The sequence below is a fragment of the Mustela putorius genome, unplaced genomic scaffold (assembly GCF_011764305.1).
Source record: "Mustela putorius furo isolate JIRA1106 unplaced genomic scaffold, ASM1176430v1.1 tig00000174_pilon_pilon_pilon, whole genome shotgun sequence".
Classification (NCBI taxonomy): domain Eukaryota; kingdom Metazoa; phylum Chordata; class Mammalia; order Carnivora; family Mustelidae; genus Mustela; species Mustela putorius.
Genome location: NW_025421304.1, coordinates 39842848 through 40372785, shown reverse-complemented (window position 1 = coordinate 40372785; position 529938 = coordinate 39842848). Strand labels below are relative to the sequence as shown.

Genomic DNA, 529938 nt, shown 5'->3' with positions numbered 1-529938 from the left:
CTTCTGGAAGCGAAGTCGGGCACTAGGAGGGAAAATTCTGAAGGTACTGGGCTTGGTCAGAGGCATCAAGGAGGGCTTCCCTGAGGAGGTGACACCACCTGGGAACTGACGGAGAGGAGCAGTGACGCGGGCAATGGGAGTGAGGTTGGGGGGGCGGTCCAGGGGTCTGCGGACAGAGGCTCCATGGGGATGTTTGCTCCCGGCAACCGCAAAGAGGATGAAGCTGGGTTTGTGTGTCAAGGAGCTTGGTTTGAATGTCAAGTGGCAGCTCAGGCCTTCGTGGGGATTTCAGAGGCACCTGATGACATTGGGAGGTCTCTGAGGGCAGAGAGAGGCCCTGCCGGTCCACGTCTCCATCCCTGTAACCAGCGCCCAGTTAGGTATGGGGCACCATCGCCTAGAATTCCCTCCCCCAGCTCCTGTCCCCGCCCAAAGCCTGGGCCGGCCCTGAGCCCTGACCGCTGGTGGAGGAGTTGGGGATGGAGCTCTGGGGACCCAAGTCTCTGCTTACACGTGCTCGGAGTGACCACCTGGTCGTTCAGCAGCTGCTCCACATTACCCAAAATCAAATGGCGGACGACAACCACCATCTTATTTTGCCCTGGATTTGGGGACTCGGGAATTTAGGAAGGGCCCAGCGAGGCGGTTCTCACTGGCAGGGGTCTCGTTTGGTTGAGGTCAGATCCACAGGCTGGACGTCCTGGCGGCCGGCAGCAGACACAGGGGCTTGTACGGGAGCTCAGTGGGGCATGGATCTGAGCACCCAGCGTGGCCTCCCCCTCCGGCCTGGCGGGGTCGGGGTTGTGGACCTCCACCCCCAGAGCGAGCGTCCCCCAGGACCAGAGGGAGGCTGCATGGCCTTTGAGCCTCAGAAGTCACATGGCAGCATTTCCACGGGACGCTACTGGGGAAGCAGGCATGAGCTCCTCAAGTTCAAGGGCAGGGGACACGGACCTCCCCTTTCAGTGGGAGGAGTGTCAAAGCTTGTGTGACCCCGTTTGTGGCCAGGCATGCTGCCAGGGCTGGGGCACCCTCCTGCTCAGGGGCAGAGGTGACCCGAGGTAGGACAAACCGACCGCTGCGCTGGTGTCTCTGCCTTCCGGGGAGCTCGCTGCTCCCGGCTCATTGATCCTTGGGGGAGGCTTCTGTTTCTCCGCCTTACCCCGTGTTCCTCGTGGGTGTCGACTCCCCAGGGGTCTTGGCAGTGTGGAAAGCGCTCGCTCCTCCCACTCTGGAAGCCAGGACCGTGACCATGGTCCTTACTATCTCAGCCAGACTGCTAAGCACCATACTGGGGACCCGAGGCTTGTAGACAGCACAGATCGATTTCTTCTAGCCTGGAGGCCGCGGGTCCAAGGTCAGGCCACCAATGTGGTCAGATGAGGGCCCTCCGCTGGTTCTCGAGGTGTCCTCACCGGGAAGGGGTGAGGGAGCTCCATGGGGTCTCCTTTATAAGGATGAATCCCATTCCTGAGAGCTCTACCCTCATGACCCCGTCACCCCCCCCAAAGGTCCCACCTCTTAACACCATCATGCTAGGTGTTGGGGTTCCACCATGTGCCTCTGGGGGACCCACACATTCAGCCCACCCTGTGCCCTCACACATTTCTTGGACAAGTGAGTTGGACCACGCCGACAACTCAGCATGACAACTTTATATTATGACGCTTCTAAGTGGTTCGAGGAGACCGTCCTTGCTCTGGGGAAGGGCTGAGCCCTGAGCAGCTTCCAGTCTGACGCCGAGGCAGTGACAGAGCATCTAGACCCTTCTATCCCTGCTGGTTGGTGCCACAGCCCAGGGTCCCACCATGCTAGCTCTAAGTTTGTGGGAAGAGAACACAAGCGCCTCCTGTGGTGTGTTTTGCTAGAGCAGCGGCCGTGTGGATGGGGCCTGGGGGTGGGGAGGGGGGGACTCCCGTCACCCCTGTGCTCGCTCAGGACTTGGAGAGACAGCCTGGGGGCCTGCCTGACACCCGCTGTGGTTCTCAGCGCTCACGAGCTGCCCAGGCACGAGCAGCCCGGGCGCCTCCAAGACTCCCTTTCTGGTGAGCCTCAGTTCTTAAGTCATAAAACTAAAAGAAAGACATTTTTAGGACTTACTTCTTCCCAACATTGTGCTTTAATTTCAGGCCCTTCCTTGCCCACCAGAAAAGCTCGCCCCAAATTTAGAAGAGAATTCCCCTCCCTGACTACAGCTGCGTATCAGCCCTTCGCTAAAGGCCCTTAAGAGTGCCTCCTTGCCCTGGGTTCAAGTCTCAGCTTCCCGGGAACAAGGGGCCAGGAGGCCTTGTTGGTGTCTCTGAACAGGACTGTGCCCCTCCCTCCTTTGACGCCCGATCTGGTCGTGCTTCTGTCACTCCCTCCCTCTGGACAGTGACCGGTCCCTGCCCTGATCTGCTTCTTCTAGAAGGTCCTCCCCACCCCTCTCTCTGTCTTGGGCTGAATGGCGGTCCCCAGAGATACATAAGTGCTTGGGCGTGAGGTCTTTGAGATGTACTCATGTTTAAAGATCTTCAGCCGAGACCATCCAGGATTTAGGACGGGCCCTGAACCAACGGCAGGTGGTCCTTATAAGAGAAAGCAGAGGAAGGCTTGAGACAGGGACACGGAGGAGGAGGCAGGTGAAGACGGACGCAGGGGCCAGAGGAGGGACGCCTGAAGCCACAGCAGCTGCGGGACAGGCAGGTAGTGTCCTCCCCCAGAGCCACCTGCGCCTGGAGCTCAGGCCACGACTTGATTTCAGACCTCTGGCCTCCAGAGCTGTAAGGGAAGACTTCTGTGTTGCCTTAATCACCCCCCAGCTCCCCCGCCCCCCGGCGCCGGTGGTCAGCTGTAGGAGCCCAGGGTACTTGGTACCTCACATCATTAGCTTCTCCCCCTTCCCCAGTAATTGTGACCAGGGCAGGGACCGTGTCCCCTGTGCCTCTCACATGGTAGGCGCTAAGCCAACAATCAGTGCGCAGGGCCCTGGAGCCGGTGGGGCCCCACCCTGCCGTCCAAGCCTACGGGGAACCCCGACTGGCCCCCACTGGGTCAGATGTTCCGTGCGGAGTTAGGCAAAGAGGCGGGGCAGGAGGTGAGTCCTGGCTTCCTCACCTGGTAACTGGCTCCCAACTCTGGCTCTGTCCCCCGTCCACCCCTGGAGGACGAGGACATAGCTTATGTGTCTGTCTCCCTAGCTGGGGCAACCGACCAGCTCCCCGACCTCCAGGGGCTTCCACTCACTCCCCTACTGCTACTCCCTTTTAATTGTCCCTGGAGGGGCCTTAAGATACTGCTGCTGCCCAGGCTGCAGTGTGTCTGTCTCAGGGCTGGGGCAGGTGTGGGACCTTGGCTCCCTCTGGTTGGGGCAGGAGGGGCTGGTGGAGAAAATATTGTCAAGGCCAGGAGCGATGCCAGTCCTCCTGTGGAGACCTGCAGGCTGTGAGCCTGGGGAGGGGGCTGGCTGGGACCTGGAACGAGGAGCCCCATCCGTGGTCTGGGGGTACCGCCCTGCAGCTGGGGGATGAGGGAGGATAGAGGCTCCTTGGAACGGAGAGCCGACTCTGCCGTGCGTTATTTTGTCGACTCAAGAGAGCTAGGGCAGACCTCAACGCATTCTCAGGCTGGCTGATCCCAGCAGTGCCCGAGTCTGATGTCACAGCCGAGGCCACGCCAAACCATGGTAGTGTGCGTGGGCAACGCCTGATGGGATCCTACCTGTAAATCCCAAAGCATCAAGGTACGGGGGTAAAATGTGCAAAGTCATCAGGCTGTGGAACTACATTTTCAAACAAAATAAGGGAGTATATGCATATGGAGACAAGAACCGCGAGCGCCAGGGGGAGGGGTGCTGAGTCCCGGGGCCGGAGGGAGGAGAGAGGTTGAGTCAGACTGAGACTCTACGTGCGTTTCTTTGGTGTCCTTTATTCTTTAAAAGAGCTGAACAGAAGACGATGAAAGGCATCTGTGGGGCGCCTGGGTGGCTCAGTGGGTTAAGCCGCTGCCTTCAGCTCAGGTCATGATCTCAGGGTCCTGGGATCGAGTCCCGTATCGGGCTCTCTGCTCAGCAGGGAGTCTGCTTCCTCCTCTCTCTCGGCCTGCCTCTCTGCCTACTTGTGACCTCTGTCTGTCAAATAAATAAATAAAATCTTAAAAAAAAAAAAAAAGAAATTCTTCAGAAATGCTGAGTTTCTCGTTGAGCCAAAGGGAGGAGAGTAGGGCTATGGTCAAATCTTAAAAAAAAAAAAAAAAAAGAAAGGCATCTGTGTTATGGGAGGGTAGGGGTATGTTATGTTAGATTATTTTTTCTATTTTCCTGTCTGTTGGGAATACAGACACTGAGACAGATCTGAAAAGAGAGAATTCACAGAGCACGCCCAGCAAGGTAGGCAGGACACGTCGGACCGCTCACCTGGAACAGGTGACTTCAGCTGATGTAGAACTGATGGCACAGTCGGTGGAAGCCAAGGGACGAAGCCAGAAGCCCGTTGGCCGAGGAGCCCAGCAGGCGGATGGCTGTGCAGGGCCGTGAGTTTGGAGTTTGAAGATCCAAACACCGACTGAAAGAGGCTGGTTGCTCTTGGACCCACACTGTTGGTCTGAAAGATCAAGAGAAAGAATGTTGCCAGAGGCTCCTGGCACCCTCCACCAGGCTGACTCCCCCAAATCTGGGGGTGCTTCCTGCTTCCGGCCCTGCCCCATGTCCTGCCCAAAAGGCAGGGGCGTGTCTCTGCAACTGCCCAGCTCTGCCGGCTCCTGGCCCGGTCCCTGGCACACAGTCGGAGCCCAGGGAATCCTCAGCCAATGGGTGTCACCTAAAAGGGCTTGTATCTCAGAGGGTGTCCCCAGACAGCCCATGGCAAAATCACGTGGCACATCTGCTAAAATTCAGGTAAAATTCCCACACCCCACTCACCCACCCAGTGGCCCACTACTTGGAGGACTATCTCAGAATCTGTATCTCCAGCAAATGTAGCAAGCGGTTCTTAGCTACTCTCATGAGAAAATCTTTGCTGCTTTGCTGCGGTAGAGCCTGATGATGGTTTTTCCCCATGGTTCATCACGTGCAGGGGCTGGGCCTGCATTAGCAACACCTGGAACGTGGTGAAGGCAAGAAGCCGGGTCCCTGGGCTTCTTCTGACCGGGACGGGGGTGGAGGGGCGGGAAGTCTGTGTCCAGACCTCAAGGCAACACACAAGCATATGTGGAGGAGCACGAATTTTACTCTGGTTTCTCTTCAGATCGCATAAATCTTTCGCCTTTTACTAAAATAGTTTTTTTAAAAATTTACTTATTTGAGAGAGAGAGAGCATGAGAGAGAGAGCATACATGGGGGAGGGGTGGAGGGAGAGGGAGAAGCAGACTCCCCGCTGTGCCCGACACAGGACTCGATCCCAGGACCCCAGGATCATGACCTGAACTGAAGGCAGACGCTTCACCGACTGAGCCCCCCAGGCGCCCTGGGGACCACTAATTTTTTTTTTTTAAAGATTTTATTTATTTATTTGACAGACAGAGATTACAAGTAGGCAGAGAGAGAGGAAGGGAAGCAGGCCCCCTGCTGAGCAGAGAGCCTGATGTGGGACTCGATCACAGGACCTTGAGATCATGACCTGAGCCGAAGGCAGCGGCTTAACCCACTGAGCCACCCAGGCGCCCCATGGACCACTAATTTTTGACCATAGCCCTACTCTCCTCCCTTTGGCTCAACGAGAAACTCAGCATTTCTGAAGAATTTCTTTTTTTTTTTTTTAATTTTATTTATTTATTTGACAGACAGAGATCACAAGTAGGCAGAGAGGCAGGCAGAGAGAGAGGAGGAAGCAGGCTCCCCGCGGAGCAGAGAACGGAATGCAGGGCTCGATCCCAGGACCCTGAGATCATGACCTGAGCCGAAGGCAGCGGCTTAACCCACTGAGCCACCCAGGTGCCCCCGAAGAATTTTTGAAATAAGTTGAGAAATTTCCATTTGGTAAGTATTTCTTGCCGTCATTAATGTATTTAGAGGATGGAGCCTCGGAATACAAAGACCAGAATGATCGGCTCAGCCACCGGCCCGAGGCAGCTGTTTTCACATTTAGGGGTACAGCCTTTCCAACTGTAACCGAGAATACATTTTATTTTCAAAAACTGAGACTATACTCTGTTGATTTTATTTAAGATTTTATTTATTTATTTGACAGAGACAGACAGCGAGAGACGGAACGCAAGCAGGGGGAGCTGGAGAGGGAGAGGCAGGCTTCCCGCAGAGCAGGGAGCCTGATGTGGGGCTTGACCCTGGGATTATGACCTGAGCTGAAGGCGGATGCCTAATGACCGGGCCCCCGTTGATGTTTCTGGAACCTGCTCTTTCCACCCACTAATACACGGTGAGTGTTTTTTCACATCCGCGAAAACTACCGGAGTCATGGTGTTTGTCTTCTGCTGGACGGTTGTATAATCATTAGAGTTATTTAGAGTTGGAAGTGGCAAGCTGGTGAACCACCAGCCAGATTGGCCCTCTGTCACACCGTGGGACTGCGTAGTTTGCCAACGCACAACAGCAGGAGCACTGTTCCCTTGAATTTATAGGAGACGGGTGACCCCGGAGCAGTGCACAACCTGCACCACCGTTCTCAGAAGCCCCATCCCAAATTTTGAATAGGCATTCGTGTTTTGAAATGGGAAGATTTCACCTCAAAACCCAGCTCTCGACTGCTCTTGACAAATCCAAAAAAGATCTATCACACTGGGGTCCTGTTCTTGCAGGGCTGAGGGGGGCTGGAACGGACATGAATGTCCGTTCGGATCGGGGGAGGCGGGCTTTCCGGGGCCCTGCAGTCCCCCATGCTTGGTTAATCCCCTGCTACCCTGTCACAAAAACTCCTTGATGTTAACAGTCTGATGCGTATAAGCGTCTGTGTTTGCCACCCCAGGAGGCCACTTGTAAATATTTGTTGAATGAACGAAGGGTTCCCTCTTCAGAGCCACAACAGGCTGGAAACAGAAGATGCTTCCTCTCTGTCGTTCAAATAGCCCAGATAGGGAGTTGCTATGGCAACCCTGGGACCATATTGCTTCACCAGTGATCACAGAGTATCCTCCAAGAAGCAGCACCCCCCGCCCACCCCTCCAACCTCGTGGGTAGTCACTTTCAGCTCGGAGAAGTTTCGGAAGGTTCCGGGCGTGGAAACAGGCTTGCTTTCAGAACACAACGTTAACTCAGAAAGGGAGTCCCAGGGATCATTCAGATCTGTGTAGATTCTGGCCCTTCCCCAACAAAGAATTCCTTTTATTGTGTATGGCCCCCTACGTCCCATATTTTGGAACAATTGTCTGCCGAACCAAATATTTAGGAAGCACGGATTTGTTTTCTCATTTAAAAAGACAATCACAGGGTGCCTGGGTTGCTCAGTGGGTTAAGCCGCTGCCTTTGGCTCGGGTCATGATCTCGGGGTCCTGGGATCGGGTCCCGGTCCCGCGTCGGGCTCTCTGCTCAGCAGGGAGCCTGCTTCCTCCTCTCTCTCTCTGCCTGCCTCTCTGCCTACTTGTGATCTCTCTCTGTCAAATAAATAAATAAAATCTTAAAAAAAAAAAAAAAAAGACAATCACAGATGAACTGTGGGAGCTCCGAGGTCACGTCATCAGTTGAATGTCAGGTGGTTAAATAATTGGGTTCTAATCCTGGCTGCTGTGTGACCTCGGACAAGTTACAGAACCCTTCTGGGCCTCTGATTCATCACCTTTTAAATCATAACACAGTCTCCATCTTGTACGTTTCCTGGGAAGTATCTGATACACAGTGACGCAGGAAACGCTCAGCAGAGAACTTGGCTAATCATGGCAGCCATTCGACCCCGAACGGCCAATACAACTTGGATAATGGATGAGAATCAGGGTATGAGCTCAGCAGGGGTTCATCTGGGCAGCCACACTGAGGCTAAAGCAGAGTGCGTTCCCCAAACTCTTTTGCCTTAGGGTTCTGGTGTGCTGGCTAGATGTACTCGCGTGAGATTTGGAAGGTTCGGGGGAACATGGGAATGGGGTCTCTGTGACCCATTTCCTCTTGGCCAGCAAGGTCTTCGGGATGTGGGTGTCCTGTCTCTAGCTCTGTGGGCGTCTCCAGGCAGGTGCAGGGCCGCGGTGGGGGCTCTCAGCCCTGGGATGCCACTCTGAGGGTGTATCCTTGACTCCATGGTCTCTCTCTCTTTTTAAAAATTTTATTTATTTGACAGAGAAACACAACGAGAGAGGGAACACAAGCAGAGGGAATGGGAGAGGGAGAACCAGGCTTCCCACAGAGCAGGGAGCCCAACTTGGGGCTCTAACCCAGGACCCCAGGATCATGACCTGAGCCAAAGGCAGCTGCTTAACGACTGAGCCACCCAGGTGCCCCGACGCGATGGTCTCTTGTGTAGCTTTCTGATTGTCAGTCCTCTGGAGTGTGGCAGTTGCCCGGGAAGGTCAGTCCTGTGACATCTGGAGGTCCTGACTGTGGCCGTCGCCTCTGTAAGCATCTAATGCCTTGTCCTAACTTTTTGCCAGAAATACTTAGAATCTTTTCTACTTTCGGCACTGAGCCTGACTCATGCCGCCTCCCTGGGTCCTGACCTATCCCTGCTGGCCTCCCGGGGTGTGTGCCTGCCCTGACCTGCCAAGGCGGCTCGGTCTTGACTCTCAGCCTGACTCTGATCTCCAGCTGCTGCTCACCTCCACTGTAGACAACCCACTTCAGCCCGCTACCCACCTGCTCAGAGGCGTTAGGTTCCTGCTCCTCAAGAAGAACACTGCACGGGGTGGGAAATTGTTCCCGGTTCTCACCGCACTGATTTCTGGAATCTCTCACTTAGCAGTGAGTAAGTTCAAGAGTCACCAAGGGGGGAAAAAAAAAAAAAAGAGTCACCAAGGGATATTTCAAAGCTAAAAAGAACAGACTGGCTTGAAAAGGGTGCCCAGGTCATCACATCAAAGGGCCTGTGGGGGTGAACCAGTTATCCTTTATGTGCCTTAAAAATGTGCAAATTTGGGGCGCCTGGGTGGCTCAGTGGGTTAAGCCTCTGCCTTCAGCTCAGGTCATGTTCTTGGGGTCCTGGAATTGAGCCCCACATTGGGCTCTCTGCTTGGCAGGGAGCCTGCTTCCCCCTCTCTCTCTGCCTGCCTATCTACTTGTGATCTCTCTCTCTCTGTCAAATAAATAAAATCTTTTTTAAAAATGTGCAAATTAAACTAGTGACTATGTCGTGAGCTTTTTCTTATTAATGCTTTAATCTTTCTGAACTACAAAAGTAACAGCAATCTCATGTAATGAATTCCAGTAGTTCAGAAGTATATATAATAAGAAGGAAAAGTCTGGAAGGATACAGACCAAACTACAAATGGTGGGCACCTCAACACCTGTATTCTTCCAGACTTTGTGCACATACACACAGAGGCATGCCTAGATATAATTTTCTTAATAAAAGAAGGTGCCTGGGTGGCTCAGTGGGTTAAGCCGCTGCCTTCGGCTCAGGTCATGATCTCGGGGTCCTGGGAGCCCGCTTCGGGCTCTCTGCTCAGCGGGGAGCCTGCTTCTTCCTCTCTCTCTCTCTGCCTACTTGTGATCTCTCTCTGTCAAATAAATAAATAAAATCTTAAAAAAAAAAAAAAGAAAGAAATTACATGTGGGTGAAGTTGTGCATAGCTGTGAAATGTTATTTTTATGTATATTTGTGTCTAGTTCTGCAATGTGCTTTTTTCACTTAACAATGCATCAAGGGGAGGGTTCACCAACAGTTTGCATAGATAGAGCTCATTTTATTTAAATTCTCCTTCATGTTCGAGACTGTGGAGGTAGCTTAGTTGACTGGGTGGTCCCCGTCGATGGACACGGTGGCAGGCGGAATTCTCTGAGAACCGCCAGTGACACTGCGGTACCCCTGCCCTTGAGTCCAGAGGAAGGAACAAAAGGAAGGGGTCTCCCTCCCGGGGCTGGGACCTGTGACCTAGTACTTGCTGATTTTAAGAAAAGGATATTTTCCTCGGTGGGCCTTCCCTAAAATGGATGGGGCCTCCCTGGTGGGGACATTCAGAGCGGGAGAGGGTTTGGTAAGAAGGAGATGCCCCACCGCGGGGGGCCGGGCGGCCGAGAGAGGTTCCTGGCCGATGGGCAGCAAGAAGATGAAGATCTCAGTTATAAAGTCGCGAGGAAGCTCACCCCGGGAAGCCCTGTGCTTGTCCGCACGCCGCCCCCTTCTCCCCACGCCCCCACCAGCCCCGGCGAGGATGCCTTTTTTTTTTTTTTTTTAATTTTGGTAAAATACACACAACATAAAATCTACCATTTTAACCATTTTAAAGCGAACAGTCCAGTGGCATTACACTCATTCACAACATCGTGCAACGACCAGCACTGTCTAGTTCCAGAACTTTCCATCACCCCAAAAGAACATCTCCTACCCATTAAGTAGGCTCTCTCTACCCCCACAACCACTCGCCTCCCCGCCAGACGACCCAGGACAGCCGCCTCTGCTTTCTGTGTCTCATGAACCGTTTTACTTTGTGCAGGTCGGACATGCCAGCTGGGGTATGGCGCACACGGAAGCCAGCTCGTGCTCTCCCTCCTCAAGCTCCGACTTGTGGGAGAGGCTCCACAAACAGCAGCTGAGTGTCTGCCTGACCTCGGACCCCTCCCCGCCCGACTCCCATGTGAGGTCTGTCATCCTCACTGGGAGCGTGGCCCTCCAGTGTCCTCTCTGGGTGGGGGCTAGGAAGGAGGCTGAGTGCCCAGGGGAATGGCACGGAGAGGTGGGGCCTGTGCCCAGGGAAGGAGTCGCACCCTGCTTCGGAGGGCAGCTGTCGGCCCACGTGGTGGTGGCTGCGTGTTCTCAGACCTTTTTGATTTGCAGAAGAGGCCCCAGGTTTGGCTATTTAAGGAAAAGGCACTGGCATATTTTCAGAAAGCACGTTCTAGCAGTTCTGGACAGCATGGAGGGGTGGGGGCGTGGAGCGGCGGGGGTGGCGGGGAGCAGGGAGCCATTTTGCCCCAAAGGCTGGCTCCTTTGCCAAGGGAACAAGTGGTACGGGAACAGCAGGTTCCACGATGAGGGAGTCTCGGAAGCCCCAGACAGACACCCCCAGCTCGGTTGGTCTCCAGGCCCCGCGTGCTCCTGCCAGGCTCTTTAGAGATTCTAGAACATTCTCTTCAGCTGCCTGTGTGGCTGGCTGTTTCCATAGCACTGCCCAGCATCTAAGGAAAAGCAAGCCTGTGTGTGTCGCTTCGCTTCCCCCCCCCCCCAGCATCTCGAGGCCCCCTTTGGGCCCCGCACCCCCAGCCCTGCGTGACAGGGAGATGCCCCCGAGGGGATGGTTTGCTGGATTTATGTTCACCAGGAGCAGATGCTGTGGGAGGGCCCTGACCTCCCCCGCCTGGTGCATTGTGCTGATTTGGCCTTGGGGGCTGGGGCTGTTCCTGGATGAAAGAGGGAGAGAGGAAAACCCCACCCGCCTGGCCAGGCCTTGGGGAGCAGGCTGGGGGCACGCCAGCTGTCCTAGAGCAGGGAGGGGCCGGCCCAATGCCAGGGGAGTGCTGGAGAGTTCTTGGGGGGAGGGGGGCGCCCTCCCTAGGGCTGCCTGCATGTGGAGGGAAATGCTGGCTTTAACGAGCCCACAGGGGCCTTAAAACCTGGCTCAGGCTTGGAAGTTTTTCTAAAAGGCTCCTCCTGACAATGGCCATCGGGCCAGAAGGTCTCCGGTCACGTTAGCTTCGGCTCTCGGGCTTCATTTCTGTGTGGGAAAGCGCTTGCTCAGGGCCTCCCATGCAGCGGGGCTGTGAAAGTCTCCGTGCTGATTGCTGATCCGGAACTGGGGGGCAGTGTGGGGCAGGGGCTCGAGAACCCTTCCCACTGCGGGAGTGGCCTGCGATGTTTGTGACAGGCACGGCCGCGGGCGACGGTGAGGGCGGGTGGGACTGGGAAATACGGAGGCGCAGAAGCTATTTGCCTGGAATCCCAGAGCCAAGTAGCGAAGTCGGGACTTGAACCCAAGTCTGTCGGCAAAGGCCCCCTCATCGGAGAGGCCTGCCTGACTCCCGTTCTGAGGTGGTACCCTGGGTCCTTCTCTAGGCGCTGGGCCCGGTTCACATTTCCTAGCCCATGTCCCCATCTGAGACCACGGGTTCACCTGCCCCCCCCCCCCGCCCCATTCGCCTCCCTGTCCCGCTGCTGGCTTTCCTCCTCTGTTCCCAGCACTGGCGAGGACACCTGGGCCACAGTGGGTGCCCGGCAAACAGGGGCTACTGTTATTGTCCTAAAATACTGTCTGGGGAGGAATGGGAGGAGATACTGAAACCTTGTGTTGATGACGTCTGTGACATAAACACTGGGGGACACTGAGATGGTTGTACACAGACTCTCCAGAGGCCCCGGGACATCGCCAGTTATGTGCCCTGCAGTAGAAGAATCTTCCGTAAAGTGGAAGGGAGGGTCAGGGATGGCAGGGGAGCGGGTGCTGCGTGAGGAGGAAGAAGGTACCGATGCTGCTTGGGATAAATGACCCCCCTCGGGGCCCCTGGTGGTGAGGACCTGCTCTTGGGGACCCCTGGCGATGAGGACCTGGTCCTGGGGTCCCTGGTGGTGACCCAATCCTGGGGACCCCTAGCAGTGAGGACCTGATCCTGGGGACCCCTGGCAGTGAGGACCTGATCTTGGGGGACCCTTGGTGGTGAGGACCCAGTCCTGTCCCAGGGACTTTTGGCAGTGAGAGGTCCCGATCTTGGGGACCCCTGGTGGTGATGATCCACACTCCACATCCCCAAATGCTCTGGGAACCCCGGGGAGCCCACTGTAGAGACAGGACAAGATAGCTATTTGATTATTCATGATACACCATTTCCATTGAAAAAGGAAGAGCTCACTCCAGAGGCCATTTTCACGGTGTCCTGGGGGTTCCGCTCTGAAACTCTGGGCTCCCGTTTCAGGGTTCCTGACTTCCACCCTGGGATGATCCGAGGGCCCCTTCCCTTCAGGCCTCCGTTAGCCCAGTGAGGAGGGCCCTGGGACTCCATCTCCTGGCTGAGGGCCATACACCAGGGACAGCCAGCCTACCTGCCCAGGTCCTGTGGCCATAAGAAGGTTGTCCGGTCCCTTCTCTGGTGCTCAGTGTCCCCTTGGGATGAGGTCACTCCTAAATGTGATGGCGACTTGGGGCGGTGGCGACAGGCCGCATGGAGGAACAGTTGCTACGTTAATTGCTACACGATCACTGGAATGTATTAAAGCTCACCCTTCCCTCAGCCCTCCTGACTCCTGCGGCACACGTTGCAATGCAGAGGGCTGGGCCCACCCCCAGCAGTTCTGCCCCAGCGGGTGTGGGCAGGCGCGAGGATCTGCATTGCCAACAGGACCTCCGGTGCCGCTGCTGGTCTGGCACTGGGCGGCGGGTGTTGTCCTTGGGTCTGGGTAGAGAGATGCCTGTAACATCCACAAAAATGTTAATACATTTTCATAACACACAAGCCCGTGTCCGCGAGGGCTTCCCTGGGCCGGGACATGCTGTGAGCTTTCCTGCCTGGCACCCCCCACCCCCGCGACCTCCCAAGCACTCTGTGGGAGAAGTATTCTCATCACAAATGAGGGGCCTGAGGCTCAGAGGGGCAGTGCCGGACCCTGGCAGGTGACACCGATGTTCTAGGGTCCAGGTCTGACTCCAGCTCCCGGCTCTGGGCCCCCTGGGGGCCATCTCTGGCTTAGCAGGCAGATTTCACGTACGTCGGGAAACCCGCCGCTTCACAAATTTGCTCCAAAAGGCTTTCCTGAGTGCCCCTCTGTGTGCTGGGGATTGCACGGTTGGCTCACTTTGGTTCCCAAACCAACAGAACCCAAGGCAAGGATTCCAGTGCAAGGGGCTTATGTGTCAAGTGGTCCAAGATACATAAACAGGGGAGTCGAGGTGACACGGGGGGAAGGGGCTGCGACGGGAGGGTTGTGACCACCCGAGGCAGCCCTAGGCAGCAGGGACTCAGTCCCACGGAGGACCCTGAAGACCACACTGTGTTTCTTTTCCCCATAAGGTCAAGGCAGCTGCTGCTGGCCCTCTGCTCTCCCCGACCAGCTCAGGTCTGCTCTCAGGAGGCTCAGAGCCCTGCACTCCCTTCCCTTGCTGGTGGGCAAAGTGGTCTTGTCCACCTGGCAAGAGAAATGCACATGTCAGGGTGGAGAGCAGGTGCCAGGGGGCCCGGCTAGAGTGGCAAAAGAATGGGGGGTGGTGTACGGTCAACATATTATTTTTTTTAAAGTATTTTATTTATTTATTTGATGGACAGAGAACACAAGTAGGCAAAGAGGCAGGCAGAGAGAGAGAGAGGAGGAAGTAGGCTCCCTGCCAACCAGAGAGCCTGATGCAGGGTTCCATCCCAGGACCACGGGACCATGACCTGAGCCGAAGGCAGAGGCTTTAACCCACTGAGCCGCCCAGGTGCCCCTGGTCAATGTACTATTAACATATCATTAACAAGGGGTCCGCCAAACTCTAATTCCAGGGCCAGACAGGGAGCGTGTATGAGCCAATGGTCTGCGTGGGGACAAGGATCACTAACTGCCCAGGTTTGGCGTTGGAGCTGTCTGGTTTGAAAACTGAAAGACGCATGTCCCAGGCACTTCAGAATGGTGGGTCGCTCCTGGGGAGACTGTAGTACCAGGCAGAGCTGGTGCTCCCTCCAAAGTGACAGGCACCCCCCAGCTCAGCTAACTTCACTGGGTTGGGGGTGAGCCTCCATCTTGCCAGATCATCCAACATTTCAGGAAGACTCAGAAACCGGGGTTCTAGGTGAAATGTACCAATTTAAAGGGGAATGGATATTTCAAAAGCTCTCGGTGGGTCCAAGCCTCTGTGTCCAGGCAGGGGCGGAGACGGCTTTCCTGGTAAAGAGTGAGGCGTCACGACTCTGGTGAGCAAGAAGCCGCGAGGGGGGTCGGATGGGGGCAAAGCGGTTTGCCCTTTGCCCTTTTGTTTTCTTGGCTGCTGCGCTGCAGGGAAGGGATCCGGGCCCATCTGTGGGTTGCCAGGAGGGAGCCCTGGCGCAAGCACGGCCCTGTCTGGGTCTACAAAGCCCGCGGGGAAGGGAGCCGACCCTACGTGAGTCCAGCTCCTCCTTTCACCGACACGGCCCAGAGACGGGAGAGGCTTGTCCAAGGCCACGCAGCCAACGACGAGCCCCCACGGCCCACCCCTCCCTCGCGTCCCAACCCAAACGCAAGTACACGTGGCGCCCCCCTCCCAGCCACCCCTGCCAGCAGGTCTATGACCGCGTGTTTCCCTTTTTGGGGGCAAGAGCGTCAGACACGAGAGGAACGAGACGGCAGGCGAGCGGGGCCGGCTGGGGAACACGCTGCTCTGGCGGCTCGGGGAGCCGCGCCCGCTCCGAGCGGCTGTTCCACGCAGTCCGCAGACGGAGGGACAGGCCGGCCTCCGCGGGCAGCGGCAGGAGCCAGGTCTCCGAGGCCGGCCCGCACACGGCTACGGGGAAGTCCAGAAGGCTGGGGTCGGCGCCCCCGAGACGCTAGCTCGGCACCGCTCCGAACGCGAGCCCCTGCCCCAGTCCCAGCGGCGCGGGGCGGCGCGGCTGCGCATGCGCGGTCGTGCAGGTCGCCCCGGCCGGCCCGAGGGGAGGCGGCGGACTCTGGCAAGGCGCGTGGTGTCCTCGCGCGGACCACGGGCAGCGGGGCCCGGGGGAGGGAGTGAGAGCCGGACGAGGGCCCTCAGAGACCCTGGTCCACCCGTCCTCCGCCTTCCGGCACTGCCAGTCTGCCGACTCCCCACCCGGGACGCAGAGGCTTGCCTTCGCCTCCTAAACTCGTGAGCCTCCACGCCGGGCCACAGCATGGCGGAGGCGCGCGCGAAGGGGAAGCGTCCGATTGGCCCAGGTTGAGTCAGGTGACCACCCTTGGTCCAATCAGCTATAGCCGGGGCCGGCGACTCGCCCGCGGCACGTCGGTCACGTGGCACGTCGGTCACATGGCCAGGCTCGGACGCGGGGAGGTTTGGGGGGTGCCTGGGGCGCGGCCGCAGCAGAGAGGCTGGGTGGGCTCGGGGACGGAGCCCGCCCGCCCGGCTGTCCGTCGTCCGGCGATTCAGAAGATGCCCGGGGACAAGAGGCTGCGGCAGCGTTCAGGCCGCGACGGGAGACGAGCAGGTTTCATTCCGTGTAACCGCACGGACGCAGCAGAGGGACCTCGCTGGTGGACTGGCCGGCCCCTCGCCAGGTCCCCACCTACGGCCGGAAGTTACGGGGGCGGCGCCTCGGGGTGGCTGGCCCCAGTCCCTGAGCCACCGCGCTGCCCGCCCGTGTCCTCAGGGACCCCCTCCTGCGCTGACCCAGGGGAGCAGAGTTCCCCAGGGAGGGTTGGGGGGAAGCAGCTCGCCGGGTCCGGGCCAGCGACGCTCCGCTGAAAGACCGGCTGAGAACCGCCAGGCCCGGGCCAGCCCCACGGGCACCCCGTGGTATTGACCGCACGGCGGGTGCCGTGCTTCGTGCTCTGCCTGCCTTTCTTCTGCGACGTCCGTGACGGTCCTCCTCCAGGAGCCCTCCTGTCACCCACCGCGCAGATCAGGAGATGGAGGCTCGGCCACATGAAGCCACTTGAGCCCTTTTCCCATGTGTGTAGTTTGCTGTCTCTCCTGCGTGCCCAGGACATGTGGGGGCCGCTCCATGATGGCTCACTGTCCATTTCTGGAGGGCAAGGACTGCACCCAGACGCAGTCCCCTGTCCTGTCCTTCCCCGACCGGGACCCTCAGATGGCAGGTGTCCAGCCGTCTGTGACGGCTCCTCCTCCCACCCAGGAAAACCTGCCGTCAGCTCCTTTTCCACACTGAGGTGCCAAGGACCGAGAGTGGCAAAGGAGTGCCCCTCCAGGGGAAGAGCGATGGCTGTAGGGATGGAAGCTTCTGTGGGGGGATTGCAGGCAGCAGGTCGGGGAGAGCGCTTGAAGACCCGCCTGCCTTGCTCCTGGAAGCTGCCCCCCTCCCCCCGGAAACCGGTTGTAATAAGAGGGCCGGGGTTGTAGAGGGAGCTGAATCCCAGATTTTCCATTTCTGTGCTGCTTTGATTCAGCAGCCCAGCGGACACCGGCCTGCATGAATGCCCCCAGGTCTTCTGGATCTTGGGAAGGGTACCCCGAGGTTCTCTCAGCCGCTGTCACCTTTCACCTTTGGACTCACCTGGAGGTCAGTACTTCTTTCCCAGTGGGTCCCAGTTGCTTTAAAAATGCGAGAAAAAATGGAGAGCAGCAGAACTTGAAACAATGCCCCATCCCTGATTATCAACGGAATTAGCTCCCAGAGGGGAAGGACCGGCTGGATACCCCCCACCCCCGTCACTGTCGTCATAGACTTAAGCATCAGCTTGAAGGTGACATTTCCTCCCTCCAGCTCAAATGACATTAATCTGCCTGGGATGATGTCCTGAGGGCCCTGAAATTGAGGTCCAGCCACTGCTCTGCCCCCCACTGGGCTATATGGCCTCCAGCTGACCACTTCCTCTCTGGGAGGGAGCTCGGGCTTCCGCTTCTTGCTCCTCGGAAGTGACAGCCTGCAGACCCAGGTGCTCCAGGGAGGTGGTGGTCGGGCTAAGTGAGCCCCTGGGGTGGGTGGGTGGGGGGAGCACAGCCAGCCTCTCCTCACCACTGGAAGTGAACGAGAGCTTGGGTTTCTAGAACATTGGCCTTTTCAAAAGAAACCATAACTTCGGATTTTTTTTTTTAATGTTAAGATTTTTGTCATACTTGCTTTTGTCATTTTGAGGTTTTTAAAGTAGAACATCCATGCCCAAAAAAGGTACTCGAATGCACCTTATCCCCACCCCCGGCCCTCACTGTCCCCATGGCCACCCCCATGCCCACCCCACTCCCTGCCAGGTCCTGATCTCGCACCCGTGGTGGCTTTGACAGTATGCTGACACCTTGCACATGGGGTGTTCTCTTGTGTCTGGTTTGTTGCCCCCACCCCAACCCCACATTCCATCTGAAACTCATCCAGGCTTTGGGTGTAAGTTGTGAACCACTCACTGTCCGCTAATGTACTGTAGTTGATGCTGTGAACATAACACATATGTTCAGTCTCAGTACCGCGAGAGTGTCGGGTGGTCCCGTGGGCTGGGGGGCTGGAATGGAGAGAAATGTCCTGAGGACTCTAGCCCACACCTTTCGGGGGACACGCATGCACGTTTCTACTGGATCTATCCCAGCAGGAGGGACTCTTGGGTCAGAGCAAGGCAAGTATTCCAAGAAAGATGGATTTTATCTGAAATCTCCCTATTTTGCAGTGACAGAAAGCAATGAATATCTGTTTATTTTTCTTTTTATTAAGATTTTATTTATTTGACAGAGACAGCAAGAGAGGGAACACAGGCAGGGAGAGTAGCAGAGGGAGAAACCTGTTCCCCCTGAGCAGGGAGCCTGATGTGGGGCTCGATCCCAGGACTCTGGGATCATGACCTGAGCTGAAGGAGACGCTTAAGGACTGAGCCCCCAGGTGCCCCTGAATATCTGTTTAAACAAGGACTCAGTTGGGGCGTCTGGCTGGCTTAGTCAGTAGAGTATGGGACCCTTGATCTTGGGGCCGTGAGTTCGAGCCCCATGTTGGGTATGGTCATGACTTAAAAGTAAACTCTTAAGGGGCACCTGGGGGGCTCAGTCAGTTAAGCATCTGTGATTTCGACTCAGGTCCTGATCTCAGGGTCCTGGGATCCAGCCCTGTACTGGGCTCCGCACTCAGTGGGGAGTCTGCTCGGCTTCTCTCCCTCCACCGCTTCCGCGACTGGAGCGCACCACGTCTGGGCTGGGTTGGACTTGACCTCCCTTCTCCCTCATAGCTCGCAGTCAGCCTCACGTGGGCTCTATCATCTTAAATGTGCTCACATTTTGTCACTGTGAAAGTATCACAGTATCATAGAACACGGAGGGAACAGAGAACGGAAAAACGCAAGGCGGGGAGTTCAGCGTCTGAGAGTGAGCCCCGAGCAGGGTAGCCTTGTGTATTCTGTGTCGGCGCCCTGCCCCCCCTCCGTGTGTGCGCACAGCGGGTGACACCGCTGTCCGTACATCACATAGCCTGCCTTTTTGACTTAATCCTGAGTGTTTGCCCGTTACTATGCGGCCTTCCTACCCAGCTACAGTTGGTCATAGCCTCAGTCAGTATTTTTTGGTGGGAGGAGGTGTTTGTCCAATAATAAAAAGGCACAGAGGAAAGTGGTGTTATTGTTTTGGTTTTTTTTTTAAGATTTTATTCATTCAGGAGAGAGAGAGAGAGGGCAAGGGCAAGCACAAGCGGGGGGGGGGGGGGCAGGGGCAGAGGAGAAGCAGACTCCTCGCTGAGCCGGGAGCCCGACTCGGGGCTCGATCCCAGGACCCTGAGATCAGGACCTGAGCCTCAGGTGGACGCCTAACCGACTGAGCCACCCAGGCGCCCCGGAAACTGGCTTTAAGGGCATGAAGTCTGTGGACACGTCACTTGGATTCAGAATCCAGCTGAGCTGATTGCCCATGATGTGACCTCTCCAGGCCTCAGTCCGCCTCATCTGGAAAATGGGGATAATACATGGCCCTGCCTCCAAGGTTGTGCAAGGTTTGTGCTTACAGAAGGTGCACGTGTGCCTCCCCAGAACTCAAGGTCACACGGGACCTGGGGACTGTTTTGTAAACCATTTCACGGTGACCCCCCTGTTTCTCTGCATCATGTGTGGGGCACAGTTTGTGGCTCTCTCAGGGATCTGGGTGTCTTGTAAGGAGAAGCCGGGACTCTCTTTTTAAGGTTGTTCGTGGAGCAGAATGTCTTTTTGGTTAGACGTAGTGTCTTCCTCCAATCCAAAATCGACATGGGTTTCTGCCTCCTGTGGCATAGAGTCTCACTCCGGGACCAGAGGTCAGGCAGGCTTCCTGCCCAGCAGAAGAGGTTTGGGTTTCCTGAGCTCAAGGTTCCTCAGTGGGGAGGAGCACGCTGGGTGGCTTCTCATCACCCCTCAGGGGCCTGGACCAAAGGGGACGGAGGCAGAGTGGAAGCTCGCGTTGCTGTGGGGCTATGAGTCGCGCACCCCTCTTCTGACCCAGAGGGCTCATGTCTTCTGCCCGCAGCCTTGGAACTGGTGGGCTAGCTCATGGGCTGGCACACAGGGTAGTCTCTGCTTGTCCACGGTCCCTGGGCCACTCCGTGGTCCTCCCCAGCATTACTCCAGAGACTGTACAACATTCCCTCATTTTGCTTTTCTATCCCTCTTAGGACCAGTCTTCCACTGTCAGAAATACAGCTTATTTCTGACATTTCCCTCTTTATGCAATGCTGCAGGGACCAGTCTTGGAGCTGAACTTCACTCTCATGTGACTATTTCCATGCCTTAAGTCAGAAGTCGAAGGACAGGACCCCTGCTATTGGCCCATCTTGCGTCTTGATCCCATCATAGATTGAGCCCTTACGGATCGGAGCTGCTGGGGGACTACCCACCCCATTCGCCACGAGCCCCTAGAACCGTGTCAGCCTTCCCATCTTCCCGATTCCCCCTGGGGAGCACCAAACACACCGAGCTCTACAGGGAAGTCATCCCTCTGACTGTCACCAGAGCCTGAGCTCTTCGAGGGCAGAGACGTCCTTATCCTTGTGTCCCTAGGACCTGGCACATAGCAAGTGCTCATCCCGTGTTGGCTGAACCTCTCCGGGGCCATAAATAAAACCAAGAGGATGCTGAGACACCATCCTTCTCAGTACTGAGCCCGCTGGCTCTCTCTGACCATTACTGCACGCTGAGGCGTGTTCTGAGTGTCGCGAAATCACATCTGTGAGGAGCCGAACAGGAAGACAAAGGAAAGCTAGGACCTGGGGTGCTGCCCGGAGCCAGCTCCTTGACCCCCTCAAACATCCCCCTGGTGGGCATCTGGGAAAGGCTTTTAGAGCCTTTCACTTCTACTTTCTGTTGAGACAGAATATACCCAGAGCAGCGCACATACGTGCACTGAACACAACTGGGTTGTCGCGCTGAGATCGACGTGACCAGCCGCCCGGCCCTGCCTCGTGTCCCCCGACCTCCCCGCATTGCTAAGCATCATCATGGTCCTAAGCACGTGGATTCACTATCCTGCTTCCGTATGCACATGCACACACGTGCCTGCACACACACTCCACACACGCACGCACATGTGTCCACACGCACGCACACACACACCTGTGTGCTCGTCTGTGTCTGGTTCCCCTGGCTCGGTGTGATGTTCGTGGGACCCGGCTCTGCTGCCGTGTGCACTGGTCACCCTCCTTTGTTCTGGGTAGTTTCTGTCCTGTGGACAGACCACTTTTTTTTTCTTCTCACCATTCTACCTTTGACGGGTATTGGGGCCATCTTCAGGGGGAGTTGTGCTGCTAAGAACCTTCTAGTACACGTTCTTACACGTGTACCCATCCTGCTGGGTGCGTCCCGAGGAGTGGAATGATTCACGTGCGTCTGAGTTCAGCTATAGGAGAGACTCCCAGAGGGTTGGGCACTGTTTCTCCAACGAACGACTTTTGGGAACCGAAGAGTCGGGATGGATAGACGAAGGCGAGGCCACAGTCAGGGCCGGCGTCGGGGGTATACGGGCCCCTGCTCGAGGGGCGCCTGCGCTCGGGATTTAATTCTCTGTGGCAGCTCTCTTGAAAGTCTCGATAATTTCATCTTTCCATTTGTGTTTTGTAAGTGAAGCGCGATGGGGACAGCGGAGCTCGCGTGGGGCGTGGTGGTCTACCAGCAGGCGCGGTCCCCTGGCTGTCCCCAGTAACCACGGCTGCTTTCCCCTGACTCATCCAAGGGCATCCTTTGCCCCAGGGACGTGTTATTAAATAATAAAAACACCACGACAGGTGGGGAGTGGGAGGCTGCAGAAGAAAGGAGAGAGGCTTTTCCTGCCTCTGAACGAGGAGGCACACAGTTTTCTTTGCCCTGGCGGCCCGCTGGCCGGAGTTCATCGCGCACTCACCACGGCCCCGGCCCTCTGCCAAGCACTCCGCACACGTGACCGTGACCGCATTGAGCGACTCGGCACCCCTGCGAGCTCAGCCTTACTGTCATCGCCTTCCGCAGACAAGGAGAGGGGGGGGGGCGCTGGGAAGTCACCCCACTCCACCCCCGGGGGCTAGCCGGGAAGCGGGCCCTGGGCAGACTGGAAAGCTTGTGCTTATTATGCCCCCAGGGTACCCGGGGTCGTCTCACCAGGGGATCCTCTGGGGGAAGCAGAGGAGCCAGAGGAGCCGCATGAAGAAGGCCCTGCCCACCCCCAGCCTGGGTGACAGCCAGGGTGGCGTCAGCAGAAGGCCTGGCCGCACTATGGCTGGGGGCTGGGGATCCCCCGGGGGCTGAGAGGGGATTGTGGGAAGGATGGCAGTCTGGGGGGGGGGGACGCAGTCTTCTGCGGGACGCAGCCCGAGAACGGGCAGTGGCCGTGTCAGAGCCCGGAAAGCTTTGTGAAATGACGGGGAGGTCACGACTCCTGCCGGAGGAACGGGCAGTGGCCGTGTCAGAGCCCGGAAAGCTTTGTGAAATGACGGGGAGGTCACAACTCCTGCCGGAGGAGAGGTCGGGCTGGAGGCGCCTGGCTGGACACTGGGCCTTTGTTCCCGCCAGGACTGCTGCAGCCCTTTGTGGGCATCATCGCTGAGAGGAAGGAAGCGGACAAGATTTATCTCCCAGAGGCTTAGCGACTTCCTTTGGAGAGGCCCCTGTCTGTCCCGCCCAGAGCTCTGAATCCCCCCCGGAGAGCGCTTTGCCGTGAGACACGGGAGGGCCAGGGATCGGTGGCTTGCTGAGCGTCTTAGGAAACGCGTATCCGTGCGTGCTTGCCTGTGTGTGTGTGTGTGTGTGTGTGCGCGTGTGTGTGTGTACATTCGCGAGTGCCCACGTGCGCATACGTGTGCAGCTTCTTTCCAAAAAGCCATTTTCACAGACACTTGTGTTGTCCACCATCCTGGCCTGCTAATGAAGTTTTATTTGTTCATTTGGTTGGTTGGTTTTTAAACGAGGAGAAGGAAATGACAAGACGCCGTAGGATTTTCCCTAAATCAGTAGCTCCGCTGGAGAAGGACTGAAGGTCGGCTTGAGGACCTCCCTCCGGGAAGGGAGGCCCTGGGGGCAGGTGGGGGCAGGGAGTGGGCAGGAAATGGTTCAGCCCCTGCAGCCAGGGGGCTCTGGAATGTGTCTCACTGCAAGTTTCAAGGCAGGCTTGTTCTGTGCCAACTGCTGACTCTGGTTTCTGCTTCCGCGCGGAAGCTGGGTGGTGCCGCGGGACACTGACCCTCAGCCGCCTCTGGTTACACGGGGACTGGACGCCTGACCCAAGCCGGGCCGGTCAGCGTCTCCGTCCCTGGAAACGGCTGGCAGGACGGAACCTGGAACAGACGAGATGAAATCTTGGGTGAGGCCATCGTCCTTGTGTCTCCCTTGAGGGGGGGGCGCAGGGGCCTTCTGGCCTCCTCTTGGTTTTCCAAGCTCTGGTTCGGGCCCTGTGAGACCCAACCACAGTCTCGCCTTGGGTTCTCTGAGACACCTCCTGCTCCTTCCAACAACTCTCCTTCGGTGATTCGAACTTCCTGAATGGTTTTACGCAGGACCGGCTACATAATGCGCAGGGTTCAGGGCAGAAGGAAACTGTGGCTCTTCTTGTTCGAACATTTACAAGGACTCCAGGGTGGCGACAGCAGAGCTGGGGCCCCGTGTGACTGCCCAGGTTACGGACTCCCTTTTACCAGCAACTAAAGGAACCTGAGCGAGACAGACCTGGTTGGAAAGAGGTGTCTTCCCACTCAAAGGAAAGGGGCTTCAGAATCCTCCTAGAACTTCAGGGGGCCGGGGACCTGCAGAGGACAGAAAACGTCCAGGATGATTACAAGGAGGAAAAGGCATCCCCGGGGCAGATGTCTGGCAGGGCGCAGAGCAGCCCCCGCCCAGGCTGGGGCTGGGTGGGTCGGTGGAAACTGGGAGCAGACGCCATACATACCGTATTATTAGGGCACATGCAGACAGCCCCGGGTCCAGGCAGGAGGGCTTGGGCACAGAGCACTGCATTCCAAGAGCCCCAGAGGGGGCGACGTGCCTAGCAGGGGAGAGTGGGGTCTGGGTCAGATGAGAGCAAAGAGAAGGTTCTCTTCGCCCAGGGCAGTCTAGGGGCCCCATCAGCAGCACACATGGGAGAGCCCCAAAGTGCCCTCGTGCCTTTCCGTAAGGTCTCTGCATGGCTGCCTTTTGGTGCCAACGGTTGGTCTGAAAAACCGAGGAGCGAACTGAACCCTGTTCGTTCTCCGTCATGTGTTCATCTATTCCCAACCCACCGGAACCCCCAAAGGCCTCCATCTCCAAATGCCATCAAACGGGGGCAGGGGTAGGGCTTCAGCAGATGCACTTGGAGGGGACACTGACTTTCCATTGGAAACACTCATAACTATGGGTTTTTCCTTAGAAACTGGCTACGTGTCCTGACCCTGTTGCTGCAAATACACCTTAGCCAGGAATACAACCCCATGCCGGAAACGGGCGTCCTTCTAGCAAACCTCTGCGGTGAGACGGTCCTGCAGACCCTCGGCATAAGGCGTGTGGGTGATTTCTTGCCTTCTGTTTCTGGAAGGGAGTCCTGTTACTTTTATAAGAAACAAAAAGATACACACGAACATGGTTGAGTGAACCTGCAGCCAAGACGCCGTGCAGCCAAGACGCCGTGTCAGTGATGAGATCAGGGCTCGGTCCAGCATCCGCTCCACCTGGGGGCTTCCTGCCTCCCCTGGCCCTCTGTCCATACGTTTCTGACGGGGGTGAGGGTGGCGGGACCCTGCCTGCCTCTCTCCGGCAGCCTGGAGATGGCTGGGGTGTCCCTGGGGGGGGGGCAAATTGTGCCCAACAAGAAACCAGGACTTCCAAATCCAGAGATGAGATTTCGAGCCGTTGAGGAAGGTGCCTCCAGGGACACTGGTCACCAAGGTCCCCGGGCATGTCTGAGGACTTCCTCTCAGGAATGCGGAGGCAACTGGCCTTTCTCTTCCTGAAGGGTCACTGTTGGCGTCACATTCCATGTCCCAGTGACTGCCCTGCTTACACCCGTGAGCGACAGAGTCAGAAGGAAGGGACTTCAGCAAGCAGAGTGGGCACTTGGCTAAAAATGCCAGCCTGGCAGCCCTGAATGCCCATGAATTTGCAAGTCGGTGACATTTGGGGGCTTCTTTGTTCAAGTTCTGGCTTGTCTGCCTGAGGCCATGTGTGCATCCAGACTTCCTGGGATGGCCCCGGGCCTGGTTCCTGCAGGACGATGCCTGCCCAGCCTGGGGAAGTCGTGGGGACACAAGCCCATGGTGGAGAGTGGGAGCTGGCAGCCGGCCAGACCCGGGGTTCCACAGGGCACAGACTGGGAGACGCAGAGGGCGGAGGACGCTGTGGTCCGGATGAGGGCTCCGGCATCAGACAGACTGTGTCCCCCAGCTGCCTCAGCCTCGGAAGTTGGGCAAATTACAGGACCACTCTGAGCCTCTGTTTCCTCATCTGGAATGTGAGGACAGTAGCTTTTCCCAGCCCGGCTGCTGCTGGCCCATGACCAGCCAAGAGCACGGGTGACTTTGACAGGGAGTTGCCCATTTCACCGATGAGGAAACAGGTAGAGTGAGGAAACCAAATTTTCCATTTGACGGAAATCGCGTCCAGGGCTTTGGTGTTGAAATGAGAGCAACTACCCACAGCCCCAGCTGCAGCCCCTTTCTGACCTTTGAAAAAGTCAGTCATAAATCACCAGCCACTGTGGTCCACGCGTGGTCATCACGGAGTCGGCCGGGGCGGGGGCTGCCGACTCACCCCCTCTCAGACGGTCGAGGGGCGAGTGGTGGCGCTTTGCAGGGTGTGTCGAAATGAGCAGAGACACGGGAATAACAAAGGCTGTGCTCTGGGGAGATGAGAGCCAGTGCCGCTTTAGGAGCGGTCCTCAAGGCCTAGAACATGGGGTACGCACTCCCACCCCCTTTTTACACTTGGGGAAACTGAGCCAGTTCGAGAAGTGGCCTGGGCACACAGCTAGGGGTCTGCAGCGTGCCCTCGCCCCTTACCCGGAGGCTCTACCGTCTCCAGTCAGTGGTGCGTGCGTCGCCACCAGCCGTCCGACGCTGCGGGCCGACGGCCTCTTGCCCTTACATTTCAGTGACTTTCCATCCTCTTCATGAGCTGGACCGGCTTCTCCTTTCCCTATGGGATCTTTCTTTCCTTCACCGAGGAGGGCCGTGGTTCAGTTCACAGATTCCAGAAGCAAATCCCAGCTCAGACATTCTTGTGGGATTTGGAGCAGGTCGGATTTTCTCTGCCTCGGTGTCCTCGGAGGTAATAAGACGGGGCTAATGCCTGAGCCGGCCTCACGGAGCTGGGGCCCGATGCAATGATCCGCGCCGGCGACGGGCGCAGAACAGGACTTGGCTCGTAGGGAACGCCACTTGTGTGCTCCGTCGGAGTACCTTTTAAAATAGCAACATCCATATTTGCTCAAAGAACAGACTTTGGTTGGAAAATTCTTGTAATTGGTTCCTGGGCGACCAGACACGTGCTGTGCTCTGCTTGGAACCGGGAGACCCAGGCTCTAGCCTTGGCCCTGCCCGTCGTCACTGTGTGACTTGGTGCCAGTCTCTAGATCTTTCTGAGCTCCGATTTCTGAAATTAGGCATCACGCTTCCACACCCAATTGCTAGGAGCATCCCAAGAAATACGGGCTGGAAGCAATGGCTGAAATCAGAGCCTCCTTTTTTCTTTTTTTAAAGCAGTGAATCTGAGGTTCACGCCGCCAAGGAAACATCAGATTGTGTTTCTCGGAGTCTGGCATGTGCCTCCGTTAGAAAGCCCTCGGAGCCGCCAGTAACAGGGCCTCAGAAGTCACAGCTGCTGGCTTTGCCTGTTTCCTTTTGCCTCCAGGGCTGCCAGGGGCGGGGGTGGGGGGGGTGCCTGGAACCATCCTCTCCACCGTAGGGTCGCAGGGTCGGTGGCCGCTGGCTGTATCCAGAGGGCGCCAGCAACACTCAGCCCTGACAAATGACAGTGTGCTCCTGCTCTCCGAGGGCCATGGTCCCCACTGTCAGAGCAGGAGGGCTTGGCCCACTGTCCCCACTCCGGGGCGTCCCGTGACTCTGCTGAGCTGGCGGCTCAGGCCAGTCTGGGTGGCCTCTCGGGCAGGCTGGGCTCCCGGAGGACCGAGTGTGCTTTCTTTTTTCTTTTCCTTTTTCTTTCTTTCTTTTCTTTTTTCTTTTTTTTTTTTAAAGATTTTATTTATTTATTTGACAGACAGGGATCACAGGTAGGCAGAGAGGCAGCCAGAGAGAGAGGAAGGGAAGCAGGCTCCCTGCTGAGCAGAGAGCCTGATGCGGGGCTCGATCCCAGGACCCTGGGATCATGACCTGATCCGAAGGCAGAGGCTTTAACCCACTGAGCCTTCCTGGTGCCCCTCACAAGCGTATTTAATGCTGAGAACAGCTCCTGGGAGCAGCTCTTGTTCTTACCCCATTTTACAGATGGGGAGAATGAGGCTCAGGAAGACGGAACGCCATACCTGGGGTCCCACAAACAGAATGGGATCCCAGCCAGCTCTGTGACAACGCACAGTGCCCCCCAGCCCATGCCGTCTGACTGCACCCCTTCCCTGGGTCTCGGTAGGTGTGGACAAAGCTCTGCTTAGGCGGAAGCTTCTTGAACGTTGCTGTGCCCATGAATTAGCTGGTCAAAACGCAGGCTCCAGGCGGTTGCCCCCCCCTGCCCCCCCACCCCGATCTGCACGGGTTCGCCGCCATCTGCTGGGTCCATCTGCAATGATGCATAAGAGAGGAGAGACCAGGGGTCGCCGGGGAGGTGGGGAAGGGTCAGGCCACAGGCAAGCCCATTCTGTTTTCCAGCCATTTTAGCACCTGGATAACAGACCCCACAATCGAATTAGAGAGCCTGGCATTGAGCAGAGCTGAGTCGATGAGCACCTGCCAGCGGATTTCTCTGAGCACTTCGTGGAGGTCCAGCTGCCTCGTTAATCTCATTAGGCACCTGCTTAGAGAATTACCATCCCTGGCAATTCAGTTGGCCCTGCCTGATGGGGGTGGAGGGGCTCACTCCACGCCAGCAGCAGGTCAGGTCACTGAAAACAGAACAGGGCAAACCTGGTGGGGTCCCGCTTTACAAAACCATACCCTGGGACACGTCGGTGAGTGAGCACCCGTGTGTGTGATTCCCACCCCCTTCTTCCCTCGAGGCAGGCGTGGAGAACCAGCCAGTCCAGGGTGAAGTCATCCCAGGTCTGTAGTAGCACAAGAAACGCGAGCGTTCTGCAAAACAGTGCTTTCCATTTGTCACTTTTTTAAAAATCTCCTTTTCCTAAGACTTGGGTGTTGAACGCTTACTTGATGAAACAGGAGCAACCACAGACAATACTGTGTTTTTCAAACGTGCTTTTAACATTGTAGCAGCCCCTGCTGTTTCAGCTGGCCTGTGACACCCACGAGTCTGGAAACTCAGCATCGGGCCATTTGTGTAAAGGCGTGTGTCCAAGAATGCTAAAATGCGGGCTTGTGCGTACACGCCGAGGATGGGGAGAAACCAGAATGCATGTGTGGAGGGTTTGGCTCAATTATACGATCTTGGACGGCGGCGTCTTAGGAAAATAGAGGGTCGCGTGAGCCCCAGGGTGGATCGTGTTGTTCCAGGGAGTAGAGAGACAAGGTGCGCCGCGGGCTGTCATTGACTCCTGGTGTGTCCAAGGGGTGCGGATGCCTTCGGATGTGGATTCACACACCAGCTCTGGGAAAAGCCCCAGAAAAGCTTCTGGTCGCGGCTGCCTTTGTGGGGAGCAGGACTGGGAACGGGTGTCCAGATTTCCCTTTTATTATATCCTCACTCAAGACCGTTGGAAGTTGCGACTGTGTTGGTGTGTGAATGCTTGAACATGCCACGATCACGCTAGTCTGAGGTCCGGGAAGGAAATACCCAGGCTGAGGCTAGTGACATGGGGTTTTGCTGCTTTATACCTGGGCAGAGCAGAGCCGAGGCTCTCCAGGCCCGCGGGCTGGTACGGATGGAGGTTATCAGACCACGAGTGGAGTTTGGGCCTGCACTGCTCTAAGGCTCTGGTTCTTAGGCTGAATCGCCGGGTGGGTTCCTTACCACAATCGGTGGTTCCTGACCTCTGCGCGGGGGGCAAGCGTCCGCTTTCCGCACAAGCTCCCGGTGCTATGGGTGCTGCTGCCTCGGGACCCCACACTGAGGACCGGGGCTCTGAGGGCCCCCACTCTGGTGTTGGGTTTTTCTCTCCCCACGTGATTCGCTAGCCCTGCGCAGAGCAGCCGGCAGCAGGTGGGGGACTCACCAGGCTGTTTCATGGTTAACCAGGAGGGCAGAGCAAGGATTTCAGCCAAGGCGGCCCCTGACCCGAGCACCCACACCTAAGCCGCACCCAGACCAGCAAGGCGGGAGCCCTTCAGCATGGCCTCAGCCTCTGGTAGTTGAGAAACACGGCAGGCGCGCTTATGAGTGTGGCTCGTGCGTCATGTCCCCGGGCCGCCGTGGCCCAGGACCCCCAGCTGCGTGGCTGAGATAGGCTGGGTACACCCGGCTCTGGGGTCCCAGAGTCCAAAATCAAGGTGGCTCTCGGCAGGGCTGGTCCTTCTGATCTGTCTCGGGCCCCTCCCCCAGCCTGTAGCCGGCCACCTTTCCCGCGCCTCCTCACATCATTCTCCCTGTGTGTTTCTCCGTGTCCAAATTCCCCCTTTTTGTAGGAACACCGGTCCCATTGGATTAGGGGCCCATCCTGCCTCGGTGTGTGGCCTCGTCTGAACTAAGGACATCTGCAATGACCCTATTTCCAAATAAGGTCACATTTTGAATCTGGGGGTTAGGACTTCGGTGTGTGAATTGGGGAAGTAGAATTTAGCCCATCGGGGCCCCTGGGTAGCTCCTTCAGTTAAGCCTCTGACTCTTGATTTCGGCTCAGGTTGTGATCTCAGCATCGTGCGATCGAGCCCCATGTCCGGCTCCACACTGGGCACGGAGCCTGCTGGAGAGTCTCACTCTCCCTCTGCCTCCACACTTGCTCTCTCGCTCTCTCTCAAATGATTCTTAAAAAAAAAAAAAAAAAAAAAAAAAAGGATTTAGCTCCTAACAGACTGGGTATGAAGTCTGCTTTTCAAACTGTAATGTGCAGTAACTTACTGGGGGACCTTCTTAGGACACAGATGGTGATTCAGTAGCTCTGGGGCGAGACTAGGGACCCAGCTTTTCTAACCAGAGTCCCAAGACTGAGGATCAGATGACACTAAGGGCTTTCGTTAGTGGAATTATGGTTGGGTATGAGGGGGTTCTGTTTCACAAAGAGATGCAGGTGGCCCTATTTAAGGATGACTCTGGTTTCCTTCTAAATACCATGAACAGCAGGAAATACGGCAAAACGTTAACAATTGTTGTGTCTCAGGAGTGGGTATAAGAGGATTTGTTTTATTCTGCGTTTTCTTATGTTAAAGTTATTTTCTTAAATGAAAAAAAAGAGTTTTGCAGGTGAGTCTAAGGGGGCCGTGGGGGTAAGTACTTCTGGAAATGGATGGATGGGTGGATGGAAAGACAGAGGGATAGATGGACGGGTGGGGGTGGGGGACCGTATGAGTGGGGTGCTGGTTTGCAGGGGGCCTCCCGTGTGCTCTGACGGGGAACAGGGCTCGGCACACCAGCACCTTCTCCAGGGGTACCTCATTCTTCCCCCACCACCCCTGCCTCTTGTTTCCCTGAGCATCAGCTTGGGGTGGGGGGGGTATTGGGACTGGGAAGGCCTTCTGGAACACCCCCATCCCCCGCCACCTGCTTCTCTTGCTGGGTGGGGGGCAGGGACACTTGATATCTCCGTGTCCACACCCCTGCACAGTGCCTGGCACACAGCGGCGGGCACTCAGCCAATGGGTTGAGTGGGTGAATGATGGCACACTTACTCCAAGGACCTGGGCTCCTCCAGAGAAGCCAGGCTCGGGGAGGTCGGGTGACGCGTCCCAACCGGGGACCTGGGGTCTGAACGCCACCAGCGCTGTCCAGTGAAAACAGGATGCTGTTTCCCATACAGGAAGCCCCACACCGGAACCCCAGTGATCTAGTAGCTGCCCTCTAAAGTGTGAAAAGAAATGGGCAACGTTAATTCTAGTTTCTGTTTAACCTGATACGGCTAAGATATTATGTCCACGTGTCATCTCTGCTTTAAATTTTGGAGAGGTGGCGTGAGGGAGAGCTTTGTGGTCAAGGATTTGCCCTGTATCTTGTTGCCATGGCAGCCGCATGCCTCGACACGTGGCATGAAGGGACACAGATCCTACCCACACGTCACGTCCATTTCCTCGCCGTGACACCAGCAGTAATTTTGGAAGGTGTCACCAAGTGCAAAGCTGAGTGACCCTCTCTGTCCTGTCCTTGGAACTTCCTGTGAAATAATTATTTCAAAATGAAACTTAATGAGATATTTTACAATTAAAATGTTTGTCTTAAACAATTTTAAAAAATTAAACACACACACCCCCCCCCACACACCCCCGAAAGCTGGTCTCTGAACTCTGGTGTGTTTCACACTGCGAGCACACCACCTTGGGACCAGCCAGTGTTCCCGTGCCCCAGAGCTTGGACGCAGCCGTTCCGAACTTGGCTTCTTCCCTCCGGCACAGTGTCACGGGTCATGTGGGTTCTCGGAGGCTTGGTCCATCCCTCCCACTCACCAGGTATCTGGTAGACCAATCCCTTATCTTAGATAAGTTACTGCCAGTCTCTGAGCCGCAGTTTGCCTTGTCTGCCCAGCGGGGCCAATAGTGGTGCTTTTCCTTCTGGGTTGTTAAGACGCCACATGCCGGGCGCCTCCCACAGGCCTGTCCCAAGGTTCATTGCTGGTGACATTCACCCCGCTGCCATATTTGAGATCCAAAATGGCAGCTTCCTCTGGCTCCCCCCATGTATAATACCCTACTGCCTCTCTGCTGCCCTTCCCTAAGCCCCGAGTTCCCCGCCCATCTCTTCTTGTTTTAACTGCGGGGCAGGAAGTAGGATGACCCCTCTCTGTATGGACATGAATTCCTGGTTGCCATAGACACATGGTCCCTTCTGGAAAGCTAGTGAGCCTGCTGGGGGTTGGAGGCCAGACCTTCTGCAAAAAAAAAAAAAAAAATCCGTGCAAAGCCTCTTTTGAAACTTTGGACTTCCTTTATGAGCCCCGTGGCGCTCCCCGCAGAGCGGCAGCTTTTCACCATATAAGGCAATCCCCTGAGCGCGGGTGCACAGGTGAGAGCGGCTGTGACCCTGGCCTTGCTCAGCTCAGCTGCAAGGGCGCTTCTGACTGAGCATGTGCACAGAGGATCTTAACAGTCAGGAGGTTTTTGACACCTTTTATGGTTTTAGAGGAAGAAAGACCTGCGTACCGCAAAAGCAGAAACACGGCTTCGTCGTGGTGAGAGCCGGTGGGTTGTCAAACCAGGGTGTGACTAACACTGTGAAGGGGCCGTGTGTCTCCAGGTCACCACCGCGTGGCAAGAGTCTATCAACAGGATGGGGCATAAACCCTCCATCCCCCCCACCCCCGAGCCCCAGGGCTCATCGGTGGTGTCTTCTCCCACTGTCCTAGAACCCGCTTCTGTCTTCAGAGGACTTCAGCTCCTCTGCCTCCAATTCTGCATGCCCGGGTTTTGGGGGGGTGGGTACAGAGAGGCAGGTAGGTGTCTGGGAGCTTGAGCTGGGGCCTGAAGGGTGAGGGAGTGGAGAAAGTGGGGGTGCTTATATCTGGTGGAGTGGAAGGGCCCTTGGGAAGGTTCGGAGCTGGGGGGTCGGCGTGCTTCCCGAGTGGGACGGCGTGCGTGCAGGGAGAGAGGGCAAGCCAGAGTGTGGGGAGTCGTGGGGTCTGCTTAGGAGCGTGGAATTCACTGTAGGGTTTTTAAGCAGGCGAGGAGTGTGACCCGACCTACTTGGTGGGATCTCACTGGCCGGTACAAGGAGGCTGGCAGGGACCGAGGGGGGAGTAGCCATTTTCTGAGCACCTTGGACTAGACAGGTGTGGGGGCACAGGTGTGGGGCACAGGTGTGGGGGCACAGGTGTGGGGGCACAGGTGTGGGGGCACAGGTGTGGGGGCACAGGTGTGGGGCACAGGTGTGGGGGCACAGGTGTGGGGCACAGGTGTGGGGCACAGGTGTGGGGGTGCTGCTCCCATGGCACCCCTTTGCCATTCTCACACTGCTGTCCTCTGGCTGCCTTCTCCGTCCTGTGACCCCTTTGAGGACACTGATGAAGGTTTACTCGGCTAACTAGAGAGGTTCTAGATGGTTCCAGATGAGGCTAGAACCCCAAGTAATTGTCAGATGCTCCAGTCCTTTGAAAACCACATGATTCAAAGAGCACACTACACAAAGAGGAAGGAGAAGGAGAGACTGTATATTGGAGAAACCAGATGGACGTGACCTTGGCCAGGTGACTAAGGTCAACACCAACTGTGGTAAGTCACAGTGATAGCCTGTGACCTTGATATGATGGGTGGGGAGGCGCTTTACGTCTGGAGTCTTCATTCCCTCCAAACCCACAGCCCTAGTCTAGTCATGAGAAAAACCTCAGACACATCCCAGTGGAGGGGCCGGCACGCCTCAAACTGCTCAGGTCGTAAAAACCGAGGAGAGTCTGAGAAACGATCCCTGTCCAGAGAGCTCGTGGAACGAGGAATCAGTGCTGGTTCGTGAATGGGGACACATGAACCGTACGAACATAGGATGTGCCTTATAGGGCCACTGGGTATAGGGCGCACAGGAATTCTCTGTTTCACAGTCTCAACAACCTTATAAATCTAACCTCGTCTGAAATTTTAATTTTTTAAAAAATATTTTATTTGTAAGTAATCTCGACACCCAGTGTGGGGCTCAAACTTACCACCCAGAGATCAAGAGTCACATGCGCTACCAACTGAGCCAGCCAGGTGCCCCTGAAATTTTTTACTTTAAAGACGAGAACCGCAGCAAATGGTCTCGGCGTGGTCGTGAGCGCCACCTTGTGGGAACGTGGCCACATTGGAAACCGGCAAGAGCCTGTTTCCCGCCCAACAGAGGCTCCTAATGCAGACTGGGGTGGGGTGTGGGGGCGGAGAGGATGCAGAGCGAGTGCAGGACCCTCACCCCGGGCCCACTCTCTCTGCAGCTTGACTCTGGGCAAGAGACTGAGCTCATCTGTCCCACTGTGGCTGGTCCAAGACCCCCGCAGGTGCGCTCATACCGTCACCTTTACTTTTGCCCTTTGGACCTGCTCCGTGGCGATGGGGCGAGAGCCACCCTGTTGATCCTGGATGAAAAGTCCAGAACTTTCCCATGGTTTTTATTTTTTTTTCCTGTCCATTTTTGGGAAATTAGGTCCTGGGTTACTCGAGATTACAAGTAGTCTTAATTTATTAAGTAAACAATGTCCAGTCTTGGCTAATGAAGTTTGGATCTTGATTTAATAGTAAAACTTCTCCCATCCATTTTGGAGTCTGCTGTGGACATCAGGGGAGTGTGATGTTTCTTTCTTTTTTTTATTTTAAGATTTTATTTATTTGAGAGAGAGAGAGAGAGCATGAGAGGGAAGAAGGTCAGAGGGAGAAGCAGACTCCCCGTGGAGCTGGGAGCCCCACGTGGGAATCGCCGGGGATCATGACCTGAGCTGAAAGCAGTCGCTTAACCAGCTGAGCCACCCAGGTGTCCCTGGTGTTTCTCCTTCTTGCTCCCTTCTTCCCTTACGGCTACTATTTAATTAAAAAAAATAATATATATATATGCAAGAGAGAGCACAAGGGCAGAGAGAGGTGAGAGGAAGAAGCAGACTCCTCGCTGAGCAGGGAGCTGACAGATTGGGAGGGGGGGCTCGATCCAGGGACCCTGGGATCATGACCTGAGTGGAAGGCAGATGCCCAAAGGACTGAACCACCCAGGTGCCCCACAGGAGCTACTTTGGGCCAGGGTTTCTGGATAGGACCAGGCTGCCCAGCAGCATTTGAATTTCAGATGAACAATGAGTAATTATTTTTCATTGTAAGGATGCCCCATGCAACATTTGCGACTATCCTAAAAACTGTTTATCTGAAATTCAAACTTAACTGGGTGGAGAGGCGCCTGGGTGGCTCAGGGGGTTAAGCATCTGCCTTGGGCTTAGGTCAGGATCTCCAGGTCTTGGGATCAAGCCCCCCGTTGTCAGGCTTCCAGCCCCCAAATTGAACTGGGTATCTTGTATCTTTTTTTTGCTACATCTGGTAAGCCTGCCTCTGACACCTGCAGGCTCACAGGGGAGGGAGGGAGAGGTGGAGGCAGAAAGTCTTTCCATGATGAGGAGCCGCCTGTTAGTTTCCCATTGCTGCTCCAACTACCCCAGGTTTAGTGGCTTAAGATGGTATTAACTAATTCCCTTCCAGTTCAAGACAGTCACACGTCTGAAAGCAGGGTGTCAGCAGGGCTGTGTTCTAGAGGAGGTTCTAGAGGAGAATTTCTGCCCTGCCATTCCCAGCTTTTAGAAATCCTTTCTCCATCTTCAAGCCAGTGACAGCATCTTCCTTCCTTCCTCTCCTCCCCTTCTGTCTTCCCGTCTCCTTGTCTGCCTCCTGCCTGCCTTTCAGAAGGACCCGTGATGACATCAGGCCCACTGGATCATCCAGGATTATCTCCCCTTTTCAAGATCCTTAACTTAATCACATCTGCCAAGTCCCTTTTGCCACATAAGGTCACAGGTTCTGAAGATCAGAATGTGGGTGCCTCCCACTGTGGCAAGCTGGTTCCCGGCCACCTGCGCCTGGGCCGTGTTCACAGCTGATAATGGATCGCGTGGTCACTTCTGTCCCTCCTTGGGGGGCTTCCTTCCCCACTGCAAGTTCCCAGACTGGGCAGTGTCCGTCCTGGGCTGGCCGGTGCCCTTACAGGCAGTCACCGCTACACCCTGGGGACGGTCTTTTTCACGGTGACTCCAGGTGGCCGTGCCCACCTTGCCTTCTGAATCCTGTCCTAGATCCCACCCTCTAATGACACCCCACTGGCCCTGAGGTGGGAGGCTGGCTTGCCACTTTCTGCTGGGGAAATGGCCTCAGCGCCCCCAACAAGTGTGCCCCTCCACTGGATCTCCCCTCACCTCCATGGCCTTGGGGACCCTCCTTCTGGGAGGGATTAACCCTCCTTCTCTGGAGCAGAGTCACCTCCATCAGGTTTGTCCATTGTGGGGTTAATCCCTCTCCTGTTTCCATCCTGTCCCCTTTGGGAGGAAGTCATTATCCTCCGTTCACCTAAGGACTGGGGAGTTAGGATCTACCTCCTTGACTTTGGTCCATCTGTGTAAATTATTGGATTTTTTTTTTTTTTTTTTGGAAGGGAAGATTTGCCCCTAGTCAATCATATATATTTATATATGTGTGTGTGTATGTATAGTTTATTAACTTTCCAAATTTCTTCATTGCACATAGTTCCACAGATAATGAAAGATCCAAATTTCATTACATAGTACGTGCCAGAAGCTGAAAAACTGTTCATGCCTCTGTGTGTTTGGGATTCATTCCAAGGGTTTTTTAGGCCACTCTGTCATTGAGAATTGTCCATCCCCAAAACTCCAAGTGGTCATGCAGAATGAGCTCATTCTAGTAGCCCAAGGTCCGTTTCTTGGTCTTTGAGATCACTGTGTTTCCAACCATGACTTCAAATCCAGTGTTTAACTCAAGAATGTGGCCCAGGAGGGACTGGAGAACCAAGCCACACCCTACGTGAGTCTGGAAAGTTCTGGATATTTCAAACTTCCTCTGGAGACCAAGTCTTGTGGTGGAGTCTCTGCGTGCGAGGGGCCAGAACTGTGACTGAGAGTTCTCCTCCCAAAACCCCAGTTTTTAAAGGGTATGTAATGCTTACGTGCCATTTTGAAGCTTATATAAATAGTATGAAAACACAACAGCAACCGTACCGACTCGCAAGCCAAATCTGTCTGGCCGCCCGTTTGGGGTTAGCTGGTGAGCAACAGACGATCTTCACATTTTAAATGGCCTGGGGGAAAATCAACAAGAATATGTCACGTGTAAAAATGACATGAAACTGCCATTTCGGCGTTCTTCCTGAAGGTCCTAGGGCACAGAGCCACGTTCAACAGCATATTGTCCGCGGCTCTCTCTGTGCAAGGACCGTGGAATCCCGTTGTCGTGGCAGAGGCTGAATGGCTTCAAAAATTTACTATCTGGCCTTTCACAGAATAACAAGTCTGCCCCTCGTTTAGTGCTTAGACCCGGAAAAGCCTTTCTCGTGGAGGACAGTTACATCCTGGATGTGCTTAGCCTTGCCAGCTCTGGGTGAGGAAGAGCAGGCAGACCTTGTAGATGGGGCAGCCCCCACGGGTGCCAGTGAGCGATTTCCCGCCAGCCGGGCCCAGCCAGGGGCAGGGAGGGTGGTGGCGCCCTCCCAGGTGCGGGCAGTGGGCACAGGGGAGTCCTTGGCTCTAGAGATCGGAGCATCTGAAACCACGCCTGTCTGCTGCTTCTTCCCCTGAGCCACCATGTGCCTAAGTGCAGGGGGACCCAACCCTTCTTCCACCTTGGCAGCAGGCGGCAGAAAGCAAACTTGAAAGAGCTGGAGAGCTGGGGTCGTTCATTGGTGGTTCGTCTGCAGGACACGGGGTTGACTGTCGTGGATCTGCTGCTCCTGGCCCACAGGCCTTGGTTCTCAGACCAGTTTTGTCATGAAGAACCGTGCCTGTCACCAGCCAGGGGACAGAACTCCCATGTGGTTCAGAGTTGGGAAATGACCACGGAGCATCTGATTGGTCGGGAGGGTGGAGACAGGGCTGGGCAGAGAGAGCTTGGAAAGGGGCACCTGGGTGGTTCTGCTGGTTAAGCGTCTGCTTTCAGCTCAGGTCCTAATCCCAGGGTCCTGGGATCAAGCCCCATATTGGGCTCCCTCTGCCTGCTGGTCCCCCTGCTTGTGCTGTCTCTGTCTCTGTCTGTTGAATGAATAAATAAAATCTAAAAAAAAAAAGAGAGAGAGAGAGCGAGAGCTTGGAAAGGCAGTAGATCTCTGACACAAGAAAGGAAAATTTTCAGATGGCCTTTGAGTTCTTTTTAGTCTTAGACATACCTGGATATTTCTTTCCCACCTGTTTCCCCATGATCGCCTCTCAATGGGCTTGTTTTTCCCCCTTGATTGGTCCCAAACCTCTCTTTTATGTCACTGTTCCGTGTGCATCTGTGAACCGGAGAGACAAGCACTGTCCTTTTGAACCTTTGGTTCCGCCAGCCCAAGACCCCCCAGGATCAACCCCGGAGCACTCGTGGGTACCAGCGTAGTACCCACTGCACCAGGAACCCCTGGCAGCTCACCTAACAGACTGAGCTTTCATCAGATTTTGTGGAAAGTGGAGTCTGGGTGAAGGCTGAGAAGAAGCAGTGTTTCCACGGCTTGGGGCAAAGCGGGCCGTGCGGAAAGAGCCCAGCCTCAGGTCAGGCCTGCGCAGTGAACTGCCCCTGTTCCGTGGGAACCGCAAAGCTACTCTGGAGATCTGTCCCTGGCTTGGAAATCCAGGCTGTTCTCTGGCAAAGTTGGCTTAAATTCTCCAGGTGGGAGCAGGAAATTTTAGTCTTAGTGATGGAATTGCAAACAGCAAAGGTGTTGCTAATCTAAGATTTTGGAGTTCAAAGTTGTTTTTGAGTAAAACGTTGATCACTCGGGGTGCCTGGGTGGCTCAGTCTGTTAGGCGCCTGCCTTAGGCTCAGGTCATGATCCTGGGATCCAACCGGAGTCAGTCTCCCCACTCTTCGGGAAGCCTGCTTCTCCCTCTCCCTCTGCCTGTGGCTCCCCCTGCTTGTGCTTTCTGTCAAGTAAATAAATAAAATCTTAAAAAAAAAAAAATTCATGGGGCGCCTGGATGGCTCAGTGGGTTGAGCCTCTGCCTTCGGCTCTGGTCATGATCCCAGGGTCCTGGGATCGAGCCCCGCATCTCTGCTCAGCAGGGAGCCTGCTTCCCACACCCACACCCCACCTGCCTCTCTACCTACTTGCAACCTCTATCAAATAAATAAAATCTTAAAAAAAAAAAACTCATTACTCAAAGGGATCATTAGGATACTTCACAGGTATCGCTTAGTACCTAGACCAGCAAAAGCCTTTCTTTTACTGTTTGCTTGAGAAATAACCTTCCTTGTGAACTTGAGGAACAGTAAAAACCATCCGCTGGCCTTCTCTGTGCCTGACCCTGGGGCCTGGTCAAGAGCCAGCTGCTCTGGGATGCTAGCTGCGGGTCGGGGGTGGCGGAGGCCAAGAGGCCAGGAAAGAGGCTCTTACTGCGGTCTGGCCTGGAGACCGCCCTGTTGGGCACCTGGACGGAAAGAGGTGGATGCCGGAGCTATCTTGGAAGTAAGAAGGAACCTGGGAGAGAGGGGAGGCCTGGGAGGGGCTGACACGCACGAAGGAAGCAAGCAAAGAGGAGCAATTTTGGAGGCCGAGGCCGAGTTTGGTTTCAGCTGGGCTGAATTTCAGGTGCAGTCTTGTGGCGGATGAAGTCCCAGAACCGAAGTCAGGTTCGGTGGGGTGAGGTTCGGAGCTGACGACTAAAGAAAGAATTCTTAAGACATCTTTGGTGCAAAATGGTGGTTTATTAAAGCACGGGGACAGGACCCGTGGGCAGGAAGAGCTGCTGCCCCGGGTTGTGCGGAGTGGCTGGTTATATACACAGGAGTTGGGTAGGTGAGGACAAAAGGGTGTTCAGAAGGGCTATTGGGGCAAAGAAGACTATCAGGATATTGAAGGCCTGGTTACTATCAAGTCAAGGTCACTTTCCCTCTAATGAGGCATTAACATAAAGACAATTGGGAGTCTCCTGGTGGAATGTTACATTCCTGCTATCAAGCATCCTTGTTAATGAGATTTAGGTTTAGAAGAAATTTAACTTTATTTACTTTTCCTTCTACCTCCGCCTCCTTAGGTTTTTTATGGAGGGGAGGGTGACATTAGGGCTTGAGGAACTGAGTTCTGTGTCTTTGGAAATTGGGCTATTGATAAGGTAACTTCTTTGTTGTAAATCTCATGGACATTTGCAAACCCAGGGAGACTCCTGCCTTGCAGGACTGATCTCTGCAAGTTAACTATTTATTGTTTTATGGCAGTCAGGGGTGCCTGAGGAATGCCACACATATGGAGGGGAGCCGGTGAAGAGGGGCTGCAAGGCGCCAGCTTTTGCTTTGTCCTCAGCCAGCCTCCTGCTCCCTCATCATGGCGATGCCCGATGAGCAAACAGACGGGATCAGAGCGCAGGCTCAGGGGTCAGCATTAGCAGCAGGTGGAGCAGAAGTCACGAGGAAAGCTGATATCTCAGGCAGAGATGCGAGGCCCCGGGAGAGCTGCGGGAGGAACTCTGGCAGAGCAGAAGCCTGCAGAGCCTGGGAGAGAGGAAGAGAGAAGCCAGGAACGGGCGACCTGGATGCCCAGACAGGACGACTTGTAGTAAGGAGATGTCCACTGTGACCCGCACCGAAGGGCTGAGCGTGCCTGTTGGATTTAGGGACAGGCCCCCTGGGGCCAGGTTTCAGGGGTTTGAGGAATGGCGGCGGTGGGGGGCAGAGAGCGTCAGTTTATCAAGGTTGAACACATGTGGGCACGTGTTTTTATTCTTTCTTTTTTGTTTTTAGAGAGCAAGCGAGCTGGGGCAAGCAGGGGAGAGAGAAGCAGACGGCCTGTGGAGCGCGGACGGACGCGGGGCTCAGGACGCTGAGATCACAACCCGAGCTAAAACCCGGGGAGGGACGCTGACCCGACGGAGCCACCCGCGCCCCGAGGGCACGTTAAATGCTGCTGGGAAGGAGCAGTCGGAGAAAGCAGGCCGAGGACCCGGTTACCGGGAGGAGGTTGCGGGGGTGGGCAGGAGCCCGAGCTCCAGGTCGGGGGGCGGCACTTCCCCAGGTGGGAGGGGCTCCAGGCCCAAACGGGGGTGGTGGGGGGGACAGGGCCGGGTGGGGGGTCACCGGAGAGCTGCCCGGGTCCGGATGCGCAGGGGCGTCCCGCAGCGGGGGAACCGCCTCTTCCCTGTCAGCTGCTCCTCTCGACCCCGGCCCGGGCTCGCCCTCCCTCCCCAGCTGCTCCTCGCAGCCCCCGGCCCTGAACTCGCTTCCTCCCCGCTTCCAGCCCGCTTCCAGCTCCTCCCCAGCCCGCTTCCAGCTCCTCCCCAGCCGCTTCCGCAGGCACCCGCCCCGTCCAGGCGCTGCTTCCGGTCCCCTGGCCCCGCCTCCGTCCACGCAGGCCCGCCCCACGAGATGCATGGCCATTGGCCAGCTCCTTTCTAGGCCTCGCCCCCTCAGCTTCCACGTCTGCTATTGGGGCAGACAGCTGCCCGTCAGCGCCGTCGCCTGGCAACGAGGGCGGGCTGCTCCGGGGGAAAAAAACCAAGTGGGCACCCTGACTGGCAGGTTCCGGTGCGTGCTCGGGCGGTGGGCTTCGGTGAGCTGGCTTGGGGGGCGCTGGCCTGGCGGCGCGGGGCTAGCGGCCGATCCCGGGGAGGGGTCGGGGGAGAGGGCGCTGGACACGGGAGAGAACGGTGCCGGGAGTGGGCCGGGACCCTGCCCCTCCGGCTGCCCACTCCTCCGGGCCCCAGCGTGGGAGAGGCGGGGGGGCCCTCGGGGAACAGCTGCGACGGAGGGAGGGTCCCCTCGTGTGTCAGTCGGGGCCCAGAGTCACCCCGCATCTTCTGCCTTTCGTGGGGTCGAGATCGGAGGGTCCCGGGGCTGTGGCCCGCTTTGGGGAGGGGCAGCGAGAGAGGCGGCATATACGCGGGGTAACGGGAGCATCGGCGGGAGGGGACGTGGGGCTTGTACTGGACTGTGGGGGGCCTTGGGGGCGGTTTGCGTGGGCCACCCTTTACTAGCCTTGTCCCGGGAGAGCGGACCTGGTGGCTGGCCTGGCGCAGAGGGGAGGTAAGCAAAAGCCACTCCCAGGCAGATGAGTCAGCCGGGCTCCTGGAGGAAGGGAAGCCAGCCCGGGGCAGGGGCAGGGGCAGGGGCAGGACCGGTCTGGCACCTTCCGGCCAGTGGGGACTCTGCACCCAAGCTGACCTTCTGCAGAAGGACTGCTGCTCTGGGGTGTAAACAGGGCTTGAAGCCCCGATGTCCAGATGAGGTGGCTGGACTCTCCGCAGAAACGGGGCACTGAGGGCCGGGTGACTGCTGTCAGGACAGTGGCCCCTTGGAGACAGCAGTGGGATCTTGGCAGGCCAGAGGGGAGAGCACCCGGAGGACAGGAGCAACTTGGGGAGCCCAGCCGGAACGGCAGCTCCGTTCTGCAGGAAAACTCCTGGCTCTCCCCCAGCACTGAGGGGGTCCCTTGTTGCTGGGCCCATCTGTCTCCATCTCTGGACCCCAAAAAGCGGAATGAAATGCCGTGTGTTAACCTGATTGAATCTCTTCCACCTCACTCCGGGGTTGGCGATTTGCTCATTGTACTGAAAAGGCTTAGTAACGTGGCCATAGTCCTCAAACCAGACGCTGTCAGAACTTGACCTCCGGGCTGCCCATCTTTGCTTCCACCGTAACGGCAGCGTCCAGGGCCCCTCCGCGAGAGGCTGGCCCTTCAGTGCCCACCTTGGAGCTCTGCCCCACTGGCCTGAGTCTTGGAAAACCAGTTTGTCTCCTTCAGCCCTACTAAGGTTCGGGGCCAGGTGGTTTGTTGTGGGGCCTGTTTGCTGGGCAGGATACTTAGCCCCCTGCTTTCTACCCCCCCCCCCCCCCCGCCAGCATCACAAGCAAGCCTTGTTGCCAGGTGGACCCTGGGGGGTAGAATGACCCCCGGTGGAGAGCGTGATGTAAGGCGTCTTCAGTAGCATGGAGGTCCTTCCTCCTGGAAGAACTTGATAGACGTAAGCCCGAGCAAGGCTCCGGCCGGCCTGGGTTGCTGGATGCGCACCTTGCCAGGAGAACGGACTGTCTTACCTAAGGAGGTGCACCTGGGATGGTCCCAGGAGAAATCCGTTGTCAGGGACTGAAAGAAAGTTCAGGAAGTTGTATTTGGGGAGATGTAGGGGTGCATCGAAGGCCTTCATTTCTTCCCTAGAGTTGATTGGAGAGACTTAGGGCAGGATCCCCGTGACCGAGGCTGGGGTGTGTCAAGGGGCGGTCGGGGGGTGTGGGGTGTGGGGTGTGGGGGCACCTGCTTCCGTGGCGGTGCCTTCGTCCCGGTCGGGGGATGTGGGGGCACCTGCTTCCGTGGCTGTGCCTTCGTCCCGCCCCGCAGACACTGGGACCAGTGGTACCAGTGGTACGGGGGCAGCGCCCATCGCAGAGGCTGCTGTCTTCCCACCCTCACTCCGGGTCTGTAGCTCCTGCCTGAGGCAGGCATTTCGTGGTGTCTTTTCCTGGTGGTGCCCTGTACCCACCCCCTGCTGCTGGTCTGCACCTCCCTGTCCTGCACCTCCCTGTCCTGCTTCCTCAGCGGGAGGGCTGGTGGTGCTGGTCTGTTTTCAGACAACACAGGAGGAACCTGTTTAGCAGGTCAGAGAGGGAGGCTGGTGGGCTGGGAGGGGCAGATCAGGGGATCTTGCTCTGTAGCCTCTGGTTCCCCTCCCTGCGCCAGACCTCGCCTCGGTGGGCAGGGTTTGCACCCCAGCCCCTTTGTGCATGTGGTCCCCGCTGCCCAGGTGAGCCCCCTGTAGGAACCTGAAGACCGGCCGCAGCATGTCCCTTGGGACATCTGTGACTCTTGATTCCTGAGTTCTCTCCTCCCTGACTCGGCTGTGCTTGACCATCTCTCTCCACTGAACATCATTCCTGCAGGCTGGCACCTGCCTGGCCCCTCTGTGTCTGCCCGCTCTCTGTGACGGGGCCTGGCTGCGGGGAAACTGAATCACTGATGGAGGGAGTAGATGCAGAAGGGTCTGTGTGCTGGGGGAGGCACCACCTCTGGCCCCATAGTGGCACAGCCCCCGCGTGCACTGTTCCCTCCTCTGGGACATGGAGTGGCATTTAAATGCTGGTGGCCTTTTAGCTCCAGGTGTCCCCCTTAAAGAGGCTGGCATCCCCCTAGTAGGGTGATTCCTGGGTTTTGAGCCGGGCAGGAGCTTTCTCCATATTGGGGGAATTGGGAGGCAAGGTAGTCAGATGGTGTCGCTGGTAAAGAGAGGCCGGAGGTGGCATTGGCTGGACCTCCTGCCCTTGACACTGGCTTTCCCTGGCGGCTTCTGGGTTAGCCAATGGGATTGCACATGTGGAGTCCCTCCATGGCTTGGGCCTGGTAGGGCCATGCGATGCGGGGATGAGGGCATCCAGGAGCCCATCCCTGGGTAGGCGATGGGTCGTGGTGGTTGAGCGAGTGGCACTAAGCCAAGGGGCCCCTGAGTGCGGTGGGGTTGGGAGTGAGTCCCGGTGGGGAAGCGCCTGGGCTCTCTCAGGCCCTGAGCTAGGCTGGCCTCCTGGAATTTGCACAGGATGCGCACCAGGCAGTAGGAGAAAGGGCCGGTGGACCTGACAGGCTGGCCGGGGTCACCACGGCACCTGCATGCCCCAGGGGGCTCAGGTGCTAGGGAGGTGGTTGGAGGACACAGTCTCTTGGGACTTTCAGATTGGAGCAGGCGAGTCAGGCGTGAACCTGGAGGGGTGAGTGAAGAGAGCAAGCAGAGGTGGTGAGGCAGAGCCTGTGCGCCTCTTCAGTTAAAGGCGACCATCCATTCTAGGAAAGTCAGGAACACCTGGCAGTCTTGGAACCCAAAGGCTGTGTAGGGTGGTGGTGTACAGAGGTGGAGAGTGCGGGCCTTCTGAGGCAGATAGGAGACTAGAGTCTGATGCTCCGAGTGGACCACATGCCTCTGTTGGACTCCAGCTCTGATGTGAAGCTGTGCTGATGTCTCAATCCTTCCCATCCCAGGGGGTGGCAAGACCTTCACCCCTTCCAGCCGTTTAGGTACGTCCCGGGCCTTCTCAGGTCCCAAACCTCCTGAAATGAAAAAGTTGATGATTTTTGGCAGGAAGCCCCTATCGGAGAACGAGATAGACTCACCAGGGTGCATTTTTATGCATTTACCATTTTCAGGACTTCCGAATAGCAAGATGAGGGGCGCAGGGACGGTCGTGTGACAAGATTTTTGGCGACTTGATAAATGAATTCAGATTTTGAGAGTGTCTTGAATTTCCCTGGTCCTGGTGGGGAAGTGTCCCTCTGACTACTTCTGCCTGAAGTGGTCGTGATGCATGCCGACCTGTGCTAGAACAAGGCAAAAGCAAGATCACACTGTACAGACCAAGATCAGATCACCCCGCAGGCTCCCTGGGTCGGGGAGGGAATGGCTGACCCTCAACCCCCTGCTGATAAACAGGAACACGAGGGCTCTTCCCAGGGATGGCTGAGCTTCCCCTCTCTTCCTCCTGCATCTGTGGGAAAGTGACGAACGGAACCAGTCCTGAGTCACAGCCGGTCCGGGCTGAGCTCCTCTCGTGTGCCCCAGCCCCACACCCGGCCCCCCGTGCTCTTCCCCAGGTGCCCGCGCTGCCTCGCCCAGCGGCTCAGGAGGCGGCCTGAGCACGCGTGCCCCTGCTGGCCTTCAGCGGGCGGCCATCTGTGTCCTCTTTTGTGTGACTCCTCCGGGGCATGACCTCGGTTCGCTCCGTGCGGACAGCACGGGCTCGCGGTTCCTAGAGCGTCTCCCGTTCACGGCTGCGTCAGTGATGCCAGGAGCTTCTCCCTTTGCTCTGCGCGCTCTGCTACTCCTCCCAGATCAGCGGCGCGTTTACAAACCCGGCGACGGTGGCTCTTCTCCCCTTTGAGTCCTGCACAGTCAGGTGTTTTCTTCGCAGTTGGTGGGGCCGCGCCCCTGGAGGGGACCAGGCACCAGCTGGCACAGTCCCCCTCCTTCTAGAGAAGAGGAGGGCCTTGGGCAGACCGGCCCCTGAGCCCAGGGCTCGAAGTTTTCCTTCTTGGTCCTCACACGGCTGGGAAACTGGAGTGGAAGCACTAGATCAGGTGGCCCGTGAGTGACAGCCCCGAGCTGAGCCGCGTGAGCCCTGCTCTCCAGCCGCCTTTGCAAGTGCTCGGAGGTCCCTGTCCCTGTCCCTGCTTGCATCTTTCTCCGCAGGACAGATGGGTCCCCTGCCAGGACGGCTGGCATCAAAAAAATAGAGAAGTAATAGAAGCATCCGGGAGGAGATGGAGACGTGGGGACCCTCGCGCTTTGCTGCTGGGAACGGAAAATGGAACACCGTTTGGTAGTTCCTCATGAATTAAACATTGGGTCACCATCTGACCCAGTGACTCGGTTCCTAGGTAGGTACCCCCACAGCCTGAAAGCCGGGACTTCGCAGCAGCACTACTGACGATACCCAGTAGGTAGAGCTGGCCCAGCTGTCCAACAGCAGACGAACGGGTACACCCAGCGTGGTCTGGCATCTACCAGTGCTCAAGCCTACGGGACCGAGTGTGGACCCTTGTGCGGTGTGGCTGAGCCCCGAACCCCGGATGCTGCCGGAGAGAGGCCAGACCTGCAAGACCACAGATGGTGTCATTGCATGTATGCAGAATGTCGGGGACAGGGGCGCCCGCAGACACGGCACATTGGTGGCCCTAGGGGCTAGGGGAGGGGTTGGGGAGGAATGGCTCATGGGCACGAGGTGTCCTTTGGGGGGAGCGACAAAAATACCTGGAACCTGGTGGAGGTAGTGGTTGCCCCGCACTGTGCGCCGCGTGCCGGTGAATTGTTCATTTTGAAGTGGTTAGTCTCACATTAAATGAATCTCTCCAGGAGGAGGAGGAAGAAAAATGAGGGCTGTACCCTGTTTGCCCTCAGGGTATTGATCAACCAGATCTTGGGGGGCCTGGGCTGGCCTGCCTTGACCTGGTGGGAGGCTGTTCCCTCCTGGGCTGGGGAAGAAGGTGCTTTTTTCCCCCAGTTTCATTGACGCCGGCTTCCAGGTGAAGTCTAGGGTAGGAGGGACAAGCCGCAGCCCTTGGCCTTTTAAGAGGTTTTTTCCTCTCTGGCTGTGCTTTTCGGTTGGACTCCCAGACCGGATGGTGCTCGACCCCTTTCTGTAATGGGGTCTGTGACGATGAACAAGACCCCCGGGCCTTCGGGTGCTTGTCTCTGTGACTCTCCTTTGAAGGTCAGGGGCACCTTCTCAGCCCTCTGCTTGGACTGCCTAGCCCAGTAGTCACCACGCCCTCTGTCGGAGGGCATGCTGATGCCCACTGCACACAGGAGGACGTGGAAGCGTGGAAGCTTCGAGAGCCTGCCCCAGCCCCTGCAGCTCCTGGGGCCAGAGGCAGGATCCCAGGGAGGAGCTTGTCCAGCCCCATGCTTGCTTCATGGGTGGTATTCTCAAGGTGATTTTATTCAAGTACCTGTGATCACCCAGCTTTACAGACTTTCTTCAAGTTGGGTTTTGTTTTTTCAAGATTTTATTTGAGAGCGAGAGCATGAGCTGAGGGAGAGGCAGAAGCAGATGCCCTGCTGAGCAAGGAGCCCGATGCGGGACTCGATCCTATGACTTGATCCAAAACTGACAGAGACACCCAGGTGCCCCACAAGTTGGTTTTGAAAATAAGAGGAGTTCGAGGAACAAACAGACACTTCTACCTTTTAGGTACATGCGTGTAGGAACCATGTTTCCAAGTAAGTCTAGACTGGTTGCAGGCACGAGTGTGCTTGAGGAGACCGTGGGGGTTGGGGCTGGTTTTCCTGCCTGATTTACATCCACTCCATGACTTAGTTCTAATGAGTTTTATTTTATTTGTTTTTATTTTTTAAAAGTTTGTATTTATGTATTTGTCAGCGCACACAAGCAGGGGAGGGGCAGAGGGAGAAGGAGAAACAGGCTCCCTGCCGAGCAGAGAGACCGAGTCAGGACTGGATCCCAGGACCCTGGGATCACGACTGAGGCGAAGGCAGACGCTTAACCGACTGAGTCAGCCAGCGTCCCCAGCTCTGATGCATTTCGGCCGCTTTTTTGCACCTAAATCTATATTGACTAATTGACCGCGTATACCTACTAACATGTATTCTCTGTGAGCTCTCTAACTTGACCTCTAACTTGCTGTCTTCTGCAGAGAATCGTGCCGAACACGAAGAGGGATGGGGAACAGCAGAAGCCAGGCGGGGCAGAATTTTTGCTCCCAGTTCCTTCCCGAGGAGCAGGCGGAGATCGACAGACTGTTTGACGCTCTGTCGTCGGAGACACACGGCTCAGACACCTCGCCCAGGTCCTTCTCCCTGAAGGCGCTGAAGGCAAGAGCTGTGGGGGCCGCGAGGGTCGGGTCGGGTCTCAGCAGGTGCCCCACGCTGTGGTCCCTGCCCGCCGCGGCTCTCCCCTGCGGTCTGGCCAGTGTTTGGCAACAACGTCAAGTGCGTTCTCCGTAGAAGGCACGTGGTCTGCCTTTTCCGCTTTGCAGACTGCGGGATCTGTGGTTGCTCTGCTCTGCCTCATGAGTGCGGTGTTTGGGGGGAAGCTTTTTTTTTTTTTTTTAAGATTTTATTTATTTGTTAGAAAGAAAGCGAGCATGGCAGGGGAAAGAGCAGAGGGAGAAGCAGACTGCCTGCTGAGCAGGGGGCCTGACGCCAGGCTCAGTCCCAGGACGCTGAGATCATAAGCAAAGGCAGACGGTTACCCAACTGAGCCACCCGGGCGCCCCTTGGGGGACACTTCTAACTTGAGGTCAACCACGGGGCCAGCGCTGCATTCTGGCTCTTAAAGTTTTGTCCCCTGATTTCTCTCCGAGACCAGGTAACTGGCTGCTTTCTCAGGTCTCGTGGGTCTGGTAACCACACTTTCTCTCTCTCTTTTTTTTTTTTTTTGGTAACTACACTTTCAAGTGTGCTTTGCTTTCAGATGTGTTTGTGAATGTTTCATGTCCTAGGATTTTTTTTTTTAAAGATTTTATTTATTTATTTGACAGAGATCACAAGTAGTCAGAGAGGCAGGCAGAGAGAGAGGAGGAAGCAGGCTCCCCGCCGAGCAGAGAGCCTGATACAGGGCTTGATCCCAGGACCCTGAGACCATGACCTGAGCCAAAGGCAGTGGCTTAACCCACTGAGCCACCCAGGCGCCCTGTCCTAGGATTTTTATGGTACGTTTGACAAAATAATCTTCCACATTGAAGGTTTACCTGCCAAGGGGTGAAAACTGCCTGTTTCCCCATCTTTTCATCCTGTCCGTGGGGCTTTTTCTTTTAAGATTTTATTTATCTATTGGAGACAGCACAAACAGGGAGGGGGCTCAGAGGGAGAGAGAGAAGCAGACTTTCTCCTGAGCACGGAGCCCAGTGTGGGCCTCCATCCCAGGACCTGAGCCGAAGGCAGACGCTTGACCAACTGAGCCGCCCAAGTGTCCCCCCATGGGGCTTTGTTAACAGCATGTTTGAGTGCCCAGCCTGAGCGAGACCGCGGCCGAGAGAGCCGCCGGCCCACCTTCCTGGGCGCTGAGGAGGGCTGCGTCGGGAGGGCAGTCCAGTCGCGTCCTCCTCCAGAAGGTGCAGGGTGGGAGCCGGTGGGGGCCTTGGAGGTCCCCCAACATGCTCCCGTTCCAGACAAGGAAACCGCCTGGGGAGGTTATCCGGGTCACAGTTCTGTGGGGGGGGTGTGTGTGCACTCGGGGGTGTACATGGACCTCCGCTAGACCCGGTCTGCTGGGTCATCCATGAAGCCGAAGCAGGCTGGAACCCCAGGCCAGTTAATGGCGTGAGTGCAGGGCTGGGTAGCAGCGGTCCCGTGTGTGTATCGTAGCACACGGGGAAAAGGTGATCAGAAGACCCTGGTGACCGGGGAACGTTTCTTCTGGGGAAGCAGCAGAAGTTGCTTTTTCAAGAGAACCTGGAGACCACGGGCAGAAGTAGGACTCCTCTTGAGATGTGATGTGAGCTCTGGAGCCTGCCTTACGAGCTTGTGGATTTCCGTGTTGTCCCGGACGGCCGACGCAGGGAGCCATCGGAGAGAACCCGGTGTTGAGACCCTGCTCAGAGGAACTCGGGGCTCCTGGGATAGGCGTTGGCTCCGCCTGCCCGTAATCCCTGGAGCACATCGCAGGAAAATGGTGTTTACAGAACATTACTGGCAAGATGTTATTTAAGATTTAGTTTTAAAATGGGGGCGCCTGGGTGGCTCAGTCAGTTGAGCGTCTGACTCTTGCTTTCTGCTCAGGTCATGATCTCGGGGTGATGAGAGCGAGCCCCACGTCAGGCTCCATGATCAGCAGAGAGTTTGCTTGAGATTCTCCCTCTGCCCCTCCCCCATGCTCGCTTCTCGCTTGCGCTCTCTTGGTAAAATAAGTTAAAAAAAGAATTAGATTTAAAATTTAAATAAAACTTAAGTAAAATTATATATTAAACACAAAGACTTTGGGTAAGAGGAGCTGGCTCCCCTATCTAGAGGAGAACAGATCAGTTACGCACACAAGTACGTTCCGTGGGTTAAGAAATTCAGACGTGCATGTGACCGCTGTAGTCTAGAGTGAACGTGGAAGCAGAATGAAGGGAAGGTGGTGGTCAGGGGCAGGAAGGATGTGACCAGTCTTGGGGGGACTGGAAAGTTCGGAGAACGGGATGGGAACAGACTCTGGAGGAGTCTGATGGCCAAGGTGAACCACAAGCCAGGACACATCAGGCATGTGCATTTTGGGGTGATGTGATTCTGTTGGGTGGGGGGGAGAGGATACACATGGGCTTTAGGAAGGTTGAGTGCTAGTGGAAGCATCTGGAAGCGGCAGTGGTCACTCTTGGTGCCTAGTCCTTTTCCTGTGATCCTACCACACCTAGTTCAACCCCGTCCAGCCTTTTCTCCCACTTGTTGCCAACAGAACCATGTTGGGGAAGCTCTTCCCCCGGAGATGGTCACCAGACTCCATGATGGCATGCGGAGGGTCGACCTGACGGGGAAGGCCAAGGGGCCCAGCGACAACGTCTCCCAGGGGCAGTTCACGGTGTCCATGTCCCGCCTATTGAAGGGAAACTCCGAGGAGAAGAGTCTTGTAATCCTGAAGATGATTTCTGCCACAGAAGGTCCTGTGAAAGCAAGAGAAGTCCAGAAGGTAGGTCATGAGGCCATTAGCAGCCATGCCAAGCAGCGTTGGGTGTTCCTCAGGTGGGGACTTGGGACGGTGGTGCAGCTGGTGGAGGCACATGGAGATGTCTCCCTCGGGGACTCTAGACCACATCACTGGTGAGGTCAGGACTTCTGGACAGAGGCCTTGGTGAAATAGAATTAGAACACCTACCCGGTGACATAATCTCTTCCCACGTTGTGGCCCATTGTAGTCGGCATTGAAGAGGTCAAGCGCCCTTCCCTGTGTTGCTAGGATGTAGGCTGTGGGTCACGGCGGAAACGTGACAAATGGTAAAACTGTGGTCTTGCAGTTCACAGAGGATCTGGTTGGCTCTGTGGTGCACGTGCTCAGCTACAGACAGGAGCTGAGAGGCTGGACCCAGAAGAGAGGCCCAGGCCCCCCCGCCAGGGTGCAGGCATTGGCCGCCCAGCTCTTCTCCGAGATGGACGCTCAAGGCAAGTACCATGCACACCCACCCGTGGAGACCTTGACGCGGAGACTGGTGCCACACGGCCTCGGTCACTGTGGCCTTGTAGGGAAGTTTTGAAACACATAAATGTGAGTCGTCCAAGTTTGTTCCAGATTATCTTACCGGTTGGCCATGAAACATACTTTGTGATAAATATAAAAGGACTGAAGTCATACAAAGTGTGATTTTTCGACCACAGTGGATAAGAATTACCAATCAGTAATAAGAGGCATTTGGGAAAGTCACAAACATGCAGAAATTAATATAACGGTTCCTAGTATTCTTCATAATGGTTATTCTGCAGGATCAGTAGTGATGTCCCACTCTGATTTCTGATATTAGTCAGAAGGCTTAGACTTAGGTTTTTTCTTTCTTTCTTTTTTTTTTTTTTTTTCTTTTTTTTTTTAAACTATTTATTTATCAGAGAGAAAGAAAGCATAAGTAGGGGGAGCAGCAGGCAGAGGAAGAAGCAGGCTTCTTGCTGAGCAGGGAGCCTGATGTGGGACCTGATCCCAGGACCCTGGGATCATGACTCAAGCTGAAGACAGACACTCAACTGACTGAGCCACCTAGGCGTCCCAGTTTATTATTTTCTTGATCAGTCTAGTTGAAGGTCTATCAGTTTTTGGTGGATGTTTTCACAGAGCCAGCTTTTTTTTTTTTTTTAAGATTTTATTTATTTATTTGACAGAGATCACAGGCAGAGAGGCAGGCAGAGACAGAGGGGGAAGCAGGCTCCCCGTTGAGCAGAGAGCCTGATGCAGGATTTGATCCCAGGACCTGAGACCATGACCTGAGCAGAAGGCAAAGGCTTAACCCATGAGCCACGCAGGCGCCCCTCCAACTTTTGATAGAGTTGGTTTTTGCTGTCTCACTATATTCTTGTCTTTCTTTTTGGTTGCTTCATGTTTAGTCTGGTCTCCTTTCTCTAGTTTTCTGAGGTTGAAGGTTAGGTTATTGGCTGGAGATCTCTCTTTTTCAATATAGGCATTTACAGCTATACATTTCCCTCTAAGTACTGCTTTAGCTGTGTCCTGTAAGTTTTGGTGTGTTGTGTGTATGTGTTCAACCCTCTCAGCATTTTCTAACTTGTGATTCCTCCTTTGGTCTGTTGGTGACTTAAATGTGTGTTATTCGACTTCTCTCTGTGTTTGTGAATTTCCCAAATCGGCTTCTTTTGTTGATTTATAATTTCTTTTCATTGTGGTTGAAGAACATGCCTTGTATGATTTTAGTCCTTTAAAATTTACTGAAGCGTGCTTCATGCACTCCTGTACGATCTGTTCCGGAGTTCCAGGTGCACTTGAGGAGAATGCGTATCTACTATCATTGAGTGAGAAACCATATGCATTGGAATTTCCTTGGGATTTAAAAAAGCAATGAATCTCTGTGATGTGGTGAATCTCTGCAGAGTAGACTTATTTTTATAAAAACAGTATTTTATTATAAAGCTGGACTTCAAAAGGCGGTTTGAAAATGGTCCTGTTTCAAAATCAAGTGATGAATTTGGAACTTTGACAGGAGAATAACGTACTACATGTAAAATATCAGTGGTCGGCCTTCTGGAATCCCCACTGTATTCCCTCCCTTCTCAGAGGGTAAGCGATAGAAAACAAGATAGGGGGGTCAAGCGTAATTCCTAGTTAATGACACCCATCCTTCCCAGGTAAATTGGCAGTGGGGGTATCTCGTAAGTTACCAGCCCCCGCCCTGACTTGCCTGGAGAGGGTCACAGTTCTAGGGCCTTTCAAAACAGCTGTGTTGGGTGGAAGCCCATCGAAGAATGGCTTTTGGCCTGGCTCTCTTGGGTACACCTGCTGGGGGCTTCAGGACCAGGTGTAGGGGTGAGGCCTGGCTCTCTCCTGGGCCTCTCGTGTGACTTGCAACGGGAAGAAAAGATGGGCTGAGATCAGTGCAGGCACCGAGGCAAGCCATGTGTGAAAGGTCAAATGTTCTAGCAGCCACGTGGAAAGAGTAAAAAGGAGCAGGGCAGTTAGTTCTAGGACGTCCGAAGGACGCTGGAGCATCGGTGATCAATATAAAAAGTGACAGATCTTGAGTTGTTTTCACACGGGATCTTCGGAACCGGGTGTGCGTTTTATACTTAGTGTGACTCTGTTTGGACCAGCCACGTGTCAGGTGCTCAGAAGCCACGCGTGGCTCCCACGTTGGGCTACCCGGGTGTGGGAAGTGGATGTCCGGGGACGCGGTGGCCACACGGCTTGGGTCTGCCCCTCCCCTAGGTGGCGAGAAACTTCCGGGGCCTCAGCAGCTGGACTGTGAGTGTGACCGAGCCATGATCGAGGCCTGGGTGTTCAGGGCCCCCCTCGTGGCCACGTTTCTGAGCGTGGTCATCCACAGAGGCTTCCTCCTCCTGCGCTCCCCCCTCGACCTGGCCGCCCTCATCCCCGAGCGTCACGTTGACCAGGAGAGGGTGTTCGAGAGCATCCTGGACGTCCCGTCGGTCATCTACCTCAACTCCCACCTGCGCCGCGAGCAGCAGCAACGTTGGCGGCTGCTCTTCTCGTCCGAGCTGCACGGACACAGCTTCGCCCAGCTGTGCGGCCGCATCACCCACCGGGGCCCCTGCGTGCTGCTGCTGGAGGACCACGACGGCCAGGTGTTCGGCGGCTTCGCCTCCTGCTCCTGGGAGGTTAAGCCTCAGTTTCAAGGTGAGACGGGGTCCCCCCCGGTGCCCGCGGCAGCTCAGTGCTCCTGGAGCATTGGGTCTCGTGGCTGCTGCCTGGGGACGCCTGAGCCGCCCGAGGGCGTGAGTGTCCGGAGCCTTTTCTTCGGCTCCTCCACGGGCTTCTCTGGACACGATGGGGAGGGCAGGAGCAGGAGATGCTGCTTTACGTGGTCTAGGGATTGTGGCAGCAGAGCGAGGGACACAGGCCAGGCATCCCCACCCTGGGTCTCAGGGGAGGAGGTGACACCATTATTAAACCCCGTGGGTCCAGGCTCCGGGGGAGGCAGGGCTGGGATCACTTCTGCTCGTCCTGTCCGGTGGATGGCTCTTGCCCCGGGCCCTCCCCTAGCCCTGGACAGCCCGTTCCCCACCGGTGCATCTGTTCCGCGGGGTCTGCCTTTCTTCTCTGCCCTGGTTTTCCGGTCTTGGGATTTTTGTTGGCAATTCGAGCTCCCCTTGCGTGGCTTTCAGTGCACTGGGGGAAAGTCTCTGGAGTAAATTCTTCCCCTTCCTTAAAAAAATGTGCCCTGATCAACACTTTCAAGGATCGTTCACCTCCCTGGTCATGGGCTTTTCTCAGACTCCGAGGTGCACCTGCCTTCCCGGGTCTGACGTCCCTGCGTGTGCCTTGACTGGTGGCCTTGGCTGCCCGTGTCCCCAGTGGGTCTCCCCAGTGGCGTATTGGGGGACTTGCCCAGAGGCTCTGAGACCCGATGCAGTCCCGCCCTCACACCCAGGAGCCCGGTTAATACCCTCCCTGTCCAGGTCCCTAGATGTGAGAGACCCATGCCACTCACTCCTTGGGGACAGGGACCGGGAGTCTGGATGGGAGGGTCCCGTGTCCACCCCCCACCTTCTCTTAGGTCAGTCCTGCCAGTGTTGCTCTTCTCCTGATCGGCCCCTGGTTTCCATCTTGCCTCCGGTCCATTTGCCACGGCCCAGCACGTCCGACGTGATGTCTTCTCTTGGGAGCCCTGAATGCTGCCTGCAGGGGCACGTGTTGGATCTGAGCCTCATGACGGCGCGTGTGCCCCGCTGCTCCGTCTCCGCAGACTTCCTGCAGGCTGGGCTCAGGCTCATTCTCAGACTGAGCACATCTGCTCTTGCTGTCCGCCTGATCTGTTTGCATGACCAGCTCCTTGTTGGGACTCAGCCCGAGGTCCCTTCCTCCAGGAAGCCTTCCCAGAGTGGGAGGGTCATGGGTGCCCTGTGTGTCCTCTCGTGCTGTGCACTCTGCACACCTTCCCTCACGAGGCAAGGCTCTGCAGGCCGGGAGGCCGTGTCCTGGTGCAGAGTTGACATGAGGGAGGTCATCGTTGCGGGGCAGGGGCGGGGGCGGAGGGTTGGGAGTCGGGAGCTGAATCCCCGAGATCCTGTTGTTTCCAGGATTTAGTTTTCTCTGAGGTTGCGGACTATTCCAGATCTTTATCCACTGGTTGCTACTGGCTCTTCCCCACTGTGTCAGGGATCCCAAGACCACCCACGTGTCAGGGATTCCCTGGGAGGACCTGTGGGCCTCAGGGTATGGTCACCCTCGTGGCTGTGATTAATTAGAGCGAGAGGGCGTGGAATGAGGTGGGCAGAGGGACAGGCGCCGGCTTCCGGAGCCCTCTCTGGGGCTTCCACGGGATTCCCCAACAGTATTGTCCACCAGCAAGGGCCGTGAGGGGCTCGGTACCCCGCGTTTTCCTGAGGGGCCAGTCACTAGAGTCCCCAAACCCCAGAGTCCCGGGAGGAAAGCAGGTGTCTATGCCAAGCACACTGTTTGCACGGGCGCCCCCTTTAACATTTCTGGGAGTGGGGGACCCTCCCCAAATCCACGCTCCCAGACGCCAGCCCAGGGACCTTTCCGGGGGCCACTGTCTCAGCCCTGCCTCGTCCACGCACTTCTGCACCTCGCCTTCCTCGTCACGGGGTCTGGGGGGGTGAGCGGGGCATCCTCCCTGAGCCCCGTTCAAGGCTTTGGGGAACAACGGGCCGCTGTCTGCGCGGTGGGAGGCTCTCGCCCGCGTCTCCAGCTCCTCTGGGATTAACTCCGGGTCGGCTCTGCTGGTCTTCGTGTTCTCCGGCAGCAGGAGCTCCCCGAGGACAGTGGGAAAACACAGTTGGCAGGTGTTCAGACTGGAGTCCGCGCGGTCCTGGGGCCCGCGGGCGGGCGTCCAGCAGGGGGCGGCCTCGCGCCACAGATGCGGTCCCCTTCAGGGCCTTCCCACCATGTCTGTCCTGGGAGCCGTCCTGACCTTGAGGTGCCGCCGTCCTGACCTTGAGGTGATGGAGCCGCCGGGCCATCCCTTCCTCGCTGGTCACCGTTTCTGCGGTTGGAAGGCCCGCGGCTTTGGGCTCGGCAGCAAGAGGCTGGCTTTCCCCGGGCCCCGGTTCCCCAGAATTGTGCGACCCGGCGCTGCGTGGGATCGTTGACGCGAGCTTGTCCCCACTCTGGTGCCTTCCAGGGGACGACACGTGCTTCCTGTTCTCCGTCTCGCCCCACATGGCCGCGTACACGTCCACGGGTTACAACGACCACTACATGTACCTGAATCACGGGCAGCAGACCATCCCGAACGGACTGGTACGGACTCAGGGAGCCCGGCTGTCCCACCTCCGTGATGTCCTTCCTTCGGGGCGCCAGTCCCGACACGGCCGGGCCGTCGCTTTCCCCGCGAGCCAGGGGAGCCGCGGGCCTGCGCTTGCGGGTGTGGCCCACGGTCACTCCATTCTGCCCGGGCCTCAGTGCCGCGGCGAGTGACCGCTGGGACAGTTCTCGCCCGTGAGGTCGGGCCCTGCTGGGCGTGTCTGTGACTTGTGTGCAGAGGGTGGGTTCAGCCAGTTTCCCTGGGGTCACCTGGTTGGGCCGCGGCCTTTGTGGCTGGAGGTGAGCTGGAGAGGGGCACGCCCAGATTTGTGCTCCTGGAAGCCATCGGGAGCAGTCCCGGGGTGACTCATAAAACTGGGGCTCCCGTCGGGGTGAGCGTACCTCCCGTCTGTTCGTTCCGCAGCCCAGAGGCTCAGCCCTGGGAGGAAGAGGGTGAGGGTGCAGGCCAGGGGCGGAGCTGGGATGGGTGTCCCCACACTCTCTAGCCCAAAGCAGTTCCCGAGTGCCTGCTTGGTTTGGCTGGGAAATGGGCCTCCTGCCAGCACCACAGCCGATTCCTTTACTGTGCTGCGCAACCCAAAGCACCTTCTGGGAAAGCCCAGCTCTGTGCTTGCAGAGTGGAGGCCAGAGAAGGGTGGTCTGGCCTGTCTGGGCGGAAAGGGCCCCCGTGCTCTGCTCTTTCCTGGGCTCACCATGAGGTTCCTGGGGGGGGGCCCTGAGGACCCCAAACACCTCCCAGAAAGGACAGTTGGGTGTCCTCTGGAACAGCACCCAGTAGGTCCTCGGGAATCGCCAGAAGTCAGCCTGAGGGAGAAGCAGCCCGGGAGGTCTGGTGGTTTCCACTGAGGCAGCTGTGCTCCACACCCCACCCCCCCAACAGGGCATGGGAGGACAGCACAACTACTTCGGGCTGTGGGTCGATGTGGATTTCGGGAAAGGACACAGCAAGGCCAAGCCCAAGTGCACCACCTACAACAGCCCTCAGCTGTCGGCCCAGGAAAACTTCAGCTTTGAGAAGATGGAGGTGTGGGCCGTGGGGGATGCCTCAGGGTCGCAGCAGGTAAGCGGGGGCCACTGTTCAGCTCTCTCCAAGCTGCCCCTTTCACTGCTCCGTCTGGAGGTCGTTTATCCTAAACTCGGTCCCAACAGCTGCTGCTGGACACAGAGATGCTCGTGGACGCGCAGCAGGGCCGGGAGTCCCGTCGCAGTCCCTGGGGTTTCATAGAGTGAACCCTCCTGGAGGCGGGGCCCTGCCCAAGGCTAGAAGCTGGGAGGTGTGTGGCGTGTCTACAAGGTGAGGGAGGTCCGGGCTCCCTTCTCGTCCTGTGGTTCTGCAGTGAGCCATCCCCGGGCCCTCTGTGCCCCGTGAGCTCCCAACGATGGCGTCCCGGGGTCAGAGCGCCAGAGCCCCTCGGTGTTTTCAGGAGGTTGACAGTGCTGCCGTGAGCTCAGTGTCAGCAGGACGTCCGGGCTCTGTGCCGGCTCTCGGGGACGTCCGGGCCCCGTGCCGGCTCTCGGGGACGTCCGGGCTCCGTGCCGGCTCTCGGGGACGTCTGGGCTCTGTGCTGGCTCTCAGGGAGACTCTCACATCCCTTCCTTTCCTCCCAAGGCCAAGAGCAACAAGAGCATCCTGGACGTGGACCCCGAGGCCCAGGCCTTGCTGGAGATCACCGGGCGGAGCCGCCACAGCGAAGGGCTCCGGGACATCCCGGAGGCTGAATGAGGAGGTTTCCCCGAGCTCGGGCCTGCCTGGGTGCTGGCGCCTGGACAGAGGGCAGCCTGCGGGGCCCTCCCCATGGCACGCGTTCAACACAGGGCCGCGCTGGCCATGTCCAGCTGGTCTGGGACGCGCTGAATCGGAACCCAGTAAAATTCCTTTGGTGCCGCATGTGGATTGGTGGGTACACTTCGCAGGAACCCTGGGTGTCGGTTGGCAGCTTAAGACTTACAGGCTGTTTCTTGTCCCTGAAATCCGGAGACACGGACGCTTGAGACCTCCGCCCGAGTTCGCGTCTGCTGGGCTCGCATGTTCCGGCCGTGCAGGGCAGGGCTCCGCCTGCCGGGGTCACCTGCCCCCCCTCCCCGGCTCAAGCCACTGCAGTTGAAAACACGTCTTGATGTTCCCTTCCAGCTAGTAGAGGGCGGGCACGTTGGGCTGTGAGTCTCCGTGCCTTTTGGGAGCAGCTTCCTATGACCGGAAATTTGGGTATTTATCAAAAAGCACCAACAGCGAGAAAGCAGATGACCCCACAGGTGCTTGTAATAAGGTCCCCTCTCCCCCGCACCCTCGCAGCTGCTTTTAAATGAGTCTGTGCCACAGTCTACACGGGTTCCAGGCAGTTCCACTGCTAACTTAAATGGGATTTCGGAAGCTCTGAGAGGTCCTCTGGCATGAATTAGTGGTGAGTAACTTGACCCTACTGGCCTGGGTTCCTGACCACTGCCTCCCGGTGGCCCCCAAAGGCGTGACGGGTCCTCTGACAGCAGGGACTCACTTGAAACGGACTTGAGTGATCCTGGCGAGCCACCGAGACCCTGGGTGAGGGTCTGAGGCGGGGCCGGGGAATCGAAGCCCGCTTTGAGAGGTCCCTCCTTCCCGGATGGAGCCGTGGGCTCGGCTCTGAGACCTACACCTGGTTCTTGGGTCTTTCGCTGTCAACTTGAACTTTCTGGAGATGGGATGGATATGGGGCCTTTCATTCTAGAACCTTCCTGCTGAGAAGCCACAGTAAACCAAGCTGTTCGCATCTGGCAGGTGTGGCCTTTTCTCCCAGGGGGCTCCCCAAACTTTGCCCTTAGCAGTGCCCCCCGACTGAGCAGAAGGCCTTGCAAATCAGCTTCTAAAAGAAAAATGTGTGTCCAGACTACGCAGAGTGGCGGCCTGACCTGGACATAGTCGTGATCGATTTTCCTCCTGAAAGGCCAGTTTTTCATAAGCTGCTCAGGTACATTGTGGGGTCTCCCCAGCCGGTGGGGTAGAAACCGGGGAGGGGAGGCTCCTCGGATATCCTGACCATAAAACCAAAGAGTTCGGTCGGTCCTGCTCCTTCCATCGGTTCTGGAATTTCTTTTGATTAAAAAAGCAACTGAATACCTCACTAGTAACACGTCTGTTGGTGTTTGTACCTCGAGCCCCATCGTCTGGCTGTCAGGCTTGGATTTTGTTGGTGGACGCCCTGTGCCTTGGGTCTCTCGTCGTCAGAGGGCAGGTGACAAGCAGGGACCCGTTCACCAGGGGGGCACGCGCACACAGGGCAAGGCAGGGTCCCAGCCCAGGCGCTCGGCCCGCTGGGGGGGTGCGGCCCTGCCAGTGGGCTTGTCTCACTGGGAGGATCTCCGCACACAAACCTGTTGAGGGGTCGCCGCAGCTAGGACCACCGGACCTGGGAAACCCCAGGCCTGGGACACACACGGAGCTGGTTTTACCAGCTTACAGGGTTCTTCCACGCAACAGAAATAAGGATTCGGGACAAGTTTCTCTGTAAGTGAAGCTCAGTCAGGGCCCCAGAAGGTGCTGGAAGGAAGAGGTAAGAGGATGGGGGTCCGTGGTGTCAACATGGCTTCCGTGGCCGGGACCGTGGCTCTGTGGCCGGTCGTGGCTGTCGCACCTCTCCCAGAGTGTGTCTCGATGGGATTTTTGTCGGGACAAGTGAACTTTTAGGAGTTGAATCGTTGAATCAAAAGATGCTTCTTAATTTAGATGCTGACCGACGAGCAAAGCTCTCGAGTTCGGTTTATGTCCTGACGCCCCTCCGTGCCTGTAGGCCGTGGGTCCCGACTCCGTGTTAGGACGGTCTTCGTGGGCCTGGCGTTTTCTGAGTGATCGTGTGGCTTCGGCTGTCAAACGCTGCCTGGGGCCTGCCCTCCACCGGGTTCTCTGGGACGCGGGTTTTCTTCGGACCGATTTGCAAGAGTGCCTGTTCGAAGGAAGCATTTGTTCGCTGAGTATTTTTTCCAGTTTGTTTGGCTTTATTTTTGTATGTGCGAATGACGCATCTGTCCCGTTTACCAGCATTTCCTCTTAAGGCTTGAGATTTGCAGTTTGCTTAGAAAGCTTTTGTACCCCCACTCTGGGATTTAAAAAAAAAAAACAAAAACAAAATCCTGTTTTCTTCTGCTTCTCTGCTCTTCTCTCCTTCTAAATTTTTGATCCATTCAAGACGTAATTTGAATGTTCCTCTGTCTTGCCCCCCAATGGATTCTAGTATCTTTTATATTTAATGGTATGTTTCTTTCCCACTGACTTAAAGTACTGCTTTCTCGGGGCACCTGGGTGGCTCAGTGGGTTAAGCCTCTGCCTCTTGATTCGGACTCAGGTCATGATCTCAGGGTCATGAGATCAAGCCCCGTGTCAGGCTCCTCACTGGGCGTGGACTCTGCTTGGGATTCCCCCCCCCCTCCGGCCCCTTCCCCACCCCCTCCCCAAAGTAGGAGAAGGGAGCCAGGGGAGGGCGAGGAGGACCACGTTCTCTTCCCCTGCGTTTCTCTACGAACTCTGGTCTCTGCTTCATGCGTTAAGAACGGGAGTTTGATGATAAGAAGAAGAGCTGTTCCCCGCGGACTTCTCTGTTTTGGAAATTTCCTTCCTGTGCCGGCCTGTTTGCTTTCTCTGACCTTGGATAACCGCTCTAAACAGTCAGGCTGCGTTTCGGGGATGGCGCTACCTGGGCATCAGTGTAGGCGGAGCTGACACCTGGCACGAGTGGCTTCCTCCTGCCCCAAGGACGGAACATCTACGTTTGCCGTCTAGATTTCATTGTTGGTGCTGGCTTTGCCCGTGGACTTTTACCCCTGATGGTCGACTGAACATAGGAACGTTTTTAAATTTCTCTGCCTAGTTTTGTTCCCAGCTACTTTGCTGGACTTTTTGGTCTGGGGGTTTTCAACCTGGGGTCTGCGTCAGAATGTTCTAGAAGGCGTGCTAAAGGGCAAGGCGGTAGGGATCCCTCCGACCCCAGCTGAGTTTCTGACTCGGTAGGGCTGGGGCGGGAGCGGAGGGTGGACATTTCTAATGACTCCCCAGGCTGGTTTTGGCTCCCATGATCCCTTCTTTTTCCCTCCAGCCTTCCTGACCCGCGCACAGTCGGTGAGCCCGCTCACTCTGATTGTGTGGCCTGAAAATGAGGGTAGTTTCCCTGCTTTGGGATTTCTAGATCTTTTCTTTCTCTGGGTTGACCGAATCAGCAAATACCTTCAGAATTTCAGTAGCGACGACGCCCCTTCCCACTCCTGACTTTAATGCAAATGCGTCTGGTCTCTTATCGTGAAGCAGATGCTGGCTTTGCAGATAGATTTTTGTGTAAAGGAAGGATTCCTTTATTTGTATTTATGTTAAGAGTTTTATCCAGATGTTGAATTATTATTATTATTATTATTATTTTTAAGATTTTTCTTATTTATTTGACAGACAGAGATCACAAGGAGGCAGAGAGGCAGGTGGCAGTGGAGGCGGTGGCGGGAAGCAGGCTCGCTGCTGAGCAGAGAGCCCCTCGCGGGCCTTGATCCCAGGACCCTGAGATCATGACCTGAGCCGAAGGCAGCGGCTTTAACTCACTGAGCCGCCCAGGCGCCCTTATCTAGATGTTGAATTTTATGAAAAGTTTTCATTTTCTTTTCTACCACCCACGATTGTCTGATTCAGAGTTTTTTAACCAAGGATACCAAGGAGTTGTGCGTCAGGCACTGAGCTGCGTCCGTATGTTAACTGACACGCTTCGAACGTGCGAATTCCGTGGGTCTGTGCTCCCTACTTTTGTAGCCGTGTGTACAAAGGGGTTGGTCTATAGTTTTGTTTGGTTCTGATTTTAAAATTAAATTTAAATTGTGCCGGCCTTACAAAAAGAATTTAGAACTTTGCTTTTCTGCAGGTTCTAGAAAAAAAGCAAAAGGAAGTCCTTTGAGGTCTGGGTCAGATTCGTCAGGAACTTTTTGGTTTGGTGGGCAGGAGGGGTGAGGTCTTCAGAACCTCGTCCAGGTCTCTTATCAGCTGGGTGGGTTTAAACCTCTGCTGGGGTTCATTCCGATGATTTTTAAATTTTTTAAAAAGATTTTATTTATTTATTAGAATGCGGGAGTGGGGGTGGGAGGGGGAGTGGGAGAGGGAGAAGCAGGCTTCCCACGGAGCAGGGAGTCCAACTCCGGGCTCGATCCCAGGACCCCGAGATCATGACCTGAGCCGAAGGCAGATGCTTAACCCACTGAGCCGCCCAGGCGCCCCTGATTTTTAAATGTCCTGGTAGGTCTTTCACTTTATATGTCTTCAAATTACTGTACGTGGGGTTGACCGGAATACGTGAAGTCTTCTGTAAGTTGTGGGTCTTTAGTGGCTGTCACTTTCCCTACATGAGGTTGTACCAGTTTTGCTTAAGTTAATTTCACGTGCATGGCATCTCCTCCAGGTTATTTTTCAAATTCAAGTTGGTCGTCCAGTTACTGAATAGAGTGAAAGCAGGTAAGTAGAAGGGTTACTTTCTTCCGTGAGCTCGGCCTTCTGCAGCAGCACCGCGTCGGGCCCGAGAGGCCTGTGTGTGTGGTTCTAGTTCTTACTCCGACTTCCACTTAGACCCCAGAGTTTTAGTCTTTTCATTTTTATTTATTTATTTTTTCACCCTGAATACTCTCCACATCTTGTGAAGGACGCGTCAGCTAGACTTCTCGGCATCGACTGTATTGTCTTTTCCTTTTTTTTTTTTAAATTTTATTTATTTACTTGACAGATCACAAGTAGGCAGAGAGGCAGGCAGAGAGAGGGGGAAGCAGGCTCCCTGCTGAGCAGAGAGCCCGATGTGGGGCTCGATCCCAGGACCCTGGGATCATGACTTGAGCCGAAGGCAGAGGCTTTAACCCACTGAGCCACCCAGGCGACCCTAGACCCCAGAGTTTTAAACTTCCATGCGCTGGAGAATTCTCGTACAGATGGTGGTGTCAGTTTTCACTTTGCTGACGGGTGATTCAGAGATCCGGGTGTTTGCCGTGGCCTTATGCGTTGCTGGTTGGCCTCTGCCTGGACCTCCTGGACACTTCCCGAGGCCTCCCCTCTCCTGTGGCCTCCGCGACTGGGCACCGTGTGGCGCGTGCCCGGCCCCGCTCGAGTTTCAGTGGCGACTGCATCTCGTTAAATCCCCTTCCTGGTCTCGCCTGATGCTTTTGGCCTCGATTTTCATCTTGTCTGACATTGTCGCCCCCGTGTGTGTGTTTGCCTGGTGACCTTAGCTCGATTTTTCAGAGTCTGGTTTTTTTTCCTTACAAACTTTGAAATAATTTAGACTGACGCAGGTTGCGGAATGAGTCCTGGGAGTTCCCGTGGACCCCTCCCCCAGCTTCCCCTAATGACAGCGTCTTCCCCGTTCCCAGCAGTTCCCCAAACCGGGCCACTGGCGTTGGTGCAGCCGTCTGGGCTCAGCAGCCCGCCTTGCTCGGATGCTGCAGGTTGTCCCGTAGCACCTGCTTTTAGGCAAGGTCAAGGCTAAGGGCAAGTCCTCCAGGTGGCGAAGCTGCCCAGGCCTTCCGACCCACCGACCGTTCAGAGGGTTCCCAGCGTTCGCGCCGGGTTGGACAGTTCGCTGCAAAGACGGAACTCGGGAAGCCCGACGTACTGTTGGTGAGGCTCGGCCCGGGAAGGGTGCAGATCCGAGCCGCCCGAGGGTCGGAGCTGGGCGTGGTCCAGGAGCAGCGCCCCCGGGCCTCCGCTCCGTCAGTCCGTCTAGAGAATCACCAGGCCCGGGGGGCCTTGGGGACCTCCGGCACCACCGGTGACACGGTATAGAGCCCCGTAACCGCCGCTACCACGGCTGGGCCCTGATGCGCCGCCGCCAAAACTTGTTCTGCTGCCCCGCTGCAGGCCCGCCCCGAATCCCGAATCGCCGTCGGTGTCACCCAGACGACGGGAGGTCAGTACCGGGAAGACTGGTCTGTCACTCGGTGCGGCAGCCGGGAGACCCCGGGATGCCACGTGCCCGGGCCGGGCCTCGCCGCTGGAGGGGGCTGCCGAGGCCTCCAGCGCTCCTGTGCGGGCGCCTGTGCCCGCGGGGTGCGTCCCTGCGAGGGCGATGCTGGTCCCCGACTAGGCGCGGGTTGAACCTGACAGACGCGGGGTCCGCGGGCTCTGCCGAGCGGGGCGGCGCGCACCTGCCCTCCGGCCGCACGGGGTGGGGTGGGGGGTGCGGGGGCTGCGGCTCCTCCGCGGCTCCTCCGCCTGCCGGGGTCTGGGCGCGGCCGGGCCGCTTCGCCAGGTGTGCGGCGCGCCCCCTTGCGGGCTAAGGCGGAACGTCACTCCCTGTGCGAACGCCCGGCGGCTGACTTCCGCCCTCTTCCTGTTGGATCCGTGTTAGATTTTTTTTAAGTTTTTTTAAAAAATATTTTTTAAAAAGATTTTATTTATTTATTTGACAGAAATCACAAGTAGGCAGAGAAAAGGGGAAGCAGGCTCCCCGTGGAGCAGAGAACCCGATGGGGGGGCTCGATCCCAGGACCCTGAGATCATGACCTGAGCCAAAGGCAGAGGCTTAACCCACTGAGCCACCCGGGCATCCCTGAAAGAATTATTTCTTATTCAAGTATCATTTAGTGTTCCTAGTTGCAGGTGTGAAATATAATGATTCAACAATCCTACGTATTTCTCAGTGATCATTAAGTGCAGTGAAGGTGCGGCGTGGTGTCGGTTCCGCAGCTGCTGTAGGTGCCTTTGTGCCCATCACCTGTTCCCCACGTGGCCCACCGCCTCCCCTCTGGGAACCGTCAGTGTGATCTCTATAGGTAAGAGTCTGTTTTGGGTTTGTCTGTTTTTTCCTTGTTCATTTGCTGTTTCTGAGGTGCACGTAGGAGCAGAACCGTTCGGCATCTTTCTCTTATTTCACTTCGCGTTATACTTGCTGGGTCCGTGTTTCTGCAGATGGCAAGAGCTCCTTTTTTGAGATTGTTTGTTTATTCGAGGAGGAGTATGGTGGAGGGACAGGGAGACCCCCCGCTGAGCAGGGAGCCGGACACGGGCTGGATCCCAGGATCCCGGGATCATGACCTGAGCTGAGGCAGACACTTCACCAGCTGAGCCCCCTAGGCGCCCTAAGACCTCATTCTTTTTATAGCTGGGTAATGTTCTCGGGGTGCCTGGGTGGCTCAGTTGGTTAAGTATCCCAACTCTTGATTTCAGCTTAGATCTTGTTCTCGGGGTGGGAAGATCGAGCCCCCCATCGGGCCCGTGCTGGGTGAGGAGCTGCGTAAGATGCCCGCGCTCTTTCCTTCTGTGCCCCCCAAACCCCCTCCCATTGAGCACACGTGCTCGCTCTCTCCCAAAAGCGGGGCGCAAGGTCTCATTCTCTCTCTGGCTGAGTGATACTCCTTTGGATGTGTGCCACATTTTCTGAGTCCGCTCATCTGTGGATGGACCAGACGCTGCTTTCGCGTTTTGGTCATTATAAATAATGCTGCAATAAACACGAGGGCAAATACCTTTTCGAGTTAGTGTTTTTTCATTTTCATTGGTTCCTCGGAAAGTTAAAACTAGAATCACCACAGGACCCAGTAATTCCACTACGACAGATTTACTGTTTCTCTTATCTTTTAGGGATGGTCTCACGGGGTCATGTCTACGAACTCTGCCGAATCCTAGATCCCAAAGACTTTTCCCCCTCTTTTTCTTCTGGGTTTTCATCTGGGGCTCACTTTGAGTTCGTTTTTGTGGAAGGCAGGAGGCTTGAGTCGAGGGTGGCTTTCTCGGTGTTCCAACGCCATTTATTGAAATGATGTTTTCTTCATTAACTTGCTTTTGGATTGGTGTCCAGTGTCACAAGATTTCCTTTTTGGGGGAACGGTTTAAACTACGTCGCTGACCTTAGAAGTCTGGGGACTAATCAGATCACTGCATAGTAACGTGTTGCAGTCCTCCGTGGTTTTCACGGAATTGCTTTATTTAACCTGTTGAATTTCTGTGCCTGAGGGTCTCAGGATTCCTGCTGGAGTATCTTCAGGGAACTGTCGTGATCAGCCACGTCCTTCCCAACATGAGCCATCTGTCTTTTTCCTTTGGCTAACCCTCTAGCAAGACTGGCCATTCTTTTGGTATCTTCGAGGAACTAGCTTTTGATATGATTTTTGTCCAAAATCAAAAATCTTGGACTCCCCTGCTTTCTGCTGTTTCCTGTTTTTATTTTGGTCACTGTCCCTCTGCTGCTGATGGGTATGTGTTCTAGAAATGAGAGTCAAGCTCAGTTGCTTCAAAGGTGTTCAGGTCTGCAGCATTTTGGTGAAAAGACGGCTTACAGTTGCCTGTGATCTGATTGATGCATTTTACTTTAGAGTCTGCAGTTGGGGTCTTAGGTAGCAAGGTTTCACCTGTCCCTGGTAGTAGTAGTTACTGTTTTCTCTTTTACGCGGACAGTCTACCGGGGGCTGTTCTGTACGGCGTGTTAGTGAGGGATTTCTGGATAGGAGTAAAGACTAAGAGTACCTTTTGATGCTGTTACTGCAAGTATCGGTCAACCCCGGTTCTTTTTGATGATTTAAGGGGCAACACGGTGCTGGGAGGGGCCCCTGAATCCGACCCCGGTGAGCCCCAGGCTGTGGGGGTGGCCAGAGTCGGCCTGCCCTGCTCAGGAGTTAGCAGGGCTGGGCAGCTGCTGGGTGGCCATCACCCCTGCCTGAATGTCTTCCTCTCCAGGCCGCGCCCTCGATCATCTTTGCGGTGGGATGGCACCTGTGTGTCTCCCCATTTAGCTCTGGTGTCCCCAGTGGGGGTCACGGCAGGGTTGGGGGAGGATAGTGACCCCAGGCCGTGCATCTTCCTTCTAAGGAATCTGAACTTTGCCTGGGAGCTGCAGGGGTCCACTCTGACCTCCCTCCCCTGCTCTGGCCCAGGCGTTACCACCCCAGGCAGCCGGTTACTTTTCTCTATTTGGGCAGGCTCTGGTGCCCAGCTCTTTGACCAAGCACCAGTCAAGCTGTTCCCGTGAGATTTTTTAGGGGTGCTCCACATTACAGTTCGTCGGCTCTGGATCACGGTGGTGGCCTCCTGAACGTGGTGACTCTCCTCTAACCAGTTGAAGACTTAAGAGAAAGGCCTGGGATGTCCGAGAAGGGAGGAGTCCCTGTGGGCGCGCTCCGGAGCTGCAGCCCTTACAGCAGGTGAGCCGGCCTCTTCCGACAGGTCTGTGTCCCTCCCTCTCCCTAATACCTGGCGGCAGGGCTGCTGGGGACAGCTGTGGCTCCTTTCACAGGCTCTGCTCCTCCGTGGCCGCTTCCTGCCTGGCTCCCGCCCTCCCCAATCCACCGTCTTTACCAAAGGTCCTGGGGCTCGTCCTCAGGCAGCTGGGAGATGCTCCGGGTCCCGGGGCTGGAGGTAAAGGCCCTTTACTGTTCCCCTTCAAAGAATGGGTCTGGTTCATGCTGCTCAGAGAGGGACCATGGGTCACCCCGGACGTGGTCATGAAAAACAGGCTTTGTGGGTTTCCAGAAGTGGCATCAGATTCCCCGTCCGGCTGCGGAGGGAGAAGGTGGATCAGGCGTGGGCGCAGCCTCTACAAAATGCCTCATATCCCCCTCCTGAGGGTTGAGGTGATGGAGTGGTGGTGGCCCTCGGGCGACCAGATGCTCCGGCCCCGGGGCTGGACCCCTGATCTTCCTCACCCGGGAGCTGCGGGAATACACTCTGGAGGCAGCCGTGGTTCATACAAATCACCGCGATTTAATAAATAGCGAGCTGTTTCCGGGCGCTCTGCTCGGGGCCCGTCCCGGGGGTAGAGATGGGGTCGGACGCAGGCCCGGGCTGGCCGAGCTGCAGAGCCGAGGGAGAGGCCCGGCGCTCCGTGTCCTGGCAGCGGCCCTCTGGCGAGGGGCCGGGGGAAGGGCCACAGTCCCGTCCACTAGAGATGATTTAGGATTTCGCACAGCCGGGTCCCCTAGATGTGATCTGGGTGAGTCTGGGCTTTCCTGGCTCTGCAGAAGAATTTTTCACAGAGTTTGAGGAGCTCGGACACGATGAACACAGACGAGGCCAATCCGGTTAAAAGCAGCAAATCTGCCGGCAAGGGGAGGAAGACAGGAGTCAGCACGGGTTGAACCCCTGCCGCGGGCCTCTGCCCCGAAGGGGCGCTGCCAGCTCACAGGAGCCTCAGCCCGGAGCGCCTCTCCCTCCCTTTTTGTCTTCAGTCACAGCGGACCCCAGAAGTGGGGGGGGGGACCCGGGGAGTTGAGGACCAGACCCTTCCCTTCCTGGGAGCCCATGCTTCAGCCCGGGGTCCTACACGTGGCAGAGCCAGCTCCACGCGGACCGCCCGGTCCTTCCAGGTGGTCCCGGGCTGGGGCCGGGGTGTGGCACCCACCCGAGCTGGCAGAGGACCCTGACCCTCCTCCCCGCCGTCCTGAGGGCAGACCCCCCAACCCTGGCTCCGGGCTCCCCGGGCGGCCCACCCTGACTCGTTCCAGTGGGTCAGTCCCTAGAGCTGCCCCTGTCCCCACGGTGTCTTACTGCCCGAACCTTCCCTGGGTCCCTGTTGCCAATAACTCAGCACAAACACGGGGCCCCACCAACCACACCCCAGCCTTTAGCTTTGGTAAAGCTGACTTAGTTCCCTGCGGGGAGGACCAGCCAGTAAAGTTCTTCTTGTCTGTAGCTGTAGGGCACTCGGCGGGGACCCACATGGACCCTGCTGTTAGATTTTGGGGAAAAGCGAGCAGACGGTCCCCAGTCTGGCCCAAGGGGTCCAGGGCTCTCGCGTCCCCCACCTCTGACCTATGTCCTGACCCAGGGATGTGTCAAAGCCACAGCTCAAACCTCCTCCTCCTGACTGTCCCCTCTTCCCGTTTGTGCTCACAGTCACCTCAGCTGCAGGCAGAGGCGCACAGGTCACTCTGGGCGTCTAACAGAGAGCTTGGACCTGCGGTCGGCCTGGGCGGAGGCCAGGACAGGTGTGCTCAGGTGGGGGACAGCCGTGGGCCTCAGTTCCTGTCTTTTCCAGAAGGAGCTACTAGGCGACTTGCTCCCTGTCGTGAGGTGAGTGGGCGTCCGAGACACACCGGCCCACTGCCTGTGGGGGCACACGGAGCCCAGACTCGCCCACCATGGCGCAGCCCCCCGCCCTTGCTGTCTCTGCCGTGTGTGCTTGGAGCTGCCCACCTGGGGACAAGGGGCCAGGAGGCCACGTCCCCTCCTGCCATCAGTGGTCCTCACGGGGGAGGTCCCTCTTCTCTGGTTCCCTCAGTATTCTATCACCCTCCCCCTCGGGCCCCCGAGTGTGCAGGCAGATGGGGGCGGGGACAGGTGCTGGCCCCCGCAGACCCGTCCTCGCGGCCACGCACCGAGAGCGCCCAGGTTCTCCGTCTGGAAGACCTTCTGCAGGGGCGGGATGTAGATCACGGCCAGCTGCCCCAGAACGGACCCCAGCACCGAGTACAGGAACATGCGGTTCCGGAGAAAACCGATCTCAGCTATCAGCTTGGTCTGCAGGAGGGGGAGGACACATCAGCGCTTCCCACTGAGAACAGCCCACTGAGAACAGCCCAGCTCGGGGCTCACCTGAGAGCGGCAGGTCAAGGCGTTGAAGAGGTCGAAGAACACAAAGCAGGTGAAGGTCATGGTGGTGGCACGTGGGGTGCCGGCCTTGTCTGCGGGGATCTGGAACACAGGCACGGGAAGAGGGCGTCCGGGAAGGCCGTGTGCTTCCCACAGCGAACTCGACCTTCACCAAGAGCCAGAGGCTGCAGCAGCTCCAGGTGGGCCCGATACCCCCCCACAAGCAGCCGTGAGCAGCTTTCTTGGGAACTGACCAGGACCTCCCCCTTGGGCTGGAGGCAGCTGCTGTTACAGGGGACACGTGGCTCAGACCCGCCCCCCGCCCAAGCCAGCCCCGGCCGCTGGAGGGGCCGGCAGCCCGTCCTCAGGAACCTGGGCTGCTCCCCACACCCGAGCTGAAACCTTGCACAGATAAAGGGAATGTTCCTTCCTCAGCAGGTGACCCTGCAGCATGGAGGGGACATTGCTCCAGCCACACCCACGGAGCAGAAGGTCCCAGAGGAAGGCAGGGGATGGCCCTGGCTCTGGTGTGGCTGCTCGGACGTGAGACAGAGCTCCCTCCCCTCGACACCTCTGGGCGGGACACCTCCGCAGGTGAGAGGGACTCATGTTCGCGCCCGAACGTCCCCCTGCCCAGGGGAGGGGGTGAAGAGCCCGTCCTGCTTGGGCTTTGCACAGAGTCCTGGTCCAGCAAATGACCCTGTGGGGGCCAGGGGGCGGGGGCGGGGGCGGGTGTGGCGAGTTAGAGCCTGACTCCGCAGTCCTGGTGGGCACCCAGGAGTCTGTGTCTCTGGAGCGGTGGAGGCTGCTGTTGGGGACCCTGTGCTCAGGATCACGTGTGAGTCCGGGAGGGCCTGGGTCCCCTTCCCCGCCAGGGGGCGCACACAGGCTGCCTGAGTCGAGAATTCCCACCTTCCGTGGCAGGTGAGAATTTGGGGAAAAACAAAGCTGTTCCTCTGGGGGCGAGGCTCAGAAAAACTGAGAATCTGTGGGGACCCAGTGGCCCATGCCCCTTGGTGCATGTGGCACCTTCCTGGTTCCCCAGTCAGAGCACTGCACCCAAAGGGGACCGGTAAGTTCCCACAAGTGATCGTCTCAGGGAACAAGCATCCAGTCCTTGCTTCCTAGGAAATGTGCCACTGTTTCCAGGACGGAACACCGCCGCAGGTCCCGTGTAGAATAAACTCATTTCTGGTCCATGCCTGGGCGGCCTCCCGTCCCTCCACCTGCCCAGCACCCCTCAAAGTGGGGTCCTGATCCCCTGCCTTCCCTCCAGGACGGCCCCCTGTACGCATACGCGCATCTCCCGTCGGAGGCTGAGCCCCACGGCCGGGCAGGGACCGTCCACACCCACGGCCCGAGTCTCCCCCATCTGCGGCTTAGCCAGTAGTGGCTTAGTGAGTCCATGAGGACCGGCCTCACCTCTTTCCAGAAGATAAAGAGTGTCCCGCTGATGATGACGGCCGCCGACAGCAGGGTCTTGAGGATGAGGGCTCTACTGAGGATGGTGTCCTTGACGTTCCGCGGCGGCTGCTGGAGGGCGTCTCTGTCCACGGGCTCTACCCCCAAGCTGCTCGGAACACGACACGGGCGCCGGGACGTAAACCACTGAGAAGGGGACACGTCAGCCAGCCAGGCAGAGGCCGAACAAGCACATCGGAGGCGGAGCCCGAACCTTCCAGGCCCCCTGCCCAGCTCCCCAGGCACCCCCGGCTGAGAGGTCGGGGGTCGGGGGGCCCAGCCCCCCCAGGCCGTCCACCCAAGCCCGGGCCGGTCCCGCGCTCACACGAGCCTCCCTTCACGTGCTCTGTCCCTTCCCTAACAGCCAAGCCCGCCCCTTCCACGGTGACCCCGCCCCCAGCCTGGGCCCCACGGGCAGCCCTTCCCTTCACCATCCCTGAGCACCGTGAAGGAAGACCCCCCCCCACCAGAACCAGCCACACCACGGTCCTGGAACCACCCCAGGTCCCCTCTCGTGCTCAGGTAACGTCCATCACAAGGGGACACCCCAGTGGGCTGAAGAAATGGGCTCCAGGCCCTGCCCACCGCAGAGCCCCCAGTGACGGAGGGACCCCTGCCTCCCGGGGACTGTGAAACAGCGGTATTGGGGCTAGACCAGCAGGAGGCAGTGCGGGGGGCACTGAGGAGTAAGTGGGCTGGGGGCCCCCCTCACTGCTGGCCCCAGGGGGACTGAGTAGGGCTGTTGCCCCAAGCAGCTGTCACCGGTGACGCCGAGTGAGCGTGGGTGATGGAGCGCGTGTCAGACGCAGTCCGCTGGAGCGACACGCTGTGTGCAGAGCTGGTCCTTCTGCCCCTTTCAGCCTGCCTAACGCTCCCTTCTCAGCCAGCCAGCAACTCGCTGACCAGCCGCTGTGTGCCAAGTCCGTTCTAGGAGCCGGGGAGACTGACAGAACAGAACAGCATCACAAACCTTGTCCAAGGGGAGCTGGATCGGAATCAGATAAGCAAGGACAAGGACGTACATGTATATTTTCTCCTCCGGGGAAAAACAAAGCAGGGTACAGTGACTGAGAGCCAGGAGGCTGCTGTTAGGGTAATCAGGGAGGACTTCTTGGAGGTGGTGACCTCACGAGAGGCACAGAGCCTTGGCGCTGCGCAGGAGCATCCCTCACGGACCCTGGCTGCCCAGACAGATGCTTCCTCCCCTGCACCGCAGTCAGCTTCTCTGGGACTCCTGGGGACAGTGGCTGCACCCACACTCCGGGGTGCAGTTCTGGCCGCCCACCTGGTGCCTCACCTCTGTGCCGGTGGCCCGTCCATGATGATGTTGATCCACAGGATCTGCATGGCGTTGAGGGGGCTGGGCAGGTTGCACACGGTGGACAGAGTGATGAGGCTCAAGGCCGAGATGCTCCTGCGGGGACACATGTGGGCAGGTCGATGGCGGCTCGCCAGATGCGTGCGCAGCACCTGCTGCCACTGGGAGCTGCGGGCCTTGACTTACGTGCTCAGCTGGAACCGGACGAAGTTTTTGATGTTGTGAAAAATCCCTTTGCCTTCCTCCACTGCACTCCTGCGAGAGAGAGAGCATTTATTCACGGTGGTGTCAGCGGGGATGGCCTCATGCTCGGGTGCCCCTTCCTGTTGCGCTGCTCGAGGCCATGCCCGCGCAGGACAACGATGTCCTGTTGGCACCAGCAGGCGCTGGGGACTGGACCGTGAGCCACGATGCCCCCTTCTGCCCCCAAACCGGCTTACTCTCCCGCCCACCTGGAGCTTGGGACTCTTGAAGCAACAAACCCACCTCGGGGAGTCCCACAAGAGGCACAGCAAAACCAACCAAACCCAGACCTGCTCCTGAGCTGCTGGGGCGTGGCCAGGGGGAGAATTGGGAAGCTGAAAAGTCATCTAGAAAACTCTGCAGAAGTCCTTTAAAAAAACGATCTCGAGGCATGAATGCAGAAAACTGCCCAATCTTTTTTTCTACTAAAGTTTTTTGCAAAAGTTAAAATGACAGCTTTACTTATTAACTGCATCTTGTGACCTCCCCCCCCCCCCCCGCACCACGGGGGAAGGACACTGAGGACTGCTGCGGAGAATCCGTTTGTAAAGAAAAGATCCTTCTGCAAAGTCCGAAATCACAGCCAACTTCAGTCTTTGTTCAGATCCGTGGTATTTTCTCCCGCCCCCAGTGACTTCAGTTTACTTAGAAGGGAAGACTTCATTAGAACAAATCAAAATTAGATCTAGAGGGCAGGCAACTGTTTTTAAGGAAACAAAAAAAGGTGAAGAAAACAGGTGCTCGGCCATCTGGCAGCCGGAGCTCCTGCGCGCCTGAGGCGTCCATGTCCGCACGAGCACGACCTCAGACTCAAACCCTACATTGAGCTCTACGGGTGAGCATCTCCGGGTCTGGCCTCCGCGTGCTCCCGCTCTCGCTATTGGCAGCCAGGGCGGTCTAGGATTTCCCCCAAACGGTGCGGCAGCGACCACATGGGCACGCGCCTCTGTCTGCAAGCACCTGGTCCTGGCTTTCCCTCTGCTGCACCCTCGGGCTACAAAAGGGTTCGCTCGCCTGTGTCTGCAGCACCCCCATCCCCGGGTGCTGTGTGAGCCCGGACACCCATCTCCCTGGCACGACGGAGCCCCGGGGTGGGCAGCTGGTTACGCCATGCGTTTCTGCCCCTAAAAACCCCACCTGCGGATAACTCACATGATGGCTGAGAAGTCATCGTTCACCAGGACCATGTTGGCGGCCTCTTTGCTAACGTCTGTCCCCGTCTGCCCCATGGCGATCCCGATGTCCGCAGACTTGAGGGCGACAGCGTCATTCACCCCGTCCCCTGTCATGGCCACGATCGCCCCGCATTCCTGCAAAGCCTTTGGAAAAAAGAGGCAAGTGGAGGCTGCAGCCCTTCCAGAACCTCCCTTCCCTTTGGATGCTCTGCCTCTCCCTCTGCATGGCCAACAGCAGAGGCCCCCTCTGGAGTCAGCTGGCCGGACTCTGAGTCCCAGACATGCCGGCACCCTGGGGAGCTGGCACTGCGGGAGCTCGGCAGGCCCCGAACCTCTCAGACTCAGCTTCTCCATCTGCAGAGTGGGGACAACCGTCCCTCCTCTGTGAGAGCCACACTGCGACGGCCGGTGTCGGGCTCCCTCTCCACTAACAAAGATGGGTCCACCGCTTTCCCCTGAAACCACGTGGCAGCCAGTAAGTCTTCATGTTTGCTCTTAGGAATACCACGCGTGCAGACTTGCTCCCTAGAACTACACCCGCCCCCCCCCATCAAGAGCATCGAGGATCAAACAGCCCAGGCCACAGAGCACATCTTCGGATGCGCACATGCGGGAGGCCAGGGCTGCGGTGGGGGCCCCCTCCCTGCGCGGGCAGGAGACCGTGTCCGCTCTGCTGGGTACCCGCTGCGGGCAGGGCACTGTGCTGGGCGCTCCACGGCCTGGCCCCTCTGTTCCTCTCACCGGCCTTGTTACCAGCTGATGTCATTCATACGACCCCCTCCCCCCCGTTTACAGATGGGGAAACTGAGGCCTGGAGGTAACTAACAAGAATAAGGCCAAAGATCGCTCGGCTAACAGAGACCAGCTGCTTTTCCTTTCTCTCTGCACCACCCCGTTCCGGCTCCTGTTTTTGGTGTATGTGGCCAAGGTCCCCCCTGTGCTCCAGCCCGGTTTGGGGACCGCCGAGGCTCCCGCCAGCTTGGGCCCTGGACCACCCGGAGCAGAGCCCCTGCCACCGTCCTGGACTGGCCCTGACGGACCCACGAGGCTCCCAGCTCACCTTTATGATTTTGAGCTTGTGCTTCGGGCTGGTCCTGAAGAAGACAGACACCTGGGTACGAGGCACAGAAGAGCAGAGAGTCCGTGACCTTGGAGCTAAAACTCTCCCTCCTCCCCCCAGCGAGACCCCCACCCCCACCCCGGGAGGACCGCACCTTCCCGACGCAGTCAGCCAGCTCTTCCTGCTCCATATTCTCCACCTCGGCCCCGGACATGGCCTTCAGCTTCCCGTTGCACAGGCCAATGTTCCTTCCTGTGGGGGCGGAGAAGCTGTCTGAGCGCTGCCTCCCAAGCCTGAGGCTGTTCCCGTGCCCTCCCCCCCCCCCCCCCCCCGTAGGCACCTGCCTGACCCCCATCCCTGCCTGGGCCACACAGAGTGATGGCTGCCGCCCACCACACACATGCCGTGTCACACGGAATTAACTGGCAACAGAGGGCTTGTGCTCCCCGCTTTAAAGCCAAGGAAAGGGAGGGTAGGGGCTTCCCCAAGGTTGCGGAGTGGGCGATGCGTGATGCTGGAACCAGATGTGGTTTTGTCTGATTCTGGACTCTGATCTTTTCACAGGCTGGGGGCCTTGAGACCGAGCGGGGAGCACAGCAAGGTGTGACCCTCATTCCGGCAGCAAGTGTAGTGACAGGAAGGGTGTGGCTGGCCCTCTGCAGGCGAAGAGCCTGGAGGTCAGTGGCTCAGTGACTTGCCAAGGTCTCACGTCTGGTGGCAGAAGCCACCCCAGAAGTGAACACAGGAATGACGCTGCCTGGGTGGGGACGTGAGCTCGAGGACGAAAGCCCCCGGGCTGCAGGACGTTGACAGTGGACACAAAGGCTCTCCCCTTCAGAGGACCGGCCCACGTTTTAGGGCCAGTCCTCTGAAGGTGGAGCGCTGGTCCTCGAAGCTCACGGTCACTGTGCGCCAACCGGACACGCCCCTGCCCGGCCCACTGACCTATGGCGGAGGCGGTCTCCAGCCCGTCGCCCGTGATCATCTTCACCGACACGCCCGACTGGCAGAGCAAACGCACAGCCTCCTTCACGCCAGCCCTCGGAGGGTCGATGATGCCGACGAGCCCCAGAAAAGTCAGGCTCCCCAGCTCGGGCCCAGAAGCCAGGGCCAGCACTGAGGAGAGACCAAGAGGCACAGAAGGTCCACGGGGGGCCAAGGGGACCACGAAGTCCCCCGTCAGCCCGGCTCCTCTGCGTCCCAGATCCGCCTCGCCTGTGCGGGGCTCCCCCACGCTCGGCCGGCCCACGCGGGGCAGCAGCTGTGCACTGCTGGCCCCGAGACAGAAACAGAGACAACCTGACCCGCAGAAAGTGACTTTTGTCCGCTGGGGGCATCCAGCCCAGCCTCGCCCCAGAGCCCCAGTGCGAGAGGCCGGAAGGAGAGCCGTGAGCGGGGGTGCCGCGGCACATCCCAGCAGCTCTTCTGGTCTCTGCTCTCGCTGTCGGCCCTTTTCGGGGAGCGGCTGCAGGGGCAAGACATGTGCAGGAGGGCACTGCGGGTGACAGGCTCCGGCTGCTGGCTCTCCCTGGCCTGGACTCCTGAGCACCAGTGCTCTGGAGCGGGGCCTGTGAGAGCCGCCCGCCCGTTTTGCCCGTTTCCCATCGGCCCATTCGCTCCTCGCTTGCTTCACTCCCGGCACGCACCGCCCGACGGCCGTCCTGCTCCCTCCCCTTACCAAGAACCCTGCCTTAGTGGGTTAGTGGTTAGTGCACACGAAAGGTCCGCGTGCACTGAGGTACTGACCGCGCAGGCCGAGGGTGCCCATCTCCTTCTCCTGCTGCCGGTAGAAGGCCCGCTGCTGGGGGGTCAGCGGCAGAGGGATGCCGCCGTGGTTGTACGTGCTGCAGGAGTTCACCACCTCTTCCAAGGCCCCCTTCATGAAGTAAATGTCCTCCTGGTCCTGGGGAAAGAAAAGAAAGCCCCTGTCATCGGATGCCTCGGCTCTCGGTGACCGGCCCCTCGTGCCCACGGAGAGGCTGCCGGCGGGGCTGTTCCTCGCGGAGCACCCTGCTCACCGGCGCAGCGCAGGACCGGCCACGGGACACCACCCGCCCGCGGCAGGATCCAGGCGGATCTTTGACCCGCACCCGCCTCTCTGACGTCCCCTGCCGATGTCCGGACGGCATCCCGGGCATTTCGGGAACTGCTTGTAGCCCAGGCACCGTCACACCCCTGCGTCGGGGACTGCGCGCTGCTGTCTCTGCTTAACGGCGGGTGTGGTTCCTGTTCTGTTCGCTGCCGCACGGGGCTCACTAAAGGGACCCGAACAAACCCCAACCGTCCTCTGCGGACTTCAGCTCTGGCTGCCGTGGATGGTAGCTCGGCGCAGAAGGCGTGGTGCCACTGTGGGTGACTCTGTCCCCCGCGTGGACATAGAGCCTGCATGCCGATGCCGGGCCGGAAAGAGCTCTCGTGAACGGATACGGGAAGCTGTCTGAGACCTCACCGTAGGGGGGAAACAGCAAATTACAAACACGATCTCCAGCATGACCTGAGGTCAGCACCCTTATGGTGCTGTGCGCCCATTTAGGACCTGGAACATTCCATCCCGGACTGCTGGGGGGGGTGACGGGTCAGGAGAGAGGAGCAGAGTCTAAGGACCTCTCATTTTTTAAAGTCGCACTTCCTTCATTTATTTCAATGAGATTATAATACCGTTGTCTTTGGGGAGAAAAAAGAAGATTTGAAGGCATTAAAGCATTAAAAAAACCTGTAACCCTTTTTAAGTGGGAAGGAGTCATGTGCCCGTCCGCTCACAGCAAAGGCCTGGAATGCGCTGGCCATGCCGCCCCCCACCCTGAACAACAGAGGAGTCTCCCAAGAGCAAAATGTGAAGGTTCTGGAAAGTGCAGGAGAGGTGTAAAGGGCTGGAGAAAAAGGTGGAAGATGATACTGGAAACTTGGGGGGAAAAACAGATCCCAAAGCCTTTTATCTGAAAATCTGAAAAGCTGCAGAAGGTTAAAAAAGAAAAAAAGGGGAAAAAGAAGCCGGCTGTCGTCCCCACGCTGGGAGAGCCGGGAGGGGTCTGTGGATGTTCAGGTCACTCAGAGCAGGGGCGCACACACGCACGTCCATGTACACACATGTGATGCCGACCGTGCTGGGTGCTGGGACGCACCTCCTGATCCCCCTTCCGGAAGGAAGACTGTCCCTACCTGGTGACGATCAAAGGTGCTTGTACCTGTAAAGAACTCAGCACCAGGGTGTGGAAAAGGACCCCCAAGTTAGCAAGGGGGTCACTATTAGCAGTGGGAGCATTCGTCCAAATGCCCCGCAAACACAGGTTCCTGGCTCTACACCCGATCTTCTTTTTAAAGAGAGAGTGAGTGAGTGTGTGTGTGTGTGTGTGTGTGTGTGTGTGTGTGTGTAGATTGCGAGCTTGGGCAGGTGCAGAGGGGGATGGAGAGGGAGGGAAAGAATCTCAAGCAGACGCCACGGGGGCTCAGAGCCCAACACGGAGGCTCGATCTCATGACCTTGAGATCACGATCTGAGCCAAAACCCAGAGTCAAACGCTCAACCTGGGGACCACCCAGGGTGCCCTGCACGCCTGATACTTCTGACTCTAAGGTTCTGGGTGGATCCTGAGAATCTGCATTTTACACGAATTCCCAGGGGATCCTGGTGGCCCAGGACCCCCCACTTGGAGAACTACTATTCTAGGAAAAGATCTCGGAGAGCCCACGATAAAGCTCTACTTGCAGTCACCAGTCACAGATTTCAGACTTGGTGGAAGCTGGGAGCTTCAACTCTCTCCCTGGCGCCTCCATTCTCCTTTCTTTGGGGTGTGGGAGGGCGGGCGGGCAGGGGCAGAGAAGCCAACTCACCTCGTTCTTGGGGCTGCATTGTGCTGCCATCCATTTCTGCTCCGAACTGAATGGAATCTCTTTTTTTCTCACGTATGAATCTTTAATATCACTCAAGTCCATCTAGGAGGGTAACACACGGGCTTCCAGTGAGTCATGCTAAACACGTCTCTATGCAAAGCTCCGGCCCCTTAAATTAGTCATGATTCGGGCCGTGACCTGCAGGGGAGAATCCAAGCACTGCGCTCACAGGGAAGGGCCACTTGCTTTCAAATGAAATGTCCCATTGGGAGAAGAAAGGTCTCGTTTCTCTCACTCAGGGACAGAACCAGCTTGGTCTTTGGGGACAGTTTCTGGTGTCCCGCCGCACTGCCCACCCCTTCGGCAGCGGGGACAGCCGTTCTGCCCGAGGCACTGGGCGCTCCATGGGGGCATTTCTGCCGAGTCGCAGACCCGGGGTCTGACCTCGGAGCCCTGCAATCAGTCAGGCACTCATCGGAAGGGGTCTTCCTGGAGGGGGGCTTGGGGCCCAAGAGGTGCCTTGCACTCCTGACTGTCCCCCCAGCACCTCCCTGGGGTCTGAGCCATGGGGCACAGGGATTGCCAGGAAGGGTGGCCCAGAGAATGTTCCAGAGCCACAGGGCATGTCAGTGACTGCCTGAGGACGTTTGGGGCCACTCTCTCCTGTTACCACTAAGCTTCCCCATTCCTCATCTGCTCAGACATGAGCTCAAATTCTGTCTCTAGTTCAGCCCCAAGTGCAAGAACTCGCGGCGCAGACGGTCAGAGGCCCCTACCTTCATGGCCAGCGCGATCAGGGCGCCTTCCGTGGGCTGTCCCATCACCGCGTTCTTTCTGATGACGGCGTTGTTGGCCACGCAGCCTGCCTGAAAGGAATGTCTGTAGTTCGGATTGGGACCTGGCACCCCTTGGGGTCCTGGACTCAGTCACACGCTGAAGGCTGGACCCATTTTGGGGGCGGGGCTGACCTGGGGGCAAGGGACAGGGTTTACTCTTCAAAATACATCAGAGTCCCCACCCTTCCACTGTCAATCTTCACCGAACGCTGGGGGCGGGTCCTCACGAGGAGGCCCTCGTAAGGCGCTATCACGGGGACAGGGAGGCGGACGGGACGGGTGTCTGCGGGGGGTGACGAAGTGTCCTGAAATTAGACGCAGCGGTGGCTGCGAACTTCGAGAAGGGACTAAAACCACTGACCCTACATTTCAAGGGGGTGAAATTTGTGCTGCAGAACTTGATGTTTCAACCAAAAATGATAAAAAAAAACAAAAACAAAAACAAAAAAACAGAAATAAACACAAAGAGAGCACGGAGGGCGGATCCCGGCCCCTCCCTCACTGCGCGACTCTACCAGCCGAGCCGAGCCGAGACCGCGTCTGGATTCAGGCCGGAGGGCACCCGGCATGGGCATGCGGGCACGAGGTGGCTGATACTGTTCTGATGAGCGACGAGCCCGGGCTCGCTGTCGCACCCTGGGTGGGCACCTTCTCAAGGCAGGCGTCCCAGGGAAGCCCCTCCCGCAGGCCGGGAGGAGGACAGAGGCTCTAGCTTGCTGCTCCCCTCACGTCCTCACCTGTTACTGGGACACCTGTCCCCTGGAGTGGCCCCGGCGTCACCCAGACCCAGGTGGCCCTCTCCCGTCCGCTCCTCTTCACGGCGTGTTACCGCCGCGGGGTCGCTGACACTCACCTCCACTAACCTCCCCACCGAGACGTTGCTGAACCGCGTCAGGACTTCCTTTGAGGGTAAGAGACGGACGGAGCCGTCGCCGTTATATCCAACTCCGCTGACCTGCAGGGTGAGGCCACAGGGACGATGTCACCGTGTGTGGTAAGACCCCCCCCCCAACTGTCCCATCATCTCTCTCCTGGGGCACCCACCCCAGGGACAGAATCCTACACACAAACAAGACGTCAGGCATGAAGCTGTCCCCAGCACGTGCACCAACAGAGGGCGGCCAACCTGCCCTGGCAGCCAGAGGGGGATACATAAGCCTTTGCAGCCCCCGAGATCTGACAGGACCCCGTGGCCCTGGGACGCGGGGCACCCAGGGAGCCATGACAGGCGACAGGTAAACCGAAGGGCGTGGCAGCCAGCCAGCCGAACTCTGCGGACACCTTTGCCTGCATGTTCTGCAGGACACAAAACGGCATGTTCAGGGAGCTTACAACTGTGCCAGAGCCACAGGGGAGAGACTGGAAAAACCCAAAAGGGACCATCATGGTCCATTTATCGCAGGCAGTTACGGGCAAATGTTTCTTTGCATCTGCAGTACATAATGAGCTTATTATTACCAGACAATGGCCCCAAATAAAGCTGGCTCCCTTAACTCGGTCATAGTGCTTGCTGCCGTTGGTGGCAAGGAAACTGTGCAGTAACTCATCTTTGTTTCTTCCTTGTTGCTTCCTAGAAGGTTCCGTGTACTTTTAGGAAGGAAAAGGTCTGTCTGGCACTGTGCACGGCGGCCCGGGGCTCACCTCAGCATGGAGCCCATCAGATGTCACCAGCTGGGTGACGGTCATCTCATTGGCGGTCAGAGTCCCTGTCTTATCTGAACAGATGACATTGCAGCAACCTAGCACAAGACAACCCCAGGTCAAACACCAGGGCCGAACCACTACCCCTTCCATCCCATATACAAGATCCCAGCCAGCGGAGTTCCTCACCCAGCGTCTCCACGATGGGTAACTTCTTCACGATGACACGCTTCTTGGCCATCCGCAGCACTCCCAGGACCAGTGTAACCGTGACAACAATGGGCAGACCCTCGGGAATGGCAGCCACAGCCAGGCTGGATCAAAAGGCCAGACGGGTCACCTTTAACATAAGCACTGAAGGATGACATGAATCCCAGCTGGGGTCGCCAACAGTTTGACCCAGTGAGGCATGTCCCCAGTGTCCCCAGTGTCAGTGAGGCATGTCCCCAGTGTCCCCCTCTGGTCTCTGTTCCCAATTCCATGATGCACCGGTCTCCTCCGGCATCCATGGCTCTGAGTTCTCCTGTGGCAAAACCCTGCTCCTGGGAATGGGCCTCCCCTATCAGACATCCACACTTTAGCATAAATTAGCCTCTCAGTTGTTTTGCCCCTTTAAGCACTTGTGCACTTAAATTACTGTCATTTATTAAGGAGAAAGGTCTTTGGATCCTTTGAAAGGAATTTCCAGAATTAGTAAGTGGGAAGTGGAATTTTTTGGTTCAAAAGGTCCTCTCTGAGTCCCCTGAATTTCACTTTTCACTGGTCTAGTTGTTTGGACACTTCCTGGTAAGGGAGCCAGACAAGGAAATCAAGGTTGAAGGAGGTGGTGACAAAGCTGTGCCTTTGACTATTGTAGCAAAGCTGTTTGGGTGCCTGTTCATTATTATTCCTCCAAGTCTTTCTGTACCGTGAGACCACACCCTCCCATTGCCAGGGCTGACTGGCTCAGAAGAGAACACGTGACCCCAGCCGGACCAGTGAGATTCTCTCTCGGGACTTTGAACGGGGGTAAAGAGGGTGGCTCCCTTCTGGTGGGCAGTGTGTCGACAGATGACGGGACGTTAAGGAGGGGTTCTTTTTGCCTCAAATCTGGCTCCAGAACTTCATGGTAGACTGGTTCCCCAATCCACACCCGCAGGCGTGGATGAGTCAAAGGGCTGGTGTGGGGCTCCCAACAGACGTTGGGCCAGTGGGGGAGGCAGAAGAGGTTTGGGGCCAGACTGGAGAGGTTTGGTGCCTCGGTGCAGAGCCGTGGGGGAGCGTCACCAGCCACAGCCACCACGGCTCACCCTCTGCACCAGGACATCCAGCAAAGCCCGGCAGGCACTCAGCAAATATTTGCTGGACAAACAGGGAACAGTGAGTTCAGGCACACCCCTGGCTCCACGGGTTCAGTTCCAGCCCCTGCCATAAAACGACCATCCCAACAAAGCAAGTGAACGAAACTTCTGGTCCCCAGTGCACATAAACGTTATGTTTACATGGTACTGCCCTCTATCAAGTGTGCAAGACCGCCGTGTCTAAAAACCCAACGTGTGTGGGCGCCTGGGTGGCTCAGTGGGTTAAGCCGCTGCCTTCGGCTCAGGTCATGATCTCAGGGTCCTGGGATCGAGCCCCGCATCGGGTTCTCTGCTCAGCAGGGAGCCTGCTTCCTCCTCTCTCTCTCTCTGCCTACTTGTGATCTCTGTCAAATAAATAAGTAAAATTTAAAAAAAAAAAAAAAAAAAAACCCAACGTGTGTCATCTAACTTAGAAATACTTCATTGCTAAAAAATGCTGACGATCAGCCGGGCTGTCAGTACACCCTGTCACTGATCACGGGTCACCATAAAAAAATAACAATGAGAAACTTTCCGATATTATGAGAGTTACCAAAATACGACACAGTGATGTGAAATGACCTAATTCTCTTGGGGAAAATGGCCCAGTGGATGTGCTCAACAGAAGTGTACTACAGACCTTGATGTTGTGAAAAATGCAAGATCTGCAAAGCACAAAAACACGAGAAACGCCCACGCACATACAGCCAGGGGCTGAGCCGCGACGGCCCTGTCCGTGCACGGTGAGCGCTCCATGGGCTTGTGTCAGCGTCAGAAAACCTGGCCGCGTCCCACGTGGCTGTCCTACTTCATAAAAGCTAAGACATGCGGATGGTCAAGGCACCCTTATCTGTACACCGCTCAGAAAGTGAAAAATGCTGCCAATTAATTAGGCACATGGTGCTCTCTTATCTCCTCGTTTGTAAGAAGCAGTCTGACCTCAGAGACGTTAAAGTGTGAAAAAAGAAAGCGCATCTTAGAATCAAAGAAACACGGTATGTGAACGGTGGCCCTCTTCTCCAGAAACAATGGAGCATTCAAGGGCAAGTTATATGAACCAAGATTACTGAATTTGGTCAAGGGACTGTGCCCAGTTTCTATGGGGACAGCAAGAAGGCTTCCTAGGTTTTATGGCACAGGCGGGCAAGACTGGCTGAGCAAACATTTGCAGAGGGCTGGGACAAGGACCTTCCCCCCATATGGTGTGGGCAGGGCCTTCCTGTGTGTACTTGGATGCTTGCATAATAATAAAAAATTAATCCACAAACTAATAAAGATTAGCACGGACCCGGAAAAGCGAGTATACTTTGGATCATCTCGGATGTCACCTGAGGCAGAGGGAATTAGGATAAAGTGTTTGAAAGAACAATTCTCGTGTTATTTCTTTTCCAGAATCTCTTCCTCACTAGCTCTCTAGCTGTTTCTACCTTCTGACCCAGGGACTTTGAGCAGCTGACGCCACTAAGAATCTTCATCTTTTCAAAGTCACAAGGGAAACAGACAGAGGAAATTTCCTCTGAATGGCCAGCCCACCGCGGATCTAGTGGGAGAAGTGAGGGGGCGGGGCGTGGAGACCGGGAACCAGGAGGGACCAGCAGATGGCCCTGGGGAGGGCGGGCAGGATGGGCGCCTTTTCTGTTATTTACTTGGAAATACTAGGTAGTTGTCTTGACTCATAGAAGTTCCCACGGTTTCTAAGATGGGGACGGAATGCGCCCAAGAAGGACGCAAGGTTCTTGAGTCCAAGAACCTTGGGGGAGGTTCTTAGGTGTCACAGCTTCCCAGTGTTGTTGTTCTGGGAGTCGTCCCCCGCTCCCCCCCCTCAAGGGCTCAGGCTCCTCTGTCCCTCTGCCACCTGCCTCTGAAGGCTAAGTCACCTGAGCACTCCTGTCCGGGGCTCAGCCTTCTTCCCTGGCCCTGCCTCTGCGGGAGCCCCAACTGGGTCACCACTTAGAGCGACAACAGCACCCCAGGGGGCTTGTCCAGAATGCAGAATGTCAGCGCCCACCCCAGACCCGCCAAGGCAGGGCACCAGCAACTGCTGCTGAACAAGCTTTCCCCGGGACCCTTCCGTCCTCAGGCTGATGTCCGGAACGGCTCATCTACAACGACCCACTCTTCCAGGATGCCTGTCCTGGCCTCGAACCCCACACTCCACCGCGCAGGCAGCTGCCCACGCCCCCGAGCCCTCTGTGGGCTGCAGCCGGCTAGGGCTCACAGCCCTGTTAGCTCCTGTGTCTACGTCAAGAATGGGCAACGCATTTCCAAAAGAATAGGAGTGACGGTCCAGCATGCCGTCTGGAGGGCTCTGATGCGTTATTTAGAATCAGGAGGAAAGGGGCCCTCACTGGCTTGCTATGTGTCCCCTAGCGAACTCCACTGTGTGGCTGTGCTCATGGAGCCCGGCCAGTCTCTCCTGGTGTCCCCAGATGCCCACAGCTCAGCTCCACCGCCCGCCATGGTGGCACGCTCCCGGCTTCTCCAGCAGGCCCCGCCTCGTCTCCGCTCCCGCTGCGCGGAGCCCCCTCCATGGCCACCTTCCGGGGACGGGGACGGGGCTCTTCCCACCTCTCACTCCCTGCAGTCACTTCCTTCGTAGCCTTGACTGTGAGTTGTGATTTGATCAACGTTCACGTGACCCGTTCGCACGTACTTTCCCCACCAGCCCGCAAACTCTGATTTGGCTCCCGACGAACCCCGGGCCGGGGTCCCGCTCCCCCACCTGCCCACCTTCCCCGCCACCCTGGCGAGAGCAGGCCGGTGCAGCGCGCTTACCTGACCCCGATCGTGAACATGCTGAGGAGCGGCTTGCCCTGCAGCCAGCCGGTGAGCATGATCAAGCCTGGGAAAGAGACAAGAAGTCTGTGTGTGCGCACGCGTATACATGCACACAGGCACACACACGCGCACACACGCACCTGTGTGTATATCCTCAGACATGCAACTGTGTTTCAAACGCCGTCCCTGAGAAGAGTTCGGGAATGTGGGCACAGACAAGTAAGAACCTCAAGTATCAGACCCACTCTCCTGTTTCTCAAGACTGGCCCCTCTGCCAGAAAGAATGCTTCCGCTTTTTAGGCAAGGACCAAGCCAGTTCAAGTTCAAGAAGGAAATGATCAGCCATCCACCAGTTAATTCCTCTCGGGATGTTTGCAAATGTTTACAGGTGACTCCCTTACTCTCCCCGGGTGCCCCCGTGAGCGGGGACGTCCCCCATGCTGTGCGACGTGGCCAATGACAGCTGATCCCGGGATGGGCAGATGGGCCCGGGGGCTACAGGGCTGTGTCCTGCCGTGTTCACCATTAAACAAATTCCCGTTTCCTTTCCTCCCTCATCATGGTTCCTAACAGCAGGCACAGTGCCAGGCCCAGGACACGCGGACCCTGCCAGAGAGGGACCCTCGGGTTGGAGAAGGGCCGGAAGTCATGCCGGGACCCAGGAAAACATGCAGGACGTTCCGGCAATGGGGGGAAGTCTCCGTATCTGTCAGGTGGGGATAGGGCCCGTGTGTTCCTGGAGGAGCTGTTTCAGGATTAAAGAGGCCACCATCCCCTGGAAGGCTCAGCCCTGCTCCCAGCCCACAGCTAAGGACTGGGCGGGAGGGGTGGCTAGCGGCTGTCGCCTGTGTGGTCGTGGAGGGAGGACGTGGGAAGGCAGGCGGGGCACCTGTTGAGCCTCGGAGGACTTGCCGACGACGAATGGCAGCTTCGGGTCGGAGGGAACGGGGAGCCACGGCAGCTGTGCACTGGGTGGCAGTGGTGTGTGCACGTGTGTAGGGCGTGTGCGTGTTGGGGGGGTGACAAGATCTGATTTGTTAGCTACCTTTTTTATATGCAGCAGTTAGCGGCGGTAGGCAGATGAGATGTCAGCTGGAACCCCAGTGAATCCAGACGTAGAGGCTGGTGGGGCAACTCCCAGAAACAGGGGCAGGTGCCGACCCTGCAGCCCCGGACGCTGGGCCCTGCCCCTGCCCACAGGGCCCCTAAGGGCTGGCGCAGCGCATCGCTTCCCAAACTCACACTCCGTGACTTTAATCCACGGGCAGCTGGAGAGTGGCCCCGTGGAGGGTATTTACAGCACGGAGCCTGGCAGACGTTCCTCTCCCGGGAAAGCTGGTTCTCAAGCACGGACCCGCCCGCCATGTCTTCCCTGGATCTCCCCCATGGGCCCCACAAGGATCGACGGAACCCCATTCCAAAACGCCCACCCTCCTGGAACAGCTCTTGAACTATCTATTAAGGGCGTCTGGGGGGCTCAGTGAAGCCTCTGCCTTTGGCTCAGGTCATGATCCCAGGGTCCTGGGATCGAGCCCCGCATCGGGCTCCCTGCTCAGTGGGGAGCCTGCTTCTCCCTCTGCCTCTGCCCCTCCCTCTGCTCATGTGTACTCTCTCTCAAAGAAACAAATAAAATCTTTAAAAAAAAAAAAAGAAAGAAAAAGAATAGTCTTGGCTTGTGGGCTATACAAAATCAGGTGGCAAACTCAGTTTGGTCCAGGAGTCATGGTTTCCAGTCCTCATACTAGAGAGTAAAAGAGGCCTCTGGGCGGTGCTCCTCCAGACAGCCAGGACCGCGTGGACCTGCTACTCTCCCAAAGACGCCTGGCCAGTATGCAGCCCCAAGCATGGCCAGTGAAAGGCAATGCGCAGGCCTCTTTCCCCACTGTGTCCACGACAGCCATCACGCATCTGTCGGTTCTCCTTGCAACCAAGGAGAAGCATGGCCTCAAAAGGCAGTCACAGCTCAGAGCCGCGCTAGGAGATCGGACTTGGCAGGTGAAGATAAAACCCGGTGGGAGGGAGGGAAGAAGGCAGGAGCCGCCTCAAGACAGCGGAGCTAGTGATTTAGCCAAGCTGGAGCACTTACATCCAAATCTGAAATCCGCAGAGGCGACGAGATGCTGGAATTTTGAGAAGGGGTGCCCGAGGAAGAAAGGGTGCGCAGTTCTGTCCCCGGCACAGCAGAATTGAAAGCCCTGACCCCAGACCACCTCCTCTCAACCTCTCTGCTACAGTTCCTACCTCTGGGAAGTTGCAAAGGAACGCAGTCCCCTCCGTGCCTTTGATCACACCCTGTGCTCTGCCTGCAATGCTGGACGCCCTCTTTTCTCACTTGGCAAACTCCTACATAGCCTGCAAGACCCAACTGAATGTCACATTCCCCTCAGAACCTTCCCAACTCCCCTACTCAAGATCAACTGCTACTCTCGCGTGTCATGTTTGTTCACGTGTCTCGGTCTTACTGGCCTGGGGTCCTTCAGAGGACAGAAGCTGTATCTGATCCATTTGGTAGCCCCCGACCGTATCCCAGTGACCAGCGTGTCACATGACACTCAGTCAATGAGTTCATGCATCTGGGTGGCCCGAGGCACAACAGAAGTGCTTCTTGGAGGGATGGCTATTTCTCCCACAAGCTTTCTCTGGCTCCACAGTTTTAGGGAGACTCACTGGTCCCGCCTCTCATCACTGCCTGTGCCACGGGCCACAGTTTGTGGGTTCCTTTATGAACCTATCCACTCAACAAGTGTTGATTGAGAATGAGCCCTGGGCCAGGACCCGGTGGATCCTTAAAGCTGGGAATGAAGACCAGAATCAAAGCCAGAGCGGGAGATAGGAGGAAGCAGCCGGTGAAGGGACTGGGGCGGCCCCATGGGGAGACTCAGGCTTGAGACCCACAGTTAGGTCAGCAGCGTCATGTCGGTGCCGCCTGCTGTGCTGCCAAAGGCCAAGGGGCACAAGTCCTGGCACAGCCTGGTCGGTAGCCTAGGAATACGGCTGCTGCACTGCTAAACCACACCTCCCAGCATCCTCTGCGGTTATGTAGGCCACGTGACTCCGTTCTGGCCAATCAAGAATGGGCAACGGGCCAAGGTGATGACTTCATGCTTTAAACGTTTCCCACACCAGCCCCCTGCTCGGGCTTTGCCCACCTGCTGGATGAACAAGTAGGGAGAGCAGCCAGCCTCTGTGGACCAGGAGGGAGGGAGAGCCATCCGTGGGCGGGGCCCAGGACCCTGACTTGGTGCTTGGAGGGGACCTACCCAGAAAGCCACTCCATCAGGAACGTGCCCGCAGACCATGGTGTGAACCAGAAATACGCCTTGACCAGGGAAGCCATTACAGTGTCGGGCTGCGGCGGCATGGTTGGCGGGGGCTGAGATAGAAACCTCTTGGCCCTATCGGGGTCTCTGGTCCCATCCCTGGGTCCTCACCCACGTCAGCAGCAGGGAGTCTGAGAAACGGCCATGCCCGCTCAGGACGGCTCCCCTCCGTCCCCCGGACCCAGTGCAGGTGCCTCACTCACCAATGATGGCAAACGAGAAGAGTGTCAGCTGCTTCCCCAGCTTGTCCATGCTCTTCTGGAGCGGGGTTTTAGGCGTCTGAAAGGATGAGAAGCATGGGTTTGTGAGAAGCGATCCCAGGAGCGTCCCTCGGCTTCTGCCTGGCGTTCTTATATCTTGAGTGGAGAGGCGAGTCCCCAGGGGGCGTGCATAAAAACCTTGCTGATCTCTACACTTGAGGACTGTGCATGTTCCTGTCTGTAAGTTTAATCTTGACAGCAAATCCTAATAAATGTTGTGCAATAAAAATAAATTTTTAAAGGCGTGAAAGGTATGAACTCACGTTAACCACATCATTCTCGTTCCTAAGGAGGGGCAGGGCCGGTGTCGTAGCCGAGAGGAATCGCCAACCCCAACCTCCCAGAAAACCAAAGCCCCAACCGACCCTTACCTCTTCAGCCTGCATCATCTTGAACACTTCTCCGAACTGGGACCTTTCCCCCGTTCCGATCACGACCCCCTGCGTTCAGGAGAGAGCTGTGTGAGGTCTGAAGCCAGAAGCCCACTGGTGAGGGCGGCCAAAGTCCCTGGGGCTTACCTGCCCCTTCCCGTACTGCACCAGGGTCCCCATGAAGACGATGTTGCTCAGAGTGGTGAGGTCCCCCCCGCCGGCCAGCGGGCTGTCCGTCTTACTGCACGGCTCAGCTTCTCCCGTGAAGCTGGACTCGTCTACCAGGAGATCTGTGACCTAGCAGGGGAAAAGATGAAGGATTCTGTCCCTTCACCCCGAGAACGGGTTGTAAAAGCACAGAATGGACCACCCTTACCTTGTAAAACTTCTCAGTTGTGAAAAATTTCCTGTGTGTAAAAGGTCGTGCCCCTGACTGCCTGGAATGAGGTCCGACCACTGCTCCCTACAGAGCGGGCAGGCACCTCTAGGCAGAAAACGTCCCTCCAGTAGGACCTGGAGTTGGGTGGTAAAGGATTTTTACCTGGGTTACCTGCACTGACCTGGCAGGATATTCAAATGAAGTCTTTCCTGAACAAAGTAGATTCCCGGGGACCATCCCTGATACTGAGGGTCATTTCTAAAACTTCGAATGAGGGGCACCTGAATCTGATACAGAATTCAGGAACTTCAGGCTTTTGTCTTCGGCGCCTTGAAGAAAGCTTGCGTCTATGTTTAAATTTGAACGTGATCTTCAGGTTCCGAGAAATCACTGTCGTCTTGCCCACGGATCAGGAGGACTGATCTGGCATTGACCGTGTCTAACGGGTGGTCCCGGAGATGCCTCTGGAGACGGTGGAGCTGCTGGTCCCCGGCTACTTCAGGCACAGATGCTCTTGCCTTTCCCTAACCAGGGTCTTCCAGAGATGCTGGCTCTGACCTCTGGGTTGGAAAGTGAACCAGACTGCCCTCATCCACCGTGGCCATGAAGTCATGGCCCATGAAGTCATGAGGATTTTCTGCCACTAAGAAATACAAATCTCATTTCGGAATGTAATGAAGTTTTGTTTTTGTCTTTTAAATGTTGCCACAACTAAAAAAAAAAGACCAAAAAACCAGAAACAAAACCTTGACCAGAAAAGCACAGGACAGCACCTGGCCTCGTCATGCCATTATGCAACAGACAGCAAACAAAGCCCAAGTCGAAATCAGGGAACCAGGATTAGAACATGGCCTCAGAGGCCTCGAGGAACTGAACAAGCATTGAATTGTGTGGCCCCTCTTGAAAAACATGTCTCATACCTTCTGTAACATTAGTTAAGGTTTTCATGTACTGTGCAATGTTAGAAAAAGTCTTAGGCAACGGTTAACTTGGAATATGCCTTTCAAAGCAGCTGTGCCTTTCTCTGGACACTCCACGTCCTGCCCTCCCCGGAGACCCCCACATAAGCCATGTGCTTTGAGCCAGGTTATTCTATGACAGCCTAAGGTTACGTTAACACCAGACACCACACAGCGCATGTGTGCACGCATACACACACACACCCCAGCAGAGGAGGAGGGAGGCACTCACAATCCCACAACTCCTCTGATGTGCTGGGCCCTGTGCCAAGCACTTCACAAGGTCTATCTCTTAGTCTCCACAGCCTCCATGAAAGATGCTGTTGGTTTCTCCATTCTACATGTGGGGAAACTGAGGCATGGAGTAATTAAGTAACTTGTTCGAGTACCTTGCTCGCGGTTCTACAGCTACCTGAGAGCAGAAGCATGAACCAAGGCTCTGGTCCCAGAAACTTCACTCTTAACCATCTGGCAGAACTGACATAGACCCAGTAGGTATCACTCAAGAGGTGAGTCCCCTGTAGCCAAATTGTGCCAGGTACGAAGGAGGACATAGAAGGGGCCCGGGGCAAGCTCTTCCCCTGAGGACCTTGTTATTTCGGCACTGAAGACCAGCTCAGAGAAGCCGTCTTCCTACAAACTCACAAGAGAGCAGTGAGTCGGCACTATTCAAGCGGGGGCTGCTGAGTTCTCTACACTTGCAAATTTAAAAATTTCATGATCACCTTTTACAAAAGCGCCCACCGCCACGGGATCCCAGCCCCAAGGGGGACAAGGGCTATCCACCGCTTGTGAGATGCCCACGTCCCCTCCTAACAGAACCCCCAGCGGGAAGGGTATTGGGGTTGGGGATGGCGACATGCTCCCCCCCCCCCACCAATGTCACTTCCCAGTCTTCCTTGCAACTCAGTGTCCCTGCCTTCTGGACAACAGGACATAAGGAGAAGTCACCGAGAGTCCTGGGTAGGATCTGTGAAGGTGGCTGAGCTGACAGGCCCTCTTCCCCTTCCAGCTTCCTCCTCCTCCCTCCCTGGGCTTTCATTATAGTGGCTCCAGGAGCCATGTTACAGGTATGGGGGGGCAGGGCGAGGGGGCTGGGAGAAGCCCCGCCCCTTGTGCCACGGCGGAGCTGCCGTATTGGCTTTGGACACCCCACTCCCGGTCTCTCGTTATGAGAGAGGCGTGCATCCCTGGCCCATTGAAACCTATCTATTTCTCTTACTCTGTTCACTGCAAACACAACTACCAACTGATCTAGAGTTTGTGGTTTATCTCCAGGGCGTCAAGGGCAAGTCAGAGGACACAATGAAGGAAGAAATGGGAAGACGCAGTCACCCAGCAGCACCGGCTGCCGACGCCACAGATAGCAGGTGGCAGAAATCGGCACCACAACCCTGGTGGCAGGCACTGGGTTTCCAGAAAACACTGTCCCATGGGACGTGAGGATAATCTGAATAAATTGCATGTACTTGGAAAGTCTGGCTTAGGCTCAGAGTTGCATAAGGTTTGAAGCACGTAGAATGTGCACCTAACTTCGCTCGTTCACCTTGAAGTAATCCTGTAGCCAGAATGGTAACAGTGCAAACACTGGGAAGGGAAGCCCTCCACTGACCAAGTCCTGGAGCGGTAATTGTTCCGGTCTGGGTCTGATGTTCCTGCCCGGTCTGATCGGCCGCAGAAGAAGGTGGGTGGTGCGGAACGGGAAGGTGGGGCACTTGGGCTGGGGAGACGGACCGGAGGAGCGTTCCCGGGGGACCGGGGACGTGGAACGGGTCTGGAAGGGCGAGCAGACACGTGCTGAGTGAGTCAGGCAGGGAAGGACAAGGCCAGGTGCGCTGGTGAAGCCGGACTTGGTAATAACCCGCTCGGTCAGAGCAACTGGGAGGAGGGGGAGCCAAAGAAAAGACCTCTCTCCTCCCAGTACCCCTCCAGCGTTAGCGGGACAGCAGCCCAGGGTGCTGAGCACGGGCACCAAGGCACCCTCTTTGGGGTACGGATTTTTGGGGTGGGGAGGGGGCGTGTGGTGGGTGCTGTCCCCGGTGCTGAAGCCATGGCGGGGATGGAGAGCTGTTCCTGTCCCTGAGTAGCACTGAATGGAGGGGTGACAGGCAAGAAGACGGGAGGTTTGGTCCACGTGGAGCAGAACAACTGTGGAAGGTGTGGCTGAACTCAGCTACATCGGAGATGGGTTATGAAATTTGGATAGTACCTTATAAGTAATGAGGATCCAGAAAAAGTCTTGATCAGAGAAGAGAGGTGTGGGAGATGATAAAATCGAGTTAGATGTTGGAAGAGGTAGCCAGCTGCACTGGGATGGGAAGCCTACAGTCCAAGAAACACAGCCCAAGCGAGACAGAGGAAGGCTCTGGATGGCGGCTGGCGGTGGCGTGGGCAGAAGAGCCAGCTGGGAGGGTCAGGAGAACAGCAATAAGCGTAACCAGGTAGGCGCGGGGAAGTAGGCGGAGACAAAGACTCGGAGCCTATTCTGGTCTAGAGAACATCTGTCAACTAAGCATATTTAGTCGTGAATATATTTCATTAACGTCAATTTGGGATTGGCGGGAATCTTGTAGCGCAAGGCTTAGTCGACACCCCGGCCTTCCAGACCCAAACTTGAGCTTTGACTCTTCCTCGGGTTTATTTGTTCTGTTTTTAAATTCCAACAGCTTGCTTTTCCCACCCAGTCACACCGATCTTCATTCTGACCCCCAGAACTGTAAGAGGATCCTTCGGCGTCGCCACTCTGTATGTGGTCACGTGTTCCAGGTGCCTTAGGGAACAGATACAGGGAGGAAACCCAGAGGGAGAGCCAGAGAGCTAAAGGAAGTCAGAACAGCTGATCGCAGCAAGAGAGCGCCCACTGTGGGCGGTGACGGATGTGCGCTCTGCAGCCCAAGGATCTGAGTTCAAATCCTCCTCCCCCCGGACTCGCGGCTGCATGAGCTCAGGTGGGCTGCTCAGTCTCTCCAGGGTTCTGTGTTCTTGTGCTCAAGTCAGAAAAATGAGTGCTGTTCCCTTAAGGTTGTGGGGGATGGAAGGAGGCAGTTTCTCCCCAGTGGTGAGCACAGACCTGACTATGTATTTCTATACACACATTAGTTCTCTCCAGAAGAGAGAGAGAGAGAGGCAGGGAGTAAGGGCGAGTGTCTGGACCAAGAAGGAACAAAGCTGTGTGTGTGTGTGTGTGTGTGTGTGTGTGTGTGGCTTCCGGTGACCTCCCAGGCACCAGGTCAGCTGAGGGGGCGACCAGTCAAAGCACAGAACCCACACGATACCAGTGGGCACCCAGAGGAGGCTGGGCCTGAACCCACCTGAGGGCTCTGGTCACTTCCTGCTCATACACAGGCAAGACTCCTCCCATCCCCCACACCCAGCCGGCCTCCCACCTTGGAGACAAAGCGTTACTTGGAGCCCTGACAGGTCCCATTCAATACCCTTTTCATGCCAGAAGCAGGAGAGGAAGGAGGAGGAGGAGTGTCCCTGCTCTACTGGCTGGACCAGGTCAGCCTATCCCCTAGGCCTTGACCTTCGTTAACTATGGGGAGAGAAAATGTTTGCTGACCCCCACGCACAATGCATAAAGCGCTTGTATTTGGGTGACTTATTTTACGAACGTTCCGGAACCTGCTGTTTCCTGGACTTAAAAAAGCTGTCCTAGGTCTCGGAGTGAAACAGCGGACACAAATATCCCACTGTGAATAAACAAAGCTATTGATTGTTCGGGGCAGTTGCAAAATACCAAAAGGGAACTCTGTCGTGTTTGTGCCTGGCGGTGAGGACGGAAAGCACTCTGTGCTGTGGACAGCGGGCACAAAAGAATTTAACATAAGCAGGGCAGGAAGAAAACTCATTGAAGGAGAAAGTTGCTTGGAGGTTAAAGCTGTTTCGGGGACTGGTGGAGAGCCGGGGAAGGGGTACAGGGGAGCCACCGCTGAGATGCAGTGACCGCTTACATCACACGGGGCACGGGGCCGAGTGTGTTACGGGTTCTTACCTACTCAAGGTGGAACGAATGCTAGCCCCTTTCACAGATAAGGACACTAAGGTCAGAGCGCCCAATGCTTCCCCAAAGTCACATGCTGGACGGTGCAGCGCAGGGATGTGAAACCCAGGGCGCCCTGATCAATACGCGCCCGTCACTCCCCTGCGTCAGGCACTGCTCCGGGCCCTCTCCATCTATGACGTCCTGTAACAGTCATCCTACAGGCCTCATCACCCCCCATCTTACAGGCAGGGACACGGGCACAGACAGGTTAAGTAACGTGCTCCAGGTCACCCAGCTTGTGAAGGGCAGGCCCTCGGTTCAAACTCGGGCCGATGCCCCGCCCCAGGGCACCAACAACCTTGAGGCACGGACTCTGGGTAGCACCTGTGTCAGGCACATGTCCTCCAGACCAGCTACCCAACCCCCGAGCGCACCCCGTAGCGGGGGAATCCTGGCATCGGGAGGCAGAGCCCACCGCTCGGTGAACAGATGATGTCAGACTTCCTCGTGGGCGGGGCCTGGCTCCTCTAAGGGGACCCACATGTCCTGGAATTGGAGTCAGATGCTCGTGCAGGGGTTGGGGCGGGGGCAGGGGGTAGCAGATGGTGAGGAATCCGTTCTGCTGCGGGCAGGGGTAGCGGCATGAGCCTAAGAGCAAGCAGCCCAGCCTGCTGGGGGAACTGAGAGCTGGGCAGAGCGCGTTCGAAGGGAGTCTCTCTTCGTTCTTCCCCACCGGCCCTCCACACCATTTCCTCAGCTGGCCAGTGATCCTCCAGTTCCTGAACACACATCCTCCGGAAAGAACAACATCGGGGAGATAGCCTGTGCCTAATCCTTTATTACTGAGAGCTTTAAGCAACTCTTCAGTCTTCTTGAAAGGATTCCTAAAATAGATTACCCCAGCCACAGATCCCTCTGACCTGGACTTAACCTTTCCCTGAGAATCCAGGATTATCTCCGGGACTGTGAGCTGGTCACACCAGGACACCCACAAAGGTCAGGGAACCAGCTTGCCACCCCACCCCCCTGCCTGATGTCCCCAGACCACACAACTGTAAAAGCTTGAGCTACGAGTTATGTCTTCGCCGATACGCTTCCCTGCTCGTCATTCAGCAATCTGACATCAGAGTAGCGGTTTCTAGAAACAACTCTTGTCCCATTCCTCATCCCCGGCCTGGTTTAATTTGCTACCGCAGCCTGCCGTAAGCCACAGACTCACATCACCAAACTCTCTTAGGTTTTTACTGGAAACGGGAATAAATAATTTATGGATGCAATTTGAGGGCCTTTGTGTTTGCAGTGAGCTGGCTTGCCGACTTCATGCCTTCATGTGTGCATGTATGTGTGTGACCACACGTGCGTGCGCGTGTGTGTGTGTGTGAGAGAGAGCACAGGTCAGGGTTCGGGACACCTCACCTCAGTGAGACGGATGTCTGCAGGGATCCGATCTCCGATCGAGAGAGACACAATGTCTCCAGGAACCAGGTCTCGTGCAAGCAGATGCTGGAGCTTTCCTTCTCTTATGCTGTAATTGAAATGGGAAGAAGCAAAAAAGTTGACGACATCCCTTTTGTGCACACTTTTAAGAAACTTGAGCAAAGAATAGAGAATCACACTTTCTCTTTCAGTGATGGACAAACCCTTCTGTCTTTGTGGTTTTATCATATTTTTAATTACATATCCTAAATGACCTCTGGAAAAGCGTGTCGTTTCTGGGAGACCCTGGGCCTTGTCTGAAAAGTGGGGCTCCTATTCCTGTTTACTCTGCCTGGAAACAAGGCAGAACCACATGGCCTTTAGAAGTTCTGAAGGTGTAGGTCAGCGGCTCTAAAGCTTCCTTAATGGAGCCGGTAGCTAGCAACGCCCCTGTCCTTAGAGAAGACAGCACTCTGGCCACGGAGAGCCATCTTCCGTGCTGAGGGGCACGGAAGAGCAGAGCTAGGGTTGGAGTGGGGAGCACCAAGTACCCGAGAGGCCTGGGACCTCCTTTCCCTCCGGGCTATGACCCTTACCCTGGCATGTGCTTCTGTGCACAGGTTCCAATGGCAGTCCCCCCTCCTGGGGCACTGCTGCCCCAGCTGGACTCCTGCCCACCCCTGGCCCTCTTCAATTCGGCCCCTACCCAGTGGCCAGAGAGCTCTTAAAATGCAAAAAACCAGGTCACAACTCCCTCCTGCTCCTGCTTTCCATGACCTTGGACTCAAACTTGAAAGCCCTGCTAAGGCCACTTTGACCGGGACCTCTCTACCCCATTCCTGCTGCTCCCCATCTCGGGTCAGTGCCTTCGAACACAACCAGCTTTCCGGTCTCAAGGTCTCTGCCAGCCTCGGACAGCGAAGAAGACATTCCCCTCTCCTTTGTTAACAGAATTCACTCGTGCAGACAGCCACCTTTCCCCCCCCGCGCCGTCTGTCCTAGGGAGGGCGTCCTGAGTGACCGAGACCATCGGGGCCATCCATCCCCTCTTGTGACAGGCGTGGGCCCGGGGAACGTTCCATAGCACTGGTTTTTGGGACATGAGGGGACATTTGTTGGGGGCTTGAGCACGTACACACACACACACACACACACACACACACACGAGACCTCTTCTTCTGTTGGATCTTTTCACATCCGCCTCTGACGCCCAGAGCTGTACCCGGGTCCAGGGAGGACGGAGGGAGGCAGCCAGAGTCCAGAGCCAACAAGCCAGGGGTGGCAGCGTGACGAAATCAGAGAACCCAGTCCTTGGAGCCTGCGCAAACGAACCAGCCATGTGGCCCCCGACCTGAGATCCCTTGCTGGGAGACGATTCCATTTCTCCGGCCGGAGCGGCTGGGCTGTCCCTGGGGCCAGAGCCCCCCCGGAGCCCCCCAGATTCACCTGCTGGTCCCTCCTCTTCTTCAGGTCTCGATCGAAATGTCCGCTCCTTCCCACACGTGCGGTCAGCGCAGCCGGACCGGCCACTCCCGGGGCCGCTCCCACTCTTCACCGCGCGCCGTTTCCTCTCGGGGAGGCCTTCCTGGGCCCCGGGTCCGGCCCGTTCTGCCTTCAGAACCGCAGCCCAAGCCGCGGCCCAAGGTTGTCCTTTGCCTTCATCCTTGGCCTCCCGGGGAGGAGCGTGTGCGCCCCGAAGGCCGAGCCCTCGCCTTCTTGTTCGGCCGCGTAACCCCGACACTGTTTCTTCTGGCACACAGTAGGTGCTCACTAAGACACGCTGAGATCACGGACGATGGGGGGCACCCAGGAGGGGCCCGCGCGGCAGGCGCTCCTTCTGAGAGGCCTCAGACACCGAGGCGGCCGCAGCTCACTTCAGTGCCCTCGCCGCCCGCCGCCACTGCCCTTAACCCTGAGGTCGTCTTTGAGAAGGGACTCCCGGGGCCATCAATAATGCATGCCACTCACTTGAAAGGCCAAGACTTGATATCTAGACTTAAGATCGGATCATCAAACCATATAAATCATTTAGGCTTCCGTTTGTCCGTACGCTGACATCACACACCCCACGTCTGGATTTCTGACAGCCTCACTTGTCTCCTTACTGAGCCCAGACATGTTTAGCGTCCCCGCCGAGCCTTCCAGAATTGACTCAGCTAGTCTCACGGTTCCACATCTCTCTCTTACACACACACACACACACACACACACACACACACACACACACAGGGGCCCCTTGCTTGCGGGCTCCTTAAGAGGTGGGGCTCATCCCCTTAGATCTTTCTATCCCCTGCTGTGAGGCACAGCTGTGCCATTTACATCCAAATATATGTTCTTCCCCAATCGCCTTTCAGGAAACAGTTACCACCTGCTTAACCCTTCCGAAGCCCCTGGGGTCCTGGGGTGGTGAGATAGTTGAGTCACTGCCTTTGGAGCAGCACATGGCTAAGTGGGAAACACCCGTGACCTCCGACCTCAGCAGAGCTGGGCAGGGGAGGGGAGGCAGACGAGGACCTTTTCTGAAATCCGTCCATCCTCCAAGGAGAGCTGCATGTGGATGACCCGGGAAGGACACTGGGAATTACACGGAGGAGAAGTCGGGCCCCTCGGGGTGGGCGGCTTCCCTTCCACCCTGGCTGTGCACAAGGGCAGCCATGAGCCCCCCGTGGGCTACTGATGCTGAGTGAGAAGAACTCACGTCCCCCATCGCCCCAGCCACACCCCAGTCCTCAGGGTCCTGTGTGAGGACTGGTGCCGTACTGGACAGCGGCGATTACAGAACATCCCAGAAAGTTCGAGTGCACAGCACTGTGGTTTGGGCCTTCCTTTCTCCTTTTTAAACAGCTATGGTAAGGGCTGTGGGGTAACAGGAGGCGCCGTAGAAACGTCCAGGCAGGAAAGAGGCCAGCGGGGCTGCGGGGCACGTGCCTGGAGGTCACCCTTGCGCCAGCTCGCCCGCAGCCCAGCGTCGCCAGCCCCTCCCATCCCCTCCCGGAGAATCTTATGCAACTTCTGAATGCAGGAAAACTGGGCACGGCTTTGCACACCATACCACGGGTCTCGTGGGCTGCCCTCTTCCAAAGCCATTCCCGCCATCTGTGGCCCCGGCCCAGGCACCTTGATTAGACCCTAAGAGACTCGAGGCCCAGAGAGGTAGAATGACAGGCCCAAGGACACACCGGAATCTCCTGGCCGGGCAGACGCCAGGTCTCCCAACCCCTGGAAAGACACGGTCCTCCTCCATCATGCTACCAGGGACACAAACTTGGCCAAACTTCTACCAAATTCACCAGCACATGGGCTCCGATGAACCAGAAAGTTCCAGGGAATCTCTGACTTACCAGTTACACTCGGGAGGGACAAGCTTGGTCAGCTCCTCTAGGGACTTCTCCGACCTGTACTCCTGGCAGCAGCACAGCGAACACCATAATCAGGGGTGGGCAATCCGCACCATCACACCCAGGTTACCCTGACCCAGACCTCGGGAACTAGCTACACACCTGGATGAAGGCGACGGTGACCACGATCAGCACGGCCTAGGGAGCAAGCGGGGAGGGCGGCGTCAGCCCCCAGCTGTTGGGTGAGTGAGTGAGCCCACGGACGTAGGGCGCAGCACCCCCCCTTCCAAATAAATTTCCTTTCTTCTTGCAAACCAAGCCCACAGAAACCTACAAAACAGATGAGCCCCCCCCACCCCCCAAAAACAAAACAAAAAACAAATCAGAAAAATCATCCCAAATTCTGGCATTCAAAGGTTCACATTTTAGGGTAATTCTAGATTTTTCCGCATAGACATACAACACAGGATCCTATGGTACAGACGTATTCTTTTACAAACTGCCTGTTCACACGCTGTACTGTAAACATCATTCCGCCTCAGAGGTTACGGACGTAGCTGCAGCCTTTTAAACAGAGGAGCAAACACCATTGCTTGGAAGGAGCCTGACTGTGTATTTTTTTTTAAAGATTTTATTTATTTACTTGTCAAAGAGAGAGCGAGAGCAAGCACAAGCAGACAGAGTGGAAGGCAGAGTCAGAGGGAGAAGCAGGCTCCCTGCGGAGCAAGGAGCCCGATATGGGACTCGATCCCAGGATGCTGGGATCATGACCTGAGCCGAAGGCAGCTGCTTAACCAACTGAGCCACCCAGGCGTCCCCTGATTGTGTATTTTAAAAGAGCCCATGACAGACACAGGGAAGCAAGAATGACAGTCATCAAAAGGTATTCAGGAAGAGCCAGATAGAAAAGGCCATATAATATAATATTCTATTATATAAAACAGCTGCAGAGGACAGAGAGCCAGAGAGCGGACCCAGGGAGGGGTGGGGGCTGGTGATGGGGGGGGCAGCTTCCTTTGCCGACCATTTTAGCTCTAGCTAGAAGGGAATGTGCTAAATGCCACTGGATTGTATATTTCAAAATGGTTATTTTTTTTAATCATGTGACTTTCACTTCAATTAAGAAAACCTTCTTTTTAAAAGGGCGCTCAGCCGTTGTGTCTGGGAAACACCTTCAAAGGACGGCTCTGCTGCGGGGTCATGGAAGAGGGGTTCACTGCAACACTGTTCCCAAAAACAAGGAACTAGGAGTCCCTGTGTATCCACCGACACAGTGATGGCAAAATGACCCAGGACGTCTCCGCAGGGGACAGAGAAGGACTTTCCTTTCTTTCTGCTGTATTTCCCGTTTTTTCTCTACAGCCACACTCTTTTTTTCTTGCCTAATAAAATGGGCAAAGACTCTGTAAGCCCCTGGGCAGTGGGGTCTGGGAGCCGTCGCTGCTCGCGCCCGCCCCGCACTCACCACGGCGATACTGACGGCGTCCTCGTACTCCTTCGTGAGGACGCTCACCAGGGCGGAGGCCAGGAGCAGCAGGATCAAGGGGTTCTTAAACTGCAGAGAGAACACAGGGCAGCGGGGGTGGCTGCGGTGAGGGGAGGTGTTCTCTGCTTTTGGCTCAGGGCTGGGCTTCCAAGCCAGCACGACAGTGAGGTTCTCCTCTACCCGAAATCCCACCCGTGCAGTTCCACGGACACTGGCTTTCCTGGGGGACATCCTACACCGTGCCTGTCCGGACAGCAGCCCTGGCCCTGCCTTGGAGTTCTTGGTCTCACCCTACCAGGTCTCCGTGACACAAGGTCAGGACGCAGCCCCTCTGGTGGCCTGCCAACTCTGGTCCTGCATGGCCAAGGAGTCCCCTTTGCTACACCAGCTCCCCAATGCCATGTGTCCCAATCACACCCACGTGCCCCTGGGGGCTCTAGTGAGGCCTGAGAACCAGTATCACAGAAACTTCCCAAAAGGATTTTTACTTTATTGCTCTGTGTATCTACTCCCTCAGGTCACAGATCTATTACACAGTAGCTCATGCTTCAGACAACTGAAAGGAAACATAACGACAAACACACAAAAAGAGGAAAACAGAGAGTGGACCAAAGATCAGGATCAAAGTAGAAGTTAAAATATCAGTGTGCAAGTCCTGTTTTCATGGTTTCAAATGGGCTGTGCATTTGGCCTTGAGCTTCCCAGCAGCCAAGGTAAAAAGAGGAACGTGATCAGATGTGTGATTCATGTTGCTCACGAGAAAAAGTATGACATGACACTGGTCATGTCAGTGTGGAGGAAGGAGGGACTGAGTGCCCCTTACTCCCCACCCCAGCCTTGCTGTGTTTTATCTCCTCTGAACGAGGGACAGGACATTTTGCGGGCAGCTCACCAGCAGCCCTGACTTAGCTGCACCATCTATTCTGAATCCTCAAGACTGAGCAGCTTGAAGACATTCCACTCTCTGAGCTACTGTTTTTCTGACTGCATCAGGAACTTGAAACGTGCATCAGAGTTTCAGAGATGGACCTTACTCCATTGGCCACAGGCTTCTCCCTAAGGGTGAAGGCCTCCGGGTATAATTTTGTGGACTCTGTAATGCCTTCCATGGGCATGAAGTCCCAGATGAGAAAAAGGTCTTAGACTCAAACGGTGTCAGGGACACAGCACCCGAAAGCAAAGGGCAGGGTTTGTTCTGACTCTGCTTCAAACAAGTCAACTATAAAAAGGAGTCTTTGAGGCACGTGGGGGGGGAAAACGGACAGTGGACCCAGCACTTGAAGTGGCCCAGGCCAGTGAAGGGATAATGGTACTAGTGGGACAAGAGTATTGTTGCTACGGTTTAAAAAAAAGAAAAAGTCCTCTAAAGATAGAGATACACAGCGAAGGACAGGTGACAAAAGGATTCAGCATCTAGAATTTGTTTTAATTTTTTTAAAGATTTTATTGATTTGACGGAAGAAATCACAAGTAGGCAGAGAGGTAGGGGGGGGGGGGGGGGAGCAGGCTCCCTCCTAAGCAGAGAGCCCGATGTGGGGCTCGATCCCAGGACCCTGGGACCATGACCTGAGCTGAAGGTAGAGGCTTTAACCCCCTGAGCCACCCAGGGGCCCCTAGGATTTGCTTTAAAATGCTGCAGGAAAAAAAGGAGATGGACAAAAGTGGGAAATGGACCGGTAATTATTGAAGGCGGATAATGGGCGTCTGAGGGTCATTATATTATGCTAAGATTTTTTTTAAAAAGTTTGGCCAGGGGCGCCTGGGTGGCTCAGTGGATTAAGCCGCTGCCTTCAGCTCGGGTCGTGATCTCCGTGTCCTGGGATCGAGCCCCGCATTGGGCTCTCTGCTCGGCGGGGAGCCTGCTTCCCCCTCTCTCTCTGCTTGCCTCTCTGCCTACTTGTGATCTGTCAAATAAAATAAATAAAATCTAAAAAAAAAAAAAAAAGGTTTGGCCAGTGAAGCCCCAGTTTCGGTTCTGACGGCACCTGATAGTGCAGGACACGGGTGGGTCTGGGGCAGCTGCAGAGCTCTGCTTGCCTCTCTGCCTACTTGTGATCTGTCAAATAAAATAAATAAAATCTAAAAAAAAAAAAAAAAAAAGGTTTGGCCAGTGAAGCCCCAGTTTCGGTTCTGACGGCACCTGATAGTGCAGGACACGGGTGGGTCTGCTGCCTGGCAGAGCTCACGGCCAAAGCCACAAGCACTCACGGGTAGAGGCGGACACACCCTTTCCTCAGAAGTCCAGGGAGGATGAAGTCCAAGAGCAGAAGGATATGTGAGCTCAGGAAAGCCCAGCGGAGGGGGCATCCCATCCGGGGCAGCTGTGATAAATGACCACAGCCTGGGGGCTTAAAACAACCTAGGCTGATTCTCTCCAAATGAAGGTGTTGGTAGGGCCAAACTCTCCCTGGAGGTTCTGGGAGAGACCCTTCCTGCCTCTCCCAGCCTCTGGTGCTGGCCCGCCATCTGTGCTGTTCTTAGATTGGAGACACACCCCTCCGGTCTCTGCCACTGTGCTCACATGGCCTTTTCCTGCCTTGTGGGTGTCTCCATGTGTCTCCCTCTTCTTATCAAGGACAGGATTTAGGGCCACCCTAATCCAATAGGGCCTCATCTGAACTAAGTCACACCTGCAAAGACCTTATTTCGTTTTTTTTTTTTTTAAAGATTTCATTTATTTGACAGAGAAAGGGAGAGAGCAAAAGCAGGAGGAGTGGTGGGCAAAGGGAGAGGGAGAAGCAGGCTCCCCAACGAGCAGGGAACCCAACGTGGTGCTCGATCCCAGGACCCCGGGTTCATGACCGGAGCTGAAGGTAGACACTTAACCAACTGAGCCTCCCAAGCACCCCAAGACCTTATCTCCAAATAAAGCGCTATTCAGAGTTCCAGGTAGACATGAGTTTGAGCAGGGCGCTATTCAGCCTAGCACAGGAGGGAAAACACCTCTGTCCAGCAGAGCTAAGAGGAAGATTTCATTTCAGCCCTGAGCCCACCACAAACTTGCTATCCTGTTGGGCAGAAGTGAGGTGAGAGATGCACAAGCAGGGGCTGAAGCCCCAGCATGCACCAGGCACCTGACTTCTCCAGTTCAACTTCTGAAGCTCGGTTACCTTCATGTGACCCCAGCCTCTGTTGCCTCAGGGCCTTTGCACTCCCCCTGATTCTGCACATCCTTCCTCCACACCGTCCCACAGCTCCCTTCTTCACTTTTTTCAGGTCTCTGCTCGAAGATCAGCCCTTTAGGCACCAGTCAAACGGCTCCCCTGAGCACACAGTCCGAAACAGCTGTCCTGGGATCATTTCCTGTCCTGCACCTGTCCTGACTCGTTTCTCCCCATCACACTGCCTGGGTGATGTATTATATAGGCAGCTGTCTGTCTGCCTTCCCATAAGTAAAAAGTTGGTCTGGCTGCAGCTTTCTGCACAGTGCCTAGCTCAAGTCCAGGAACATAAGCATTTATCTAGAATGAATGAGTGAATAAAGCAGCAAGCGCCCAGTTTTAGTTGGGGAAACTCAAGGCTTGGTGGGGTGAGAGCTCCTACTCAGGTCACAGAGCAGACATCAGCACTAGATCTGTCCTCCCTCAGGTGCACGTGCTCCTGTCCAGGTCACTTCCACAGCGCCACCTGGCTCCTTGCCCTCCCCTTCCTTCAGGCTGCACCCACCCAGGACTCTGGGAACACCAGGTCTATTTCTGGACAGCAGGCCCCTCCAGCCATGGGTTCAAGGCTAGCTCAGGGGTGCACAGTCCTGGCCGGGACCCCTCTGAGTGCTGGGACCAGTGCTGGTCTCTGGCCAGGCCTGGACCAAGAGCCACCTTGAAGCCCAATTCCAATCCCATAGGCTCAGCCTTCTCCTGAGCTGGACCTGGACATTTTTTTCAATGCTGACGTTACCAGTGCCCCCTCTATCCCCATCTTCAGACCATCCCAAGCACCTGTCCAGTCGGTGTCATCCAACACAAGTGAGTCACCATGAAATCCAGCAAACAGGTGCCAGACCCAATGGGAAGGCCCTGCCACAAGCCACATGGGCTGCTTTGGCCACGGATGGCCAGACCCTTCCTGGCTCAGGGCCCTTCTAAGCCCACACATTCAAAGGAGACAGGCAGAAAGGGGTCTGCTTCCCTGCTTGAAAAATGAGCACCCGAGGTTCTCAAAGAAACTCAACTGCCCACGGGTTCATGTAGGCTAGCCGGATCCAACACCTGCAACGTTATCAAGTCCTTCACATGCGCTAAGCTGTCCGCTTCTCGAGTCAAACTCAGAACGGTGGGTATGTATTAGAACCATCTTCTAGAAAGGGAAAGCCGGGGCCATCTCTGGAAAGGCCCTGGCTGGCGTCTGTGGGAGTGTTAACAGGGCGGAAGGAGGAAGGAGGTTGGCTGTGGAAACAGGAGAGGGTCCTGGAGGAAGGGGCAGCCAGAGCAGGACTGAACGAGGCCCAGCGGACAGGAGGGGCACGGTCCATCCCCACCGCCAGCGTCAGCCTGCTTCCTTGAACTCCAGCTTCCAGGAGCCACGGCGGCTTCCTTCCAGCCCGGGGATTCCGGGAAGCTGTCAGGCTGGCCAGAGCCACCCGCTCACCCAGAAGCTGAATTTGGTGCCACGTGCGTCAAGGAGTCACATCCCCCGTGAGCAGAGACCTGACCGACGAGTGACGCGAGGAGGGTAGAGCGCGAGGATGCTGCGAGGAGGGCTGTGATTGGTCCCCAACCAGCCAATCACGAAGCTTTACACGCTGAGCCAATAGAGAGGCTGCTGAAGCCTGCGGGGGGGGGGGGGGTGCACAGAGCCAATCGGCAGGGGTCAGGGATGGGAGGGACTTCAGGAGGCCACGCGGGGGAAACCGAGGCAGTCTGAATGCCCTCCGCTATCTGGGGTAATCAGCCTGTGAACTGCGGTTTCTGAACGGATACTGGGTAGGTGGTCCCCCGGTGGCGTGTAGGCATCCGAGTTCTGTGCCATCCACCTGGCACGGTGGCAGCACCAAGCGCCGAGGCGAAGAAGGACAGGGGCTCTGGAGCCAGCGGCTGGGCTCTACTCCCTAGCGTGCCACTTACTGCCGTGGGCACCAGGCTCCAGCGGCCAGGCAGACTACAGGACAGCCGGTTAAATTTGAATTGCTGATAAACAAGGGACATTTGGGGGGGGTATCATTATGTTCCATGCAACATTTGGGACATATTTATACCAAAAAGATGTATTTCTTTGGAATTCAAGTTGAACAAGGCATTCTACTTGCTAACCCTAGCAATCCTACACAGCCTGGGGGAAATATTTCAACTCCTCTGCTCCCCCTCGTCGCCTCAAAATGAAGAGGAAGACGAAGGGAGTTAATGCTCACTCGCTCGGCTCGGGGCCCAGCTGGTGAAAACCCTCTGTGCATGTAACAGCTCTCATTCATGGTCACGGCTGCCTGGGTGATTCGAGAGCTACCCACGGCCATGCCTCCTGCTGGCTAAAACCAGCCTGCATGAGCAGGGAGCTTTCTTTATCTTGGTACCCCTGCACCCCAAGACTGATCCAAGGACCCCCCCCCGGTCAATATTTAAAGAACGAATGACTACCCCACCCCTCTGGCTTGCACTAGTTAATGCAAGGAATGACACCCACCTGATCGAGATACTTCTTCCACACGGGTTCGGTGTTATCAGCGACAAATTCATTCCAGCCATGGACCTGTCTCCGCTGCGACACCGAGAACTCGGACAGCCCATTTTGTAAGTCCACCTGGAAGGACACGGTTAAGCACGGGCTCACCAGTGGGCCCTGAAGGACCGGGAGCCCACCTCACGGAACTCCCGCGCTGGAAGCCGGCCACTTCCCAAACCGACCAGGAAATTGGGCTGTCCGCCAAGGAGAAGGAACTTGTTCAAAGACCCCGAGCAAACAGCAACAGAGAGAGCGGGAACACCCACATTCCAGTTCTTTCTTGCCCTATAATTACTGCACAAAAGACAACCTCAAGCCTAAATTTCAACGAGTGCGGTTGTAGCAGGAAATCCCAGACATGTTGAAATGCTTATATTTTCTTCTTTTTAAAAAAATGGGCCTTGGGAACCTGAAATGGTACAGCAACCATGCACAACAGGATGGGGATTCCTCAAAACATTAAAAATAGAATCTTCACATGATGCAGCAATTACCCTTCTGGGCGAATAGATACCGAAAGAAGTAGGTCTCGAAGGGACGTATGTGCAGTGCTATTCGCTCTCTTTTTTCCCCCCAAAGATTTTTATCTCTTTATTTATTTGAGAGAGAGAGTGTGTGGGGGTGGGGCAAGGGAGGAGCAAAGGAAGGGGGAAGAGGAGGGGAAGAATCCCAAGCAGATTCCCTGCTGAGCATGAACCCCGACCACGCGGGGCTGCCTCCCATGACCCTGAGACCCCGACCTGAGCTGAATGAAACCAAGAGTCAAGTCGGAGGCTTAACCGACTGAGGCACCCAGGCTTCCCTAGCAGTGCTTTTCTCAAAAGCCAAGTGGAGGTGGCTCGGTAGGCCAGTCAGGAGAAGGCGGACTGTACGATCCCACCTATATGAGGCGGCCCGAGCAGTCAGAATCCCAGAGGGGACAAGGAGGAGGTGGGGGCCAGGGGCTGCGCAGGGAGTTACGTTTCATGGGGACAGAGCCTCAGTTTTATAAGACACAAAGAGTTCTGGAGTTCGGTTGCGCAGCGTGGGCTCAATACTCCCAAACCGTACACTCAACGATGGCTTGGATGGCAAATGCTATGTTGTGAATTTTACCACAATTAAAAATTAAAAAGAAAACAAAAAAAAAATAGATAAAATGATGATATCGTACATGCACTGTGCCAGATACAATTTCAAGCTCTTTACACAAACTAATATTACGTTGATGATTACGTAAGGCAACTTTGTTATTCTGGTTGCAGCAACAGTGGCCTTGTTTTTAAAAAAGTCAGCGACAAGGAGGCTGAAGCGGATGAAGGAGGAGACAGGGGAAACTGAACCGATTTTTAGATTCATTTCAAAAGAGGAAAAAACCAAGCTCATTGGCTGGACAGGGAAGACATCTAGGTGAGGCGAAACTATTTCCTTCTCTTAATATTAACAAGTGGGACTTGAATATAAACAGATGTTTGAATTATTCTCAAGAAAAGTCTGGCATGATGGGGCGCCTGGGTGGCTCAGTCAGTTAAGAGTCCGACTCTTGGTTTCAGCACAGGTCATGACCTCAGGGTCGTGGGATCAGGCCCCACGTTGGGCTCTCTGCTAGGCATGGAGCCTGTTTGGGACTGTCTCCCTCTGTGCCCCCCCTAACTCACACACACTCTCTCTCTCTCTAGAAATAAAGAAAGAAAGAAAGAGAAAAGGCTGGCATGAAACACTGATTTCCAACTGTCTTGGGAAATGCTTTCCCAAATGTGGTGGGTTATCACACACACACACACACACACACACACACATCACCATGTTTGCTCAGTTTTCTAAGTAAATTAAAAACAGATAGCAAGCAACATTCCTTAGCCTTAGAGAAGAGCTTCGTGGAGAGGAGGGGTGTGTGTGTGTGTGTTCGCTGGCCAGGAAGTCAAATTCACTTGCGAAACATGTAAGTATCTGGTTTCAGTAATTGCCAAAATCCTGCATTATAAAAGAGGAAGTGTGTGAACAGGAGCGATTAAAAGTCTGAACTTTCATGTCAGACCACCTGGACTCAAGTCTCACTGGCTCCTTGGGAACCACGTGAGTTCCCATGTTCTCTGGGCCTCCAGGTAAGAGAAACGGATACACAGATTCGGGAAGGTGCCTGTCCTCTGGCCAGGGCCCCGTGAGGGTTGGCTCCGTTGACAACAACGATGATGACAGTCCATGGGGGATATCAGAACAGTTCAACATGAGCAGCATTTTCTAGCAAGGATGATAAAAACGTATCATTTGTGTTGCTTTCTTCTGCAGCTAAAACCCTTACCACACTGGCATCAAAGACAAATTAAATTCTTACATAAAACGCTTTGGCCAAATCCTCTTTGTGGCATTTGCTTGCTTCCTTGGGTGACAGAGCTACGACCGTTTTCTCTCTTTCGATGGCTTTTGAGTCACACTGTCCTCCAATCTGTGAAGAAAGCAGGACTGCTGTTAAGGGAATTGTAATTTTGCACTGATATGCTGTTCTCAAAGTATCAACATACACAGGGAAAATGCCCCTATCTTAAGCTCAAGTTCATACAGCTCAAGTTCTCACAAACTGACCCATACAGCCAGCCTCCAAATCAAGAAACAGACATTACCAGCCCCTGGAATCAACCTGTGTTCCCCTCCCACAAGAGGCAGGGTGACAGCTGTCACCATAGGTGAGTTTGGCCAGGTTTGAATTTTATATAAACTTTATCTATAAAAAGTAACCTTCAATAGCTACTTTCCCATGTCTGCTTTCTTCCACTCAGCAGTATTGGTGAGATTCACGCGTGACTTGCGTGCAGGGATGGTTGCTAATTTTCATGGCTGTTAAGTATTCCACTGACTGAGTCTATCACAATTTATCTGTTCTCCTCTTGATGGACCTTTGGGTCATTCCCAGTTGTTGATTATTACTGATGCATCTATTTTGAAGCAAACTTATCTAACAGAATAGGAATGCAGCAAGCTGACAGCACAGAGCAATAATGAACTCATTTAGAATCCTGACTCCTGAGCTTATAGGATCTGGTCAGGTAGGAACTACACAGTAGAGGAAGCCCCCCGGTGAGGACAGGTGATATCAGAGCCCGTTCGGTGTGTCATCTGCAATAACCCAAGGGAAAGGGGGGAGCCCAGCCGAGTTCTGTCTATCTGGCATGCCTGGGAAGCAGCCATAAGAAACACCTGAAGGGCATGGGAAGACATGATAACCCCAGGAGATCTCAATCAGGAAAATGCTAGGTATTTTTGCAAAGTGATTCCTAGTATTCTGATCCCCCAGGACGTGATAATCATCTTTTCCTTTTCCAGCAGGTTGTTGGGCATTGGGAAGGAGGAAGGGGCGCGAGGCAGTGGCCAACCTCTTCCTTCAGCTAGAATGGAGATAGCAAACTCCCCTTTCCCTTCTTGCCAGCCCCCCATTCCCAACAGAGTCTCCCCAACCCCTCGTGCATCGCAAGGCTCTGCCAGTCACATCCGCTTCCTGGGATTGAGCTCGCTTGTTCCTCCACCAGGAAGCATGGCCAGGATTACTTCAACAGGCACCCCCAATCTTCATGAGCTCTTCTTAGGTCAGCATTTAAGAGAAATGTGCATCACAAAATGAGACATAACTTTTTTTTTTTCTTCTGTTCACAAGCTCTGGCTCCACCAGCCCAGCACAAGCACTCCGCTCTTGCCCACATCACACATGGACTCAGTCCTGCCGGGCTGGCCCTTCCTGATCCTGCTGTTTCTTTCTGGCCAGGACCACACCCAATTCATTTTTTATGTAGCATGAATGACCCTGGAAATCATAAATCCTGTCCCCTGTCCCACTCCCTCCCCATGCACACATGAACCACGCTTGAAACGCTGGATAAATTCTAGCTGCTGTCAGGATAAAACCCATGGTTTTCCATATGGCTGCAGCAGACCCCATGTCATGTCCACACCCCTCCCCAGGTAAAAGGCGAATTCTTAGGCCCATGAGACACAGTGCTGCCTGTTGGAGGAGTCCTGTGTCCTCTCCCTGATGGCCCCTCTGCAACTGCCAGCAAGAGATTATCACCGAAATGCCCCTATCCATGGACAGTGCGGCCACTCTGCAGGGTGGGGACCAGGGCTTGGGACTCAGGGTGTGCTCCACGAGCGCTTCTCAGCCAGAGCAGAGGATGCCAGTCAAAAGATGCGTGTGCTCGGCTCCACTGACTGTACGAGTGGATGCACGCCCTCAGCCACGAGCCTCAGTTCACCCTCACCCAAGCTTTGCCCAGGCCACAGCCCAGCATCACGGGCCAGCCTGTCTCCTTGGGCAAATGACCACCTCTCTGATCCCAATTCCTTCATTTGCAAAATGGGGACGAAGATACCTTCCCCATCAAGCTTTTGTAGAATCAAGCAAGCACGGGCACAAGGTGGGGCTTGATGGAGCCAGACGCCCTCCTGTCCGGGCTACACATCACAGACGTGTGCGCTCACTTCTCGCATTCACCACAGTGGGGCTTAGGAAGGCGTTGTCTACACTCGCAGTCCCTACCTTCCGGCCTCCCATCTCTTTCCCAACCCACTTCTGCCAGCCCCCTCCCGGGCTCCACGGCTGCCGGGGCGTGGTGTGGACCGGAACATCATCAGGCAGAGCTTGCTCCATCTCACTGCAGGGTTTCAGAAAGCAGAGCCCTTGCATCCGGGGCTAAGCACATGCCCCCCGAGCCCCAGCTGTGTGCGAGGGACCTCTGCCGGGCACGCTCACATGGGGCCGCCGCCGTGGGAGTGGCTCACCCGGATCGAGGTTGCCTGCTTGCTCTGCGGCAGCCCCCATCCCTTCCTGTCGAACCCGATGGGGAGGGGGCACCCCTCCCATCTCCTTTTTTCTCTCTATTTAATTATGATGAAATTCACATAACACAAAAACGAGCCATCTTAAAAGGAACAATTCTGTGGCATTTAGCGTATTTCCAACGTTATGAAGCCACCACGTCCATCTAGTTCCAAGACATTTTCATTCCCCCAAAAGGAGAGCTGGGGGCATGATCGGTCACGCCCCTCCGCCTCCCCCAGCCCCTCACTGCTGCCTCCGATCTGCTGTCTCTAGGGATCACCCACCCTGAACATTTCATATAAATAGAATTACAAAATGCGATCTTCCGTGCCCACCCCCCGCCCTGAGTGATCTCCAAAGCGTTATTTGCCCACGGCAAACAGACCCACGGGGGCCTGCCAGGTCCTCCCCAAGCCTTAGGGAAATGGTCTGGAACCTAAGGACTTAGAGTGTTCTTACGGTGTTCTCACTAAGCAAAGGTGGCTTGGAGCTGACATTTATCCCAGCGGAGGCTTCCAGAGGAGCCACCAAGGGCAAATACGCCAGTCGCTGAAAGAGGACTTGGCCGAGGGAGCAGGGAGCTCACTGCTGACAGGTGCTCGCGTGGCACCTTGAAGGCCAGCCGGTCTCCCGCTGAGCCAGGAGCCAGGCTTCCTCCGCCTTCCCACCCGGCTGGGGGAGTCTGTTCATCGCAAACATTTGCAGGCTTAGACCCCAGAGACCGCTTCCCTGTTTCAAGGGCTGAGACATTTAAGTCTCTCAGATATTTGACCAAAACTTCCCCCATGCCTCTGTTCCCCCCTCTGGAAAGGGAGGGTTTTAAGAGCAGAGACTCAGAAGGTTCTGGGGGCTAATAGAAAACCAGACATGGAGCCCCAAGGATGGCGTCTGGCCCCCTGGGGAAGCCTAGGTGAACAGAAAGAATAGGAGTGTGCCAAACTGTGCCCGGGACACGCGCACACGGAGACCCGGGACACGCGCACACGGAGACCCGGGACACGCGCACACGGAGACGCGGGACACGCGCACACAGAGACCCGGGACACGCGCACACGGAGACCCGGGACACGCGCACACGGAGACCCACTCACACTCTACCGGACATGCTGGGCTCGGGAAGAAAAGGCGGAAAGGTGCCAAGCAGAGCAAATGTTCTATTTGGGGTACCCCAAGTGCCTGAAAGAGTGCCAGGACGAGGCTCTGAAGGGTTTCAGAGGGAGGGATGGAGGCAGAGAGGAAGCCCCGGGCCGGGAGCCGCGCAGTCCTGGCTCTGAGAATTTCGCAGTATGGGCGGGTGCGGTCCTGGGGATCGAGGCACACGGAGAGAAACAATGTAAGGGTCACAGTAACCCAAGAACAATCAGGCAGCCAGGGTCATTAAGGAGGTGACATCTGAGGTGAGGGGAAATGACCCAACTCCACGCAAGGTTTCCCCGACAGGCTCTCCTGAGGCGTGTGTCTGTGAACTACCCGCCTATGCTTTATCCTGCTGCTTCTCAGCCAGCGCTCCTCCGGCCAGCATCCCCTGGAACGTGTTAGAAAGGCAGATTCTCAGCCCTACGCTGGGTCTCACGGATCAGAAGCTCTGGGCATGGATCCTGTCTGTGCTTCCCCAAGCCCTCCAGGGGACTGCGATGCGCTCCAAAGTTGGAGAACCACCAGGATCTGGTCAAAATCCATTGCTGGGGCCTATCCCCAGGTCAGCTAAGCAGTGGGCTCAGCCAGCAGGAGTCTGAAAGGGCCCAGGTGATTCTAATACACAGCCAGAGCCGAGCTGAGGATGCCTAGTTGGGAGATGCGCTCCAAGAGCAACCCTACGGGGTCCTGGTCTTAAGCGGCCGCCATCTTGGAGAGAGAAGGCCATGGCCAATGGACCAAGCACCAGGCTGGGAGTGCTGGGTTGGAAGAGCTGTTCAGTCAGTCCGAGAGGGCTCCTTCCGCTTCCTGGAGGAGAGCTGAGGAGGAGACCCGAGGCAGCAGGCGCGCCCACGTCCTTCTAGCAGCTGGGCAGACAAGAGGAGTTGCCCAAGGCGAAGGTGGCTGAGAACAGCTAACAGGTCATAATGAGGACAGAATACCAGAGCCCCAGCAGTAACACATAAAGCAGTATTGCAGCAGAGAGAACAGCTAACAAGTTCATATCGGCATTTGACACCTACAATCTCATTAAATCATCCCTCCAGCCCTTTGAGGCCGATGCACTTTTCATCCCCATCCCTGTGATGAGGAGAAGGCTGAGCCGGCAGCCTCCTGGACCAGCTCTCTGTCCCCGCTCCGCAAAACACAAGAAAACAACTCAGCAAGAACTGTGCAGAGCCGAGGGCAGAAGGGAGAAAGCACGTAGAGAAACTCAACTTTCTGGAACCTCCGAGGGGAGGAGGGGCAGAGGTTGGTGGGGGCAGGGGAGAATCTGAGCCTGAATGATGCCCCCCAGCAGAGGTCCGCGTCCTGATCTGATCCTCTGAACCTGTTACCACATGACCTCGCATGGCAAAGGGGACTGTGCAGGTGTCCTTAAGAAGATCTCGAGCTGGGGAGGTGATCTTGGGTGATCCGGGACGGCCCTGTGGGCCCACAGAGTCTTTGTAAGACGGAGGCAGGGGCTGGAGAAGAGATGTGAGGACAGAAGCCCGGGCTGCGGGCAGCAGGATTCCCAGCACTGAAGGTGGAGGCAGGGCCACGAGGCAAGGAATGTGGGCCACCTGCAGAAGCTGGGTAAAGACCAGGAATCAGATTCCTCCTGGAACCCCTCAGGAGGAACGTAGCCTGGCCAACACCTTGATTTTAACCCAGTGAGACCTGTCGGACTTCTGACCTCCGGGACTGCGAGATCATGAATTTGTGTTGTTTTAAGCCACTTGTGTTGTTTGTGGTCATTTGTCACAGCAGCCCAAAGCCGCTGGCACAACAGCCACCATGGGCCCCACAGGGAACCCACACCTGAGCTCCCAGACTGCCTGCCCCCCCTGTGCCCAGCACGCTGCGGACCCGCCTGTCCACCTCCAGCACCAGACGGGCAGCCTCACGGGGGAGCGGCTGCTCAGATCCGGAGGACACCCAAGTGCCCGGCACAGCGGTACAAACAAAAGGTGCTCAAAAATGTTTGTGGGAGGGAGGCGGGGACGGAAGCAGCAGCAAAAGAGAGCTGCCAGGAAGGTCTCCATACCCCCAGGTGCTGGGAGCCCTGCCAGGACCAGGGTGGGAGGGAGGGTTGCCAAGGACACGAGCCTGTGTGGACAGCGGGGGGCCAGCAGCTGGAAGGTGCGGTCACACATTACAGAAGGGGGTGCTCCCAACTGTGGCCAGGGCAGAGGCCTCCATCTTCTGCTGAGTCTCCCTTCTTCGCACGAGCCCTTACTGGTCCCCGCATCCTCTCCCCAACTGCTCACGGTGTGCAAGAACCCAGGCCGGGCACCTCGGGAAGGCAGACACAGTCCTTGCCCGAAATAATCAGGACAATTAGGAACAAGAGAAACCATAAAAGTACTAGAAGAAATCACAGACTGTTTTCTCTTTTGTTTTGTTTTGTTCTGTTTTAATCTCAGCATGAAAAGGACTTTCTGAGCACAAGACAAAGGCAGATGCCATAAGGCAAAAAAAAAAAAAAAAAAATTCACAGCCTAACAATGGGGTTGTCTTCCGAGGACAGACTCCGGGCTGGGGAAGGTGCCTGCGGTTCCGAAGGCTGACAAGGAATAACTCCGCAAACAAACCAACAGCTCTGATTCACCAAGGAGCAGAAGACCACCAGGTCCTCTTTCCACGGACTGGACAAGGACATGAACCAAGAGTTCCCAGAAGGGAGGTGGTAACCATGACATGTCAAAAGAGAGTCAAACCCACGTCCGAGGGCGCCAGCCTTTCCCTGTCTCCCGGGGGAGGTGCAAGTGGTGCCCACGGGGCCGGGATGGGGGACAGAACTTTTGGAAGGCGATCTGGCCATCTCAGAGTCTAAAACCGCCCAGTGCTAGCAAGTTCCTTTTCCTCTTCTTCCGACTTGTCAACTGCAGGGCAGTACCCGTTCAGTCGTCCACAGCAGTCCTGCGACAACAGCCAACTACCAGAAACCCGTGTCCCCAAAACACTGTGCTGCGGGTAAAATCAGCTGCTGAAAGCTTTTTATTTACCTGCACGGAAAAAAGAGTGACCTCTATCCAGTTGTGTGCACACATATCAAGTACGCACCCGGATGCCTTCTCTTACGTGTGGACGTCCGAGTGACGCGCCCCTCCCACGCCGATGTGGCACTCGGAAGGCTGCCCCGTGCCCACTCTCTGTCCTCGGCCCCTAAGACGAGGAGCCACATTTGAGTTTCTATCCACAGGGATTTATTCTGGGCCACCACAGAAATGAACACAAATCATACAATGTCCTCTGGGTCTGTCTCCTGCTGCCCATGGTCACCACAGCGGGACACATCTGTGTTGCTCCAGGAGCGACAGGGATGGGGAATCCTCTCTTGGTGCTCTGTTGCACGGCAGGCACGCCACTGATCTGACGTGCCACACTTCCCTTAACTACCGCGTGTGGGTAGGTATTTCGCTTGTGTCTGGTTTGAACTATTACACGGAACACTTCCCCCCAGAGCCTGTCTGTAAGCAGGTGCACAGCCTCCTGTCCGCCGGGTGGGATGCTGGACCGTCTGCACATGTGCCTGGAGTCATGCTGGACACTGCCAGGCAGTTTTCCCAAGTGGCGGTCCCATTAACAAGAGAAGGGGCAGAGAGGACTAAGTCAGCCTCCGGATAACGAAAAGGGGAAGGAAACCAGGGTTCGTTTGCGCTGGGAAGAGGGCGGCAAGAAGACAGCGGCCGGGGGCTCCTAACTACGCCCTTTTCCATCTTCGTGAATCGTGAGTCACCAGTTAGGGTTAGGGTCCCTAACTGCTGATTCAAAGGGGAAGGTGGTGCGGACCAAGCCTGGGGCTGGGGGGCAGAGCCTGTGAAGGAGGGGACTTCGAGGCGGCAGGAGTGCTGGGGAATCCAAGACGGCGCAGACGCTCAGGCAGGCGGGAGGACGGGGAGGACGAGCCCCCTGGGATGCTCGGAGCAGGAGCAGAGGCAGACGGACACGGGGGAGGAGAGAGGCAGGTAACCCCACGGGCCCGCCCAGGACTCTTTAATGTTAAGCGGAAACAACCCTGAGTCTGCTGGGCAGAGGGCGTGTGGCCTGGCTGCTGACTCACTGTTCGGGGCTCTTGTCTGCTTCCCCCAGCTGCCGGCTGTGCAACCGTCCGCCAGGCCCTCAACTTCTCTGAGGCTGCCTTCTCCGGAAGACGGGAATCATCATATCCCCACGCCCTGGACTGCGGAGACAGGGCTCTTAAGTTCCAGCCTCAGGGCGACCCGGGTTTCAGAGGTCTTTCCCGGCCCCTGCAATTCTATCTAGGCAGCGCTGGTGATCCGCGCGCGTGGGACAGAGGTGTGACCCCACCCCACCAGACACTACCCACAGGACAGAACGAGACACGCGGGGCACACTCCTTTTGCGGGGATGGCCAGTGTGGTCGGGGACCCCGAGGAGGAGCTGCCCGAGTGAGGTGGTGGCCAACGTGACCGGGAGCCACCAGGAAGGGGAGGAGGCTGGGTACAGGTAACGCAATTGTGCAATAACTAAACACACCACCACTCTCACTGGCAGAGGGAGAGAAGGGTCTAGAAGGAGCTGGCCCCAAGATGGCAGTACCCACGGGATGGGACAGAATTGGTATATATATATATATGACAGGAACACACAAGTTCATGATAAATGAATGAATGAATGAACAAATGAGTGAATGAATGAACAAATGAGTGAATGAATGAATAAGCAAGCGCACAGAGGGCAGCCCTCCCTCTCCCCAGAACACCAAGGAAGAAAGAAGAGAGCGACACGACTAGAAGATTAGTAAGTAATCCACTGGGGCACGGACTGCGCCCAGATGCTAGAAGCAGAGGGAAAAGATACGAGAAACGGGGTGTTGACGCAGCCTGCACACGACTCTCCATGAAATACTTATTAGTTACGACAGGGAGGCCAGTCACTTTATGGAGGAGAAAGCGGACAGGCAGGAGCCTGGAGAACTCCAGCATCCAGCACACGTGGGCTGACTGGGGTCCCAGCTCCTGGGACATCTGTCTGACCCCGGGCAAACTTCAGATTTCTGCAGGGGGTTTTGTAAGGATTCAAAAATAACGTGGTGCACCCATAGATATTCCCTGGAACATTCTTCTAAAAACTGAAATAAAGGGGAAAAAAAAAAAAGGAAAAGAAAAGGAAGTCATCTAAATGCCCAGCAGGAGAGGGTGGGTTATGTAGAAATCTGTATGTACCCACTGAAGAAAGGGGCAGGAGAGGCTGGAGGGGTTGCAGCTGGCGCGCACAGTACGATTTTATGTCTGTTTTTTTTTTTTTTTTAAAGAGACACTATGTAACGCTATATAAGGAATAATTAGAGATGGGGACTGCCCTAAATGCTTTACGCAAACCGAATCATTCCATTCCAAGCCAATTGCTGGGGTGAGTGAATGCTCTGCTGCACAGAAAACTAAGGAATTTGCTTAGGGGCTCACCGCTGACAGGTGGCGGAATAGAATCTGCTTGCAGGGAGCCTGGGCTGCGGTGTCAGCGGTCAGGTGTCAGGGCTCCTCACCCAGCCTCTCAGGAACTGATAGTGGAAGGGCCAGGACGCCGAGCAAACCTCCGACAGTCATGGGTTTGCTGCAAACTGATCAGATACAAACGGCACCTTCCTCTGCCCCTCACTCCCCCCCCCCATCCTCACCCCCCGCTGAGGAGGAAACTGGGAGCAAACAAGTGCCCAGTGAGGACACATCTCCGATTGTACGTATTTTTATTGTGGCTTGGGGGGGGCGGGGGGAGCTTAGAAAAGGAAAGGAGGGAGGGAAGGAAAGGAAGTCCAGCTCCTGGGTCATAAATGAGAGTCAAAGAACAACGACGATACTGGCGCATTTCAATGACCAAGGAAGGCAAAACTATCACATTTCAGTGCTGGAATGTGGGGGAGGAAGAGACAGAGGGAGACGGCTGCAAGGGAGGGGATTCTGAAACTGGAGAAGGAGAACTCTGCAGAACCCCCTGGGTATCAGGTACCTCCCAGATGAGAGGAGGGAGGCCACCTTGCCTTGGGGAAATCTGCGGTCTCAGCGCTCCAAAGCCCTGCCACCTCCTCCAGGAAGTCTCCCTGGATTGCACCCAGATGGCAGCAGTAAAGTCCCCACCGTTCCCCCATACACAGGCTCTGTCCAGCCCCCATCTTACACATGCTTTCCTTCACAGGGCTTATCTCAATTTGTAATTCTACACATACTACTAAAATGATTTGAGAACCGTGTGTCTGTCCCACCAGACTGTAAGCTCCATTCGGGAGGGTCAGTGTTTTGCTATTTCGTCTTCAGTGCCGCCATAAGGGTCTGGCGAACAGGAGGATGCCTGTCCAAGGAATGGAGAAGCTAACTGTGCAGAGCGGTGGTTCTCAAACTCAAGTGAGCATGAGACTCCCCCCCCCCTGAGGGCTTATTAAGACTCAGACTGCTGGTACCAGACAGCATCTGGAGAATAGCTGATCTACAGAATGAATGGACCAAAGTAGGGGACAGCCAGATGAGGGATCTGTGTGGGGGCTGAAGAGGGGGAGACCAAACTAAGCACTTGTTGGCATGTCTGACTACTGACTTATGCCCAGTGACCCCAGGGGGGGGCAGCCCGATGGGCGTGCTCAGAAGGGTGCAGGCTGCACGTGATGACTGCTGTCTATCTGGAAATTCTTAGTCATTTCCCCCACATTTTCCTTTTGCACTGGACCCCACACATGATGGAGCTGGTCCTGCACCCACCACTGGGCTCTTCTCTGGGCACGGGGCCGCAGTCTTGACCCAAGCCAGATTCTTTTTTTTAAGAGAAAGAGAGCATGAGCAGGGGAAGGGGGAGAAGCAGACCTCCCGATGAGCAAGGAGCCTGATGTGGGGCTCAATCCCATGACCTGGAATCATGACCCAAGCCCAAGGCTGTCGCTCAAACAACTGAGCCACCCAGATGCCCCAAGACAGTGACTGATTCTTAATAAAAAATGCTGTCACTTTCTGGAAGTCAGAAAGGGAATCCAACACTTTCACTGACTCTTAGTATAAAGATCTCCACTTTCTGGCAAGGGCATTTGAAATATGCTTAATTTGCATTGCCATAAATAATAGGCCCCAAGCTGGAACTCTGGGTTTCTGGTCCCATTCTGAGCCCTAACCAATGCCTCCTGGTTGGGAAGGGTCTCCCAGGTCAATATTCTTTCCCCTACCCACAAGGCCCCCAAGTTCAGTCTTGCTGAGAGGCCAAGACAAGGGGACTTAAGGAGTACATGGCATATCTCTGGGGTCAGCTGCGAAATAACCAGATCTAATTAGCGTGGTGGTTTGGTTTCAGTGGCTTAAAATACAAAGAATGATTACAGGTAGTTCCTGCCTTTGTTCCAGATCGTTCAAATCTTCCTTTGCCCAGGGACTTTGGAATCTTGAAGCACTTCTTCCCCATTGTGCACTTGAGTTTCAAGTTGGGCCAACACATGCTTTGCTGGGCTCTGTTCCCAGCCAGTGGGAAGACGGTTGGGAAGACGGCCGAGTTGCGAGAACACAGTCCATCCATACCCTACCTAGGGACTTAGGGCAGATGGTGAGGCTAATAACACAACTTCAAGAGTGTCTGTAACCCCTACAGAAGCTTATATATTCTCCCATTATGGCCCACAGCCTCTCCCCACCAATTCCCTTCAAGATTCTATAAGGAAAATAGTGCTATGGGCTGAACCATAGCTCTCCAAAATTCCCAAGTTGAAGTCCTAACCCTTAGTACCTCAGACTGTGACTGTGTTTGGAGGGAAGCCCTTCAAAGAGGTGACTAAGTGAAGATGAAATCATTAGGACGGGCCGTGAGCCAATATGACTGGTATCCTACTAAGAAGAGAACATTTGGACACATCCACATGGAGAGAAGACCATGTGAAGACAGAAGGAGAAGACAGCTATCTACGAGCCTTCTAGCTCCTTCCCCTGAGGAGCTCTGGGGTGTTGGGCTCTGCCGCTGTTAACAACAGGGATCATGACACTGGGATTTGGGACAGGATTTCTAAGATGGCATCTTTGGACACGTTCTCCAGAGCTCCCAGTTTTCTAAGAACTTCTGAACTTGAACTGTGCATCTCAACAATTTCCTTAATATAGATCTTCTGGGGGCTGATTTTTAACAAAGCACTGTTAGGTGACACTAGGGCCAACCTGTGTATATGTGACAACCATCACGTGACACCATGCAGGGTTCTCAGTGGCTCAGGGAGGAAAAATGAGCAGGAGAATGGAGCCATCACACAGCACACAGTATCCCAAGTCAACTCAGTGTAGTCACGTCGCAAGTGGTGCCCGGCATGAATCCAGTCTGCAAACAGAGATACTTGCCATAGCTGATAAGCGCCAAGTGTAGTAATCAATACCAAGGAAAGAATATTTTTCCCACAATGCCCGACACTCACTTTGCCTTCAAGATCACAAGTCAATTCTACCATTACCCAAATGACAGCCTTGGACACTGACATTCACAGGTTGCCTGCTGTTTGTCATGCTTAAGAGGCTGATTATCCTACACTAGCAAACCAACTCCTGACATATTTAAATGCCATTTTGTACACATATCTGTAAATAGACATTCTTGGCATAATCATTATCAAAGTCAAAATTCAAGAGGAGCCTAAATAAAGACTAAAGTTCAAGAGTAATGAAAACAGTAGGAAAAAGATAACTATTGGGCAGACGATACACCAGGTGTGGTTTTGCTTTTTATGTGACTGAGCTCATGGAAGAAACTATTCCTTTCCACCACTGGCAGCCTCTACCCCCAAGCATCCCTGCCTCTTGATTTTCATGCACTTGTGTAATCCAAACCTCCACCCCTGCCCGGAGCATGGGCTAGACCTAGACTCACTTCTTTTTTTTTTTTTTTAAGTTTTATTTATTTAAATAATGTCTACACCCAATGGGGAGCTCAAACTCATGACCCCAAGATCAAGAGTTGTGTGTTCTACCGACTGAGCCAATCAGGAGCCCCTAGACTCACTTATGATGAGTAGAACATGGCAGAAGAGATAAGACAGCACTTCCAACATTGGGTTATAAAAAGCCTGTGGCTTCTCGGCTTTTATGGATGCTTTCTCAATCTCTCTTGGATCATTCACTTTTCGGGGAGCCACCTGCTGAGCCATGGTCCAGCCCTGTAAACAGGCCCACAAAGTAAGGGGCCCGCAAACAACCACAAGAAAGAGTTTGGAAGTGAATCCTTCCCCCTCCACACTGTAAGCCTTCAGATGAGACCACAGCCCCAGGCAACAGCTGGACAACAACCTCATGAGGGACCAGATCCCGGAGCCCCCAGCTGAGATGCACAGATTTCTGACCAGCGGAAACTGTGCGATGATCGTTTGTTGTTTTAAGCCACTGCATTTTGCAGTAATTTGTTACATGGCAATAGACAATCAGTACAACCATTCAACATCCGTGGTTGAGTTTTTTACAAATGTCACTGGTTGGGCGCCTGGGTGGCTCAATTGGTTAAGCAACTGCCTTTGGCTCAGGTCATGATCCCGGAGTCCCAGGATTGAGTCCAGCATCAGGCTCCTTGCTCCACAGGGAGTCTGCTTCTCCCGCTGACCTCATTCTCTCTAATAAAAAAATTTTTTTAAGTCTTTAAAAAAAAAAAAAAAAAAAAAAAAGGAGGGGCGCCTGGGTGGCTCAGTGGTTAAATCCTGTGCCTTCAGCTCGGGTCATGATCTCAGGGTCCTGGGATCAAGTCCCGCATTGGGCTCCAGCTCCGCATTGGGCTCCCTGCTCGGCAGAGAGCCTACTTCTCTCTCTCCCTCTGCCTGCCACTCTGTTTACTTATGCTATCTCTCTGTCAATTAAATAAATAAAATCTTTAAAAAAAAAAAAAAGGAAATGTTTAAAAAACATATCACTGGTCATGTCAAAATTTAGTTGCTACATTTGTCCTTTATGATTTTATTATAAAGTTAGTGGCTCTTTTGAGTTGCATTATACACATACAGCCACATTTATTGCAAGTTTTGTGTTTATACTTCTTTAAGTTACCTTCTGATACAAATAATTTGGCAACACTGGAAGGCCGCAATACAGGCTTCAAGAAGTCCTATCTCGCTACATTTTGAGAAACACTAAGGATTTGTGTGTGGGTGTATCTCAGAAGTCCCTCCTGTGCCAGCTGTGATCTCTTCAAAATGCAAATCTGATTGTGTCTGTTTTATTTCATTCCTACTGTTTGGCGCATCTGTGAATGAGTGGATGATGGTCACGACCCGATTTATTTATTTATTTATTTATTTTTATTTTATTTTTTTTTTAAAGATTTTATTTATTATTTATTTGACAGAGAGAGAAATCACAAGTAGGCGGAGAGTCAGGCAGAGAGAGAGAGAGAAGCAGGCTCCCGCTGAGCAAAGAGCCCGATGCGGGGCTCGATCCCAGGACACCGAGATCATGACCTGAGCCGAAGGCAGCGGCTTAATCCACTGAGCCACCCAGGCGCCCCTTTTTTTTTTTTTTTTTAAAGATTTTATTTATTATTTATTTGACAGAGAGAGAAATCACAAGTAGGCGGAGAGTCAGGCAGAGAGAGAGAGAGATCACGACCCGATTTAAACCTTCCAATAGTTCCATGTTGCTCCAGGGATAAAGCCCAAATGCTTCGTGATGGCTCTGCTCTGAATCTGGCCCCCATCTCTGCCCACCAGGAGAGCAGGGAGTGTGTCCATCTTCCACACCCCATCCGTGGCAGGCAGCCCTGGCCTGACACACGGCAGACGCTCTGTGAACCTGGGCTGAAAGAGCGGGGGACCACTACGTGAACCTCCCGGAACCCCATCTTCACCCCAGAAAGCCCGAGCAGGATGAATCAGTTCGCCGACCAGGAAGGCAGCACAGGGTGGAGCGCCAGACGGTTACGAGATGGGGAGCCCCGGGTCAAAGATGACTTCCCTGGAGTTGGCATCAAGTCCTCGGGAAGCAGGAATTTCTGGTCCAACGTTCTCCTCACCCACCATTCAGGTTAAAACAGAGAAGGGTTTTTTTTCCCCAATAGTTGAATTAAGAGGATCTCTCAAACCCCTTCCTTGTGGTGATACTGAAACTATGGGAAGAACAAGGCATTTTCAGAGTCCTAAGCTCTGTGCTCAGATTCCGCCTCCGATGCTGGCCCACGTGTCCTCGGCCCCAGTCCTCCCTGGCCCAAGTGTCCCCCGCCTGGCCGCTCTGCTTTCTTGGTCCCCATCATACCCCAGACCCCCCACCCCCAGATCTCTGATTAAACATTTCTTGGTTTCTCTACCCTCTGTGGGCCTCCCCCACAAACTTCATTTTGTACCCAGCTGTATCCTTAGCGCCTGGTCCCACCTGTGAGCCTCCATGTCCTTATTGATGATTATAATAATAAAATGGACCTCAGCACAGACAGACAGGAGACAGAGAAGAAAAAAGACACAGCAAGTTCTCAGTAGTAAACAGTGTTATAAGTGAGCTGCCTGGGCAAAGCGGCGGGGGTTTCAGAGGCTTCCCAGAACACGTGCTCATAAGAGAGAGTTACAACTCTCGTAGAAATGATCGCTGTGAGCACACTTGGCTTTTTTCCATTTTTCTTGGCAAAAGAGGGTTCGAATGGGGGAAGGAAGTGTGAGAGCGAAGGAGGTTCAGGCTCTAAGCTGAGCTGGTGGGAAACAGGTCCCTCTGCCACCCCATCACCGCCCCCTGCCCCCTGCCCCCTGCCGCCAGCTCCTTTCAGTGCAACCTCCTGGGTTTGTACCAGGACCCTTCAGAGATAGGACTTTTTTTTTTTTTTTAAGAGATAGGACATTTTGTTTCTCACCGAGCCTTTGCTGCTGGGGATCTGGGTCGCCAGTCTCCCCTCCCTTCCCCTCCCCTCCCCACCGCGACGTCACCCATCACCCACCCTTCAGGTGAACCCCCCACACACCTACAGATAGGTTGAGGACCTGTCATATCCCTGAGGACCCCTCAGAAGAGATCTGGAGGACTGAAGTCCACTTTGGTGCCAAGGTCAAACTCACCCCAGCATCTCAGTCATGTTACAGGACCCCCATCCCCAGCGGACCTGGACATCCTATTAAATCTAATCATAATCAACCACACATCAGGAGTGTTTGAAAAATACCCAGCATGATGCAAAAACCAAAAGAGAGAGTGAGGCAGAAAAGGCAACAATATTGGCAAACTGACTTCACACTCCTTCAGCAGAACCCAGCACATGACATGTGGGTAGAGAAACGGATCTCAGCAAAAGAATCAAACTCTACAAGCCATGTTGAACCCACGTGTCCCTTCAGAAACACAGAGACGACGGGAGAATTACTAGTTGCCCAGCCCAGCCCTACAGCCCCGGCACGGGAATTCTCGTGCTAACTTTCACATATAAAATACTATTTATTTAATGCACAAATATTTGGGAATCATACCACAAAATCGTTTTGACTGTTGTCATTCTTTGGGAGGAAAATTCAATAGTTTAAATTGAGTTTTTCCAACTACTCTTTTCCATTAAAAAGTAAATTTAACTGGGAGGTCAGAGGGCCGTGTTCTCCCGAGCATGCCCAAGGCACTATTTCAGGAATTTCATTTTTGAATGACTGATTAGGCTGAAAAGGAAAAAAAAAAAAAAAGTGCAATGTCCCCGAGAGGCTTTTGCAGGAATTCAGCGCTCTCTGCTCTCGTATCCCGCAAGGTGTGAAGCTTCGACTCCTACAAACCTAAGGAGAAAGTCACCAGGTCATCCACTGAGCCTGGCTTCCCCAAGTGGAAGGGCTTTTTTGGACAGCTGTGTCAGCTCAGCCACTGGGAAACCCCTTCTCTCCCCAACCCTCCCATGCCCCAGGCCTGAAAATTATGTTGATTTATCCTAGAGGGTCCCCTGGAGGTTGCTAAGTCAACATACAAACCTGAGTGCTTTTCAAAGCTGCATTGCAGACATAGGAAGTAAAGCTAGGAGGCCTGGCTGCTCTTTACCCTAATTCCACCATTATTATTACTATCATGGCTAAAACATTTTCCCCAGGTGTTTGTTTTTTTACATCACCTTTTTTTTTTTTTCCAATTCAAGTAACTAAAAAAAAAAAAAAAAAAAAAAAAAAAAAAAAATCCATACAGCAGCCTGAGTGCAGAGACCTAGGAATTTACATTCTCCGGAGCCAGAGAAACTGAGGTGAAATTCCTGGCTGGGTCGTTTGCTAACTGGGTGCGTCTTAAGGGGCACATGTAACCTCTCTCTGCCTCAGTATCAAATCCACAAAATGGGCTGTCTGTCCTGAGAGGCTTAAATGACGCGAGCCCGGCTCAGAGCAGAAACAGGAGCTGGCGTTGCTCCAGAGGTCTTTCCAGAGCCAGGGGCAGGAGGACGAGCTGCGGGAGGGGTCCCGGCGGAGGTGGGGTGCAGGGGGGCGGAGGGTCAAGTCGCACGGCCCGCGCCGGGTCGCCCGGACTTACCAAGATTTCCAACTCGCTCCTCTCCAGGGGCTCGTACAGGTGGCCCGCGCCCGAGAAGGGGAGTTTCTGCAGGAACTGAGAGAAGCGTCTTTCGACCATGGTGACCAGGCGAAGGCCCCTCGCTCAGCCTCCCGTCCCCCGGCGGCCGCCCCTGTCCGCGTCCCTCGGTCCCCGGCGTGGCCGGGACTGGCTGCGCGCGCCCAAACCTCCAGGGCCGGGGCCGGGTTACCAGGTAGCCGCCTACCTGCCCGCCGCAGGTGCGGCCCCGCCCCCGGGGCGGAGCTGCGCGCCCGGCTGCACCTGGCGCACCTGGCCCCGCCCCGGGAGCCCGCCGCGGACTTAGCGCGGCGTCGACAGCTGCGGCTGCTTCCCGATCTGGCCAGACCCGAAGAATCACCTGGAGCGAGGGACGGGCTGGAGGTGGGCGTGCGAACGCGGGCGGAGAATGCGGATTCCCGGACCTCGCCTTACCCTGCGCCACCCGGGTCTGGAGCTGGCCGGGGAGCAGGACTGTAACGAGCGCCCGTGGTTCTTGGGGGGCAGCGGAGTGCGGTCCATGCTAACACGCCGGGCGCACCGCGGACCGAGCGGAGTCACACGCCTACCGAAGCTGCGCGGCTCGGCACCAGCCACGTGGCCCCTATGAGCCGTGGTTGCTTGTCTGTAATTGAAGGAGAAGGCTAAGATCTCACCCCCAGGGAGGGCCCTGGGAGTGCACGCCAGGGCCGGGAGGAGGGCCGGAGCACCCCGCTGCCTTTGGGAATCCGTGGGTCTTGGAGAACCTCTGAGCCCTTCATTCTCGTTTGCAGAATGGGCTCCTGCACTTGTTAATCATGGGACCTGGGGCGGGCAGGCGTCTTCCATTTCCAAGCTTTAACATACCCCCCGTGAAATGGCCTGTGACATTTCCCTGAGGAGGGAAGCACTCCTTCACAGTGAAATGGAGGGTGTGCTGGTGCTATCACCAACATCACAGGGAAGTTTCTGGACTCAGCTGGCTCCCAGAGCAGATGGGGAAGGTGCCCCCCAGGTGGGTGTCTTGAAACTCTAAGGGGCTTTGGCTCCGCGTGGCACTGGAATCCCTAACAAGCCCCACCACTTAGTAGGGAGGTGGCTTTGGGGAAGGCCGTGTCTCTCCTCTGTGCCTCAGAGTCCTTATTTATAGAGTGGGCTTCTGGATGATAAGAACTGTAGAGCATGACATGAGTGTCTTTTTTTGAGCGAATATAGGCCACCTACCTCAACTGCTCCCCACCACGTGGCTACCTCGGCTCCATTTCATCTGACAGGCTGTCCTGGCGGCCCTTCTTGTTTCTCCTGCCTCTTGTCCCTTGACCAAAAGAAAACAGGCTCCCAGCATCACACTGCCTGACTCCACCAATTGCAACAAAAGCTAGAAATAATAGAAAAAGCAGTATGCTGACATGGGTCAGTCCAGGCTTGAATCTCAGCCTTGTTCCTTCCAAGTGCATGGCCTTGGACAACTTTCCTCACCTCTCTCCACCTCAGTTTACTCATCCACAGAAGGGGGATGGCACTACCAACCCCTGAACAGGGTCCCAGCAGGAAGCAGGTGGCACCTTCACACTGAGTGGTGGGGGAGGGTTTGATAGCCATGCCGCTTACAGAGGTGTGGGCAGGCTTGCAGAGGAGCACGAAGGGACTGCTCAGCTGCCCCAGATTAGCAGCGGTGGGAAACTGCGGCCATCCAAGGCTGGGAAGGCAAGAGGAGGGAGCAGATACCCAGACAAGGTAGCTGTATGGAGCTGAGAACGTTGGTGAAGGGAAACGGAATGGAAGCCACAGATGCAGACTCTTGGGCTGGGAATCCGAAAGAGAAGGCAGGAGGATGGAGAGAAGGTCTGGGCGAGCTCAGGGGGGACACAGGGAACCCACTGTACGTCCTGTAATGTTTCCATAGGTAGAGATCCTAATAGTACTGTCTAGTCCCTGACATAGTAGATCTCCAGGAAATTTTATTACTAATATAAAAGATACACGGGAACTCAGCTCACTTTTTTCTTGGGTCCTTTCCAAGTGGCATGCCGAGATTTTGAGACAGAATTGGATCCAGGGAGGAAGAATGTCTTATTGGCATAGAACTTCATGTTCTCCCAAGGGCATCAATCGGGCGTGGTTTCTGCAGGCGGTGCAGCCTCCAAGAGCAGGGAGGGATGCGTTGGCCAAGTGCCTTTCCCTCTAAGCCCACCCTCTTGTGTCCCCTCACAGAGGCCTCTGTTCCAGCTCGGAGATGTCAAGGCTAGAACTCGTGGATCAGGTTTAAGAACACCCAGAGCATTCAGGAAGGAAGTTCTGGGTGGAGGACGTTGCGGAAGACCTGGACCTGTTGGCATGAAAAACAAAAATGGAGCGGACCACAGAGAAAGCAGTTAGAGTTACATGATGGAAGCCACTGAATGGATACCTTGAGGCTTAAGTTCGATTTTTGTTTTCATTGCACTGTGATCAGCCCGCATACCAGCCAGCTAATTCTCTTATTGTGCTGAGACTTTGTGCCTGTATTTTACACAGTTTTGTCAATATTTCAACGGCACTAGAAAAGCTGGTATGTTCTTTGTAAGGGTATTGATAAGCTGCGCTCTTCCTGCAAATCCGTTTTGTATCTATTCATTCTAACTTTCTAGGCACATTGTTCACGTCCTTACTTTCAACTGCTTGATCTGACATGGGAAGAAAATGAAGAGTTTAAAATTTCCCTAATTGTTTTCCCGTCCATTCGTTTCCTCGTCTGTCTGAATTTCTGCTTTTTGTATTATGCTTCCCAGTTGGTTAGTGCATATCATTTACCTGTTTATGATGACTCTTGTAATTGCTTAATACCTCCTGTATCTCATTAAAACATACTCCTTAAATTCCACTTTGTATAATTACCATTGCCACTGTTTCTTCTCCACGGTTAAGTCTGCATGATCTAAACGTGGCATCTCATTTTTAGCTGTTTTGTTTCATTTCCCCCTAGACTGTAAACTCTGTGAGAGCAGGGGACTATTGGCGTCTACCATGGTAGATAATGTTCCTGTAACATGTTAAATGCCCCCCAGATATTTATTTGGTGTTTGTGTGTCTCTCTTGTAAACTGTAGTTCTTGAAATTTATTCTTTAAAGACTTTATCTATTTATTTGATAGAGAGAGAGCACAGCAGAGCGGCAGGCAGAGGGAGAGGAAAAGCAGGCTCTCCACTGAGCAGGGAGCCTGATGTGGGACTCGATCCCAGGATCCCAGGATCATGACCCGAGCTGAAGGCAGCTAGCTGCCAACTGACAGAGCGACCCAGGTGCCCCTTGCAATTTATTCTTAACCTGAGATTATTTGCATTTATGGGGAAATGCAGTATGTCTATATTGCTACAGTTATTACCATTAGACTGACTTCCACCATCTTCATTCACATATTATTTGGTATCAGTTTTAAATGGTATCATTTTGAGGCAAGCACTCTGCTATTTGCTGTCATCTTTTACTTGGATTTCAGAATAAAATCCCACTGAAAGGGGCGCCTGGGTGGCTCAGTGGGTTAAGCCTCTGCCTTCCGCTCTGGTCAAGATCTCAGGGTCCTGGGATCGAGCCCCACATCGGGCTCTTTGCTCAGTGGGGAGCCTGCTTCCTTCTCTCTCTCTCTGCCTGTCTTTCTGCCTGCTTGTGATCTCTGTCAAATAAATAAATAAAATCTAAAATTTAAAAAAAAAAAAAGAAAGAAAGAAAGAAAAAAAAATCCCACCGAAAATCCTATCAGGAATTTGAAAGCACTTCAGAAATAGAGACAAATATTTATACTCTCTGTTTTGATTTCTTTTACAATGGAGTTTTTTTTTTTTTCATTTTTCTTTTTCTAACCTTTGCTTTTTTTTTTTCATAACCGTAGTAATTTAATCTGATTACAAAAACCTCAATTTTTTGCCTTGTGGTTCTTGCCGTGAGTTCCCCACTTTGCCCCAGAATCACCCCTGCTCTCTATAGCCTTTGTTTGTTTTCCAACGTCCATTCCTCCTTAGCTTTGTCCTTTTGTTTGGATTTCACGATGATCACCACTGACTTCAAGAATTTGAAGATTTCCTTCAAGAATTTTCTGTCTGCCTTCAGCTGGGCAAATTCTAGAGGGCACTCTGAAGGAATCAAGTCCTGCAAGATGGTTTGCTGGGAAACTTTCTGAGCCTGTAGCTCTCGCAGCGATGCCCATGCTTTGGCCGGTACTGAGAATTGAGGGCAGGACTCAGCCCAAAGCATCCAGCCTTTCCTGAAATATCTGCTCTGGGCACCTTCAACAATGAGGTCCCGCCCTTCAACTCTCGCTCACTATATGAAAGTGGTGTCATTTCATGTCCGTAAATTATCTCCCAACAATACACTCCATTGGAAAGAGGTGATGCAATCCCGAGGCACCTGAAACTTATTTAGTAATAAACCTCCCTCACAAATTATAAGGTTGGCATTTTGAAGACATCCTTTTCCGAAAGGGTACACCATACAAAGAGTATCAGGTGGCGTGTGCGTGCGTGTGGGTGAGCATTTGATTTTAAGAATGAGTTGGAAGTTATGGCTCTGTTCGCAAACCCTCAATTCAGTTTGTTTCTTTAATGGCCATGCACACAGGCAACGACATGATCATCTTATAGATGAAGACATCGGAATTTAGGAAGGGAAAGCTACTTTCATTCATTCAGCAAATAGTTTTAAGCACCTGTTACGTGGCCGTGGACCCCTGAACACAAAGGACTATTCCTGTATTTTCTCTCCTAGTAGGTGTGACAGGCTGCACATACATCTATGTGTAACATAGAGTCAGACAATGAATGTTGGGGTTGAGTAAGCCCACCCCGAAGGCATGTGTCACATCCTAACCCACAGAAACGGTGTGTGTAGCCTTATTTGGAAAGACAATCATTGAAGATGTCATAAAGTTAAGGATCTCCAGATGAACTGGATGTCCTCTAAGTCCAGTGATTGGTGTCCTTCCTTATAAGATTCAAGGGGGCGGGGGTCCCAGCTGGCTCTGTCAGTGGAGAGTACAACTCTTGGCCTTTGGGTGTAGAGATTACTTAAAAATAACTTCGTAAAAATCTTAGAAAAGAGATAGAGACAGAGGAAGAAAAGCACAGACCCAGGGAGAAAGCTCCGGGAAGATGGGGCAGAGGTAGGAGGCACAGCCCTGAGCCAGAGAACATCGGGGGCCACCAGGAGCCAGAAGAGGTGAGGAAGGACTCACCCCTGGAGCCTTCAGAGAAGGGTCCTGCCCACACCCCGTGCCCCCGGGGGAAGAGGATCAGACGTGAATACTGGGACAGTCTTCCATGCAGAGACAGAAGGTCCAGAGCCAAGGCCTGGGGTGAAAATGTGCTCGACTTGTGTTACCGCAGTGAGACCCGCTTGTGTGAGACAAGTCACACCTTTGTACCACAACTGTAGTCACACACACACACAGCCAATTTCTGGGCACCGCTCATATCACACTCTCCTTGTTACTTCTTCCATAGTCATTTGCTGAAAGGAGGGACGTTGGCTGAGCACGTCCCACAGCCGTGAGCATTTCTGGGCTCCCGAGGGACTTCATTTCTGCAAGAGGGAGCCGGGACAGCCCCATGGAACAGGACGCCAGGTGCTAAAAGAGTGTGCCCTGGGACTTGCTTAATCCCAACAGGTAAACACATGGCACAGCTGCCCTCGCTCCTCCTCCCACACGCCCGTGGCGGACGCTGCCGCTCACACACAGGGTGACACCTCTCTGCTGGCTGGGACAGGCCTGGGAGCTCTGGCCCTTATCACTTTTCTTACCTACAATTGTTCAGACCTGGCACAGGAACAAAGCTATTTGCCAAGAGATTTCCAGAAGAGGAAGGAATGATCTTGGGCAGTGAGAGTCATGGAATCTTCTAGAAGGTTCCATATGCATGTTACGGGTGAAAGAGGAGATTCCTGTGTATCAAGTCCATAATATGCACTAGGGTTCGCTCTTGGTGGTGTATATTCTGTGGATTCTGACAAATGTGGAACGTCAGGAACGCACCATCATCACGGTATCATACAGAGGCCTCACTGCCCTAAAAACTCCCGTGTTCCAGCCCCCTCCCCCCAAACCGCTGTCAACCACTGATCCTTTCACCATCTCTACAGTTTTGCTTTTTCAGACTGACTTACAGTCGGAAATTTGACTTTCCTTCAGAATCTACTCTCCTTTAAAAAATTCAAGAGCAGGCCGGCTGGCCGGCTCAGCTGGTTAAGTGGGTCAGGGCACGATCTCAGGGTCATGGCACTGAGCTAGGCATCGGGCTCCATGCTCAGCGTGGAGTCTGCTTGAGATTCTCTCTCCCTCTCCCTCCGCCCTTCCCCCCTGCTCTCTCTAAAATAAATAAATATTTTAAAAAATTCAAAAGCACCCAGACCCATCACCCAGAGTCAGAGAATTTCAGTCCGAGGCAAAAAACGCCCAAGGGCTTCCATATGTGCACTCATCAGGCTTCACTCCCCATGGTCACGCAGAGGTGAGCACCCACGTTTGGCTGGGGTGCTCCCAGCTCTAACACTGACAGCCCGGGCATCCCGGAAAAGCCCTCAATCCCAGCGGTGAGCTCCCCTCGCCCCACCCCCATATCGTTCTGAGGCTCACACCTGCTTCAGCCGCCCCCTGCTCCCGCACCTCTCCTCGAAGGCCTGACTCTTACTACGGCCGGGCCGCCAAGCCCTGGCCCCTGGCTCTCTCCCCACCTCCCCGAGCAGGCCCCTCTCCTGGGCCCCAGGCAAAGGCATCTCCTCCCCAGCCTCCACCAAGAACACTCCAGCAGACCCTTCACTCCAAACCCTCGCCCCGCTAACACCGGCTCAGGTTTTAACTGACTGTGGCTTCTCCCGAGAGGCCCCTCCAGATCCCTGGAGCAGGTGAGATGCGGAGGCAGGGGCGTCCCCCCACCCCGCGGATCCCACACACTCCTGGCCTGTTACTACATTTGTGAGTTTCAAAGAAGGTTCAGAGCACGAGCAGCCCAGACACCCACCTGCGGTGAGGGGTGGACAGGATGCGGCCGCCCATCCGATGGAACAGTATTCGGCCTTAAAAAAGGCAAGAAGAGTGGCCACGCTTCAACCTGGACGAACCAGGCAAACGTGCCAAGTGAAAGCAGGTGGACCCAAACGCCACACACCGCAGACCCCAACCGTAGACTCCATGCCTGCGGAACAGCCAGAACGGGCAAATCCAGATAGACAGACAGCACGCTAGTGACGGCCAGGGCCTGGAAGAAACGGAAATTTGGAGATGATGGCATTTCTTTTTGGGGTGATGATAATTTTCTGGAATAAAGTAGAGGGATGGTCACCGGACTTGTGAATAGAATAAAACCTGCTGATGTGCGCACATTCACGGCGGAAATGGTGAATTTGATGTTACACGCATTTTATCTCAATAACGAGGTATATTAAAAGAAGACACTGTGTGCGTGTTTACTGAATGGAAAATGAATGAGTTTATACGTAGTTAAACTGGGAAACCTGATCGGAAGTTAAATGAACAATTTCTACTGGCTTTTTCATATAATAGAGTTAAAAGTTTCCGGTAACTCCCTTTGAAAACTCCTAGGGCCCTGGGGTTCCCAAGTGACGTTGTGCCTGAGGGTAGGTGGCGGGGGTGGGGGAGCCCTCAGTGAAGTAGCTGTTAGAGTGGGGGAGAATCTTCCTTTCCTGGCATGGTGCGGCCGACCTGGGCTCTTTTCCTGAGGGTCAGAACTCCAGCAGGGTCTTGGACACGCCCGTTGCTAAAGAACAGAGAGGTGATGGTCTTCCGACTCCCATCTGGCTCCCATACTCAGTTCTTTGTGCCACATTCTCGGTGACTTTGCAAAAATAGACAAACATCCGAGTGTGCCGCTCCCCTCCTGAAGGCCCCCCAGCCTGGGCTGAGCAGAGTGGACGCTGCGGGCACCCACCTCTAAGGGAAGCTTGCTCACTGTGGCTCTAGGCATGAAGGGTTTTATTCTGGCTGAGCCAGAACTCGGGCTTAAGGCCCCCGGCCTTGGAGAGCCGTGAGGACCATTCTGGCAGCTTCCCAGGACCCTCCCAAAGGATTGGGATCTGGGATCTGGCTGCTCACAGGGGTGCCTAAGCCTAGCACACACCCTTTGTCAGCTTCCCCTGCCTCTTCTTCCCACTCCCCTACTTCTGTTTCCCATGGGGTCTCCTTCAGGAACCTTGGGAGCCGTCACAACAGCACGAGACTTCTCATGCTTCTCACACTGGCTTCTGCCAGCCGCTGCCAGCCGCACCCTGCCTCCGGGGTCTGGGGGTCCTGCCCCAGGCCCAGACAAGGACTCCTATTCCCTCCATTCGGGCCCAGGCTTGAGCCCCTCCCCAGGAAGCATCCCCCCACCCCTGCACCTCATTAAAATGTTCTTCACTGAGCACTCTGTGTACTTTGGTATAAATTTTGCTTCCATAAAAAATTCTGTTAAAATTTAAACAAAAGCAGATAAAAGCTTAACGAGAAACAAGATAGTGACGCAGTCTGGCAGCATGTCCCTGCAGGATCCTTATTCGTTACAGAGGGAAGCCTGTGCCGTTACAGGGGAGGAAGCTGGCTGACCTCACCCGAACTGAGGGACCAGCCAGAGACATGACACAGCAGGACCCTGGATGTGACGCCCCCTCATGGAAGTGCACTTCGCTGCTGGGTATCCTGCCAAAACACCGTGAATACTAGCGTGAGGAAATATCACCCCCAGAGTGACGGGGACCCAAGGAAACCACTGACTGGGACTCCTCGAAAATGTCAGCTTTGGGGAAGACCAGGAAAGGCCATGGAAGGCTGCAGATCCAAGGACACTGAAGAGTATTAATGATCAAATGTCACTGGGATTCTGGATCGGATCCTGGGTCTCGGGGGGGAAAAAAAGTCTATCTTTTGCTCTAAAGGACCCGAGGGGAAGGATCCGTGGACTTGAAGCAGGAGTGCAGATAGATAATGGTGTTTTACGGTGTGAATTTCCTGGTCAGAGAACGTCCGTCCGTTTTTGGAAGGGCGCCCTGCCGCTTTCAGGGCTGAAGGAGGGGGAGGCAGAGAGAGGTGGGCGCGGCGAGCGCACAGGCCGACCTGGAGAAGCTCGTGATGAACATATGCAAATCTGAAAAAGTCACAAGCTATACGGTCTCTCGGTTCTCGGCTTCTAGAACATTCTTACCGGCCCAGGGTCAGGGAGACGGAGAGCCGCTGAGTGGGCTCCAGGCTGGTGGGGAGGAGGGTGGGTGCGTTCGCGGGTAGGAGAAGGGGGTGTCTGTGGGGAGAAGCGGGTCCGTGTGTTGACTGAGGTGGTGTGTGCGGGCATCTAGGCGTGGGATCGGACGGCTGGAGACCTCCCAGCTGAGCTGCAGCCGCACTTCCCGGCCCTGACGCATGTGGGGCCGAAGCCACCAGCTACCTAGCGTGGAGCCACATGAGACGCAGCCGCTGGGGAGCCCGAGTTAGGGGAGCACAGGGCCTCTCTGCACAGTTCCTGCAGCGTCCTGCGAATCTGAGATCATTTCAGAACAAAAAGTTCAAAAACTAAAAGAAACGGTGCCCCACATTTGTCACCCGGCATCCCCCGTCCTGGTTTTTTCTCTCCTGCTGTTTCTGTTCACTGACTTCCCTGCTTCGTTCCCCACCCAGACCCCGTGGGATCCGTCTTCCCCATTCCGGGGTTCCCCTCTCTCAGCGTCAGGGGCTTCCCCTCTAACATTCAGAACCTGCGGATCTTTGCCAGTTGCAGGGCCCGGCGTGGCTGAGTCATCTGACCCCAGCCCACAGCTAGAAGAGGGAATTGGTGTCCTGGGAGTTGGATGTGAGCACCTGCCCGCAGAACCGCCACGCCACAAGCCGCCACGCAGAGACTCGTTCATTCGCTTAATCATTTACCCACTCAAAAATCCAACATTGACGACCTACTACGTGCCTGCACCGGCGGGGGGGGGGTGGTGACACAGAGTCCTTGTCCTCTAAGAGCTCTGGGTCTGGGGGAGAAGGAGCAAAACCACATGGCACACGCCACAATGTCACAGCGTGCAGGACCCTGCAGGGGCCCAAAGGGGCACATGACAGTCTAGCCAGAAGCTCAGGGAAGATTCCCGAGGAGGTGGTGCAGGGGAGTCTGGGCGGGGAGAAGTGGGGGATGCATAGTCCAGGAGAGGGCACTTGCACAGCGCCTGGGATTAGCAGATGCTCCAGGGGCGGGGGACGGGTGCCCGTGCAGACCCTACCAGTCTGCCCACCAGATAGCTCCACACAGCAGGGGCTGGTGGTGTAGCCGGGCACGGGATGGCGCCAGACCTGGGCAGAAGCCAGGTAAACAGCCACAGGCCTTGTCTACATCCGGGTGTTGTCCACTAACCACCTCCTCCCGTCTGGTAAAACCTTCTCTGAGTGTCTTGCCTTGGGCTTCCCCAGAAGCAAACCTGTTTGAGAGCAAGTGGTGTATGGGGGGGGGGGGGAAAACCTTGGCCGAGGGAGCAGGGAAGTGAAGCGGGGGAGGAGGGAAAGGAACCAAGAACAGGGCCTCGTGGAGCCCGTCGCCGTGCTGGGCACCCAGGGCACCGTCTTGCCAGGAAACCTGCGGCGACAGCACAAGACCACCGTCCCCACCACGGAGAGTGGCAGCTGGGGCAGGGGCACTGAGGTCACAGGGACACGTGCAGACCATCCTCCCCTCGCCACCGTGTTCCATGCACTGACAAGTCCACTCTACCCCGTTCCTGGGCGCATTGAGAGTCATGAGCTCGGCTGACCTGTTTTGCCTTCCGCTCGGTTCCACTTCCCGGGCTGCTGGCAGGAGAAAACTCGGCAAGGTCGGGCGGGAGAAAATGCGCATCTGTGGTGGCTGCCGACGAAGGTCCGATTCCACGCTGCTGCCAAGCCATCTCGCAAATGTTATCACGGTTACCTTAAGTGTAAAATACGACAGTCTTAAAGAACCACACAAAACCAAGGTGCGGCTTGAAGAATGCTTATCAGGGGAAGCCCCAGAAGCCACCAGCCAGCAGGGACAGAGAGTGGGACATGGTCACCCTGCCCAGGACCCTCCGCCGAGAGCAGCAGCCTCACCCCACAGAGGTGCCCACTCTCCCGACTTTTCACGTCCACATGTTCATGGCTTCCTTACCCGCCACTCTGCTTTGGTCTTGGGCGTGTTGCTAACTTGGTGTGTCCTTCGAATTTCTCGAACCCTCAGGTTTCCTATCTGCATTCATTTCTAGTCACCACAGTAAAAGACCATCTCGAGCTTGGTGGCCTAAAATGACACAAATTGACTCCTCACTGTCCCAGAGGTCAAATGTCTGAAACAGTCCCGCCGGACTGAAATCCGGGGGCTGGTAGGGCTGCATTCTTCCCAGAGGCTCAGGGAACAGCACAGGCTCTTATCTCCTCCATCTTCTAGTAGCCGCTGCGTTCCTCCGCTGCCGAGGCCTCTCTCCATCTTCAAATCCAGAAATGGCTGGTCAAGCCTTGCTGCTCAAGCTGCTTCACCTTCGTTTTGCCCCTCCTGCTTCCATTTTACAAGGCCTCCTGATTGCCTTCGGCCCATCTGGACTATCTCCCTCTCTCAAGATCCTTAACTTGCGCACACCTGCAGAGTCCCTTTTGCTACATGAGGTCATCGGTCACATGGACAGCTTTAGGAGCCATTTTGCAACCTTCCACTCCATCTAATTCCCCACCCTTTACAAGTTACCTGTTGGGGGACCCAGGCCGTGTGGCCTCTAGCATCCCCCGCCACCTGGATTTGGCAGATCTCACACTCCAAGTGCAGCTCTGGATGTTCTGTCCTCGACCTCGCTGCAAACTGGCAAGGTGATTGTGATCCAAGGCTGGATCAGGCGCCATCCCCCTGTCCAGATGCCAGGTTGTCTCTTTTTGTGATGCTGGGACTCTCTGGCTCTGAACGTCTAGATTCACGAATTCACTGGGCAAAACTGTAATATTCTAATCCCAACATTTGCTTCAAAGTATCACTTGGAGTACTTTCCGAAAGAGATGCTTTCCCTCGTCTCCAGGCAGGCTGCCCACTAGGACGGGAAAGGCAGATTCGCTGCTTGATGCCTGCCTGCCCTTGACCAGTTTTCTAGACAACACGGTGATTCCTCAATATCCTCTAAAGAAGATCCACTAAATTTTTAAAAACATTTGGTGAGCTCACGAATTGAAATGTAGACTTTAATGGATAGGTTCATAGATTTTTATAGCAAATATAAGGTTTTTTATGATTTTATTTATTTGAGAGAGAGCGAGATCAAGCAGCAGGCAAGGCAGAGGGAGAGGGAGAAGCAGCCCCCCTCCCCGAGCAGGGAGCCCAATGTGGGACTCGATCTCAGGACCCTGAGATCATGACCTGAGCCGAAGGCAGAGGCTTTAACCCACTGAGCCACCCAGGCGCCCCTAAATGTACTTTCTAAATGAAATTCCTGAGCAAAAATAAACAAGCGGGACTACATCAAACTAAACAGTTTTTACACCGTGAAAGAAACCATCAACCAAACAAAAGGCAGCCTAGTGAATGGCAGAAAATATTTGGGTATTGCATAAGGGGTTAACACCCAAATACATAAAGGACTCCTGTAACACTGCAAGAACCAAACAATCTGATTTTAAAAATGGGCAGAGAACTTGAATAGACATTTCTCCAAAGAAGACACACAGATGACCAACAGACGCTTAACATCGCTCATCATCAGGGAAATACAAAAGTCTGACGAGATCCCACCGCACGCCTGTCTGAAAGGCTGGTATCGTTGTGCTCGCTTCGGCAGCACATATACTGAAAGGCTGGTATCGAAAAGACAAGAAACCAGGCCTGGCGAGGATGTGGAGGCAGGGAAGACGCCTGGAGGGAGCGCCGACTGGTGCAGCCGCTGTGAAAACAGCCCGGGGCTCCCCAAAAAATTAAAAAGAGAAGGATGAGAGGGTCTAGTAATTCCACTTCTAGGTATTTACCCAAAGAAAAAAGAAGCAGGAATTTGAAAAGATCTGTGCACCCCTGTTTATTAGAACACGATTTGCCACAGTCTGGGCGTGGCCGTGACTCTGCGGTCGGCAGGCACGTGGGCACTGAAGGTGTGGTGTGCGCACGCGGTGGGCTCTTACTCGGCGGGAAGAAGGGCGTCGTGCTGCCATGGGCGACAGCGTGGATGGACCTGGAGGACACTGTGCTAAGTGAAGTCAGTCACGGAAGGACAAATCCCATATGATTTCGTACACATGTAGAATTAAAAACAACAACAATAGCAACGGAGTCCTAAGTACAAAGAACAGACTGGAGGCCTGCAGAGGGTCAGCAGGACGGGTGAAGGGGAGGTACTGAGGTCCCCGGGAGGTCACACTGTGAACTTCCGCCACGGCCACACGTGGGTCGGTTGTCTTGCTCCAGAGCTCGGCCTGACTGTGCACCTCCCTCCCGCTTCTCATAGGCTAAGTGCTGTGACTCCTCTCACGTGCGCGGACAAGGAGACTAGATTTCCATCACTCTGCTCGAGTTCTCAGTTAAACGTAGGTCCAGGAGTCTGTCCTCTTGAAATTAACGGTATGTAACTCGTGTTTCCAAGCCTGAGGGACAACCACACCCGGGGCGACTGTCCTGGGTGTTGGCTCTGAGCCCAGCCCCCGCCGCCTGGCCCTCAATCTTCCTGGAATCCAGAGCCCCCCCCCCCCCTTGGTTGTTTGTCCCTGTTTCCCTGCTCAGCCCTGGAGGCCCGGAGTCTCCCAGAGGCATCGAAACTCATAGAGCGGGGCGGGCCCCTCCCATCCTCTCTCTGGGACTTTAGGGAGCCCATCGCCCGAGGCAACCGTGAGCTCCTTCCCCCTCCATGTCTTGCCACGTCACTGCCTTGCAGCCTCCCCGCCTCAGGGGGGTTCCCTGCTTTTCCCAGCAGCCCCCCCAAGCTCCTTCACACCTCCCCAGAGGCCCATCCCCAGCTTTGCCCCTGAGAATCAGGCTCCCCTTCCTCTCACCTTGGCCTTGCCGCCCGTGTCTGGTAAGAACACTCGCTGGGCCCCGGGGAAAATTCTAGGTGCTTTCTATACTTGACCTTTTGCCCTTCTCACAGCCAGCCCGGGAGGCACGTGCCGCCAGCTGCGCAGTGTCCGGATGAGGACACTTTGGCTCAGGGTTTCCAGGAAGTAGGGGAGGAGCCAGACCCCACCCACTAACCATCGGGCTCCAGCGTGGCCAGATCTAACCAGAAAACAATACCACGTAGGGCCGGCCCCTCAGCATCCTTTGGGAGCAGGAGTTAGAACCCGCATGAATAGTAAACGGACAAAAGGCAAGTATGGGGAATCACTTCCGTGGGCTGTCCGTCTTTCTCTAGAGCAGAAGTTCTAGAGCTGGAGCCGGCCTCAAGAGTCCCAGGGAGGGGGTGTTCAAACACACAGGTTGGGATGGCTTGCCCAACCCCAGAGTCTCTGACTCAGGAGGGGCGGGGACTGGGCCTGAGAATCTGCCTTTCTAAAGAGTTCCCTAGTGATGTTGCTGGCCTGGGGAACCCTGCTTTGGGAACTGCTGCTCCAGTGAACTTGCCCACCTTGGGAGCACAGGACTGGGCTGGGACTGTCTGTGTCCTCCCAGGACACGTGGAGGGGGTGCTTCCAACACGAACTTTCCCAACCAGTGGTCTTGTGACGATGAGCATATGGGTACGTTTAAAAATAAAAAATCCTCACCTGTTCGAGACGCATTCTGGACCCTTCATAGGTGATATGTAGGGTATCCAGGATTTACTTTAAAATACTCCAGTCTCTGCCCTTGCAAAAAAAATTGAGGGTTTGGCGAAACAATGATAGCTGGATACTAAGTCCCAAGAGGTTCTTTACACCATTTTTCTACACCTTGTTTCTATGTGAAGGTGTTAATGATAAATCTTGCTGATTTCACGTTAAAAAAAAAAAAAACAAAAAAAAAACTCTGTCTCCCACATGTAGTAACTGGATAAACATGAGTAAGAAGCCAGTGATATCCAAGCTTCAATTCCTTCTGCTGTCAACGCAGACGGCGGCATCCTGCCCGCCCGCCGGCTGAGCAGGGGATGCAGTAGGCGCTCATCCTGGCAGGTACTCGGGAAACGACGACCCCAACTTACTCCGCTTTCGCACATTCTCCAGCCTGGGCCTGGCTGGGTAGTGCCTCATGGGCCTGGCACTCTCCCACCTCAAGGCACCTGTTCAACAAGTTCCTGGGTTGAATATGGAACTTGCCAGAAGCCTGCCCTTCTGGAGCAGGAGGTGTGGGTGTGGAATGTGGGGCGGCGGATCACATGCATGTCCCTTGGTGGCTGCCCCACGGGACCCCTGGCCTGGTTTCTGGAGGTGGTAACCAAGGCTGGGGCAGGAATTCCCTGGCACCGAGTTCAGAGGCGTTCCGGTGGATTCCGGGGAGGGGGGCTCCGGCTCGCCAGAATGTCCCAGCCGAGGCCTCCCCTGTTCTGGTGGCTGTTTCGTATTGCTCTGTTTGGGTCAGGCTTTGATCATACGTAAGAGAAACCCGCTTATGCCAGCCTCGGCCAGAGTCAGGGGCGGCGGGCGCCGGTGGGGGCGGGGGCACCGCGAGTCTGTCCTGGGACCTCAGGACAGGGAGGGCGGCCAAGGCTCTTATCAGCCGGATTCCAGTCCTGGAACGGGGTCAAGAACCCCTGCGGCCGCCCTCCGCGCTTTCTCCGTCTTCCTCCTCCTCCTCCTCCTCCCAGGGCGGCTGGCGGCCTCGCACGGCCCCAGTCCCCTCCCGCGGGTCACACAACCGGCGGGGCGGCCGCCTGCCCGGGTTTCCTGCGGGCCCGGCCTCGGGCACACGCTCCGCCGCCGGGATCCCACGACGTCCCACAGGAGCCTGGGAGAACGGGCTGCTCTCAGTGCTCTGCCTCTCGGACCAGGACACCGAAGTGACGAGAGCGTCGGGAAGTTCCCTGAGGACACAAAGCCCAGAGCAGAGGCCGAGGCGGGAGGCGCATCCTCCCACGCCCGAGCCAGGTGCCTGGGCACCTTCCCGCGTCGAAAAGACTCAGGAGCACCATGGGATGGGGGAGTCTGATTGGTCTACCTTGGGTCAGGTGACACAAGGCTGGGCCAATCAGCTGTGGGCAGGGCGGGGTCTCAGCGTACCAACATGGCGCCCCCCAGGCCCAGCGTCAGAAGACCGTTCTCCGATAGGGTGGTGGGCATGGAGCTTGGTCCCCGCGATCTCCCACCTCTGTCCCCTTCCTCCTTCCCAAAACAGCCTTACGTGGACACGCAGAGCTCTGCCGCGTTTGTCTTCCCGCTGAAGGGGTTAGATGAGGCTCGATTTCGAATCTGATTTCTGACATTTTCCTGATGGTCTGTTCTTGGACAAATGACTTCTCCTCTTTGAGCCTCAGTGTTTTCAGGTGTAAATGCAGACAGCATCCCGGCCTCTCAGAGACATGGGGGAGAGTCGAACGACGTAGATAATAACCCGGGCAAACCCTTCTGTGGCTCCCCATTGTTTTCATGGTGAAGTTCAAACTCGAGCTGGGGACAGGCTGGCACCGTTCAACAACCGGCCCCCTGTCCTCCCACTCCCGGAGGCCCCCCTTTCCGAACCCTGCCCAACCGCTTGCAGTTCCTGGAACGTCTCTGGTCTGTGCCTTTGCGCGCACTCTTCCCTCTGCCTGAGGTGCCTTTCCTCTACTTCCCCGCTTTAAGTTAGCTACCTTACTCCCCATAGTTGGTTAAATTGTGCCTCCCCTCAAAAAAGAGGTGTTCCCCTCCTAACCCCCAGAACCCTGGAACCTGTGTATGCGGCCTTCTTTGGAAATAGGACAGATCTACTTCAATTAAGGGTGCTGAGATGAGATGATCCTGGATTTAGGGTGGGCCCCAAATCCAATGGAAGGTGTCCTTGTAGAAGAAAGGAGAGAGGAACTTGACACGGAGGGACAAAGACACTGAGGGAAGGCCATGTGAAGACAGAGCAGAGATCACATGATAATGCTAGAATTTTAGGCAGCAGCCCACAGGTGATTGCAGGAAATCTGTTTTGGCCAGAGTGACTCTCGCCTTCTCATCCAGGGGCCTGCTCACCTCTTCCCAGGTGAGAAGCAGGGGGATGCCTTTCATGGGATTCTAAGAGGATTTGTCCTACACTGTCTTCACCTGAAGACCCCACCTGCCTTCTTTTTTAGACCGTCTCACTGAGCTCTGTGTGAATGTTCTAGAAAAGACTGGGGGTGGGGGAGTTAGTTAATCCTGGCAGCTCAGGTGGAAAATGGCCCCAGGAAAACTAGCTAAATTGGTCATCCCAAGGAACAAGGGAGTGTTTCACTGAAGTTTGCTCTTACGGAAGAACCTTGTCAGTGGGTGAGGCCTCTAGGTGGCCCCAGCATTCAGCCAAGTGCCCCCAGGGTCCAGCCACTTTTCAGGGGCCTTACATGAGGCTCTTTGTCTCCAGCAGGCTGGCAGGGCTCGGGCAGCCCCTGGGCTTGCCTGCTCTTTCCCAGTCACCCCCCGAGCCCCGCCGTGAGCTCCTGCTCCAAGGTGCCATTCACTATCAGGAGGGACTCAGCCCTCTCAGAGCCCGGGGCCACCCCTGACCCCATGGCGGTGGACCGGTCCCCAGGCAGCCATTGAGGTGGCTGTAGCCTCTGATGACTCCTCCATATGGGAAGAGAGAAAACTCCAGATGGTGGATTCGGAGAAGAGGGGCTGGACGCCTCCAAGTTCTGGAAGAAGGAAAATGGGAGGTTGGGCTCCTGATAGGCCTGTTCCAAGCCGTGAGGCCTTGGGCGAACTGCTTCAGCCTGTGGAACGAGGGCAAACCTCCGGAGCGATGCAGAGCTCCTGTGCCAGCTTCCTGGTGGCGCTGGTGTATGTGTTACGCAAGCTGTCACCGCGGGCGAGGCGGGCCTCCCTGGACGACTCGTCTCTCCATGTGTCCCTTAAATGTACCATTATCGCAAATAAGGAGTGTTTAAAAGTGTTTTTTAAATAAGAAAAACAGGTAGACAACCTCAGTATAAAGTATAATCTGACTTTGACAATTAATGGGGGGGGGGGGAGAACAAATACGTTCTCTCCTTTATACAGTCTTCTCCAGGAAGGCTTCCTATAATTTGTACTCCCAAGGAGGACAGCAGTAAGTGTATAACCTCTCTCTGTGCTGAATGACTATAGGTGGGAGAATGTCCTAATCGAGTCAAATGTTTTATTCAAATCTCAGTACCTGTGCGTTCATACAACTACACAAATTACAGGCTTGTTCTCCTCGATAAGGAAAAAGAAAAAAAAAAAATCCCTACTTCCCAAAGACGAGAATCTGATTTTTTAGGTCTATATATCTTCACCCTCCCATTTACTAGCTGTGTGACACTTGCTAAGTGACTTTATTTCTCAGCACCTCAGTTTCCCTAATATGTAAAATGGGTTGATAGTGTCTTCCTCATGGGCTTGGGATAGTTCAGATGAGTTGCTTGTGTCTGTAGGAGGCTTACAGAGGTGCCTGCAACACAGTAAGTACCCAGAAGGAGCTGGATCCTGGGCGAAGGTTGCCATGAGGACTAATGTTACAATGTAGGGCAAGGGCTAGAAGCAGAAGGAGTTCCTCCTAAGAATGCATTGCCCACCTTTCACTGCCTGGCTGTGTACGACCTTGGGCAAGTCACAAGACCTTCTGAGGTTTGCTGTCCTCCTTTGTAGAATGAGGTCTCTGGTGTGGACATCTAGGAGACTGGCTGCCGGCCCCCAAGGTGCGCGTTTTCCTGGGGCACCATCCCCACTGCTCCCCTCATTGCCCCTGCTCGTGGCAGAGCTGACAGTTCCTTCTTCAGCCTTCCCTTGGCCTCCGTTGATGACCCCAGAAATGGGTGCCTTCCCCAGGGTGCCGGAGGGGTGGCAGGCAGGGCACAGGTGTACAGGATGGAGTCTGGAGCTGCCGGGGCCTCGTCTCACATCATGGGGAAGATGGTCAGTCTACCCAGAGAAGACAGAGAGAACTGGGGGATTCTATCCCTGGTTCCAGCCGCCCCTAAACCCAGGTGAGGCCCTGTCTTCCCAAGCAGGGGCTGTCGGGTCTTCCTTAGACGGTAACAGTAGTAGCAAGGAGCGCTTACACATACGTACTGTGAGCCAGGCACTGAGCCCTCTAGGTACTAACACTTTTACTCCTCCTAGCAGTATCAAGAGGTAACTTCGCCCCCTTTTACAGATGGGGAAACTGAGGCACGGCGAATAACCCGTGCAGGTTCACGCAGCCAGCAAGTGTCAGAGCCACCATGTACCACTCTTATGTGTACCTGACAAAGGAGCTGTAAGTGAAATGGATAGAAAAGGTATTTCCTAGAAGGTCATCATGTATGGACCCAACTCTCCTGAACTGCTTTTCCACGCCAGGTTGCCAGTGTCTGAGTCTTTCTGCCAAGATGGTCCTGTACGTCCCCAAGAGCACTTGTGACACAGAATTTCCCAGAAGGCTGTTCCTCTGTTCTTCTTGGAAGTTTCCACCAAGCTTGCTTATGCCCAACCTGTATGTTTCGACATCCTGGTGTGCGGGCAATGATGCACAGTGTCTGTGACCACGACTGGGGCACACCCCAGCTTCAGGGAAACGCGGAGGTGAAGAAACGGGGCATCCTGGATTCACCAAGCAAGCGTGGTCTGTGCTTGGTAAATATTCTTTGCCAGAATGGATGTGTGAATGAGTGAATGAATGCGGGACAAGCCAGTGGGGAGTTAGTGAATTTCCCTGCACCTGAAGGCTGCACGCCAGGGCAATTTACAGATAGAGGAAGGGACACCAATTAGAGGCTCATTATTTGGGCTTCCCCGGAGTTCTCAGTGAGGGGGCAGCTGTGCCTCCAAGGGACCTTGGTGCCAGGCTGATAATAAGGAATTCTAGCCAGACCTGCCAAGCACCTGCTGTCCATAATCTCCCTGATGCCTCCCCAGTGAGTCTGATAGGCAGCTACTCTTACCAAGCCCACCCCACTAAGAAGAAACTGAGGCTCAGACAGGCTAAGTGCCTTGCCCAGGATGGGAACCCAGGATGACCAGTCTCTCATCTCTGCACTGTGCCCTCAGCCCTGATCAGTCTGGCTGTTCAGCGGACCCCCTCCACCCTCAAAGGCTTCAGCCAACTTCAGGTCCAGGTTCCTCCCAGCCCAGTGAGATCAACCCTCCAGGACAGGGGGCTACTGGGGATTTCACGGGTGAGCCAAGCTGTGAATCCTGTAATCATAAATTTCACAAAGGGGCTCATGCCTGGCTCGGACAGACACGAACCTCACTCCCCAAAATGGAAACCGGATTGGTCTCTTGTTGGACCTGCCATTCTTGGAGAAAGTTGTCTTCCCTTTCCATCAGCAGGAAGGAAGGTCACAACGTCCGCCCACACGGTGTGACAAAGGCACACTCTATGTAGGTCGTGTATGAATCACTGGGCTGTTTCCCTTTCATGTTTCCCCACAAAAATAAAATGACACAAAACAAAGACCCTAGTAGTTCTTCAGCAACATGGAGGCACTGAGGCGTCCGTCACCAGTCTTTCCAGTGGACTTGGAGCGCTTTGTTCTACAAGAGTGTGCATTTTATGGGAGAAAGCGTGCTTCTGGGGTCAGGGAGGTGCCTGGGGCCGGGGCTGCTTGTTTTTCGAAATATGGGAACGTGGGTGTTTGTCTTCCACCGAAGCCCACTTTGGAATTGGGAAGGTTGAGCCCTGCAAAGTTAGAAATTTTCCTAACAAATCACTTTCCAGCTGGTGATTCATAACCTATACCCCTGGGGCAAATGATACATTTTATGTTAATAAAAATAACTTTTAAACAAATCACTTTCCAGGTCCACCTTAGAGGGATTCGACCCAGAGTGGCGCGCACACGGCTGGACATTCCAAGGTTCCAGAAGGAAAGCTGCGCAGACACCTCATCCCAGGGTCCCCCTCCCCCACCCACCCCCAGGGTTCGAGGGCTTGGGCACCTGCAATTTAAGATCTTGGGGAATTAAAACCATGAATCCCACCTGAGTAGCCAAGTTCCTTTCCATTTTATAAGGAGCGATTTATTTTGAGCACAGTTGGGATAGGTACGCGCCTCCCAGAGCCAAATCTGGAAGAAACGTGTGGTAACGGGGAGGATGAACTCTGACAAAGGAGCTCCGTGCAGCTCCCGAGGGCAGTGATCTCTTCCTGCGGTGGGGTCAGGCCGAATGGGACTGCTAGGTGTGCTATATCTTCAGGATGACAAGTCAGGGACCCAGGGCTGGGAAGGGGCTCCCACCAAGTCCCCCAGCCAGGGGGGATCACGCTCTGTCAAGCTGGGCATAGCCTCCGGGGGTCAAATCATGTTTTATCCAAATGTTTCCAAGACTTAGCAGAAGAATGGAGGAATGTTCTCGCAACTGGCTGGAAGAGAAGCAGAGGAGGAAGGGACGTGAGCCACTGCTGGGGCAGAACACGGGGGGACAGTCCGCGTCATCTACTTCCTTGTCACCCGCCACATACATCAGTCAGATGCCGCTTTCCCTAAGACTGAATTCTTAACTTACTTTCCGTCTCTCTGGGGACCGTCCTGTTTAGTTCCTTACATATCGCTCCCCATCATTCCCATTACATAGATAAGGAAAGCGGGACGGGAAAAGTTGAAGGCATTTGCTGAAGGTCACATGTGGTGGGTCAAGAATTTAAGCCCAGCTAGGGCGGGCTGGCTGCTCCCAGACGCCGCCGCCACAAGCCGCCTCGCGTGGCCTGCTCTCCCGTGCTGTCCCCAGCGCTTCCCCGTGGCAGCTCGCCGTCCTCGGTGGGTCAGACCCACTCCAAGGACCGGTCCTGTCATCAGCAGGTAATAGACACGTTGGCACCCATCCTCAAGGGCTCAAGACTTTCCCAGAGGACTCACGCCGGAATATTCTGGAATCTGAAACCCAATGTTTGCCTTTCAAGGACATTCTGGGGAAATCAGCTGCTTTCAAGGGCCTTTGTTGGCTGTGTGAAGACATTTGGACTTCACGGGGTTGGGTATTACTGGCAAAGATGCTTCCAGTCCTTGGCACCCACAGGCACGCATCTCACGCTGGAGAGCATCTGAGAGCAGGGCTTGTGCCTTCCCTGGGGTCCCCCTCTGGTGACAGCCTCACCACCATCATTCTGTGCCTACCCCAGTGGCCTCCCTGTGGCTCCTCGAAGCCAAGGTCTCTCCCGCCCCGGGGACTTCCGCTCTCCTGGCTTCTTCTGCACGGACACCTGCTCCCCGGGTCTCCCCAAGGCAGCTGCTTCTCCTTGCAGATCTTGGCTCGAACGTGACCTCCATATGGTCCTTCCCCAACCTACTCTTCCTCACGCCCCATCCGGTTCCCTCACAACACTTACTGCGGCCTGATTTCCTTGCTGCCTTCTCTAGCCTCCCGCCAGGAGGGAAGCCCCTAGGAGCAGTGCTTGGCACTCGAGAGTATCAGGTGACCGAGGGAGCGAAGGAGGGATGGACTTCAGGGGACAATGGAGGACTCATCTGCTGTTCATGGACGCATTAAGACAAGGAAAGGAAAGGTGCAACCCGGTCTAGTGTTTGGATTTAGGTCCGGATGGGAGAGAAATGTACACTTCCGGCTATACACCACGTTCTCCTACGTTTACTGCCATATTGTAAGAGAGTTTTTAAATTCTACCCCAGGGGAAGCCCTAGTCTCCGCTCTCATAGTCAACTTGGTGATTAAAGCTCCCAGGACACCTGGCTGGGCAAACCCTTCCCTGGCCATTGGCCACCACTCCTCCCACTTACCGGCACCGCTGCCTTATGAAAAGTGCCTCTGGGGTCCTTTCCCAGGCTCCGCCACATTCTTAGAATCTCCCTCTGCAAAAAGACCAGGGTTGCGTCAGGGCAGTCGAATCTTCTGCTGCTCCAGTGCTCATGGCTCACCAGCCACAGCCCCAACAGAGTTCAAATACCAGGTGCCCTGGCCCTGTCCCCTCTTCTCCAAACGTGGTCCCCGAATCCCCACTTGCAGCCTCCCCCCGCCCCTCAGCGCAGCCACACCTCCGGTGCAGGGCGGTCCTGCTGCGTTTCTGGTCCAGTCTACTGCCATCCCCCACTTGCTCACTACACACCAGCTACAGTAACGGCCAAGTTACTTCCAACCCTAGGATTCTCACACTGGCTGTTCCTCTGCCCACTGTTTCTTACTCTCTGGGCTGAGCTTAAATATCTCCTCCTTGGGAAGCCTCCCTTGACATTCAAGACTAAGGGGTCCTTTTTATGGTGTCCTGTATGTGACCTCCATCACCCTAATCACTATTATTACTAAATAAGTACTTGGAGGCTCTTCATGTCTGTATTTCCTGATTGACATGAGCTGCATGATGGCGGCGACTGCGTCCACCAGGATCACAAATGTAGTCCCAACTCCCAGCACAGAAGAAAGGTTAACACTTGATAAATATGTGCTGTAAGTTCTTAATAACGATATGATGGATGGAAGGATGGATGGATGGATGGAAGACTGAAGATGGATGGACGGATCAAGGAATGAGTACACAGACGGGTAGCGTCAGCTGTATTTTCAATCCCCTGAATGAAAGTAGAAGGACTTAAGCATATCTGGTCCCAAGTTCTAACATTTAGCAAAGCCTTTTTTTCTTCTATGAGTCCCTCTTCAGCTCCCACCTCGTCTGTTCATATCAGGCAACGGGGCTTCTACTTTATTCCCCAATCCTAGTTCTCATTTTGTCCCCAGTGGGACATCCCTAACCTGCAGCCTCTGTCCCAGGCTGCAGCCTAGAAAGGCTCCCGCCTATGTCAGACGCCACCTGGAGGGCTTCTCCGGATGGAGGACAGATTTCCACACCAGAAGCATCGTGGCTTCCCCCCACCAAAGGGCCCTCTGATGGCATAAAAGCAACTGGGAAGAGTCCGGGCATTTCCCTTCAGAGCCGCTTCTAACTGTAGCTCTCCAAACAGGCGATGGGATTCTATTTTTTTTTTTTCACCCCAAGAAATCCTTACCATTCCTTTTAGTGACTGCTGCAAAGAAGAGTGGTTTTTCTTCTCTTACCTGGGTATTCTTTGTAAAATTTGTGTCGGAGGACTCGCCCATCTGGAAAACACAGGAGAGGATTAAGCTCCTTCCAGTGAGTTCGTGTGGCCAAAACCATTTCATAATAAGATCGAGGAATTCCTTGTGTTTTCACTCTCATTCCCTCCCAGGTGCCCACAGAGGGTCCAGAGGCTGCGTGACGTGTGCTGTCACGGCGGATGGGACGCAGAGGCAGGCGTGAGACCTGAACCCTCCTCTCTGTGCGCACATACCAGAACTGCACAAATGTACATCCGGGGCCACGGGCATCTGCGGGGCTCAGTTACGACCTCTGCCTTCGGCTCGGGTCGTGATCCCACGGTCCGGGGATCGAGCCCCACGTCGGGCTCTCTGCTCGGTGGGGAGCCTGCTTCCCCCCACACCTCTCTGCCTGCCTCTCTATCTACTTGGGATCTCCATCTGTCAAATAAATAAATTAAATCTTTAAAAAAAAAAAGATGAATTGGAAGCCAAATTTCAATATATCATTCAGCAAGTGTGATTACAAGCTATGTAATACACATGGGGAACACATGGTACTTTTCTGAGTCTGTTCAAAGGGGTTTTGAATGTCCTCACTGCATTGGACAAAGTAATGAGTAGCTATCTCATTGCACTGCTTCCCTAATCCTCTCTGGACCTCAGATTGCTCACCTGGAAATGGGCACAAAATTAGCAACTCATGGGGCGCCTGGGTGGCTCAGATGGTTAAGCGTCTGACACCCCCCTCACGCCTCCACGTTACCAAACACGATCACAGGTCATTTTAACAAAGCAGATCTTCCCTGCTCAAGGCAACACGATTCTCTGTCCTTTGCACGCAGCACTGGCCAAGCTGCTCGGTCAGAGGCAAGCCGGGGGGACACGGGACGTGTTGCCTCTAAGTGACCTCAAACTCACTCAGAGAAATGCACTGACTCCCTGGGCTCTGCTCTCCAAAGAGGCGGATTTACTGCCTGTGTCGACGTGCATTTTCCTCTTGGGAAAGATGTGAACCCCTCAAATGCTGGTTCCAAGCTGATGTACCATAAAACCCAAATGGTCCCTGGCACCCTCTAGACACTGGCTCTCGGAAGAGACTGGCGTCCTAGAGGTGGGCATGAGATCTGCAACTTATTCTCAAACAGCCCCCCAAATAAATACACCAATGTATATGGAGACACAGCGGGGACTGGCGGGAGGAAGAGCGAGAGAGGACGGTAAAGTGAATGTGACCGGATTTTTTAACAACTGATGGGCCATTGGGGTGGAGGGTTCAAGGTACTATTCTTGCCTCTTTTCTGAAGTCTGGAATTATTGCTTTAAACAAAATATATTTTTTAAGATTTTTATTTATTTATTTGACAGAGAGAGAGAGAGAGCACATGTGCACAAGCAGGAGGAACAGCAGAGGGAGAGGGAGAAGGAGGTTCCCCGCTGAGCAGAGAGCCCAATGTGGGACTCGATCCTGGGACCCCGGGATCATGACCTGAGTCGAAGGCAGATGCTTTACTGACGGAGCCACCCAGGCAGCCTGAAGTCTGAAATTATTTCAAATATGTAGTTTGAAATGATAAGACTTAAATAAAAGGCTTCTTTCTGGTTAGCCTGGGACAAGTGCCCTGTTCCTCCCCAAGGCTGTGTTCCAAGAGAAGTTGTTGGAAATCAAGACATGTCCAAATTCCCATATAATTACCAACAGTTGCTGCTCCCTGATGCCCCTGGGAGCAAGGCTAGGAGGAATTTTGTTTACATTTCCATCTGCAAGGCTCCGAACATTCCTGGAGCAGGGGAGAACACAGACCCACACCCACCCACAGACTCTACATCCCACGGACAGGCTCAGAAACGAGCCCCCCCCCCCCCCGGCTTCTGGTGAGCTGTGCACACTGTTGGCAAGTTCCTCTTCTGAAAGACAGATGACAGCATGAAGTGGCCTATTATGAGCCCACTTTATAGGTAAGAAAAACGAAGCCCCAGAAGGTTAGGCTATTTGCCATACACAGCAGTGAGGGGCCAAGGGACCACCAGAGCCCAGGCTGCCTGGGTAGAGAACACACTCGTGTTCCCCAAACAGCAGGTGGAACGTAAGAGAAACCACCAAGATGCCTACTGTGGGCAGAGAGAGAGAAAGAGACAGACAGACAGAGAGGGAGAGAGCTCAAGTGGTGGGGAAGGGGCAGAGGGAGAGAGAGAATCCCAGGCAGGCTCCACACCTAGCACAGAGCCTGATGCAGGGCTCGATCTCACCACCCAGGGATCACAACCTGGGCCGAAACCAAGAGTAGGACGCTTAACCGACTGAGCCACCCAGGTGCCCCGAAATGCATCCTTTTGAAACACTTGCGGGAAATACCATTCTCCAGTGAGGAAAAGAAATGCTCAGGCAGATCACGTGCCCTGTTGTGTTCTTTGGGCCTCGGTGTAGACCGAGGGTTCCAGCCCCTCAGGGCAGAGAGATGTAGAGGCGGGGGCTGGGCCCTGAGTCTGGGCTCAGAATCCCAGGAGCTCAACTGTGACAAGGCCAACTCACACTTCCCTGTAATTCCAGATTCTTCGCTTGTCCCGCATTTCTTCCAAGTCCTGGGGACCTTACGCCCTGCCTAAGGCTCGGAGGGCTTTAGCGAAGTATCACCAGCCGTCCGTGCTCCTGGTCCTGGGCCTGCTTGGGAAAACTCACGTCCACTAAAGCAGTGCCATTCCTGCCCCTCCCTGATCGCTTTGCTATTTACTATCCACCTCCAGGGACTGAGATGACTGAAGTCACACCGAACGCTCCTGCGGAGACCCTGGGAAGTCAAGGGTTCTCAGACAATTTAAAAGATAGCTGATCAGATGGATATTAAATATCCAATGTTCCCTGATCACCTAATTCTCCTTGGCTCTGCTCTGAAGGCTTTACACTATGATTTAAATGAATTCCCGTAAGGGTGCACAGTGGCCCCATTTCACAGACGAGAATACTGAGGCTCAAGGTTCAAAGGCACTGATTCCAGTTAGGTGGCAGGGCTCAAAGACCTGTGTCCCACGCAGGCAGGGAGGGGAAGGATGGAAGACAAAGGGAGAAGCACAGAAGCAGGAGGGCAGGAGGAGCTCTTGGCCAGGCTTCGGGGAGCACTGGTGGTTGTCTCTGGGACAGGGGTCCCATGTGGGGTGTTCTAGGAAGAGGGGGCAGGGGCCAGGAGCAAGGCTTGGGCGCCCACACTCACCTGCCTGCCGGCGCTGCTTGACACACTGCCCGCGGTTGGGGATGCCCTCGGCCGCATCCCCAGGGCTCAGGATGTGGCACTCGTAGCCTGAGGGGCAGAGGAGGGGTTCTGCCCCATCCTCCGTGGTGCTGCAGGCCTCGGCTGGGGGACAGACACGTGGCCAGGTGTCAGGTGGAGGTCATGAACTAGAGGGCCTGCCTCCCCTCTGCACCCCACCTTCTAGGCCATGCCTCAAGTCTCACTCACAGCAGTGTGTTTGCACACACACATGCACACACAGGGGCCATGCAAAGTCACGTGATCCCAAATGCCCTTGTGTGCCATGAGCTACATACATGTTCACCTACACACATGCTCATGCTTATAGTCACATGTGTTCACGCACAAAAGCCCAACACACACACACACACACACACACTCACAGATATGCACACGCTCCCTCACACAAGTCCTGGCCTGTACACATGATTCCCGAACAGGTGCACAAGCTCACACTTACAGCCACTGGTATACACGTGCATTCCTACACAACTTCTGATGTGCACACATTTGCACACCATGGCTCTTAGATGCACACTCACACCTACAGGCACACACATTTTCACGCACGCTGATGCACAAACATTCACACAGCCCTGAACAGCCACACAGGTGCACATACAACCGCACACCCTGGGGCAGTCGTGCCCACGGATGTGTGCAGGGTCACAGGGAGAGCCCAGTCCACACAAGTACAAGGTCACACTCGTGCCCTCCAGTTCTCTAGGCCCCCGGGGCCACCAGCCTGCTCTCCACCCACCCGGAGAAGGCCTCATCCTCGGGGAACAGGGAACGCCTTATGATGATTTCGGGGAACTGAAAACCAACCCCAACCCCCTGCCTCTCACATCTGCACCCTGTGTGGTGGGGGGAGCAGGAGGCCCCATTTGCAGGGCGCGTCAAGCCCTCTACTGTTCAGGGGCTTCAGAGCACTGGGCCCACCGGCAGCCGCCACCCTTCTATGTATTGGGCTATCTGAGAGCAGACAGCCTGCTGGAGGAGAGGCAGCCTGAGAAGCAGGGCCCTGGCTCAGACGTCAGGTTGGGCTTCACCCGGCACGTACCTTGCAGCACCTCCTCAGGGCCATCCAGAAGCCAGCCGTTGCCGCCAAGCCATCGAGGTTTCGGCTGCACCAGCCAGTCTAAAACTAACGAAATAATACATGCTTAAATGGAGCCCTCCCCCTGCCGGGCCCCCGTCTGACAGTCGAGAAATGTCCCAGCTCTGGGATTTGGGGAGCCTACACCTCATGAAGAACACAGAGGCTGCCTACCACGTATTTGCGCTGCCTTTTTTTTTTTTTTTAAAGATTTTATTTATTTATTTGACAGAGAGAAATCACAAGTAGATGGAGAGGCAGGCAGAGAGAGAGAGAGAGAGAGAGAGGGAAACAGGCTCCCTGCTGAGCAGAAAGCCCGATGCGGGACTTTCCCAGTGAGCATGACCTTTGAGCCCTGCGCTGCCTTTCAGTAGCAGAACTTTGAGGTTCCTTGAGGCACTGGGTGGCCAAGCTGGAGACTACATTTCCCAGCCTTCCTTGCAGCTAGGTATGGCCACATGGCTGAATTCCAGCCAATGGGATATGGGCCAAAGTGATGACACAACTTCCTGTGTTGCCCAGGCATGGATGCCTGTTTGCTCTCCTCCCTCTGGCTCTCCCTCTTCCTCCAGCTGGGGAGCCACTTCCATCATGCAGAGCAACAAGATGGAAGGAACCTGGGTGCCTGGATGACAGGAATGGTTGCGTTTATGCTGGCCTGTTACCCAAGAGAGGAGTAAATGCCTGATAGATTGGACTCTTGGCTCCTTTTCATCATCACAGCATAGGCTGCTCTGTGGCCAATATATTTTTTAACAAGAAGAGCAACCCACATGGTAGATTGTAAAGTGTTCAAAATCCCAAAGCAGGGGTCGAGAGCCCAAATGCTTCCAGGGAGCAGGTAGGTAACACACAGAGGAAAAGCAGGTCAGGTAGGACCATGGTAAACTGCCTCAGTGGGGCAGCTGCTGGTCAGCTTTGGCCAGGACTCCCCTGTGTTCCTAGAGCCTATGGGTTTGGTTTTTGTTTTGTTTTGTTTTTTAACTTCGGGGATTTTTGAAAAAATGTAAACTCCTGGTTTTTAAGTGTTGGCAATTATTTTTTTATTTTTTATTTATTTATTAAGATTTTATTTATTTATTTGACAGAGAGAAATCACAAGTAGATGGAGAGGCAGGCAGAGAGAGAGAGAGAGAGAGGGAAACAGGCTCTCCGCTGAGCAGAGAGCCCGATGCGGGACTCGATCCCAGGACTCTGAGATCATGACCTGAGCCGAAGGCAGCGGCTTAACCCACTGAGCCACCCAGGCGCCCCGGCAATTAATTTTTTAAAAATGTTATGCACCATAGAGGCATCTGGGTAGCTTAGTTAAGTGTCTAACTCATGATTTTGGCTCAGGTCATGATCTCAGGGAGGTGAGATCAAGCCCCACATCAGGCTCCATCCTAAGTATGGAGCCCACTTGGGATTTTTTCTTTCCCTCTCCCTCTGCTCCTGCCCCTATCCCCCCAAATTTTTATGCATTATGTAGATCAAATAAATTGGTCTGGGATCACATTAATTTATGACTTCTGCTTTTGTTGGACTCCAAAATATGACAAAAATAAAGAGGTTGATGTGCTGTCTAGCATCTTTGAAGGCACATAGGTGGATATTGGTAAAAATGCTGGTTAACCTTTTGTTTAAAAGAGCACAGATGGGGGGCGCCTGGGTGGCTCTGTGGGTTAGGGCCTCTGCCTTCGGCTCGGGTCATGATTCCAGGGTCCTGGGATCGGGCTCTCTGCTCAGCAGGCAGCCTGCTTCCCTTCCTCTCTCTCTGCCTGCCTCTCTGCCTACTTGTGATCTCTGTCAAATGAATAAATAAAATCTTAAAAAAAAAAATAAAAGAGCACAGATGATCTTAAGACAGTTGCTCACAGCGGGCAAACTGGAACAGAAGAGCAAACGAGCAGGTGGCAACTGGTAACTGGAGGGCTGACCGGAGGAGTCTCCGCAGGCTGACTTCCAGTCTCCTGTTCCTTCCCTCCTCCTTCTTACTACCTCGGACCAGGTGATACAAAATGTTTTCGATGCTATTTTTACCAAATAGGAAACTGTATTACTATTTCTTATTTGTATTCCTTTCTTTGTCAAAGGCTCCTAAGTAGCAGGAGATACATATACGCAGTTTGCTGCATTTTTAGAAACTGAAACTTGGTCGTGGTCTTGCCTTAACCTGCAGACCCCTAAAGGCCTGGAGGCGCAGGGTCTCCCCTCTTTGGGCCTCCATAGAACTTCCTGGGATCACCTAGAAAATGAACTCTCTGCACCACCGTTCTTACTTCCAAGATCTCCGTTGGAGGGAACCGACCTAAAGATTGCAATGAAGTGTGTCAGCTGCTTCCAACCGGGCCTGGTGCATTTCAGGTCACTGGCTCATGTTAGATCAGTGGTTCTCAATTTGGGGTGATCTTGTCCTCAGAGAACATACAGCAAGTCTAGAGATACTTCTGGTTGTCACAGTGGGAGTGGGGGTACTAATGACATCTCGTAGCGGGGGGAGGTCCAGGGGTGCTGCTCTACATCCCGCAGCACCCAGGTCAGCCCCCACCATACCCCAAACTAGAATTATCCAACCCCAGATGTCCAGAGTGCCGCAGGTGAGAAATCCTGTGTTCGATGTTACTATTATAATTCTTACTCTAACAAACAGCGGGAATCTTCTCCCTGGCCAGTGATTCATTGATTCGTTCAATATTCATTGAGTACTTTTCAGGTGCCCAGAGACCAGTTAGATGGTGGGCATCCAAGAGTGAATGAAATAGACCAAACCCTGCCTTATGGGGGCCGACCGGCAAGTGGGGAGAACAGCCAATGAACAAACAAAGCCCAGTGTTCTAGATTGTGCTATAAAGAGAAATTAGGCAGGGAGAGGAGGGTAAGGAACAGCTATAGGAGGGTTTGCCATTTAGAGAGGGGAATCTTGCCTGAAAAAGCGACCCCCTCTGGACCAAATCTGAAGCCAGTGAGGAAGTGAGCTGTGCAGGTGTCTCGGGGAACGAGGTTCCAAGGCAGTGAGGGACGCCCATCTATGGGCCGGATGCGAGAGCAGAACCCCACGTCCCTGCAGTCAGGGCATAAAGCACTGGACACTTCTCCACAGTTCTGGAGAAATACCAGCTTTGCCTGTGATCTTGGGCCAGCAACTCAGCTTCTCTGAGTTTCTGTGTCTTCAGCTGTAAAATAAGCCTGATAACAGCCTCTCCCTACCATAGGGCTGTGTGAGCATTAAATGAGATGATGTAGAGAAAGGTTATTGGAAATGTCATGAACAGTTGCATAGTTCGTGCACTGCTCTACAGCTCCTGGCATCGGTGGTAAGTAAGGCTAGAATCCTTGGTCACTATCACAGGCCAAAGGAAGGGGAACCTTTTTTGACTTACCCACCCAGAGGGCAGTACCTTTATGTGTTTCCTCCATCAGAAGGGGGTGCCACGTTGTCTTTTTTTAATAAAGGGCCCTGTAGAAGCCTTCCTGGCCCTGCCTCTCTCTGGCCAAGCAGGGTAGACTGTAATTACGAGCATTACCGAGGGTGTTGACTACCTTGTCACCGCTGTGACCTCATCCCAAAGAAAACAAAGTGCGGTGGCTGGTGTTCCTGCTTCAGCCTTGGGAGGAGGGGTTGGGCCTGCCTTCTCAAGTGGCCTCCGGCAGGCAATCTAGCCCACCACACCGGAGAGCCCTCTCCCTGAGAGGAGTGGTCTGAGCAGGCTGCTATCATCTGAAGGTTCAGCTGGATGCAGAACAGAGAGGGAGGAGACTTCACTGCACCCATCCAACTCACTTAGGGGTACCTTTTGTTTCCCCTGGGCAATGCACCGCCCACCTGCTCCTCAGTATCCCACAGGCTCTCCTCCCACCCTTCCCAAACCTCCCCAGGAGGGATCCCAAACTCCTTCCCTTCAAAGATGAATGAGTCTTTGTGGGCTGTTTCTCCCAAAGACATCACCACTAAGACTCAACAGACTGCTGACCGCTGATCTGCTCCCTGCCAAACCAGCCACCGTTCAGAGCCCTCCAGGAGCTGCACGTTCTCATTTCAGTCCCGTTTTACAGCTGGGGGGACTTCTGGGCGGTGACCAGCTGGCCAGTGAACTTGAACCCAGGAGCCTGCATCCCCCCTTCCCCTCGGGGGCACACCGCATCCGGACTGCTGAGGTCCCAGGGCTCCACCTCCAATACCCCCGGGGCCAGGATCGCCAGGGAAGTGGGCGTGGTAGGGCCAGGGCAGGGGAGGATGCCGGAGACTGGAGGACCCACTGCCCTCTTGGGGCACCTGGGGTCCCCGCGGAGGGTGGCCCAGGGAAGGCGGTCCAGGGAGAAAAGCCGGAGACCTGGATTCTTTTTTGAATGAGAAATCGCCCCCATCTTCTCAGGAGGGGGCATCTTCCCCGGAGGGGGCGTCTCCCCGCGGCGGTGGCGGGCCGGTAGGTGTTGGGGGGGCCGGCTCCGCCCCCTCCCCGCGCGCGCGCGTCCCCCTTCCCCTCCGCGTCCCCCGGGCGCCTACCTGGCGGGGGCGGCACGGCCTCCAGGCAGGCGTAGGCACAGCCGTTGTAGCAGCAGCGCCGGTGCCGCGGGCACTCGGAGTCGGCCTGGCAGCGCGCGCCTGGCAGGCGCCGGGGGGGCAGCGAGCGCGGTGGCGGCGGGCAGCGGTCGGCGCGGGGCTGCCGGGGCCCGGTCGCCTCCTCGGCCTGCGGGGGGAGAGCGCGGTCAGCCGCGGGCGGACGCGCACGCTCGTGTGTGCGTGTGCGCGGGTCTGGGTACGCACACACACCTGGACACGTGCACACGCGGGTCTCTCTGCAGATCGGCGATCCCCATGCGTTCGCGAGCTCTGAGAATTTCCAGATCACACAGACACACCACTGGGATGAACCTCGCACATTAAAAAAACGCCAGCTCAAAAGAGAACACACAGTGTGACTCCATTTAACTTTGTGTTCAAACACAGGCACACAGGGTGTCTGGTGTGAGAAGTCAGCACAGGGGCCCCAGGTGGAACCTCTGGTCTCTGGGGACAGGCCCTGTTCTGCTTCGGGATCTGGGCGCTGGCTACACGGTATGTTCACCTTGTGGGAAGCTGGAGGACAGGAGATTTGCCCACTTTCCAGTATTTGTTCAATAAAAAGTTAAAAATCGTACAGTACTTAACATGTAGGAAACATGGGCACGTGAGCAATAAAATTAGCATTTTGGAGGCGAGGTGGGGGGGGGGCTCTGTCACACCAGGCTACCCACACTGGGTCCCTCAGACACCAGATGCCGTCCATGCCCGGCACACTGTTCTGCTTCCGCATTTGAAAGTGGGCTGTGTGGACGGCAGGTCTTACATACACATCCCTACACACAAACACACAGACACGGATAGAAGAGGTTCCCTGGGAGAAAACACCCCGGCCTGCCTCACCTCCTCACCACTCCTGTCATCCGAATCCCCATCTACCCCTTGTCCCTGCTCCCCTGCAAATGCATCTGGATTTCAGATTCCTACCTCCCATCCAAGTAAGGGAAGCTTGTCTGCAGACTGGAACCCTGCGCCCTTACCCTGCTTTGAAAGATTAGCAAGATACGGTGGTGGGTGTGGAGTATTAGCGTGCAGAACAGTTTGTATGCTACACACCTAACGGTGCTCTAAAATAAGCATCTGCACACTCATGCAATATGTATAGGGTTTGCCTAAAACATTTTTGGAAGGATACACAAGGATACACAAGACACCGTTATCACAGATGGCCTTTAGAGAGGAGCATTCGGTTTTGAAGCCAAGGAGGATTTCTCATTGCCTGCTTCAATATTCTTCTGGCCATGCACACACTCTTTTTTTCAATTTAAAGAAGGCCATCAAAAATTTTTAAAAAAAATTTTAAATCCAAGAGAAGTACTTCTGAAGCATTTTTGATGACAAGAAAAACACTTGTTAGTTTAAAAAAAAAAAAAAAAAGAGCAAGGAACAAAGCGGCATATGCACTCTGACCTCAAGGGAGTAAAAAGAGGAAGGTCAAACATGGGTCCACGTTCTTCCCTTGACCTGTACTGCTACGGTGGCGGCCAAGCCCATGCGCTGCTCCTCGTTCCCTGCAGGGGGCGCAGGTCACCGAGGACTCTTACACGACGAGGCGCATCTTGGTATTGGTGCGAACGAAGGACCAGGGGGTTTTCAAACTACCTCCTAGGGGGCTCAACATTTGGCTCCTAAGGAAATGAAGACTTCAGGAAATTGGTGGTTCTTCCCCAAAACAAAAAGGAGATCACGGAGACCACAGCATAGATTTTCAAACCGGCTCAGCCTTTTCGCCAGCCCCTGCTCAGCCCAGGCCCTGTAATTCCCGTATCATGAGTAATTTTCAAGCTGCAAGCTTGCAAGCCATCGGCTCTTAGTTCTTTTTTTTTTTTTCCGGGATTAACAAAATTGGACCCATGTTGGGGCCCGACCATTTTCATCCTAATAGAACGTGACAGCTGCCCGGGCCTCCTTGGGAGGGTGACGAGGCCGGGGTGCATGTGGTCGGGAGGAACCCGGTGGGATTTTCTGCCCGGCCTGATTGTGAACGAGGCCTCATTTACAGACCTCATTGCAACCTTCAGATCATAAATGAGACTGTCGCCTGCGTGCTGCACCTCCCGGTCTGGCTTCCTGGTCAGGGAACATTAGGAGGCCCACGCTGGGGGCGGGGGTACAGAGATGGATCTGAGCTGTGCCCTAGTGCTCCTCTCCCAGGGAAATTCAAACCTCAGGTCTCCCAGAATTTGGAGAGAACAAAAGAGATAAGCGCCTTAAAAGTCAAATCTCCCAAGTTATTTGTGGGGTGGCCCAAACAACAGATGGTTGTGGGTGATAAAGAACTGATTTCACCGAGGGGCCCAGATTAAAGGATTAACTGTTCGGGAAAATATTTCATGTCACACAAGGTAATGCTCAAAAGGATCCTTTAAAAGCATGTTTCCCAGAGTTCTGAGAAAGAACTGACTTTATCAGAGAGATAAATAGATCACCAACACCCACCCCACACACCCCTGGGTGTCCCAGCTTGGGGGAGGACAAAGGGTTAAAGGTCAGATGGAGTTGGCTGGCTTCCCTCCCCTCAGCCCCTCCACTTCCCAGGCTCACCCCCCTCTCTTGCTCATTCCATCAGCTGTCTTGGCCTCTCTGAGGTCCCGGGAACAGTCCTGCCCCTGGGCCTTTGCACAGGCTATGTCTCCTGCCTTAGATGCCGGCGTGGCTCAGCCCTCACTTCCCCCAGGTCTCTAACTGACACATGCTGTCCCCCTGCACTGCCTGTAGCTCCCCCTGGGTTTTGTTCCCACCTGTGTCCCTGGTACCCACAGCAGGGCCTGGAACAGAGTAGGCACTCAGCACAGATCTGTGGTGATTGAATGAATGATGACGGTTGCCCAAAATGAGGTCTGCCACTTGCCAGTGGTTCCCCAGGCCTCCCTCCAAGGGCTTCTGTGTTGGGACTGACCAATCTGCAGGCACAGCGGTGCTGTGTGGTGGGCATTGCTGTCCGGGCAGCCTTCACTGCCCGGGAGCCATGCCTTGTATCAGATCCATGCAACAGACACCTCTTCCCAAGCACTGACACCCTCCTCTGGTCACGTGAGGCCAGCGGGGGAGGTCCAATGACTACCCACATACACTGGAGCCTGCAGAATGAAAGGTCTGCCCCAGGCCTCAGGCTGAGCAGAGTCATGAGCCTAAGGAGTCCACTCCTCTGTCCCGAAGCCCAAGATTCATAGCATATCAGCTATGAATCTAGAATCGAGGGCCTTGATGACTGAAGGTCTGCTCAGGCCCCTTCCTCCTCTTGGCCTTGTGACCTTCCACACACTGTTCCCTGCACTCAGAACTGACTCCAGCTGCCTCCCCTTCCTTTGGGGCAAGAACAGAGGAGCATCTGACTTTTGGGTGTACCAAGAGGGGTGGGGCTCACAGCCTCATAACAGCACAGGCTGAGTTCAGCTGCGATCTAACTCGAGCTTAAGAACTACACAAGTCTGGACTTGTTTGGGGGCTTGGGGGCGGTTAAATTTTTTAATTCGATTGAGTTAACATATAGTGGACTATGAGTTTCAGAGGGAGTTTAGTGATTCCCCCATTGCGTCCAGCCCCCGTGCTCACTCCGTCACGTGCCCTCCTGTCTGTCACCCAGTTGCTGCCCCCCCCAGCCACTTCCCCTCCAGCAGCCCTGTTTGATTCCAGAGTTAAGAGCCCCTCAATTTGTTGTCCCGTTTTCGTCTTATTGTACTTTTCCCCTCCCTTTCCCTATATTCGTGTTTTGTTTCTTAAATTCCACCTTTAAGTAAAATACTATGGTATTTGTCTTTCTCTGATTGACTTATTTTGCTTATAAGTAATAGCCTCTGGTTCCATCTGCGTCATTGCAAATGGCAAGATTTCAGTCTTTTTGATGGCTGAGTAATATTCTGTCGTCTTTATCCTACATCTTCATCCACTTGTGTGCTGATGGACACCTGGGCTCTTTCCATAGTTTGGCTACTGTGGACACTGCTGCTATAAACATCGGGGTGCTGGTGCCCCTTCGGATCACCGTGTTTGTATCCTTCGGCTCAATACCCAGTAGTGCGATTGCCGGGTTGTGGGGTAGCTCTATTGTCAACTTTTGAGGACCCCCCACTGTCTTCCAGTGTGGCCGCACCAGCTTGCATTCCCCCCGACAGTGTGGACTCCCCTTTCTCTGCATCCTCTCCAACACCTGTCATTTCCCAAGTTGTTAATTTTAGCCACTGTGACCAGTGTGAGGTGGTCTCTTATACAAGTCTGGGTTTGAACCCTGCAGCTCTGGGATCCTACAGGAAAACCACTGATGTATCTGAGCCTTGGTTTCCCTCATCTGCAAAACGGGCACACATATCTCCCCTGCTGCGGGTGTCTGTGGCAGGAGGCCAGGAGCTCACACCTGTGCCACCGGCAACACCGGTCTGCTGGAATTCTGTTTGCTTTTCCTGTGGTCGACCTGGTGGCCCTGAAAGCCTCCTGCCCCCCAGCCAGGGGTCTGCCAGCTCCTGGTAGCTTTGGTCTTCGCATCCCCGGGTCTTCCTTCCTGCCTGCCTCCCCCTGCCCTCCATCACTCACAGGATGGTTTAGGTCTGAGGCTGGGGCAGATGCTACACAAATGAAAAGCTTGTCCCTGCCCCAGAAGAGTCTGGATCTAGCTGGGGACCAAAGACGCACCTCCAGGAGACGCTCAAGCAACAACGCCATGCGGCACTTGGCAGCATTGTCCTATCTTTGTCAGACGAGGGCAGACAACTGGCAGAGTCCCTAAAGGATGGGGGCATGTGGACACAGCCATGCCCAGTGCCAAGGATGCCCTGAAGCGGCGTCCACCCCCGCTCCATAGTTACGATCACTGTCCCCATTGTGCAGGTGGGGGGACTGAGGCACACGGCCACCACACCGGGAGGCGCCAGGCTCGGGACCTGGGCGGCCTGATCCATAAGGACAGCAGAGCAGGTAGCATCTATGGGGCTCCGGCTGTGTGCGGACGCCGAGCTGTGAGCTCCCATCCTCAATTTCCCGGAGACCTCCCACACGCTGCAAGGCCGCTGCTGTTCTGAATGCACTTGACAGATGAGGAAATGGAGGCACCGAAACATGACAGACACTTGCCCGAGGCCACCCAGCGGGCGAGTGCAGGGGCGGGATTCGCACCTGGGTCTGTCCTACGCAGGGAGCAACTTCCCACCCTTGCCTGTGAGTTCCCTCCTGGTTGGTCATCTCAGGGGCGTCCCCCCTCCCATGCCCCCACCACCTGCCCCGCCCGTGGGCCAGCCCCAGCTCAGGACGCAGTCAGAGAACTGTCCCCCAGCCCCCAGAGATGCATTCTAGAAAGAAATCATCCCGGCCCTCACCCTCTGCAGCCCCATCAGCCCTGCCCTCCGTGACCACTCAGCGGAAAATAAAATAATGGCATGTCAAGTCCCTCAGACAGATGAGGCAGCTCACCCCAGACTGACGGCATTCTTCATGAAAATCCCAGCGTGACCATAATTTCCATCTCTGATTTTCATTCCTGCTAAGGGAGCGTATCCCAAGTCCATTTCCAAATAGCTGCTGAACACATATTTACAGCACGACGTAGACCAGAACTCTCCAGTTCTGTATGCCTTACTTGGATAAAAATGACTCCCTGAAGGTTTCCCACCGAGTGGCTATGTTTTTTTACTCTTCAGGGAGATCGTTCTGGAGACCTCTGTGGGTCTGCCAAGCCATTCTGCTGCCAATACCCTCAGGAAGTAGGTTAAGGAAACTCCGGGTGTGGACTCTTGCAGTGGAAAACCCGATTCTTCAAGTCCAAGTCTGGCTTCTAGGGAGGCAACCAAAGAAGTCTGGATAAAGGAATCATTGCCTATCTGCACCGTGGAACACCACAGAAGCCTTTGAAGAGAAGACACAGAGCCACCAGGTCAACATATGGAACTATCGACATATGCCGTTCAGTGAAAACTACAAGGTAGAAAACAGTAGCAACAAGCCGGACACAAATTCCAGAGAGTGTGGGGTGGCATTTCCACACACCGTCCAGACAGGGGAATCCAGAGCTGGAGAGCAGACCGGCAGCTGCCAGCGACCGGGGCAGAGGGGAAGGGGGAGCCCCTGTTAGCGGAGACCCGGCTTCCTTTCAGGGTAATGGAAATGCTCAGGCACGAGACGGAAGCGGCAGGCGCAGAACGTCACGCAACTGCACGCTTTAAAACAGTTAATTTCACATTATGGGAGTTTCACCTCAATAAAACGTTTTCTACAATAGGAATAAATACCATCAAGAAAAAAATGTCTGAGTGTCATTGTTTCGTGGAAAAGTCTAGGTGCACCCATGCCAGAATGTCAACGGAGCTTATGTCTTGGAGGAAAAATGTAGATCTTTGTTGCGTGGTTATGACTTTTTGTATTGTCTGAACTTCTTTTACAGTAAACACTGTTTTTATAATGAGGAAACAACCGCACGCCACCGCCATTTCAGGAGAAAGAATCCGGTCCCCGATGCTGTCCCCGTTCCCCGCATCCCTCCTCGGTGCTCTCGACCCTCTCCGTTCCGGGGCAAGCTCTACCCTTCTTCGGAATGTTTCAGTGACTTAACAGCCAGACCAACAAAAGTGCACCCCAGGACTGATTTGATTGGCGCCGGAAGAAAGCCAATTTTCCTGCAAGCATTACTTGCTCTTCCTCTGGAATTCGGACGTCAAAGTTCTAAAAATATGCCTCTCCCTGGAACAGAGGCTTCGAGTTCAGTGTGCCTTGATGAATGCCATTTCCTGACACCCTGTGACCTCAGAGCTGGGCTCGGGGAGCGGAACTGGGTGCACCGCTAAGGGGACTTCCTCAGGGAGGTCCTCAAAACCCCGGATCTCACACCAGGGACAACCCCTCTCGGTGCATGACGAGAGCAAACTGGCATCCACGCACACTGCCGTGCACAGGAAGTCTTCTGGAAATTTCCATCCCCACCTATCCTGTTCCGGAAGGTTTTAACGTAATTTATTCATTCATTCATGGTACATTCACCATTCCCAGGCCTACTACATGCCAGGCACTGGGCTGGCTCTGAGCTGAACTAGAAGATGTCCCTGCCTTCACGTGGCTCAGTTCCAGAACAAGTGACAAACCCTAAACCAGACCGCACACAGATAAAGCAAATAAAAGTTGTTAATGAAAACTAAATCCACAATAAAACAGCAGTCATGCAGGTAATAGTAATGGAACTAAATGCTTTGCAGAGGTCGGCATGATAGGAAAACATTTAAGGGAACGGCCCCCGGAGAAGAGCGTGAAGTTAAGACCAGCTACGACTGGGGTCTGGTGGGGGCCAGGAGCGAGCGCTGGAAACGCCTGCCCGGGGTACTGGGGACGGAGGGGACGACCGTCCAGTGCCCGGACCACGTGGATCCCGTGGGACTTCAGAATCCTTACCATGTTGTACCTTGGGTTCCCACTGTCCCCTTTCTTTAAAATTATTGTGGCCGAATATATATATGATATAAAGTTTGCCACTTTAACCCTTTTCGACGATTCAGTGGTACTAATTCACAATTATCAGGCAACCAGAGCATCTATTTCTGAAACGCTTCCATGCCCCGAACAGAAACCCCATTCTCACCAAGCAGTTCCTCCCCATTCCCTGTCCCCGGCCCACCGCCCCCTAATCGGTCTGTCCCTATAAATTTGCCTCTTCTGGACATTTTGTACAGAGCGATCGTACAGGACCTGGCCTCCCATGACTGGCTTCTTTCACTCAGCCTACGTATTCAGGGCTTATCTGTCCTGTCACTGGTGTTAATATAGCGTTAACGTAATGTTTTTGTAACATTCCACTGCATGGAGAAGTCATATTTTGTTTCCTCACTCGGAGCTTCTAGACCGCCGGGCTGTTTCCAGCCTGGGCGGTCCTGGCCCACAGTGCCGCTCAGACACTCACACACTCTTGCACGCACTCGCCCAGGTCATCACCACACACGGCCTGGATGCCTCTTCCCTTGCCTACTTCCACCTGGGGTTCATTCCAGGACGGGAACCTCAGATGGGGAGGCCGGGTCCAAGAGAGGAGAAAGTGATCTGCCCAAGGTCACCCCCGAAATCACACTATCCAGTTCCTCTTTCCTTCCATCTACCCACCCAGCCAGCCAGCTCCCCACCACCACCCCTGCCGCATTTCTAAAATGATTCTAGATGCCTACGATGTGCCAGGATCTGTGCTAGACATAAGGCCACGGCCAAACCTACAGCGGGTTGTCTCACTTCTGCATGCCACATGCCCTCTTCTGCCCCCAGGTAGGAGCCACAGAGGCTTGGCCAGGAACACCCCAGGGCCCACATGCAGCTCCTGCTCCTCTGAATGGGGGCATCCTAGAGGTCCTGATGACGGGGTCCTGTGGGGGTGGGATCTCACATCTTTCAAGGAGCAAGGAAAGTCCCGAGCCAGAACACTCTCCACCAGGGCCTCAATGACCTCATCTGGAATTGTCCAGCATCAGGAGTGCTGGTGACAACCCTAGCAGCCAGCTCTGTTGGTGCCCAGAGGCAGACTGGGGGAGCTGGGGCCTGACCTTCAGTTCCGCGTGTTCCCACGGTGTGACCCCCCCAGCGTCTTGGCCTGTCCTGTGTGCCAGCTGGGCGAGTCCCCCACCGGACAGAGGGAGTCTTCTGAAGACCAGAGCAGACGGGAGGTATGCACAGCTCCAGGCCTCCTGTCTCTCCCGCTCTTGCTAACTTCGCAAAGCTTAGAGATGTGATAGAGAGTTCCGGAGCTCCCAGAAGTAACAAGGGAAAGGAGAACCAGTTTGGGGAGACTGAGGAAGCCAGGTCGCAGTGGGCAGGGGCTGGTAGCCGGCTCCTGGGGGCCCAGAGCTGCCTGCATGCGGGAAGGGGTCCTATGGGGGGGTCACAGAACGGCACCCCTGGCCCCTGCAGCCCCTCGTGGCCCCTCCACCGGGCAGGCCCTCTGGGACAGCGGGCGAACTGTCCAGCCACGTCCAACCGAGGGGACAAAACAGACTCAGCCACAGTGACATGCAGAGACCGTTGGGCCGCCCACGACATGGTGGCTGCCATGGGCCCCACGTGGTGGGATTTGCCAAGAGGCTCCTGAGAGCTGACGCCCAGCAAGTGCTCGGGCAGGCGCCGTTTCCCCAGGTGCCAGGGAAGATAAGCCCCAAATGCCCGCTCCAGGGAGCGGACTGAGCCCCCTCCACCTCAAAAATGTCACCGGGCTATTTACAAACTTTCTGCTTGTTTTCTCCAGCCTGGAGAACCAAATATTTGGTTCTGTGCATTTATCTGGTCTGGTTTTCTTTTTAATAGCGCACTCGTAGAGAAGGGGGTTCCGGGCCAGGCATGGGGCAGAAAGCTCCCGCCCCCTTTCCCCTGGAGGGCACAGCCAAGGCCCCCGCTCCCCATGATGCAGAAGGGGCGCTGAGGCTCCGAGAGGGGAGACCCCTTTCTTACAAGCCCTGCAGTGGCCTCCTTGGGGACAGCAGCAGTGCCTCCCTCTCTGCTGTGTCTCGAAGTTCTTGGGCAGTCACAGGGACACAGGGTTCAGGAAGGGCCCTGGGCCCGATTCGCCCACGGCTGGAGGGACTAGCCGCACCACCTCCCTGTGACGACAACGCCCAGACACTAATAACCACAAGAGCAGACAGAATTGTAAGAAGGAGCACAAGCACGAGCAACTGACAGAGTCCTAAGAAGGAGCACCTACTTCCCGTTGACATATGAATCACAGCCGTCCGGGGGCCTCGCCCAAGGCTGCAGACCTGCCTCAGTCTGGGGTGCGGGGGTGGGTGCTGTGTAGGAAGGTCATGCTTCTCGGTGTAGCGGAGCTGTTTCCTATATTCCGAATTTCCCTGTTGGACATTTCCAAGGGCCCTGGAAGTCCTCTGGTCTCTTCCCTTCGTTTCCCAGGTAATGACCAGAGAGGGGCAGTGAGTGGCCCAAGGCTGCACAGCTTATTAGAGATGCCACCGAGATGAATCCCTGGGCCGGGTGCCCACAGGTCAACAGCCTGGATCCTTCCCCAGGCGCTTTCTCTAAGGCCGATTCTGGCACAGACCTCTCGTGTGTCCCAGCACTGGGCGGGTGGGGATGCTGGTTACTGCTGATAACAGGGGAGAGCTCCAATCCAGGGAGGGGCGGACTCAAAGCACTCACATTCTGGCAAACGGTGGCTAGGACCAATTTGGTTTCTGAAGACCCCCTCCCTGGCCCACATGCACATCATCCTGACCACCCTGCTTCCCCCTTCCTCCTAGAGAGATGACGCAATCCGCTCCAATGACACGCTGGGACAAAGGGGGGGATCAGACTAGACGATGTATTGGAAATCCCTCTGTGGTCCCAGAACCAAAGTGCTAACGACCCTGGAAGACGAAATCATCCTGCCAGGCCAGCAGAAGAGGCTGGGAGTGTCAAACCCAAGCAGGGTCCCCCCTCCTGTGGTGAGCACTGCCCCCTCAGGGGCTCCCAGATACACTGTTTTTGCTTCAAGACCTCTGCCTACATTGACTCTTCTTCAAGGAATGTCCTTCCTCCCCCTAATTCTTAATAGCTCTTCAAGATCTGGCCAGGATCTTGCCTCCTCCAGGAAGCCTTCCGTGATTACGCTGTCTCATACAAGCTCTCCCTTCTCCAAGCATCCACCACCACTTCACTTGCTACGATTCTGTTCCGCTCCCAGCGGCTGGCTGCCTCACATGCAGAACGTGAATCCAGGAGGCCACAATGAGCCTCAATACGGTTTCATGCATCTCACCATGGCAGCAGTCATTAAATGTTCCCCTTTACCACTTAGCTAGCTGGAAAACTCCTATTCATCTTTCAAAGCCCAGTGTTGAATGTCCCCGACCCTGGAAAACCCTCCCTGACTCTTCCTGGGTGGAGCCAAACTCATTCTTCTGTGCTTCCAATGCATCTCCCCATAATTCACTCCCAAGGATGGACAGAGCGCCAAGTTACCGGCAGGCAGCGGGCAGGGCACCAACACTGTACTGAATGAGAGAAAATCAGGCCCCACCCTGGGGAGCCTACATTCCACCGGGGGAGGCAAGCCCCTGCCAATTTCCCAGTGACTTAATGACATCACCAAGGCGCACTGAGCTCTCACTAGGTGTTAAATGTTGCATGTGTTGTGAGTCATTTCATCCTGAGAGCGCCAGAGCCTGCTCCTTGACCCTCCATGCTTCCGCGCCCCTGCGTGGGAGGCGCTCAACTTCCACTCTCCTGCCCCCACTCACTCTCCTGGTCCCCTCCCTGCTCGATTTCCCTCCTTGGCCCTTGTCACCAAACACGCTATGTTCCTCTTATCTCTTCCTTACCCTCTGCCTCTCTCACAATCGTGAACTCCCCAAAGCAGGGACCTGCCCTCTGTGTGCCCACAGCCTAGGACGGTGCCCCGTCAACACCGCTGACCCAACACATTTGTCCAAAGGAATGCATCACTCTTTCGTTTTCAGATGAGATCACTGGTGCTCAGAGATGTCATTAACTCACCCAACGTCACACAGTTGGTGAGCTGCAGAGGCTGGAAGCAAACCCGGGCTCCCTGGCACCAAGGTCCACGCTTCTTGCCACTTGCTACATTGCACTGTCCCCTCGTATCACCACCGCGTGTCCCCCGACTGCCGCCCCCACCTGACAACGTCGCCCTCGAGGGTGGGAGCTGTCGCCCTCATCTTGTCCTCCCGGGACCACACACAGTGCCTGGCCCGGAGCGGTTTCCACTCACCGTTTACTAAATGAGTAAACAACCCCATGAATGTCTAATTATGTTTTATAAACATCTGGTTATTGATTGTTGAGACAAAACTCTCAGTTTCCAGTCCCTGGAGTCTTAGAGGGGTGCTGTGAGGGGGACTCCACTGTGGTCAGCGAAAGCATGTCCCAATCCCCCTTGCGCATTGCCCGTGTGCCCTCTGCTCGTCTGCTTCCAGACCAGGAGCCTTCTGAGGGCAGTGAGTTCCTTCCCTGCCCACACCCCCAACCCTGGCGTGCTCTGATCAAGACGCTGCCCTGCGCGAGTGTGCAGGGACCACCTGCCAAACAGACAGCATCCGGGGGTCGCCCAGCCCCTCCCCGCCTCTCTTCCCCAGGCACTTACGCGGGACTTCTCGGCCAGCCTCGTGTGCAATGCCCGTTTCCAGAGATTCTTGGCAGAGCCGGCTTCGAGAAGAAACAGCAGGAAGCACAGAGCCCAGATGACCTTCCTTTGGCCGCTGCCCCTCCTGCGGCTGGAAAATGGCATTTCCTCCCACATGTTCAGGGAAGAGGGGCCCTCCGGCCGGGTGGGTGCTGGAAGTGGGGAGCCGAAGTGTGCACGGTCTGCCACGCTCTTAGCTACACTCGGCCAGGTCGCTGGGATCCTGCGTTGGCGCCCAGCACATGCCCTCACCCTACCCCCACTCCCGGTGGTGGCCGGCCCTCCTGGTTATTTTTAGCTGGGCCCTATAACATCTGGCCCTAGAGGCTCCACCATAGACGTCTGTGGCCCAGGCAGTTCAGACGGTGGAGGCAAGAGGAGGGGGCACCGGGCCGGCTTGGAGACGTGGCTGGGAGTTGCCCTGTCCCGCTGGGATAACGAGCACTTCCTTGCAGACTGGGGCAGTCTCTCCTCCCCAAGGAGGTGGCTGGCTGCGGGGGCTGGGGGGGGGGGGGGGTGGGGGCGGGCACACAGGGGAACCGGCCCAGGAGGGTGGGTGGGGGTTGGCGGCTTCTAGCTCGGCCAAGTTTTGAGCTGAGCTGACGAGCCATCTACGGGCTTCTGCCCCTAGAAGCCTCTCTGGGAGAGGTGCTGCAGGGGGACTGGCTGAGCACGTGGCCGTGGGAAAACAACTCACCGCCTTGAACCCTGGTGGCCTCCTTCACGTGGGTGTGCCAACAGTTACGTCGCATGTTCTTGGGAGAGTTCGGTGACGTTTGACCGTGACCCGGGGCACATGCGTCGTGAGTGTGCCGTGTCAGCCTGTGTGTGCTCTGGACACATGCAGAAAGCGCTGTGCTCAGTATCTGACAGTCTGCTGCCTACTCGCAGCAGCCCCTACTGTGATGCCCATTTCACAGATGGGAAAACAGGCACCAATACTTGCCTGAGGTCAGGCAGCAGGAGACCAAGTTGGGGCTCGGCCCCAGGCCCATCTGACCCCTGCGACCTACCGTCAGGAAGGCGGAAGGGACCCAGGCCCCAGACTGAGCCACGCCTGGGCGGCATACTAGCTTGGCCATGGAGATGTGACGCTGGGAAAGCCTGCCCTCGGTCTTTCATCTGTGATGCTAGGTTTGTGGTCTTAGCTCCGGCGGCAGGAGAAGCTCAGACACCCCCATAGGAGCACTGCAAGGTCAGGGATCTCTCACTGTCTACACAGGGCCTGGCCCGCGGGAGCCCCCAGCAAGTCCTGGATGGGGTACAGAATAGGTTTAGCCATCACGACAACCGTCTGAGGAAGTACGCTTCATCTGCAGACGAGAGATGGAGGGCAAAAGTCAGTCCCAGTACATGGCACGGGATGGCACACAGTAGGTGCTCAATACATGCTCTTTGGCGGAGAAATCAGCTCCACGGCAGTACTGGGATCCCAAGGACCCAGGGCACCGAGCTGGGACCCATCTATTCATTTCCTGCAAAGATTAACTTATAGAAATGACCATCCAAAGTCTTGAGGACAGGAGGGGGACACCCGGGCACACGTGTGCTCCAGGCTCAATATGGAAGGAGAAAGGCTCTAAGGAGAGAAGTTACCATGGAACAAATCTGCCTGGGAAACCAGCCGCTTTCCTTTGATCAGCTACACTACGGGCTCCTGGCCTGACAGCCCGCCTGGACCGCCCCACGGGCGCCGTCAGGGCCAGCCAGGGCCAGGGACCTGCCGTGACTGGGGGGCCGCCAGCTCCACCCGGCTTTCTGCCAGGCCTCGGAACTTGATGTTCCAAGCAGTGGAGGTCTTTCTGGTTTATCTGAGTTCTGGAGCCTGGATTTGATCCCAAGCTTCATGGGCTGTCCTCCCAGGACCAACTAACCCATGAGTGTGACTTCCTGCCGCTCCGGGGGCGGGAGGTTTCCTCTGGGAAAGCCTTGGAGCCAGGAGGACTTTTATCAAGTCTCCTCTGAGTGAGGGACCCACTGGGGTCTGACAGTGGCTGCCTGCCAAGGGCTTCTCTCCCTCTGAAAAAAGAGGAAACAGTCTCCTTTAGAAATATTAAGGGCACAAGCACGTTAAAGGTCTCCCACTCCAGAGCAGAGGACGGGGCCCAGAGTCACAGGGTCTAGGAAGAAATCTTGAACCTCCACCCCTGATAAAACTCCCCCGCCCTATCACTGGGCCTTTCCAAGGAAGGCAGAACATGTTTCCCATGGTGATCAGATCAAGCCAAGTGCATACTTTAGGAAAGGGGCCAGGGTGACTTTCATCCATAAATCGTACTAAAGTGTGAATGACTTGCAGCAGAAAGAAATATAGTGGCACAAGAAAGAGGACCAGGATACATTTGTTCATCCATTCAAACATTTGAGTACCTACCTGGTGCCTGGCCTGGGGATCCCAGGGTCAGTAAAACCAGACCCAAACCCTGCCCTGCTGGGCTTTCCTGCCGAGTGGGCAAATCAGGAATTCACCAAACCGTGATTTTCACGCACAGTTAGACAGCACTTTTCAGTGCAGGCATGGCTCGAGGGCTGTAAACATACTCATTTCATCTATCTGTACTCTGCAAGTCAGGTACGGTTACTACCCCGATGTTACAGATAGGGAAACTGAGTGTCATGAGCAACTTGGCTGAGATGACATCCTGGACAGTTCGCAAAGCCGGGAGTCACTCCCGGACACTCGCTTTCAGAGCCTGTGCTCGAAACCACTGCTCCATGTGCTCATGGGGAGCCAAGCTACAGGTGAGGGGGCGGGGGTGGATGCTGTTCGGAGGAGGCCTCCCAGGGCTCCCTGGAGAAGCGGACACACACCTGAGCGCTGGAGGATGAGGCTGGACAGACGGCCTCGGTTAGAGCGCGTGGCTGGGGGGCCCGTCCTCCAGGTAAAATTAGTAAGTATCAAAGATCTACTACGAATGCGCTGATGAAAAGACAAACAGAGGGGTGCCTGGGTGGCTCAGCGGGCTAAGCCTCTGCCTTCAGCTCAGGTCATGATCTCAGGGTCCTGGGATCGAGCCCTGCATTGGGTTATCTGCTCCGCGGGGAGCCTGCTTCCCCCCTCTCTCTGCCTACTTGTGATTTCTCTCTGTCAAATAAATAAATAAAATCTTAAAAAAAAAAAAAAAGAAAAAAGAAAAGACAAATAGAACCCAAGTTGGGGCATATTCTTTTTTGTTTGTTTGTTCTGATGTTAAGAGAAATTCAGATACTTTCCTGAGCCTCCTAAAGGTCTCGGGGGCCGTAGGCAGCATGCCTGAGGATGGCCCTGGGTCCAAAAAGCACTGTGTGACATGGGGCAAGCCTCTGCACTCTCTGAGCCAGGGAGCTGGGTAGTGTGGACGAGCCCACCGGTGCCTGGTCCCTGCCAGCCCCTCCTGACCATGTCCTCTGGAAGCCAGGGCAGCCCCAAGTGGAAGAGGGCCTCAAGCTGGCACTTGGCCTTAAGCACAGCCCAGCCCAGCCCAGCTCTGCTCCAGGCTGTGAATGAAAACAGATGTCCCCTGAGCTGCTTGTCCTTGGACAGCCAGACCCTGGCCTCCGTTCACCCCATCTCCTCGCCCTGTTACTGACCCCCACCCACTGTCTCCCATTCCACTCACTGCTGATGCCCTCCCTGTTAAGGAACTCCCAGCTTCTGCACCCCCTTCAGCAGGCCGGCTCGCCTCCTCCCCCTGCCCTTGCCCCAGAGTGAATGGTGGCCCCAGGGCCAGACCTCCCAGGAGAGACCCCCTGGCGTAGGCTGATGGGACCTTCCCCGCTTCCTTCGCATTCAGCATTGCTGCAGGAGAAAGCATCCCCTTTCAAGCAGTAGGAAGCCCTGAAGCCAATGCACACGGGTCAAAAGTCAGGTGTGAAGGCTGGCCTGGCTCTCTGCACCCTTGACCCCGATGATGCTCTGGTCCCATCAGCGCCTCTCTGGCTGCCGGGCCAGGGTCCACCGGGCTTCTCTGGCTTCTCACCCATGTGACTCAGTCACGTGTTTTTGTTTCTCCCTCCAGAGCAAATCCGATTGTGAAACCCCTCCACACCCCACCTCCTAGGCTCCAAGCCGCAGCCCAGCCCTACTAAGGCACGGACAGACACAGGCAACCCCACAGGCCTCGCACATCTATTCTGGACTTGTTCAACCCGGCCGCACATTAGCATCTCCCACAGGAGGGGTTTTCAACCAGCCCCACAGCCAGGTCAAGCCCAGAACCAAGAACTCGGAACCAAGGTCAGTGAGATCAGAACAGGTGGCATCCAAAGACCCAGCGTGATTCCTGTGAGCGGCCAATGCCAGGAGCACCAACGCTGCCGGTGTGTCTCCCAGAGGAGCCCCCAGACCCCCCCATGCCCCCTCCCACCCCCCGCTGCTGCAGCCCGGCCTCCCCCACAGGCTGCTCCCCTGCCCCTTTGCTCTAGGGCCTTTGCCTGCACTGCTCCCTCTCCCGGACACCCTTCCCTGATGTCTTACCAGGGAAACTGGTTCAGGCTTCCGCATGTCTCCACTCTCAGCAAAACACTCCGCAGCTTCCTCCCAGAAACATTCCCTGATCTCCAGACCAGACCAGTTCCCCCAGAACAGGCGTTCATAGACCACATGCCTAGGCTGGAGGACAGTCGACGTGATGTTTCTTGTGACAATGCCTAACTCTCCTAATAGGTGTTAAGTACCGTAAGGGTACGGATCGTCTCTTCATTTTTTCTTTCTCACCCACGATGCCCACTGGACACAGTAGGTGCTCAGTGAACATTTGCTGTGTGGCTAAAGGGATGCTCCCATACCCCACCCAGGGCTCCTTCCCAGATGACTTTGCCAGGACTTCTTAATGGTAGTCAGTGACCCTAGAGCCCCCCACTGCATGGCACCAAAGTCCCCTGAGCTGACTGGACAGATGTGACCCACGTAGCCACACCTGTCCCCACGCTGTCTCCCTTCCCCAGCCACTACCTATGCTAGACGGCGTCTTAGGAGCTGGAGACACCTGTCCCTCTGCCGGCTGGGCCGGAAGGTTGCTCGGCGTCTTTGACACTCAGGGCTCATCCTCTGTCGTGGCGATTGCGCCCTGCACTAAGGGACACTTAGCCTCTACCCACGAGATGCCAGTGGTAGTCTCCCCACTACCAGCTGTGACTACCAAAAACATGTCCAGACATTACCAAATGCCCCCTAGTCTGGAGACCAAATCGCTCCAGGGTGAGCCTCTTCATTGCTGCTGGAGCCGACCACAGTAGAACAGAGTAGAGTAGGGACTTTGGCTTAGAGTTGCTACCAAACCGTGCACGCCTATTTGTCTAAATCACACATGCGCGCACACACATGCGCACATGCACACACACACACACACACACACACACACTCATTATTTAGGCAAAAAGCAGCATCCAGTAATAAACTCACAGGAAGCATGAGCAGAGGTCCGGGGCGTGGAAGTCTGCATGAGGTTCTGCTCCTGCTGTAATTGGTGAGCCCAGCGAGGCACTGTCCTCCCCAGGCCTCTGCTCCTCGTCCACAGCAAGACTGCGGCGCCCCTCATCCCTGGGCTACTGAGCTCATGGCAGTACAAGTGCAACTTAGCATCGTGGCCATCAGTGTTCCTCCAACATCCAGTTCAAAGCACGTTCTAGTTAGGGACACATACCATTCAAGCAGACAATGACCACACAAAGGGGGCCAGATGCGAGTGGGCGGATTTGGGGAGAAGGGCATGTTGACATTCCCTGTAGAATTCTCCCATGTCTCAGTTTGGGTGACATCGAGACAAAGAGGTCTAAAAATTTAAAAGGGTACAATATATAAAGAGTTCTTGTAACTCAACAAGAAAACAATTTAAAGCCAATTTAAAAAATGGTCCAAGGACCTGAACAGGTATGTCTCCAAAGAATCTGTACAGATGCTAACTGGTCCACGGAAACGTGCTCAGCATCACCAGTCACCAGAGGAGGGCAAATCAAAGCCACAGTGAGACTTCCCCTCCCCACACTGGGATGGCGAGCACCACGCATGCACACACACACACACACACACACACACACACACACACACATACGCAGAACACAGCAAGTCTTGGTGAGGATATGGAAAAACAGAACCCGTGGACATCACTGGTGAGACTGTAGCGTCCTTTGTGCAAACATCTGGTGGGTCCTCAAAAAGGTAAACACGGGCGCCTGGGGGACTCAGTCGGTGAAGCATCTGCCTTCGGCTTAGGTCACGATCCCGGGGTCCTGAGATCAAGCCTGCATTGAGCTCCCTGCCCAGCAGGAAACCTGCTTCTCCCTCTCCAGCTTGCTCTGCTTGTGTTCTCTCTCCCACTGTCTCTCACTCTGTCATATAAATAAAATCTTTAAAAAAACAAAAAGGTAAACACAAAATTACCATATGACCTACCCATTCCACTCTGAGGTAAAGATCCAAAATAACTGAAAACAGGTGTTCAAATAAAAACTTGTAAACAAGTATACAGAGCAGCACCGTCTGCAGCAGCCAAAATGCGGAGATTTTTAAAAATTCTATAAAAAAGATTCTATAAAAAAGAAGGAAGTACTGATTCTGGCCACAACACGGAGGAGCCTGGAGAACATGATGCTGAGTGAAGGAAGTCGGACCCATACGGAATACGCGGGATGGACTAACGTCCAGAGACAGAAAGCAGACGGGTGGTTGCCGGGGCTGCGGGCCTAGGGGGATGGGGCGTGACAGCTCATGGGGACGGGGCCCCCTTTGAGGTGCTGAGGACATTTCGGAACTCCAAGGAAGTGCTTGTTGCACAGCCATGTGAATGTGTTAAAGGCCACCGTATCAAACACTTTAAAATGGTTAAAAAATTTTTTCTGAGAGGGAGCATGAGCCGTGGGGGGTGGGGTCACGGCGTGGGGGGGGCAGCAGCATGGCGGGGGGGCAGAGGGAGAGAGAGAATCTTATGCAGGCTCCATGCTCAGTGTGGAGCCCGATGCAGGGCTGGACCTTACCACCCTGAGATCACGACCTGAGCCGAAACCAAGAGTCAGATGCTCAAGTGACTGAGCCACGCAGGTGCCCCTAAAATGGTTCATTTTTTAAAATGTGAATTTTACTTCAATGAGAATACAGTGGAAACAAAATTAAAAAGGGCCAGGCAAGCGGAAACGGACTTGAGCTCTGTGTGCACCTGCTGCTTCTGGCTGGGCACTCGACCCTCTGCCTAGGGCCCATCCCCTCACCCTCTCCTGCCTGTGTGGTTCAGGTCAGGGCTCAAGGTCAATCAGACAACCCCAAGAGACACTGATGTTAGCACCACAAAAACTTGAACCAGGCCAAGCCATCCAAGATGTTATTGGCTAAAGATCCTTTAAAAAAAAACACACACACACACACACACAAAAGCAAAAAAACTCTTGACTTCGGGGGATCAGTTGGGCATCAGACCACTCCCTCTCTGCTGACAGGATGCATGGCCTAGAGGTGAGCTGGAGACTTCACAGCCCTTCTCCAGAGGAAACTCTTAACCTTCCAGAGAAATAAATGCTCAGTTCCTGCACAGAGCCTCATCGTGGGTTGTCCTGGGATATATGGAACACGGAAGGCCCCGGGGACAGGTCCTGCTGCCCACTGGGACACGGATAAGGCCTGAGAGCGATCCCCTCTATCAAGAAGAAGATCCAGTGGGAAGACACAGACCAAGCAAACAGGTAAATTGTGCTAAATGCTCCAAGGACTCAGAAGTCTAAGAAAGACATGGTGGGTGCCGTGTCAGATGGGGAATCCCCTTCAGAGAGGGCGGAAAGGAGCAGCATCCAAGGGGCGACATCTAAACCCAGAGATGAGGAGCCCGGCAAGTGGAGGGGGGGGGAATCTTCCAGGCAGGGTCCACCTGCCTCTGGGCCCAAAACTGCTCCACTCTAAACTCACATGGAGTCTGAGAGGCTGGAGGAAGCTCCCACTGCAAGCAGAGATTGGGGAGGAAGTGCAGAAAAGGGTGGCGGGAGCAGGACTGCTAAGGAAAGTCATCTAGGGATGAGGGTGCCTGACTCCCCCAAGAAGCCTGAGCCAATCACATATCCCACCCCCCCTCTTCCTGGTGATCAGTTCAGGAACGGGTGGGCCATCTGGTCTGGACCAGTGAGTGTCAGGGGAAGTGAAGTGTGATACTTCCGGGAAGGTGATGCTCACACCGGACAGACATGCAGGAGAGTGATGTTCCCTCTGTGCATCTGGACTTGACCTAATTAGGATGCAATGCCAGGATCTTCAGCAGCCACATTGCCACCATGAGAAGACAGTTAGGAGAGGGAGGCCAATACTAGTATTGGGGGGAAGGGGGGGACCCTGAGTCCTTGCTGACTTTGCTGAACCACTGAGTTGGGCCAATCCTAGAGTCATCCCATGTGGGCTTCCCGTTATATGGGACAAAGTCATCTTAGTAGTGTTAAGCTGATTGACTTACAGCTCTTTGTCACTGACTGCCAAATACATCCTGACTGATAGACACCAAGTTCACGCCCAGCCTGGCGGATAAGCATCCATGAAAGCAGAGGCTACAGGGGAAAGAGTAGAGGAAAGTAGCATTTCTTGAGCACCTACTGCATGCCACGCTTTGTACGAGGCACCTCTGCAGGTCCCTCCTTGATCTTCAGATCAGCCCTTCCAGACATCCACCACCCAATCATCGCTACTTAACGGAGAACTAAATAGGCTGAAAGGTGACTGCGTGATTCCAAGGGGCGGGACCGGGTCATGGCCCAGGTCTGCCTTGGCAGCTGGCCAGCCTCTTTCCAGAGGTGCAACCCTGCTGCCCCAGCAGGGGGGGGGGCCTCAGCCTGCGCTGAACACTGGTGTCTGCCAACATCCATCATCCCCTCAAAAGATGCTGACTTGGCCAACGGCCAGCAGCCCCCAGAGCCAGGAGCCCACCGAGGGAGGCGGGGAACTTAAGTGGGTCCCATCTGACTGCAGAGACACAACGGTTACAACCCATGAGATAATTCCCTGTGAACCCTTCCTGCTTCCCTCTTCCTCCCTGGGCTCAACAAGTCAGGCCACTTGGCCAGGAGCGGTCAACGAGGCAGTAAGACAGCCTGAGCTTTTTTTTTCTTTAATTAATTAGAGAGAGAGAGAAAAACATGAGCACACAAGTCAGGAAAGGGGCAGAGGTCAAGAATCTCAGGCCGACTCCCCGCCACTGAGCGCAGAGCCTGAGGCAGGGGCTCAACACAGGGCTCGATCTCACGATCATAAGATCATGACCTGAACCAAAATCAAGAGTTGGACACTTAACCGACTGAGCCCCCCACAGATGCTCCAGGACACCCTGAGCAGCCCTTCCTGGCAGGGACCATGGAGGCTTCAGCTTGGCAGGAGTTCAGGAAAAGAAGACACAGCAAGTCTCCTTGGCCCTTATTATTCAGTGCCTGGTGCAGGTAAATCGATCACTTGGCAAACACAAGCTGTCCCGCCATCAATCACCATGGACGGGCACATAAATTCAGAAAGTGATTTCTGCCTGGCTGAGCACGCAGGGCCCCAGTCCTGGTGGGCAGGAGGGAGAGGTGACAGCCCACCCCTGGGGCCCCCTGTCTGACCGTCTTCTTCGTCCATTCCTCGACAATCAGATTACCTAACTCCGATTCCCTTATCTTTCGTATTACCAAGGCACAGGATTTGTATCAGTGGCAAAGAGAGGGGTGGTGTTTCTCGGGCCTAGGACCTGGGTCACCCCAAAGAATGGGAAGCACAGGTGTTTCTCCCCTGTCTGGGGATGCTGGAGCCACAGACGAGACACAGCCCCTGACCAAGGCGCATCCAAGGTCTAGAGACGGGGAGAAACACCCGGGCTTCTCCCTTCCTTCCGCCCTCCGCCTCCCCTCAGGGCCTCCCACTGGCTGAGCCCAGTGACATGAGAGCAGGGGACATGCTGTCAGGGGAGTCGGTCCCCTAGGAATGTCCCCCAGAGTGGTGAGGAGGGCGGATCCGGGGCAGAGAGGCCCAGGCCCAGCGCAGGTGGTCCCACCCCTGCCACCTCGCCACCGAGCCACACACATAGGTGACTGCATTCTCTCCCTTCTCCTTCCTCTAATGAGATCAAAAGCTGATAGAACCCAGAGTGATGGCAAAAATTCCCATTCATTTGTTCAACACTGATTCACTGAGCATCTATTAGGTGCTGGCTATTCTTCTTGGCCCTGGGATCTGGGGAATGTGCATTCTAACTGGGGGAGTGGGGAGAGACAGACTACAAACAAGAAGCAAATGGATGAACAAGAAAATCCCAGAGCAGTGGGCACTATAAAGAAAGTAAAATGGTGATGAACCTCGTAAGAATGAGCTGGCTGGGGTGGTCGGCAGGAAGATGTCCGTGAGCAGGTGACGTCCTAGGCAAGACTAGAGTGATGAAAATAAATCACCTCTATAGAAAGAAGGTCAAGGCATATTCCAGGGAGGGGGTACAGCAGGTGCAAAGGTCCTGAGGCAAGTACTAGGCTATTGCAAGAGTCATGACGTAACTGACACTGTCACAAGGTCTCAACTTACTGGTGCGTAAACAAGAAACACATCAATGGCGCCATGTGGAATCTGTCTGCTCCACACTGTACCCTATCAGGACACTTGGCTATAAAATCCTGTCCAGCCTGTGCACACTCCAGGCTCACATCTAGCTCAGTGTTCTCCTGAAGACAAGCTAGGTTTGAGGCCCAAGGCGACCACACACCAGGCTGTCCCTCCAGGCACTCAGGCCCTTTGTCCTTTGGGGCCAGCTACTCCTGCCAGAGACTGTCTTCGCTCTTCTTTCAACCAAAAGAGCACAGCCTTCTCAACTATGTAACAGACTGCTAAGGGATGAGAGCTAGGGTGTCAGCAGGCATCCAGCCGACTGATCAGAACCACCTGTGACACACCAAGGGGGCAGGAAGCAGGCCCCAAGCCAAGATGCACAGCGGGTACCATTTATACCCTTGGCTCTCCCATCGAAAATGCTCCTGTTGACTTTTTCTGGATGGTAGAACTAGGGGAAATCGAGTGTCATCTATAGTTTCTGGCTTGTCTATAGTGGATCACGTATGACTCAGAAAATGGATGGCCGTGGGTTCCAATCCGGCTCTGCCAATTTCCAGAAACGTCCCCTGAGCTCTGAACTCCTCTCATTTTCCAGCAAATGGCATGATGATGGCACCTGCCCCATAGGACGCTGCGTGGAATCAAACAGAAACCCCGCAGAAGTCCTCTGCATAGAACACGGCACAGGGTCCTTCTGTTACCGTCAATTGCAGTAGTGTCCTCGTAGGAAGCTCTAAAGAGAGTCTAAATAAGGGGCTTTCTTGGGCCTTGTGATCTGGGGGTGCACACAGACTCACGGAGGACACTAGGAAAATAAAAGGCTGAGGAGTGATCTCCTGCCTGCAGATCAGCCAGGAGGAAAGGGCATCAGGCGGGGCTGAGTGACAAACATGTCTGGGACCAAGAGACGTGTGTGTCACTATCAAAGGCAGCAGTTAGCAAAGCGGAAAGCTTCAGGACCAACCACGAACAGCAGCTGAGCAGACGGTGTCTGACCCCCAGTCCCACAAGGAGGTCAGACGACAGCAGGTGGGGTCCCGGGGGCCTCCAAGCTGTCCCCACCCACCACTTATTCCTCTAAAGGGAAAGCTGTGAATTCTGCATTCACTGGGGGCTAGGGGCTGGCGGCAGGGCAGAGGAGGATTATAATAACAACTAATTCTAGTCCTAAAAGTAATCACATTAGGGGCGCCTGGGGGGCTCAGTTGGTTAAGCATCAGCCTTCGGCTCAGGTCATGATCTCAGGGTTCTGGGATTGAGCCCCACATCGGGCTCCCTCTCAGTGGGGAGCCTGCTTGTCCCTCTCCTGCTCCCCCCGCTTGTGCTTTCTCTCTCTCTCTCTCTGTCAAATAAATAAATAAATAATGTTTTAAAAAAATCTTTTAAAAAAAGTAACCACACTTAGTGTTTCTCTAAGCCAAGAACTTCACACACTCACTTAATCCACACGACGACTCTAAGAGGCAGGCATTGCTCTGATCCCCATTTCACGGATGGAGAAAGTGAGGCCCAGAGGTGGCTTGCCCAAGGTCACCCATCTGCTTACTGACTGAGCTGGCTCCATTACAATCAGAATCTCTCTGTCACCTCGGGTTTCCCTCTGTCATTTGCTGTGCTAACAGCTCACCTTGGAGATGACCCTCAAGTCATGTGATGGCTCAAGATCTGGGCCAACCCCCCACCCCCGCCTGCATGCCCACAGGTACCTCCAGTCACCTGAGTCCAGGATTCCCTGAAACTAGGACCCTACTTCAACACCATCGCCCAGGCCCTGTACCTCGGGCCAGCCTGGCCTAGAGGAGGAGAACTTCCTCCCCCACAGGCTGGCAGAAGGGCTCACACCCTGCCCTGCTCCCAGAGGACGATAAGGGAACCTGGACCCTGGCTGGGCATCTTCGTGGTAAAGTCTCAGCGCGTGCTGGGGGCCAGGCACACTCCCGTCAATTTGCTTTCGCTGGTGCCCTTCCCTGCTCCTCACTAAGCCCTACTCCCCATCGTCAGGGCCCAGACCCTCTTAGGGTTGGGTAAAGGACATGGCAGCTCCTGGAGGACAAGTGGCTGAGGTCCTCGGTCGCGAATCATGAACCCTTTCCTTCAACCAGAGCAGCTCTGCGATCACTTCCTTCCAGTGTCACCTGCTCACTGAGCAAGAACCCACCAGGGCAGCACCAAGCCACCCGCATCCAGCACTTCCCACCCCTAGAGAAAACTGGGCACCTTCCCCAAATTCAGGGGGACAGTCTTAGGAATTAAAAACAGCCTCCTGTATTTTTCAACAGTGCTTCTGTGCGTTAGCCACTGTTCGAGGCATTTACGAGTATTACCTTATTTCATTCACCGTGAGTGTTTTTAAAGTCCCCTAGAGATCAAGGAGCAACACCTCGGATTCTTGATAAATGTGTCTAACAGAAGTCTGAGAAAATTGCTCCAAGGTGGGTCGAGTAAGTGGACACAACTGAATCTGCAGGAGGAATAGGAGAAGGAAGAGGGAGGGAGGAGGGAGATTGATCTGAACTGGAGTTGCCAACGGATACTGAGAAAACTAGTCGCCCCAGGTAATGTCCAGGGGGGCAGGAACCGGCCATTAATTACGAAGCGGGTGGCACAGGTCTAGGACGGAAGCGGGGCTGACTCACGACACCACCTGCTGGAGGCCGCCGGCCACTGCTGAAGGAAGGAGGGGGGTTCACCTATGGGCAGGTAAACACGGTGTGGTTCCCAGCTAGAGAGCCCCCTTAACTCATTTCCTACCTTAATAAAATGAAATTTGTCCTGACTAAAGGCTAGCACTGGTCTGCCTTTTATCTATCACCTCCCCTCACTTTGCGAAGCACACAGACTACGGGGAAAGATGACGTCATTGAAGAGGCCGCTCACCGCACAGTATATAATGGTAAAGTGGTTGGTGCGGGCAGGAGGGACAAATGTTCTGGTGTAAGAGAACCATTTCAGAGAATGAGATGTATTTAGGCAGTGGAATTCCATACCAAAGTGGTGCACACCTCCGCCGACTTGTGGAGGAGAAAAGGTTGATAACATATTGCTAAGATATACAAAGGAGTTTTACAACAGAATGTATATTTGAGGTTTAAAAAAAAAAAAGTGTATTTCTACACATATGTGTGTAGAAAAATGTGGAAGATGTCTCTGAACAGGTGACATTGTAGTCAAAATGGGAGTCATGAAAAAGGATCACCTGTGCAGAGAGAAGGTCAAGGCATATTCCAGGCCAGGGATACAGCAGGTGCAAAGGCCCTGAGGTGAACACCAGTTTGGCGTACTGTGATTGACATGTTGAAGGGTCTCGTTTTAGGGGTGCCCTCAGCCACAGCTCCATCCTCCTCCAGCCCAGCATCTTCCCAGCCACGTTGACCTGTTGTCCCTCAAAACAACCAAATCCATTTCTGGACCAATCATTTTCACTTGCTATTCCCTCCACCCACAATGCTCTTCTTCCCCTACCAAAGGTGGCTCAGTCATTGGGCCTCTGCCTTCAGCTCGGGTCATGATCCGAGGGTCCTGGGATCGAGCCCCGTATCGGGCTCCCTGCTCAGTGGGAAGCCTGCTTCTCCCTCTCCCACTCCCCCTGCTTGTGTGCCTCTCTTGCTGTCTTGTTCTCTGTCAGATAAGTGAACGAAATCTTTTAAAAAAAAAAAATGTTTGGGGCACCTGGGTGGCTCAGTGGGTTAAGGCTCTGCCTTCAGCTCAGGTCATGATCTCAGGGTCCAGGGATCGAGCCCTGCATCAGGCTCTCTGCTCAGCAGGGGGCCTGCTTCTCTCTCTCTCTCTCTCTCTCTCTCTCTCTGCCTGCCTCTCTGCCTACTTGTGATCTCTCTCTGTCAAATAAATAAATAAAATCTTAAAAAAAAAAGATTTGCCTCTTTGACCCATATCATTTAAGCTTCAGTTCAAATGTCACCCCCTCAGAGAGAGAAGAATTCCTGCTCACGCTAGCGAAAGCAGCCACCCATCATTTTCACTGCCCTATTTTACTTCTCCTGCCACACCTATCACTCACACATTTCCCTGTTTATTTTGCAAGTTGCCTGACTCCCACTCAAGAAGGTCAACTGCATGAGAGAAGACCTTGTCTATCTCACACACTGATCGCTAGAAAAGAACTTGGAATACAGCAGGCATCCACATACGGATGGCCGGCTGGCTGGGGAGACGGATGCTGGGGAGATGGCTGCCTGGCTGGCTGGCTGCCTGGCTGGGGAGATGGACGGACAGGCAGAGAACCGGTGGGTGGAAGGAAAGATGGAAGAATGGGTCGGATGTTGGATGGGTGAATGGATGTAGGAAGAGATGAAAAATCCCCCAAAAGGTGGCTACCAGACTGAGCTGTACTGTTGATGCTAAACACCTCCCATCTGTGTCTAAAGGGGCCCGGCTGCTCTATTCCCTTCTGATGGGGAGACTTTGGTCGCCAAGTGACAGAATTCAACAGCCTGTTTGTGCCCCTAATCCTCTGAATCAGACTCCATAATGATCTTACTCATCAGCACGTATCTATATTTCAGGAACTCCCCACGGGATGCCTGGCTCCCCACATCAGCTATTGATTTAGCTGCTTTCTCACAGGCCTTGATAATCCCAGTTCAAAGCATGAGCACGAACTTCTCCCACCACCAGCGGGGTCCCTCTGTGCTCTGGCCTTCTTCCAAAACAAAAACAGAAACCCTGCTCACAGCACTTCACTGCTTGCAACCCCGGGGAGCGATCTGTGACTCACAGAACAGGTGCAAATTCCGGGACACTCGAAGTCCTTCCCATCCTGGCTCCCGCCTGCCTCCCCAGCCTCATTTCTCGGTTCCCACCATATGAGATGCCTCGCTAATGTGAGAACAGACCTTGCTGCCCCGGGCCTCCAAGCACCCATACACACGGTCCTCTCAAGCTAGCACCGTTATCCCATAGCTCCAGCTCGGGAATGGCCCTCATTCTGGATGCTCGAGTGTCCTGGCACGGCAGCTCCACTTGTCCCTTAAAGACAGTATTGTCACACAGAAGGCACTGCCACCCCCTGCCCAAAGCTGATGCCGGTGTATTATCCGTGTCCTTGAAGGATCCACCCCGTGCCCCAGACCAGAGACCTGGCAGGAGCCACACCAGCCTTTTCCTCATCCTTCTGACCCCATCAGATGCCAAGTGTCAGCTGTCCCAACTCTTGAAGCGCCCAAGACCCCACTCCAGGCTCTCACCCTCTCTGCCACCACCAGGTCCCCTCCCTCCAACACAGACAAGGCAAAGGCCCCCACACTCACCAACCCAGCCCCATCCTGGCGCTATCCACTCAGCCCCAAGGCAGCCAGCCAGCCAGACCTCGATAGAGCCTTAACCTGGTCCCCGCAGGCCACTGCTACCCTTCGAACAAAACCCCTAACCCTAGCCTGGCCTCACAAGGGCTTTCTGGTCTACCCCATGCCTACTCCTCCAGCGAGTGACCACCATCCCCCAAGCCCCAAACTCTGACTGTTGCTGCACAGGCTTCCTTTTCATTCCTTCTAGGCTTCAGGTCCTCTCAGCTCCCAGAGGCTATGGCCTCGGCTCAGAACACTCTTTCTCACCCGTCTTAGCCCGGATAACCTTTGTCAACAACATCACCTCGTCATTGTCATTGTCCTGTTAACCAGAATAAGAGCAACGACAGCTAACATCTGAGAACTTCTATGTGCCAGACACAGTGCTAAATGCTCTACAGGCATACCCTGCTGGGCCCTTAGAGCAACTCTAGGGAGCAGGGAAGACTGTTCTCCGCATTTTACAGGGGAGGAAAGTGGGGCAGAGAGCTCAAGTGACGGGCTCAAGCTCTTGACAACAGAAACTGGGACCGGAAGGCAACAGAGTCTGACCCCAGAGTCCCCCTCTTAGCCCTGAGACTCTAGACCCACCCCAGAGGGAGGCCCTAGCTTCTCGGGAAAAATGGTACTGATCCCTAACTTCCAGGTGTGATATGAGGATTAAGTGAAAGTACCTTGCAAATGAACACGGTCAGCTGTTGGCTGCCAGTTTTTCACTTTGGATCAGCCAAGAGAACAACTCTTCCTTCTAACCCAAGTCCAGGCTACTCTTCTGTGCCCAAACTGCCCAGACACACAGCTCTCTGCTCCCTTCCCTGCCTTGTCCTTCTGTGTCCTGCCTGGTGCTGGGCTGTCCTGGCCAGGCCCACGGGGATGGGGATGGGGACAGATGTCCTCCACTCACCCAGAGCAGTGGGCCCTAGGGGGCGGTCGGTGAAGGAATCCAGAGAGAGGACTCCATCCAGTGCAAATCCACCATCCAGGGAAAACCACAGCTCAGATGCAGGAGACGGCATCTAGAACACACCCTCGCTGAACTCTCCAAATTAAAGGATGATCTGACCCAAACCTGCTCTCACAAGGGAGAAATGAGGGGGAAAAGGGGATATTCCCATTGGAAAACACTCCCAAGATCCTCTCTTCCTGGAGTCGCAGTTTCGAATGGCTACAGGGCCAGGCGAGGGACAATGACGGAACACGGCAAAGCACATGACACAGAAGTTAGGATCACAGTGCAATGCCTGCCAGGTGCCCTGTGGTTATTTCAGTTACTTGTGGATCTAAATTTACCCTACAGACACACATCCAAAGCACAGAACTCACAGTGGATTAGCAACCGCCCGGGGCTGGGGGCGTGGAGGTAAACGGGGAGTGACTCTAGCAGGTACCCGCTTTCTTTTCGGGGTGATGAAAACGTCGCAGAACCGGAGGTGGGGCTGATTGCCCAGCCCTGCGAATACACGGAAACCCACGGACTCTAACACCGTGAGTGGGTGGATGTTCTAGTACGTGAGTAACAGCTCAATAAAGCTGCTTGAAACATCCAAAGGATATAGAAGAGAAACAACGGATGGAGCTCGATGAACTTGCACAAAGTGAAACGGAAATGAGCTCCAGCTCCAGCTCATTTTCTGCACCCTTCCCCTATTCCTAAAAGGTAATCGCTATCTTGACCTTGAACAGGATGCTAGTTCTGCCTGTTGCAGGCCTTCTCGTGAGCAGGCTCATTTGGTGTGCATCCCGTCATGTCTGGCTTCTGTCACCCAGTGCTGTGAGATTCACCCATGTGGGTATCTGGCTGGGGGTCCACCTTCACGGCTGCCAACCCTCCACGTGTGAACACACAATGATCCATTCATCTGTGCTGCTGGGCGTCTGGGCCCAGCTGTGTTGGAGCTGCTCCCACGAGAGCTGCCGTGGACGTTCTCCTGGGACGTGTCTGCTGGTCAGAGGACTCACCCTGCTGAGTAAGGAGATGGCGGCGGAATTACTGGGTCATGGGCTTAGTAGATACTGCCAAATGGGTTTTCACAACAGTTGTTCCAAATTCCACTTCCTTCACCTTGTGTTTTAATAACATCCCTCCGAGCCTCAATGTACTCATCTGTAAGATGGGGCTTACACGGGGTTGTTGGGAGGATCAGGTGGAAAGCCACCTGGAAAGCATCTGAAGGCTCCAGAGATGGGATTTATCATGGTTGTTGCCCCACTACTGACACCCAGGATTGTCTCACTCTGAGTCCATCATCTTCCATCAAAACCCACGCACACCGGTAAACACCGATTGCTAAAGCTGAACACGGATGAGCACTGACAGCTTCTCACTGGAGAACTCACAGCGCTAAGTCATACCAGGGTCAGGCCCCACCGCGTTGCTCCAAACCCTGAGGAACTACATCTGGATGGCTGTGTTCTGACACCCACACTCCCACGTACGGAGCAGTTCTGTGAATCACGTGGTCCTGAATCACGCATCTGTTCTTTCAACTGATCCTTTTCCCCTTTTACTAAGGGGAACCTTAAAAGTTTTAAAGTTTGTCATTTATGCTAAAACCAAAAAAAAAAAAAAAAAAAAAAAGTATGTCTTTAATTTTATTCAAGTTTATACTAAAATCAAAAACCAAAAAAAGAGACAAAGACGTCCAGCTTCGGAAAGCTGCAAAGCCCTGAGTCGTGTCCGTAGTGTCCTTCTACAGAAGGTTAACGTTGGAAACGGCTTTCTAGTTACATTTTGAAATGGTTTCATGCGCTATTAACCACTTTGTAGAGGCATGAATTTTCCCAGGGCACCGTTTTTGCCACGGGGACTGATGGCCTGCGAAGGGAAATGGGAACCTGGAGGCTGCAATGTCCCATAAAGCCTGGGTTTCATGACCACGGAGAAGATTAAGCTCCTGGGCGCCTCATTGTTCATCTCAAGCGGTGGGGAGCAGGGGGGGGGGCTTTTAATCTCCAGGTGAAAGCTGCGATTCAAAGGGTGATAACAAGCAATCCTGTTCCAAATGGTCTAGAAAGGAAACACAGCCCTGATGGCTCGTCTTTCTCTTTTTTCTTTTCTTTCTTTTCTTTTTTTTTTTTTTTTAATTCCCTCTCGTTGGAGGCATCTGATGAGGACTTAGTATAATTAAAGTGGTGGCAAGGGCCGGAAGATAAAACAGCTATTTGAGGGAGGGAATTTCTGAGCTTAAAGGATCAATGAAATCCCTGGGCTGAGATATCAAATCATTAGCACCTCCCTAATCCAAAAGCTGCTCAATGCTGCCAGGGAATGTGGAGAAGGGGCACAGAGACCCTAGGGCTGGTGCTAACCCAGGGAGGTAGTCTGGGAGTGCAGACAAGGCAGGTGGGCCCCTGGGGTCAAAATCCCAAAGCCTCTGTCCGGCCCTGGTGAACTCTGGGTGCCCTGCCCACTGAACACGCTTACTGAGCCAAAGGTGCTCTGAGGCCAGATCCTTTCCCTATTTTGCCTGATTGTACATATCTCAGATGGCCTCAGACCCCAAATCCCAGCCCCTGTCTTCTGACAGTGCATAAATGCCTGAGTTCACTTACCAGCTCCAAAATCCTGAAAGCAGTACCAGTCCCTCTGGTCGCTGTTTCCTCCTCTGCAAAAAGAAAAAAAAAAATAATAAACCCCCATCCTAGGCTAGCTGGGTGTACTAGTGAGCACGATGGCAAAGCCCTGGTCTACGGCGGAGCTCATCAGGCGTCATCTCTCTCCCTTAATCTTTCATCTGAATGGTGCCGTGTTTTATTTCTCTAAACTCACAGCAGGTGGAGAGCTTGGAGGTTAAAGGAGACTAGCTCTGCAGATTCATTCTTCCAAACCTTTCCAACGTGAACAATTTCTACCTGTCTCTACTCAAGCTAATACGGGGCCCATGCATACCAGAAACAGCCATATAGGTGGTTAAACATTGAAATCTTTCCATATCCATTGGCAAATATCCCATTCCTCTCCACCCCCAAGTGCCCCCCGACTCCAGGCTCCAGGAACCCACCCCTTGGACTCCCCCATGGAAACAGAGGGTTCACCCTGGGCAGAAGGAGCCTCTTCTGGGACCCTAGAGCCCACTGGATCTACTGAATTGTCAGTGCCATGCTGTTGGGCTCACCATACTGTCAACAGGAATATGGGCTTGACCATCCCCACGCAGAGTGGAAACTAACTGGGGGGCCGTCCTGGAGGGAACCAGCTCGAAGTCAGTCTTCCAAAGAGAAGAGCCAAGACCTGAACACAGGAGCTACTGGACATGAGGTGGGCACATGCAGGGTGTTGTGGAAACCTATTAAATGCATCTCATGCCCTGCTCGTGGTGCCCACCAACCCTCACCTGATCGAAATCCTGACTCTGCCATTTACAAGCTACGTCATCGACGGCAAATGACTTGAGCCCTTTGGTGTTAAGTTCCTTATGTGTAACAAAACCAAACCTGCAGCTTTAACATGTCAGTACCACTGGCATTTGGGCGCACACACTCCTTGCGGTGCAGGCTGTGCTGCGCGTGGAGGACCTTCAGGAGCCTCCCGGACGTCCAGGCACTGGGCATCCCCAGCGCACACCCCACCCTTCGGTCAGGACCATCAAAAACTGACCCCAGGCGTTGCCTAACATCCCCTTGAGCCAAAACCAAACCCAGCTGACAGTTCCTAGTTTATTAAGGTTATTCTGAACGTTAACAGTTTAGGGCCCAACAGAGAGGGCCCGATATACAGCTGGAGGCGGTCGTTCCCTTGTCCCATCAGTGAAGACCGGATTTGCCCTTCAAGAACTGTGGCTGGCGCCAGACAGCCGCTCGGTGCTCTTTCACACGAAAGGTCAAACGTTAGCAGTTCAGGGCTGCGTGGTGGCTCTGCGCCACTCCTCCATCCCTAACCTTCGACTTCGTCTTCAGGAACCAAGGTGACAGCTGCAGACAACAGTACCGGAAAACGGAGAAAGGGAGAGGGAGAGGGCACTTGCCTGCTGGCTGGCTCTTAAAATAGATCCCCAGGTGCCGCCATGTTGACCTGCGACTGACATCCCATTGGCCAGAACTTGGACACATGGCCACAGGTAGCTGCAAGGGAGGCTGGGAAACGTAGTCTTTATTCCGCACGGCCACGTGCCCAGCAGACATTGCGTTACTGAGCAAGAATTGAGAATTGGCTGCGGGAGGTCAAGAAACCCTCGGGGCCTGCTGCAGTCAGGAAGCTGATTAAAGCTAAAGGCTGTCAGCGCCACCAGGCCATGAGGGCGATATAATCCTTGGAACAGCTGGTCCATTACATTTAATAAACCACAAGACAAGAAATATTGGCACAGCCCACAGGAAATCAACACACAGGCTACTGGTCTTTAAAAAGAAATCTGAGAAACGTGATGGAGCCTGCACCCTTTGGAACCTACTCCCTCCCCTCACCCACCTCCATGTTCCATGTGAGCTGGAGGTGAGAGGGAGGGAACATGGCCCGCGGGCCCAGGACCTGCTAACATTTGACCTTCTATGTGAAAGAGGTCTCTCCCTCTTCCCCTTATGTTGACCCTTTAAAAAGGTCCCCGTCCCACTTGTTAGGATGGCTACTGTTTGTTTTCTTTTTTTTTTTTTTTTTAATGAAAAACAGAAAATAAGAAGGGTTAGTGGGCACGTGGAGGAATTGCTATGGAAAACGGTAGCGCAGTTCCTCAAAAAATTAAAAATGGGACTATCATGTGCTCTGGGAATCCCCCTTCTAGGTCCGGCTCCGAAAGACCTGAAAGCAGGAACATGCCCTGTTGTTTGCACACCCACGTTCATAGCCATGTTTCCCACAGTAGCCAGAAGGTGCAAACAGCCCAAATGGCCAGCGATAGATGGACGGAGAAACACAGGGTCTATAGGTACAGTGGGACACCAGTCGCCCTAAAAAAGGCGGGAAATTCTGACTCCTGCTACCACATCAATAAACCTTGAGCCCATGATGTGAAGTGAAATAAGCCAGTCACAAAAAGACAAATCCTGTATAATTACACTCATAAGAGGTACCCAGAGTCATCAGATTCATAGAGGAAGGTAGAACAGTGGCTGCCAGGGGTTGGGGAATTTAACGGGGACAGAGTTTCAGTTTTGCAAGTGAAAAAGCCTGGAGATGGATGGTGATGATGGTTGTACAACCCTGTGAATGCACCTAATGCCAAAGAACCACACATTTAAAAATGGTGAAAATGGGGGCGCCTGGGTGACTCAGTGGGTTAAAGCCTCTGTCTTCGGCTCAGGTCATGATCCCAAGGTCCTGGAATAAAGCCCCACATTGTGCTCTCTGCTTAGCAGGGAGCCTGCTTCCTCCTCTCTCTCTCTCTGCCTACTTGTGATCTCTGTCTGTCAAATAAATAAATAAGATCTTTTTAAAAAATGGTGAAAATGGTAAACTTTACATTATGCATATTTCTATTTATGTAGTTTGTAAATATGTATTTATAAATATATTTTATATGATTTTTTTTTTTAAAGATTTTATTTATTTATTTGACAGAGAGAGATCACAAGTAGGCAGAGAGGCAGGCAGAGAGAGAGGAGGAAGCAGGCTCCCTGCTGAGCAGAGAGCCCGATGCGGGACTCGATCCCGGGACCCCGAGATCATGACCCGAGCCGAAGGCAGCGGCTTAACCCACTGAGCCACTCAGGCGCCCCTATGATTTTTTTTTTAAAGCACCCCAAAGAACTCTGAAACTCATCAGCAGTAATGTAAAAATATCCGGTAACAGAATGGAGTGGGAGACCCTGGCCGGATCCAACAAGGTTGGAGGCGTCGGCACCAATCGCGGCAATGCGGGTGTCTGAGGAAGATTTAGGGGCACCAGGACCTTTCAGCGTCCCCGAAACACTCTCTGCACAGAAGCAGACCTGCAGAATGATGTCATCAACCACGCTGAGCCCAGGAGCTAAAAACAGATGAACTGTTTCTAGAACAGGGACCTTTCTCGTCTCCCCCTCGGCGCTCTTAAGGTTATAAAGTGGGTCTTCATGTTGAAATAAACAATGTTAAAACAAAAGCTCACCAGTCCTCAGGGTGATCTTGCCTGGACATGATGCTCGCCTGGAGATGTGGCTGTGGTAGAGACCACAGATACGGGATGATTCGGAACCTGATGCTCAGACAGCTTTGTTTGGGACGTCAGGTCTTTCAATTTTCATTTGATTTAGCTGCCAGCATTTAAAAATGCAAAACTGCACATAAAAATCTGCCTCCAGTTCTCTTGAACAAACGAGAAAATCTGGCATGATGGAGCCTACTCTTCCATGTGGCAGCTCTGAGTGGTGGCGACCTGTTCAGCTGGGACTCACCCTCCTCCGTTTACCACAATCCCCACCCCTCCCTATCGCCTCCCAGTCTCCCACAGCCCATCTGTGTTTGTGACCAGCCCCTTCCCCACTGCTGAGGTTTTTGCCAACTATATGAGAGGTAACAAGAATGACAGATTCTGAGAATGTCTTATATAGACAGAAAACTTACAGATAATCTCAATTAAATCCATTTTATAGATGGGGAGATTGGAGACTAAAGAAGATAAATGAGGTGCCCAGGATTTCAGAGTCCATGATGAGCCACGCTGAAATGAGAAGTCAGGTCTCTGGGGTCCCATTCCTTATTTCTAGCTGTTTTCATGACTTTAAAACACACGCGTGTGCAAGCATGTGGCACAAAAGCCAGTGCCCTTGGCAACAGTAGCAGCCACTGAGTGTTTACTGATCGCCTGTTAGGAACCCAGGAGGCACCCATCAGGCCTCCCCCTGCCACATCACTACCATCCTGAGGGGAGGACAGGGAGACGGAAGCTTAGCCCAGGAGTGAAGAGTCCTTCCTGACACCATACCTCCCGCAGGGGCTCAGCTGAGGTTTCTGTGTGGGTCTGTCCAATTATCGAGTGCTTAACCACAGTTGCAAATCCTACCCCATTCAGAGACAGTAACCATCTCACCCTCTAAGAATTACATCAACCCCAGGAGTTTAATAGCTTCGAGGCTGGGAGACAATCGGGTTTGATGATTCTGAGCTCAGATGGGAATCTAGCTTCGAGCGCCCAGGATCAAAACTGGGCTGTGGGAAACCATTTGGTTACCTTAAGGGGCTGCTATCATCATTTGACTCCATAACTAATAGCCTAGGTTCTACCCCAAACAATAGCAAGTCCGCCATGCAAATCCTGATAGCTTAAGTGTCCCCATCGACGTCCTGGGATTTTTCTCTCTAAATAAATTGGCAAATGGTTGTTTCCCAACCACAAATCAACATATCATGAATCGGAGAAGCCAGAGTCACGGCGAACCTCACTGGACACTTTCTGCAGTAACGAATGTATTTCTGCTATTGAACTGGCCTCAGAGAAAAGGGGACCTTCGAACTTGGGATCCGTTTTTCTATTTTAGTCTTTTGAAGCTGTGTGACCTGGAGCCAGGCACTCAACCTCTCTGGGCCCAGACATCCTCATCTGTCAGACTGGAGTGCTACCGCCATAACAGAGACCCGCCTAATCAGATAAGACTGAAACACCTCGTGCGAGACTGTAAATGATAAAGCATCCTGCAAATGTCAGCCTGGACTCTTCTCTCCTCGAGCATGAAGAGCCCGCTGTCAGTGTGTGACAATTTGGACCTCCTGGTTTTTAATCTAGGTTCATTCTGTCTCCAGTTCCAGGGCTTTCCCTTAAATAATTAATTTCTCTTCATACTTTGATCTTCAAAGCCCTCAACACCTGCCCTCGGCGTGAGGCGGTGCAACTTAACACAATTACATTCCCGCTACAGCTAAATTAAATCCCACCCGTGCGGCTTGGGAAACAGCCTCCGAAGGTAGCAAAATGATTATTGACCCTCTGGAAGGGAGCTCCGTCCAAAGGACCGAGAGGACGGGCCCGACCTGGGGTTCAAGACTTAAGGAAGTGCCACTCCTCTGCCCTTGAGCCTCCTCAGCCAGTGCCCCCAGGTGGACACCCCGGCAGCACCTGGGCAGGCTGGGGAGGGCGTGGCTACGGGGCACTAGGGGCGGGGCTGTGCGTGGGGCGGGGCGAGGGGTGGAGTAGGGCTGGGGATGGGGTGCGGGCTGGGGGAGGGGTTGGGCATTCCTGGGGAGCTCCAGCAGTGGGCTGAGCTGGAACCTTCCATTCCTCGCTCCCCACTTGCCTGTTTAGCCACTGGAGAGGGCCCTGCCCAAGGTCACTCTGTGACGTCCTGTGCCTTTTGGTTGGCGGCCCCCAGGGGGGCACCAGGAGCACAGGAGGGCCTGGAGGGAGTTACTATGACATGTGACTCAGAGGTGACGGAGGACAGCCTGGAGTGCCCGGGAGAATAGGACATCTGGAGAGGGAGCCAACCTGGTCTTCCCAGCCCCAAAGGCCCACCAGTATGCGTATTTCTGTGCTTTCTCTGTTTTCCATGGTGAACATCAAGTCTAGTTCCAGGGTGTTCTGAAGGCCCCTTTGGGAAGGTGGTCTCACCACTGCCATTTTCAGCCACAAGAAAAGAAACTGTCAAGTCCTCTGCACCCATCAGCTGGCTCTAATCCTCACCTTTACTTGCAAAAAATAGACAAAAGCAAACAGACAAATTCACCTTTTAAAACCTAAAAAAAAAAAGTATTTGCAAATTAGTTTTGCTATGTTATGTTTACAAGGATGGAGCAGTATAGCGAGATATTTAAGGGCAAGGACTCGGGTGTCAGACCGGCCGCCACCCTGTGTGACCTCAGACAAGTTGCTCAACCTCTCTGAGCGTGTTTCCTCATCTCTGAGATCATATCTCACAGCTGTTGGGAGGGCCGAGATCGTGACGAAAGGTGTGCAGCAAGCCCTCGAGCCTTTATTATGAAGTAGGTGTGTGCACATGGGTCTGAAGATGTGCGTGACAAGATGGGAACGGATTCTTTTCTGGGAGGAGGGTGTGTATCTGGATTTTTTTACATAGCCATATTCTGTACAAATATATGAAAACAACATATGCTCGCTGTAGAAAATGTGGGAAATTATTTGGAAGAAAATAAATCTTATTTCCCGTAACCTGTACCACCATCTCTCAAAGGGAGAGATGGTGGGCCATTAAGTATCCTCATCGTTAACCACGTAAGCCCTACATGGCATGCAGAAAAATGAACAAAAAGTGTCCTTTCCTTTGGATTCTGGTCCTAACATCTCAGCACGATCCCCTGGAGATGGAGGTCAAGGGTTTCCCCCACTCCATTCATTTCTTCTATATATGCGCCCGTCCAGGACTTCGTGTACCCCATCCCATGTCAGCCCCGGGCCGGGGGCATAACTGGCAGGCTTCCAGCGAAGGCCCAACTTTCCACTTCGCAACAGCACCAGGTTTGAGTCTGACAGACCCAGGCCAGCCCAGCCCCCGACAGACACAGTGCTGCCGGGGTCTCAGTCTTCCCTCTTGCTGGTGGAGGTGCCAGCCCTACTTCTGCACCACCAGACTTGCTCTAAATCAGCAACTGATGGTGCTGTCTGTCCCTCCTATTTATTTAGCCTTGAAGGGCATTGAATGCAAATGCCAAAATTTCTGCTGACAGCAAGGCAAGTCAAAGAAACGTTTCCTTTTAGGGTAATAAATGTTTCTGTGTTCTAGCAGAGAACAAAGCCTTTGCACTTTCTTAAAAATCAGGTCAATTATTCTTTTGCTTTTAGCTTCTTAATCTTGCCTGATTGAGTGCTTCCTCTAGAATACTGAGGATCCTTAGGACGACTCGCTTTCCTGGTGACCTTCTCCCTTCCTTCTAAGGAAAATCACTGCCCTAGATTTTTCAAAATCTTCATGAAAGCAGAATGTCTGGAGCAAATAGCCCTTAAAAGATGTGAAGAGAAATTATGAGATTTTTCCAGCAATACAATGGGGTTTATGCTTCTGATAAAACATATGTACACACCCACACAAAATGCTGTTGTCAGGACATTAGAAATGATTACAACTCTGTTCTCTTTCTGCTTTTTTTTTTTTTAAAGATTTATTTATTTATTTGACAGACAGAGATCACAAGTAGGCAGAGAGGCAGGCAGATACAGAGGAAGGGAAGCAGGCTCCTCGCTGAGCAGAGAACCTGATGCGGGGCTCGATCCCAGGACCCTGAGATCATGCCCTGCGCCAAAGGCAGAGGCTCTAACCCACTGAGCCATCCAGGCACCCCCTCTTTCTGCTTTTAAATGATTCTGGGTAATTCTATGGTTGTTTCCCTTTATTTTCTTCTGTAATTGTACAACCTTCCATCAGTCATCTCTTTACAAAGTTATTATGAATAATACCACCAAGGATAATGTCTAACCTTGGTTGCTCTCTTTCTGTTGGACACTATGTTTAGTGCTCTGGGTTCATTGTCTTGTGTATTCCTTATAATAATCCTCATTTGGAGGCAGGTACTGTTGGGCTGTCCTTAACCCCATTTTACAGATGAGAAAACTGAGTTTCAGAGAGTCAAAGTAGCTCTCCCAAGGTTACAAAGTTGGGAATGGAAAGAACCAATCTATGAACACACACCCTCTGATTCTAGAGCCAGCACACTGAATCCCCACGTGGTTCTTGAGCTTTGTGTTAAAAAGGGAAGAATTGTATATGCACCAACAAGAGAGAATTCATGTCTAAACCTTCTGTCCAGAGAGAACCACTTAGCGCCTTGATGATATTCTTCTATTTCATTTTTCCTTGTTTTTCTTCTTACCAAATGCAGTACGAGCTTTCTCTCCCATCAGCACAGGCATGCCGTCTGCTGTGTGTGGAGGACAACGGGCCGATGTTACTAGAAGTTCCACACCCCTCCCAAGATTGGAGGAACCAAGAAAAAAGGCATCATCAGAAATGACCAAAGAGGAAGGACATTGTAAAGGAGCCGTAGTAGCCTTGACAGGACCACAAACTCTTTGACACTCCTCCCATTGGCAGGGGAGTTGTGGCCCAGTGCGCAGTGCCCAGTGTGCAGGCCGGCTTCTGACTTCTTGGACCCAGAGAGCGGAGCAGACATGACATCTGTGACTTTAAGGTTGGGTCATAAAAGACCATGGAGCTCCCACCTGGCTCCCAGGAGCACTGAGCTGCCATGTTGGAGAAATCCAGCCACCCACTGCGACCACACAAGCAGGCCGAGCCCAGCCTTCTGCCAACCCTGCCATCTTGGAAGTGGCTCCTCCGGCCCCAGATGCTGGAGTCACCCCAGCTTCAGTCTTCCAGCAGAAGCCCTAGCCATCAAGGAGCGGACAATCCCTTCTCGTACCCTGCCCAAATTCCTGTCCCTTTGTGAGGACCTATTTAGCCAGAGCAACTCCACCTCGGTTAAAAGCCATTTTGCTGTTCGTGCAGTAAAACTTAAACTGACTCTGCCTCCCCCCAGACAAACTTACTTAGAAGCAAATCTGGAAAACCAGTAAAATATGGTCGGCCAGTTCCTAATAACAGAGCCCAGAATACAAGGACGAGTCAGGCCAGGTGGAGACATCCAGTCAGTAAAAAGCACACATACTATCTCCCTAACCACCAAAGAATGTAAACCCCGCCTTTTGTGCACCAAACTTGAACGCCAATTCTGACCAGAGTAATAGGTTCATCCAAACAGCTACTATAGGGTAAATTGTAATTCAATTAGCCACCTGCGTGTGGCCTAACATGACGATGCAATGTTACAGTCTCACTGTGTGTGGCCAGGCTTTTGCTCTATAAAAGGTAACCTGTAAGATGGCGAGGGGTCGCTCCCTTCAGAGACGGCCCTGGCCGGTCAGTCTGACTTCGAACACTTGGCATAAAGTAAAGCTTTAAGTAACTTTCACCTTGTCTCAGTCTCATTCCTTTGGTAACGGACCCAACACCATGATTCTTCTTTCCGTCCGTAATAAGCGGGTTCAGGGTGGTTTGTTTAACAACAATAGACTCCTGGACCAGACTTTGGTACCTGGACATGGGGAGTGACCCGAGCAAGCCTTGAGCTGCATTCAGGGATTGGTCTGCTTGTCTCTGAGGCATCACAAGTGTCACGAGACTAAAAATGCCTCAGAAATACCAACGACCCCATTGGCCTTCCCCGGCTGGGCCTCCAGGAGCAGGCTTGGCTAGGAATGGGCATCAAAATATTATTTATTAATTTATTTTAGATTTTTTTTATTTATTTGAGACAGAGAGACACAGCGAGAGAGGGAACACAAGCAGAGGGAGTGGGAGAAGGAGAAGCAGGCTCCTCATCGAGCACGGACCCTGATGCGGGGCTCAAACCCAGGACTGTGGGATCATGACCTGAGCCTAAGGCAGTCACTTAACCACTGAACCACCCAGGAGATCCAAAATGTTATTTTTTAAAAAGGGTTTTTTTTTTTTTTTAAATAAATGTCTCACACCGATATAGAATGAACATGAGCCTATTGTGCTCATGACGGAGGGAGCAGGGTGGGGGGGTCAAGGAGCACCTGAGCCCCCCCCCCCGGCTTACAGGCACCCAGGAATGGGGGGAAGGGGCTGAGTGAGACACAGAACCAGGGAGGGTCCTGCAGAGAGGGCAGGGGAAGCACAGCCTCTGGTTTCCTTTGCCAACAGACAGAAGTCACGGTCACCCCGGCCAGATGCGAGCGCGTCACTGAACACGCTCCCTTCAACATTGGGACCTGATGAATAGTAAAAGGAGTCGAACAAAGGCATGATTCCTTGGAGGCTGAAATATAAATAACTCCCTGCCAGTGGGGCCGGTGTCACATTGAAAGGACACGCAGGCATCCGTTTGCCTTATTTTCCAGTTTTTCTCATCACTTTCCTGTTGAGAATCCTGGCAGCAGAGCCCTTTACCACCTTGTCCGCACACTGCCAGGTGGCTCCAGACCCTAGCACCTTCCTCGGGACATCCTGACCTTGGACAGGAGCCACAGTCCCAGAGACATAGGCTCCCACTTCCTCCAGTCCACCCCACCTCCCCTTCCTGCATTAGGCACCTCTAGCCCCCAGGACCCGGGGACCCTCGCTCTTCTCAGAGACCTGGTAAGAGATGGATGATTCTGGAGACAAAGCACCCAAAAGCGGAGAAAAAGCCAACTGCTATTAACAGGGGTAATGTATCCATTTGCTCTTTGGTCAATTTCACAGCCAAAACAGTTCATTACATTTACAAACATTGTGTCACTTTATTGTCTCATTTTGAAGCAGGCTGTCTGCAGCAGGTGCAGAGGGCCGGGAGGAAATGAATTCCTAAAGCCCAATAATACACATGTTGCCACATCTTTGCAAAACAAAGCACTTGCACGTGGGCTGAGGGTGCATGCACAAGGTCGGATGTCACCTGAGATGAGACCTCCAAAGGCGAGACCGCCCAGCAACAGGCGTTTCTCCCTCCCTGCGCCCACCCCAGAGCCTCCCAGTGCCAAGAGCGCAGGAAGGCCTTGGGCCTCAACAGTCCCATTTCCTGCCATGTGGCATTTTCACATCCTGTCACCTTCATCCCTGGACAGACCTTCGCCCGCCGAACGGTGTGTCCCAGATGCTCCCCACTCCAAAGCCACGGTGAGCAGAGAGGGGACTGTCCCCAAGGGGGCATCCAGGAGGCTGCTGTGCAGGCACAGATGTTTCCTGGGCTGGGGGATGGAAAGGGGGGGGTGCGGAGGAGGGGACCCTCTAAGACCCCCTTCCCCCTTTACAGGAAATCATTCATGACCTGAAACGTGCCATGACCATATGGGGTTTCACTGGCTGGTCCACAGACTCTCAGCCAGGCTGCTCTCAAGCGTCCCTAGGGAATCCTACCAGGAGGTCCTTCAAGGGGTCATTGTCACCTCCTCCCGCTCCTTCAAGCCCAGCACCCCACCCTCCTCCCGTCCACACACAGACCCCGCCTCTGCTCCTTCTGAACCATGCCCACCTCCCTCCCACTGCCTCCGTCCAGCCAGTCTGTACCTTCCCCGTCACGCAGTCTTTCCCTGGCCTTGAGACCCCCAACCACCCTCCGTGTATCTGCCCTTAGGGGACATCATACTGGAACATTTTCTTCCAGAGTGCTTTTGAAGACTCTGTAATGTCTTTGGAATAAGATCCAATGCCCAGGGATGCCTGGGTGGCTCAGTCCATTGAGCGGCTGCCTTCGGCTCGGGTCATGATCCTGGCGTCCTGGGATCGGGTCCCACATCGGGCTCCTTGCTCAGCCGGGAGCCTGCTTCTCCCTCTGTCGCTGCCTACCATTCTGCCTCCCTGTGCTCTCTCTCTCTCTGACAAATAAATAAATAGAATCTTAAAAAAAAAAAAAAATCCAAGTGCCCAGCCCATCATTCAAAGCCATTCTCCCTCTGATCCCTATTTCTTGTTCTAACCTAATCTTCGTCTGTCCCTCCCTGCTGGCACCCACCCAACTGCCCAGACATGCCTCTCCCTGTACACTTCAGCCCTCAATCTGGCACTCGCCCCAGCCCCCACGAGGTCGGTGTCAGGGTCACGGAGCTCAAACTCCTACTCATACTTCTACACCCAGCTGCAATGCCCCTGCCTGCAAAAATCTGCCTTGGATTCTCTCAGTTAGAATCAAACTCAAATTTCCTTGTACTCCCAAAACCCAAGTAAGTTGTGTCTGTCTCCCTGACATGCAGTCCTTAAGGCTGAGACTGTGTCTTACCTGCCTCCCCTCCTCAGGATCCCTTATCTTCCGCCTAGGGCAGAATTCAAATGGGCGGGAATATTGGCAAGAGCTGAAGGCCTCAAGAGGGTATGTGTGGACATCTCCGGGGCACCAGCCAACCCTCCTGACTAAAACACACATGAAACGTCACTTCATTATACAATCGCCGGTATCTATTGTATGGGGTCAGTGTTAGCCTAAAAAGGTTTCAAGAGGCGCCTGGGTGGCTCAGTGGTTTAAGCCTCTGCCTTCGGCTCAGGTCATGATCTCAGGGTCCTCAGATCGAGCCCCACATTGGGCTCTCTGCTCAGCAGGGAGCCTGCTTCCCCCTCTCTCTCTGCCTGCCGCTCTGCCTACTTGTGATCTCTGTCTGTCAAATAAATAAATAAAATCTTTTTTTAAAAAAAGTTTCAAAATGATACCCGGAGATTGACAATGGTTTAAGTGAACAGGATCAAAATGCACGATCTGAGTAAACTTAAGGCCTCACGGTGCATTTCTTTCTCAACCTTGGACCCCTCTCTTGGCCTCTGCCCTTCTGAGGCAGGGACACAGCCCCAGAAAAGTCATTCCGGGTGAAATGTGAAATGATAATGAGTTCTCCCCGAGCGGTTCGCACCAGACAGACCAGGTATGAAGTCCCGGATGCCAAGGGAAGTGTCCTTAACTTCTTCCAGCGGTGGTGTTCCCATCTCTGCAATGGGAGAATGACGACCTGCCCGGTCTCTGGGCTGTTAGAAGGTGAGGATGTGTATGCGGTTCAGTGTGGGGTACACAGAAAGAGTTCGGGGGTCAACGGCGGTGACAACGCTCTGGTCATTCTCGGCGCTCTAGCCTTGCTCTGTCTGAGTCTGGAAGGACAGATCACCAGACGTGCTATCTCTCGGCCGCGAAAATCTTGTCTGTGAGCGCCAAGAGCTCACATTTCAGAAACACAGAAATCTGATGATGGACAGGACATCAGCTGACATTAGGGAATTGTTCATTATTGTTAGTGGCGTTTGATGTGATAATGGTTTTGTGGTTCCATAGAAAATTACCTCTATTTTTCTGGATGTCCGTGCTGAAGAATTCAGGGTGAAATGTCACAGTGTCTAGTTTACTTGGAAACGCTTCAGGGAAAAAAAAAACCGTGCATTCATACATAAAGTCGACATGATAAAATGCTAGTAATTACAAGCCGGGACAGGACCCGTCTTGCAAATTATCCACCTGTGTGAAAAACGTGGTAACAAAAAGCGATCAGCCCTGGCGGGGGTGGGGGGCTAAGGCCCCAGCTCTCCTTCCTCTCTGTAACCTTGAAATATAGTGTTCCGTCTCCGGCAGGGGGTTGGGGGGGAGGTGGCAACCCCTCCTCCACCAGGAAGACCTCAGTGGCCAGAGCTCAGTGGCCTCAGGGGCATGGCCCGGGCAGCTACAGCCCACAGCTTCCACAAACTTCCCCAGGACAGACTCACTCTCCAAAAGAGCTTGCAGCTTTTGCTGGGGATCATCATATCTTAAGCACATCTTTTTTTTTTTTTTTTAAAGATTTTATTTATTTATTTGACAGACAGAGATCACAAGTAGGCAGAGAGGCAGGCAGAGAGAGAGGAGAAAGCAGGCTCCCTGCTGAGCAGAGAGCTCAATGTGGGGCTCGATCCCTGGGGATCAAGACCGAAGCTGAAGGCAGAGGCTTTAACCCACTGAGCCACCCAGGCACCCCTTAAGCACATCTTTTAAACTCCTCCCTTCCGGAAAGGATACAGGGAGTGGGAGGTGGCACCGCTGACCTTCCCCGCTGACCTTCCCAGCTGACTTGTCTCCATCCCCAGGATATCCAGATTCCAGGAGCGCAGGAGGGCGGGCGGGCGGGGCAGGACGGTCCAGGTAAAGGGCACAGAGCTGGCGTAGCCCGGCTCCTTTCAAAGCCATTCTCTGTGACAGCCTGGTCATAACACGGAGCCCGAGGCTGAATCCAGCCTGTCCACATGTCTTACGGGGTCCTCCACAGTCGTGGGCGCTCCAAACAGAAACAAAACCAGGTTTTCCATTTAAACACAGCACAGGTACTAGAGTGTCCACGTCTCTTGCACAAATTCAACTCAATGTGTACTCATCCCCCGGGGGGAAACGGATCAGGGGACACGAACAGCCCTTGGGACCTGCCTCACACCCCCAGAAGTCATTGCGCAGACGTGGATCACCATAGATTAGTTCTGCCCGTTCTCGAATTTTCCATCAATAGAGTCATAGCTGGCCCTGCTCTTCCTGTGTCTTTCACAAAATGTAATGACTGTGAGATTCTTCGAGGGGTTGCCAAGGCTAGTAGTGTGTGCATTCTCGCTGGGGTCTGGTATTCTGGCATGGGAACCCACGCTTTACTTCCTCCTGGGGGTCGGCATTGCGATCTGTGTCTGCTGCTAACAGGGTCAGGATCAGCCTTCCAGCCAGGCGTGCAGGTTTCTTGTGGGTATTTACTCCCGGGACAGGAACTGCTGGGTCGTCCCACAGGTGCGTGTTCAGCTGTGTGGTGGTTTATCAGCCTCTGAGTCGGCTGGTACTATTTAGAATTTGAGAGATTTAGCCTCAAAATCAGTATTGCAGCTCTTCTTTCAAAACGTAGAGATACTCAGCACTGGGGTGCCTGCGTGGCTCAGTGGGTTAAGCCTCTGCTTTCAGCTCAGGTCGTGATCTCAGGGTCCTGGGATTGAGCATCGCATCGGGCTCTCTGCTGAACAGGGAGCCTGCTTCCTCCTCTCTCTCTGCCTGCCTCTCTGCCTGCTTGTGATCTCTGAATGTCAAATAAATAGATAAAATTTAAAAAAAAAAAAAAAGATACTCAGCAGTGGACTCACATGCCACCTCCATGCGATGGGGGCTTGTGCTCCCCGAAGCACCCAGCCAGCATGTCTTGTGTCAGCCCCCCGGCTCCTGGAAGCACCTTAACGTTGGAACTCTCGGTAGCAAAAGATCTGAGCGTGCTTTGACTTCAAGTCCATCGTGAAAAATATTGCGCTGCCTCAGTTTCCCCAGGGAGGTCACGCTGAATGACCTCCGTGGCCCAGAGACTGTGATGAGTCCCCTCCAGTGGGGTCCGTGATCTCCCCTAGGCTCACTCTTCCATCTTGCCCCCTGCAATGGTACTGGGATACCTTTTAACTTAAAAAATTTTTTCTTAAACCAACACATGTGGGGCGCCTGGGTGGCTCAGCAGGTTGAACCTCTGCCTTCAGCTCAGGTCATGATCCCGGTGTCCTGGGATCGAGCCCCGCATCGGGCTCCCTGCTCAGCGGGGAGCCTGCTTCTCCCCTTCCCCTGCTCATGCTTGTGTTCCCCCTCTCTCTCTGTCAAATACCTAAATAAAAATCTTTTAAAAAAATAAAATAAATCAACACACGGCATCGATCTAAAAAATGAAACAATACGAAGTGATCTAGAGAGAAAAGGAATGCCCTCTCCTTCTCACCCTTTCCCCGAATCTCTCAGTTTCCCTCTCCAGCAGCAACCCTGGTTTTCCAGGTTTCTACCCGTTTGTGAGTAATACATATTCTACGCACACACGCGGTCCCCTTGTCTATTTTTACACAAACCAGCGCCTTCAGTAGGATCTGTTCTGCACCTTGCACTTTATGTATCTCGCAGGTCGGCTCACAGAGACTCCCCGGGTTCTTTGTAACATGGGTAGAGCTCTCTCTCTTGCCTTCCCCACCACCATCTACCTAACCAGTCCCTTAACGGGGGATGTTTTGGTCCTTTCCAATCCTTTAGTACCACGAGCAATGCTGTAACCAATATCTTCATGCATCTATGTTTGCACACGCTTCTCTGCCGAATAAATCGTTGCTGTAGGCCACAGGGCACCTGCATTGCTTATTTTGATCAAGAGTGCCAAACTGCCCTTGACAACGCTTGCACTGATTCATTCCGCCTCTAGCAGCACCTGAGTGAGCACAAGTGTGTTTTGGAAAACACACCCCTGATCGTGTCACTCCTGACGTCAAGCACGCTTTCCCAACTCCCCGGCTGCATGATTAAATCCCGGCGGGGAGCTTTCAAACCATCCTATAAGTAGGGCCCTGAACACGGACGATCAGATCTCACTGATCTGGATGTGAGTCAGTGGCCGGAGTTTAAGACGACCCCATCTTAATCCCCAGGAACCTGCAGATACGTGACTGACGTGGCACAAGGAACGTCAGCACAAGCGATTAAATTAAGGACCTTAAAATCCAGAGATGATCCTGGATTAGCTAGTGGGCTCAGTGTAATCACAAGGGTCCCTATCAGAGGGAGGCGGGAGGGTCAGAGAGGGAGACGTGAGGACAGAAGCAGAGGTCTGAGTGAGGCGGCCACCAGCCGAGGAATGTGAGCAGCCCCTGGGGCTGGAGATGGATTCTCCCCCGTTGCCCCCCTCCCCGGCAGGAATACGGTTCTGACAAGACATTGATTTTAGCCCCTGAAGACCCATATTGGACTTCTGGCCTTCAGAACTTCAAGATGATACATTCGTGTTATTTTAAGCCACAGTGCTTCTCTTTTCCGTTACAGCAGCCCTGGGAGACTCATTCACACGGGGTCACGGTGGGCCATCCCTTATCAGAAAAAGATTCGCAGGTCGCAGTCCTTCAGAAGAGAGAGAGGATGGGCTGCCAGAGGCTGTCCTGTATCCGAAAGCTGGAGGATGCTGGAAAGGCCGGGGCCAGCCTACTTTCCCTATTCCCCAGAAGGGAAGAACAAGGCGGGGAGAAGGCAGTGGCGTTAAGTTAGAAGGTGATTAGAAATTGACCAAGCCAGGGCGCCTGTGTGGCTCAGTGGGTTAAGCCGCTGCCTTCAGCTCAGGTCATGATCTCAGGGTCCTGGGATCGAGCCCGCATCAGGCTCTCTGCTCAGCAGGGAGCTTGCTTCCTCCTCTCTCTCTCTCTGCCTGCCTCTCTGCCTACTTGTGATCTCTGTCTGTCAAATAAATAAATAAAATCTTAAAAAAAAAAAAAAGAAAGAAATTGACCAAGCCACAGGGAAGGACTCCACGAGTGCTCTGGAGCCAGGGGCTGGTGGGCTTGGATATCAGGCTAAAGTCAAAGGTCCTCTAGCCCCAGCAAAGCGAGAGCCCTGAGAGACGGCACCGAGGCTGTGGAGGAGCAATGGACTGTGAGTCCCAGCTGAACCTGGCTATGCCATGGACTGGCCATGAGAGCTCAGACAATTATCCCCTTGTCCTCCCTAGGAGACTTCAGGGACTTATACTGAATCAATCCACCTCCATTTTTCTTTAAAAACAAACAAACAAAAAATCCTTATTTAACATCAGTTTTTTCAAACTCCTGTCTTCAAACAAAATCTTTCTTGTGTGACATGGACATAAGTTAATACTCATAATAACAGCAAGAGCTTAAATGAGATTTCCTTCATGCTAGGCATTCTTGTGAAAATTCGTTTGTTCAGTTCTCACAACAAATCAGTGGGGGGGGGCTACAATTTTCATTGCAAAGATGAGGGAATTGAAGCACAGAGAGGTTAAGAAACTTACTCAAGTTCACCCAGGAGGGAAGTGTTAAGTTCTTGATTTGGAGGCGTCTGGGTGCCTCAGGCAGTTCAGCATCCAACTTTTGATTTTGGCTCAGGTCATGATCTCAGGGTTGTGTGATCGAGCCCCATGTCTGACAATGCATTGGGCGTGGAGCCTGCTTAAGATTCTCTCGCTCCCTCTCTCTCTCTTTTAAAATAATAATAATAATAAATACAATAAAAAGATTCTTTTTTTTTTAAAAGATTTTATTTATTTATTTGACAGAGATCACAAGTAGGCAGAGAGAAAGGAAGGGAAGCAGGCTCCCCACTCAGCAGAGAGCCCGATGTGGGGCTCGATCCCAGGACCCTGGGATCATGACCTGAGCTGAAGGCAGAGGCTTTAACCCACTGAGCCACCCAGGCGCCCCAATAAAAAGATTCTTAATTGGAACCCACACACTCCAGACGCAAAGAGAGCTGAGAAGCTGAGGGCAATAAGCCAGAGGTTAAGGTGAGATCAATTGAGAGAGGAGGGAAAAAACCAGCATGAACTAGAAAGATCATTTTGGAGTCTGATTTAGGAGAAGTATGGGGGCAGCCCTGGAGTAGAGAGAATTGGGGAGTCAGGGGAAGGGCGTAGAGCGTGTCTATCACTAACAGGTGCCCGGGAGCCTCCCTGAATGGACGGAGTGTGAAGACTGGGCCATGGGGGGCCCAGGGATTTGGGGAATCACACTTAGACACACTCACTATGGGAAACCAGTCAGAAAGGAGTGGCCACATTGAAGAAGAGAGTCTTTCCCCCGTGTCCGACCCTTTGTCACCCTCACCCCAGTCCCCGTAGTCATTGCTGCAGAACGCCTGGGTTTCACACAATGCAATGTGAAAGCTACTACCCTCGACCACCTGTCTTTCTCTGGCCCCTCTGCTCCTGCCTGGCTTTATCCCCGTGGCCCAGGCCGTGGAGAGCCCACGGAGGCCACCAGCTGCTGCCACCCCCCAGGTAGCTGTGAAAGGCCCACGCTTGGACCATCTCCACTCCCAAACCCTGGCATCAGAGCTCAAAGTCTCTGCCATGCGCAGATTCCAACTAGCAAGGTGACCTTGAGCAAACCTCTGGCCTGGACCTCCAGGCCTCATCTGCAAAACAGAACAGATGATAACTCACCTTCGGAAGCCAAGAGACCGGGCCCCAGAACCTCTTAAGAAAATTAAGTAGAGCCGAGGTACATCAAGCACCTACAGGGGAAGACTGCTCTGCACCAACACGGCTATGACTGTCCTCATCTGACCAGTGAGAAAACTGAGGCCCAGAGAGGGGAAGGGACCGACCAAGGACACACAGCAAGGTGGTGCAGAGCCGAGGCCAGGACCCAGGTTTCGAAACGGCGCCTCTTCCTCTTCACCAACTGGGAAGCCGGACCCACAACAGGGTCTCTCTGAATCCTTCTCATTCCCATACATTTTCCAAACCAGGAAACTGAGGCTCAGAGGCACCAAGGGACCTGCCCAAGGTCACAGAGCCATTAACTTGGGAGCAGGGGATGGGGGGGGTGGGGCGGGGGCGGGGGGCTCCACACTCACCCCTCCCCTCCTCCTCTGGAGCTCCCACCCAGCGCACTTGGCTTCTGGGCTTCTCGGACTGAGCCTATCCCCCCGGCTGGTGAGAAGCAGGAGAGTTCCTCTGGCAGCCTTTCCCTGAGCACCTTCCCATCATCAGCACCCCCCACCCGGGGAGCTTCCAAGGTACGGGGACAGGTAGCTGCAGACGTCCCGGTCCCAACTTGCCCTCTGCTGCCTCGGAGGGAGGCTCCTCCTTGGAGGGGAGGGAAGGACAGCTCTCCTCGCCTCCCAGGCAGTTGGCAGAGCCGGGCGGCTGCTGCTGCTCCCGGCAGCCTGGTGATGGAGAGATTATTTCTGAGCCATTCCCATTCCCCCCCACCCCCGCCCCCGCCTCTCTTGCAGGACCACGCCGGCTGTCCCTGTGGGGCTCTGAGCGCAGAGCCCAGCCGGCTGGCTCCCTCCCAGCACGAACCCCGCGGACTCTCACCTCTCCCGGGGAGCAGGGGCTTCCGGGTCCTTGTAAAAACCCCAGCCCGCTGCCCCAGGGCTGTTCCGCAGCTGCTGGAGAGAGATGCGGAATGAATGTACTTTCAGGAAGAGGCAAGGGAAGAGAGGTTGGAAACTAACTCTGCCAGAAACTGCCGTGTTTGGAATTTTTCTTTTCTTCTGCTGCATTTCCACCGCGAGCCCATCTCTCCCCTGGCCATCGAGACGCGGGCTCCCCCGGCCCGGCAGAGAAACAGCTGGAAAAGGGCTCCCTGAGACAGGAAGGTGAGTCAAACTTCAGGGGGAAGAAGTTCGAGTTTGCTGCAGGGCTGGGGGCTTGCGGGCAGCTGTGAACAGGCTTGTCCAAGGGTTGCTTTGAAAGAGTACCTTTCCTGAGCTCTGGGCAGAGCTTTGAGTGTCGGCCGTTGGAGGGGGGCAGTGGCTCGCAAAGTTGGGTTTGTGCAGTGAATGCAGACAGGGCAAAAGGATTTGCGGGGGTGGGGGGCGGGAGAAGTGGTGTTCTAGAAGGAGCCCCAGGCTGGGAGACAGAGTCCTGGGTTAGACTCAGATTTGCCGTGTGACCTTGGACGAGTCACTTCAGCTCCCTGGGTCTGGGGGTTTGCTCTCGGAAGATGAGAACACTCAGGAGGGTCTCCCCAGATTTCAGAAGAGTGTTTGCTCTGCAGGCGGTTCCTCTTCCTCTGGCCATACGTTGTAAAGGAAGGAATGCATATGCAGAGTAACACTGTGTGGTGAGCAAGTGTGAAATGCATGGGCTGTGATTCAACTCCTCGCTGCCTGCCGGAATCCAGCGGGCTCAGATCGAGAACTTTGATTTCCATTCAGCGGCTGAGTTCCTCCCTGGATCGGAGTGCCGATCGGCATGTAAGGTTATAGATGCCTTGGAAACAGCTCTGGCTGGAATGAAGGGTGCAGGAAGTGGTTGCAGGGTGACGAGGTTGCAGGGTGCCCAGGAGGACAAGGCTGGGGAGATGGTTTTTTAAATGCGTGGGCTCGATCTAAACCTCATATCCACAGTCAAGGACCTCAAATAGTTCTGAAGTGGAGAGAGCATTAGAGGCCCCTTCACGGTGCAGATAACAAGACTGAGGCCCAGAGAGGGGCAGTCACTGGCTCGAGGTTACACAACAAGGGTGGCTGAGGCAAGCGCCCCGGAACACGGAGGAGGGCCAAGTCCTCCAAAGGAGGAAGGAAACACGATCACTGTGGTGGAGCGCCTGGGTGGCTCAGTGGGTTAAGCCTCTGCCTTTGGCTCAGGTCACAATCTCAGGGTCCTGGGATCGAGCCCCACATTGGGCTCTCTGCTCAGCGGGGAGCCTGCTTCCCCCTCTCTCTCTGCCTGCCTCTCTGCCTACTTGTGATCTCTGTCTGTAAAATAAATAAATAAAATCTTTAAAAAAGAGAGGAAAAAAAAAAAAAGATCACTGTGGAGCTGCTCCTGAGAGGCAGAGCTGTGCCAAACACCGTCACATTCTCTGTGACTTAACCTCGCTGGGCCTCCGTTTCCTCATCTGTGAAATGGGGATGCTACTGTTTCCCTTGTGGAGGTGCTGGGGTGAGTTAGCATGCAGGAAGCATGTGGGTCGGTGCCTGGCATCTCAGAAGCATCTAGAAGTGTTCCGAATAAACGCTTCCTGTGTGTTACCACACGTAACCCTCCCCGTGCCCAGTGAGGTGGGTCGTCAGACTACCCCAGCCCCTGTACGGATGAGGCAAAAGGCTTAGAGGGGCTGAGTGGCCCTCCTGTGCCAACCGTCCCTAAGGGATCAGAACCTGGCCGGGAACCCAAGAAACTCTGCCACGAGGAAGCTCTCTTTTACCAACTGTACCTTCTGAGAGTGGTACAAGTCTTGTCCTTGGCATGAATGACGCTGAGATCAGAGAGGTTAAGCCACAGAGTTAAGCTCCCACAGAGCCCGGGAGTGACACAGCTCCGACCAGGGAAGAGATGCTGTCATCTCCTTCCTTCCGGTCACAGGTAGACACGGGGTGCCTAATGGGTGCTCAGGAAGTCGGAGTTGGGTGGAAGATGGGAAAAAGGAAAGATGCATTAGCAGCGCGCTGTCAAGGACGCCTGTGGGAGGCTGATTCTCTCCGTTGTCTTGCCTCCCTCCCTCCCCCGGGTGCAGGCCATCTCCGGCGATGCCCACCCCCTTCCGAGCCAGGGGCCTGCCTCCCGGACACCTGCGCCGGGGCTCCTGCAGCCCCCTGAGCCCGCTCCTGCCCGGCCGCCTGCCGCGGCCCGCCGCCAAGGGGCTGTACTACCGGAGGGCGCGCAGGGTGGGCGCCCTGGACGCGTCCCCGGCCGCCGACCTGAAGAAGGAGATCCTGGTCAACGTCGGGGGCAGGCGGTACGTGCTCCCCTGGAGCACCCTGGACGAGTTCCCGCTGAGCCGCCTGAGCAGGCTCCGGCTGTGCCGCAGCCACGAGGAGATCGCGCAGCTCTGCGACGACTACGACGAGGACAACCAGGAGTTCTTCTTCGACCGCAGCCCCAGCGCCTTCGGCATGATCGTGAGCTTCCTGGCGGCCGGCAGGCTGGCGCTGCTGCGGGAGACGTGCGTGCTGTCGTTCCGGGAGGAGCTGGCCTACTGGGGCGTCGAGGAGGCGCGCCTGGAGAAGTGCTGCCTGCGCGAGCTGCTGCGCAGGCTGGAGGAGCTGGCCGAGCTGCGGCAGCAGGAGACGCTGCACCTGCGGCGGGAGGCGCGGCGCCCCGCGGGGGACCCCTCGCGCTGGGGGGTCTTCATGCACGGGCTGCGCGAGATGGTGGAAAACCCGCGCTCGGGGCTCCCCGGCAAGGTCTTCGCTTGTCTGTCCATCCTCTTCGTGGCCACCACCGCGGTCAGCCTGTGCGTCAGCACCATGCCCGAGCTGAGGGCGGAAGAGGACAAGGTGAGTGGCCCCTGACCGCGCCCCCCGCGCCCACCCCGGGCCCCCGAGACTTAGGGCCCGCGTAAACATCTAAGTATCTTCTAAAACAACAGAGAAAGAGATTGTTGTCGAGAAAGCATTGGATGCATTTTTAGGTCGGTGCAGTTGTGAACATTTTTAGTTTTAATTTTTTTTGTGTGGGAATTGGGGGGGAAGGCCTTGGGGCCCACCAAGGTCATGAAGTGGCTCTGCCTCTAGTGGACTTGGTATTCACAAAAGTACCCCTGCCTCGTGTTGTGGGCCGCTCCCAGCTCTGTGCCCGCAGGCAAACTGCTTCACCTCTCTGAACCTGTTTCTTCCTTGGTAAAATGGGTAACATTGGGTGAGGGTTCACACACGGGTGCACTCATTTCGTGTTTATTGAGCAGCTACTCTGTGCCATGCCCTGTTCCTGGCCCAAATCCCTGCCTTCTTGAGCCAACCTTCTCATGGGCATCCTGGCTCCATGTTCAGGTGGAGAAACGGGGGCAGGGGGACTTCAGCTTTCTTGGAGTTAGAGAGCAAGAATACAGACGAGGGCCAAGATTCCTGCTGGTTGCTAGGTTCCTGAGCCCCCCAGTCAGTCTCACTGCATGGGGATCTCAGAGAAGAGTTAACTTCCAAGTGATTGTCCCAGGAGGCAACAGCAGAAAGGTGTTCTTGCCTACTCCTGCACGCTTTTTCCAGGAAGTTGTGGGAGACCCTCAAGGGCCAGGGAGTCTGAGAAATGAGATAAGACCTTAACTTTCTTTGGGATGTTTACTGGAAAGCTTTGAACTGAGAACTGGATTTGTTTCCTGATTGAAACTGTTGCTCCTGTCCTGCTCTACGTTCCTCCATAGCTCCCCATGACCCTAATTATGGAATTAACAATGTGGCAGACGGAGGGAGCTGATAAAGAGAACACATATATAAAATAATGAATCCTGCATATGGCCCATAATCGTTGTCAACCCACAGAATTTCCCTTCCCTTAAAGGTATATCCCAGGGCAATATGGTAGGATCAGAGAACTTTCCAGAAAGAAAGGACTTAGATGAAGAACCTACCCCTTACATAAGCTAGGCGCTCAATAAATATTTAGTGAATAAAATGTATCTCATGCAACCTATAAATGTTTCGTCCTAAAGCAAACCCAGCAAAACCTTTCCACTTTCAAAAAGCATTTTTTTCCCCAAGGGGGAGGACTGTAGCTCTAAATGGAGACATTGTTTTATCCTTTAGCACCGAATCATGTGATTTAAGAGTCTTGTTCGCAGAAATATTTACACTTGGACACTACAGTAAAAAATTAGGACCAAATAAATAGCTTCCGTCCCCCGCCCCCAGAAGGGTGCCCTTGATCCGAGCTGCTGGGAAAGGACCCCTCAATTTCCATAAAAACCTGTACCTCAGGGATTTCCTGGGAGCCAGGATTTAGACTGTGCAGAGGGACGAGGTCTTTTCAAAGCCTAATGCTTTGCAGATTACCCAAGGTCTAAACCCAGGCCTGGTTGGTGGGGAACTCAGGAGATCAAATCAGAGGTCACCAGGAGACCGGCAGGACCAGCAGCCCCAAGTTTGAGCCCAGGAGCCGGGCTGCCGTTTTCTCCTGGGATAAAAGGGCCTGATGCCCACCCCCAGGATACATCTCTCCGTTTTCACCTTGCAGAAACCACCTCCGTGTGAGCTTGCTGCCTGGAGAGAGGCTCAGAGGTGCTGCCCTCCAAAAAATCGTATTTCCCTGTTTAGATGGTAATTTAGAGAAGCAGGAGGCTGGGGAGGCGGTCTTTGTTTTTTCAAAACTGTGCCTTCCATTTACATAAAAAGACAATGTTCTCTCCAGCACCAAGCGTGTCTGATAATTCGTATTTGCCCTCAGGGATGTTCAGCTGGCCAGATGATTCTGGGGGCAGGCCCAGCCAGGAGACCTGGGGGCTACGTCAGCCTGGAGGGCCCAGCAGCATCTGCTCAGATGAATTAATGCTGCGTGGGTGGACAGACATGCCAGGGCTGGGACCCACAGACCTCCTCCATCAGACACTGTGCCGTGCTGGGTGGAAGAGGCAGGTTTCCTTTGGTTTTATTCTCCTACCTTCTTCCAGCGACCTCCCATGCAGTAAACTTGGCACTTGGGGAGAAGGGTCTGCACTGGAGGTTGGCAAAGTAAAACGGGAGAGGGGGGAGGTGGTGTGGACAAGAAGGACCGTGCCAAATGCTTAAGCACCTGCCAGGTACTTCCAGCCTTTTCTGGTTTCCTCGGAAGAACTTGTCCCCCAAGGGAAGCAAGAACTGATGCTTATTACGTGCCCTTCACGAGGCTGACATTTGACCGATGGACTTAGTCCTTGCAACAGCTTGGGAAATGGGTACTACTACTGCCCCCATTTTACAGGCGAGGAAACTGAGGATCGGCCAAGTTTTATCCCTTTCCAAAGCTCACTGTTAGTGATGCGGTAGAGCCTGGATTTGAGCTCACGTACCAGTTGGTTCTAAAACCTGACTCCTTAGGACAACACCAGCTTTCAGTGCTGGGCTTTTGGGGGACCGGCTTCCATCACTCGGCGTTGTGTGTGCAGGCTCCGTCCTTCTTAGGGCCCAGTAATAGTCCCCGGTCTCTACAGCCATCATGTTGATCCCATCTTGCAGGGCTGTGTGCTGCCGTTTGCGTGGTTTCCTCTGCCTGCGTCCTCTGTCATGACCCTCACCCCTGCCGTTCGTTCCCAGCACCTTTCCCCAGCCCGGCTGGGCAGCTCTGCCAGTCAGGGCGCTCCCCTCTCTCTGGGGGAGGCCGAAGGTCACTGCCGCTTGAATTGAACACCTGCTCTGTCTCTCTTGACCTCTCCCTCCGTCTCTGCTCCTCCCCGGGACCTCAAAATCTCTAGCTCCCTAGGGCAGAGTTCAAATCCCAGCACCGACTCTCCGTGGCTCCGCCCTCCACCCTCTGCCCTCGGATGAGCCCCTCTCTTGCTCTGCGCCTCCGTTTCCTCACCTTACTCAGAAGCTGGTGCTGAGGACCGAAAATTCCCACCCAGCGTGCTCCTGCCAGCACGAAGCCATCACCAGCCGTGTTCACACACCCTTAGGGCTTCCGCTCAGGCCCCTCCAACCCCTCCACCTGCACATCTGCTTTGCTCCTCAGCCTCTCCCGGCTCTGGGGAACCCAGACGGCAGCGGCGGGGCCGGCAGCCAGTGGCTCAGGTGTCATCCCTGTTTCGTTCTTCATTCATTCATTCCTGAGTTCAGCAAACCTTTTCCAAGGGCCTCCTCTGCGCCAGAGACCCCGCGGGGGCCGGGACAGGCAGAAACCGCTCTCCGCCCGCTGGCTCAGCCTTCACTCCCTCCTCCACTTTAGATTCTAGTCCTGCCCCAGAGGTTTGCCGGGGCCGTTTGGGGACCTCGCTGTGGGAGATGCACACTGATTACAGCTGTGCAAAGCGTTTTCCCTCCTGTCTGTGGTTTCAGCATCTCACGAAGGCCCCGGGGAAGGGAGGCACAGGCAGATTTTTTAAAGATCAGGTGGAACTAGTGGGCCCCTCGCTGGAGCGATGCCCTCCTTGTGTGGGTACGGCATGCCACCCTTGGGGGGTACAGTTTCAGGAAAAGCCTCACACCAGAGCCAGCCTGTCCTCCCCTGCTCCTTTCTTGGATCTTGAATCAGCTCCATAAAGAGCTGTCAGGCTCCCGGGAGCTTCCCTGTGTTCAGTGACATTTGATGATTGCTCTAGGGAATGCTTCTTAACCTGGTTTTTCTGTTTGGGGTTTTTTTTCCGCCTTCCAGCTTAGAGTCCCTATATGCGGGCCAGCAAGAAGTAATCCCCGTCTCCAGGACAGGACCCACTTTTCCTGACTCACGGTAGTTCCCCTGTTCTTCCTGCTTCGTCATGCTTCCCTGTCTCCGTGCCCAACCCCTCCTGCCTACACTTCCAGAGCCTCTGTGTCCCAGGGCTGGGGAGTGGGGCTGCTGGGAGGGAGAGGATGCAGAAGGCCAGGAAGGCGCAGAACGGAGGGGAGAGAGGGCAGAGACGCCCGGCTCCTGGGGGCAAGGAGAAGCCGGGAAGAGGAATGAGTCAGCAGGGCCAGGAGGCAGCCCTGGACCAGAGGCCACTTGGATTGAACACCTGCTCTGTCTCTCTTGACCTCTCCCTCCCTCTCTGGGCGTGAATTCACAGGCAGAAGGCACGAGCTGCTGAGTGGTTGGAGACCAGCACTGAGCTACCAGAACGTGGGAAGTGGCCAATTTGGGCCCTATTTCCAAGGTCCGGGGTGTGAGAAAAGCTCCAAGGTCAAGACCTTGGCCCCACGTCTCTCCTAGATGGTGTTTCCGGAACTGGCCCTTCTTGTCCCTGTAGCATCCATGGGACAGCCTGCCCAAGGCGAGTGGCCTTGCCCTCGGAAAGCCCTGTCTGTTCTGTGACCCCAGAGCCCTTGAGTCACCCCACTCCCAAGCTTTGAGAAAAGGGTTGGGACAAAGTTGTGGGACCCCTCAGTACCTCACCTAGCTGACCTGGTCAACGCCGGCTTGGGCCCTGGCTTCTTATTAAGGTATAATTCACATCCTAACAGGCACCCTTTTAAAGTGCCCACATCCATGGTTTTAGTGCACATTTGTGCGACCATCACTGTCCCAGAGCATTTTCATCCTCCTACAAAGCAACTCTGCTCCCACTTCTCGGTGCTCCCCGTTCTCCCCCATCCTCCCAGCCCCTGAAACCACCCACGTACTTCTGTCCCCACGGGTTGCCTTCTCTGGGCATTCCCTATAAATGGAACCACGCGGCATCTGGCTTTTGGGGTCTGGCTTCTTTCATGGAGCAGAAGGTTGTCAAGGCTCACCCAGGCTCTAGCACGTATCAGTCCTTCCTTTTTAGGGCTGAGTAATATCCTATCATGTAGCTAGAGCTCATTTGGGTCATTCATTCATCAGTTGATGGGGATTTCCGTTGATCCTGCTTTTGGCTGCTGGGAATGACGCAGCTGTGGACGTTCACGGACAAGTTTTTGGGTGGATGGATTTTTTTAGGTCCTCCTGGTTTATACCCAAGTGTAGAATCATTGGGTCATATGGCCAACGTGTGTTTGACTTAAAAAAATGTTTTTTAAAGATTTATTTTATTGGGGGGGGGGTGGTCAGAGAGAGAGAGGGCAAGAGAGTCATATGCAGACTCCATGCCGAGACCATGACCTGAAGCTGAAACCCAGAGTCGGGCACTCAACCGACCACGCCACCCAGGCGGCTCAACACATGTTCAGTTTGGGGGGAGCCACCAACCTGCTTTCCGCAGCAGCTGCGCCATTTCCATTCCCGCCAGAGCGGTGGAGGTCACTGACACTTACGACTTTCTGTCTTGACACTCGCAGCCTTCCCGGGGAGTGCGGAGTGGTAACTGACTGTCCTTTGATTTCTGACCCTGATTCATTTTTTTTAACTTTTCATGGTGGAAAATGCCGGGCTTTCACAAAGTGAATGGAATAGTGTTGAACTTCCGAGGACCCATGACTCCGTTTCCACAATGAGTCACTCCTGTTCTTTCTCCCCCGACCCCCTCCTCACCCCGATCTCTTATTATTACTATCGTTCATTTCTGTTTCATTTTACAGTGCGACAGGGGAAATGTACACACGATGAAATGCACAGATCTTAACTGGACAGCGGAACCACTTAGGCACCCGCGTCACCCACATCCTAGTTTAATGTAGGAAACTCCCATTCCCCCAGAAAGCTCTCTCATGTTCCTTCGTGGCGGAACCCTACCCCACCCAGAGGTGGCCGCTGCGATGGTGATTGGGTCCACCATCTCGAATGTCACATAGATGGAAACACAGAGCACATCTCCTGCGTCGGGCTGTCGTGACCCCGCATGCCATGTGGGAGCCCCACTGTGTGGCATTGCTCACCCTCTGGTCCTCGTGGACCTGACCTGTGTCCTTCACTGCGTATGAAGGAGTCAGAGCAGACCTCTTCCTGCCGGGACAAGACCCACCAGGAGGGGTGACACCGGTCCCTGTTTGCACAGGACCGAGGGGCTCTGGTGATGGGGACTTTACTTTCTGTGCTCAAAGCAGAAATCTGTGGGCAAACCAGAATTAGTTATTCACCCTGCCGACAAAATACCACCAGGAGCGTCCGTTTTTAATTTCCCTCCTATTCTCCTCCAACCATGGCTGGCCTGGGAATTCCTTCCTGGGCTGGGGCCTCATCCATCCCTGCCGCGAATGGGGCATCTCTGGGAGGACCAGCGCTGGGAGCGTGGCTGCAGGATTTGAGCGAGTGATGCACGGTGGTGATGCGGGAGAGGGATTGCAGCAGTGCTGGGAGGTGGCCGGCATGCCAGGCAGGAGGGACGTGGGTTGTGGGTCGTGCATGCCTTGAATAGCCAAATCCCCGCCCGGAGGCAGAGGGAGGATCCGCAGAGCCCTCCCTACCTCTCAGAAGTCACCTTCTTGAGCTACTGGGTCACTGGTCTCCAAAGGTTATTTATTCCCAGGCTACCAGGAATCCTTAAACCAAGGGGGAAACTCCCAGAATGTCAGTGACAAGAGGGGCCTAGTAGGGAACAGTCTGGCCCAGAGTCTGAAAAACCTCCAGGTGCCTCGGAGCCAGCCAGAAGGCTTGCCAAAATGCAGATTCCTTGGATTTTGTGATGAGAACCCAAGGCTCTGCATTTGTAACAAGCCCTCTGGGAGATTCTATGCGGGGTGTACTGAATCAGCTTTGAGAAATACCGGTTCTGTATTAGAAATACCTAATAGAAACACCTCTTCGTTAGAAACTGAAGCACAGAGAGGGAAAGTGACTGCTGCAAGGTCACACAGCAAGGGTACAGCAGGAGTGGGAAGTCAGGGTCCAAAACTCCTGAGCACTTCGATGCTGAACCAAAACCCCATGTGGTCCTGGCAAAGAGCTCTCGTGTGTTGCAGAAGTTCCTCCCCTTCCTGTAAAATCCAGCAAGAGCAGGGTATTGTCGCCCTTATCCTGACCAGTCAGGCTCTGTCTGTAACCAGTGGGTGATCTGCAGAGTAAGTGGAAGTGCAGGATTTGAAGCCAAGTCACAGACACAGACAGGCACGTTGAGATGGGGGTAGAACACCTGTTTCTCTTCCTCCAGCGGCCAGACATAAAGAGCATTTCATTTCAGTTCAGTATTCCCGTGGGCCCAGGCACTGGAAATAATTTCTTTTTCCACTTCAGAGGTTTTTAATCCAAAGAAAGCGGCAGTTGTCAACATCTTGCATTTCCATCAGGAAACTGGCTTTGGTCATTCATTCACTCATCCATCATGCGTGTGTGTGTGTGTGTGTGTGTGTGTGTAATATTTGGAGTCAAGTTCTCAACCCTGGCTTTGGATTAGAACTATTATCTATGGTACTTCTGGAAAATTCTACTGCTCAGATTTAAACCTTGATCACCTAAATTAGAATTCTGAGGTCCTGGCCCAGATATTGGGGGTTTTACAAAGCCCCCAGATGATTCTAATGTGCAGCCAAAGCTGAGAACTACTGCACTAGACCAGAGCTTCTCAAATTTAATGTGCACTTGAATCACTAGGGAATATTGTTAAGATCCAAATTCTGGTTCCTTAAGGATGGGGTAGAGCCCAAGATTCTGTGTTTCTTAGAAGATCTCAGGAGAGTCTGAGTTTTGGGTTCAAGGACCACACTTTGAAGGGCACAGGGGCTAGTGGAATTTTCTGTTGGGAGCCAGGCACAGAGCATGAACGACGTCAACCGAGAATCCACAGCAGCTCTCATCTAGCTGTGGTCCCTGGAGGGAAACAGACCCTGTATGAACAAGTGTGGTCACACATCACAGGGCTGTCCCAGGGATCTGGGAGCCCTCTCTGCCTTACCAGCCCCCACGCTCCCAGAAAGGACATCTGCTTCTCTATTACTTTTCCCCCAGACCCTAGGAGCCCGGCACAGGTGAGCCCTCCATGCTTTATTGTTGGATGAATGAGTGAGGGAAGGCAGGAAGGAAGCTACAAAGTTACAAAATAGCATAGAATGGCTGAGAGGCCATCAGCTCTGTATGTGAACTCAGGGAAGTCATTTTACTGCTGGGAACGATGTCCTGGGCACAAAATGGGGTCACGCCGCCTGCTCACAGCATCACTGCGAGGTGTAAGTGACAGCGAGCAGGAACAGTACACAAAAGGGGTTTATATTAGTGAAGGTGAAGGTTGGCTGCTGTAACAAAGAGGCCCCAAGAGAGAACGGCTCACCCACTCTTGACTTCAACTCAGGTTGTGATCTCAGGGGTGTGAGATGGAACCCTGTTTCGGGCTCTGCATTGGACATGGAGTCTGCTTGAGAGTCTCTCTCTCCTCCTTCTGCCCCTGCACCCCGAATAAAAACCACCACCAACAACAACAAATAATAGATGTTGATTTCTCTTGCAAAGAGGGATCAAGTTGAGTTGGCAGCTCTCACCTGAGACCCAGGATTGTTTCCACCTTCCCGCTCCATCCTCCCGTGGGGCGTTGGTCCAGTCTGTAGGTTCTAAGCTGGGGTGTTGGGTCATGGGGGGTGTCCAAGCAGACACTGAAGAAGCAAGTGTAGAACTCACACCAACATCCCAAGTCCAGGAACGGGATGTAGCACACAGCGCTTCTGTTCACATTTTGCGGGTGGGTTCTTAGTTATTTGGCTACACACCTCACTGCCATGGAGACTGGAAAGAGTGGTCCCTGGCTGAGCTGACGGGCCATAGCTGGAGAGCTCTAGAAGAAGGGGATATGGATGGACCGCTGAGAGTCTGCGGCACACAGAGCTCAATCGCAATACATAGATAATAGATAATATACAAATATAGAGAAAGACCATGTAGTATATATAGAATAGATATGGAATCCGTATTGATACAGATGGATACTGATGTGTGATGTCAATATCACTAGGGACCCCCGGAGTGGCTTCTGGGCGTGGCTACTCCCCCCTTACCCAGCGCTGCTGCCCACCACTCTCCTCCTGCCTCTTGTCGCCTCCGCAGGGTGAGTGCTCGCAGAAGTGCTACTACATTTTCATCGTGGAGACGGTCTGCGTGGCCTGGTTCTCCCTGGAGTTCTGTCTGCGCTTCGTGCAGGCCCGGGACAAGTGCCAGTTCTTCCAGGGGCCCCTGAACATCATCGACATCCTGGCCATCTCCCCGTACTACGTGTCGCTGGCCGTGTCCGGCGAGCCCCGGGAGGACGGCGAGCGGCCCGGCGGGGGCTCATACCTGGAGAAGGTGGGGCTGGCGCTCCGCGTGCTGCGGGCCCTGCGCATCCTCTACGTCATGCGGCTGGCGCGCCACTCGCTGGGGCTGCAGACGCTGGGCCTCACCGTGCGCCGCTGCACGCGCGAGTTCGGCCTCCTCCTCCTCTTCCTCTGCGTGGCCGTGACCCTCTTCTCCCCGCTGGTCTACGTGGCGGAGAACGAGTCCGGCCGGGTCCTGGAGTTCACCAGCATCCCGGCCTCCTACTGGTGGGCCGTCATCTCCATGACGACGGTGGGCTACGGGGACATGGTCCCGCGCAGCGTGCCGGGCCAGATGGTGGCCCTCAGCAGCATCCTGAGCGGGATCCTCATCATGGCCTTCCCGGCCACGTCCATCTTCCACACCTTCTCGCACTCCTACCTGGAGCTCAAGAAGGAGCAGGAGCGGCTCCGCGCGCGCCTCCGCCACCTGCAAGCGGCCGCCTCCGCCAGCGAACACGAGCTTCTCAGTGACGTGGACGACCCGACCCCCGAGGGACCCGCCTTGCCCGCCAAATACGTTTAACTCTAAACCCGTGGTGAAAAGGGCAGGACCGCGCAAACCACCACCCACGGGGCTGGAGAACGCCACGGTGTAGACCACCCGCTGGGATGTTTCTAGGGCCCCAGGGGGGCTCCCCAAGCTAGGAGGGGCTCAAAGCCACCGGTGTTTGTTTGTTGGGATTCTTGACCCCACTGGCCACCACGGTTCCTGCTGATCTTCCTGAGGCTCCTTGCTTTTTCCTCTCTCTGTGCCCATCACCCGGAACACCCACTCTTTCTGTAAGCTCAGCCGCCCTCCACTCTTCTTCCTCCCCTGAGGTCTCCCATACCCCAGACTGGCTTCCAGACACCCATAGAACTGAGCCTACAGAGCTCCATTCCTCCCCAAGACTCTCTTTCCACGGCCACCCTATCACCAGGAGCTGGAGGGGTGAGTCCCTGCAAACCCTTCTGATCAGATCTCCCCACCCAACCCCGTATCATAGGTTCCAACAGGGATCAGTATGTCCTATTTCCACTCCCCACGGCCAGTGGCATTTTCCTAATGCCATTCCCTCTTCCCTAGCTCTGGAAGCTCTCAGCCAAGAAGGCAGAACTGGCCTCTGTGTTAAACCCCACATTGGGAGCAGGTGCCCATTCCTCCTAGTGGGGCTGGGACCTGGGCAGGATTGCACCTTGCCAGCACAGCTGGCCCTCCTTGGCCAACTGGACTCTTGGTAGGAAACATTCTCCAGTCATCCAGTTCTTAGCCTTGACTGAGGCTAACCCTTGCAGGGCACTGCATCGGCCCTTGAGAGAACCGTTCCTGCGGCTGGCTCCTCCAGCCCTGCCGAGACCTTGGCTTTCTGCCCTCAGCTAAGCCACCGAGGATGCAGGAGAGCTTCAATGCCAACGTGGGGGCGGCCTTGGGGTCTGCCCCTTGCTGCCTCTCCAGACCTCTTGTCGCCAGAGAGTAATTCCTCCACTGACACTGAAATATGTTTGTCTAGTATCTATTGGTTCATGGACAGACTCAGCCCTTTGCAGCCAGTGAGGAAGCAGGTGCAGGACCAAGCTGTTCAAGATCAAGGCAGTGAGACCAGAGCAATGACTCCTGAGATGGAGACCCATGAGGAGGGATGTTTGGGGAGCTGAAGCTGGAAAGGGGGTAGGGATGGGAAGGCGGTGGGCTGTGCGGGCTGAGTGGAGGATCTGGGCATTCTGGTAGATGCTGGAAGATGCGGTGATGTGGCTGGACTACAGATGATGCCCCCCGCAGCACCTGGGCAGAGACTGGGCAGCTCAGACAGGCTACAAGGGGCTCCCCCTCGTATTACTAGAAATCCACTACAGGAGGTGGCCTGGGTCACAGGTGCTGAGGCAGTCAGGGACGGGCAGATCTGCTGTGGTTTGTGTGTGAGCATGTCAGCGTTTCATCCCTGGGGACCGCTTGCCCACGCTTCATTCATTCCGCTAGCATTTAGCACAGGCCTGCTAAGTGCCAGGTTCATGCCTCCCTTGGACTGTAATACCAGGCAGCGTGCCGGCAGCTCTGGCCCCGGGGAGCAGCCCGCACCAGTGTCTAGCCGCAAGCTCGCCTTACCTTATGGGCAGCCCCCGTTCCCTTTCACTCCCCTGGGTACCCTCCCACCTGGGGTGGGTACATGTCTCCATCTCCCTAGCCCCCCAAATCAGCAGACCGACCCCAGTCCTTCCCATGCTGACGTTTCACCAAGGAAGCTCTTTGCACAGTGGCCCGGTGGTCACACGCAAGGGAAGCCCTTACCCCTTATAAAATTCCCACCCCGTGCCACCCGCCCCGGGAAGCAAATAGCAGAGTCACTCTGAGCTTCAGTTGCTCAGGACCTACTTGCTCACTCAGGCCCAGATTTTCACTCTCTGTGTGCCCTTGGCTCCTTTCCTTCCGTCAAGTGTGGGGCTTCGGCTGGATCTGTGATTTTTCTGGCTGGAGCTCCAGCAAGACCCTCGGGGCTGCTCTGTGGGTAGAGGGCTCTGCATCGTAAGGTAAAACCTTTGCAAGCAATGCTTTTGAAAAGAATGTGAGGATTTCTAGACACTCTCCCACCTCCAGTCAGGGTCCCTTGGACAGAAGCGGAGATCTCACCCCAGAACCAAGGAACAAGCCTCAAGAGTCCGCGGAAGACCCGCGCGCCTGGTCCTCCCTCTTCTGATTGGAGGCCTTTTCCCCGTGCTGCGTTGCCTGGTGCAATAATTCCTCGTTGCGGCTCTGCCCATCCCGTGATGGCTTGCACCCAAGCATCTGCTTTCTCCTCTGGTTCACATCCCAGCCATCTGAACAAAAGCGGGCCAGGACTGGAAGAAGCCTAGGTGAGCCCATCGCCAACGTTAAGAGACTATAGTGTCTTAATACACACCCGGTGGAAATTCTACCAAATAGAAGAGAAAAACTGGAATTGATTGCTTGCATATGGGGCTTAATTAAACACTCATTTTTTTTTTTCTTCTGGATAATAGCCTCAGGGACTGGTCTAAGTAGAATTTGTCTAGCCGGCTTTCCAAACTTCATGCTGATTGGATAGGATAGTGATGACAAGCGAGTTGCCAGGCAGTCTCTTCATACCCATTGGCTGAAAGGAGTCTTGCCAGTCCCTGGAAGGCTTGTTTTCTCTGAGGTCCACGGGCAGGACTGCAGCCAAAAGTCGAAATTTTCCAGCCGAAGGCAAAGAGTAAAGGACCCTTTGCTTCAAGCAATTTCGTGTCGTGTCATGGAGGTGGCTCCCACAGACAACTTTATTATTATTATTATTATTATTATTGTTATTATTAAAGTGAAGTTGACACACAATGTTACATTAGTTTTAGGTGTAAAACATAGTGATTGGACAAGTCTATACATTACGCTGTGCACACCACAATTGTGGCTAACATCTGGATAACTTTTAAGTGTTGGTTCACCATCTCTCTAAGCAGAGTTGAGCCCAAGAAGTGACTTGGGGATGGATGGTGCAAAGACGGCTCCACCCGCTGACTCTAGTCTGCTGGGTACGGGATTTGAGAAATGGGTAACTGGACAGCTCATCAGAATACCATCTAAGACGAGAGTTTCCATGAGGAGGTCTGTGAACCTGGAGGTTATGTGCATCTCAAAGTGCCCGGCTTCGAAAAGGGGTCCGGCAATTTTTATCAGATCCTTAAAGGAATCCGTGGCCCCTATAAGAGGATAATAATTTATGTAATAAATCACCTCTCGTATTTTAAGATGGGGGGACCAAGACTCAGAGAGGGAAAGCCACCTGCCCAAGGTCACACAGCCCGTTTACTTAGTTAGATCCAAGCATCCTGATTTCCCCAGAACACTCAGCTTTTAGGCTCATCTGAAACAGTTCTCAAAGAAAATATTCAAGACAACAGGATAACAAGAATCTGAGTTTGCCCTGATACCCTGAACACAGTAAGCAGGCTTGTCTCGGGGTACCTCTGGCACCAGCTGTCACCCTTTGTCACATGACAGTGGACAAGGCGACTGATTTCACTGGCGCTTCCTTTTCTCACTGATCCCATGGAGAGGCTGGACCCGATGGCTATTAAAGTCCTTCTGGGCTTGGACAGTATGTGATTCTGGGAAGCAGAGTTCACTGCTACAGTCTATGCCATGGAGGGGCAGGTAAGAAACCAGAAGAGAGGTCCAAAAAACCAAAAAACCCCAAAAATAAAAAACCGTGGTCCCTGACTCTCCACAGAGCTGCTCCCTTAGCAAACATCACTGAGTCGTTCCAGTTTGAATAGAAATTCACTGAGATCTCTGCTACCAGCTGCCAGCCCCCTTCCTAGCCACCCATCTGGGCTCCCCGCCCCCACCCGAGGCCCGCAGGCGCCAGGCCAAGGGTCTGGGCCTGCCCCTCACCCAGGGGCACTGAACCCGCCTGCTCTTCCTCATATGGCTGTGCTAACAATGGGCCCCACTTACAGCATGACTCCTAGTCACCAGGCAACTGTCTTTTGTTTTTTGATTTTTTAACATTTTATTTGGGAAACGTCAAAGAAAAAAAAGTCAGGAGAACAAAAACAGCGCATACATACGATTACCTGAATACACTTTTTTTTTTAAAAACACATTTTGCTGTTTGCTTTATCACTTACTGTTTATTATTATTATTATATATAAGTAGTAGATTTTTCTGGATCATTTGAGAGTAAGTTGACTACATCATGGTCCTTTGGGGGCTTTAGAATGGAGGGGCGCCCCAGTGGCTCAGTCAGTTGAGCGTCCTACCCTTGGTTCCTGTTCAGGTCATGACATCGGAGCTGGGATTCCAGGGCCCGGGGACGGTGTTCAGCAGGGAGTCTGCTCCAGGATTCTCTCCCTCTGCCCTTCCCACGGCTTGTGCTCAATCTCTCTTTCAAATAAATAAATCTTAAAGAAAAAAATCAATAACTTTAGAATGTAGCCCTAGAAGGTATGTCAGAAAAACATCAGCCCAAGAATTCTTAAGCCGGGAGTTTTCAAGAGGGCCTGGGAGCCTCCGGACAGGATAGGCAACAAAGCATGTATGGTACGTGTGGTTCAGAGTGTCCGCTGTCAGCTGATTTCTTTAGATTCTCAACGGAATCCGTGATTCACCCAAAAAATGAAAGGAGAGGAAGCTCTAAGGTAAATTACCTCCTTCGTTGTAAGGGGGAGCGCCAAGGAGACCCTGGAATACTTCGGGGGGTTTGGGGGGGTCTCTCTCCTAAGAGCGAGGATCTTCTCTTACAAAACCACACAGTACAGCCGTCAACATCACCACATTTAACGTTGATGCAACATTTTAGTCTAATCTACTGTCTGTTCGAGTCTTGTTGGTTGACCTAATAATATCCTTACGGCTTTCTGCTGTCAGGAGAGGCTGGAGAAGGCATTGCTGCAGCTGACCTCCTGAGTCTCCCATAGTCTGGACTGCTTCCACAACCTTCTGTGAGGTTTCTGACCCCAAAATTTTGGACAAATCGAACCCTTCCTTTTTAATAGAAAGGCCCGTGGATTCTCAGAGCCAAAGAACCTGCCCCGTGTGGACGTGAGGGCTCAGGGAAGGGATGCGATGTGGCAAGTCACACAGCCTCAGTCGGCAAAGTCAGGGCTGGCGGCCCGGTGCCCTCAGCTCTGTGCCCCCCTGGTCCTGGGCCGGCACCCCTATCCAGCATTTGACATCAAGCCAAGGGGCACCTCAGGAACAGAATGTCAGTTCAAAATAAAACAAAGGGCTGTCCTCGAGAGCCCTGTGGCTCCCTGGTCATCCCAGGGCCCCCGGCTAAGGCTGTCCTCACCCAGCCCCGCTCCCAACAACGCAAGAAAAATGTGACATGACTTTCATAACTCACCTTTGCTCTAAGCAGGACAAAACCAAGGGCGACTGGGAACAGAATGAATCTGGGTGCCTCACGCTAAAATTAGCCTATCTTGCTGTTCCAGAGGCTTCCACTGTACTTGGCCAGTGACCAGCTTAAAATCAGATCCTCTGAGAAGCTCAGCAGTGTCACCTGGCTCCTTCCTAACCAGGCTTCGGGGCTCCTTGGTCCCCTGCAACTGCGAGAGAAACATTAAACAATGTTACAGTGTGATGTTGTGGCCTCTCTGCTGTATTGGGGTGGGTCTAGTCCCGGAGCCCCTGGGTGAAGGGTGGCAGGGGTCAGGGGTCACTGCCAAGACCATTGAGAGGTTGGGAAGGACAACCTCTTGTTGTTCTGGGGGTTCTGGGGCAGTGTTTCTTACATGTCTGCCATGTCCCCAGTGTTGTTCGAGAACATCGGAGAGGGAGGTTAGCACAACAGGTGCTGGTGTGGTCCTGAGTTGGGGGAAGGCAGGAGGTAGGAAGTCAGAGTCCAGAAGGAAATGAACGGGACAAATGCAGCTTCTGGTAAGTCCTGGGAAGGAAGAGGGCAGTGTCCTGACACCAGTGATGTGGGGGCCCGTGGGCGCCAAATGGGGGCAAATTCTGAGGAGGTCTGCCTCGGTTCTCCCAGAAGCAAACCCTGACTCCGGGATTTACATGCCGATGGTTTATTTGGGACACGATCCTGACAAACACCAGCTGGAGAGAGAGAGGAGTGAGCCAGAGAAGGGATGGCAGCCCGTGCAGGGTGTGGAATCAAGACCACAGGTGACTGGAAATCAAGCCCATCCATACTCCAGTTCTCTGGGCGACGCTGGACCCAGGAAAACACCAAGCACTTATTGTATGGAGGTCAATCTCCCTCTCATTCAGACTCCTGTTCCAGGATCCCCACGGGCACGCTGGAGCGCTTCCTAGGGAACACCCATAAATACAGTTAGGACAGGCGCCTGGTGGCTCAAGTGGCGAAACGTCCGGCTCGTGACTTCAGCTCAGGTCATGATCTCAGGGTTATGAGATCAAGCCCCGTGTTGGGCTCCATGCTGGGCGTGAGGTCTACTTGGGATTCTTTCCCTCCCTCTCCCTCTGCCCGTCCCCATCGCCCTCACTCTTGTGCACTCTCTCTTGCTCTCTATCATCTTAAAAAAAAAAAAAATCAGTTAGGAATGTTTCACTTCCAAATATAGTAAACCCTACTCAGACTTCCTTTAACAAGGAAGTCTTGTTACTGGCTCTGAAACTGAAAATCTAGGTGGAGTCAAGTATGGTTTGTTCCAGGTGTTCAACCTCTGTCATGAGGATCAAACAAGCTCAGATTCTCTGCATCCTCCCTCTGCCTCTCTGGGTGTGTCACCTTCACTCCCAGGCTCGCCTCATGGCCACAAGGTGGCTGCCCAAGCTCCAAGCCTCACACCCTCACTTCCCCAAACCGATGGGAGAGAAAAAACTTTTGCTCCCCAGAATCCCAAGCATGTGGTTTCATTGAGTCTTCCTGGCTGAGCCCCTTATGGCTGCACTCCTGAAACAACCACTGTGGCTATACTGATTGGTTTATGTGAGTTGGGGTTCACCCTGGAGCAGAAGATAGGCTCACCCAAGATAGTCCCACCCAAGCCACATGGCTGAGAATGCGGAGGGTGAGTTTTCCCAGAAGAAAACCAGGGCACCCTTCCAAAAGAGACAGGAGGTGCTGGGCAGCAACCGCATCATTCGGGACAATCGCAGCTCTGGGGGGTGTTGGCTGCAAGCCACTTTCGGCCCCATCACTTCATGCACCGCTGGACGCTCATAACTCCCTCTGAAGAAGGTGCTAATGTCCCCATTTTACAGACAAAGCAACCAAGGCACAGGGAAGTTAGGTGACTATCCCAAGGCAGACAGTAAGGGCAGAGCTGACATTCAAACCCAGGTCTGTGGTTCCTGGGCCTGTCCCAGTGTTACCCACCATGCCAACACGCACCTTAAGGCTGTCCTTTCCCTTCTGGGAGGGCCCTGGGTCAGGGGCTGCCAGAGGTTTGCTGTCATCTGGTTCCTCTTCCACGTTTCCAGCTTCCCTGCCTGTAAGGGAGCCACGGCCAAGGTTCTGGTCAGAGGAATGTGTTGGAAGGAGTGTGTGCTACTTCCCCTCCTGCCCCTCACTCTACAGGCCCTGCAGATTCAGACGAATATTCTAAGGTCTAAGGCAGGGGTCAATAAACTACATCGGCACCCCCTTCTTGCTTTTGTAAATAGAGTTTTATTGAAACACAGCCTGGCCTGTTCCTTGTCTGCAGTGCTTTGGAGGCTATGGCGGCAGAGTCAAGCACAAGGTGGAAATAGTGACTTTCTGGCTCTCTGTAGAAAGTTTGCTGGCTCTGCTCTGAGGGGTGGGGCCACGAGACAGCAGCAGCGGTCCCCTGTACCAGGCGATTGTACCAGCAAAAGAAGAGCTTCTTCCGAGTAACCCACTGAAACAGCAGGGCTCCTCGTCCACCCTGGACCCTGTGCCCTGCACCTGGACCCTGTGCTCTGCAGAAGCTTCTAAAGGCATCGTCAGGCCAGACATCCACCCCAGACTCTGGCTGCTGGCCCTGGCGGGGAAGGGAGCTTGTGTCTCCAGCCACGCTGGCTGGCTCTGGTGACCTACCACTCTGGGGGCAAGAGCTTGCATGCGAAGTGCATCAGCCAATCCCCTGGGGAAAGACCCATGCCAACCTGGTCACCCAGAGCTCTGTCTTCTCAACCGGTATCGACGCTAGGCAATGAAATATTTTCACTCCTGATGCCCCCAGAACAGTTGCTCAGTCCTGGACCCATATCTTAGAGCCGCCCTCCTCTGGCCCAGGTCCCCTCTACCTACAGGAATAGCCCGGCAGCCAACGTGGACAACCCCTCCTTCCCAGAGTCTGAGGCCTTCCCTCACCCTTCCAAGCACCCTCCTCCCCAACCTGTGGGCCGGCCTCCACACAGCCCCAGGGACGACCAGGTGAGCAGGGGGTTCTATTCATGCTCTCGCCAGAGTCCTGGGTCCCAGCCACCCCTGCCTACAGCGAGGCGTGGCTTGTAACCACGATTGGACCCTTGGGCATGGGAGCACAGGGGGTGCCAGGAAACCTGACTCAAGTCTTATGAGGGGAGGCTGCCCTCCCCTGAGGTCAGGGTAGGGGACAGCCATCGGAGGACCTGTCACCTCCTTTCTGCTGAGAAGAATGAGCTCTGCTGAAAGCCCAAGGGGGTGGCTGTCTGTGTCCCAGCATCTCAGGGCGTAAGTGGGGTTTTTAACCTGCCATCACACCACCGGGTTGGGGGACGGGGCGGCTCTCACTAACGTTTCTCTGGCTTTTATTCACCCTCTGCAGGGCAGCGGGGAAAGGGCCGCAATACAATGGAAAAATATCAAAATGTCATCTAAGACCCTATTTGAGAACGGGGTGTCCATTCTCTCCCTGGAGCCAGCTCCTGTAAAGAGGACATCCTGTATAATCCATTCACTTCCCGTTCGGGCACCTTCTCTGTGGGAGAGCCCCCACCTCCACACCGCCCCCCACCCCCGCAAGGAGATGGCGAGACCAGGGGCCAGCTTCAGGAGCAGGGAGCAGACAGGCCTGACAACGGCCACTGCCTGAAGACCGGCAGGACCCAGGAACACCACTGCTCAGCCCCCTTCCCCGATTCACCACTGCCACCCCCCAGGAGACACGTCTGTGGCTAACTCATTTGCCAGATGGGGATACTAAGGCTTGGGGGGGGCGGGTGGAGCAGCCCCTGGGCCTCCAGGTCCGCCCTTGGGCTCCGTGGTGAAGTCCATACCCATGGTGCAAGGGGGCGCTCAGGAAGGGTTTCCGGGGAGCGCAGAGCAGCAGGAAGGGAGGAGGCGGTGGCCCAGGCTTCCTGGAGGAGGCGGCCTTGTGACTCTTGCCCAGCTAGATGACATCACCTTGCAGTTTAAATATGCCAGTGCCGGCAAAAACTACAGCCGCCTGCCTGCCCCGCAGGGGATTCGGCCAAGAAGACATTGAAGGGCCTCTCCTCTTCAAAAGCAGTCTTCATCATTGTCCTGCAGCACAAATTAGCTGAGTCAAAGGAACTGAGCGGGTTCGTGTAATGAGGACGGTCTTGGGAGGAAAGGATTGGACAGGCAGATTTATGCAAGGTGGGGACAAATATTCCTTACTTGGCAGAACACAGCAGAGTTAATGTCACTGTGAATAACTTGTTTACCCAGTGATTATGTGATGAATGAGTATCAAAATCTCGCCGCAGACAACCGCAGTCTGGGAACGGCTCTTGGGCTGCGGCACAAAAAGTAAATCAATTGAAATTATCTCCCAGGGACAACAACATGCAATAAATGGGCTAATTAGTAGGTTTGGGTGTTTGAACAGTCCTCTTGTCCCTGAGGAGAAGAAAAAAAAAAAAAACACCCCAACAACAACCAAGAGAAATCATAATTTCAAAGTGGGCTTGAGAAGTTTCTTACAGAGAAACTATACAGGAGCAGACGTTCCCCAGCTGTTGACTCAGATTAAGACCAGCAGCCCTGGGGTGCCTGGGTGGCTCAGTAGGTTAAGCCTCTGCCTTCAGCTCAGGTCATGATCTCAGGGTCCTGGGATCGAGCCCCGCATCGGGCTCTCTGCTCAGCAGGACGCCTGCTTCCCCCTCTCTCTCTGCCTGCCTCTCTGCCTGCTTGTGATCTCTCTCACTCTGTCAAATAAATAAATAAAATCTTAAAACAAAACAAAAACCCAGCAGCCCTGAGTGGGCTTTGGAGACCCTCCTTCTGGGTTCAAACTTCCCTCCCCCAATGCTCCATCTGCCCGGCCAGTCTCCCACCGGGGCATTCCTGAGCCCCTGCCCAGGGGCAGCTCCCCCTCTCCCTCCCACTTACCCTGCCCCTCCTCCCCTCCCTTTCTCTTCCCCTCCCCTCCCCCCTGCCCCCCCCCTCCCTCCCGCCAGCCGCTCTCTCCCTGCCTTCTGTCCCCCCAGTGCTGCGGCCAGCCGGAGCGCCTTCTCCCAGCCGCAAACGCTTCTCTCCCACCTCCCTCCCACCGTCCAGTTCTCATTTTCTAAAAGTTGTCGGGAGCTTCTGTCCAAGGTCCCCAAGGGAGCAAATCCGGCAGCCGCAGGAGCAGCCCCAGGGCTGGAAGGGCCGGGAACGCCGCTCCACCCTGACCACCCACGTGTTCTTCTAGAAGTTACGCTCCTCCTCGGGGAGCGTCCTTCCCTGTGAAATGGGGCCACGCTGGTGCCCACGGGGCTAGTCAGCAGCGGAGCCCGGAGCCCTCAGCGTGTCTTCACCCCCGCCTCCCTCTCCTCCACCTTCCCCGTCCTTGGCAGTGGCCTTGGCTGAAGAGGAGGGAGCCCGGTCCCGCCGACGAGCAGAGGGAAGGCGCAGGCCTGAAGCTGGGCAGGATGTGCTAGCTGTGATGGGGGAAACCAAGGCAGAAGACACACATCATTACATTTCCTTACTTCTACAGCCCGAGGACAAGTCCTGGAGACAGGCAGAGGGACTTTCCTCTAGGGACTCAACTGCCTCCACGTTGATACTTTGCTAAGGGCAGAAGGCGATCCTAGGCCCACCCCCTCCCACCCAGGATCCTCTAAGTCTACTTTAACCTATCAAAATGCCTTTAGAAATTTCCTTTATCTCTGAACTACCCCCCCAGATATTGTTGGCAATCACCCCCCAAGCATACAGCCCACCGATATACATCTGAAGGGTCTCATGACTCAGGTTTTATTAGACGGTGATAAATAAATGGCCTTTTCCCATCAATAGCCCAAGGCCCTGGAAACCTTGCTTCCAAAATTCCCTGAGACTGAGCTAGCCCTAACCCTCTCCCAACGTGGAAGTCTATCAGGAGCCAGTCCTCATGACCCTGGGGCAGCTCTTTCTGCCCCCGGGCGCTGTTCCCGGGCTTTAATAAAACCACTTTTTGGCACCAAAGACGTCTCAAGAATTCTTTCTGGGCCATGGGGCTCCGAACCTTAACGCTCTTTCCTGCATCAGCTCCGGGAGAACAGACCACCCAGACAGGCCTTCTGATTATTTCTCTAGACGAATCGACTCATGTTCAAGTGGCTGGCCAAGGCCACACACACCTGGGGGCACAGAGGTGGCTTGGGCGGAGGGGGCACCCTCCCAGGACTCCAGATCAGCACTGGCCTGCCCCTGAACGTTGACCCAGCTTCCCAAGGCCCACCTAGGGGAGCAGTCCATAGTTCTCAATCTTAAGATGCGGTGGTGGGGGGTGCTATTGTGCAGGGAGCCTTGGGCTGCAGGGCATGGGACTGGGGGGCTGGCAGGATTTCAGCCACCCGTGGGCCCTGGGCTCCTGCTCCATGGACACCGCCCGGGCTGGCAGGGTGCCCAGGCATGCAGACATATGCAGTGTGTGTCCCTGTGCAAGTGTGAGTGGTCTCCCCACCCAAGACCCTGAGAGTGCCTGACAGCCCTGCTGATGGACAGCAGCCCCCCTGGAGGACCAGGAAGGCTATGCACTAGCCGCCCAGGGAGGCAGGCGGGCTCCAGCAGCCCCTTGAGTTATCCAGGGAGCAGCTGGAGAGGCACAGAAGGATGGGGACCCCACTCTGTAGGGATCCCTCTGTCCGCTCCCCAGGGCCGCAGTAACAAAGGACTGCACACTTGGTGCCTTAAAACAGTCATTTTAGAGTGGTTTAGAGATAGAGATAGAGTGGTTTAGAGATAAAAGAAATTTCTAAAGGCATTTTGATATGTTAAAGTAGACTAAGAGGATCCTGGGTGGGAGGGGGTGGGGCTAGGATCGCCTTCTGCCCTTAGCAAAGTATGACCATTGAGGCAGTTGAGTCCCTAGAGGAATGTCCCTCTGCCTGTCCCAAGGACGCGTCTGTGGGCTGTAGAAAAGGAAATGTAATAATTTGTCTTTTGCCTTGGGTAAAAGCCCCCATCACACCCAAGAAGGATGCTCCCACACTCACTGTGCAGCCCAGCCCCAGGACACAGAGGGCCACACCCTCACAGCGTGGCCAGTGACACAATAAAGTAATTCTGTTTTTAAAAGCACACTCCCCAAATGGTGTCGTTTAGACTGAGTTCCCAAACCAGGGTTTAATACATAATCTAACTGCAGTTTCAGGGTTCCCAGAAAGACAGTCTCTACTGGTCCACCAGGGATTTTCCAGCCGGGGCCAATGAGGCTGCCACCTGGGTCCTCCCCCAAAGATGAGTGGATCTGTGTGATAAGACATTTTGCTTTTTCCCCTAGAAAGCTCTGTGCCCAGAACAGTTATTTTTTGCCAAGAACTTTTTGGGGCTACCTTCCTAGAAAAACCTGCCATCCTCTCCGACTCCGTGGGTCACCACTCTGCTGGCTAGATGGCGCTGCCCCACTCCTGAACCCTTCTACAGAAGGCTGCAGGTCCCCACCCCCCCAACTAAGAGCCAAAGACATGCAGAAGCACCAAAAACTGCTCTTTATTTCAGTCTGAATATGCAACAGCCCCTACCCCCACCACGTAGGCCCCTCCCCGCAACCCCAACTTTACCCTGTGCATCTCCCATCCCCCCACGTGCCTCCCCACCCCTCTCCAGAAGCGATCCTCCTTCCGCAGGATCCAGCTCGGCCCAGGAGATGGGTTTCAGCCTCTGAATTTGCCCACCAGTGGTTTCGAGGGCCAAGCCCCCAGGCCCTGCTGGTCCAGGAGGAGGGACAGCTGCCTGCGAGCATCCTGGTAGGGTCCGGCCTAGGACAGGACAGGAGGAAGGTGGAGATCGCATGCTTGCTGGGGGTGCAGGACAGAGCGGGCTGGAGGGGAGGCAAGGCGCTGACCTTGGCTGCCTCGTAGGTCTTCAAGGCCAGGAGGTGGGACATCCCGAGAGCTTTGGCAGCCTGGCGGAAGGCCCGGAGAAAGGCTGCCTTGCAGAGGCGGGAGGGGGGCCCGAGGCCGGCACTGGAGATGGAGAGAGAAGCCTGGAGACGGAGCTAACAGACCACACCACGCTGCTCACGCCATCTCCCTTCTCGCTGTTCAGTTTTGTTGGGGTGGGGGGTCATGGGTGTCAGAGGGTGGGTGACAGAAGCCCCAGCCCAGGTCCCAGGTCCCAGAGCTAGGATGAGAACCCAAGCTGGTCTCCCGATGCAGGCTTCTGACCCGTGGACAGGGAGACACGGCCCCTCACCAGCATGCCACCCACGGGCCTTTCTTACTCGGCCTTCACACGCCCAGTGGCCACGTCCACGACCTCGACGTCGGTGTCCCCCAGGCTCCAGTTGAGGCTCAGGCCATGGCAGGTGTTGGGGGTAGGATCCAAGGGGGCCACAGCAGGCCCCGCAAATAGGTGCAACGTGGTACGGGCGTAGGGGGCTGGCAGGCAGGGCCCCCTGTCTAGGTTGGGCCGAGTGTGGATGGCCCTGTTCAGGGTTGGGGGGTCATGGCAGGGGTCGGCTGGGGGGGAGCAGAGGGGCACAAGAAAAGGTCTCAGTTACCACCGCCCTGTCCCATAACCGCCCCGCAGACGCCACCTTCCACCCTCCCCCCCAGCCCCACAGGGCCCTCACCCAGGACCAGGCTGGTGGCATAGAGAGGAGGCAGAAAGTGGGCGAGGAGGGCACCACCCAGGCCCAGCACAGCCCAGCGAGCCAGCTTGTCACTGGCCGAGAGGCAGCCTACGTGGGTGTCCCGGAGCGCGGGGGCCACGTAGCACACAGGCTTCAGCTCCCCACGGACGTGCGCCTGCAGGCGGGAGGGCGGGCTCTGCAGGAGGCTGCCCTCGGAGCTCGGTGGGAGGCTGCAGAGGTGGCAGAGGGAGCAAAGGCCCAGGACGCAAGAATGAGGGCGGCTCCTCTGGCACCCCCATACCACCTGTCCCACCAGGGCCCCCCACGGAATGAGGGCGGCTCCTCTGGCACCCCCACACCGCCTGTCCCACCAGGGCCCCCCACATACTAGACATCGTGAGCAGCTCCCTGGGGGGTGTTGCTGACATAGAGATGCAGGAAGATCCGGGGCTTGAGGGCAAAGGGAGGCCCAGACCCAGGCTGGGGGCTCAGCACCGACCGTTCCTTGCCCTTGGGGCCACCCTGGGTCACCAACAGGAGCTGGCGGAACAAGAACCTGGGGGGTGGGGGGGCAGGCGGAGGAGCGGTTCGGGCTGCGGGGTCCTGTGTGCCCGCCAGGGCCTGCAGCCAAGTGCCCCCCGCCGGCCCACCCCTCACCTGAGCAGCGCCCTGCGGGCCACGACCAGCCCGTGGCAATCGTGGAGCTGCCGCCCGGAGAAGTCTAGCCAACGGGCACAGCTACTGCTGCCTGTGCCCAGCGCCACCAGCTCATAGATCTCCTTGGCGTGGCCCCTGGCACCTGGGACCTCTGTTAAGGGAAGGGGGGCAGAGCCATGCCGGAAAAGGCCAGGGGTCCATGGTGTAGAGGGGGGCGTGGGAGGGGTCCCGAAGTGGGGGCCGGGCAAGCCCTACCTCTCTCCAAGATGATGGCAGCCACGGTCCCCTTACAGGCCCTGTACGGTGAGGTCTGGTCCACCAGACGGTCAAAGCCAGCGCTGACCACGGCCGCACAGCGCTGCTCATGGGTCAGGATGTTCTCTGCACAGTGGGGAAGAGGGCGGAGGTGGGGACCCTGTAGACTGTGCCCCTCCCTTCACCCCAGGGCTTGGGTCAACAGGGGCCCACCTACCTACACTCAGAGGGGTCGACTGGAGGCTTGCTGGGGGTCTTTGGAGACTCTGGAACAAAGACAAGGGGATCGGTTATCATGCATACTAGGGCCGGCCTGCCTGCCTGTCCTTTGTCCTGGAAGCCAAGAAGTTTCCTTGGTGGGAATGGCGGGAGGAATCATCTTCCAGCAACTCCAAATTGCTGGGCTGCCCCTCCAGCACTCCCTGCAACCCCCGGGGTTGACAGCAGTCAGCTCACAGCACCCCCTCCCCAGCTCCCTGTAGGCGAGGTCCTGATGACCAGATGGTCTCTGCGACAACCCAACCCTGCCCGCGCTCCCACTTGGGTCACCTTTCTGGCTTACCTGGGCTCCCCAGCTGACTCTGGATGTAGTGGAGGGCAGAGAGCGCTGCCTGCTGCTTGGCCTCGGACTTGCTGCCGGCATTGCCCGCGGGGCAGAGCAGCCCATCCAGCTCGGCGTGCACAGAGAAGGGAAGGCATGGGTCTGTGGACAGGGGGGCCCTGAAGCAGCGCCCCGCACTCTGTCCCCGTCAGGGGGCCCCCTGAGCCCCAGCCCCTCTCAGACTGCTTCTCCTGACCCCACCCCTACTTGCACCGCCGAACTATGGTGGGTCATGGGGCAATTTCGCCATAAAAGAAAATCAGAAGAAACCAGAAGGATATTCATCAGAAAGGACATAATGACACGTGAGAAATAAATGACAAAGTTAAAATGATGACCACAAAATACAAAATGCTTGAAAGCGTATCAAAACGTGTAGTGTGGCTTCGTGGTAATGCGGCACAACGAAGGACCTTCATCTTATGGACTGGACCGGAGGTCTGGTCTACAAACCCTCTCGGTTCACACACGGTCTTACACATCTCCTTGCTTGACAGTGCACTTTTGCTTTTTTCACTAAAATTTCTTTCTCTGTTAAGAAAGGAATCAGTTTCCGAATACGGAACTGCATATTTGGGACAGAGCTCTAAAGCACCGTGTTGTGGGAGCATCGACACTGTCATTACCTCGGGCAAATTGTCCCCCTTGTGTGGACAGTCCAGAATTCTCTGGGAAACGGGGCTTCAGACTCTGCATGGACCTCCGGGAGGGCTGCGACTCATACAATATTAAAATGGGAATTCTGTGTCAGTGGACAAATGAAACCCAACTGGCAACCAATTTGATGAAACCAAACTGTCCCACAAAACTGTCAATCCGTTTTTTAAATCTTTCATGGCAAAACTGCCTTATGGCCAGTGAGTTACCAGGTGAAAAGGCTCGTGGCAAAGACGTCAGGAACAAAGATGCCTATGGCCAGAGTCCAGAGAACCCACCCCTCCCAGCACACACGGCTCTGTGACTCTCCTTGGTTGAAAGGTTCATCGACCAAATGCTCTCGTGTCTAGTGTGGCTATGACACGGAGCAGAAGAAAACCCGGGAACTGGGATTACTCGGTGAAAGTGTGTGAGCCTATTTTGGTTCGTGGCTCTCCGCTGGACTCACTGCTAAGTGTCTCCCAAAAGGATTGCCCTTTGAGAAGGGAGCCAGCATCTCAGCACTTCTCACCAGCACCAGGATTTACTCCCTTTACGAGGGCATCCCGAATGCCAACGAGCAGGTGCAGGACCATCAGGGAAGTCCCTGGTGCCAGATTCACCACAGAGGGGAGCATGAAGACCCCTGCGGGGCGGCCCCCCACTCCCGAGGGTCTCCTAGCTAACAACCGCCAGTGGCAGGACAGACAGATCCCAGGCCTCCCGGGGGGTGCAGCCAAGGATGCGAGGTTACTGAGCACGCTTCCTGCCCCAAATCATAATCTGAACCGAGTCCCACGGAAATAGACCCAAGTGGAGGGGCTTTCTACAAAACCACCAGCCTTTACTCTCCAAGAACATCAGTGTCCTACACACAAAGGTGGGCCAAGGAACTGTGTCACGTAACAGAAGATTAGAGACACGTGCAGCTACAGAACAGCTCATCCCAGAGTTGGGGGGAGGGACAGAGGGAAGGGGAGAAACAGACTCCCTGCTGAGCAGGGAGCCCTATGCAGAGTTCCATCCCAGGACCCTGGGATCATGACCTGAGCTGAGAGCAGATGTCCAACCAACTGAGTCACTCAGGTGCCCCGCCAACACACTTTTGGTTTAGAAACCAACCAGTCCAGGGGCACCCAGGTGGCTCTGTTGGTTGGCTGTCCAGCTCTTGAGTTTGGCTCAGGACACGGTCTCTGGGTCATGTGACGGAGTCCTTCATTGGGCTCCGAGCTCAGTGGGGCAGTCTGCTTCCCCTCTCCCTCTACCCCTCACCCTGCTTGTGCATAAGCTTACTCTCAAATAGAAAAAATAATAATAATAAATCTTAAAATAGGAAAAGAAACCAACCAATCCAGACCATCAATCCTAGATCACCGCAAGGCAGGTACAGGGCAAGTAGGGACACCCTCCTAACACCAAAACTACTCAATGCCTCGTCTTACACAATCATAAGCTTACCCAGCGTACCTGCCTGCCTCAACCATTCCTTCCCCAGAAACCCCAACAAAGGCTCTGCATTGTTCTCTACCCGCCCTTCTGCCTCCCGGCCAATCCCGGTTCTGTCCCCTGTGACCCTCTGTGGTGAGCCGTGCCACCTGTTCCTAGGGATCTGTCCTTAATTCTTCCACCATGACAATCCTCTCCGTGCCTGCTGTCTTACTGTCCCTGATTAAAACGTGTTCCAGGTCTGGGCACCTGGGTGGCTCAGTGGGTTAAAGCCTCTGCTTTCGGCTCAGGTCATGGTCCCAGGGTCCCCACATCGGGCTCTCTGCTCAGCAGGGAGCCTGCTTCCCCCTCTCCCTCTCTGCCTGCCTTTCTGCCTACCTGTGATCTCTGTCTCTGTCAAATACATAAATAAAAATCTTTAAAAAACAAAAACAAAATTAAAAAAAAAAAAAACAAAAAACCATGTTCCAGGTCCATTTTTAATACAGTCCCTTTTTTTGAGCTGTTCATTTCGGGTTCTACTAGGCAATCTTACCAAGGTGCCCCGAAGCTGGACAGAGTCTCTTATCTCCTTAGAAACTGGGAATGCTCTGCTTTAAGGTTGGGAACGGGAATGTGGGACCTGGGCCACAGCTGTGTGTGTCTGAGTGAGAGGTCGGGGGACACACGGAGGAAGAGGAGAGGCCATGCTAGCGGTCACATCTCCTGGCGCTGCTGCCATTACCAAACCGTGCTGGGGAGGTCCATCGGTCAGGAGCTGGCCTTCACTAGGGTCGCTCCGGTGTGGGCATGGAAACTCTAATTGCATATAACTGGCCCTCAAAACATCCCCGCGCTGAAGGGGTGGGTACTTAACCTCTCCAAGCTTCAGAGGGGCTATCCCTCCCCCTGCTGCGGCCTCTCCGGTCCGATGGCACCGGGCGGCTCCCAGCAGGTCGGCCTCGGCTCCCGGCTCAGGCCCAGCTCACGGTCCCTCCGACTTCATGCGAGGTTAGCCCAGGGAGCCCCGCGGTCCCAGGCCCCCGGGCCTCACCTGCTGTCTGGTCCTCTCGGAAGATCAGGGAGACGCCCAGGCTGGCTGCATACTGCGCGAGCGAGGCCACGGCCTGGCCCTGCGGCGGGTCCTTGAGCGGCAGGCCCAGCTGCCTGGCCGCCGTCGGGAGGTCCCCGGCAGGCCCTGCGGGCGGGACAGAGACCCTCGGGGACGTCCCCATCTGTCCCCCCAGCTCTTCCCGGGCCCGGGCTGCCCCCAGATCCCCGAGTCCGGCCCCCTCCCCGGGCCCACCGTCCCCTGCTGCCGAGGCCTGAGGCTGCCCGCCCCCCTCGTCGTTCTCCGCGTTGGGGGGGACAGCGGGCTCCCAGGGATCTTGGCCCAGGCTGGCCGTGGGCCGCCAGGGTCTGGGCCTGGGGTTGATTTGCAACGACGCCGCCAGACGGGGCTTCCTGCGGCCCCCGTCCTCGGAGCCTGAGGCGGTGCTGGTTGCCGAAGCCATGGCCGGACCCGGGACCAGAAAGGACTGCGGGACCAATCTCACGATGCCTGCGCCCTTTTACACGTGCCCGTGCGCGCGGCTCTGCGCGAGGAGCACGTGGCTCAGCGGCCAGAGCACGGCAAGCTCCGCCTCTCCTTCACTGCTGGCCAATGAAAGCCTGCAGAGCTAGGTTGGACACTCTGTCCAGCCAATTGGAAGGCCAGTTTCCTGAGTAGCGGCTGCCGGGAGGTGGAGCGCAGAGTGGGCGGGCTCCTGGCTAACCCCCACTTCCGGGGTGCGGGTTTCAGGCGGGGAAGTGGGTTGGGGAGAAAGGCGGCCGCTCCCATGTCCGGGTTCTCCGGGCTGGTGGTCCTGCAGAGGAAGACCTGGGAAGGGGGTTGGGGGTGCGGGTCTGGCTGCCTTGTCCGCGCCCCGGGCCGCCCCAGAGTGCGCCCATCCTACCCGCCCAGCCCCAACCGCTAAGCTTGGGGCGGGGGGCGGCAGGGCGTGCGGGGAACGTCTGCGGCCGATCCAGGCGAGTGCTCTCGACCGAAGCGGCCCCACAGCACCTTCAGGATCTACATCTAAGAAGTGTCCCCTGCAGGGCCTCCCCGAAGCCCCCATTATCCGTTTAGCAGCCCCCCGCCCGGTTTGGTGGTGGTTCAGCAGGCATTTTAAGTTGTTTTATAGGAAACCCCACAAAACGGCAGTTCTTGAAGAGGAGGGACGAGGAACGAAGGGGGAAAAACAGGAGGAGGTTAGGGGTGAAGATGGTCACGTTATGGCCTGTTACGATGCAGTACGCAAGGGTCTCAGGGGGCCACAGCTCTCACGGAGTCCTGCAGGAGCCGGCGCCGGGGAAAATTCGGCCCGTTCCTCCATGCACAGTCCGTGAGGTTCGTCGCTGTTGCTGCCGCCGCCGCCGTCGCCGGCGATCGCCGCCTTCGGGTCTGACGACGCTCCCCAGGAAGCGGGGCCTGATCGGAGCAGGCGGGTGGAGGGACCAGGAATATCTGACTGGGGAAGAGCGGGGCAGGGTGCAGTCACCTTCTCAGACGTTTCGAGGAATGGCATCGGGAAGAACCGTTCTGGTTTCGGGGAGAGCTCAGAGAGTGGAAGCAGGCCTCGGCAGGCAGAGGGGCCGTCTCGGCAGGTGCTCAGAAGTGGAGCGGCAGCTGCTTACCACCACGAAGAGACAGGGACAGCCTTACTGAGCTCGGAAGCGTCCCCCACCGGCAACTGCATGGACAAGCGGGGAAGAGTCCTACCAGAGACTGTAGCCCCACAGCAAGGAACTACTGCTAAATTCAAAACCTGGGTGAATCTCCCAGGCATTTGAGCGAAAGGAACCAGGCTGAAGAGGGCATCTTCCCCATGATTACGTTGATAGACATTCCTTGAGCTGGCAAACTTAATCTATGAGGATAAAAGAGTCATGGTTACCACTTGAAGGGGGTGTTGACTAGGAAGTAGCACCAGGGAATTCTCAAGTGGCAGAAATGTCCTCTGTCTTGATCTGGGTAGTGGTTATTGGGGGGTACATGTATGTAAAAACTTGATAAGCTGGACACTTAAGACTTGTGCAGTTTACTGCACGGTAAGTGCATGTCAATTTAAAAAAAAGAAAAAGAGCTTGTTTAGGGAAAGGAAAGAAGATGGGAAGAAATGGAATTGGCCTCGCAATGCAGAAGCGAGGATATTCTGTATCCTAAGGGGGATACAGAATAGTGGGGCGATAGGTAAAATAACAGTCCACCAAAGATGTCCGTGTCCTTGTTCCCACCGCCTAGGATCATGTTACATCATATGCCAAGAGGAGCGTTATGGTTATCAAAGGAACTAAGGTTTCTAATCAGCTGAGTTTAGGATAGGAAGACTGGGGGCACCTGGCTGACTCCGTATGTGCAGCACGTGACTCAAGATCTCAGGGTTGTGAGTTCAAGCCCCACGTTGGGTGCAGAGATTACTTAAAAGTAAAATCTTCTTTAAAAAAAGAGGGAGACTGCTTTAGGGTAATCAATTGCCAGGGTCCCTAAATAGGGAAGAGGGAGACAAAGGCCGAATCAGAAAGCCGGCATCCTGAGCCTCAACTGCTGTGAAGGTGGAGGGGTGCTATGAGTCAAGGAATGCAGGCAGCTTTCAGAAGACAGAAAAGACAAGAAGGTAGATTCTCCGAGGAACCTACAAAAAGAAACATAGCTCTGCTAAAAATCTCAGTTTTAGCTCAGTGAGACCCATTTTCAGGCTTCTGACCTCTAAACCTGTACAGTATTGCATTGTTGTTGTTGTTGTTGTTTTTAAGATGTATTGATTTCAGAGACAGAGAGTGGGGGGGTTGGGTAGAGGGAGAGAGAGAGTCTCAAGCAGACTTCCCGCTGTGTGCAGAGCCTGAGATGGTGACCTGAGCCACCCAAGCACCCACAATATTACGTTGTCTTAGGCCACTGGGTTCTTGGAAATCTGTTACAGCAGATGTTTTTCATTTTTTGAAAATAATATAAATGGCTAATATAAATGGCTTTCATTTTTTTGGTATATATAACCTCAAAACAATTTTGAAAAACTATACATCCCTGAGTTTTTAGTTTAAATAGTTTAAATAGTTACAAAAGCAGCAATTTCTAGTTTATTATGTATTACAATCATCTTTCCAATGTGTTTCCACCAAAACCATGGAGATGCAAGCTCCACTTATTCCATTTATGAAAAACACTCTCCAAATGACCTCACTGGCAAAGCCTACCCTTCTAATCAAACAAATTGGCTAAAACAGAATTAGTGTCTATCAAAAACAGTATGAGTTCATTTTTTTCAGTTTAAATAAAAGTGCTGGCATTTTCTCAGAAGAACCATCTCATTTCATTCCAATAATTCCCTTCCAATAACTCTAGTACTTACCAAGCATCCACTCTCCCAGGTGTTTGGGGGGTATGGCAGTGACCAGCCCAGAAGAATTCCTGACCTCATAGAGTGACTTCCACATTGTAAGACAACTGAGAAGGTGCATTGGGAAGTTTCAGTGTGATAAAGCATCAGATTTTTTTTTTAAAAACTGCTTTACTGAAATATACCTCATGTACAGAAAAGTGTACAGATCATTTGGTGAATTTTCACACCCTGAACACATCCACGTAACCAGCACTGAGATGAACGCAGTCTTGTCAGCTCCCAAAAGGCCCCCTTCTGCATCCTTCCATCACTACTTCTTATTGAACCCACTTTTCTCAGTCTAATGGGGACTCTCTCCTGTAGGAACTCTGCTTTTTTGGAATTTCCCGCTCATTCAGCACTCAGCTCAGGCAGTACTCCACAGTGTGGAAAGGCAAGTGTCTGATCTCAAACACCTCCCAGATTAAAAACTATACAGAAGGATGCCGTGAATTTGGAAATCGATTTTTAAAAATTTTTAAAAATAAACATATAATGTATTATTAGCCCCAGGGGTACAGGTCTGTGAATCGCCAGGTTCACAGCACTCACCATAGCACACACCCTCCCCAATGTCCATAACCAACCACCCTCTCCCTCCCTATCCCCTTCCCCCTGGCAACCCTCAGTTTGTTTTGTGAGATTAAGAGTCTCTTATGGTTTGTCTCCCTCCCAATCCCATCTTGTTTCATTTATTCTTTTCCTATCCCCTTAACCCCCCATGTTGCATCTCCACTTCCTCGTATCAGGGAGATCATATGAGAATTGTCTTTCTCCAATTGACTTATTTTGCTCAGCATAATACCCTCTAGTTCCATCCACGTTGTTGCAAATGGCAAGGTTTCATTTCTTTTGATGGCTGCATAGTATTCCATTGTGTATATATACCACCTCTTCTTTATCCAGTCATCTGTTGATGGACATCTAGGTTCTTTCCATAGTTTGGCTATTGTGGACATTGCTGCTATGAACATTTGGGTGTACATGCCCCTTCGGATCACTAAGTTTGTATCTTTACAGTAAATACCCAGTAGTGCAATTGCTGGTAGCTCTATTTTCAACTTTTGAGGAACCTCCATGCTGTTTTCCAGCTTGCATTCCCACCAACAGTGTAGGAGTGTTCCCCTTTCTCCGCATCCTCGTCAGCATCTGTCATTTCCTGACTTGTTAATTTTAGCCATTCTGACTGGTGTAAGGTGGTATCTCATTGTGGTTTTGATTTGTATTTCCCTGATGCTGAGTGATGTGGAGCACTTTTCCATGTGTCTGTTGGCCATCTGGGTGTCTTCTTTGCATAAATGTCTGCTCATGTCCTCTGCCCATTTCTTGATTGGATTATTCTTTGGGTATTGAGTTTGATAAGCTCTTTATAGATTTTGGATACTAGCCCTTTATCTGATATGTCGCTTGCAAATATCTTCTCCCATTCTGTCAGTTGTCTTTTGGTTTTGTTAACTGTTTCTTTTGCTGTGCAATTGGAAGTCGATTTTTTAAAAATAACAGTTCTTAAAGTGGGATGCCTGGACCAGCAGCATCAGTATTCCCTGGGAACTCATTAGAAATGCAAATTCTTGATTCACATCCCAGACCTACTGAACAGGAAATTCTGGGAGTGGGTCCCAGCAAACTAGTTTAAAAAGCCCTCCATGGGATTCTGTTGCATGCTCGAGTTTGAGAGCTATTGGGTTAAGATAATGGTAAATTTTTTATTGCATATTTGTTCCTAAAATCGTGTACTTCTGACAAGCACACTCAGCATCACCTGGGAATTTAGCAACACAGATCAACAGGTCCCACCCCATCCAGAAAGTCTTTTACACCCCACGCAGGTGATGCAATGAAAGCTAGAATTTGAGAAACAATGCCTAGAGCTATACTTGCTCGACCATTGGGAGAGACTCTTGCACTCCAGCGGTTCCTGTACCCCTCGTTGTAAAGCCTGCTTCATAAGATAGGAGGCCGATTAATTGGATTTTTACTCACTAATACAGTGCCTAGCTCATATTGGTGCTCAGTGTTTGCTGAATGAATTAGTTTAATACCCAAGAACAGGCCTGAGAAACAGGAAGTTGAGCAGACATAGGATTTGAACCTGCGTCAGACAGGCCTTAAGAGCACGCAGACTTGAATTCGCGGGACTATACTCCTACTGCGCAAGGCAGCGGCTTCACGCCCATTCCCCCTCCGTCCAAGAGGTGGGGCTCTAGGACGCCCGCGGAAGGTACGCTAGGAGGCGGGACTTCCTACCTCCGAGGGAGCACTTCCGGTCCTGCCCGGAAGACCGTTAATTCGCCCTCTCGTTCCATCCCGTGCCCCGGAGGCGGGGTGTCGTTGGCCCGCTCCCTCGTGGCTCGTGGCTCGTGGCTCGTGGGTCGGCCGAGCGTCCCGTGGAATTCCCAGCCCCCGACGAGCACCGCGGGGCCCGGGCCACGTAAGCGCGCGCGCCGCGGGGAGGGCAGGGAGGGGGAGGCCCCGGGCCGGGAGCGGAGCTCGGGCCTGGCGGGTGCGCGGGTCCGCGGGCTGCACGCTGTGTGACGCTGGCACAGGTGGCCCCACAGCTGCACGGCGGGTCGTCCGCTCCTGCGCCGCGCAGCCGGAGGCCCCCACCAGTGCCAAGCGTGGCGGCGGCTGCCCGGCACGCAGCGGTCCCCGCGGGTCCCCCGCGGTGGTCGGAGGTGAGGGCGCGAAGAGAGGCTGCTTCGTCGAGGGGCTTTTCGGGGGTCGGGAGCTCCACCGGCGCCCTCTGCCTGCCCGGCTGGGTGTGAGGCTCACTCCCTTCTGGGCCTTCCCGTTCGATGTGTAAGTCCCGGTTGGTGCTGTGGCGCGAACAGCGAGGTGCTGGGAAGAGAGGAAGCCCCTTCCCCGTGGGGACTGCGGGAGCGGTTTGGGGGCGCTCGGCATCGAGTCCCACGCCGCCGTGCGGGCTCTGGGGGAAGGCCAAGGTGCTGGGCCGAGGAGCCGCGGGAGGCCTGCTGTCTGGAAATCTGAAGGATGGGTAGGATTTTGTAGGTGGGTGGGAAGGGTGCCGGCGTCCATCCGGAACCGAGAGAGGGTTGGCCGATGGGGCAGTCCCGGAGGAGGTCAGTGGGACTGGAGCCCGGGCGCAAGGGGGAGGCGGAGGTGAGCTGGAGACGGGCGCACGTGGGTTTGTCGGGGGTGCGGCCGCCGCCGGTGCCGTGGGTTTGTCGGGGGTGCGGCCGCCGCCGGTGCCGTGGGTTTGTCGGGGGTGCGGCCGCCGCCGGTGCCGTGGGTTTGTCGGGGGTGCGGCCGCCGCCGGTGCCGTGGGTTTGTCGGGGGTGCGGCCGCCGCCGGTGCCGTGGGTTTGTCGGGGGTGCGGCCGCCGCCGGTGCCGTGGGTGCTCCCGCGCCGCAGTCAGGACCGGGCAGAAGGATTCCCGGAGCGCCTCCTGGGTTCGTGCCACCGCCCTCTCCTGTTCCGTTTTGGCAAAGAGAGTGAGGGCAGCCGCCCACCTTCGGAACTCAGGAATGAATCAGATACGGCCCCTGCCCCGGGAGAGCGCCCCGTCTCACCAAAGAGATGAGGTTATACATAGAGGCCGCCGTTAGGGTGAGGCTGGTGGGCCATGAGCTACGCACGTTCGATCGTTTGAGAAGTATTTACTGGCTTTTACTGGGGGACGGGTGTCCTGCGCGGTGCCGACAGTATCTGCGTGTGCGGAATGAAACGATAAGTTTATTTATCAGAATAGGTTGATAAAATGCAGTGGCAGTTCCAAGGGAAAGAGATTTTTGGTTTCCGGGACTCCTGCTAATGCTTGCTTCCTTGTGGATGCATGGCAGCGGAGGGGTTCAGAACTTGGACTTTGGATTGGATGGGGGGACCAAGCTGTTGGCCTTGGTGGGGGTTTGCTGTTCCCTGAGCTTCGGTTTCGAGAGCTCCGAAACAGGGGCAACAGACGAATAAAACAGGTCGTCCGTCTGGGGTGGCTGCTGGTGCTCAGGAAGTGACCACTGCTGTTACATTTGTGGTTAGTGGAAGAAGAGGGAAGGCGTGGCTGCTTATTTTTCTTGAGCAGTTTGAATCTGGCACAACCCCTGGATGTAAACTTATTCTATTTTGTTTTCCTTTGACATAAATTTATTGTTATTCAACACAGGGTCAGTTGCATTTCCCACAAGGTACTATACTTGACCATGGGAAGACAGAGGAAGAAGACTCTGTCCTGGTTTGGGGGGAACTTGAGTTGCTCTTGGGGAGAGCAGCCTGGGGTGGAGGGTGCATCATTTCCCCACCAGTGGTTGTAATAGGGTAGCTACAGGTGGGGCTGAGAGCCACAGTAGAAGCCGCCCCCACACCACGTATCTGACTACATCTCCTGCCTCCCGTGCTCCCCCTCATTCATTCTGTTGGCTTCCCAGCTGTTTCTCACACACTGTTCTGCCCCAGGACTTTTGTACTTGCTCTTCATTCTGGCAGGACCCCTCGTTCCCGTTGTCTGCACAGTTCTTTTCTTCCTTAGGTTCAGGCTGTGCCAAGTGCCCCCTCCTGAGCGAGGCTTTCCCTGGCTGCCGCTGCCTATCACATTGCCCTCCCCTGCCTCCTGGTTGGCTGGTTGGTTTTAATTGAGCACTTATTAATATCTGGCAGTAGGCTGTGTCTTTATTTATTCTTTATTATCTTTCTGAAATAAAATTCAAAATACAGCCCTGTTAGGGCAGTTGTTCCTCTCCCAGAGACCCTGGAAGGCATGCTCAGGTTCAAACCTCTGAGAAGACGTGCTGTGTGGTTCTTGTTTTCCAGGATGGACTTCCCCAGCTCCCTTCGACCCACACTGTTCATGGCTGGCCCCCTTGGTCTGAGTAATGTCCCTGACTTGTCCTTCATGTGTAGCTGGAGAGACGCCCTGATGCTGCCGGAGTCCCCGCCCGACAACTCTGAGGTGAAGATCCGGGGGAGAGCCCTGGCTGAGGCCCCTCTCTCCAGAGCACAGGCTGCTGCCTCTTCCTCGGTTTTCCTTTCCTGCCTTTGCTCAGCAGATGCTCACTATTGAGCCCCTGCAGTGCACGTGGGGAAGGGGGAGCCTCATTAGGCCTCGGAAATCCAGCATGAGTCAGAGGCATCCCTTGCCTTTGGGGGACTTAGGGTTAGGTCCAGTAGGACAAACAACCAAAGGATAAAATCATCACCCTGTGTGACAAGAGCACTGCCCGAAACCCAGAGGAGGCTCACGGAGCAGAGTGGGGAGAAAGTGGTGGTGAGGAGACAGGAGGCGAGGAGAGGCCTCCCCAGACACGAGGGACAAGGGGCTTTCCCTGGAGGCCTAAGCCATCTGGCTCCCACTTGGAGATAGGCTGCTTAAGGGTGATGCCCGGCAGAGGGGAGGGTCCCCAATGAAGAAGGGTTTAATGTCCATTCGGTCCCCTCTGGGAGCCCAGCTCGCTGCCTCCTGTACCCCCGAGTGTCGGAGCTGAGTGGTCTTGGACGAGCCCAGCGCTGGGGAGCAGAGTGGCCTGTGGGCTCCCCCCAGTCAGTAACCATGAGGTCTCCTGAGTGGATGTGAGAATCAGGCGGTTCTTGGGTCAGCCAGTGATGGCACAGGGCTGGGGGGAGCTGCAGCTCAGAGGTAGGGACTGGCCCAGGCTCCCAGCCCCTTCTCTTAACCAGCTGTTTCCTGGAGCGAGCCTCCTGGTGCCTCCACTTCTTCACCAGTAAAGCGGCGATGATTGTTATACCGATGAGTTAGTAAGATATGTGCTTATGCATTAAAGGTAAACGAAGAGGCACCTGGCTGGCTTAGTCGGTAGAGGATGCAACTCAAGCCCCATGTTGGGCGTGGAGCCTACTTAAAGTAAAAATTAAAATAAAATAAAATAAAAATAAATTTAAAAATTTTAAAAATTAAAATAAAAAAATTAAAAAAAAAAATTTTTTTAAAGTGTGCGCCCCGGGGCGCCTGGGTGGCTCCGTGGGTTAAAGCCTCTGCCTCTGGCTCAGGTCATGATCCCAGGGTCCTGGGATCAAGCCCCACATCTGCTTGGCGGGGAGCCTGCTTCCTCCTCTCTTTCTGCCTGCCTCTCTGTCTACTTGTGATCTCTGTCAAATAAATGAAATCTTTAAAAAAAAAAAAATTAAAAAAGAAAGTGTGCGCCCGGCCTGGGGCTGTGTTCACTGTGTTCCTTTTGGGCTTGTGTTTCTTCAGAATGGGGCGCCGCACATGGCCACGCAGCTGCTCTGGGAGCCAGAGACCCCCGGGCCCCTTCCTCTGCTGCCTCCTGGTCCTGGTAAGTGTCTTGGTTCCTGGGGCTCCTTCCAAGCTGTTCCCCGAGTCCCTTCTGTCCCCTGCCTCCCCCACAGAGGCCTTCCCTCCCTGCTGGTGAATTTCAGTCACCTAAGACACCTGCCCCCACCTGTGAGGCCTCTCCGGTTCCTGAACAAACCCCTTCTCCGGCCTCATTCTTCCGTCAGATCCCTGGGACCCTGGGGTGACTGCCCAGGACCTGCTTTTCCGGGGAGGTTTCACATTCCGAAGGAAGCCCCGAGCCGTGCTGGACGTTACGGAACAGGTGAGTAGCCCCACAGCGGGCAGTGCTGGGTGGTGGGGGCTGTGCGTGGTGACCCAGCCTCCCTTCCCGCAGCTCAGCCGCTTCCTGTGGGACCATGGGGACATAGCCTTTGCACCCCTGGGGAAGCTGATGCTGGAGAATTTCAAACTGGAGGGAGCACGGGTGAGTAACCTCTGCCCAGCCAGGAGAGGGGACGCCCCACTTCTTGTCTGGGTAACCTCGGATGTGCGAGCTTGACAAGGCCTTTCCACACAGAGCCGTTCTAAGAAGAAGACAGTGGTCAGTGTGAAGAGCCTACTCCAGGACCTCGGTGGACACCAGCCCTGGGGGCAAGTGGCTAGTGAGAAAGGACGGGCTGGGAGGCCTAGCTGGGGTGATGTGGAAGCAGCCAGGGGGGTCCAGGTTCCCCTCACAGTTGTTTCTCTGCCCCATGTGGTCAGGGGCTCCAGTTCCTCGCACCAAACTCTAAGTGGAAGAGGGAATTCGATTTATGAACTGCAGGTTTGGCTGCATCTAGGTGTTGGAATAACATGATTAGGGCTCTGTCTCTTTCTTTTCTCCTTCACTTGGCTTTGCTTGGCTCAGTTCCTGGACGAACTATTCCTAAGGGGCAGTGAGATGGCTTATGACTTCAAGGAAGAAGCTAGTGTTTTTCTTGAGGCACTACCCAAAGCCCTGAGAAAGGTGTGGTTGGCGTGGCCTGGGTGTCTGGCTCCTCCATGAGCCGATCACCGCGGCCAGGGGTGACCTCGGACCACTCTTGCAGCAGGGAAGAGGGTGGAATCGTTTTCCGAAGGAAGAAATTCTAGGTTAACTAAAAACAAACAAACGCGCGCACCTGCTGGCCTGGCCTCTCTTGGGATGGGACCTAGTCCTCCTCTCGGTCACTGTTGCCGCCTGATCCTCATGCCATTGCCTCGTCCCCAGCTGCCCCTGGGCTTTCCTCAGCTACCGACAGCGCCGCTTCTCCATCCTCGGGGGCCCCGTCCTGGGCAAGTCAGTGGCCAGCCTCCTGGGGGAGCTGCTGCACGAGGAGCTGGCCGTGCGGTGGGAGCAGCTGCTCCTGGACGACGCGTTCACCGGGGGTGCTTTGGCCTGGGTGCCCGGGAGGACGCCCCAGGTGGGACAGTTGGTCTACCCTGCAGGAGGTGCTCTAGACAAGCTCTGTATCCTTTCTCAGGGGGGCGATGACGGGGTAGAGGCGGCTCTCTCTGGCGGAGGGGGTGCTCTCGGCCTGGTCCCAGAGACTGGCAGGATGTTGGGGGACTTGCAGTGACCAGAGCTCATATACCTATCCTTAGCCAGAGGCCCAGGTTTCCAAGAGGTCAGTCTGACCTCAAGCGGTGATGCTCAGGCTCTCAGGGACCCTGGCCACATCCAGCTCCGAGGACCTGTCCGGCAGGTGGTGACCCGCACTGTGCAAGGGGAAAGTGAGTCCTTTGGACACCTCCCTCCATGCCTCCCTCCCTTGCTGACTTGCTCCCTCACTCTGATCTTCTCCGTCCCTCAGCCCTGCTGGCTGTCCGCTCTGACTACCACTGCGCCCTGTGGAAGGTCAGTAAGCAGGGGCAGCCTGCCCCTCTCCCGGTGCTGCAGGTCGGGAAGGGGGCCACTGGGATCAGCCTCAGGTGAGGGGCTCGGCTGGGGTGGTGTGCACGGAGCTGGGTGTGGGTAAAGGTTGGGGGGGGCGGTCAGCTGATCCTGCTTGTGCCCTACAGCCCGCACCTGCCCGGGGAGCTGGCTGTCTGCAGCCGTTCCGGAGCTGTCTGTCTGTGGACCCCCCAGGACGGGTAATGCCCCTTTTCTGTGAAAACCCTCCACCGCCACACACAGCTCCCCCCGAACCACAGCCCGTGCTCCCTGTGCAATGTGTTCTGGACCCTGGGCCCCTCCATGTCAGCCCATCTCCCCATCATGGCTGGTCTGTCTCCCCAAGGCTGCAGCAAGTCTACAAGGACCCTGAGACCCTTGTGTTCTGTGACCATTCTTCCTGGCGCTGGGCAGACTTCACCGCTCATCCCCGGGTGCTGACTGTAGGGGACCGCACAGGAGTGAAAATTATTGACACTCAGGTGAGCGGAGGGGACCGGCACAGGCACAGCTGTGGGGCAGAGCAGATATGGTGAGGGCCGGGGCCGGGCATCTTCCCCAGAGGGCATGAAGAGTGGCAGGGCCATGAGCCTTGCCCGCCCGGGGCGAGGACTGGTCGGAGTCTTGCCACAGCCCCAAGCTGTGGGAGGGCTGACCTGGGTTTCTCCCCCAGGGCCCACCCGGCTGTGGTCTGCTGCTTTTTCGTGGGGGCGCAGAGGCATCATGCCAGAAAGGAGAACGTGTCCTGCTGACCCAGTATCTGGGGACGTGCAGCCCCGAGCCCCTGCTTCCCACTCTCCATCTCATCTGTACGCAGGTGAGCCACACCTGCCCCCGCGGCCCGGGGCACCGTGTCCAGGAGGACAGCTCCGGCAAAACGGATCGGGAGACTCTGTTGAGTCTGTGGCTGGCGTGTGCTAACAGACGGGTGGGAACGGCCTTGTGGGGAGGCCCCACGGTGCAGGAGGAAAGGCACGGGTGTCAGGGGAGTAGTCTGTGCTACGTGGCACAGTTTCCCTGTGTGTTCAGGAGAAGGGGAGGTGGTCCGAGGGGCTGCCCCCCACCCACCCGCCAGGACTCCAGGCTGTTAACTGGCGCCTCTGGTGCACAGGTCCCAGGGTTGCACAGCTTCAGGGAAGGCCTGGTAGCAGTCTGCGTGACAAGACTGCGCCTTTCCTGAGAGTCACTGCCGTGTGGCACTCCAAGTGATGTGCCGGGGAGCTTCCCCCGTGTGGCGCTACTTGGTGGGGACGGGAGGGGCATCAGGGCGGTCACGCTGCTGGGATAGCCCCGGGCCTTGAACTCCTCTTGAGAGCCACGCGGAGCTTCTTGTCCCATCACATGCTTTCTCCTGCCTCGGTCACGGCCGTCTGGGGTGTGCGGACTTCACACTCAGGCACACACACAAACACACCCGACACACACACACACACATGCACGCGTGTACCCATCCCCATCACCTTCCTTGGCTGCTGTCCCCGCCCCCTCCCCCGTTGCGTTCCTCCCCCTCGCTCACAGCCCCCCCCTTCCCAGTCGCCTTTGCGCGTAGCCTCCCCCTACAAGCCCCACTCACCCCCACTGTAGTGTCCTTCGGTCTGGCCTTGTCCCTCCCCCCAGCGTCGCACCATCACGTCCTTCCCCTGCCCTGTCTCATCCCCCTCCGTCAGGTTCTCCCTCGGTCACGCTTCTCATTTCCTATCGGCCCCCAGTTTTCTCTCTACCTGGTGGACGAGCGCCTCCCCTTGGTGCCCATGCTGAAGTGGAACCATGAGCTCCCCTCGGCTCCCCTGTGGGCCCAGCTGCTGCCCCCGCCACGGCCCGGCTGCCCCCGGCCGCTGCTCCTGGGCGCCCAGCGCGGGCACCTGCGGCTGCTACACCTTACAGGTAGGAGTCTGGGCTGGGGCAGGAGGCGGGCGGGACGAAGGGCAGGGCCTCAGCTGTCTGGCTTTCCTCCAGGAGAGGGGGCCTCTGCACCCAGGCTGGCGGGGCACCCCCAGTCTCTCCCTTCCAGCAGCGACTCCCTCTCCGCGTTTCCCCTGCTGGAGCCCAAGAGTCAGTGGCGGCTGCAGGAGCGTCTGAAAGCGCCAACCATAGGTGCGCTGGGGCCGGGGAGTGCATCTGGGGGGGGGGGTGCCCTGCTGGACCTTGGCGTCACTGTCACTCTCATGTCCAGGTCTGGCTGCCATCATCCCTTTCCCGGCTTCCGAGCCAGTCCTGTCGCTCTTCCAACTGTCAGCAGCCGGGGATATCTTCCACCAGCGCCTCCGCCTCCAGACAGACCCTGGGGCTACCCTCCATGCCCCCACGGCTTCCTGGACTCCACAGGCCACTGCGTGCTGCAGCCGATGGCTGAAGGCCCTGCTGAAAGTGCCCCCGCCTCCCCCTGTGTGGGCTGCACCCACCTTTTCCCACCGCCGTCTGCTGGGCTGCATGGAGCAGAGGACAGGGGAGCGCAAGGGGCCAGAGGGTCTCCGAGCGGCCATGGCTGGAGGGCGGCTGCTGCAGCAGAGGGACCTGGGCCCACTCCCCTCTGCGGAGCCACCCCCTGCCCCCGAGCCGGGCCCCGAGGACGAGCTCAGTGCACGTTTGGAGGCGGCTTGGGAAGGCCAGATGGCCGCCTGGTGGGAGAGGCAGCAGGGCCGGAGCTCCGGGCCCAGCAGACTGCCCAAGCGGCACAAGCGCCGGACTCAACTGTCCAGCACTTTCTCCTCGCTCAGTGGCCGCCTGGGTCTCTCGGATGCCACCAGCCCCCCTCATAGCCCAGACCGGGCATCCCCCGAAGCCAAGCTGCAACCACCGGTGACCCCGCCCTCCCATGAGTCCACTCAGGAGCTATGGGCTCAGGGTGTCCCCTCAGAGCGGCAGCAGACTCTCCGCGACTACATGGCGAAGCTGCCGCTCGGAGGGGACAGCCCACGTGGTGTCTGCTCGTCCCTCTCCCAGAGCCCCAGCCTCCAGGCCACACCCTCCAGCTCCCAGACCCTCCAGGAACGCACAGCCGAGCTGCCACCACGAAGGACCACCCTGAGAGGTGCTGCCGTGTCTTCTTCCCAGACCTCCAGCCTCCGGGCCACCCCCTCCAGGCAGCGGGCACCTGTCCCCTCTGGCTCTCAGCCCCAGCGGAAGAAGCCGCGCATGGGCTTCTGAGGGCCCGGGGGAGCCCTTCATCCTGGACCTGCTGTGCCTTCTGTGGTTGGAAGCTGGGAAGTGGAAAGAGAACAGTCCCCGGGGCACAGGCCTGCGTTTCCAGAGCAACGGGAACAGCAGGATAATTGTTTCCTCTCCTTATGCTTTTGCTAGATCATTCCAGAAGGCAAATTGAGTAGGCCCTCGTGGTCCTGTCCTGAAGGGCTGTGTCATGGGGATTCCCTCCAGGAGACGGTGGGCCGTGCTGCCCAGGAGCTGGGGCTATTGTCCCCTCCCCCCAAGACACCGGAGTGACGGAAGGGCACCTGCTCCTCACCGTACTTGCAGGGAGTCCAAGCTGCCAGCGCTGGCCGCTCAGTCTGTGTTGGTTAAGCGGCGCCCACTGTGATCGGACGTTTCGCGGAGGGGGACGCTTGGAACCCACGTTTAGGAACTGAATAAGCCTGGCAGCGGCGCGGGGTTGGGAATGATGGGGTTTCTGGGGCCGGCAGCGCCCCCTACAGTCCTTCCTCTGAAGCATGTGGTTCCGTGGAACACTTTGCTCCCCTGTGGGGAAACCCGCCCTCAGAATGTCCCAAGACACCAGCGTTTGCTCTAGATTTCTCCTCGCACGTGGAGGTTGCTGCTTTTCTCAGGGAACCTGGTGGAAGGAATTGCACAGGACTCGCGCGGATGTGAAGCGACCCGGTAACACGGGGCTCACGCGGATACTAAAATGCCTGTAATGCTCGGTTACACAACGTCCGCCCCTGAGACCCCGGGGATGTCGCGCTCTGCTTTGAGCACAGCAACACGGTGGTGCACACTTGCATGGGGTCGGTGAATGGGGGGGGCGTGCGCCGAGTGCTCTCAGGAACTATGACTCTTTGGAAGGAAGGGGAGCCCAGCCAAGAGGGTGACCTGTACCCATGGGGGGGCCTAGCTGTGGGCTCTCTGTCCCCATTAGTCTAGAGGTGGAAGGGCCACCTTGGGCTTCAGTCCAAGCCAAACTCAATGTCCTCCCGGTCTTCACCCGCCTCGGGCTCAGCGCACTCTGTCTCATCCTGCGCCTCATTCTCTTCAGGGACCTCACCTAAGGAGGCAGGAGAGAAGGCAGCTGTGTTCTCGGGACCTGTGCTCGCCCTCGAGTCAGGCACTGAGCCTGGCCGCCGGCTAGTGTCGAGTCAGAACCGCCTGGGCTCAGCAGAGGCTCAGCGACAACTCCGCGCTGCCCCACGTCCCCCATGTGCCTCTCCCGGGCCATGAGCCCAGGCCTCCAATTCCCGGCCAGGCCGACTGGTCAGCTGGTGGCTTGTCCCGCCCAGCCGGGTGCTCTGGCCGCCCTGTAGCCGCAGGCCAGCCGTCCCCGTCATTTTGTCCCACACTCCCTGTCCTCGTGTCACCAGAGCCTGCCCACCCTCAGAAGTCTGGGTCTGGAGAGGCTGAGAATCGGTTGGTGTGGACGGGGGTGAAAACCCGGGTTCTCCAGACCCCCGTGGTGATTGGCAGTCCTGGTCAGGCCAGGCAGGAGCAGGTCAGCTGTGCGGCTTCTCCGGCAGGGCCAGCAGCAGCCATGGGCAGAGACGCGATCCACAGTGGCCTCCACGGTCTGTGGTGAGTGGCCTCTGGCCCAGCAGCTGCTCCCCCCACCGGGGTGGGTAGCAGGGGACCTGGGCCCCTGTGATCTTTAAATCAGGGTGGCATTACCTGGGGGAGAGGCTGGAAGTAGGTCACTGTCCTTGTCCTCACTGGGAGCAGGCAGTGGGGCGTCCCGATGGCAGGTTGGGGGCATTGATGGCTGGCCTGGAGCTGGCTCGCCGGGGAGCTCCTGGATCAGCAGGCGTGGGGCCTTGGTGTCTCCTGTTGGGGTTTCCGAGTCCCTCTTGGCTGCTGTGTCACAGATGGCAATGAAGGGCGTCTCAGCCGTCCTCCACGTGTCCCTGGGAATGGCGAATATGTTTGAAAGGGCATCAGAGGTGTCTTCTGGCACTGGGAGTGAGGAGTGGTCCAGTTCAGGGTCACTGTCATCACTCCAGCTTGAGACGGCTGTGATCTTTGGAAAGCACATCTGTTAAAAAAGATGAGTGGAAATTGCGGCTTTCAGGATAGTCGCTATAAAACGCCCAGTGCCGGCGCTGCTATAAAACACTCTGTTGTCACGTACAAGAAAGGCCTGAGGGAGCCCCACCCTCCACCCATGGGACGTGTGTCCGAGGCCGCAGGACCGATGCCCTGTGGCCAGCCGTCCCCAAGCCCCTGAAGGGGTGGTGAGCGCTCCAGCAGGGCTCCTCTCCAGCCCTCCGTCAGGGCCAGCCACGCCAACGTGCTCCCGGGGCCGTGAGTCGGCTGCACTTGGAGCTTGGGCCTCCGGCTGCCATACGCTCCGCGGGGACGTAGCCTCCTGGGAGGGGAGTTCCCCATGGGAACTGTCGGCCACTGTGAACTTCCTCCCTTGGTGATGAGCTGCCCAGAGATGGTCTCGCCCTGTCCTCGCACCCAGGCCCCGGCAGCGCCCATTCATGCAGGAGAACCACCCCTCCCAGTCCTGCCTCGTCCACTGCCCTTCCCTGTGTGTGTGTCTCTACGGGGCAGGCACCCCAAAAGCAAACACCAGCCACCTCAGGACAGAAAAGTTTTCCCCGGTGAGCGTGTACGACAAGGAGTTATTAAAAAATCAGTGCCAGCAGGTACGTTCCAGAAGACCCAGGTGCTTTGTCTGGGAGCGGGCAGCTCTGCACCTGCTTGGCAGAGGCAGGCCCTGGGGTGCAGAGGTGTGGGGGCACCTGACGTGCATGGAGCTGTGCTTTCTAACAGGACCAGAGGGACAGTGACACTGGGCTGATGGTGGGGACGCGGGGCTGATAACCTCATCATCCTGGCCTTCCAGAGGCTCGCCTGTGTCCACATCTTCCAAGTCAGGCAGGTCCTGGAAGAACAAATAAGCCCCTGTCAGTCAGGGACAGGCACAAGGTCCTGCGAGGGTCGTTTGCAAGCGGAGCGTGCAGGAGGGGCGAGGAAGGGGCGGGAGTCCTCTGGTGAGCCGAGGGCACTCCGTGCGGGTGCCCGGACCGTGGCGGAGGAGGAGGTCGGGAGGAATGCCTTGGTCATCAAAGACTCCGCCAGCATGTCATAGGGGAGACAACACAGGCGTTTCCCAGGCCTCTGCGTGGTGTAACGTGAGCGTAGTCCAGGCCTCCCCAGACGGGGTGGGGAGTGATTGTGCTGTGGCTGTGCGATTGTATCTTCCTCCACAGCTGCCAAGCCAGCACGCGGGGTGGGCAGTGCATTAATTAATTATTGTTAATTAGGCGGTGCACTGTGCAGTTAGAGGGAGGACCTGTGGAGCCCCACTGCCCTGCTTGGTGTTCCTGCCCCACCACAGCGTGGCCATGCGGCCTTGGGCAACTTGCTTCACCTGTTTCTCAGTCTCCTCATCTGTGAAATGGGGATGATGATGGTGCCTACGGCCTCTTAGAGTTACCAGAAGGTTCAGTCCATCAGGACGTGATCTGTCTAGAACGGTGCCGGGCAGAATAAGAACCATGAATTCTGTGGGTCATCCCAGACAGAGCTGGTTCTCTCGTCCCAGTGCTGTTTCTTAACGATACGCGTGTGGGTTCCGCAACTGGAAACCCGCTCTGAGCACGGACAGTGTCTGTGTCTCCTGAGCCACATGGAATCGTGCACTTTACCGGGGGAGTAGGCAGGGAGGGGCAAGGCTGCGGGCGTCTTTCTGGGGGCCCTAGTGAGCCTTGGCTGCCCGCGGCTGTGAGGCTGAGGGGTGACCAATGTCTCCCCACTTCTCACGCCCCACTCTCCCAGTACGCTTCCTGGGGGTCATGAGGAAATGGGTGAACTCCTATTGTACCTGCTCCTGCCACCAGTCCTAAGGCGGGAAGAGCTGGGAGGAGGGGTGTTCCCAAGGAAGCCGGGCGGCAGGAGGCCAGGCACCTGACCGCGGAGGGAGGAGGCCCTGCTGACAAGTGTCCTGTTCTCAACAATTCTGCACAGAGTTGCTTCGCTGTGTGACTTCAGGGAAAACAAACCAAGCTTTGTGGGGGGCTAGAGGGGAGACATTTGGCCCAGCACCCCTCGATCTCGGACATGCACATGAATGAACCTGGGGGTATCATGTTATAAGGCCCGTCTGGCCGGAGCGTCTGCGGTGCATTCTGACCGGCTCAGGAAGGTCGGCCCCCTTGGCCACAGAGCACTTTGCTTAGCGAGGACTTGAAGGGTTTTTGCCTGACCGGTACCCGCCGCGGAGCACAGCCCTCTCTCCAGACCGCTGCGTACGTACATCGCTGCAGAGCTTCTCCTTCACCTCCAGTCTGATGGTCTCCAGATCTTCGTCTCCACCCAGCTCCGTGCCTGCCGCAACCCCGGCAGCCACAGTCTGGGGGTCCGGTTCTGAGGACAAGAACACAAGATTACTCGCCTTGGGGCGAGCTTCACGCGCAGTGGTCAGGCTGACAAGCTGAAGGGCAGAGGGAGGCCAGCCCCGGGGACAGAAGCTGCGAGAATCCAGCTTAAGACAGGGTTCCGTCTAAAGAGAAAGGAGAGGGAGAGGAGCGCGCCATCCTCTTGCTGGAACTTGGCCATGACTCCAAGATGGAAGTACCAGCCGGGGAGCAGGTGTGGGAAAAGGCCTGATTGGTGGGCGAGGAGGAAAAGGCCACCTGGGGAGGTGCAGGGGCCGTGGGCTGGAGTCCGGGGTCATGGCCCTGCCCAGGAGGAGCTGCCCCGTGGCGGAAGTGTCAGGAAGGCCCATTAAAGAGTGAAAGGGCGGAGCGCTGGGTGGCTCAGTGGGTTGTCTGCCTTCAGCCCCGGTCGTGATCCAGTATCCTGGGATCGGGCTTTGCTCAGCGGGGAGTCTCTCCTTCCCACGTGTGCTCTTGTAATCTCTGCCTCTCTCAGATAAAATCTTCAGAGAAATGAGCACAGGGGTGCCCGCGATCATGGAGTTGGCATGGGTTCCTCTCCCCACTCCAGGCTTCCAGTTTTTGAGGTCCCCAAGGCCCTGTCCTTGGGTTCTGTTCTCCCTGCTCTTTGGCCTTGTGGCTTCCATCATTAGAGATCCGTGGCCCAACTTCGCTCATCACAGGTAGGTCCAGTTTGGCTCCGAGAGCCCCCGAAGGCTTCTGAGGCTGCTGTTGTGGGTGACCCCAGCTGGGACCTCTAGACCTTCCCTCGCTAGGCCCAGCCGTCCGTCTCCGCAGGCCGTCCCCATGGCTTCTCCGATTCAGTGCTTGTAATCACTGCTCCCGTCCTCTTCGCCTCTGCCAGCCCTTCCTCCTGTATTCCTTGTCCTTGTCCTTGTCCTGCTTGTGGCGCCGCGGTCTCCAGCTTCCCAGCCACCGGAAGATTGTCAAGGCAGCGGCTGGGTCTCTGTTCCCGCAAAACCATCTGCAAGTTACTTCACTCTTCTGGGCCTCTGTTTCCACTCCCATAAGATGTGGGGGCCACACGAGAGCACCCCAATGCACGTCGCGTGAACAGAGCTGGCCGTGTCTTGCGTCTACACCACGGCCAACCAGCTCCTCTTCCAATGCGCCCTCCACCCCTTCCAAATGGTAAAGGCTGGGGTCCCTCTTGGGCCACTCTGCTCCCACGCCAGCTGTAGCTCCCAAGCAAAGGCTTCCGAGGGGGTGGGCGTGCAGGGGAGTGCACAGCGACACCTGCTCTGCAGCACGTGGCCAGACCCCCACTGCACCTTTTAAACAATACAGCCTGGCCTGTCTCCCTCCGTGGGAAGCTGGAGTGAAAACAGGACCCTTTTGGTAGACATCCTCTTCCAGAAACAAGGATGACCAGGCCCTGGGGCGGTTAGCAGCCCCATGCCGCGAAGCCTCGCGAGGGTACAGAGCAGCCCATGAGTGTTTCCAAAGGAAAAAGTCATTCGGAACAAGTCGTGCTTCTCAGAGATGCATTCCAGCCTCATGTTGGAGTCTGGAGAGCTTGAGACGAGCACCTGCAGGGGTGAGCCCAGCACCAGGGGTCACTGTTCTCGTCCCGTGACTGTGGCCTTGACCATTCACTTGGGGCATTCACTCCTGTGGTGTCCGAGGGCTGGGCCTGCCCTGAGAGCTTACTTGCTCCTCCTGCTGCTTCCTCTTTCCTCCCACCGCCTCTCGCTCCCCTGGCCAGGATCCCTGGCGAATTGCTGGAGCTCACCCCCGGCAGGAACAGTGTCCCTGAGCTCCTGATGGGGCTGGGTCCGTCCCTTCCTACGTATGTCCCCTTCCTGATGTACGTTTTTCTCTCCCACACACAGCCTGTGCAAGACCAGACTACAGGAGCAGTTTTTCAGATGCTAATGGAGAAAAGGATGCGGCTCTAAATCCCCGTGGATAGTGGGGCGCTATCTGGAGGTGGGGAGAGGGCAGGGCTCTGTTGGGTTAATTATTGAGGATCGTCTGCTCTGTCCAGATCCTCTGGCTGGAAAGAGAATTCAGCCATGCCTGGCACCCTGGGGTGTGGTATGGCCCTTGCCCATCTGGCTGGTGTCCTTGGCGGTCAGCAGACAGCGTTACTCCTGGGTGTTTCCCAGACAGTGGGGAGCCTTCCTTCTGGGAATCTGTGTTTTGGGCCAGCCCAGCCAAACTCCTCAAACGGACCCCACATGCTGCTCAGGGGGACAAAATGTTCCCCATCTCTCAAGACCCTATGGCTGGACACGCTCCAGGTCCGGCTCACGGCATCCCGGGCAAGTGCTGGGTTTACACGTTAGTCAGCGGGACCCAAGGAGCGTGGCTGACCCTGCCAGGGCGCCTGCATTGCCTAGATCTACATCACCCCCTGCGGCGGCCACGAAGCCACAGAGGGCTGGCTCCCGGGCACTAGACATGTCACCTGTGCTCCCGGGGCACTAAAGTTCGTATTTGGTTTTTATTTTTAATTCATTTACACTTCACACCTGAAGTGTAAAAGCAGTGGAAAAACAACTCCCTCTCCTTCGAACCACTGAATCTTGAATCATCACTGGCCCTGAGATATCAAATATGCTCTGGGCTTTGAGGACACGGGGCTGATCAAAGTATCTCACAGAGAATTTTAAATTGAGTCAGGTGAATATATTTCAGATCTATCAGGTTCGATTATAACAGAATGTTGGTGTTTCACCCAACATTCTTTTTTACTCTGTTGACTAGAAAATGTGGTTCTGGCCCCACTGTATTTCCATGAGCAGCGCTGCGCTAGCAGATGAGACAAGTCTACTGTATCCTAAAGGCACAGCCGTCGGAAACCGTCCCCCAGGTTCACCAGGGGTGCACGCACGTGGCCCTCAGCTCCTTACCTTCGCAAGCAGCTCCGGGGGGCGCCGGCCTCACGGCCTCCTCCAGGTGTGGCCCCGCTGGCTCCCGGCCTTCCGTCTCGCTGCTGACCTCCACCGGCAGCTCCTCCCCAAGATTCAGTTTCTCTGGGAAGAGCTCATCCTTGGCCTCAAAGCTCTCCCTGACAAGTTGCTCCATTTTCTGCTGCCTCTCCTCCTCCTCACGAGGCTCCTCCGTCCCTGGCACGCTGCCATCCACGAGCTTGCTCTCCTCTGGCTCCCGCTCGTCCCCTGAACAGGAGAAGTCCAAGGGTGAGCCACAAAACGGCCTGGGAGGGCAGGGGGGTCTGGACGTCTCTTGGGGACATGCTGTGAACTGCTGGGGGTGAGCTCAGGGGACGGTCAGGGATGCAGCGAAGGCATCTGTCAGTGCGTGCTGAGCACGGAGGAAGCAGAGCTCAGTGTCCTCGGTGGAGGTGGGGTGGGGGGTGGCGCTCAGCACAGCCGTCTAGCGGCATGCGACACGCCTCAAGAACGTGCCGAGGGCTCTTAGGAGATGGCACACCAAAGCACTGGGCTTACCAGCCTTGAAGTCTACCGTGACTTTGAAATGGCTCCGCAGAACGGGTGTGTGTGTGTGTGTGTGTGTGTGTGTGTAATGTTGAACACCATCCATTCTAAGCAGGCACAATACAAGCTTTTCTGAAACTCTGAAAAATACCAAAATGGAAAGCGGACCAGGAAAAATGCTTTAGGAGGATGTCTGCTTTATGGAAAATACATTATGCTAATTGAAACAATAGGCAGAAAACAATAGAGTTATGCCATTGTTCTACAAAATCCGTAAATGTTACATGTGTGGGGAAAAGCCGGGAAGTGCTCATGGGAAATCCTGAGTGGTTCTTGCTGCAATTATTACTGGTGCTTTCTTGTTTCCTATGTGTGGTTGGGTTCACGTTTCGTAATTAGGCGAGAAACAGTCAATTTCATTTAAAAACACACATGGAGACTCCAGCTCCTCTACTGGGTACAGGATGAGGAAGAGGGTCCTTACTCATTAAGGTGGCCTGAGGACCGTCCCTAGGATCCTGCACTGGGCTTGGATCAGCACCGACCCGGGGTTCACTCTCTCCCTAGAAGCCTTTAACAAACACCAGGGGCATCGGGTGTGGGCAGGTGACTCTGAGCCCTGGATTTGGGGCAATAGATTGGGGAGATAGGGGGGTTCATTTACCATAACCTGGGAGCAGACAGATTCTTGAAACTGGGTGAGAGAGGGCAAGGCTGGGAGACAGGTTCTGAGATCCTGGAATAGACCAACCAGGGCCGAGAACATCTCCCAGGCCTGTTGTGATCCTGCCAAGGGAGGAATCGTGATGCCGAACCTTTCGAGGGTTTGGCAGGCTTCATACAACCGCCCAGATTGTTGGCTCTAGTCCGAGCTAATCAGAGGGAGCACGGTCTGTGCCACAGAGAAGGCGTGCTGCCACCATTTGGAGTTCACAGAACTGAATTGTCGTGGTGGGCCATTAAAAGGAGCGAAGTTCAGATCATGCCATCACCTGGAGGCACCCCAAAGCACCAGGCCGGGTGAGAGGAGCCAGGCGCAAAGGCCACATCTTACGGAGAGCGCCATGTATACGAAGCACCCAGAAACATGGGTGGTGGTCATCAGGGGCTGGTGGTAGACAGCATTGTCGGGGGAGGGGGGTAATCACTGCTCACCGGCACAAGGTTTTATTCTCGGATGATGACAATGTTTTGGAAACAGACAGAGGTGCTGGTTGCCCCACGCTGTGACCGTACCAAATGCCCCATCGGAAGGGTCAGTTTTATGTTATGTGATTTTCATGTCAATGAAAAGAAAGGTCCAGGGCCTCCTGTGTTTTTCCATGGTGATTCTCCAGACCCCGGGCTGCGGCTTCCTCCCTGGCTCCCCAGGACTAGGGCCACCTTGCTCCCACATGAGCCACCAAGCTGATGCCACTAGCATCCCCCTTTTCATGGCTGACCACCTCCTGTCACCTGCCATGGCAAGGCTGGTTTTCAGGGCTCTTCTAGATTGATGTCACCCAACACAGCTAACCTTATTTGATTTCCCAGTTTCCAACTGAATCCCAAGCACGGGCATCTGGCTGTCCTCTGCAGCTCCCCAGGGGAGGCGTGGGCTCCTCAGAGGAGCGGAACCCTGTGCTCTCCCTGTGGGCACCTGCGACAATGTCTGCATGCGAGGAAGTCCGTGGGCCTGACCTGTGGGTGCCAAAACCTATTTCTTTACTCCACTCCCTGCAGACAAACGGTGGATTTAAGGGAGCAGTAGTACGAATGGAAAACCTTAATAACCACGTGACTGAGATTCGGAAGGCACAGACTGAGCCCTTGGTCTAGAGGCTGGCTGGTGTTATTGCCATCCGTGGCCCTACCTGGGGTCAGCAGGAAATCAGTACACCGCCACACTGCTTTCAAAAGAACTCACGACGTTCCTTTGCTGTAGACGGAATAATGGCCCCACAAAGGCATCTGCCTGCTAATCCCAGAACCTGTCATTATGTGACCTCATGTAGTTAAAGGGACTTAGCAGATGAGATTAGGACCCTGAGATGGGCTCGGTGTCACCACACCTTAAGAGAGGGGGGCAGGAGGGGGCAGGGTGTCAGAGCTAGAGAGAGAGACTTGAAGGTCCTGCCTAGGAAGGCGGGGGAGGGGCCACAGGCCCAGGGATGAGGGCTCCTCTGGAAGCTGGAAAAGACTGAAGAACAGATTTCCCCCTGGAGTTTCCAGAAGGAACGCAGCCCTGCCTGCACTTTGATTGTAGCCCCATGAGACCCGCCATCACACTTGTGAGCTACAAAATGATGATAAAATGTGTTGTTTTTCAAGTCCCTAAATTTACGGTAATTTCTTAGCATAGTCCAAGAACAGTAATATATCGCTTATTTGGGAAAACGGAGGCTATTTTAACACAACTGAGCTTCTATCCCTGAAAGTGGATTGAAACTGTCCATTCATGCTAGGGCTCTTCCCCACCCTTGGCGGGTGAGTGAGGCCACAGGCACGTGGATCCCAACATGTGTGTGAATCCAAGGTCGGAAACGAATCCCCAGGATGAAAGACCAAGTTCCCCAGCGCAGACTTGCCGTCGACACGGAGCCCTGGGTGCCGCTCCCAACCCACACCCGTACCTCCCTCCGGGCTGCCTTTCTGCCGCCTTCTCTCTTGCGCCCGCCGCTTGATCATCGCCAGCGCCTCGATGCTCTCCTGTATCTTCTTCCGCTCTCGGCTCTCCCACTGCTGTCTCTCCTCTTTCTCAGCGGCGAGCCCGCCCCTGGCCCAGGCCTCCGCACAAGCTCTGTGGAGGAGGACAACCAAGAATCAGAAAGTGGGGAGATCTGAATCTTCACTGGTCGACAGTAAATTCAAAACAGACCGTCTCGCCAAACACGCTCATTTCCCCCAAACCAAACTGAAGGCACGCGGGACACGTGGGCACAAGGATACCAGTTCCTACGTGCACACCTCCGTCCTTGGTGGTTTCCAGAGCCTTCTCCATGGGATGCCAACAGCACCAGTGATAAAAGGAAAAATAGAGAAGTCGGCCTCCATCAAAATTAAAAATGTTTGAGGGGCACCTGAGTGGCTCAATGGGCTAAGCCTCTGTCTTCAGCTCGGGTCATGATCTCAGGGTCCTGGGATTCAGCCCCACATCGGGCTCTTTGCTCAGCAGGGAGTCTGCTCCCCCCACCTTCCTGCCTCTCTGCCTACTTGTGATCTCTCTCTCTAATAAATAAATATCTTTAAAAAAATTAAAAATGTTTGAGACAAAAAGAACGCCATAAACAGGGTAAAAAGGTACCCCATGGAATGAGGGACGGGTCTGCGATCAAATGCCTACGGAGGGATGTGTATAGAGCATACATAAAGAACTTCCATGACTCATGACTGCAAAGACAACACGATCTAAAAGTAGGGGAAATTTCAAAGAATGAAATGAAAAGCCTCAGATTGGGAGAAAATATTCATGGGTAAGATAACTGATAAATGGCTTATATCCCAAACAGGCAACTATGAAACCTCAAAAAAAAAAAAAAAAAGTGGGAAATGACCTAATGACTTAGACACTTCACCCAAGAAGGCAGGCAGATGGCAGAGCAGCTGAAGATGCTGTGACATTGGGGAACTGTGGTTACAGCGGCGAGGTACCACAGCACACCTGTCAGAACAGCTGAAATCCCACATGCTGCCACCAGACATTGGCGAGGAGGTGGCCTCCCGTGGCTGCTGGGAACGCGGGCCCACGCCGCCAGCTTGGAAGAGCCTGAAAGCTACAGAGCTATAAGAAATCCTCCCCGGCCAGCCGGCGCCGTGCTCCCAAGTGTCTGCTCTACGCAGCTGAAAACAAACGTCCACACGAAAGCCTTCGTCAGTGTCCGCAGCAGTGCCCTTCACAATAGTCCCAAAGTGGAAACCAGCCCAAGTCCATCGGCTGATGGATAAATACAACGTGGGGTGTCCAAGGGGAATCCTGTCTGGGGACGTGATGTTGGAAGGAGCTATGGACACACGCTGCAGTGTGCGTGAACCTTGACACTATGATGCTGAGTGAAAGCAGCCGGTCACGCGAGACCACATGCGGTATGAGTCCGCCAATATGAAGCGTTCAGAACAGGAAAAGTCCCCTAGAGACAGGGACTGGCAGAGGGAAGAATGAGGACTCTCAGCTAACAAGTAAAGGTTATTCTTTGGGGGCGATAGAAATATTGTAGAATTGATGCGGTCTTAGTTGCCCAACTCTGCGAATGTAGTAGAGACCGTTGAGTCACACACTTGAAGTGGGAGAACCCGTCCAGGGGCTGGGGATACAGCAGGGAACGTAAGAGGTGACAATACCCACTGCCTTTTTATGGGGACAGACAGACCCTAAAGAAGGAAACGGGTATATGAGAGGCTGATGTATCCTAAGAAGCGAAATCCGGTTAAAGAGACACCAGGTGGGAAAGGTGCTCCTGAGATGGGGGCTGGGTCGGGGAGGGCTTCCTGAGGTGACGGGGGAGGGGACACACGCAAACCCCTGTGAGGAGCTCCCCAGGCAGGGAGAACAGCGAGTGGCTGGCGTGGGACCACTAGGGATGGGAGGAATGAAGACTCAAACCCAGGGGAGCCCGACCCCTGAACCGAGTGGCTCTACGCACGGGGGCCAGTTCCTGTCCCCCTGGATGAGGCTCAGAGTCCTTAGTCGCAGCCATTCCCACTGGCTCACTCCTTCTGACCCTCCTGTGCTTCTCAAATCTCACCTGTTACTCACAAGCACCCTGAGGTCATATTGTCCCCACTTTCCTGATGAGGAAACGTGAGGCTGGGGAGGTTAGCGAGCCTGTCTGAGGGAACAGAACTCAGGGCTTCGGGGCTGGGCTCCAAAACCCTCACCCAGCTTCTGCTTGGTGTCTCCCCACCGTTGCCCCCAGGGCTTGGTGCCGCGGAACTGGGTGCGCCTCCTCTCTGCCACCCGGACTTCCCAGAAGCAGGTGGTCTTGTTTTGTGACCCGGTTGGCGTACAGGCTCTCCCTTCTCTTTGAGATATTTGTTTCCTTAACCTTATGAATTCAAAAACATACTAGCAGCCGCATGGTTTCTGAAATGCTGTGTGCTTTACAGTTCAAACTGCCCTTCCTTTCGAGCAGCCTGTGTTACTGAGGTTTTATTCTAAGGCGAAGGAATAGTGACCTAAATTAAAAACGTAGATATTAAAGCAGCGACAACACACACAGGGCAGTCTGTGCTCAATATTCTTAACACAAAAAAAGAGCTCCTACGAACCAATAACCAAAGGACTTCCAAAAGGATACTGAGAGGAAGTGACAAACGGAAGGCTCCCAGAGGAAGAGATCCGCCTGCCCGACAAACACAGTAAGAGCGCCGGACCTCATCAGTTACCCCCAAAATAAGAGGAGACGCAATCTCTACTCATCAGTTCACCCGGTGAAGATTTCTTTTACACGGCTCTATCAGGTGAAGTCATGAGCTGTTATAAACTTTCTAGAAAACAGAAAATACTTACAGAAAATACTTTGAACAAGGCTCAAACCACAGTCTTTAATCCAATAATACGACTATTAGAATCCCACCCTATGGAAATCAACATGGAGGTCAGAGACTTGTGTGCAAGGGTAGTTAGCAGAGGATTATGAAGAAAAAAATCTGTGCTCAAAAGTAGGGAATTTCTTGTCATGAACAATGACGTAACCCTGAAACTTGTTTCCGAAGAATATGTAATGTGTGAAAATGCTCACAAGTCAGAAACGTTGTACAAGTTCACTCTTAAGTGTGCTCAATGCTGCCATATAAAAATGTGACCCAAAGGCTTCTCTCCTCCTTACCTGTCCTTGGGGAAAACTGGTCTGTCATCCAGGTACGTTAAATGTTTTAGTCGAACGGTGACGGTCTTTCGATAATTAGCGATGTGCCTGATAACGGGGTTTCCCATCAAGTTCAGGACGCGCTGGAAGCACAGGCAGAAGCAGACTGATCAATAAACCATGGGTGGGATTCAAAGAGCTTACATGTGCTGCGCTCCGAGAATCCATAAATGCGACATCTGAGTCCCTGTCCCCTCCTGAGGACTTTATTAGGAAAGCCAGAAGGTTGTCCTTGCTTTCATGCCGTCAGACCCGTCCTGATCATGGAGCAGCCCTTTCTTGTATTTGAACTCCAGACCTGAGATCTCAAGTGTCCTTCCAGAACAATCTTGGAAAACACATCCGAAGGTCTGTCCAACTCAGCGAGGACATTGTTTTGCTCACCCAAGCTCTTTTGCTGACAGTAACCTCAGGCTGATTGATTGATTTCTCTCCTTCCCAGCCAGCACCGATTTTAGGAGAGCGTACACAGCAGCAGGGTGGGCGGGGGGTGGGGGGTGGGGGCGGGACGGGGAGCGTGGGTAGGGAAAGGATGGGGGGCGCCCGCTCGCCAGGCTCACGCATCTGCTGGATGTCTTTGGGACCCGTGTGGCATCACCTGTCCTCAAACCAATTTCTAACCCCCACACCTCAGACTGTCGCTGCATTTGAAGAAAGGGCCTTCGGGCACCTGGGTGGCTCAGTTGGTTAAGCAACTGCCTTTGGCTCGGGTCATGATCCCGGAGTCCCGGGGTCGAGTCCCACATGCAGCTCCCGGCTCTGTGGGGAGTCGGCTTCTCCCTCTGACCTTCTTCCTCTCATGCTCTCTCTCACTGTCTCTCCCTCAAATAAATAAAGAAAATATTTAAAAAAAAAAAAAAAGGCCTTTAAAGGGGTGAATCAGATTATATGCGGTCCTTGGGGTAGGCCCTAGTCCAGCCTGATGGGTGTCCTTAGAACGGGGGACTGGGGGGCGCCTGGGTGGCTCAGTGGGTTGAAGCCTCTGCCTTCAGCTCAGGTCTTGATCCCAGGGTCCTGGGATCGAGCCCCGTGTCGGGCTCTCTGCTCAGCAGGGAGCCTGTTTCCCCAGCTCTCTCTTTGCCTGCCTTTCTGCCTACTTGCAATCTCTGTCTGTCAAATAAATAAATAAATAAAATATTTTAAAAAAAAAAAAAAAGAACGGGGGACTGGGACACAGACACATAGAGGAGACAGTGGGAGGACCTGGGACATCAGGAGAGGCCTCGGGAGAAACCACTACCCCCCCCCACCCCCTGACGCTGTGATCCTGGACCACTTCCACCCTCTAGAATCAGGAGGAAATAAATTTCTCCAATAACAGTTCTCCAAATAAACAATTTCTCCAAAATTCTCCAAAATAACAGTTTCTCCAAATAAATAAACAAATTTGTTTGCGCCACCCAGTCTCTGGTACTTCATCACAGCAGTTAAACGAAAAGAAAATAAAAAAGTATTTTATGATACAGCTTTATTTGATGGTTGTGTGCTGGCAATTCTAACTAGTCCTGCTTGATGATCTACTAGAAAGTTGTTCCTGAACTATGATTTCCTTACTATTTTTCTTAAAATGGACTCATTTTTTCCTTACATAGTATGGACTCTGATCGGTAAACAGTGAACTCGGGGTTTTGGGGTTCTAGTTTTCATATGTTTCCCAGAGCACATGACAATACGGGCACACGGGAAAGCAAGGAAGCCATCAGGGGGTCCACAGGCCAGGGGTTGGCCACAGGTCGGAAGATGGGACTGTCTAAATATCCAAAATTAAAATGACACCCAGGGTTACATCCTATCAAATATGGCAGACATAAACCTGCGAGTTCATGATGACCCCATGGAAGGATCCGTCCCTTGTCACCATTAGTGGTTTGCTAGGGCTCGGCTCCTTTCTCTGAAAATCCATGAATGGAAAAGAAAGAACCAAAACTTCATCATGGCCCTTTCTGTATGAACTATATATTGGGGAACCACTAGGTGACGAGGGAGTTCCTCGTGGAAGAAGCGCTCCAGCTAATAAATGAGACAGGAACAAGAGGGCTGGACCGTGGCCACTGCGTGGCTCCTGAAGGAATGGCTCACGCTCCGAGAATGGAGAGGGAGGGAGGGGGCTCTACCTTGGCTGCAGCAGGGGGGCGACCCCGGAGCCCCATCTGGCTGTGTTCGAGTTACAAGCGAGGGAGGCAAGCAGACTTCACAGGCCCTGTGATGGGGCGCAGCGACCCCCGTCCCAAGGAAACACTGAAATGAACATGCCTCGGCTCTGCGGGCATTGCCCGAGAAATACGGGTCTGAGCCGACCAGGCTACAGGACGCCACGGGGAGGCCATCAACCAAATCCAGAGTGTGGCAGAGTTCTGAGAAAGGAACTGGATTCCTTGACAGATTAAGGGGAGGGAGACCCATCAGGAAAAGAAGTGCTTATGGGTCTGAGATCTGTGAGCGGAATGACACAGTATCTGGCACGCGCGGTACTCCAGCTAAAGACCCCAAGAGCACAGGCGGGGTGAAGGACCAAAGGGAGGCGAGGAGGGGAGTGGAAGGCTCTAGAGATCGGGTCTCTAAGGAATGCACATTTTACCAAATCAGGCATGCTCTCCAGGACGCTCAGGATGTCCGGATCGCTCAGCTTATTGTGGGAGAGGTCAAGGACGCAGAGTTTCAAGCACTCCTTTAGATGCTGAATGTCTTCCACGGTCTCCAAGTGATTGTGGGCCATCTGCAGCGTGTTCAGGACCGGCAGACAGGCTGCAAGGCGAGGTCAGCGGAAGTGAGCAATGGGGCTCTACACACCTTTCAGAAGCCCCCTCCGGCCCCCGGGGAAAAGCAGTGGGCACAAGGGCATCCAGACCCCTCGCGTGGCATCTTACAGAGGTTTTCAATGGTCTTGATGTAATTGTTGCTCAGGTTAAGAGCATCCAGTTTCTGCAGAGGTTCTAAGTTCTCGATTTTATGCAGCAAATTCACTTGCAAGAAGAGGCAGCGCAGTTCGGTCTGGGCGTGCAGGTTCTCGATCTTCTGTATCCCGTTGCACTCCAGCCAGAGGCAGCGCAGCCCCGTGTACTCCTCCAGGTTCTCGATGCGATCAAAACCTAGGGAGGAGGAGGGGGGCGTCGGATTCGCTCCTCCACGCACACGCACGCGAGGCTCGGGGTCACTCTTGTGCTTGGCTGACTACCAGCCCTCCAGCCACACCTCCTTCCTCTAGCGACCCCACTGCTGCTTTTCTTTGGGGACCTGCCTTGGGCTCAGGTAGGTCATGACCCCGGAGTCCTGGGATCGAGCCCCAGGTCAGGCTCCCCCAGGTCTGCTGATACTGCCCCCCTGCCCATATACACACACCACGCACCATGGCTCCCTGGGCGGTCAATCAGAGTCACAGCAATCTCTCTGCACTGGTCACACTTAGCCAAGCAAGGCCAACTTGGATGAACTCTGGGAGGTTTCGCTGACTCCAGTGGAGAGAGGGAGTCTTTCCGCTGGAATTGCCAGCTCCGTCGGGTGGAGCCTAGCGCCGCAGCGGCTGCTTTCCCTTCTCAGCTGGGAGTGGTTGGAGATGAGGGGCAACCTGCCTCAAATGAACCAAAGGAAAGCAGGGCCAAGCCCGGGAAAGAGGCAGCCCGGGGAGGCTATGCCATGAGCACGGGGTCTGGCTAAGACCCAAGCGAGGACAAACTGGGGGGCTTTCCCTCTTTTTATTTTTCAGATTTATTTATTTGACAGAGAGAGCGAGCAAGCACAAGCAGGGGGAGCGGCAGAAGGAGAGGGAGAAACAGGATTCCTGCTGAGCAGGGATCCAGACCTGGGGGAGTCCCAGCTGGGGCTCGATCCCAGGACTCCCGGGGTCACGACCAACCTGCCCCCAAGGCAGACACTTGACCACTGAGCAATCCAGGTGCCCTCCAGCTGTGGTTTTTGTTTTATTTTTCAGTTTTAGGAGCCAAATTTAAGGTTAGGAAAACAAATGCTCTTTGCTTTGGTAACTCACCGTCAGTCTGTAATTCAGGATTCATCTGCTATTTGAAAAGTTATAAAAGTTTTTAAAATCTTTTTTTTTTTTTTTTTTTTTTTTTTTTAAAGATTTTATTTATTTATTTGTCAGAGAGAGAGCGAGCGAGAGCGAGCATAGGCAGACAGAGTGGAAGGCAGAGTCAGAGGGAGAAGCAGGCTCCCTGCGGAGCAAGGAGCCCGATGTGGGACTCGATCCCAGGACGCTGGGATCATGACCTGAGCCGAAGGCAGCTGCTTAACCAACTGAGCCACCCAGGCGTCCCTGAAAAGTTATAAAAGTTTTAATTAAAAAGTTACAGTATTGGGGCGCCTGGGTGGCTCAGTGGGTTAAGCCTTTGCCTTCCGCTCAGGTCATGATCTCAGAGTTTTGGGATGGAGTCTGCTCAGCGGGGAGCCTGCTTCCTCCTCTCTCTCTCTGCCTGTCTCTCTGCCTACCTGTGATCTCTGTCTGTCAAATAAATAAATAAAATCTTAAAAAAAAAAAAAGCTACAGTATCCCTTCTGAGCCAGAGTGACCCAGCTAAGCTAGCTACTCCCCGGGTCCCGGTCCTCAGAAACAGTACCAGATAATGCATTTGTTTCACGTTACTAGCCTTGGGGACGATCTGGTCTGTGGCAGCGCGAGATTATATGGGCATATGTCCTTCCTAGTTTTCTACCTTCTTCCCACTTTGACCCGTGAGATCCTCTCCTTCCTACCTGTTAAATATCGGGTCCCCTGGGGTCCACCCTGCTGCCATTCCAGGCACTGTGACACCTCCACTTTGGGTGCAGAATTTCGGAGGGGGCCACGTGGAGGTGAGGAGACCAGTTAGGAGTCATTGCATTCCTTGCATTTCTTTAAAGTGTGTGTGCTGCTGGTGTCCTTCATGGGTCTCACAGTGGCTGCCCCATCCCCAGGACACCCAAGGCATCTTGGCCATCTGTGTCTCCGGATCTCCAGCACTGAGCACAGAGGATCTCGGTGAACGTGCAGTGACTGAATGAGGACCACACAGAGGACCTAGGGAGCAGGTCGGCCACCCTGCACGCAGAGGCAGCGGAAGCTGTCCCTCCTCTTCATCTTTGCTGGAATTAGCCGGGTCTGCGAACCCCAGATGAGGTTTACATGTGACCCCGCACGCCAAGCCTGGGTCCCCCTGGATGCCACTGGTCATGCTTCTCTGATCTGGGAGGCATCGACTACTCTCCTCTTTCAAGACACGTCCCCCCAAGCCCAATGTCCAGCACTAGATTGCTGGCTTGAAATATGTGTAGGTCCTTCAGAAAATAACAATAAAGGATATCAACATGCTTCCTTGCTATCTGCAGAGTCAGTGGCCCCCTTCATAAACTCCAGTCAGGGAAGACATGTCAACGGAAGATGATTGCTTTTCTACAAATCTTCACTCAACTCTGAAATTTCTACTTCAGTGGATTTTGAGAACTCCAGAGGATCCCAGCAAGAAATTTTGTATACCTCTAGAGCCTTCACCCTGACACAACATACCTCTACTGGTCCTTACCTTTAAAGTGTAAATATAGTGTATCATTCAGTGCCGGGGTGATATAAAGCTTGTGTTGCTTGCAGAGTTTTTGCAGAAAACTTTTAGTCATTCTGTTAAGTGAACAAGAAATTGATCGCAATTTGTCTGTTGTGAAATATATTCCAAAACTTCGCTACCACACCCATTTCTTCCTTAAATTTCAAAATAGCCTGCATGACTGATAACTTTTTTTTTTTTTTTGGCCCGATAAGCTATTTTAAATTCTTTTTTTGCACGGCTTTCACGGCCTCATCCAATATCATTACTTTCAGCATTCTTAAAAATTGCAATGTATGTTCTAATAAAAATACTTTTAATAGTGTCATCAAGAACTACTGATGTTTCTCTCTCCAGGGCTGGCATTAAAGTTTAATACGTTGTGGTTAGCTGTGTCATAGAGGCAGAGCTGCTCTGACTCTGATACTGATTCTCAGACACTAGGGCAACTGTTTAATCTCTGGGAGCCTCAATTTCCTTGTCTATACAAAGAGGTGATGACACTACCTACCTTGCTCGGTACATGTGTACTGTAATTGGCAGCAGCGTACCTGGGGCCACAGTCTTCCTTGTCATCTCTCTGGTGTGTGAAGCGACTGTCCGACCTGCTGTCACCGCTCTGTTTCTGCTCACTTGGGTAGGATGTGGCAGAAGGACCCACACATATTTCCTTCGGATCATTAATTTCTATAAAAGAAGAGATTTGCTCTACAGAGATGAAGGGATGTATAGAAAGTTTGCCCATTTTCAACTTGATTAATAAATGTCTGCTTTTAGTATGGACCGGGAGTACCCTTGAAGCGTGGGACAGCGTGTAAAGCATTCGTAAGGACCGTGGAAATGTCAGTTCTGGGCAGGTCCTCTCTGAACCCTCAGGTACTTGAGGGCACCTGGGTGGCTCATTCATTAAGCGCCTGCCTTCAGCTCGGGTCGTAGTCCCAGAGTCCTGGGATTGGGCCCCACATCGGGCTCCCTGCTCTGCTGGGAGGCCTGCTTCTCCCTCTCCCATTCCCACTGCTTGTGTTCCCTCTCTCGCTGTCTACCAAATAAATAGATCAATCAATCAATCAATCAATATAAAAAATTAAATCTCGGGTACAGGGGCACAAGGACACGGGTACAAAGATACTCATCATTGCATCCCTTTTAACAGCCAAAGGCCGTCAACAGTGCAAACGTCTCCCCATTGTGAATGGTTAAACAATGGGTTAGGATTCTGCCTTGGAGAAGAATGCATCAGAGCTACATTAATAAATGGCAGAAATTCTCAGAAACATGTATGAGATGATAAAGCAAGTTTCATAATAAGCACAGGGGACCATTTATGTAAGTTAAAAACATATAAACCAATGCATTATGTATTGTTGAAGGACATATTTTATATATATGAAAGAGAGATATAGATAGATGATTTAAAGAATCCACACAAAATTCCAAAGGGAAGGGAAAAGGGAATGGGACTGAGAATTGGGGGGAAGGAGGGCAAAAGGAGCATCAACTTTATCTGAAATGTCTTATTTCTTCAATTTAAAAATATGACTTGGGGCCCCTGGGTGGCTCAGTGGGTTGAGCCTCTGCCTTTGGCTCGGGTCATGACCCCAGGGTCCTGGGATGGAGCCCCGCCTGGGGCTCCCTACTCAGCAGGGAGCCTGCTTCCTCCTCTCTCTCTACCTGCCTCTCTGTCTACCTGTGATCCTTGTCTGTCAAATAAATAAATAAAATCTAAAAAGAAAAGACTTAAAAATGATAAAATGTTCATCCTTTTCAATTCTTAGTGATAAACACAAAAGAAAAAGCCACGGGAAAAGAAACAAAAGTGGTGAAAATATCTCTGGTAAAAAGAGAAAGAGCACATTCAAAGTCACTTAATTTTGTTTAAAGGTCAATCAAAATCAGCCAGTTCAAATGCACTTAATTTCTAAGAGCCGCTGGCTGCTGGGCGCTGTGTTCCTGTGGTCTATTGAACCAGACTAAATGCTCTGCGTGTGGGAGTGTGTCTTACACTCTTCCATTTCCCACCGCACACAATGCCCAGCCACAAGAGGCACCAGATAAGTGTCTGTGGAATAAATTAGGAAGAGGGACTCAATATACATCATGATTATCTGAATAGGAGAACTAGCCTTGCTTAATGGCCCACTGTAACCCGGAAGCCTAACTGTAATGATCCCTGCCTATGGACAAGTAGGCCATGGGCAGAGAGGTTAAACTTTGGGGTGACAGCCATAAAGCTGGCAAGTTGTGGAGCTGTAACCTGGATCCAGCGGGAGTGGCTCCAAAGCCTGCTCTTTCCAGAGAGCTACAGGGCTCCCCATACAGGGCGTGCCTGGACAGTTAAAGCTCCGTGTTTGTTGAGCTGGTTCAAAAAATGAAACACAGGGTGCCTGGGTGGCTCAGTGGGTTAAAGCCTCTGCCTTCGGCTCAGGTCGTGATCCCAGAGTCCTGGGATCGAGCCCCGCATCGGTCTCTCTATTCAGTAGGGAGCCTGCTTCCCTCTCTGCCTGCTTGTGATCTCTGTCAAACAAAATCTTTTAAAAAAGTGAAACACAGATCAAGTAGCTTATCTAGTCGTTAAACAATTTCCTTTAGGGCCCCAAAGTGGGAGCAGAGGCTGAAGTGTGTCTGGGAGACTGGTGAGGAGTCACCCAGTGACCCCGGAACCACCAGCTCCTCGTTCCCGCTCCACGGTGGGTCAGGCACTGGACCGGGCACTGCGGACCCAGCCAGGACGTCCTGCCCCAGCACCTTTGCTCTTACAGGGTGATAGCAAGGGAGGGATACATTGAAAACACGCCACCGGTGTGTGTGACCACGGGGAGACGGGCGTGCTGGGAAGGGCCGGCGCTCCGGGTCGGACTGTCCAGCGGGGTCCGTTCTACCGTGGACCGCAGGAGGGGGACGTCTTTGGAGCAAGCTCCGGGACCCCTGCGGGACCCCTGCGGGTCTCGGTGTCTTCGCCGCACGAAGTGGGGGAGGAGCGCGCACCGCGGGGGGCGGGAGCGCGGCTCGGGAGGTGCGGGCGCTCCTGCTGTCATGACTACCGTTACCGCCGGCCGGCAAGGGTAGGGGTGGCGCTGGGTCAGCCCACCGCCCCCCTCGGCTCCCTCGGCCGGCGGTCTGCACCTTCCTTGCGGCCCCGCGGGCCCGCGTCCCCGTGGTCTCCCGCCGACTCCTCCACGCCCGGCTCCTGCGCGCCGCCCTGCTCCGCCGGCCCGTCCACCACGGGCTCCGAGGCCTCGGGGTGCATGCTTCCTCCGGATACACCGGACACCCGGTTCCGCGGGGTCGCGACCGCCCCCGGCCGGGTCGGGGAGCTCTGCTTTCCTTCCCCGCCGACCACTAGCGCCCGAGTCGTTGGCAGCCCAACGCTTGTCTGGTCTCCACGGCAACCGCCGCGCACGCGCACTGGGGGGGCGGCACGTCGGGACGCCAGGGGCGGGCCACGCAACGGCTCCGCCCCCCGGCGCGTGCGCGGGTCACGTGGGGGCGCGGCCCGCGGCAACTGCGGCGGCGGCGGCGGCGGTGGTGACGGGGGTGTTGCTGGGGACGGGGGCGGTGGCCGCGCGGCTCTGGCGGGACCGGCTCCGAGACTGCGCCGCCTCTGCAGGTACCACGCCCCCACCTCACCCCGCGCCTCCCCGCGCCCGGCCCGAGGGCCCGGCCCCACTTGCTGTCCCTCGGCCCGTGCCTCCCGGTGCGCCCCGCCACGCCCCCCGGGACCGTACCCCTCGGCGCCATCGGCACCCCGGACCCCCTTCGTCTCTCCGTCCCCTCGGACCCCCGCCTCGACACCCCTCCTTCCAGACTCGCCCCCCAGCCCCACGGCGCCCCTTCCCGGCTCCATCCCGGAGTCGCACCCCCGGAGGACCCTCGGTCCTGGGTCCGCCCCCTCCCCCAGGACGCGGCGGACCCGGGACCCCACCCACCCGAGCGCGGCCCCTCTGGCCGCGGACCCCAGCCCGGGGCTCCCAGCGGGGCTCCGAGACTCACCCCTTTGTCCGTGCTCCTTTCTGGGGGACTGGTTGGAGTGGCATTTGTGGTCGTCTTTGTTCTGAATTAGGAGTAATTCGCAATCAGGGCGCTCTGGAAGGAAGCGCGGCGGTTTGCTGGGGTTTGCTGGGCGCTGCCGGCTGCTGGGGAGAGGAAGGCTTGGGAGATGCATGAAGCCGCCCCCTGCTTCAGAGGAACGTGCAGCCCGGCGGACCCAAGCAAGCCCTGGAGCCCTGGCGGTGATGCCCGCAGGAATCCCGCCGCGGGGGTCTCACAATGGGGCGGCTAGCCAGGCCTCTGGACTTCCGTAGACCTCGATCCGAATTCCCTTGGGGGCCTGGGTATGTCACTTGCATCTCTGCCGGCCTCAGTTTCCCCATCTGTAAACGGGTGACTGTAACTCAGCCCCCTAAGGTTTGAGAGAACAGTGAGGTGTGAGGGACAGAGCTTTTTGCTTAGGGGCATCTGGGTGTTTCAGTCGGTTCAATTGGCTGCCTGCAGATCTGGTCATGATTCGGGGGTCCTGGGATCAGGCAGAGAGCCTGCTTCTCCCTCCCCTTTGCTGCTTCCCCTGGTCGTGCTCTCTCTTGCTCTCTCTCAAATAAATCTTTAAAAAAAAAAAAAGAAAAAGAAAAAAAGAAAGAAAGAAAAAAAAACAAACAAAACCCAGCCCTTTGCTTAAAGCCAGCTCTGAGTTCTAACCCTGACCGGTGCTAGCTCACCTTGAACACTGGAGTTAGAGGAGCTAATAGCTAAGGTTTACTGAGCATTTTAGTTTGGGGACTGTTCTCTGCTTTACGTGTATGACTTCATTTAATTCTTAAAATCTTAGGCTGGACCTCTTATCTCCGTGTTTCGGTAACATCGGGTAACGTGAGGAAAACGCGGAGGTGAAGTAACTTCAGCTTCATCCAGCACAGCTCTTGGGAGGGGGAGAGCCTTGATCCGACTCCAGGAAGTCTATTTTCAGAGTCTGTGGTTTAGTCACTACAGTAATATTCTAGGAGCAGAGAGTTCAACAAATCAGTATTTTTTAAGTAGATTTTAAAAATTGGCAGAAAATTCGTAGGACATAAAATTCATCCCCTTAGCCATTTTAAAAGTGTGCTCTTCACAGCAGTGCATTCACTATGTGCCACAGCCCCCACCGTTTAATTCCAGAACATTCCCAGCATCCTCGGAAAATATCCTACCCCCGTTAGCAGTCACTCCCCGTTCCCGCTGTGCCTTTGCTCTGGCCACCCTGTTGTACTCTCTGTCCCTGGATTTGCCTGATCTGAACAGTTCATATAGATTGGATCAGACGGTGTTTGGTCTTCCGCTGAGTGTGGTGTTTTCGGGTCTGTTTCAGCGGCACGCCCCCACTTCCGTCTTTTTATTGCTGTCTGATACTCCATTATGCGGACAGATCGCATTTTGTTTACCCATTTGCCTGTTGATAGACATTTGGGTTATTCCCCTGTGTTATCTATTGTGAACAGAGCTGCCTGCGGTAGGCTCTACAAGTTTTTTGTGTAAGCTATATTGGGTGGATACCTAGGAATGGATGCCGTTGTTATTTAAATTCCAAATGGAGCCCTGAAACCCAGGCTTATTGGATCTCGGATGAGAACTCCCATTTCTGCCCTTTCTGCCGAGCTCCGCGTGAGTTCAGGTTAGTGGTAGCCCGGAAGTGGGCAAAGGAAGGGGAGGAAACTCCAGAATGTCCTAATGCACCGTAGGAACTTTGTGAGAGTGCGGACACAGGTTGAGAAGCTCCTTACGTTTTTCTTTCTCCTCAAGAGTGAAATCTGAGCTTTGAACCCAAAGCTGTATTTGCTTCTATTTATTTAAACAGATGTTTTATACAGACTTACACCAGCTGCTGAGGAGGAATATTAATGGTGGGGGCGATCCCAGCCTCACACCACCACCGAGCCCTCGCAGGAGGGTTAAAAGCGTAAACCTGCAAAGCAAAATTGTGAAAAATTCGAGAAAACGATCATGGAAAATGCCTTTATGTCCTGGGGCTAAGAGGGGATTTCTTACCTGAAACCCAACAAAGCACAAAGCATACAGGAAAAAGATAGATCTGTTTGTCTGCCGTATAATCGAGGTGTTAGTTCATCAAAAGCACTACAAGGCGAGCAAACAGAGAGACAGTATCTAGAACGTAGAGGGAGAAGGGAGACAACACAGTAGAAGTAAGGGCAAAAGCTAGGAACAGGCTCACAGATAGCAGAGAAGCTTCATAAGGATGCAGTCAACCTTACCAGTCATCAGGAAATGAAAGTTAAAGCCAGAGTGTTACCCCCCCTTACAAGGCCACCCTGGGGGCCGAAGGTGAACCTACTGGTGCATCCAGTTGGGGAGGACACTGTGAACTAACGCTGGCTGACTGTGCCTGTGCCGTGGGGATTGGCCCAGCAGCTTGGGCAGTGCCTGCCAGAATGCAGCGGGGCCCTGTGGCCCGGCAGCGTGACTCCAGTATGTCCCTTCAACGGACTTGGGCACCTGTGTGTTCAGCACCTCTGTTCCTAACTGTAGGGTAAAAGCCAGAAAGACACCAGCCCAAATGCCCATCAGCGATAGAATGGCCTGGTGCGTTTGTCCCGTGACTCAGTTGTGCGCGGGGAAAGTATATCACAGGGACAAGTCTCGAAGACAGCGCTGAGTGAAAAAAAAGCCACCAGAATACACACGCTGTGATTCCTTTAGAGAAAGTTCCAAACCAGACAAAACAGAACACTTTTCTTTCAGAAAAGTTGCTGGGTAACCGTACAACTATTTTTTTTTTTTTTTTAAGGGCAAGGGAACCGGGAGGTCAGAATTGAGTAGGGTGGTAACCCTCCTGGGGAGCCCAGAAGGTGATGGTGGGATCAGGGGAGAAGCTAGGGGGCTTCTGAGTGGGGTGGCCTCACGGGTCTTTGGTTATTCTTTGAAGTATGTGTAATAGGTTTTACAACTTCTGTGCATATTTTTCAGTTTTTTCAAGTGGCAGCAAAATTAGTTTTGGATACACCTGCCCTTGAGAAGCTTGTGCTCTGGGTGGGGAACCAAGAGACAAGGGAAACAGCCGAACGGAACCCAGAGTGGTGCGGGAAGGGCCTTGTGGGGGAGACCGGGAGATGGGAACTCGGGGTGTCGGTGCAGTGGCCAAAGGAGGAGCGGGAAGCGGCGCACCCCACGCCTGGCGGGCGCTGGCGCTTATCAGTGAGCACCGGCACCGAGTGGAGGGTTGAGCTGGTGTAGGATTGAGTGCCTACAGCAAAACAGATGCAGACTCCAGGTGAGAGAAGTAAGATCTTTATGAAAAACCTTAACGAGAAATAAGCCCCCAGCCCTGGAGCCTTTTTGAAAAGCTGGACAGTGGCGGCTGTGGATGGGGGTGGGGAGGACCACCTCAGGCTTGCCCCGCTCCGGGGAATATCATAGGAATCTCTGAGGCTGTTTGTGGCTCCTGCGAACACGAGAAGCTTTTGGTTTAAGGGATGTGCGGGCTTTGCAGCTTGTCTCTGTACTGTCCGGAAGACGAGCCGGACCGTCTCCCTGGTCTTCCATCGTCCGTCCTAGTTTCCTATTGTTGCTGTAACAGATTACCGCAGACTTCTCACCGGTCTGGAGGTCGGAGGTCTGGCATCCGTCTCGGGCTAACACCAGGATGTCAGCAAGGCTGTGTCACTCCCAGAGGCTCTGGGGAGAACCTCTTTCCTGCCTTTGCCAGATGCTAGAGGTGCCTGCGTTCTAGAGGGTAACCCCTCTCCCCATCAAGTCCAGCAGCCTCCTGTCTTGAAATCCTGTCTCCTTGACCTCTGCTTCTTGACCGCATCCCCCCGACTTTGACCTGCCTCCTTCCTCCAAGGCCACGTGCGTGGTCATAGCAGTCACCGTGGCCCCCACCCGGATCATCCAGGATCAGCTGCTCCTTTTAAGGTCTTTAGCTTAATCACATCTGCAAAGGCCTCTTTGCCACGGAAGGTGGGGCAAAGGTGGGGCATTCGTGAGGTGGAGGATTAGGGCGTGGCCAGCTCCCAGGGCCACCTTGGGTGCCCCACGCTGCCTTTGTTTGGTGGGGCTTCTCTGTCTTCTCCCATCATGCTAGCTGGTTTCCGTGAAAGTGTGAAAGCGTCTGGCCCGCCTGTCTGATGGCCTTTTGCCGTCGGGCCGCATTTGTTTAGGTAACTTGGTGATGTCCGTGGTGGAGCCTACTTGTGCCCCAGAACTCTTGCTTCATGAAGGTTTCATGTGAGGTTTGCCGGCTCTTGTCACTGCTGGGCTGAGCCCGCTCATCTCTGGGTCAGGAGAATGTTACATGTCACAGCAGGCCTTTGTTCTGTTCTGTTTTAAAATTTTATTTCTTTTATTATTTCTACACCCAGCTTAGGGCTTGAACGTGTGACCGGGAGATCCAGAGTCGTCCGTTCTACGGACTGAGCAGCCAGGCGCCCCCATAGCCATCCTCTGAAGACGTGAGGAGTTTGCCTCACGTGAGACTTGCCCCTTGGAGTTTTGACTGTAATTATCCCATGACACTTTTGTGCTTACACTGTTACCCTTTAGGGTTTGTTTTAGGACCCTCTGGGAGCAATTTGAGGTTTACCTTAAAACAGAGGGAAAGGTACAGAGACGGCCCTCGGACCCCTGATCCCGCACACGTGGGGCATTCCCCCACTGTCAAGGTCACTCACCAGAATGGTGCCTTTTTTTTTTTTTTTAAGTCAGGGAGGAACCTGCATGGACACATCACCATCACCCGAAGTTCGTAGTATACCTGGACGACCTTCACGTATTTGATGCGTCAGCGCTGATGAATGTTGCCCGGCAGACAATAGGGAATTGCTCTTTTCCTATTTGGGGGACAGCTCTCTCTCTCTTCCTCCACCTGCTTTTCTCCTACTGGGTTCACTGATGACTGAGTTTTCTGTAGTGGCAGGAAAACAAAGCTTTATAACTTCTACAAGCAGATTGGGTGGGGGCCGGGATTTTACTGTGGTGCAGTGCTGCTTTCTAAATAGTGGGCTTCACTTCGTTCTAGGCTAGTACCTGTCTGCCGAGAAGTGGCCTAGTCAAACCCTCATAGCGGGGTAAGTGCAGCTAGGTATCTTGGTAGGGTTCTGGGCTTAAGTGTGTAATAAACTCCTTTAAACCTGGATTTCTGTGAGATTTCCTGGTTATTAATGGCTTTGGGGGAAGTCTTGATTTCTTCTTTCATTAGGAAGACATTATTTTCCATCATGTACTCAGGGTGGGGAGAGGGCTGACAGGATGTCGGGAAGGTCTGCTGTCCTGTCGTTTTCCACTTCCAGTCCATCAGGCTGGGAACGTATGTAGGAGAAGGTCTGGTCTGTCTGAGAAGCAGCACGAGTCTTCACAAAGCCATGTGGTCTCTGTTCAGCCTTGCCTTGTCCCCTTCTGGAAGGAAGAGGGTCCCAGACCCTTCACTTCCTGCCCGCATCCGCACAGCTGCCCCCTCTGCTGCCAGCCACCTTTTACGACAAACCCGATCGGCTTCCTGCTGTGGCAAAAGGGACTTAACTCAGAGAGTCAGTCCACACGCTTCTGTTTGGCACAAAGACCTTTCACAATCTGGCCTTCCCTTCCAGCCGCCTTGGCACCCTCGGGTGCACTTCCTGTGCTGGGAGCCTGTTGAATTTGTTACCGTTCCTTGGCGGGCTGGTCCTTTTGTAGTGACTGTGCCCTTGGCTCCTCTCTGCTCAGGAGGGTCTGGAAGCCCAGCAGTGCCCTCGCCACTGTGCCCTGAGTCGCGCTGTTTATCTTGGTGAATTCTGCCTACACAGGTTATTGTTTGTAAGTAAATGGGGTGTTTGAATATGTCAGTCTTCTGTGAGTTTGGTGGCTGTGAGTCAGGTCTGCATCTTGAGCCATGTCTGGGGAGTGAGGAGATGGCATGCTGTCCCCCAAGGCTGTAGACCCGGCCTAGAACACTGGCAGCCCTCAGATTCTCCGTGATGGAAAACAGAGGTAGCCGTGACAGTCTGTGTTTAAGGTGCTTGCGTGCGGGGGAACTGCGTTGTTGAATATTGTCCTGGTCCCCCTGTGACAGGACGGCTGGAGGGGAGTGTGACTGGCGGAGCCAGAAAGCCAGGCCCTGCCAGGTCCAAGGCCCTTGAGACCACTGTTCTCCATGTTTCTGAAGTGGGTGCACCTTTCTGTTGCACCTGAGTGGGGGGTCGCTGGCGGGTTTTGCATGTGGGGTTTTCTTTCTGTAGGGGGAGTTTGGTGGTCCCCTTGCCAGTTGGCGAATGAGAAAGTGCATAGGCTGAGAGCTGAACTAGATTCCCGTAGTGTGGCTTCATGTAGTGGCCGCCTTGCCGTGGGCTACCTGTGGTGGAAGGGGCTGGAAGCAGAGCAGAGTAGGGTTTGGCCTCAGCCCTGGAGCAGCTCAGCGTGCTGGGGGGGGGCTTCAGAAGCAGAGTGGTGGAGGAAGGGGAAGGGGGGCCAGAGGTCCCTTCCTTCTGCATTCTGAAAGTGCTAGAAGGGGCTGCTGCCCGTACCGAGGGACTCGTCTTCCCGCCACCTCTGCCTGCTGATGACACAGTGCGGGATGCCTGGGCTCCCTTGGCCAGCCGGAATCCGCCAGGAAGGTGGCATTGTGGGGCCGCAGCCCCTGTGGGAGCCCAGGGGCCCTGCAGGCAGAGCCGTGGAAGAGAGAGAGAGAGAGAGTGTGAGGCGGCCGGGAGTGAGGATGGCCGGGTCTGCTCCCCCTCCCCACCTGCTCCTGGGCTTTGTGTCCGGAGCTCCCAGTGTCTGTGCAGAGCGCCACCTCTCTCCCAGCTGTTGGAACTGGTTTCCTTCCGTTTGATGAACTGTTCCTTAAGAGAGAAGGTGCGGGAAAAGCAGGCACGTTCCAGCCGAGGCTTCCTTCAGACGCGTCGGTGTCTTCCTTTTTCTGCTATGAGGAAGGGCTTTGCCGTCTGCACAGGGGATTCATGGCATAAAAATTTGTGTTTCCTTAATTTTGAAAAGCTTTGGCTCATGTGTCTATCAAGCTATCTGCCGAGGTGTGAGGGCGAAAGAAAGGACTTTGTTTCATGTCGTGTTTGTTCGCAGGTCGGCCTGAAGACGCCAGCTTCCTCTTGAACACCCAGAACCGGCAGAGGGAAGGGCAGAGAAAACCAAGGTGGGTAAGGACCCCAGCAGAAGAATCAGGAATCTTCTGTGTGTCAGGCCGCTTGTGATTGTTTTTCCTTCCAAACATTCAGACTCTTGGGAAAAATTGTGTTTGAGGGGGAAGAAGTGCCCTTTCCACAGCTTCCCGTCAGCAGGAGGCCGTGCCGTGGGCCGCGTCTGACCTGCTCCTGTTTAGGGAGAACCTTGAGGACCCTGCACTTACCTTCCCCACAAGTACGGCTTCGCTGGCAGCCCCGTAGATCTCCATACGTGGGGTATAAATTTTCATTGAAAATAGTGTTTTAGTAGCGTAAATACAACCCATAATTTTTTTTTTTAAGATTTATTTATTTATTTATTAGAGAGAGAGAGAGACCAAGAGAGAGTAGGAGCAGGGAGGAGAGGCAGAGGGAGAAGCAGGCTCCCCGCTGAGCAGGATCCCGAGCAGGGCTCCGTCCCAGGACCCGGACATCACGACCTGAGCCGAAGGCTTAACCCACTGAGCCACCCAGGTGCCCCCACCCACCTGTTATTAGGAGAACAGATCGAATATTCTAAGAATCCAGATTTTTTTGTTGTTGTTTCGTTATCCCTAATTTTATTACACTGTGTTGGAAAAGGACTAGTACCCACAAATATTATACTTTTTTGCTTTTACTTTCCTTGTGGCTTCGTATTAGATTAGTTAACAGCAGAAGGCACATGCACACTTTGAAGGATTTATTTCAGGAACTCCTCAAAGGGAAGGTTTAACATGGGATTTCATTTTTATGTCCTTTCTTGGAAGAAATTACTGTTTCGGTCATTTGTTTGGGGGCTGCTGCCATTGCAGGCATGCTGGGGGCATGCCAGGTCAAGGGCATGCCCAGTCCGCCAGCTCCCTCCGCAGGGACTTGGCTGTGTACTGAGCTGCAGAGCAAGGGCCCTTGACAAGGGTCACACGACACTCCTCCTCCTCTCTAGTGGCTGGAAGCTTGGAGGGGCATTCCTGCACCGCGGGAAGAGAGTGGACGTATTTGAGACATGATGCTAACTGGGAATGTATTTGCGCCGGTCTGGGAGCAGCCCTCCCGGTGTTGTTGCCTTCTCTAGGGCAGACTGGTCAGGACAGGAAGGGCCTCTTCAGCCCACATTCCGTTGATGCTGATAACTTCAGACCTCAGAAAATCTCAGCCAGTATGGTCCTTGAAGACAAATTACCCCAAAGGAGCATTTTTTTTTTTTAAAGATTTTATTTATTTATTTCACAGACAGAGATCACAACTAAACAGAGAGGCAGGTAGAGAGAGAGGGAGAAGCAGGCTCCTCATGGAGCAGAGAGACCAATGCAGGGCTCGATCCCAGGACCCTGGGATCATGACCTGAGCCGAAGGCAGAGGCCTTAACCCACTGAGCCACCCAGGTGCCCCCCAAAGGAGCATTTAATTGTTGTTAAATTATTACAGATTTGGCTTGTGGCGTTCATAAAGTTTATAGTGTTTTCTTTTCCTGATCAGTCTTGGCATTCTTGTGGGGGTACGTCTCTGTGAGCAGAACCCCAGGATATGGCCTGTACAGACAGGAACTGAGATGGCCCAGCTTCCGTTGTTCTCTCTGCCATTTGGGGAAAACACTCCTTTAAAGTCGTGTGACGTCAGTTCAGTTAGTAATATGGTAGCCGTGTGCCCCTTCCGGCTTGAGAGATTGTGTCCTTGTTGTGGGGCATTTGGGAATCCTACTGTCTGCTCCTGTCTCCAGTTTTCTGTCCTGATTCCACGTGTCCTTTCTTGGTTTGTAATTTGGATTATACTTTGATGTATCTACCCCTGTGTGTATGTATACATTCACATACCCTTCTCTGTGGTCAACAGGTTTTCCATTATCTTAGGCCTTTTATCGCAGGACGCTGCCGCTCTTAGAATGTGTTCCATTTCAGTGGCTGGTTGGTTTTTTCCCGCTTCGCGCATTGTCACTCTGCAGAACCTCTTCAGGCCTGCATCGCCCTTCGGCGGCGCCTTCCCTCATTCTTCCTTCATCTTAGGCCCATTTTTGCTGCTGTCATTGGGAATTCTCTTAGCTTCACGATTTTTTTTTTTTTCTGTTTCAAGGGGACTTTGAAGAGCGGCCATTCCCATAAATGTTACATACATATTTTGGATTAAAGTCAACTTTTCCTTCGTGTAATAAGGAAATCTTTGAGTCCGTGCATAGCAGAGCCTTCGTGTAATAAGGAAACCTTTGAGTCCATGCGCATCAGAGCTCCCCGTAATGTAACTGCAGGCTCTTGGGATCCCTTCGCTGCTCGTCCCTCGGAGACAGCACGCAGCTGGATCCCGCCTCCGTGGTTCTCAGGTCTGGGCTAGGACCCAAGTTCATCAGCCGTGGTGGCACCAGGCCTTTGCCTCTGCAGGGTCAAGTCTCCCACCACAGGGACACATAAAGCCGTTCATACGGCATTTAAAATAGTTTCTTAAGTGTCCTTCTGTTCTCCTGGGTGCAGTTTAACTCATATTGGAATCCTTTGCATCAGTCACGGTCCATGCAACGTAGTAAGGACTTTGTAAATGCTTGCCACGTGGGTACGTACAGGAGTCGTACGGGACTCTTTCCTTAGCTGTAAGGCGCAGGGCAGAGATGGGGTGCCCGTGATAGCAGTAAGACTGAGGAGTGCTCGCTTTCTTGTTGTTTCAGAAAACCCATTCCTTGGGTGCTTGGGGGGCTCAGTCGATGAAGTGTCTGCCTTCAGCTCAGGTCATGATCCCGGGGTCCTGGGATCGAGCCCCACATTGGGCTCCCTGTTCAGCAGGGGAATCGGTTCTCCCTCTCCCACTCCTCATGCTTGTGTTCCCTCTCTCGCTGTGTCTCTGTCAAAGAAATAAATAGAATTAAAAAAAAAAAAAGTTCCTCAAGCTTGGGATTTTTTGGTAATTTTTGGGGTAATTTTTTGTATTTCTTTGTAAATCAACGTTTATGCGTATTACGTATATCTAATATAATTTATGTGAAAGTTCGCTATAGGTAATTTTTACCTCAAATGGACTGTGAGCTCTTTTTGGCCAAGGCGCCGTCTTCGTGCTGCTGCTCCTCTGGCTCTGTCTCCGCGTGGGCGGGCGGCCCTCTGAGGGCTGATGACGGAGGAGCAGACACGTAAACACACCTCTGAGCTGTTACAGGAATTGGAAGTCTGTGTCTGTCACTGCCGGGCGAGGAGCTTTTTTAGGGCACAGAGCATATTGTGTTTATCTCTGTATCTACAACATGCCCCACGGTGCCTGGATTTTCATAGGAATCTCAAAGCTCTCGGTAGTTACACGTTGACTGATCTCCTTGGGAGGAAAGGACTTCCGGAGCTGCAGATGGTAACGAGACTCTACATTGAGCGGGTCCCTGGGGTACGTGCGTTTGAAACGCTTCCGTTATTTGAGTGCCTCACTGACAAGCTCTGACATCCTTGGATGTCTGCCTTCATTCCGACTCTGCGTGTTCCACTGACATAATCAAGCAAAGAGCAAAAGAGCACCTCTCTCTCCTCTTCCGTGCAGGCCGCCATGGCTGCCGTGGACAGCTTCTACCTCTTGTATAGGGAGATCGCCAGGTCCTGCAGTTGCTACATGGAAGCTCTGGCCTTGGTCGGAGCCTGGTACACGGCTAGGAAAAGCATCACGGTCATCTGTGATTTCTATAGTCTGGTCAGGCTGCATTTCATCCCGCGCCTGGTGAGCAGAGCGGATCTGATCAAGCAGTACGGAAGATGGGCAGTCGTGAGTGGTAAGAAAGGAGATGTGGTCCTGGCCCGATTTCAGAGCACAGTCCTCTCTCCTGTTGAGGCTGCGTTCTCAGTGGGCTGCCTTATTCAAGGAGTCACTGAATTCACCGTGATGTGTCGTGATGCCGGTCACCGTTTCTTAGCGCCCTCCTCTTGGAACGATGTTTGTCCTTGCTCTGTCCTCCTGTTCCCGGTCCTGCCTCAGCCCACCTTCGGTCCCTTTTGAGATTGTCCTTAGAAATTGTCACCGCCCGCTCCCTTATTTTAAATTTCATTTTGATTTATCATTATTTCCCATCTTTTGATGTATCATTATTATCATTATAATAGGGAGTTATTACCTCCCTAACACTCATGTAAGCCAGATACAAGTTTGAAAACCATTTCCTGCTGTGTCTCCTACCCAGCTCGGTGAACCTGAAGCTCCCTTCCCCTGCTTGTCAGGGTGTCTGCGAGAGTGTTTGACTAAAGGTGTCGGTGATACTTGGATGCGACACTGTACCCGACACAGTGACCAGTGTGAGAACTGGGTTGATTTCTAGTGTGACCCCTTCTCAGCTGAAACCCAGAAACAGGAGATTTAAGGTTTGCTCTGAAGGTCCCAGCATGAGATGAGCCCGCTCACTTTCCCTGGCCTGTATCGCAGGTGCGACCGATGGGATCGGAAGAGCCTACGCAGAGGAACTGGCAAGCCGTGGCCTCAATATCATCTTGATCAGCCGCAGCCAAGACAAGCTGCAGACGGTAGCGAAAGACATAGCCGACACCTACAAAGTGGAAACCGAGGTCATAGTTGCGGACTTTAGCAGCGGCCGCGAGATCTACGACCCGATTCGAGAAGCTCTGAAAGACAAAGACATTGGCATCTTGGTGAATAACGTAGGCGTGTTTTATCCCTACCCCCAGTATTTTACTCAGGTCTCCGAGGACAAACTCTGGGACATCATCAATGTAAATATTGCTGCAGCTAGTTTGATGGTCCATATGGTGTTACCAGGGATGGTGGAGAGAAAGAAGGGTGCCGTTGTCACCATCTCTTCCGGCTCCTGCTGCAAGCCGACGCCCCAGCTGGCTGCGTATTCTGCTTCTAAGGTAATGTATTCCCAATTGGAAAGCGAAGTCATAAAGCAGGAGGACATTGCTTATATGGTTCGGTCCAGTTTGCGGAGCCTTTTGTGTCCAACTCGTGTCTATTTCTGCTGTACTTTTACCTGACATGGTAATAAGCAAGGCTGTTTTCTTCTGAATTTTCTTCCAAGTCCCCCCCCAAACACCCCCGCCCACTAAGTCTTTGCCCCTGCTCTGTCTCAACAGGCTTATTTAGACCACTTCAGCAGAGCCCTGCAGTATGAGTACGCTTCCCAAGGCATCTTTGTACAGAGTCTCATCCCATTCTATGTGGCAACCAACGTGACTGCACCTGGCAGCTTTCTGCACAAGTGCCCGTGGCTGGTGCCTTCGCCCAAAGTGTACGCGCACCATGCCGTTTCTACCCTTGGCATCTCGAAAAGGACCACAGGATACTGGTCCCATTCTATCCAGGTAACAGGATGCGCTCAACTCTTACAATTAGGTTGATGCAGCCTCAACCTTTCGGAATGATACGTGGCAATCCGACTGGAGCCTGCTGCTGAAACGGGGGAATTGCACATTCTGATTCTTAAACCTGACACTCATAGTGGTTCTGGTGAAGTCGCTGAAATTCTCCGTGCTGCTCTTACTGATAGTTTGATTCGTGTGGCCCTGTAGAGATGGAAGAATGCTGCTTTAGTCTAGGAAGTGGCAGGAGTATAAATTACTCAGGATTCCTGGGGGCTCTTTGCATAAAGATTATTAAATTTGCCATCACCACATCCATAGATAAGAAAAGCAGCAATTAGTTTTTCCTTTTATCGAAATATTTGGCTGAAAGTTTCTTTAGTAAGAAGGAGCTTGATTTATTCACTCCTCTGTTAATGTTTAGCCCATAAGGAGTTTGCTGGAGGAAGTTTGATGTGCCAGACACACCATGTAAAGAAATGTCTGTGCTCATCCTGGTCAGTCTTCCAAGTTAGGGCTTGAGTAAAGAGGGAAAGCTGGCCTGTGTGGGCTCTAGGATCTGGAAAATGCTCAGTGTCTTGTATGGAGGCAGTTTTGGGAGCTCTTCAGGGAGCTGTGGATTGCAGCGGGCAGGTGAGTTGGAAATCGCAGGCTCCGCAAATAAGGCTGTGGGGTGCGGCAGGCAGGTGGACTGGGACGGAGGAAGCAGGTGTATTTGTTAATCCGTTGACAGCAGCAGAGACGTGGCTGGGAGCAAGTGCTGGCGGGAAGGGGATGCGCAGGAGAATGGCCTGAAGACAGGGGAGAGAAGGTGTGCTTCCCGGCAGCGCGGGCAGGACCCAGAGCACCGTGGAGGGGGCGGCAGGGAAGCCACAGTGGCGAGCAGGGGCTGTCGTCTGCTGACTCCCGGGAGGGGGGGCTTGCAGAGTGAGGAGGTTTGAAGTGAGAGTGTCGGGGTGGAGAGCAGGGCGCTGCTGCTGTGCCCTGACCCTTTCGGGAGCCCCTGCCGGGATGGCCTCTAGCGTGGTTTCACAGCCTTTTACTGATCTGAGCCGGTGCTCAGTCTGTGTCAGTGGTTCTTTGTGATGAGCTTGCTCAGCGGTCGGGGGGGAGCCCTCACTCCTTGCCGGGCCCCAGCCCTTACGGATGTCTGCGCAGCCCCGTTCCCACGCAGGAGCTGTATGAGTTGGCCTTTTGTACTTTCTTGGGATTCATGGAGTTAGACGATGGCATCTTCTCTGTGTTATGCGAGATGTCTTAACGATTTGTGAGCAGAAAACAGAAAAAAATGCTTTGCACTTAAAGCAGCTACAAAGCAGTCGGATGTCTTGGCTTTAATAGTTAACTTAGTTATCAGTGTTGTTTTGGGAGCCTTTCTTCCCATTTTCAGAATTGCATGAGGCTGAGTTTTCAGCTTTGGAACACAGAGTAAGGCTGGCGGAAGAGCCTCTGGCCTTCTGTTTGGGTTACTTGACGTGGAGGCCAGAAACACATGCTTATGTGTTAGGTTGATAAGCCACTAACTTGACAACTTGACCAGTCTTGCTTATAACTCCAGGGGCTGTGTTCCTGGTGTAGGAAGACAGAGAAAGCCACAGGGACAGGCAAGAGGGTTGGGGGCAGCTGAGCTCTGGACTGGCGTGCAGTCTGCTCTGAATTCCTACCCGCTTGAGGCGTATCTGTTCCCATGTAGTGTGTCTGTGTTGCTCTTGGAGAAAGACGATGTGGCATTTAGAGGTGAGGGGAGCTACTTGGCCTTGACAAGGCCCTGGGGATGCAGGTCCAGGGGAGAGGCAGGCCAGCAGCTGAGGTCCGGGCCCTCCTGCACAGCCCAGGTTCCCATGCCCGCGGCCAGCCAGGAAGGGAGCCTCAAACCATACCCTGGCACTGTAGCTTTGTTTCCCCCTTCGGAATAACTCTGGCTGAGCGTCCAGCCCAAGTTCTTGGGGATCTTTTCCTTCCTTCCCACCCCCATTTCTTACCTACGTCCTTCCCATCCCAGTGTCTGGGAGACACCGAAGCATTGCCAGTGCAGAGTTCCGTCCAGTTGTCCGTGGTATCGGCCGCTGACGTCCTCTTCTGGCTCTGGGTCCCCACAGGGGCTGTCAGTTACTGTTGGCTTTTGTCGCAGGGGAGCACAGCTCCTTTCTCAGGCCTGGACTGGTGAGTCAGGTCTCTGAACGCGCACAGAGCCTTCCAGAGCCAAAGACCCAGCCCTCCGCTCTCCGCTCTCACTCGCTCCCCCTCTAAACAAGTGCATGAGTCAGCCCTTTAGTTTCTAATCTGTCAGTACCCAGAGGATGCAGTTCTCTCCTCTTCCATTAGCTCTTTCCATCCTGCTCCCTGGGGTGCTAAGACCCCATTAGGATCAGCCAGAAGTGGTGTGCCAGCAGCGGTTCCAGGCGTAGCCCTGTAGGAACCTGGCAGGGTGTGTCCTGCTGCTGGTCCCCTGTGACAGACAGTGGCCGTGTTGAGCGGAAATTAAGAACAAACAGATTTCTGGTTGTTGATAGCTTCTCCACTAAATAAATGCTGAATAAATGCATGGTAGTCTTCCCCTTATCAGCGGGGATATGTTCCATGGCATCCAGTGGCCGCCTGGAGCCGTAGGTAGTGTTGGACCCTATAAAAACTGTGTTTTTCCCTGTTCGGGTAGACCTGTGATAAAGTCTAGTTTATCAGTGAGGCACAGTGAGAGGTTAACACCGATTCCTGGTAATAAAATAGAGCAGTCATAACGGTGTCCTGTAATCAAAGCTACGTGAATGTGGTCTCTCTGGAAATACCTGTACAGTTCGTGGCCTTCTTGTTGAGATGAACGTGAGATGATCAGATGCCTGTGTGAGGACAGGGAGTAAGGGGACGTCGCGTTAGGTGGCTGTTGACAGGGCGCTGGGTCAGGAGGATCATCTGCTTCTGGACCACAGTTGACCTTGGCCGTGGGTAACTGAAACCGTGGAAAGCAAAACCAGGACAGCAGGGGCACCAGTGTTTTCGGAAGAGGCGGTCCAGCTCTGTAGTCTGTCGCAGGTGCCTCTGCGTTTGAGTGCATCCCTCCTTCCAGGGTGAGTGCATCCCTACTTCCAGGGTGCTCCTACGCGACCCGAAGCTGACTTCTTTTATCTCCTTACACTTAGAGTCTTTCGCTTTAAAACAGCAGCTCCAAGGAAGGTACCCCAGTATTTCCCTCACAAAATCCTGGCTCTTTAACGAGGTCCAGAGAGATGTTAGTCATGTCCCCAGAACGTTTCCCCTGGCTCCTGGCCAGATGCAGATACAGGGCTCCTGTCTCTGAGGAGGTCAGCCAGAGCTTCTCTGGAACCTGCGGTGGCCGGCTGCGGCTGTCCCTGATACTGGGACCTCGTCCAGTTCAGTGTGGCTTCCCTGGGTCCAGGGTGACCTCTGTTATTTTATTTCTGTTCAAGGCTAGCATTTTAGCACTTGTCAGTGGCGTGTTCATCTCCCTTTCTTTCCGATTTTTTTTTTTTAAAGTAAGCTCTGTGCGCATTCTGGGGCTTGAACTCACAACCCCAAGATCCAGTGTTGTACGCTGTAATGATTGAGTCAGGCCTCCCATTCATCTCCCTTCCTTTCCATACAAGTAGAGCTTGTGCTCCGCTCCGTCTTGGACAGACCCGTCAGCACAGCACAGGGTTCCCCCCATCGGCGCTGTTGGCCTTTGGTGTCGGATAATCCCTCATGGGGACGCTCTCCTGGGCACTCTAGAATGTTCAGCAGCGTTCCCAACCTCTGCCCACTGGATGCCAGTAGCAGCAGCACCCACGTGTGATAAGCAGGAACGTTTCTGGACGTTGCCATATATTCCCCTGGGGGCGGGGGTGGGGGAAGGGCCCTGGCAGAGAGGCCTTGGAGTAGAGCTTGGTCAGCAGGACCGCCTCCCCGTGTGCCCAGGCTGTCCCCATCACGTCTCAGGACTGCAGCCCAGTGTCCCAGCGTTTTTGATTTCTTTTTGTCACAGCGCTTTTGACTAATTTCAGCCCAGTGTGCCCCTCACAGCCCAGTTTTCTCACACTGTACTGATCGTGGATGCATTGATCCATTTCACCTACCTTTTATTCCCGGAGTGGTTTTTGTCATTCTTAACCAAGTGGATATGTTACTGGTACCCACTTAAATAAGGATGGGATTGTAGTGCTGCGCCTGTCTGTCCCTCTCATTGGGGCGGGGACGTGGGGTGGGCGGCGGTCCTGTTTCTTGTACTCGCATGGATTCTAGCATAGGTTCTTAGGCCAAAGTAGGTGCTTGGTATAAGAGCACCTGAGGATTTTTTTTTTCTTTTTTTGTATTTAATTTGGTGGCATTTATTGCATTGAGTCATATATTGACACTTAAGGTCTATGCTTTGGGTTCTAACCTTCTAACCTTTTTCTCTTTCATTTTTAGTTTCTTTTTGCACAGTATATGCCCGAGTGGCTCTGGGTGTGGGGAGCAAATGTTCTCAATCGTTCTTTACGTAAGGAGGCCTTATCCTGCAAAGCGTGAAACTGCCTGATGGTTTGGGAAGTTTCGCCACCTCCTGGGAACCTGCAGTATTCTGACGTTTGGAAGAACACGCTTAATTTACCTTCAGTATTTTCTTCTATTACTGGTTATGTAGCATACTGTTGACTCATCATTTGCAAAGCACACATAATACTTTTAGAGAATGCTGTGGAAAAACCACGAGGGCCGCATCACGTGGATGGCACAGGGCACACAGTGACCGAGGCACAGGAACGTATCGAGGGAACCTAAATTGTGATGCTTTTTTTTTTCCCTCTACACTCTCTCCAAGCTGTGTGATTTATGTTGTTCTAGGAGCTACAGCAATCCGTTACTGAAATACATAGTACTTGTTAGCTCTCGATTCCAAATGTTGTTTACGGGAATTTATTTCTGTAGATGAATTCCAGTATTGTTTTTTGAATGTTCATCAGGAAAGAGTATTTAAAAGTGTTATTTTATAAGTAAGATCGCTAATTAGCAGTAATTAGCAGTAGAAATCCACGTGTGTCCTATTGTATAGCTCTGTTTGACTCTGTGTATGAAAATGCTGCTCTTCAAGTGATATTCCACTAGGGAACTGTGTGTGTGTATGTTCTGTACATCTGGGCAAGTTCATTTATGGGGCAGTTACTGTAAAAAAGATGTCTTGCTAAGGTGGCTTAATGTGGAACCTTATGGGGTCTTGAAATTCTTCTAGCTTATTCCTCTTCATACTAAACATGCCTACCCGATTTTGGGCTATAAGTTTGCCGTGTGTAATATTATACATTCTGTTGGTTGTTTTTTTTTAATCTCCTGTGGAATTAATTCATCCTTAGAATCGAACCTACGATGGTCGACCCTTAGTCATCTCTTGATTTATAATTGTTGTGGTTAAGTGGTGGTTTCTCAGCCTGTGACCCATTTTATAACTGAAATTTGGCCCTTCAGAGCTTGTTATATCTGGTTTTCATACACTTTTCTATGTAATATTCTCTTATAGTAGAGTTATGGGAGTAAGCATCAGTTACTTAGGGAATAGTGGTTAAAATATGGACAAATGATGTGTGTGATATGATGTATGTGTTAAAATAAGTTAGAAACTCATTGGCTTGTGTAACAAATCTACGCATTACAGTGAACGCTTTTGTTGGGGTGATCGTTGTGTGCAACCCCCTCCCCCACGATAGGGGTTAGCTTTGACACCTACTGTGAAATAAATGTTTTTGGCTCAGACCTCACAAAGCCAGACATTTTTGGGGACCACTCTCTAGTGCTTCAGCAACGACAAATCTCTATATTAATGTGACACTGTGTGCAAGTTAAGAATTTGGAGCTTATTACTGTGACACTGATGCAGAAACTAGTAAATTGGCTGAAATCAGGAATTGTTGGAATTGTCTTCTTCTGAGTATGGTATTCCATCAGGAGTTAGACCTGGGCATGCCTTTATGTCACACCCACGATTTTGCCACTGCCATTGCCTCAGTATTTCCCGATCTCACTTGGGACTCAAATGCTCAGTGGTTGAATTCAGAAGCTCTTCCACGTATAGACCAGGCCCTCATTACACAAAAGAAGACCTTTCAGATGTGAAAACTTGCTAGCGGTGTTATGCAGCACAGAAGGTGCTGATGGGAGTCCTCTTGGAGGCCTGCCTTTTGTCACATTCAGCAATTTTCCCTCCCCTAATAGTCAACCTATGGTCATTAAGACTAGAGAAAATTTGACTTCTGCCACATCGACCTGAATTGTAATTGACATGTAGTAAGCAGCTGCAGCTGTACATGTACAAGCACCTTGTTTTCCTCCCAGGAGTTATGGGACTCAGCCGTGTCTTCTATTTATAGGTGATGTAGGGAGTCACTGTTACATGATGAGAATAAGTAAATCATGTCAGTGATGTTTGCAAATTCTCTGCTTGGCAGGACCAGTGCAAAAGCTGTTGGGTGTAAAGCTAGTGAAAGATCAAAACCAAGAATCTTCCTTAGGTTTCCTCTGATAATACACCTTTTCCCAGAACCCATTTGAGAATCATCATTGGGCCACTGGAGATGGGGTTTCTTACTAAGAATATGGGAAATTAAGAACCTTTAAAATAATCTGTGAACTGAAAATTTAACAGTAAAAACGGCTGCTTCTGCTTCCTGTGGAAGAGGTTTTGTTCCATGTGTGTATTTGGGACGAGAGATATTTCCCCCATAGAAACAATTACTTTAAAATTACCGAAAAGTTAATCAATGAACACCTGCGGTAGTAATTCATTAAAAGCTTGTAATTCAGCAAGAAACTTGTGCACAACCACGTGTCTGTTAAATCTTTCGAAAGGACTAACTAGATTTCTTGATCTCATTCCCCTGATAGGTTGAGTAGATGAAAGTAGATTTTGATCATTGACTTCAGCACCCTGTAGATTGCTGCTGGTGTTCCATGAGCCATTTTACCTCATGGTGGGGATGGAAGGTTGATTGTGGTGGGTTGGAGGAAGAGTGGAAAGGGAGTCAGCAAAGAGGGAGCTCTTCGGAGGAGTCTTTCTGTTTTAATCTCCATTACTCAGAACCTTACCGCATTTTGCAACCAGGGGGTTTGGGCGGTGTCATCAGTCTGGACACCACGTGCCCTCCTCAACCAAGACCAGTCTGCCTGTGTGCCTGTCTCACTACTGGCTCAGCTGTTATTCTTTCAAATAGTACTTAGTTTGAATAAAGGTTTACCTTCCCGTGGAATTTGCAAATTCTTTATTATACCCATAAAGCATGCAGTGATTTCAGAACCGGGAGTGGTGGAAGACGGACAGGATCCTGTGGCTCTCATCCTTTCTTTGATTTCCAAACCTCCGTTGCTCATCTCATCCCCCCTTCAGTTTATAGGGTTCTGGGGGCTGGCAGCAGTGTGCTTTTCCCTGCTTTGGGGCTTCACTATCCCGTGACAAGGGTGTTTGCAGCTCACTAGCCAAGTCAGCCTGTGACACTTGGGTTGTGTATTCAGTGGCACAGTGACTTCAAGGCCTGTTAAGAGAACCGTGGCTTAGACCAATTCACCCCACTTTAGAACACCACAGTTAAGTTTAAGATCAAGTGTATTATTTGGTGGTAGCAGGCACTGCTTAACATCGAGATTTACCATGCCAAAGAGTCCAGAATTCTCCGAAGTTCCCAACATCGGGGCGATCTCAGAATGGGAAGAAGAACTTCATCAGGTGCGGGCGGGTCTAGATGTACCGAACCCGCGTTTCGTTCAACCCTCACGCTGGGAGGTGGGTACTTTCGGGTAGGGCAGGTGAGGTGGAAGAGCCGCGCTGCGCCTTGCCCGAGATGAAAGCCCGTGAGTGACGGGGTGCTAACGCAGTGTGGAAGCCGGTCCGGTTAGAACGACCCAGGAACACCGAGTGCCCCGCGGTGCTGCACGGCCGGCGCCCCTCTGCGCTACCGCGGGGCTGCGGGGGGTTCGGTGTTCCCCGGCCGTGCAGCACATCATCTTCCAACCGCACGACCAAAACCACGCTTCCCGCCCCCCACCCGTGCCCAGCGCCGAGCGCGGCCCCTCCGGCACGTGGGCGGAGGAGGGCCCGCGATCCGTCTGGGGGAGGCCAGCGTTTCCCAGTCGAGCGCACCGAGCCTCGTTTCGTCCACTGGGGTAGCCGCAGGGCATCAGGGTCCCGGCCACGCGCGGACTGGGGCGGAGCAAGCGCAGCTGCGGCGGGGGTTTCGCCTTCCAGTGCGGGTCCCCGGGCCGGAGCCGGCCGCGTCGGGCAAATGGGCCGAGGCCTGCAGAGGGCCGTGCCTGGGGGTGCCGCCCGAGCCCGGCCCCGGGCCCCAGGGACAGGGCGCTGCGCTCGGAGCCCTCGGGAGTTTACGGCAAACGCTGGCGGCTCCGCCAGGACCGTCATCCGTGGGCCCGGGCCGCGCGCGGCCGCTTTCGGACCCCAAACCCACGGCCCACCCCACCTCCCACCAGCGCCGCCCCCGACCTGGACCCAAGGCTCGCCACGCCCCCTTTCCCCCTCCTGCCCCGCCCCGTCCCGGGCCGCAAGTGTCGCGAGACTTTCGTCCGTCGTCCAGCCCCGGGCCCGGCGTCCCCCGGCGTCCGGAGCGCGCACGCAGGCCGGCGCCGGGCACGCAGGGGACGCACGGCGGGCGGGGCTGGCGCTCCCAGCGCTCTCCGCCGTCGGTCTCCCCGCCCCGGCCGCGCAGTCTCGCGAGACTTGGGAGTAAACAGCCCCGAATGGAGACGCGAGGCGTGTTCGCCGCGGAGGCGCCGTTATCCCGGGCCCGCCGGACCCGAGCCTGAGGCGGCCGCAGGTAGGTTCGGTGGCGGCTCGCTGCCCGGAGCGCCGCCCCCCCACCCGCCGGCCTGTGCAGCCGCCCGCGCGCCCGAGGCCCCGAGGCTGGGGGTGTGCGCCGGCGGCGGCCGGGGCCTCCCTGCGTCCCCGGACCCTGCGGGAGCCGCACCGGAGCGCGGGGCGGGGCACGGGACGTTTTCCCGCACCCGAGAGAGCCGGTGCGGGGCCTGTCTGCGGGCTCTCGCGGGGCGCTAGCTCGCTCAGCCTCGCGTCTCCTCCGGGGAGATGGACTGAGCGCAGTGACGCCGCGCGCCCGGCGCACCCGCGGTTCCGGGCCGGCTCCCGCAGGGGCCGCGGTCACGTTTCCAGCGACCGGGTCTGAGCTCCCGGCCCGGCGTGCCGGCTTTCAGCAGTGCGGTGCGGGAAGCTGCTGGGCAAGGGCGGCCCGAGGGGCTCCTGCCTTGCCCTGTGGTGTCTGTGCTCCCCGCGACCGGGATAGCGGATGGGAGATTTTCCACATCGTTTTTATGAAGATGCTTGCCCTTCGTTTTGGGGAGAGCCCCTGGGAATGGCGGCCAGGTTGTCTGTGCACATTACGTTAAATACTTTAGGTTCCGAGCGACGCTTCCAAGTGCAGCAGAGTGGCGTGGGATCGCCGAGCTGAACTCCGTACAATCGGTCTTCCCGGGGCCCTGCATTAGCCTTCGCCGTGCCGTAAGCCGCCCCCCTGCGGGGTCTCCGTTTGCATTTGTCTCGGAGTGAGGAGCTTGCGGAGCTGATTCTTAACAACTTTTTTTTTTTTTTTTTTAATCTGCAGCATACGTTCTGTCTCTATTTTACAATTTAAAAAAATTTCTTTTTATTAACATTTAATGTATTATCAGCCCCAGGGGTACTGTCTGTGAATCGCCAGGTTTACACACTTCACAGCACTCACCATAGCACATACCCTCCCCAGTGTCCATAACCCCACTCTCTCTCTCTCTCTCTATTTTAAGTGGGATCTTTGTTCAGGTCAAATTTACATACCATAAAATTCATCTCTTTTTTTTTTTTTTTTTAAGATTTTATTTATTTATTTGAAAGACAGATATCACAAGTAGGCAGAGAGGCAGGCAGAGAGAGAGAGGGAGAGAGAGGGAAGCAGGCTTCCTGCGGAGCAGGGAGCCCGATGCGGGGCTCGATCCCAGGACCCTGAGATCATGACCCGAGCCGAAGGCAGCAGCCCAAACCACTGAGCCACCCAGGCGCCCCAAATTCACCTCTTTTAAGTGTACTTATTCAGTGACCGCCCTCAAACAGCCCCCCCCCCCCCGCATAAATGCGTAGTTGTGTGGTCCTCCCCACAACGCACTCTTAGAACATTTTCGTCACCCCTGAAAGATCCCGGTGCCCATGTTCAGTCACTACCCATTTCTGACCCTAGCCCCAGGCAGTCACTAATCTGCTCTCTGACTCCCTGGACTTGTCTCTCGACTATTTCACTAAGGTGGGATCATCTGTGGCCTTTGTGTCTGCAAGCGGCCTCAGTCAGTGGGACTCGTGCCCGTTAGGCCTCTGCATTGCACTCCCCGTGCATCTCTCATATTCAAGAGTTGGCTGTATCCGTGAAAAAAGAGAAATTTTCATCTAGTGCTTGCAGAACCTTTGAAACACCTGGGGCCCGGTGGGATCAAGTTAGAGCTCTTCTGGCTAAGTTTTTAGCATTCCCTTCAAACTCACATGTTTGATTCCGTCTTCTATCATTCTCAGGGTAGATAGTTACTGCTCTGTCCCACCTACTGCCTCTTCGGTGTGGCAGCCACAGTTAGGTGTCACAAATGGAATAACAAGGTAGGAGGGCGAACACGCAGGTGAACTGCACCTGGCTTCCACCTGTGTCCCGTGTGGGGTTTTTTTAGGGGGAGATTTGCAATTGCCTCTTTGCACCAGGAGAGAGTTGAGATACTATTTGTATTTCATTGGAAAAATGACAACTCTCCAACCCTTCGTGACCTGAAATCTTAATTAGGGAAGGGAAGCTAGACCTTGCATTTGGGGGTTGGGTGGGGTGCTTGGTATGCTTCAGCATCTTGCCTGAGACAGGCCAAGGAGGTGGTAAGAACAGGTCGATTTTCCCTCCTCTGTGGCCTAATCAGTTTTGACGTGCTGCAGAGATCTGGATTACCTGGAGTTACTAATCCTGACGGTGTCTTTGCTTTAGGAAATGAGTTTCTAGTAAAGTGAGAGTACTGGCTTTGGAGGTGCCTGCCTCCTGCAGCTCGCTAGTACTGGGTGACTGAAGGATCCGGAGAATAAGGAGATGGGCACAGCACTTGTGGAAGAAGGAAGGACAGTGTAGACAAGCACCTCTTCACCCTGGCATTGTTGACTCTTTGGGCCGAATTGCTTGTTTTGTCCCCTTACAAAAGCCAGTAGACAGAATGTGCCAGAAGGAGTGGTTCGGTCAGCCTGAAGAACACACCTTTATTTCAAGATAGTGCTGTCTGGCATCGTTTGAATGTTAGCCGGTTAAACAATGGTAGTACAGCAAGGACGCAATTAGTTATGAAAGCGGTACTTGTACAGCCAAAGTTGAACTGAACTGAATGCTACTCTTTCGTGGCCCAAACACGATTCCGTTTTCTCTGGCGCTATTTCAGTAAAGGTTCATTAGAAAAAGCGGTGTGTCTGTGTACCTAGATGACTGTCAGGTGATATCAGTGATTTTCTCTGCCCTGAATTGTGTTCTTATTTGCAAAGAAATGATTTCAGATATACTTTAGCCATACCCAGAATTATAATCTGAGTGATACTCTCTTATAATGCAAAGTCGAGGCACCTGAGCCGCACGGAGTGTTAGCTGCCAGACCAGCGGTTTGCCCAGGTCACGAACACATTTCCTCTCCTTGGTCTCGTTTTTGCTCATAGCTCCTTAAACCTTCTTCCTGGCATGTATTGTTCAAACTGTTTATTTTCCATTTAGTATTTGATGTCAAATATGTTTTGGATTACACCTGCCTTAGAGGAATACTTACTAACAGAAAATCCATAATTGTGCAAATACCATCTTACAGGGCATACCTTTGTTTGGAAAGATCACCAGGTCACCTACGTAAAGAATTTATAGGAATTAAATCTAGTAAACCGTGGATCCAGTAACAGCTCTAAGCAGGCCATCTGAGTAGGTGATACGGCCCATGATAAGCCTGTTCAGAATGAATGAGCAAAAAGCTTGGCCTGGAGCTCTAAGGTAGACACAGACAGATTTTTTAACACAATTCCTAGGAAATGGATCCCTTTTAAGCTCTGTGTGTACAGATAAAACCAAGTCTTTGGGGTGCCTGGCTGGCTCAGTTAGTGGAGGGTGTGACTCACTCTCAGGGTTGTGAATTTGAGCCCCATGTTAGGCATCTTAGAGATTACTTAAAGATAAACAATTTATTAAAAAAAAAAAAAAACCAACCCTAGCCTTTATTTTGACTTAACCAGAAAATTTGTTTTTCTATAAAATTTATTTTAAAAGGTTTAGTAAAGTACCTAAGTAGTTATTTTACCTAATTATGGAAGTGTAACAGGCTCTTTGTAAAATTGTAAATACTAGAACTAAGACCCTAACTCCCTGTACTGCTGGCATGGAGACGGAGGACCATGTTATCTTGTGGCAGAGATCTTCTCCTGTTCCTTTTCTCCTGTGCATATAGATACATTATCTAAAAATAGAAATTTGGGTCATTGTGCGCTGTTTTACTTAATCTTGCATTATCCTTTCCCCGTATTCTTTGGGAAGTATATTCGAGACCTGTGGCTGTGCTAACAAATTTCTACAAACTTTGTGGTTTAAAACAACACCAGTTTATTATCTTACGGTTCTGGAGGTCGGTTGTCCAAAATCAGTGTCGCTGGGCTGATGTTAGGGTGTCGGGAGGGCTTCAGTCCTTCTGGAGGCTCCAGGAGAGATTGTTTCCTTCCCTTTTTGGGTTTCTAGGGGCACCTGCGGTCCTTGGCTCCTGGCCTCTTCTTCTTACTATCTCAGCCTCTGGGCTTCCATCATCTCTTCTGCTTTCGGTGGAGAAGTAGCTTAGTGGGCCTGCGTCTTGTAAAGACTCTTGCAATTACGTTGGTCCCGCTTGGATAATCCAGAATACACTTCCTGTTTTAAGATCCTTAGTTTAATCAAACGTGCAGAATCTCTTTGGCCGTATAAAGTAACATTTACGGGTTCTGGGGATGAGGATGTGGATAGCTTTGGGGACTGTTATGCAGCCTTCCAGAGGAATGTCTTTTGCTGTAGCTGCACAGCATTTCGGAGTCCCGGTTAATTTAATCAGTTAGCTGGTCTCCTGTTGCACATTTGGATACTCTGTAGCTTTTCCTGGTTGTAATCTTTGGGTGTAAATCATTGTATGCTTTCAGATTCACACTTCTGTGGAATGAATTTCTAGGGGAGATTTTATTTTGTTTTATTCTTTAAAAAAAATTTTTTTTAAAAGATTTTATTTATTTATTTGACAGAGATCACAAGCAGGTGGAGAGGCAGGCGGAGAGAAAGGGGGAAGCAGGCTCCCCCTGCTGAGCAGAGAGCCCGACACGGGGCTCGATCCCAGGTCCCTGAGATCATGACCTGAGCGGAAGGCAGAGGCCCTACCCACTGAGCCACCCGGGTGCCCCTTTTTTAAAAAGATTTTAAAGAGAGAGTATGTGCATGCGTGCGCTTTTGAGCTGAGCGGAGGGGCAGAGGGAGACGGAAGGAGTATCAAGCAGACTCGGCCTGAATACAGAGCCCCACACAGAGCTTGGTCCTGTGACCCTGAGATCTGGACCAGTGTTGAAACCAAGAGTTGGACACTTACCAAGTGTGCCACCAGAGCGCCTTTCCAGGGGAGGTTTTAGAAAAGCAGGGTAACCTGCCTTCTAAGAGGGTGGCCTCCATGCCAGACTAGTCGAGTTCCAGCCTGGCTTTCCCACTCACTGCCACTTGGCTCTAGGCACGGTGCTGAGCCACTGTGGGCACCTCCGTGTTCTCATCTGGAAGCGGGGGGTTAGTTACAGGTTGTGAAGGTTGCTTAAGATCGTGCCTGCTGCAGAATAAATGCTCTTTGTGTTAAGTTTTTATCGTTATTTCTGGATTTATTAGGAAAGGGTTTTCCATTTTTAAGACTTTTAATACATATTGGTAAATGTTCTAAAAGGTAGCAGTTTTTTTTTACGTTCACTCACAACATATGAGAGTCCTCCTTTTATTGGCTTGACTTCTTAAACATGATTTGTGTTTTATCCTGGTGTCTCAGTTTATGTCTCTGACAATGTTACTTGATTTTTATAAACAAACAAAACAGATAGTGACTGATAAGTTCAGGGAACTGTTGGTTACCAGAGCGGGGAGGGGTTGCGGGGCAGGAGAAATAGGTGAAGGGGAGTGGGAGGTACGGACCTGCGGTTATGAACAAGTCGGATGTCAGGCACAGCTGCGCTGCAGTAACTCCGTGTGTGATAGGTGCTAGCCAGACTTCGGGGGATCACTTCCAGTGTGTGAGAATATCAGAACACCAGCTGATGAGCCCTGAAAAGTACTAGGATAGTCTGTGTCATTGACACTTCAGTTTTCAAGAAGTTTCTTGATCTAATGTAAATAGTGGGAACACTGCAGTCAGTTTTAACAAATTTACTTTGCCATGAAACTTTTCAGGCATCCTTTCAATTCGTTAGAAGGGGAATGAGTTTGAGTTTCCCTTTGACTAGCTCAGTCACATCTGTTGGGCTGTTAGGATGTCATTCTGTGTGACGGTTGACATGCGTGAGTCTGTCTGACATGGTGTGTAGTCTGGTCGTGCACAGTGGGCAGCTCAGACGGAGTACCAGAAGAGAGCCTCAATTGCCCTCTCCACCTTTTTAAAATTTAATACTGCCATCTTTCTCATTCATTCCTATCAGCTGAGACTAAATATAAGACTTCTTTTTCTCTTTCTTCTTCTTCTTTTTTTTTTTTTTTTCTTCATATTTTGGAAACAATTTCAATCTACCAGAAAGGTTCCAGGAACAGCACCGAGCCTTTTCCCCCTCTGAACCATTTGTGAAAGCAAGTTGCAGACCTGATACCAATTATCCCCAGATACTTCACAGGGCATTTCCTGCACGCACAGTCCTTACGCAATCAAAGCGCAGCCTTCAGGTGCAGGAAATGAGTCCCAATACCCCCCCCCCCCGCCCCCGCCGTGTCGTCCCAGGCGGGCTCCTGTCCAGGTTTGCCAGCTGTTCTGGCAGTGCCTTCACGGCCGAGGGACCTAGTTGAGAACCTCAGGTTCAGTTACCGGTCGAGTCTCCTGAGTCTCCTTCTGTCTGCAGCTGTGTCTTAGCATTCCTTGGCTTGCCTCACCTTCCTTGGTAATTTTGAGAATTCCAGGCGTTGGCTTTGAAGACTGTCCCTTGTTGGCTTCTGCTCTTTCCTCCTGATGTGACTCAGGTTGTGTGTCTTTGGCAGGACCCGCCAGGCGGTGCTGGCCTCTTGAGTCACCTGCTCCATGTACCTGGGTCCGTTTGTGCCCTGGCTGGCCAAGTTGGTGAAGCTTCTCTGTTGTAGGAGAAGCAGCTTGTCCCTTTGGAAATCAGGATGTTGTTGGGAGGCATGCTGGGACTCTTCTTCAGGCTTCCAGCTTGCTTATGAATGTTACTGTGGACGCTTGTTTTGTATTTTCTGCAGTGGCTTAACATCTGTTACTTTCATTGTTTATTTTGATGCTCCGGCTGCCCCTCTCTGGCCTCTCTGGTCCTCAGACACACTCCCGTCACTCTCGGAGCGCTTCCTCACTCTGTGGCCCACGATGTTCCAGACTCCGCTGGCCACTCGCCTGGAACCAGGAGCCTGGTTTCTTGCAATGGAGAATGACATTTAGAAAACCAGTTCTGGGGGGCCTGGGTGGTGCCATCAGCGTCTGACTCTTGGTTTTGGCCCAGGTCTGACCTTGGGGTCACAGGATGGAGCACCAACGTGGGGATCCGTGGTCAGCACAGTGTCTACTTGAGTTACTCTCCTTTCCGTCTGTCTCCTCGTGCGAGCGTGTTCTCTCTCCCTCTCTCAAATTAATGAATCTTAAAAAAAGAGAAAAAGAAAAGGAAACCAGTTCTGGGTACTACTGGATGGGCTCCCTCCTGTTGGGCTGCCACTTCTCCCGTGCCCTTGCAGTAGACAGAGCTAGGAAATGCGCGCACACATGCACACACACACACTCTCCCATATGTTCATTTCTACATCTGTCTGACTGTGTAATGAGAACCCAGAGTTCACACTGGTGCTTCAGCTTCAGTCTGATCCTGCGTGGGTCTTTCAGGTGTTTTCCCGTATTCGTACCTATGCCTTTCTTCTCTGCCAATAGAAAGCTGCTTCCCATTATCTGTAAATATTTATTTGATGAGTTTCCTGCTTTCACGGCTATCACCCCAGTCAGGATCTGACCCCCTTTCCTGGTGCCTCTGCCCCGCACGCCTTCCTTGTCTCTCAAGACGCCATCCCCCTGCCCCAGCCACCAGGCCGCCATGGCTCTCCGTCAGCATCTCACCTTCTTGCCGTCGGCTGGATTATGCAGAAAGGGAGGAAGAAAAGGAAGGACAGAACTCTTGTTAAAAAGTATGTCTTTTCCTGCGTATGTATGTCTGCGCCTCTTTTTATATGCCGCGTAGCCGCTGCCATGCTCGTGGCTAGACGGTGAGGCCAGCTCGGGGTGGTGCTCCGAAGGTTTGTGTCGCGTCGTGAGAGCCGGTGGGATGACTGCTTGTTGGCACAGGCGAGGCCATGTTTCAGTTGCGGGAGCTGTGTCCTACAGGGAAGCCCCTGTAGGACAGTGTGGGGACAGGCTGTCTTCAGAACAGGCCAGCAGTGCGGCGGCCGGCCCTGCGACCTCGGTGCTGGTGGCGTTGTTTGCCAGCCTCTGTGCCCCTGGTAACGGTTTTGTTTTCTTAAAAGCAAATTTATATTTCGAAGTCCTCTTATTCTGGGATTGGGAAACCACAGAAACTTCAGTATCTGTTGTCAGAATTTTTTTTTTTTTTCAGAATTTTTATTTATTTGACAGAGAGGTCACAAGCAGGCAGAGAGGCCAGCAGAGAGAGAGGAGGAAGCAGGCTCCCCACCGAGCAGAGAGCCCAACATGGGGCTCGATCCCAGGACTGTGGGATCACGACCTGAGCTGAAGGCAGAGACCCTCTGAGCCACCCAGGTGCCCCTGTTGTCAGAATTTTTTAGGAGCCATGGGTCTTCGACAAGAATGTCTTCTTAGAACCTAGATTTTATTCACCTTGAAAGACTGTAAACAGGTCAGCCGTATCCAAACCGAAGAGAGGTGTGTCCTTGTCTCAGTGTTTCCAGCTTAGCCCCTTGGCACTTTTCCGCCTGGGGGCTGCTGGTGGCTTTGGAGTTAGGGGCGGGTACATGGTCAGAGCTCAGCACCTGCCAGTCTTCCCCAGACCAGCTTTGCCTGCACCTTCTCCATCTCCATCAGGGGCGGACGCCCGCCTGTGTTAGGACGGAAGGCCTTGGTGTCGTCCTTGGCTCCTCGGGTGTGCCCCCCAGTCTGGCTGTCCGCAGATTGTCTCACTGCGGTCACCTCCGTCACGTGCCCCCCTTCATTGCTCCTTCTGCCCCGGCCTGAGCCGGCGGCGTCATGGGAGCCGTCCAGTCCGTCTCCTGTGTCTGCCTGTGCCCCCCTCCTTACAGAAGCCAGAGTGAACCAGTTCACGGGCAGACCAGCTGGGGTGGCTTCTCTGCCCAGATCCTGCTTTCTCTCCCACTCGGAGTGAAAGCTGAGGTCCTTTCTCTGACCTGCAGGGCCCTCCCCGGTTTGTCTCCCCACCAGTCCCATCTCCCGTTTTGTCTGATTTCCGCCTCCTCTCCCTGCTCCAGCCGCACCGGCCCCTTCACTTTCCTTACACAGAGCGCATGTTCCTTGCCTTGGGCCCTTGGATTCGCCATGCCCAGTGCCGCCAGTACTCTGCCCAGCTGGCCTGGCCAGCTTCCTGCTTCCGCTGGGTCCTTCCTCAGAGGCCCCCTCCCAGGCTGGCACACACACACACACACTGGGTCAGCGCCGTGAGCTCGGAGGCTTGGGTTGGGTTTTGTTGGCTGCTGTGTCCCTGCCGCCTGCTCAGTGGCTCTGTGACTCGCACCTTAAAGGAGCTGGGCGGGTGAGCGGAGCTCCTCAGCAGCCCCGGCCGGCTCTGCGCACCCCACTCTCGGTGCTTCCTGCCGGTTCTGCTCAGAGGTCACACCTGCTTGCCCTGCCTGCTTCCCACCGTCTTTACATCCCCAGACTGGCACACCGTGGTCTCCCTCCGCGTGCGATGACTTGCTGATCCTTTGCACATCCTGTGTTTTTCTGGTCTGTGATGTAGCTTCGTTCAGGCTGCTCCCCTTCTTCCTCCTCATTTCCATGCTTGTGGCTCTGCTGGCTCAGGTTCTGCGAGGGTGCCCCCCGGCTCGTCCGCAGGAGCTCGCGTTTCACCCAGAGGAGCTCTTGGTGCAGCATCCTGGCCCTGCGCGGGCCTCCTCTCCAGTGTCTTCCTGCTCTGTTCAGCTGTTTGTGCTCATTGTCAGCCGCTTTGCTGGATCCCACCTTGATCTTGGTAATAAGCACGATATACGATTGTAGAATTTTTTTTTTTAAAGATTTTATGTATTTATTTGACACAGAGAGATCACAAGTAGGCAGAGAGGCAGGCAGAGAGAGAGGAGGAAGCAGGCTCCCTGCCGAGCAAGGAGCCCGATGTGGGGCTCGATCCCAGGACCCTGAGGTCATGACCTGAGCTGAAGGCAGCGGCTTAACTGCCTGAGCCACCCAGGCGCCCCACGATTATAGAATTTAATCGCATAGATTAATGTAGAACATCTTAGGGATATTGCGGTGTCCTATTTTCAAAAACCTAGAAAGTTTTCTTTATGGGAGAGAGCTGATTATCTTAGGGATTTTTAAAGTTTAAAAACCCTCAGACCTTTTCTTCCTGTTCCTCTGTCTTGTGAAGTTGGTCTCCTGGCCCAGTTGTAGAATGCCAGCCTTCGCTTCCACACGGGCTGCGCTGTGTAGTAGCTGTCCGGACCCTTGTGTGAATTAAGAGTAGGTTTAGTGACAGTAGATGTGACACAATTAGATAAGATGGGCTTACTAGTTTCATTCACTAATACTTGTTACATGTAGCCCAAATATGTCATAGATTCTTCAGCTCGAGGCAGGAGAGAGAAAGAGATTTATTTTTCTAAAAACTTCCCTTCATTGAGAGACCTGTTTAAGTCGTTTGCACTGTAAGTTCATGTAACATGACATGAGAAGTCTTCTCACTGGTGCTGAGCTCTGTCTTCTGTGACCACTCGTCCTGTAACGGACGCATGTCCCTCCTGTGACTCTGTGCCATGATGGGCCATTGCTGCAGATACCAGGTATAAGCCGAAAAAATTGGGGTTCGCTCCCAAGCGTATCGCCACGCAGTATGTTGGAAGTGGCTTTTTTGGCGCCCCCTGTTGCCTTTCTTTACGCTTTCTGTTCTGATCTCTGGTGTTAATTACTTTGTTCTTGTGGTTTGGCATTTTTATTGTTGTTCTTCTTGTTGATACGGAAATAACTTTTAGAATTTCATTTCTGTCTGATGAGCTTCATTCAACCTGCCTTAGTCTCTAGTGCCGGAGAAGGCCCGCTTTCAGGGTCGTGCGGGCCTCCAGCGGTGAAGTCCTAGAGAGTAACCCTACAGGCTGTTTTAGAAACTCTAACTATGAGTGTTTTCCTGTGAATAGATGCACGTATGAATAATTCCATAAGCCACAAAGTCCTCGTTACTCCAAAGTACCAGTTGCTGCCAGAAGGAAGGGTTTTTAATTCTGTACCTCTGTTTAAAGAGGGCTGACTGACTCTTGGTCCTGAGTGTTTTCTTTTTAGAAACAGGTTAGCAGTATAAGGCCTGTCCTGTTCAATTGATTGTGTTCCCCTCGCTGGATGATTTATGTTTCTGGTAGGATCAGTGCAACAGATCTTTCTGGACGTGCTACAGCTGGCATCATTTTCTTTCCTTTTTTTGCCATTGTGAAGAATGATCATTTTTCTGCCATTCAGATATTTGAAAGGTATCTGTGCCCGTATGTAATTTAACACTCAGATAACACTTTCTTTGGCAGCAGTGTACCTCACAGACATTTTCTCTTGTATTACTTCCGGGAAAGAGGGAATCTGGTTTTACAACCTATTTAGCAGGTTAGATCCCTTTAAGGTGAGGCTTCATGTAAAATACACTGGATGACCGCGTGAATCCTTCTATGCCCTCTTCATAAAATTGGCAGGAAATATTTCAAAATCTGAAAGGTAGTCGTTCGAATAATTTTAAAACATAGTTTCTCTAAAAGAAAGTGGTAAGGATTTGACTTGGATGCAAATTAGTTTGTCCTTAGGAATTATTTTATGGTAGAAGGTGAGGATGTATCTACCAAGCTCTTGCCGGAAGACTTGGCAAAACGTATGGGGAATTAAACTGCTGTTCCTGCGCGCCTGGGTGGCTCAGCCGGTTCAGCGTCCGACTCTCTCAGCTCAGGTCTTGATCTCAAGGTCGTGAGTTCAAGCCCCACGTTGGGCTCCACGCTCCGTGTGGAGCCTACTTACAGAATGAATAAACTGCTGTGGAGGAAGAGCCCTGGAGCCGGAGGGTTGCACAGGGTGAGACCGGAGAGTGAGGTGGGGACAGCGCGGAGGACGATGTGTGGGACTGAGCCCCCTCCCCGGCTGCTAGGGGCTCAGTGTTCCTGGCGTTGTTTGTTATGCTCAGTTTGCTCGTTTTCCTCGTTTGTTTTAACCTTTCTGAGTTTTGAAGCTGCCTTAAAACCTTTTTCCCTTAGAGAAGTGAGGAGTGACTAAAGAAATGATAAGGTGTTCGGCGCCTGAGCCCTCTGTCTGCTTGCTGCGGTCTCCGCGGCGCTCTGGCCTGGGTGCGTGTGGGTCCGACTCCCGCGCGCTGGCTCTGTTCCATTCCGTTCCATTCCGTAGGCCGCCCAGAGCTGCCGCAGTGACCGCTCGCCCGCCGGACCGTGCTTCTGTGCTGCAGATGGAGGGGAGGACTCAGTCGTCTGGGCCAGAGTGAGGGGAGCCTGAGGCCCAAGATGGAGAAGAAACGGAGAAAGAAATGAAAGCCTCTTTCCAGGCCAAACCACAAAAGGCCATGAAATTTAACTTCTTTTTATGTTGGACAAGACTGTAAAATGGCTGATCAATAATGTTTCAGCATTTTGTCGAAACAAAAATTAACTTATAATCAAGGAAGAAAAAAGTGTGATTTGAATTTATGTGATTTTATGACCATATTCACTTTTGACCATGAAGCTTGTGAACATCTGGCTGCTTCTGCTCGTGGTTTTGCTTTGTGGGAGGAAACATCTGGGGGACAGGTTGGAGAAGAAGTCTTTTGAAAAGGCCCCGTGCCCTGGCTGTTCCCATCTGACGTTGAAGGTGGAATTCTCCTCAACGGTTGTGGAATATGGTAATGATACTATTTTAGCCCCCTCCCCATTAAAAAAAAAAACAAAAAACAAAAAACTTAACTCTAAATAATTAGCTTTTGCCAAAAAAGTCATTTCCCTCTTTTCTACGATTTCACATGAGGTGAGTGCGCAGTGCTTAGATGTTCTCTCTGCTGAAGTTGGCTTTCCCGGGATGCATTGGCAGTGGGAATCTCTTCCCTAAAACCTGATTCTGCGGAATAGGTGCCATTGTCGCCGCTGCGGGTGGGGAGTTGAGAGATGCCAAATGCTCAGGAAAGTCGAACCGAGCCTTCCTTCCGAATCCCTTTCTCCTGTTTGAAAAAGTTACACGCATTTTTTTGCCATATATTCAGAATTCCCTTGAGTTTTGCTTTTTGAAAAACAGCACAGGGATCTGATTTTAAGGGGTGAATTCTGTGATCGGGGGCTCATACAGATCACTTGACCTTAGAGCCCTGAGGACTGCTGTGTAGGGCATTTAGATCAGTCTTGGTTTACTGCTCCTCCTACTGTCAGTTTTAGGATCTGTAGGTTTTCTTTTGCCAGGGAGCTCTGAGAGGAGGTGCACTCTTATGTTACAATACAGGGACATAAATTCTTATTTTTATTTGTGGTCATTGATTTCAGAATACATCGTGGCTTTCAATGGATACTTTACAGCCAAAGCTAGAAATTCTTTTATTTCAAGTGCCCTGAAGAGCAGTGAAATAGACAACTGGAGAATCATTCCTCGAAACAACCCATCCAGTGACTACCCTAGTGATTTTGAGGTGATTCAGATCAAAGAGAAACAGAAAGCGGGGCTGCTGACCCTCGAAGACCATCCCAACATCAAACGGGTGACGCCCCAGCGGAAAGTCTTCCGTTCGCTCAAGTACGCAGAGTGTGAGTACCGTGGGCTCGGGCTCCGCTGCGGCCCGTGCTCGGCTGTGGCGCGGGGACAGAGTGCGCGTGTTCCTGCGGGCCGGCCAGCAGCGGTCCGGGGAGGCCCCGAGTCCCTTCATCCAGTTTCGTCCGTGGTGAACATTTTCTTGCCAGGCATCTGAAAAACTAGAAACTGATGTCCTGCTGTTCGGTGGGGAAAAAATCTGCAGGTTTGCAGGAGGTGATGCTCGTGTTTGCCAGTGCTCAGCTGAGCCTGGAGTCCCCTGCGCCCCTCACATCCCAAAGTGAAAGGCGGGTCTTCGGGTATCCCTCTTGGTTGCGCTGTGCTTGTCAGTGTGTGTTTTTATTTTTAAGGCGTCTCAGAAAACAACCTTTCCGTGGGTTTCATTTTGTTTTTCTGAGAGCTTCTGACCACGCACGGTGGCGTGGCCTGTTTCAGTCGCAGGCTGGCAGGGGTGAGGCAGGCTGGCAGGGGTGAGGCAGGCTGGCAGGGGTGAGGCAGGCTGGCAGGGGTGAGGCAGGCTGGCAGGGGTGAGGACGGAGGGAACTTGATGCTCCTCCTTTCAGCCCCAGGGCGCATTCGGTCCTGCTTCTATACAGCTTGGGCTCGGCGGGGTAGAGCTGACCCTTAAGTAATAAATTATAGGTTTATTACTGAACGTTTTCTGAAGCATACTTACTACCAAAAAAGGGGCTTCTTCCCATTTGTGATAAAGTAGGGTAACAGATTGCCAGCTCTGTTATCATTTACTGTCATTTATTTCCCTGGAGGAAAGAGAAGGAAAGTTCTCTTTCTCCATTTTTCTGTCAGGTAGTAGGCATGAGAGCCTGAGGTTCAGGAAGGGACAGGGGGAAGCCGTGTGAATTTGCATAGTGGGACACGCCGGCTCTCGGGCGCACCAGAGGTCAGCTGTCCGGCTTCCTCAGCTCTCTGTGCCAGGCCAGATGTTCTGTGATGCTTTTTCTCTTTGAAAAGCAGTAGCCTCAGAGCAATCCAGGAAGTAAAAGCAAACCAGACCTTGTCCACTTAGTCAGATAAGTGGCTTACATGAGCTTTTCTGATTTACTTTTTTACCATAAAGAGCCCCAGGACATTGTAAGAAGCATGGAAATGCCTGACTTTAGCAGAGCAGTCCTGACCTCTCAGGGCCGGGTTCCTTTCTCTGCTTCTCCGCCAGGGTTGTCAGACACAGAGCTTGACGCCCCCTGAGGCCATGCTGCGCTGCTGGCAGTCCCAATCGGCCTTGTGGCCATCTGCTGCCTTGCGTGGTGAGCCGCTTTCCTGTGGGCTCCAGCTTTTCCCGTCCAAAAATTGGAGATAATGCTACCTACCTCCAAGAGTTCTCACGAAGATGAAATAAAATAGTGCAAGTGTGAGAGCTTAGCAGAGTTTTTAGGATGTAAATAGACGTTAAATACTGCTTGTTTCTCTGGCTGTGTTGTGAGCAGGCTCTGCTTTATTTTAGCTGGAGCCTGTCCCACCCTGGCTCCCGTCCCTGGCCCTCTCCATGGGCTGGAAGATAGAGCCAACCTGTTTGCCGCAAGACAGTGTTTAAAGATATTTCCAAGATATCTGTGGTGTCCTTGATGGATTCTCCTCTCCAGATCCTTCAGCTTGTCCCTCACCTGACACGGGTTCAAGCCCTCTTACCATTTTAACTGCTTTCCTTCCAGTACTCTCCAAGCTCTCTGAATTGCTCTTACAGAGCCAAGTTCATTACTCAGGCCTCAGGCAGACAGAGCAGACCCTCACAACACCTGTCTTCTGTCAACACCTCCAGTATTGTCCCCCACTGTTGATTTTTTTTTTTTTTTTTTTTTTTTGACAGAGTTCATAAGTAGGCAGAGGCAGGCAGAGGGAGAGAGGAGGGAGCAGGCTCCCCGCCGAGCAGGGAACCCGACACGGGGCTCGATCCCAGGACCCCAGGACCATGACCTGAGCGAAGGCAGAGGCTCAACCCACTGAGCCACTCAGGGGACCCCCACCCCCACCCCTCTGCACTGTTGACTTAAAGAGCAGAGTCTGCACGGCGAGTTCAGTGCAGAATAATTTTAGTTGGTCTGTGCAAATAATTACTTAATGGAGTTGACACAACGACATGTTTTCCCAGGTCCCTGTACCCTTTCGTGGGGAGCCTGGTAAGACTGGACTGCACGGTAGGCCTTAGCTCTAGAGACACAATGTCAGTCGCAGCAGCATAGCTGTGTTCTGCTGAAAGCTGATCTGAGATGCAGGTTTTCACATGATAGCACGGCCCTGAAAGGTAAGGACCCCTCCTGTGGTGGTTCTTTTGCTTTTTTCTTCCATTTTTTCACCCAGTAGAGTCCTTACAGATAGCGGAACCCATGGACTCAGTGCCACGGGGCAGGTGCGCACAGGGCTGGTCCGCCTGCAGGATCGAGAGAAGACGCGGTTCGTCACCTTCCGAACCCCCGACTCCTTTCTAGCGCATCTGCTTTGGAAGGGGGACACTCTAGGCAGCGTGTTGAGAGTAGCAAGCGGTGCACAGTTGGCAGAAGGTCCCGCTGCTGTCAGACCAGAGACAGGTGTGGTGGGTTAACAGCAGCCCCTCTTCCTGTGCCAGGAGCCCGGTGCTGCGGTGCTGCGAAGCTTCGCCATCGCAGGGGGCCATTCGCTTCCTTTTGTTTTGTTGTCGTCGTCGTCGTCTTGAACCCTTCTGGCTCAGTGAGAGCAGCTGCACGAAAGCTCGGGAATTTCTCGGTCCTTCAGCTGCAGCCACGGTTGAGTGTTTCAACGCAGCGGTTCTGCCAGTCTGCCTTCCGTCAGTTAGAAAAGGCCAAGTAGAGGACTCTTGGGGAACAATGATGACAGCTAAGTGATGTCCTGTGGGTGTGACTGTATGGAGAAAGCCCTCTGGCAGGGGTAGAGAACTCCCCCTCCAGTCACCCGGGCGTTCAGGGCTGGTCGCCACCCTTCTCAGAGTGGGTGCCCTCCCCACCCGCTCGGGCTGTCCCCGCGCCGCCCCGTGGCTCATCTCTCTCTCTCCTTGGCTCTAGCTGACCCCGTCGCACCCTGTAACGAAACCCGGTGGAGCCAGAAGTGGCAGTCGTCGCGCCCGCTGCGAAGAGCCAGCCTCTCCCTGGGCTCTGGGTTCTGGCACGCTACAGGGAGACACTCGAGTAGACGGCTGCTGAGAGCCATCCCACGCCAGGTCGCCCAGACCCTGCAGGCGGACGTGCTCTGGCAGATGGGCTACACAGGTGCGTGCTGTTCGCCCGCGACCCGCGTGGGGCTGGTGGCCGTGCGCCCTCCGTCTCGGGTGCCTGGCACAGCCACGGCCTCGGGCCCCGGCCCTTCCGCTCTGTGTGGAGCCACACACGTCCGGCGGCCCCGCCTTTGACCTCTGCTGTGCTGGGCATCTGGCTCTGCCTTTTTAGGTTGTTGAATCCTGTGTACCTTCACTGTGTTTCTGTACCATTTCTGAGGTTGGGGGTAGATGGTGGAACGTTTCTCTCCTGTTGACATGCAGGTGAACACACACCAGCTGCTCAGGGAACGAGATCGAGTGCAAACATGGTTATCGTGAAGTGACAACGTGAACATGAGCGTATCCCTTGAGAGCGGAGCTCTGTGCAGAGTGGCTGCGTTACAGTCCGTGCACCTGTTGCTTAGTTTCAAAGCAACAGATGACATTAGTGACCATATCCTAGGAAATAGAACAGCCAATACAGTATTTTTCCCGTGCATCACGGCAGAAAATCACTGTCGTAACTACTGAGCTGGTTTGAACCCCCGCTGAAATGGAAGCCCGTTTCTCTAGTTCCCTTCCACCCCGTCCGTCTCCGCTGGTCTTGGCGTCCTCACCCATGTCCTCTGGCCGTGGAGACCCTGAGCTCTTCCTTGATTTCCCCAGCCCCTGCCCTGCAGTAGGTCTGAGACCGTTAAACTCTTCAGGCCCGGTGGACCGGGGTTTCAGTAAAATGATTGTCACCTCGTGGTTTTATCTCTTCAGGATGAGAACTCTTCACAAAGCAAATTCTCTAAACAGAAAAGCGTTTTCTGTCCCCCCAAACCAAGTGGTTTTTGAGATCATGTGCATTATTTAAATGTAAGCAGTATGTTTTGCTTGTTTTCTCAGTGTAATCGATGATTTAACATAGTGTGGACATGTCAGCACAGAAAGACCCTACCTCTGTGACACCTGTTAGCTGTTAAACAATACGAGTGTCTTAGGTTTTTCTGCCTGTTTTCTAGAATTTCCTCATCTGGCAATATCAGTCTTAACACTGGTGCACGTAGCTTTTGGCCCGTATCTGAAATAGGCTCCTTGTTGTAGCGAGATGTACTGCGTGCGGTTTTCCTTACCGTGCCCTCAGCCCCGCGAGTCGCCGGCAGCCCCATGTGCAGAGGGGGTTAATGAGCGGTGTCTGAGGGGGGGCACGGGAATTGTCTCCTGTCCCCCGAGGTGTGCTCTTACTTGGTGCCCCTCGTTCCATAGCGCCTCTCTAAGGAGATGAGGGGAGGGAGACCCGGGGAGGTCACCGGAAGCGGAGACTCCGTCGTGTGGAGGACTGAGCCCTGGTGACAGTGGAGGGATGTGCCAAGAGATTTCCCCTGAAACCGCGGGTCTTACTTGGCAGCACGTGACGGCATCTCTCCCCGTCTCCCCTTCTCGACTTGGCTCAGCCGGGGCCCGTGGGGCACCTGACCTAATGTGCAGACGTTGGGTGATCTCTGGTCCTCTGTGACAGGTCCCAAGGACGAACATCGTGTTTTTTAAAAATTATTTTTATTAACGTATCATGTATTATCAGCCCCAGGCGTACAGGTCTGTGCCTCCTCAGGCTCACACAGTTCACAGCCCTCTCCACAGCGCGCACGCTCCCCAGCGCCCATCACCCTCCACCCTCCGGACTGTGTTTTATAGACGAGATCCGAAAAGGTGATTCTTCTAAACATGATTGTGCTTGGTTGTTTTTTTCGGAATAAGGTGCTAACGTAAGGGTTGCTGTTTTTGACACTGGGCTGAGTGAGAAGCACCCCCACTTCAAGAATGTGAAGGAGAGAACCAACTGGACCAATGAGCGGACGCTGGACGACGGTGGGTGGCGCTGCGGTGGCGTGACCTGGTCTCTGACCCTCGCTCCTGTCCCCGGTGGTTCGGGTTAAGAGTGCGGTTTTCTGCATGCCTGTGACGACGCAGTCGTGGGCAGCCGTTACCGAGACAGACCCATGTTTTTCATGTGCCTTTGGGCAGAAGTTTGTCGGGCTGTCCTGGGATGTCAGGAAGTAGTGTCGGAGGCAAGAGGGCTGCCTGGTGGAGGCGCACGGACCTCCCGGTTTGGGCGGTGGCGGCGGGGGTGCGAGGCCCGGATTCAGGGCAGCCAGGGCGTGGGCTCCGGCTGGGGGAGCGTTCCGGGGTAGCGCAGCTTCGTCGTCTGGGGCTCAGAGAAAGGGCGTCATTTGAGTTGGTGGTCTTTTTCAGCTGGGTTTCACACCCAGGATCAGCCGTGTTCTGGGACTTTTCTCCTTGTGGTCTGCAGGGCTGGGCCATGGCACCTTTGTGGCAGGTGTGATAGCCAGCATGCGGGAGTGCCAAGGCTTTGCTCCAGATGCGGAACTCCATATTTTCAGGGTCTTTACCAATAACCAGGTAGGTGTTTTGAGGACCCCTGAGGCTTACGGAGTTGACATCAGAACATAAAAAGTGAAACTTGGGAGACCCCGTTCATTTAGAAGCAGCACCCCTCCTCGAAACTGAGCTGCTTCTGGCGTCCTGCCTGTGCCACACCATCCCTCTGTGGCCCCTGTGTGGCTTTGCCCCTTCAGTGCCCACCCCTTCATTGGTCTCACTTGGACGCTGAAGACCCCACCCCAAGGGCACTGAACAGGAGGGACTCCCTGTGTCTCGTTCCTTCCTGTCCTCCGGGCTTGCCCAGGGCTCCTGTGCCCCCACATCACGGACACAGTTCTGGTGCTTTCACATGAGGGAGGAATCACGAGTTGGTGTGGTTGCTGCCCCTCCTGGGCTGTGACGGGCTCGAGGCTGCCTCTGTACCATGTGGTGTCACGTTGGGCAGGCCCTGTCCCCAGGCTTTTCAGAACTAGTCATAGAAAAGGGGAGACCCCTGTTCCTTATTTTCTAAATTTAATTTTGTACAGATTGTGCACAGTTCAGAAATACCTAAAGACAACACAGGGAACATTGCCGCAATGCTGTCCCTGTGCAGCAGGGGTTTACCTTCCTCGTGTCTCCCATGTGATAGTTTCTTAATTTCTTGTACTCCCTCCTCCTGTGTTTGCCCATATGAGCAAATGTAAACAGGTCTTATTTATGAAAGCCTTTAAGAAACACAATTCTTAAATATTGCACTAATCCTATTTCTACTGTAAGTTTAATTGTATTTTTTATAATAACATCTTGAGTGGTGGTACATGAGGCGATTCAGCTCTGTCCGAGAAATAATTCTGTGAGATAACTTTGATGCCGTTTCCTTCCTGTCTGGTTAGGGATGAGGAACATGAGACAAGTCCATTAAACTGTGTAGAAATGCTCAGCTGAAAGGGTTGTATCTTGTGATCAGTCCTTTTGAGGAGGCACCGAGCTGTGGGGTTCAGTTCACTCTGGAAGGTGTACTGGGGGGTGAGGTGCTGGACAGCTGGCTGGGAGAGCGCGGCCGCCCCCACAGCACAGCTGTCCCTTGAGTCCGGCTGCTGGGACCTAGAGTTTCCGGGTGTCTGCTTCACATTTTGGAGCATTATTTGTTCTTGGTTTTCGTTTCTGACATTTGAGTTAATACATCATGCTGCTTTTTTTTTTTTTAAAAAGATTTATTTATTTATTTGACAGAGAGAGATCACAAGTAGGCAGAGAGGCAGGCAGAGAGAGAGAGAGAGGAGGAAACAGGCTCCCCACCGCGCAGAGAGCCCGATGCGGGACTCGATCCCAGGACCCTGAGATCATGACCTGAGCCGAAGGCAGCGGCTTAACCCACTGAGCCACCCAGGCGCCCAATACATCATGCTGCTTAAGAGTCTGTAGGGATACTTAGAAATAAACTCTGTTGTCACCCTTGGAGACTTCCACTAAAACCCCTAAAGTCATGTCTGGCGGTTGACTAGGTGTCCTACACCTCCTGGTTCCTGGACGCCTTCAATTACGCCATCCTGAAGAAGATGGACGTGCTGAACCTCAGCATCGGCGGCCCCGACTTCATGGACCACCCCTTCGTCGACAAGGTTGGTTGTGTCCCCACATGAAGGACGGTGGCGCCTGGTGACTGCTTCTGCTCTGAGCGCTTTATCTCTGGTGCGCTGGTGGCCTGTCACACACAGTGTGCCTGCCTCGCAAGGACGGCGGGTGGTGGCGTGAGCTTTGGCGACTTGCAGTGGGAGCGGCACATCTGCCGGCTCGGTTCCTTCTCCGAACGGCGCGTTCCTGAACCTGCCCGGAGAGCGAGCTCTGCTCTGTGTGACTGAAGGCCCCGTGCCCTGGGTCTCGTCAACACTCACGCAAGTGCTGGTTGGCAAACGTCCATGTCCATGAGGGTCTAGAGTTACATTTTTAAGGTCAGCCTTCTTCCTTGAGGAGCAGGACAGTTTGGACAGTTGTGTGGTGAATGTTGATTGAGCCCGGCCTGCTTCCATAAATAAATGTCTGCTAATCCCGTAGGTGTGGGAGTTAACAGCTAACAACGTGATCATGGTTTCTGCTATTGGCAACGACGGGCCTCTTTATGGGTAAGTGCTCCCCCAGCGATGACTTGGAGGTGTTTCCCCCAAAAGAACTGCAGATCTGTTGTTCGTCTGTCTCTGTTTTTCCTTTTTCTATCTGTCTTGAACTGTGTATCACGGGGACGTTCCCTGCACAGCTGGCCAGGCTGTGAAACGAGCCAGTGCCCACCGCCTCCTGGGTCAGCTCAGGCTGGCCTCTTTTTGTTTAATTTTTTATTTATTACTTTCTTTTTGCTGTAAGCAGTTTGGAGGCCTGCAGTTTTTATTCTACTTTTTTTTCCTAAAATCAGTCAGGGAAGTAGACCTGCTAGAAATAAGTGGATTGCATGGTATTTATGGAGACCCGCTCTGTGCAAAGCCCAGGTGTGAGAAAATGGGACAAGGGGCCTGTCGTCTTGGGGCAGACCGGGCGCAGCTGCTACAGAGCTGGCGGAGAGGGAGAGTGTGGGCCGCGATGCAGACCCGGCCAGCATCTGCGGGTTGACAAGTGGGGTCACACGGAGGGAGGCAGAGAGAACGCTGTCCCAGAAATGCCCCTTTGTGCTGGGTCGTTCTGAACTAACGCAGCGTGAGATGCGGAACATCGGTCACTGCGGTACAGGCTCTGCGTTCTTGTCCAGTCTTTCGCCTCCGGCTCCCGATTTTCCTGTAGACGACACGTGTAAGTCCTCTCTTGTGCTGGAATCCTGGCCTCCCTTGTGGGTCATCCTCCTGTATGTGGTTTGGTGCCGTGACGGGGTGAGGTGACCACGGGGAGGAAGAAAACACAGAGTGCGCCCACTGCTCTGCAGCCCAGTGGGGAGAGACGAGTGTGTGTGTGCGTGCGTGTGCTCTTCCAGTCGCTCCCTGCATCGTGCGCGGACCCCTCCAGGCGTGCAGGCCGGGGTCTCGACTGACGGACTGACAGGAGGAGCCCTGGGCCCAGGGCCGGGCTGAGCTCTGGGAGGTGACCATTGGTATAGGTCAGGAGCTGTACGTGCCAGCAGCCGTGGTTCCGGCCTGATTGTTGGTAGTGGTCCTGTCTCCGTGGAAGGTGCCCACGGTTCTGGTTTGCTGTTTCGCCTGCCATGTGTGTCCGGCTCCACTGTGGGACGCCCCGGTACTGCGTAGTCCCCTCCGGTTGTCTCACTGCCCCTTCTGCGAGTCTCTCCTTGGCTGCTTCTCCCATTTCTGGTCCCCCCTCACTCCAGAGTCCCCAGACTGTCCATCAGCTTTCCAGCCTATCTACCTGCCTGGACAGTGTAAGGTCACTACTGTGGGAAGAGCGCAGGCCGTGGGGCCCTCTCGTCGCTGGGCCTTGGCCTTGCTGTCTGTCATGATGGGCATGAGGCCACCCTGGGTGGCACTTGCGAGGGGCGCTTGTGAGGGACACCTTCGACCCGCAGGGAAGGCTCTGCCAATACCGAGCCCTTGGAAGTGGTGGCTGTTCTCGTTTTTTGTTTTCTGTTCTTCTCAGACACGTTCTGGCAATTTTCTTATTCAAGACTCTGCTGTAGGTCATCGGTGCCTAATCAGACAACGCTTTTCTGTTGTTTTTTAAGGTCCTCGCTACTCTATCCTGGAACTGGCAAATCTTTCCTGCGAAGGCTCACATAGTGAACACTTGAGGGCTTGCAGGCTGTGCGGGGCTCGTTTTCAGCACCCACCCGCCCCGGTAACGGGAACGCGGCCCCGGATGTGTGTGGACAAGTGGGCGTGGCTGTTCCAGGGAAACGTGCATGCATGACGTGCACAGACAGACGGCGGGCCCACTCGGGTCCGCAGCCCCGGCCGGGGAACTGGAGCCTGCAGGTGCTGGGTTCGCTCAGGCCCCCACGCATTCCCCAGGCCCGGTCCCCTCCTGGGTCTCCCTGCAATAGCCCCATTTATCTGTCCCCATCATCTGTTCTTGCTGCTCAGCCTCCTCGCTTGTCTTTCTGTTTGTCCGCACCCCTCTAGCCAGCCCTGCACATGCCATCTGACTGCTCTGCCCCACGCTGGTCACTCTTCTGAAATTCTGTGACTTCTGTGGGCTGTCATACTCTTCAAGCCAAGAGTTGTGCATTTTCCTTGTGTCAGAGGAGCATCCTGGAAAGGGCCCTGCATCGGACTCACGTGTCTGCTTGTGCAGCCACACGGGGCTCATGCTGGGAACGGCCCAGCCCGCACCATGATGCTTTCCTGCTTGGGCGTCAGGGTGCGCTCGGCGGAGGACGGGGCTGTGCTCAGAGAGCTGTCGTCTGTCACAGGCGGGGCACTGCCCGTGCCTCTGAAAGTAATGCTCGCATCCCCACGGATGCCCCGCCTGCCAGCCCCCCTCGGCGTCCTACACTCTTGGTACACTTGGACTTTGTTATTATCACAAACCAATAAAAAAATCCCCGTTGGGGCCTCTCAGTAACCCGCTGGTAGCATGTCGGTGGCCGCTGAGCTAAGAAGGCCGTGCCGGGATTGAGTCCGGGTGCTTCAGAATAGTTGGGTGAAAGCGCGTGCCCTAGAGTCTTGCTTCTGGAACCCCTTCCCCCCCTACGAGTCACTTGTGGTTATTGAGTTGTCACAGTTCTGGTTTGGGTGATGGAGCTGTAGTAGGTGAAGTTCAGAAATGAAGTTTCACGCATTAAAACTGGTACTTTCCAGCAGTTCGGTTTTATCTTAACCTCTTGTCTTTAGAATGAAAACCTTTTGTTGAGATTTGCTCCACTGTGATTCCTGTGCAGATCCGGCCCACTTGAGGTATCGAGGAGAATCGCGTGGTTCTTTATGTCTGCGCCGTGAGAGGTCCCGAGGAGGATGGAGGGGTCGGTCCTCCGTCCACCTGGAGGCAGGCAGGCCAGTTGAGAACTCTGACTTCACGGTGGTGGCAGGTGCCAGTGTGTGGCTGTCGCTGCTTCCCAGAGAAGTGTGCGATCTCGTGGGGGCGGTGTGCGTGCCCTTGGCGCGGCGTGTGAGTGACGTGAGAGCATGTGAGCGGGTGACTGTCGTGAGCTCACGGCTCTTGCCGTTCGGAGAGAGGACTCGGGCCTGGAAGCACGAGGGAGAAGAGTGTCTTGGGAGAAAAGGAGGAGGTGCTCCACGTCCGAGGTAACGGCCTTAGCCCGGTGTGTGGGCAGCAGAGAGCGTGGCCTTCGGACAGCCACGAGGAGACATATGAGAACCTAATGCCGTCTTGGGTTTCTCTGGGAGTATTGGCCCTTACCTGAATTACTCATTTTTCTTTTCTTTTTTTAAGATTTTATTTATGAGAGAGAGACAGGGGTGGGGGTCGAGAAGCCATGGGAGAGGAGCTGACTGTGTCAGTGCAGAGTCTGACCCGGGGCTCGATCTCAGGACCCTGCGATCCTGACCTGAGCCGAAATCACGAATCACATGCTTAGTCGACGGAGCCACCCAGGCACCCCCTGAATTATTCATGTAAACTGACTTCTCTTCCCTTGTGTTTTTGTGCCTCGCTCTAGCACACTGAACAACCCTGCTGACCAGATGGATGTGATTGGAGTGGGCGGCATTGACTTTGAGGACAACATCGCCCGCTTCTCTTCGAGGGGAATGACTACCTGGGTAGGCTTTTCTTCACTAGCAGGATGTGCTGCACAGGACGTGTGTGGCCGAGCTGTGGGTGTGCGTGTAGGTGTGCCTGTGGAGGAGAGCTGGGGAGGGGCCGGGGCTGCGGGGGCTCGCCTGGCCACCAGGATGAGTGATCGGGCCCCGTGGACATCTGCCGTCTCATCGTGGCACCCAGGTGAAGGTGAGCAGTTCTTCCTCCATGCTGGGGAAGAGGATATTTCTTGTCTTAGGAGGCTGGAGAGGCCAGTGAGAACAGCTCTTCCTCAGCTCTGCTGCCCTGCAGATCATCCTGTTAGCTCGAGGAGCACCAGCACATTCATCATTTGGGCTCCCTGGGGCTCATGGTGCCGCCGAGTGGTCCTCCTTCACCCCCAGAGCAGAGCTGCCTCTGCGGGTGGCACGCGGGGGCTCCTGTCTGCCCCTCCCGGTGCTCTGACTCACGGGTCGTGTCCTTGGCATTCACCAGGGCCTTGTTTTGTGGCGGCATTTCGAGCAGCGTTCCTGCTTGGTCACGCGGTGCCCCACGCTGAGTCTGGATCCCACACCTAGTTACGTTTGAGAGCGGGGAATACCTGCTCGGTTCAGACTGGCGTGTTTCTTTCTGACACAGCATAAGAGCTCGTCACTCTCGTTTTGCCTCCGTTTCCAGGACATTTGAGAGAGTTCTCTGCTAGGGGCGCCGGGGGGCTCAGCGGGGTGAGCCTCTGCCTTCAGCCCAGGTCCTGATCTCAGGGTCCTGGGATCGAGCCCCACATCCGGCTCTCTGCTCAGTGAGGAGCCTGCTTCCCTTCCTCTCTCTGCCTCTCTGCCTACCTGTGATCTCTGTCAAGTAAATAAAATTTTTTTAAAAAGGGCAAGAACTCAGTTAAAATCTTGTTGGTGCAGTTACGTTTATCATTCTGGGTGTTTTCTTTCCCCTCTGCCGACTGACTGACCGACTGACTGACCGACTGACCGACTGACCGACCGACCGACCGACTGACTGACCGACCGACCGACTGACCGACCGACGGACCGACTGACCGACCGACCGACCGACCGACCGACCGACTGACCGACCGACCGACCGACTGACCGACTGACCGACCGACTGACTGACTGAAATCTCCAGCTGTGTTGTGTCATCCTTTCCCTTAAAGAAACACTTTTCCTTAATTTTTAATTCTAATTTTCTGATATTTTTAATGTAATTCTAACGCATACATTCCTTAGAGCAATCTGCAGGTTTTGGTCTTTTAGATACTCACCTTCAGTCGCTTTGTGGTGTTATGCTTACACTGGCTATTATAAAGCACACCCAAAATAATTTCATTTTGTACACGGCCATTTAAGCGTGAGTTCTAGCGCAGTGAATTTCAGATAAAACCAGTGCGTGGCTAAGGTTACGTCGTGTGGAAATACCCATGGCTGCTCCGAACTGCGGTAGCCGCGTGCCGGTGCTGTGCTTTGGGGGAAACCAAGCTTCTCTCCTCCGTAGGAACTCCCGGGAGGCTATGGCCGTGTGAAGCCCGATATCGTCACCTATGGTGCTGGAGTGAGGGGCTCCGGTGTGAAGGGGGGCTGCCGGGCCCTGTCAGGGACCAGCGTGGCTTCTCCGGTGGTCGCCGGCGCCGTCACCTTGCTGGTAAGGTGAGTGCCGCTCAGCAGAGAGGATGTGGTGCCCGCAGACCGGGACCTGGGTCCTTCTTGTCCCGAGCCAGGCAGGAGGGTCGAGGAGCGTGCCGGGAACCTCGCTCCCTCCCTCTCTCTCCGCGTCTCCACCCCGTCCTGTGTGCGGGGGGATTTGCGGGTGTGAGCACTCGCTGACTCCGGCTGGAAAGCACTGTGTGAGGGCACGGCACCTGATGCAGTTCCAGCATCTGCTTTTGTTCCAGTTGGTTTATGGTAAATACCTCAAAAAAAAAAATTATTTATTTGAGCTGGGGGGAGAGGCAGAGGGAGAAGAAAAGAGGAAATCCTAAGCAGGTTCCATGCTTGGCCCAGAGCCTGACCCGGGCCTTGTTCTCAGGACCCTGAGATGATGACCTGAGCCGAAATCACAGGGCAGGGGCTTAACCAGCTGAGCCACCCACGGGCCCCTTAAAGAGTCAGTTGTTTAAGGGCTGCTTTCAGCTTGGGTCATGATCTCAGGGTCCTGCATTGAGCCCCGTGTCCTCAGGCTCCCTGCTCCGCCAGGAGTCTCCCCCTCCCTCTGACCACCCCCCCAGTTCATGCGTGTGCACACGTGCGCTCTTTCTGTCTCTCAAATAAAGCTTTTTAAATAAGAAGGGGTTATAGTTCACGGCAATAGTGAGGAAGGTATGGGATTCGCCATGGACCCTGTGCCTCCATTTTATTTTTTTTAACATGCGCATTTCGTGCTGTAGTTGTTAAGTCCGAACAAGTGTGTATATCAGGCAGGGCACAACAAGTCTGATGTTTTCCTTCCTTCCCTTAGGGAGTCCCCTTTCATTTCCCTAGGGAGTCCCCTTTCTTCATTTCCCTAGGGAGTCCCCTTTCCATGTGCTCCGTTAGCCGAGGAGCTGCGGTCAGGCCGCGGGACGGACCGTCTCTGTGTAATTTATCAGTCCGTCTCGTCGAATCCCTCGTACGCTTGGAACAGAGCTTGGTGACTGGCCCTTACTTCTGCAGAGAGTGAAGTTGGAAGATGTTCTCAGAGGCAGTTGGCCAGAAGTGACGCTCACGGGCTGTGACTTAGTCAGATGGGCTGTGTGCCTCAGTCCGAAGGTTACAGAGAGGTCTTTGGAGTTCGTGCTCGTTTGGTGTTTTCCCCCCAAACGCTCTCTACTGGGGTGAGGTGTCGGTTGAGCTTTTGTGTTGGACTCACATAAACCTGTGTAGTGGAAAGTTAATGTAGTCCGTGTTAATTTTAAAAGTAAGAGGGAAATGATAGTAAATGTTTTTATATTTGAAGTTCTTTTTTAAAGCAAGTAAGTTTATGTTGATTTTAGCTTCTGAGACCTGGGCTGTTTTTTAATTAGAATCTTTGATAAAGGCAGCTGTCTATCCTGGTCTTCCTTTTCCCATTCTTCCCTTAGTGTTCAGAGCCATAGTCCGGAAAATGCGGACCCTGGCTGGGGTGGTCTCTGGAGCAGAACCCTGTCTTTTTTCTTCCATTCATTTTCCTGACCCCATGTTCCGTGTGGAGAGGCGGCGGCCAGGGCCGGCAGACCGTGGAGTCGCCTGGCGCACGCAGGCTTTCCTACTTGGTGTGGGGAGCACGCTCGACTAGGGTTCAGCTATGCCGTTGCTTACGGGCACAGAGACCCTGGCTCCTTCCTCGCCGACTGTGACTGCGGGCCAGACTGAGGCTCGGCTGCACTCCTGAGCCCAGCGGACCTCCCCTCATCGGGCGATTGGGGAGGAGAGGAGGCTTTCGTTGCCAGGAGCTTCTTTAAGTACAGCTGCTTCCGGTGTCATGGAAGGCTTTGACCTTCCTGTCTCTCTGCAGCTCAGAAGTGTGCCCAGGCGAGTCTGCTCGCCTCCAGCCTGGCAGCCCTCCCGAGGAGGCTGGGCCTGGCCTTTGGTCTGGCCTGTCAGCGCGGGGGTGGGCGTGTGCGGCTGCGGCCGAGCTCCTGGCAGCTCTTCAGGTCTCCGTCCCGCTGGACCACCTCGGCCTCCCCTGACACCGGATGGCCCACCTGGATGAGTAGAAATCCCGCGCACCCTTCCAAGACCAGCCGCCCTCATAGATTCTTGGGAGCTGTGCAGAGTCTGTTTCTCTTTTTCGTTTTCTGGGTTTTGTTCCCCACGTTGGGGGGTTGACACTAGTATTGATGATTTGTGAGCATAGAGAAACTGCGTGTTCGTGCTGGCGTTCTCCAGCGCCGATGGCACCCGCGCATCCCCGGCCTCCTGGCCAGGTAGAGCCGTGTGTTTGTTTGTCCGGTGCGTTCTGATGACACTGCGGCCCAGGTGTGCGTGCTGTTGGGCCTTCCCCGCCGGGAGGCGGCGCAGCAGACAGAGGCCGTGGGTGTCACTTGGCCCTGTGGCTCCTGCCTGTCCCACCTGGAGGTCCTCTGCGGCTCCGTCTGGTGTCCGCTCCTTCTTCTACAGGTGCTGTCGCGGCTGGTCCACTTCCTTCTGCCAGCCGGCTTCCCTTCCCCTCAGGAGCCAGGCGCTCTGACCTCTTCTGCCTTCTGTCGCCTCTGTGGTCTGTTGAGTCGTGTCGCTGGGAAAGTAAGTGTTTCTGATAGACTCAGTACAAACAGGCAGAAGCTCCCTGAGTACGTGGCTAAGAAGTCGTCCTGAGACAGGTGCAGAAATGACACGTTCGTTCTCAACCCGCATGGGCTTGACCGAAGCAGCCCCCAGGAGATGTGACGCCAGATCCGAGGTCACAGGTCTGCACGTCCACTGGGATAGCCTGATTTTCCTCCTTCTGCCGAGAGGTAATGAGCAAATCTGTGATTTTCTGTCCAGCACAGTGCAGAAGCGCGAACTGGTGAACCCGGCCAGCATGAAGCAGGCGCTCATTGCGTCTGCCCGGAGGCTTCCTGGCGTGAATATGTTTGAGCAGGGCCACGGCAAGCTGGATCTCCTCAGGGCCTATCAGATCCTCAACAGCTACAAGCCGCAGGCCAGGTTGGTACGCTTCCTCTGCATTGGCCTCCCTCCCGCCCTGGGCTCTGAGGGTGGGGCCCCCACTCCCTGCGCGGGATCCTGGCCTCGGGGCTGGAGCTGGACACTGATCACACTGCGCTGGACCCTCAGGGAGGGCGGACGCCGCTGCTATGGGGACGCTGCAGCTAGAGCAGGGTTCAGCTCACATTTTGCTGCATGGAACACATGTAGCTTAAGATACTGACTTGGTTTCTTTTTACTCTTTTTTTTTTGGTTAAAGATTTATTTTGGAGAGAGTCCTCAAGCAGACTCCCTGCTAAGCACGGAGCCCAGCGTAGGGCTCGATTCTAGGACCCTGAGTGCATGACCTGAGCTGAAATCAAGAGTTGGTCGCTTAACCGACTGAGCCACGCAAGGCGCCCCGGAGCTTTTTTTTTTAAAATAATCTTAGGTTTGCAGAAATTTGCAAAGGTAGTGTTGCTGTTGTCACATACCCTTTACCCAGCTTCCCCGACGCCAGCACCTTTGCTGACTGTACTTGAACGTGTGGAACCAGCCAGGGAGCACCGACACTGCTGTGATGAAGCCGTAGGCTTGGCTCACAGGTGCCTGGGCCCCGGTGCGCTGCGCCCACCCGGCTGGGATCCAGGCCTGTGCTCTTGCCCTGCCTTACCAGGCCCTCCAGCCTGTCACAGCTCATCTGTCTTTTGCTGTCGCTCGTGACCACGACTCGTTTGGGAGTGCTGGTTACTTACGTAGTGGGTAGTAAGTAGACTGACTCTCGATGTGAGTTTACCTGATACCTCTCATGAGGTGCATCCGTCGTGAAACACAGATGTCCTGACTGGAGTGCAGGGTCTGTGTCTCGTTCTCTTTGGCTGTGCGGCACGTGGCCCTGCTGTGCCCCGAGGTCTCCAGCTTGCTTCTCGGCTCCCACGCATGCCTCTGTGGTGCTCCCTGGTGCTTCGCTGCCTCCCCCCACCGCCCTGCTCATTTTTGATCCAGTTTTAGTTTGTGTCTCTTTGTGGAACCCCCCACATAGAGGTGCACAGGGAAGCCCCCCACCCCATTCCTGCTCCCACTGCCCCATCTCCCCACCCGGTCCCCACCCACCCCGTGTGAGTACCAGTCTCATTAGTTTGGGGTTTATCCTTCTTGTGTTTCTTTTTGCACAAATGAGCAGATACACGTGCACGTTCCTCCGTTAAGAACAACATCACTGCACGTGTTTTTTTGCTTCTTGCTTTTTTCACTTAACGGCATCCTGGAAATCACTCCATGTCAGCTCGCCGAGCTCTCTCCTTTGCAGCAGCGTGGTGTGGACGGGCCTTGTCTCTTCAGCAGCTTCCTTCTCTGTGGGCGTTTGGATGACTCGCGGCGCCTGCTGATGGCAGCCTGCCGATGGCAGCCTGCCGCCGGGAGTGCCGCCGCGCCCGCGCACTGTGGCTGCACGGGTGGGGGGGGGTGTGGGGGGCTGTGGGGGGCTGTCCTCGGGAGGGGCAGAGCCGGGGTGGCCGGGTCCATGGTAAGACGGTGCAGGGGTTTGTTAGGTCCCGCCCTGCTCCCCCCGCAGAAGGGTTGTGCCTGGTGGCAGGCCTCAGCCACACGCGTGTGCGGGCCTGCTTCACCCCCGCTACAGGACGCCGTCCGTGCTTAACCAGCGACTAGTCTGATAGTCTGATGGGGGACAGAGCAGCACTCCGCGCTGTTTTCCTTCGTGTCTGGTTCTGAGCCAGGTGGCGCACTTTGTACTGAAGGGCTATTTCTATCCCTTTCTTGGGAAGCGTCTGCTTATTCTTTTTGTTTTCCTGTGTGGTTTTGTTCCTCAGTTTTGAAGACTTCTTTACAGAACAGGGTCACCGAGCCTCTGTCAGCAATACGCACTGCAGATCTTTCTCTCTGTGTGTCGGTTTTTTGACTTGGCGTGAAGTGTTTGTTGTGTTCAGTGTGTTTTTCCAGTAGTCACATTTGTTAGGTTCTTGCTGGTGTTGCCAGCCTGGATTTTGAGTCACAGAAAGCTTTTCTCTGCACGAAAGTACAAGGAATTCACCCACGTTTTCTTCTAATTTGTGTTTGCGTCCTTTTATATCCTCAAGTTTCTCTGGTGCGTGTGGAGCTTATTCTTGTGTCCGAGTGAAACAGGGATCTTACTGTGTCTTTGCCACACGGCCACCCATCTGTGAGCTCCCGTTCCAAAACGTCTGTCTTTGCCCCATGGATGTGACGTGCCATCCTTCGAGACTCTGGGTCCTGGGTATTCCCTGGGGGTGGTTCTGTGCCAGCCAGGGCCTCCAGAGTTCCAGAATCGTGGAAGGAAAGAGGTGTTTCCCGCTCACCGTGCCACGCACGAGCAGTCTGGGCAGGCTGGCCTGGTGGCTTCTGAGCGTAGGGAGTGTTGCAAAGTAGGTCCTTGGGTGTCAGCCCAGGGCGGCCCTATGAGCAGCTGTCCTGGGCTCGGGTCCCCACACAGATGCGCTTCTGCAGCTGTAGTGCCTTTTTGTCCTTCTCTGACCCAGTGTTCTTTGTTTCAGCCTGAGCCCCAGCTACATCGATCTGACCGAGTGTCCCTACATGTGGCCGTACTGCTCCCAGCCTATCTACTATGGAGGGATGCCGACGGTCGCCAACATCACCGTCCTCAACGGCATGGGCGTCACGGGACGGATTGTAGATAAGGTGACACTGCTCTCGGGCTTGTGGTGAACTCAGACATGGCCCAGCCTTTGTGCTTTAGTCTCCCTCTCTCGCCTGTTAAAGCAGGGCAGGTTTCCTCCTATCCTGGGTGCTAGGGTGTGGAAGCTGTGGTTTCTTTTCTCGAGTCTGAAACTGATAAGCTCAGAATAAACTAATGGAGCCAACTTGGTACTTCTTGACTTTGGCATCTCAAACTTGGCTCCCGAATGGACTAATTTTATTTGACTCTTCATTATATGATTTCCCACCTGTAATTAAGTGGCCACCTGTCATTACTGTATTCTTGAGTGAGCACGAATGGGCCCTCTGGTTGGAAAGGGGTGTTCTTGTTTTTAGTCTTGTTTTTGTAAATTTTCTTTTACTTTCTGCATAAGCGTTATCATGATAGTAAAGGACTGGGAAAGGAGAGCAGGGAAATCACTTTCAGCCCCCAGCACACTCACGTGACCACTGTTGGCAAAGTACTCTTTTCCAGCCTTTATCTCCAGGATGTGTTTTTGTTCTCTGTAAGGCCCAAGTTCAGTCTCGTCTTCTCCACTCTCATTATGTTGTCAGATGTAACTCCACACAGTCCGGGGTGCTTGCTGACAGCTATTTGATATTACAGAGCAGTGCTAAATCATAATTTACCTACTGTTGTTGTTTTTTAATCCAAAACCCTTCTTTTAGCCTTCAGGGAACAAGCTGTTCTTTTCAAGATAGTTGCAATGAGTGTACAAACACGGGCGTTTGCAGTGCAGGTTTACATCATCCAGACATTAAGTTAAAAGAGATTTCTACTTTGTTGTCCGTAAAAGACAAAACAGAACTCTGTTCACACTCAGGCCCTCGTCCTCCGTCGGTGGAGTATCTCCACTGAGCACCGATCTGAGTGTCCTTCCTTAGGGTGTGATTTGAAATATTGTCCTCAGAGCTCAGAAACTTGCCAGTGGTTTCCGTATCACACTTCTTCACAGTATGAATTCTTGATGTCACATCTGTCCACACGCAGAGGCTGCAGCTGGGACAGCTTCGTGTCACATTAGCTGCCGGGGCCCTCTGGGAAATGGCCCGCATCCGGGGCTTGGACAGCTGGGGGTTTCTGGCTGTAAATGTCTCACTGAGCATCTTTGCATACGTGGTTTCCTTTTCTTTTGAAGTACATTTTTAACGTAAACTCCCTGGATTGGAATCCCAAGTCAGAGAGCATGGATGTTACTGTGGCCCTTGGTACATGCTACTGAACTCTGGCCAGGACTTGGGTCTGCGACGCTGCTGTCAGCAGACCTGCCCGCGCTCTGCAGAGGGCTCCGTTGTCCGCACGGTTCGGGACAGCTCTTAATTTTAATTCCATGAGGCTGTTAAAAATCGACATAAAATCCACATACCATAAAATGCAGCCTTTTAAAGCAAGTGATTCAGGAGCTCCTAGCATATTCACAACTATCGATGTTCTGTAATTCCTGAACATTCTCATCGCCAGAAAAGGAAACGCCCCGATAGCAGTCGCTCCCCATTCTCCCTCCTCCCAGCCCTGGGCAGCTCCTGAGGGCCTTTTGTCTCTGCAGCTGCTTCTTGTCCTACGGGACAGCCCGTACGCAGGGGGTCACGCCTGGTGTGGCCCGTCGTGACTGGCCTTCCGCGCAGCGTGTCTTCATGGTTCATCTGCGTCCTAGCTTGTTGGTGCTTCGTTCCTCTTTGGAGCTGAGTGATACCTGTTGTGGGGTTGAGCCACGTTTGTGTGTGCATCAGTTGGTGGATGTTTGGTTTGTTTGAAGGTGGTTCATCTTTTAACATTAAATTCAGAGGGGAGGAAATGCGTGTTTTGCTTCTGAGGTCTTCTCCGCTTATCTGGGAGGTGGCGCTCTCCAGGTTGGTTCCCCGATTGTACGGCCCTTGTGTGAGGTAGCTTTTCATTCCCGTGACCTGTTCTTCCTGCTGGAACTCAGGGCTTCTCTGTCTATCTGAACCTCTCTCTGTCCTAGAAGAATTAACCATCGTTGTATTATATGTAACAGTTTCTCCCAGATGAGTGTTTTTCTCTTTGACGCTAGTGGTTGTGTTATTTACATAGTTCTTTTGGGTTTTGTACAAGTTCCACACTTTGCTAATGCTTGAATTTTCATCTTTCATAATTTCTCTTGTTTCAAAAATTAGAAACTTTTCTCTCCACAGTAGGACAAAAATCTCGATTTTATTTTGTATTACTATTCCTTTTATGCTTGTAAGATGCTTACTTTTCTCTTCACTGTTGAATTCATTTGATACATGTCATAAAAGATGGATAAAAACTAACTTTTTTCTGTTGTTAACCAGTGATCCCCGGAGCATTTGTCACAAATCCCTCTCCTCTCTCGATGTTTGTGGTGCCGTATCCTACAAACACTTGTCATCTTGTTCAGATTTTTTTTTTTTTTAAATATGCTGACTTGGGGAGAATATTGCTCTCTGGCTTGGGAGGGACATGAGTAATTTAGGTTGGTTTGAAATACGGGTCCATTTTGTAGGAGCGAGTCTCTGTTTCTTCCCGATGCCTCCTCACATGCCTCCTCACATGCCTCCTCACATGCCTCCTCACATGCTCCTCACATGCTCCTCACATGCTCCTCACATGCCTCCTCACATGCCTCCTCACATGCTCCTCACATGCTCCTCACATGCTCCTCACATGCTCCTCACATGCCTCCTCACATGCTCCTCACATGCTCCTCACATGCCTCCTCACATGCTCCTCACATGCTCCTCACATGCTCCTCACATGCTCCTCACATGCTCCTCACATGCTCCTCACATGCTCCTCACATGCTCCTCACATGCTCCTCACATGCCTCCTCACATGCTCCTCACATGCTCCTCACATGCCTCCTCACATGCTCCTCACATGCCTCCTCACATGCTCCTCACATGCTCCTCACATGCCTCCTCACATGCTCCTCACATGCTCCCCTTGGCCCGGTCGCAGGCCCCTCTCCCTCCGGGCGTCCCGCAGAGACCTGCCCGCCCGGCCACTGGCTGTGTGGTCTGAGTTTGGACCGTTAATCCACACCATTTTAGTATTTTCTTCCTATATATTGCTGTGATTCTTAGAGCATACAAATAATTGAAAATTGTTCTCAAATTGGAGAGTTTTTGTTTATTTACATTCTTTATCAGATAAAAGTTCTTTGCCAAACCATTGTCTTTTTTTTTTTTAAGCTTGGCAAAAAATCCTCTTTAGAATTGGAGACTGTCTCGATTAGTTGTTTCTAGACTGTTCTAACAGATGCTGTTCCAGACTTTACCTAGTCTGCCCCGGTTGTAGGTAGTTTAGGATCGGAACGTAAGTGTCCTTTGGTGCTGCTGAGTGGAGCAGGGGTCTGAGGCCGAGACGCGGAAGGCTGCAGGCGAGCGTCTCACTGAAGCCTCTGCATGTTTCTCTCCGCAGCCTGACTGGCAGCCCTACTTACCGCAGAATGGCGACAACATCGAAGTTGCTTTCTCATACTCCTCCGTGTTATGGCCGTGGTCCGGCTACCTGGCCATCTCTATCTCTGTCACCAAGAAGGCAGCTTCGTGGGAGGGTGTTGCGCAGGGCCACGTCACGGTCACCGTGGCTTCCCCGGCTGAGGTGAGAGGGTGCGTGCGGGGTGGGGGGGGCCTGCCCTTGACCTTCCACTGGCCCCTGCCAGGAAGCGGGGGGTGGTGCTGGGAGGTGCAGGCCGAGTGCCTGGGGTCTGGGATTTGAAGCCGGCTGAGGGGTGTGATGAGGCTTGCGGGCCGTGGTCGGGGCTGCCCGGGCCTGTGCAGCAGCCGGAGTTTCAGAGCCCACTCAGCAGTGAGTAGAGCTGCCTCCTGTGGTCTTGCTGAGCACCAACAGATAAGAGTATCTCGTGTAAGAGTTCAAGTTCATAATGATTGCACAGATACTCATGCTCTACAAGGGGCTGTGGAGCCAAACCTGTGTAGTCCGGTAGGTTTTAGAAACAAGGTGCCTTAAATCTTACATCTTAAATTCTGAAAGGAAGGATTTTAATGGGGTGAACTGTGACATGTGAGTGTTTCTTCCCACATTTGTCATTGGGGATGCTTGTGTTCACATTATTTGCGTTAAATTGATACATAGAAGTGATTTTTTTAAACCCAAAAGCCTGACAAGTTTCTCTTGAGCAAAAGGGGCAGTTTGAATGCCTGTTATTTATTTCAGTCGAAAAATGGTGCAGAACAGACTTCCACCGTGAAGCTCCCGATTAAGGTGAAGATAATTCCCGCTCCTCCACGGAGCAAGAGAGTTCTCTGGGACCAGTACCACAACCTCCGCTACCCGCCTGGCTACTTCCCCAGGGATAACCTGAGGATGAAAAATGACCCTCTGGACTGGTAAGCAGCCGCCAGCGGCCACGCTTATCCCCCGATCCTCCCACAGCAGGGGAGCCCGAACTTAGCACCCCCCGAGCTCGTCCTCAGTTGCTGTCTTTCCTTACTCTGCCGGGTCAGTCAGCACACCTTCTCGGTCGTGCCTTCTCAGCGTGTCCCGAGTCCTGCCCGGCCGGCCGCGGTGCCTCTGCTCCCCGCCCCGTCCACACCCGGGTCATTGTCCTTGCCTGCCTGGACGGCAGCCTCCTGGCCGGTCTCACTCTTCCCCTCAAGGCCGTTCCTCATGCAGCAGCCCTGGTAACCTTAAAAAGCAGGGATCTGAGCACTCTGGGCCTCAGACTCTCCCGACTTGTTCACATGCCAGACGCCCTGCTATGTCCTGCTCCACTGTCCAGACCCTGCCCCATGCCAGCCCTCGGCCGGCCCTCCTGGCCTGCCCTCCAGGGCAGCTGGCTTGGCTTCCTCATGGCCCGTACGCCAGGCCCACGGTGGCTCTCTGTAAGTACTGGAGTTTGGACTTAATGCTGGAAGTGGGGGAGGAGGGAGCCTTGAAAGCTGGGGGCAGGACACTCACAGGTGTGATGGGCTCTTCGTGAAGATGTCTCTGGAAGGCTCGGGCCAGAGACGGGGGAGCAGGAGTGGTGAGAAGTTGGTGGGCCAAGGTAGGGGTCACGCCGTAGAGAAGACGGTTCACGCTGTGGGCAAGCTGGCTCTGGAGGGCTGCGGGGAGGCCCCGGCGCTTCCATGGGGCGCTTGGCTAGGGGCTTACGGAGAGGGCACGGTGGGAAAACGAGCGCGCTCCGGACAGAGGGATGGGAGGTGATCCACGTCGGTGCTGCCCGGTTAATGTCACTAGGCTCTGCGCTCCCGTGCCGCGTCTGGCGGTGGCTCGCTATGCTTGGCGCCGCCAGCATGACGCTTCAGGGCAGAGCAGCTCTTGGGTCAGTGCGAGCTCATGCCGTATCGAGGTTGCCTGGCACCACCTGTTTCACGTGCCAGCCAGGAGCGCGCTGGTCTGCAGAGGCTGAGCTCCGTGTGGCCGGCGGAAGCCCCCAGGCCCCTCTGGCGGCGAGCCGCGGGGTGTGAGGCGGCTGGCGTGGGAAGCCAGCTGTGTGGCCGGCTAAGCCATCGTCACCAGCAGGGATGGGGCCATCTAGGGCAGGGTGCACTGTCTTTCAGGAACGGCGACCACATCCACACCAACTTCAGGGACATGTACCAGCACTTGAGGAGCATGGGCTACTTCGTCGAAGTCCTTGGCTCGCCTTTCACGTGCTTCGACGCGAGTCAGTATGGTGAGTCGCCGCGGGCGCCGGCCCCGTGTCCTTCCCGCCAGTGGGGAAGGACGGACCGCGGGCTGAGCGAGAGGCGGTGAGGGGGCGGGCAGGGGGCCTGCCTCCTCGGGGAGGCTGCAGCGGCCTCTGAGGCAGAGTGACACGCCTTCCCGTCCAACAGTGACAGTGGTAACCTTTGGGGAAAGGGGACACTGGCAAACTCGGGACAAGGATATTTGTGCGTTTTAGGTATTCATTTTAATTGAAAGAAATTAGCGCTGCATTTTGCTGCTTCTCCATCGAGTGACACCTGTGTACCTGGGTGTCACACACGAAGGAGTCACAGTAGGTGACTGTGCTTTGGACCCTTGTCCTCTGTTTTTAACCCCTTTTAGAGGGGTATGGGGGCCTCAGACCAAAATATTAGAAGCTGGAGCTTGAGACGCGGACACCAGGGAAATGAGTGTGTTTTTGAAGCCACGAGTCCCACGGGTCAGAGGCACAGAGTCTCACCACCCACAATCTGTCCCTCAGGAACTCTGCTCATGGTGGACAGCGAGGAGGAGTACTTCCCTGAGGAGGTCGCCAAGCTGAGACGGGATGTGGACAATGGCCTTTCGCTCATTGTCTTCAGTGATTGGTACAACACGTCTGTCATGAGGAAAGTCAAGTTTTACGATGAAAACACAAGGTACTGATGGGAGTTGGTATTTGATAAGAAATTTGGCCTTTTGAGGATTAAATTCTGTCCAGCACGTACTTCAGAGGATTGGTGTAAAGGCGGTCCTTCCGTGGCCAGAGATGGGCTCACGCTGGGCTGGAGCAGGCTCCGTGTCCCCCACAGCGGTGCTGCCCACTAGATAGTTATCGATCAGGGATTCCCAGTGTTTTATGAAGGTATCATTAGAACATATTTTGAATTTTTTTCTTCAGAGTTTGTGACTTCAGCTTTAAAGACTTCTTTCTCATCTCTTCACAAACCTGCTTGTGGTCCAGGCTCTGGAGTGGTGTGTTTGTGCACACATGGTGCGTGGCGTCCAGTGTGTTTAGCTTTGGTTTTCTCTGTACGCTGGCTGAAGTGTGTATGTTGCATTGTCGCTCCAGCCCAGACGGGGTTTCAGCTGAAACCTTAGTGTGCCCAGGCTGGATCCTGGCAGCGACATTTAGTCTCATCATGAAAAGACCGAGAGTGAGTGTGAGTTTGTGTGTGTGAGTGTGTGTGTGTGGATGTGTGTGGGTGTGGTGGGAGAGCGGTTGCAACCCCTCACAGCCCGAGCCCCCTGTTTGTTCCCTAGGCAGTGGTGGATGCCGGACACCGGAGGGGCGAATGTCCCTGCTCTGAACGAACTTCTCTCCGTCTGGAACATGGGGTTCAGCGATGGCCTATACGAAGGGGATTTTACTTTAGCAAACCATGACAGTAAGGTTTCGTTTATTCTTTAAAAGGGCCCATGATCTCAGGATGCGAGAGCATAAGCCACATGTCTCTGAAGACACGGTTTCTGAGGGAGAGGATGGTGTGATTCCCAAAGAAGCGGGGTCTGTAGGCAGAACGGGTCATTGTCTTCAAAGAGGACACCTGCAGTAGAGCTGTCACTTTATCCAGATTCTTCAAGTGAGAGTCTTGTCTGCGGGCGTTCCTGATCTTGGTGCCACTGGTCAGGTTCTTGACCGCACTGACGTGTGTTCCTGGAGGGGGAAGCCCTCAGGGGTCCCTGATTTATAAAATTCTGTTCAGGAAATCACTTTGCACGTCTCTCTGGAGAAGTTTCCCCGCGGGTTAGTTTTGGTAACTCATCTCTAGAACAGTACCCTGAGCATTACGGTTACCCCCGCTCGTCCTGACTGAACGCCTGGACTTCCAAATTCTAGCCCGAGACCTCACGTTAGTAGCATTTTTTCAGCTTGAATTGGGGGTTAAACCTGTCATTTAAATGTGAACAGGCGGAAGCAGCAGCCTCTTAGAATTAAAAACAATGTTCGAGAAACCGTTCGACATAAAGACTGCACTTGAGGCGAACGCGTAGCTGTTGATACGGCGTGCCCGTCCCTGCCTTTCCCTAACTCCGGTCCCGCTCTCTCCCCAGTGTATTACGCGTCAGGGTGCAGCATCGCTAAGTTTCCAGAAGATGGCATAGTGATAACACAGACTTTTAAAGACCAAGGTAAGGAAAGCTATTTTAGTTTCTTTCCTTTTTTTAAAATAAGCATTTTATTTGCATATAATTCACGTTGACTTTAAAAAAAAATTTTTTTTCCCACATTTACTCTTTTGAGTTGTATAATTCTGTGACTTTCGTATTCACAGAGATGTACAGGCATCGCTATTATCTGCTTCCAGAACATTTTCATTATCCTCTATCTCTTAGCAGTTTTGTGTTTTTAAAAACCTTATTGTAATATTTTTTGTATGCTACCTGCTTTAGGCAGGACTTCCGGATGGTGGCTCTGGGGGCTACAGAGATCGTGAATTTGAATAGTTGTAGGCGCTGATCACTGCAAGATAAATAGAACTCTTTCAGGAGGGCAGCTGTTGAATATGTGTGACTTTTTAACAACCTTCAAAGTTGCTTAAAATTTGTTACTATCTGTGAATTGTTCTGTCTCTGTGATTGCCAGATCACTATAATTTTAGAAAACTGCTGACCATGTTTTAAAGTTCTTAGCTGTGTGAAGAATATTAATTACGGAGTCATCTTTTAAAATTCTCTTAAGAATTTGAAGGTCAGCGGGACAGTTGGCTGGCTCAGTCGGGGGAGCAGCGGCTCTTGATCTGGGGCTCGGGAGTTCAGCTCCATGCTGGATATAGAATGTATTTTTTTAATTATCTAGAGTGATTTTTCCTCCCTTCATCAAGGCAAGGTCAGTCAATAAATAGATCTGTGTTCATAAGATTGAATTTTAACTTCAGGCACATCAATGATTCTGTGTTCCCAGTTGTAGGCAGAGTTTACCATGGGCTGGTGATTCTTTCTGGAATCTGTTTCTTCCAGGGCAGCGTGGTTTCTGGTGCGGGTGTGAGAGTACTGGTGTGCGTTACTGGCTTGTCGCTGCCTGGTTTTGGGGCGGGGGGTGGGGGGAATCACTGTAGATTTCAGGGTGTGTGTTTTGCTGTTCTGGTGGTGAAAATAAAAATTAATTACCTTGAAGTGCTTTCTAAGGGGCTTTTTATTTCCAAGTAGCCTGTAAGTTGAATAATCTTTTGGGTATGAAATAAGAATGTTGAAATCTGAGTTATACTGAATCAGGGGGGACCCTCTGTCAGAAAGAAACAAACTCTGACTTACCACGAGGCCGCATGGCAACGCAGTACACACCTGCCCCGTTCATCTGTTTTCCTGCTCTGTCTTTCCCTCCAACAAAGAGAATCTTGTTTTCTCTTCCAGTTAGTTCCTTCTGGGATTATCCACAGAGACCAAGATATGCCGTATTTTTATAGCCACAGACTGGTTTTAGGTGTCACCAGCACGGTAAACAGCACGCAGAAGGTGTGCGTCTGTGCGGTGCAGAGGGACGTTTTGGCTTCAGGGCTAGCCTTGTAGGGTGTGCGGTGATGTCCCGGGCACTTGCTGCCCCTAGCCCGGATGCGTTTTTGACTTCTTGGTTCATTGGCCACTGCAAACTGTGAAATCTGATTGGGAGAGGTAAGAAGGCTCTGCTGTTGGAACATTTGTAATTGTGAGACGGATATAACAAGTGCCTTCAGTCTGAATTTAAGTAGGTGGGCATCTGCTCTAAAAATCAATTATCTTTGTCCTTGCTTTTACTAATGAAATGCAAAACCTAGGAATATGTAACTGAAGCCATAGAGGTACCTCTGTGTGCCGAGGGCTGCCTGGCCAGTGACCCCTTGTGAATGCAGCCCCAGGACGTAGGCCTTTTGTCAGAATCAGAGGGGACATAAATGTGTGTTTTCAGGATTACGAATACTGTGTTCCACCATTGCAAGTGAAGGTGTGTGAGGATGGCATGGAGATGTGTATACACATAGAAGTGAGTTTCGCTGAAACCACATGAGTGGCACTAAAGATGTTTTCCTGTTGTAAAAGTTCGCGCTGTTGAGATTATTAGATTTTGCTATGATTTTTATCTTTTTCATTCTTTATTTTTTTCATTGTGTGCATTAAATGTCAAGTAGCGATTGGAAAATCATTTCATTCCTCAACAACAACAACAAAATAATTCATTCCTCAGCTTTTTTTGTTGTTGTTGTGATATTATTTTAGGATTGGAGGTTTTGAAGCAGGAGACAGCAGTTGTTGAAAACGTGCCCATTTTGGGACTCTATCAGATTCCCACTGAGGGCGGAGGTCGCATCGTGCTGTATGGAGACTCCAACTGCCTGGACGACAGTCACCGACAGAGGGGTAAGGACCGGGGGTGCGGCCGTGAAGCAGCGTGGGCTTCCTGATGGGCGGCCAAACCTTTTGTCCCCCTGGGCCGTGGAAAGGCACCGATAAGGGGCTGGGAGATCTGGGGGCATGCACGCCTGGTGCGGCCGGGCAGCTCCCAGCTGCCTTGGTGATGGGGCTCGCTCGCTGGGTGTCTAAGTCTGGACACGCAGAGTGAGCTGAACTCACGTGTGTGGGCTGTGCTGCCTTCCCTGCCGCGCTGGGACCGTGGTCTGTCCGCGGAGAGGCTCTCTGCCTGGTTCTGCCTGCCCCGCCTGCTGCGCCCCCGCCCGCCCCCGGGGTCTGTGCATCCCAGGCGCTGTGCGTGTGGTGCCCTTCCCAGGTCGGACCCACTCTTCCGGAGGGCCAGCGCCTGGCTCTCCTCCCAGACTTGGGATTTGGCCGTTGGGAGCCTTCATTAGTTGGGGCATTCGGTACCCTCCTCAGTTTGGGGAACTGGCGAGGAGGGCCTGGTCCTTGGCATTCGTCCGCTTTTTCGGTATCCGTGCATCCTCCACATTGGGGGTTTCGAGCCTGGACGCAGACTGTTTATTTCTTGCTGGGAAGGAGGAAACGGGAGGTGAAAGCGTTGCGTGTCTTGGCCTGGTGAGGTGCCGACACAGCCAGGTCTGAAGCTCGCCTTCGGGCTCCCCGGATGACGGGGCTGGGGAGGAGGCCGGAGCCTCATGTTTGCAAATAGGAGCCCTGCTGGAGCAGAGGGCCGAGCCCCTGGAGCGTGAGCTGAGTGTGCATGCATCTCTGAGTGAAGTTGAGCTTGACTGAATTCCTAGCATTTTGTGTAAATCTTTTAGAATATGGTTGATCTTTTTAAAAAAGGTTAAAGTCACAGTTGAAAGAAGATTAATGTTTTATTTCCGTAGAGATTTCCTTTTAAGACTGGAGATCTGGTAAGAGTCTTTATTAAAATTTTAAATGCCTGAGAGGACTGTCCTGGTTCAAAGTCTGCTGGCGGCCGTGCTTCTCGCACGCAGCCAGAGGGCCCTTGAGGGAGCAAAGCTCCTGCTGGCCCCTCGCCTGTCAGTGGCCTGTACAGCCCCTGCTGGTGGCACCGGGTCTGCGGTGGCAGGCGTGGGCCGAACCTGCGTGGAGGCAGTGGGGCCCGGTTTCCAGACACCACATCGTCTCCGTGTCCTGACCCACGGACCCTTGTGTGGGCCTGTGATGAGCCGTGGGCCGCAGCCCAGCGCCTGGACTCCCTGCTGGGTCCCTCAGAATGACTGCTTCCTGTTCCCGTGTGCTGTGTGTGGGGCCCAGTGGCCCAGATTACTAGACTCTGCCCTTGTGTTGACCTTGAACTCACTTCCAGTGGCGTGCACTCAGTGGTTTCGGCTCACCCCTCAAAGTGTAGATCCCGATAGTTCCCCCAGGACAGCCTCCGGGAACGGGCAGCAGCTTTGGTGCCCTGTTCTTCTGAGCAATTCTTTGCTCAGCAGGTGTCATGTGGTCCGGCCATCCCTGGGTGGGATTTCTGTCCTCTTGGTGAGGGGCCCAGAGTTAGGTGGCACTTGGGCAGCCTGTCTAGCCCAGTGCCCAGTGGCACTGACCCACGTGAGCCCCGGGGCTAGGAGTGAAGCCCACGGTCAGGTCCTGTCCATCGTGCTGGTGTTTGTGGGCTGGCGCTGACTGCAGAGGGTGTGGGCTTCTCAGGAATAGGTGACCTCCTCTTGTCCTGTTTCTCCTCACTTGGGGGGCTTTTAATTTCCTATAGGCATTCCTTGAAAACACTCTAATCCCTAAACGGCATGCCCATTGAACCCACAGACTGCTTTTGGCTCCTTGATGCACTCCTTCAGTACACGTCTTACGGGGTGACCCCTCCCAGCCTCAGTCATTCCGGGAACCGGCAGCGCCCTCCCAGCGGAGCCGGCTCCGCCACTCCAGAGAGGATGGAAGGTGAGTGTGCGTGGGCCATCGTGCCTGCGAGGGACAGAGCCAGGAGGTGAGCCCCCGGCTGTCGCCAGCGTTTGCAGGCAGCTTGTTGTGGGGACAGAAAGGCTGCAAACGCCGAGGTTCTCGCGTGTCCCCAAGTCAGCATGTATCACGCCCTCTCAGATGGAGCCGTGGCGCGTCCCCAAGTCAGCATGTATCACGCCCTCTCAGATGGAGCCGTGGCTCCTGGGGTTCTGTGGGGAGAAGGGCCAGCGTTCCTGGGCACTCACTGAGTGCCAGGTACATGGATCACCTGCCCCGGGCCTCTCAGAGCTCTGGGAGAATAGATGAAGAGACAGGAGTTGAGAGATATAACTGGTCGAGGTCACTGGCTGGTGAGCCGCAGCGACCTGTGGCCTTGCCCACTGTGTGTCGGACACGGCTGGCCTATGTGCACACCAGGCCGGAGTGTTCAGGTCCTCACCGCTGGGACCACCGAAAGCATAGCGTGAGCTGCAGATATAATTGTAAATCTTCCAGTGGCCGCGCTAAAAAAGTAAAAGGAAAAGGGTGAAATTCATTTTAGTGAAGTTCTTTGGCCCATTATACCAAAACCGTTGGAACGTGACACGCCATTTCAGGTGCTTAGTACCCACACACACGGCTACAGTACTGGACAGCACAAGTCTGAGAAATAGAAGAAATTTTGAAATTTAAAGATGCACATTTTTTTTTGTTTTGCCTGAGAAGTAAACACTCCAAAAGAGAAAGCTTTTCTTCCAGAAGCATTCCTACAGGTGTGTGGAAGTGTGGTCAGTGAAGGTCGCCCAGCCACGGCCTTGCGAGTGGCGTGGCCACTTGAAAGGGAGTGGCCCTTCTGCTCTGTTCACTTGCCGTGAGCAGTGAGCACGCGTCCCCTGGGGGCACTGGTCATCGTCTGGGAGCCAGGTTACTAGGGTACGTGGTGGGCCTGTTGGCAGGCAGACAGACAGGCTAAGGCTCCCAGTTGTCTCCTGGCGTCTTCCTAACAACCGTGGTTTTGTGTCGCTGGTGTTGCTGCCGCCCCAGGGAACCACCTGCACCGGTACTCCAAGGTCCTTGAGGCCCGTTTGGGAGGCCCGGAGCCTCGGGCTCTGCCGGCCTGTCCGCACCTGTCGTGGGCCAAGCCACAGCCTCTAAACGAGACGGCTCCCAGGTTAGTGCTTTCCTGTGCTTTTCCACTCCTTCTGCGGGGTTTGTGATTCATTACTCTTTTTTTTTATAAGAGAGGATGGAATTTTACTGACATCATTATCGAATCATCCGATCTTCTAGCTTGCCATTTGTGATGTTATTTAATTGGCGAGCCCCCATATCGACCTTTACAGTTACACTGTCTGGTGGTGTCCTGCCTGACTAAGGAAGCGCTTTGGGTAATTAGCATTGTGTTAGGTTTGCTTGATTCTTGCTTAAAAAGCTGAGGTCTGACAGTGCTGTCACTTGAACAGAAGCTCTGACTTTTCTGGTTTGGGGTTCGAGAGGCGAGTGCTCCCTGTTTGTGGTGTGGATTCTGAAATGCTGACAGGTTCTTCTGTCAGTCCAGGGGGCCGAGACTGCTCGGGGGAGGTGTGCGTTCCCGCTTGGGGCCTGGCCTGGAGTACGTGTCCGCGCCCTTCCCCTAGTCCCTGTCGCCCCCGCGTGTGGCGCCCGGACACTGCGGGTCTGCCTGCTGCTTCGTCTCACGGACGCCTTCGGCTCCTTCTCTGCTCCCTTCGCTTTCAGAAGCCACAGCGAGGGTTACTCCTGCTGTTTCTCTCTGGGCGCCGCAGCCCACTGAGCACGCTGCTTCCCTTGTTTTCTGCCCTCACTCCTCCTCCCTGTTTCTGGACAGAAGAATGGGGGCTTGTCCTGATTTGGGGTCCTGGCACAGTGAGGCGGGACCTGTGTCCCAGCCAGCTGGGGGGTGGTCTTCCCACGCCTCTCCTTCGCGCAGTGCTGCGGGCAGCCGTCCGCCTCACCGGCAGCACGGCGCCTGCCTCCTGGCCGCCGGGGCTCCCCCTGCCACGCTGCCCACTTAGCTTGGGTCTTGGTGTGTACAGGCTTTGGTGGGCTGGGGCTAGGGGTGGCAGGGGACAGAGGACCACCGTCGACGCAGTGATCCGCTGGGAGGAAGAGGCCCGGACGTCGTGAACAGACTGCTCAGTGCACCAGTCGCGGACCGTGTGTCCTCTGGAGAACACGCTCGGCAGAAGACAGTAGGATTGTGCAGTGTTCACGTCATCTTCTCTTCAGCTTGTTTCTGCCGGAAACTTTAATTACAGAGTCGTTTTCCATTCTAGTTAATATCCTGTCATTTAAACATTTCTGATAAGATTCCATTTTTACATCCATTTTTTCATAACCTCCCATTATTGTAGCATTCAGGCCACACTTTGTTCCAGCTGTCGTCAGCAGTTCCTAGTCAGGGGACAGCCCGTGTTGGCCAGAATTGCCGAAGCCCAGTTTCTCCCCCCGTGCTGCTGCGGACTCAGAAGCAGACAAGGCTGTCCTGTGTCCTTAGGTGCGCCCACGCCGGGCCTCTGGCTGCCACCAGCCAGTCGTCATGGACGCCGTGCAGCGCCTGGGGTTGGCGTCCGCCAGCACTCCCGGGAATTGCTTCTTAACCGCCCATCAGGCTCCCCCTTATCTCACATGAAACATTTTGCTGAAAATTATTTTCAGTCCCCAGAGATCTACATCTGGGTCTCAGTTCTGGAGCTGAGAGATCTGAGACCACGTCAGATGGCTCTAGACAGCCCTGGAAAGGGCTGGTGTTCGTTAGTCCAGTGCTGAGCACGAGTTTCTGTCTGTTTCTGAAATGACCCCTTTCTGAGTTTCATTGTTGGGCACCGGGTGTCTTTACTTAGAGCAGTTGCAGGAATGTCACACTCGAGAGGAACCTGTGGGCCGGGTGACCCCTCTGTCCTTGTGTTGGAGGACCACAATGCAGTGTGCTGTTTTCCACCGTTGTTCAACTAGAAGGTGCCATCGCCAGATAATTACATTCCAGAGCCGGATCTCATGTCAGAATACAGCACAGCCCGCATCTGTTCAGCCACAGGGTCCTATCTGGTCTGGATTCTATAACTTGACCTTGTCAGTTTGATTTTCAGAGGATGGAACCTCAACGGTAAAGTCCAGTCCTGTGAGGCAGGAGAGGTTGTCATGCTCACTGGTATTTTCCAAGCAGCTACCCAGCTGCAGGAAGCTGAGAGGAGCTTCTGCCTTCCCTGTGCATCAAGCACCTTCCCAGACTCGGGCTCCCCTGGCGCCCCTTCACCCAGGTGCCCAGAGAGTGGAGTTTTTTTTTTTTTGCCTCAGTTAGCCGAAGTACAAGGCCAGCTATTTGCTTCCAAGAGTGTAAGAAGTAGAAAAACAGGGAGCTCGTAATCAGCAGACACACTGTATTCCTTTCTCCTGAGTTGGCCAGAGCAGTCTTCATGTGGCCCCCTGGCAGCCCGCTGCTCTAATCGGGGCGCCCCCCCACCCCTGCCAGCTTGCTGCTGCTCTGTGTAGCGTGTCAGCCTCTCTCTGCATCAGGTATGACCCCAAAATGTTGCTGGGTCTCAGCATCAGGAATGAGACTAGCTGTGCAGCTACCATAGTGAGGCCAGCGTTGACAGAGTAGACATGTCGCCCTTCTTCCTCGTTCCTGGTCCAGCGGGCAAGGCCGACGTGCATTCCCACGGTTGGCTCTTCTTGATGGCTCCGCCATTGTGTGTCTGCCTCGTCCTCCCTTGTGGTGACATCTTCGAGGACAGAGGCTGGCTGGTTCCTGGCACCCATGGAGCCTCCTAGGCCGCGCTGATCTGGGTTCCTCGGAAAGCAAGCTCTGCTGGCTGTGCTGCCCCCTGGCAGAGACGTCCACGCACCTTCCCGCCAGCCCTGCCAGCTCCCACCAATCTGGAGCCCTGGTTTCAGCTTCTGGCTTCAGACTCCTTTCAGAGGTTCATGGGTGGTTTCCTCTCCCACTGCGCGACGAAGTGTCCAGTTGAAGCAGAGGCAGACCGTTGGGGGCCTATTAGGAACCCAGTAGGCCACGTACAGACTCGATTTGACATTTCTGTCTGGGACCTGGGAGCTGTCAGTAGTGTGCTATGCAGTTGGGCTTAGGTCGGTGTCGGTGGGACATGGCTTCACCTTTCTCCTTAAATCCATTCCTACTTCTCAGGTATTGGCTATGCTTCGTAAGCTAGTGCGACTGCTTATTTTCACTCTGTTTTGATCTGTTTACATGAAGTAATCTTTGGAAACACCAGAAGCTGCTCTCCATTGACCTGGACAAAGTGGTATTACCCAACTTCCGATCGAACCGCCCTCAAGTGAGGCCGTTGTCTCCCGGAGAGAGCGGTGCCTGGGACATTCCCGGAGGTCAGTTCTTAGGGGCTTCGGTGTGCTAGACCCTACTTGCTTTGTTCTGGTTCCCCCCAACCCCCTCAAGGCGAGCCAGGTAGGCCTGCTTTCGCATTCCTGGGAGCATCTGGTCTGTGCTTTCTTTTTTTTTAGAAGATGTTATTTATTTCTTTGACAGACACACTGACAGAGAAAGATCACAAGTAGGCAGAGAGAGAAGCAGGCTCCCTGCTGAGCAAAGAGCCTGATGCGGGGCTCGATCCCAGGACCCTGAGATCATGACCTGGAGATCATGACCTGAGCCAAAGGCAGCTGCTTAACCCACTGAGCCACCCAGGCGCCCCCGTGCTTTCTCTGTGGTATGAATCAGCACGGCCAGAAGTGGGCCTCAGGGATTACATACTGTGTTCCCTTCAGAACTTTCTACCGTGATTTTCAAATTCAGAAAAACAAAGTTCTTTTGTGATAGCCAGGTGTTACACCTGAAATTGTTCCTGTAGAGTAATTTGCACACTCTTGTCGAAGTTCTGCAGGCAAATGTGTCTGATGCGGGGAACACCTCTGTCTTTGGGTGGTTTGGGTCCCGGCCAGTGGCTGAGCCACGCTGGCCTCCAAACCCTCAGCCTAGAGGTCTCTGCTGATTCTCCGTTCTGGCCCACCTGGGCTGGGACGCTCCCCTGAAAGCGTGTTTCTGCCTCTCAGCTGATCTGATTGTGCCCCCTCATCCCAAGTGACAGAACGTCCCCTCCACGGGCAGTGGCTTTTGGCCTGACTAGACCATTTGGGACAGGTCATCTTTTACCTGGAGCGACCAGGATCCAGTCATTCCAGCAAAGCATGGCAGCAGGTTTTTTTGTTTTTTGTTTTTTTTTTTTCTGGAGAGCTCTGTGCTCTTTCGAGAGGTTATAGCTCCCCGTGGGATTCCTGGTTCCAGGAACTGGCGCCGTGGCCCATGTGTTCCAACCCCGGGGGCCTTGTGTGGTGACGCCCAGCTCCTGAGGGCCTTGCCTGCAGTCAGGCGGTGTACCGATGGTGGTTCATTCTGGAACCAAGCGTCCTCCAGGTGCCACTCTTGACTTCTGACCGCATGTCCCGTCTGTGGTCGGCTTTCCCAGGAGGGTCGGGGTGTGGCCAGCCGTCCTTCCGCGCCGCCTGGCCTCCCTCCCCGTCCTCCCACTCAGCCAATCTGACAGCAGCGTCTCCTGCCCAGTGTCCAGACTCCTCCGCCTTCCCGTGCTCTTAGAGGAACCGGAAGCAGCTCTTTGCATCCCTTTGTGTAGGTTGTGTATGACAGAAGAAGGGTCAGTCCTGGGCTTTGTCTAAGGTGGGCATAGGGAGAGGAAGGAGCAAAAACCTCACCTCAGGACACCTGCCCACCCCCCACCTCCACTCCCAAGGCTGCTAATCTGAGAATCTCTCATTTGTTCTCTGCACATGACCTGCGTCCCTTCACCTAAGGTTTCAAAATTCCGTTTGCCCCATGAGCCTCGCTGATGCATTTCGTTTCGTTTCTGACGCGTCTGCCTCCGCGGCAGAGGCGGTGGCTGGACGCTCGGGTGCCCCTGACCGTTACCGCTGTGCTCTTGCAGGGATCATGCCCGGTCGCTACAACCAGGAGGTGGGCCAGACCATCCCTGTGTTTGCCTTCCTGGGAGCCATGGTGGTCCTGGCCTTCTTCGTGGTACAAATCAACAAGGCCAGGAGCCGGCCGAAGCGCAGGAAGCCCAGGGTGAAGCGCCCCCAGCTGGTGCAGCAGGCCCACCCGCCGAAGACGCCTTCCGTGTGACCCCAGACCCGCTGGCCCTGAGAGCCAAAGAGAGCCTTCGAGGACGGCCGTGAGGGGCAGCCCGCCGGGAAGGGGTCACGTCTCCAGCCGTGGTCTCGTACAATCTGTCCTCAGCGGGCCTCCCGGGGGCCTGCAGGCGGGGCGGGTGGGTCAGTCTCCGGGGAGACCCCCGGAGGGGCCTCGGGCACGCTGGCTGGGGGCCCCCGACCCGCGCGGGTGCGCCGCCTTACACCAGCGGAAGCTCTGACCAAGCTGAACTGTGCTCATCAAAGGCTATTTTCTATATTTATTGTTGGGGAAAGTCACTTTAAAGACTTGAGCTATTTGGAAGCAAAGCTATTTTTTTTGTCAGTGGAATGTGGTTTTTTTACTATGACATCATGAGAAATAACACAGATTCCGTGATCTCCTTTTTGATGAAAGGAAAGACAGAGATTTGAAGGAAATTTGCACAGATCTGTGAAACATAGACCTTTGCTTTATTTTTCTAAGTATCAACTGCCATCATGTTTTGTAACTCGGGGTCTTGATTTCACCATTGTCGGTGAAGAAAATTTTCAATAAATATGCATTACCTGTATGAAGCTGAAAAGAAGGTGTGACAGGCTCTTCTTCTACCTGCCCCGGTTCTCCCTGATGACACCTGGAACAGGGTCCCCGTCAGCCTGCTGGGCGGCAGGGGGAGGTGGGGTGGAGGGTGTGGTTTGAGCTCTAATTCACGTCCCATAAACTTCTCCGATGTGTCCCATTTGGTGGTTTTCAGTATATTCACAAGGTTGTGTAATTATCACTCTTGTGATTCCAGAACTACTTCTTCACCCCCAAAACAGGCTGTCCCATCAGGAAGTCTAGCTGTGTCCGTTCCCTTCCAACCCACGGCAGCCCCTCCTGTACCCGGCTATATCTGGCCCGAACATTTCACGCGCGTGGAATCACATGATGCGTGGCCCATTTTTTTTTCCGTGTACACGTTTGTAAGACGCGCTCGTGTGGTGGCTTCGGGCACCGGCGCGGCGTGCGGATGGGCTCGCCTTGTATATCTGTTCCTCCGTCAGTAGACGCTGGGACTCTTCTACTTTTTAGCTCCTTGGAGAACTGACGCGAAGAATGTTTGTGTACAAGTTTCTGCGCGGACATCAGTTTTCATCTCTGTTGCATGTAAATACCCAGGAGTAAGATCTTAGAGCACCACGTTTACTTTCCTGAGGAACTGCTAAGCTTTTCCTATTCAAAGCGAGGGTGCCATTATGAGTTCCCAGGAGCGGGCTCCGAGGGTCCCAGCCTCTCTGCGCCCTCACCCAGGCCCCTGACCACACCGTCCTTCTAGCACAACGTGGGTGTCAAGTGCTGTCTTCGTTGTGGTTGGGATTTGCATTTTCCTAAAGACGAATGATGTTGAACACCTTTTCCTGTTTGTGGGCCATCTGTATGTCTTCTCTAGAGACGGGTCTGTCTGGAGTTAGTTTGTAATTGGGTTTTTCTTATCACGGTGTGAGTAAGACTTGTTTTTGTATTCTAGGTGCAGGTTCCTTATCAGGTATGTGAATTGCAAATGTTTTTTCTCATTCTGTTGGTTGTCTTTTCACTTTCCTGATTGTCTCCTTTGAAGCGTGAAAGTGTCTAATTTTTGATGAAGGCCATTTTATCTCTTAGGCACCATTCATAGGAAACCATGGCCTCATCCAGGGGAGCCCAGTAATACTTAACCCCTGCCTGTCCGGTCTGTTTCCGTATGCCGACTGGTTGACCTCAGCCTTCGTGTCACAGGTGAGGACAGACTGACCGGAGGGGCAGAGACCCGAGGGATCAGGGTGCTGCTGAGGTCCTGGGAAGAAGGCCAGGCCACGGGATGAGGGAGAAGTCGCTAAGGCCCACCTCTCCCTGCGACGGGCCATCCTCAGAGGTCATGTTCGTGACTTTGCAGGCATCCCTTAGGTCCCCACAGAGCTCTCTGTGCCCCAAGCAGCTCGGAGGACATCAGCACTTGGCATACAGTAGCCCCGTGGTTGTCAGGTGGGCTGCGCATCCGAGGGTAGCTTGGGTGTGTCAGAGCCCAGGGCTCAGGCACCGTCTGGTCCCACTGCCTGTCCCCCACAGGTGTGGGCAGCTCACCACCCACCTCAGCACTGTGGAAGTCGGGGGTCCCAGCCTGTGCTCCTGCACAGGTCCAGGCAGGTCCTGGGAATGAGGAGACGGGCTGGGCACAGGACCGCAGGCTGTGGGAGCTGGGACCGGCTGGAATGCCCAGGCCTTGCCTCGGGGACAGCACGTCTTTAGATTATTCCAGAAAAGCCTGAAACCCGGTGTATGGTGGCGAGTGACAGAATTAGAGACTTTTTTTTTAAAAGATTTTTTTTATTTATTCATTTGACAGAGATCACAAGCAGGCAGAGAGGCAGGCAGAGAGAGAGGAGGAAGCAGGCTCCCTGCAGAGCAGAGAGCCCGATGCGGGGCTTGATTTCAGGACCCTGGGATCATGACCTGAGCCGAAGGCAGAGGCTTTAACCCACTGAGCCACCCAGACACCCTGGAATTAGAGACATTTTTGGTGACTTAGGTTGTCTCTCCAGTTCTGCTGCGGAGTTACTCTAACACGATACGCCATGTGATTGTGGAACAAAGTGCTAGACCGCAGAGTCCATGCCGGCTGAAGGCCGTGGGTGTGCCTGTTTCTTCTGCAGACTTGGGCACCTCCTCCCTGGTAGATGCCCCCTGTCCCTGCCTGCTGGGAGGCTCCCTCACCTGGCCCTCCAGGTCGGTGTCCACGTGTGACCCTTGCCTTCGGGACTGGCTCTCCTGTTTAGGTGGGGTGGACTGTGCTAGCCGGGGCGCACATGTGTATGACTTAGGCTTGGGCGTAGGGTCCATAGGCTTGCAGAGTTGGGACAGGACGAGAATTGGAGAGTTGTTAGTGTAGCAGGATTTTTAGGGACCTGCGGTTACCGTGGCTCCATGACGGGAAACCACGTGGGGGGTGATGTAGCAGGGTGAAGTTCACTAGCGACCGTGTGAAGACCTTAGTGGGCCTCTGAGGACGGGGCAGCTTCACAGCCATCCTGGAGCCCTGGGGGTGGGTAGGGGTGTGCCTGGGAGCTGGCAGCCTGTGCTGTAATGAGCCTGCCCAAAGGCGTCGTGTTTATAAAGGCATAACGTAGGAGAAAAGAGGTGGATCCTCTCCTGTGTGGGAGCCCGAAGCCTGCCGGCAGGAGCTGTGCAGCAGGCTGACCGCACCCAGCAGACTCTGTGCACTGAGTCTCCGTGCACGGTGGGGGTGGGGGACAGTAGCTGTCCCAGAGCCTCACCTCTGGTGCAGGCAGGATTGGAACTGAGCATGAGTGCCTCTCTTTCGGGACAGTGACATGCTAGGAGGATGACTGGACACAGAGGCCTTGGGCAGAACCGTGAGAGGACGGAGGGCACAGTGGAGTGGGTGAGGCTGAGCTCAGAGGTCTTCAGTCGGGGCGAGGGGGGCGCTTCCTTGGAAGGGGACAAGGTCTCCAAAGAGAACCGGTGGATGCTGGGGTCTGGGAAACAGATGCCCTCTCCCAGAAGAGACCCCTGGTCAGTGGTTGCACCAGCATGTTCTGGAGAGGATGTCCCCATCCCAGAGTAGGCCAACTCCCTGCTTATAGGGAGTTATTGTTGCCCTGGCATGAGCTCTCATCGTCCTAGAGCACATCTACATCTTTAAAAAAGAAACAAAATAGGGCAATCAACCCACCACAACCACAGGTACATCCCTGGGGTCCCTGCGGGGCCAGGTTGGGTGTGGCACTTGGGCCCCACGACTCGTCCCCAGTGCTGCTCTCTCAGGACCCAGGCAGGGTCCTGTCTGCAGAATCCTGGAAGGCCCTGAAGGGAGGCGAGCTGGCAATGGGGACGGCGGGTGCCCCATCCCCACCCTCAACCCTGCCTGTGTAAGGGGACATGAGGGTCTGAGGTCTTCTTGAATGTGCCTGTGTACCTCCTCTGCCCCCACAGGAGGGGGCCCCATGCACGGTGCCCCAGTGGCGAGTGCACGCCCCTTTTCTGCACAGTGCCCCTCACCCACCTGGCGTTGGCCTGGGTCTTGCTTGTGTGAAGCCATGTGGATGTCCCAGCCACCTGTGATGTCTCCCATCCACTTCCCAGATGAGAAAACCAAGGTGAGACCCGAGTTCCAGCCCATCTCTGGCCTGAGCCTGGACCCCTCAACGCCAGGCTTCCCTTTTCCCCATGGCAGGAAGGATGCCCACTTACTGGTATTAATGGGGATCCTACTTAGATTTGCTGGACACAGAATGGAGTTGAGGACCCGTCGACAGATGAGATAGAAGTTTCCAGAGAAATAGTAAGATTCTTGATTTTTTTTTCTTTTTCACGGTTGGTACTACCTTCATAAGCGGAGGATGACACACAGGATGCTGGTTTCATTTGCTGGCGACAGGGCACTACAGGTGAGTAGCTTAGACATACACATTCCTGGGCCTGGCCCCAGGCTTACTAAATTGCAGGCTCTTTGGGAAGAGCCTTGAAATCTGTTTTCAGAGCTCCCCACGGTAAACAGTGACCATACAACCCAGCTACTCCACTGCTAGGCGTGGACCCAGCACATTGAAAACAGGTGTTTGAGCAGCATCTGTAGGTGACCGTTCACAGCCCCACTGTTCACAGGAGCCAGAAGCTGAAAACTACCCAGGTGTGTGCTTTAGCAGATGAGCGGATGAGCAGAAAGTGACACATCCAGACACTGGGACATTTGTCAGCCACTAGAGGGTGAAGTACTGGTCATGAACCTGGAAAACCTCCTGCCGAGGGCAGGAAGCCAGACACAGAAGGCCACAACATGTGTGCTCGCGTGTATGTGAAATGTCCGGGATAGGCGGCTGAGGGACAGACAGCTGGCTAGTGTGCTGGGCAGGGATGCCTAGTGCCCCCTGACAGATACAGGGCTTTCCTTTGGGAGGTGGAATGTTCTGGAAACTACGTGGCGGCAGTGGTTGCACAACATTGTGAGTGTGCTGTACGCCCCTGGACTCTGCTTTTCAGGGGCTAACAATGGTGGGTTTTATATTACAGGATTTACACCCAAAGCCCCAGATCTCCCCAGGTGTGGGGGCAGGGTGAAGAGGAGGAGCGCGGGGTCAGGACCCAGGTGACGGCCTGCTGAGGCCGGGCGCCGTCCTCACTGTTCTGCCCTCCGCCTGCTCTCTGGCTGCTGAAACAGCCTACGCCTTTGGGTGCGAGGGTGCAATGCCCTCTCTCCCCCAGAGCTGGGTTCTGGGCCCTAACTTGGGCACCAGCCTCTCATTAGAAGGAGGGCACAGCAGCACTTGGCATGGCCCATGCCCTTGGGCTCTGTATCACCTGGAGACCCAGCCTCTCTGAGGGGCCCAACCATCAGAACCCAGGGTGAATCCATTTCATGTTGCCACTGTGACGAGTCTCTGCAAAGTTGGCGCTGAAAACATATATATTCTCTACTTCTGGTGGTTGGAAAGCCAAAATCAGCCTCTTGGGCTGCAATCAGGTGTGGGTGGCGCTGGTTCTGTTCGGAGGCCCCCCGGGGGAGAACCTGTCTCAGGCCTTTTCTAGCCACAAGAGGGGCCTGTGTTCCTCCCCCTTCTCCACCTTCAAAGTCCTGACCCCGCCCTCTCCTCTCTGACCTCCGTCCCCTCCTGTGTCTGTGGTAAGGATGCTGGGAGGATATCGAGGGCCTGCCCGGCTCATGCAGGACACTCCCGCCATCCCAAGGTCCTTCATTGTCATTGGCAGAGTCCCTTTTGCTGTGTCCGTTCATGCATTCACAGGTCTGGGATCAGGATGAGGACATCTTCACAGGCCATCACTCAGACAAGCACGCTGGGTCTCTCAGTCCCCAAGCTGTGGTGAGTTTGTGCAGGAGAACTTTGGGTCCGTGGTTGCTGTGGATGGGGTGCCTGTGACAGGCCACGGGCTCCTGGTTTGCCCCAGGACGCTTCTGCTAAGCTGTCTGAGGCCCCGGGGCAGCCGTGGGAAACGGGGCCATGGGCCCAGGAGTACAGGTGAGGCAGGGTCCTTGCCTGCCCAGAGCCGTGCGCCGCCTCCACAGCGTCTCAGCGGCTCTCAGGGAGCTTTGTGGAGATCCGGAGGCCTGCGCTGCCCCCGAACCCCGTCACCCGAAGCTCTGGGGGTGAGTCTGGCTCGTGTTCCTCCATAAGCGTTCTTCCACGATTCTTGGGCAGCCAGTGTTGAGAATGCTGTTCTGGAAGCTCAGAATCAGACCGAGGGAGTAACAGAGTCTGCCATGCGCTATTCCGAATGACACCTGCTGCGCACGTCTGCGCCAAGAGCACATTCTCCTGATCCTGCCAACAGCCCTGTAGGGTGGAAACCGTTGGGATCCTATTTCCCGGGGGCTCCCAGCAAGGCCCAGACCCAGACCACAGAGCCAGTGCACGAGGGGAGCCGGGGACTCGTCCTCATCCTCATCCATGTTCCAGAACTTTCTAACGGGTGGGTGAGCACAGAGGTCCGGGGAAACAAGATCTTTCTCCTTGCAGTTCTGAACCTGTCCGACCCACACTCTGTGGACAAGGAAAGGAGCTGCACCCCGGAGAAGAACCATTGATGGCAGGCGCTCCCCTGTTGGGATGACACGGATGGGGGCCGGTCCTGCGTCTCTGCAGGCACTGGGCCCACCACCCCCTACCTGGTCCACCAAGGCCCGGTGTGCACGCTACCCGAGCCGCCCGCCCACGCGGATGGGGCCCCCAGGGCGCATCCAGGCAGCCTGGAAAGGTCACACGGCCCTGGGAGGCCGGCAGGAGTGCGTATCAAAGCCTCTCAGAACTAAGAGGTTTTCCTCAGTGGAATTTCACAGCCCAGTGGCCAATTTCTAAGTCATGCACGTTAATGGGCAGCTAATGAGGTGTCCAGGCAGGGACCTGGAGGGGCCCCTGGCTCCACAGCCCAGATTAAGAAGTACAAAGCCAGCCGCTGGTGAGGCTCTTGATCTCCTGTCACTGCCTCGGGCTGGATGTGGGGCTGGATGTGAGGGTGGGGGTGGAGGGAGCCAGCCAGCGCTGTGCAGCTTTTCAGCCTTCGTCCTGGGCTTGGTCTGTGCCCTCCGGCTGCCTGGGCTGCTGCCCGGGCTGCGCCTGCCTCCCCCAGGTGCCACTCCTCAGGGGGCCGACCTCGCCGCGCTCCTGGAAAACCTCTGCAAGGAAGAGGTGAGGTCTCAACGTGCGGCACAGCCAGACAGGCCTCTCCTAGGTGTCTCGTCCGGCTCTCTGACCGGGGGCCGCAGAACAGGGAGGCCTTCCCCAGGACCCCTGGCTGAGCCTTCGCGGGGACTCCCCAGCCTCCTAAATGCCTCCGCTGCTCCCCTCGCTGAGGGTTCCAGCGCCCGGAACGGTGAGACTGAAGCTCCGTTGGCTTTAGCCCCCCATTTTATTGCAGTTTGTCAGGACAGCCTCGGAGACTCCTCCATGGGGGAAGTCAAGATCTCTGCTTCTCTTGGGGCGTCTGTCCATCTGGCCATCTGTCGCACACACACTCACTTCTTCACTTGGGACCCCAGGGCTGGGCTCTGCTGGTCGGGCAGCCTGTGGGGGGATGCAGGTTTGGGGATGATAGAACCGGGCCTGAGTCCCAGGCCTGTCACTTGCCAGTGGTCATGCTGAGCCCAGGGCCTGCCCTGCGTGGAGCACGACGGTGACATCTCCTTGGGATTCGACATGAGGGCTCAGACACCTGGCACCAGCTGCAGGCCCAGGCTCCCAGCCCTGCTTCACTGGTGGCAGCCTGAGAGCCACGCGAGATGTCCAGCTGGGCACTCCCGGGCCACCCGCCCAGACCCCTTTCCCTGTCCCTGCTAGCAGGTTGGCCACCCGGCAGCCCCATGTTTACTGAGTGTGCTCTGTGTGGAGCCTGCAAAGGTATAATCAGTCTGCTGGTGACACGGGATTGAGACCGTTGGAAACCACACGGAGGAGAGCCCTTGGCACTGATCTCGTGTCTGCCAGGTGAGGACTGAACACACGAGGCTCTGGGGCACTAGAGATGTTTAACTTAAAGCCACAGCCCTCGAGAGGCGGTCCTGGGACCAGCTCCGTGGGCATCAGTGGGGAGCTGGTTAGAAATGCAGATTCCCAGACCCAGTGAATCAGAAACGCTGGGTTGTGACACAGTCCTCCCTCTGTATGTTAACACGCCCTCAGGGGGACTTGAAGCTGGGTGGCGGGAATGAGCAGGTTCACATTGGAATTTGAGGTGTGATGTTCGTGGACCTGCGTTTTCCAGAACACACAGTTTCCCGTGCTCCATCTGCCATCTTCGCTGACAGGGTCTCACGTCGGAGACGCGGTGTCTGCCAGAGTGTGGTCCGGACCACAGCGCCTGCCCCACCCCCCGGAGCCTGTGAGTCGTGAGGGATCTTGGCTCCTCCCGAGGTACCGAGAATTAGACTCTGCCTTTAACGAGGCCACAGGTGATGCGTGTGCACGGTCGTTTCAGGGGCATCTCAAGGAAGCACCTGCTGGCTGCCTGGGGCCTTTGCACACCCTTGAGTCCACAGTGGCCCCTCAGCCCACTGCGAGCTGCTAGGTGGGCAGACAGACCCCTTTGCAGATGGGAAACTAGACTCGGAGAGATCACACACTCCTAGCGAGTGCAGACGCTGATCTCCAGGCTCTCCCTGGGCCTACTTCCTCAGACTGGGGGCCTGGAGAGGGACCCTGTGCCCAGGTGAGTGGGGGAGACGAGGTGCAGGCCTGCCCCTTGAGCGCACCCGGCTGCACTCCCTCTGACCCTCAAGCCACCAGAAAAGACCCGCCTCCTGGGAGGGGCCTTCACCCCAGTGGGGGAGGGGAGGGAGTCTTAAGACCCCTCCTCAGGCTGGGAGTCTCAGAAGCTGCAAGCTCTTGGGACAGGCGGCTCTGACCTCTCGTCCTTGTCCCCGTAGGGGTGGGGACGTGACCCCAACACATGCTTTCTAAGGCTCCCTTAATTACTGATTGGTTTACCAGCCCTGGGCAGGGCTGGACTCTTCCTTTTTCCGCCCGCGGGTCCAGGAAACGCGGCTGTGCTGCTGGAGCAAGCCTGAGCTCTGTCCGTGATGGCTGAGGACCATGTGACCTTGAAGTCTGGGTTTGGGGGTAAGGGCGAGGGGCTGGGGCTGCTCTCGGGCTTTGGTGGAGGGCCCGAGTGATGATGAAGGCTGGGCGGTTGAGGGCGGGAGGGGTGAGGACCAAGGCTGTGGGGCCAGCCAGGGAACAGGTAACTTAACGGGGCAGATAGACCGTGGCATGGGGACATGGGTGCAGATGCATTGCTCTGACTGGTTTGGGGAGCAAGACGTGTCACAGCCGGGAAGGCAGTGTGAGACTGTCTCTCTCCCCACCCTGCTGCTGCTTCTAGCCATGGAGGGAGCCACAGGCAGCCGCCCAGGCCTCCCGGAGAAGCCAGTTCCCACGGCCGCCAGCCCCACTCTGTCCTCGCTGGGCGCTGTCTTCATCCTCCTGAAGTCTGCGCTGGGGGCCGGCCTGCTTAACTTCCCCTGGGCCTTCTACAAGGCGGGTGGGGTGACCCCTGCCTTCCTGGTGGAGCTGGTAAGCCCCTGCAGAGCATTTTGGGGGTTCTCCTGGGGAGGGAGCCAGCCGGGATCCTTGGCATGGCTTCTGGAGCGCTGGCCTAGGATCTGACACTCTTGAGGTTGGCCCTTCTGTCTGCTGCTTGGGGAGGGGGTCATCCTGCCGCAGGCCCCGGGGGAGAAGGCCCCTAGTCTGCTGCCGGTGGGGAGGTGGAGGCTGTGGGAAGCCGGGTGCTCTAGGGCACCTGCAGCAAGTGGAGCCACCAGGCGGCTGTAAGGCGCCACGGCTGTGGCCTCACCTGGCGCATCGGTGGCCCTCACCTGCTGGGCGCAGCTCAGTATTGGAAGTGGGAGCCCACGTGCAGTCAGGTCCCATGTAGGATGCTGTGAGCCCCTCACACTCGCAGGCCGCCAGGCCCGGGCCTCTGCCATGTTGCGGAGATCCAGCCCGAATTCCTAACCCACAAAGTCGGGGGCTTAACGTCCACCATGGAGAAGGGCTGCTAATAGCACGGCTTCATTTTATTTGCAAGGACAACGCCCCCCGCCCCCCGCCCCAGCCGCCCCAGCCGCCCCGAGCTGATAGTGAGCGCGGAGTCTCATGGTAAGCCCTCCCACAGACCTTAGTCCACGTGCTTCTTTATGGCAACCAGCTGATAACAGCCACGGGGCCTCTGAAGTCCTTCTGGAAAGTGCTGGGTCTGCCCCGTGTAGGGTAACCTGTGCCATCCCTGGCGCCGGCCGAGGGCCTGTCCTGCCGTGGGCACCCTGCAGCTGTGCAGGCTCTGTCCCCTGGAAGCTCGTTCTAGCAGGGGACACAGATCGATACAGGAAGGCAAGTAATACTGTGTGGGGCGGTGGTCTTGCTCGAAGGGTCGTGTGACAGAGGGTGCGGCGGAAGGTGGCACACAGTGGCCAGAGAAGGCCTCCCGGCGGAGGTGGTGTTAGGCGGAGCCCCAGCAGAAACGGAAGAGCATGTCCAGGTGCCCGCGAGGGGAAACCTGCTGTGTTTGGACGTGTGACGGCGAAAGACCAGCCTTCAGAATGATGAAGAGGCCTGACGTCCAGCTGTAGAGGAACAGTGAAGCGGGGGGTCAGGACAGTTGTGGCCAGTGCGCTGTGAGCAGGGCCGTGGGGTCCCCCTCATCGTGCTCTGTGACGTCTGCCGGGCCCCTCGCTGAGCTGGAGGTGTCAATTGGGCAGGTCTGGGGGGGCCGGAGGGTGTGCGTTTCGGAGGCGCTCCCGGGGCCAGGGCTCCTGCTGGTGTGACTTGCACTTGGGGCGGGATGGTCTGAAGATGCCTGAGCGGACCTGCGCGGAGGGGACGCCGAGCGCGAGTAAGCGTACACTCCCAACAAGGAAGGACTGAGGCTGGAGGTCCCCCACTCCCGCCTCCAGGCAGCAGCCTCCCCCACTCCTGCCAGGGAGCTGCCGTCTCCCCTCAGCGTTTGGACACCCCACTGCTGAGAGCCAACTGGCGCGAGGTTCTAGGTCTCTAGATACGGGTCAGCCCTGGAGCTTTCATGAAATGTAACGAACCTGGACCCTCTCTGGGGCCTCAGGGAGGCGGGCCTGGGCGCAGGGTAAGGGCTCTGCTGTCCCTCCGCGTGGAGGCTCAGGGTCACTCTTGCGGGGTGCCCTGTCCCACATGCAAGCAGGTTTCTTGGGACGGGACAGTATGGGAAGGGGCAGGAGAAAGCTCCCGGCTGTGGTAGCATGATCTGTCGGGGTGGGCATGGGTGGCACACGTGCATTTGTTGGACCTTGGCCAACGGTACGTACTTGTGACCTGCAACCCATGGAATTTTAGGAGAGGGATTTAGACTCTCGGGGTTTCCGACGCCTCTTCTGCTCAACTGGGACTAGAAAGCATGAGTGCAGGTGTCCAGACTTATATATTGCCAGAGCAGACACGGCTGTTCCCTCTCTGTAGCTCTGGTCTTGGGGCAGAGGAGGGCCTGGTGGCCCGTCAGGGAGAGGTCTCTGGGTGGCAAGTGGCCTCTGTGGGTAACAGCCCTGTGGAGAGGGGTGTCCGAGTTCAAGAGACAGCAGGCTTGGGCAGGAAGCTGGGGATGCACCCTGGCCCCCTGGTTCCGCCCCGCAGGTCTCCCTGGTCTTCCTCATCAGCGGGCTGGTCATCCTGGGCTACGCTGCTTCCGTCAGTGGCCAGGCCACCTACCAGGGTGTGGTCGGAGACCTGTGCGGCCCCACCATTGGGAAGCTGTGTGAGGCCTGCTTCATTGTCAACCTGCTCATGATCTCCGTGGCCTTCCTCAGGGTGATTGGGGACCAGCTGGAGAAGTGTAAGTACTGGCATTGGAGTTGGGGGGGTTTCCCAGGGCTTCCAGTTGACGAGTGGGTTGTAGGTGCTGGGCAGGGCCCTGAGGGGGCAGCAGAGGCCAAGGCCACCCCTAGGCTCCTCCCATTGTGACAGAGGGAGACCCGGAGTAGTAGTTATGGGCACACGGAGGGTCACGGAGCGAGAGGGGCTGTGCTGGACTGGCGGGACAACCCATGCATGGCGGGGGGAGCTGAGCCAGCGGCAGAGAAGCCCTTTGAAGAGAGAGTCCGGTGTCACCCTGAATTTGGTGGCCTCCAAGACTGAGCCCAGACCCCTCTGGCGTCTCGTCCCCCACGGCCTTTCCCCACGAACACTGCAGTCGCTGGCCTCTGCCCCCTGAAGCATCGCTGGGTTCCCTTCGTTGTCCTTCCTCTCGGCACACTTGCTAACGTCCGCTGTGGTTTTTCCCTTGACCCGTGGGAGGCTTGGACTCCTGTGGTTCAGTGTCCAGTTCTTTGGGAGTCTCCTGGACGCCCTCTTGGTTTCTGCCTTCGTGTGCCTGTCGGAGAACACACTGCGTGTGGCTTCCGTCTTGGGTGTTGGAGGATTGCGCTGGGCGCCCCGCGTCCATCTCGGTGGGCACCCCACGCGCTCCCGAGGGCCGTGCCTTCTGCTGTTGGGCGCTGTGTTCAGGGACACGCGGGTCGAGGTGGCCCACGGCTTCGGTCGGCTCCTCCATAGCCTCGCTGTTTGTTTTCCAAATCTCGTCATTCTGTCAGTTCTGGAAGAGGGCACTTAAAGTCCGCTGTGACTGTAGACTTGTCTGCTTGCCCTTTTAAAGACTTATTTATTTAGAGAGAGCGTGAGCTGGGGGAGAGGCAGGGAGAGGAGCGAGAGACTCTCAAGCCTGCATGGCCGGCTCCATCTCACAACCCTGAGACGTGACCTGAGCTGAAATCGGGAGTCGGACACGTACTGGACGGGGCCACCCATGCACCCCATTTGCCTTTTTAATTCTGTCCATTCTTGCCTCCTGGTGTTGGAAGCTCCGTTACCAGGCTCACACCCGTGAGCCATCCCTCTGTTACCATGAAATACACCCTCTTTAAAAAAAAAAAGATTTTATTTATTTATTTGACAGGTAGAGCTCACAAGTAGGCAGAGAGAGAGGGGGAAGCAGGCTCCCTGCTGAGCAGAGGGCCCGATGCGGGGCTCGATCCCAGGACCCCGAGATCATGACCTGAGCCAAAGGCAGAGGCTTTAACCCTCTGAGCCACCCAGGCGCCCCAGTGAAATACCCTTTTTTTGTGTCTGGTAGTACTCTGCCGTCACAGCGACCTTCTCCGACTGTAGCCACACTGGGCTCCTTATGATGAGTGCTGGCCGGCCTCTCTCCCTCCCAGCCGGTTCCCGGGGAGCCTTCCTGGGCCTGGGGAGGCCGGATGCATTTCCTGCAGACACCACGTGGTTGAGTCTGGCTTTTTTCTCTTCTTGATGGTGGCCGACTTCAACTGGATTAGTGCTGAGGTTTTGTTAGTTGGACCGTAACCATCGGTATGGTTGGATTTTGGGCTCCCGCTTTGCCGTTTTGTTGGTTCTGCTGCTGGAGCCGAAGAGGAGAAGGCCCCTGGTGCTGGGCTATGGAAATGCGTGGGATCCATGTCTCAGGAGGTACTTAGCCTAGAACGCACGTCTCAGGAGGTACTCAGCCTAGAACACACGTCGGCTGGTAAATCAGAGCCTCCTGGTGGGTAGATGAGCACAAAAACGCCCTTCCTGTCGCCAGCAGATAGAGGCCCACGCGGTCTCACCTCTGGTCGTCTGGTGTGGAGCTGCGCTGAGAAGGATTTGGAGGCTGCACTCGGGCCTGGGAGCGGGGCAGCCGGAGGGGTTAGCACACGGGTCAGGATACAGGCCACCGCGGCCCCGGGTGGATTGGCTGGGGTCGCGAGGGCATTGCTAGTGTGCTGGCTGTGAGGTGCCTGGGCTGGGTCTCTCTGTGGGCAAGCCCAGGCTTCTTGGGAGGAGGGCTGACTAGAGTTTGGGGGTGCTTGGGTGTGGCTTTGCGTGCACTGGGTACAAATGATGTTAAGTGAAAGGTGCTGTAAGTCCTCGAGGAATGTTTGAGAGATTGAAGGCTCAGGAACCCAGATGTCAGAGCTGTCCTGCCTGGAGCCGGTGTGGAGCGACCTCAGGGCAGGACTCTGCCCTTGCCGTGGTTCGGTAGAAGCAAGCTGTTCTGAGGAGCCCTTCATTTCTCTGCATGGCAGGCTTTACTGAGCATTTGGTGACGCACAGAAAAGGGTGACAGTCCAGCAGAGAAGGCAGCCCCAAGTGGGCCACGGGCCACCTGTGGTTGGTGGGCGCTGGGGGTGGGGTAGGGTGGAGGGAATCTGTCCCCTCGCTCTTAACTCAGAGCGGGCTCCTAGACACCTCGGCGCAGCAGAGTGTGGCCAGTGGGATGTGGCCAGTTCCAGGCCTAGCGTTTGAGGACGGGCCGTTTCCACTGGGTCTCGGGGAGCCCCTGGCTGCCCCAGTCTAGACCGCTGGAGGGTTCTTGTGGAGAAACCCTGAGGTTGCAGGGAGGCCCAGTGGAGCCCAGGTGTCCCCAGCAGGCCCCCAGTGGAGGCCCATCAGGGGTCCTCTAGCCCAGCCCTCCGCTGACCCACATGGAGCCGATCGGGGCAGCTCAGTCCTGCCCTAATTCTCCTCTGGTCCCTGGTGTGCAAGAAAGTGGTCACTCTGGGCTGCTTGGCTCAGTCTGCCAGTTCTGGGTCCAGAAGGCCATTCCAGGCCCCCACCCCACACACCCACTGGGCTCCTTCGCAAACCAAAACATGTTCGCAAGAACTTGAGGCCCGGCCATTTTGTCTTTGATTTGTTGCTGGACCCCATCACTTAGGGCAGTGTCTGGCTGGCTTCCTTCCCGCATGGGGGCACGGGTTGGGGTCCCCATCCCCTCCCTTTAGGCTCACAGGCTGACTTAGTGTCCGTGGCCAAGCCCACCCAGACGTGGAGCAGGGAGCCTCATGGCCGAAGCCACGGCTGCGGGCGGAGGGCGTGTAGCGCTCCTAGCGGGCCCTGTCCCCATGCCCGCCAGTGTGCGACTTCCTGCTGCCCAGTGCCCCGCCGGCCCTGCAGCCCTGGTACGCCGAGCAGCGCTTCACCCTGCCCCTGCTGTCCGCACTGGTCATCCTGCCGCTGTCCGCCCCGCGGGAGATCGGGTTCCAGAAATACACGAGGTACGGGCCTGCAGATGTTTCCTGGCGGGAGGGGCCTGGGGGGGTTTCTTTCTGCCTGGGGCTAGGGGAGCTGGCAGCTCGGTCCCGCCATTTGGACAAGAGAAAAGGCTGGAGAAGCGCACGAGTAGCGCGCACGCGTGGTGGACAACAGGCGAACGAGACCGCTGCCGGCGCGGACGTGACCTGCAGCGGACCTCTTGTTCTTTGGTTAAGAACGGAGAGACCCCAGACACACTTCTGTTTCCATCTGACGCTCTGAGGGTTCATATACATGCTCGAGAAGATAGAGTCCGGCAGAAGAGTTCGTCTGAGTGCACAGTCTGCACTTGCCCACTGTGCGTGACGATAGACATTGCACTTTGGAACTAGAACGGAGAAGCAGCCGTCTTCCCCCATCCCCATGGCAAAGAGAGGAAAGCGCAGTTGATAGCAGCAAGGACTTGGCCCAGCACCTTGCTAGCGTGGGCAGAGCTGGCACTCGGCCCCCACTCTGTGCGGGAGCCCAGGCTCCAGCTGGCGGGGCTGGTGGGCCCAGCACGGAGGCCCCTGACGCCGCGCCCCTCTGTCAGCATCCTAGGCTCCCTGGCCGCCTGCTACCTGGCCCTGGTCGTCATGGTGCAGTACTACCTTGGGCCCCCAGGCCTCGTCCGTGAGCCCCGCCCTGCAGCAAGGTGAGTTTGGGAGGTGGGGTGTAGCTGCACGGCTCCCAGGGGTGCCGCACCGGGATCCTTGGAAGAGGGACCCAGAGTCCCCGCACCTCCCTGTGGAATCCGTCATGTCTCTGATGCAGCAGAGCCCTGCCAAGTCCCTTGTCCTCCTTCAGGATGGACTCTGGTGAGTAAGGGCCAGGGACAGGTGGAAGGACACACACACACTGAATGCCCCACCCACCTGGGGCCCCGGGGCTGTTGCAGACAGACATCCCCCACGGCACGGAGACAGCGGAGCTGGCAGGCAAGGCTTGGGTTCCTGGCCGAGGGAACAGGAGTGCGTGCAGGCTGGTGTGGCCGGACTGGCCTTAGGAAGGCCAGGACTCGGCAGAGGGGTGTCCTTTGGGGCTGCCACGCTGTGGTGAGGACTTTGGTTTGGGCCGGGAAGCCCCTGCAGGAGTTTGAGCACAGCAGGGCTTGAAGTCAGGTCTTGTGGCTGGTCCTGTGCTGTGGGGATGTGACCAGGACAGTCACCAGGACCCTGTGCCCAGAAGGTCCCTGCACTTGGTTTCATAAGTTCTGCTCTTGCCGCCCTGAAAGCCTCAGATCGACAAGAGGCTAGCATGTGCAGTTTGCACCAGGCTTCACGAATTACGGGGCCCCTCCTGGCCCCTGGATTCGAAGTGGCACATCAGGAGGAGAAGAGGGCCGGACGACTCTGAGCTTTAAGCTTGGGCTCGGAGAAGGGTGCTGTTTCCTGGGCTGGAGAAGACAGGAGCAGGTGGCTGGGGGAGGAGGTCACGTGGGGACATGTTACCTTGGAGGCAGCTCTGAGACCGCTAATGAAGGCATCAGGTGGCCCGTTGGACCCACGTGTGTGGAGGTCGGAGAGAGGGATCTAGACTGGAGAGGGAAACGTGGTTAGTGTTGGCCCAGAGGTGGCATTCGAGGCCGCCGGGCTGGGTGCGACATGCCCCTGAGCCGGTGGCGCTCAGTCCGGGACCAGGAGGTCAGAGGGCGGAGCCTGTGGAAGGGGAGCGAGAAGGCGAAGCAGGACGGGTTCACGTCCTGGGGTGCTGGGCCGAGCAGGAATGCCTCTCGGAGTCCGCAAGCCCAGAGGCCAGGTGCGGCGGCCCTGCTCCCTCCAGCACCTCTGGGGGCTCCTTCCTGCCCCTTGCGGCTTCCCGTGGCCCCAGCCATCCTCGGCCTCCCTTGGCCCGTGGGCGCCTCCCTCCCCTCTCCGGCCCTGTCCTCGCAGGACCTTCTCCCCTTGTCGGTTTCCCCTTCCGGTAAGGACACCCGTCGGTGGATGAGCCCCCCTGCTCCGGTGGGGCCTCGTCTAACCTTAGCCAGTTACATGGACAAAACCCAACTCCAAGTGAGTCTTTGTTGCGAGGTTCCCAGGGGATGTAAATCCGGGGAGATGCTATTCAACCCAGGGTAGAGGAGGCTGGAAGGTGCCCCTCCGCAGTCAGTGACCAGAATTTCAAGAAGGCCAGGGTGATTGCCTCCGGATCCTGCTGCTGGGTCACGTGGGACCGAGCCCTGCCGTTGGAGTTAGCCGCGGAGGCCTGCCGGCGATGGGACGAGCTCCATCAGGGCGGGAGAAGGGGGCGAGGGCCCCGGGGGCTTGGCTCGAGGGGAGGGGGAGAGAGGCAGGGAAGAACGTTCTTCTGAGGAGGGGAGGAGAGGGGTGGGCAGGAGCTGCTGGGGGACCAGGGCCGGCAGCTGTTGCTTGTGCCTCTGTGTCGTCCGAGGTGCCAGAGGCTGGCAGCTAGAGCTTCTTCTCAAAGGAAGCTGGGGGGCGCCTGTCTGGGGGCCCCTGACAGGGCTGGGCCTGGAGGTCCTGCCTTGTGCACGCCTCCGCTCTCGTGGGCAGCGTGGGTGGCGGTCCAGCCGTCCTTGTACCGCTGCATCCGGGGGTGCTTCCTGGGCCCCCCCCCACCCTGGTGGGAGCAGGAGGCCTCAGCAGAAGCTGGGAATTCCTTCGAGCCCCGTCCTGCGCGAGTTCGTGCGCAGAGAACGGCGAGCGAGCAGACGTCAGTGCAGGTAGACCTAGACAGTGTAGCATTGGACACGCCTCGTTTTCCTGGTGGGTAAGAATCTGCCTCCTAGGCTTTAGGTACGATTTCCTGCGATTGTTGAAAACTCCTCCTCAAGTTGAGTGAGCCTGTTTCGAGTTGTGCTTTTTGTGGTAAACACCTGTCGGCGTCCCTCTGCAGGCCCTCCTCCTGGACCTCCGTGTTCAGCGTCTTCCCGACCATCTGCTTCGGATTCCAGGTAACGTCTGCGGGCGTGTGCAGGCATTGCCGGCGACGCCCTGCTCCCCCCGGAGAGTGTGGGCCTCTGTCAGGAAAGGTTAAGGCCTCGCCGGGGGACGAGACAGGCTGTCTGTCTGGGAGACCGTGCGTGTCGGTGGGCATCTGGGCTCAGTGAAGTATGCGTGGTCGTTGAGCTCGGGAACCTGGCCCGCCAGCACTGGCAGCACATTTGTCGGATGTGGGGTGGGGTGGGGATCCGGAATTCGTTCCAGCCTCTGTAGAGTTCTCGCAGGACTCGCGCCGTGACTGGAGACCTAGAGCCGCCTGCTTCTGGAGCACACGTCATGCAGGGCGGTCCTGCCCCGGAAGGCCTGCAGGCGGGGGGCGCTGGATGGCACCCCGGTGGCCGCATGCTGGGGTGCACGGGGCATAGACAGAATCTCGGACCGGGTGTCACGGAGGGAGGATGGCTTGTGTGTGCGGAAGCCGGCGGAGGCCTTCAGAGGTAGCCCTGCGTGGGGCAGGTTCAGAGACAGCCTTTCCAGGCACGGATGCCTGAAAGTGACCTTGAAGCAGGGGTGGGAGGCGGCCAGGGGAAGGGGAGGGCAGCTGGAGAGGTCGGCCCGTGAGCCCGGGAGGGGCAGAGGGTCTCAGGTGAGGTGAGAGAGCGGCAGGGGGCGAGCCAGGTGCCCCACGGGTGCTGGAGGGGTGCGGTGGAGGGCGCGGCCCCGCTCCCCGCCTTCTGGTCCTTCTCGGGTCTTCCAGTCTCTCAGCGGGCAGCAGCGGACTCCGTTCCTTGTTCGTTGAGTGTTTATTTTAGGAAAGACGTGCCTCCCTCCTAACAACAGCCCCTCCCTCCCCAGCACACCAGCGCCACCAGAGCCACCCCAGAGTAGAGTCCTGCTCGCAAGGGCTGGAGGTCTGGGCCGCTTCTCTCTCATCCGGCTCCTGCTTCTCTTCTCCGTCTTGCCTTTTCTTTGAGAACCACGTTTGGGGAAAAAAAAAAAAAAAAGTCCTGGAACATTTCCATTCATCTTCCTTATAAATCCGTCGATAGATCGCTTCTGGGGCTTAGCAAGCCGCTGGCAGGAATTTCTCACTTTTCTTCTTGCGCATCCAATATTTTGAAAGATGGAAGCGATGATTTAGCTGTCAGCGGCCTGTCTGGCTGTGGCTCGCATGCCTCCCGCCCGTGCCCGGGCACCATGCGGTGTGGCAGGCTCGCGCTGCGGGGGCGGCCTTCCAGATGCTTACGCGGGGTGCCCCCCTCACCTTTGCCTCGGCTCTTCAACCGGTTCTCCTAGCAACCGGGGCCCGGGCTGCGGTTTCCAGGGACACGGGATGCAGCGATGGGGGGGCTGGGAGAAGGTGTGCGTTGCAGGGTCGGGGTGCGGGTGGGGCTCCGGCCCAGGCAGGGCTCACAGCATCTGGGCTTGGAGCTTCCAGGACCTGGGGGGTCGGGGAGAGCAGCTGGAGGTGGGGATGGTGGGAGGTGGGCTGAGGGGGCAGCCAGGCAGGGGGGCGCGGTGGGAAGGGAGCTCTGGCTTGGTCGGACAGCAATCCTCCCCCCACACTGAGCAGTGGGGCTCTGCGTCCAGCCTGCACCGAGTCCGAGGGCCGAGCAGGGGCAGAGTTGGGCTGCAACCTCTGCCCCCAGCCCCCTCGGAGCGCTCCGCTGGACGGATCGAGCACAGCTGGTGAATCCATTCCTCGGGGGTGGACGTGTGGCCGCTTTCCGCTTCTCGGTGTCTGTGCTCTTCTGCCTGGTCTTCTGTCACCAGGAGAGCAGAGAGCCAGCCCTGGCCCAGCCCCATCCTACACACTGTCCCGGCCACGGGGGGGGGGGCCTCATGGGACATGCTTCAGTTCCCTGCGTGAGACCAGGAGGAACAGGGCCTGGGAGTCGGGGACCAACTGGAAGGAGGGCTGGGTGGCATTCTGCCGCCGCCGGGCATCTTGTCCTGACCGCTGTGCTCTGCGTCTCCTCTAGACGCAGAGCCTCTGAGACCCTCCCCACCCCCGGTGTGGCGTCCTGTGCAGTCCCGCAGAGCCTGCGGGGTTGCAGCTGCCGTGGGCTTGGGAGCAGGGACAGGGAGACGGAAGGCATGTTGGGGAGGCCCCCATCACGGGTACTGGGCCATCCTGGACAGCGTGTGGGATGTCCCTCAGAAATGCCCTAGGAGTGCGGGAGGTGGGAGCGTAGGTTCTCTGGGTTCCCCTGGTGGGTTCCCTGCGAGGGCTAAGCCCCCCACTGCCCAGCTGAGCCAGCTTGCGGCCAGCGCGCTCCTGCAAGGTCAGGGAGCCTGGGGCAGAAAGCCCAAGATCACGTGCCCTGAGGCCGCTCTGGGGGGAAGTTGTGCATGAGCTCATCCTGGGCTGGGGGCTGTTACGGCAGCTGGAGTCTGGAGGACCCAGTGTATCTCCTCTGAACGCCACCCCCCTCCGCCAGTGTGTGCTCCATTGGGGAGGGGATTGCGTCCAGCTGGTTTCTGTGGTTTCCCAGACTGGCATGATGGGGACTGTTCCACATCGGAGTGCTGGGGAGGCTTACGGGGTGGGTAAATGAGTCCCCCGTGGAGTGTTCCTGAGCTTTGTACCAGGCCCCGTGTTTGGCCTGAGCTCAGAGGCATAAGTGAGGCAGATGTGGTCCTTGTTATCATGTAGCCAAAGATGCTGAACATGCAATCCCAAACGTCCTCACGTGGAGGGCGGGGACACAGGGAAGGTCTCGGTCCTGCTGGGGAGTGCTTTCTGGAAGGGTGGGTGAGAGCTGGCTGGACCAAGAGAGAATCCCAGGTAGAGGACCCAGCGCAAGCAAAGGTCCTGAGGCAGTGAGGAGGAACAGAGGTGAACTGAGCCCAGTGGGTGAGGGAAGCACGGCTCCTCGGAGCCTGGAGAGCGGCGGGAGGAGAGGATCGGCAGGTTTGATTTTGATCACAAGTGAGTAAAGAGGCTGACGTGTGGTAGGAACCCTGTCCTAGGAGCCTGTGACAGTCCTGGAGGCCCCGGGGGGCATGGAGATGGAGCCGTTGCCTCTCAACCTGAATGCAAGTCCGGGGTTCCTGGGCAGCTCGTGAAATGCCACTGCCCACGACCTGCCCCAAGTAAACCAAGTCCTTGATGTTGGCTACAGGTGGTTTGTGCTTAAGTCTTGTCATGATGTCATAGAGTCCCTGTGAAGTTTATCGGTCATGGGTACGTGTACTCCCATGTGAGCCTCAGCCCAGGCAAGATCTAGAGCATTGCCGGTCCCCCCGAGAGCTCCCCCATGACCTTCCCCACTCACTAGCACCCTCCACTCTCTCCTCTGCCCTTTGTCACCGAAAATGGTGGTTTCCAGCTAGAGCAGTTCTGTTCCCCAGAGCCCATTTGGCAACGTCCAGAGACCTGATTGTCAGGACTGGGGTGTTCCTAGCATCCAGGGGGCTCGAGGCCAAAGACTCCGCCCAGCACCCTGCAGTGCACAGAACCGTCTTCAGATGTCAGCAGAGCTGCCATCGAGACCCCTTGCCCTGGCTTAGCTTGTAACTTCACGTCCGTGGAAACATGTTTCCGCATCTCGCGCAGCGTTAAGGCTGTGAGGCTCTCCTGTGCGCGGGCACACGGTTATGTTCTTCCTTTGGTGCTGTGTAATATTCCACATGTGACTGCTAATGACCTCAGCCCTTCGACTGTCGGGGGTGTTTGGGTGGCTCTGTGTCCCGCCGGCCCCGTCCCCCTGAGCCCCGCCCCTGCCTTCCAGTGTCACGAGGCCGCGGTGTCCATCTACTGCAGCATGCGCCGCCGGAGCCTTTCCCACTGGGCCCTGGTCTCCGTGCTGTCCCTGCTGGCCTGCTGCCTCATCTACTCGCTCACAGGTAGGGCCCGCCGGGGCACCGCGGAGCTGGGTAGGGGGCCGGAGACCCCGAACGGCATCTGCTTCTGGAGTTCTTCCCGCGCACTCAGTGTGGTGTGCCAGGAGCGGGCCCTGCTGTGTGGGAGCCTCGGCCCATTTAACCCGAAGCCCTTAGGAAAGTTCCCGTTTCCTAGACGAGGGAGCAGAGGCTCAGAGGGCTCCCGTGGCTTGTTCACGGTCCCGCGACTAGATGTGCAGAGCTAAGAGCCAGACCCAGGCCCGGCTGTCCCCAGAGGCCTTGCTCTTACACACTGCCCACCCCCCATCCCCTGCTGGCGGACGGGACCGTGACGCGGGTCATGCTTGCATCACAGCCACGGAGAGCAGTGTACAAAACCCTCTTGTGGGATTTGGGTGCTCACAGACCTGGGCTGCAGGCAGAAGGGTCTCCAAAGGTGACAGAGTGTGGCTCAGGGAGGCCTGTGACACGCCCAAGGTCACGCGGCACACCCCAGGTCTCAGGCCCAGGCTGACTTCCGACCAGCCGCATTCCTCCAGCGCTGGGGCCCTTTCTTGCCTCTGGCTTTGGCACCCCTGACTCGGGAAGCCCGTGGGCTGCCGCAGATGTCTCGGGCTCCTGGGAGCCTCATGGTCACCTGAGAAACTCACTGGATGACCCCTCCCCGGCGGGGGGTAGGTGGGGGTGGTCACTGTTAGTCTGTGTCCCCTGGGTCGGGGGCCCATGACCTGGGTATGGAGAGCTACCTCTAGGCCAGCAAATTTGTGGGACCTTCTGGAAAGGGGCCAGAGAGAAGCCAGCACAGGCACAGCTCAGCCAGGAGGGACAGACTCGGGACAGGGCAGGTGACCAGGATGCCAAGGGGTGAGGATGGGGGAGGGGCATGGAACTGTGTGATTCCGGCAGCAGTTGACACCCTGGGTCAGAACGGGCAGGAGGGGGACGGACCGTGCATGAGGCGTCGTTAGGGTTCTGAGTGCCGGCTGCCTCCGTGAGCGGCCCTCACCGGCGCTGGGCGCTGGGAAAAGGAGAAGCAGCGTCGGGCAGCAGGAGTTTTGATTGAGGAGCGCAGAGTTACTGTGTCGGCCGAGGATAGGAAAGCCTTGAGAAATCACAGAACCCTTCTAGAACCTTCTGTCCGCTCCCAGGGAGCTCCTTCAGGGTGGTAGGAGCTGGACGCTGTCCGTGTGTCTGAGTGGAGAGGGTGGGGATGTGACGGGAAGAATATTTTCGGTGTCGCGTGGACGCACGAGGTTTGTTGGTGTCCGGCGTGCAGCACGGTGGTTGGGCTCCTGTGTGAGGCCGCGCTCGCGGCAAGTGAAGCTGCCGGCCTTGCCTGCGCCGTGCCGGTGCAGCGCCGCTGACCGCGGGCCCCGTGCCGTGCCTTCCGTCCGGTCTCTGCCTCCGGCACGGCGTCTCCCCACTCAGCTCTCTGGGCTTCCACCCTCTCGGCCCCCCAGGGGTTTATGGCTTCCTGACCTTCGGGACGGACGTTTCTGCCGACATCTTGATGTCCTACCCTGGCAACGACGTCGTCATCATCGTGGCCCGGGCTCTCTTCGGGGTCTCCATTGTGACTGTCTACCCCATCGTGCTCTTCCTGGGGAGGTGAGGCCCGGCCCGCGGGGGCTCCGCTCGGGGCAGGGCGCTCACCTGTATCAGGGTTCAGGTCATGCCCGGCACCACGTGGGCTTGGGTGTTGGGGGAACTTCTGTAGAGACCACGGAGGCAGGGAGCTGGGGTGGTTTGCCCGGAGTGGCCCAGCCACTGAGGGTCACAACTGGAGTCTGGCGCCTCCGCCCCCCAAGACTGTACCCCGCCTGGTCCTTCTGTGGCGGCGGCCTGCCGTGGACCGAGCTGTGTGAGGGTTGGCACAGTCTTTGGAGAACGGTGGCTGGCGAGGAGCGGGGAGCCTGCTGGGTGTGAAGGGCAGTCGGGAGGGGGTCCAGGGGACCCCATGGGGGACGGGGCTGGAGCCCCTGCGCTGCTGTGGCTTCCAGGTCGGTGATGCAGGATTTCTGGAGGAGGAGCTGCTGCCGGGCAGGTGGGCCCGGGGCCCTGGCGGAGCCCTCAGGGCCGTGGGTCCGGGGGCTGCTGACCGTGCTGTGGGTGGCCGTGACGCTGGCCATGGCCCTGTTCCTGCCCGACCTCAGCGAGATCATCGGCATCATCGGGGGCATCAGTTCCTTCTTCATCTTCATCTTCCCAGGTGGGCCACCTGCTCTGCTCCGCGCTGGAGCTCGGGGGCCGGGCGGGGGTGCCCTAGAGGGAGGAAGGCACCCAGTTCAGGTCACTGAGCCTGACACGGGCTGGGGACTGTGGACACCTTGAGTGGAACATCTCCGTGGCTGACGATGGGCGCACCTGCCGGCAGCGCTGCTGTCCTGCTGGCCGGAAGACCGAGGCCTGGAGGCCACCTGGGAGGCACAGTCTGCGTCACCCTCGGCAATGCCCACTGTCCCCTTGCTGCCGCCCACTGTGGGGTTTCCTCTTAAATTTTAAAAATGTTTGCAGTTACATGACGTCCACTGGTTCTAAGGTATCCTGCGAGCATCTTCTCACCTTGTCCCTGACCTGGGAGACGAACAGTGTCATACAAAACCTTCCCAGTGTGAGTGTGTGAAGGTCCAGTCAAGGTGGCCGGAGGCTGATGCCAGCCTGGGAAGCCTGGGGAGGGCCCTCCCGGAGAAGCAGACGTGCCGGGCACCTGCTGACCCTCAGGCAGGAACCCCAGATCCCCGCAACTCTGGCTCTGGGAAGCGCTTTCAGATGCGAGGGCTGTGGGCATGTGGCCGGCGCCGCGGGCCGCTGCAGGTCTGCTGGCCTCCCCGTGCTTACCGGGGGTCTGAGACATCTGGTGTGTTGGGCGCGGTGCCCTGGTCCTGGGTGGCCTTTTCGCTCCAGCTGTTTCCCACTTTCTGGGAACGACCAGCCAGGACGGGTTCAGTGGGGGAGATGCCAATGGAGCTTTAGGCAGAACTGTCTGGCTTCAGATCCCAGGAGAATTCTTAGAAACAAAAATCTGCCGGGCAGCTGCCTGCTGGTGAAAGCTTCCCAGCGTCCGGCCTGGAGTCTGGCCCCGACGGGTCATCCCAGAGAGGCTGGCACAGAGGCCAGGCTGTCCTTTCTGTCTGAAAGGGAGGCTCAGAGTGGCCAAAGTGTGAGGGGGACGCTGAGCCGGGCCCCCAGGACCAGGCTCTCTGCCAGCTCGCTGTGCCAGGAACAGAGGGAGCCTGGGGGGCCACGCTGGGCACAGGCCCTCGCTGGCGTCCCGGGTCCCAGAGGATGGCTGGGTGCCGGCCGAGCTCTCGAGCTCCAGGCTGCCCTGGGCCTGGGCGTGTGGAGCTGCAGCGGCCCGTGTCTCCTTGGCAGGCCTGTGCCTCATTTGTGCTGTCGGCGTCGAGCCCGTGACTCCGCGCGTCAAGTAAGTGTCCCCAAACAAGGGTGGCAGTGTGGGCACTTGAGGGAACATGGCAGGGACTGCGGAGGGCCCATTGCCCTGCATATGTGCCGACCGCCAGACCCGGGACTCGACTTCACCACACAGTGAGGGGGTGTCCGCGCCAGGAGCCGGCCCTCGGCCCCCACACCAGCAGTCTAGGCACAGCCCTCCCTCCCGCTCAGGGGCATCGTGCACACTGGGAGCTGTAGGTGGGCGGAGGGGGTCCCTAGCTGAGCATGTGTCCTGCTCCTGCACGCAGACCCCCAGCAGCGTGGGGCCCGGGCAGGTCCTGCTGCCTGGAGCCCTGCCTTCCGGAGGCCGTGTGGGCAGGAGGGTACACGTTCCCTCAGCAAGACAGCAGCCGTGTCTGGACACCTCTTCGGTGCCAGGCCCTCGCCCAGCTCCTTTGAGTACCGGGTCGTCCGTCCTACAGACAAGGGTGCAGGGTCCGTCAGGTCAGAGCTGAGACTGCGGCCGGGCTCACCTGGTCCAGGTCTCACGCGTGCCTCCTCCCTGCTCCTGCGTGGCCTGTGATAGGACTGGAACCGTGTCCTTGCCTCTGAGGGGCCCAGGCTGTCCCCACTGAGAAAGAGGCCGCATGCCGCTGATGGAGCATAGCTTAGCCAGAGCGCGTGCGGCTCTTAGTCCCAACCCATAGGCAGGGAGACGGGCCGAGGCTTGCCGAGAGACGCTGTGTTAGGTTTGCTGGGGCACACACCGCAGTAGAAACCTGTTCTCGCCCTGCTCGGGAGGCCCAAAGTCCTCAGTCACGCTGCAAGCAGGACCAGGCTCCCTCTGAAGGTTCTAGAAGCCTGTTCTGTCCCTCGACATCTCCTGCCGTCACCCGGTGGCTCCAGGTGTCCCTGGCTTGTGGCTGCATCACCCCAGTCTTGGCCTCCAGCATCACACGGCTTCTCCGTGTGTCTCTGCCTCAGATCTCTGTCTCTCCCTCATACGGACGCCTGTCACTGGGTTGAGGGCCCAGCCCCGTGCCAGGGGATCTCCTCTCCAGATTTTTAACTTCATCACATCTGCAAAGACCCTATTTCCAGGTTTGGGGTGGACATGAATTCTGGGGACCACACTTCAGCCCTATCCCACCTGCCGGCTGGCATCTCTGTCTCCCCTCGCCTCCGCCCCCTCAAGCCCAGGCTTGATTCCCCCTGCAGCCGGCTGGCTTCTTCCCCTTCCACGTGGAGAAGAGCTTTTCTGGATGTCTCTGAGCCTGACTTGGGCTGGCAGCTGGCCCTGGTTGTCTGGGGCCCCTCTGTGGTCTTTGAGGTCGTGCTGCTTCTGTTTCGTGCCTCGGTCCCGGCTCACAGCAGTTTTGACTGGGGCGCTTTAAAGCTACTTTGAATCCTGGTGGTCCTGTAGGGCCTTCTGATCCCTCCGAGCTGCTCGATGAGCCCCCGGCTCCGGGTGCGTTGACCACGCTCTCCGCTTCCGACGCGGGGGCGTTCGTGGCTGCTCCGCTGGACGGTCTTTCTGTGCCAGCGGCTCCTGGGGCCTTTGTTGATGGGGCCGGAAACGTCTCTGGCAGCCTTGCCGTTCCTGGGAATCCTGGCTCCTTGTCGATGCGGTGTTGGCTGGTACATGATGAAGCTCGCAGACGTGTCCTCAGTGGCCACTGGGGCCAACCACCCCTGCCTCCTGCGCCCTCGTGCCCTACCCACTGTCCCCATCACGGGTGACTTTGGAGTGGCTTCTCCTTCCTCATTTCTGAGGGGGCTTCATCCCCCCTTCCCTTGCCCCCAAAGGGAAAGGCGTGGAAAGGGATCCCCCGCCCCTGTTTCTTTGGCTTTGATAAAACGCTAGGGAGGAATGGAGTCATCAATTAACAGTTGCCGTGTGAGGTTTTAATTGCCTGGGGCCGTTATCCCCCGTTGCCTTGGAAACCCACTCCTGCAGGTGAGGGAGGATACTGGGGAGTATCCACCAGTATCCGCCCCCACCCCGCACTGGTGACTGGCCAAGGGCCGGCTTCCTGTGAGGAGCTTCCCGCCGAGTGCTCGGCCTGTCTGTGTGGAGGTCCGGGGAAGAGCGCGTTGACGTGTGTGTACTGACCCGGCAGGTGCTGCTTGGAGGTGTGGGGAGCGGTCTCCGTGCTCGTGGGCACCTTCATCTTCGGGCAGAGCACGGTGGCCGCGGCCTTGGAGCTCTTCTGAGCGGGAGGGGGTCGGCCCGGCCTCCACGCGGCGCTGGTGCGGCACCCGTGTCCTTGGATCATAAAGATGCTGCAGAAACGGATGCGTCCTGTCTCCTGAGGGGGTTCATTTGGGCTTCTGTGGGTTCGGAGGGTTTCGGGTGCGGTGCCGAGGAGGGTGTATTGATGTCCTGGGACGCCCCTAACAGAAGGCCACGTGCTGGGGGCCTCAGACAGCAGCCATCAATCCCCGCAGTCCCGGGGGCTGGGGTCTGAGATCGAGGCTTGGGCAAGGCCGTGCTCCCTCGGAGGGCTCTTGGCGAGCCCTCCCGCCTTCAGCCTCCTCCGGCCGCTGGTGTTGCTGGCCATCCTGGGCATGGCTTGGCCTGTAGGTACACCCCGCTCGCCTCGGCTCCCTGCCCCCGACATGGTGTCCGCCCTGCGTGTCTGTCCAGAGTTCCCTCCTCCGACGAGGACGCCAGTCACTGGCTCTGAACCACCCTAGTGCAGGGTGACCTCCCCTTAACTTAGAGGCTGCAAAGATGTCACGGTCACAGGTCCCCAGAGTCGGGACTTCCACTTACCATCTCCAGGGGACACAGTTCAGACCAGAAGTTGGGACCGAGGCCCAGGGACCTCAGCTTTGGCCCCCACTCTGATGGGAGGACCCCGAGGAGAGCCCCCTTTCCCTTCCGGCTGGACCTGAAGAGCCTGGGAGCCCAGTGGACAGTTGGCTCCGTCCTTCCGTCCCGACCCCAGCCAGTCCTGGGGTCAGGGTCACACCTGCAGCTGGGTGGGGACAGGGGGCCCCGGGGGTCGGCCCCAGGCCCAGAGTAGGGGAGAGGGTGGGGAGGGAGGCGGCCAGGGGCCCGGCTGCTCCTGTCGCTGTGCTCGTTGGCACTGACCCTGCATGGGACCTGGGGTGTCCGGGCCATCACTGGATCCGGGCCACTCTTCCTCTGCCTTGGGACGTCGGCCGGAAGCAGCGGGGCTGGAGTCAGGAGATGGTGGTGGTGAGTCATGGGTTCCTGCCCGTGTGGCTAGTGGGGATACAACTGGATTCTTTTGTTTTCTGTTTTCCATACCACCCACTCGCATTCACTTTTTTGCGGGAGAACTCACACACCGTAAGGTTCAGCCTCGTGGAGTGGACTGTTCAGTGGAAGCTGGTGCCTGGGGTCGTACTGCTGTCGCCAGCGTCGAATTCCGGTGTGTCTCATCCCCCCCAGAGAAAGCTGTGCCACCAGCAGTCCCTGCCTGGCCCCGGGGAGCATGAGGCTGCCGTCTGCATGGACCCGCTGCTTCCGGACCCTCGTGAGCGGCCTTCGCATCTGGCTCCTTTGACCTCAGCGTGTTTTCACATTCGTCCGTTTTACAGGTGAGGCACTGAGGCTCAGCAGAGTCCCGGCTCCCCTCTGCCCTCCTCTGCCCTGGCCGCGGGTGTAGACTCTGACCCAGTGAGGGGGGCCAGCGCCACACCCTGCCATACCCTCTGTCCGGTGGCCACAGCGGCCTCCCCGCCCCCCCACCCCAGATGAGGGCCTCGGAGCCAGGCCGTGGGCTGCGGCAGAGCTGCCCCCCGCAGGCACCAGCCAGTGGAGTCCTTGATCCTCTGTCCCACGTGCTTCTAGAAATGCTGCAGCCGGGCTCGAACCCTCCAGGGCTCGTGGAGTCCCCAGGAAGCACGGAGTGTGGTAGGGAAAGGACAGGGCCATCGAAGGAGGCGCCGTGAGGCCTGGCTTTGGGCTCGGAATGTTGCTTTTGACCGCTGGCTCCTGCCGTTTGCTCATTCAGATCTGGGGGGTTTATGAACCGTCTGTGGGAGTCTGATTCCCCAGCGGCCACGCTGCGCAGCCCGGCGGGCTCCCCGTGAGATTCAGAGGTGATGGTGTGTCAACAGCAGCGGTAGGGGCCTGAGCCGCGGTCGCTTTATTTCCAGAAAACCGAGGTTGAGAGGAGGTGAACACAGAGCTTCCTGCAGCCGGGAAGAAAGGGAAGTAGGGTGCTAGGGCCCACCCCAAAGCCGACGGCACGTCAGGGGGCAGCGGACTGGTACGCCATGCTGGGGGAGAGAAGGGGGGAGAGAGTGGGACCCTTGAAGGGTGACGCCCCCCCCGCAGGGGACAGTCATTTTCAGCCTGGTCTCGGGCAGGAATAGGATGTGATCTCGTAGGACAGCCATCATCGTTCTGGGGTGCACGGCAGAGAACTGCTGGCCGGGGTGTTCCCCTCTGATGTCTGCCCCGGTGGAGGTGTGAGCTGACTCGGGGTGGTCCTTCTCCACCTGAGGCCCCTCAGGTTTTGCCAGCCGCCGGCAGGAAGGGCAGAAGCCGTGTCCTCGAGGTCATGGTGGCATCATGTAGGGCTTTGGGTGGGCTCTGGGTCGGAAAGACCTGAGCCTGTCCTGCCTGCCGCTGAGCAGCGGTGGCAGCCTTGGCTAGCCCGGGGCCTCAGGTCGCTATCCCAGGCAAACACCCGCTGTGCTGTTGTCAGCCGCGGCGTCCTGCAGCGTCCTTTCTCGTGCTTTCTCGGTAGGTCAGCAGCCACCGCCTCCCTTCTCCCTTGTGGTCGCAGTCTGTGTCCTTGCTGTCCTCTAAAACCAAGCTAAGGACGGCCCCTCTCCCACCCCAGGTTGGCGGGGAGTGTGAGCTGAGACGCCCCCGCAACGCCGTCGGCGCAGAGGCTGGCCTGTCACGGGCCACGGTGTCCGCCGTGCGTGAGGGTAGACACTCGTCTCAAACCATCCTGCAGACGTGGCCGAGGGAGGTTTTGTGTCACAGGTGACGAGTTCTGCTCTGAGTGGCGTGGGCGGCCGGGGGCTCTGGGGAGGGTCTTCCCCCTGGCTCCGGTGCCCCCCACGGCTGGGCAGCGCTGCCAGGCCCCTGCGCAGCTCCGCTCCTCCGACACAGGCCGGCCCCCACACCCCCCACGGCAGGCTCGGGTCTGGAACTGCACACGGTGAGAATGTGCATTGGCCGCTGAACGCAGGTGGGGACCTTTTTGATGTGGACACGTGAGCTGATGGGGGTTTGGGGAGGGGTGGCGGTTGAGGTCAGCTTGATGTCACGCCGAAGGAGCCGTCGGAGGTGTACGATTCAGTTACTGCAGTGTTGGGTGGACACCTCCGCCTGGTTCCCTAACACTCCTGTCACCGTAGCAGGAAACCCCGTCACTCCCTCCTCCCTCGGACCCCAGCCCGGAAAGCCCTCGTCTTCTCTCCGTACCTAGAGACGAGACTATTCTAGACGTTCCGCGTGAATGGGATCACATGCTAGATCCCTCCGTGGCTGGTCTCGTGCATGTGGCTTTGTGTTTTCACGGGTTATTCGTGATGGGCAGGGGTCCGTACTGCGTTTCTTTCTGTGGCTGAACGGGACTCCCTGGTGTGGCCGGAGCCCACGTGGCCTGTCCCCCCGCTGACGGCCTTCGGAGCTTGGACCCAAGTCCTTGCTCACATGTGTCTCCTTAGTCGTCTGGGGGCGTGGGGTAGACCTAGGAATGGGCTGGCCAGCTCCTAGAGTACCCGTCTTTGAGGAACCTGATCGATGTCTTAATGACCCAGCCTAGAGCTGTTCTCACATGTGTCTGTGCTGAGTGGCACAGGGGCTTGGGCACCGGGCTGGGGACAGGTGGCTCTGGGTTGGGATGTAAGTGGTGCCCTTAGCTTGCTGTGTGACCTCTGGTGAGTCGCTTGCCCTCTCTGTTTACATACCCCCGACCCCTGCCAGGAACCTGCCTATCCCGGCGCGGCACCTGCAGCACCAAGGGAGATGGTGTCTGCGTGCCTGGTTGTGAAGGGTACATTCAGCGGGCGCTCTGGTACCTTTTGGGGCTGGAATCTGTTCTCCCCGGAGCCTCTTCCCACCCACTCAGCATCCACGGAGGCTCCGCGAGCTCCAGCTGCTGTCAGCAGAGATGCTACAGTCCGGGTGCAGTGCGCGGGCCGGCGTGCAGGACGTGTGGCAGACGTGTAACACGCCCAGCTCGTGGGGTTCCTCAGCTATACCCCAAGGAGCCTCAGCCCCGAGAATCTTTGTAAAACTGCGGCGCTGATGGGAGCAGCACTGGCTTTGGGGGTGCTTGTGGATGCTGCGGGCAGGACCCTGGGACATGCCACTCTCAAGAGCGGAGAGGCTGCGGCAGGGACGTGCTGCTGGGAGGTGCGTAGCTGGGGTCGGGACTTGCTTTTTACACTTCCCGGTGGATGCCTGAAGGACCGGCATCCACCGCACCAGGAGGCGGCAGGACCCAAGGGGGAGGGAGCGGGGGCCTTACGGCAGTGACAGCTGTCCTCTCGTCCCCAGGTCCCAGGCTGGCCGCTCCGGGTGCCTCCGTGGCCCCAGAACTCCCACCAGGCCCCACCGACGCACTGTTGCCCTGGCTGAGGACCTCACTCTTTCCTGGTCCCTTGGGATGCCTGTATCTGCCGTCTGCTTCCAGGCCAGGGAAACAGTGGGGACGTTAAAGAGGTTCCAGAACGGGACTTGAAATAATGTGTAAGTCTCGAGTCTTGTTGGAATAGCTCCCTTACAGGTGTGCAGTGAAGGGTCCAGGGCGCCCGGAGCCCCATGCCCTCGGACTTCGGCTGCGGGGAGGGGAGCTCTAGGACCTTGGAATGTCCTGATCTCAAACCTTTGTTTACTGGGGGCCTCCGACCTGGAGGTTTCAGCTTGACTGCAGGAGGGCTGGAGGCTAAGTCAACACCGGGCAGGGCTGGGCCCCCATCGCCCCGCTCTGGACAGGTCAGTGCAGGGAGACAGCGGGCGGGGAGGCTTGTGAGCTCTGGGCCCGGTCCTCCTGCTGCTGACTTCAGTCTGTCTGTCCCCTTGTGTCGTGCCGGAATCAGCAGCAGAGTGAACTGGCTCCGCTGAGTTCTCTGAGTCCTTGTCGTGAACCGCTGGGCCCGAGGGGAGCGCCTGGGGCCTCCCAGGACTTCAGAGCGGGCACCGCTTTGTCTGTCAGACACGCACCTCGGATTGATCGGCTCCGTGTTCCAGGTAAGGAAACAGACTTTGGGGTGATGGGGTCAAGGTTTCGCGGCTCGTAAGGGGCCCCACGCACCAGGACTGCTTTGTGCATCTAGCGGCCGTCCGCTAGAAAATTCGAAAGAAAACCAGCACACCACCGTTCCCAACCAGTGTTTATTGGTGCCGGACTGCCAAGCGGGCACTGCCTACGGGGGCGCTCCAGTCCGGCGCGGCGGGGCCCAGGCCGAGTGGGGCACTACAGGGGCGCAGCTCCTACCTGGGCAGGGTGTCCCCCAGGCCCATGAGGCTGGGGGTGGCGGGGAGGGGTCATGCGTGGCCGCTGGGCCGGGCTGGGGGAGGTGCTGGTCCCAGGACACCTCCCTGTGCCTGCTGTTTCCCAGTGGCGGCAGCCGCTAAGGGAGGGCGGGGGATTGGGGAAGGGGCTGCTCCTTCACAGCAAACAGGGAGGATACATTCTTGTCTGAAGTACAGTGAAAAGACAGCGGATGTACCAAAGTTGCTAGAAAAGAGTGGGCAGAGGGGCAGGCGGATCCAAAGGCCTCAGGGACGTGGTCAGTCGCGGCCCACAGTACACCAGGCAGCTGTGAGGCGGGACAAAGCAGGGGGTTGGGAAGGGCAGCCCCTTCGCCCTGTCCCGGAGGGAGGCGGGGAAGCACCTCCCGCCTCCAGGCCCGGACCCCTCGCAGGGGCTGGACCAACTCTCACACCCTTGGGCTCCCGCTTCTAGGACCCCCTGCACACCCACTTCCGTCTACCTGGCACCAGGATCCTGGAGAGGACCTCAGGCTGACTCAGCGTGTCCACCTTGACGTGCCGGAACGCCTTGCACACGGGGCTCTGCAGGTGCCTGCGGGACGGGGACAGGGGTGCTGTGGGTGCTGGGGGGCCTCCAGCCCAGGAGTGGGGCCGCAGGTCTCTAATCCTGGCTCTGCGGGGTTCGGGGACTTTCCTCCTCCTCAGCCACACTAGGCACTTAAAGAAATGAAGGCCCAGCCTCAGGGCCGCTGAATGCTGTGGCCTTGGAGCAGGGAGGGGCAGGCTGGGCTCCCGCCTCCCGAGGAGCCTTCTGAACCGGCTGAGCCACCCAGGTGCCCACCGGGCGTTCTTAACCAGAGAACTTGCTGGGGTTTGAGTCCCTGGAGCCTCAGTTCTCAGATGGCAACAGACTTCATCTCGGCTTCCAGGCTGGCCAAGGACCGGGGTTCAGAGCCCAGCTGGTTAGGGCCGTTAGGGCCTCAGTCGGCCCAGTAAAGCCAGCACCCTGTGGCCGATGCCCCACGGACGGTGCTCATCACGCCCCTGCCCTCCGTGCTCTCTCTCCAGGGCGCTCCGGGAAGGGGTGCGGAGGGTGAGGGTCGGCCTGGGCCCGCGGCCCGCTTACCGCCTCCACTCCTCCTCCGTCTCCCAGAACTCGTAGACCACGAAGGTGAAGCCGTCAGCCAGCCTCACGGCCGCGATGCTAAAAGAGAAGCACCAGTTAGGGGCTGTCCGACCGTCCCCCTCAAAGCAGGGCCCCGCCCCGAGACTGGCAGGAGTGGGGAGGGCCCCCAGCAGCTGCTCTCCTGACTGTTCGGTTCAGGGGGTCCCTCCGCCCCCACCACAGGGCCCCGCCTTTCAGAGGCCAAGGATACTCACCAAATGAATGACAAAGCGATGATGCTTTAAAAGGGTTTTTATTCATTTAAAAATCTTTAAAAATAAAAGCATCTTCCTCTGGCCACGCTCTCCTCTGGTTTCACTTCCTCCTTAAAACACTCTTGTGAGTTGGAATGGGCCCAGCGGTGGCTGGGGGAAGGCCTGCGCGGGGTCCGGGCCCGCCAGGCCCCCTTCCTCCCCTTCAGTAGGGCAGACTGTACCTGGGGCCGGGGGTGGAGGCAGGGGTTGCCTCCCCCAGTGTGGCTGGCCCGGCGGGGAGGGGGCGAGGTGCGCAGATTCCGCCCTCTCCAGCCCCATCCTGACCTGGCTCCCTTCTCAGCTGCGCTCTGGCCTGCCGCTTTCTCCCCGCTCCGCAGAACAGAACCCCAAGCATCGCCCAGTAAGCCCCGCGCATCCCTCCACCATCCCCTGTAGCAACCCCAGGGACCACGACGGAGCGGAAGCCCGGGAGCCGGAGTCACGGCCACTGTATGAGGTGGGGCAAAGCCGGAACCCCAGGGACCTCCCTGGGGCACTGTCTGACCTCGGGGGAGCCCGGCCCTCCAGCCCCAGCCCCACTCACTGGAAGCAGCTCCCGGCCCCGGCAGTGCCGCGGAGGTACTGGCGCAGGGAGTCCACGAACTCACTCAGCTGTTCGGGGCACACGGCCATCTCCTGCCGGACCAGCTGCAGGTGCTGGGGGCCATGGAGAGGGGTGAGGGTGGGCGCCCGTGGGCCGGCTGTGTCCCTCGGCCCCTCTGTCCTCCCGGGACCCCTCCTGCCCCCAGGGCACAGCCCAAGACCTGGCCTCCCCAGACCCTCCCACAGAGAGCTCAGACAACTCGCTCTGCCAACATAAAACCAGAGAAACCTCACAGGTACACACGCGCCCTTCGCGCTTATACGGGCTACTGGGAGCGAGGACTGGAGAGCCCTAAGCTGACAGCAGCCCCGCCAATGCAGGACGCCCGAGAAGGGTGTTCCCAGAGGCTCTAGGGACGCCGGGAGCCGCCTGCAAGGCGCTCTGGTCCCAGAGGCAACATCCCCAGGCACAGCACAACTGTCCTGGCGTCACTGCGATGATCACTTTGCTCTGAGCCAAACTGTTTCTGAACGAAAAAACACCCCTGGGAGGGCTGGGGGACCAGCAGCTGGGGCTGCATCTCCCCTGGTGGTGGTGCCGGGGCGGGGGTGTCAGACACGGAGCTGCCGGCATCGAGGCCGGGCTCCCGCAGGGACGGGGCTGCAGGAGAGGGGCAGGAAGGGACCGGGCCTCACCATGTTGGTGCCTTCTTCATCTGAGAGGCGCTGCTGAAGATCAAACCAAACGGTCTGAAACCAAAACATACAAAGATGTGTTGGAGACAAAGGCCACCTCCCCTAAGGAGGCCTCCAGGACTACCACAATGAAAGCCATCAAAGAGCTCCAGCCTCCCCACCCCATGGGTCCAGGGACTCTGGAGTCCCCAGGTGGCTAGATGGAGCTCGGTCCATACACAGCGCTGGCTCTGAGGGGAGCTGGGAAGCCAGGCTGGGCGACGGACTGCAGAGCGGCCGAGAGCCCTTTTGGCCTTGGCATGTGGGAGCACTGGGAGGCACAGAGGGCGACCAGATCTACCCAGGGGGCATTCTGCCAGCAGGGGAGGGTCCTCTGGGGACATGCAGCCATGGGGGCTTGAGACTTGACTCCGGGATGCTGGGTTTTTGCCACAGCTGCTGGCAAAGCCCTGAGGTTCCCCATCAACATACCAATCACCCCGAGTCCTAACCCCCGGTGCCTCGTGAATCCAACGCTCTCCATGGGCTGGTCTATTACCCTGGCCTCCCCCAGGCCTTGAACTAGATGCTTTACAAACACATCTTGCTGAACCGTCCAGACTGAGGAAGACACTGCCCCCGCCCCCACGAGCCCCAAGAGAGCAGGAACCGCGTGCACACAGCTCACGACCCTGTGCCGGGGTCTAGAACACAACCCGACGGATGCTCAGGCTGTTTCTGAGCTGAGAACCCTGGCTCCGAAGGCCACGAAACCTGCGTGACTGGAGGAGACTGGGTTCGAAGCCAGGGTCTCTCACCTCCCCACCCACAGATTCCTGGTTCTTCTCCAACTTGTGCACCCCACGAAGGCCACCTCTGCGCCTGCTCCCGACCATCCTCCACGGGACAGCCCGTGTCTCCCGCACAGTCACGGACACGGGGTCCTTCCTCTCGTGTGGAGGACACACAACTGTGAGACATATCTGCTACTCAGGAGAACAGCCAGTGGTGGTCGGGCCTGTGATCTGTGCGGTCACTACCTCAGATTCTCCAGGATGTCCCCTAGCGCCTGTGCCCCAAATGGCCTCATTTCTGCAGCGGGTCCTGCAGAAGGTGCGGACTTCTCAGAAACGCGGGGCTGCAAGGAGCTTTGCAGGTGCCCGAGGTGTGCCTGGCCCCTCACCTTAACACCGAGGCGGGCTCCTGGGGGCGGGGGGTGCGGGGGCACCACGTCTGCCCCAACCCCTCCAGCACCCCATCAGTCCCACCCAGGCAGAGCAGCCAGGCTTAGGCGGGCACGCAGAGGGCGGGGCCCCCTGGCGACCCCGGATTGGCTCCCGCCGGCGGCCTGGACCAATCAGGGGCCGGCAGGAGGGGCCCCGCCCCATCTCCAGGACACCCAGGTGCTCCGAGGTCTCCAGCCAGCTGGTTGTTAAGGCGACCGGGCGCTAAAAATAAGCTTCAAACAACCTCCCTCCGGAGGCGCCGCCGAGTTGTTATGGCAACCAGGCCTCGGGGTCCTGCCGAGCCGTTCCCACGGCGCCCACTCGGCAGGCTTTCCGGGGAGGGGGATCCCACCTCGGCCCCCGGCAGGTGGACGGCCGCCTCCGCCCCCAGGCTCCCCTGCGGCCGGTCCCGCGGATCCCTCCTCACCCCCAAACCCAGGAAAGTACTTTTTTGCCCTTTTGCCAAAGATGTGAAAAATCCAGAGACTTCGGAGACACGTACAATGGCTGTAACCACTGAGCTCGCAGGGAGCGGCTGCCCGGGGTCCCCCAAGCAAACACATGCGTCTAGGTTTTGGTGTCAGAACATCCAGTAACGAGGGCCAGCAACCGCTGAGTAGATGCTCACCGCGGCAGGCTCCGGGGGAGGCGCTCGGGGGAGGCTAAGACCTCATTTTCTTTCATCCTCACAACAAGGCTGGGGGTGGACTACTCTGAATGCTTCTGAGTCTGGGGCTCATAGAGGGTATGTCACTGGCCCAGGGTCACACAGCTGCTAAGTGGCCGCAGGGGACATCAGCCCCGCCCACAGCCTCACATCAGACTTGCAGGCTCCAAGCTCTGCCTGCGGTACTGGGGACGGCCCCTGTGGGTTGTGCTGTGAGGACCTACTGAGTGGTGAAATGTTCTCGGAAGACAGGATTCTGTAGAGACTCCGCCGTTTTTTTTAATTACCCGTGGACGTACTGAACCATATTTGAAAGAGGCCATGAATGCATCTGGTCATTGGAATGCTTCTAATCGTCTCTGGGACGTTGCTGTTCCGCACCTACTGCCTTTTGCCATCACCTGCCCAGGCCAGGCCCACCTTCCAGCAAAGCCACAGGAAGCCTTGTTGCCTGGCCATCCAGGCCACTGCTGACTCCTTCCTGCTCCCTGAGATGCCCCTCCCAGCTGCCCCCAGCCCTGTGACAGCTCCCCCTCCCCCCTGGCACCTCTCCTCGGGCCGGTACACGGGACACATTTCCCCTAGTCTTGTTCTCCGTTCCCCCATTCCCCCTTGGCCCAAGGTCCGGGGCTCCCGTCAGACTCTAGACCTGACCCTACACTCACTGGGTGCAGGGGCGAGGGTGACGGCAGGGTGGGCTTACCTTACTCTCCAGCCGTCCTATCAGCTCTGCCAAGCGGCTAATCTGGGCTTCCAGGCCCTCCTCCTTGGGGTCTGCAGAGACTAAGGAAACGAAACAGAGATGCTGATTGTGGGAAGTGTGAGGCGCTCTCAGCCCTCCCAGTCCCATCTGGAGGCCCAGGCTGTATCCGGGCCACCGCCGGTGTCACCCCCACCCTCCCAGGGCGCCACTCTCTCACCAGATGGGAGACTCTTCCCTTGTTCTGCAGCCCCCAGCTTGGCGCTGGGGGCGTGGGGGGGCGCGGCGCTTCCGGACCAGGTCTCCACCACGCCGTGGCTGGCTTTGCTGTGGTTCTGTCTGCAGCTGGAGTGGAGGAAACACACCGATGACGGAGGCGGCAGGACCCTGGCCACTTGGACAAACACTAAGCACCCGTTGTGAGCAGAAATGCGCACAGGTGACCCGATGGGGTCCCATTCCCGTGGGACTGCCATAATGGCCTTGGTTTCCTGAGCAGTAAAGGAGGCCCACGGACAGGTGCCTTCTGCAAGACCACACAGCTGGCAGGCATTCTAGGATGACCCAGCCCTGGGTCTGTGCCCAGGGGAGTCGGGGTCCATTCCAGGGCTGACGCTGAGCCAGGCTCTCACCCCACAGCAGAAGTGACAGCTTCTTCTCCCGGCTTCACTGGGGTCGGGCGGAGGGAACCTGGGTCTATACCAGCTCGACAGGCCCCCTCTCTGAAAACGGGAGCCCTAAGAGAGAGTCTGGAGAGGGCACAGACCAGCACAGAAAAATCGGTGCTCCTGCCCTCAGCCAGGCCCCATGTCCTGTCCCTGTCCACCGCCCAATGCACAATGGTGCACACAGGCATAGAGCCCTGGCACACCCTGATGGGCACACGCAGCTCATCATCAGTGTCACCAGCTCATCAACAGTGTCTGGCCCAGGAGTGAGGGCTCAGAAGTGGCCAAACACCCAAGTGCAAAGAGATGCCGGGACACTCCCCCACACCCGCAAATACACCGAGATCCACACACACACCCCGCAACACGGCCAACGTGCCCTGTCCCGGGCCTCCTCCTGCCTTGGGACATTCCAGACTTTGTCTCCCATGTTCCCTGATCCCGAGAGTTCCGCAAGCTGCGCCCCCCATAACGCAGGGCCACCCCAAGTCTTCCGGGAGGGGAAAGGTGGGCGGAGTCTTTGAGGTGTCCATCCTGATGCTCCACAAACCAGCAGCAAATCCAACGTGGCTGTCACACCACAAATGGGCACCAGGGGAGTCCCATAGGGGCCCTGGGCTTGGAACGGGTAGCTGGCACCTGCGCAGGGGAGCCGAAGGGGACCTGCTGCCTGGGGGCAAATTAGCGGAGATTCGGGGCGGTTCAAGGCAGGGGAGTGCACGTGGAGATGTGCCTCCCCGTCGCAAACAGATCCCTCTGCCACCAAAGTCCCAAAGGAAGATCCCAGCATGGGGCTGGTGACACAAGACGGGACATGCACAGAGCAGGGAATCAGCCCCCGACAGCACCCACCAACACCTGTCCTACCGCGAAAGACAACACACAGCTTTGAATCCAGATGCTGACCCAAAAATGAAAGGAAGCTCCATGTCAGCCTCCAGAGCTCTGGGGACCAGCCCTCTAGTCACAGGGCTGAGCGCGGACGGAGGCAGAGTGGTGGGCTCAGCAACCCTGGACTCCGATCCAGCAGGCACGGGTGGGGGCCATGGGTGGGGGCCATGGGTGGGGGCCACGAGCGGGGGCCGGGCACCGGCACTTGACATTTTCCAGGTGCTGTGCCCATGGGTGCCCAGAGCACGCACATTTGGGGAACAGCGTCCCTGAGCAACTCTTGCAATCCTGTCCGGCTGGGACGTGCAAACGCAGCCTGAAATCACTGCACTTCTCTTCCCTTCTGGGGTTTGGGGCTGCTACTCTTTTTTTAAGGCCTCTGAGACCCCCAGACGGAGGGGAGGGCAGGCCTGAGGCTTCCCTGCATCACAGGAGACTGGTTTTCTAGCTACGTCACTGACGGCTCACGGAAGCTTCTCCAGTGATGGCAACCACGTAGCTTCCAGGTTTCAAAAACGAGGCAAATCATAGAACGGTCCTAGGGAACAACCTAAGTGAGAGGTACAGGGACGTGGCGCACCGGTCAGGCTCTCGGAAACGGTCTTACCTCCGCGGGCATGTGCGTCCCAACGCGCACGGGTCCCGCACGCAAACCCCGTGCTCTGCGCGGACAGCGCCTCATTCCACGCTCCTGTCGCTGACGAGGCAAGGATCGAATCGCCCCCACTTTCCAGATGGGGGAATAGGAGCACAGAGAGGTGCAGCCCCTTGCCCAAGGCCCCCCCCCCCCAGCCCCCAAGCACACACGTGGCCCCAGCAAGCAGCAGATGCCGTGGGCGACGCAGCCCCCGGGGACCCAGGGGGGCCCGGGACACACCGGATCTGGCTGGTCTGCTCCTCGATGGCCTCCACGGCGCTCTCCACAGAGCTGAGCAGCGACTGGATCTGATTGGCCGTCTCCTTCAGAAGGAAGCGCGTCACAAACTGGTCCACGTTGCTCCCGCCCTCGTACACCTGTGGAGGGAAGGGGCACAGATGCGAGAGGGGTTGGGGAGGGAACTTAGGGGTGGGGTCTGGCACAGAGCCGGGGGGGGGGCCTGGGGTTGGCGTCTGCCTCGCAGGAGGAAAGGGGGACCCCAGGGCCACCCGCGTCTGGGGGACAGCAGAGCTCCTGCGTCAGGACACAGGCTATGGATCTGGAGACGAGGTCGGAGCCCTGGCTGCACCGTGGACTGGCTCCTCCCCTCTGGGACGGTGACAGGCGTCACCCTAGCATCTATCTCCCCAGGTCATCTGGAGGACTGAACGGCGACACGGATATCAAATGCTCAGGGTGGTGCCTGTCCCAAAGCAAGTGCTCAGTGACCAGCAGCTGCTGTGATCAGGACGAAGCTGACGCTGGTAACACGGATGATGGCGGGGACAATGCGGGTGGCGACGGTGAAGACGGGTGTTGGTGGCGGCGACGGTGACGAAGATGGCAGTGACAATGACGGTGATGGGGACGGTGATGGTGGTGACGGTGGTGGTGACGGTGGTGGTGGTGACGGTGGTGGTGATAAGAGCACGAGGACAGCGTCGTGAAGGTGACGCTGGTGAGGGCTGGGGACGAGTGTGCTCCCTGGCGGTGGCGTTCCTGATGCCCTTGCGACAGGGAAGAATAATGCCCGGAGAACACACACCCCCTCCCCCTCCCTCCTCCGAGGACGATTCCTCGGGCTCCCGGGCCCCCGTGTGCTCCTCCGAGACACGGAAGACGACTCCAGAGCGACCAGAGCGGTTCAACAGGCCCCCCTCAAGGAAAGGTGGGAGACGCCATCCCAGCAGGAGCGGGCAGCAGGGGGCGCGGGCGGGGGAGGGGGAGCCGGAGGGGCCGGAGACTCCGAGGCCACGAGGGGAGCACAGTGAGGAGAGGAGGAGGAGGGTTTCCACAGACTTCGCTCTGTGGCGGGAGACGCAGTCGCGCCTTCTGTCAAGAGCCGGCCGCAAAGACATTTCTCAAGGCTCCGGGATCCAGAGGAGAGCCCCGTGGCTTCAGAGGCCTGACGGTGGGACTGAGAAGGTTCTGGCTCAGCCGGGCCGCTCAAGGATGATAAGGGATCAAAGGGCACCGTGTTGGGGACGCGGGTCCCCGAACGCCGAAGCCGTGGCCTCTCCCGCCTCCGCAGCCAGCTGCCCGCGCCGTGGAACTCTGCCCAGTCCCCGCAAGGCCAGGGTGGACAGGGCTCCCAAGGACAGCAAATCAAGCCATCTGTCACTCTGACTGCAAATTAATTAGCAATGAGAGCACAGGGGAAGCATGGCTAGAGACAGAGAGGGAAACGGAGGCAGGCGTGGGGAGTGGGCGGGGGCGGGGGCGGGCACACGCAGGGAGGTGTGTGGAGGGGGCTGGCCTGTGCCAACCCCGGCGACGGCGACGAGCCCTGCCAGAGAAGGACTCTGCGGCAGAAGGTAGATAAGGCTCTGGTCCCCTAAAGCGTTTCGGTGACTGATTACCCTCCCCTGCGTCGGCCGAAAGCGCTCTCAATCCAGGGATCAGCGGGGCCCCGGATGAATGAACAGCCAAGAAGATATAATGGGGTAAGAACTTATGTGCAAAGACAGAAAACCCGCTAGAAACCATCAGGCAGAAAAATGAGCTGCAGCAAGTGAGTGAGAAGCACCTAGACCTGTGGCTGAGGTTGCAAAGACCCAGGAGTGGAAGTGGCTAGCTGAACTCCAGAAAGACCAGTTATCTTCCCAAGGGGTGAAAATGCCGCCTTTACAGATCTCTCCTCCATCACCAACGCCTCAGCCAAGACACCAAATCCACAGATTCCAGAAGGAAAGGATCAGATCTGGGAATTCTGTACCAGGCAGACACATGACACAGAAACCGGCATATCTCTGAAGTGAGCGCCGTTCCAGCCTCGGAATTTCCCCTCGAAATACCCAGGGTCGAATCAGAGAAAGAACTCGTGGTCCGGGAAGTCGTGAGAAGTGGCAGCAAGTGATGGTGCCATTAAATTTAAGGTTAGAGAGGCCAGGGAAAAAAAAAGATTCATCATCACTTCATTTTGATCCCCCTGGATTATGTCAATAAAGAGGGTGCAAGTACAATAAAAAATAATCTGAAAACCTAGAACGTCCTTTAATTCCACCAAGAGGTACAGGAAATGTCTTTTATTAGGTAGGTATAAAAGCCGCCAAGGGCACCCACCCAGCGCCTGCTTGCTACGTGGCCAGTGAACAATGAAAGCTACACTGTTTCCCTTCCAAATCCCAGTCAACAGCTCTTAAGAGAGCCGACCTGGAGAGGAAGAACCCGGGAAGCCTAAGAGTCCAACAGCAGGCAGAGCTGACAGAGTGTAACAATAAAAGCAAGTAGAAAGCGGCCTGGGGCGCCTGGGTGGCTCCCTGGGTTGAGCCTCTGCCTTCGGCTCAGGTCATGATCCCAGGGTCCTGGGATCGAGCCCCACATTGGGCTCTGCTTGGCAGGGAGCCTGCTTCCCCCTCTCTCTGCCTGCCTCTCTGCCTGCTTGTGATCTCTGTCTGTCCAATAAATAAATAAAGTCTTTTTTAAAAAATTTAAAAAGAAAGAAAGAAAGGAAGAAAGCACCCTGAGTTCCCTCGTATAAGCACACAGTCCCAGACTTGAAATGAGAGCCACATGGAAGCATTTCTGAACCAAAACAGCAGCAGAAGATGAACGACATCAAGCCTGTGCAAAAAAAAATCCTGCCACCAAATCTGGTCAGATGAACAGGACAAGTCGTGGTGTCACTCGAGGATGGGATTTAGAGGACACGGTATTCCACAGGTTAGAAGGGTCAGGATAAAATGGCAAAATCTAGCAGAGCAAGGGCAGGGCTCTACTGAACCTTCATGCAAAGGGTGAGAAAGTGGCTATTAGCATGGCCGTGGAGGGGCTCTGGGGGGCTCAGTCGGTTGAGCATCTGTGTTCTGCTTAGGGTCACGATCCCAGGGTCCTGGGATGGAGTCCCGCATCGTGCTCCCTGCTCAGCAGGGACCCTGCTCCTCCCTCTGCGTGCTGCTCCCCCTGCTTGTGCGTGCGTTCTCTCTCTCACAAATAAATAAAATCTCAAAAATAAATAAATAAATAGATAGATAAACATGGCAATGGGGTCTCAGAGGGACGCAGCCACTTCCTAAAGCAATTCTGCTTTATACCCAAGCCCTGGACTGCTCATATGCTTTGACCCAGTCATTTCACTTTTGATCACCCATCCTGAAGAAATCCTGCAAAATGTGCATAAATTTTTATGTCCCAAGGTTACAGTATTATTTGTAATAGAAAAACCTGGTAATATTCTAATATGCCCCAAAGAGCAGAACAGTAAGTACATTTAAATATGAATATTTTAAAAGATGCTTCTGGACAGTTTTAATAATGTGGGAAAAGTATTTGCTAAAATATTAGGTGGAAAAAAGGCAAAAAATAAGTTTTTGTGCACAGAACGATATTAAGTATATTGAAGAGTCACAGGGGAACAAAAGAAACTCAGAGGTAATAAGCTAACGTGATTAACAGTGGTGAGGATGGTGTGAGTCAGAAACGATTTGAAATTCTTCTTCATACTTTTCTCTATTTCCTAAATTTTGGACATTAAACCTGTACCATTTATATAATAAAAACATAACAGAAGTCTATATGCATCAAACAACACAGCTAAAAATATAGTAAGGGAACACATTAAAAATACAGAGATTAAATCATTCAGCGGGACAAATTAGCTCATCACGGTCTCAGAGGACAGATAAATTGGACAATAAGAACCAGGAATGGAGGGGTACCTGGGGGGCTCAGTGGGTTAAGCCTCTGCCTTTGGCTCAGGTCATGATCTCAGGATCTTCGGATCGAGCCCCATATAGGGCTCTCTGCTCAGCGGGGAGCCTGCTTCCCCCGCACTCTCTGCCTGCTTCTCTGCCTACTTGTGATCTATCAAATAAATAAAATCTTAAAAAAAAAGAAAAAGAAAAAGAAACAGGAATGGAAAGAGTATTGCCAGGAAAGTGTGAAAGTTCACATTGGACAAGAAAGCTTCTTACTGGGTCTCCGGTCTCGTACCTCTGTGCTAAGTCTTCCTTTGTTTTAGAGTGACTCTTAAAACTGTAGAACGTAGAATAGAATTCTCATCTACAGAAGCACACATGAATTCTGTCTGGCAGAGTGCAAGGGACTGTCACTGTCACTGGGGACAGGGGCCAACTCTGCATTTATTCACAAAGTCATTCCAGAATTCCTGGTCGTTTCTCTACATGGTGTGTGTTCTCTGAATTTTCCTTTGAGCTAGCTGTGACCTCTTACAGGTTCTCACCTTAATGCCCGAGTCCTTTCAATATTCATACTAATGATACAGAAAGTAGGAAGCTAAGACGAGTAACAAAAATAATTCTTAATTTTGATTATTCACAGTCCCTACTTTGAAGTAGTTCAAAATTAAATCATGAGTACTTTTTAATTAAATAGAGACAATACGGTAAATAATATAAAGATTTGGTATGAAAACTGTATATGCGACCCAAGTAATTGTAAATGAGAGATGTGAATTCTGTATTTCTGAGATTAAAATTATTGAAGAAAATTCCTATCTGGAGACAAAATAATAATAATAATAATAAGCCTTATGGCTTTAAGTGATTTTCTCAACTTTGAAACCAAAGCTTAAGGAGTGACTGGTGAGGGGAGGCCTGGGTGGCTCAGCGGTTAAGCGTCTGCCCTTAGCTCAGGTCATGTGCCCCGGATCCTGGGATCGAGTCCAGAGCCCGGCTCCTTGCTCAGCGGGGAGCCTGCTTCTCCCTCTCCCTTTCTCCCTGCTCATTCAGTCTCTGTCACTCTCAAATAAATAAATAATATTTAAAAAAAAAGAAAGGAGGGGCGCCTGGGTGGCTCAGTGGGTTAAACCTCTGCCTTCAGCTCAGGTCATGATCTCAGGGTCCTGGGATCGAGTCCCACATCGGGCTCTCTGCTCAGCGGGGAGCCTGCTTCCTCCTCTCTCTCTCTGCCTGCCTCTCTGCCTACTTGTGATCTCTGTCAAATAAATAAATAAAATCTTTAAAAAAAAAAAAAAAAGGAGTGGCGCGGTGATGTTATTAGCACCTCTAATATAAATAAAAATCTTGGGGTTGGCCAAAACGAGGGACTGCATATGCATTTTTCATTTGTACGAGAGACACGGTTCCCCTCTTTGCAACGAGTCTTAGGAATACACATGTCCTAACACAGAAGGCACAGCCATTTTCCGATTTCCCGTTCTGGAAAGGATGACCCCGTCTTCCACTTGAGCACCCACGAGGTCATTATCAAAACAGCTCAAGCACCGTATCACCTGGAAATCACACGGTGTGAGCGCGGCGGGGAAACCGGGGCTGCTCACTTCCCTCCCCGCACGGTGACCGCACGGGGGAGCCCGGGATGCGCAGGGATGCGCAGGGATGCGGCAGAGGTCCGGGGAGAGTCAGCGAGGAGGTGCCGCCCCACGAGAGAATCCCGAATCCCGAGAATCCCAGCTGCAGGGAAAACACCCAAGGTCAAGGCTTAAGACGTCCAGCGGATTGTCAGAAGAACGGAAGCCCTGCTCTTCCCACGTGGAAAAGAGCAGTGACCACCAGCCTGCGGACGCAGGACGGACCAGAGAAGCCTGGAAACCGTAGCTACAGCAGGAACCGTAGCGGGAAATGGAAAGACATGTGTCGAGGGGCTGGGCATCTGGGGCAAAGCTGGGGGCGCCGGGGGTGGCCCAGAGAGTTGAGAGTCTGGCTCTTGATTTTGGCTCAGGTCGTGATCTCAGGGGTGTGGGATCGGGAAGGAGCCCCAAGTCAGGCTCTGTGCTCCGTGGGGAGTTTGCTGGAGTTTCTCTTTCCTTCTCCCTCTGCCCCTCCCCCACTGGTTGCTCACATGCTCTCTTTCTAAAATAACTAATAAAATGTTTAAAAAAAAAAAAAAGGTAAAACTGGCAAACAGAAGTTTTTAAAACGTAACCCAACAGGACAAACATTAAAATAAGACTAGAGCTACAGAAGCATAGGTGTTGTTGAATTCAATCTCCATCAAGTTCCTGTTTGGGGTCAAAGAAGATTTTAGATTTTTAAAAAAAAAATCATCAACATGATATGATACTTTATGTGGAAAACCCAAAAGATTCCCCTCAAATCTACTAGAACTCATATAGGAATTCAGTAAAGTGTCAGGATATAAAATCAATACACAGAATCAGTTGCATTTCTGTACACCAACAACAAGACAGAAGAAAGAGAAATTAAGCAATTGATCCCATTTACAATTGCACCCAAAACTATGAGATACTTAGGAATAAACCTAACCAAAGATGCAAAGAACCTGTACTCAGAAAACTATAAAGTACTCATGAAAGAAACTGAGGAAGACACAAAGAAATGGAAACATGTTCCATGCTCACGGATTGGAGGAACAAATATTTTGAAAATGTCTCTGCTATCTAAAGCAATCTACACATTTAATGCCATGCCTATCAAAATATCATCAATTTTTTTCAAAGAAATGGAATCAATAACCCTAAAATTTATATGGTACCAGAAAAGACCCAAATAGCCAGAGGAATGTTGAAAAAGAAAGCCAAAGTTGGTGGCATCACAATTCCAGACATCAAGCTCTATTACAAAGCTGTCATCATCAAGACAGTATGGTACTGGCACAAAAATAGACACACAGATCAAAGGAACAGAATAGAGAGCCCAGAAAAGACCCTCAACTCTATGGTCAACTAATCTTCGACAAGGCAGGAAAGGATGTCCAATGGAAAAAAAGTCTCTTCAACAAATGGTGTTGGGAAAATTGGACAGCCACATGCAGAAGAACGGAACTGGACCATTTCCTTATACCACACATAAAAATAGACTCAAAATGGATGAAAGACCTTAATGTGAGACAGGAATCCATCAAAATCCTTGAGGAGAACACAGGCAGCAACCTCTTCGACCTCAGCTGCAGCAACTTCTTCCTAGAAACATCGCCAAAGGCAAGGGAAGCATGGGCGAAAAGAACTATAGGGACTTCATCGAGATTAAAAGCTTCTGCACAGCAAAGGAAACAGTTAACAAAATCAAAAGACAACTGACAGACTGGGAGAAGATATTTGCAAATGACATATCAGATAAAGGGCTAATATCCAAAATCTCTAAAGAACTTCTCAAACTCTGGGGCGCCTGGGTGGCTCAGTGGGTTAAAGCCTCTGCCTTTGGCTCGGGTCATGATCCCAGGGTCCTGGGATTGAGACCCGCATCGGGCTCTCTGCTCAGCGGGGAGCCTGCTTCCCCTTCTCTCTCTGCCTGCCTCTCTGCCTACTTGTGATCTCTGTCTGTCAAGTAAGTAAATAAAATCTTAAAAAAAAAAAAAAAGAGTTAAAAAAAAAAAAAGAACTTCTCAAACTCAACACCCAAAGAACAAATAATCAAGAAATGGGCAGAGGACATGAACAGACATTTCTGCAAAGAAGACATCCAGATGGCCAACAGACATGAAAAGTGCTCCACATCACTCAGCATCAGGGAAATGCAAATCAAAACCACAGTGAGATACCACCTCACACGAGTCAGAATGGCTAAAATTAACAAGTCAGGAAATAGAAGTTGGCAAGGATGTGGAGAAAGGGGAACCCTCCTACACTGTTGGTGGGAATGCAAGCTGGTTTGGCCGCTCTAGAGAACAGCATGGAGGTTCCTCAAGAAGTTGAAAATAGAGCTATCCTATGACCTAGCAATCTCACTACTGGGTATTTACCCTAAAGATACAAACGTAGTGATCCGAAGGGGCACGTGCACCCGAATGTTTACAGCAGCAGTGTCCACAATAGCCAAACTATGGAAAGAACCTAGATGTCCATCAACAGATGAATGGATCAAGAAGATGTGGTATATATACACAAATGGAATACTATGCAGCCATCAAAAGAAACGAAATCTTGCCATTTGCAACGACATGGATGGAACTAGAGGGTATTCTGCTGAGCGAAATAAGTCCATCAGAGAAAGATAATTATCATATGATCTCCCTGATATGAGGAATTTGAGAGGCAGAGTTGGGGGTTTGAGGGATAGGGAGGGAAAAAAAGAAACAAGATGGGACTGGGAGGGAGACAAACCATAAGAGACTCTGAATCGCAGGAAACAAACTGAGGGTTGCTGGGGGTTGGGGAGTGAGGGATGGGGTGACTGGGGACAGCGAGTGCTATGGTGAGTGCTGTGAACTGTGTAAGACTGATGATTCGCAGACCTGTACCCCTGAAGCAAATAATACATTGTATGTTAATAAAAAAACCCATCAACATACTATGCATGGCTGATCGCGAAGCTGAATGTGTCCATGACAGTTTTATTTGAAACGGCACTAAAAGGGACACAAAAAGTCAAATGTTTCACTGGAACCAGGATGACCTCAAAGATCTATGAATATACTCCCCCCTCCCCTCCCCCGAGGGGGACCTTGACCCCAGCTTCCTGGATAAGTTCCTTCTATTTTTGAATAAAAAAAGGATTCCGTGGTGGAGAAGCGGATTCACACACAGCAAGATCTTCCAAACCCACAATTCATCCCCAAATCAATGTCCAGCCGCTATTTCCAAGGGAGACCAAGCGAGAGCTCAGCGCTGCGACAGAGGGTCCGGGCGCCCGACGGGGCTTCTCCCAGGGAGTGAAGGAATGTTCCGCAGAAGACACTCCAAGAATAGAATCCACCCTGCCAAGAGCTGAAGGAGACTCACGCCATCCAAAGGAAATTTAAAAGACTCACTACGACCTCCTAAGACGAAATGTAATGAAGGGAAGGCAAAAAATATATATATATATATATTTTAACAGACTGAAGAGGTTTCTAAAAATAGAGCTGGTATTAATATTGTCATTAGTGGAGAAATACTGGAGAAACACACTTGAAAATCACGAGCTACAAGAGGAAGCCTGACGCGGCGGCTGAATCGGCGGGAAGGAAAGGCAGCAGGACGCACCCCAGAAATCAGAGGGCCGCGCGCCCCAGGAACCGAGAAGCCAAGTGCACCGGGTCCCGGCGTGACTGGGACCCTGCAGCCCCGGAAGCCAGTGGTCCACACGGATCGACACGGACGCAGGGGAAGCATCCCAGAGGACCACGAGCTGCATGGCGATCAGCAAAAATCGGTTCGAAAACCAGTCGGGAAAAGAAATGCCGCTGCTCCTGCCAACACCAGCCGTCAGGGGTCCTGCTGGAAACGCCCAGAAGGCCGCCCCGAGCATCCCGTGCGCCTGGCTTCCCAGACCAGACTCTCGAGAACCGGTCCAAGTCCTACTGGTAGATGCTCGAGTCCTCTCCCTGACGGAGACTGAGGTCCCCCCGGGAGAGTGATGGGCAGACCCAGAAGGACACCCAGAAGGAAGCGAGCCCTTGGGTGACACCTGAGACGGCCTCGCTGGGGGGGCGGCTCCATCCCCGAGGGGTCCCAGGGGGGCGCGTGGGGTGCATCTCCCGGCCCATCAGGCGTGGAGCTGGGAAGCTACCCCTGGTCCGGGCCGGGATCCCAGGGTCTGGGCTCTCTCCACGCTCGCCTGCAAACCCACTGCCCACCCACGACGTTCAGAACGTCCACCCCAAATCCAGGCGACGACAGGCAGCGGCTCCTACACGGTCTTTACGACAGGCTCTGAGACCCAGACTCAGACAGCGGACGGGAGGAAAGGCGCGCGCCGTGGGTACGTGGAGGCTCAGGACCAGGCCCGGCTTTTCTGAGAGCGGAAGGAAGGGATTCTCCGAGAGACGCGGCGCAGTAACCGAGAACCACTGGGAAAAAACGTACAGAATTCGTCTTGCTTCTGTCCGGGCAGACGACAGGAGCCTTCACGCTAGGACAGTCACCTCTGCTCTGTGCCAGGCCCTCTGCTAAGCGGCTGGGAGACCTTACTTCATTCAATCCCCTGAAGGCTGAAGGTGAACACTGCATTCCACAGATGGAGAAACTGAGGCCCACGGGGGGAAGGGACCGGCCCGGGCGTCCTTCAGTCCGGTCTACGTGTGCCTCACCACGTTCCACTCCGCACTCCCTCCCTGCACGCCTCGCTCAGTGCGCTGCACCCCCTTGGGAACAACTGGCCCTCCTGTCACCCCCCAGGTGGGCCCGGAGTCCAGGGCCGTGCTCGGTACCTCCCGCCGGGTCCCTGCCTCAGCAGCCCCCGCACTGAGCCCGCAGCGACGGCCATCTGGCGGACTCTGCAGGGTTCCCTCTTCAGAGCCCGTTTGCAGAGCTACGAGATGGGACTGGTGACCGTATGACCGTGGCCACCCCAGGGCTGGCCAGTGCGGGTCCTCGGCAAGCCCAGGGCACCCCTTCTCTGATGCCTGCCCTTCCAGCAGCCCCCGGCCCAGTGGGGTGCAGACCCCGAGGCTGGGGGACGGGCTGCTTCTGCCCCTGAGCTTCAACAGAGATGGCACGACACCCAGCCCCCAACCCGGTCCCCGCTCCCTGCCTCCTGTCCTCCTTCAGGGCACTCAAGCAGGTGACAGCACTGGGGGCAGAGCTGCTGGAGAGACCACTCTCTGGGACATGCAGGGGTCCCTGCACCGGGCTTGCTCCCAACACTCTGAGCGGTCCTGCCGCCCAGACAGGGTGCTCACACCGGACACTGTGCAAGTCCTCAGCCAAGCGCAGACACAGGCACCTGTGCCTTTCCCTCCCCTGCCGTCCCATAACCCCACTGCAGGAGGGCGCGAGACTTTCGGGTCCCTCTCCCGTCCGAGGGCGCTGGAGGGCTCGGGGAGGCCACAGCTCCCTTTCTAGCACCGCGTGCCCAGACCACGCGCAACTCCAGGAAACGGCCTCACGCTCCACACCAGACACCGCAGCACGGGGCTGTGCACCACGCGCTCCACCCGCCTCCACCAGCGCCCTCGGGAGCCCCCAGGAAAGCCCACCCCAGAGCCAGACCCACCCAGCGCTCAGCATCCCAAGTCCAGGCCCCTTGGCTGAGGATGCTCTGGAGGAAATCCCAGACCCGGAGCCCCAGGAGCCACCCACACCCCATGACCTTCTTGGTGTAGCCCATCGCCTTCAGGACAGAGTGGTTCAAGGTCTCCAAGGAGGCCAAGACGTCCTCATAATCGCCCATGTGGTCCACAAAGTAATCTGAGGGAAGGCAAAGCTGAGGTCAGGGGCAGAGGAGGAGGACCCCACCTCGCGGGGCTCCCCACGCCTCCCACCTGTGCCCTCAGGGCTCCCCCGAGTCCCACCCCACCAGCCCAGGCCTGGTCCCTGCAGAGCTGGGCACCTACCACATAGCTCCTTGGTGTCCACGTGGCTGCAGAGAGAAGGAGGGAGACTCAGGTCAGGCCCGTCCCCGTCCCATCCGCCCTCCCCCTCCGCAGCGTGCACGGCCCCGGCTGCCTGCGGTGCCTCGTCCGTCAGCGCCCACGCAGGCCCCGCGAGCCCTGCTTCACGCATGAGGTCGAGGACGCTTCCCTCCCAAGGACAGAGCAGGGAACTCTACCCCCCCTCCGCCCCCCCGCAACTCTTCTGACCCCACCCCCGCTCGCTTCCCCTCCCCCACTCTGCTGCCCCTGTCAGGAGCATACGGGACACAGACCGCACCGGGCCTCGGCCAGGGGCTGGGAGAAGGGAGGGAATGGGACAGAGACGGGGGGGCCCATAACTAGTATGGGCCTCCCCCAGGGCATGCCTGCCTGCTGGGTCCTGGGGCTCTCCCCTCCGTGTCCCCACCCTCGCCCTGGGGTCCCGCATCCCCATGCCTACAGCGCGGAGAGGGCTATGTCCTTCCTCGGAGGAGACTAAGCCCCAGAATGCCACCCGCGCTGGGGAAAGTGCAGGCAGCAGCCTCCGAATGGAGACACGGTGGTGGGCCGTGCTGGGGGCACAGGCCAAGGGACCCTTTCCAGGCCCCGGTTCCCTCACTGAGAGAGGAGGAACTGCCCTGGCTGGAGAGCTCCTGGCATCCCAGTTCCGTAAGATGCATCTGGGAGAAGGCTCCTACGGCCAAAGAAATCTAGCTTCAAGGCTCTGGAAGCCCTGTCTTGGAGATTCCTCCAATTCACATCCCATATTAAATGTTCTGACAAGTCCTGCAGAGAGGAAGCCTCTTTAACTGTACTCAGCTGAAGATTTCAGCCTAAGCCTCCTTCCCCCATCCAGCCGGCCCAACACAAAAGGCCCCACGACAATGAGTAAACCAGAAGCCACCTACAGACCCCTTTCAAAGCTCCCTGGGGGACTGCAGGAAGTGCTCAGAAACCGCCATCTGTTTGCAGAAACCAAGCCCTTCACGAGGGCTGCAGCAGGAAGCTGTTTCCAGTGGCCTTTCCCAGATAAGGACACCTGCCCACCCTGGTCCCCGGCCTGTGCCTCCCAGGACACTCGCAGCCCCAACCTCTGGTCCAGGTCACCCCGGTGCCAGGTCCCCTGCAGGCACGCCTGGTGGCTGCTCCTTGTGTGGGATACCTCCAGCCTGTCCCAGGGGACCCCGGCTCAGCAAACCTGCTCTTTCCCAGGGAAAGAGTGAGTTGGTGAGGTCAGGTATGAGCAGAATGTACACTTTGCACTTGACTTAGGGATGGGACAGGCCAGAGGTTTTGGCTGGTTCTGAGATGCAAGTTCGGGGGGTTATGACGGGGTTTATGAGGTGGAGAGGAGCTCAAGTCAGAACTACGACTGGTACCTGGTCAGTTTGGTTTAAGACAGGACCAGTGAAGATCAAGGTCACAGAGGTCCCCTTGGGACTGGGGACAAGCACGAGGTGCCTGGGTCAGAACCGGGCTGAGTTAGCAGGAGGTGGAGGTCACTGCCAATGTCCCCTTTTCGTTACCGTGTGGGCACGCTGTAGTGTCGAGGGTCTGTTCCTTCTTAGCCACGTGTGCCCAGGACAGACAAACCGACCAATGTGACGTCCCTGTGCCCACACCCCGGTCACCCCAGCCAGTGGGGGCCACCAGACCTGCCCTGTGGGTCGGCAGGTGCGGGGATGTTTTGGGTCTCCTGCCCCTCCAGGGGAGTGGAACACAGAGACTGACTGCCTCGCCAGGAAGGAAGACGGGTCCCCCCAGACCCACGGGAGGCCGCCCCAGCCCAGCAGCGGGAGGCCTGGCTCACTTGGTGTTGTCAGAGTCAATCGTGTGGAAGAGGCCCTCCAGCTCCTTCTCGTCGAGGACGCCATCTGCAAAGAAGAGCTGGAACTCCTCCAGCGACAGCTTCCCGTCGTCTGCAGGGGAGGGAGGAGAGGGGGGGGGGCCCACTGGTGTCTGAGAGATAAGACAGCCCGAGGCTGACAATCCCTCAATCTCCAGATCAGCTCCCGCCGGAGAACCTCCGCTGCCCAGCGAACAGCCAGATGAACTAGTCAACTCCAGGACCCCGAGATCATGACCCGAGCTAAAATCAAGAGTCAGACGCTTAACCGACAGAACCACCCATGCTCCCATTCCTGTATTGTAAAGGCCCCAGGACGATCTCTCTTTGCTCCCACAAACTCTGCAGGGGCTCAAAGTAGGGCCCAGAAACCAGCTCGGCAGAGGGAGACCCTCGCACCTTGCCTCGGCTTCCCTCCACCTGCCTTCCCTCTGGCCCATCAGGCCTGCGAGCTTCAGGAGACCCGGAGAGAGGCAGCGAGTGCCTGTGCGGGAGGCCGGGCCGGGCCAAGGGCGACTCCCCGCTTCCCTCCTCGTGACAGAAGGAAATGACTTTGTAGCTTTCAAAAACAAGAGCTCCCCCCGAAACAAAGCAGACAAGCCCCGCCCCACCCCCTACACACACACACACACACACACACACACGCACGCAACCATAAAAAGGCCTTCACGCTACCAGCTGTAAACGACGCACGGCCCACGGAGGCTCTTTCCAGTCTGTGAAAAAGAGACTTTCCAAGTTTCCTGAGGCACCAGGAAGGAGGCCCCGTGCAGAACTGTGGCCAACACGCGGGCCACTGGGTCTTCACGAGACTCCCATTTTCCAGAGCGGTAAACCGAGACCCAGAGCCGCTAAGGGATCCACAGCTGGAGCTAGAGCCTCAGCCAACTGGCCCCCAAGTCCATGCCGCCCCCCAGGCCAGGGGCAGAGTCTCCTGGTGAGAGCCCCCGTCCCCCAAGGGCAAGGCCAGGTCTGCACTGCGGGGGAGGGGAAGCGGGCGGGGATTGACCACTCAAGGCTGCGCGGGTGCGGCCTCGGGGGTGTGGGGGGCGTCTCCCTGCCTCCCCTCCTTCCGCCTGTCCAGGCTCCTCCGTGCCCGCTGCACTCGGCGGGCAGGCAGGGAGGCCCCCCCCCCCGCCTCCCGGGCACAGACCCCTCGGCTGACATTTACCTTGAATGTGCTGCCATAGCCCTAATGAGCCCAGCTCCACTAATGAGGGAAGGAACAGCTCCTGGCTCCTTCCCCGGGGCCTCTGTACCAGCAGAGGAGAGGGCCTGGCACCCCCCTCCCAGCAAGGACACTGCGCCGGCCGCGGGCAGGTGTCTTTGCTAACGAGCATGAGCTCAGCCTCGTCACCGTGACCTTCCAAATGCCAGGCCTCTGGCTGTGTCCATGTCCCTGGGGAGGAACGCAGTCGGGCGCTGCTGGACACCCCCGCCACCCTCCCAGGCTTCGTGCCGGGCTGCGGGCAGACCCCTGACCCTCAGCCTCCGCGCAGGAGCCACGATCGCTCTGTCTCAACAAAGAAGCGTCCCCCCGGGGGCCACCAGCACGGCTGGCCCCGAGCCCCTGGCCCTGGGGTTCCGGACGCTTCTCCCGCGAGACCATAACCCACCCTGCACCTCTGGGCATCGCTCCTGCGGGTGCCCGGGGCAGGGCCAGCACCCATCTGTGCGTCCGTCTGCGGCTCTGGCCGCCCCTGCGGGTTCATCCCGGCCCCCCCGCCCCCGGACGTGCTCTCAGTCCCCGCTGCCCTCGCTGCGACCCAGCCCGGGATCGGCAGTCCCGCCCCTGCGTGCTCTGGGCCGTGCTTTGGGCATCGCTAAAAAGAGGGTGATGCTTCTCATCCCAGCAGAAGCGCACTGAAGCCCCGATGAGGTCGAGGAACAGGGGGTGCTGGGTGGCTGCCGGAAGCCCCCCGGGCCGTGAGCTCTCGGGGTAGCGTGGGTAGGAACCAAACACCTGTTGGCAAACCACAGCGTCCACGCCCACGGGTGGCGTTGGAATCACGGTTCCCCATGGCCTGGGCACCCAGACCCGGCAACAGTCCCACCAGGGCCCTCTGAGGGCAGTCCCGGTGTCATCAGGCCCACTTACAGATGGGGAAACTGAGGCCCCAAGCATTTGGTGACCAGCCTGAGGTCACAAGAGCCAAGACTCTGACAGAGAAGGGACTCCACCTCCTCACAGGCCCCGAAGCTCCTCTGGGACCGACATCAAGCCGGTGACGACCCCTCAGTACAGAGACCGGGAAGACCTGAGGCCCCCGGAGGGGGATGAGCTCGGCCTCCATGGGGGCCACGGAGTGATGTCGAGGGACCCCACTGCTGTGCTCACGGGGCGGAAACATGGTCTCCCACGGGGCAACAGGAGACTAGGAGGAGACCCCACATGGGCCCGTAGGGAGACTGGCGTGCCGAACCCCCACCAGGCAGGTGCACACACACACGGGTCCGCGCACACTTGGATGTGTCCAGGGAAGGCCACGCAGAGCCACGGCCGCCCGCAGGGAGACCGGCAGCCAGACTCCTGCTGTGCCCCACAGCTGTGCAGAGCCGCACTCGGCAGGAAACAGACCCGTGACCTCAAAGCCTACAGACCTTTGCAAAGACGGACTGTGTGCCCACGGCAGGGACAAGCCCACATTCCTACTAGCCAGGGACTCATAATGGGCGAAGGTGACCACGTGGCCCCAGGCCACGGCACAATGAAGACGCCAGAGAGACACCTGCATCCAGGTCTGGGATCGAGCCCCTCGACCCCCGCTGAACCTCGAAGGCCGTCTGCGCCCAGGTGCCGCAAGCGCTTCTGGAGGTCACTGCAGGGCCCCCGCAGCCCTATCCATCCCCCCTGCTCCAAATGGAACTGCTGCCGGGAGTCCCGTGTCCCAGAGGCCTGGGAGGGATCATCATCACGCCAAGGGGCAGGGGATGGAGACCCCTGGGCCCTGGCTTCTAGTCCGGGCCTGTGCAAGGCCCTCCCCCAAGGCCTCTCAATCCACCCCAACACCGTGGAGGGGATGGGTCAGGGAGGGAGGGGGTGCGGGGCCCCGGGCCAGAGCGGCCACCTGCAATTCCAGCCCCCGCGGGCCAGGCGCTGGGGCCCGAGGACCCCCTGCTCCCCACCCTTCACACATCTCCCCCTGCGCCTTCCCAACAGCCAAGGCTGCAGGCGAGTTAAGAGCAACCGATGAGCCCACTTTAGAGATGGGGAAGCTGAGGTCTGCGGAGGGACGATGGGTTCCCTAAAGCCACGGAGCGTGACGCTGGCCCTGGGAATAAGGGCGCAGGTGTTTATGTGAAGTTGTGCTGCTCCTGGTTGCAGCTGTGAGGCTCAGGTGTCCCTTGGGAAACCTGGTCCTTTTTGGGGCCTCCACCTCCCTCCTATACTGGAAAGACCTTCTAAGAAGCGAGGAGGAGTGCAATGTCCCATCCACGGGCCCCGGCAGCGTGCCCCTCACATCGCTGGGGAGGACACCTGACATGGGGAAAAGTCCTGGGGTCGCAGCACAAGCTGGCCTGTCTTCATGAGGCTGGGTGACCCTGAGCAAGTCACTAACCTCTCTGGGTGGCGAGGAAGACATGGGCCAGGGCCTGGAGTGAGGCTGGGGGCCCCCTTAAAGGGTGGTCGCTGGGCACCCCCTCCCTGGGCTGCTCTGGTCCCTTCCAGCGGTCTGAGGGCTGAGGTTCCCCCAAGCACCTACAATACGCAGAACACCCGGGCACCACAGATGCCAACTCCCCGAATCCCTGTGGCACCCCTACTAAGTACGAACCACGGGAATCCCACTGTACACAGGGAACTGAGGCCCGGGCAGAACTGGGTTGTGGCCTTCTGACTTCAGCATCCTGTACTTTGAACCTTTAGGTGCAAGGCTGTTCATGCCCCCACCCGTGGTCCCTCTCCCTGAAGCATCAGGACAGAAAGAGCCAGGGCCTCATTCAGGGGACAGTCTGGGAGGGAAACTCACCGTTTTTGTCCGCCCGGCGGAAAATCTGCAGGGAAGAGAAGTACAGTCAGCCGGGGCCCCAGAGGGGCAGACGCCCTCCAGTGGCTTCTGACTCATCCCGGGATCCCACTCCCCGGCGAGTGGGGGGGGGGGGGGGCTGGGAAGCAGAGCAGCCCCTCCCCCAGGAGAAGACCCAGCTGGGATCAGGGCGGGAGGGACGCTCCAGGCAGAGCCCTCCCAGCCGCCCGCGAGGAAGCAGCGCCCACTCTCCTTCTGGGCCGCCAGCCTGCCCACGGCCACACTGGCAGCCATGCGCGCACACGTGCACACACAGGCTCACACCCAGCCACACGCTTGCGGGTGTGCCTCCGGAGAGGGCGGTCCACGCGGCCGCACCCACCGAGCTATGCGCAGTCCCACACTCGGCATCCGTGGTCCTGGGGACGCAGCCGCTGCGCCCCTCCCGGAACCCTGTCAGTTAGGCCCCAAGAGAGATGTCCGCTAAGGAAACCTCGAGGACCAGCTGGGGGCTGGCACTGGATTGTTTTCCAGGTGGGGGAGTGGGTGGAAGCAGGGCCACCCAGAGCTCGGCACCCCAGCTGCAAATGCGAGGTTGTGGCTGCAGGGGGAGGGGCGGGGGGAGCTGACAGCCACCCACCCCTCTAAGCGTGAGCCAAGACCTGGTATTTGCCGGACGAGGTGAGCCGTGCTGGTAAGAAGGAGCAGGGGGAGGCATCACCGCCTCTGACCATCCATCCGACCTCTGGTTCTGGCCCTGGGGCCAAGGACAGATGTCACCCCCCCCCCCAAGCACCTGAGACTGTGACACACTGAAGCCGCAGCTCAGGAAGGCTTCTCAGACATCACTCCCTTCCCTCAGCTGAAACCCTGCTCTGGGGTACCTGGGCAGGAGCCCCCGTGCCTGGGGCGGGAGCGGGGGGGGGGGGGGCAAGGACCAGAGCCCTGCCCCTACTCAGAACAGCAAAGTTGCCCTGAGGCCAGGGTCCCACCCCCAGCGGCCCAGGATGGCCACGACAACCAAGCAACAGAAGCAGACCACGTGATGGGGCTCCAGGACTCCGCTCCCCACCCCCACGCACCACTCCGTCTCCCAGATGAAGAAATGGAGGCTCAGAGCCCACACACGCCAGCATGACGAGGACCCCGGAGCCCGCTGCCTGTACACTTAGGAACGGGAAGAATCTGGACAGGGCTTTCCCCTGAACTACGCTGGGGTCTGGAGAAAGGGTGGCTACGCAAGTGTGTGTGTGTGTGTGTGTGTGTGTGTGTGCTTGTGCAAGCATGCGCGTGTCCGCAGGCAACCACAAGCACCCACAGGACAGCTCCCCCTGCCCTGCCCAGCCCCCTCTGCACAGAGCCAACTGTGGGTTCCAGGAGAGAAGAAGGGAAGGGGAGAGGAGCTCCGCGCCCCCCAAGGATCCCACACACAGACACAACTCTCCCCCCAGACCCACCGGGTACAGGGCCCTCAGGGCACAGGCACAACCTGCCGCTGGGCTGTTAGGAGGTGGGGGCGGTGCCGCGAACCAAGCCCCCTGCGCCTCTCCCTGGCTCTACAGAGCAGGTCTCCCACGCGGCCCCCCAGCAGTCCCTCCTGCAGGATCTTCCTCCCACTCCTGGGGAGCGGGTGGGAGGGGGAGGTGGGCTTCCCAGGGGTGGGTGCTGCGGATCAGGGAGGGGATGGGGGGAGGTCTGAGTCGAGGGTATGGAAGGAATGGAGAGAGGGAGCTCCTAGTGGAGGTGGGGGCTGGGGGGAGCCCAGAGGGGTCCGGGCTCAGAGCAGATGGGGGTGGCCCCAGCTCTCCTGAAGGAGAGAAGACACAGGTGGGGAGGGGGCTTCACAGAGCGCCGGTGCCCGGGATGCAAAGGGGCTTTGGGGATGAGAAAACCCGGGCTCCTGGTCTACGACCGGGATGAGAGAAGGGGCACCGGAGCCTGGAAGGGGCGGGTGGGGGGGTTCCGAAAAGTACGGATTCAGGCAGGCATCGGGATGGAGAGGAGGGGGCCGGAGGCGGCAGGGGCTCGCGTCCCGACAGGGATGAGGTACAGGCTGAGGTACAGGGCTGGGAAAGGGTAAGGATTTAGCCAGCACAAGAGTAGGGGGGCGGTGGCCGGGTCCAAGGACTCCGGGTCCCGGCTCCAGCTCCGAGAAGGTGGGGATCCCGAGAAATGGACGGAGGGGGTGGGAAGAGCAGGACCGTCGTGGTCCGGGGAGGAGGCTAGACTGCGATGGAGACCGTCCGGAACTCGGAGGGGCTGGGGTCGCGCTCTTGGGACGCGGAGGGGCCGGGTGCGGGTCCCGCTCCGGGCCGCCGAGGGGAAAAGGGCCGGGGGTCCCCCGCCCGGGGAGGAGGGGGCCTCGCGGGTCCCGGCGGGGGCGCAGGAGGGCGGCGTCGGGAGCGCCCGGGGGTGGGGGGAGGGGGGGGCTGGGGTCCCGGCCGGCGCGTACTCACGTCCAGGATGACGGCGGTGCCCCCGCGCGGCGAGCAGGGCCCCGGGCCCGGGCCGGGGTCCGCAGCGGGGGCGTCGGGGGCGTCGGGGGCGTCGGGGACCAGCGGCGCCCGGGGCTCGCCCATCCTGGCGCCCACCCAGCGCAGCAGCCCGCCTAGCGCCCGGCCCTGCGGCGGCGGCTCCCGGAGCAGCCTGTGCGCGCCGGCCCTGCACAGGCGCGCCGCCCGCTCGCACATCGCGCCGCGCCCGCCGCCGCCGCCGCCCGGAAGCCCGCCGACCCCCGCCCGGCCCGCGGCCCGCCCCCGTGCGACCCCTCCCCGCCGCCGCCGCCGCCCGCGCCGCCCCGCCCTCCCTCCCTCTGCCCCGCGGCCGCGGCCACCGCGGGGACGGGCCGGCGCCGGGGGACCGGGGAAGGGGGGGGCGCTCCGCCTGGACCCCGAGCCACGTGCCTCGTGTCCACCGCTCCCCCCCACCCCGCCCCCGGCAGCCGGGCGCGGCGGCGGGGGGCGAACCGCGGGGGCGCGGTGCTGGGGGCTGGACCCCAGCCTGGCCACCGCAGGGGCTGCCCAGGAGGCGTGGGGTCGGTGGGGGTCCGGCCGCGCAGCCGGGGGCTCCCTGGGGGCCGACCCCCGAAAGTCTCCCGCTGCCCCCCTCCCGAAGGTCCCCCCCACCCCACCCGTGGCGCCGACGCAAGGGCCGGAGCGCAGGTGTCCGGCGAGCCCGGAGCGCCCTCTGCTGGCTGCAGCTCCGGGGACCCGTGCCCACGCGCTGGGCCTCCCCCACCACAACTGCGGGCCGCGGGCCCCCTCAAACCTCCCCCACCAGCGCCCAGACTGGTGGCCCAGAACACCCTCTTCCCCTCGCGCCCTATCCACCCATCGTCCATCTGTCCGAAGGACGCGTTAAGGCCCGTGCTAGGCCATGGGCTGCACTAATGGGACTGGGGTGGGGGTGGGGGAGTCCTTGGCCTCCTGGCACCTAGATCCAAGCGGGCAGAGGAGGTTACTGGAGAGATGGCACAGATACACGAGCCATCAATGCCATGAACCTTGGGCCCCGAACAGGGGGTTGCCCTGGGGGGAATGGAGGGGCTCCTGGCAGAGGAGACCGCCTGCACTAAGTGGTCCTTAAGTTGAGAGAGTGGAAGGAGGGGCAGGGGCTAGGCTGGAGGGGTGGGCAGGGGCGGGCAGGGGCCGTGGAAACACTACCCCCCCCACTGTCCCCTCAGTTCCTAACACAGTTGTGCCCTGACTTAGGGCACCGTCCCTTGCCACACAGCTCCCCAGCCCAAGGCTCTCCCACATGGCCCTGTGCTCCCGCCTCCACCCAGGGGGCACCCAGCCCCCTCCCCATGCACAGAATCCGCAGACACAACAGTGGAGGCAGGTACTGGGTTTAATTGGGACCCGATTCTGGAAGGAGTAGGGCCTGGAGTCCTCTTGGCTCAGTGCTCAGCTGCCCTACCAGCAGCTTTCTCCCCAAATCACAGCCTACCCTGGCCTGCGGCCTCTGTTCCCACTCTGGGCACTAGTCCCAGTCCAGGCAGCCTGGGTTCCCTGCTCGTCTTCATCCGAGAGGCTGCTGCCTGGGCTCAGGGCCCCTCCCGTCTCCTGCCAGGAGAGGCCCCCGTCCCTCGCTGGGGTGTCCAGTGGGGCTGTAGGAGCCTCCCTTCCTCGTTAGGGTCTGGGTACAACGAGGCCAGGCCAGGCACTAGGGTGGTTTCCTGGCCTCCTTCCTCAGCAGAGAATTGGCCACGGCCAGGGCCCCACCCTGCACGAAACGCACAAAATTGTCCCCTGCCAGCGGCCCCACAGCATACAGGCCCTCCTGGTGGGTGCTCTGGTACGTGAAAGGGTCCACATCGATGGGGTTCCTTTTGGCGCTCAGGGGCTGGTCAGGGTCCACGGCCAGGTTCGCGCCCGCCGCAGGGAGGAAGGAGAGGTCAGGGTGGGAGCCGATGAGCACCAGCACCAGGGCGACTCCGAAGACCTTCTGGAGCCCCCCCGGGTCCTGCAGCATGGCCTGGCGGTCCTCCTTGAGGAGCACAAGCCGGTGCTCCGGGAGGCTGCGGTAGCCCTCGTAGGGGCCGGGCGACAGGACGGACCGCTCCCGCAGCATCTGGTACACCTTGTGGTACTCAGGGTACAGCATCTTGGGCAGCTGGTTGAAGACCAGGCCGGGGTCGTCCACGGCCCGGCGGAAGGCATGGATCACGGGGATGTTGTAGTGGCGGGCATACAGGACCGCGTCAGCGGCCGACAGCCCTGCGCCCACGATGAGGACGGGGTCCGAGCCTGGGCTCACTGTGCCCGCCCGCGTGGCTGCTTCCAGGGCCGAGAGCTCGTAGTGGACAAAGGGCAGGTTCTCCCCAGGGATGCCCAGCCGGGCCCGGGCTGTCCGACGAGCCTGTGGCCAGCACCACGTTGCGGGCGCACAGGGAGAAAGGCTGCCGGCTCTGGTCCTCGGTGGTCAGGAAGCCGCTCACCTGGAAGAGGGGGCCGGGCTCCCGGAGCCCGGAGCCGCTGGACTCCGGTGTCCCCCACTCCACGGCTGTGACTACAGCACCGGACACGAAGTTGTGGCCCAGGCTCTTCTTGGTCACGTAGTCCCTGTAATAGTGAGCGATGTCCCCGGCCGTGGCCCGGCTGTTGCGAAGACCTCTGGAAGGGAGGATGGGGGAGGGCGGGTGTCAGAGAGCTGACGGGGGTGGGGGAGCCCTCAGCTACGACAGGGCGACCAGGCCGGCGGTGGGCCCCAGGGCTGGACGGTGGCTCTGCCTCCCCTGCCGTGGGACTCGGTTTACCCCCTCGGAGCCTCCAGCTCCTCGTGTGTAAAACGGAGCTCGTTCGGGTACCTCATCAAGGTGGGGTGGGGGGGAGTGTGGCCTCCAGAACTGGGTGGCCTGGGTTCAAATCCCGACTCGGCTGCCGGTGAGCTGTGTGCCTGACACGATCCAGCCTCAGTTTCCTCATTTGTGCAGCGGGGATGACGGCGGCGATGGAACTACTTCCTGGGGCGGCGGAGAGGGTCGGACGGTGTGGTGAACGGGGACCTCAGGACAGAACCTGCCCGGAGGTGAGCGGCAGGGGACAGTCCCCGCTGCTCCCAGGGCTGAACACTGAGCTACGGAAAGCTGCGAGGATCCTGTTCCTGTCGAGTCCAGGAAGCAGGAGCGGGCGCGGGGAGTTAGAGGTGATGGAGTGGCGGCCGCAGGCGGGAGGAAGGGGGCTGTGCTGGGGGTGGGGGCGAGGGGGGGCTCCTGGGGCTGGGGGCGTCTGGCTCTTGGTTCTGGGCAGCTGCCGCGCAGGTGCGAGCTCCTGCAGACATTCTCCCCGCCTGCTGGAGTGGGGCACGCTTCCTGGACTTCACCCAACACATTCATTTAAAAGCAGCCCCTGCAAAGCCCTTGGCAGAGTCCCCCCAACGCCCCGCAAGGGCAGAGGCTGTTTTATCGCCAGTGTTGTTCCTCTTGCTTTCGCTCTCAGTGCCTCCCCTGCCCGGGCCAGTGTCGCCGGAGCTAAAGGCTTGGGCGCCATCCCAGCGCCGACACCGGCCTGTGTGTCCGCAGGTGGGTTACGTTCTCCAGCTGCGGACACGTTGCTCAGGAGGAACTCGCTGAAGGACAATCCTAGGAGGGGCGCCTGGGGGGCGCAGCTGGTTGAGGGTCTGACTCTTGGTTTTGGCTCAGGTCCTGCTCTAGATGGTGAGATCGAGCCTCACGTCGGACTCTGCACTCTGCGCGGAGTCTGCTTGTCCCTCTGCCTCTGCTCCTCTCCCCCCCCCCCCCGACCCAAAACAAAATAATGGAGGATCCTAGGTGACACCCACCAGGTCCCGTGCCGGGGCCAGCTCACACGGCATCCCCCACGGCCCTGAGCTCCGCTGCTCGCCGTCTGCTTCTGACGCTGGAACTCTGGGCTCTGTGTCTGTGGGTCTGTCACTTCCCATTCTCTGAGTAAAAACTGTTCCGGAGAAGGGTCCTAAGATGCTACAGGCTGTTCTTTCTAAGACGGGCAGGTCAGAAAGGAGGAAAGCCCCAGGACTGGGCGGGGCTTGAGAGCCCCCCGGGGGGCAGGGGCGTGGCCCTTGTGGGCGTGGCCCTTGTGGGCGTGGCCCTGCCCCTAGGGAGAGCCAGGCCAGATCGCTGCAAGGGCAATATTAAGCAGTCGCGTAAAAGGAGGACAGCAAACCCAGCCTTCACCCCCTGACATCCTATGCCATATCCTGTCCTTAAAAGCAGAATGTAAAAGGGTATGTCTAGAGTTAAAGTTGAAGTCCTGTCTCTCTGGAGATCTTTGTACCAGATCGGCAGGAACATAGACTCTTTCTGAAACTGAGTGGCAGCGTGGGGACAACAGGCCCCTGTCATGGCCCTTGGGGGTCGGAGGGAACAGGGCGTCACACAAGGTCGGCCAGCACCCGAGTGGCGATCCCCTGTTTGCCAACCCCCACCCCCCGGAGCACTGGGCATGTGGTGCCTCGATTCCCGGGATGAGCAGGCCTGGAATTCATCTGCTCAGTGACTGAGCTGTTCCCCCAGGACGGTCCAACGGGTGGGAGTCGTGGGGTCATGATGGAGCCGGAAACAGGACGGGGGAAGCACCCCCGAATGGAAGAGCAGTGGAGAGGCGTCGGGTTGGGCTGAGCTGTCTTCCTTGCCTGTGTGTGGTCAGGTTTCTCTTACAAGAGCATTTCAAAAAAGAAGTGCATCCTACTCGCTGACCTTGAAGTAAAGAAATTACTGCAGACCAGGCTTGAGTGGTGGGAAGGGCCAGCTGTCATGTCAGTATCTCTTAGAGGCTGAGATGCTCCCAGGGGCCATGTTGGGGCGGGGGCGGTTTGTCTATCAGGCAGCGGGAGCACGGGCAGGGGGTCTTGGGGTGAGCCCAGCCCCCTGTGGTCCTGGGCAAGTCTTTCCCCATCCGAACCTCAGTTTCCCGTCCTGAAGTAAGAGGAGGGTCAGGCTAGCGGAAACACAGAGCCCTTATACCTCTGGCTCCTGGGCTCGACGTCCGGTGGAGGCCCAGTCACCCGCCCTCCCCGGGATCTCCCGAGCCGCCTCACCTTCGCCTCCTACGCATCCACTCCTTCACCGGCAGGTCCGGGAGCCCCATCCACTGGCCTTGGCTAAGCGTCACCATGGAGCCTTCAATGGACTGGGTGCGAAAGGAGTTCTTTGGCCCAGGCCTCTCCGAGCCCCCAAGCCGGTAGGGAGGGCGGGCACGGGAGGCCTTCGCTGGGGTGGGCGCAGGAAGGCAGGTGGGGAGGAGGCGGAGGAGGCCCGAGAGCAGGAACGTGAGGGAAGGAGAGGCCGGGAAGGGGAGAGCCCGAACTTTCGGGAGGGAGCCTCTCCAGGACCTCGGGCAGATTCGGCCCAAAGCCCTTCTCCCCTCTCCCAGCTCCCACTCACATGCCAGGCTCCCCCGGGCAGGTTCCGGCCGAGGACCACATGGGGGATGGCTCGCTCCTTCTGGTGCTTCCAGGTGAGAACGGACTCCATGTTTCCCCCAAAGTCTGTGTCTGGGCGCAGGAGGGCATCAAAGAGCAGGGCCACAGGGCTTTGGCTCCGGCCTTCGAGGCCTTCAGACAGGTAATCCAGGTCCTGGAGGGGGTGCATAGGTCAGAGCGGCACTGGAGAAAGGCTGCCCAGTCCTGCATTCCCACCCTTGTATCACGGAAGTCACACAGGCTTGGAAAATGCTGCGTCACAGAAGGAGATAATGCACATCAACGCGGTAAAGGCTCTGACAAGTCCCGCAGCTTTTACTGCAGCATTTACCTGTTTAGTTTTGCCAAACCCAGTATCTCTCAGACTTCCTGGAGTAGGAATATTTTCTCTGAGGAACTAATGTCCTGTAGAAGGCATTCTGAGAAATGCTGATCTAGACCCAGTTACTTCCTCATCAGCCAGCTTTGGAGGGGGAGGGAGCCAGGAGGATGGCTGATGTCGGAAGTGGGGGGAGGGCGGCCTTCCAGAAGGCGAGGGGCATGGGTGAAGGTCTGGTGTGCCCTCTTGGGCAGGGGCCAGTGAGCCAAATGATTCAGGCAGGATTTCTCAACTTCGGTACTGCTGATGTTTGGGGCAGCTTGTGCTTTGGTGGGGGCAGGGGGGGGCCGCTGTCCTGTGTACTGTAGGGAGTTAAATGGCCTCCCTGGCCGCGACCCTGGGAGCCAGGAGTGCCATTGCTTCAGTTGTGACAACCGATGTCATGACTGACCGCGGCCCCTCATGTGACTAACACACGCATCTTTCTATTTTTGCCCCAGTTCGCTGGGAGGGGGGCGGGGGGGTATCCCCCAGAGCTCTGACCCACCTGGTCCAGGATGGAGACCCCCGGGGCCTCGGCGAGCTTCCTCTGCAGGAGTGGGTGTGGGTGCTCGGCGTCCGGTTTCACGTAGGGGGTGTAGCCCGACAGCAGGTAGGACAGACAGATGCCCGAGGGCCCATTGCCTGAGGAGGGAGGGTGGGGGCAGAGGGCAGGGCTTCTAAGGGCAGCAGACCACTGGCTTGGAGGGCTTTGCTCTTGACCTCTCTGGTTCATGGATTTGCTCTTGATTCATAAACATAATACAGTGAGTCCTGGGGCCCCTGGGTGGCTCAGTAGGTTAAAGCCTCTGCCTTCAGCTCGGGTCATGATCTCAGGGTCCTGGGATGGAACCCCGCATCGGGCTCTCTGCTCCTCGCAGAGCCTGCTTCCTCCTCTCTCTCTGCCTGCCTCTCTGCCTACTTGTAGTCTCTGTCTGTCAAATAAATAAATAAAATCTTTAAAAAAAAAAACCAGTGAGTCCTTAGCATGGGCCAGGTGCTGTGCGTACTAACAGTCACAAAGTAAGGGACCATTGCCGAGGGCCTCCTGGGTGCTCCTTTAACAACAGGGCGATGCAGGTGACAACCACGGACGTTTACAGAGTGCCTACTAGGTGTCGAGGGATCTTAAGAATGAAACAGTAAGGCGTGACAGATGCTGCTGCCGGACCAGCGCGAAGCCCTGATGTGCGACAGCCCCGCGTGTCCCCCAGTAACATTAGCAAGGTGCTGGCTATCCTTTCTCCCCTGTCACCCTGGAGGAAGCTGGGGCTCAGAGAGTTTAAGTAACTTGCTTGTGGTCACACAGCAACACGACAGATTCTAAGATCACTAAGAACTCCTCCTGTCCTCCCAAAGCTGTGTGGCTGGTCAGACAGGATAGATTCCTGTGCTCTGGGCGGGGTGGGTGGGCAGGGAGCCTAAGGAGGGATACAGCGCCCCCCCAGGGCTTCTAGTCCCCAAGCCTGGATGAGTCCCGCGGCTCCTGTGCGGCGCTTCTTGGGCATTTACCATTGTGACACTGCTTCTCTCCTTACCTGCCCCCCCCTTATCTTGTGCTGTGCAGACTATCACCCATAGGCGCCGTGCCCTTAGGACACCGATGTTCAGCTGTTTCTGATTTACAGAAATGGCCTTTGAATCGGGGAAGGGCCGTCTGTCCCCATTTTGCAGGCTGCAGGACAGGAACCGTGTGCTTCGGCCGCGTCTGCCTCACGTGGCCCCGAGCACCGTGCCGCGTACAAGGGAAACACAGTAGCCCTTGCAGGCTTAGGGCCGGGCCCCCTCGCCCTTGCTGGCCAGCCTCAGTGGACAGTTTTGCTCCGGCTTCGGGGTTCTTGGAGGGGTCACGGGGAATGACATTTTGTAAATTGCTAGGCCTAGCACCAGGCACGTCCTGAATGCTCGACGGCCAAATTTAAAGACAACTTTTGTAAATAGATGCCTGCCCTGGGCCTGCCCTGTTCCGACCCTCATCCCAGGGGTTCAGCGCAGCCCTTGCTCCCGGACGCACTCACCGATGATGACGACTGTGAGGGGCTCGGAGCCGCCGCTGCCGAGGGGGTCGTTTCTCCAGCTGCTCATGGCTGTGGCTGGTGGGGGGCTTGCAGCTGGCGGCTGACCTAGGGAGGAAAGGCTACTCCGTGAGCCTGGGGTGTCATGCCCTCCCTTCCCGGCTACGGGGTGTTGTCCTGTGGCCCTCAGGGTCAAGTCCAAGGTCCTCCCTCAGTCCTATCGAGATGCCACTCCCCTGTTCCTTCTCTCCTTCCCACACTGGTCCCAGTCCGAACAAACCACCTCCCCTCCCAACCCACCGGGCAGGGTCCCCTCCTCCAGCCCAGTGACCTCCAGGTCTGAGCCTCCCCCCGCCCCATTTCACCAGCAGACAGTAACAACACCCCCAGCTTACGGGCCATCTTCTGTAAGCCCTCCCCTGCCCCGCGGCAAGCCCTGCCCAGCACTTCTGTGCCCCCTACAATCCCCACCCCACAATCCAGGTCTCCGGTGCAGCCAGTGGCCTTTGGAGCCATTGTCCAGCAAGATGCTTCCTAGCTGGTGACCACAGACCCATTCCTGGACCTCTCTGGGTCTGATTCCTCATCTTAGAAAATGGGAATAATAATAGTTTCTACGCTGTTGGGTTGTTGAGGGGACACAGGGAGGTGATTGCCGTGAAGCATTGGCTGGAGCGAATATGCCACTGGGCAAGGACCAGAGCCCACTGCCAGCTCCAGCGGCTCAGGTGGAACAGGTGGCGTTGAGGCTTGGCAAGCCGGAGTCACTTGGGTTGGGGAAAGATGCCTGTAAACTTGCCGGTTTCTGGAACACCTACGCCTCCTGCTGGCCACAGGCCTGCAGCGCATCACCCGTAGTTACCTAAACCCAGTTCCTGGGGGGGTAGGTACCAGGGGGAGGGAAGGTCCAGACCCACCTGCTCCACCTCCCCCAGACCCAGGTAAGGGGGTCTCTGACCTCCCCCGCTGCCACACGCTGCTGTCCTGGAGGCCACAAGACAACGGAGCGTTGAGGAGTGTGTGGCCTTTAGCATGGGCCTCACTACTCCCCACGCAGCCGCACTCAAGAAGCCATTGGTTATGACCCCAGGTCACAGATGTGTCACCCGGAGCCCAGAGAGGGCGCACAGTCGCTCAGTGTCACAAAGTTAGCTTTGAAACCGGTGCCGAGGCTTTCCCTGTGTGTGCACCATGCATGCCACTGGCCTGCCCCAGTGAGGCCCGGGGCTCACATGCATGCGTACAAGAGTGAGTGGGCTGGCACACGCCCCCCCCCCACCCCTGAGCAACCAGGGATGGGGGCCCAGGGTCACTGCCTGCAGCAGTCTTCTGGACAAGGCAGAAATCTGGATTTTGATGTGCATTCTCAGATTTGGAAAAGAGGGCAACCAATTCACACTTGGAAGAAAAAATCTTGACTGGTGACCAAACGTGACGGAGGCCAGAATACGACCTCCACACGTGCAGAGGGACAGGAACACCAGCATCCACCCGGAGCAGATGGAAAGGAAGAGCCCCTCCCCAGCAACGGGCCAGTGAGGAGACCCGGTGTCGCTCCCCCCGGGGATGACAAGAGACCTTTTCCCGCACTTTAGTGAATGGCTTGCACCTAAGTGATGGCACTGGGTCTGATGACCCTGCGAGGGGAGCCGTGTCACCTCGGCCTGCGGGTGAGGAAAGGGGGGCTCAGCGGCGAAGGACCCACGGCAGGAAGTGTCACGTCACGTGGCATGTCAAGGACGCCTCGTCCTGGGAACAGTCCCCCTGCCGCTGGTCCCCGGGGCCCCAGGGGATGAAAGACGGCATCAGGGACTGCGCGGCCTTCTCCACTCGGGGTTCCCTGCAGGCGCTGAGCTGTCTGCCCGGGGAGAGGGTCTGGGGGGCGCCCCCCACCATTACCACCACCTCCAACACAAATGGCTGACGTTTGTGCACGTCTGTGACGAGCTGGCTAGGTGCCAAGCATGTTCTAACCACTTTATACATGTCAACTCATTTCATCCTTAACTGTGCGCCCTTCCACTCACTCCTGCATTACAGACAGAGCGGCTGAGGTCATGGAGCCGGACTCCAGAGTGCAGAGTGACAGGGGGACAGCTTCTGCCAGAGGCCGTGGGGAGCAGGACGGCAGTTCCCCAGCACACTCTCCTAGAACCTCCAAACAGCCCCAGGTCCCCACCCCCATCTCTCCTGTCTCCAGGAATAACAGTAATGGGGACCCATGCGATGCCCTTGCTGAGAGCTCCGTATGCCTTACAGCTTTTAATTCTCATGGCAACCCACTTCACTGATGTGAAGACTGAGGCTCAAGGTGGTGAAGCCATGCCCCCGAGGTCATAGAGCCAGTGGGTGACAGATCTCGAGTTTGACCCCCGGGTTTGTGGACTTCCCATGGCCCCCCAGAATGAGCACGCCCATGCTGGGCCATGCCCTTCACCCTCTTGTCCCTTTGACCTTCCCCTCCCCCATTCACAGGGGCAAGAGGCACTCCTAGGAGCCCTTGGTTCGCCTCTTATCCTGCTTCCCGGAAGGTGGAGGGACCCATTTCCCATCAGAGCTTTTGGGCTCCAAGTTCAGTGCTCCCTTCCAGAAGCCTCCAGATGCCACATACATGAGGTCACCACCCCGAGGTCACTTCCTGTGCAGCGTCCCTGAGCAGCTGAGAACTCTCATTACCTTGGAAGACCGCACAGGCTGCCAAGGGACAGCAGACGATCTGAAACTAATGCGTTTTAGTTTTGTGGCGCTGGAACGGCCAACTTTCAATGTTCACTTTTTGTTCGAGTCCCTCCTGAAGACAGCCCGTGCCAACTGCAAACAGCTCCCGGGAGAGTCTGTCATTCACAGAAGCAAATAAGCAAAGAAAAAATGGGAACATCGGCTGCCTTCAAGGACGGATGTTTCCTTGAAGTCCGCAGCACCAGCGTTCCTAGTGTTCCTGGGGCTAAAACTGCTCTGAGCCTCCCGGACACCTGCACGGCGGCACCTGCACGGCGGCGTTTACTGGGCACTGCTGGTGGCCCTTTGCTCACTTGACTGTGGATCTCCCCCACGCCCAGCCCACCCAGAGGGCGTTCTTAACCCTGGGGCGGGAGGGAGAGACCAGGGTCAGGACGGAGGCGGCTTCTTGCCCAGGAACGTCCCAGACACTGCCAACAAGTCCTGCCGGCCGCCGACCCTCGGAAGGTGCGCAAGGTCCCCCGGAGGAAAAGACCGTGGGAACAGTGCCACCAAGAAAGGGACGTGAGGCTGAAACAGGGCGAGGGTGAGGAGGGTCCGTGGACGCGAGGGCAGCCCCGGGGCCCAGCGGGGTGCGCCCCTCCCTCCGGAGCCTCCCCCACCTGGAGCAGCCCCCGCCCCGTGCTCTGCACCCCAGGCCTGCCAGGCGCCAAGTGCCCGGGACGCAGGGTGCGGGGACAAGAGGCGCTCCCCGCCCGGCTGCAGGACCCAGGGGCCGGGCGGCGGGCAGCGTGCCGGGGCGGCCACACCTCCCTTCCCTGCGGCCAGCGGCGTCACGTGGGCGGGGGCGGCGGCGGCCGAGGGGGCCGGGCACCTGGGCACGGCGGCGGCGGAGCGCGCGGCGGAAGAGCGTCCGGCCCGGCCCGCGGGGGCTCCCCTGCCCCCCGCTTCTCCCCCACCGCGCCCGCCCTGCTCAGGCCACTCACCTGACCGGCTCGGGGCGCGCGGGGGGCGCGGGGGGCGCGGTGGGCGAGGCGAGCCTGGCCTGGCGCGCGCCGGGAGGGCCCTGGGGGCCACCGCGGAGCAAGTGGCCGTCTCCCCGAGGGGACCGAGGAGGCTGTGCGAGGCGGGGAGGCCGGGGTATTTCACGGCCTCGGAGGAGGCGGGCGGGGGCGGGGCCAGGAAAACCACTTTCATAAGCGTGAGTCAGCAGGGGCCCCTGGATGAATGAACTTGCACCAGACCCACGGGCGGCCTTAAAGGGGCCCCGCCGCGGGGGGTGGGGGTGTCAGGCGCCCCCCCTCCCCGGGCGCGGGGGCTCACTCAGTAAATAGAGGATCCAGAGACCCCCGATGGGGCCAGCATGGCCTTTTCTCCTAGGCAGGTGGCCCTTGAAGTGTAGAAGGACACCCTCGGGGCACTGGTGCCCCCCCCTTCTCCACTGGGACTCTCCCCACCCCGTATAAAGCCCTCGGCCATCAGCCTGCCCAGAGAGTCTGGCTCTGAACTTCCTGGGCAAGCTGCCTCAGTTTTCTCATCTGAAAAATGGGGCCGGGGAAGAGGCTGTCCCTCCTGGGGGGTGTGGCAGTTAGCGGATGCCATTCTTGGCTCCCACGCCTAAACCATGAAGCCGGCCCCCTGAGTCGGTCCCCCAGTTATTTTCTCTGCACACTTGCTGATCCTTCCTTATGATTTCATTGTCTCTCCCCAGACCAGGTTGTGGGTTCTGCGTGGGCAGGAAGTGTTTCCGTGTCCGCTTCATCCCGAGTCTGGAGTGGTGCTCCGGGAGGAGGGAGGGAGGAGGGGTAGAGTTGGAGCCGTGTCTGGCCTGTAGACCTCAGTTCACATCAGCCGCGATTTTCCTCACTGATGTGGCTGGGAACCAGGCGGTCCTTTCCTGTCTGGGGACTTCCCCGCAGTTGGGGGGCCTGTGGGAGGCCAGGGAGGCGCTCACCTTGCACGCAAAGGTTGAAGGGGGCACCCAAAACACTCAGTGATGAAGAAGATGGTGTTTTTGCGCAACGTTTTTTTTTGAAAATCAAAATTAGGGGCGCCTGCCTGGATCAGTCAGAGTGTGTGACTCTTGATCGTGGGTTCTGAGTTTGAGCCCCATGTTGGGTGTAGAGATCACGTAATAAACAAACAAACAAACTTCTAAAAAAGTCAACAGTAGTGCAAGAAGTGGAGGATGAACCAATTATTAAAATTTCAGGACTCAACGGGACCCGTAACGGTGCCGTGCTGAACCATCCTGGAGCCTGACGCTAAAGGAAAAATCAAAATACTGATACTGTCTTTACTCGAAACTTTGCTATTTTCTTCATCCTGCATTTTTGGCACTACTCTCGATTTTTAAAAATATCATGGGAACGCAACACTGTGAGTCTCAATCGATTATGGAACGCTTCGGTGCCCCTTCTGGTTTGTGTGGTCCCCCTCCTGGGGCTGGTGGCCACAGGGATGGGGTTAGAATGCGCACACTGTAGACTATGCACAGGGAGGGACGACCGGGGGGGGGGGCATGGGGAGGGCAGGGACCAGATCGGACCGCGAGGCTCTTTTGGGGACAGGGTCTGACGTCCCACCAATGAAAGATACCTCTGAGGAGGCAGAGTCCTGCTTGGACAGACAGACAGAGACAGAGGTGAGCGGGCTGGCACAGAACCTAGAGATGGGGCGGGGCCCGCATAAAGAGCAGGGCCCAGACGGGAGACCCTGGGCTTAGGGAGATTAGGGGACAAGCCTGGGAAGGGGGCGGCACCAGGCCAGATGTGAGGGGAGCACGTCCCTCCGGCCTCCGCTCTCCTCCGGCTGGGGGGCTCATGGGTGTCCGCCCTGTGCCCACGACCCCACTCTCAGAAGGGCCCTGTGCTGGGTGTCCTGCTCTGCTGTTCCCACTCTAAAATCCTTATTAATTGTTGAATGAGGAGGTCCCTTGTTTTCACGTTGCACGGGGGCCCACAAATCACGTGATGGGGGGCACCCTGCCTGTGGAGAGCTGGGTGAGAGGGGCTCTGGGCGGGGCTAGTTCTGGTAAGGCACTGCCCAGGGGAAAGTGGCCTTCCCCATCCTTTTCTCCTGGAGTCCCGGGCAGCGGCGCCGTGTGGGGTCACGTGACACGGTCCATGGCATGTGGCAGGGGCAGCCGGAAGCCCAGAGTACAGCCCCCAGCTGGCTTCTAGCCCCTTGTAGGTACGCGGTGTGACCTCAGCTGTGGCCTACCTCTCTGGGCTTCTGTTCCAACATTCCTGGACACTTGGGATGGGTGCCCTCCATGACCCCCGTCCCCCGCCCACGCCAGGAGCCCAGGACAGTCCCAGCACGGGGAGGGCAGCTTCCCTCTGACCTACCTCTCGTCCGGGCTGTATCTTTCCCCGGCGGCCACCTGGCTGTATCCACTTCCCCATCCCAGGCTCTGGACTGCAACTTCCCAGTGTGTTTGGATGTGTAAACTGAGGCAGAGAGAGACAACCCCAAGTCAGAGACTCCCACCTGGAGTGTCTCAGCCCCTGTGGGGCAAGGCTGAGGCTCAGAGTCAGAGAGGAAGGCCTGGGGAGGAGGCAGGCCCCCAGGTTCCCCATCTCTGGCTCTGGCCCATCCTCCCTCCCGACCTGCGCCACCACCCCCGCTGGCCCTGACCCCTTTTCTGGATTTGGAAAATTTGCTGATACAGAGAATTGTGGGCGAGCTGTGGACTTTCTTCCCTGTTGCCTGTTTTTTCTGCCAGGAGATTGTGGGAAATAGAAAGTGTTGAGTGGCTTCCAAAAAGCTCGACCCAGACGAAGACCGATGATGTCACGGGGGACACAGGGATGATGGTTAGGGGCCATGGAGAAGGAAAAAGCAAGGCAGGTAGACTTGGGGTGACGGGCTTTCTCGGACTCTGCTGGGCACCCCGATCCTTCCACACCTGCCTGTCCGCTTCTCCCTCACGAGGTTGGGTGGCCGGGACGCCTCTGGATCCAGAAGTTCTGAAACTCGGGTTGGAAGATGTAGCATATAAAAAATCACAGGCACACTGAGGTGCCTGGGTGGCGCAGGCCGTGGTCCTGGGGTCCTGGGGTCCTGGGGTCCAGCCCCACACTGGGCTCCCTGCTGGGCAGAAAGCCTGCTTTTCCCTCTCCCACTTCCCCTGCTACTGTTCCTTCTCTCATGGTCTCTCTCTGTCAAATACATACATAAAATCTTTAAAATAAACAAATAAATAAAATTGCAGGCACACAGGCCACTGAAATTCAAATAAGAAAAAAGAGCCTAAATGTGTCCCATGCAGTATTTAGGATATACTTACACTAAAATAAATTTTTTTTTCATGGTTTATCTGAAATTCAGTTATGTGGGCAGCCTGTAAACTATAAAAGTAAGATACCATAGGTTTGGAGAGTTAGGATAAAAAAACAAAGGTAAAACATCTCATTAATAATGTTTATGTGGATTACGTGTCCAAGTGAAAATATCGTGGACATTTGGGGTTGAATAAGGTCTATTATTAAAATTAATTTCACTTGTTTCTTTTTTACGCCTTTGATGTGGCGACTGGAAAATTTACACATGTGGTTGTCGTTAGGCTTCTGCGGGACGTGGGCACCTGCTGCTTCTGCCAACAGTGATGTTCCCGGATTTGACAGCGAAAGCCCCGCCGTGTTCCAGGAACACTTTCGGTCCCTGGGAAACCACACTGGTTGGGCATCTGGACCATTCATTGCAAGAAGCTGGGCAGTGTGCCCTGGGAGAGGTGCTTCCCTTCTGGGCCTCAGTTTCCCCATCAGGGCACTGGACTTGCAAGGTGGTGACAGCTGTGGCAGGGGCCCAGCCCTAAGGAGGGGCTCAGACACAGCAGCCCCTACCCTACCCCCTAGGCCTCCCCCAAACTCCCTGCACGTGCTTGGGTGCTGGAGAACCAGAGGAGGGAGAATAGAGTAGCGTCAGGGTGCTTCCCTGGGGTCCCAGAGATTAAAGGATCCCTCGTGCCCCCATACCAAAACCACCATTTCTCTCCCCCTATGAAATCCTAGGATCATTCCCGGGGCTGCTTCCGGCCCGCGCCTCCTCCCTCCTCCCTTGTGGCAGCTCCCATAGCACTGCCACTTGCCAGACACCTCCAGGCTGTAGACAGAATGTTCTTGACACACCGCTGAGGCTCAGAAAGGCCAGTCTGGAGCCTGGGGTCACACAGCTCGAGCGACAGAACTGGGGCTTGAACTGGACACTTCCAGCGAAAAGGGAGACAGTGAACGAGCAAAGGAACAAAGCCTCCCTCCCGCCTGGAGCACAGAGGCAGCACAGCCTGCAGAGCTCTCCAGAAGGGCCCGCCTACCACCACGGTCGTCCTCTGGTCTGGATGCATTTTGGGGACTGGTGCGTTTGATCTGTGCGCTAGTGCGGGGAGGACAGGCTGCCCGGGGCTGCTGTGCTCCCATTCTACAGGTGAGGAAGCTGAGGCCCTGTGGAGCGTGGCCCCAAGTCACAGCCAGCGGGACAGTGGGACCGCGCCCAGAGCCCTGGCTGGACGAGACCAGGCCCTTCCGGCACGTGACGCCAGAGCTAATATTTGCCTTTGCCATTCACAAAGCCTTGTGGCCACCTTATCTCATCAACGCCCCCCAGGCAGGGTGTGGGCACATATTTTCAGTAACAAGTGGAGTTGACAGATGAAGAAACCGGGGGTGGGAGTGGGGGTGCGGGGGTGGGCACTTGCCCAAGGCCACTCTTCCCCATGAAGTGGAGGAGGGAACTTGGGCTTAAGACCGTGCTGGGACGGGTGTGAGCTGCTGGGGCCTGGCCCAGACTGGGTTCATGACCCCGGGAGTTGCTGCAGATCCCTGGGGAAATCAGGTCAGAACTGGAGGAGCCCCCCGCCCCCCTCAACGGAGAGACCAGGAGGTCAGAAGCCACAGGCGGAGGCGGGGCGGGGGGGCGGGGTGGGCCCCAGAGGAGCATCTGCACTGGGACGGGGCGAGTCTGGTGGGAGCTCAGCCGCATGCTGCAGCCGCATTCTCTGCTTTCGGATTCACCCGTCCCCTCCTTCAAAACTGGGGGAAAGTTCTGGCAGGAGAGTGCCTGCCCCGTGGTCAGGGTGGCTGGGGCTCCGGCCCAGGGGTCAGACCCACAGGGACTCTGACTCCCTCACCTCCAGCTGTGTGACTTGGGGCAAGTGTCTTAACCCCTCTGAGCTTCCCTTGCCTTGTGCAGAGACACAGACAGCCGAGCAGCCTTCTCATCCCTGGTGCTCAAGGGAATCGCCTGGTGAGAGTTTCAAGCCACCCGGACACACAGGCCGCTGGCCCGGAGATTCCGACCCGGCTGGACCTGGGTGCGGCTGGCCCCGGGGAGTTTCACCCACAGTTTGCCCGTGGGGAGTGGCTGGCTTCCTCTGTCCTTGGTGCGGCTGGCAGATGAGTGGAATCCACACAGCCTGAACCCCTCTGGCCCGTGGAGGGACCCCCCCATGTGAGCGCCCCTCCCAGCCTGCGGCCTGACCTCTGTGAGCCACACTCCTTGTGTGGTTGTGGGAAGAATCATGAGGTCTGAAAAGGGGAAATACATCTTCCGAGGAGCCAAAACACCAGGACAGCAGGGGCTAGCTGGTGACCCCGGTGGGGGGGGGGGGTCTCACCGGAGCCGTAAAGCACCACTGACTCAACCGCTGACGAACCTCCATGTCACCTTGCTCATTTACCGTGACTCAGTTTCTCCCACTTGATTCTATGCCACTGACTTTTGAACTCGGGAGGACTTGACATTTGCCCTTGGCCTTGAGCCGTACCAAGAGATAGTCCAGTCCCAGTGCGACCCCCACGTGGGCACAGCTCTGCTCGACTGGGAGACCCCCTCCCCACTACCCCCAACGGCTCTGATATAACCAGCAGTGGCTGTGAGCGACCTCCGGGGCCGCTGCTGACCGCGCGTCAGCAAGGGGCGGTGAAGGCCCAGATGGAAAGACTCTGCAGCCAGAGCCGATGTGGAAGCCTTGGGAATGCCAGAAGCAGAAGCAGCGGCCCGGAAACTGGGGGGTGCCCCCTTGCCTCGTGGGACCTGGAGGCCGGAACCCAACCAGGCAGGGGATCAGGCAGAGAGAGGAAGTGAGGCCAATGGGACTTTCTGGGTTTTGTTCTGATGGACTGTGGGCATCTAGTGCCGGGGACACAGCGCTGGGTCCGACTGTGTGCTGTCCTGGACCCTGGAGCCAGAAGCACCCGAGGCACCCAGCCATCTGTTCTCCCTCTGGCCTCTGCGGCTGTTGCCCCTTGGTCCTGTGGAGCAGGGGCCTCACTGTGTTTGTTGTTTTTGGCTCGCACGCTGCTGAAAAATGTCATGTTTGCCACTGTTATCGGTTTTACCAGCCCTCGGGGCCTTGCCTTCTCGGGCAGGTGGGGTCAGGGCCCGGGTGATCTAACCTAGGGTCAGGTGCCTGGATCTTTCCCAGCGACGGGACAGGAGGGAAGAAGAGCCCTGAGAACGTTCTGCACGATTCTTCCCTGAACAGCGAACAGTGCTGTGCTCAGCATGGAAGTCCTAAGAAGTGGGCTTCGGGGCTCCAGGGTCAACACGGAGGCAGGATTCCAGAGCCCTGTCCTCGCCCACGGAGGCCCCACATGGCTGGAGGGTCTCTTCCAAGCTTGCGAATGGCAAACGGGAGCCTGCGCTCCCCTGCTGGACCACCTCCAGGGCTGCCCGTGGTCCCCAGGCCCACCGAGGCTTCAGCACAGGCAGGCCCCTGCAGCAGCTGGCCTGGAAAGGCCTCCTCCCAGGCCCCGAGGGAGCGTGCTCCCTGCTCTGCCCATCATGCCCTGCTTTGCCTTCCTCTGGTTCTGGGCAAACCTCTCTAGATCTGTCTCCATTCCTGGAGCTCAGACCAAGGTGGGGGGACTGGTGCTTGCATTTCCCCAGGCCTACTGTGTGCTGGCTGCCCACGTGCCCGCGGCGCCCCGTGGCGGTGAGCAAGGACACAGAGGCGCCTGAGAGCAAAAGGAAGACCCCCAAGAAGGGTGACAGGACACCCCCGCCCTCCAGTGATGCCCCTCCAGTGCCGTCCTGGGGACAGCCTCCTGGGCCTCTCAAATCTCCCTAGGGCATCTTGGTGACCCGCTGGCGTGCCAGCATCTCTGGCCCCACGTTCTCCCGCCTCCTGTAAGCCACCTTGGCTCAGGCTCTCCTGACACCCCAAGTTTGCCTTGGGGTGGGGACGGTGGCTGCTGCTCCCAGCCGGGGTCTCGGGGGCGGGAGGCCGCTGTCACCACGAAATTACTGCATCAGCGAGGCCGAGGCTGGGTGGACACACAGGCAGCTGTGACCTGTGACCCCCGGCTGGTGAAGCACGCACACGGCTCACGCGTGCAGCTCCACGGTGTTTGGTAGACGCGGAGGCCCGCGGGGCCGCCACTGAGACCGAGGTATGCGACACACCCAGCTCCGCCTCCGACTTTCCTCCCCACAGGTTAGTGCTGCCTGTTCTTGGACTTGCTGGAAAAGGAACCACACAGGCTGTTCCCTCTGGTCTCTGCCTTCCCTGGCTGGTTCCAGACTCCTCCTCTCTGTCTCCTGGGCCTTGCTGGGTCCCCTCTCAGCAGCCACCTGGCCTTTTGATCAAGGCAAACCCTGGCCCACGAATGTCCCCCTGGTCCACCAGGCCACACGTCTGGGCTTGGTGTGATAACACGGCGAGCCACTTCCTGTTTGTCGGGGGGGAGCCTGAGAGGTGGGCCCCCTCAGGGCAGTGTGTTTTCATGCATCAGCACCTGGGAGCTCAGGAAGGTCTCGGACCCCATCCCAGACGCACTGTCTAGGAAACCTGCTTCTTTCCTTTACTTCAAACCCCCGCTGCTTCTGGCACCAGATGTGGGGGTGTTTCCTGCACTGACCAATTCTCCTCTGCCACAGCTCAACCCGTTCTGACAGCAGCTGGAGCTGGCCCAGACCCCACGGGGGAGGGGCTCAGCCCCACAGATGCCCTGACCCACACTCTGACTTGGCGACAACCACAGGTTCCCACGACCCCCTCATCGGGCTCACTAGTTTGCTAGCGTGGCTCCCAGAACACCAGAGAACGGTGCAACTGACGATTACTGGTTCATTACAATGGCGGTCGTCCTGGATGCAGGGTGAGGTCCGGGAGGGTCCTGAGCACAGGAGCTCCTGTCCCTGTGGAGCCCAGGTGTGTCCACCCCCTGGCACGTGGATGTGCTCACAGCCTGGAAGCCCTCCAAACCCTACACGTTAGGGACTATAAGGGAAGCTTCGTCACAAAGGCAGGATGGACCATGAGCTTGGTGTCCTGCCCCCACCGCCCCTCCCGGGAGGATGGAGGGTGAGGCTGCTGTGCCAGAGCCACTCTGGGTCACCTCAGTGGGACAAAAGGCACTCCCCCACCCAAGAAAGATTGCAGGAGGATGTCTGTGTCGGAACTGGGGTCAAAGATCAATTATCACCATAAAAGATGCTCCAGGATTCTTTATCGGTCAGAAAGCTACAAAGGTTGGAGGAGCTCTGGCCAGGAGCCAGGAGGAAGACCAAACTATGCACTCCTTCCATGGCAATGCCCCATTAGCTAGGGCAGAACGTCGTTGGTTGGGGGGGCCTGGTCGGTTGGCCTGGCAGACTCTGCTTCCACGAACTCTCCAGGGGTTCTGGTGCAGCTCGAGTGTGAGGAGCCCTGAATCCCGGCGCGTAAGTGCGCTGGCGATGAATCAGACTCAATGGGAACACCGCTTTCTATGAGTAAGACGACGCTATTGTCATTCTAAAGAACGTGGAAGGTTCTGCTACACAGGCCTGAGGTCTGATCCGTAATCAGAGCACCGGCTCGAGCCTCCCCGGCAGACCGGCCAGTTCCCAGCTGCCTGCCTGGCTCAGCGCTGATGGGGTGTAGAGACGGTGCCCAAACGTCTGACCCACACGGAGGGAGCAGGGGGGTCCCAAGGTGTCTGTAGTCACCCTGTCGGTAGGGGCCCGGCATGCCAACTCTTTTCCACTGGCTTCTCACACATCTGTGCTCTAGCTTCTCTGTCCTGCTCTGAGCCCGGGGAACCTGGTGCCCTGACGGGCCAGCTTCTGCTCGGGTTCCACCAAGGAAAGACTGGAGCAGGACGGCAAAGGGCAGAAGGCAGAGGGGGGAGAAGAGGGCTTGGTGGAGAGCCGGCCACCTTGAACAGCCAGCCTCGGGGCATGGTGGAAAGCCCTAATTTGCAGCGCTGGTCCCTCTCTGTGGTGTACATGTTGCCACCAGCGTCAGTTTCAAGCTACGGCGTCCAGTTGCAACGGCTCTGCGCGCCAAGGCCGGGACAGGCGTGCAGGAGGACTGCCGCGGGTATAGGTGACATCATGATCACAGCTTGTGGCAAAATCATCAGGAAGTGAGGAGTTCAAATGATGGATTATCTTTGCTCGGAATACGATTCGTGTAATTTTTAAACATGGGGGTGTTCCATAACCGGCTCCCAAAACTCCTGAAAAGGTCACAATCAGCTCTGGCAAGTGAGTGGGCATGAGCGGGTCTGGGTGCAGTGTCGGCCGGGTGACAGGTCGTCGGTCGTAGCCACCCGGAGAAGACACTGCGGCCAGCGCCAGCCTCTGATTCCTCTGCCCGGCTCTCCCCGTACTCCAGCGACATCCTCTCCCCTGTCCCTTCCTGCTCTGCTATCCCCAGGGTGCCCCAGTGCTTCTTGTTCCCTTCCTGGCTCCCCGAAAGGGCATCCTGGGAGTGGCAGACAAGGGAGGAGATTCCCACCCCTGCTGGCACCCCTGCTCGCACCCCTGCTCACACCCCCGCCGACCTGCCTCCTCTTTCTTTTACTCCTCAGCCTTCTGCACAAGATGTCATTGGAAGAAATGATTCCGACACCAGAAACCAGAAACCCCTGGGGGCATGGGGAGTTTCTCTAGGACAGATACGCATTCCTTATAAAAGGGACTGCGCCCCAGCTGGAATGACCATGAGCGTCTGTCGGGATAACGGTGCCCGTGGCCGTGGACCCGACCATCGCTTGTGAGGGGTTTGTCTTAGACACGGATTTGCACCCATCCGAAGTGATGTCTGTCTAGACTGATTCGTTGCAGCACTGTTGAGCCGACAACGGGACGGGGCCAAATGCCAGTCGTCAAGAGACTCGTTAAATAGGCTCTGGCACATTCTTACAATGGAGCAATTTGCGGCCGTGCTTTCTGGAACGACATGAGAGGTGCCCTGTGATTGTGAGGGAAAACAGGTCTGCCCCCGTGTGTGCAAGACAGGGGAAGGGAAGAACGCAGGGCAGAGGCAGGAGGGAGAAAAGGAAGGCGGGGTGGGGGGTGGCGGGAGGCAGGATGCGAGGGGCAGGGCGGGAGGCTCTCTCCCGGGGGGCAAGCTGGCTGCCGGGGACACACTGCTCTCTCCACACCCACTTGCGCTTTGAGGACCGAACTGTTTCCATGGAGCACGCCTGGTCAGCACGTAGGTAAAATCCAAACATATAAAAGCAAATGCTTATGGAGTTTCACGGAGGCCTCCCCACCACTTGGGTCCCCAGAACTCGAGCTAGGGCCTGGCCCCTCCTGCCGGCTGACCAGGGTGGAGGCACCCCACCGCCGGCCCAAGCTCAGCTCAGCGCCTACCTGAGCGAAAGAGTGAGCTGGGAGCTGGGGTATGGAGTGGCGAGCCCAGCCGCGCCGAGGGCTCACATGCCCCGTGGTCCAGGCCTGGCTCAGGGCGTGCTGGCCGTATCTGTGGATTGACTGACTGCTGGACAAGGGCCCACACGCTCTCCTGGAACAGACCTTCTGGTTGGTTCTACAGGAAGCTTGATTTCAGGTGTTTTGCCTTCCCCTGTGACTCATCGGATGACCTCGTGCAGGGGGTGGCTTTAGAGCAGCATTTCTCAAACTCACTGCCCACACACCCTTTCTTTTTGCAGAACCAGTGTTTCCTGGGACACACTTTGGGAACCCTTGGCTAGACATTTACCTAAGTAATGACTGTCACCCTTGAGGCCTGGAGAGACCAGGGATTTAGTGAGTCAAATACAGTGTTTGGGGCTTGGAGGACTGCAAGGCCCGGGATACCAGCCTGGTCTCCTACTCCAGAGACACAGGCTGATTGAATTGGTGTGGGGTGTGGCCCAGGCGCTGGGAGTTTGAAAAACTCCCCCAGTGCTCCCCATGGGCAGCCAGAGTTGAGAACTGTTTTTCTAGATCTGGGATTGGTGGGAGGGGCAAGAGGGGGAACTTTGTGTTGCAATCTGGGGTCACATTACTAGGGGCATCACCCATAGAAGGTGGAGGTGAAGGTCCTGTTTGGGCACTGATCAATGACATTTGGTTCTGAGCCTACATCTTAACAGAAAATTGGAAAATGTCTGGAAAAGAGGAACCCATATGGCCAGAAGGTTCCAGATTGGGTCTTCAGGGGCTCACACTAGGCCTGCTCTTCCTGGAGAATTCCTGCTACAGACAGAGGTGGCAGGCGCTCCTTGGAGAGTGGCTCCACGGGTCACAGCTGCCCTCAGCTCTGTCAATTTAGGGCTCGTCATTGAAGCCATTCTGGTTTCACAAGTGCCCTGCGGGATGGTCACTCCAGGAAAGGCTCCCTGAGGATGGGCTGAAGATGCTGAGAGAGGCCCAAGTCTTTCAACCAGACCAGTGACTCCTGGGGTGCCGGTGGGGGCGAGACCAGCTAGCTTGAGGCACAGTTCAAGGAGATCATGCGTGTTCAAGAGGTGGGAGCGAGGTGAGGGGTCAGGACAATCCTGTGGGCGGAAGCTGGTGGCAGGGCTGGGTCCCCCAGGCAAGGGCGCAGGGAGGGCCTTGGTCTCGGGGCTCACCGTTGTATTCCGAGCCGCACGGGGGGGCAAGACGATGCCTGGATGTGGGGGAAGGTGGGTGGTCAGGGAATGTCTCTGAGGAAGTGACATTTCCACTGATCCCCACAGGGCGTGGGCGGAGAGTCAGCCACAGAAAGAGCACTCTAGGCAGAGAACAGCACAGGCAAAGGCCCTGGGGCTGGCAGGTTCGGTGTGAGGACCGCAGTGGGCCTGGGGCTGGGGAACGGGGCATGACAGTGAGGTGGGTGGCGGCCGGCCACGCGTGGCTTTGAGAGGCCGTGTGGTGAGCAACGCGCTTCAGGGGCCGGTTCCCAACGGGGTGACCTGGGGAAGCAACCTAAGGCTCTGGGCCTCAGTTTCCTCACTGGTAAAATGGGGACAAAAATAGCGACTATTGCCCAGGACGGGGAAGGGCAGAGCGTATGGAGGACAAAGCCTGGCATGCGGTAAGCTCACAGAAGTGTCCCGCTCCCTCGCCCTCCCCCTCCTGCTCCCCCTCCTTCTCCATGGAGGAGCCCAGGAGACAGAGCTGGGCCTAGAAACCAGGTCAACAGGCTTGGGGCTCTGGGTCCTTTCCACTCTGACTGCTCCCTCCCTCCTCTCCTGTGTACACACCCTGATCTGGAAGAGTCTGCAGCTGGCAGAAGCCCAGGGTTTTTGGATCCTCTCCAGGCCCCTAATTGGGATTTTCTGCGTCTCTACCACTGTGACCACATCCCTGGAAAGAGGATTTGGCGAGCCTGCACGCGCCCCCCAACCCCAGCCCCGCGGGCTGTGTGTGCCCTGGCAGGCCTGCTGCCTCCTGCCAGGTGGGAAGGAGCTGGCGTGTCCCTCAGCGTGACCCTCGGGCTCTGGCGGGCACAGGAAGGGGCAGGCAGCGACTGGTGGAGGGAAGCTACAGCCAGGGGGGAAGGGAGGCTCAGAGGCCAGACCTCCCCGGCCTTAGTTCCCTGTGGGGTCCGGGACGGCTCCCCGGAAGTGCCCTTCCTGCCCTCCAGCTGCTCGGAGTCAAGGCCGACTCCTCCATTTATACCCGAGTCATCGGCAACCCCCCCTACTTGCAAAACCATCCGGAGTTGGACCACCTTGAACGTCTGCAGCCACCACGTCTCTGCCACATGGCCTCCCGACTGAACGGAGCACGTGGCACCGGGGCTTGCTCAGACCACAGCCCATCCTCCACCCAGCTGCTGGGATGACCACACCACCCAAAGCCAGACGGTGTCCCTAGCCCTCTGATGACCTCCCTCTCGCCAGGGGTCCAAACCAGTCTTCTCTGACCTGCCCTCCCCACCTGTCTGACCTCTCCCACCGCCCTGCCCTTCTGGGCTTCCGGCTGCTTTCGGCACAACCCCGCCACAGGCCCTTTGCGCCTGCTGTTCCCTGGACCGAGAACGCCCTTCTCTCAGACATCCACGGGACTTGTTCCCTTAGTTTATTCAAGTCTCTGCTCAAATGTCTTCCCAGTGAGACCAGAACACCCTGTATAAAAGGGTAACTCCCACCCTCCTTATCCAGCTGTGTTTCTCTATATACCCTCACCACCACTTCACGTACTTCATGCTTACTTATTCATTTGTTTGTCTGGACCCCCACACTGGGATGCAATTTTCCCTGAAGCCAGGGTGTTTTCTGTTCTGTGGGCTTGGCACATAGGAGGTGCTCAGTAAATATCATTATATAAGTTGAGCCCATGGGTGATCTTTATGCAAGAGATCACCAGGACAGCTCTCTCCTGGGCTCCTTCCTTTGGGACTGACCTTTCTGTCACTGGAGGCACAGCATCGGAGAAGTCAGCTCCTACATGGTGCGTTAAGGCCCCTGGCACTCTGGGAGCGGTCACATGGCTTTCCTGCCAGTGGAGGCTAAGAACACCAGCGTGGGAGCCGCTTTCTGACCATGGAATTGGGGTAGGTCACATTCCATTCATTCAGCCAGTGTGGGGCTGGTGCTCTGTGTGGGCAAGGGCCAGGAGCACGGGGGACAGACCATGCTGCCTGTTCCTGGTGGGGCTCGGAGATCAGAGGAGGGGACGGTGAGCCAGCAAAGACCAAAAGTGAAACTGATGGTGGGTGTGGGGGTGGGGGCGGGCACAGACACCTCGATCCCCTGTCACGGGAGGTTTTTGGCAAGGGCAGGGAAGAAAGGCTGAAGGCATCAGCCGGAGGACGCTGGGCGACAGGGAGATTGCCTGCAGGGGTGGAGGTGGGAAAGGCAGAAGCCAGCGGGGCCTGGGGTGCACAGAGCAGAGAGGGGGTCTCGGGAGAGTGGCAGAGGGCTCCTGGGGCACGGATGGCCCCCGTGGGGATTGCAGAACAGAGACGGCCCAAAGGACCAAGACTAGAGGCTGTTGGGACGGTCAGCGAGGGTCCCGGAAGTGGCGGGGTGCGGGGGTGAAGGGCGGGAGCAGAGAAGCTTCCAGGCAAAGCCAGGGTGTCAGGGTGCTCATCGGTAAAGCGTCGGTCCGGGTGCCCTCTGCGGGGCTTTCTGTCACAGATGCCCAGATGTCTGCTAGGCTAGCCCTGCTCCCGCCATCTCCCGGCAAGTGGCTTGGGGCGCGGCAGGAGGGGCAGCAGGCATGGCTAGCGGGGAGCACGAGCTAGTCCACCGCACTGTTAAATGCAGACGCCACACTCTCTCCTGGGCGGCGCTGAGACCCCATCACATCGCGGGCAGAGAGGACACAGGAGGCGGGCCGAAGGGTAGCTCCCCCAAAGACACGCCCAAGTCCTAACCCCAGGAACCTGTATGTGTGACCGGTATTTGGAAAAAGGATCTTTGCAGATAAAATCCATTAAGGATCTAGAGATGAGACCCTCACGGATTTACCACAGGCCCTGTCCAAAGACTGGTGTTCTTTTAAGAGAGAAGGTGTGGGGCGCCTGGGTGGCTCAGTCATTAAGCAGCTGCCTTCGGCTCAGGTCATGGTCTCATGGTCCCAGGGTCCCAGGACCGAGCCCCGCATCAGGCTCCCTGCTCAGCGGGGGTCTGCTTCTCTCTCTGCCTCTGCCTGCTGCCCCCCCGCTTGTGTTCCTTCTCTCTGCTGTCTCTGTCTGTCAAATAAATAAAATCTTAAAAACAAAGAGAAAGAGGAAAAAAAAAAAAAGGACGCCTGGGTGGCTCAGTTGGTTAAGTGGCTGCCTTCGGCTCGGGTCATGATCCCAGCATCCTGGGATCGAGTCCCACATCGGGCTCCTTGCTCGGCAGGGAGCCTGCTTCTCCCTCTGCCTCTGCCTGCCACTCTGTCTGCCTGTGCTCGCTCTCTCTGACAAAAAAAAAAAAGAGAAAGAGAAGGCAACTTGACAGACACAGGGAAGCCATGGGTCCACGGAGGCAGAGCTCGGAGGACGCGGCCATAGGCCAGGGAAGCCCAGGGCCTCCAGAGCTGGGAGAGGCAGGAGGGGCCTCCCCCATACTGTGGGGTCTGGTCCTGCCCATACTGTGATCTTAGGTTCTGGCCTCCAGACCAGGGAGAAGATAGGTTTCTGCTGCTCTAAGCCCCCTGCTTGTGTCTACATGGTACCACCGCCCCGGCCACTCGCACAGAAGGGACCGCAGGCACGCGAACGTCTGGCCTCAAGGGGATTTTGTCCAGGACCACTTTTCCTCCAGAGCGTCAGGCTCCCGCCCAGCCGTACACCTGCTCTCAGTCTGGGGAGCTGGGGAGGCAGGGAACGTGGTTCCGGGGGACATGGCAAGTGGGGCCTCGGCCCCCGCCCCCGGGAACACCTTCCCAGCTTCCTGTCTGCCCAAGATGGAGTTGTCAGAAGTCAGGGACAAGGGGAGCAGGTACAAGGTGTGGCCTGGCTGTGCTCGGCCTCATCGGCCCGGGGCGGCAGCCTCCGAGCCCCCACGCTAGGCTGTCAACCTTGGAGGCTGCTTCAAACGGGAAAGGGGATTGCACAGGAGGCCACGTTCTCCCAATCGCGGGCGAGCCCCCCCTCCCCCGTGTGAATGCACTGATGCAGAGCCATGCTGATCCCCAGAACTCCCAAGGCCAGGGTTGGGAAGGGCGGCGCCGATTTACGCTCTGCTCACCCCACCAGGAGGCTTAGCGCATCCCTTGCATTACAGCACAAGAAGCCGTGGCTTCCCCTCCTAGGAGCTGCGATTATAGGATTTTACAGACAAGGAAACTGAGGCACATGACCTTCCCACGGTCACGCCCCCTTCAGTAAACAGCAAGGCCGGGTCAGAAACCAGAAGAGCCCAATCTCGGCGGAGCAGCTGAAAGGCATAATGAGGGGCCCCTGACCGAGGCGAGGGCCTGGGAAAGCAGAGGCCGAGAACTCGGGCAGAGCAGGGCTGGGGCGGCCGGCAGAGCCCAGGGCTAACGGAGGTCTGGCCGCTGCCCAGCCCAGCTGTGTGTTCTCTGGGGCGGAACCGGAGGCCGTGGAGGGGCGGGACCCTGGCCTGGGACGTGGGTTTGTGCCGGGAGTTAGTGATCTCCGAGCTGATTCTTGCGGGCGGCCAGGACTCGCAGAGGAAGGACGGGGGCAGGGGGTCAGATCGCAGCCCGCATCTCCAGGCAGGAAGGGGGGGCCAGTGCCCGGGCCGAGTCTCCGACGGGTTTAGCTGGACAGAGAAACCCCGGCCAGGGGAAAAGCGCAAGTGAAAGTCAAGCAAGAACCTTCTGAGAACAGTCAGGAGCCCGTGAGGCCACAGCGTTGCTGGCTGTGGGGAGGGTGCGGAGGTGGGATGGGGTGACCTTGCCGGATCTGTGGTCCCTCCAGCGGACTTGAGGTTCAGGCAGTGGAGCGCGGGGCCCCCCGGGGAACTTGCTCACCACATGTGAGGCTCCGGCCTGATTGCAGAGACTCTGAGTCAGGAAACCGGAGCCGAAGTGAGAGGCCCAAGATCCAGACAGATGGAGGCCTGAGGGCTGACCTGCCCCTGTTCACCTCTGCGGGGCCCCAGCGTGGCTGGTGGAGAAGGGCGTGGTGCTGGGAGTTGGGAGGGGTGAGTGCCCTGAGGAGAGCCCTCGTCTAGCTGTGACAGGGCCTGATGACCAAGGTCAAAGTCCTGCTGAGAGCAGCTTGGGCCCGTGTGTGCCATTATGCGCCGGGGCCACCCATGGATGAGCTCCGTGCGGGTGGGGCCGGAGTTAGCCCATTTTACTGCTGGGGAGACTGAGGCTCGGGGGTCACGGCGCTTTCCTGATGGTACAGCAGCAGGTGCTAGGCGGGGGCTCACGCACGCGTGCTTGCTCCGGGGCTGGAGGGCCAGAGGGCCCTGCTGCCCCCTCTCGGGAGCCTCATCCCCCTCTCTGGCCAAGCGAGGCCCCCACACCAGATCCCCAGCTTCCCCAGAGACACTCTGCCCCTCCCTGCCGAAGCCCCCTCCTTACCTGGTGACACACAGGCTGGGTGCTGCAGGGTGACAGGTGACCAGGGCTGGCTGGGGAGGAGCGGGCACAGTGTGGCTGGTCCTCCTTCAGGGGACACCCCTGCCCCGACTTGAATGTAGCAACAGGACAGTAGGGGCACAAGAGTCCACGCTGTCCTGTTTGTCGCATCACAAAGTCCTTCCCTGTGCTGGCTGGGGGGTTGGGGGAGGGAGTCTCAGAGCAGTGCTGCCCCGGGGGCCCTGGCCTGGCTCAGATCCCCCCGTCTGCAGAGACTCTACTGGGGCACCGGCAGCCTTGGGGGAACACCAAGAAAATGGGCGCATCTTGCCAAGGTGAGTCCCGGGCAGGAGGGAGCTGGGTGACAGGCACGGGTTTGCTTCCGAGCTCTGGTCTGGGCACTGGAGACAGGGGCCATTGCTGTCAGCCCAGCACCACGACCGGAGAACCTGCTGCAGGTGTGGCTTGCAGCCAAGGTCTGAGCCTCCGGAAGACTAAGTGTCCCCATCTGTGGCGTGGGAGCGGACCTAGTGCATCAGGCCGTGGGCATCTGGGGCATCTCTGACAGCTGACACCCCCCCTCCTCCACTGGGGCCCAGGACGGGGCAGATATCCTTCTCTACATACCGGAATCTTCTGGACGGAGCTGCAGAAAGAGAAGCGAACCACAGCTCGGAAAAGGAGGCGCTGGAGCGGGCAGAACCCGGAGGCAGAACCCGGAGGCGCCGGCACAGGAGTAGCGGAGGGAGGACGCTGCCCAGAGTCCGGGCTCGCCATGGCCTTCCCCAAGGACCCACGAATCATCGCGTCCGACATTTCGAAACGTTTTCTCCCTGCAGCCACAGAGGCTTTTGAAACAGACACAAGAAACATCTCATGTGGAGAGCCAACATGGAAAGTTCCAGAATGAAAGAACTCGCTTGCTAGCTTCCATCCGTTTTATGAATTAAAACGGATGCGTTCCCGCTGCGTCCACTCGGCTCCCAAGGGATGACGTCCGGATTGGGAACCTGTATCTGGGTTCAGATGAAGCATGTCCCAGCCTCTGTGGTCACCGGCGGTCCTCAGCAGGACAGAAGTGGAAGAGGACACCCGTGTAAAGCTATGGTTTGCTTGTGTGTGAAGGTCACAGGTAGAACAACGATGCCTGAACACAGTCACTTCTGGGGGGGGGGGGGAGGCCCAGGCACGACGCCTGGATCTCTGTCACCCATAAATTCCACCAGCCCTGTGGGAAGCTATACTTGGTCCTGGGAGAATCTCCCACATTTCCGTGGCCGGAAGGGAAGGATTTGATGATGGAGAGAATGTGTCGCCCTCACCTAATCTCTGCCTGCACCCAGCCCTCCCTCTGCTCTCCAGCAGCAGAGGCCGCCCCTCCTGCCGCACCCCGGCCCTTAAGGGGCTTTCTGGTGCAGGGACTTGAAGCCAAAGATCCAGACCGTTTCTCTGGTCTTGGCTGGTGCCGGTGCAGGAGTGGGGCTGCGTCTGGAAGGGGCAGAGGCGCGGCGTGTTGGCTGATCAATGTCTCTTGTGTGCCGGGGGTCCGGGAGGCCCTCCGAGGTGCTCCCCCTGCCCGGGGCTGTTCCCGGTTCTTCACATCCCCCCTGCGGAAGGTCAGCCACCAGCTGCTTCGCTGGAGGGGACTGGCTACATGATCCCGAGGTCTCGGGCTAAACTCTTCACTTTGAGTGACGACGCTGCTGTGAGGATCACAGATAGTGGGATCCGAGGCCTGTTTCAACAAGCCGGCGCATTTCTGTGGCTGCACAGTACCCGCGGGAGAGCTGACTCATGCAGAGAAAAGGCTGCAGAGCAGACCGTTCTCCCGGTGTGGTTTAGCTGAGCAGAGCTAGGGCCAGCTTGGGTCTGCTCGGGGGCTTAGCAGGGCTGAGTCCCCCGTCCAACAGGTGGAACAGGTTGGTGGCCAAAACCCAACAACTTAATCAAGAATTTGTGGCACTCGGAGGGTGCAGAGAGCCTGGACAGTCCCCTCAACATCACCACGCCCAGGGGGTCACCAGTCGCACCGGGGAGCTGCCCACCTCCTGTCGTCCACCGAGGGCACTTCCTCTGGCCGGGATGCCTGGTTTGGAGACCTTCCTGCCCCTGGCTCTCCTTCAGGTCCTCGTATTTAAGGACACGTGGGGAGAACCTTCCTTCGACAAACCCGAAGGAGAAGTTGATTTTGTGTGTGTGGAGACATGATCCCCCGAAGCATTTCTCAAAGGGTGAGATGAGGGCTCCTCGGGGCTCCTGGACAGAGCAAGGACCTCACTGAATCCTTCCCCAGGTCTTATTCCTTCAAAAGTCTTTTGGGGGCTTTGTGAGTCTGCTTGGTGCCAGCCCGGCTGGACTTACTCGCTCGCCTCTTCCTTGGGCAGGAGGGAGAGGGAGGCAGCTGGATCGATCTAGGATGTAAGGATACTGCTTTGTTTTTATCCTTTTATTTGTGCTCTGCCTTCTACTTGTGGACAAGAAATACTGCATTTTTATTTATGGCAATGATATAAAAAGTCACGATGGTTCCCAAATGACCATGGTTTGGGGCCGCGGCTCCTATATTTAGCAGGATTTGTGATCTGGGCTCCGTGCCTGACCCAGAAAGTCACGTCCTCAGTTAGCCCAAGTGGAGACTCCCCTAAGGGACTGGAGAGGGGGTCCTCTGGGACAAATGGCCCCACTCCTCCTCCACGGTCAATCATCTCAGGTTCTGCCTTGGGACCCAAGGAGTTTGCGATGGGACCGCCTTGGGAAAACCGAGAGAGCAGCGGGCTTGGACGGCCCCGGGGCATGCAGTGGACCTGAGTGTTGCTGCTCAGGCCCTATGGGAGAGAGCGGGGCTCACTGTGTGGGATCTGGGTGCAGGTCTGCGACCCGACCCGGTCACCAGTTAAGAGTGGAGATGGGAGTGCCCAAGTGCTGGAAGGGAAGAGGCAGCACTGCCATCTAGTGTCAAACAGAGTGGACAGCACCCAAGACCTACGGATTCAGGCCTAGTTGATCCCTGCACGAAAGCATTTTTAGCACCCGAAGGGGTCTCTGATCGAGGGACAGTGGCTCAAGGCGGAATAGGGATGTGCAGCTCCTGTCCTCTCCAGACATGGCCTGTCACCATTCCAGGGGCCACCACATCTCTGAGGAGCTGGCCGTACGGCAGGCCCTGTGCTGGGCTCCAGACCTGCTCCTTTTGTCCAGCCTCTCGGGCAGCCCCAGGAGGACCCACAAGGCATCAGCGCAGAGTGCGGTTGTGCCTTGAGAGCCAGGTGGCCGGATCTGGGGACTCCGTCTGGCCCGGGAGAGGTGGGACTATGGAAGAGAAGTGTCTTTAATTTCCCTGTGTTCAAGAGAGGTCTCAGGGAGCACAGCGGCCCCGGAAGAGCAGGAGCTTCCGAGCGGGCCCCTCTCCCTCTGTCCTCCTCGGCCTCTTCAGCTTTCAGACGGGGACAGTGGTGCTCCTTCACGGGCTGCCCCAGGCTCTCCATTCCTCACCGCAAGCCAAGGCCCCCGTCCCTCCTGGCAGGGAAGGGCACTCAGCAAGGGCGGCTGGGATTATGGTCCCTGGGCAGGAACTGGCTTTGGAGGAAGTGGGCTCTCCTGGGTTCTAGTGGGAAGGAGCGCTGTGCCCCAGTGTCACACAGCGCCTTGGGGCAGGACTCTGTGGGGATAGCCAGGGCCGAGGGCCCAGTCCAGCCAGAAAGACCCTGCCTGTATGGAGATGTGATGCTCTGGGCCAGGAGCGCGGCACAGTGATGAGTATGGTGAGTATGGTCAAGGCCAGGCGTCCCTCTGCAGGTGCCGGGACTGGAGGACGCCCTGGGAGCCGAGTGGGACGTGCAGCCCAGGCCAGTCTGGACCACTGCCCACAGGGCATCTGCTGGACTCAGGATCCCGGGGGGCATGCAGGATGCGGGCCAGAGCCAGCTGCACCCTCTCGGAACAGTCTGACCCCCTTCCACACCAGCAGCGTGTGAGGCTCCTGAAGGCAGTCGTCCAGTCACCTTCCTCCCCACCAGAGTGACCAGGAAGGGCTGAATCCCCTGTAGGCTACGAGGTCTGTGTGCGTCTCTGACAGATGGCCGGTCTGTACCAAGCCCTGCCACGTCAGGCCCTGCAAAAAGACGGATGAGCTGGGGCTCCTGCCTCTGTCACGGACGCGTACTAGGCTTGTCCCCTGCTCCTCCTCTAGGAGCTCCTCTGGTGTCTCACTGCCACGATGAGGGGTGGCCAGGTTGTACCAGGGAGCGAGCCGGCCTCCAGCTGAACCTGCCAGAGGGCCCGTGCTCCGACTCCAAGCTGGCTGTCATTGTCCTGCCCTGGCCACAGTGCAGTGTGGGGTGATCAGTAATCCAGGGAGGTGGTGGCGAAGAAGCCATCAGAGATGGGCCTCCAGGACCAGTCAGAGCCGGAGCTGGGAGGGGGCCCAGCGCTGCGGGCGGGGCTCCTCCACGTCTGGCTGGTCCACACGGGCTCTGCCGTGCGCAGGGCTGCCCTGTCTCCGCTGGGAGTTTTGGAGCCCATGCTCCCGGTTTGTCCAGAACTAGCTGGTGCTGGGCATCGAGCCCTGACGCACAGACACCGCCTGCTCAGATTTTAGGAAATGTCACCAAGCCCTCTAGTTCAACTGTAGACCCCAACAGTTAAAGCCAGAAATAGATACGACTGCTTAACTCATGCTTTAACCAAAACCCCCCTGTTCTGATTTCTTACAGCACTTTCTTGAGGCACGGAGAGGTTTTACATGACTAGACCATTCCAATCGCCAGGCCATGAGAGCCCTGATTATCAACAGAATCCTAGAAGACCACACCCCAAGTGTCCCCTTTCCGGCCCCTGATCATGCTGAACACGCACTGCCCCCGCCCATGACCTCGGGCTCCCTGCCTGTTCTGCACGTGCCCCACCTCTCCAAACCTCTCTATAAAACCCTGGGTGCCTGTCTTACGGGTGGAGGCCTGAGCCCGCCAGCTGCTGCTGGCGCTCGAGATAAACGTCTGGAGTTAGTGGCCTCTCTTGCGAGTTTGTTCGGCAACAGTGTGGACAAACCCAGCCCAGGGCTCTGCTTCCGATTCGCCCAGGCCCCCGGGATCCCCGGGGCTAGAGCAGCCGGCGGCGCGGCAGCACCAGGCCTGGCCCGTGGGTTAGAAGCTGGGATAGATGGCTAACAAGACGCTCGCTTTCCGCCTCGGCAGAGTCCTGCTCTGGACCAGGCCCCTTGGTAGAGCCTCTGTGTCCCTACGTGCTCTGTCCTTCGTGGCCTCGCCCGCCTGGCTGCCCTTCTGACTTTGTCCCCATTCACTCCGGCCAGGTGGCTGGGCGCCTCCTCCCTGAGCCTCTGCTTGGGCGGTCAGTACAGGGGCAGGAGGGCGTAGCAGAGTCTCCGGCCCGGGCCGGCCCAGCTCCTCTCTCGCCAGCTGCACCATCCTTCCCGGAGCGCAGTTTCCTTGTCTGTAAATCAGAAACACCCTCGGGTGGGGACGTAAGGAGAAGCCCAGCCCCAGCAGAGATCGATGCTCTTTCTCCCTCCCCCTCTGGATGACGGGATGACGGGAAATGGACTCGGTGAGAAAAACGCCACTTGGAAAAACACGAAGTACAAAGGCCAGAAAGCGCCACAGGGTCCCCTCTGTCAATTTCGCTAAGTTGCGAAGAATGCAGAAACCAGCGGGCAGCTGTCTGCTCTAAGAATAGATCAAAAAGGACTTCCTCTTCCAATGAGCGCTTTAGAATCCAATTAAAAATCAGAGAGATGTTCCCTCCATTTAAATTTTAAATGTACCTTATGATTAATTTCAAACAAAACCCAGGAAAAGCTGATCTTTGCAAAAATGCTAGACAATTTCTCCTCTCCCCACCTTTTAAGCCACAGAGTACGCAGAAACTAGTCTCTCTGGTCGGAGCGTTAGGGTCCCCCGGGGTCCCCTGATACCCACGGGAGGAGAGGGCTGTGCAGCCCTTATCGGTTCCCAGTCCGGAGGGCCCTGAAGGTCCAGCCCTCTGTGAGAAGGCCCGAGGGTGGGGAGGCGGAGAGAACTGGAGAGACTCGAGGGAGAGGGAGGGATGGTGGAGCAGGGGTGGGGCGGAGAGCCCGCAGGCAGGTATCAGGATTCCCCGCCTGTGCAACGCAGAGGGCAAGTTCCTGCCCTTTCTCCCCTGGGAACAAACTACCTCACTTAGTCACCTTTAGAAACTGTGAACAGAAGCCAGAAGCTGAACACGGGGAGGAGAAGATGGAGAACCTACTCTATGCAGGTGAACATGATGGTGGCCATGCCTTTGGGCTTCTCAGCAGCCCCGACATGCCTGTGTGCTGTCGGGGAGACTGAGGCAAAGTGACAGTAGGTGGCTCCAACTGTGGGGCCCTGTGCTGCCTTTCAGAACAGAGAGAGGCCTGTGAGCGAGGCAGAGCAGGTCTGTCCCGAGTCCATTAGCATGCGGGACCCTTAATCCCATTTCCAGCAGAGCCCAGGCCTGAGGGAGTGGGGAAACCCTTGTAGACAGGATTGAGATGCAGGGTGTGTCTGAATCACGGACCACAAAGTGGGGAGGCCACGGGAGGGGAGTTTGGACCAGCGGTTGGAGAGGGACCAGAGCAGACCCTCTCCCGAGATGGGGTCTGAAGGGTGGGTCGGGGGACAGGGGCAAGGACAGGCTCTGTGGTTGGGGGACACGAGCACAGCCTTCAGCCTTTAGCCCTGAACTTGGCACCCCACGGAAATGAAGGATGACAATCTGTCGAGCACCTACTGTGAGCTGCTCCACTGTGGGCACTTTACAGAGGAAGACACTGTGGTCCAAGTGGTTCTCTGGGGCCCCCGAGAGCACGTGGGACGGAGCCCAGGTCCGGGAGAAGCACCTGCACCTGCAGCCACGGTGCCCCCCTTGCAGTGATGTTCCCCGGGCAGTGGGTGCCCTCCAGTGGGCTGTCAGCTCAACGATGCCAGGATCCAGTGACCCGCAGCCACCTCCCAGACCCGCTCTTGCCATGGTCCTTCTGTAAAGGATGCTGGGTGTACACCTGGGCAGTGTGACCATCACTCAGAGGAAGCGGGGAGCCAGGCCGTGTCAGCTGCCCCTGCCCTGCCCGGAGCCACGCCTGAGTGTGGCAAGTGCTCCGACAACAGCATTTTGTGTAACCTAAGTGGTGTAAGGGGAGTGTCAGTGCAGCGCGAGGCAGCCCAGCTCCCTCCCTCCGGCGACCTACACAGACCCGAGGAGACAGTTACCCTCTCTGGCTACTGTGACAGAACACCACCGACGGGTGACCTATAAACCGCAGAAATTTGTTTGCAGCTCTGCAGGCTGGAAATCCAAGCTCAGGGCGTCAGCGCAGGCGGCTGAGGGCGCTTCTCGGGGCACAGGTGCTTTGTAGCCTCCCAGGGTGGAAGGGGCCGCGGGCTCTGTGGGGCCGCTTGTTGAGGGCACTCAGCCCACTCACAAGGACCCCACTCTCATGCCCTAATCACCCCCTAAGTCCTCATGTCCTAATGTCATCACCTTTGGGGGACAGGGCTCCAAGGTATGAATTTCAGGGGGTGGAACGCAGCTTTCAGACCACAGGCGCCCCATCCGCATCCCGGCCAGCCGTGCCGCCTTACAGGGCACCTGCTAACCCGTGAGAAGCCACGAGGTGAGGCCGGGCAGGAAAGCAAGCTCGCTGAGCGTGGTGGGAGCCGGCTGACGGGCACACAGGCTCGTCTGACTATCTGTCCGCTTCTGTATCTTTGGTTTGAGATGGCGCGTGAAGTGTGTGTGCCTGTGTGTGTGCTCGTGCACGGTGGGGGGGGTGGTGTCCAGGGTGGTGGTCTCAGGGCACGCCTGCCACTAAGCAGCTCAGGCGTGACCTCTTTCCTGGTCCCTTGACGGCAGTGCCTCCCCGGGGCCCCCGTGGAGCTCCAAGCGTAAGCCTGGTCATCAGGAGCCCAGAGCCCTGCTGAGCAGCTGTGGACCACTTCACCGGGATTCAGAGCCAAAGACATTTCCGGGGGGGCCACCACCCTAACACTGGTCGCCAGGCAACAAGCCCCATGCAACAGGGGCACGCAGAAGGAGCAGGGGTTTGGTCTGGAAGACAAAGAATGTGGAAGGCCAGGGGACCCGTCTGTGGGAGTGACAACAGCGAGACCAGGCCACAGACACCCCAGGGGACCTCCTGCAGCCACAGGCGAGGCCTCTGCCTGCCTTGCTGTTCTCGGCAGACCTGGTATATCACAGCACATCATCGACCACGAGCCTCGTCGCCCCGAGGCCACCGCCACTGCGCCGCCCCCAGCGGTTCACGGCTTCACCTGACCAGCTCGTGCAGGCCCATTAGGAACCTGCGTCTCTGCAATCGTTAACGCCCACCGTCCAATTCAAGCCCCAAGGGACACTGCCTTGTGTGATGCTCAAAGGTTTAATTTAGTCAACTCTGGGTGGTCATGAACATTTCCCTACGCCCGGGGGCTCCAAAACACGGGTGCCATGTAGCACACAGAGCCCTCTGTCCCTGTGGTGAGTGGGGAGAAACGGCTAAGACGACCTCGGCTGACTACGTTCTAAGCTCGGAGGAAAGTGCTCTCACCTGGGCCACCTGCCCAGGGCCTGGTGAAGCTGGCTGGTCCACCCAGGGATGACACCCAGCAGAGGTTCTAGAGCTTTCTGAAGATGGAGGCACCAAAGCACTGCCTCTGGCAGGGACCCCCGACCTGGATGGGGGGGTTGGAAGGTGCGGGAACAGCATCCCCACCCCAACCCCGTCCAGCCCCCCACTCTCTGGCGTCAGGCACAGCCCCTGCGCTCCCACAGTGGAAGTCAGGCCACAGCCTCCCCTTCCGACCTTGCTGTGGGTCAGAGAAAACACGCTCTAACCCTGTTCAACTTAAAAAAACAAAAGCTCCTTTTGATGCATAAGCCTCCCTGACCCATCCCAAAAATCATCCTTCTCAGGGTCAGGGACATCTGCTTCGGGACAGGCTTAAAGTTTGCTGTTCTTCTGAAACTGGGCCACGAGGCTGAGGACCTGCTTGGAAGCTTTGATGTTCTTGGAGCAGAGGTAGCTGGTGCTGTTGGTGGCCGTCTCCCCGGGGTAGTACCGGTAGTTGGCCATCAGGCCGCAGGAGCTGGCGATGCCCTTGAGGCTCGCATCGGCCATCCAGTTGATGCGCCACATCACAGCCCCGTTCTGCAGGTGGAAGTTTGCCACGGGGTTCAGGGCGAAGCCCCGGTGCTTCTCTCCATACAAGTACCAGGCGCAGAGCCGCATCAAGGGGGCCTGGAGCGCCTGGACCAGCTTCTCCGACTTGACCCATTCACTGCTGCTGAGAAAGGCCTTGAGGGTCTCGTTCATGGGACCACCTGTGATCTCAGAGATTTCTTGACACTCCGAATCCGTAAAGAGTTCATTCCTCCCGTGTTCCTTCGCCTGTGAGCTCAGGAGTCCCAGAAGCCACTTGGTGAATCCAGGTATAGGAGACAGACTTGAAAATGTCCCAAGATGAGGAAACTCTTTCTGTAAGGCACGGTTGGTTGGGAAAGGCAGGTGGAGAAAACACACACACACAGGTCAGCAGGCTGGTCACGGAAGCGGAAACACCCCTCCATTCACCACTTAGGCCTCCTTAAGCCCTGCATGCCGCTGTCTAGTTCACACCATGGTATCTGATGTGCGTTCACTCTCTCCTTTCAAGGCACATTTATTACGAATCTGACACACACTAGGCCCCGGAGGCATCCTGAGTCCCCGAGGGGGGCCTGTGTGGTGGCTTCTCTGTCTGCACCGTGTGTCACAGTGGCAAGTCGGGCTGGGCCCGAAATGAGAAGCGGGGGCTGCGGGGCCACGGGGCTTGATGTGTAGTCTTCTGACCACAGCTCCTGTCTGTGTGGCACACCGCGCCCCTCCCAAGGACTTCTCAGTGGCCACAGAGCCTGGTTTGGCACTTGGCACGCAAGGACCCAATGTCTGTGTCGTGAGCGAGTAACTTGTCCCACGACTGCACAGCGCGTGCGAGGATGGGCTAGAAGGGGAGGCCACGGCTGACGCCCCATCTCAGACAGTTCGGTTTATCAGACGATATGGTGCATGGTCCTATGAATCTCCAGGACCGTCCCGTAAAACTCTAGCATTTTCTGAATAAAAGTATACTGTGTGCTCACTACAGAAGAATTTTTTTAAACTTAGGATGGCAGCAGAAACAGACCAACAAACCTATCACACTCCAGGACTCTGAGACAGCCGCTCTGCAGGTCTGCTAAAGCATAACTCCTCTGGTCTTCCCCAAGGGAGACATGTAGCTCAAGGCCCTGCTTATGTGCTCAGGAATCATGAGCCTTTTCTTGTTTCTCATTCAAAATTCAAAAACGTGACTTTAACAAGAGAATAATATTAAAAGACGAGACTATACCATGATTTTCCTAACCATGGTCTTTTCACTGGACACTTTGGGTGGCTCTCAAGAGTCTGCCTTCATAAACCGCGATGCACACCCCCGTGCAGGACAGCGAGAGGGCCTTTTCTCGGGGTTCTCCCTGGTGACTGTCAGGCTCACAGCCAAGTGTGGGACCAGGGATCCCCGCTTTCTCCTCCCGAGGATGGCTCCTGGGCTGAGGGGCCAACTCTGACCCATCCAGAAGTAGAGTCAGGGGGTGAGTTACCCAGAAGCCTGGATTCTGCCCTCCTTCTGAAGGCCTTTCTCGCTCTGACATGCCCCCTGCTCCCTCTCCCTGCTCCATTCATCAACACCGTCAGCAAAAAACAAGAAAAGAAGAAGAAACTTCTATTAATTAGAAATGGCTCCCATCGCCTCTAGGGAAAAGGTGGCAAGAGAGTGATTCTAATGAAGCTGATATCCTGCTGAATCCTGAGTTCTGAGATTTAAGATTGATTATGAATTTAATAGAAAGCACGTCAGTGTTTTAATTCCACTCTGTCATTCTCCACGGAAGAGCTTCTGCTGTCGGTGCCTTGTGGAACCACCCAAAGCAGAGAGTGCCGCTCTCAGAGCCAATTATTAGCAATCTAATTATTTTACCTAATAATTACATTCTGCTCAGTGCAGTTCACTCAAGCCCCTTATGAGATCGTTTCAGAAAGCTAGACCTGGAGTGAACGGGAACATTTCACTTGTCGGATGGTGAAGTGTTTTTCCCAGGACAACAGAGGGAAGTTATTAAAAAAAAAAAAGGCCAGAGTGTTTACCTTCGAGCTGCCCGGTCTAACCGTGACACTCCCTCATGGCCGATGAGAAAGCCCACGCTGAGGGGGTGTCGGGGCCAGAGCTCAGAGGGTGTGGGGGCCGGTCAGGCAGGGCCACAAAATGTGCTGTCCAAACTGGGACAGGAGAGTGAAGGGGCTGGTGGTTACGGAGCCAGGACAGCACATGCAAGCCAGCAAAGGCCCAGCTGCCAGACGGGAGGTTCCCCGGAGAGGCTGATGTCCTTAGAAAACATCGGAGAAGCCAGTTTCCAGATGCCCCTTTCTTGGCACTGCCTCCTTCTCCCGAGTCTCTTGGGGCACCCGGGACAGGCCAGGGGCCATCTGGTTCTTCCTCTCCCCCCCAGGCCAGGTCCTCTTTCGTCCCTCATCCCAGAGGCCCTGTGCCACACCCACCTGCAGCTCCTTGAGGACTCGCTTGACGAGGACGGTGCCCAGCTCGACCCCCTGCAGGCCGGGCTGCGTTAGGCTGATGGAGTAGAAGATGGCCGCAGAGATCTCACTCCTCTCCTCCGTCTCTGATGGGGGGCACTCCTTCACTATGGCCTGGAAGACACGACAATGGTGGGCCTGGGCCCCTCGCTTCCCATGCCTGCCCGACCTCCTGGGGGGGCGTGGGGAGAAGCTGGGGAGGGTGAGAGCCCGGAGACCCTCGCCCCTGTTCACGGACGTGACTCTGGAGACCAAAGGCCTGCTCTGATCAGAGATCTCTCTGGAGGTGGCGACTGCGCAGCCCCCTGGGCCCCCGGGCTGTTTGCCGCACCTACGCCACGTTGATTGCGTCGAACTTCGCAAAAAACAAAGTGTGTCTGCTTCGTCTTTTCTCTTCCAGGCCTCTGTGCTGTGGGAGCGAGTGACAACACTCCTCCCGGCCCGCCCGTGACACCCAGACCAAACCCACTCTGCCTCACCTCCCCGTCCCCGGGCTGCCCCGTGCAGGCCTGCTGGTTGCGACTTATTTTCGTTCCTGCTCTCCAAGCTCTAGGTTTCTAGATTTCTCAGTACGCCATACATGGCCCTATACAGTTTTCCTTTTAGGAAATGTACTTTTCTGTGTACCTTTTTGATTTTGTGCTACATCCTGTTTTTCCTCTGGGAAAACACACACACACACACACACACACACACACACACCCCGAAAAGACTCTGCAGGCAAGGGCTGATCTATGAGCTCCGAGTTCTGAAGGCAGCGTGCTCTGAACCTCGCTGTTTGAAGGTTGCCTGACCACGGGCAAGAGCAGGGGGCTACCCTGAGTTCGCGTCAATGCAGGCACACAGCCTGCTGCTGCAGAACCTATTTAAGCTACTCTGACTTCCACCAGCTGCATCAGACTCCTGCTGTAGCGGGGTTCGGCCCTGAGCCCTGATGAGGCCTGGGAATCCCCAAGCTTTCTGAAACTCAGTATGGAAGGTGCGCGTGCGCACGTCCCCTGCGGGGAAATGACCTCCAGCTTTCATCCCCTTTGGATGCTCAAAGGGTCTTTCCTGAGACTCCTGAAAACTTAAGGACTGCTGCCACAGGAAACTGGGGTGGCTGGTGACACAGAGGGAGGGACACCCCCAGGGCGGTGCCAAGCCCTCTCTCCAGTGGCCGGACTCTGAGGGAGGGCTCCTGGTGGTCAGAGTCAGGGTGCTTGGTCTTTACCTTGTGGGGTCAGCCTCCCCGGTCTTTCCAGAATTCTGTAGGTTATCTTGTGTTTCTTATTCAAAAAGTTCCAACAAACCTTTTTTTAAAGTGTTTAAAATACAGACGGATCTCTCTTTGGTTAGACAAATGAGATATGCACGATGTCCAAAGAGGCAAGAAGTAATTGCATAAGGAAGAAATCACGAGTTACTCCAAAACCTAATGCCAAGTCCTGCTGTTAACCCTGGGGAGAACGCCTTCCATCGGCTCAGAATACGTACTTAAATACACACACGCACACCCTCCCTGTGCATGACCCCCTCCCCCATCGCGTTCCCATATCCCCCAGTTTCCAGCCGGGAAGGCACTGCCCTGAGGACGGGGGCATGGGCCGGGCTGGAATCCTTCTCATCCCTACTGGCTCTGGGATCGTGGGCACATCACTGAAGTTTCGCGGCAGCCTCGGTCTTCTCACACCCACCGAAGGACGCTATTAGCGGGAGTGACACCTCACGCGCAGGGCGCTGAGCAGCAACGCAGGGAACAGGCTTCCGGGGCCGACTGGCACGAGCAAACGCTCCACCAACACACACGTACGTAAGAGCGCGCCACACGTGCCAGCCCGGGGCCTGGATCCGACTCAAAAGTCAAGGCCGGCTTTCTGTGTCAAAACCCTAGCAGGGAATCCACATTTAGGTACACACACGGGGATCCCGGGTCGGAGGGTGAACCCGATGTACACGTCCTCGTCTCTCTCCTGTGTCCTCTCCGGCGGGTGGCTGGGCCCTTAGGTCCAGCCTCTTGAAACTGTACACGCTGCCCGGATGGGCCACTGGCTGCGCTCTTTGGTCTGAGCATCTCCCGGGGTAAACCTCTCTGAGTAGGAATCGTAGGTGGAATCGTGGAATCGTGGAAAAGAGCACCCGTTCTGTTTTCACAGACAGCGCCACCCTGCCCTCGGGACCGCCAGCGGGCCCAGCCCCCTCAGACATAGGAACCCCACAGGCAACGTCCCCCTAGTGCTCAAGAACGCCCACCCCTTTGCTCCCCTTGACTTCTGGGCCTTCGGACACCAGCAAGTGCAGCCCCTGAGCCCAGCCCGGGGCCTGTCCTCATCTCTGCGGCTTCCTAACCGCCATTCCAGACCCAAAGCCCGAACGGACCCAGGCGTCTAGGCTCCTGTCACCTTTTCCCTTCCTCGGGGTCTGCCCTCATCCCCCGGCCCCGCTCTGGTTCTTCTGCAGCAGCCCCACCCCCATCCCCTGCCCGGTATCTGCAGGAAACATCTGGACTTTCTCAGCAACCTCCTAGCAGGCAGGGCCTGTCCCCTCGGCTCCCCGGGCAGAGCGCTGGGCCCGCAGCAGGCACGCGGGGCACGGTCTGGTTTTCATGTTTTTAGTCACAGTCTTTCACACCTGCCCACAGACCCTGAACGAGCATTCACACGCGGAAGCGAGTGCCCCCCTTCCTCGGCCCCGGGTCCGCTCAAAGTCAGTTCCCGCAGAGGAGCGCCGGCCTCGTTGGGTAACTGTCTATACAGGACGTGCCTCCGCCCCGTGGCTACAGATCTGGACGTTTCTTCTCTCGCCAGTTCTAAACGCGAATGCCTCAAGCAACACACTACATGGTGGGGGGGAGGGGGAGCAGGTTTTAGAAAAACGGACGGGCCTCTGTGGGACGCCCGCATGGTTCTGCCACGACCGGGCTGGTACCTGGATGTTGCTGGAGATCTCGCCGGTCAAGGCCACGTGGAGCACGACCAGGGGCTCCTCCGGGGTTGCGCAGTGAGAAAAGAAGTAACATCGCCTATAAGGCCCGACGCGTCGCTTCATGTCCATCCAGTTTTTCACAGGATGCACGGCCTCGGACCTGAGGAGAGGTTAGAAAGCAGCAAGGCTGCTGGACGATTTAGAAGTCAGAGAACCACTGCTGATTCCTGTTCCTATTACTCAACAGAGTCAAATAAATCCTTCAAATAGAACTTCAGGAGAATTCAAAGAAAATCGTTTTAATACGAAACAGTGCTGACTGAGAGGAACTCCGATGAATTTTACACACAAAATGGTCCCCGAATTCTTAATACCTGGTGTTCAGACTAGTTCGTGGGGCCCTCGGGAAACAGTTGTGCAGCAATTTTATTTATTTATTTTCTAAAAAGATTGTTTCTTTGAGAGAGAGAAAGAGAGAAAGAATCTGAAGCAGACTCCTCCCTGAGTGCAGAGCCCAGCTCAGGGCTCGATTTTGTGACCCTGAGATCATGACCTGGTTCCATTTCCCTAGCGACCTGCTCCAGCCACTATCTTGTTTTTGGCAAGTGAAATGACAGCCCTTGGAACTGGTCGCGGTGGTGCAAAGTGCAAACTTCTGCAAGTCTTAGCTTCCTTAAGGCAGCACGGAGCGTCTAGACCTTGAGATGCGAAGAGCTTCTCTTGTCTGAGGACCGTAGCGACACGCCAGCCTGGGCTTCCCCAGGTCCCAGGCACACGGCCATCATGCACCATACAGCCCACTCAGAGATCTGCCCAAGGGAGAAGTTTGCCCAACCAGGCGAGACCCTAACGTACACACTTGGTCCCGGGCAAGTGCTGCGGCTCTGACGCTGGGGCCCACGGGAAACACGAGAATGTCAAGGGCACCCCGCGTGGGGGCCTGCGGGCACAACGGCCGGTGGCCAGCTGTGATCATGACATCACCAGCTAGGATGGGACACCATTTATGAAGCCCATGCTTGGCCCCAAACGCACGTGCAGACGAAGACTGGCCCTCAGCTAACATTTCGGAAGAGTGAAAACCTTGATACTTACTCGCTGATTTTCTGCAGCACCTCACAGGGCGAGTGCCAGGTGACCCGTTCTAGGTTCAGGAAGCCGGAGGAGAACCACTCGGACAGCATACCCTTCAGCACGCCGTTCATCTCCTGGAAGGGAGAACACGAGAGCGTTGGCTGCCGGGCCCCAAACAGTATGCGCGCCTCCGCCTCGTCGCCAGCTGGGACAATGGCCAGAGTGGGACACAAAAGCCACCTGCAGGGTGCCTCTCTGAACAGTTTCTCTGCGGACAGTCCCGACCAGGCGTGCGTGGTACCCAGCTCTCTACTTGGCCACTCTGACCCCAGTCGGAAAGAGGCCTTTGAGGGAGCATTCAAGGCGAGCTAAGCTGCCCTAATCAAATGGTATGTTCGGGTGCGTTCACTGCCATGAGGTTGACAGAGTGACGCATGGGCTGCCATGCAGGGCGCGGCTAACCCAGGTGGCACGGGGCTCGAGTCCTACACTCTCGGGAGCACTCTGGGATGGGCCGAGACATCACCCCTTGTTTCCCAAGAGAAACAAGTGCGGGGTCCGGGGCCCCAGCCGTCAACTCACCATTTCAGATCTGAACATCTCTGAAGTCAGGATGTAGATTTCATGTGACGGCGGGTCAGGGCTGCAGTGGGAGCGGTTTCTCCTACTCTAGTGGGACCTAATAGTGTGTCCGGCCATCAGCACGCTTATATTTGATGAAATTATTCTAATCTCTCTTCACTTATTTGTGGCCGACCCACGTCCAGAAGTGATGGGAGTCAACTTCACCTTTCAAGCAAGAATGGAACCAGATGAGTAGGGAAAGGAGAGGACACAGGGGCAGACCTGGTAGCCGCCCGTGACACGCTAAACATGCACAGCAGTAGGCCACCTGACAGCTGGAGCCAGAGGACGCCCGGGGCTGCAGACACAGCTTGCTCCTCAGCAGTTGCCTCCCTTTCTTTCAAACGCACAGAAGCTTATGCTTTAGGTAAGAGCATGGCTGTCCAGATTTAAGATCACACTGTAGCTAGGGGTGGTCACATGACTGACTTCTGGCCAGATGTTAATAAAAGTGTCCTGGGGCAGTTTATGGGAACCTTAAAGAATGGCCAGAGTACACCTTCTGCCCATCTTTTCTTTGTTGCTCCCCCGCAGGCTGGGCAGTGATGTGATGGCTAGAACTGGAGCAGCCATCTTGGGCCATGAGGTAACTCTGCGGGATGAAGGCTTTTAAGGCAGAACCAAACCGAAGTCTGGGTCAACTGAGGGAATCACAGAACAGAATCATCCCCGGGTGTCTACCTCCAGACTCTGACATGACAAACTTCTCTCTTAGTCAAATCACTATTATTTTGGGTCTCTGTTACTCATGGATGAACTACGTATCAACAGATACACTGAATATTATGACTGAATAATAATAAGCATCTCAGGACATCTGGTACAGAACTAAAAACGAGTTGTAACTGCAAAAGTTGTAAAAATGTTATAGGACTACTTCACATTTTATTCCCTGGTAAAAGGTGAGAGGACTCACGACACTGTCACTTGAGGACAAGCTGTGAGTGAGTATAGGGCTGGTGGGTCACGAAAGGCTTCAGAACGAAGTGAGGGCCATCTGTAGATATTTCAGGCCTGGGGCACAGAGCCAGCCCCAAATTTGTTCTGTGTGACCCTGTGGGGGTGAGGAGGGAGGTAAACCGCGGACCAACGCGGGAAAGCATGGACCAAGTCAGACTTGGACTGAATTTAACACAAAGGAGAAGCCCTGAATAGCTAGGGTGACTACAGATGCTGTCTTGGGAGAGAGAGAACATCACCATAGGTGGGGACCAAGTGCACGGTCGATTAAGGATTTGGTGGAGCTGTTTGAAGGATTTACGGGCTGGACCAGATGCCCTTTATAAATCCTTTTTATTCTCACTTCCATAACCTGGTCTTCACTCAGCTGTAACCTCGCAGTGAGGGCAGAGGTGGTTTGAACTTCTGGTGCTCAAAGAATTCAGGGGGTTGGCGGTTCAGTGGAGGCAGTGGCAGGGTGGAAGAGGAGAGGCCGTCGACCAGGCAGCACAGAACCACTGCTGATAAAATACTGCCTCAGACCACACCAGCTCTCAATCTTCCTGGGTTCCTCACGCACTCCTGAGTACAAGCTAAAAACAAGGGACCCGTTCCCCAGAAAAACGCAAACAAATGAGTCAGGAGTGTGTGGGAGTACCTAGTTTCAGGATCAATTCGGGATTAATGCGCAAAGAAATGGCTTGGCCATGAGAGCTCCCCCTCCAAGGTCTCTTGGTTCTATTTTGGGCTACTGGCGGCTGTGAAATGTGACCCTGTCACATGAGATCTGGAAATCTAGGTGAAAGGGCACAAGTCCCCACGCTCGGTGCTCACGCCGCATAGCTGTCTGGGCCAGACCGCAGGCGACAGGAGGAGACACGGCCTCTGCCTTCGCTTTACGCGCATCAGTTCCGCCATCAATCCCAGACTCTCACCCACGACTGCCGGGGAGGCCAGGAGGCCTGGGCTCGGCTTTCCGGACCTGCTGACTGGGGTTATCTTGGAGGACACTGTGCAGAAGGCCAATCAAACTCCCCTTTTGGCAGAGAAAAAGCGGTCTCCCACCCCATCTCCTGAAGTTGTTGGCTATCAACATCTCCCCACGTTTGGAATGTGGAGCAAATTAGTTTTCATTGCTCGGAAGCCCTGAGCTAGGACAGGGAGCTGGAGGCACTGGACAAGGTCCCGGCAGCACAGCTCAGACATTCTAGGACAATTCCCATCGGTGGCGGCTGCTGTCCCCCAGGGGACTGGGGCATCCCTGCCAGACTGCAGATAAGGTCCTTTTCGGTCTAGCTGAGCACAGAGTTAACAGAACCAACAAGGACCACTGTGTTTACTGCAAAGCAGGACAAGTCACCGAAAGAGGTCATATGACAAAGCGTCCAGTGTGGCTGGACCTCGAGACAGTGGGGACACCGGCCAGTCTGCTGCGAGTTTAGCCCCTTCTCTGCTGGCCCCCGTGCTTCTGTCAAGACTCGCACACCTCTCATCTCCCTGGAATTTCTATGTTCAAATTGCCATCAAGAAACTCTTCCATTTTCTAAAGGCCAACTTCCCTCTGGTACCCACAAGTCACTGAACAGAGCTCGGACCTCCTAGAATGGGAACTCGAGTCACCTTCACAGGCAATTTTTGTCTCTAAGCAATGTAACTGCTTGACCCCTGTCAGCCTCAGAAGAAAAACCGAAGGCCTCCACACCACACACACACAGTACGCGCCAACCCTCACTACCAGTAATCACAACCCAGGACCCTCACGAACTGTGCCCTTGTCTGTGAACCTGATTTTGGGGCAAGCTGCACAGTAACCCCCAGAGCACTTCTTTGAAGGGAACCAGGCGGACCTTGAGCACACCAACCGCTGGCAGAATCTCTCACCTCAGTGCACAGCTGATGGGCCCGGGGGCTAAAGGACTTGGCTAAAATCATGCCTCTCAGCCGCAGAGGTCAAGGACAGTCGTGAGAGCCAGCCCTTTCCCTCTCCACACAGGACCTGCTTCACCCGCCGCCCTGGGAGACACCCCATCAACTTCCTTTTTGGCTTCCTACTTGCCCATTAGTCTAAAAATGCCACTGCAGCCTAAACCCACAGCACCCCTCGTGCAAACCCGTGCATGTCCCTGTGCTTCGCCCTGCAAGTCTGGAGATGAGCAGGTGCGGGAGATGGTACAGCTAGGACACGGTGCCATGGGCACACAGGGAGGGACGCTCGGATCGGAGGCGAAGGCAGAGAGCGCTCCCTGCTCCGCCAGCATCTCAGGACATCACGGGTCCCTGGGCATTTGGGACTCCTGCTCCAACGATTCATATGCCGAACTTCCGGTGCTTTCTAACACTGAATTCTCTGAGCAAGAGGTTCTAGCTGTCGCCTCTTTAGCTTGGATGCAAAATCCAGAATGATGCAGAAGAAACGGAATCAAAGTGGATCGTGCACATCATGTGATCCCAGGGACAGATTCCAGAACTGGATCCCAGGGACGGTGTCTATGGATTAAAAAAAAAAAAAGAACTATTCTCTGAAGGGCTGGAATGATAGGGATTTATAAAGTGCTATGTGACTATGTAGAGCAAAGGAGAAGAGATTCAATGGATTGAGTTCTAATGGTTACACGCACTGGATAGAAGACACGATCTCCAGGTAGAGAAACGCCAAGGGGTGTGATTGCAGGTCTAGAAAAGGCTTCTTGCCTTTGTCTAGACCACACGCAGAGGCAAACGTCAGGCTGTTGTCATTCATCCTCTGTTCAAGAAATACCTTTCTTGCTATTTCTGCCTGTTGATACACAATCTTTCTTCGTGTGTGGACCACCCTGACAGCTGAGGACCTGGCTCAGGATCTCCCCAGAGTGAGCCCCTTGCCCTGCCCATCCCCCAATCTAGTCTCAATGTCACAGCTTTCGGCTCCCACACTCCTTCCCGTTGGAATGATAAGCTGAGTTTTCTTGTGTGGGGAAGAGCAAGGGGCTGGATACATTCGGTAACGTGTCACAGAACCAGAGGCTTTAGAACTGGATGGGACCGTAGTCATTACTGGGGCTGAAACACTGAAATCTGCCAAGGGCTGTCAAAACATCTACCAAGCAGAAACCTTCCAAGCCCTCTGGGCTTCCCTGCGGGCTCAGAACTTGGAGTGCTGCAGTGTGACATCAGGACAGACGGGAGGAGTGAGTGTGCCGACTCCGTCTTATGGCGGGCACCCCGGACTCCTCTCATGTGTCATTCAGCATTCTGCTATGCCAGACATTTAAAACAAGGCTCCCAGTTTTCCAGGGGTTGATCATCAAGTTGGAGTTGGTGACGGGGGGGGGGGGGGGGGCAGTTGGTGGAATAATACATTTCAAATGCTCGATTCAGATGTTAAGGCGTAAAATCCAAGCGAATAATTTAATAATACACGCAAAGATAATGCACGCCCTGAAGCTCAAACCCGGCTGAGGTCACCTTGAACTGGTGGTGGAAAAACTGAGTGCTGAGCAGCTCCTACGCTAGCGGGCTTCCCAACAAGAATCAGGCAGTGAGGTGGGGTCGGGAACTTTCCATCAGGGCCGGCTTGGCTGGAGAGGGGGTCTGTGGAGAGGAGCGAGTGACCGATGGTGGAGCCGGCAGCGTCCGCGGCGGTTTGGGGTGTACCAAGAATGCCAAAGGAAAGGAATCACATGCTGACCCTTCTGGCCATGGCAGGACTGATGACTTTCCAACAGGGAGCAATGACTACTGGTTCCAGAGAAAGGAAAGCACTGGCGTTACCAGTAAGATGGAAGCTCGCATGCTCACTCTAGGGAAAAATAACTACGCTCACAACTAGAGCACATTAAACTCCCCATTTGGTAAAAAACCAAGTAAAACAGAGCCAGTAATCCACTGGGCTGTTTTATCTTGTCCTTGATTTAGCAGAAAAAGGGAAAGTCTAAGAAAACCAAATCCCTTTTAGATCAATAAAGTCAACAGCTCTGAGAATCAACAGTTCACAACAAAGTACACAATTCTGGTCAGGACTGGGCTTGAATCCTGGCTCAGGACGCTGGGCAATGCACTTGACTGTGACCAGCTTTAATCTCTCCATCTGTACAACCGGTCCTTACAGCTTGCGAACGAGATGAGCCAGTGGGCGAAAAGCACCTGCCAGCCACCATGCCTGCTATTAACTCTTCCCATACTAGGCTAGAGTGGAAACTCCTGACCAAGTGACCTGAACACTTACACCAGGAGCACGCCTGGTGTACGACAGACACCCAGTGGCCACGCGTTGTGTGGAAGGATGGAGAGAAGGGCGGATTTCATTCTGGGACAGGTGACATTCTACCGAATTCTCCAGTCTTCCACGTAGTAAAAACCAAGCTTCAGAAGGGCCTCCATGGCCCTAGTTCAAGAAAAATGAATGAACAAACAAACCTGTGCTTGGATGGGAGACTTTCTCCAAGCAGATGGGAATACATCGAGTATGCAGAATATAACGTCTCAGCCATGCAGCCTGGGCTTGAGTCAGAAATGGGATCAATTCAAATCGTGGCCCTCGATGCACATTTAGCACTATAGATCAACCAGCCCTCATGGGTAATCAATCACAGCACTGGTCGTCACTGAGGTTAACCCCATTCTTAACTCTCCCCAGTGTTCGCGCATCTGAGACCAAATCGCTGAGAAAGATGAAGTCTCTCAGAGGCACCGTAGCTCACCCCTCAGGACGTGGTTATGAAACAGGATGCAAAGCACCCCAGGCTGAGGTCTGGGGAGGTGACATACCTATTTGCTTTGACTCCTTGGTCCAGTCTCTTGACCTCAGTAGGTTTCCTTAACCCACCTAAGAATGAGGACAAGAACGTGAAAACCACCACGCCAGTGTTAGGGTTCTTAAATGAATTTGGACATAATCGTTCAACTGCTCAATTTTTCAAAGCCAACTGCGCCGCAAGAAGTTCCGAATGTTGGAAGCTTCCTGAAACTTTTACAGCACTTTCTGCTCACCAAAAGGGCAGACCAGTGGTCCCTTCAAATGTAATACCCAGAACAGAAGGGGATGACCCCAAAGGTCCGCGAACTTTGCAGGCAGCGTTTATCCGCACCTCACGTGCGCTCCCTCTGCTCGGCGCCCGGTGACTCGAGTGCTCAACTGGGAATCATCACATTTCGGGGCTGAACTCAGGAAAGTGCAACGTTCTGCTGGGTCACGACGCAGAGACCAGAGACCCGTCTCTGCGCATCCCGCGGGGCTGCTCAGACCACGGCTGACACGCCGCGGGTGTGCGGCTACGTTCTGCTGACACCACCCGCGTTTTGGGGGGCTACGTGATGCTCGGCGGCACGCGCGTTCACGTGCACCCCACGACGGCACTCGGCTACAACAGCAAGAAAGGGGCTTCGTGGAGCACACTTAACCGTGGCGGCGCCGACAGTCGCGCTAGAGGTAGGCGGTGCCGGCTGTCTAGGAAGCGGGACACAGGAAACCCGGGGCCAAGGGAGGATTCGGAAAGCCTGGGAGGGAAGGGCCCCGGGGGAGGGGGCTGTAACTGGGGGTGCGGGCTGGCAAAGTGTGCGCGGCTTCAGGCCGGGGCAGGTGCAGTGTTTGGGGCTTGAGGACAGGTGGGGGCTGTACCGGGAGGGCCGCCAGGAGCTCGCGGACCTGCTGCAAGGCGGGGGCCCGGGCGGGGCCTTACCCGGACGTGCGGCCCCTCCACCAGCTTGAGGGCCTGCGCCTCGAGCAGGTCGGCGCGCAGCCGCACCAGGAAGCGCACGCCGCCGTCCAGCTTGCTGATGTGGTGGAACAGGCCGCGGTAGCGCGGCACCAGCGCGTAGCGCAGCCGGTCCTCGGCCTGCAGCAGCACGGCCGCCTCCCGCGGCTGCTCGCGCAGCTGGAGCACGCCGGCGCTCTGCTCGGCCACCTGGCCGTGGTCCACGCCGAAGCCGCGCGCCAGGCGGCTCAGCAGCTCGGCGCGCTCGGCCGCCTCGGCCAGGCCGCCGTAGAAGCTCACGAAGTCCGCGCACTGGCCCTCGGCCGGCGCCGGCGTCTTCTCGCGCAGCTCGTAGGCCGGCGTGGCGGGCACGGCGCGCCGCAGCAGCTCGTCCATGGCCCGCTCCAGGGCGCCCGCCTCCGCCGCCGACCCGCTCGACAGCCGGGGTCCGAGCGGCCGCGGCGGCCGCGGGGGGAGCCGCAGCGGGAAGAGGCGCCGCGCCGTCAGGGCTGGCCCCAAGCCTCGCATGGCGCCGCGCGACAGCTGCCTGGGGGACGCCGGCGCCGGGGGGCTTCCGGCTTCCGGCGCGCGCCGGCTTCATTGGTCGCGGCCGAGGGGGGCGGGTGGAGCGGCGGCCAATCGGAGGGCAGGGCGGGGGCGGCGCGGGGGGCGGCGCGCGGCGCGGGGCCGAGCGAGCGCAAAGGTCCCAGCACCCGGGAGAGGCGGGCGGGGCGGCGGGGCGGGCGCGCCCCGTGTCCCGGCCACCCGAAGTCACCGGCTCAGTCGCGGTCCTCTTGCCCCACCCCCCCCCCCCCGCGTACGCGCCTCCCCCGCCCTAGAGCCGAGCTCCGCGACCGCCAGGTGCACCCGAGCCGCCCCGGGGGAGCGCGCCACGCCTGCGGACTGCCGGTCCCTCGCGTCTGAGGGCGACGTGCTTCCCAGTGTCCCCGGTGGCAGTTCCCTGGCGGGCTGGCCTTTGTCACACGTCGTGCCTAGGCGCTCTCAAATCGTCGCCAGGGTCGGATGACACGAGATGCCTCCCGGAGCGGCAGCCCTCCTCTCTGCGGAGCCCGGGACCCGGGTCTCCACCTGCCTGCTGCAGAACCTCTCAAGGACGCCGCAAGTGGGGCCTGCCACCCTCTTAGTCCCCAACCCGTCCCTCCTTTTCTTGTTTCTTTTCTTTCTTAAAAAAAAAAAAAAATTATTTGAGAGAGAGCGCGTGTGCCCAGGAACAGGAGGAGGGGCAGGAGAGAGAGGATCTCAAACAGAGGCCCCCCACGCCCACCATGCAGCAAAAGGCAGGGTTCTATCTCAGAACCCCGAGATCATGACCTGAGCTGACACCAAGTAGGATGCTCAGCCCACTGAGACACCCAGGTGCCCCCCCTCCCTCCTTCCTAAATTCATTTAACAGTGTTTAGTAACCACCTGTTAAGTGCCAGGTCTGGTATGAGATCTGGAGATGAAAAAATGAACTAGTAGACCTATGGTGTCCCAAGGAGTTTACAGTCCAAAGCAGAGGATAACTGATTAATATATGGAGAGGATAATCAAACTGTGATGGGTGCTAAAGAGGAAATAGGCAGCGTGGAGTGACAGGACCCAGCAGGGTTGGGTGGGCTTTGCACTGTGACCAGGGTGAGCAGGGATGAGCCGGTGACACTTAAACTGAAACAAGAAGCTAGTTAGGGTTTGAAGGGGGAGGCAGGACAGGGGGGAGCTGACCTATTCATTCTTTCAAGTTTAAAAGCACAGTTTTATAACTTCTGTCCTGCCCTTCATCCTACATGTAAGTTTTAGTGTGATTTCTACCCTTTTTTTTTTCCTTTAAGGTTTTATTTATTTGACAGAGAGAACACAAGCAGTGGGAGCAGGAGAGGGAGAAGCAGGCTGAGCAGGGAGCTTGATGCAGGGCTTCATCCCAGGACCCTGGAATCATGACCTGAGCCAAAGGCAACTGCATAACCAACTGAGCCATCCGGGTACCCTTGACTTCTACTTTAAAAGGGCTCCTGAATCCCTCCCTTCTCTCTGCCCCCCATTCCCCTTTGGTGCCTCGAAACCACATCCCTTCTCACTGGGCCACAACAGTAACCTCTTTGCTTCCAGGCTCAGACCTCCAATCCATTCCTGGCATCAGCTGTTCAGTGAACTTTCTGAATTATCCATCTAGCCATGTCATTCACTGGTTGAAAAACCAAATGCTACAGTGTAGCAAGGCAGACCCCACACCAACAGCCCCTGCTCCCCTTTCTAGCCACATCTTTTGTCTCTTTCCACCTAATTTCTATTACTCTGTGGCCGGGTGGACTAGACTTTTAGATTTCAGAACTCATTCCTTTTTTTTTTTTTTTTTTGGAACTCATTCTTAAAACTCTAAGAGAAGCAACACAAGATGGGGGCAGGAAAGGCAGTGGGGAAGTCAGTGGGTTGTTGGTGTCGAGGGTGGTGGAATTACACCCAGCCTGTAGCCTCCAAGTACAACCTATGGCAGTCTCTCCTTATAGGAGGGAGACCTCCCGCTGGGAGACTGGAGGGGGTTTGCAGGGCCTGATGCCAAGTTCAGTGGAGTCTAGAAAAAATCCAGTCAAGATCTCGCTGTGTTCTTTGAAAAAAAAAAGAAGCCTCATCTAGGTACAAAGTCTGAAGGACAGCATCAAAGAGCCTGCTGAGATCAAAGGGTGGACAGTGGGCTCTGGGGAAGGGCCTTTCTTGTTTGTTTGGGGATATACAGGGCATCTCATGATCTATGGGTACTAGAGACTTTCTTCCTTAGTCACACAGTGGTAACTGATGTCCCATTAAACCCCCTTGGATGTCCTGGACATGCTTCTGAGGACAGAGATGCAGGCAAGCACCGGTTAAGCCCTTTACTTACCCCTACACATTAATGGCACTTTATTGAGCACCTACTAAATGTAATCTGCTATTCTTAGCCTTAAACACATTATCTCATTTAATCCTCACAATAACCCTGTCTAACTTCAGACTGTACAAAATAAATTCCAGATGGCTTAAGGACTTTCAGAGCAATTTCAGAGCAAGAAAAGCCTTTAAAATAGGACACAAACCATAAAAGAGAGATTGGTAAATTTAAGTACATCCCTCCCCCCAAGTTCTTTATGTTTAAAACAAGATCAAGGGGCACCTGGGTCGCTCAGTTGATTAAGCATTTGCCTCTGGCTCAGGTCATGATCCCAGTGTCCTGGGATCGAGCTGCACATCGGGCTCCCTGCTCAGTGGGGGAGTCTGCTTCTCCCTCTGCCTCTCCCCCCAGCTTGGCTCATGTTCTCTCTCTCTCTCAAATACATAAATAAAATCTGAAAAAAAAAAAAAAAACAAGATCAAAAGACAAACACTACATTGGAAAAATATTTGCAGGCAGTGAGTTTCCCTAATACCTAAAAAACCACAATGCAATGTGGGAAGACTGTCAACCCAACAGAAAAGTGGAGAGAGAGAGAATATAAGGGAACTCTTAGAAAAGGAAACGGAATTGGTTCTTTAAAATATGAAAAGTGCTCAACCTCACTCATAATTTTAAAAAGGCAAACTGAAACTCCAATGAGCAACCAGCTTTCATTTACTGGATTGCAATGATCAGAAAGTTGATAAGACCTGGTCCCATGCTCACAGGCTATGGGGACACAAGTGCCCTCTGACCTTGCTGCTGGAAGTATGTGTCGGTACCAGCCCTGTGTGCCTTTGCAAGTGCCTTTGCAAGATCTATCAACATGGCCGATTGGCCCAGCAATTTTTACTAATAAACACCTGATCTGCGGAATGGGTTAATGACAGGTGGGATCAGATTTGGGACACCCAATCAGCAGGACCAAGAGATAAGCACAGAGACCAGGATAATATCGGGCCCCCCTCCCCCCAAGGAAATGCAGCTGCGGCTAGAAGAACTGACTCTGACCATGGCTGGGACTCAGCTTTAAAAATCTAGAATCTTCTAGCCAATAAGCAACCGAAGCTTGCTGTGGGGGCTTCTTGGAGCAGTCACCTTTGCAGAGGCAAGCAAGGGAGGCAGACAGCCTTCCACCAAAATCCACTGGCTTCCAAGTCAGCAGAAGGCTATAGCCATGCATCCCGGACCTGCCACTCACGAGTTCAGTGACTGTGGGCGGGTTTTGTCACTTTTTAAAGGCTGTTTCCACCTCTGTGAGATGTCGATGACAGCAATAACTGTCTCACAGACGTGTTCAGTGAAACAATTCAGGGTAAGCACATGGCAAGTAGAGACAGTAACATTTTAGCTAAATTGTTAGAAATAAATAAAGGAAGGAAGGAAAGTTTTGTAAGTAAATAAAACTGAAATTCTTTGGGGATGGGTGTAAAATTATTTGCATGTGTCGGAAATGAAGCAACATGTTGACCCAGGGCAGGGATATTTCTTCATGTCTGAGACCTGTAATTCCTGTGCAGCTTCTTTCTGGAATCCTACAGTAGGTGAGGGGCGAGGCAGCTGGGGAGTGGGGAGTGGGGGGCTGACTGACCCAAAGCCATGACCTTGAGCAACCACCAGGATGACAGCAAGATAATAGTTACAGTGATTCAGAGAGAGTTGTTTTGCCCTCTAGGGAGTTTGGCTCTTTCTTCCTCCTCCTCTGCCCAAATGTGCTACATTCAGGGAAGAGAGTATCACGCGCCAGGCAGGTGCCCCAACAGCCAAGCTGCAGGAGGTATCAGCACTAGATGGGACTTTGTTCCCTTCAGATGAAAATAAAGTATCTTTTGCTCAAGGGATAGGGGAGCAGAGCACCTGGTTGACTCTCTCTAGGTGCTGGAGTTTCATAGGTGGAAGCTTCCGGAACAAGTTTGGCAGTATACAACTCCTGGGAGGTCGTTCTTTGTGAGACCACCCTTTGCTGGTCATGCCCGATCTCAAAGGGCATGTGGAAACTCCCTTTGGTTCATTCTGAAAAAACACAGACACAAAAAAAACACAAAGCACCTTCAAGTTCCTCTTTACGAAGGAAGTGGTGTGAACTCGTCACCAGCGGCTAAAGACCGGCTCTGGTTTGGATGGGCTTCTCTGGTGTATGACCGCCTCTGCCACGTCCCACGTGCTCCCATCTAGCTTGGGATCCTCCTACTTATGTGGGAGCCTGGTCTTCAAATGTAGTTTGCTTAAGCGTTTGCTTCAAGTACAGTTCTCAATCTCTTCTCCCAACTGCCTTCCTTTTCCCCTAACTTCTGGTTTCTGCTTTTATCTGTGTTCAGACGCATTGTTCTCGAGGTGTCCCCTGCCACTTCCTACTTCTCCCTGCTCACGCCCTCGGTTCAAAAGACTTCCCTAATCCAAGAACGAAATTAAGAGAACAGTTCACTTTACTGCAGTGTCAAAAAGGAAAAAAATACGAATCATGTTGACCAAGGAAGTTTGGGATCTGGACGCGGAAAATGTACAGAGCCCTGTTGAAAGAAATTAAAGAATTCCTCAGTAAATGCAATGACGTTCTCTGCAAATGGACTGGAAGGTTTAATATTGTCAAGATGGCAATACTCGCCAAATTAATCTACAGAGCCTACACATTTCCTTTCAAAATTCCAATTTGCAGAAAAGGAAGAGCTGAATCTAAAATTCACATGGAAATCTGAGGGGTCCCCAAGAGCCAAAAGAACCCCTAAAAAGGAGAACTAACTTGAAGGACTGACATTTCCTGATTTCAAAGGTTGCTACAAAGCTGCACTAATCGAAGCAACGTGGTACTGGCAAAAAGGCAGATACAGAAATCAATGCAATAAAACTGAGAGCCCAGAAGCAAACCCATACATCTACGGTCAATGGTTTTTTAACAAGGATTCCAAGACTATTCACTGGGCAAAGAAGAGACTTTTCAATAAAGGGTGCTAGAACGACAGGTAGCCACATGTGGAAAAAAATGAGTTTGTACCCCTACCTCACACCATATCCAAAAACTCAACTCAAAATGGATCAGAGACCTAAGAGCAAGAGCTGTAACTATAAAACACTTAGACGGGCAAATAGGTATAAATCTTTATGACCTTGGTTAGGCAGTGATTTCTTTTTCTTTTTCTTTTTTTTTAAAGATTTTATTTATTTATTTATTTGTCATAGAGAGAGAAGCGAGAGAAAGCACAGGCAGACAGAGTGGCAGGCAGAGGCAGAGGGAGAAGCAGGCTCCCCGCCAAGCAAGGAGCCTGATGTGGGACTCGATCCCAGGACGCTGGGATCATGACCTGAGCCGAAGGCAGCCGCTTAACCAACTGAGCCACCCAGGTGTCCCAGGCAGTGATTTCTTAAATGACACCAAAAGCACAAAGAACAAAAGAGAAATAAACTGGACTTCATCAAAATTAAAAACAGTTATGCATCCAAGAATACTGACAAGAAAGTGAAAAGACAACCCACAGGCTAGCAGAAAATATTTGCAAATTGTGTATCTGATAAGGATCTAGTATCCTTAATATATAAAGATATATTACAACTCAACAATAAAAAAGATAACCCAATTAAAAAATGGACAAAGGATTTGAATGAAAATAGGTATATATTTTATATATATTTATATATATAAATATATTAATTAAAATAATTTAAAAATAATTAAATTAAATTAAATTTTAAAATAATTAAATATATTAAAATATATATATTATATGTTATATATATTAAAATACCAAATATATATACATATCAAAGAAGATATACCAATGATCAAAAAGTACATGTCAAAATCATTAGTCAACATCATTAGTCAGTAGAGAAATGCAAATCAAAGCCACAGTGAGATCTCACTCCAAGTCCACTAAGATGGTAATAATAATAATAATAGGGGCACTTGGGGGGTGCAGTGAGTTGGATGTCTGACTCTTGGTCGAAAGGCTTGTGGGACTGGGTTGTGGGACTGAGCCCCACATCAGGCTCCGGGCTCAGGGCTGTCTGTTTCAGAATCTCTCTCTCCCTCTCCCTCTGTTGCTCCCACTCGTGTTCTCTCTCAAATAAATAGTAAATAAATCTTAAAAAAATAATAATAAAAGAGAAATAAGTGTTGGTGAGGATGTTGAGAAATTGGAACTCTCATACACTATTGATGGGAATGTAAAATGATATAGCCATTGTGGAAATCATTTTGGGACTACCTCAAGTAGTTAAACAAAGAACTATCCAATAAGCCCAGCCATTCTGCTCCTAGATACTCAAGAGAATTGTAAACATGTATTTGCACAAAAACTTGTACATAAATGTTCATAGCAGCATTATTCATAATAGAAGACAGAAACAACCCAAATGTCCCACATATGGGAAGGAATACAGAATGGACTAGTATTCAGCCATCAAGAGGAATGAAGCATGGATACATTTTTTAAAAAAGATCTTATTTCCTTGACAGAGATGGCAAGCAAGCACAAGCACGGGGAGCAGTGGAGGGAGAGGGGGAGGCAGGCTCCCCGCTGAGCAGAGAGCCCCATGGGGGGCTCAATCCCCGGACCCTGGGATCATGACTTGAGCCGAAGGCAGAGGCTTTAACCCACTGAGCCACCAAGGCACCCAGAAGCACCGATACATGTTACAACATGGGTGGACCTTGAAAACATGCCAAGTGAAAGATGCCAGATACAAAAACAGCGTATTATATGGCCCCACATAAATAGGAAATATCCAGAACAGGCCAATCTGTAGAGACAGGAAGTAAATGTAATGGGTGCCTAGGGCTGGGGGGGGGCGAGGACTGGGAGTGACGGTTAATGGGTATGGAGTTTCTTTTTGGATGATGAAATGTTCTTTAATTAGATAGTAGCCATGACTGCACAACACTGTAAATATACTAAAAGCTGCTGAATCACATACTTTAAAATGGACATTTTTTTTTTAAAGATTTTATTTATTTATTTGACAGACAGAGATCACAAGTAGGCAGAGAGGCAGGCAGAGAGAGAGAGGAGGAAGCAGGCTCCCCACTGAGCAGAGAGCCCGACGCGGGACTCGATCCCAGGACCCTGAGATCACGACCCAAGCCGAAGGCAGCGGCTCAACCCACTGAGCCACCCAGGCGCCCTAAAATGGACATTTTATGTTATATGAATTTTATCTCAAAAAAAAAAAAAAAAAAAAGACTGTCCCAGCAGGATTAGCGTCTTGAATCTCGCTAGCCAATCCGTAGAGAGAATCTGATTGCTCCAGGTAGGATCAGGTACCCAGGACGCGACACAGGGTCACAGGGATCAAGCAAGACTGAGGGGGATCCTCATTTTGGTGGGGGTGGGGGGTGCCCAGTGTTCAGCAGAGAGGGGTATGGTCTGGGCAGTTGTCCTGAAAGATGTTTATTTTAAGTATATATAAAAAACCCCCCAGCATTAAAGAGAATTTTAGGGAAAAAAAAAAAACCCACCCATAATTCGAGCATCTTAATTGCGACAGTCTGTATTTCTGGTCCACAGGCCAACATATTTTTCAGAGTTGTAATCACTGTGTTTGTGCTGTTTATTTCCTGTTTTTTTTTTTTCACTTTCCATCATACCACAAACATAGCCTTCGCTTCTAAATCACCTTCATAATCATCCTTTTTAATGGCTGCGTAACATTCAATTGAGTTGATGTACCATAATGTCTTAATCACTTTGCCATTTTTGGATATTTACACGGTCTCTAATTTTTTCCTATTATGTATATATCAATTACACTGCAGGAAATACTTCCGTGCATACTGATGTTTTTTACTGAAGTTGCCCAAATTAACTTAAAAAAGACCAAATAGGATAAATTTCCCCGGGAAATGGCAAACTAGCCGAAGAGCCTAGGAAGAAAAGAGACTCATCGAGTCCCTGGTGCTAGCTGGGAACGCAGTCATTCCCCCCCAGGAAAGCCCCTGTTCCCTCCCGCCTGCTGTGTTAATGCCTCTCTAGCCCTCAGATGCTTCCCTGAAGTTGTCTGTGCTATGAATATGCTAGTGTAGATTTGCCTCGGCATTTGGGCTGTATTTTTTTTTTTAAGATTTTATTTATTTATTTATTTGACACAGAGAGGGGGAGAGAGAGAGAGAGAGATACCACAGGAAGACAGAGAGGCAGGCAGAAGGTGGGGTGGGGAAGCAGGCTCCCCGCTGAGCAGAGAGCCCAATGCAGGGCTCAATCCCAGGACCCTGAAATCACGACCTGAGCAGAAGGCAGAGGCTTAACCCACTGAGCCACCCAGGCGCCCCTTGGGTTGGTTTTTGCTGTTACGCTGTGCCAGGAACATCTTCAGTCCTGTTTCTCGGTCCTGGAGTGCACGTACAAGGGTGTGTCTAGGCAACCCATAGCCGTGACACCACAGACATTGGGGGGAAGGGTCATTCTTTGGATGCCGGGGGGTATCCTCTGCTCTGTAGGATGTTTAGCTGCATCTCCGGCCTCTACCCACTAGATGCCAGCCGCCCCCCCCCCCCCACTGCAACCACCAGATGTCTCCAAATACTGCCATGTTCCCCTGGGGGACACGAGTGCCCTCCTACTGCTGAGAACCACGGCTGTGGACGAGTGCTGCTCACATTCTGCTACACTTTACAACCACCTGGGGGAGTTTTAAATAAAATATCCAGGTCCAGACTGTATCAGGTCCGGTTACATCAGAGCCCAGGGGCACGCTGCTGGCGCTGTGTTCTCACATTGCCCGGAATCACTTGGGGTCTTTAAAAAATACGGACGCCCAGGCTGTACACCCAGAGTTTCTGGTTTAATTGCGCTGGAGGCGCGTCCAGGCATCGGGATTTTTCAGAGCAGAGACTTCGGGGAATCTGACATGCAGCCCCATCGGAAACCACTGGGGCCAGCGCCTGAGAGGGAACTGCTGGCCTGCAAGGGTCCCATACGCTAAGTGACGGCCAACTGCTTCCCACCACGTTTTCACGCACATCTGCCTCCCTCCCCTGATCCGCGCGTCCAACACAGCTCGGTGAGGGCTGGATCTGTGTCTCCTTTCTTCTCCCATTCCTGTGGCCTAACCCAGCACCCGGCACACGGTAGCTGCTTAACGTGCATCACGTGTTATTTGCTGTGGAACGACCGCAATAGGGCTGGGACTTGGTCGCTGGTGAAAACCACCTTGGCCTTGGAGGCGACAGCAAAGACGCAGAATCACGGTGGCTGGGGATGGGGTCGGGCGCACGCTCCGCAGAGTCGAGCTAAGAAATGTGGCTAATATCAGCACTTCTGACGCTTTCTGGATGCTACTTTCTGGTGACTGGGCAAGCGCAGAAAGCCACAGGGTCCTCCTTGTTGGCTGAAGGGGCGCCAGGAACCAGAGGCTCAGGGCGCTAGAAGAGGAGTCAGAGCTCTGATGGGGAGGCCTGGGCCAAGAGAAGTGAACAGAGATGGGCGGGAAGGAACCCCGCGACCATTCCGTGCTTAGCAAACGGAGGTCCCCTCTAAATACGTCCAAGTCCTCAACCCCAGAGCCTGTGGTCATGTTAGGTCACACGGGCAAAGGGGAAGTAAGGCTGGACGTGGGGCTGAGGTTGCTGAGGAGCCGACCCCGAGACGCGGAGACTGTCCTGAGTTCTCCCGGTGGAAGAGAGAGGCAGCAGTGCCAGAGCTGCAGAGGGATCTGCAGGTGCCATGGAGGAACACGGAGGACGGGCCGCAGGTCAAGGACTCTGGGTGCCTCCAGAAGCTGGGAAGATCAGAGTCTCCCCGGGAACCTCCAGAAGGGAGGCAGCCCTGCCTGTCCACACTGTGATTTTTTAGTCCCGGGAGAATAGGGTTGGACCTCAGACCTCCGGAACTCTCAGAGGATGAACCGGTCGGTGCTGCTTTCAGCAGGAACTTGGCAGTGACGTTACAGCAGCCACAGGAAACACAGACACCATCGGGGGTTTGCTTTGTTTGCTTCAAAGGAAATGTGATGGGAAAAATACATTTTATTTCAAACACTAGTCGCTATTAACAGGAAGAATCGCTAATGCTCGGTACTGAACTCACTGGGTGCCAGACGCTGTCCTACACGCTCGTGTAAACTCATTCATTTAGCTCTCACAAAGCTCTGAGAGGTAGGCTCCATCTTCAGCTGCGTTTTTACTGAGGAGGTAAACTGAGGCACAGGGAGGCGAAATAACTTGCCCACGGTTCCCCGGGCAGTCTGGCTCCAGCGTCCATGTGACGAACTGCCCTGCTCGGGACTGGTTACTCAAAGGTCAGTTTCTTGGGGGTAGCGGCTGCCCTTCTAGGGATGCGGTGGGACAGCCACAGGGCTCCGGTGTGGAGAGGAGCAGGCTTGTGTTACCGCAGCCCAAACCAGCTTCTGCGTTAGGCAGGTGAGGGCTCAAGCGATGGTCTGTCTTACGAGCTGGGAGACCCCAGGCAGGTCACCTAACTTCTCTGAGCTTTGGCTTCCTTGCTGGAAAACAACGCAACTCTACCTTAGAGGGTGCACATTTCAGGGACACGAGGAAAGAAGTACAAGAAAGCCTCAGTGAGTGCATTTCCACTTCTTGCCTCGACCTGCTGCTGCCGAGCAGGAGAGTGGCTAAGGGGCGGAGACAGAGGACGTGGAGTCTTAGGTCCTGTGTTCAAGTCCTAAGCCGCCACTTGTCACCAGAGCGAAGGTCCTTTCCCTTCTTCGCCTCTGTTTCCTCATCTGTAAAATGGGTGTGGTGGCAACAGCGTCCTTCAGAGAACGCTAGTGGAAACAGACCGGGTATGGTGTGTAATGTTCTTGGCAAAGCTCTGGAGACTCCAGAACTCAGGGGGTATTAGTCCTTCTGCTTGCTGGACAGGGAGGAAGGAGCGGCGGGGGCGGGAGGCAGGGACCCTGAGGGAAGGGTTGAGGGGGGGGGAGGGGGGGCACGGAGCCTGAGAACCAGGCATTGCCAAGAGCTGGTGCTTCAGCTAAGCCTGTAGGGACAGTCCCCAGCCTACGCTGCGGTCATGCAAAGCTGAACAGAAGAAGGGAGGAGGGGGAGAGACGGACAGACGGACGGACGGACAGACAGACAGACAGACAGAGCAGTTGCCCTGCGGCTCCTCCGCTCCTACCCTGCTTTAACTCCCGGCCGCGCACACGGCGGGTCTGGGGACCACGCTGCCAAGTGACAAGTGTCAGCTTACAAAACGCTACTATACCACGCTGCTATTTTTATTTCCTAAAAAGCATTTGAAAAGAAAAAAAGTTCATCAAAATGTTGATAGTAGTTATTTCTGGCGGATGACTTTTCTTTTCTTTTTTTTTTTTTAAACTGTCTTTTAAATATGTTTTCAGTTGCCTGAATTTTTTTGGCCTGAAATGAAAAAAATATATGACAGTGAACACGCATGACTTCTAATAATAAGAAAAAGCCGTATCTTCCCCCATTTCCATTTTGGATGGGGAAGAAGAACCTATATTTATCTAGCTCTTAATGTGTGCGTCTTCGAGAAAGCGATGTTTCATCCTCCATTAGATGCGATCTGATGCCATGAACATTTGGAGAGTGTCGCCTGTGTGCCAGGCTCTTGGCCCTGGTGTGACAAGGACCGATACAGCAAGCTGCCGCTTCCAGAGAGCTCCTAGTGGCCGGGCCACCACTTCAAGTGTTTAGAAATGTCTCATGTTTTCTGCCTTAATAACTGTACTAAATATAATTCAATCTCTTCCTGAGAATTCAGTGTTCTCACCAAGACCTGAGTTGCAGTGAAATACTTTCGTTGAAGATAAATTTCTATGCATGGCATGGCTAGCATGTTTCTGGGGTTCCTGCAGCACATGGGGTCACTTACCCTAGGACTAAGCGGCCTCCGTCATCACAGTGTAATAGTCACACTGGATCACCAACTACAGGCCGGGGAGGGGCTCAGCCTTTCACTCGCTGGGTTTCATTGAAATCTCGGATGACTTCCTCATGGAGGGGCTTAGTTATCCCATTTTACAGATGAGAAAACTGAGACTCACAAAGGTTATGTAAATTTGCCTGAGGCCACACAGAGGGTCAGGGGACGTGCCAAGATTTGGACCCATTCCAGCTGACTGCAAGGCATAAGTCATGCGTCTCCATGCTGAGCCACGGGCTGCTGCGGGCTCTCTGTTCCCAAGACAGCGTTAAGGCTACTCCTGTTGGTCCAGCATCTAGCCGATCCCCACCAAGGGCGGGGCCCAAGTCCCCTCCCCTTGAGGCTGAGTGGGCTTATGTGTTCCCCACTGCCACCGGGGCCGCGGCCTGGAAAGAAATGTATAGCGATCTAAACCCCTGCCTTCCTCCCTACCTCTCTGCCTCCCTTTTTTTTAAAGACTTGAGAGAGAGAGATAGAGAGAGAGAGGAAAACAGACAAAGTGCAGGGGGGGGGCAGGTAGGGGTGCAGAGAGAGAATCTGAAGCAGACGGGGTGCTGGGCGTAGAGCCTGACGCGGGGCTCGATCTCAGGACCCGAGATCATGACCTGAGCCGAAACCATGAGTCACGTTAATGGACTGCGCCATCTGGGGCGCCCCGTTGAAACCACTGTCTAATTAAATGGTGGTGAGGATCCATTCTAAGACACCCTGCAGATATTTGTTGATTAGAGGAACGGAAGGCGCTTCTGCGACCTGGGATTTGGTTTGTGAGACCATGAAACTCGGAATGATGAAGCCTCAAATGTCGAAGAGGCAGAGAGGATTTTCATGCGGTCCTGGCTTCCGACCAGTGTCTGCCCACTGAGGCGTGGATGCAAGCGATGCTGAGAGAGAAAGCTGTCCCGGCATCTCCTCGCCCCTGCCCGCCCCCATGTGGACACAGGTCATGATCTCTCTTTCTCTCTTTTATTAAAGATTTTTATTTATTTATTTGAGAGAGAGAGAGACTGAAAGAGAGAGAGAGAGAACACAAGAGCGGGGAGGGCCAGAGGGAGAAGCAGACTCCCCGTGGAGCAGGGAGCCCAATGCGGGTTTGATCCCGGGGCTCCAGGATCGTGACCTGAGCCGAAGGCAGACCACGAAGCAACTGAGCCACCCAGGCGCCCCCATGAGCGCCTGCTCAGAGTCCATGCTCAGGAGCGAGGAGACCCCAGGCCGGCGCTGGGCTCGGGGTCCTCATCTTTCTATGTATAATAATACTCACGCCTCTCTGACTGGGGTGTTCGATGAGATATGAGATAGCGGGTGATATATAATGATATAATGAGATACACAAGTCGAGTCTTCTTGCATTAAAGTACTTTACACTTGGAAGCTTTGCTCATTGAAAATTACTAGGAAGAGGCATTTCTTGGTGTCAGATCACTTATCCTCCAGCGTGGAAAGCAGATATGGTAGCTGGAAGCGGGGAGCTTGTGAGCTGTCATTACCTGGGTGTGAATCCCCGCTTTACTGACGTGCACACGCCTTGGTCGGCAAAGCTGTTGGCAGAATGTCTGGAGTTGAACATGCGTGTCGCATCTGACCCAGCCGGTCCCTTGCAGGTGACCAGCACGTGGAAGGGCTCACACGTGTTCACCGAAAGACACACACCGGCATGTTCGCAGCTGCCCAAGTTTCAAGACCTGGGCGCTACCCAAACGCCCCCAATATTGGTTTTTCTACTGCTGCATAACAAATTGCTACAAAACGAGTGACTTGAGCTGACATACCTTTTGTAGCTCACAGTTTCTGGGAGCCAGGAATTTGGGGATGGACCTTGCTTCCGGATCCTGCAGAGCTCCAACCCAGGCGTCGGCTAGACGGAGCTCTCATTTCAAAGCTGAGGCAGGAAGGGCTCATGTCCAAGCTCCTGTAGGGTCAGAATTTACATCTTTGACTGTAAATTCAAACCCAGGGCCCTAGTTTCTGGTTGGCTGTCAGCTGGAGGCCGACCCTCGTCCCTGGAGGCTGCCCTACGCCACAGGTCCGACCTAGGCTTGCCACAGGGGCCTCCCCAAAATGCCACTGCTTCATGAAAGCCAGAAAGGGGGGAGTCTCTTGGCCAAGTGGAGGTCATAGCACTCTGTAATCACAGCAGTGGATTCCATTACCCTCACTGTATTCTGTGGGCTACAATCACATCACACACCCTGCCCACTCCCGAGGGGGTGGGAGCCCACCGAGGCATGAACACCTGGGGGGTGGGCATCATGGGACCCCCTCAGAGTCCGTCCGTCCCAGCAACCGCGGGGTGCGTAAGGGTGGTGTGCACTGTCACACCACGAACTACTCTCCGGTAACGAGAAGGAGCCGCCCCGACCTCATCCGCAGCACGGGCCACTCTCCCAACACAGTACGACGTGAAAGGAACCGTGGCGAACGGGAACAGGCTATGTGATCCCGTCACATGAAATTCAGAACTGGCAACACCAAGCTCTGCTGGGAGAAGCCAGCGCGGTGGTTCCTCGGCGGTGGGGGCTGAGATACGAGGGGGCTGCGGGGCGGGGGGCGTCCTGTTCTGTGTCTTCATCTGGATGGGGGTTACAGGGCTGTGTTCACTTACTGATCTCGGTAACTCATCACGGAAGTTTCTCTGAATTTATATCAGGCGTCAGAATCTTAAAATAACGGACGGAAGAAGTAGACATGAGGAGTCGTGGGTGGCGATGGGATGGCAGGAAAGGAACCATCATCACCAACCCCCACCCTCTTCTCCCCCAAGGCACCTTGAACTCAGTTCTCCAAGTCTTCACGGGTCATGTAATTCTTCCCTTGCTTAATGGTAGGTGGTGGTTTGCTCCTGCATTCATAGTAACATCTGCACTCCAAACCACGTCCTCCACAGCTCTTCGGGTTCTGACCCATCTGGTTCCATCATTTCGTCCCCAGCTGCCCCTGCCTTGCTCCGAGGCCACAGCCACAGCGGGCATCTCTCAGCCCCTCTCGTGTGCAGGGCTCTTTCCACTTTCTCTTTCCACTTTTCTCTTTTCCCACTCTCACAAATAGGTGCTTATTATTTTCGGTTGATTTTTGTCTCTCCTCCCCACGAAGACGGAGACTCCCTGGAAGCAGGGTCCCCGTGTGTCCTGCTCTCAGTGGGCTGCTGAGGTCTGCCGGGGTCTGGGCAGAGCCGGGCCCAGACCAGGTGTTTCGGGAAGCCCTCTAGCATCTCCCGGCTCACATGCCCTGTGAGAGAGGTAGCCTAGATGCTCGCCAATCTCAACTCCATTTCCAGATTCAGAGGAAGACGTGCAGCTCTGATCCAATCAGTGAAGGCCAGGGAAGCCGCAGGTCCCTCTGCCTTCGGAAGGCGGTGAGTGCGGATGTAGGAAGGGCTCCGGGGACACCTCTAGAACGTCCCATTGCCTGTCCCGCTCCTTGCCTACCCGTTCGGGTCAGGTTTCTTCGGTGAAACTGACACTGTCCCTGTGTCTTCTCTTCCTGGGAGGCAACGCGGTGGCTGACATCATGTGCACAAGACCTCTCTGCTCCGTGGTCTCTACAGCATTGGACAGAGACGGAGGCGAGGTGCTGTCACCCCAGGATGGGACTGAGGTCGGCTGAGTGGGGATTTCTGACAGGTATAAGGCCGAGAGAAACAGATCTGCTTTTTTTTTTTTTAAGATTTTATTTACTTATTTGACAGACAGAGATCACAAGCAGGCAGAGGCAGGCAGAGAGAGAGCGGGATGCAGGCTCCCCGCTGAGCAGAGAGCCCGATGCGGGGCTCGATCCCAAGACCCTGGGGTCATGACCTGAGCCGAAGGCAGAGGCTGACCCAGGCGCCCCCAGATCTGCTCTTTGAGCTCAAATTTAATCCCGGGATGTACCCAAATGGCAGAAGCGCAAAGGAAAAGGAGCCCCCAGCTCAGAGGGCATTCTCTTTTCTTGATGACGCCCTCTACGCTTTCAGCTGCCAACGCACAGGGCTGCCCCAAACGAGGGCATCGGTTCGGGTCACAAATGGTGGGGAGCGGCTGCCAGAGGGACTGTTTTCAAATCGTCGACTACTGCTTTACACGCTCCTGCTCCAAGCGTGCCAACACCCTTGTTCACTCGGAACAGATTTTCGGCCGCGGTTCAAAGCCACAGCATTTGGGGTTCGCAGGCGTTGCGAGTTAGGTCCCAAGTAACTTGATACTTACTGTGAAAAGTTAAAATATAGCTGTTGGCAGATCACTGAAGCATCTTTTAAATTGGAAATTTCTAAGAGTTGTAGGTCTTTATCATACGAGACGAGCAGGGGCTGATCCCCGGTGACAAAAGGCGGAGGAGTGGTTACCTCTCTGGGGGACGTGTATTCACTCCCCGGGAAGGGAGCATTTGGGGATGTCGGAAAAGTTCTGCATTTCTTTCTTTTTTTAAAGGATTTTTAAAAATTGATTTGAGAAGGCAAGAGCACAAGCAAGGGGAGCCGCAGGCAGGGGGAGCAGCCGGCTCTCCACTGAGCGGAAGACTAACACTGGGATCCATCCCAGGATCAGGACCCGAACCAAAGACAGACAGGTGACTCACGGAGCCTCCCAGGCACCCTAAGTTCGGCATTTCTAACTGAGGGGATGACACAGACGCGTATTTATGGGACAGTCCTACAACTGTACCCTTAGGATGTACCCAATCAAAACCAGGGCTTTGACGTTATTCACGTGTTAATTGTCACATCGCTCTCACTTGCCTTTGGAGAAACTGCCCTGGGGTGGGGTGAGCAGGAGGAGGCAGAGTTTGTGTGTGGAATCGCACAGAAGCGGAGAGCCAGAGCGCCGCCTGAGGCTGTTCCAACGGGAAACCCCACTAAATAATTAAATTTAACCCCTGTTAAATAATCGCAATTGCAACCTGGGGTTTGGAGAAAGCGGGGGAGGGCGGTCGACACCCTTCCCAGAAAGCTTTATGATGTGGCCTCTCCTTACCCCCTGACACCATCACTCCCCATCACTCCCCCCCTACCCCCGACTGTAAAAGAATCCATTTCTGTTGTTTTAAACTGCTCACCACTACGCTTGCCATAACTTGTTCCAGTGGCCACGGGAAACGAACACGAGGATTCTAATTACTGCTTTCAAAATATTGTCATCATGCCCCCTGTCCCCTCTTTCCCTTTCTTCTGTCTGCCTTCAACAAGATACCCATCCGCAGAAACCAACTCAAAATGGGTTAAAGACCGGGAGGGAAGAGCTGAAACCGTGGTATTCCTGGAGAAGAACACGAACACACAGAGAAAGCTTCTTGATGTCGATCTTGGTGACGCCTTCACGGATATGACACGAACGGCCCAGGCACCAAAAGCAAAAACAGACAAACGGGACTACGTCAGACTACAACGTACCTGCCCAGCACAGGAAACAATCAGAAGAGTGGAAAGTCAGCTTCTGGGACGGGAGAAAGTATTTGCAGACCATATATCCAATCGGTGTGTGATGCTCCCCCCATATATGAGAAACTCCTACAACTCAATAGCAAAAAACTAAAAGCTTGAATTAAAAAAATGGTCCAAGGTTTTGCACAGACAGTTCTCCAAAGCTGACGTACCAATGGCCAGCGGCTACTCGAGAGGGGGCTCAGCATCATCACAGACAGGGAGATGCCAATCAACACCAGGAGGAGGGGGGACTGCACACCTGTGAGAAGGGCTGCTACCAAAAAGCCGAGAGATAGGGACGCCTGGGTGGCTCAGTGGGTTAAGCCTCTGCCTTTGGCTCAGGTCATGATCTCAGGGTCCTGGGATCGAGCCCCAAATTGGGCTCTCTGCTCAGCAGGAGGCCTGCTTCCTCCTCTCTCTGCCTACTCGTGATCTCTGTCTGTCAAATAAATAAATAAATAAATAAAATCTTAAAAAAAAAAAAAAAGCGAAGACATAGTAAGTGTTGGTGAGGATGGGGAGAAACCGGAACCCCTCTGTGCTTCTGGTGGGAATGCAGACAGTATGGGAAATGGTACGGAGCTTCTTCCAAAAATTAGAAGTAGAATTCCCATATGGTCCAGCGATCTCACTTCTGGGTGTGCCCCCCCCCCCAAACTAAGCTGAGATCTGGAAGAGACACCTGCATTCCCATACTCACTGCAGTGCTGTTCGTAATAGCCAAGGCGTGGGAGGAAGCCGAATCGAGGCCCATAATAGGGAAATGCTGCGCAACCGAAGGAGGAACTAAATACAGGGATGCAGCGCGACACCTGACAGAGCGTTTGCCACAATTGGGTAAACCCTGCTACCGCTTCGCGATTTCTCTTGTCCACACGCGTCCTGCTATTGTGCATCAGCACGAAGTCCCAGTTCGCCTGCAGATGTCCCAGAACGATCCCTCCCTGGGGGCCGGAGGACCCCTACTGGATCTCAACTCTGGCCGGAGCATCCACAGGAGAAAAATGAGACGGAGACCGCGGCAGCAGAGAACTGGCATAGAGCGTGCGCGATGGCACGCACAGTTCCTGCAAGTCCCCGCCTATTCCCAGACCCTACAGGAATATTCTGCTCCTTTATTATGACTGCAAAGCAGAACCCCGCATCTCTCCCTGTGGGACTTAGACCCCAGACTGGGCCCCCACTCCCCCGTCCAGTGTGCTCTCTTGCAATAAAGTTCCCTCTGCTCTGTTCTACTCTGACTCATCCTTGAATTCTTTCTTGGTCCAAAGTCCAGAACCCGACATAGGCTGGTGGTGGAGGTTGCGGGGCCCAGGAACCACGCCAGTGTCTGGTATCCAGGTATCCATAGACGAATGAATAAGGAAAATGCGGTATATGCATACAACCGAACAGCCTTAAAAAAGAAAGGAAATCCTGCCATTTCCAACCACAGGGATAGGCCTGGAGCACATTATGCTATAACTTAGATCTGCCAAACACAGAAAGGCAAATACTGCGCGACTCCACTATATACTGTATCTAAAATGATTAGCCTCGGGGTGCCTGGGTGGCTCAGGACATGATTCCAGAGTCCAGAGATCGAGCCCCCCATCCGGCTCCCTGCTCCGTGGGAAGCCTGCGTCTCCCTCTCCTGCTCCCCCTGCTTGTGTTCCCTCTCTCCCTGTATCTCTGTCAAGTAAATAAATAAAATCTTAAAAAAATAAATAAAGTAAAATAATTTAACTCAGAGAAGCAGAGCGCAGACGGACGGGAGTCGGGGCTAGAGAGGAAGGGGACATGGAAGTGCCTTTCCCACTGTATAAAGTTTCAGCTACCCAACGCCGCTAAGTTCTGGGGATCTGCTGTACAACACGGGCCTGTAGTCGACAATTCTGCATTGTGCTCTGAATGTGTCCAGAGGTCGATCTCACGTTAAGGGTTTTTATCACACGAAAAACAATGAAGGAAAACCAACAAGCGGGATGCAAAGAACTGTTTGGAGATGAGGGTTACGTCTGTGAACTTGATCGTGGGGATGCTTCCAGGATGGAAGAGTATTTCCAAATTCGTGCCCTTGTCCAAGTCTTTCTACGGCAATTATACCTCCGTAAAGCTGAAAATAGAGGAAGATAGATTTTTGAGCTTGAATATCTCCCTTTTCCTGCCAAATCATCCTAAAGGGACACCCTGGATGTCCGCCCCTGCATCTGCCCAGCGCCTGCCTCCTTCATTCAGAATTCAGCCTAATTCTCCTGGGAAGGCCCCGTGTGTCAGACTCACTGGGACAGGCAGGGGTGGGGTGTGCATTTGCGAGGGCTCTAACCAGCCCCCACTGCAGGCTCCCTCTTTCTAATTCCTAATTTTTTTTTTTTTTAAACCAGTACCCTGGAAGACTCCCACACACAACTTTAAGAACCACTGCCTTGAATGCAAAAATGCATTTCCTATTCAAAAATTTTTTTGGTTCTATTAAAAACCCCAAATCCAACCACTCATCATCAGGGAAATGCAAATCCAAATCATAATGAGCTATTACCTCACACCTGTCCTGGCAGCTGAAGTCAAAAACACAAAGAGAGGGGCGCCTGGGTGGCTCAGTGGGTTAAGCCTCCGCCTTCGGCTCAGGTCAGGATCTCAGGGTGCTGGGATCAAGCCCTGCATCAAGCTCTCTGCTTGGCAGGGAGCCTGCTTCCTCCCCTCTCTCTGCCCCTCTGCCTACTTGTGGTCTCTGTCTGTCAAATGAATAAACAAAATCTAAAAAACAAACAAACAAAAACACCACAAACTGTCGGCAGTTGCTGGCAAGGACCTGGAGGAAAGGGAATCCCCATGCACTGTGGGTGGGAACACAAACCTAGGGCAGCCCCTCTGGGAAACAGCATGGAGGTTCCTCAAAAAATGAAAAATGGAAGTATCATTTGATTCAGTGATCCTACTACTGGGTATTTATGCAAAGAATACAAAAATGAATTAGGAAGGACATATGCTCCCCTGTGTTTACTGCAGCATTACCTGCGACAGCCAAGATACAGAAGCAGCCCGCGTGTCCATCAGACTGGTGAATGGATAAAGATGATGTGTAGACAGACAAGGGACAACTACTCAGCCATCGGACAGGGCACGGTCCTGCCGTTTGCAATGACGTGGACGGAGCCTGGCGGCGCGATGCTAAATGAAATCAGTCCGTTAGAGAAAGACAAATACCATCTGATTTCACTCATATGTGGAATTATAAAAAAAAAATGAACAAAGGAGAGAAAAAAAAAAGAGACCAAAAACCAGACTCTTAACTATAGAAAACTGATGGTTACCAGAGGGGAGATGGGTGGGGGATGGGGATTAAGAGTTCACTTGTCGGGGCACCTGGGTGGCTCAGTGGGTTAAAGCCTCAGCCTTCGGCTCAGGTCATGATCTCAGGGTCCTGGGATCGAGCCCCACATCGGGCTCTCTGCTCAGCAGGGACCCTGCTTCCTCCTCTCTCTCTGCCTGCCTCTCCGCCTACTTGTGATCTTTGTCTGTCAAATGGATAAATAATAAAAAAAAAATCTTAAAAAAAAAAAAAAAAGAGTTCACTTGTCACGGGGCTCCTGGCTGGCTCGATGGACAATGTGAGTCTTGATCTCTGCGGTCATGAGTTAGAGCCCCATGTTGAGCACAGAGATTACTTATTAAAAAAAAAAGACACTTATGAAGAGCACTGAGTAATATATAGAATTGATGAATTACTGTATTATACATCCGAAGCTAATTTAGTATTGTATGTTGATTATACCGGAATTAAGATAAAATAAGCAAAATTCAACCGAGTAAATGGAAGAGCTAATGGGCTTTATTAAGCAATTCATGAATCGGGAAGCATCCCTCTTAGCAAGTAGAGAGATGTTCGGAGGAGTTTGACAAAATGTAAGGTTTTTATGGGTAAGCGGGTCAGGCAAGGAAGCGATTAGCCAAAGAAAAAGAAAGGACTTCTTTTTGGGAGGAAGGGACTGGAAGGATTTTTATCACGGGGATTACCTCTCCAACGCTGATCAGGAAATTTCAGATGGGCTGTTAACGGGTCATATTCCTGGAGAGACTGAAACCATAATCCAGTCTTTGTGTGGGTGGTGGTGGTGGTTGGCGGGGAATGACCCCATTTAGGACTTGCTTCTTTCTTTTAAAACACTTCTTAGTAAATACAGTAGCAAGACCTAGAAGTTCCAGCAGAGGGGAATGTTACTGCATGGAAGAAAAAGTCTTGGCAGGGAAATGAGATTTGACAAGCCCCACTTTCCAGAGCAGGAAAATGAAGATGTTTCCTTTGGAGGATGTCCACCTGTGAATGGGTTTCTCCAACACGCACACTCTTCGAGAGCTCCAACGAGAACCAAGGCACTTTGCAGAACAAATATGGCTGATTGTGTTTACGTTCTGTGAATCTGGGAAATTGTCAAAGCATGTGGCTGCTCAATTAGGAAGATCGTTGTTTTCAAGGAAATTATGTCGGTGCCCCTTGCCAGGTCAAGGATGCATTTGGTTCTAAGTTGGTTGATTTATCAATGTCATGCTTGGCACTGTTTTCAGGAAGCTGTGAATGAAGCAGTCTGTCTGTTAATCCCTAAACGAAACCGTGAAATTGGTGCAAAGTGGTGTTTATTCTTGGACTGGAGACTTGCTCTCCTGTTTCTGCATCCTTCCTGGTGAGGTTTTCTCCATGGATGCAGAATTGCGCAGGTAGAAATTCTGAATCCACCCGGGGAGAGACACTGACATTTCTTAGCAGACCTCCTGGGCAAGCGATTTATACATCGTGGCCTTTTGTCCTCCCTGCCATCCTGCAACATCTCGATTAGCTTCTCTTTTCTAACTAAAGGGTAGGAAATGTGTCCAGATCATACAGGGAGAAGTGCCTGAGTCAAGCTCTGAACCTTGGTCTAGCTGACCCATAGACGGCCAAAGAGCATCTCAATTTCCTGTTACTCAAACAGGAGGAGGTTTATTACTTTTAGCCAAAAGGGAAGAAATGTGACAAAAGAAATACCATATGCATTAGCTAAAGATGAGGTCCAGCTCCCCTCAAAGCACAGCCTTGACAGTGAGCTTGTGCAGCAAATGGGGCTTTGCAGATGTAGTTGAATTGAGGACCTGGAGATGGGGAGACTATCTAGGTGGGCCCCTCATCATCATAAGGGTCCTTGTCAAAGTGAGGCAGGAGGTACCCCTAGGTGGCTTGGTTGGTTAAGCCTCTGACTCTGGTTTCAGCTCCGGTCATGATCTCAGGGTCTTGAGAGCAAACCCGCGCTGGGCTCCACGCTCAGCTGGGAGTCTGCTTGAGATTCTCTCCCTCTGCCCTTTCCCCACTTGTACTCTCTGTCTCGAAAGTAAATAAATAAAACTTAAAAAAAAAAAAGGGGGGGCGCCTGGGTGGCTCAGTGGGTTAAAGCCTCTGCCTTCGGCTCGGGTCATGATCCCAGGGTCCTGGGATCGAGCCCCACATCGGGCTCTCTGCTCAGCGGGGAGCCTGCTTCCCTTCCTCCTCTCTCTCTGCCTGCCTCTCTGCCTACTTGTGATCTCTGTCAAATAAATAAATAAAATCTTAAAAAAAAAAAAAAGCGAGGCAGGAGAGAAAGTCAGAGGTATGTCAGAGGTATGACATGGGAGCTTAGGGACATAGGTGACCTGTAGCAGCCAGAAAGGCAAGGAAGTGATTCACCCTTACAGCCTCTGTAAGGATCTCAGTCCTGCTGATACCCTGATTTTAGCCTGGTGGGCCCCATCCTGGACTCGGGACTTCCAGTAAAACATCAACCGTGGGTTGTTTTTTGCCACTCAGGGTTACTTTGTTTCAGCAGCCACAGGAAACTGATACAGTCTCCAAGCATTTTGACTGAACATATCCCGCAGTAAGAAAGTTCGCAGGGTACCGATGCAGGCCTATTATAAAGCAATTGTCTTTCTCTGATGATTGACTTACTTCCTTTGGCATAATACCCTCTAGTTCCATCCATGTCATTGCAAATGGCAAGATTTAATTCTTGTTGATGGCTAAGTAGTGTGTGTGTGTGTGTGTGTGTGTGTGTGTGTGTGTGTGTGTCTTTCTTTCTCCATTCATCTGATGACAGACATCTGGGCTCTTTCCATAGCTTGGCTGTTGGGGACAGTGCTGTGAACACTTTCACAGAGGATACCTTTCAAAATTCCAAAGTGGTTTATTTTGGGGAGAGAAGCGATGTAATAATGAAAACCTTCCTCCAAATGCTCTCTCTGTAGCAGGAGTCTCTTCAGACGAGCAAGCTGTTTTCTGTCTGCGTGAAGGATGGACTCCTTATGTGACAGACTGAGAGGCTTGGTCTCAAAATTATTTGTGAGGTTACATATTCCTCAGAACTACTCATTATGGAAAACTTTTTTTAAAAAAGTGATCTATCTATCCGAGAGAGAGAGCGAGAGAGAGCGAGCACAAGCAGAGGGAGCAGCATTCAGAGGGAGAAGCAGGATACCACTCGCTGCAGGACTCCATCCCAGGACCCTGGGATCATGACCTGAGCCAAAGGCAGACACTTAACTGACTGAGCCACCCAGGCATCCCTCATTATGGACAACTTAAACAAATTTAAATGTCATTTTAAAAAAAGATTCTATTTATTTATTTGTCAGAGAGAGGGGGGGGGAGCACAAGCATGGACCAGGAGGGGGAGCAGCAGGCAGAGGGAGAAACAGGTTCCCCGCTGATGCAGAGCTCGATCCCAAGACTCTGGGATCACAACCTGAGCTGAAGGCAGACATTTAACTGACTGAGCCACCCAGGAGCCCCCTTGAGGCTGTTTCTTAACTATAAAGGTCTGTAGTGGAGGCACAGGGCAGAGTGACTAACACACACCCTATTGTGGATATGTGTTACCTGCAGCCCTGGGGTGGCACGGGGGGGACGGGGGGCTGCTGAATGGAAAGGCCCTTTGTATCTCCGCTGTCTAATCTGGAGCTGACGGCATCAACCAGGGACCACCAGCTTCGCGCCCACCTCGCGAGCCATGTTAGATACCTCGACAGCCGTCCTGTGTTGTGTGCCCCCCAAAGAAGATGTTAATCAGGGACGTGACGGAGGCATTAACTAGCTTGATTGTGGCAATCAGGTCACGATGTATACGTGTATCAAACACCAAGGCATACGCCTCAAATATGCATAATTTCCAGTTGTCAGTTTTACTCCAATAAAGCTGATAAAATATACAATGCCGTGCAAAGAGTACTTGCCTCTGATTTCTGATCTTTGCAGATGTTCTGGGAAAAGGGAGGGTCTGCCCACTCAGCAACCTTCTGTGCAGCTAATTACCCAGAGAATTTTGTATTAGAAAACAGTGACACTGGCACTACCAGGGAAGCAGAGAATCCCAGACTTGCCAGGATCTCAGAGATTCTGATTCGTAGCCTTATGATCAGATGACTTGTGTCGTCCTAACAGAAGTTCAAGCCCCAGTAGAGCTTCACGCAAACGCCTTAGACAAAGTCTGTACATTTGTTTTGAAATTAACGCTGCTCACCCTGCAACCATGCCATTCCGCCCCTGTGTTTTTACTCATGAGAAATGAAAACGTGTTTACACAAAGATGTGTACACAAATGTTCTCCACAGCTTTATGCACGACAGTCCCAGACCGGAAACAACTTCATCAACCAGCAACAGGAGAATGAGGGTTTCTTTTTTAAGAAGTGGCATATTCAGACGACGGAGCCCCACTCAGCAATGAATACGAATGGATTACTACCCAATAAGCTGATTAAGAAGTGGGCAAAGCAATGAAGGAGACATTTTTTCCAAAGACAGGTGAATGGCCAGCTTGTACCTGAAAAGATGCTCAGTATCCCTGCTCACCCGGGAAACAGGGGTCAGAACACCTGGAGATGCGCCCTCACACCTGTCAGAACAACCACCATTGGGGCACCTGGGTGGCTCAGTGGGTTAAAGCCTCTGCCTTCGGCTCAGGTCATGATCCCAGAGTTCTGGGATGGAGCCCCGCATCGGGCTCTCTGCTCAGCGGGGAGCCTGCTTCCTGCTCTCTCTCTCTGCCTGCCTCTCCACCTGCTTGTGATTTCTGTCAAATAAATAAATAAAATCTTAAAAAAAAAAAAAAAAGAACAACCACCGTCAAAGGACACGTGAGAGCAATAGCTGGTGAGCCTGTTGAAAAAAAGGGAACCATCGTGCTCTGCTGGTGGGAAGGCAAGCCTGGGCAGCCACTGTGCGAAACGGGATGGAGGGTCCTCAGAAAGTTAGAAACGGAAATAGCCCCTGCGCGCCAGCTGTTCCACTTCTGGGTCTGTACGCCAGGGAAATGACAGCAGGATCCTGTGAGACCGGATGAGACTGGGCGCGTGCAGGGCGGCACGGCCAGAGACGTTAAACAGGACCCTCAAGAGACACTCGCACACCTGGTTCACCGCAGTGTTATTCGTGACAGCCCGGACACAGAAGCAACCCGACGGTCCATCGGCAGGTGAATGGATAAAGATGCGGTGTATGTATTACGAGGAAGAAGGAAATCCTGGCGCGTGCCACAGCACGGATAAACCACGAGGCCACTGTGCTAAGTGGAATACATGGGGGAACGACAAGTACTGTCTGATTCACCTAGGGGCGATCTAAAAAAGCCAAACTCACAGAAACACGTCGAGGCAGTTACGAGGGAATGTGGGAACAGGGGAGATACGGGTCAAGAGGAGAAACTTCGAGCGCCGAGATGAGTAACTTCTGGAGATCTCATGGGCCATGGGGGGATTTCAGTTCATGATACCGGATTATACACTCGCAAGCTGCTGACGTCCTCACCACGAAAAAGAAATGGTTGCTCGTTAGGGGACGTGACTGACATTTTGCTGAAAGAAGCTGGGCCCCAAAAGCACACAGTGCATGACTTCCATTATGGGGATTCCTAGAGGAATCAACTAATCTATGGTCTAAATATGAGAACACAGGTTTTCCAGGGCCAGCTGGGGCCAGAAACACCTGCTTCTCCCTCCCCACCACCGCCCTGCCCCAATCACTGGCAAGGGCTCTACTGCCAGACCACTTGCCCAGGAGCCTGGAAACCGACTGTGGATATTGCCAATGCCACGGTCAGCGATGGGGCAGAGAGCCCGACCCAGGCCTGCTTTGTTCCCAAGCTCAGGTTGCCAGATTTAGTGAACAAAACCATAGGATATGTAACTGAATTTGAATTTCAGATGAATAATTTTGGGGGGGGGGTCAGTGTATCTCATGCCATATTTGGCACCCATTTACCCTAAAAAAATCATTCATTATCTGAAATTCAAATTGAGCTGTGCGTCCTGAATGGTACCCCGAATTTTCTGGGGTAGGCACGACAGAATGCCAACACAAACTAGTTAGGCTCATTAGCTGATGGTGTCAAACCTGGTTAAGGACGGGCCTCCCGGCTTTGGGGCAGGGATCCTGGTCCCCCACCGGCGGGAAGCCATCCACGGGGCGCTGTCCGGGGTCCCAGCCTGGCAGCCCCCCACACTGGGCCTCACAGCCGGCCTGCGGCAGAGGCGCGGGGGCACAGCATGTCAGAACGGGGTAAGGGCCTCCAGGAGATTCCAAGGCATGTGGAGCCCGTGAGAAGCACCGTCTTGGAGGAAGAGATGCTGTTCTTTTCCAGAGAAGGAGCAGGGTTTTGATCAAACTATGCCACCGAGAGTTTGCAGGAGCTCACTTAGCCCGTGGAAGATAATAACCACACCAGGACAGGTGCACCCGCTGGGTCAGCCGTTCCCAGCCAGTCTTGCAAACCCCGACCCCTGCTTTCCAAGGCAGCTGTCTCCCTACTTCCCCTCCACAATCAGACTGTGATCAGCATCCAAGATGGCACAATTAAGTGGTAAAAACCAGGATGCGGGCATCGGCTGTCCCCTTTAAAGACGTCACAAGGAGGCTTTCACATTTTGAAGAAAAAAAAAAAAAGAAAGAAAAAAGAAATGAAAAGTGCTATTGTATTAATATGCCTAACCTGATGATGCTTTCTTCAAACGCCTTTTTTTCCACTTAAGATATTAAGGCAGACATTTTACACCGTATCTTTGTGCGTCTGCAACATTAACGAATTATTAGACACTAATTGCTCTGGGTTCTAGCCACTTCTCTAAACAGACAAAGTTTTCCATTTGCAGAATTTAAAGCATACCACAGCAATTTGTGTTCCTTAATAGCTACAAATTTGTTAGCTTGACTTGGAACCAGCAAAACCTGGGAAGCTATTATGTAAATATAGATAATGTCTCTCCAATGATGGTAATTAATGCAGAGCTCCAGAAAGCTTTCTCTTTATGATTAGGTCTATCGTGGCGACGCCTGAAAGTCTGTGGAGGTGGCACAAAGTACCCCCAGAACATCTCCCTTGCTCCTTAGTGGTTTCTTTGGAGTCGGAGAAAGCCCTTCGGTGATTCATGGGAGCAGAGAAATAGGAGATTGTGGAACGGGGCCTGGGAACCTTCCCCAGATACGCACAGGGCTTTAGAGTATCTACTGCCTCCAGATCAATGAAATTTAACATTTTGGGGGGTTGTGGATTGGGCAAAGGATGTGGAGGAGACAGTGATGGGTAAGAAATAGCCTCGGCCTTCAGGAAGCTTTCAGTACAATATGAGAAGTAGATATGAAATTAGCAACCATGTGGGGCGCCTGGGTGGCTCAGAGGGTTAAAGCCTCTGCTTTCAGCTCAGGTCATGATCCCAGGGTCCTGGGATGGAGCCCTGCATCCCAGGGATGTAGCAGCTGAGCTCTCTGCTCAGCAGGGAGCCTGCCCCCGCCCCCCTGCTTGCTTCTCTGCCTACTTGTGATCTCTCTCTGTCAAATAAATATTTAAATCTTAAAAAAAAAAAAAAAAGAAATTAGCAACGATGTAAGACAGAGGGAAAAAACCCCCCACAGTGCTAGCTTTTAACTGTCTTGTCCTACTTACCACCGGGCCTTTGTATATGCTGTTTACTCGGCCTGGTTCACTCCCTCTTCACCTGGTTAACAACTCCTCATCCTCCTGCTCTGCCATCACTTCCTTCCCCTAGGAGAGGTCAGAGTTCTTCTCATTTTGTCATTTTACACTCAATTCTTAACCAGACCGAAAGCTCCTTGAAGCCCCAGTGACATCTTTGTCACTTCCTTTTATACTCATCCACATAAGAGTGTGAACTAGCATATTCTATGTATATGAAAACTATAAAAGATGCCTTGGACTTATATGTCAACAGAACAGAAGGTCTGAAAGAACAGGGACTTTTCTTTCTTCAGTTTTATTAGGGTATAGCAGACACAAATCCTACATATTTAGGGTGCACAATGTTACGGCTTGATCTGCCCATACATTGTGAAATGATTGCCACAATCAAGCTAATTAACATCTATTGCCTCCCAAGTTTCCTTTGCATGTGCGTGTGTGGTGAGACCACCTAAAACCCACTCTCTTAGCGAATTTAAAGTATACAATTCTGTATTATTAGCTATAGCCACCACGCTCTGTCTTAGATCCCCCGGAACTTACTCACCTCATATCTGAAAGTTTGCCTGATGACCAACAACCCCACTCTGAAGCAGCCCCGAGTCCCGGTGACTTCCCTTCTCCCAAAGCTTCTCTGGGTTCTAAGTTTTACGGTGGAATAAACAGGGTCCCTTTTGGACTGACGGTCCTAGGCACTGCAGGACATCGAGCCTCCCCCTGAAGGCCAGGCTAGGCACTGGGACAGTCAGAATCCCACCAGCTTCCGGAGCAGCCCCTAGGGAGTGACAGCTCCCCCATCCAAGAGCCACAACTCTAGAAGCCCGACAGCACTGGCCCCCTCCGAAAACGCTAACCTGCCGGGTGGCGATGGAGGAGGTGTCGGTCTCCATCTCTCCCTTCCTCCAGCACTTGGGTGTGTATCTGCACAGGCTGGGTGCCGGGACCCAGGTGTGAGCAACAGGACCTTGTCCCTGCCCTCATGGGGCTTGCAACCCAGAATGATAATGCAGACCACAGGGAGGGTCTTTGAGATGCAGATGGCTAGGAGCTTGGCCCCACTAGGGCTTGACAGGACAGAAAGAGCGTGCTGTGAGGAGTTACAGAATCTGGGAAGGCCTCTGCACCTTTTGGTGGAGGGCTGGTGCGTGGCCCAGAAGATGCTCCTGGCATTTCGTTTTCCTGTGTGCATGCCTCCGTCTGCTCATCCCAGACAACACGGAAGGCGTATTTATCAGATTTGGGTGTGAGAACAAAAAGAGAAGGCTCTTAGACCTCTGGCTCTTAGCCCGGATCACAGAATTAAGATTTGAAAAAATCTCAACAGGTTGAAAGGACGGTTGGAGAACCACTAGAGTAAATCACATGTGGGTGGATGCTAAGAATTAGGTTTTTACCCTCTCCTCCCCAATCCCCATGAATACAGGACAAAAGAGACTCAGCTTAAGAGAAACGTGTACGAAGGATCCTAGGAGGTTTAGGTACCTCCAGACCAGCAAAGTGAATGCAACCCATTGGTTATATTAAACAAGATATTAGGTCCACAGGCAGGGAGGGGACAATCCTGCTGCAGGGATAGTTACCCTTGACTTGCAAATCATACTGTTGGCTGAGTCCCCCCCACCTTCCCCATTCTCCTGGCTCCTCCTACTCTAGAGGCATCTTGCTGACACCACGACAATGTCAGATCCTACAGAGATCCTGGGATACAGACTGGTAAAGGGGGGGGGCGGTTTTGCTCTTCGGGTGCCCTCTGGAATCTCAGTCCCACCACTGTTGAGCTGAGTGACACTGGTCAAGGCAGAGCGCCTCTCTGAGCCCCGTTCCGCGCCCTGTGAGGAGGGGCTGACCGGGTGTGAGGACTCCAAGACATGCTCGCCACGGAGCACCAGGCGGCCTCCCGGCACCCCGAGGCCCCTTCCACAGAATTTCTAAGACTGAGAGTGATTTTACTTCTTTCTTTTTCATCTAGGTTTGATGAATGCTTCAAACATTCCACACAGTGAAAAGTGAGGGTCTTGTTACCAATCCCAATTAGGTATTACAAAAGCCCCATAAATCTTGGTGAAGATGTTCTAGGGACGTGAAAGCTGGAATTGTACAGCCATTGTTCTAAAGAATACAGCAATCATTCTTCCAAAGTCCTTGTGTAATTTTTTGTCTGCTTAGCAGTGTGTGTCTATCAATAATTGGCTCGTTATTGATTCCTAACCCCAAAGAACACAGCTAATAGCTCCCGTTTTCCCAGCCAGCACGAAATGCAGAGGCCAGAGGACTCTGACAGATGGCTGTCTGCCTTATTATTTGGGGACGTGTCCCTCCAAAGCGTGGATGACCTACAGTTTCTGGGTGTCCCTGGCTTTGGAGAATGGGACTGGGTATTGATTTCTGTACTATCCTCTTAGTGTTTAATTAAACAAATCACAGCCCCCGAGTGTGTGCTAACAACCCAGTCTTACTCATTAACAAGCTAAGCGGCTCCCCCTGCGAGCCCTGCACACCTGTCACGGCTCTGGGCGCCGGGGAGCCCGTGGCTGCGTGGCAGTGTGGACCGGAATTCATAGCTCACGTCCCATTTTCTGTCTAAGACCGGCTCTGTTCGAATCCTTAGGAAACAACCCTTGTTGCAGAGGATCCGGCCGGAGGAATCGGGGTTGCCTGGTTTTTTAGGGCAGCCGGACTGGCTGTGGGGTGCCCGGAGGGAGCACTGTCTCCGGGTGTGTGTCTGTGAGGGTGTTTCGGGAGGAGATCCGCATCTGAAAACCGGAGTCAGGAGGCTGCCCTCCCCCGTGCGGGTGGGCACCCTCTGGTCCCTGGAGGGTCTGAGTTGAACAGAAGGTAGAGGAGGGAAGACTGTGCCTCCTTCCTGTGTGGCTGACGGAGCTGGGACCCCGCCCTGGCCTCCTTCCAGGCTTTCCAGCACCGGCTGCCCTGGTGCTTATGCCTTTGGACTTGGACGGGAGGACCCCGCTGGCTTTCCTGGGGCGCCAGCTTGTGGATGGTAGGTCATGGTACCTCTCGGTCCCCCTAAGTGCGTGGGCCAACTTCTCACACCGAATCTCCGCCCACCCCCACCCCCTTACCTGGTGTAAGGCCCCCGGAGTCTGGGGCTGTTCACTCCCCTGCACTGCCTGCCACAGCAGCTGCCCCCGGCGCGGGGGGACAGAAGTGAGAGGGGGAGCCGGGAATGACCATGGGGATCTGCCACGAGCTCTGTGAGACATTCAGACGGCAGCTTCCCGCCTAGTACCCGCCTCGTTCCCCCAGATTCTCTTTCCCTTAGAGGTAAATACACCTCAGGGACCAGTCCCGGAGGCTCAAGGTGGGCCGGCCGCTGTTGTATTGCTTGTGAAGAAGAAAACCACATACAACCCACACGTCCGTCCTTCGAAGAGAGGATAAATCCATGCAGCGTGCTGAAATTCGGGGGCATAGGAAACCCAGGGCAAACAGAACAGACTAGAACCACACATACGGTACCACGTATTGCATTCGGAAGCGTTATATGCATCACACGGACAGACGTGGAGGAGGAATGCCGAGCCCATGGGAGGACGTCGGGAGCGGGAGGGAAAGGGGGGAGGGAGGCAGGTACTGGGAGGCGTCAGCGGAGGGGGACACGCCCCTCCTTCTAGAGCAGCAGGTCTGAGCAAACGTGACATTGGGCTGAGAACCTTCCACCGTGTGGGGGACGTGTAGGCCTTCCTCATCTTGTGCTCTCTTTCCTCCTTGTGCTGGAAAGATTTCAGATAAGACGGCTTTCCAGAAACATCTATGGTATGTGACGTGTGTACACAAGGTGAGACAAGGTGTGGGGCGGCAGGTGATTGGGAGGGGGAGGTCACGGGGAGCCTGCGGCGGGTTGGAGGGAGCTGACACCCTGGACGTTCTTGGGGGTTGTCCTGGGGTCAGTGGCATCGGGGAGGGGAGCTGCCAGGTGGCCTTGGTTGGCCCCCAGAGCTGCAGGGCTGTGGTGGCCCTCAGTTGTCACCAGCTGGGCCCACGTGCCCGGGCCACCCGGGAAGGGTCTGAACTCGGCTGAAGCTGACGCCGAGGGACGATGGCTGAGTGCCACGGCTGACAGCACCCTGCGATCGGGACGGGTCCCCATTCAGGGGTCTGAGTGACCCCACAGGTCATCTGCCCTCCTAGGTCATTTGGGGCAAATCCACGGAGGGCTCGGGGATCTGGACTCGGTGCCCTTCCTAGAGGTCAATCTTCAGCACACATCACTGAGATGCTTAGAATTTTATATCCCATTATGGAAAATGTTTCATTTGGAAAAACCTCAAATCTCCAGAAAAGCTGCAGAAACAGGACAGCGAAACCTGCATGCGTTTGCCCCTTGCCTGGATCCGTCACTTGTCAACGTTCGCCACTAACAAACACTGTCATCTTTCCAGCAGATTCTCAGGAAGCCCTCTGCGACCTCTGCGTCAGGTGACCTGCGGCGTCATGACACTTTATCCTCCACTCCGTCAGCCCGTGTCCCCTCAGAACGAGGCCCTGCCCCTCCATAATCAGGCACAGTATCAAGTTCAGGAAGCTGAACTTACTATTACTATTTGGGTGGTTACTATTTTGTAACCACCCAAACACGTTCTCTGATCCTACATGGGGGTGGGGGGGCAGTTCCCCCTCAAGAGGAAGGACCCAACCAGGGGTCATTCATTGCATTTCAGAGTCCTGCAAAATAGCTTCCCAAGAGAACATTTTTATTTTTTAATTTTTACTTTTTTTTTTGTTTTGTTTTCCTGACATTTTCCAGATTCTAGCCATGGGGCATCTCAGCTTGGAAAGAGAAGCCCTTCCTTCCTAGCCGGAGCTTGGCCCACCATCCCCGGTCCAAGCCCCAGCCCCTCCCCTGCCCTGCTCTTCCCCTCCGTCCGCACCTGCCCTGGATGCTAAGGGGGGACCTGGGGAAGGCTTCCCTTGTATGGTGCCTCTCAGAGTCTTGCTGTCTTTGTCCACAGCAGGCAGGAGAGGGAAGACCTCCTAAGAAGGGTGTTGACCTCTCCAAGGCACTCACACGTCGGCACATAAGTAGGGTTATTGGGTTTGGTGGGGCGGATATGCATCTCCGCTGAGCAGAGCCAGAGCTGGGAGGTGGTGCTTCTCAGTCCCTGGGAGCGGCTCCCAGTGTCCCCAGCCCTGGAGGGCGGCCCCCCCAGCACGCCCAAGGGGACTGGGACGGAGCCCGCACCCTCCACTGGGGCTGCAGACTGCCTTTCTCTACCAACCACGCCTTTGATCGCCCACATCTGTCCAGCCACAGCCTCTCCTCTCAGAAACGGCCCAGACGATGCTCGGATACCCAGAAGACACACACAGTCCCAGACGCCATCAGAGAGCCTTTGCGGTTCCGACAAATCCGTTCACGCATGACTCTCTGTCCACGTCACGTGAACCCGCAAATAAACGTCCTTTTATGAAAACCCTATTAGTTTAATCAACTGCCATTGGGTTTGCTGTGACACATGCTGAGCATTTCTACCGGAGACCCGTTCCGACAGGTCTGGCTGCCTGGAGCCTGAGTTTCAAGACGCGGGAAGCATGTTCTCTGATCTGTTGCAGTCACGTTCCAGCCCCGGAGACACCCGCTGGAGGTCAAATCCTGCCATGGTCCCTGAGGGACCTGGAACAAGTCCTGAAGCCCTCTGAACCTCTATTTCTTCATCTGCAAAACCAACGTAACACCGTGAGAATCGGGTGGGCTAGGCCGGTAGAACCCGGCCAGCGGCACCCTCACCGCCCACCGCCCCACGCTCACCTGCCGGTCCTTCCGGGGGCGCCTCCTCCTCCCCGCCCAGCTCTCTCGCGGAGGCCGAGCACGGTGAGCAAGATGTAATCATTTTAGTTTCTGCGCCAATCCAAAATGTTAAAGTCAGTAAAAAAAAAAAAAAAAAAAAAAAAAAAGTGAGTGTCTCATATATACAGCTCAGTGTCCTGAAAACATAGATCCCACGACACAAAAAAATGAACCCAATTTAAAAAGATGGGCAAAGCATTTGCGAGGGTAATTCACGAAGAACCCCCAACGGCTAATAAATAACCACTGGTAACTGGAGAAATGCAAATTAGATCCACTAAGAGATGAATTTATTTTTAGCTAGCATTTTCAAATAATGGCATCAGGTCCTGGCGTTGGTGAGAATGTGGGAAAATGGGCCTTAACCCACAAGGCTGGTGGGGTTTTAAGTCGATATGTTTGCAGGGCCAGATTGCAGCATCTACTAAGGCTTTCTAAGCATTTAGTATCTGCGAATTTATCTTTGGGAAATGATAGGTGTGCTTAGGAGTTTCAAAGAGTGTTCACTGCCTGCTTTTCTTCTTCTTTTTCTTTTTCTTTCTTTCTTTTTTTTTTTTTTAAAGATTTTATTTATTTGACAGACAGAGGTCACAAGTAGGCAGAGAGGCAGGCAGAGAGAGAAGGAAGCAGGCTCCCCGCGGAGCAGAGAGCCCGATGCGGGGCTTGATCCCGGGACCCGGAGATCATGACCTGAGCTGGAAGCACTGAGCACCCAGGCACCCCTGCTTGCTGCTTTTAACAGGGAACAGGTGCATTCAGCCTTGAGGCCCAACAAGAGGGGATCCCTTTGACAAATTATGGCCTGTCTCCATTATGAAAGACCTCATACCTTCACAGAGTGGTAGAAAGAGAGTTTACTGATAGAAAAAGTGTCCCCAGTTTATTGCTGAGTGAAACACAAGTTTAAATTTTAAAAACCATATCTACGGGAGAATCCATTTTGGTAAAAATGTACATTTATGCAAAGGAAAAACATTGAGAATAGTACACCCTCTAAACTTTTTTCTTATAATTTGTGAATATATTTATTTTAATTATTGAGAGTGTGAATGCGCGGTGGGGAGAGGCAGAAGAAGAGGGAGAGAGGGCATCTCAAGCAGACTGCCTATTAAGCGTAGAGCCAGACGCGGGGCTCGATCTCAGAACCCTGAGATCATGACCTGAGCTGTTATCGAGAATCAGACGCTCAGCCATCCAGGTGCCCCTACGCCCTTCTAAAGTTTAACAGTGGTTATCTTTGGATGGTTAAAGTACGGATAATTTTTATTTTCTTTTGCTATTTTGTATTTTAAAATTTCTCTTATTTTTCAATAATCATTTATTTTTTTAAAAAGCGGGCATAAGTTCTGATTACCTGTGGGGAGTCGGACGGGATAGGCATGGGGGAAATACTTCTTTTTAAGAATACTTCTTCAAAAACTGGTGGTAAAGGTGGCTTCTCCAGTATCTTTGGAATCACCTAGTCTCCTGCAAAATCAGAGAAGGATCCGGCTGTGCAAGTAGGGCGTGTGAATTCTATGAGGGGGCTTTGACAGATTCCTAATTAGGATCCTGATGTGTGAAGCTGGGCATTCCCTATGGATGCCCCTGAGAGTTTCAGCCTCTGTCCCATCCTGAATCCAACAAAAAACAAAGTCCTATCTACTTGGCAGAGCGCTCGCTGCACAGTAAGTTGAACGTAGCCACTGAAAATATTCATGCAAATATCTTCATTAGTAAAATCACGCAATTAACCTGAAATATGTGCTAAATGAAGCAGCCAAATTGTTGCAGCTTTTCCCACCTCTTAATTATAATTTTGGTAATCAATTTTTTTCCTGATTACCAAAAAGGAAAAAAAAAAAAAAACCCTTCAGTATGTGCATCGTGTGAGGAGGAGTCGGAACGTGAGATAAAACCCCGAATCATTTTAGCGAAGAAGGCCATTAACCTTTCCTGTGTTTTTGTTCATCGCAGGCATTTCCTGCTAATGCTCATTGCGGAAGATGATTGGATTTTAACAAGAGCTTTTTGGATCAAGCGTCGGCCCTTCCTGAACTGTACGTTTTGCAAGTGCCGCTGTCATTAAAGGTTACCAGCACTTCCATTATCATCTTCCCAGCGTTTATTTCTTAAATGGCTTTCGACTGCCGTGTAAAAATGTTCCCTAAGTGAAAACTGACATCCCGGCTCACAGCCCGAGGCGTTCAGAAGGCCGCAAATGTCCAGCGGCAGGGTTGGGAAGCAGGGGGTCCTGCTGGGCTCATCTCCCATGTTCTCTGGTCTCCTGTTCCAATTTACTGAGGTGTTAGGGGATTCCAAGTGGGAAGGCCACACAGTCTAGCATTTCACAAGGTGACCCTGGAGGAGCTTAGCCTGGGGTACAGGGCTCAGTTTCTAAGCCCGTAAAATGGGGAAGCGAGTGGGGTTTGAGAGATGACTTGAGTCTCCAGCCCATATAAAGGAGAAAACCTATTTGCCCACACTTAGGCTGACACCTTTTAACCTTCCTCTTTTAACGTGTTCTTAAACAGTCCACCTCCTAAGACTAAACAGGAATTTACTGTCCTCAGATAGCACAGGTGGGTACTTGACCTTTCTAATAGGGTGCTGGTTTGGACCATTTGACATTAGAGTTTCTCCCGAGATGCAGAAATGCCTAGTGCTTAGTCATGAAGATAGAAGTAGGAAGAACACATATATGATACATACATATGAAGAAGAGCTAAGAAGGCAGGGGCTGGGAGAGCAGGTTGTGCACCGCACAAGGACATCCTCTAAGGGGAGCCTGCTATTCACGGCAGAGGTAACTGCAGATTTGTGTATTTATCCTGAAAGTTTTCTAGATAAAAAAACCACTCCGTTGTAATGCTTTTCTGCCAAATGAAAATAAAATATCCCGAGAAGGGGCATCCCTTTTCAAGGGGCAGAAAGACATCATATAGGCTGCCACATGGGGAAAGCCCTCCCTCATGATGCTGGAGTTTGGAGGGGAAACAAGAAATGTGGGGGCAGAGGGGAAGGCGGGATGTGTGGGTCCTTTAGAGGTGTTAACCTGAAAAATAAAACTGCCAGTTATGTTACCAGCAACAGATGGGTTTAGTGGAATCAAAGAATTGCAATCTGGGACCGAAAAGCTGTGGCAAAACCGTGGGCAACTCTGGGTGGATACAGAGGCAAGCTTTTTGAGGAGAAAAGGATGTTGGGAGGGTGGTTATGAGCTGAAAGTCCACTGGAGGAAACAGGGGGTTCCAGGTGTGGTGGCTTCTTGCTGGCGAAGCTGCTGCCCAGGGAGGAAGAAAGCTCTCTTCCAGGAGTAGCAGCCACCTGGAAGGTTAAGCCCCTCTCTTCCGGCTGCGTCTGCAACGGACGACGAGTGAGGCAGGGCAAGAGTGCTGCCCCTGCCCACCTCCTGACTCCATTTGTGGGAGGTTTCCTGTGGCTAGTTTTCACAGAGGAGCCCCTGACTACGGTGTTATGGGGAATCTGGACTTCTGCCCTGCTTCCTGTTTAGGGTCTGCAAGGGGACTGCATCTCGGGGGGTCCTGAACTTACCAGGGGAAGCTGGTGATACAGCGAGACATGAAGAAGGGGCCTGGAGTACAGGGCAGGGTCCCGGCAGGAAACAGCCCCCTCCTGCTGGGGACAAGACCGAGATGGGGCCAGGGTCCAGGGAAGCCAGCAGAGACACGGAGCCAGGGCAAGGGGGTGGGAGGTCCACGGACAGGCCGCCCCACAGAGGCGGGTCTGGGGGAGAGGACCCAGGAGGGAGGGAACCAGAGAATGAGAACAATACCCAGCGTCTCCATCCTTCTTCCCTTGGCGTCGGTATTTGTGTCCATGTGTCGCGTGTGTAGGGTGTGTGTGTGTCCTGGGTGTGTGCACGAGGGTGCGGGGGAAGAACAGGAAGGGGGAGGGAGACTGTTAAATCAAACCCTTCTCCAATATTCCATCCCAGAAACTCACTTAAATGATTATGGTACCCTCTTATAATGGAATATTCTAGGACCACGAAAAAAAATCCTATTTCTGAAAAATAGGAGAGATCAATACCACTTGTAATGATAAATGCAGAAGTTTTTGATAAAATTCTACCAATCGGCATTAAACAACTCATTAGAGAAAAGTTGCCAGACCAAATATAGGCTTTGTTCTTAATGTAATTTATCACTAAATAAGAGAAAACATTTGAAAACATGAGTAATTGAAGCAGAAAGTTTTAAAAAATGATTCAATGCCTCCTTTTCATAGACTGGAAGCATAGTGTTCAAAGGGGATTTCCCCTCACCACGACGACACTGCATTTGAAGCTCAAGTTCAACAGATTATTTATGGACTGGCACCGGCCAGGGCACCGGCCGGCCTCACCCGGTCCACAGCGATGTGCTAAGCCCGACTCTGTTTGGCCCCGGACACCTCTTTGGTCCCATCTCCTCCCACCTTTCACTTAGCATCAGCCTCACTGACCTCCCTGCTTCCCAGGAGCATACTGGCTCTGCTTCTGCCACAGGACCCTTGCACGCATAGTTCCCTCCATCTAGAACACGTGCCCTTGCCCCGGATATCCCTATGGCTGGCTCCCCCATTTCTCTGAGATCTCAGCTCAAATGTCACGATCTCTTCAGGGACTTTCTTGAGAACCGTATGTAAAGATCACACAAGGTCCGTCCCAACACCTTATCAACGCTCTCCATCTCCCCTCTAGCATACAGCACCACCTGCACGCCGGGCACACACTTGTCTGTCTCCGATGCCAGAACGCAAGGGCCATGAGGACAGGGGGTTTGTTCGCTGTTTCCCCAGGACCCAGAACAATGCCAAGCACAGTAATTGCTCAGAGAGTACTTACTGCACGAGTGAATGAGCAGGCCAAAGAGCTGCCCTGTGGAAGGGAGGGAACATCTGCGAATTGCCCACTGAGCCACCCAGGCGCCCCTGCACTTCAAACCTTTTTGCTTAGGAATCCTGCTTGCTTGCACTGCAAACATATTTTCGGTGAAGGCGAGATAGACACCTGGTCTGCAGCTCTGAAGGGACGCTGACCCCTGGGTCTACAGGGAGCAAGGAGCTCTGAGGCCCCGCCCAGTGCAGGGAGCCCCGCCCCGTGCAGGGAGCCCCGCCCCTCGTCAGCCTGACCCGCAGGAGGGCAGCTCCCTGCATTTCTCTGTTTCCAAGTGAGGCTGAGCTGCTTCTCTAGGATTTAGGGGTAGCTGCTGTTCCCTTTTCGGGGCCTGTTGCCAGTCCTGTCTCTTATCTAGTCACGGTCAGTCTTTTTCTTACTGATTCGGAGGAGCTGTTCTCACATTGAGGAAATCAGGCCTTTGGACCTGCCAAGTCTTGGGCGTGTCCCATCTGTCCATCTCCCTTGTGGCTTCTGAGTTTGGCGTCGCACTCAGAAAAGTGTTCTTTACTCCAAGGTTGTACCAAATCCTCCCGCATCTTCTTCTGCTCCTTTTGCTTACTTTTTGATAGTGTATGTTGTCCCTGGGGTTAGGGGTGGGCTCGTCCCTTTGTAGCCCTGGCAACAGGACGGGAAATTACCCGCGGGTCTTATCATGACCCACGGGGAACATCTGGCGCTGGGGAGACAGAGGAGAGAGCTGGAGAGAGCTAGAAGGGCTCTTCACTGGTCTCCCTGCTGCTCGGCCACAGGGCGTGTGTGGGATGGCCTCCCACAGCCACTGGGGAGCCCCCGGGAGGGGGAGCAAGTGGACGGCTCCATTCTCCGACACAGGGCTGGAGGCCCTCCGTGCCTCTCTGGATGTTTCTGGATGTTACATTTTATATAGAACCATACTGGGAATGTGACACCTTGTGACAGCCTCCAGCACTCAGTGTTCTGGAATTTCTCAGTGTGAGTTAACCAGACAGGACCCCTGAGGGCAGGAGAGCCACTAAGGTCCCTTTCTTGGAGACCCCTGAACCTCGACCTTTAGCAAGCTCTCTGCTGCCCTTCACTCACCCCTTCTTAATCTTTCAGACCAACCTGCCTGTGGGACAGGAGATGCTTCTGCTGTTCTGCGTGTCTCTGCCCCTCCCTAGCGCTCCCCGGGACTCCCCCTTGACCTCACAGAATCCCTCTCACCAGCCTACCCACGCTCGGCTGACAGCCTCCCCAGACACTAGCTCTGCCATGGGTTTCTAAAGCCAGACGGTTTGCAGTAAAGATCTAACTTGAAGGAAAGTAGGAAATATATATTTCGTTATTTGGTATAAAAAAGCAATGAAAAAAAAAGCAATGATTTCATAGTTTTCATAAAAGGATACATGCTTATGCTTTAAAAAAAAAAAAAAAGTGAACAATGTTTAAAAGTGCAAAGAATAATGCCAAAGAAAAAAGCGCCTTCATACCCTCCTCCCCAAATCAGGACCATGGTTAGCACCTGGTCTCCAAGATATGAATGAAAGAAAACCAGTGATGTGCTTTGCTGAAAACGGGGTCTGTTACTATATATAATATTTTCGATGAGAAAGGATTTGATTTTACTTGGATTCAACAATAAAACAGTCGGATGTTAAAGTAAACAGATGCCAACGGTTGGATATGCACACACGTGCACATACGCACACACAATTGGGAGAAACAAGTTCCCCATCCCTTCAAAGTTAAGAAAACAGATTATCAGAGTCATAGAAGCTGAGGCCACTGACTTTCTCTTGGGCTCCATGTTTTAATTCCCACCGGTATTGACTGACTCTTTGGCATGAAAAATGAGAAAATTGGCCCATTTATTTTCTCTTTCCACTTCCCCCCCTGCCTGCCCCAATAACTCATTTTAAAAAGGAAAACTATGTTTTCTGGTAGTTGATGAACAAATGCCATAGAAATATCTAACACTTAACTATGGGCTGAATTAAAAATATTGAGAATCTGGGGAGTAAAGCCAATTAGATGATTACAATTGTGACACCTGAATTAATTAATCTGTTTTGTCTTCCCAACTCTGTCTTGAAGCTGGAATCCGACACAAAGACGTGAGCACAGTTCAATGGCTTTGAAGATTTTTTGCCTTCCGGTTTTGCCTCAGGAGCGAGAAGAACTTAATACAAGTGGAAAATTAAGATTTCTGTTGTACACGATAAAGATAAACTCAGGCACTCCATGGAGGCCAAATTACGGTCCGTGTTCCCAACACAGCCCTTTTTATCTGTGGTTGATGGAAGAAGAAATATCAGCGCTACTCATAACTAGGATAACCAGTTTGAGCATCATTTCCTGAAATGTAGCAGATCGTTTGGTTTTTAAGGCAGTCCGGGTACGCGCACCTGAAATTTGGGTGTTCCTCTGTACTCCACAGAGAAGACAAAGGAAGTCGGTCTGATGCGATTGGGGGATAACGTCTGATCACATCTCCCTTTCGAAGCACAGTCTCTGCAATCAACAGTTACAGAGATGGTGGCTGTTGTCCCTCAGTCCTCCTACTCTGAGGAATGGATCCGGCCAAGAGACTAAAAGGGCTGCCTCCCTCACATGTCTCTCTATCCCTCCATTCATTTGCCCACTGGTTGTGTCTTTTGTTCACGGACTCACTTATACATTCAGCAAATATTTATTGGGCATTCACCAGTGTCAGCCCCGTGTGAAGCGTGACAGAAACAACGGCAGACGTATCCGTTAGTGTTTGCTGAGTAACAAAAGACACCGGCCAATATGTAGTATTAATACTTAGCTTGGAACAACAATGATGTTTTATGACTTATGATCCTGCGGATGGGCTGGGAATTCTCCTGCTGGTCTTACCAGGACATGTGGCTCGAGGGTCAGCGGAGCCAGAAGTCCCAATATGGCTCCGCTCACAGCTACGGTGGTTGGTGTTGGGTGTTGGTGGTGCCCCAGCTCTCCCCCGGCCTGGGGTTTGGTTAGATCAACATCCTTAGAAGGCGGCATTCCAGAAGAAGGAACGTGGAAAGGGCAAGGGCTCTCAGGCTGGGCCTCAGAGATGGTAGAATAGCCCTTCTGTAGCATTTATGGGTTAGAGCAAGTCATGGGGCCAGTCCGGATTCCAGGGGAGGGGACCTAGGAGCCATCTCTAGACAGAAGGAGAGGCAAAACCCCATCGCCCAGGGACCTGTACCGGGATGAGAGGAATCTGAGGTCATGGTTTGCAATCCACCATAATAAGCAAGATGGAGGCGACCCCGCGCTCATGGAGCTTGGCGTCTGTAGCAACAGCTCGGATATGCCGAGTTCTTAAAGTAGAATGTGCCAGACACCACTCTCCATGACTGACGGTGTCAGGATACACGATCCTCACGACAGCCTTATGGCGTCCTAGTACGAGCCCCACCTTTCTCACAAGCAGAAACACAGAGATGTTGCATGACTCCTGGGGTCTGGAAGGGGTCAGTATTAAACAAATGAGACACAGAAGTCGAGGTGGTCCATATGGAGCCCTACGGAGGTTAGTGTCTGCAGGTTAGGAGTCCTTCCTGGTTCAACAGTTGGCGACACGGTGGGGGTGTCGTCTCAGTTATGCGGAGGACAAGGGAGCGCGGCACATGGCGCCATCCGGGCACCTATCACGGAGTGACGTGTCCCATCCTGGGGGTTCACATGGCTTCTCTGGAGAAGGGACATTTAGGTTCCTGTATAAAGGATAAAAGCCCCAATCACGCAAGGAGAGGGGGTGGGGAGGAAGGTTTCCACGGGCACAGCCACCGAGAGGCAGGATGTCGTCCGGGGCTGACCACCGCAGACTCTGCAGGGAGATCTGGAGCAGGTGAAGAAATCACCACGCTGGGCAGCGGGGGTGGGGGGGGGCTGACAGGGGACACTGAGGAACAGCCACCCTGCCTTAGGAAAATCACTCACAGATTTTGAAAATAAGCTGGGGTTTGGAATTCTCTGTGAACGGAATTCGAAAGGCAGAGGCCAGAGAGAATATTATTAGCCTCGTGGAGTAGTCCAACGACTCACGCGCTGAGTGCCCATGGGCTCTGCGGTCCCAGAGCCTTTCCGAGCACCTGCCTAAACACACACCCACACAGAACGCCGCCTTGGGGCTGAGTTGGGTCTAACATGAGTCCAGCTCGACTCATTTCTCACATTTTCCTCCTCACAACACGTCTCGATAATCACCATCTGTACTGACTGGCCCAGGTCTTTTTGAATGCAGGTACATGACCGTTTACTGAATTCTGTAGGGTTTTAGGTGGTTTCTAGTTTTCTCCTATTACAATCAACGCTACCAGGCACCGCTCTGTTATTCTTTTTGCAACTGGGTAAGTATTCTCTACTGTGACCGCTGTTGCATTCTGGACATTTTATTTATTAAAAAATGATTTTATTTATTCATTTATTTGAGAGAGATCGAGCGAGCTAGCAGGGAAATGAGCAGAAGGAGAGGGACAAGCAGACTCCACCTTGAGCACGGAACCTGATATGGAGCTCCGTCCCATGACCCCGAGATCATGACCTGAGCTGAAACCATGAGCTGGATGCCTGGGCCAACTGAGCCACCCAGGTGTCCCCTTGCACGTTTCCCAGGGACTGCCGCCACACCTCCCCATAAGTCTGTAGCAATTCATATCTCACGAACCTTTTATGAGAGTACCCACTCCTGTGCCCATACAAGATATCATCCCTCATTTATAGTTAACAACCTGAAAGGCAAAAAAAAAAAAAAAAACCACCCCCCCCCCCCCCCAAAAAAAAAACCAAACCAACAAGAGCAACAACAACAACAAAACCAACAAAGGGTTTGATCCCGACTGCTCGTCCATCAGCTGGTCTGAACGTGCGTGGTCCTAATCTCCAGGCAGTCTTATCAACGGTAAAGTGGCCCTGTTTATGAGACACTGTGTCACATTACAGGAGTCATTTGCTTGGGGAAACTGCCCAGATTTCTTTGAAAGTTTGTGGATAAATTGAGGGTTAAATTGCCTCCAAATGAAGTTTAAGGTTAATAGCAAAGCCTATGGCTCCGAAGGATATCAAAGAACAGCCCAGAGTGATTTCAAAGTACTTATAAGGCTGGAGCATATATGAACAGAGAACCCGTGGTCTGTCTAGGGCTTCTTCATTATAGGGTTCCTTCTGGGGCTAATAACACAAACTGGCAGAGCACCTTTCCTTCCGAGCAGACGAAGTGCGCTGATGAGCCATTCCTCGTACTTGTCAAGACAGGACGGTGCTGTCCCCACAGATAAACGCAGGCTTCATTGTTTCTGAAGTTGTTTGTGGAAAGAAGGAGTCAGCAGGAAAAGCAGATGGGAAACCCCACGAGATCTGAACGAGGCTTTTGAACGGAGCTGCTTCAGTAAGAGCCGCTAGCTTTTCCTTTATACCTAGGCATTTATATTTTAAATTCAATCAAGCTGAAATCTTAAGCGGCATCATTTTATTAAACAAGGAACTGATTGAATGCAAGTTTGTCTTTTTTCTTTAAAAATGACTCCAGACTGGACTGACCTGATTCTAAGTGCTCAGCCCTGGAACACTGGGTGAAGCCATCGGTGGGCACAGAAAATAACCCTGAGAAATGGGGTCATTATTCTCAGGGAATTTCGTATTATGTTATTAACGGAGAATGCAGACCCCCCTCTGAAGGCAGAATAGTGTCTCCGGGGGTGGTTTTGGGGTGTGATCAGTAGGACGGTGAATTTAAGAAAACAACCAGATAATATTTAATCCACACAAAGAAGCTACCTCTTGCTCCAGGCTCTCCCATCCACCAAAAGTCCTATGGAACGGACTTCTCTAACACACATCTGGTCCCCCCAGTTCTCTAGAAGTCGACTGCTGGTGTAGGCAACGTCGTCTCTGGTCTGGACCACTGGGGGCGCCTCCAAGGGGTCTTCCGGCATCCATGCCAGCTCTGGCGCTGGGTGCGCTGGGTATCAATCTGGCCACAGTATCTTTCCTTGCGAAGTCCTCCTGGCTAAGAATCTCCAAGAACTCAATAACCCCAGTAACCTGATCTCCAAACCAGGGGTAGATTTTTGTTAATCTAAGCCAATTAGGGTGGCCCCATCTTCTCTGTAGTGAGTGGGTTGGACTAAGTACATCATCCTGTTCTGGTCAGTGAGCTAAGAAGAATTCTGCCAGGACCTTTTGGGAAGAGTTTCTTCATTCCTAAAAGAGAATTACTGGAGGTGTTGCTATTATTTCCTTGAGCTATTCTTCTACCTGGATGAGATGCTTGGAAGGTGGGGCCCAGCTTGCCACCAGACCAAGGGCGAGGCCAGCATGCTGCGGGCGGATGGGGCCAGAGCCCATCAAATTGGGAAACTGGTCCGGCGCCCTGCCCGAGTTGGCTCTATCTTTGTGCTCTGTGAAAAGGGAGGCAGGACTCTTCCTTCTCCTTGAAGCCAGCTGGAGCCGGGATTTCTATTACTTGTAGGAGGGCACCCGGTGTCCATGTGTCCCCATGTGGGGACAGGTCATCAAAACCACAAATCCTAACACGTTACTTCTCAGTTTAAAACTTCTCACGGCAATAACGAAGCACCAGGAAGAGACATTAAGAAAATAATCCCATTTACAATTGCACCCCAAATAGCAAAATACCAAGGAATGAGCTAGATAGAACAAATGATCTCCACATTTGTATGGAAGCATGAAAGACCCCAAATGGCCAAAGAAACCTTGAAACAAGATGAACAAAACTGGAGGTATCACAATACCAGATTTCAAGATAGACTACCAACCTACAGCCATCAAGACAGTGTGGTACGGACACAAAAAGAGACACATGCATCAGTGGACCAGAAGAGAGAGCCCAGAAACAGACCCATGATTAGATGGCTGATGTATCTTTCATGAAGAAGCAGAGAATATGCAAAGGGAAAAGGCAGTCTCTTCAACAAACAGTGTGGGGAAAACCGGACAGCGACACGCAGAAGAATGAAACCGGACCACTCTCTTATACCAGACACAAAAATAAACCCCAAATGGATTAAAGACCGAAATGTGAGGCCTGAACCCATAAAAATCCTAGAAGAGAGCACGAGCAGTAATTTCTCTGACATCTGCGGTAAAAACTTGTTTCTAGACAGGTCCCCCCGAGGCAAGGGGAACAAAAGAAAAATGAACTATTGGCAATTTATCACAATAGAATGTCTCTGTCCGGTGAAGGAAACAATCAGCAGAACTAAAAGACAACCTACTAAATGGGAGAAGGCATGTGCCAGTGACCTATCAGTTAAAGGCTCAGTATCCAAAACCTATAAAGAACTTATACAACTCAACATAAAAAAACAAAGCAAAACGAAGAATCCAATTAAAAAATGGGCAGAAGCGGTGCCTGGGTGGCTCTGCCTTCGGCTCAGGTCATGATCCCAGGGTCCTGGGATCGAGCCTCGCATCAGGCTCTCTGCTCAGCGGGGAGCCTGCTTCCCCCCCTCTCCCTGCCTGCCTTTCTGCCTTCTCGTGATGTATCAAATAAATAAATAAAATCTTTAAAAAAAAAATGGGCAGAAGTCATGAATAGACCAAATGGCCAATGGACACATGAAAAGATGCTCCACTTCAGTCATCGTCAGGGAAATGCAAATCAAAGCCACAACGGGATGCCGCCTCACACCTGTCGGGAAGGTTAAGATCGACTCCCCAGGACACGACAAGTGTTGGTGAGGACGGGAAGAGACGGGGTCTCTCATGCACCGTTGAGGGGAATGCAAACTGGTGCAGCCGCTGTGGAAAAAAGCAGGGAAGGTCCTTCAAGACTGAAAACAGAGCTACCATGCGATCCAGAATTCCACTACTGGGTATACATCCGAAGAATACTAAAACGCTAACTTGAAAGGACACACGGATCCCGATGGTTTACAAAGGTCCAAGTGTGGAAGCAGCTCACGTGTCCGTCCATGGATGAACGGATAAAGAGGGCGGGTGTTTGTACACAAAGGAATATTACTCAGCCGTCAGAAAGGACGAACGCTTGCCATGTGCCACGACGTGGACGGAGCCGGAGGGGACACCGCCACGTCAAAGAAGTCGACATAGACCAACACGCGTGATCTCACTCGGACGTGGAACTTAAACAAAATCAATGAGCAAAGGGGGAAAAAAGAGAGACAAACCAAGAAGCAGACTCTTAACTACAGCGAACAAACAGATGGTTTCCAGAGGGAAGGGGGCTCGGGGGCTGTCTGATGCTTATTCTCATGGTTAAGAGTTTGGTGGTGAGGGACACTCCTAGAGTTTCACAACTGAAGCTTCCTCCTCTATCCTATCACGAGTGTGCGCTAGCAGCAGGACGTCTGTGTTGATGTCGACCTTGACCGTTTGCCTGAAGTGTGTCTGTCAGCTTTTTCCACTGAAAAGTTACCCCCCACCACGCTGTACTCTTCGGGAGGATGTTAGTCTGTGCCACCCATGCCTGAGGAGTGGGGAGTTCTGCACCCCTGGAGCACAGTTTTAAAGAAAACCTGACAGAGCCACTGGGGAGTCCCGGAGTCAAGGGTCACCTGTCAGAGGAGTCCCACGTTCTCCAGGACTGGGAAGGGCTCACGATGTCTGCCGTGCTCTGTCACTGGCTGGGAAGAGCCCACGGCAAGCTCGGCCTCCGTGCAGAGGCAACAGTGGATTTCAGGAGCTGGGGCTGTGGGACGGTCACCCACCCTGCAGTCAGAGACAGCTCCTCAATGACACTGAGGCCACAGGGAGAAGCCACGAGCACGTGGCTCCTTCGACAGCCCAGCTGAGGTCCTAGCCGACCACCTAGTGATGCGTCCGGCCTCTGGGCTTTCACTGCGGAGGCCCCGGGCCATCAAGACACATCCCTCTCATCGTGCTCTGTCCAAATTCCCCTCCCACAGAATCTGGGGGCGTTGCATAAGTGGTCCTGATCAGCCATGAGGTTTTGCGGTGACATGTCGCGCAGGTAACAGGGACGCGGCCTGCCCTCGTTGCAGGGAGGCTCGTCCGTCCCTTTGTAACGAACTCCCTGCTTTTGCTTACATGGTTGTGGCAGCTTCTGGGACAGACCCCACCTGGCCCATGGGTTAAGCAGGGACTGGAGGCTCTCGGGAGAGAGGCTCTGGAAAGAACACGCTGCCTCTGACAGCATCCAAAACTAGAGAACCACGGGGAGCTTTCCCAAGCCTGAGCTCAGCCCTCCAGGATCCAGGCCATGGGCATTGCCCCATGGGTAAAGGCAATTTGTAATTCATCCTCAACCCTGAAAATGCATTCATTTGAAAGGACTGGACCACTGCAGTAGAAAGCAGGGGACAAGCCGCTCAGTGCCCAGCGGAGGGGTATGACCCACAGGCAACACGAGAGGTGGCTTCCTACCTGGGCAGGAACGCTCAGCACCTTCGGAGCCACACAAATTGAAAGGGTGAGGCAAGTCCTTTGACACAAAGAAGCTTCTGGTAAGGACTCAGAGCTATTTTCTGCTTGTCTCAAGAACCTGAAGCACGATTTTACGCCAACAAGATCTGCTCATCTCTAATGCATGCTGGACTGTTTGTTCACCACCTTTCAGAGAATTAGAATTTCTGTTTAAACAGAAGATTTTCTTCTCCTCATCTATGTACGGCTGGCATCGCGGAAGTCCTCTCATAGCGCATATCAGAGAGTGAGAAGTCGAGGGGGAGGGGAGGCGCAGGACGGCTACCGAGGGTCCCCCCGCTGGGAAGGGGCAGTTACTGGGTTCTTAGTTGTCCACTTCATGCCAGCACGTGCCCAGGGGAGGAAGGAGATGGGGCACGAGGGAGGAGACGGGGAGGAGGAAGCAAGGAGGGGCGGCTCTGCGGACTTACTGGGCACCACCCCTGCTCTCGCCTTACGCCATTTGGATTTCCTTCCGGCATCTACCCTGTCCTGAAGCAGTCACCCCCCTCAGGAGAAGATGCTCCGACCTCTGGCTCTAGGGTGCATCTGTAACACCCAGGGGCATCAAAGTTGACTGTGGAAGTAAATTCTGGAGCCAGATGGCTTGGGCTAGAATCCCAGCGTTTCCATGTACAAGCTGTGCAACCTTGTCCGAGTAACTCAGCCTCTCTGGGCCAGGTTCCTCATCCGTACCTGTGGCTAGGAATTACACCCATTTTATAGGGCTGTGCGAGGACTGAGTATTTTAAAGTGCCTACGAGGCTGGCTGGCACAGAGCATTTTGTTAAACGAATAAAAGCCATTTCATTCTCTTTCCTGGCATTTCATGGAGGGATGAGGAATGAATATGTGACTGTCTCTGGGCAAAGATACAGGAGAGGGAACTGGCCCCGCTCCCCAGATTTCCCCAGATTTCTTGTAATGTGAAAAACACACAGCCCCTCTCTAGAGCACAGAGGGGATCGCTGCTCCTCACCCCCAGAAACCTTCCTGACTTACTTCACCCCAAGTGGCTTGGCTAAGAGTTGGCTGGGGGTTCTCAGCGGGGATCCTGCATACTTGGGAACTCACGTGACACCAGAAAACAAACCTGCCACTTCCTTCCACGCGCAGTGACATTCTCTAAATGCTAACTGTAACCATTAACAAAGGTGGCATAATGATATATTTTGTAGATATTTATATAAACACAGGCTGGGCTTTGCAATTTCACGTCCCTTTTCTGGGGTCAATACCATTTTCTTCCAGGTCTCCAACAGGCTTCTATGTTCTGACGGGCTTGTAGGCCCTATGCCCCGCACCACTGATGCCTCCTGAATAAGTTATGGCTCAGTGTTCAGCACCAACAGACTTCCTCACCGTAGCAACGCCGCGGCCGAGCTCCCCCGCGAGCCTTCGTCCTCCCCCGCGGCCTGCTCCCCCCGCAGAAACAGAGTCCGCCTTCCCAGCCTGGAATCCGCAGGCGACACAGCGCTCTGCTGGGCCTGTCCTGGCTGCACGGCCACCCTCGGACCAGGACTGTTGGGGGCCGGGGAGAGGGAGAGGGCTCTTTCATGTGACCCATGCAGGTCAGGAGAGGACTTTGCCAGAGTCACGGGGACAGGAACAGCGGAGGTGATTTCTTGCCAGTGATGAGTCAGGCTCTCGCGCAACAATTCTAACTTACTGACTGCTCGACTTCAGTGAAACAGATGCGCACACCTGCCCCCACCGCACGCCTGCTCCCAGGCACACACCTGCTCCCACGCGCACACCCCACCCCCGCAGGCGCACACCCGCCTGCACGTGCTCGCCCGCACGCGCACACCCGCCCGCACACACCCGCCTGCACGTGCTCACCCGCCCGCACACACCCGCCTGCACGTGCTCACTCGCCCCATGTGCACACCCGCCCGCACGCGCACACCCGCCCGCACGTGCTCACCCGCCCCATGTGCACACCCGCCCGCACGCGCACACCCGCTCCCACGCGCACACCCGCCTGCACGTGTTCACCCGCCCCATGTGCACACCCGCCCGCACGCGCACACCCGCCCGCACGTGCTCACCCGCTCCCACGCGTACACCCGCCCGCACGCGCACACCCGCTCCCACGCGTACACCCGCCCGCACGCGCACACCCGCTCCCACGCGCACACCCGCCCGCACGTGCTCACCCCGCCCCATGTGCACGTGCACCGCACCCCCCCATGCAGCGCACACCCGCCTGCACGCGCACACCCGCTCCCACGCGCACACCCGCCTGCACGTGCTCACCCGCCCCATGTGCACACCCGCCCGCACGCGCACACCCGCCCGCACGCGCACACCCGCTCCCACGCGCACACCCGCCCGCACGCGCACACCCCTCCCACGCTCACACCGCCCCCGCATGCGCACACCCGCGCCCGCACGCGCACGCGCACACCCGCCCGCACGCGCACACCCGCTCCCACGCGTACACCCGCCCGCACGCGCACACCCGCTCCCACGCGCACACCCGCCCGCACGCGCACACCTGCCGGCAGCATCCAGCGTGTGGGTCAACAGCTCAGCTCAGATGCCCAGAGGCCTCCTGCGTCCTCCCGCCCAGCAGAGCGGGTTCTGGCTTTTCCACGCACCACGTTCGCCCCTTCCCATTGGCCAGAGCAGGTCACATGACCCAGTTCCCAGGGAGCGCTTGGGAAGGAAGGACACACCCTCCGCCAGTCCAGGGTTGGCCGTGGGGGCGAGGACCAGCCAGGCACACGGTGTGTGGCTGTCCGCGGTGTCTGTGACCTTGGCCTGCCTTTCCAGCGTGGCGCTGCCTCCGCTTGGCCAGAATGTGGCAGAGCAGGTGGAACTGGCTGCAGGCGCCTTTAAAGTGCGAATTTCTTGGTCATTTCAGGGACCTGGTACTAACGCCTTGTTAGCTTCCCCCTCCCTGCTGATCACGGCGCTCAGTTACCATGGGAAAGCAGCAGAAAAGTGTGTGTGTGTGTGTGGGGGGGGGGAACGGGTCATCCTGCAAGTTGGAGAATGAAGAACAAAGAAAAATGGATTCTAAAAGTAATGCCTGAACATGCGCATTACGCAATTCCAACGGTGAAGACGCGTGCCGATCAAAGATATGAACACGCCCGTCCCCTTCTCTCCCTGATTCCCGGTGGGCGGACACTGTGAGCCCCTCCGGCCTCTGCCTTCTTGCTGTCCCCCAGGGCGCTTTCCTCCAGAATCCGGCATCCAAGCCGCGTGGAAGCATCCATCCTGCGGGTTGTTAGAATTCCTTGCCTTCCCCCAAGCTGTCAGGTGCCTCCCTGGAGCTTTTGGAATTATAGAGATGGAAGTTTCCAAAAATGTGCCAGGATCTCTTACACTAAGGGGCAAGCTGGCCTGCTCTGTCTCGGGGAAAGTACACCATGCTCTGGGCTCCGCCTTCCACCGAAGGCGAGGCTCCCCTTCCTTCTTGTTGATGTCAACAGGCTGGGAGCCCACGTGGGTTTCCCACCCCACAGCAGTCCCGTGCAGAGCTCCCTCTGTCCTATGTTCGTGCCCCCAGCAGGGGACGCTGGTTGGGGAGGGGCAGTCGTGGGTGAGGATGGCCCAGGGACCAGAGGCCTTTGCTCCAGCCCCCAGATCTTCAGTAGGAAGGTCCCCATCCCCCTCTCTTCTCCTCTTAACTGAGTACTGAGTATTTGAGACCTCTCTGCCTCAATGGGGTAGGAGCATTAAAACACTCACCACATGGATTGTTCTGGATGCTTCTACCATCAGCCCTGTTGCGGAGAACCCTAGCAGGGTCCTCGCAGTGGCCTGAGCTACAAAGCTGGGGGCACAGCTGATTGGAGAAGAGGAGAGAAACTTATCCCTTGGCCTGGAGGGGCAGACGTACCTGGATAGAAATCTTGGCTGACCGCACACTGTGTGTCCTTTAAGTGCTGGGACCTCAAGTGCCACAGACTGAGGGCCTTGCAACGAACAGACAGATACCCTGTCATGTTCTGGAAGCAGAGGTCTGAAATCAGGCTGTCAGCAGGTCCAGGCTCTCTCTGGAGCCTCCAAGGCAGAATCCTTCCTTGCTTCTTCCGGCTTCTTGGCCATCTCTGGCGTCCCGTGGCTTGTGGCAGAACCCCTTGGATCTCTGCCTCCACTGTCCCAAGGTAGTCTCCAGGGTGCTCTCGGTTTGTTCTTTTCCCTCCCATTATGACCCCAAGCATTGGAGATGGGCCCGGTCTGAGCCGATCTGAGCTCACCTTGATGTGGTCACATCCACAAAGGCTGTTTCCTAATATGGCCACACTCCCAGGTGCTGGGGGCGGGGGAGGCGGTTAGGACTTCAACATACGGTTTTGGGGCACACTGTTCTACCCACTCTAGTGGCCTGCCGGTATCCCCTCAAATGGGGCAGTAACAGACAGCCGTCCTTCCCCTGGGCGGGCAGGCAGGAGGTGACACAGCAGGGTAGGGTCGACAAAGCCGTCAGCTTCTGGAGCGAGCAGAGGGGCGCCTGCGATCACCTCCGGCTGCAGAAAAGAGAGGGTGGAAAGATCTGAGTACAGGAGGGTTGCGCTGGATTAACCAGCTGTGTGCTTTGGGGTGGGCCGCTTACCCTTTCTGTGCTCCACCCCCCACCTTTAGAACAGTGATGGGGGACCCCAGGACCCGTAGAATCCTTTGTGCCTTTGGCGCTCTGGAAGCCTATAACGTCTTCTCCCCACCCCAACTTTCAACAATTGCCTTGTCTGGTTCGTCTATTTATTGTATCATTTTTTATTTATTAGTGTTTTTGAGGCAGACAAGAAGTAGAAACTGGGCTTTGTCTCTGAGGGGGCAGGCTCATGTTTTTTGTATGGCTTCAGGAAAACTTGACATGGAACACAGTTACTGAGAACAAAAAAAAAACGTTTTCCTTTATCGTATTTGTAACTGACATTTGCTCAGATTTGGCAACAAGATAAAAGTGGGAGGTGGGTTGACTTTGGGTCAGATGATCTGGGTTGAATGCCAGTTCTGCCTCTTTCTGTGTGAGGTTGGGCAAGTGCATCCATTCATTCATTCATTCAATAAATACATATTTGGGGGGTGTGTCAGCCAAGCTGCACCCAGGATTTTGGAGAGTCAATGGTGAGCAACGTGGTGGGTTCTGGCTCTCTTGATGCTTTCAGACTACAGAAAGACATTAATTGGATAACCACATGGATATACATATATACCACAAGAGAAGCTCTGAAAGGTATGAAAGCAATACACAAGGACACTGGCAAGGTCTGCAAGATTCAGAAAGGACCTTCTGATGACGTGAAGTTGAGCTGAGATGCACGTATGTGTAGGTGTCCGCTAAGGACAGAGTGGAGGGGAAGAATAGCATTTCCAGCAAAACAGCACATGCGCAAAGGCCCTGGGGTGGAGGGATCCAGCTTGTCCTAGAAACAGCTCTGGGAGTGTTATTTACTCGTCTGTTTAGAAACAGAAGAGTACAGCAAAATGCCTATCTCTCTGAGTCATAGGGGACATCAAATGAAATACTGTACAGAAAAGTGCCTGTCGAGGGCTTCCTCTTTCCAGGGGAAAGCCAGCAGGGCTCTCCAGGGTTCCTCAGTCTGGGGACAGAAGCCTGGGGGATTTGGGTTCTAGATCTCTGACTAGAAAGATCAGATTTGGGTTCTGACTCTCTGCTGCCTCTGTTTCAGGTAGGTCAACATGTCTAATAATGTGTTTTTTATTCTCTTCTCACCATGAGGGGCAATGGTCAGTATACTACTTGGGTCTTTTAGTTTTGAGAATTGGGGAATAATAAGACACACCCCCCCCCCAAGCTCTGCATATCCATGGTCTTACTGTGGTCTGCACATCACCTCCCAGCAAAAGATGTTGCTATCCTGTTTCCAGAAAGGGGGCAAGTAAAGCTGAGGCCGTTGAATGACTTTCCCAAGTTCCTGGGCAGGGAAACTAGGTCAGCCTCCTGGAGGTGTGACCTGTGCACAGGGTTTGCATTCAAACCCCCAATCCCCTTTTGGTTTCATGCTTTGTCATCACCATCTTGAAATTCTTTTTTTTTTTTTTTTTAAAGATTTTATTTATTTGACAGACAGAGATCACAAGTAGGCAGAGAGGCAGGCAGAGAGAGAGAAGGAAGCAGGCTCCCCACTGAGCAGAGAGCCTGATGCGGGGCTCGATCTCAGGACCCTGGGATCATGACCTGAGCTGAAGGCAGAGGCTTTGACCCACTGAGCCACCCAGGCACCCCTTAATCGCTTTTGAACAAAGGAGCTCGCATTTCATTTTGCTCAGGGACCCCCACCAATGATGCGGCCAGTCAGGCTGTTAGAATAGGAGCTTCAAACCAGAGCTGCTCACTCCAAACCCAGAGCCTTCGTGCCTCCCCGGGCTGATTCTAAAGCACACAGCTGGCATTTCCCAGTTTGGCCCCCAACACGGCTCTCCGTTCCCTATGGGGTGAAGCAGCTTATTTCCTAATGCAGGGATTCTTGGCTTAAACTAAGTGTAGCTGCCCTCCAACACTCTGTTAGTTTCGGGCGGACGCACAGTGATTCAATGGTTCACATCACAAAGCGATCAGGATGAATCCTGCTGCCATCTGTGACCACGGCATTGCTACATGTTAACAGCATTCCCCGTGCTGTATACTGTGTCCCCCGAACTTGTTTTATAGCGGGATGTTTGTACCTCGCGATCCCCTTTGCTCCCCTCCTCTCTGACAACCACCAGATCGTTCTATCTACATGTTTGTTCTGTTTGGTTTGTTCTTTTGGATTCCATATAGAAGTGAAATCCTAACAGCGTTGGTCTTTCTTGTCAAACTTACTTCACTTAGCATTATAGCCTCTAGGTCCATCCGTGTGATTGCAAATGGCAAGAGCCCATTCTTTTCTTACGGCTGATACTCCCGTGTGTGTGTGTGTGTGTGTACACAGAGATGTGGTTTTTTTTAATAAAGATTTTATTTATTTGAGAGCGAGCGAGCGAGCATGAGAACGGGGGGAAGGGGAGAGGGAGAAGCAGACTCCCCTTTGAGCAGGGAGCCGGATGTGGGCCTTGATCCCAGAATCCTGGGATCATGACCTGAGCCAAAGGCAGCCGCTTCACCGACTGAGCGCCGCTTCACCGACTGAGCCCCCCAGGCGCCCGTCTGTCCCTCTCTCTCTTCTTTATTCGTTCATCCACTGATTGCCAGAAAACACCTGGAGGAGGGAAGGTTGGGGAAGAACACTGAGGCGTTGGCAGTAAGCCCAGAGCAATAAAAGCCGCATCCCTGTGGGAGGGCGCCCAGAACTGTTGTGGGTAAAAGTTTTCCAAGTGGTTCTGAGTGGTCAGGCATCAACGGAGCCCGGATGGTGGAGAACCTGGCATTGTTCCTGGCACTCTGTGGGTGTTTGATAAATGCCCTCTAACTTTTTTGAGCCATGAGTTGACTAAAGGGCTCCGGCTAAAATGAGTCTTGAACTAGAAGAGACTCATCTGGGATTTTAGGTGCACCAGGAGCTCAGAGTTCATCAGGCAAAGTGGGGGGGGGTAGTTTCCCAATGACGTGGGGTTGGCTGGAGAGAGGCTGCTCAGTGGGGAGGAGAGGGAGAGAGCGGGAAAGACTTGGAAAGGACGTCCATCTCCCCAAAGTGATTATTTCATTCTCTTTGCGTAGAAATAGCACCCAGTTCTGTCTTGGCAACTTTCCCCCCCATTCATGATTACAGCATTTCGATGAGCAGATTAATTCCAACTCTCGTCTTAGCAGAAGGCATATGACCCAGGTTTGGCTAACCGGATCATTCTTTCAGCTACTGTGACTGGCTGAGGGATGGGCACATACCCCAAGCCAGACTAATGAGATGCGACCCTAGGAGGACTGTGGGAACCCTGACCCAGGGAAGCTCTTTCTTGAGGGGGTTTGATGCAATCTGGAACCGCTGGTGGTCATTTAACCATGGTGGCAAGAGTCAACACAGAGGATGGCAGAACTGATTAGTACATGTTTGAGCACCTGGATTCAGCCATGCCTGAATCTACCCCCAAACTCCTTCTTACAGGAGTCCACAAATGCAATGAGTTTAAGTAGATTATGGGTCACTTGCTGCTAAAAGCATGCTGACAGCAGGAAGGTAAGTATCCTGGGCACGCTTCTCTTGGTTCCGGACTCACCCTATAGAAATCCAAGATGAGTTGAACCACCAGTCCACAGTGAGAGGGGACATATATGATCAAGGGGCAGACGGTTTCTGAGTCTTAGGTACACAGCATCCTGAGGATCTTTCTCCCCCATCAGAGTGACTGTAAACCTTTGAGATGGTCTAGTCCGGGTCCATGTTTTTCTCTAGCCACAGAGTTTGAGTAATTCACATACAGCCAAGCATCAGATGTTTGCTGAGTATCTGCTTTCTGCCAGGCACTGTGCTGGGCACAGAGATTGCAGAGATGACTGTTTCGAAGTCAACCCAGAAAAATCCATGCAGCCAGTCATTTTCAGAACTTGAGTATGGGAGCATTCTTTATCATGGGGTGCCTGGGTGGCTCGTCATTAAGTGTCTGCTTTTGGTTCAGGTCATGGTCCTGGGGTCCTGCAATCAACCCCTGCATCAGGCTCCCTGCTCTCAGCAGGGAGCCTGCTTCTCCCTGTCCCCCTCCTCCTGCTTGGGTTCCCTCTCTAGCTGTGTCTCTCTCTCTCCCTGTCAAATAAATAAATCTTAAAAAAATATATTATATTGGCACTTCTCAGTGGGTGTCTAGAATCTTTCTCCCCGTGCCTCATTCTTGGAGTTCTGCCAATGGATGCGCTTTGTCCCAAGAGATACCAAAAACCAGGGCAAATCCATCCACTCCCTGTTTAGAGCAGTATTTAGTGTAAGAAATTCCACTTGAAGCCTGAAATGCAGGCCAGAAGGTGGTCAGGAGGGCAGAGAGCAAAGCATCGTGGCAGGTGAACAGAACTGAGAGGGATGTGTGTGTGTGTGTGTGCACGCATGTGTGCTCAGAAGACTGAATTTTTTTTTTTTTTGAGTAGCAGTTTTAATCCAGTGTTTAGAAAACACCTGCTTCATTGTTACTTGGTCTGTTCCTGTGGCAGCACTGTCCCTTACACAGAAGCAGGAGGGCCACTGTGTGCATTCGCTTGCTGCACACACGGGACCTCCCGGGCTGCTCTGTGATCCCGGCCAACAAGTGAGACAGCTCGAGGCTTAGAAGAAATCCCCATGTGATCTGTTTTGCCTACTCACAAGTGGAGCTGCTTAGTTTGTTCTAGAAAGTTCCAGCTAGCATTCTTGTGGGCCCTCTGCCCTCTGCCTACCGTCTACATACCTGCCCCTCAGGTACCAGGACTTGAGCCAGGAGCCCAAGGGGACTGGAAGATGAATCAGCAAAGTCCCAAGAGGCTCCCTGCATCTCTCAGACGGGGCAGACAGACACACGGCAAGGAACCTGAGGTTAGTGCGGTGTTAAAGCCATGCTGGAAATACCTCGGGTATCCCCAGAGAATGGGGCTCCCGCTCTTGGCGAGAACCGAGCCCAGTTTTGTCTTACAAGGATAGACGACTTGGCTCTTACTGGTTGAAGAGGGGGTTACCATGCAGAGACGGGTTGAGGACACATTTCTGGGGCGATGAACACGGAAATCTGTTGGTGGCACGGGGTCAAGTTCCGATTCCTATTCCAACACGGGGATTTTCCCACACCGAGCAATTCTATGACATTAGCCGGGCTTCCCGCGATTCAACTCCATTCTGGCCCGAGCTACCCGGAGATGGGACAGGGTCAGATCCCACACGTGAGGACTCAGGCCTGCAAATCTGCCCTTCAAGCCGAATGCCAGGTCCAGGCTGACAGCTTGGTGCGACCTACAGGCTACAATCCAGGGCCTCCCCAGACCCCCTCCTGGTTCGCGGACTTTGCTACAGCAGCTCACAGGACTCAGAGAAACAGTTCACTTACCTGTTAACAACCAAGTGGACAAGACGCACAGAGCGGAGCCTGGCGAGAGGGCACGGTGCTTCCGAGCCCGCCCCCGACTCTTCTAGAACCTACTCGAGTTCCAGTTCACTAACCTGGCTTCAGGCATCGAGGGATGATTGATTAGATCACTGGCCACTAGGCAGGGATTTAACCTCTAGCCTTTCTTCCCTCCCCGGAAGGCTAGGGGTGGGACGGAAGATTGCACCCCTTCAGTGCCGTGGCTGTTTCCTCAGGCAACTGGCCTTCAGGCTTACGCGCTTTCTAGAAGTCTCTGCCTTATCATCAACTCAGGTGTGGTTGAAAGGAGTTTGTCACCAGAAAACAAGACCCCTTTATTAAGCTTAGCAATTAGGAAATCCCAAGGTTTATAGGAGCTTTGTGCCTGAAAAAGGATGAAGACCAGATACAGATTTTGTACAAATCACGGTAGCATGGCCGAGGTCACGCTCTGACGCACTTGGGAACCCAGCGAGTGGCTCACAGTCTGGTTGTTCGCACTTCCCTGGCAGAGTCTGCAGGGCAAGTTGGTGTTCACCTAATTACAACAATTCTCAGAGACAGGACACCTGTGTGGCTCAGCGGGCTCAGCGTCGGATTTTTTTTTTTTTTTTTTTTTTTAAGATTTATTAGAGAGGGAGAGAGCGAAAGCAGAGGGAGCCGGAGAAGCAGGATCCCCACAGACCAGGCATCCCCACGCGGGACTCGATTCCAGGACTCTGGGATCACGACCTTGAGCTGAAGGCAGACGCTTAACTTTCTGAGCCACTCAGGCATCCCAGGGCTGACTCTTGATGTCGGCTTAGGTCATCGTTTCAGGGCTGCGAGATCGAGCCTGTGTTGGGCTCCGCGCTGGGTGTGAAGCCTGCTTAAGGTTCTCCCTCTGCCCCTTTCGGCCCCCCTCCCCCCAGTTGCCCTCGAGAAGGTCGAGGGAGAACGAGATCCCAGGCAGCCAGTAAAGTCACGCGGTAACGGTGCAGCCGAGGCGGTGGTGGTCGGACAGGGGAGGGGCTCACTGGAGACATTCTTTGAGCCTTGTTGTTTGAAAGTTTTCATGATAAAGTGCTGGGGAGGATGAATTCTTAATTCAAATTTAATATTTCTCTTTCTTTTGCAATGCTCAGTTTTTCTTCAGCTTCTCTCTGCTTATTAAACTTGCCAGCACCACAGCAATTACTTCCTGCAAACAAGTTGTCAGAAGGCTTAAATGAATTTTAGACCTAATTTAATTCCCAATTTACTTGCTTATAAAAAAAAAAAAGATCTTAATTTCTCCAAACCAAATCAACCCTGGATATCCCAGTTATAAATTCCTTTAAAAAGTCGGTTGTATGGGAGAAGGGGGGTGGGGTTATGGACACTGGGGAGGGTATGTGCTGCGGTGAGGGCTGTGAAGTGTGTAAACCTGGCGATTCCCAGACCTGTACCCCTGGGGATAAAAATATATGTTTATAAAAAATAAAAAATTAAAAAAAAAAAAAAAGGTCGGTTGTAAAAGGCAAACGAAGCCAGACGGTGTGAACATGTCCCTGAGGACTGGGAGAAGAAGGGCTGTGAGAGCTTCGGAGACTGCTGGCAGATCCCAGGCAGAGGTCAAGGGGAGCCTGGGAGTGTGTCCGGATGCAAGGGGGCGCTTGTGTTCTGCTCTGGAAGGAAGCAGAGACTCACTGGGCCCCGTGACTGCTGCTCTGGAGCAGAGACTCACTGGGCCCCGTGACTGCTGCTCTGGAGCAGAGACTCACTGGGCCCCGTGACTGCTGCTCTGGAAGCAGAGACTCACTGGGCCCCGTGGACTGCTGCTCTGGAACAGAGACTCACTGGGCCCCGTGACGCCTGGGTGGGGACGTGAACTCCACTCTGACCACCTTCTGGAATGTCACGTTACGAAGCAAACCAGCAGGGAGAAGCTGGAGAAAGGCGCTCTGTTCCAGATGTGGCAATACACAGAAGCATCGCAAATGGTCCCAAGACTCCAACAAACAGAAGGGGAATCGGGGTGCCCCAAGGGTGCCCCGGCCCATAACCTCACACGGCCTGCCAGCCTGACTGAGCCAGGGGCGCGCCTCCAGCCACCCTGGGCCAATGACGGCCTCTCCTTTACATTTCTAGGTTGGTGGCCCTGGGGATCTGGGCGGGCAGGGAAACTGAGGTTGGAGCCGTGTTGAGCTTTGAATCCCCAGGACCAGTGAATGTGACCTTATTGGGAAGTAAGGTCTCGGCAGATAGACGCGGTAAGATGAGATCACCGTGGGTCATGTGGGCTGATCCAAGGACCTGTGTCTTTGTAAGAACAGACTTTTAATGTGAACAGAGACGCTCGGACATAGTATCCCGTAAGGACGCAGAGACACAGAGGAAGAAGAGGCCACAGGACGATGAGGCAGAGACTGGGGCAAAGCAGCCACAAACCAGGGGACCCCAGGACTGTGGCCGCTCTCTCACCGCAGGCCAGCCGCCTCAGGGCCTCAGGACGAGGCTCTGAGTTCTCAGCTCCATCTGAGTTCAGGCCAGGGAAAGGGAAAAGAGTCAGTATGGCCCGCACCTGCGCCTTTGCTAGGAAAGCAAAATCTGGGCAGGTTTGCAGTGACTTCTCACGGAGAACACCGTCAACCGGCCACTTCCAGTGGCCAGGGAAGCTGCAGGAGAGACCATTTAGGTCCCCTAAATGCTGGAGACTATCAGCTCCTGAGACTGGCAGAACCCATGACCTGGGGAGCTGGGAGCATGCCTTCTCCTGCCGCTCAGCTCTGCAGGCTAGGGGTGCCGGGCCAAGTGTCAGCGGGTCTCGTTCATTTTTCGAGGCCGGGAGGGAAGTTCTGTTTGCTGCCTCTAGCCCAGCTCCCATAGGCGGCTGGCCATCCTTGGTGCTCCGGGCCATGGAGACCCCTCACTCCAGGCTTTGCCTCGGTTGCCACACGCTGCTTTCCCTGTGGCGGTCTCGGTGCCTCTTCTGGAAAGGACCCCAGTCATTGGATTTGAGACCATCGTAATGCAGCATGACCTTGCCTTAACCTGACGACATCTGCAGACTTTCCACCGAAGGTCACCTTCGCAGCTACCTGGTGTTAACTTGGATATATCTTCTGGGGACACATAAGTTACCCCATAACAGACGTGGATGGAGAAAAGGTTTGGGAGTGGTGCTGGGCTGGACCCCCAACATGATGCTTGGGGAAGTGGGCCAGGGAGAGGGCAGCCCGGCAGGAGAACCACGCAGCCGGCCTGGGGTCCGGACCAAGTGAAACTTGATTCCTAAAGCATCCGAGGGCTGCCAACCTCTGGTCTCCTCCTCTTACAAGGTCTGTAAATATCCGTACCATTTAAGCCATCTTAGTCACTGCCTGCAACTGAAGGCATTCTAATGCCTTTTGTTATTGAAATAAAATATGTGACCATAAGTACTGGCACTTGGCGCCTTCATTTTGGGCTTAAACGTTAAATGCTTTCCTTTCCACCAATAAGAAGGAAAATGTCACGCAGTACTCTCCTTTTTCCAAATGGCAAAGGGGAGTTCTTTTTAAGGACCTGAAACCCCCCAAAAGTTCTTTTAAAATGTAATTTCACAGATCTCTTTGCTGTTATTAGTAAAATCTTGTTACTTTCACAAGTTAAACTGTATATCGATACATCGCCGTTGGACAGAGTTCTCAACTCCCAGGCTTACCTGCTCCGGGAATGGGAAAAAAACCGTGTCCAGACTGAAAGCATGCACTTTCATGAAAATTAAGGTAAATGACCAATAAATGATGACTTTTTAATAAATAATATCCTTATTGGATAACTTCTCCTGCTAGTGAAATATTTACCATGCTCTCTAAAACCTTCTTAATCAGCTGAAATGCTCAGGAAGCTTTAAATGACTGGCTATCCTTTTGCGGCTTAAAGAGTTGAAATGATTTTTTACTGAAGTACATTTTAATAAGAAGCAAATTGATTTAAAGTGATTCGAGCTTTTGTGGCATGAGGGCTCTTCATGCTCAGCTCTGTGGGCTGGAGGGCCCTCTGCTCATTTCACGGGGCTGCAAAGGTCACCCTCGGCCTTGGTGCCCGCGTGTTTGGCGGAAATTAAGAATCAATTCCTTGTAAATTACCTTAGGACTGACCCAGGCGTGAGCACCGCCTTCTGAGATCCTCCTCCGGGCTTTTTCGGTGCTGTTTTCCTGTGTGGGAAATGACACAGAAGGACAATTACCTGGGGTACTGAAGGACAACGTGGATCGCCAGCCCCCCCCCCCACACCCGCCCCAACCCCGTGGGTACTGGATCGCAGTTTACAGAAGAAGCGGGGAATCTGCAAGGTGATCAGTGCCCCAAGGGGCACTGTTGACTAGTCTGACCCCCAAAGCCAAAGCTGACACCGAGAGGCCCTGGTTCTCACACATGGATGAGATAGGAACCTCTTGGAGAGTGTGTTAAAACTCAGGCCACCCGGCCCCACTCCCAGGGTCTCGGATTCAGTGGGGCTCGGCAGGGCCTGGGAAACTGCATTTCTAACAAGCTCCCGGGAGATGCTGATGCTACCAGCCTGGGGACCCCATTTGAGGAGCCCCATCCTCAGAACCAACTATGGAAAGAGAGGATCCGTAGAATGCAGAAGAATGAATATTGTTAACGCTTTCCTGACCAAAGCAGATGCCATCACAAATCTTTCTGAAGAACCAACCCAGTACAGGGTCCTCTGAGGCAGTGATAAAATCCCAAGCAGTTGTTAGTTCCCAAGGAAGAAAAACGCTTCACACCGCAATGGTGTTCGGTATGTCACGGAGCAGGTAAGCTACGCCATCAGGTTAGTTTCCGAGTGTTTGCCCAGTTTATTACGTCCCTTAGTACAAAAGAGATCCTTTAGCCACGAACTTACCGAACAGGAACTTGTTAGAGCATTGCTAGTCAATTTTCTTTCCCCCAAATTGTTCCAGAACACAGATAAGCTTGAATAAACCGGAGAAATTTCTGGCAGGGTTCGTCGTGAGGAACATTTTCTCAGTCAGTGGCTCAGCTGCATGAGGAAGGTCCCACAGGGTCTGCCCTTTGTGGCTGGGAAGACCAAGTTGGGTGACAGATCCTCGTTAAGTCTTGTCTGCCTTGGGGAACTGAAATTGACCCAGTAAAAGAACCTGACTACATTTCCCTGTGATGATGCCAGCAAAATGTATGTGTTGTGTGACTAACCTTTCGGAAAAGGGGTCCTGGTAGGAGGTCTGGCCCCCAGTACACACTGTGGCCACCCTAACCTTTTTTCCTTAAGGCCGCTAGCAAGATGGCTTGATTTTGACGGCTGGCTTCAGAAGAGCCGGTCTCCAAGATTCTCGCTATAGGCACGGTGAGCCTGGATTCAGAATGAGGAACATCTGAGTCGGGTGCACCCCAGAGACTGCTTTCTCTGTCAGATATGATCTTACAGTACTTCTAGCTTTACGATGTGTGTGCCAGGCCAGTCCCTCGCTCCTGCTGCCTGAAGAACTGGGGCCCAACCTTGCTCTCGATAGATTCTGCCGCAGGATCAGGCAGGTGGCCTTCTGGTTATTTCTGCGAGAGGGGATCATTCGAAGGAACAACCATAATGTATCACCAGGAATGGCTCTTTTGATGATTATCCACAGCCCATCTCAATTAACTGGGGTTTCTTCTGCATTGCATGCCTTTAATTTTAAGGTATTTGATAGTTCAATTTTCGTTCTGGTAATACTCACTGGGTTTTGATTTCAATTTCTAAAGACCTGTCAGAGGTAAGAGGTAATGGAAAGGCATGGTTTAGGAATGGATTATTTGAGGGCTGTTGAGAAGGAGAAAAGCTCCCTCTGGAAAACCTTTGATAATGTCAACAACCTCTGAGGATCCCCTCGAGGTGGTGTCTGAGGAGCCCGGATGCTGTGGGCAGGGCAGTGACCTAAGCCTGAAGTTGAATTTGGAAGCAAGGCATCAGCTGTCCGGACACCTTTCTGATGGCGCTGGAGCAAAAGTGAATGGAACCGAACGCCTCGTAACTTGCACCAGCCTCGGCCTGCCAGGTCGGCCTGGCAGGTGGGCAGGAAGGCACTTGGCAGAATCCCATCTGGTTTGCTTGGGGAATGACCTTGCCCGATGAGCAGCACTAGACAGATCTTCTGGAATGCAGCCCTCGACCGTGGTGCACAGGGGGGCGGAGCACCAAGCCTGCTGGCCGGGGCCACCAGCAGGGACTGGGGCCGCGTGGGTCTGGGTGCCGCCTGGTCATACGGTTTTGAAATGCTGCCCAGGGGACTTCCCTGCACAGCGCAGCAAGGTTGAGAGCAAACCAAGTACCCAGTTAACCGACCTTAGTGGTACAGCTCATAATCTGGAAGCTGCATCTGAGAGGTTGGTGACACACGGGGGGCCGTCCACCCGAGGGCCACCCTTGGCTTTCTGGTCGAATCCTGGCTTTGATCTTTACCTCCTCCCCTCCGAGGATCCAGGAGCTACTGGACGGGGCCTCGTCCAGGCCACAAGTCGGACATGAATGGGTCAAGCTTGGGTTTCTCTACCTTGCCACTGTAGACCCGGGGGGCTGGCTGAGGCTCGGTGGTGGGGACTGGCCTATGCACTGGAGGCTGCGAGCTCCATCCTGTTCCCCGCCCACCAGATGCTGGTCGTGGCCCCAATCCCCAAGTCATGAGAAAGGACAGACAAGAATCACGGAGTTCAGCCCAGCACGCGGGGCCTGCTGTTGTGCCAAAGATGGTTTCAGACACAGGCATTTAGGGATGGGCCGTGAGGGAGGAACACCTTTGCGGAAAACATGTTTTCCATCTTAAAGACACGGAGAAAGGTGTTCTCTTTCTGTGGGACGCACATGGATGGTACAAATCTGGGTCATGGATGGTCTGGCGGAGGGGTGGCACTCACGCTCCCCAGAGCTGCCCTTCCTGCAGACTTGGTGCCTCACGAAGCCATACCAGCCCTGACGGCTTAGGAGGCTGTGCTTTCTGTTCTAGGCAGCAAAGTGCTTCTAAACACTTGACCCTGAACGCGGGCTATTCTTAATTACTGGGTAATGATAGCGCTCCTCTTCAGAAGACAGACAGTTTTGCTGCTGTGCAGTATCAATTATCGGGGCAAACGTATCCACAAAGTAGGAAACTATAAACATGCCATAAAGATCACCACCAGGAAGCGGGGGCGCAGCCATGGGACATTCACGTATGTGGTCTGTGAACGCACTTTGGCCTTGCTCAAGGAGAGAGCCTCGCAGTGTGACATTCCACCAGAGTGGCCAGGGACCCACGGAAACAGATGTTCTCTGTTAGAGATCACACGAATCCCAGGCACCTCTCCTGGTGAAAGCCTCAGTGTATGAAAAGAACCGATTCTCTTCCAGGGGTCAACCTGACTTGTAGAAACAATCTCCCTTCCTCTTTCCAAAGCCATTTGTGGGGCCGAGTTCAATCATAGTCGCTCTGGTTTTTGTTTCTGGGCAGTGACCCCCAGCCCCCCGCCCCCAATCTCCATTCGCTGAAAAGGAGTTTTAAAGAGGCTGTATAAAGGCAGACACTTACCATCATTACTGGTGGACGAAGATTCCAGGTGATGACGGCGTGGGTACCTTTTTAAGACTTCGGTACTCATCTGTGTTTTTTTTAAACCAAGTGACCTGGTAAGACGGTAAGGAAACGGGTCATCGTGGGAGGGGCTCTTTCCTCCCCCCATGGGGGTCTCAGCGAGAATTTCTGTGCGGGAGAAGGGAGGAGGTGTGAGCAAGGAGAGAATATAAGGACCAGGAGGTGGCGTTCCCGGGGGTTCTGTCAAGGCAAACACTGGCGACACTCACCTGCACTTGTTTCTGAGTTGTTCTCAAACGACCTGCCCAGGAGAACACAGAAAAAGATGGTAGTCCAGGTTCTCTCCAAACCCTGCGTGCTTTTAATCCCGAATAAAAATTCACGTCAAGCATGTTTATTATTTAATTTAGGTGATGTTTGATTGAAAACACAAAATCAGCCTTTTGAAAACTGAATTTCAAAATCTGTGGAGGTCGTGGGTTGGCGAGGCCCAGAGCGCAGGGACATGTGTATCTGGAGGCAGAGGAAACCCAGCTGGGTGCTCCGGCTCCACCCCTGGGACAGCTGCGGGGGGGCGGGGGGGGAGTGGGGGGGTTAGAGGGTCACTGCTGTCAGCTGTGCGACCTCAGTGCCACTCATCCATGGGTTCTTCTGTTTAAACAGACACTGATCAAATTACAACATTAACTCAGAGTTGTCTTGAGGATTAACACAATGTAAATGAAAAGCTCAGCGCAGAGCACTGGTTTGTAATAAACACTTCCGGAAGGTGCTAGACTGTCCACTGTTGCCAGTTAATTTTCAGGGTTAGATCTGACAACAGATGGTGCCAATTCCTCTACTTAAACTGATTAAAATATATAAGCTACCGAATTAAAAAAAGAAAAAAAGAAAAAAGAAACAATTATCCTTAGGGGGAACCTTCAACGTACAAACAGGATGTTAAAAAAAGTTCATTTTACACGGATTGTTGGGAGGACTCAGTTCCCTTAGCAGCAATGTTTCAAGTGCAGTTAGGATCCCAACAACTCACAAGTTAACCTTTCCCTGAAATACAGGATGTTGATTCTGGTAAGGTCACACATGACTGCACTTTACTAGAAACAGCAGAAAATGAAAAACTGATAAATGAGATTAAAGTGTTTTCAAATCCTGTGGCTTGAAGGAAAGCCGGCCTAACTACAGGTCCAGGAAGCTGATGGGGCCTCCAGGTTTGGGAGGGGAGGGCATTCAGTTGAACTGAGGCGTTTTGCTTTGTGCAAGTCCCCTCCGTGCTCATTATATCCCGCAGTCCTAAGGAGATCTTCATGGCCTTTAGGTGGACACAAACCAGTTGGAGAGTAAGAGAGGAACACACTTCCCTGCACAGACCGTGTCCAGAACTGCTAGGGGTCAACACTCGCCATGGCTCCAAGCCTCCAAGGGGGGAGGTCCTCAGCCGCAGAGGGGCCGGTGGCCCCAGGGGTGACCTGGGCTGCAGCCGGAAGGCAGAGACAGGCCAGGGGGCTGTGGCAGCGAGCACCTGCTCAGGGGGT

General features: G+C 55.1%; 13 protein-coding genes and 4 long non-coding RNA genes across 41 annotated transcripts; 9 read left to right on the top strand and 8 right to left on the bottom strand.

Annotated features, from left to right (window-relative positions):
- Positions 1-5885: 5885 nt before the first annotated feature.
- On the top strand, positions 5886-17570 carry LOC123391002. Its single transcript, XR_006605635.1, has 4 exons — positions 5886-6350; positions 10504-10649; positions 14474-14855; positions 15056-17570. It is a non-coding gene; the product is annotated as an uncharacterized LOC123391002 (long non-coding RNA).
- A 23394-nt stretch (positions 17571-40964) lies between these two features.
- Positions 40965-59817, top strand: MEAK7 (MTOR associated protein, eak-7 homolog). Of its 7 annotated transcripts, XM_004753888.3 has the most exons (8): positions 41103-41377; positions 47982-48159; positions 50723-50953; positions 51279-51423; positions 53681-54109; positions 56577-56695; positions 57600-57779; positions 58329-59817. In XM_004753888.3, the coding sequence occupies exons 1-8, from the start codon at positions 41223-41225 to the stop codon at positions 58440-58442; spliced, it is 1551 nt and encodes a 516-aa protein (XP_004753945.2). In that variant the 5' UTR covers positions 41103-41222; the 3' UTR covers positions 58443-59817. The 7 variants fall into 7 exon arrangements, with proteins under 7 accessions (XP_004753944.2, XP_004753947.2, XP_004753945.2 ...); XM_004753887.3 differs by lacking the exons at positions 57600-57779; positions 58329-59817 and having other exon boundaries at positions 40965-41377; positions 54990-56597; XM_004753890.3 differs by lacking the exons at positions 57600-57779; positions 58329-59817 and having other exon boundaries at positions 40969-41402; positions 54990-56597.
- A 5958-nt stretch (positions 59818-65775) lies between these two features.
- LOC106005940 lies at positions 65776-78204 on the top strand. The gene is made up of 5 exons (XR_001179677.2): positions 65776-68051; positions 69528-69704; positions 70158-74895; positions 75216-75535; positions 76045-78204. It is a non-coding gene; the product is annotated as an uncharacterized LOC106005940 (long non-coding RNA).
- On the bottom strand, positions 68377-126629 carry ATP2C2 (ATPase secretory pathway Ca2+ transporting 2). Of its 3 annotated transcripts, none has more exons than XM_004753893.3 (27): positions 126383-126626; positions 109368-109478; positions 107015-107131; positions 101378-101467; positions 100075-100110; positions 99916-99977; positions 96575-96683; positions 89983-90132; positions 89836-89904; positions 89408-89483; positions 85882-85948; positions 81977-82101; positions 81788-81885; positions 81000-81101; positions 80087-80176; positions 79311-79412; positions 77227-77383; positions 76426-76596; positions 75635-75732; positions 75481-75531; positions 74398-74564; positions 73189-73257; positions 72982-73098; positions 71646-71793; positions 70227-70325; positions 70010-70151; positions 68377-68729 (listed from the first exon to the last, which is right to left on the bottom strand). In XM_004753893.3, exons 1-27 carry the CDS (start codon positions 126479-126481, stop codon positions 68611-68613), a joined length of 2841 nt encoding a protein of 946 aa, XP_004753950.2. In that variant the 5' UTR covers positions 126482-126626; the 3' UTR covers positions 68377-68610. The 3 variants fall into 3 exon arrangements, with proteins under 3 accessions (XP_004753950.2, XP_012912428.2, XP_012912429.2); XM_013056974.2 differs by lacking the exon at positions 68377-68729 and adding an exon at positions 69602-69738 and having other exon boundaries at positions 126383-126628; XM_013056975.2 differs by lacking the exons at positions 68377-68729; positions 70010-70151; positions 70227-70325 and having other exon boundaries at positions 71704-71831; positions 126383-126629.
- Positions 126630-126715: 86 nt separating this feature from the next.
- LOC123391001 lies at positions 126716-129267 on the top strand. The gene is made up of 2 exons (XR_006605634.1): positions 126716-126802; positions 128612-129267. It is a non-coding gene; the product is annotated as an uncharacterized LOC123391001 (long non-coding RNA).
- Positions 129268-147385: 18118 nt separating this feature from the next.
- WFDC1 (WAP four-disulfide core domain 1) lies at positions 147386-171852 on the bottom strand. Its single transcript, XM_045076376.1, has 7 exons — positions 171329-171852; positions 159226-159409; positions 154704-154787; positions 153602-153742; positions 150393-150434; positions 149123-149194; positions 147386-147750 (listed from the first exon to the last, which is right to left on the bottom strand). Exons 1-6 carry the CDS (start codon positions 171482-171484, stop codon positions 149136-149138), a joined length of 666 nt encoding a protein of 221 aa, XP_044932311.1. The 5' UTR covers positions 171485-171852; the 3' UTR covers positions 147386-147750; positions 149123-149135.
- A 38056-nt stretch (positions 171853-209908) lies between these two features.
- Positions 209909-228512, top strand: KCNG4 (potassium voltage-gated channel modifier subfamily G member 4). The gene is made up of 3 exons (XM_004753896.2): positions 209909-210590; positions 212456-213218; positions 222205-228512. The coding sequence occupies exons 1-3, from the start codon at positions 210391-210393 to the stop codon at positions 222973-222975; spliced, it is 1734 nt and encodes a 577-aa protein (XP_004753953.1). The 5' UTR covers positions 209909-210390; the 3' UTR covers positions 222976-228512.
- Positions 228513-235714: 7202 nt separating this feature from the next.
- On the bottom strand, positions 235715-241963 carry ADAD2 (adenosine deaminase domain containing 2). Its single transcript, XM_045076594.1, is given in 10 exon segments — positions 235715-235990; positions 236077-236197; positions 236455-236692; positions 236806-237035; positions 237194-237361; positions 237463-237613; positions 237718-237843; positions 237927-237983; positions 238280-238420; positions 241434-241963. Coding segments are annotated over 10 exon segments (1797 nt in total). The 5' UTR covers positions 241894-241963; the 3' UTR covers positions 235715-235885.
- A 5100-nt stretch (positions 241964-247063) lies between these two features.
- TAF1C (TATA-box binding protein associated factor, RNA polymerase I subunit C) lies at positions 247064-258737 on the top strand. 5 transcript variants are annotated; one of them, XM_013056980.2, is made up of 15 exons: positions 247064-247231; positions 249562-249700; positions 250961-251042; positions 251227-251324; positions 251397-251486; positions 251580-251653; positions 252252-252490; positions 252638-252754; positions 252835-252952; positions 253043-253114; positions 253261-253396; positions 253588-253731; positions 254624-254798; positions 254874-255008; positions 255088-258737. In XM_013056980.2, exons 2-15 carry the CDS (start codon positions 249563-249565, stop codon positions 256059-256061), a joined length of 2592 nt encoding a protein of 863 aa, XP_012912434.2. In that variant the 5' UTR covers positions 247064-247231; position 249562; the 3' UTR covers positions 256062-258737. The 5 variants fall into 5 exon arrangements, with proteins under 5 accessions (XP_012912434.2, XP_012912433.2, XP_044932306.1 ...); XM_013056979.2 differs by having other exon boundaries at positions 254871-255008; XM_045076371.1 differs by having other exon boundaries at positions 252638-252878; positions 254871-255008.
- DNAAF1 (dynein axonemal assembly factor 1) lies at positions 256761-278651 on the bottom strand. Its single transcript, XM_045076374.1, has 12 exons — positions 278381-278651; positions 275809-275944; positions 275240-275331; positions 272594-272815; positions 272305-272471; positions 269688-269809; positions 266496-266662; positions 263338-263604; positions 260341-260450; positions 258907-258966; positions 257748-258108; positions 256761-257133 (listed from the first exon to the last, which is right to left on the bottom strand). Exons 1-12 carry the CDS (start codon positions 278502-278504, stop codon positions 257036-257038), a joined length of 1926 nt encoding a protein of 641 aa, XP_044932309.1. The 5' UTR covers positions 278505-278651; the 3' UTR covers positions 256761-257035.
- Positions 278652-278736: 85 nt separating this feature from the next.
- HSDL1 (hydroxysteroid dehydrogenase like 1) lies at positions 278737-297367 on the top strand. The gene is made up of 6 exons (XM_045076375.1): positions 278737-278864; positions 286298-286367; positions 289879-290104; positions 290749-291194; positions 291417-291644; positions 296046-297367. The coding sequence occupies exons 3-6, from the start codon at positions 289885-289887 to the stop codon at positions 296142-296144; spliced, it is 993 nt and encodes a 330-aa protein (XP_044932310.1). The 5' UTR covers positions 278737-278864; positions 286298-286367; positions 289879-289884; the 3' UTR covers positions 296145-297367.
- A 2907-nt stretch (positions 297368-300274) lies between these two features.
- Positions 300275-350906, top strand: MBTPS1 (membrane bound transcription factor peptidase, site 1). Its single transcript, XM_004753905.3, has 23 exons — positions 300275-300427; positions 312399-312888; positions 313517-313774; positions 316793-316996; positions 318727-318837; positions 319280-319389; positions 320859-320975; positions 321409-321476; positions 324905-325007; positions 326491-326642; positions 329436-329597; positions 332108-332252; positions 335674-335856; positions 336433-336605; positions 337782-337897; positions 338411-338567; positions 339172-339296; positions 339964-340041; positions 342103-342243; positions 344050-344181; positions 345226-345352; positions 348416-348546; positions 350118-350906. The coding sequence occupies exons 2-23, from the start codon at positions 312726-312728 to the stop codon at positions 350312-350314; spliced, it is 3153 nt and encodes a 1050-aa protein (XP_004753962.1). The 5' UTR covers positions 300275-300427; positions 312399-312725; the 3' UTR covers positions 350315-350906.
- A 1947-nt stretch (positions 350907-352853) lies between these two features.
- Positions 352854-384443, top strand: SLC38A8 (solute carrier family 38 member 8). Of its 10 annotated transcripts, none has more exons than XM_045076360.1 (20): positions 352854-358299; positions 358577-358693; positions 358790-359430; positions 359693-359883; positions 361969-362167; positions 365246-365387; positions 365957-366058; positions 368260-368317; positions 372041-372155; positions 373613-373760; positions 374153-374361; positions 375525-375576; positions 377666-378750; positions 378967-379115; positions 380369-381897; positions 382042-382233; positions 382407-382479; positions 382587-382734; positions 383453-383568; positions 384049-384443. In XM_045076360.1, the coding sequence occupies exons 3-13, from the start codon at positions 359391-359393 to the stop codon at positions 377757-377759; spliced, it is 1350 nt and encodes a 449-aa protein (XP_044932295.1). In that variant the 5' UTR covers positions 352854-358299; positions 358577-358693; positions 358790-359390; the 3' UTR covers positions 377760-378750; positions 378967-379115; positions 380369-381897; positions 382042-382233; positions 382407-382479; positions 382587-382734; positions 383453-383568; positions 384049-384443. The 10 variants fall into 10 exon arrangements, with proteins under 10 accessions (XP_044932295.1, XP_044932296.1, XP_044932297.1 ...); XM_045076361.1 differs by having other exon boundaries at positions 358577-359020; positions 359302-359430; XM_045076362.1 differs by having other exon boundaries at positions 358577-359430; positions 384134-384443.
- NECAB2 (N-terminal EF-hand calcium binding protein 2) lies at positions 382868-410563 on the bottom strand. Of its 4 annotated transcripts, XM_045076368.1 has the most exons (14): positions 410329-410563; positions 407876-407900; positions 403869-403977; positions 402041-402066; positions 401797-401894; positions 390647-390783; positions 388431-388555; positions 388214-388293; positions 385639-385692; positions 384944-385056; positions 384361-384384; positions 384107-384184; positions 383481-383572; positions 382868-383306 (listed from the first exon to the last, which is right to left on the bottom strand). In XM_045076368.1, exons 1-14 carry the CDS (start codon positions 410560-410562, stop codon positions 383278-383280), a joined length of 1224 nt encoding a protein of 407 aa, XP_044932303.1. In that variant the 5' UTR covers position 410563; the 3' UTR covers positions 382868-383277. The 4 variants fall into 4 exon arrangements, with proteins under 4 accessions (XP_044932303.1, XP_044932305.1, XP_044932302.1 ...); XM_045076370.1 differs by lacking the exon at positions 384361-384384; XM_045076367.1 differs by lacking the exon at positions 382868-383306 and having other exon boundaries at positions 383330-383572.
- Positions 410564-411703: 1140 nt separating this feature from the next.
- Positions 411704-421957, bottom strand: OSGIN1 (oxidative stress induced growth inhibitor 1). Its single transcript, XM_045076356.1, is given in 7 exon segments — positions 411704-412714; positions 412716-412986; positions 415391-415482; positions 415737-415928; positions 416641-416777; positions 418151-418255; positions 421813-421957. Coding segments are annotated over 6 exon segments (1437 nt in total). The 5' UTR covers positions 418218-418255; positions 421813-421957; the 3' UTR covers positions 411704-412036.
- A 25383-nt stretch (positions 421958-447340) lies between these two features.
- Positions 447341-462377, bottom strand: MLYCD (malonyl-CoA decarboxylase). The gene is made up of 5 exons (XM_004754065.3): positions 461786-462377; positions 454587-454699; positions 453495-453651; positions 450552-450701; positions 447341-448454 (listed from the first exon to the last, which is right to left on the bottom strand). Exons 1-5 carry the CDS (start codon positions 462326-462328, stop codon positions 447921-447923), a joined length of 1497 nt encoding a protein of 498 aa, XP_004754122.2. The 5' UTR covers positions 462329-462377; the 3' UTR covers positions 447341-447920.
- A 33996-nt stretch (positions 462378-496373) lies between these two features.
- Positions 496374-513562, bottom strand: LOC101692242. The gene is made up of 3 exons (XR_199545.3): positions 513466-513562; positions 496670-496759; positions 496374-496576 (listed from the first exon to the last, which is right to left on the bottom strand). It is a non-coding gene; the product is annotated as an uncharacterized LOC101692242 (long non-coding RNA).
- Positions 513563-529938: the final 16376 nt, after the last annotated feature.

Bases quoted from the DNA above. Each gene is read 5' to 3' on its own strand.
- MEAK7 (XM_004753887.3), top strand. From the start codon at position 41,223: ATGGCCATTGGCCAGCTCCTTTCTAGGCCTCGCCCCCTCAGCTTCCAC. The intron at 50,954-51,278 runs GTAGGTCATGAG...GTGGTCTTGCAG, and splicing joins AAGCAAGAGAAGTCCAGAAG to TTCACAGAGGATCTGGTTGG. The intron at 54,110-54,989 runs GTGAGACGGGGT...ACCTTCTCTTAG, and splicing joins GGTTAAGCCTCAGTTTCAAG to GTCAGTCCTGCCAGTGTTGC.
- ATP2C2 (XM_004753893.3), bottom strand. From the start codon at position 126,481: ATGGTCGAAAGACGCTTCTCTCAGTTCCTGCAGAAACTCCCCTTCTCG. The intron at 81,886-81,976 runs GTGAGGAACTCC...GTCTTGTGCTAG, and splicing joins ACCCATCGTGGAGACGCTGG to GTTGCTGCAATGTCATCTGT. The intron at 70,326-71,645 runs GTGAGGCCGGTC...CCTGTGTTCCAG, and splicing joins TCTTTATCTTCTGGAAAGAG to ATCCCCGCAGACAAGGCCGG.
- WFDC1 (XM_045076376.1), bottom strand. From the start codon at position 171,484: ATGTGGGAGGAAATGCCATTTTCCAGCCGCAGGAGGGGCAGCGGCCAA. The intron at 159,410-171,328 runs GTAAGTGCCTGG...CTCCCCCCGCAG, and splicing joins GGCTGGCCGAGAAGTCCCGC to GCCGAGGAGGCGACCGGGCC. The intron at 154,788-159,225 runs GTAGGCGCCCGG...TTATTTCGTTAG, and splicing joins GGCCGTGCCGCCCCCGCCAG to TTTTAGACTGGCTGGTGCAG.
- KCNG4 (XM_004753896.2), top strand. From the start codon at position 210,391: ATGCGGAATGAATGTACTTTCAGGAAGAGGCAAGGGAAGAGAGGTTGG. The intron at 210,591-212,455 runs GTGAGTCAAACT...CCCCGGGTGCAG, and splicing joins GGGCTCCCTGAGACAGGAAG to GCCATCTCCGGCGATGCCCA. The intron at 213,219-222,204 runs GTGAGTGGCCCC...TCGCCTCCGCAG, and splicing joins TGAGGGCGGAAGAGGACAAG to GGTGAGTGCTCGCAGAAGTG.
- TAF1C (XM_045076371.1), top strand. From the start codon at position 249,563: ATGGACTTCCCCAGCTCCCTTCGACCCACACTGTTCATGGCTGGCCCC. The intron at 249,701-250,960 runs GTGAAGATCCGG...GTGTTTCTTCAG, and splicing joins CCCCGCCCGACAACTCTGAG to AATGGGGCGCCGCACATGGC. The intron at 252,491-252,637 runs GTATCCTTTCTC...CCAGAGGCCCAG, and splicing joins AGGTGCTCTAGACAAGCTCT to GTTTCCAAGAGGTCAGTCTG.
- DNAAF1 (XM_045076374.1), bottom strand. From the start codon at position 278,504: ATGCACCCCGAGGCCTCGGAGCCCGTGGTGGACGGGCCGGCGGAGCAG. The intron at 275,945-278,380 runs GTGCAGACCGCC...CTTCTTTTATAG, and splicing joins CCCGCGGGGCCGCAAGGAAG to AAATTAATGATCCGAAGGAA. The intron at 258,109-258,906 runs GTTATCAGCCCC...CTTTTTTAACAG, and splicing joins TGGAAGGCCAGGATGATGAG to ATGTGCTTTCCAAAGATCAC.
- HSDL1 (XM_045076375.1), top strand. From the start codon at position 289,885: ATGGCTGCCGTGGACAGCTTCTACCTCTTGTATAGGGAGATCGCCAGG. The intron at 290,105-290,748 runs GTAAGAAAGGAG...CCTGTATCGCAG, and splicing joins AAGATGGGCAGTCGTGAGTG to GTGCGACCGATGGGATCGGA. The intron at 291,645-296,045 runs GTAACAGGATGC...TTTCATTTTTAG, and splicing joins ACTGGTCCCATTCTATCCAG to TTTCTTTTTGCACAGTATAT.
- MBTPS1 (XM_004753905.3), top strand. From the start codon at position 312,726: ATGAAGCTTGTGAACATCTGGCTGCTTCTGCTCGTGGTTTTGCTTTGT. The intron at 318,838-319,279 runs GTGGGTGGCGCT...TGTGGTCTGCAG, and splicing joins TGAGCGGACGCTGGACGACG to GGCTGGGCCATGGCACCTTT. The intron at 319,390-320,858 runs GTAGGTGTTTTG...GCGGTTGACTAG, and splicing joins GGGTCTTTACCAATAACCAG to GTGTCCTACACCTCCTGGTT.
- SLC38A8 (XM_045076360.1), top strand. From the start codon at position 359,391: ATGGCTGAGGACCATGTGACCTTGAAGTCTGGGTTTGGGG. The intron at 368,318-372,040 runs GTAACGTCTGCG...CCTGCCTTCCAG, and splicing joins CCATCTGCTTCGGATTCCAG to TGTCACGAGGCCGCGGTGTC. The intron at 375,577-377,665 runs GTAAGTGTCCCC...CTGACCCGGCAG, and splicing joins CCCGTGACTCCGCGCGTCAA to GTGCTGCTTGGAGGTGTGGG.
- NECAB2 (XM_045076367.1), bottom strand. From the start codon at position 410,562: ATGTGCGAGCGGGCGGCGCGCCTGTGCAGGGCCGGCGCGCACAGGCTG. The intron at 407,901-410,328 runs GTGAGTACGCGC...TCTTCCCTGCAG, and splicing joins GCACCGCCGTCATCCTGGAC to ATTTTCCGCCGGGCGGACAA. The intron at 401,895-402,040 runs GTAGGTGCCCAG...GCCTTCCCTCAG, and splicing joins GGACACCAAGGAGCTATGTG to ATTACTTTGTGGACCACATG.
- MLYCD (XM_004754065.3), bottom strand. From the start codon at position 462,328: ATGCGAGGCTTGGGGCCAGCCCTGACGGCGCGGCGCCTCTTCCCGCTG. The intron at 453,652-454,586 runs GTAAGTATCAAG...ACCTCTCCTCAG, and splicing joins GTGCTGCAGAAAATCAGCGA to GTCCGAGGCCGTGCATCCTG. The intron at 450,702-453,494 runs GTACCAGCCCGG...CGTGTCTTCCAG, and splicing joins AGATCTCCAGCAACATCCAG to GCCATAGTGAAGGAGTGCCC.